This window comes from Macaca nemestrina, chromosome 2 (assembly GCF_043159975.1).
Source record: "Macaca nemestrina isolate mMacNem1 chromosome 2, mMacNem.hap1, whole genome shotgun sequence".
Lineage (NCBI taxonomy): Eukaryota > Metazoa > Chordata > Mammalia > Primates > Cercopithecidae > Macaca > Macaca nemestrina.
In genome coordinates this window covers 3,221,324-3,712,093 of record NC_092126.1, presented here as the reverse complement: position 1 = coordinate 3,712,093, position 490,770 = coordinate 3,221,324, and the positions used below count along the sequence as shown (strand labels likewise).

The following is a 490,770-nucleotide window of genomic DNA, read 5'->3' as shown; positions in this document are numbered from 1 at the left end:
TGGATGGAGGAGTGAGCTGGATGGAGGAGTGCAGCTGGATGGAGGAGTGCAGCTGGATGGAGGAGTGAGCTGGATGGAGGAGTGCAGCTGGATGGAGGAGTGCAGCTGGATGGAGGAGTGAGCTGGATGGAGGAGTGCAGCTGGATGGAGGAGTGAGCTGGATGGAGGAGTGCAGCTGGATGGAGGAGTGCAGCTGGATGGAGGAGTGCAGCTGGATGGAGGAGTGCAGCTGGATGGAGGAGTGAGCTGGATGGAGGAGTGCAGCTGGATGGAGGAGTGCAGCTGGATGGAGGAGTGCAGCTGGATGGAGGAGTGAGCTGGATGGAGGAGTGCAGCTGGATGGAGGAGTGCAGCTGGATGGAGGAGTGAGCTGGATGGAGGAGTGCAGCTGGATGGAGGAGTGCAGCTGGATGGAGGAGTGAGCTGGATGGAGGAGTGCAGCTGGATGGAGGAGTGCAGCTGGATGGAGGAGTGAGCTGGATGGAGGAGTGCAGCTGGATGGAGGAGTGCAGCTGGATGGAGGAGTGCAGCTGGATGGAGGAGTGAGCTGGATGGAGGAGTGCAGCTGGATGGAGGAGTGCAGCTGGATGGAGGAGTGAGCTGGATGGAGGAGTGCAGCTGGATGGAGGAGTGAGCTGGATGGAGGAGTGCAGCTGGATGGAGGAGTGCAGCTGGATGGAGGAGTGAGCTGGATGGAGGAGTGCAGCTGGATGGAGGAGTGAGCTGGATGGAGGAGTGAGCTGGATGGAGGAGTGAGCTGGATGGAGGAGTGCAGCTGGATGGAGGAGTGCAGCTGGATGGAGGAGTGCAGCTGGATGGAGGAGTGAGCTGGATGGAGGAGTGAGCTGGATGGAGGAGTGCAGCTGGATGGAGGAGTGAGCTGGATGGAGGAGTGCAGCTGGATGGAGGAGTGAGCTGGATGGAGGAGTGCAGCTGGATGGAGGAGTGCAGCTGGATGGAGGAGTGCAGCTGGATGGAGGAGTGAGCTGGATGGAGGAGTGCAGCTGGATGGAGGAGTGAGCTGGATGGAGGAGTGAGCTGGATGGAGGAGTGAGCTGGATGGAGGAGTGCAGCTGGATGGAGGAGTGCAGCTGGATGGAGGAGTGAGCTGGATGGAGGAGTGCAGCTGGATGGAGGAGTGCAGCTGGATGGAGGAGTGCAGCTGGATGGAGGAGTGCAGCTGGATGGAGGAGTGAGCTGGATGGAGGAGTGCAGCTGGATGGAGGAGTGAGCTGGATGGAGGAGTGAGCTGGATGGAGGAGTGAGCTGGATGGAGGAGTGCAGCTGGATGGAGGAGTGCAGCTGGATGGAGGAGTGAGCTGGATGGAGGAGTGAGCTGGATGGAGGAGTGCAGCTGGATGGAGGAGTGAGCTGGATGGAGGAGTGCAGCTGGATGGAGGAGTGCAGCTGGATGGAGGAGTGCAGCTGGATGGAGGAGTGCAGCTGGATGGAGGAGTGCAGCTGGATGGAGGAGTGAGCTGGATGGAGGAGTGAGCTGGATGGAGGAGTGCAGCTGGATGGAGGAGTGAGCTGGATGGAGGAGTGCAGCTGGATGGAGGAGTGCAGCTGGATGGAGGAGTGCAGCTGGATGGAGGAGTGAGCTGGATGGAGGAGTGCAGCTGGATGGAGGAGTGAGCTGGATGGAGGAGTGCAGCTGGATGGAGGAGTGCAGCTGGATGGAGGAGTGCAGCTGGATGGAGGAGTGAGCTGGATGGAGGAGTGCAGCTGGATGGAGGAGTGCAGCTGGATGGAGGAGTGCAGCTGGATGGAGGAGTGAGCTGGATGGAGGAGTGCAGCTGGATGGAGGAGTGAGCTGGATGGAGGAGTGAGCTGGATGGAGGAGTGCAGCTGGATGGAGGAGTGAGCTGGATGGAGGAGTGCAGCTGGATGGAGGAGTGAGCTGGATGGAGAGTGCAGCTGGATGGAGGAGTGCAGCTGGATGGAGGAGTGAGCTGGATGGAGGAGTGAGCTGGATGGAGGAGTGCAGCTGGATGGAGGAGTGCAGCTGGATGGAGGAGTGAGCTGGATGGAGGAGTGCAGCTGGATGGAGGAGTGAGCTGGATGGAGGAGTGAGCTGGATGGAGGAGTGAGCTGGATGGAGGAGTACAGCTGGATGGAGGAGTGCAGCTGGATGGAGGAGTGCAGCTGGATGGAGGAGTGAGCTGGATGGAGGAGTGAGCTGGATGGAGGAGTGCAGCTGGATGGAGGAGTGAGCTGGATGGAGGAGTGCAGCTGGATGGAGGAGTGAGCTGGATGGAGGAGTGCAGCTGGATGGAGGAGTGAGCTGGATGGAGGAGTGCAGCTGGATGGAGGAGTGCAGCTGGATGGAGGAGTGCAGCTGGATGGAGGAGTGAGCTGGATGGAGGAGTGCAGCTGGATGGAGGAGTGAGCTGGATGGAGGAGTGCAGCTGGATGGAGGAGTGAGCTGGATGGAGGAGTGAGCTGGATGGAGGAGTGCAGCTGGATGGAGGAGTGAGCTGGATGGAGGAGTGCAGCTGGATGGAGGAGTGCAGCTGGATGGAGGAGTGAGCTGGATGGAGGAGTGCAGCTGGATGGAGGAGTGCAGCTGGATGGAGGAGTGAGCTGGATGGAGGAGTGAGCTGGATGGAGGAGTGCAGCTGGATGGAGGAGTGAGCTGGATGGAGGAGTGCAGCTGGATGGAGGAGTACAGCTGGATGGAGGAGTGCAGCTGGATGGAGGAGTGCAGCTGGATGGAGGAGTGAGCTGGATGGAGGAGTGCAGCTGGATGGAGGAGTGAGCTGGATGGAGGAGTGCAGCTGGATGGAGGAGTGCAGCTGGATGGAGGAGTGAGCTGGATGGAGGAGTGCAGCTGGATGGAGGAGTGAGCTGGATGGAGGAGTGCAGCTGGATGGAGGAGTGCAGCTGGATGGAGGAGTGAGCTGGATGGAGGAGTGCAGCTGGATGGAGGAGTGAGCTGGATGGAGGAGTGAGCTGGATGGAGGAGTGAGCTGGATGGAGGAGTGCAGCTGGATGGAGGAGTGAGCTGGATGGAGGAGTGCAGCTGGATGGAGGAGTGAGCTGGATGGAGGAGTGAGCTGGATGGAGGAGTGCAGCTGGATGGAGGAGTGAGCTGGATGGAGGAGTGCAGCTGGATGGAGGAGTGCAGCTGGATGGAGGAGTGAGCTGGATGGAGGAGTGCAGCTGGATGGAGGAGTGCAGCTGGATGGAGGAGTGAGCTGGATGGAGGAGTGCAGCTGGATGGAGGAGTGAGCTGGATGGAGGAGTGCAGCTGGATGGAGGAGTACAGCTGGATGGAGGAGTGCAGCTGGATGGAGGAGTGCAGCTGGATGGAGGAGTGAGCTGGATGGAGGAGTGCAGCTGGATGGAGGAGTGCAGCTGGATGGAAGAGTGCAGCTGGATGGAGGAGTGAGCTGGATGGAGGAGTGCAGCTGGATGGAGGAGTGCAGCTGGATGGAGGAGTGAGCTGGATGGAGGAGTGCAGCTGGATGGAGGAGTGCAGCTGGATGGAGGAGTGAGCTGGATGGAGGAGTGCAGCTGGATGGCGGAGTGCAGCTGGATGGAGGAGTGAGCTGGATGGAGGAGTGCAGCTGGATGGAGGAGTGCAGCTGGATGGAGGAGTGCAGCTGGATGGAGGAGTGAGCTGGATGGAGGAGTGCAGCTGGATGGAGGAGTGCAGCTGGATGGAGGAGTGCAGCTGGATGGAGGAGTGCAGCTGGATGGAGGAGTGCAGCTGGATGGAGGAGTGCAGCTGGATGGAGGAGTGAGCTGGATGGAGGAGTGCAGCTGGATGGAGGAGTGAGCTGGATGGAGGAGTGCAGCTGGATGGAGGAGTGAGCTGGATGGAGGAGTGCAGCTGGATGGAGGAGTGCAGCTGGATGGAGGAGTGCAGCTGGATGGAGGAGTGAGCTGGATGGAGGAGTGAGCTGGATGGAGGAGTGCAGCTGGATGGAGGAGTGAGCTGGATGGAGGAGTGCAGCTGGATGGAGGAGTGAGCTGGATGGAGGAGTGCAGCTGGATGGAGGAGTGCAGCTGGATGGAGGAGTGCAGCTGGATGGAGGAGTGAGCTGGATGGAGGAGTGCAGCTGGATGGAGGAGTGAGCTGGATGGAGGAGTGCAGCTGGATGGAGGAGTGAGCTGGATGGAGGAGTGAGCTGGATGGAGGAGTGCAGCTGGATGGAGGAGTGAGCTGGATGGAGGAGTGCAGCTGGATGGAGGAGTGCAGCTGGATGGAGGAGTGAGCTGGATGGAGGAGTGCAGCTGGATGGAGGAGTGCAGCTGGATGGAGGAGTGAGCTGGATGGAGGAGTGCAGCTGGATGGAGGAGTGAGCTGGATGGAGGAGTGCAGCTGGATGGAGGAGTACAGCTGGATGGAGGAGTGCAGCTGGATGGAGGAGTGCAGCTGGATGGAGGAGTGAGCTGGATGGAGGAGTGCAGCTGGATGGAGGAGTGCAGCTGGATGGAAGAGTGCAGCTGGATGGAGGAGTGAGCTGGATGGAGGAGTGCAGCTGGATGGAGGAGTGCAGCTGGATGGAGGAGTGAGCTGGATGGAGGAGTGAGCTGGATGGAGGAGTGAGCTGGATGGAGGAGTGCAGCTGGATGGAGGAGTGAGCTGGATGGAGGAGTGCAGCTGGATGGAGGAGTGCAGCTGGATGGAGGAGTGCAGCTGGATGAAGGAGTGCAGCTGGATGGAGGAGTGCAGCTGGATGGAGGAGTGAGCTGGATGGAGGAGTGAGCTGGATGGAGGAGTGAGCTGGATGGAGGAGTGAGCTGGATGGAGGAGTGCAGCTGGATGGAGGAGTGAGCTGGATGGAGGAGTGCAGCTGGATGGAGGAGTGAGCTGGATGGAGGAGTGCAGCTGGATGGAGGAGTGAGCTGGATGGAGGAGTGCAGCTGGATGGAGGAGTGAGCTGGATGGAGGAGTGCAGCTGGATGGAGGAGTGCAGCTGGATGGAGGAGTGAGCTGGATGGAGGAGTGCAGCTGGATGGAGGAGTGCAGCTGAATGGAGGAGTGAGCTGGATGGAGGAGTGCAGCTGGATGGAGGAGTGAGCTGGATGGAGGAGTACAGCTGGATGGAGGAGTGCAGCTGGATGGAGGAGTGAGCTGGATGGAGGAGTGAGCTGGATGGAGGAGTGCAGCTGGATGGAGGAGTGAGCTGGATGGAGGAGTGAGCTGGATGGAGGAGTGCAGCTTGATGGAGGAGTCAGCTGGATGGAGGAGTGCAGCTGGATGGAGGAGTGCAGCTGGATGGAGGAGTGAGCTGGATGGAGGAGTGCAGCTGGATGGAGGAGTGCAGCTGGATGGAGGAGTACAGCTGGATGGAGGAGTGCAGCTGGATGGAGGAGTGCAGCTGGATGGAGGAGTACAGCTGGATGGAGGAGTGCAGCTGGATGGAGGAGTGCAGCTGGATGGAGGAGTGAGCTGGATGGAGGAGTGAGCTGGATGGAGGAGTGCAGCTGGATGGAGGAGTGAGCTGGATGGAGGAGTGCAGCTGGATGGAGGAGTGAGCTGGATGGAGGAGTGCAGCTGGATGGAGGAGTGAGCTGGATGGAGGAGTGAGCTGGATGGAGGAGTGAGCTGGATGGAGGAGTACAGCTGGATGGAGGAGTGCAGCTGGATGGAGGAGTGCAGCTGGATGGAGGAGTGAGCTGGATGGAGGAGTGCAGCTGGATGGAGGAGTGCAGCTGGATGGAGGAGTGAGCTGGATGGAGGAGTGCAGCTGGATGGAGGAGTGCAGCTGGATGGAGGAGTGAGCTGGATGGAGGAGTGAGCTGGATGGAGGAGTGCAGCTGGATGGAGGAGTGAGCTGGATGGAGGAGTGCAGCTGGATGGAGGAGTGAGCTGGATGGAGGAGTGCAGCTGGATGGAGGAGTGCAGCTGGATGGAGGAGTGAGCTGGATGGAGGAGTGCAGCTGGATGGAGGAGTGAGCTGGATGGAGGAGTGCAGCTGGATGGAGGAGTGCAGCTGGATGGAGGAGTGAGCTGGATGGAGGAGTGCAGCTGGATGGAGGAGTGAGCTGGATGGAGGAGTGAGCTGGATGGAGGAGTGAGCTGGAAGGAGGAGTACAGCTGGATGGAGGAGTGCAGCTGGATGGAGGAGTGCAGCTGGATGGAGGAGTGAGCTGGATGGAGGAGTGAGCTGGATGGAGGAGTGCAGCTGGATGGAGGAGTGAGCTGGATGGAGGAGTGAGCTGGATGGAGGAGTGAGCTGGATGGAGGAGTGAGCTGGATGGAGGAGTGCAGCTGGATGGAGGAGTGAGCTGGATGGAGGAGTGCAGCTGGATGGAGGAGTGCAGCTGGATGGAGGAGTGCAGCTGGATGGAGGAGTGAGCTGGATGGAGGAGTGCAGCTGGATGGAGGAGTGAGCTGGATGGAGGAGTGCAGCTGGATGGAGGAGTGAGCTGGATGGAGGAGTGAGCTGGATGGAGGAGTGCAGCTGGATGGAGGAGTGAGCTGGATGGAGGAGTGCAGCTGGATGGAGGAGTGCAGCTGGATGGAGGAGTGAGCTGGATGGAGGAGTGCAGCTGGATGGAGGAGTGCAGCTGGATGGAGGAGTGAGCTGGATGGAGGAGTGAGCTGGATGGAGGAGTGCAGCTGGATGGAGGAGTGAGCTGGATGGAGGAGTGCAGCTGGATGGAGGAGTACAGCTGGATGGAGGAGTGCAGCTGGATGGAGGAGTGCAGCTGGATGGAGGAGTGAGCTGGATGGAGGAGTGCAGCTGGATGGAGGAGTGAGCTGGATGGAGGAGTGCAGCTGGATGGAGGAGTGCAGCTGGATGGAGGAGTGAGCTGGATGGAGGAGTGCAGCTGGATGGAGGAGTGAGCTGGATGGAGGAGTGCAGCTGGATGGAGGAGTGCAGCTGGATGGAGGAGTGAGCTGGATGGAGGAGTGCAGCTGGATGGAGGAGTGAGCTGGATGGAGGAGTGAGCTGGATGGAGGAGTGAGCTGGATGGAGGAGTACAGCTGGATGGAGGAGTGCAGCTGGATGGAGGAGTGCAGCTGGATGGAGGAGTGAGCTGGATGGAGGAGTGAGCTGGATGGAGGAGTGCAGCTGGATGGAGGAGTGAGCTGGATGGAGGAGTGAGCTGGATGGAGGAGTGCAGCTGGATGGAGGAGTGAGCTGGATGGAGGAGTGCAGCTGGATGGAGGAGTGAGCTGGATGGAGGAGTGCAGCTGGATGGAGGAGTGCAGCTGGATGGAGGAGTGCAGCTGGATGGAGGAGTGAGCTGGATGGAGGAGTGCAGCTGGATGGAGGAGTGAGCTGGATGGAGGAGTGCAGCTGGATGGAGGAGTGAGCTGGATGGAGGAGTGAGCTGGATGGAGGAGTGCAGCTGGATGGAGGAGTGAGCTGGATGGAGGAGTGCAGCTGGATGGAGGAGTGCAGCTGGATGGAGGAGTGAGCTGGATGGAGGAGTGCAGCTGGATGGAGGAGTGCAGCTGGATGGAGGAGTGAGCTGGATGGAGGAGTGCAGCTGGATGGAGGAGTGAGCTGGATGGAGGAGTGCAGCTGGATGGAGGAGTGCAGCTGGATGGAGGAGTGCAGCTGGATGGAGGAGTGCAGCTGGATGGAGGAGTGAGCTGGATGGAGGAGTGCAGCTGGATGGAGGAGTGCAGCTGGATGGAGGAGTGCAGCTGGATGGAGGAGTGAGCTGGATGGAGGAGTGCAGCTGGATGGAGGAGTGCAGCTGGATGGAGGAGTGAGCTGGATGGAGGAGTGCAGCTGGATGGAGGAGTGCAGCTGGATGGAGGAGTGAGCTGGATGGAGGAGTGAGCTGGATGGAGGAGTGCAGCTGGATGGAGGAGTGCAGCTGGATGGAGGAGTGAGCTGGATGGAGGAGTGCAGCTGGATGGAGGAGTGCAGCTGGATGGAGGAGTGCAGCTGGATGGAGGAGTGAGCTGGATGGAGGAGTGCAGCTGGATGGAGGAGTGCAGCTGGATGGAGGAGTGAGCTGGATGGAGGAGTGCAGCTGGATGGAGGAGTGAGCTGGATGGAGGAGTGCAGCTGGATGGAGGAGTGCAGCTGGATGGAGGAGTGAGCTGGATGGAGGAGTGCAGCTGGATGGAGGAGTGAGCTGGATGGAGGAGTGCAGCTGGATGGAGGAGTGCAGCTGGATGGAGGAGTGAGCTGGATGGAGGAGTGCAGCTGGATGGAGGAGTGCAGCTGGATGGAGGAGTGAGCTGGATGGAGGAGTGCAGCTGGATGGAGGAGTGAGCTGGATGGAGGAGTGCAGCTGGATGGAGGAGTACAGCTGGATGGAGGAGTGCAGCTGGATGGAGGAGTGCAGCTGGATGGAGGAGTGAGCTGGATGGAGGAGTGCAGCTGGATGGAGGAGTGCAGCTGGATGGAGAGTGCAGCTGGATGGAAGAGTGCAGCTGGATGGAGGAGTGAGCTGGATGGAGGAGTGCAGCTGGATGGAGGAGTGCAGCTGGATGGAGGAGTGAGCTGGATGGAGGAGTGCAGCTGGATGGAGGAGTGCAGCTGGATGGAGGAGTGAGCTGGATGGAGGAGTGAGCTGGATGGAGGAGTGCAGCTGGATGGAGGAGTGCAGCTGGATGGAGGAGTGAGCTGGATGGAGGAGTGCAGCTGGATGGAGGAGTGCAGCTGGATGGAGGAGTGAGCTGGATGGAGGAGTGCAGCTGGATGGAGGAGTGCAGCTGGATGGAGGAGTGAGCTGGATGGAGGAGTGCAGCTGGATGGAGGAGTGAGCTGGATGGAGGAGTGCAGCTGGATGGAGGAGTGCAGCTGGATGGAGGAGTGAGCTGGATGGAGGAGTGCAGCTGGATGGAGGAGTGAGCTGGATGGAGGAGTGAGCTGGATGGAGGAGTGAGCTGGATGGAGGAGTACAGCTGGATGGAGGAGTGCAGCTGGATGGAGGAGTGCAGCTGGATGGAGGAGTGAGCTGGATGGAGGAGTGAGCTGGATGGAGGAGTGCAGCTGGATGGAGGAGTGAGCTGGATGGAGGAGTGAGCTGGATGGAGGAGTGCAGCTGGATGGAGGAGTGAGCTGGATGGAGGAGTGCAGCTGGATGGAGGAGTGAGCTGGATGGAGGAGTGCAGCTGGATGGAGGAGTGCAGCTGGATGGAGGAGTGCAGCTGGATGGAGGAGTGAGCTGGATGGAGGAGTGCAGCTGGATGGAGGAGTGAGCTGGATGGAGGAGTGCAGCTGGATGGAGGAGTGAGCTGGATGGAGGAGTGAGCTGGATGGAGGAGTGCAGCTGGATGGAGGAGTGAGCTGGATGGAGGAGTGCAGCTGGATGGAGGAGTGCAGCTGGATGGAGGAGTGAGCTGGATGGAGGAGTGCAGCTGGATGGAGGAGTGCAGCTGGATGGAGGAGTGAGCTGGATGGAGGAGTGCAGCTGGATGGAGGAGTGAGCTGGATGGAGGAGTGCAGCTGGATGGAGGAGTGCAGCTGGATGGAGGAGTGCAGCTGGATGGAGGAGTGAGCTGGATGGAGGAGTGCAGCTGGATGGAGGAGTGCAGCTGGATGGAAGAGTGCAGCTGGATGGAGGAGTGAGCTGGATGGAGGAGTGCAGCTGGATGGAGGAGTAGCAGCTGGATGGAGGAGTGCAGCTGGATGGAGGAGTGCAGCTGGATGGAGGAGTGAGCTGGATGGAGGAGTGCAGCTGGATGGAGGAGTGCAGCTGGATGGAGGAGTGAGCTGGATGGAGGAGTGCAGCTGGATGGAGGAGTGCAGCTGGATGGAGGAGTGAGCTGGATGGAGGAGTGAGCTGGATGGAGGAGTGCAGCTGGATGGAGGAGTGAGCTGGATGGAGGAGTGCAGCTGGATGGAGGAGTGAGCTCGATGGAGGAGTGCAGCTGGATGGAGGAGTGCAGCTGGATGGAGGAGTGAGCTGGATGGAGGAGTGCAGCTGGATGGAGGAGTGAGCTGGATGGAGGAGTGCAGCTGGATGGAGGAGTGCAGCTGGATGGAGGAGTGAGCTGGATGGAGGAGTGCAGCTGGATGGAGGAGTGAGCTGGATGGAGGAGTGAGCTGGATGGAGGAGTGAGCTGGATGGAGGAGTACAGCTGGATGGAGGAGTGCAGCTGGATGGAGGAGTGCAGCTGGATGGAGGAGTGAGCTGGATGGAGGAGTGAGCTGGATGGAGGAGTGCAGCTGGATGGAGGAGTGAGCTGGATGGAGGAGTGAGCTGGATGGAGGAGTGAGCTGGATGGAGGAGTGAGCTGGATGGAGGAGTGCAGCTGGATGGAGGAGTGAGCTGGATGGAGGAGTGCAGCTGGATGGAGGAGTGCAGCTGGATGGAGGAGTGCAGCTGGATGGAGGAGTGAGCTGGATGGAGGAGTGCAGCTGGATGGAGGAGTGAGCTGGATGGAGGAGTGCAGCTGGATGGAGGAGTGAGCTGGATGGAGGAGTGAGCTGGATGGAGGAGTGCAGCTGGATGGAGGAGTGAGCTGGATGGAGGAGTGCAGCTGGATGGAGGAGTGCAGCTGGATGGAGGAATGAGCTGGATGGAGGAGTGCAGCTGGATGGAGGAGTGCAGCTGGATGGAGGAGTGAGCTGGATGGAGGAGTGAGCTGGATGGAGGAGTGCAGCTGGATGGAGGAGTGAGCTGGATGGAGGAGTGCAGCTGGATGGAGGAGTACTGCTGGATGGAGGAGTGCAGCTGGATGGAGGAGTGCAGCTGGATGGAGGAGTGAGCTGGATGGAGGAGTGCAGCTGGATGGAGGAGTGAGCTGGATGGAGGAGTGCAGCTGGATGGAGGAGTGCAGCTGGATGGAGGAGTGAGCTGGATGGAGGAGTGCAGCTGGATGGAGGAGTGAGCTGGATGGAGGAGTGCAGCTGGATGGAGGAGTGCAGCTGGATGGAGGAGTGAGCTGGATGGAGGAGTGCAGCTGGATGGAGGAGTGAGCTGGATGGAGGAGTGAGCTGGATGGAGGAGTGAGCTGGATGGAGGAGTACAGCTGGATGGAGGAGTGCAGCTGGATGGAGGAGTGCAGCTGGATGGAGGAGTGAGCTGGATGGAGGAGTGAGCTGGATGGAGGAGTGCAGCTGGATGGAGGAGTGAGCTGGATGGAGGAGTGAGCTGGATGGAGGAGTGCAGCTGGATGGAGGAGTGAGCTGGATGGAGGAGTGCAGCTGGATGGAGGAGTGAGCTGGATGGAGGAGTGCAGCTGGATGGAGGAGTGCAGCTGGATGGAGGAGTGCAGCTGGATGGAGGAGTGAGCTGGATGGAGGAGTGCAGCTGGATGGAGGAGTGAGCTGGATGGAGGAGTGCAGCTGGATGGAGGAGTGAGCTGGATGGAGGAGTGAGCTGGATGGAGGAGTGCAGCTGGATGGAGGAGTGAGCTGGATGGAGGAGTGCAGCTGGATGGAGGAGTGCAGCTGGATGGAGGAGTGAGCTGGATGGAGGAGTGCAGCTGGATGGAGGAGTGCAGCTGGATGGAGGAGTGAGCTGGATGGAGGAGTGCAGCTGGATGGAGGAGTGAGCTGGATGGAGGAGTGCAGCTGGATGGAGGAGTACAGCTGGATGGAGGAGTGCAGCTGGATGGAGGAGTGCAGCTGGATGGAGGAGTGAGCTGGATGGAGGAGTGCAGCTGGATGGAGGAGTGCAGCTGGATGGAAGAGTGCAGCTGGATGGAGGAGTGAGCTGGATGGAGGAGTGCAGCTGGATGGAGGAGTGCAGCTGGATGGAGGAGTGAGCTGGATGGAGGAGTGCAGCTGGATGGAGGAGTGCAGCTGGATGGAGGAGTGAGCTGGATGGAGGAGTGAGCTGGATGGAGGAGTGCAGCTGGATGGAGGAGTGCAGCTGGATGGAGGAGTGAGCTGGATGGAGGAGTGCAGCTGGATGGAGGAGTGCAGCTGGATGGAGGAGTGCAGCTGGATGGAGGAGTGAGCTGGATGGAGGAGTGCAGCTGGATGGAGGAGTGCAGCTGGATGGAGGAGTGAGCTGGATGGAGGAGTGCAGCTGGATGGAGGAGTGAGCTGGATGGAGGAGTGCAGCTGGATGGAGGAGTGAGCTGGATGGAGGAGTGAGCTGGATGGAGGAGTGCAGCTGGATGGAGGAGTGAGCTGGATGGAGGAGTGCAGCTGGATGGAGGAGTGCAGCTGGATGGAGGAGTGAGCTGGATGGAGGAGTGCAGCTGGATGGAGGAGTGCAGCTGGATGGAGGAGTGAGCTGGATGGAGGAGTGCAGCTGGATGGAGGAGTGAGCTGGATGGAGGAGTGCAGCTGGATGGAGGAGTACAGCTGGATGGAGGAGTGCAGCTGGATGGAGGAGTGCAGCTGGATGGAGGAGTGAGCTGGATGGAGGAGTGCAGCTGGATGGAGGAGTGCAGCTGGATGGAAGAGTGCAGCTGGATGGAAGAGTGCAGCTGGATGGAGGAGTGAGCTGGATGGAGGAGTGCAGCTGGATGGAGGAGTGCAGCTGGATGGAGGAGTGAGCTGGATGGAGGAGTGCAGCTGGATGGAGGAGTGCAGCTGGATGGAGGAGTGAGCTGGATGGAGGAGTGAGCTGGATGGAGGAGTGCAGCTGGATGGAGGAGTGCAGCTGGATGGAGGAGTGAGCTGGATGGAGGAGTGCAGCTGGATGGAGGAGTGCAGCTGGATGGAGGAGTGAGCTGGATGGAGGAGTGCAGCTGGATGGAGGAGTGCAGCTGGATGGAGGAGTGAGCTGGATGGAGGAGTGCAGCTGGATGGAGGAGTGAGCTGGATGGAGGAGTGCAGCTGGATGGAGGAGTGCAGCTGGATGGAGGAGTGAGCTGGATGGAGGAGTGCAGCTGGATGGAGGAGTGAGCTGGATGGAGGAGTGAGCTGGATGGAGGAGTGAGCTGGATGGAGGAGTACAGCTGGATGGAGGAGTGCAGCTGGATGGAGGAGTGCAGCTGGATGGAGGAGTGAGCTGGATGGAGGAGTGAGCTGGATGGAGGAGTGCAGCTGGATGGAGGAGTGAGCTGGATGGAGGAGTGAGCTGGATGGAGGAGTGCAGCTGGATGGAGGAGTGAGCTGGATGGAGGAGTGCAGCTGGATGGAGGAGTGAGCTGGATGGAGGAGTGCAGCTGGATGGAGGAGTGCAGCTGGATGGAGGAGTGCAGCTGGATGGAGGAGTGAGCTGGATGGAGGAGTGCAGCTGGATGGAGGAGTGAGCTGGATGGAGGAGTGCAGCTGGATGGAGGAGTGAGCTGGATGGAGGAGTGAGCTGGATGGAGGAGTGCAGCTGGATGGAGGAGTGAGCTGGATGGAGGAGTGCAGCTGGATGGAGGAGTGCAGCTGGATGGAGGAGTGAGCTGGATGGAGGAGTGCAGCTGGATGGAGGAGTGCAGCTGGATGGAGGAGTGAGCTGGATGGAGGAGTGCAGCTGGATGGAGGAGTGAGCTGGATGGAGGAGTGCAGCTGGATGGAGGAGTGCAGCTGGATGGAGGAGTGCAGCTGGATGGAGGAGTTAGCTGGATGGAGGAGTGCAGCTGGATGGAGGAGTGCAGCTGGATGGAAGAGTGCAGCTGGATGGAGGAGTGAGCTGGATGGAGGAGTGCAGCTGGATGGAGGAGTGCAGCTGGATGGAGGAGTGAGCTGGATGGAGGAGTGCAGCTGGATGGAGGAGTGCAGCTGGATGGAGGAGTGAGCTGGATGGAGGAGTGAGCTGGATGGAGGAGTGCAGCTGGATGGAGGAGTGCAGCTGGATGGAGGAGTGAGCTGGATGGAGGAGTGCAGCTGGATGGAGGAGTGCAGCTGGATGGAGCAGTGCAGCTGGATGGAGGAGTGAGCTGGATGGAGGAGTGCAGCTGGATGGAGGAGTGCAGCTGGATGGAGGAGTGAGCTGGATGGAGTAGTGCAGCTGGATGGAGGAGTGAGCTGGATGGAGGAGTGCAGCTGGATGGAGGAGTGCAGCTGGATGGAGGAGTGAGCTGGATGGAGGAGTGCAGCTGGATGGAGGAGTGCAGCTGGATGGAGGAGTGAGCTGGATGGAGGAGTGAGCTGGATGGAGGAGTGCAGCTGGATGGAGGAGTGCAGCTGGATGGAGGAGTGCAGCTGGATGGAGGAGTGAGCTGGATGGAGGAGTGCAGCTGGATGGAGGGGTGCAGCTGGATGGAGGAGTGCAGCTGGGGACGCCTGAGGCAGCTCGAGCCGGAACACAAGGGCAGGGAAAACCAGCGGACTAGATACGAAAGGGCTTGGGAGACATGGGAGGGAGACTGAAGGGCCCGAAGCACAGACAGAGCTGGCCCATGAGAGGGGAAGTGTTGTCTAGAACATACTGTCTCTTCTCCTTCCCGGGATGATGAGAGGGCAGGCGCCACCTCGGACAGGTGTGCCCCCATGCCCAGTGGAGTTCACCAGCAGTGAGGCCTGCTGCTTCCCAACAGCTAAGTCATGGTGGAAAGCAGAGTGAAAATGTTTTCTTCCAGGAAAACAGGACCTCTGTTTCCATGACGCAGCCTCTGCTATTATCACACTGTGTGACCTGGACAAGTGTCAACTTTTCAGTCTGTAGTTTCATTTGTAGATAATAATACCTGCCTCTTTGGGCTTGACGCAGAGTTATTAAGCACAGAAAGAATAAGCAAATATTCATCAAACTCCAAAATACCAGTAGGTGAAAGGTTTACGGGGAAACTTTTAGCCAGGCGTGCTAGTGGGCACCTGTAATCCCAGCTACTAGGGAGGCCGAGGCAGGAGAATCGCTTGAATGTGGGAGGCAGAGGTGGCAGTGAGCCGAGATCGTGCCATTGCACTCCAGTCTGAGCGACAAGACGGAGACTCTGTCTCAAAAAAATAAAAAATAATTCGGCTGGGAAGGGTGGTGAGAAATTTGCAGTTAAGAGAATGAAGTCTGAAGCCATGGCTGTTATGGTAGAGATCTCTTCAGAGCCTAGGCAAGGCTCCGGTCACTGCGGCCAGGGCCAGCACGGCCAGGGCCAGGACTTGGTTCTCATCTCCCCCTCACTGCCCTTGCATTGTTCTCCAAATCCCCCGGTGACTGAGCAGATACCCTGGGGGGACGAAACGAGGCCCACCCTGGCTTCCTCGAGCAGGACAGGGCCTGCCTGTGCGCCTTCCTTTAGTCTCAGAAAAGCCAAAATTAGCCTCACTTTTGTTTCTTTTCTCAGGAGCCTCTAAATTGTATCTCAGGAAAGGATTATTGTGCTCCAGGGACCCTATCTTATCGTGGGGTGTGGGGGAGGTGATGAGTGAAAGGAAAATGGTCTTTGACAAATTGGTTCAATTCGGACAATCACGTGATTTTCCAGTAATTGCCCACCGCAGCTTTAGTGAGGCTATTGTTTCACTTCCCAAATATTTAGTCAAGTAGGAGGCCTGAGAAGACTGGGGAGGGTCAGAGGCTGGAGAGCACGATCGTGGGGGGAAAAGGGCTGTTTTTGGTGATCTCAGGCTCCGGGTTCTTTATCACTAACTCTGAAGGACTCACAACCACTTCAGGTGTAAGCAGACCCCTCAGGGCCACCCCTGCCGGAGTGCACTGTCCCCGTAGGGGAAGCTCCCTTCTGAGGTGTGGGCTCTGGAACTGGTGGCTTCTGAGCCTAGTTTGATCCACTCCTCCCTGCGTCACGGCTGATCAGGCTGCCTTGCTGACCCTCTGAGGAGATAAGGGAGTATTCTTTTCCCTCTCCTGGTGAACACCGCTGAGAAAACAAAGTCACACACCGTGAATTAGGGGACAAATGAGACTTGGCTGCCGGAGCTAAAGGTTTCACACAAAGAATTCAAGGCATGACCAGGCATTGGCTCTTATGCAACTTTTCAAAAATTCCTGGGTCTCCAGGGAGAAAGAGCACGAGCTCTGGGGTGACCTCACCCTGCCTCGCTCAGCCCGGCATCACGGGACATTTGGGGGATGAGGTCGGACGGCGGCGGCAGCAGCAGCACGTGAGAATGTGTGTTATCGACGGGGAACACTTTTCCCGTGCTCTCATGTGGTCATCTGTCTGATATGCCTGTGGGTGGAGGTGGGTAGAGGGGAAGGGAGTGTCCTGTCACCGGCGACAGAAAAGAGGCATGAGGTCATTGGAGCCCAAGGCTTTCCTCACTGACCATCGGCAGCAATTGTCTTCCCAGCTTCCACTCCCAAGGGTTCACCTCCGCTCCCACAGAGGGGATTCCTGCTTTGGACACACATTTTCTTCCATCTGAAAATACGCCCTGATAGTCAGACAGGGGTTACATTATTTGGAGAGAGATTTGGCAATTAACTTTGACAACTGCGGACTTTTTCCAGTTTCTGAGGACAATTCCCTCACCTCTGAGCCCCTCCGAGACGCTGCCCTTGCTTCTCATAACTCCCTGCCTAGGCACGACTGTGCAGGCAGCCCTTCGCCCACCTTGCCCACACCCTCCCTTCCCAGGGTTCCTCACCATGCATCTCACTGTGATCTGGGATTCCTCCCACTCCTCCACCCCCATCCTACTGAATCGCGTCACCAATCAGGAGCTGAGACCTGAGAAGCTGCATGAGAAACAGACCACACCAGCGATTCTGCTGCCCACTGAACCGGAGAATCATTGAGCCAGCCGATCTCTAACCACTGACTTAGTGCCAGTGTTCTAGAATCGAAATGTTCTGAGGGATGGCAGCCTCGAGGGAATCAATGCACAGCCTCCCACTTGTGCAGGTGTTTTAATAACCATTAGGTCTCAGTCTTCCTACCTCAGTGATTCTCTTTTTTTTTTTTTTTTTTTTTTTTTTTTGAGACAGAGTCTCGCTGTGTCGCCCAGGCTGGAGTGCAGTGGCCGGATCTTGGCTCACTGCAAGCTCCACCTCCCGGGTTCACGCCATTCTCCTGCCTCAGCCTCCCGAGTAGCTGGGACTACAGGCGCCGCCACCTCGCCCGCCTAGTTTTTTGTATTTTTTAGTAGAGACGGGGTTTCACCGTGTTAGCCAGGATGGTCTCGATCTCCTGACCTCGTGATCCACCCATCTCGGCCTCCCAAAGTGCTGGGATTACAGGCTTGAGCCACCGTGCCCGGCCCTCAGTGATTCTCTACCTTGGTTGCATGTTGGAATCATGCCTGGGGTTTTTTAAAGTTATACATAATATGCTTCCCAGCAGAGATTAGACATGTGGGCTTTCCCCGCCCTGCTTCTCTAAGGAAGCAAAAAAAAATGGCTTTGGAATCCCAGGCAGTGGTATCACCAGAAGTGTAATGTTGACACCTGGTAAGGAAATCTCCCAACCAAGTCACTTGGAGGCACAGAGGGCAGCCATCTAAACAGAGTGGGGACTGGAGATCCCAGGACTTACTGTGGTCATTTCCTTTAGAAGAATCACTTCAGTGTTTGGAGAAAGGGGTGCTCTCAGACCCTTAGGCTCCAAGGTGACCAAAGAAAAGCTGCAGAGCCTGGGGTGGATCTCTGGGGAGGAGCGGGCAAGAGCGTGGAGGTCCTGGCTGTCTGTGCTGGTGAGGCTGGAACGGGGTCTGACACAGCATTCCAGAGCCAGCTGGTGTCCCAGGAGGAGGCTGTATAGGTGAACTTAGGAGCCCAAGTAGGGATTCCTTGGCCCAGATTAGCAAGAGGTAGGGGGAGGTGGTCTCTGCTTGAAGGCTCACAGCTGCCCTGAGAGGCTGCTAGGAGCAGCTGGAGGGTATAAGCTAAGGACGGGGCAGGACCAGTGACCGACAGTGACACCATGAGGCAGTGAGAGGTCACAGCACAGGTAACCGTAACTGCTAATAGTTACTTGGTGTTATTTGCCCAGCACTGATCAACGTGCCTTACACTTATTAATTCACTTAATGACAGTTCTGTGAGGAAGTCATTATTATACCCATTGTGGAGAGAAGGAAATGGAGGCATGAAGGCTACACAATTAGAGTGGCTGCCAGTCTGTGCCAGTCTGCGAACCCAGGCAGTCTGGCTCTGGAGCCCACACCTCTAACCAGGAGGCCTTGCTGCCTTCATGGCAATAGCCGTCATTAACTGAACACTTACTGTGTCATGTCATGGCCTCTGTGCTCTTTCAGCCTTCACCGCAATCTTATGAGGTGGGAAATACTTTTCTTCTCGTTTCACAGATAAGGAAAATGAGGCACAGGAAAGAAAAACAGGCAACTGCTTACCATCCATTCTCTCCCCTCTGGGAGTGGAAGCCAGACTAATTCCATGGCAGCTCTTTTGCTTTTTTTTTTTTTTGAGAAAGAGTCTCGCTCTGTCACCCAGACTGGAGTGCAGTGGCACAATCTTGGCTCACTGCAACCTCCACCTCCCAGGTTCAAGCGATTCTCCTGCCTCAGTCTCTCGAGTAGCTGGGATTACAAGTACCCGCCACCATGTCCGGCTAATTTTTGTATTTTTAGTAGAGACGGGGGTCACCATGTTGGCCAGGCTGGTCATGAACTCCTGACCTCAGGTGATCCGCCTGCCTCAGCCTCCCAAAGTGCTGGGATTACAGGCGTGAGCCACTGTGCCCGGTCAGCTCCTTCACTTTTTAGAACTTAATAAGCCTTTAGGGTTCTCAGAAAACTAGGGGTAGGTGGAAGCTTCAATAGGGGATTCTGGGCATCCTGCAATAAAACATGTGCCCTCCTGAGTGCAGAACTGGAAGGACAAAGATTCTGTGACATTATTTCTCCCTCTAAATTTGTGAAAGCAAATCATACCGATTATGGGGGCTTCATCCCAGATCCATTGAACCGGAATACATGAAGAGTGAGGCCAGGAAATCTGAACTAAATCAAAACCAAAAACAAATCACAGGTGATTCTGATGTACAACCGGGGTTGAAAATTACTGCGTTATCTCACAGTCATATGCGTGGCCCCAGTGAGCAGGCAGCACTGTTTCACCTTGCCCGCTGCCTAGGCAGAGCCTATTTATCAAGACAGGGGAATTGCAGTAGAGAAAGAGTAATCCCCGCAGAGCCAGCTGTGTGGGAGACCGAGGTTGTATTATTGCTCAAATCAGTCTGCCCGAGCATTTGGGGAGCAGAGTTTTTAACGACAACTTGGTGGGTGGGGGAAGCCAGTGAGCCGGGAGTGCTGATTGGTCAGGATTGGGGGAAGCCAGTGAGCCGGGAGTGCTGATTGGTCAGGGTGAAATCATAGTGACTCGGGGCTGTCCTCTTGCACTGAGTCAGTTCCTGGGTCGGGGCCACAAGATCAGATGAACCAGTTTATCCACCTGGGTGGCGCCAGCTGACCCATCAAGGGCAGAATCTGCAAAATATCTCAAGCACTGACCTTAGGAGCAGTTTAGGGAGGGTCAGAATCTTGTAGCCTCCAGCCCCATGACTCCTAAACCATGATTTCTAATCTCTCGGCTAATTTGTTAGTCCTACGAAGACAGTCTAGTTCCCAGGCAGGAAGGAGGTTTGTTTTGGGAAAGGGCTGCTGTCGTCTTTGTTTTAATGTATAAACCAAGTTAATCCCAAAGTTAGTTCATCTTTGCCCAGGAATGAGCAAGGACAGCTTGGAGATCAGAAGCAAGATGGAGTTGGTTAGGTCAAGTCTCTTTCACTGTCTCACTTACAGTTTTGCAATGGTGGTTTCATTTCCAACAACAACTTCTAATTTTCAAATTCTCTTGCTTAGAAAGAAGCTGCATGCGAGACCTGAGCAGAGTTCCTCTCCTGTCACACAGCGGACGTTGCTCAACAGGCAAGAGAATGTGCCAAGAAGGAGCTGGGTGAGGCCCAGAGCAGACAAGCAAACATCCAGGCACTCTGTTCTTACCCTTCCCCCTGCCTTCTCTACTTGGAGAATCATCACCTGGTCTTAAAAGCCAGGCCCATGAAGCCATGTCTTCTTGTGAACACTTCCCCTGTCTGGCCTCCGCCTCCTCCTGGCCTCTCCTCCTGGCCTCTCCTCCTGGCCTCTCCTCCTGGGCACTGCGCTTTCCCTACAGGGCTGAGATGCCCTTGCAGACAAGGGCTGGGAGTTATTCCCACGGTCCCCTGGCCCCAGCAGGGTGCCTTGGACATAGTAACCCATCAGAAAGTGTCAGTCCAATGAACATAAGGGAAAGGAAGATGGGAGGAGTGAAGGCAGAGGGACAGAGAAGTCGAAGGGTAAAACAGTCACCATGTTTGGGGGATGGCCAGTGAAATGTGATTTAATGCCAACCCCATGAGTAAATGGGATCTTTACTCTGACCCATGGGACAGCCGGTCCAGGTACTCACCCGGTCACCCTCTACCTGTGGATCACAGATACTGAGAGAAACGTGAGAACAGTGTGCATGATTTTACCAGGAATCTTTTATTATCATTGTTGATCCTTATTACGCCCCTGTGAGATAACTAGGGTAGCTATTTATAATCCCATTTTGCAGCTGAGGAGACTAAAGCTCCAAAAGGGCCAGGTGCAATGGCTCACGCCTGTAATCCCAACACTTTGGGAGGCCAAGGCAGGAGGAGCCCTTGAGGCCAGGAATTCAAAACCAGCCTTAGCAACATAGTGAAACCCCGATCTGTATAAAAAAATTAAAAGTTGCTAGGCACGGTGGCTCACACCTGTAATCCCAGCACTTTGGCAGGCCAGGGTGGGTGGATCACCTGAGGTCAGGAGTTCGAGACCAGCCTGGCCAACATAGTGAAATCCTGTCTCTACTAAAACTACAAAAATTAGCCAGGTGTGGTGGTGAGCATCTGTAGTCCCAACTACTTAGGAGGCTGAGGCAGGAGAATCGATTGAACCCCGGAGGTGGAAGTTGCAGTGAGCGGAGATTGCGCCACTGCACTCCAGCCTGGGTGACAGAGTGAGCCTCCATTTAAAAAAATATATATTAAAAGTTAGCCAGGTGTTGTGGTATGCACCTGTATAGTCCTAGCTACTTGGGAGACTGAGGCAGGAGCATCAATTGAGCCCAGCAATTTGAGGTTATAGTGAGCTATGATTGCACCACTGTAATCCAGCCTGGGCAACAGAGCAAGACCCTCTCTCTCTAAAAAATTAAAAAAAAAAAAGGTCAGAATGTGGCTACTAGGCAGAAGGTGGGTTAATGCAAGTTCATTGTGAGGCAAAAATAGCTCAGATTTTTTTTTTTTTTTTGAGACAGAGTCTTGCTCTGTCACCCAGGCTGGAGTGCAGTGGTGTGATCTTGGCTCACTGCAAGCTCCGCCTCCCAGGTTCACGCCATTCTCCTGCCTCAGCCTCCCAAGTAGCTGGGATTACAGGCACCCACCACCACACCAAGCTAATTTTTTAAATGTATTTTTGGTAGAGACAGGGTTTTACCGTGGTAGCTAGGATGGTCTCGATCTCCTGACCTCATGATCTGCCTGCCTCAGCCTCCCAAAGTGCTGGGATTACAGGCGTGAGCCACCACACTGGCCCCATAGCTCAGATTTTTAACATTGAAAAAATCCCTGATATGCCATCTGATCCAACTCTCTGGTCAATGGTAACAGCTTCCCCAAACCATCTTTTTTTTTTCTTTTTTTTTTTTTTTGAGATGGAGTTTTGCTCTGTCTCCCATGGTAGGGTGCAGTGGTGTCATCTTGGCTCACTGCAGCCTCCGCCTCCTGGGTTCAATCGATTCTCCTGCCTCAGCCTCCCAAGTAGTTGGGATTACAGGTGTGCGCCATGATACCCAGCTAATTTTGTATTTTTAGTAGAGATGGGGTTTCATCATCTTGGCCAAGCTGATCTCAAACTCCTGGCCCGAAATGATCCACCCACTTTGGCCTCCCAAAGTGCTGGGATTACAGGTGTGAGCCACCATGCCCGGCCCAAAACATCTTTATAGGTGGGGTGAGGCTGTGCTGGAATTACTCCAGTAACAGGGAATAATTACTCCTGCAACCACTGCAGCTCAGACAGGGCCACATGAAAGCTCCCCCTTACCCTAACTTACAGCCTTTCTCTGTATCACATGCCCATTAGCTCAATCCTCTCCCCTTGAAGACCAATCCAAAGGCATCAGCTTCTTTCCACTCTGTGGGCTCTTTGCTACCGCCCCTAATGTGACAAGACCAATATCCAGCACTGAGCCTAGGCCTTGCCTTCCCACCCCTTGAAGTAGGAGGCTGCCAGCCCCTGCTTGGCTGGGACGCTGACTCATTCGTGACAGTGTCTGTGAGTCACTGCTTGCCTACAGGGGTCTACTTCCCAGTTAAGGTGCTATTAAAAGGGTAACAGCCTCTGCCACTCTGCTCACTCAGGAGACAGTGGAGCGTCTAAGGTATCTCAGTCCTGTCTCCTCAGAAGTTCATAGGACTTTACTTATACAATCTCATAATAAAAATGTACTCAGGACCTAAAAGACATCCTGATGACTTTTAAAGAAATATGGAACTAGACCTAAAACAGGGGATGCTAGCTGGGTTGGGTGGCACGTGCCTGTAGTCCCAGCTACTAGGCCGGCTAAGGTGGGAGGATCGTTGAGCCAGGAGTTTGAGAACAGCTGGGCAACATAGCCAGACCCTGTGTCTTAAAAAAGAAAAAAAAGAGGGAGAATCTACAAAACTAACTGCTTCATACTGAGGAAGTAATAATAATAACCTGATACCTTTATAGCATTTGGGAGTGGAAAGCCCTTTCATGGTTTGCTTTTAGGTTTGTGTGTGTGTGTGTGTGTTCTGGATGGAGTTTTACTCTTGTTGCCCAGGCTGGAGTGCAATGGCGCGATCTCAGCTCACTGCAACCTCCACCTCCTGGGTTCAAGTGATTCTCCTGCCTCAGCCTCCTCAGTAGCCGGGATTACAGGCACCTGCCACCATGCCCAGCTAATTTTTGTATTTTTAGTAGAGACGGGGTTTCACCATGTTGGCCATGCTGGTCTTGATCACCTCAGGTGATCCGCCCACCTCAGCCTCCCAAAGTGCTGGGATTACAGGCGTGAGCCACCGTGCCCAGCATGGTTTTTAGTTTCTGGAGCCACCACAGAGTAAAGCAGGTAGAAGAGGAGTACACTTTTTTCTTTCTTTCTTTTGTTCACGAACAAGAATTGGAGTCCCACAGCTGGTGAGTGGTGGGAGTCAGGACTGGCCCCCACCAGAGCTGGCCTTCTGGAGACCACACAGGTGCGGACAGCCCCGGGCACTGACGTGCTTCAGCTCAGGGCCGAGCGCTGGCTGCTCTGGCTGGGATTGGCAGCAGCACTTCTGAGCCTGGCGCTTTATTGTGTACTATCTTATCTCAATAGGAAAAGGCAATTCGGGGTAAGAATTTCCTTGTCACAGTGCCCCAGACTTTCCGTTGTCCAGCTTTCTGAGTCCTGGGTCATCCCCTGGGTCTGACCATTACTCATATCCATGGAGGCACCTTATCGGGGCTGTCTAAGATATAGGGCCTATTTTTTTCTCAGTACCAGACAAACTGGAATTTATCCACCCTTTGTGGCCTAAAATCACACGACAGTTAGTCAGCTCAGAATCCAGCCACATTTGGGAAGCTGCTTGAAGAGCAGTCTCTAGTAACTAGCTCTTTCCTTGCGAAGCCCTAGAATTTCAGGGTCCTCTGCTGGCAACAGTGGTGATGTGTGGAGACCCCATCTCGTGATGGGGCGACTGTGAGACTTCTTTTTTTTTTTTTTTTTTGAGACAGAGTCTCACTCTGTTGCCCAGGCTGGGGTGCAGGGGCGCAATCTTGGCTCACTGCAGCCTCTGACTTCTGGGTTCAAGAAATTCTCCTACCTCAGTCTCCCAAGTAGCTGAGATTACAGGCGCCCACCACCACACCTGGCTAATTTTTGTATTTTTAGTAGAGACGGGGTTTCACCATGTTGGCCAGGCTGGTCTCAAACTGCACTGCTGACCTCAGGTAATCCTCCTGCCTCGGCCTCCCAAAGTGCTGGGATTGCAGGCATGAGCCACTTTTTTGTTTTTGAGTCGGAGTTTCACTCTTGTTGCCCAGGCTGGAGTGCAATAGTGTGATCTCGGCTTACCGCAACCTCTGCCTCCCGGCTTCAAGCAATTCTCCTGCCTCAGCCTCCTGAGTAGTTGGGATTACAGGCATGCACCACCACACCTGGCTAATTTTGAATTTTTACTAGAGACAGGGTTTCTCCATGTTAGTCAGGCTGGTCTCGAACTCTGACCTCAGGTGATCCGCCCACCTCGGCCTCCCAGAGTGCTGGGATAACAGGCAGGAGCCACCACGCCTGGCAAGCATCTTTCTTTATTCCTGTACTTTCTCCCCCAACTGGCTTTGAAAAACTTCCAACCTACAGAAAAGATGAAAGAATAATGAACATGTTTATACTCTTCGCCTAGATTAATCCATTGTTCCCGTTTTTCCATTTGCTTTGTCTCTCTCTCCAACTACCTGAAAAATTTATATATATATATTTTTGCTGAAATATTTAAAAGTCAGTTATCAAATCATGGTGCTTCACTCCCAAATAGTTCAGCACGTATATCCAAAGGGGCATTCTGCGCAACCATAATATTATTAAGAAAGGAAACGATAAAGTTAGTTAGCTAATACGCCATACAAGAAAGTTAGCTAATATGCTGTACATACTCAAATTTGCACAATTGTCCCAATAATCCCATATAGCTCTCCCACCCCATCCCCAGTGCAGACTCTTTTTTTTTTTTTTTGAGACGGAGTCTCGCTCTGTTGCCCAGGCTGGAGAGCAGTGGCGCAATCTCGGCTCACTGCAAGCTCCGCCTCCCGGGTTCACGCCATTCTCCTGCCTTGGCCTGCGGGGTAGCTGGGACTACAGGCGCCGCCACCTCGCCCAGCTAGTTTTTTGTATTTTTTAGTAGAGACGGGGTTTCACCGGGTTAGCCAGGATGGTCTCCATCTCCTGACCTCGTGATCCGCCCGTCTCGGCCTCCCAAAGTGCTGGGATTACAGGCTTGAGCCACCGTGCCAGGCCTACAGACTCTTTTAAACTAGAACTGTTCTCTTAAGATGTATTTAAGTGCTTCCACAGTCAGGAAACATCTACTACAAAAATCCACATAATCCCTTTACAATAGAATCTAATGACTTCTAAGACTTTTCTGATCTATCGAAATTTTTCTTATAATTGCGAATGGTGGCTCAAGCTCTCTTGTGTTCTACTTTCATTAGTTGACTTTTTTTTTTTTTTTTGAGACGGAGTTTTGCTCTATCGCCTAGGCTGGAATGCAGTGATCACTGCAACCTCCGCCTTCCAGATTCAAGCAATTCTCCTGCCTTAGCCTCCCGAGTAGCTGGGATTACAGGAGTGCGGCTAATTTTTGTATTTTTAGTAGCGATGCAGTTTTCACCATGTTGGCCGGGCTGGTCTCAAACTCCTGACCTCAGGTAATCTGCCCCCGCTTGGCCTCCCAAAGTACTGGGATTACAGGCATGAGCCACTGTGCCCGGCCTATTAGCTGACATTATCTTTCATAATTTTTTTTTTTTTTTTTTTTTTTTTTTTTTACTGTGTGAGAACAGGGAATTCATGCTGTGAGAACAGGCAAAAGCCACTCAGGCACTGCAGTAGATGATTTCAAGGTAATTCATGTCTATTCTTCAATCCATGGTTCTATGATATTTTAGGTTTAATGGCAAAATATCATGTCTTCATTAAAGCATAATGTTTGGGCCGGGTGTGGTGGCTCATGCCTGTAGTCCCAGCACTTTGGGAGGCTGAGGAGGGCAGATCACTTGGGCTCAAGAGTTCAAGACCAGTCTGGCCAATATGGCAAATCCCGTCTCCACTAAACATACAAAATTTAGCCGGTCATGGCGGTGCGCATGCCCATTGTCCCAGCTACTCGGGAAGCTGAGGCAGGAGAATCGCCTGAACCCAGGAGGCAGAGGTTGCAATGAGCCAAGATGGCACCACTGCATTCCAGCTTGGGCAACAGAGACTCCATCTCAAAAAAAAAAAAAATTTTTTTTTTTTTTTTTTTTTTTTTTTTTGAGACGGAGTCTGGCTCTGTCGCCCAGGCTGGAGTGCAGTGGCTGGATCTCAGCTCACTGCAAGCTCCGCCTCCCGGGTTTACGCCATTCTCCTGCCTCAGCCTCCCGTGTAGCTGGGACTACAGGCGCCCGCTACCTCGCCCGGCTAGTTTTTTATATTTTTTAGTAGAGACGGGGTTTCACTGTGTTAGCCAGGATGGTCTTGATCTTCTGACCTCGTGATCCGCCCGTCTCGGCCTCCCAAAGTGCTGGGATTACAGGCTTGAGCCACCGCGCCCGGCCAAAATTTTTTTTAAAAAGTATTTTAATTATGTCCAACAGTGGGGTTTAAGAACTTTGTCACTATTCTTTTTTTTTTTTTCTTTTTTTTATTCTTTTTTTTTTTTTTTTTCTATTCTAAGTAGTTTTGTGAGAACATCTCATACAAATAGATCTGTTTTAAAAGTAATTTCCCGGCAGGAGTGGTGGCTTATGCCTGTAATCCCAGCACTTTGGAAGGCTCAGGCAGGAGGATCTCTGGAGCCCAGGAGGTCGGGACCAGCCTGGGCATCATAGTGACACTCCGTCTCTGTATTAAAAAATGATAACAAAATAGCAGGAAGAGATGGAAAAAATAAATAAATAAAAGTAATATCCCAAGGACAGCTTTTTTCAAACAGAGGTCCTGGATCATCTGTAACAGAATCACCTGAGGAGCTTGTTAAGATCCCAAGCCCTGTCCAGACCTAGGGAATCCTCCCGGGTGGAGCCTAAGAGTCTATATTTGAAATATCATAGCTTTAGGCTGTACTCGCTAGCAGAAGGTAAGGCCTACGAAACGGCCCTTTTCATCCATGGCCAGGCTGTCCTTGGGGAAGATGGTGGTGGCCGCCGTGTATGTCGTCCCTTGTTCCACCTGTGGGTTTAGATCATCCCTCAGGTTTACCCTGGAGATTCCAAGTGCGGAGACACCTGTAGGAGGAAGGCCGAAGGGAAAGGTCAGGTCCGGAGCAGAGGCGTGGACCGCGCAGGCTGCTGTTGGAGCGTGCTGGGCTCAGAAGCCGGGTTCTAGCTCGGAACAGCGGAATGGCCAAGGAGGTCCTGGCGCGAGGCACGCCACACAACCCTCGGATGCCAAGACAGGGACCATCCATTTCTCAATACGCCAGTGGCCCTGCCCTGCTACTGAGCCTCATCAGCCTGTATAATGGCAGCTGAAGATAATGCAGCTCAGGAAAAGCAAGTATGATCTTAACAACCTTGTAGCTGGAAAGCAAGTTCCAAATCAAACCTAATGGAGACAACTACCAGAACGTATAGAAGTTTTTTTTTCTTTTTTTTTTGAGACAGAGTTTTGCTCTTGTTGCCTAGGCTGGAGTGCAATGGTGCTGTCTCAGCTCACTGCAACCTCTGCCTCGCGGGTTCAAACGATTCTCCTGCCTCAGCCTCCCAAGTAGCTGAGACTACAGGCGCCCACCACCACGCCCGGCTAATTTTTGTATTTTTGGTAGAGACGGGGTTTCACCATGTTAGCTAGGATGGTCTCCTGACCTCAGATGATCATCCGCCCGCCTCACCCTTCCAAAATGTTGGGATTATAGGCGTGAGCCACCGCGCCCAGCCCAAAAGTTTTTAAAAAGGAGTCTCTTGGAGGCAAAGGGACAGAACATTATTGTTTTTCATCATAAACCTTTCGGTGAATCTGATTTTCTTTTTTTAAACCATGTACTTCCACTATTTTTATCCCAAAAAAGGTTTTTAATGTATTTAAAAACAAAGCAAAGAATGGTTTATAATACACCGTTAGGTTGTTGGGAGGTCTGAAGCACACTCCGAACCGTAAAATGACCTTGTAGTTATCTCCTTAAAAACCCAGTGTGTGTGTGTGTGTGTTGGGGGGGGGGGGGTGGTGGGCCCGGCGTGGTGGCTCACGCCTGTAATCCCAGCACTTTGGGAGGCCGAGGCGGCGGATCACGAGGTCAGGAGTTCGAGACCAGCCTGACCAACATGGTGAAACATCGTCTCCACTAAAAATACAAAAATTAGCCGGGCGTCGTGGCGCGCGCCTGTAGTCCCAGCTGTTCAGTCGCTGGAGAATCGCTTGAATCCGGGAGGCGGAGGCTGCAGGGAGCAGAGACCGCGCCGCCGCATTCCAGCCTGGGCGACAGAGAGAGACTCTGTCTCAGACAAACAAACCAAAACTGAACTACGGAGACGCCCTCAGCAGTTACTTCCCGGCTGGGTCGCCGCAGGCTGCGGGCAGCTACTCCGGCCTTCAGCTGCGGCTGCAGCTTCGGCGGGGCGGGGCCGCGGGACTCTCGCTCCTCGCGGGGGGCGGCGGCTGCGGAGTGCGCACGCGCGGAACCGCTATTCCCTTCTTCCCGAAGCGCCCCCGCGGTGCTGGCAAATAGGGCGCAAGATGTCGGCGGCTGCAGCTCCGAGGAGGTAGGCAGTGGGAACCGGCGTTCAGTCTGGCCCGTGCCAACAGTGGCTCCTCTCTCCCCCGTAGTTCGAGGAGACTACTCGCTGCCCCTCTGGCACGATCGTGGATGAGCCTCCTGGCAACTGAAATGGGAAAGGCAGCGCCCCCGACGCTGGGAACTGGACTGAACTCCGCGGTAGTGACAGCTGCCAGACCCTGAGGAGAGGACGAGAAGACCCGAGCCCTCTGCTACGAACACTGGCAGCCGATGGAAAATGCAGACGGAATTGGGGCAGTGTGCAGAGTTCTCCAGGCGACAGATTAAGAGAGACTCTTGAAGAATAACGCTGTGTAATCACGTGTTCTGCGCAAAAGAAGTCCTCAATGCCCAGTGCCTTATTTGGCTTTCAGGGTTGGTGAAAGAAAAAGCAAAGTAGATGCTTTCTAATGCTAAGTTATTTAATGTAGCACCATTCCTTGAACTTCTTTCATCTCTAAGGTCGTCCCTTTCACCTGATGATACCTTTGGGCCATCGTGCAGGCATGTGTAAACTTGGAGATCTTCCTCAACATTGCACCATATCTGGGGTTCATTCAAGGCAGAGTCTCCTTGCAAAAGCATCGAAAACAATGTAAAGTCGAAGAGTAGAGCAATACCTGCAGAGTTGGAAAATGTGGAGGAGGCCAATCAAGGGACAGAAAAAGAAGTGCAGAGAATCTTGGAATTGTTGCAAAATTATTCTGGAGATAGAAAAGTCTCCTCTAGCCTTTCCCTTAGTGATTAATACAGGTTTTTTTTTTTTTTTTTTTTTTTTTTTTTTTTTTTTTTGAGACGGAGTCTCGCTGTGTCTCCCAGGCTGGGGTGCAGTGGCGTGATCTCGGCTCACTGCAAGCTCCGCCTCCCGGGTTCATGCCATTCTCCCGCCTCAGCCTCCCAAGTAGCTGAGACTACAGGCGCCCGCCACCACGCCCGGCTAGTTTTTTGTATTTTTAGTAGAGACGGGGTTTCACCATGTTAGCCAGGATAGTCTCGATCTCCTGACTTCGTGATCCACCCGCCTCGGCCTCCCAAAGTGCTGGGATTACAGGCTTGAGCCACCGCGCCCGGCCAGATTAATACAGGTTTTTAAGTGGATAGTAAAATCCAAACAGAAAGAGGTATATGTTATATAATGAAGCCTATTTTCAAAGTATACCTGAAATTTGTCTTTATAATGTCTCTTTCTTGAGAGTTTATAAAGATGTCATTATTCTCTGGGAAACAAATTGGCACATTCATAAAAGAGAGAAAAATGAAAAAAATCAGGCCCAACTTTCATTTTACAGATGAGGAAACTGTGACATAGAAAGAGAAATGACAAAGACACTGAAACAGACCTGGGAACTGGAGCCCAGCCATGCTCCTTGGCCCAGTACCTCTTCTTATTCTAGGAGCTCATACCCCTTTGAAGGAAACACAATATGAATGTGTCTTCAAATGATGCTCATAAACCTCTTCATCATACTGAAGGAGGGAGATAAGGGGATTAGTTCTTTAGGATCTAGACAGGCTTTTAAGAAAATCTTAGCCAGGTGCAGTGGCTCATGCCTGTAATCCCAGCACGTTGGGAGGCTGAGGCAGGTACATCACCTGAGGTCAGAAGTTCCAGACCAGCCTGGCCAACATGACAAAACCCCGTCTCTACTGAAAATACAAAAATTAGCCGGGCATGGTGGTGGGAGCCTATAATCCCAGCTACTTGGGAGGCTGAGGTAGGAGAATCACTTGAACCTAGGAGGCGGAGGTTGCAGTGAGCTGAGATCACGCCAATGCACTCCAGGGCAACGAGTGAAACTCTGTCTAAAAAAAATAATAGTAATCTTAGCAGAGCTCTTGCTAAATGATAAAGACTTTGGCAACTGAAATCCTTTTATTTTCAGAGAACTTAAGTAGGGACGGGATAATCACTAATTGGGGTTGTGTTTAAGGGAATTCAAGCCCCTGAAATCTCTTCCATCTGTAGGTCTGATGATTTGGTTACTGTCTTTCAGTACATCTGCGCAGGAAGCCTGGGGAACTAATCCCTCTTCAAAGTCTACATTGAATAGGTATTATGTTTGCCTTTTCATACATGTTAGTTCACTTAGTCTTCACCACAGGCTTTCTAGATTGGTATTATTCTTAGTCTACCTAAGGAGTTCACAGAGGTTAGGTAACATGCCCCAAGCCACACAGATGATAGGCAGCACAACCAGACAATATTACAGGTCTCCAGATGAGTGAGCCGATGATGACATCGTTTGTTCCCGAGCCCCGCCCCCATGTAGGTAAGCGCTTGCACTGCTCACTGGGTCATCAGGGCAAGTTGCTCCCACTGCCCTCTTGTTCTAACGGCTGGAAACAAAGCTGCAACAGAGGCCCCCTCCTACTAGGAGAAAGGCATTTTAATTGGCACCTCCTCACAAAGGCTCCAGTGTTCTAGAGCTTTGCATACAGGAAGATTCTCGTTGAACAATGAAGCCAAACCTCGCTTCCAAAATTCCCAGTTTGGTAGGTCACTGTGGATGAAGAGGCTTGAGACACCCTGAGACAAGCTGGGACCATGATGACAGGAACCAGTTTGTGAAGGGAGGAGGCTGGGCTAATGGGATCTAGGGAGCCAGATAATATCTGGACCTTAGGTAGTTTGTGTTACTCAAGTCAGCAGGGTTTGTGTTGTTTTTTGAGGCAGTCTTGTTATGTTGCCCAGGCTGGAGTGCAGTGGTGCGATCTCGGCTCACTGCAACCTTCACCCCCTGGGTTCAAGCAATTCTTGTGCCTCAGCCTCCCGAGCAGCTAGGACTACAAGTGCGAGCCGCCATGCTTGGCTAATGTTTTTGTATTTTTAGTAGAGATGTGGTTTCACCATGTTGGCCAGGCTGGTCTTGAAGTCCTGTCCTCAAGTAACCTGCCTGCCTCAGCTTACCAAAGTGCTGGGATTACAGGCGTGAGCCACTGCACCTGGCCAAGATCATTTGATGTTCTTGGATGAATGGCCACTTTCACCTGGATCCAACCAATTTTTGCTGCCCTAGGGAGCATGATCCAGAGCTCCCTCAAGACAGAGGATGTACTAAAGGCAGACTCCAGAGGTCATCCTATCCCCATGCCTTCCGCCTTCTAAAGATAGGCTCTTCTGCCCTGCTGTTACCACTCAGTACTCTAGATTAAACCTGTTCCCATGTTCATTCTGTACCCATGACTATTTTTCTGCTTCCTGGAAAATTGTAGCCACAGGGATGAAAAACTCACCAATCAGTTGTGGCCTTTCTGAGGCAAGTCAGTCACCTTCCTACTCTGGTATCTTCCATGGCTACCAGTTGGCCACAGAAGCAAGCACTGACTCACCAGCCTCCAGTCTGGTTCCTTTTCAGCCTCTTTGCCACCCCTACAGCCCATACTGCATCATCCATTCTGGCCATCTCCAATTCTTTCTTGTTAGCTCCCACTTTTCCCTGCATCCAGCCCTCTGTACTGTTTCATCTCTTTGAACACTCTTTTCTCCCTGCATCCTGGGCCTCCATTCAAATCTTCCTCTTCCCTGGAAGTACAGCTTCCGTGGTTAACATCACAAAGCAAAGCTGACTTCAGCAAACTTTCCAAGACAACCAGGGACCAACACACTTTCGATAAAGGGGATAAATAAGGTGGCTTTAAGATCACTTGTAGTTCAGAGGTCACCCGGGGGATTAGGATCTATGCAGAGACCTGCAGAGCCAAGCGGCTTCCCCAAGGGACCTCCTTCGTGCTGCTGGAACCTGCCCTACCCCTCGGGAGAAACTGGGCTGCCGTAGCTGAGTTACACAAGCGGCTGTGGGCCAGCCCGGAGCAAAACTGTGTTGCTTGGCATTTCTCCAGTTCCTCTCGTGGCTGACTTCTGTGACTGTGCAGGGATTCATGCTCACCACTGCACTCCACAGTGACATACTTGAATTTAAAAAATTTATTCACCCGTGTTTGCTCCCACCTTAGCCCCATTCCGTGCGCCCTTCCCCTCATTCATTGCAGTATCAAAATAACCTCCAAATGGGACTGCTGTGCTTGAACACCTCCCATCATGCCTCTTATCCTCTGCATGCATTTACTTAGTTCCTGAAGCATACAGACCCCTCACCTGCAAACCCCGCCTCAGCACACACCTCGCTAGGTTGGAGGAAGTCCTGGTACCCGGAGCAGTTTGCTTTGTTTTGGCAGCGTCAGTGATCTCACAAACACTTGGCTGGCCACGCAGTCCTATCTATAACTTTCAGCAGATAACTCAAGTGGGTGACGGGGGCAGAAGCCAGGTCTTGGTTCCTGTGTGTGATCCAAGGCTCCCCAGCACAGGCCCCACCCCTCTCATCTGGCTCAGCCAGGTCTTGCAGAATGGGCTCTGCTGAGATCCAACCAAACACATTCGCTATTTGTTAGGTGAACTCATTCCTGGAACCTAGCAGGTATTCAGTTCATGGCTGACTCTCAAGGGAATAAAGGAAAAAAGGAAAAGCGGGTCTAATGTCCTTTGGATTATCTTTACAAAGCAAGAGCTGTCTGTGAACTTGTAATCTTCAGAACAAACACTGGGCCTATCCAGGTCTGTCCACAGTTCCCGAAGTCGTAGCTCCACGACGAGCTATGATATAGACCAGCCACACTCAGTGACGGCTCCTGGTTCCTCACTTTCCAGGGCAGCTTCAGTTCCTGCCACGGTGTCAGTGCGGATTGATTCCTGCTGTGTTACTCAACAAACTCCTGACCCTGGGCTCTGGGCTGAAGAGCCGGCTCCAGAAGGTGTTAATCATCATCATTCAGGCGTGCGGTCCTCACAGAGTCCCGGTGCACCTGGGATCCAAGCAGCTCCACCTTGTCTTTGCTGCCTTCAAGGTTCACATCTTCAGGGTCCCACTGTGGAGAAAAGGTACAAAGAGCACCTGGATGGAACAGATCGCTGCTTCTCATCTGTTATAACCCCCGACCCAAACCAAAGCCCCAATTCTGGTTCTCATGATCCAGGCACAGACAAGGACAAAAGGGTAAGGACAAGTTACCCAGGCCTGTGTTTCTAGGACCTAAGGAGGCAAGCATAACTTTAAATCAAGGAACTAATGAACAACCACCCTCAACATAACAGCTCCACCTTCCTTCCCACCCTCCTTCTCCACTATTCTTTGCCTCTACCAAGTCCTTATCTAGTGAGACTGAGTCACGTTCTCCTTGTCCTGACTCCATGCCTAACTCATTCCTGGAAAAAAACCAGGCACACTTAATCCTTTTTTATTTTTTTAAGACAGGGTCTTGCTGTGTCGCCCAGGCTGGAGTACAGTGGTGCAATCATAGCTCACTGCTGCCTCAAACTACTAGACTCAAGCAATCCTCCTGCTTCAGCCTCCCAAGTACCTGGGACTACACTTGTGTACCACAATGCCTGGCTAAGTTTTTAATTTTTAGTAAAGTCTTGTAATGTTGCCCAGGCTGATCTTGAACTCCTGGACCTAAGCAGTCCTCCCGCCTCAGCCTCCCAACATGCTCAGCTTACAGGCTTGAGCCACCATGCCTAGCTTCAACCTATTCTTTATGGGCCAGGTAAACACCTCTTCCTCCAGGAAGCCTTCCTGACTGTGTTAGCCCATTGGGCGCTCACTTGCCTCTCTTTGTACTACCTATTCCACAGATTTGCCCCTGAGCATGGACAGCCCTGGCGTTTATGTGGACATCTGCCTTGTTGTCTCAGGTCCGTGATGAGCGCCACAGGAACAGAGCAAAGGTTCACTCCTGCCTCCTACATGGTGTTTCCTCTAAACCTGAGGCTCAGCAGACTTGTCATCACGTAAAACCCAATTCAGAGTGGGGGGCACTGCCAGTGAATATTTCATCACCGACTCAGATGAGTTTGGGAAGTTGAAATTTGCAGGAGTGAGTGAAGGGTTAAAACAAGTGGGCACAGAAGCCTTGACGAAGCTGCCTGTGAAGCCCTCCTGTTGGTCTAAGATGATGGGTAAGAGCCCAAGGGGATCCTTAGTGTTACCTTTGAAGTTCCAGCCATGGAGACAAGTAGGGATTGGGCTCAAGTCTTCCTCCTGTCACTAATTTGCTTTCGTTTTGGAGGCCTCAGTTTCCCCATGTGTATGCTGTGGTATTGGATCAGCAACTAGATAAGAAGATCGCTCCCATTTCTGAGCGTCTATGATGATTCTGAGGCACAGGGTCACATCTGACAGTACCAGGAAACCCAGGAAACAAGAAGCAAAGGTGACACAGATGTGTCTGCCTGGGCAGATGATCTATTTGGATGATAATAGACCCAGGCATGGACATGCCCTCCAAGAAAGATGCTCGAACAGCTGCTCACACTGAAGCTGAATCAAACATTCCCATCCGTAGAGGTGCCAGATAAGATCCGGAAGGCTCCCTGAGCCACCGACATAATGGCCATGCCATGCCAATGATAAAACACAAACTGTGACTTTGTTTTGGACAGAAATAAAGAGCCCGGTTTGTTAGTGATTTACTGATCACTGAATCGAGTACTAATACTTGGCGACTTTAAAAGCCATCATGTTAAAAAGACCACCTGATTCTCAGTGTCCCTGCAGTGATTGCGTTTGGGCAGCTTATCCCCTGTACCTGTTTGGGGCTGTGCCAGCCACTTCCAGTGTGACCATCTCATTAACTTGCGGTCGCAGACTTGGCTGGACCCCTTTAACCAAATTCCTTTCTGACATTATCAGATCCCAAATCAAAGAGCTCACTAGGCCCCTCAGCCTACGTGACCCACCTGGCCAGTGAAAGAAGTAGGGCCCTGTTCTGTTCTCTGAGGATGGCCAGTGTGCTCTTTGATGAAAACTGTTTCTAAGCAGAGGCCTGAGACCAAGATCATTGTTCTCAGAGTGTGTTCTTGACCAGCCACACCAGAAGCACCAAGGCTGCTGGCTAAAAACACTGATGCCCCTGGGTAGGGGGTTGAGACCTAAGGTTTGGCATTTTTACAAGCTCCTAGGGTGATTCTTAGATGCCCTGATGATTGAGAATCGCTGCTCCAGCTTCTTAAATGGCTGCTAAGAATTCTTCTTGCCAACCCTGACCAGTTCAGCTGCCGGCAAACAGAAACCTGGCACTTTGATCAAGTGAGCTCTTCAAACTAGTACAGGCCGGGCGCGGTGGCTCACGCCTGTAATCCCAGCACTTTGGGAGGCCAAGGCAGGCAGATCACCTCAGGTCAGAAGTTCGAGACTAGCCTGGCCAACATGGCGAAACCCCATCTCTACTAAAAATACAAAAATCAGCCAAGTGTAATGGCAGGCGCCTCTAATCCCAGCTACTTGGGGGGCTGAGGCAAGAGAATCACTTGGACCTGGGAGGCAGAGGTTGCAGTGAGCTGAGATTGTGCGATTGCACTCTAGCCTGGGCAACAAGAGCGAAACTCCATCTCAAGAAATAAATAGGCTGGGCGCGGTGGCTCACGCCTGTAATCCCAACACTTTGGGAGGCCGAGGTGGGTGGATCACCTGAGGTCAGGAGTTCAAGACCAGCCTGGCCAACATGGCAAAACCCCATATCTACTAAAAATACAAAAAATTACCACAGACATGGTGGCAGGCGCCTGTAATCCTAGCCACTCGGGAGGCTGAGGCAGGAGAATCGCTTGAACCCGGGAGGTGGAGGCTGCAGTGAGCCGAGATCATGCCATTACACTCCAGCCTGGGCGACAAGAGTGAAATTCTGTCTCAAAAATACAATACAATACAATACAATACAATACAATACAATACAATACAATACAATACAATACAATACAATACAATACAAGTAAATAAGTAAAAAAAAAGTGATACAAATCTTAGAAAACATTTAGAATCTATATTTTTTGAATCTCTAGCATAATGTGTTTTAAAACTTCATTTCATGATTTATTTACTTACTTATTTTGAGACAGTCTCACTCTATCACCCAGGCTGGAGGCATGATCTCGGCTCACTGCAACCTCTGCCTCCTGGGTTCAAGTGAGTCTCCTGCCTTAGTACCCGGAGTAGCTGGGACCACAGGTACGCACCACCACACCTGGCTAATTTTTGTATTTTTAGTAGAGATGGGGATCTCACCATGTTGGCCAGACTGGTCTTCAACTTCTGACCTCAGGTGATCCACTCCCCCAGCCTTCCAAAATGCTGGGATTACAGGCGTGAGCCAACGTGCCTGGCCTAAAACTTAATTTTATAATAAAATTATTGCTGGAAACCAGGCATGAAGAGAATCTGAGCAAAAGATCCATTTTCATATCAGAAACAATCCTGGGAGATGACAGGCACAGGTAGTTGTCACAAAACATGCCCACCTGGCACTTGGAGGCAAGGGTGGCATGGAGACAGCAAATGGCTGCCCAGGGTCCCAGAATGACAATGTCTGGAAATGTTTATTGCAACAGCTACTGCAGCCATGCCTGCCACTACTACTGTTGTTCCAGACCATGTTTCTTCACTGGGTTACATATCTTCTTGGTCCCTATTACTTGGGCTTACCTGGATACCCGCAAAGCAGAAAGAACTCTGAACTGAGAGAGCCCTGAAAATCCCACTGATTCTCAGTCTTGCCTCTCATTTTGACTTTTTTTTGTTTTTGTTTTTTTTAGATGGAGTTTCGTTCTTGTTGCCCGGGCTGGGGTGCAATGGCGCAATCTCGGCTCACTGCAACCTCCACCTCCCAGGTTCAAGCAATTCAGTCGCCACAGCCTCCTGAGTAGCTGGCATTACAGGTATGCGACACCACACCTGGCTAATTTTGTATTTTTTGTAGAGACAGGGTTTCGCCATGTTGGCCAGGCTGGTCTTGAACTCCTGACCGCAGGTGATCCGCCCACCTCGGCCTCTCCAAGTGCTGGGATGACAGGCGTGAGCCACCGCGCCTGGCCTGACATTCTTTTTTTTTTACTAAAGGAATGCGTCATGGGTCCAGCCATCTAAGGAGGTCTAACAGGAACAGGAACTGAAGTCAGGTCATAGGAAGTCCTTCCTGGAAGGGAAAGAGCATGATTGTCCATACCTGCTCCGAGTTTAGGGCCTCCCAGTACTTCTGCTGCAGAATAAAAAGAGAGACAGAAAAAGCGGTGGACAGATTTTGCCACCATCACACAGCGGAGCAGAGCTCAGGGCCAGCCCGTCTGCTCAGAGAGTCAGGAGACAGGCCCTTAGACGGCTGGGGGCAAAGGAACAGGTGGCTTCAACAAGCAGGGAGGCAGCAGCTGCCAGCAGTCACACTTTAGTTAAATGATCAATGACATAGTTATGATAATCACAAAGGGCTGCACATCCTGGGAAAAATTACAATCTCTGAAGATTTAAAAATTACTATTAGTAGAAATGATTATTATTAGGAGAAGCGGCAGTAATAATAATAAATCTCCCATTTATACCCACATGGCTGAGATGATTCAACTCAAACCCATAAAACTGAGATGCCAATAAAATTCCTGCCTTGCCAAGATTCATTTGTAGTCAGTGTTTACTGCATGGCTGGTTCCACTCCAAACCTCAAATATGTCTGACTCAAGTTCTTGCAGGGCAGGCATCACGTCTGCCCTTGTTACTCTATCACCTCCTGCAGCGCCTGGGAAACGTATGTTTCTGACGTGAGCTAAGAATCTATGAATATCTGTTACACTGATGTGGGAAAGTCTATTAAATTAAATAGCAGGCAGTCCGAACAGCCCACAGGATTTAGGGTTATTATCATATTAAAACAAAGCATGTTCAACTCCTTATGTTTTTCATTTTAAAAAAATTATTTAATTTTTTGAGAGGGGCTTGCTCTGTCGCCCAGGCTGGAGTGCAGTGGCATGGTTATAGCTCACTGCTGCCTCCATCTCCTGGGCTCAACTGATCCTCCTGCCTCAGCCTCCTGAGTAGCTGGGACTACAGGTGTGTACCACCATGCCTGGCTGATTTTTATTTTGTTTTTTTAGTAGAGATGAGGTCTCCCTATGGTGGCCAGGCTGGTCTTGAACTCCTGAGCTCAAGGAATCCTCCCACCGTGGCCACCCAAAGTGCTGGGATTATAGGCATGAGCCACGGCACCTGGCCTAATTTTCTTTCTTTCTTTCTGTCTGTCTGTCTATGTATGTATGTATGTATGTATGTATGTATGTATGTATGTATGATGGAGTTTCACTCTTGTCGCAGGCTGGAGTTCAATGGCACAATCTCGGCTCACTGCAACCTCCGCCTCCCAGGTTCAAGCAATTCTCTTGCCTCAGCCTCCAGAGTAGCTGGGATTACAGGCACCCACGACCATGCCCAGCTAATTTTGTATTTTTCGTAGAGATGGGGTTTCACCATGTTGGCCAGGCTGGTCTCGAACTCCTGACCTCAGGTGATCAGCCTGCCTCCACCTCCAAAGTGTTGGGATTACAGACGTGAGCCACTGCACCCACCCAGGCATAAATCATTTCATCCACAAATATTTCAAAATGTATCTCATAGATAATGACTTAAAAAAAAAAAACAACTAAGAACGATGCCATTATTATACCTAACAAAATTAGTGGTAATTCCTTAGCATTCATCTTTTAATAATATCCTGCTGAGGGAACATAAACTGGAAAAAAAAAAAGATTAATTGGAAGGGATACAGATTACTAAATTGATGGTTCCACACCCTCTGCAAAAAACAGAAATGTCGATGATATAAAGGAGGGTTGAAAAAGTTAACTTAGTGAAAAAGTTTATTAAAAGCCAAGCAAACAAACAAGCAAACAAATAAATAGGCTCAAGACCTGACTCTGTTGAAATGAAACCTTGAAACTTCTTTACAAAGCTTAAGTCTCCAGCGTTACAGGCAATCTAAAATTTGAGAAGAGTGCCCTCTAGTGGGAAATAGTCAATATTTTTAAAGTTACTTGATAAACCGCTAATGATAGTGCGCCTATAAAGAGTACAATTAACCCAAATCTTTGTAACTGAGGTCTCTCCTCAACCCCCCAGACTAAAAATAAATAAAATTATATAGTCTTTTTCCCTGTTTCAAGAGCAAATGTGTTCATTATAGAACATTTTTCAAAAAACAAAGATCTACCATAATTCTATCCTTAGAAGAAGGCCTCTACAAAGATTAAACAGCCCTCTGAAACATGTATGTATTATGTGTAATATAATAAAAGCAAATGACTTTTCTCCTTTAATATACAATGAGCATTTCCACTTGCCCTTAAAATCACCTTCAGAAGGGCATTTTAATTTGCCTCATATCTAAAAAGCACACTTTTCTATGCTTCTGAAATCCAGAAGCATCCTATAGCCTTTGTCTATGTAGCATGTAGTAATGTTTCTTTAATTCCGAAGAGTTTAGGATGTGTCTAAGTTACTGAAGAAATCGGGTCACTTTCGAGGCTTACATTTTAGACTGTGGAAGCCAGATGGGGCCTCAGAAACCATTTGTCCAACTCTTTACTCTTCCACTTGGGGAGAAGTGGTGTCTCCGCAGTCTTGGGGAGGTGAGATGGTGCTGGACTTGGGATGGATTATAAAGTTTTAAGACTGGTCAGACATTTACCAGCTTCAGTTTCTTTCTTTTCTTTTCTTTTTTTTTTTTTTTGAGACAGAGTCTCACTCTGTCACCCAGGCTCGAGTACAATGGCGTGATCTCAGCTCACTGCAACCTCCGCCTCCCAGGTTCAAGTAATTCTCCTGCCTCAGCCTCCTGAGTAGCTGGGACTACAGGCGCGCACCACCAGGCCTGGCTAATTTTTTGTATTTTTAGTAGAGATGGGGTTTCACCATGTTGGTCAGGCTGGTCTCAAACTCCTGACCTTGTGATCCGCCCGCCTCAGCCTCCCAAAGTGCTGGGATTACAGGCGTGAGCCACCGTACCCGGCCAATGGTCTGTATTTCTTACCTGCTACATCTGACAGCCCTCCTCAGGATCATGAAAGGCTTCCTGGAGGAAGGGGGATTTAGACAGGACAGTGAAAGGTAGCAGAAGACAGATAGGCAGAGAAACCCAGAGGAGAGAGAGCTGGCCGGGTGCATGGGGAAGGACCTGCAAAGATGGCACAGATCGGGAGGTGTCCTGGAGCGCAGGCTTAGGAGCCTGGGCTTAAACTGTAAGCAGCAAGGAGCCCAGGAGGCCTCAAGCAGGGAGGCACTGGGCTGGGGTCGAGGGTCGGACAATCCTGCTGTATTCCCTGCAGGACAGAAATGAAAGAGGGCAGAGCACTGCTGCACCGGAATCGGGAGCTCCCGCACCAGTCCAGGTGGAATAACGAGGCTCTTACCTGGACTTGGGGCAGACAGATCGGAAATGCATCTAGAGACTCAGTACAGAAGTCTTCCAGAGTGGTATCTGGGCAGACGGCAGCCTGCACTGCTGTGCTACAAGATTCATTCACACATTCTGCTGGTGGTTTACTTTTCCGTTTTCCTGATGGAAGCCTTTCTGTGTGTAAGAACTGACTCAGTGCTGGGCGCGGCGGCTCACGCCGAGCACTTCGGGAGGCTGAGGCGGGCAGATCACCTGAGGTCGGGAGTTCAAGACCAGCCTGACCAACATGGAGAAACCCCCTCTCTACTAAAAATACAAAATTAGCTGGGTGTGGTGGTGCACGCCTGTAATCCCAGCTACTTGGGAGGCTGAGGCAGGAAAATCACTTGAACCCAGGAGGTGGAGGTTGCGGAGGTTGCAAGACTCTGTCTCCAAAGCCCCCATGTGCATCTGCCTCCTGGGTCAAGGTTTTTTCCCCGGCACAGCCTGTTTCTCTTTGGGGCCCAGTGCAGCATCTATTTCATGCATACTTTTTCTCCAGAATGAATGATTTGGCTTTAAAAAGGGCAGACATCCACGGGAATATACCCTGATCTGCTGGTGCCAGAAAGTTGAGAGAGAGAATAAGCAGTTGGGTTATCAAGGGTCTTAGGCGCAGAATCAACAGGGACACATGGGCCTGGGACTTGGCCCTCTTCAGACAGAGCAATCTGGCATTTGGCATTGTTCTCATGGTCCACACAGGTACACCCACACTGGGCATGCGTGCACACACCCACATGCACACGCACACCCACACATGACTGCACTGGCTGCAGTCACAGGCCTTCTTCACTATGCAGACTTTGTTCCAACGACAGAAACAGCTTCCTTGCAGAGTTCATATAAAGCTTATACCCAGTCTCTGGCAATGCTGGGAAGCACAGAAGGGAAAAATGACTAGATGCTGTAAACGTACTTTTGTCACAAAGGCGGACTGAACGTTTTCTTGAATCCCAGAGGCGAAAGAAAAAGAAAGAAAGAAAAGGAAGCCTTTAAAAGGTACAGGAGGCTGGGCACGGTGGCTCACACCTGTAATCCCAGCACTCCGGGAGGCTGAGGCGGGTGGATCACCTGAGGTCAGGAGTTCACGACCAGCCTGGCCAACAGGGTGAAACCCCGTCTCTACTAAAAATACAAAAAATTAGCCGGGTGTGATGGCAGGCGCCTGTAATCCTAGCTGCTCGGGAGGCTAAAGCAGGAGAATCACTTGGACCTGGGAGGTGGACGTTGCACTGAGCCGAGATTATGCCATTGCACTCCAACCTGGGTGACTCTTTCTCAAAAAAAAAAAAAAAAAAAAAAAAATTAAATCTACAGGAGCAGCAAACTTCAGGCCTTTCACAGCCTAAGTGTTTGGTTCCTTCCCTGCTGTCACACATATCCCTGACCCATTTAGGTAAAAAGAACAGTGTTATGTGATGCCCTTAGGGGCTTCAATGCTGGGGGAAGTCAAGCCTGCTTTTATGATATAGGTTCTGGCTGTCCTAGAAAGTCACTTATGGGAGTGAAGTCCTGCTCTCTCTGGGCCTCTGTCACCTACATGGAGACCCCAGGCACGGGACTCTGGGCTCAGGAACCCTTATTCACCATCGGTTCATTGTGCCCTTCGGATGGCTTTGCCGGGAGTGAGGCTGACCTCGTATTGAATGGGTGGGCTGGTGAATGAATGAATGAATGGATTCACAGTCTCCGTGGAGTATGCCGTCTCCTATGGAGAGGTACAGAAACCTGCACAGCCCAGGAAAAAGACCTCTCTACACCGTTACTGGTCACACTAAGGCTCTCACGTGATTCGTCTGGTACTCTGACCAGTGCAGCCAAGTTCTCCTTCCATGCGAACCCCACATGCCCAGGGTCCTGTCTGTCTCAGCTGTCTCCTGTTCTGACACTCCTTGACAAGAGAGTCAGAGCACAGCTGAGTGAAAAGACACCTGGGCAGAGGGTCCAGTTTCTCATCTGTAAATGGGAATAATGGACAATAAACACGCTCCTGCACACCTCCCTGGGTACCCGTCTCTGGCAAGGCAGTGGAGTGCGGTGGTTAATGAGAGAGGCTTCAGAGCAGACAGAACTAGGTTCAAACCCCAGTTCTGCCACTTCTTCTTATCACCATTATTATGTTTTTTCAGGGAAGTGACTTAAACTTACCTAGTCCCAGTCTCCTGACTCAGGCTGTCAAGGCAAACGGTGCTAGGAAAGGATAGGCCACACCGTGCCTAGCACAGTCACTATTCGCAATGAGCACCGCTTTTCTTGTTAATGGATTTAAAACACTTTATGAACTGGAGTGCTGTGGGTACCATGGAGTGTTGAAACCACTCATTTCTCCACTTCCTCTAGCGTACTGCAAGAAGTATTCAAAACAGTCTGTCCATGCCCCGAGAACCTGGACATAAAACCACCACCCCATCCCAGAGTTAATTACCAAATCACAAAGGACCATAGATAAGGGAAACACGTCACCTTAAAGACACAGAGTGGCTCCCAGGCCCACAGACCCCTTAGTGGGAGTCAGAGAGCATTCACTCATCAACCCAAGGGATCGAACAGAAGCCGAGTTGGTCAGTGACAGACAGACAACGGGAGGTGGCTAGGGAACGGCAGCCCACCTTGGCAGCCAGGCCGGGGCAGTCCAAGAGTGGAGACAGAAGCCCTGGGTGGTCTGAGCCCAACGCCATGAAATATTTGAATTACGCAATTCTCTTGGGAGCAGAAGTCACGAACCAGAGGAAGTGAGGACGTGAGGCCCTGACTTCAATCTGTATGCTATGTCCCTCCAGAGTATGGTCTGGAAGAGTGAGGCAGAGGACCAGACTCTCCACTGTGACTGGTTTACCAAGTGCCTGTCACCCTATGCGGTGGGCTGGGGCCGCTCTATCACTCCCTCCCGGATGTTTCCTTCAAATTCCCACTGGGAGAAAATGTGTGCTGCATGAGTGACCCAACAGCCAGGTGAAGTGTGGTGTGACACTTCATCTGCCCAAAGACACCGCCTCGCCCACCTTCAGCCGCCAACGAACCAGGATCTTCAAGGAATATTGCTTCAAGCAAATAGGGGGCATGTCAGACCGGAACAACCCCACCACCTGGGAGGCAGTCATTGTTTGGTAGGCTTGGGGTTAATTTTAATTTTCTTCTTCACATTTTTTACACTTTCCAAATTTTTTTTAATTTTCTTTTTCTTTCTTTCTTTTTTTTTTTTTTTGAGACAGTCTCATTCTGTTGTCCAGGTTGGGGTGCAGTGGCTTGATCTTGGCTCACTGCAACCTCCACCTCCCGGGTTCAGGCGATTCTCCTGCCTTAGCCTCCTGAGTAGCTGGGATTACAAGTGCGTGCCATTGTGCCTGGCTAAGTTTTGTTTTGTTTTTTGTTTTTTTTTCTTTTTTTTGAGACGGAGTTTTGCTCTTGTTGCCCAGGCTGGAGGGCAATGGCACAATCTTGGCTCACTGCAACCTCCGCTTCCTGAGTTCAAGCGATTCTCCTGTCTCAGCCTCCCCAGTAGCTGGGATTACAGGCATGTGCCACCGCACCTGGCTAATTTTTGTATTTTTAGTCGAAATGGGGTTTCACCATGTTGGCTAGGCTGGTCTTGAACTCCTGACCTCAGGTAATCCGCCTCAGCCTCCCAAAGTGCTGGGATTACAAGTGTGAGCCACCAAGCCTGGTCCATTTTCCAAATTTTCTACCAAAACATTTATTTTTGTTTTGTTTTGTTTTCAGACAGGGTCTCACTCTGATTCCCAGGCTGGAGTGCAGTGGCACAATCTGGGCTCACTGCAACCTCTGCTTTCTGGGCTCAAGCAATCCTCCCACCTCAGTCTCCCAAGTAGCTGGGACTATGGGCTTGTACCACTATGTCCAGCTAATTTTTTATTTTTATTTTTGGTAGAGATAGGGTTTGTATTTTTAGTAGAGATGGGGTTTCATCATGTTGTCCAGGCTGATCTTGAACTCCCGAGCTCAGGCAATCCACCCATCTCAGCCTGTCTCGGCCTCCTAAAGTGCTGGGATTACAGGAGTGAGCCACCATGCCCAGCCCAGAAACATTTATTACTTTTAAGAACAGAAAATAGGCTGGGCGCAGTGGCTCACGCCTGTAATCCCAGCACTTTGGGAGGCTGAGGTAGGCGGGTCACGAGGTCAGGAGATCGTGACCATCTTGGCCAACATGGTGAAACGCCGTCTCTACTAAAATATAAAAAAAAATTAGCCGGGTATGGTGGTGCATGCCTATAGTCCCACATACCCAGGAGGCTGAGGCAGGGGAATTGCTTGAAACCGGGAGGCAGAGCTTGCAGTGAGCCGAGATAGCGCCACTGCACTCCAGCCTAGTGACAGAGCAAGACTCCGTCTCAAAAAGAAAAAAAAAGAAGAAGAACAGAAAATATAGATTACCAGAAGGCCCAGAGGATCACAAACCTGAAAAAAGATTTCTTGCTCATTTATTACTAAGTCTATATTCAGTCTATACTGGAAACTTTACTATCCTGTTTGACCTGCTATTATCTACGTTTAGTTTGGTATTAAGCAATCTCTTTACAGGACCTCAGCAGCTTCGTCATTTGTATTATCTGTATGTTTTAGGGCATGAAGGAGGAAGACCGTGGTGGAAAGTGGGTGGGGGTTACGGGGAGGGAGGCTGCAGCTGCTGAACTTCTAAAAATATATTCCTTGTACATGGCGAAAGCATTCATTTCCACTTGCTTAATTTAAGTATGTGACCCTATCTTCTTGGAATTTACTTTTTTTTTTTTTTTTGAGGCGAAGTTTCGCTCTTTCGCCCAGGCTGGAGTGCAGTGGTGTGATCTCGGCTCAATGCAACCTTCACCCCCCAGGGTTCAAGCGATTCTCCTGCCTCAGCCTCCTCAGTAGCTAGGATTACAGGTGCCTGCCACCACGCCCGGCTAATTTTTTTTTTTTTTGAGACGGAGTTTCGATCGTTGCCCAGGCTGGAGTGCAATGGCACGATCTCGGCTCACCAAAACCTCCGCCTCCTGGGTTCAAGCGATTCTCCTGCCTCAGCCTCCCCAGTAGCTGGGACTACAGGCATGCACCACCACGCCTGGCAAATTTTGTATTTTTGGTAAAGGTGGGGTTTCTCCATGTTGGTCAGGCTCCTCCTGAACTCCTGACCTCAGGTGATCCGCCCACCTCGGCCTCCCAAAGTGCTGGGATTACAGGCGTGAGCCACCCAGTCCGGCCACGCCCGGCTAATTTTTGTATTTTTAGTAGAGACAGAGCTTCACCACGTTCGCCAGGCTGGTCTCGAACTTCTGACCTCAGGTGATCCACCTGCCTTGGCCTCACAAAAAGTGCTGGGATTACAGGTGTGAGCCACCGTGCCCGGCTGGAATTTACATATTTTTAACAATAGATTTCTAGAAAAGAGAGAGATAAGAGTAGAGAAAGAACAAAGACTGCAAAACAAGAAAACAGCCCAAGCCAGCTACAAGGACAAATTTCTGAAATTTTCAAGTTCACCGTGCAGTGAACTTACCTCAACTGAGGGTGGGTGGCAAGAGTAGACCTTGTTTCCGCAGAACAAATGTTACTTCTCCCTCCCTGTCGCCATCCCTGAGTCACCAACTTCACTGTCCCTGCTCACTGAACACACTCTGCCATCATGCTCACTCCGGTCCCCTTTAGGCTTAGATCTCTGCCAAGACTGCTGGCTCCAGGCTGCCAGCCACGTGCTGTGGGTGTCCTACAAGTTCTGAGACCGGATCCGAGAACCACACAACACAGAATGACATAGGAATATGAACCTAAAGGATGCAGAGTCCCTAACTCAAACCCAGCCCTCAGGGGCCGGTTGTGCTCCAGGATGCAGGGACAGAGAGATGCAAAGGCAACCCAGGCCACCGTGGCTCCCAGGGTACACGGCCAGCAGTGGAAGCGGTGTCGGAAAGGTATGTGCTCTAGGCCGGGTGCAGTGGTTCACGCCTGTAATCCCAGCACTTTGGGAGGCCAAGGTGGGTGGATCACCTGAGGTCAGGAGTTCAAGACCAGCCTGGCCAACATTGTGGAACCCCATCTCTACTAAAAATACAAAAATTAGCTGGGCAGGGTGGCAGGCACCTGTAATCCCAGCTACTGGGGAGGCTGTGGCACGAGAATCTCTTGAACCCAGGAGGCAGAGGTTGCAGTGAGCTGAGACCACGCCACTGCACTCCAGCCTGGGTGACAGAGCGAGAACTCTGTCTATGCTCAGGGGACTCAGAGGAAGGAGCCGTTATTCTCTGGGTCAGATTCTGACCTGTGGCAAAAGGGCCAGAGAAGAGTCCGTGGCCAGGCAGTGCTCCCAGTGAGGGAGGGCGTGTGAAGCCGGGCAGGCTATGAGAGGCCTGGACTGCCACCCTGAGGAATCCAGACTTTATCCCAGTCAGTGGATCTGAGTTTCAGATTTCAAGGGCCAGTTTATTAAGTTCGACCAATCTAGGGGACTTACAATGGCTAATTGATTATTTTGCCAAATAAGGCCAATTAAACCCCAAACCAAAAACTCAACACCAACTACTGCTTACTATTCCCATTCCTTCCTAAAATGGCATTTAACACCAAAACAGTTGGGAGGACACAAACTCAAAACGGAAGACAGTCCTCTCCCCCCACCAAAAGACAGCTGGCAACTGTCTACTGACACACAGGCGGCCACTACATCGCCCTTGTGGTTCTCATTTTTCCACCGACAAACGGAAGCCTCGTCACTGAATGGGGGTGGGAATCATAGCTGTGGACCCAGAGAGAACAGCTCAGACTTGAGAGTTACGCCTGTGTGTGATCCAAGCTGTGACGTGTGTTTTATTCACAGACATAAAAACTCAAAATGAGGTAAAGTTTATACAGTGTCAGCCACGGTGCCCACCACAGGGCCCACTTGTGTATGGCACCACTACACAGCAGGATGTGGCTGGTGCTCCTTAGCGGGGAGAAAAGCTCCCCATGCAAATTAGTTTGAGAAGCACTGAGCCTTTTTTTTTTTTTAGACAGACTCTTGCTCTGTTGGCTAAGCTGGTGGAGTGCAGTGGTGTGATCTTGGCTCACTGCAATTTCCGCCTCCTGGGTTCAAGTGATTCTCCTGCCTCAGCCTCTTGAGTAGCTGGGATTACAGGTGTGAGCCACCATGCCTGGCGAATTTTTGCATTTTTAGTAGAGACAGAGTTTTGCCATGTTGGCCAAGCTGTTCTCCAACTCCTGACCTCAGGTGATGTGCCTGCCTCAGCCTCTCAAAGTGTCGGGATTACAGGTGTGAGCCATCACACGCAGCCAACACCGAGACTTTTTTTTTTTTTTTTGAGACGGAATCTTGCTTTGTTGCCCAGGCTGGAGTGCAGTGGTGCGATCTCGGCTCCAACTCCTGGGTTCACGCCATTCTCCTGCCTCAGCCTCCCAAGTAGCTGGGACTACAGGCATCCACCACCACGCCAGGCTAATTTTTTGCATTTTTAGTAGAGATGGGGTTTCACTGTGTTAGCCAGGATGGTCTCGATCTCCTGACCTCCTGATCCACCCGCCTCGGCCTCCCAAAGTGTTGGGATTACAGGCGTGAGCCACCGCGCCCAGCCCACCGAGACTTTTAAACATTTATTACTCATTCATTTATCGTGCAAGTGATCTGTGAAGACCAGACTCTTAAAATGCAGTGTCCCTGCGACTAATGTGACCGTGGAAACCGCTTGTCAGTACTGACACACTGTAGGAGCCCCGTGGAAGTTCATTTTTTTTTTCTTTTTTTTTTTTGAGACAGAGTCTCGTTCTATTGCCCAGACTGAAGTGCAATGGTGCTATCTCGGCTCACTACAACCTCTGCCTCCCAGGTTCAAGAGATTCTCCTGCCTTAGCCTCCTGGGTAGCTGGGATAACAGGTGCCTGCCACTATGCCTGGCTAATTTTTGTATTTTTAGTAGAGATGGGGTTTCGCCATGTTGCCCAGGCTGGTCTCGAACTCCTGACCTCAGATGATCCACCTGCCTCAGCCTCCCCAAGTGCTGGAATTACAGGCGTGAGCCACCGTGCCCGGCCTTATTCATTATTCAGCAGGTGTGAGGTTAACGTGGATAAGATGAGAACAGCTGTGCAAGCCCCAAGGAGCACCCAGCAAGTGTCCGTGAACGACGGGACCCACGCACCCACCCAGCAGGCAACAGCCGTGTACCTCCAGGTCGGAGTTGATGGAGGAGACCTCAGAGGAGCTGCTGGAAGACACTCGGGCCCGGATGACCTGAACGGGAGGGTACGATGGGGGCTCCTGCAGCAACGCATCTCCAGCGCTCGTCTGTCCATCACCTGGCAGCCTGGTGGCACTGCAGCCTGCCTGCAAAGTGTGTGAGAAAGGGCAGGCAAGGACACGTAGTTTAGTTTTGATGGCTGAATTGTCAAAGCATTCACATACTTCAGTGTTCAAAATGTACAAAAGGGTGTGCAGCCCAGCATCTCCCTGTGCTTGCCTGTCCTGGCCACCCAGTTCTCCCCAGGGACAGCCAGTGCCCAGTGTCTTGTGTATCCCTCCAGATACACTAGACATATACAATCGAGTGCAGACCCATATTTCCCCTGATTTCCAAAATGATAGCACACATTCCATTCTCTTAAGCACCCTGTTTTTTTTCACCTAACACTATGCCTTAGAGATAGTTCTGTATCAGAAGATTTGGGAGCTTTTTGGTAGCATTTTAGGTGTTCCCAGTCTATTTAACCCATCCCCTACTAATGGGTGTTTCATGTGTTTCTAGGCTCTTGCTTTTGCAATCAGTACTGACTGCAGTAAATTACACTGCAGTACATCCAAGATTTCAGAGTAAAGGATACATTCCTAGAGGTGGAATTGCTGGATTAAAGAACGTATGTACATTTGAAATCTGTATAGCTACTGCTAAAAACGCACCCCATAGAGGCTTTCCCCATGCCCACCAGCAGGGGATGAAAGTGAGTTGGGATGAATTAGGAAGGTTTAAGGTAGAAAGAAACTTGTGAGATTTTCTATGTATCTATGTATCTATCTATCATCTGTCTGTCTATCTATCTATCTATCTATCTATCTATCTATCTATCTATCTATCCATCCATCCATCCATCTATCAATCAATCAATCAATCTCAGACCAAAGCTTCCCCCATGGGCTCATGGGGGCTCCCCCAGAGACCTACAAAGCTCCACCAGCTGAACTTTTGAAGTCCTACAGGATTCATGTCATTCCACTGACATGTGACAGGGCAAATAACCTGCTTTCTCGACCAGCATCTTCCACTAATTAACCATGTGATCTAATGTATTAGTTCGTTTTTATGCTGCTGATAAAGACATACCTGAGACTGGGAAGAAAAAGAGGTTTAATGAGACTTACAGTTCCACATGGCTGGGAAGGCCTCACAATCACGGCGGAAGGCAAGGGGGAGCATGTCATGTCTTACATGGATGGCAGCAGGCAAAGAGCGAGCTTGTGTAGGGGAGCTCCTCTTTTATAAAACCATCAGCTCTCCTGAGACTAATTCACTGTCACGAGAACAGCATGAGAAAGACCTGCCCCCATAATTCAATTACCTCCCCCTGGGTCCCTCCTGCAACACATGGGAATTCAAGATGAGATGTGCGTGGGGACACAGCCAAACCACATCACCTAATAAAGAAAGTTGTCCTCTCTGAGTCTCGGTTTCCTAATCTATAAAAGAGGATGATAATCCCTGCTTCGGTTTCCTAATCTATAAAAGAGGATGATAATCCCTGCTTCGCCCCCAGGGAGGGGTGTCATGGGGTTCAGATGTAAATGCCTGGGACACATGAGAAGAATGGCTACGAGTACTCGACCCAAATCAAGCAGGGCTTCAGCCCTTGATGGGTTAAGTGCACAGGTTCCTGTGAGAGTCAGGAGGACCGGCAGAGAAAATCCACAAGAGAAACAAAGGCAGCATTCTGGAAGCAGGAACACACGTGAGGGCCCACCCTGCCGCCCAGCTGGGAAGGATGCTGAAACAGAAGGCTCTGGATGGGAGTGGGGAAGCAGAGGCCTCCCAGGAACGACGACGACAAATTTTATAAACGCCCAGGGCCTGACCACACCTGCATCAAGAGATAAAAGAGTTTTCAAATGCTGCAAGCTGAGGATGCAGGAGCCGATCCATATGGCCCCATGAGGACCCTCTGCCCCTCCGGAGGCTCAGCCTGAACCACGATGCTGCTCCCCCTGCGTCTCCTGGAAAGTCGCTCCTTAGGACCAGTGCTCAGGGGGGTTGCTGGGAAAACAAGGGAGCACCTCTGCAGCTCTCCTCACCCATTTCCAGATGGGTATGTATCAGTGGACAGAGCCGACAGGGTGCCTGTTTCCCCAGAATCTTGCCCAGTCGGACATTCACATTAAAACAACGTTTAAAGCTGCTAACTGAGCAGGTACAAAATGGCAGCAGAGAGAGCATATTCTCTTTATAAAAGCCCAGGTCCCTGAATCCGGCAGGCTTAGTTTGAATCCTAGTTCTGTGATTTTTCTAACTGTGGGATCTTGGGCAAGTTACTTAACCTCTCTGTGCCTCAACTGAAAATAACATTATTAATTGTTAATAAAATAATAATAATAGATATAGGCCAGGCACAGTGGCTCACACCTGTAATCCCAGCACTTTGGGAGGCTGAGGCAGGCAGATCAGTTGAGGTCAGGAGTTCGAGAACAGCCTGGGCAACATGGCAAAACCCCTTCTCCACTAAAAAACACACACACACAAAACAGCCAGGCGTGGTGGCATGTGCCTGTAGCCTCAGTTATTTGGGAGGCTGAGGCATGAGAATCAAGAATCTCTTGAACACGGGAGGTGTGGGTCACAGTGAGCTGAGATCATGCCACTGCACTCCAGCCTGGGTGACAGAAGAAGACTCTGCCTCAAAAAAAAGAAAAGAAAAAGAAAAGAAAATAGAAATAATAACAGTATCTCTCTGCTATGGTTTGGATGCGGTTTGTCACGTTGAAATGTGACCCCAGTGTTGGAAGTGGGGCCTGGTGGGAGGTGTCTGGATCCTGGCGGAAGAGCCCTTCTGGTGGGTGAGTTCTCACTCTGTTCTGTAAGAATTGCTTGTTAGAAAGAGCCTGGCACCCCTTCCTCTCTCTCCTGCCATGTGGAGCCTGCTCCCTTTTGCCTTCCCCATGAGTGGAGGCAGCCTGAGGCCTCACCGATGCAGATGCTGGCGCCATGTAAACACGCAGAACCATGAGCCACATAAACCTCTTTTCTTTCTGAATTACCCAGCCTCAGGTGTTCCTTTATGGCAATGCAAAACGCACGAGGACGCTTCCTCATATGGTTGTTAGGCTCATTTTTATTAACACTTACATGGTAAATAGTATTATTTTATTAATAATAAATCACCACTTATCAAGTGTTTACTTAGTGTCAGCCATTATGCCAAGTAAAAGGCTTTACAGCATAGAGGTCAATGGCACAAACTCAGGTAGACACAGGTCTGAATCCGGTTCCATCACCGACAAGCTGTGTGACCTCGAGCGGGTCACTTAACTGCTCCAACCCCCAGTTTCCTTATCTGTAAAATGGGTATAGTCCTCAGGGCTCGGCTGTGGGGGCAAGTTAACCTGTGTAAAGCACTTAGACCAGTACTCTAGCCCGTAAGTACCATGTAAGTGTTGGCTGCTATTGCTTACTCAGAGCCTGGCAAGTCCTTCACCCTCAGTGGATAGGCTGTGATGGGAGGGGTGCCCCTAGCGCCGAGGGAGGCACCTGCCAGCCCGGCTGGACAGCGGGGCTCGGGGCTCCCTCTGATGGACACAGAAGGAAGCAGCTGGGTGGAAGCCCAAGGACGCGCTTGTGGGCTTCAGTGGCAGAGAATGAAGGTGGAACACGCTCTTCTTTCATGGAATCTGTTCCCCAACAAGAATCCCTTCAAGACTGAGCTACTGGACGGGTTAAAGTGAATACAACTTTTACACTGTTCTCCTTTGGAAGTCCCATGAGGTAGAACTTTCCAGTGCAAAGCTTTGGCCAGACGCTGCAGGGACTCCCGTGCCTTCCCAAGGGTTCCCCACATACCCTGCTTCCTCCCTCCCTTTGGAAGGATGGTGTAATGGCTGAAGCGGGCTCTTAGCTACAAAGGCATGCTCTGAATCTCTCTGAACTTTGCTTAGGTCATACACAAGGTTCTGTGCACCCAGGATACAAGGAACAGCAGCAAAAAGCAACACCTCTCTCTCAGGCCCAGACTCTCTCGGAGCACCGGTGTGTCTGGGCAGCCTGGCAGGGGCCCTCGACATTGGACCATGTATTCAAAACACACCTTTACTGAGAGGCCAGGACTGCAAGATTATAGGCACCAGGAGTCAATGAGACAGGAGATACAGTTTACATCTCAGCAGGACACAGACAAACCAAAGCAAAAGATCGTGGTAAGTGCTTTGTAGAGAATTTCAATAGGTAATAAAATAGAGTAGTAGGACAGAGGGGTCCTACTTCGGACTGGGTGGTTGGGGAAGAGCTTTGGAGAAGACGACATTTACGTTGAAGCTGGAAAGACAAGAAAGAGGCAGCCGTGTGAAAAATCGGGAGGGAGAGCATTCTGGGCAGAGGAATGGAGAGAAACTCTGTGCAGGAGACAGGAGTGAACAGGAGGTGAGAGATGGGGTCTTGCTATGTGGTCCAGGCTGGCCTTGAACTCCTGGCCTCAAGTGATACTCCGACCTCAGGTTCCCAAAGTATGAGGATTACAGGTGTGGGCCACTAAGAGCCCTGGCCCAGAGGAGTGTTTTAAACACAGGAGGAACAAGATGTAATTTACATTTGTGAATGATCTTTCTGGGGCTCATCAGAGATGGGCAGGGCAGGACCACAGAAGAAGTGGAGAGGATGATGGCCAGGAGGCTGCTGGACTCAAGACCTAGTTTAAATAAGAAAGCATTTATAGGACTCTCAAAAGGAATGGATGGGCATGGGGGTGTGGCCAGGGAAAGAGGAATTTTGGGCTTGAACCACTGCATAGACTGCGTCATTTACTAAGATGAGGAAGATGGGGAGAGGAGCCAGTCTGGGCATTGGACGAGGTAAGTGTGAGATGCCATATGGTGACAGCTGAATGGGCAGCTGGGCAGCCGAGATGGGAACTGAGGGGAGGGGAAAGGACGGAGACACGAACCGGGTCGGGGTTAGCAAGGACTGGTGAGCAGAGCGAGGGGACTGTGGGACTGCAGGGCCCACGAGGAGCAGCGAGCCTGCCTGGGACAGGGCGTTGGACTCCCTCTCTACTGTCAAGTTTACCCGGAGGAGCCAGCAGAGGCCGAGGGGAAAGAAGAGCCTGTGAGGGTGGCAGGAAACACAGAAGAATGGGGGCCACAGACGCCAGGAGCAGCTGGTGGCCGGGTGCGTGGAATCTCAGAATGGAATGATGGTGGATTTAGCAGCTTGGAAGTCATCGGTGACCTCGACAAGACGGTCTCGGGGGGAAAGTGGGACATGGGAGGAACTTCTCGTCACCTCTTTACCAATCCTCCTCCTTCTGAGGACCCCCCGTGTAGGTCAGAACTCAGGGAGTCATGCGGAGCCCTCCCTCCCTCACCTGCACCTCCTTACCCCTCCAACGCTCCACTTCCCAACACGCTCAACTCCATCTCTGCTTCTCCATCTGCTCCAACCTCAGTTTAGGTCACACTTCCTCTTCCTTGGGCTTCCGACTGGCCCTGACCCACTGCTCGGCTGCTACTCTCCTTCCCCCCAGGCCACCTGCAGCCACTTCCTGGGATGGCTCTAAAATGCACGCCTGACCCTGAGTCTCCAGTACTCAAGCCTCCTGACTCCCATCACCCTCAAGATGATAGACACGGCTGGGCACGGTGGCTGACACGTGTAGTCCCAGCACTTTGGGAGGCCGAGGCCAGCAGATCATGAGGTCAACAGATCCAGACCAGCCTGGCCAACATGGTGAAACCCCGTTTCTACTAAAAATACAAAAATTAGCCAGACGTGGTGGCGCATGCCTGTAATCCCAGTTTCTTGGGAGGCTGAGACAGGAGAATCACTTGAACCTGGCGGGGCGGAGGTTGCAGTGAGCCGAGATTGTGCCACTGTACTCCAACCTGGCAACAGAGTGAGACTCTGACTCAAAAAAAAAAAAAAAAGATAAGGCTCCATGTCTAAATGACCCGACCCCTGCCTCCTCCAGCCCTTTCATCTCCCCTCACTCCTGAAGGGCACCAGCATACACCACCCCGAAATATGCCTCTTTAGCATATGGATTCCTCAGACCTAAAGGTATTTGAAAACCAGCAGAAGCAGAAGCTATTAACCTCCCCTCACTGCCTGAAAATAGAGTATACATTTTCCCTTCATAAAGGAAATTTGTATTTATAAAGGAAATTTCCATTTGTAAAGATATTTCTGCACCAGGAAGAGAGCTACTTCCAGAGACAACTCTTGTCACCCGAGAGACTCTCACCTGCATAGCAAGACAACCCTCATTTCCCACACAGGTCCTCCCTCACCTCACCTCCCACCCCAGGACCCCAAACCTCTTTTGCTTGATTTAGCCTAATATGGTATATACGCCTCCATCATCTGGTCACCTCCTTGAGCCACATTTTTCTTTGTAAATTTCCATGTACGAGTAATTAAAGCTGTTTTTGTTTGTTTAAACAGTTTTTCTCTCTTGTTACTCTGTGTTTCATCAGTTATGAGGGTACAGGGAAAATATTTTTCTCTCCAACACTCCTCTACATCTGCCCCTCCATTGCAACCTTGGAGCGCTCCTTCTTTTTTAACCTGCTTGTCTGTTTTCTCCTGCCCATCCCTCAGCTAAAGCATCACCTCCTCCAGGAAGCCTTCCATGACTGCTTCCCACCCTCTCAGACACCTGGCTGTGACTGATGGCCACTCACCTGCTGCACAGGCTCAATGGTCAGCTCCATGTAGCGACTGATTGCTGTCATTGTCCTCAGTGACTTGCAGTGTGACAGTGTGGTGAGAGGCACCCAATCCAAATTCTTGCAAGTAAAGGCAGGGAGACAGAAAGGAGAATTCTCAGTCAGGAGGCATTTTCTAAAAACAAGGTCACATTTTATTCAAAAGGGTCCCCGTGGTATTTTCTCTCTCTCTCTTTTTTTTACAGCACATCTCACTTTCGGCTTCCTATGTGTCTTATCTTTCTCTTTCGGGTCACGGTAATTCAGTGTTTCCCAAATTTTGCAGCACAGTAGAATCAATTAGGAATCTTTTTTTTTTTTTTTTTTGTAGAGACCAGTTTCACTGTGTTGCCCAGGCTGGTCTTGAAGTCCTGGCCTCAAGGGATCCAGGGGTGATCCTCCCATCTCGGCCTCCCGAAGTGCTGGGATGACAGGCGTGAGCCACCACACCTGGCCTATTCTGCTTTTGAAGATCCCCAGCTGAGCAGCGATCTGGAGTGAGCTGTGATGGAGGCACTGCATTCCAGCCTAGGTGACAGAGTGAGGCCCTATCATACAAACAAAACCACGAATGTTGACTTCCCACTTCCAGACATTCTGATTTCATTGGTATGAGATGTAACTGGGAAGTGGATAGTTTAAATGCTCCCCAGGTGATTCTGACACCCGGCAAAGTTTGAGAACCACTGCAATAGGTGTCAAATAAGTGCTTTTGCAAAGCTGTGGTCCTCTAATCTTGGTGCACATCAGAAGCACCCTGTGGGCTTGCTACAATACAGATTGTGGCCGAGCACAGTGGCTAAAGCCTGTAATCCCAGCACTTTGGGAGGCCAAGGCAGGCCGATCACCTGAGGTTAGGAGATAGAGACCAGCCTGGTCAACATGGTGAAACCCTGTCTCTACTAAAAATACAAAAATTGGCCCGTCAAGGTGGCATGTGTCTGTAATCCTAGCTACTCAGGAGGCTGAGGCAGGAGAATCGCTTGAACCCAGGAGGTGGAGGTTGCAGTGAGCTGAGATCATGCCATTGCACGTTAACCTGGGCAACAAAGTGAGACTTCGTCTCAAAAATAAATAAACAAATAAATAAAATGCAGATCGCTGGACCACACCCTCAGTGTCAGATACGGGAGATCTGGGTGGAGCCCTCAAATTTGCATTTCTCACAATTTCCCAGGTAATCCTGGTCTAGGGCCCACACTTTGAGAACCACTGCTCTGAAGGATTGCTAAAGAGACTCCAAAGGCTTCTACATCTCTCTTCAAAATTCCAAGACACACAGAGCTCTGTTAATATTTTGTCCCCCTTTCGGAATATAATTTCCTAACAGTTGCTAGAAAGAAATGAAAATAACTTCCACTATGGCCTTCATGGGAACTTGGGTCTTTGGTCTGAGCACCTATATAAAAAAATGCTTTCATCTGCGTCATATACACCATCATCTGCTATTTCATGGACTCAGTCAGATGACATTGTTAAGCCATTTGGAGAACATTCGGAGGAGCAGTTTTTGTTTTTGTCGGTCCAAATGCACTCCTCATTACTCCTCCATCCTGGCCACCGAGGAAGTTACTCACAGCCTCACTCCCACTCTTTGTGGGAGGAGTCTAAGGTAATGAAGAGCCCAGGTAATAGATGAGATTTTTTTTCCAAAAAAAAAAAAAAAAGAAATCTTAGAAAAGAGGGAGTGACTTCATATTCAAGTCCTTACAAGCTTTCCTTGAGGCACTTTCTCAACTATTTGGAACCAAAAACTTTTGATGAAGACAAATGGCCTCAACTGGACAACTGGCTACTTGTAGAGGTCATCTATTTAAATCAATAAAAGGAGACACATTAACTTTAGCTGGTGGCATGACATAATTGTAAAGGTTTGATATTACTGTAAACAATACTTTCGTTTTTAATTTTTATTTATTTATTTTCTTGAGACACTTTGTTGCCCAGGCTGGAGTGCAGTGGCACGATCCTGGCTCACCGCAACCTCTGCCTCCTGGGTTCAAGCAATTCTCGTGTCTCAGCCTCCTGAGTAGCTGGGATTACAGGTGCTCGCCACCGCACCTGGCTGATTTTTTGTATTTTCAGTAGAGACGGGGTTTCACCATGTTGCCCAGGCTGGTCTCAAACTCCCGAGCTCAGGCAGTCTGCCTCGGCCTCCCAAAGTGCTGGGATTACAGGCGTGAGCCACCGTGCCTGGCCTAAGCAACACTTTTTTATTTTTTGAGATGGAGTTTCGCTCTTGTTGCCCAGGCTGGAGTGCAATGGCATGATCTTGGCTCGCTGCAACCTCTGCCTCCCAGGTTCAAGCGATTCTCCTGCCTCAGCCTCCTGAGTAGCTGGGATTACAGGTGCCTGCCACCACACCCAGCTAATTTTTGTATTTTTAGTAGAGACGGGGTTTCACCACGTTGGTCAGGCTGGTCTCAAACTCCTGACCTTGTGATCTGCCCGCCTTGGCCTCCCAAAGTGTTGGGATTACAGGCGTGAGCCACTGCATCTGACCTCCAAAACAACACTTTTAAAGATCAGCTTTCTAGCATTATCAACTAAAAAAAAACAAAACAAAAACCAGAAACGAAACAAAACAAAACAAGGAATAGAGTAAGTAGTTACACTGCAATGACCACAAATAGCAAACGGGTCCTTGTGGCTTGAGAGGAGTTTTGAGGGGCAGCATCACAAGCCGATTCCTAAAGGTGGGATCACGTAGCCGGGTGGGCTGACAGGCTTGGAGCCCTGTGTCAGGTGGTGCGAATGATGCGGATGTTCGAGATGCATGTGAAAGTGGGAATACAGTGTTTGAAGAAATAGGAGTGAAAATCACACAATTTATGTTTTTGAGATGGGGTCTCACTCTGTAGCTCAGGTTGGAGTGCAGTGGCGCCATCTTGGCTCACTGCAACCTCTGCCTCCAGGATCAAGAGATCCTCCTGCCGCAGCCTCCTAAGTAGCTGGGACTACAGGTGCGCGCCACCACACCCGGCCAACTTTTTTTTGTATTTTTGGTAGAGACGGGGTTTCACCCTGTTGCCCAGGCTGGTCTTGAGCTCCTGAGCTCAAGCAATCCACCTGCCTTGGCCACCCAAAGTGCTGGGATTACAGGCGTGAGCCACTGCACCCGGATGAAAATCACATCATTGAAAAATGATGAAGGTATGTAGCATGTGAACTTATATACCAGCAAGTAAATTCTTCAGAAGCATCAAGTGGCATTTGACTATTTCATCTACATTGCTATATTTATTAAGTCTTTAAGTGATCAAAAACACTTCAAAACATTTGTGTAATTGGGAAACTGGAGGATCCTGTGGCATCCGAGGTTCCCTTAGCTTTGAGCATAAACAGTAGGTTTTTAAAGTGACCAGCTGGGCCAGGCACCATGGCTCACGCCTGTAATCCCAGCACTTTGGGAGGCCAAGGTGGGCGGATCACCTGAGGTCAGGAGTTCAAGACCAGCCTGGCCAACATGGTGAAACCCCATTCGTCTCTACTAAAAATACAAAAAGTTAGCTAGGCATGGTGGCACGTGCCTGTAATCCCAGCAACTTGGGAGGCTAAGGCGGGAGAATCACCTGAACCTGGGAGGCAGAGGTTGCAGTGAGCTGAGATTGTGCTACTGCACTCCAGCCTGGGCAACAGAGCAAGACTCCATCTCAATCAATCAATCAATCAATCAATCAATAGATTAAAAAAAATAAAAATAAAGTGACCAACTGGGCAAGCAGGGAAGGACTTCCGGAATTCCCAAGCCCCGGCCCTCATGGAGGCTCACTGCCCCGTCCACTCCATGCCAGTAAACAGGATGGGCCCGTTACATGTCATGTGTTAGGTTTGGCCACTGTTCCGTCAGCGAGACAGGACAGCTGTCTGAGTCGCCTGCAGAGAACGCTCGGCAGGCAGCTTTCAGTCGGCAGGCAGCTTTCACACGTCCGCAGTATCCTGCTGTTTCTTAGGATACTGTTGTAGGACCAGAGTTTTCCAGCCTGAGAGACCTTGTCCTCGTTCCTCGCCTCCTGGTTTTCTTCCTCTTTCTCTGCACAGGTCAAAAGGGCTTGGGTGTCAGGGCTCTCTCTGGCTTCAGTGGCAAATCCTAAGGCCTGTCTCATCTTGCTCTTCATCACACACGAAAGGAAAATAATCTGAGATGGTGGAAGTTAAGGTAGGAATATTCCAGCAGCCTAGCGCGGCCCTTCACCCCTTCACACCATGCTGCCACCTCCCTCCCCCCTTACCTACTGTCCTCCCTCCCCCCTCACCTACTCTCCTCCCTCCACCACTCACCCACTCTCCTCCCTCCCCACTCACCCACTCTCCTCCCTCCCCACGCACCCACTCTCCTCCCTCCCCACTCACCTACTCTCCTCCCTCCCCACTCACCTACTCTCCTCCCTCCCCACTCACCTACTCTCCTCCCTCCCCACGCACCTACTCTCCTCCCTGCCCACTCACCTACTCTCCTCCCTCCCTACTCACCTACTCTCCTCCCTCCCCACTCACCTACTCTCCTCCCTCCGTGGTATTATCCTGCCTGGGACCAAGAGGAGCTCATCTGAAGACAGGGCTAGGGTGGATATTCCTGTCCCCATGTCCCCACAAGGGTCCAGCATCCAATGTGACCCTGTCCCTAACAAGGACTTGGTAAATATTTGCGAAACAAAAGCATTTTGGAAAACATCTTTCTTGACAGGCCTGGCTTACAGTGACAATACATGCGGTCGGTTGGATAGCATCCCTGAAAATTCAGAATTCAGATCCACCTCCGAATTTGACCCTTTTTTTTTTTTTTTTTTTTTTTTTGAGACAGAGTCTTCCTCTGTCACCCAGGCTGGAGTGCGGTGGTATGATCTTGGCTCACTGCAACCCCTGCCTCCCCAGTTCAAGCAATTCTCTTGCCTCAGCGTCCCAAGTAGCTGGGATTACAGGCACCTGCCATCATGCCCGGGTAATTTTTGTATTTTTAGTAGAGGTGGGGTTTCACCATGTTGGCCAGGCTAGTCTCAAACTCCTGACATCAGGTGATCCTCCCATCTCGGCCTCCCAAAGTGCTGGGATTACACGTGTGAGCCGCTGCACCTGGCCCAGACTGTGACCTTATTCGGAAGTAGGGTCCTTGCTGATATAATTAGATAATGAAGTCATAGTGGATTGGACTGGGCCCTAACTCCAACAGCTGGGGTCCCTATAAGAAAAGGAGATACACGAAGATACACCAAGGGAAGAAGGCCATGTGAAGGCCGAGGCAGAAATGAAAACGATGCTGCCATGTGCCAAGGGACACCAGGAGCCACTAGCAGCTCCTGCAACTCCACTAGCAGCTGGAAGAGGCAAGCGAAGATCCCTCTGGTGCCTGCAGAGAGGGTGTGGCCCTGCCTTGCCTTCACACACACCCCACCACCAACACGCCATAGCCATTATCCACAGTCAGCATCTAAAAATACAAAAATGTTTAGTCTCCACTAAAAATACAAAAATTAGCCAGATGTGGTGGCATGCACCTGCAGTCCCAGCTACTTGGGAGGCTGAGGCAGGAGAATTGCTTGAACTTGGAAGGTGAAGGTTGCAGCGAGCCAAGATCACGCCACTGCGCTCTAGCTTGGGCAACACAGCGAGACTCCATCTCAAAAAAAGAAAAAAAAAAAGAAACATAAAGCTACAAATAATTGCATTTGTGTTTGCCTGCCCTGACTGCTGGGAGAGTTCCAGCTAGCAAGAGAAAAGGAGGGTGGGAGCAGGGGCAGTGAGGGGAGGAGACACAGGCCTCCTCTGGCTGCAAGCAGGGCACTCCCCAGGCCTGGGGTGGATACAGCGAGGTCCAGCGCTGCGCGGCCGAGGGAGGTCAGGAACCAGGGTGTGGCCCGCAGCAGGTACTCAGGCTGCCGGTCGTGGGCCACAATGGCTGAGGCATAGAGGAGGCCAGCCAGGGCCGACAGGAGCCGAGTCCACAGGTGGATGGAAGGAAATGTCTTCCCCCGGCACTGGGCAGAGAGAGGGAGGGGCTGGGTAGGGAGGAGCAGCAGATCACAAGACCCAGGGCCCTCAGTGGCACAGCAGGTTGCCAGGCAAGCCCTCTGCCTGCAGCCAGTCGCCCAGGGCAATGCTTCTGTTAGACTTCCAGCTTTTGCTCGAGTTGCTTCTTCTGCCTATCAGACTCCTACTCATCCCTCAAAACCTGGCTTAAACTTAACTCTGAGAAACCTCCCCTTACCAGTTCAACCCTAAGGGGAGCGAGCAACTCCCTTTTCTGGGCCCTAACACGTCCCTCCAGCAGAGTACCTTTGACTGATCATGACTCAGCTCTTTACACAGTCGGAGGGCTCCTGAGGGCTGCGTGGGGGTCCTCGCCATCCCAGGGCCCCAGCACGTGACCCTGGGCAGCGGCTCCCCAATGTCCGCTGGGAGAACGTGAGGGAGACTGGGATGGTTTGGACATTTGTCCCCCCAGATCTCACGCTGAGTCGTAATCCCCAGTGCTGGAGGTGGGGCCTGGTGGGAGGAGGTTGGATCATGAGGTGGATTTCTCATAAATGGTTTGGCACCATCCCCTGGGTGCTTGCCTCGCGAGAGTGACTGCGTTCTCCTGAGATCTGGCTGTTTAAAAACGTGTGTGTGGCCCCTTCCCTTCCACCCTCTTTGCTCTCTCTGCCAGCTCACACTTTGCCTTCAGCCATGAGTAAAAGCTCCCTGAGGCCTCCCCAGAAGCCCGGCAGATGCTGGTGTCATGCTTGGGTGCCTGCAAAACCGTGAGCCAATTACATCTTTACAAATGACCCAGCCCGAGGCAACGCAAGAACAGCCTAACACAGAGACCAATCAGAAGAGCTGAGACCTGGCCCTTCTCTCCCTGGGATCACTGACTCTGACCCAGGTCACATGGGGAAGATCCAAAAAATGAGAGATGATATTCTGGAAATTTTAAAGCCAAGAGGACATTTCTGAAGAATACGTAATAAAAATATTGGTTCAACAAAAGGAAATATGCACTATTTATATTTATATGTAAGTAGCCTTTATATGCAGGAAGTCACTCTATGTATATGAATATGTATATATACAAACTCCATATTTCTGATTATATACCTATAAATATATGAATTAAAATTAAATAGTTTATATATTAAACTCATTAGAGTTTTTTAATTTTAATTATTTAATTTTAAAATTATTTAATTTTAATTCATATATTTAAAATTATAATTCATTAGATAAGCTCATATATAAATTATAATTTTTTTTTTTTTTTTTTTTTTTGAGACGGAGTCTTGCTCTGTCGCCCAGGCTGGAGTGCCGTGGCCGGATCTCGGCTCACTGCAAGCTCCGCCTCCCAGGTTCACGCCATTCTCCTGCCTCAGCCTCCCGAGTAGCTGGGACTACAGGCGCCCGCCACTTCGCCCGGCTAGTTTTTTGTATTTTTTAGTGGAGACGGGGTTTCACCGTGTTAACCAGGATGGTCTCGATCTCCTGACCTTGTGATCCACCTGTCTCGGCCTCCCAAAGTGCTGGGATTACAGGCTTGAGCCACCGCGCCCGGCCTATAAATTATAATTTTTACATAATTTAGTTTTATATAAGTTAGACTATATATAGTTAAGTTTATATATAATTTAGTTTATATATATAAAATTCAGTTTATATATAATACATATAAAATTTAGTTTGTATGTAATACATATATAAACTCATTACATGACTCATTACCTATGTTCATTTGATGACCATACTTACAGATATATAGACCTTGGCTAGGGAATGAGAAAAATTCCGGAGAAAAAGCATGTTGTGGCCAACTTCGCCCCACTTTAAATTTAACTCTCAAAAATAATCTGTGTCCCCTCTGGTTTGTCCCCAGGCCTCCCTGTGTCTGGCCTGCCCCCAGAAGACTGCGTAGCGGAGAGGGCACAGTGCCGCGCTTCGCTGGGGAGCAGCGGCTGGGAGGGTGAGCCCTGGCCCACTGCGCCCAGAGGCTGAGGGTGGAGACGACGCCCTTTCCCTTCGGCCCTTCCTACCTCACACAGGAAGCAGCACTGCTATGGCTAGAGGTGCCTGGACCCCCCGCCCCGACCCAAGCACCCACCACCACGTTAGAGAGGACACTGACGGCCAGAGGGGAGGTGGCGGGCAGAGCGGGGCTGGGCCTTGCTCTCGCTGCTGCTCAGGATGAACTGCGCTGGGGAGCCCTCTGCCCTCGTTCCCGTGCTAAGCCAGTGACAGTGACCACTGTCCTCCAAAGCAGTCTCTTCCCAGGGTCAGTCCTGGGGCCGACCCTGAGAAAAATGGAGAGCTCTATTTACCTGCAGTGCCAGACATACAGTAGGTGCTTAACCACTGCTTGAAGAACGGAACTGGATTGTGACTGGATGAGACGTGGCAGTCCCTCTCCAGCCTAGGCAGGCCTTGCCTACAGACAGGACAGAGGCCGGCGGCATGCCCCAGCCTGGGCTGCCTGGCACATCCATGTAAGGGCTAGAGGCAGGACAGGCCTCGGATGGTCTCTGCAGCTGCCAGGACTCCTGGTGTCAGCACAAGGCTTCGCTCATCAGTGGGCATTTCATGCCCCTTGGCCCACTCAAGGACTCCCTCCTGGAGCAATGGGAACGCTGCCACCAAAGTGACCCAGCCATCTTCTCCTCAGCAACCTCACCACGGCCAAATTAGGAGCAGCTTCTGGGAGAGCCAGGGTCTGAAGCCATGCTGCCTGGCTTCCCAGAACACCCCAAACCCTGCTGGGTTTCTCCCTACGAAGGGTACCCTAGCTCTGGGCTCTTCTTCCTGGAACCAGAGTCACAGAGAGGCGGCAGCAGCTCCGTACCTAGAAATACAGCATGTTTCCTTTCCCGAGTCCCTAGTGCAACTTCACTCTATTGTCCTGCCCAGGGGCCCTCAGGCTTCAATACCTTGTAGTGATGGGGAGCTGACTACCTCCTAAGGCAGGGGTAATGCTGGCGGCTCTCCAGGTGCCAGGCACTGTGCAGTGTCTTACCCTGAAGTTCTTCCTTTTACTCAACAGGAAGGGGCCAGGCGCGGTGGCTCCCGCCTGTAATCCCAGCACTTGGGAGGCCGAGGCAGGTGGACCACCTGAGGTCAAGAGTTCGAGACCAGCCTGGCCAACATGGAGAAACCCAATCTCTACTAAAAATACAAAAATTAGCTGGGCATGGTGGTGCACGCCTGTAGTCCCAGCTATGCGGGAGGCTGAGGCAGAAGAATCACTTGGATCTGGGAACAGATCCTTCCCCAGCGCCTGCAGGAGCATGGCCCTGCCGGCACCTTGATCTCAGACTTCTGACCTCTGGCACTGAGACAATACATTTCTGTTTTTGAAAGTTAGTGGCACTTTGTTATGACAGCCCTAGGGAGCTACTACCGGCGGTCAGGGCACAGTGCCAGCTTCTTCAAAGGCCTTCATGCAACCTGGTCTCTCAGCTCTGGCACCACCCCGGAGAGCCACCCCGGTGGGCTGTTGAGCTGAGCCCAGTGCTCGCCACTCTCCCCTCCGTTAATGTAAAGACAGGACACCTGCTGATGAGGCCCAGGCCCGCGAGGCTTCTGGCAGTCACAGCACAGAATGCAGCTTCACTGACTTCACCACCCACCACGAACTACCCTCCAGCCCTGAATGCTGTCCCCCGGAGCTGCTATTCAACCAAGACGCTCCTGGGCACGTAAATTTTTCTTTTTTTTGAGATGGAGTATTGCTCAGTCACCTAGGCTGGAGTGCAATGGCGCGATCTCGGTTCACTGCAACCTCCGCCCCCTGGGTTCAAGTGATTCTCCCTGCCTCAGCCTCCAGAGTAGCTGGGATTACACGCACCCGCCACCACGCCTGGCTAATTTTTGTACTTTTAATAGAGACGGGGTTTCACCATGCTGGTCAGGCTGGTCTTGAATTCCTGACCTCAGGTGATCCGCCGGCCTCGGCCCCTCAAAGTGCTGGGATTACAGGCATGAGCCACCGCGCCCAGCTGATTCTTTTTAGACTAAATGGGCCTATGACATGTCATGGTGCTGGGTTTACCCACTGTTCCGTCAGTGAGACAGGAACAGTTGTCTCAGAGTCGTCTGCACAGAAGATCTGGCAGAGCAGCCGTCACACGTCCACAGTGTCTCGCCGTTTCTCAGGCGCTTTCACGCATGGGGGCTTTTCCTGTGCGGTCTCCTCTGCCGATGGCCTTTCCCTAGCCTGTGTCCTCAAATTCACGTTCCCTCCTGAGGCAACGTGACGTCTCCCCCCACCCCACAGTCTGGCAGTGTAAACAGTCTTCACCCTTGCTCATTTGAAGGGCGTAGGAGCCTTCTCTCTCTCTCTCTGACACCCCCAAACATTTGTTTCTATCTTTCTTGGAGCGTTAGGAGATGCTGCTTCACATCCCTGTGTCTTCCATGAGACTGTGAGCTCCCGGAGGGCAAGCGCTCGCCCCTGCTCACACCTTATCCCCCACAAGACTGGCTGACACAGGGCCTCCCTCAATGTGGATGCCTGGAGAATGCCTGCCAATAAGACACTCTTTTTTTTTGAGATGGAGTTTTGCTCTTGTTGCCCAGGCTGGAGTGCAATGGCATGATCTCGGCTCACTGCAACCTCTGCCTCCTGGGTTCAAGCGATTCTCCTGCCTCAGCCTCCAGAGTAGCTGGGATTACAAGCACACACCACCATGCCTGGCTAATTTTTGTATTTTAGTAGAGACAGGGTTTCACCGTGTTGGCCAGGCTGGTCTCAAACTCCTGACCTCAAGTGATCTGCCCACCTCGGCCTCCCAAAGTGCTGGGATTACAGGCGTGAGCCACTGCGCCCGGCCTAAGACACTCTTGATCTACACAGAACCTCATACCTGACTGCCTGGAGTCTCTCCAATCTCATTCTCTCATGGGTTTAGCCAGCCTCAGGGGCTTTTTCCTCACAGCCTGCTTTTCATGTGCTATAGGAAATGGGAAAGAACCCACGGGTTTTCCCCGAGAGGCTCCCGCCATCCTCAGGACGCCCTGGGCTGGCTGCCCCTCTCCACACACATCCCCTCCTTGCTGCCATACACACCAACGCTCTTCAGAAAAAGCTGAGTCCACGTGCATGCACACACAGTGACACCACAATCCCGTCCCATGACCCTCTCAGGATGCTCCCAGATGCCCCAAGGCCTGCCATGTGACCCACAGTCCCAGCCCCACCCCAGCCTCACAATTCTGGAGAGAGGGGGGATCCGAGAAGCCCAGGAGCCAAAGGCGGCAATGCTACCCAGCAGGTAGCCGAGAATCTCAGTATTTTCCTGCAAGAACAGGTGATCCACCATTAGCACTCTGCAGACTGTCCATGTGCCCCAAGAAACAGACAAAGCTCAGGATTCCTTTTCTGCTTTCAGAGGTTTCTTCCAACAAAGGAAGGCTTAACCCCACTCCCCCAGCCCCCGCGTCATCCCACCCCAGGCATTTGGCAGGACATGCAGTACCCCGAGTCCTCCCCAGGGTGGCCCAGCCTCACCTGCAGCAGGCTCGCCAGCAGCCTCCGCTGTGGCCCCCGGATGGTGGCTGAAGCCTTTGGGGCAGCAACCCAGAGAGCCCAGCACGGGCCCAGGCTCAGCGGCAGGGCCAGGGCAAACACACTGGCCCTGAGCTGCCGCCTCCTCTTCCTCTCTCGGGCTTCCCGATCTGCAGTAGACAACAAAATCCCACAGGGCTCCTGGAACCTAGACCTTGTCAGATAGCTGCGTGGGAAGAACTGGTGTCAGCTCCCCACACAACGCCAAAACGGGTTCCCAAGTTATTCTGCAGGCCGGCTCCTCCCCACCCTTCAGGGCCCTGTAGTTGTGCCACCTCTTCAAGCAGCCTTTCCTCTCCACCACCGATTGCACACCCCACCCCCATAACGTGCTGTTCTCCTTCCTTAGGCAGATGACATTATCTTCTCTCACATGCATCTGCATGTAGACAGCAGTGCCTCTTCTGGACTAGAGCTCCTAAGGATAAGGCACCATCCCCTGGTGGTTTCTCCAACCTCCGCAGAGCAGAACTGGTGCGAGCACGGTAAAAGCATCGACCAGTGAATCAGTGGTGGCACCAGCGGGAACTGTGCGCAGGACAAACAGCAATGAGCAGTGTCTTTGTCCTTGAAATATAAGATAGGCACTCCTCTGAGCAATTCTCTTTATTTTTTCTTTTAGAGATGAGGTCTCACTAGGTTGCCCAGGCTGGACTTGAACTCCTGGGCTCAAGCGATCTCCACGTCGGCCTCATGAGTGGCTGGGATTTCAGGTGTAAGCCACTGCCCAGCTCTCTCCTGAGAAACTCTAAAAAGAGCGTTTCTCTTCTGGGCAGCAGTGAGCCGCTGAGGGCGTGCTACACTACACACTGACGCAGCATCCCCTTGGGTTTACTGATTTATTTTCGAGACAGGGTCTCGCTCTGTCACCCAGGCTGGAGTGCAGTGGTGCAATCACCGTGCACTGCAGCCTCCACCTCCTGGACTCAAGTGATCCTCCCACCTCAGCTTCCCAAGGAGCTGGGACCACAGGCATGTACCATCACGCCCAGCTGCTTTTTAAAATGTTTGTGGAGATAGGGTCTTGCTATGTCGCCCAGGCTCGCCTCAAACTTTTGGCCTCAAGCAATCTTCCCAACTCAGCCTCCCAAAGTGCTGGGATTACAGGTGTGAGCCACGGCACCACGTGGTTCATCCCCTTTTTTTTTTTGAGACGGTGTTTTGCTCTTGTCTCCCACATTGGAGTGCAGTGGTGCAGTCTGCAACCTCCAGTTCCCGGGTTTACATGATTCTCCTGCCTCAGCCTCCCAAGTAGCTGGGATCACAGGTGCATGCCACCACGTCCAGCTAAGTTTTGTATTTTTTTAGTAGGGACAGGGTTTCACCATGTTGGCCAGACTGGTCTTGAACTCCTGACCTCAAAATGATCTGCCTGTCTTGGCTTCCCAAAGCACTGGGATTACAGGGGTGAGCCACCACACCCGGTCCCTCATCCCCTTTTTGAACAAGGGCCCAAGCACACGGCTGACCCTTCTCAAGAAGCCCCAGCCACAGATACCTGGGGCCACTCACCCTGGCCCAGCCATTTCCAACCCCTGCTGTGCCTGCTGTGCCCCATGCCCATTCCTGCCACCCACTTCCAGTAGCTGTGAAGCTTCGCCTGACCACCCCAAACCTGCACGCTAAGCTATCACTATTCATGCCCAAGCGCTGCTCCACGCCTCCTCCTAGCCTTTGCCCATGCTGCTGTGTGCCTGGAGTGCCCTGCCTGTGGCCCCAGCTCTAGTGCCCCGTGCTTCCTTGACACTGGCAGCCCTTCCCTCCCTCTGGCTGCCCACAGTGTGCACACACCAGCTGGCAGCCCTAACGCAGGGCGACAAAAGCAAAACTCCACCTCAAAAAAAAAAAAAAAAAAAAAAAGAGGGATGAACCACGTGGTGCCGTGGCTCATGCCTGTAATCCCAGCACTTTGGGAGGCTGAGTTGGGAAGATTGCTTGAGGCCAAAAGTTTGAGGCCAGTCTGGGCGACATAGCAAGACCTTATCTCTACAAACATTTAAAAAAGTAGCTGGCAGCCTAAAAGAAGGATCCTCTCCTTCTTTTTTTTTTGGGGGGGGGGTGTTATTTTTGTTTTTTTTGAGACGGAGTCTTGCTCTGTCACCCCGGTTGGAGTGCAGTGGTGCGATCTCGGCTCACTGCAACCTCTGCCTCCCGGGTTGAAGCGATTCTCCTGCCTCAGGTTCCTGAGTAGCTGGGACTACAGGCGCCCGCCACCACGCCCGGCTAATTTTTCTATTTTTAGTAGAGACAGGGGTTTCACCATGTTGGCCAGGATGGTCTCGATCTCCTGACCTCGTGATCTGCCCACCTCAGCCTCCCACAGTGCTGGGATTACAGGCGTGAGCCACCGCGCCTGGCCCTTCTCCTTTGTTTGTGCCTGGCTGGGACCCACTCAGGGAGTGATAAGGGGTAGGCATTCAGCATGCTGATGCATGAATGGGTGAATAGAGACAGGAAAAGACAGCCACACACTCACCTGAATTAGACTTGAATTTGGATCCACAGACTGGGAAGAGAATGAACATAAAGTTCACTAAGTCAACAGCTGCTAGGTAGGCACCAGTGAAAACCTGGGAGCAAACGGGAACAGAGTCTTGGCATTCAAGCATCTTTTCTCAGCCCCTACAGCGTCTGTCATCCGGGACCCTGTATCACGTGGGTTACACTGATGTGGTGCCTCCACGTGTATTCCTCCAGGGACACCTCCCGCCAACCCCGGAAAAGTCCATTATCACCTCCACTTGGCTGATGAGGAGATGAGGTGTTTATATGACCGAACCCAAGGTAGGCAGATGCCCACCAGTAGGGTTGGGATAAGAGCCCAGCCCCCCAGCTCTATTCCACACACGTCCCACTGCATGAGGCAGTCTCTGCTGTGTACCTTTGGCCCACTGAGCTTCTCTGGCCCTCAGTTTCCTCATCTGCAAAACAAGCATACTAACGGTGCCTCCGTCAAAGACTGTCAGGAGGGCTACTTGAGACAGTACATGGGCAGTGTTTAGACCAGTGTCTGGGGAAAGCAAACCACCTCTAAAGGCACCAGCTACTCTGACAGTAGAGTCGGCGGTGAAGAACTTGCATTGTGGAGTTTGAATCTCGGAATCCTGGCACTGCTACTTACTAGATGGGTGACCCTTAACCTCTCTATGCTTCAGTCTCCACATCTGTAGAACAGAAATAATGAGGACACTCACGTCATAGGATGCTGGTATTCCAGGAGTCAATACCAAAAGGTCTGTAGTGCCAAGTATGTAGTTGAGTTTTTAATAAATATTATTATTGGACTTGAGCTGGGACCTATCGTATTCTTTTTTTTTTGAGATGAAGTCTTGCTGTTGTCCAGGCTGGAGTGCAGTGGCATGATCTCAGCTTACTGCAACCTCTGCCTCTGGGGTTCAAACGATTCTCCTGCCTCAGCCTCCTGAGTAGATGGGATTACAGGCGTGCGCCACCATGCCCAGCTAGGTTTCTCCATGTTGGTCAGGCTGGTCTCCTGACCTCAGGCGATCTGCCCGCCTCACCCTCCCAAAGCGCTGGGAGTGCAGGTGTGAGCCACGGCGCGCGGCTGGCCCTATTGTATTCTATTAGCTAATGAGAATGGGCATCCAAAATGAAAGGTGATTTGCTTTTGAGACAACACTGCTCGAAGCAGGGTCTAGAACGCTCCAAATCTGTGCTCTGCCTACTGAGCTGCCTTCCTTCATTTCTACCTGGATGGGCATAAGGCCAAGACCAATCCCATGAGGTGCCTCCACAGGGGGCACAACAGGTTTTCTGGGGGATATGTGTTTTGGGATAGGAGCCTTCCACACAGGCTTGTTTGAGGGCCTGGGCTTTTAGGAAACTTGAAACTACTTCTCACTTGCCCCAAAGCCTACACCACTACCTGGATTAAAGCTGTAAATTACTATTTATTGAGCACCTACTAGGTGCCAGGTGCTGTTTTAAGTGATGGGGATACAGCAGTGAACAAATCCTCGCCCTTGTAGAGCTGACATTCTTTTTTTTTTTTTTTTTTGAGACGGAGTCTTGCTCTGTCGCCCAGGCTGGAGTGCTGTGGCTGGATCTCGGCTCACTGCAAGCTCCGCCTCCCAGGTTCACGCCATTCTCCTGCCTCAGCCTCCCGGGTAGCTGGGACTACAGGCGCCCGCCACCTCGCCCGGCTAGTTTTTTGTATTTTTTAGTAGAGACGGGGTTTCACCGTGTTAGCCAGGATGGTCTCGATCTCCTGACCTCGTGATCCGCCCGTCTCGGCCTCCCAAAGTGCTGGGATTACAGGCTTGAGCCACCGCGCCCGGCCCGTAGAGCTGACATTCTAATGGGAGTTCACATACAAGAAGTAATAAACAGGTCAGGCGCGGTGGCTCAGGCCTGTAATCCTAGCACGTTGGGAGGCCAAGGCAGGCAGATTGTCCTGAGCCCAGGAGTTCGAGACCAACCTGGGCAACATGGTGAAACCCCATCTCTATTAAAAATACAAAAAATTAGCTGGGTGTGGTGGCGCATGCCTGTAATCCCAGTTACTCGGGAGGCTGAGGCAGGAGAATTGCTTGAACCCAGGAGATGGAGGCTGCAGTGAGCCAAGACCACACCATTGCATTCCAGCCTGGGTGACAGAGCAAGATTCTGTCTCAAGAAAAAAAAAAAGGAATACACATAGGTAAAGTATATAGTGTATTAGGGATTAAGCTATAGAAAAAAAACAGATTAGAATAAGGGAATCCAGAACACTGGTACGAGAGGTGGGTCACCATTATAAGCAGGGGAGGTCTTATTGAGAAGGTGACTTTTTTTTTGCTTGTTTGTTTTTTGAGACAGAGTCTCGCTCTGTCGCCCAGGCCATAGTGCAGTGGGGTGATCTCGGCTCACTGCAACCTCTGCCTCCCAGGTTCAAGTGATTCTCCCTGCCTCAGCCTCCCAAGTAGCTGGGATTATAGGCGTGCACCACATCTGGCTAATTTTTGTATTTTTAGTAGAGACGGGGTTTCACCATGTTGGCCAGGCTGGTCTCAAACTCCTGACCTCAGGTGATTCACCTGCCTCAGCCTCCCAAAGTGCTGGGATTACAGTGTGAGCCACCGCTCCCGGCTAGGAGAAGTGACTTTTGAGCAAAGACTTGAAGGACTAAGCAGGGAGCCAAGTAGATATCGGGAACAAGAGCCTCTGAGGGGGGCAGAAAGAACAGCAAGGCACAGGCTCTGAGGTGACACTGTGCTATGCATGTTGAAGCAACAAGACAGAAGCCACGACGCTGCAGCAGAGAGAAAGGCCAGGCCTCTCTTAGTGCTGGCCCAAGCCACTGTCAGCTGTCGGCCCCACATACCTGGATTGTGAGCTGTCTGGCGAGAACAGCCCCGACGGTGTCACATAGACTGGTCAGGAGGCAGCACGCAGCACACAGCGCCGACTGGTCCTGTCTGGATTTCTTTGCACATCTCAGATAGAGAAGCCTGGGGTGACAGGGGTGTGGACAGAACACAGGAACCGTGAGTTTGGACCCAAACTCGTGCATCTGAAAAGGGAACTGTGACCCTGCACCCTCAGGGGATGCTTTCTCCCCAGGGTATTTGGCAGGTGTTTTTGAACTCAGTTTATAGATGGGAAACAATCAGAAGACTCCAGAACCACCTGTCCAGACACCCATGGCAGGAGCTAGACCTCATGAGATGTGAAGACACCGCCTCTTTGAATGAAAAGGAATTACTTTCCGACTCCAAATCAGGATGGCTCCGTTTGATGACCCCCAACTTAGCGCTGAAAAAGTAGCCATCGTGTTTTATTTTTTGAAAAGGAAACAGGAGGGTTATAAAAGTAACTCAGGCTGGGTGCGGTGGCTCACACCTGCACTCTGGGAGGCCGAGGCAGGAGGATCATCTGAGGTCAGGAGTTCTAGACCATCCTGGCCAACATGGTGAAACCCTGTCTCTGCTAAAAATACAAAAATTAGCCGGGTGTGGTGGTGAGAGCCTATAACCCCAGCTACTCGGGAAGCTGAGGCAGGAGAATTGCTTGAACCCAGAAGGTGGAGGCTGTAGTGAGCCGAGATCGTGCCATTGTACTCCCGCCTGGGCGACAAAGCGAGACTCCATCTCAAAAAAAAAAAAAAAAAAAAAAGGTAACCCAACCACTGCAGACAACTGCCGAGCAGAGTTAATTGCCTAATTAAAAAGACAACTTGTTTCTCTGAAATAAATTAAAGTGAAATTCTTCTAAACCATCTGTGAGGTGGGGCAGCCTGGCTTCTGCTGGCCTATGTCCACGTTCTTTACACAGAGTCCTTTTGGCACTTTGGGCTGTCCCTCCCTTAGTGCCCCCACTGTCGCTTCTCCCCTTACAGCCCCTCCCCAGTCCATATCTACGGAGAAGATGCACGGAAGGGCAGGAAGGGGCTGGCCGTTTCTATCAGCGTCACTGGTAGGGCCTCTGAAACATGTCGTACATGCCTCCTTGCTACATTTTGCTGGAGACACTGAGGCAGGGCAGCAGCTCCGGCTTCACTGCCGTTCACCGGAGGATGGCACTTATTCCACATCCTTAGAACTGTTTGGCGGATTCTGAGCGCCTGTCCTTGGGAATGGTGGATGAGGACAGAAGCCTGGCTTTCTAGACATTTCCTGACCTGCTGGCCCAAGCCTGAAGCTCACAGTGGCAACATCAACTTTAATCTGGGCCCTGGGATCCTAAAACCAATTCATGACCAAGGAGTGAAGATTCTTAAGTTGGAGACTCCCAGAGGCGGACCCAAATTAGAAATAATTTATATCAACCCTCCCATTTGGGAGGACAAAACAGAGGCGCCTGGTGAGAAGCTGAGTTAATGGTGGTTTTCTGACTTCCCACGCAGGGCCTTTGCTCCGCGCCCTGTTCTCAGCCACTTCCCCAGCTCCTGGGGCTAGGGTACCAGCTGACCTTAACCCAGCCCACACACAGCTCCGAACACACATTCTCCAAAGAGAAAGGGGAGCGGGGAGATTCAGGGATGGCAAGGCCCTGAAAACAAATGGGTATGTCCAGATCCAGGCAGTGTGAGAAGCAGAGGCTCGCTCTTAACCCCCGCAAGGTTGGCAAAGTGCCTAACAGTGCTGGTCTGAGGACGGCTGTGAGGAACAAATGGCTAATGCGTGTCCAGTGCCTTGTTAGTTTCCAGCCTCTGATCTGGACAGTTTAATCTCTTTTACCAGCCTGCCCCTTTTCACTGGGATCTGGGGTTTTGGTTCTTTCTTTTCGCTCAGACAAGTTATTTAACCTCTCAGAACCTCAGGGCTCACTACTGAAAGTGGGGGTAACAGTACCTACCTCCTGGTGCTGATATTCTGAGGCAGGCATTGAAAGAGTTAATGAATGCAACACTGGGCCCACAGTAAATATACTAGGCGTCTTTTTATTTGTATTCCAGTCACTGGGTAGTGGGGCTGCAGAGTCTCTGCAATACGACCAAATGCCTTAGGAGAATATCCACTGAGCGCCTACGGGGAGACAGTTCTAACTTCTCCCAGGGGTGCTGGTCTCCCAGGGGTGCTGGTCCTTTCTCCCCTGCCAGGGAATGCTTGAGCGGCACCATCCTGGGCACTGCTAGTGGATTTCCATGCCTAGGACAGAGCGGCTGAGGACCTGGAGATTCACTCTTAGAACTTAGGCTACGGTGGGCATCTGGACAAGCCAGTCCAGGTGCTGGACAGACCAGGGCAAAGACAGGCCAGCTGGATCATCATTACGCCCGTTCCCGCCTAGAAGGACTTTGGGTAAACTGAGGCCAGAAACATCAAGGGACTTGCCAAGGTCCCTTAAGAGTTGGTGATCTAGCTGGAGCAATACAAATGATGTTTAATGAGCATTTACTAAGTGCTTTAACGGTACCGATTCATTGAATCCTCCCCCATCCTATGAGGTATTATCCATCACCAGTCATGGGAGGCCCAGAGAGGTTCTGGAGCTTGCCCAGGTCACACCGCGAGTCAATGGGGGAAGGGGTGACAACAGCATTCATGCTCGCGGTGTCCTGGGGCCCCATCCGCTGCACCACCCAGCCTCCTCCCTTTGGCTTTCAGCCCAGCTTCCCTGTGCGTGGGATCTGGAAAGAAGTATCCCACTTCAGTCTACACAGCAATGTTCCATTGGATCCTATCACTCAGCCATCTCCTTCATCCCCCTTTTCCACCCCCTCGTCTAGGTTTCCGAGAGGGAGTAGCAGGGGCGTGGCGCCCGTTTCCCCTCCCGACAGCCCCCAGACCCCCGGCCCCATTACAGCACGTGGGCGGCGATCCAGCAGGAGGCGGCGCAGATCCACAGGCCGAAGGAGATGCAGACGCGGTGGCGGGCGAAGCAGCGGTCCAGGTAGTCCCAGTCCCAGAGCGCGGGCGCGGGGCTGGGCGCCTCCCCCATGGCGCGGCTGGGCGCTCTCCGCGGGGCCGGTGACCTGGGCGCAGCCTCCCTCGCCGCGGGCAGCCCCGAGCGCCGCCTTCTCTGGGTTCCTTTCCGCCGCGGCGGCTCCGGCTGAGCGCACCGACCGCGGGCAGAGAAAAGCGCGCTCCCGGGCGCGGGCGGCGGCGGCGAAGGCGCCGGAGAAAAGTTTCCGGGACCGCGCGCTCCCCACCCCTTGCGCTATTGTCGGGGGTCGGCGGGGCGGAGGCCGCCCCCCAGCGGCGGGAGCTGGGAGCTTCCCGGGCACAAAGACGGCGGCCCCCGCCCCCCGGCCCGCGGCGGCGCCCGCTCCCCGCCGACCTCTTCGCGGTCACCCACCTCCAACATCCTGGCCGGAGCGGGGCGGGCGGCTGGGCTCGTGGAGGGCCGAGTCCCTGCCGGTCGCTGTAAGGCACGGCGTCCCTTCCTGCATATTCCGCACATTTCCTGAGCCATCAGCAATTAGTTGCGCTGCTGAAGCCCATGGGTGCTGGGATCCCAAGGTGAAGGGGGCCTGGTCCTGATCCCGGACAGGGCGCAGTAAAAAGGGGGGGCGGGGTGCAAGGCCAGGAAGGAGGAAACAAACGTGCTGGAGAACAAATACCCCCACATCTGCGTCTCACTCTCCTTTCTGAAGCTGTCAGTGGCACCCTCCGCCCCCAGGCAGTCGCCCAAGCCCGGCTTCTGGTGTCATCCTAACCCACAGCCCTGGCAGCCAAGGAGCTTTTCTCTGGAACCGGCCGCCGCCTGTCCAGCCACACGCCTCACAGTTCAAGCACACAGGGCTGTTTTTCTTGAGAGCAAACTATCATTGTAATTTTTAAATCTCCTCATTGATCTTAGTAACTTTGTTTAAAGCAAGACATGACTTGAAAAAAATATTTCTACAGAAGGTGCAGATTTGAGAAAAAATCATTTTAATTAAAAAAAAACTACAAAACTGCAGCTTTATTGAGATATTATTTATATGCCATAAACATAATCTTTTTTTTTTTTTTTTTGAGACAGAGTCTCACTGTGTTGCCCAGGCTGGAGTGCAATGGCCGGTCTTGGCTCATTGCAACCTTCACCTCCCAGGTTCAAGCAATTCTCCTGCCTCAACCTCCCAAGTAGCTGGGACTACAGGCACGTGCCACCACACCTGACTACTTTTTGTGTTTTTAGTAGAGATGGGGTTTTATCATGTTGGCCAAGCCGGTCTTGAACTCCTGACCTCATGATCCACCCGCCTCAGCCTCTTAAAGTGATTACAGGCGTGAGTCACACTATGTCCAGCCAACATAGTCCTTTTAAAATGTACAATTCTGGCCAGGCATGGTGGCTCACACCTGTAGTCCCTGCACTTTGGGAGGCTGAGGTGGGCGGATCACTTGAGGTCAGGAGTTTAAGACTGGCCTGGCCAACATGGTGAAACCTCATCTCTACTAAAAATAAAAAAGTTAGCCAGGCATGGTGGCGCGTGCCTGTAATTCCAGCTACTACAGGAGAATCGCTTGAACCCGGGAGGTGGAGATTGCTGTGAGCTGAGATGGCGCCACTGCACTCCAGCCTGGGTGACAGAGCAAGACTCCATCTCAAAACAAAACAAAAAATAAAACGTACAATTCAGCAGTTTTTAGTGTATGCATAGCGTTGTGCAACCAACATCATTATCTACTTTTAGAACATTTTCATCACCCCCACCTGAAAATAAACCCTGCCCACCGGCAGTTACTCTCCACTCCCCTCAACACTCCCAGCCCAGGAATCGCAAATCTACCTTCTGTCTCTATGGATTTGCCCATTTTGGATATTCCACATCAGTGCAATCATCCACTATGTGACCTTTCTGTGACTTTCACTTCGCATGTTTTCAAGGTTCCTTCATGTTGCTGCATGTATCAGTACTTCATTCCTGCTTATGGCTCATAATACATTGTATGAGTATTTTTATACCACATGTCGTTTATCCATTCATCAGTTGGACATCTGGGTTGCTTTGACCTTTGGGCTATTATGAATAATGCTGCTCTGAACATTTGTATACAGTTTTTGTGTGGACATGGGTTTCATGTTCTCTTGGGTATATACCTAGGAGTGTCCTTGCTGGGGTCTATGGTAACTGTGTTTAACGTTTTGAGGAATTGCCAGACTATTTTCCAAAGTGGCTACACTATTTTAGTGGTACATTGTGTTTTCAAAGTTAAGATTTGGCCTGGTAAGGAGGCTCATGCCTGTAATCCTAGTACTCTGGGAGGCCAAAGTGGGAGGATCAGTGGAGCCCAGGAGTTGGAGACCAGCCTAGACAACATAGGGACCCCTATGTTTTTGAGACCCTAGTCTCTCAAAACAAAACAAAGTTGTAACCACTCAGGAGAAATTAAACCTAATCACTAATTTGATGATATTAGAATAGTGCAAAAGTAATTGTGGTTTTGGCTATCAAAAGTACTTTGGTGCAGGCCAGAAGCAGTGGCTGACGCCTGTAATCCCAGCACTTTGGGAGGCTGAGGCGGGTGGATCACCTGAGGTCAGGAGTTCCAGACCAGCCTGGGCAACATGAAACCCTGTCTCTACTAAAAATACAAAAATCTGCCAGGTGTGGTGCCAGGCACCTATAATCCCAGCTACTTGGGAGGCAGAGGCAAGAGAATCTCTTGCACCTAGGAGGCAGAGGTTGCAGTGAGCCGAGATCACGTCACTGCACTCCAGCCTGGGCAACAGAGCAAGACTCTGTCTCAAAAAAACAAAAAACAAAAAACAAATAAAAGTACTTTGGTGCAAAAGTAATTGCGGTTTTGGCCATTAAAAGTAAGCTACTTTTTTTTGGCCATTAAAAAGTAGAGACAGGGTTTCATCATGTTGGCCAGGCTGGTCTTGAACTCCTGACCGCAAGTGATCCACCCACCTCGGCCTCCCAAAGTGCTAGGATTACAGGTGTAAGCCACCATGCCTGGCCAGATATGCTGATTTTTAAACAAGCCATAAAAATATGACATGCACTACAGTAGGGGCATGTTTAAAGTACATTGACGACACCCCGCATTGTGGGCGGGCGTGTGTGGGGGAAGGTTTTCAATAAATAACGCTGGAGAATGTTTGCTTTTGGCAACAAGGCCATGGCCGCAGCTCTGCAGAGGCCCTTGGAAGCGGCAAGAGATGGTATAGGGAGAAAGGCAAATAGCAGAGGCAGGGCAGCACCCACAGCAGGGAGGTGAGACGGTCAGCGTTCAGTCGCGAGGGAGTCGGGACTTCATCCTGCAGCGAACACTGTGGACGGTATCTTCTAACCACCTCCCTCCGGGTCATCAGAACCCTGCCCAGTTCTCCCTGTACTTTCCACAGGGCTCTGCACGTGGTCGGCCCTCAGGAAATGAATCAGTTCCTTAACCAGGCTCCTCAGAGGTCCAGCAGCTTCCCAGGAGCTAAAGATAATGTTTTTGGCCATGGTTCAGAGTTAGCCAAAAAGAAAAACTAACAAGAGGACCAGAGCACTTGTCCTCCTGGACGCTAGGCAGTGATGTGACTGCTCAAAGGCATTTCCTGTTGGCAGAGGTGGCAGGACCTCAGGCACCGTCCTTCTGAAGGAAGGGCTGCAGCGGCCCGGGCGGCCCTACGGGAGTGGGCAGCCAATGGTGACCGTAAATCCCAGCCACCTGGGGGAGACAGGCCAGCAGCTCAACAGCTTTCTCTTCTGGGAGGGCACGTTGCTTGAATCCGGGAGAGGGAGGTTCTAGTGAGACGAGATCACACGACTGCACTCCAGCCTGGGCGACAGAGTGAGACTCCGTCTCAGAAAAAAAGAAAAACAGAAATACCAGAGACGGTAATTTATAAAGATGAGATGTTTAATTGGCTCGCTGTCCTATAGATTGTATAGGAAGCACAGCAGCTTTTACTTCTAGGGAGACCTCAGGAAACTCACAATCATGTTAGAAGGCGAAGGAGAAGCAGGCACATCTTATATGGCCAGAGCAGGAGGGAGACAGAGGGGAGGTGCCACACACTTCAAAGCAATCAGATGTGACGAAGACTCAGTATCACGGAGAACAGCACCGAGGGGGTGGTGCTAAACCATTTGTGAGGACTCTGCCCCAAAATCCAATCACCTCCCACCAGGCCCCACCTCCCACCAGGGGGGGCTTACATTTCCACATGAGACTTAGGGAAGACACAGATCCAAACCCTATCAAGAGTGCTTTCGTGCTTTTGATTATATTTTGTAACTATGTTATTTACATTCCATACAATTCACCAATGTAAAGTGTGTAATTCAATGGTCTTAAGCATATTCACAGAGTTGTGTGACCATTGCTACAATCAATTTTAGGACATTTTTATCACTGCAAAAGGAAGGCCTCAATCTTCCCATTCCTCCCATCCCTAAGCAACCACGAGTCTACTTTCTCTATATGGAGATTTGCTTATTCTGGACATTTTAAATAAGTGGAATAGCCAGAGAAGATGGGGGCTAGGTAGTAAATACCGCAGCTTCCCTGTCACCCGGTGAGTACATTCTACATGTTCCTCAGTGGAAGTGAGCCCCCGCTGCGCACTAACCGAACCCAAGTCCCTTGTTTAGAGTTGGAGGAACCCAACTAGGACACTCACAATGGGGAGTTTCTGTTTCACCTTTGTCCCAAATGTGTCTCATGAACCATCCCTTACAATTCTTTTTCTTGTGATATAGTCTCACTCTGTCACCCAGGCTGGAGTGCAGTGGCGCGATCTCCGTTCACTGCAAACTCTGCCTCCCAGGTTCAAGCGATTCTCCTGCCTCAGCCTCCCGAGTAGATGGGATTACAGGTGCCTGCCACCACGCCCGGCTAATTGTTTTGTATTTGTAGTACAGATGGGGTTTCACCGTGTTGGTGCATGAGCCACTGCGCCTGGCCAGGAGGAGGTTTCCAGGGCTCCCAGATGATTCCTTGTCGTCAGAGCTGGTGTTTCCAGGAGGCCCTTGGTCTTGACACGGAGACTGCTGGGTGCAGCTGTGCCCGCAAGAGCAGGGCCCGTTCCACAGTGCCAGTGTCTTGCGACAGTTCCACAGGCAACAGGCCGCTTCTGCTCTTTTCCATCTGCACAATGCAGCCCAACCTCACAGATCCAGGTGCTTGTAGAGTCTGCGACTTTTTTCTTTTTTATTTCTGTTGCCATGTTTTTTCCAGGGCTTCCCCGCCCCATTCTCAGAGCTCACAGTGGCTGCAGTCACTACACCACTCCCGGGCTTGTAACCCATCACAGCCTGGACTCCTTTGGTCAAAGCCCTCACATTCTCCTAGGAAATAAGAGAAAACATTATCTGAGATGTCAGCAGGCTGTCCTTTAAGGGATATGCACAGTACTGTCAGTGGATCACTTCAAGATAAAAAGGAGTCAGTCACTCAGTAAATTCCTCCCCCCCTCCCTTTCACTGGTCCTCTTTCTCCCACCAGCATTCTGTCTTCATTTCATCTCTTCTCCCTCCTTATTCCCTCATCAACTTTGTTTAGTCTCATACTTTCAAATGCCATCTACAACTAGACTCAATACCAGCTGTTTTCTGGAAATTTGTCTTAATATAAAAACTAAACCTGCTTCAACCACATTAGAAATGGACTCTAAACAAGTTTTAAGTTTACTTAGTAAAAAAAAATTAGTACACTATGATTTGCAAGTTACTTATAATAGTAAAATATTACTCTAGAGGCTACGGTTGAGACATATGAATTATATTGAAATTATGACAAGTTTTCAGCCTTCTTGTACACAGCCTTTAGAAACCTATAAACATTTAAAATTTCAAATTAAATGTTCTGTATGACAGCTGTAGGCCCAAGAAGAAACTTGTCATCTTTTTGCATATTGGTAAATTTTCTTCCAAATACTGGTACATACCAACTAGGAAATAATTCAAACTAGGAGCTACAAACATCTAAGTTTTGCCCCAGCTTTGCAATTTAAAGCAAGTGCCCTTGGGTAACTCAGTCTCTCCAGCGCCAGTGTCCTCAGGGAACAATATTTGCTTGGCCTGCATCACAGGCTCATCGTGTGAGGCAGCAGATAAAGCATGGGATGAATACAAAAACATTCTCTGGGTACAGCTGATCACCCCCTCCTAACCCCTGTCCTGTTTTCGCTATAGTAGTCACTTAAAAACTTTTAAACTACATTGGGTACAACTATATGATTTACCTCTTTTGCATGTAGATTTGACCTTTAAAATACTGCCTACAAATTGTAGCTGTGACATAAGCAACTAAAGTTATCAATATTTTAAAGTGCAGAAGACATTTTTGAAATCTGTTTCTTTAGCACTTTCTATCACCAAGTGTGTTGGCTCAGAGAAAAGACAACTGACTAAATGGGTGCAAATATTTGTAAATCAATCTGATAAGGGACTGGTATCCAGAATATATAAAGAACTCTTACAACTTCATAACAGACATTTCTCTACAGAAAATATACATGTGCCAATGAGCACAGAAAAAGATGCTCAGCACCACCAGTCATTAGGGAAATACCAAATCAAAACTACAATGCAATACGCTTCCCAGGTATTAGGATGGCTACAATAGAAAAAGACCGGCAATAATAGACATTGACAAGGATGAGGAGAAAATGAGAAACCTCACACATCACGGTGTAACGTAAAACAGCACAGCCACTTTCGGAGAGTCTGGCAATACCTCCAATGTTAAACACGCAGTTACAGTCTGACCCAGCAAGCCCACGCCTAGGTATATACTCAGGAGAAATGAAATCCACGTCGCCACAAAAACTTGTGCACAAGTGTTCATTACACCATTATCCACAGTAGCCAAAAAGTGGAAACAACCCAAATGTCCATCAGATGATAAACAGACACAACGTGGCGCAGCTATACACTACAACGCCATTCGGTAATAAAAAGGAATGGAACACTGACGCATGCACAACATGGATGGATCTCTAAGACACCATGCTAAGTGGAAGAAGCCTGTCACAAAGAGCACACCATATGATTCCAGTCACATGAAACGTCTAGAACGGGTGAATCTATACATAAAGATTGATTATTGGTTGGCAGGGGCTGGGGGGAAAAGGGGAACAGGGAGTAACTGCTAATAAATAAGGTTTCTTTTGGGGGTTATTAAACCCTTTTTGGGGTTATTAAAATGTGTTTATGGCATGTGATACTCAATAAAGCTGTTATAAAGAGTGTTGGATCAGAAGTTTAAGAAAAGTTTTAAAACTTACTTGATGGAAAAAAGTTTTGTCAACGATATTTTCAATCTGCTTTACTTTTTTATTTCTGCCTGGCTGCATTTTTATTTCATCACCATTCGTTTTGTTCTCTGGGAGTCGCTGGTGTTGATGCTGAAAAGTTACAGGATCTCTTCCAGGAGGAGGATGGCAGTACAGCAGCTTACCCTGCAAAGACAGCATGAATGACGACAGTGCATCCTAAGAGCCATCTGTGGCCTCAGAGGAGACATCCCCACCCAGTCACACTCCGATGGAGCTCTCCGCCTTCTGGTTATGTTAGCTGAGTTGAGCTTTGGTCTACTGCAGCTGAAGAGTCCTTTTTCCAACACATCAATGGTCAAAGTGTTCTAAAGACCTAACTCTTCCCATGGTGCCCCAGACTAGGATGAAATTTCTTTCTTCTTTTCTCGTTTGCATTCCCACTTAAGTATTCTTCAGCATACTGATATGGTTATACTTACGGTGAATATTTTCCAAAACAAAACTCAAGACACAACTGGGCAGTTACGACTCACGGTAATGTTGGGGTAGACTGTTACAGTCAGGAGAGTTCGCGGTAATGCCGGGTAGACTGTTAGAGTCAGGAGAGTTCGTGGTAATGCCGGGTAGACTGTTACAGTCAGGAGAGTTCGTGGTAATGCCGGGTAGACTGTTAGAGTCAGGAGAGGTCGCGGTAATACCGGGTAGACTGTTAGAGTCAGGAGAGGTCGCGGTAATGCCGGGTAGATTGTTAGAGTCAGGCGAGTTCGCGGTAATGCCGGGTAGATTGTTAGAGTCAGGAGAGTTCGCGGTAATACCGGGTAGACTATTATAGTCAGGAGAGTTCGCGGTAATGCCGGGTAGACTATTACAGTCAGGAGAGTTCGCGGTAATGCCGGGTAGACTATTATAGTCAGGAGAGTTCGCGGTAATGCCGGGTAGACTGTTAGAGTCAGGAGAGTTCGTGGTAATGCCGGGTAGACTGTTAAGAGTCAGGAGAGTTCGCGGTAATGCCGGGTAGACTGTTAGAGTCAGGAGAGGTCGCGGTAATGCCAGGTAGACTGTTACAGTCAGGAGAGTTCGCGGTAATGCCGGGTAGACTGTTAGAGTCAGGAGAGTTCGCGGTAATGCCGGGTAGACTGTTAGAGTCAGGAGAGTTCGCGGTAATGCCGGGTAGACTGTTAGAGTCAGGAGAGTTCGCGGTAATGCCGGGTAGACTGTTAGAGTCAGGAGAGTTCGCGGTAATGCCAGGTAGACTGTTACAGTCAGGAGAGTTCGCGGTAATGCCGGGTAGACTGTTAGAGTCAGGAGAGTTCGCGGTAATGCCGGGTAGACTGTTAGAGTCAGGAGAGTTCGCGGTAATGCCGGGTAGACTATTACAGTCAGGAGAGTTCGTGGTAAGGCCGGGTAGACTGTTAGAGTCAGGAGAGTTCGCGGTAAGGCCGGGTAGACTATTACAGTCAGGAGAGTTCGCGGTAATGCCGGGTAGACTGTTAGAGTCAGGAGAGTTCGCGGTAAGGCCGGGTAGACTATTATAGTCAGGAGAGTTCGCGGTAATGCCGGGTAGACTGTTAGAGTCAGGAGAGTTCGTGGTAATGCCGGGTAGACTGTTAAGAGTCAGGAGAGTTCGCGGTAATGCCGGGTAGACTGTTAGAGTCAGGAGAGGTCGCGGTAATGCCAGGTAGACTGTTACAGTCAGGAGAGTTCGCGGTAATGCCGGGTAGACTGTTAGAGTCAGGAGAGTTCGCGGTAATGCCGGGTAGACTGTTAGAGTCAGGAGAGTTCGCGGTAATGCCGGGTAGACTGTTAGAGTCAGGAGAGTTCGCGGTAATGCCGGGTAGACTGTTAGAGTCAGGAGAGTTCGCGGTAATGCCAGGTAGACTGTTACAGTCAGGAGAGTTCGCGGTAATGCCGGGTAGACTGTTAGAGTCAGGAGAGTTCGCGGTAATGCCGGGTAGACTGTTAGAGTCAGGAGAGTTCGCGGTAATGCCGGGTAGACTATTACAGTCAGGAGAGTTCGTGGTAAGGCCGGGTAGACTGTTAGAGTCAGGAGAGTTCGCGGTAAGGCCGGGTAGACTATTACAGTCAGGAGAGTTCGCGGTAATGCCGGGTAGACTGTTAGAGTCAGGAGAGTTCATGGTAATGCTGGGTAGACTGTTAGAGTCAGGAGAGTTCGTGGTAATGCCGGGTAGACTGTTACAGTCAGGAGAATTCGTGGTAATGCCGGGTAGACTGTTAGAGTCAGGAGAGTTCGCGGTAATGCCGGGTAGACTGTTAAGAGTCAGGAGAGTTCGCGGTAATGCCGGGTAGACTGTTACAGTCAGGAGAGGTCGCGGTAATACCGGGTAGACTGTTACAGTCAGGAGAGTTCGCGGTAATGCCGGGTAGACTGTTAGAGTCAGGAGAGTTCGCGGTAATGCTGGGTAGACTGTTAGAGTCAGGAGAGTTCGCGGTAATGCCGGGTAGACTGTTAGAGTCAGGAGAGTTCGTGGTAATGCCGGGTAGACTGTTAGAGTCAGGAGAGTTCGTGGTAATGCCGGGTAGACTGTTACAGTCAGGAGAGTTCGTGGTAATGCCGGGTAGACTATTACAGTCAGGAGAGTTCGCGGTAATGCCGGGTAGACTGTTACAGTCAGGAGAGTTCGCGGTAATACCTGGTAGACTATTACAGTCAGGAGAGTTCCTCGACTCCTGTAGGTGGGGTTGCTCACTGGGGGCAAGTCTGCCTCTTTCCATCATAAATGATCTGAAGCCCGTGACAATTTTTACCTCATCTTTACATCCTCCATAGTAAGTGGTAAATGAATACATGACTTATCCATACCAATAGGATGAACTGCTTTCCTCCTGAACTGAAGGCAAAGCCCATATGGTTGCCACTATGCTCCAAGAGCTCCACTGATGTGGTCTTGAGAAGGGGAGGAAATAAAGCCAAACCCTCACAACTGGTTATTAACAGGGCCCTGTAATGTTTATTTGTGGAAAGAAACTTGACAACAATTATCGGGGGCTCATTATGTGCCAGGCATTGAGCTTAGTGCTACACACACACACACACACACACACACACACACACACACGCACAGAGTTTTCATTTATTTCCCATAATAATCTCATGAGATAGGCCCTGTTCATCTCCATTTTACTATGGGGAAACCCCCAAATAGCATGTTCTTATTTGAAAAGGAGACATAATAATCTCAGACTTGTTACGTATTTTTACTGAGAAGACGCATGTAAAACAGAACTATTTCTAGCAGGGTTAGCTTTGAAAAAATGTTAGCTGTTATTATCGTTACTACACAAATACAGAGATAGGCATAGAAACAGCTATACTACGAAGAAGACTGTGACAATAGTTGCAATCATAACAAGCAAAGGGCTGTAGGAGACGAAAAAACCAGATGCATAAATTGGTGATTTTCACTCATAATAGGTGTTCAGAGAGCTCCATCTTTTGTAATCTCTATAATCCATATAATGTTAACTACCCTACATCAAGATCACAACTCCAGTTTCAGTGTATTTACTTTATGATCGAACAAGTTGCCATTCTCTAAGAACACAGACTGGGGAAAAGACGTGTGTATCGGAGAGCATGAGAGGCGGGGTGCACTTACATTGACATAGTCCTTCAGGATGTAGCGTGCAGATCGAGGCTGGTCTGGCTGGCCATGCGCTGTCATGAATCCCCGCATATCTGTGAAGAGAAAATAATTTTGCAAAATCTTAGATGACAGAATATCACAACAAAGACAACTGAGGTGATGTAGCTTCTATTACTAACTATGCATTCTTACTCCTAGCTTTAAAAAAATTAGGTATCATTGTAGAATATATATTGTTTAGCATTAAAAACACTAGATCATCCAGGAGAATATTTACTTATATCTGATATCTTAACAATCACCTACCACCATGCTATGAAAGACAAATTTGATTTCTCTCTACTCCAGTTATTTCTTCTACCTCTTTATTTTTTTGTTGAGACGGAGTCTCGTTCTGTTGCCCAGGCTGGAGTGCAGTGTCACAATCTTGGCTCACTGCAACCTCCACCTCCCGGGTTCAAGCGATTCTGGTGCCTCAGACTCCTGAGGAGCTGGGATTACAGGCACACACCACCATGCCCAGCTAATTTTTGTATTTTTAGTAGAGACGGGGTTTCACCATGTTGGTCAGGCTAGTCTTGATTTCCTGACCTCGGGTGATCTGCCCGCCTCGGCCTCCCAAAGTGCTGGGATTACAGGCATTAAGCCACCACGCCCGGCCTCTTTATTTTAAACATTTATTCATGGAGGCTACCTGTAGGAGAATGCTACACTGTCAATACTACTTGCAAAACAGCAACAGAAGAAGTTTTCTTATTGAATGATGTACCCACATTTTTTCCCCAGTAAGATCCCTTTAATACTAACTCAGTCAGAAGGCAGCAAAACACAGTGTTAAGAACATGGCTTCAGCAGACAGGCTGTGTTCCAAACTCAGCCCCCTCACATACTAGCTGTCGACTGGCTTTTCCAGTTTAGAAGAAAACAGTTACAATCCTAATTCACACAATATACAAAAATAAATGTAGGCAGATTAAAAATCTAAATGTTAAAAAAGTAAATATTTCAGGAAGATAGTTTTATCTTTTTGGGATGGAGAAGACCTTCCCAAGTAAAACACCAAACCCAGTCAAACCAAAAAGGAAAAATATAGTCTGTTAAAACTGTCAACTTCTTTGGGGGCCAAAGAAACCATAATTAATGTTGGAAAAAAATGTGTAGCACATATAACAAAGAACTTCTACAAATCATTAAGACAGAACCATGTATAGGAAAATGTGATTCTCAGAAGAAATATAGTCACAAAACATTTGGAAAGATGCTCAACTTCACTAGTATTTAAAGAAATACAAAGTAAAATGAGAGTAATCTGGCAATATCTTTGAACATTTACTGTTGAGATTTTCTTTTATATGGACTTGCAGATAGGGAACTTAGCAATTGTACGTGTGGTCATTTGTTTTTACAGACTGGCTTTTTCTTTACTCTGATTTTATCAGGCAGCATTAGATGAAACATCTTAAAAGACTCAGATTATTTTCAGTTTTATCGGAAGTACAATCAAACTGAAAGTTTGGTGGAAGTCCACCTTTCTGCATTTTCCAGGCTAACATCCTCGAGGGAGATCTCACCCAGGCTATTCCACTGACCAGCCACCTCACCTTGGGTCAGCTTGGGCTCTGGGTTCAGATTCTACTTCTTAAAAGCAGGGGCTAGGAGGTGAGGTAATCTTTCAGGTCTTTTCTTGTTCTATGACTCAGTCATTAGAATAGTCTTACACAAGTGTTTAGTATTTATCCTCTTTAGAGTCTCTAAGTTCAAGGTTTGATTTAAGTGTGATTCCTATCAAATCACCTTCCACCTTTCTCTGCCAGTAAATACTTGAATAAGCTGAACTCCTTCCCAGCCAGTGGCAATCCCTTTCAAGGCAAGCCACACACGCACAGAAATGCTTCTCATGCTGCTATTCTTTTTTTTTTTTTTTTAGGTAGACACAAGGTTCTCCAGGCCACCTTTAAAGTTTACATTGAAGGCAAGAAATCATAGGTCCTCATGTGGAATTGGGAAAAAACACGGAGGTGGGAGAGCTGTGGTCTCATTTTCATGTCAAGTAAGTTTACAGGGACTGATGGGAGAGGAAGGAGGGTGCTTCGTGCCCCTGTCCTAACCAAGCTCCACTCTGTCCCCGTCTCTGAGGGGTCTCCCATCTGGTGCTCCCCTCCCAACTCTCCTGCCTCGCTGTGGTGCACATATTCATTTTCTTCCACACATCCCCTTTCTTCTTGTTTGGGAGAAGACTCCAGAAACAGCCAACACAGCCTCCGATGAGAACCCCTGTGCCTGCACATGGGTACCATCAAAGCAGCAAACGTCCTGAAAGCTTTTTGCACTGTAGGTTACTTTGTAGGCAAGGCCCGCAGAGACATTAACCCTGGAAGATGACTTGAAAAATGCTAAAGAAATATGATAAATTTATATCTTTGCAGAATAACATTTCTAGTACTATTACTATTCTTATTTCTATTCATTAGCTATACTGTTATTTTTGTTCACGTTTTCTAATGAATCCCAACTTACATCCATAAGCTGTTAACAGCTCTTCTGATGTTGGAGGTCGGTGGGGATCTTCATCTTCTCTAGGCTTTATGATATTAATGCCATAGGTAGCTTCTAAAACATGTCTTGGAATATTCTGGCAAACGTAGCTTGTCAGGGAATCCACTCTCTTGAACTGACTCCCTCCTCCCCAAGGCATACGGAACGTGCCTCTAAGAGCATGGCACTTCATCACTTGTCTGACAAACACTCTTTCTCCTCTCCAAAGGAAGAGTATAGTTATCGATTAATTTTAAAAGACTCAGTTTTTTTTTCCTTTTAAACAAGGCCTTAAGCTCCCATGACTCTTCCATATGAATTCTTTTAAAATAATAATTTAAAATATCTCTGAAACTGACTTTAAAGATGACACATTTTTACCCTGAAAAGTAGATTATGCATTTGTGATTCTAATGTAGAGATAAAGCAAGGGGAGTCTCTGTTTCTAATGTCTACAATTATGCAGGATTACTTTTCCTCCTTTGTCTCATCTCTCATAGTTTGTCTGAATTTTCCTTGAGCCACTAACAATATTCTACTTGTACTACAGTTATTCACGTACATACCTCACGTGTCCCCAACAGATTGATGCTTCGTATAGGGCAGTAGCCATCTCTATTTATGCCCTATCCTCCATAGTACCTAACCTAAGGCTACCGGCAATAAATAATTCATGTCTCATTATTAATTTACTGAGAAACTTAAAAGGCCGGGCTCATGCCTGTAATCCCAGCACTTTGGGAGGTCAACGCAGGCAGATTATTTGAGGTCAAGAGTTTGAGAGCAGCCTAGTCAACATGGTGAAACCCCATCTCTGCTGAACAACAACAACAAAATTAACTGGGCATGGTGGTGCACACCTGTAATCCCAGCTACTCGGGAGGCTGAGGCAGGAGAATTGCTTGAACCCAGGAAGTGGAGGTTGCAGAGAGCCGAGATTGCACCACTACACTCTAGCCTGGGTGACAGAGTGAGACTCCATCTCAAAAATAAAAAAAGCTATATACTTTTTCATATATATGTATCTATGAATAAGCTGTGGCCTTAAGTGTAGTTATGAAGGAAATTTTACCCTACTTACAAGCCAGCGGATTAGTGTGCCAATTTCATGATGTCTCCTGTTTTCTGCTAGTATCTACAAAACAGTAACAGACTAACTTGTTAGCTTGTAAGTACAGTAAAATCTCAGACCTTGCGCAGTTTTTCCCTTTCGTTTTCTTTTTTCTTCAGGAGTCTCGCTTTGGCACCCAAGCTGGAGGGCAGTGGCACCATCTCAGCTCACTGCAACCTCTGCCTCCCAGGTTCACGAGATTCTCATGCTTCGGCCTCCCGAGTAGCTGGGACTATAGGTGTGCACCACCACGCACAGCTAGTTTTTGTATTTTTAGTAGAGACAGGGTTTTGCCATGTTGGCCAGGCTGGTCTCAAATACCTGGCCTCAAGTGATCCACCCACCACAGCCTCCCAAAGTGTTGGGGTTACAGGCATGAACCACCACACCTAGCCCCTGCATAGTTCTTAACAAATCCATCTTTGAGTCCTTTTTTCATGCCGGGTGCTGTCCTAGATGCTTTCTGTAAGTTAATTCATTATGCTGCTGACAAGTAGCAGAGTTCCTAATTTACTGCTTACTAGCTGTAAGAGCTTAAATTATTTAACTTCTCTGTGCCTCAGTCTCCTCAAGTTTGAGGAAACGGGAATAACAGCAGTATCTGCCTTAAGGGTTGCTTTTTGAGGATTAAAAGATATTTGATTAGGGTTTAGAAAAGCACATAGCAAGTATTCAATATATGTTAGCTATACTGATTAAATATAATCAACCATGAGATAGATGCTTTTCCCCCACTTAGAGAAAAGGGAAGTATTTGGGAAGGTTACGCAAGTTTTCCAAGGTCACTCAAAAGGTTACATGGCATTGTTAAATAGGTTTGCAACTTGGAACTGAGTATCTGAAACCTGGATTCTCCCATTTCTTCAAGGCTACACTGCGGAAATCAGGAAATGAGGTTCCGATTTGGAAGTTCTCATGCTATCTCACAGTCTAAACTTGTGCAGATCACTAGTATTTTAAATTCTTCATCAAATCGGAATCCCTCAAATGCCTACAATAAACCTGAAGCCCTAATATGCACATAATAACTAGAGTGTTTCCAAAGCAGAAAGGATATTAACGATACAGGTGGAACATGATCTCTCATCTGATCAATTGGGAGGATTCCGCTGCAAGTCATTTCGGCCTTGGTAGACACGAAAGACGGCATCACCAAGCCAGGACAGTCACACAGGCAGAGACCAGGCTCCACGTAGAGAGTCTGGAAGACAAGCAAGAGTTTTGAGCTGGGTATACAACAGATGAAAGGAAGAAACAGCTGCACGCGAGTGGCAAGAAACCACAAAAATACCTGAAAGTGCTTCGTGTGACCAGGTGTGGCAGACACAGATACTTTCTTGTTGCCCATGATAGTATTGATTGTTGAACTCTTACCAACATTAGGGTAGCCCACCTAGAAAAGACTCAGAAGTTACCAAATAGTAAAACAGTACATCTATCAAAAGACTCAAAGATATGACATAGATGATGGCAAGACTAGCATTACGCGTCTGGTTACTTTGAAAATTATTTGAAATCCACGCTCTCTGTACTTGCTGAGACATCTTTTTTCTCCTGTGGTGTGGGTGTATTTATTCAGACATGTCTCCAGTGACAAATGGTCAGGCTATGTACATTTTAATTTTATAGGTTTTGCTGTTAACAGCAGATGCTACAGAAAATTTCATCCCCTTGTCCCCAGCCTTCCCTCACTGCCCCATCTACAGACAGTGGTTTCCATTGCATCTTCCACACTGGGTGAGGCTGATCGGATGGACATTTGAATAATCACAACACACAATTATCTTTAATTTTCAGTCATTTTTAGTTAAAGCCAAGCACAATGTCTGGCATGTGGCAGGTGATCAATAAGTGTTTGCAGAATTTCTAGAGTAAGAAATTCAGAAAATGAGGGAGGATGCTCAGTTTTTCCATAAAGGTGAGAAAACATGTAGAGAACTGAACTTTCTGATACAAATTTTTAGCAACAATATAAAGAATGAAGCTTTAAAGCTCAGAGGCATTATAAGCAACTTTCCCCATGTTCCTAACAAGTTAGTTCTAGTGCTGAATTGGGAATTACACCTAGGTCTGTCTGATTCCACAGACAGCTCTTTTAACTACACTAAAATAAGATGCTAATCTACTTCAGTCATTTTAAACAGGCATTCTGGGGCAGGGGGTTGGGACAGGAGAGAAGGGGGCTCAAAACTAATTAAGATTAGCTATACTGAGCATGTAACTGAAAAGCTAGAAGATGTTAAACGTGCCATGATCTCCTTTCCCTCACTGTTATATTTTGGATAGATCTGTATAATAAATACCTTCTGTAACATCTCACATCTCCTTAGCTAAGGATGGGGCCATCTAGAGCCATGCTGTAGCCCCTCGGGGTTTGCGCACTTCCGCAGCCAGCCACTTCTGGAATTAGGGTATATAAAGCTGGGGATGTGATCTACTTTCCCCTATCTACTATGCGGTGTTTATGCAACCAATGCATTTGTCATATTTTCTCCAGCCCCAAGATGCTGGGATTGCTGGGGTTCTCCCTATTGAGCATCTGAACATTTACAGCGTAAGCTGGCAAGGATCACAGGGTGCCCAAAGAACACTGGGCTGAAGTCTGAAGGCAACCTTAACATCTCTCATTCTGCTCTCTCGGTACTTCACACGGCAGAAAAAGCTGAACTGAAAGGAGACTGGAGAATACATTTAATGTGAATAGGTACGTTACAATATAAGCCTTGAGGAAGTCGATTCCTTTGAGTTGGGCTGTCTATCCTACTGCCTAATCCCGTGATGCCAGTGGGCAACAAGAGGGCAATGGTCCCGATGATGCCGGAAGCCTGGTTAGTCTCTGGGGTCGTGTAGCTACTGAAAAAATGGGCATTAAAGACAATCATGTGGCAACAATGTTATGACATATGTCATCTTACCAGTCCAATCGTAAGCTGCCCATCTTTCACCTTTCTCCCCGTATGTAGTTCCTTAAAGAGCTCTAGTAACTCCTGCTTGGATACGAGATGGCTAAAATTGTGTATCTGCCTCTTCTGTGGGGTCTTCCTGCTCTGAGCCTCAGAATCTGCAGCAGAGCTTTCCTTCCAGTCCTGGCCACAGTCCTCTTCCTCGGGACCGTCTTCTTCTGAGCATGTCTGCCAGTCATCTTCCTCCTCCTCTGGACAGTCCTCATACTCACTGTCATCTTCATCAGTTGTGAGATTTTCACTAAGTGAAGGAGAATCCCTGGCTGGGAGATGTTCGGTCTCACTGTGAGAAATTTCAGCCTCGTCAAAACTGGAGTGTTCAAACTCAGCTGTGTTGCTTTGTCTATCATCTTTGTTTGCCTCTTCCTGATAAAATAATAGAAACGCTCAGAAATACATAACTGCAGTTTCTACTCTAGTCAAAATACTTAATGAGTTGATTATGTAAGATGGACAGAGGACGGCTGGGCGTGGTGGCTCACACCTATAATCCCAGCACTTTGGGAGGCTGAGGTGCACAGATAATTTGAGGTCAGGAGTTTGAGACCAGCCTGGCCAACATGGTAAAACCCTGGCTCCACTAAAAATGCAAAAATTAGCCAGGCGTGGTAGTGCACACCTGTAATCCCAGCTACTCGGGAGGCTGAGGCAGGACAACTGCTTGAATCTGAGAGGCAGAGGTTGCAATGAGCCGAGATGGTGCCATTGCACTCCAGCCTGGGCGACAGACAAGGCTCTGTCTCAAAAAAAAAAAAGATGAACAGAGGACAAGCAAAGTTCGATGGAGATGGAAAGGTGACTATAGGGAGGAGACAATGAAAGCCTTTCAGTGTCATGACAGACAACCACCGACGGTGGCGCCCTCTTGGAGGGGAGGAGAATTGGACCTTCCCTTCCCTTTTTACTTTATATGTTTCTATACTATTTGAACTCTGTATAAAGAACATGTATTACTTTTGTAATTTAAAATAATTCTTTAGGCCGGGTGCGATGACTCACACCTGTAATCTCAGCACTTGGGTAGCTGAGGTGGGAGGATCGCTCAAGGCCAGGAATTCAAAACCAGTCTGGGCAACACAGCAAGACTGGGTCTCTACAAAAACAAAAGAAAACAAGAACAACAACAACAAAACTCTTCAAAGACAGCAAAGGGAAAAACTTATGTTAAACTGAACTCTTTGGCCGTACATTATTTTGCAATGGGCTGCATGATAAAACGAAGCATGTCTCAGGAACAATAACACATTTAACATACTCTTCTCTGCACAAAGCAGTTCATTTTACATTTGTATTTTTAAAGACGGTGGTTGGCATGTTTAAAAAAATCTGCTATTCTCTCAGAATTGCTTTTAGAAGTCAAAGCACCGTGGAGCACACACAGATCCCCGTGTGTGAAATGCGGCAGCAAAACTCAACTCCACATTATTTAGTGATGAAAGATTCCCTTTGGAAAGCGAAAGGTAAAAATCATTTACTACTCATGGGTGTGTTAATTCTTCTGTATCCCTCGTGACAACAAAGCAGAAATAAGGGTGAATCTGTTGGGACTTGAAAGTAATGGAAATCTTGTATCATTTCCAAGTAATTTGGTTAGAATAATTAACAGTCACAGAAGGGGACACAATGAACTCAGCCAAACGTGTATCCTAAATCTCAAGAAAGCAGAAAGAAAACAAAATGTCAAGAAAAACAGGTATGATTTCACTATCAAGCCTGGCAACTCAAAAAGAAACCGGGCTTATGAGAGAAATACAGAACCGGAAGCAATTTCTACAGTAAATGAGCAGTGAATGTAAAGAAGTCAGCGTCCTCACTGTGGGGCTCTTTTGGGTCATTTTCAAACATGAAAGTAGCATGAAAATGAGAATGTGAACTGAACATGAATGTGCAGTAGAAAAACTGCAGCGGGGAGCAGTTCGGCTTCAGGAAAAGTACTAAAGACAATCAAAGGACTTTGCCATAATTAGGTTAAAAATTAAAAGAAGGAAAAAGTCAACCTTTTGGGGAACACAGTGCAATTCCAAGGTGACCAAAGGAAACCAGAGATACTCAACTCAGAACTGGGCTGTGCCTTTTGAAAAATGTCACATTTTTTCAGAACATTCACATTTTTCAAACAACTGAAGTTGAACAACTGTAGAAGATGAACCAAACTTTCAGGCAAGAAAACAGTGAAAACAGTGAATATCAAGCTACTTCTAGTACCTCTGTAATTTGATACCCAAATTACAGATATTAGTAACGAGTTACAAGTAAGACTTCACAACCTGAGAAATCATGGACAACAGCAGAGAGTCCAGAAAACTTGGGAGAAGTAAATGGCGCCTAAGACTTAAAAAGGAGGAAAGAATATCTTCCGTAAACTACACACTGTTAAGCCAGAAACTGACATTAAAACAATTCCACAAGTGACCTGGTGAGCCCTAAAAATAAGACAGTCATCAACAGGAGGTAGTAAGAGTTCCCTGAAAACTGATTACGCAAAAAATTTCATCTCCCTTTGTTATCTACCACTTGGTTAGTAAATCAAGAAGGCCACAGATGCAGAAACTCATCTCTTCCATTTTTGGTAGGGTTACTGCATCAGGGCAGAGCAATATAATGGTAATTATCTATTTTAAAACTTCAGCAAGACATTGACTTCCAGGAAAGATTGGAAACAACAGAAATAATGGTTTAACAGGGCAAACTATTCTTCTCCCTAACAATGGTAAGTATCTATACTTACTGCCAAGAAGATTAAATGAGTAAAATACATCAAGTGTTTAGAATAGTGGTGTCTGGTAAAGAATATGTTTTTATTAACTTATTAATTTTATGGGTTAGTTTTAATTAATTATAGTAATAATTATTATCGGTATATTCTTGTGAATACATCTATATTCACATAAAAACGCCTGGCACAGAGTGCTGCTAGTAAGTCCACAAAAGGTCACAGAGCTGTATCCCTTGTCCTAGCCTGTTCAATGATGTTATCAATGACATGAAAATTCACAGCTAGAAGGCGAGGAAATGCTAACTGTACACTCTAAAATGAACTCTACCTTGGTACTAAGCCATTAACATATTTAAAAGGAACAGTACTCTCCTAAGTTGAAGTAAAACAGAACAAATATCTTTCTCTCCATGTAAAGATGGGATGAGGTTTGCTTAGTAAGTCTTTTTTTATTTTTTTGATATTTGAGGGATTCAGTTACTCACAGGTTCAATGAGCCAAGAGCAAACAGCTTCTGAAAGGAGATGAACTAACAGAAACTGAATTAATGTGAATATCCTGATCACAAGAAATATGAATGCTCTGTATACGCCCTAGGCAAACACCACCTGGAATAATGTATTCAATTAGGTGTGGCCAGTTTTGCCTGCGGTCCTGACGCAAGAAGACAGGCACCCAGGATGGGCATCCCGGAGCTGGCGTCTGTGAGAGCTGAAAATGCACAGCTGCAGGAGAGAACCGAAGGGACAAAGAGGCCTCAGATCAAAGGGTAAGGTGGCTGACTTTGTTCCACTGAATGGAAGAACTTTCTACATTTAGAGGTAAAAAGAAATGAGTTACCTGGTCTCGAGCATCCTGTCGCTTAAAGTAGTCAAAGAGAAATATGCAACTGTTTGGTATGGAGGTGGGGGAAGAGACTCCTTCACACAGTTAGAGGTGAGAATTTATACAATGAGCTCACGGAGGGGAGGGTGCTGTATTCATAACCCAGCTCAACACACACTCCACAGTCAATAGATGCCCGATAAACAGAGAGAGGAGAAAAGCACAGGGAAAAAGACAGTACTTCTTACGTCTCTCCATCTCTACGGTCCTAATTACTAATGTCTTGTCACAGTTGGTATTATGATGATGTTTTTTTTTTTTTTTTTTTGAGACAGTTTCGCTCTTGTTGCCCAGGCTGGAGTGTAATGGCGCGATCTCGGTTCACTACAACCTCCGCCTCCCGGGTTCAAGCAATTCTCCTGCCTCAGCCTCCCGAGTAGCTGGGGTTACAGGCACCCGCCACCACGCCCGGCTAATGTTGTATTTTTAGTAGAGACGGGGTTTCTCCACGTTGGTAAGGCTGGTTTCAAACTCCCAACCTCAGGTGATCCACACCCCTCGGCTTCCCAAAGTGCTGGGATTACAGGAGTGAGCCATGGCGCCTGGCCCTCTTATAGGTATTATTTTATTCAAAAGTAAAAATAAAGCCCAAACTACTTTTGCAAAATTTGGGCTAACAGGTAATGTGGTATATCTTAATTTAGGGTTAGTTTCTCTGTTTTCAGAACAAAGTCGAAAGAGATTCTAATCAAGTCCTGAGAACTGACTATATCCTTCAGTTATACCCTTGTGTTGTGACTTCTCTTAAAAGCAGTTACAGGATCATTGTGGAACTTCCTATACAACTTCCTGTCTACAACCTTTAAAAAAAATTATACAATTATACAAAAATAATACAGCTAATACCAGTGTGTAACAACACTGGCGATGTCAGACTGTCCGACAACCAGAGAGAAAAGAACTTTGTGATTCACTTTCTGTAGGTCATCCGAATCCAGCACACAGGGGAAAAACCCTAATTCCCACAAATTTCCAGTAAGAGTAAACAAAACACAAATGAAGCACATTATGAGAAATCAAAATCCTCCTCTTTGAAACCCAACCTGTAAAAGTCCCTCAGGTTACCTCAGAGTCACCATTCAGGTGAATGGCTCCGGCCAAAGCTGACCAGAAAATAACCTTCACATCTTCTTTTTCAAAGTACGTGGCCCAGGCACTCCGCTGCTCAGCAGTCAGCAAGTCTGCCTTGTTGATCAGAATCACGTTCTCCTTACTGGCATCAATTTCTTTCACATAACATTCCTAAGCAAGACAAAGAGATTTAGAAAGGCCTCTTCAAACAACTAAAAAATGAGGCTAATCATATTGAAGATCCCAGCACAAGTTTTTACTGCCCCCAGTTTTAAATCATTTCCTAATTTAAACAGTCTTAATCACGACGCATTATACTAATCCTTTCAGTAAGCTTTGAAAAGAAGTTCCACCATTAATATTTTTGTTATGCACCAGCAGATTTAAAAATAATCTGGGCCAGGCATGGGGGCTCATGCCTGTAATTCCAGCACTTTGGGAGGCGGAGGAGGGAGGATTGCTTGAGCCCAGGAGTTCGAGACCAGCCTGGGCAACATGGCAAGATCCTGTCTCTACAAAAAATTAGATATATAAGATAGTAATAAATAAATAAATAAATAATATGTATTACAGTTCTCAAAAAGAAATATGAATACCTCACATATTATAAAATATTTTGTTAACTAACCCAAAGCTACATTACATCATTTCATGGGATTCTCACACGTTAGTTATTAGCCCCTGTGGTGTTTCATAAACTTAGTTCACTTGTAAAATACCACAGGGAGTCATAACTAAAGTGTGAGGAGAGAGAACTTTACAGGATGAATTAAAAAGTGAAGTGACGGCCGGGCGCGGTAGCTCAAGCCTGTAATCCCAGCACTTTGGGAGGCCGAGACGGGGGGATCACGAGGTCAGGAGATCGAGACCATCCTGGCTAACCCGGTGAAACCCCGTCTCTACTAAAAAATACAAAAAACTAGCCGGGCGAGGCGGCGGGCGCCTGTAGTCCCAACTACTCGGGAGGCTGAGGCAGGAGAATGGCATGAACCCGGGAGGCGGAGCTTGCAGTGAGCTGAGATCCGGCCACTGCACTCCAGCCTGGGCGACAGAGCGAGACTCCGTCTCAAAAAAAAAAAAATAAAATAAAAAATAAAGTGCAGTGACTGGCAATATGCTAAAGTAAATAAAATACTATTTCCACTGGTGTTTCCTGAAAAATGGGAAACCAGCAAATGCCTTAAGTGGCTTCTAAACTAAAAGCTAGGAAGCTCATTTAACTGCCTTCCTGCAGATGGAAATCATTGTTTGAGAAAACATCTGTCTCAACAGTGGCATTATGCGAGCTCCTGACCTTGGAAGGAGGGAAGGCCTCATTAACAGAGCCAGAGCGGACAGAATGTGCCTACAGTCACTGCTGAGTGATTTGGTCCTCTCACAGCTACTCAAAGGACTGATGTTTGAATTTTGTCAAACTTGACTTACCAAATCCTCACATCTAAACAGGAGTGGGTTTCGAGCATCTACTATCTGGACCACAATATCACTGAAACACAAACACAAGATAGACCAATCAGTGTGAGTTGAAAGGGATTTTCCTAACCACACATTAATGGCCAGAGTAGCAAACACCTGCAATATATTAAGCACTGGACATCTATTAATTTTTAAGGTATAATTATTCCCGGTTTATACACGAGTGACTTAAGGCTCAGGGAAGTTAAGTAACTTGCCCAAGGCCACCAGCTAATAAGTAACACAGCCAGAATGGGAACCCAGGCAGCCTGGACCAGAGGTGATGCTCTTAATCATAACTTGCTATTGCTGTCATACAGCCTAGGGGGGTTCAGATGATGTTTCATTGCTAAGACATCCACCGTACTTCTATTCCACTCTCCTGGTGAGACAAAAGAGTATCCCAAACACTTCACTCCAAGGTGAAGTCTACTAAATATTCAATCCCTAGTCTGCACTCATGTTAAAGCCTCAAACGAAAACTGGTAAATCAGTTGCTGACAGCTGCCACTATTGAAGCTAGTATCTTATTTCAACCCAGGAATAACAAGGAAGAAAGCATATTTTTGGCAAACAATTATCCACCAATTCCAACAATGTATTTAAATGGCAAAAAGACAAAATAGGAACGTATTAACTTAGGTTGCCCAGCTGAAGCAGGAATGGCAAGTCCAACTTCTATCACATATAAGAAGGCACAGCAATAAGACACTTACTGCAGCTGGTGCAAGCCCCTCAAATCCCTCACAAATATAGTGGGGACTACAGGTGTCTACACGGCAAGGAGAAAAAAAATTCCCTTCTCTGGGAGGCTCTTCCCTCCCTTCAGCCTCTGAGCTGGACGTTATAAAGGCCCACTGTGACTGCTGCTGGCAGGAAATAAGCTACAGATGCATGACTACCTCACGGCAGAGTCTCCCCAAAACCCTTATTCTGTTAACCAGCCTTTTCTTTTTTTTTTTTTTTTTTTTGAGACGGAGTCTCGCTCTGTCACCTAGGCTGGAGTGCAGTGGCCGGATCTCAGCTCACTGCAAGCTCCGCCTCCCGGGTTCCCGCCATTCTCCTGCCTCAGCCTCCCGAGTAGCTGGGACTACAGGCGCCGCCACCTCGCCCGGCTAAGTTTTTGTATTTTTAGTAGAGACGGGGTTTCACTGCGTTACCCAGGATGGTCTCGATCTCCTGACCTTGTGATCCGCCCATCTCGGCCTCCCAAAGTGCTGGGATTACAGGCGTGAGCCACCGGGCTGGGCCCTGTTTTCTTAATAACAATATGCTAAATGTGATAAGATTCTTTTCTGAGAATCCCAATTAAGGCATTCTGTTTCCTAGTCTTCTTACTAGGTTCACGTTATAGATTTCAAAGAAAACAAAAACCAGCCTGAAGGGTCCTTGTTGAAAAACATCATTTCAAATATAAGGTTCATTTATGGCATCCTTGAAAGTAATTCAGAAACTCTTTGAGGAAAACAAAAACCTCTTAACTACACCAAAGAGGTGAGATTAGAGACAGGTGATTCATCAACTTCCAACAATCAGGAATTCTCCTTAGTGTTACACGAAAAAGAATAAAAATCTCTCATTCTCAATTTGTCAAAATCATTTTCTTCTTTTCAGAGCCCAATTAAAAAACATAAAAACCACCCCATGATTTCCTCAATACTTATCAACCTCTCCTTCTCTGCTATGACTCAGCCCCCTGCCTTTCTATCCGCCGCAAAGCAGGAACTCTACTGCCCTCTGTATTTTCGCATGTATTAAGTTTTCTGAGTACAAGAACTGCATTTCATTCATTTGTGTGCCCCTGGTTCCTGGTGCTTTGCTTAGCATTTAGCTGAACATGGTGACAGTCGGCTGACGCGAGCTGTGACATCCGCCTCGCCCCATAACATAGATGCTCTTTGCAGGCAGGAACTTAACTCTTTTTTGTACTCATATTTTCCACATTACCAGTAGAAACTAAATATACATTTGCTAAAATATCTATATAGGTTCTTCAGAATTCATCTTATAGAAAACGTTCATTATTCTCACACACTTATCAACATATTCATCTAATAACAAAAAAACCTATACAAAATATATGGTAGTATCATATTGTGTTTTTATAATAATTCTTAGTAACCCTCTGCATAGCTTAATTCTTCATGCCCTGAGCCTATAAGCCTATATCAACATCCAAATCGAATATAACTTCCCCACAATGTCTTTATTACACAAAAGAAAATGATGAATTCACCTTCTCTCAATGACTCTCCAGAGCTGGCGCCAAAAGTCCAAATTTCGTTCAAATGGAGTCAGGATCAGCTTTTGTTCCTCTTCTAGCCTAGTTTTTGAATGAGAAGTTTATATCTTTGCCAGATTATAATAGACAATTTTTAGCAGTGTAAATGCTCAAATTCATTACATTAAAAATAAGTACGGTGCGCAAATATCCAGAGTCAAATTATTTTATATATTTCCTGCTGAGACACCATAAAAATACTATTTATTTAGACAATACTCCACCAGATTCAAATTTTATCCTGAAGCTATTTATGCCCTGAAAGTTTCCCTGTCACACAAAGTCACTTCTTTCCCACACTCTTTCTGGAAAAATGTGCAGGCGAGCAGCGATCAACTCCAGGGCGCCCAGTGGCCAAAGAGGTGAAGGAAAGGAAAGGGCCGCGCAGAGTAACCGACTCACTGTCTGTGCAAGGACGCATATGCACCTAGCAATCTCGTTTCTGCACACATCCATTTGCACTTGTTAGCAGAATGCTACCATTTCCTTTTTAAAAGAATCAAAACTTCAAAATGCAAACGGTGGTGTAAGCACACCAAATGTCTGAACTCGGGATTTCAAGGTAAGTTGCCATAGAGTCTATGATACTCACCGGACAAGCTGACGTCTCCATTCTAGAAAGTTATCTTTCTCTGCTTGTTTGAGTTCTTCTGGGGTAGTATTTTTGTTCCAGTTTGGTCTGAAACAATCATAGAAGGAAAAAAATTTCTCATATAAGTAACCAAAATAAGATAGGGAATTTGGATCTAATAATGGTAGCTGAGAAAAAGAAGCAATTTAAAAAACGAATACGCAGTGGCCTTGTATGTTTTGTGGCATTCTAAATTCTTCTTCAGCTCACCTCCTCGGTATACACAAGAACTGTTTGTTTTCTTCATGGAGCTTCTTAATTCTCTGGCTCTCCTCAAAAGACAGTAGTCCAGTTCTAGCCTCAGCAGGCACAAACTTAATATTAAGTTTCTCTGTTCAAATAAAGAAAAGTACTATTACTTAAGAGGCAATGTAGATACAGAGTGTTTGGTCATACTGATAAACTTAGAAAACTAAAAATGAGAGCCTAAGAGAACTTAAGCTTTCTTGATTAGATTCTTCTAGCCTTGGATGAATTATTATTCTCAAATGAAGTTTTATACCAAATAACTATCCAGAGTTACTACATTCTTTTTGACTGCCGCACAGTATTTCATACTGTGGCTATATCACATTTTCTCTACTACCGAACATTCAGTTTCCAAGTTTTCATTATTAAAATACAGCATCATCTGGGAGCTTGTTAAAAATGTAAATGCGGCAGCTCTAACCCCCACTCACTGAATCAGATGCTCTAGAATCTAGAGGATAGGGCCAGGAATCTGTCTTCAAGAGTTCTCCGGGCAATTCTGCTGCTCCGGGGTAGATGCTGAGAAGTAGAGGTGCTGGCTCATAGGATATGCAACTGTAAACTTGCTTTCTGGTTTTTTTTTTTTTTTTTTTGAGACAGGGTCTCACTCTGTCACCAGGCTGGAGTGAAGTGGTGCAGTCTCGGTTCACTGCAACCTCAGGCAATTCTCCCAACTCAGCCTCCTGAGTAGCTGGGACTACAGACGCACACCACCACGCCCGGCTAATTTTTGTGTTTTTAGTAGAGACGGGGTTTTGCCATGTTGGCCAGGCTGGTCTCGAACTACTGACCTCAGGTGATACGCCCGTCTCGGCCTCCCAAAGTGCTGGGGTTACAGGCATGAGCCACTGTACCCGGCCTGTAACTGTAAACTTCTAACAGATACTGCCAAAACAAATCTTTCCAACTTCCCTCTCTGCTGTCTCACCCCATAACCTAAGAACATACTACCATTAACCCAGATCCTTCTCACACACGCCCTTACACTTCTTTCCCTGCCACAGTCAAATATCTCAGAAGAATACAACTTGCTCATTCCTTGACTTCCTCACCTCCCACTTTCTGTTTCTCTAGATTCCAGCTGTGGCTCTATCACTCCACTAAAACTGTTCTCGCAGAGATTACTAATTGACTTTAAGAAGAAAATAGCACCGGGACGGTGGCTCACGGATCCCAGCACTTTGGGATCACGAGGTCAGGAGTTTGAGATCAGCCTGGCCTACGTGGTGAAACCCCGTCTCTACTAAAAATACAAAAATTAGCCGGGTATGGTGGCACATGCCTGTAATCCCAGCTACTCAGGAGGCTGAGGCAGGAGAATCGCTGGAACCCGGGAGGCGGAGGTTGCAGTGAGCCGAGACCACGCCAGTGCACTCCAGCCTGGGCGGCAAGAGAGAGACTTCATCTCAAAAAAAAAAAAAAAAAGAAAAAAGAAAAAAAGAAAATAGCTTTACTAAGATATGATTCACATACTATACAATCCACCCACTAAAGCATACAATTCAGTGATTTTCAGTATATTCACAGAGTTGTGCAGCCATCGCCATGATCCATTTTAGAATACTTTCATCACCCCAAAAGGAAACCTTTACCCATTAGCAGTCACTGTCCATCCCCAGGTACCTGGTGGAAATCATCTACTTTCTGTAGATTTGCCTGCTTAGGACTTTTTGGTGTTTCCATTTTTTGGTGATTATGAATAATGCTGCTATGAATACACACGTACATGTTTTTGTGTAGACGTGTTTTCATTTCTTTCGGGCACACACCCAGGAGTGGCACTGCTGGATCAGATGGTAATTCTATGTTTTACCTTTTGAGGAACTGCCAAAATTTTTTATAAAACAGCAACACCATTTTATACTCCCACAGCAATGTATGAAGTTCTAATTTCTCCACATCCTCACCAACATTTGTTACAGGCCTCTTTTATTTTAGCTATCCTAGTGGGTGAAGTGGTATTTCATTGTGAAACCCAGCAGTTTATTTTTGTCCCTTCACTCATTTTCGCTTACGCTACCCTCTCCATTAGTCTGGTTTACTCTAGCTCCTTAAGTGTTCTTGTTCCTCTTATCTTCTCCATTCTTCTACTATCTCTATTTCAGTTCTGGCCTGTTTTTCTTGCTAGACTAAAGTGATACGGTCTCCTAACTCATCTTGCTTCCTTAAAATTCATCAGTGATCTTTTAAAAAATGAAATCTCATGTACCTATTAGACATCTGCACTCCCACGTTCCCTGCAGCGCTATTCACAATAGCCAAGATATGGAACCAACCTCAAAGCCCATCAATGTATGAATGAATAAAGAAAACGTGGTATATGTATATATACAATGGAATACTACTTAGCATTACAAAAGAAGGAAATCTTGACACCTGTGACGATATGAATGAAGCACTATGCTATGCGAAATAACCCAGGCACGCAGAAAGACAAATACTGCATGATCTCACTTACATGTGGAATAAAGCCGAGCTCACAGAAGCAGAGAGAAGATGGTGGTTAGCAGAGATTAGGAGTGGGGGACATAGGAGGATACTGGTCTAACAGTGAAGTTTTACTGAGGCCGGATGAATAAGTTCTGGAGATCGAATGTACAGCCTGGTGCCCATAGTTGATAATCATGTATTTACTAGTTAATAATACAAAATTTGCTAAGAGAGTATATATCTTGTTTTCACCACACACACACAAAAAACCAATGTGAGGTGATGGATATGTTAATTACTTGATTTTAGTAATCATTTCACTACATATATACATATATAATATAAAACCAAACATCACACTATATACTGTAACTATATACAATTTTTAGTTGCCAATTATATAGCTCATTAAAGCTGGAACCCACACATCCCCCCAAAAAACACTGAAAAATGAAATATGAAATCATGTTGCACACTTGTTTAAAGCTTCCCTTAAACCTTTGTTCTCTCCAGAATCTGGCCCATATCCACCTGCTCAGCACCTGTGCTCATCACATCCCGCCCCCTGCACTAGCAAAGTCAAACTTCTAGCCGTTTTCTGAACAAAGTCGGCTGCTGCTTCACATCTTGGCTCGAGTCCTCTGCCTGTCTGTGTAAAAGGTCTTATCTCATGTGTCCTTCTAACATCTATTCATTGTTCAAGACTCAGGCTGGGTGCGGTGGCTCACGCCTGTAATCCCAGCACTTTGGGAGGCTGAGGTGGGCGGATCACGAGGTCAGGAGATCAAGACCATCCTGGCCAACATGGTGAAACTCCGTCTCTACGAAAAATACAAAAATTAGCCAGGCGTGGCGGCATCTGCCTGTAGTCCCAGCTACTCGGAGGGGGCTGAGCAGGTGAATTGCTTGAACTCAGGAGGCGGAGCTGCAGTGAGCCGAGATCGCGCCATTGCACTTCAGCCTGGGCAACTGAGCGAGACTCCATCTCAGAAACAAAAACAAAAAACAAAACCTCAGCCCTAGATGGAAATGTGACAGTGTCACATGCACTCAGCAATAAACAACTTACCCGCTACAAACTCTGTTCCTGCAAGTTCTGCAGTAGCAAGGAAGTCATCAAGGGAGCTCTCTTCGGTCACTGACTGAAGATTAAGACGACCCCAATCATAGCCATCATTGAGTTCACTTGTGTGCAACTATGAAAAAACACAGGGCGATAAATACAGCTGCTCTCTTCTGCTCTTGGCATCCAATAAGCTCTAAACTTCCTTGCAACTAGTCTATGGTCTTGAGGATGGTTGTAGTCCCTTTAGAATCAATACTACTCATAGTTAACGTTTAAAGGAGCACGCTCTTACCTCATAATAGGCAGTTCCCTTTCACCATTTCATTAATTTTCAAAAACTTTTGAGGTGAATTTTATTGTATTTTCACTTCACTGATGATGAAACTAAGGCTTCAACAGATGAAATAACTTGCCTATAGTCGAAAGCTAAATGGCAGAGGTGGAACTTGAACCCAGATTGACTCTGCTAGTCAAAATTAGTTAAAACTTTACCTGATATAGCCCCACAATAATACATTTTACATAGTGACCCAAAGCTGTATGTACATATAATGATACAAGCATTCAAGTACCATTCCGTACAGTAAAATGGAAACAAAAGAATACTGAAGCCACACCCTATTACATGTAACACATTTTGATATTTCTCTATCTTGCTGGGGAAAAAGTAAAAACAAAAAAGCTAGTTGCAAACCACTAAATTGATTTCCAGACACAACCCAGAGTTTGATAACCATCACCCTAAGCTATATACTTAGTATAGGTACAAATAAAAAAAAGTGCCAGGCGTGGTGGCTTGTGCCTGTAACCCCAGCTCCTCAAGAGGCTAAGGCAGGAGGATTGCTTGAGGCCAGGAGTTTGAGATCAGCCTGAGCAACATAGCAAGACCCTGTCTCTCCAAAAAACAAACAAACCAACCAACCACCGGGCCTGATGCTGTGCACCTGTAATGCCAGTTAGTCAGAGATTAAGGTGGGGGATCATCTGTGCCCAGAAGGTGGAGACTGTAGTGAGCTGGTGAGTTATGATCACACCAATGGCACTCTAGCCTGGGTGACAGAGCATGACCCTGTCTCTGAAAATGAATGACTGAATGATGAAAAAATAAATATTAAAGGCCAAAGGTTTAAGTGGTCATAGAATCAGCAAAAATACGGAATTAGGATCCAATTCTTTACCATTCATGTTCAATCTTCCCCCTATTTCCTAAAAGGCTTCATTAATAACAAGTTTCTTCAAAACTAATAAAAATTACCAGTAATCTAATCTCCAGAGTAACTCTAACCCGATGAATACTGATAAGCACTCTATGCTGTTTACTCTGTAGACTATATGGATGAAAGTCAACTGGTATGACAGTGGCACACGGTTAGTTAGCTCCAGGGGCACACTTAACTTTAGCACACGATCTTAGAACTCAGATGTTCTCATTCATTACTGGGGGAATGAATGGTGAAAATAACGTCTAGAATGATTAACACAAGTCAAATCACTTCATTCATTTTTTTTAAAGATCCTTCTATAGCCTAGTAAAATATTAGGTCCCGTCACACCTGAAAAATGAATGATTTATCTTTGAGCTAAACCACTAGGGGGTGCTTCGTCAGGGTGAAGCAAGGGAATTATTCTGTATTTCTGGCAGTAACCAACCGCTTCTGGAGGATCCATTCTTTGAACAAATCAATACAAAAATACGTTGTGTCTCTTTCCTGCTCTGGAAGTTCCAAGCACTTCAGTGGCTTCTTGGGCAAAACACAAACGTACTCAAGACCTGGCACTGAAGACTCTTCACATTCTCACTCCACGCCTTATCAACACACTAACCCTTCTTTCAAGCTTCTTCTACCTTTGCGTTCTGGGCCTTGCCAGGAGGAGGGCCTGCTACTTGGCTTGGCAGAAACTCCAACTCGTCCTTCAAAACCAGGCTGAGGCGTCCCTCCCACAAAACTTACCTGACTTTTGACCCCGAATTTTGCAGCACTCAGGCTAGACAGAAAAGATAAGAAAGATGACATGGTCTGTCTTACCCAGGAGTCAGTGTGACGATGGCTTCGGCTCCGCTGAGTCTGATGGCGCATAAGTGCCCGTCCCAGTGACCCACCGGCCGGGGCTCTCCTCCGGCCCATGGCAACACGACCACTGGGCGAAGCTTCCCCGCTCCGCGCGTGCAGTTTCCGGGATTCACAGTTCGATCCCCGGAAGTGACGATAAGCGAGCCCAAGTAGTTCAGGCTCAAACTTGAGAGGGGAAAGCAGAATGGCTTGTCCTAAAGTGCTCTTTTTACGTCTCGAGCTTGCCAGCATTATAGAATATAAGTGAAAAAATGGTTCTGGGAACTTATCTATAGATTTCCTGGCGAACGTCTCGAGTTTCGATAAATGACTGAGTTAAAAGAATGGTTCATTCTTGATTTGTGCGTCGGTCTTTAGCGTCCGGCGAGAAACTAGCGTACCTCGAAAACAGGGCGGTTCCTATGCGCGGCACTGGCTCCGCCTCCCGCCGCTTCCGTCAGAAGGACGCGGAGACTCCGAGGAGGAATGTTTCGGAGGCGCTGGAACCGGGGAGGTTCCCCGCGCTGGTTGTCAGCCGGCGTCCCAAAGTGTGGTGTCTCCGAGGTCCAGCACGGCGGCTTTTTGTTTACCTAGCCGTCCCCAGCTGCGACGTGGGGAGAAAAGTCTTCGCCTGGATGTGAATTTGGAATGAGAGGCTGAATAGTATTTCCGGAGCTTGGCAAGGTTGTAAGGAAAGTTAACAGGAACTGACTTACGCTTTATTTCCAATTAAAAAATGTTTTAACGGTTCTAGTTACAATTTCATTACCCTTTTTACAAATAATTAAAATGAAAGTGAAAACAGCGAGCCAGCTCCACTCCTAGAGGCCTGGGCTTCTGTTCCTCCCTTGAATGTTTGATTTCCCTATAATGGGAATAATAGAAAGTCAGCTTAGAATTGGCTGTGTGCTGGTGAACTACATTCTCGTTGATCCAGAGAACCATCTCTTTGTTTTGATGTTTAGAGAGAGGAAGCAGCTTGAGCAAGTCATAGACTGAGTGCGTGCAGTGTCAGGAATCAAACCCAAGGCTTGTCACTAGCCTGTACACCCCTGGGGAGAGCGGGGAATGAGGGTTGTTAACATGTATTATTTATTTATTTATTTTTATTTTTTGGGACAGAGTCTCGCTTTCCCCTAGGCTGGAGTGCACTGGCGTGATCTCAGCTCACTGCAACCTCTGCCTCCCGGGTTCAAGTGATTCTCCCGCCTCAGTCTCCCGAGTAGCAGGAATTACAGACGCGTGCCACCGCACCCGGCTAATTTTTGTATTTTTAGTAGAGACAGGGTTTGGCCATGCTGGTCTTGAGCTCCTGACCTCGGGTGAATGCCCACCTTGGCCTCCCAAAGTGCTAGGATTACAGGTGTGAGCCACCGCGTCCAGCCAAACATGTATTTTTAAATCATAGGATCAAGGTAATGCATATATTACCTAGCATAGCTTGATTTAGCCAGTCCACAATGTACACATTTATCAAAACATGCTGTACAACATAAGTAATATACAATTTTTACTTGTCAATTAAAACAACAACCAAAAAGAAATAAAAGAAATCATAGGATCAAGAATCCATTTAACCCAGGGCTTCTCACACTTTAATGTGCATATAAATCCCCTGGAATCTCGTTAACATGCAGATTCTGATTCATAAGTTCTGGGGTGAGGCCTGTGGCTCTAACAAGCTTCCAGGTGATACCCATGTTACTGGTCCCTGGGTTACACTTTGAGGAGCAAGAGTAGTCCCCTCTTTTCTGGTGCAAATGAAGACAGAAGTGGACTGGCTAAAGGTCACAGCAAGTTAGTATCAGGCGAACTGGGTCCAGACTCCCACCCATTCTGAATTCCCTGCCAGGCCCTCTGTGTGCTACACCTTACCTCTCTTACTGAATTGAAGTGAGTTGAAATGCCCAAGGGACCGCTGACAAGCTGCGAAGTAGTTGGCAAGCCTTTGAGAAGGCAGAGCTCACAGATGAGCAAAGGGATGCATCAGAACATGGTTTCTCCCATTTCCCAATTTAGAAACAGTGTATCTTTAAAATCCTACACGTAATCTCCAGAAGGAAGATATGAAGAAAACCCATGAAACTGAATTAGTAGACAGCTCCTGTCTATCTCTCCAGAGCTAAGTGATTAAAGATCAAACTAACTGATGAAGTAAGATTAGGTAGATTTCACATTTTGATAATACTAGGAGGTGAGATAAAGAAACTTGCCATTGCATTCCTAGAGCTCAACCAGGAACTTGGGACTTCATCCTAGTTTCCTTTTTCAGATTTTGTCACCTCTGGAGAAAATAAACACTTTGGTTTTCCATTGTTTTTCTAAGGTCTTAAAAAATCTTGACCAAATAAGACCAGGTGTGGTGGCTCACGCCTGAAATCCCAGCACTTTGGGAGACTGAGGTGGGTGGGTCACCTGAGGTCAGGAGTTTGAGACCAGCCTGGCCAACATGGTGAAACCCTGTCTCTACTAAAAATACAAAAATTAGCCTGGTGTGGTGGCACGCACCTGTAATCCCAGCTACTCGGGAGGCTGAGGCAGGAGAATTGTTTGAACCCGGGAGGTGGAGGTTACAGTGAACCCAGATCGTGCCACTGCACTCCAGCCTGGGCAACAAGAGTGAAACTTCGTCTCAAATAAAAATAAAAATAAAAATAAATCTTGACCAAATAAACCAAAGTGATAATCAGGAATGGTGAGGAGTCAAAAGGTCATAAAGATTTAATTAGCAGCAACTACTCCTAGCTGACAAGAAAAGCATAGATAATTCTTGTATTTCTCTAGGACGTTATGAAAATCTACCAGTGACAGACAATTGAGTCTCTGTCTTCTTGTCTGGTTAATGAGGCTAATAACAATTCCTGTCCCGAAGAGGTAACAAATGAGATAATGCTGCAAGGTCACTGCCTAGTAATTTGTGGGAGTACCATTGGGCACAGCTGAACACATTTTCTTTCCCCAGAAACGAAGCAATGAAGGTGAAAGCCCAGCTGGATAATCGTTCAGTGAGAAGGACAAGGAGGAAGGGAATTGAGGGTGTTGATGAGACAAGATCATGGGACACAGATGAAAAGGAACGAGGTAAGCTTGTGGGGGAGTGATGATGGTGGTGATGAAGGGTGGAGCAAGGTGCTGGCTGCTGCCCAAGTGAGGGGGTTGCCACGATGAATCAGGCCAGGTCCCTGCCCTCCAACTGCAGAAGCCATTTCACCCACACACTTCAGGAACAACACTGCCTAGCCGAACCCCTCTCCCTGCTTTCTCACGCCAGCGGAAACTCTCACCCACCAGGCTGGTGACTGGAAGATGGGTCTGATCCTCCCGATTCCCCACACAGCGGAACACTTCCGTTAAAGCCAGGATCCTCTGACAAGCTGGCTCCTGGAGGAGGCTGCATTGATTTGGAGATTGGCAGCCTGGCACCCAGCTTCTAAATAGTGACACAGGGAGTGTTCCCTATTCATGGGGTTGCATAACGCTTGATTTCTACCGCGTCTGAGCAAATGTAGTTACAAGCTCTGAAACCCACACCCAGCAACAAACGTTGGAGTTGCTTTCAGCTCTCCAGGTCCACACTGTTGTGCCTCTGGGCTCCACATCTGTCTGCGGAAGGAGAGGAAAGAGTGGGTTGGTTTCTGTTTTGTTTTTCCTTTCATACCTTGGCCAAAAATGAGTTGGTGGCAGAAAAGTTGTTCCAAGGCAAGCTTGCAGCCTGGTCTCTCCTCCTTTCCCATGTGATACACCACCTCCTTCTACAAGGACATTGAAACAGTTTGCATAAGGCTGAGAGTTGTGAAAATAGACGTCTGGCAGCCTCTGTAGAGCGTAATTGAATCAGTAGGGAAACCGCCTATGATTATCTGCCATTCTCAGTTTATCCCTATTGAAAATGGGTGGATTCTCGCATGAGTTTCATAATTCAGCAGATTTTTAAAAATCTTTTTAATTGACATATAATAATTGTATGTATGTATGAGGTGGTTTTGATACATGTATACATTGGGTAATAATCAAATCCGGGTATTCAGCATATCCATCACCTCATTTATCATTTCTTTGTGGTAAGAACATTCAAAACACTCTCTTGTAGTTACTTTGAAATATACAACACAATATTGTCAACCATAGTCATGCTGCTGTCAGTAGACATTTATTGGTGGTTATTATATGGATTAATTTGAGGCCCTGTGCTCAAATATTGATTTTCTTGCCTGTGCAAGGAAAAGTGACCTCTTGCTTTGGTGACACAGGCCCCAAGATCCTATGTATTTGAACCCACGAACTTTTTCTCAACTCGTGTTATGTATAGAATAGCTAGTGTCTTTTATTCAAAGATGACTTTGCAGTTACTTTCTCCCTCTTGACAGTCAAGTGAAAAAGGGTATTGTTATTTTACTGCACTTTTAGCTGTAGAAGTTGAGACTCAATACAGTTAAGTTAAGCAAAGTAAAATAAAGGAGGCTAAAAGTAGAATTAATAATCACCAACTCTAAAATCTGCACGTGGAAAGTCCTAGGTTTCTCCCATTCATTCATTCACTCACTCATTCATTTATTCATTCATTCACTCATTCACTCGTTCATTCGTTCACTCATTCATTCACTCATTCACTCATTCATTCACACATTCATCATTCATTTATTCATCACAGGACTCTGAGGATTCAGCACTGGACAAACTCCCTGCCCTGAAGAGCTTACACTTTACTGGTGATCAGCCTAATAGACTCAGCCAGGGTTAAAGAGCTTAAGTCAGGGAGCCATGAACCTGGCTCCCTGACTTGAGCCAGGTCATGGTACAGCCATGAAGGTGTACCACCGGGCAGACCTTACTCCATTAAGAGGGCCTCTGACCACCAGGATTTTACATTTTGTCTCTAAAAGTGGTCTGTCTCCTTAAATCACCATAATAAATATACTAATATATGCATGTAAACCTGGATGGTGATGGAATGCAAAACTATGTTGTATGAGGACAAGGTGATAGAAATGAGACTAGTCTAAGGAGGGAGACTCTGGGGGTATGTGGGAACCATTTCCATTTATGTGGAGGACTGTCATAGGGAAAGGAAAGAAGACTGTTCTGAGAAGACACAAGGCAAGAACAACCAGAACAAATGGGTAGAAATCACAGGGATACAATTTTAGGTTCAATTTGTTGGAAACTTCTTACAATCAGAGGGGCTCAAAGATATATTGGACAACTTAGTAAGGTAGTGAGCTCCCTGCCGCCAGAGGTACTTAAGCAAAAGCCAGATAATCAGGTGTCAGATGTTCTACGTCAGGTTCAAGCCTCAGAGTGGGTGTTGGAATAAAGAACTGCTAAAGTACTTAACAGACTCCTGACCCTGGTAGGTTGTCTTCCTCTTTATGCTATCTCTTGCCTCATTCCAGTATTTGAAATAGCAAGGGAACAGTGATGGTCTCAGAAAGGGTGCCTAGGTTGGCAAAAGCAGGGTGGTGGCTTCACCATGTAACATGAGAAAAAGAGTACATCTTGCCCTCACTGTCATGAGAGAGTTGAGGGTACCGCGAACCACCATTTAGCAAATTCAGCCATCATTAGTCACAGATACTACTAACACAAGTGGAAATGTTAAAAATAATCAGTTTGAAGGAAAGAGCCATGGTTTCTGCTTTAATCATGTAGGGGTAATGATTTCTCCTCCTTCCATCTTCAGAGGGGACAAACCAATATTGACTGGTCCCTGCCTTTGGTGGCACTGAGGAGAAGGCTCGCTTGTAAGGCTCATGGTTTCATCACTCTTGGCTTCCTTCTTGTGCCCTTGCATTTCTGCCTGGGCCTTGTCCAACGTTCCAAGCAGGCAGCCCATGAGAGGAGAGGCTCCAAGGCAAGGGGCATGGTGAGAACGTTTCTGGGAGCTTTGGTCACAGGGTGACCTCCAGAGTTCATAGACTTCTGACTTGTCTATTGGTCCTTTCTCACTCCTGCAATTTCCTGCCATGGGCTCTGTTTTGATCTTTTGTCTTTTATATTTATTTATTTTCAGAGAGCTTTGTTGGAAACATGGCTTCTGTTTTGAGTTAATGGTGTCCCTTAAAAAGACATGTTCAGGCCTGGTGGCTCATGCCTGTAATCCTAGCATTTTGGGAGGCTGAGGTGGGAGGATCACTGGAGCCCAGGAGTTTGAGACCAGCCTGGGCAACATAGCGAGACTCCATCTCTACAGAAAAGTAAAAAAAAAAAAAAAAGAAAGAAAAAATTAGCTGGGTGTGGTGGTGTGTACCTGTGTTTCCAGCTACTCAGGAGACTGAGGTGGGAGGATCACTTGAGCCCAGGAGGTTGAGGTTGTGGTGAGCTATGATAGCGCCACTGCACTCCAGCCTGGGCCACAGAGCGAGACCTAACCTCCAGTGCTTGTGGATGTGTCTTTCTTTGGAAAGAGGTCTTTTGAGATGAGGTTCCACTGTGTTGTGCAGGCTTGGTCTCAAACTCCTGGGCCCAAATGACCCTGCTGCCTGGGCCTCCTGAATACTGGGATTACAGGCATGAGCCGCTCATTGTACCAGGTTTGGAAAAGGGTGTTTGCAGATGTAACCAAGTGAAGAAGAACTCATACTGGATTAGATGGGCCCTAATCCAGTAACTTCTGTTTTAGAAAGAGAAACATGTGGCTGCATATGCAGAAGACAAAGGAGAGGCCAGAGGCAGAGATTGGAGCGATATGTCTAAAAAACAAGGAATGCCAAGGATGACAGGCAACCATCAGAAGCCAGTATGATGCAAGGAAGGATGCTGCCTCCTCCCAGCCTCCAAAACTGTGAGAGGATACATTGTTGTTGTTTTCAGCCCCCTCATTTATGGTAATCTGTTATGGCAGCTGTAGGAAATACCTATCGCTTTCCTGTGATCTTAGAAATGAACGAGAATTTGCTCAGCTCCCCAACAGGCAGAGAAGAGCAGCAGCGTGCTCCGGGACCCTCGGTGAGTCAGGGCTGGAGGGTGGGGGTCAGGATTCCTTCTTGGCCAATCTGGTATACCTGAGCCTTGGCTCTGATCATGGCATGTGCCTGCTCTAGTGCCTCCAGTGACTCACCACAGCTTATGAGATGCCTCTGCCTGCCATTCAGGGCCATCAGGAGTCAGGCCCTGGCCTGACCCAAACACAAAGAACATAGGCTTTGGAGATCTTGGGCAAATTTCTTAACTCCTCCAAGCCGTGGTCCTTTCCCCCGGAAAAATGAAGAGACTAGCACAGACCTGACAACACTCTTAGGAGCATGAAATCTTTGGACGGATCTGACTCAGCACAGTGTGTGACATGCAGTGGGAGCTCGGTACTTTTGCGTTCCCTCCTCTTGCCCGGTTGTTGGATGTTCGACACTAACTACCTTCTGCATGGGCCCTTTTCCTCCTCTGGACCACTCTCTCCTGCCTCTGTCTACAGCAGTCTGCCCATCCTTCCATGCTCAAAGTCCACTTCCTTCCTAAAGAGGGCCCTGGTCTGGGCACTGTTTGACTACAAGTTATTTCTCCTGCAGTGGGAAATGGGCTGCCAGACTTTCAGAGACCCAAGTGCCATCTCCACCACTACAGAGAGCTGTCTCACTGGTGGAGTCCCGTGACAGTCATGCTTGACTCTAACGTCTTTGGGGGCCGTGAGAGCCATTAGCAAAGTGCACTTTTCATTAAGGGGTCCAGCGAGTGGCCACTCAGTCAAGTCACAGGGGGAAGTATGTTTGGCTTTCTGCTCCTGTTCAGGTCATCAAATGAACCTATGAGCCCCAAAGCAGCTCTTCCTAGAGGGGGAGCAAACGAAGGATGTGCGTTCTACATATATATGTGTTTAGGAGCTTCTGGCTTAGCTGGGCCCGGTGGCTCAAGCCTGTAATCCCAGCACTTTGGGAGGCCGAGACGGGTGGATCACGAGGTCAGGAGATCGAGACCATCCTGGCTAACATTGTGAAACCCTGTGTCTGCTAAAAAAAATACAAAAAACTAGCTGGGCGAGGTGGTGGGCGCCTGTAGTCCCAGCTACTTGGGAGGCTGAGGCAGGAGGATGGCGTAAACCCGGGAGGCGGAGCTTGCAGTGAGCTGAGATCGGGCCACTGCACTCCAGCCTGGGCGACAGAGCGACACTCCGTCTCAAAAAAAAAAAAAAAAAAAAACCAACAACAAAAAAAACCCCAGAAGCTTCTGGCTTTACGTTTAGCCACAGGAAAGGGCCCTGGATTGAGATTCAGGCCACATGGGTCCTCATATTGGTGTGGCCACTAAATTACTGCATGGCCATGCACCTGTGCTGTCAGGGCCTCAGTTTCCTCATTTGTAAAGCCAGGGGAGGTTGACTAGATTATCTTGAAGGGCCTTCCAGACAAGGCTCTTCCAGTTCTGACAGTCTGTGCTCGTGACGGTCCCATGACTTTGAAAATAAACACATGGTTAATGTTCATTCTACAAACACTTGCCACACATTAGTTTGGTGACTGGCATTATGCTAGAAGTTGGGGATACAAAGTGTGAATAAAATACAGTCAACAGCCATAAGGAGCCTGTAGTCTATTGGGGGAGGCAGAGAGTTAAAGACGATATTACAGGCCGGGCGCAGTGGCTCGCGCCTGTGATCCCAGCATGTTGGGAGGCCAACGTGGGCAGATCACAAGGTCAGGAGTTTGAGACCAGCCTGGCCAACATGGTGAAACCTCGTCTCTACTAAAAAAATACAAAAATCAGCCAGATGTGCTAGTGCGTGCCTGTAATCCCAGCTACTCAGGAGGCTGAGGCAGGAGAATCACTTGAACCTAGGAGGCAGAGGTTGCAGTGGGCCGAGATTGTGCCATTGCACTCCAGCCTGGGCAACAGAGACTCTGTCTCCAAAAAAAGAAAAAAAAAAAATTAGCCGGGCATGGTGTTGGTTCCCTGTAATCCCAGCTACTCAAGAGGCTGAGGCAGGAGAATCACTTGAACCTGACAGGTAGAGGTTGTAGTGAGTCAAGATCATGCACTGCAGCCTGGGCAACAGAGCAAGACTTAAAAAAAGACAATATTATAACAAGGCAAGTGCAGAGGTAAGGGTACACACAAGGGAGTGTGGAGAGGCGATGAGTACGCCTAGGCGGTTTACCTGGAGAAAATGGTATCCAAGCTGGCTGTCTAAGAATGAGTAAGACTTGGCCGGGAGAAATGGCAGGAGGAGGTCACATCAGTAGATAGAGCCGCATAAGTCATGGCAGGAAGGGAAAAACCAGTCTCACCAGCATGGGGAGAAGCATAGGCTATTCTCTGTGGCTGGTTCATAAATTAGGAGTCCAGGAGAAAAGAATGAGGCTGGAGACATAGGCAGGTGCCAGACCTGAATGTTCTCACATTATACTGAGGAGAGGGAGTGTACCCTGTGGCTGATGCGAAGCCACTGTGAAGGTTGAAACGGGAAGAGGGAAAAGGTCAGATGTTGGTTTGGTTTGGTAAGTCCTGAAGGTGGCGTTGGAGGGGCAAGTTGAAGGGAGGAGAGGCTTCGGAGCCTGGAGGAGGAAGGCGGGCTGTGGTGTGGATGTGCTGTTTGTAGGTTGGCAGGGGCTGGAGGTTGCTCTAACTGCATCTTTGCGGGGGAAGCACCCGGTCAGTTCTGCTGAGCTCTGGGGGAGCAGGTGGCTTTGGGAAACTAGTGAGGATTTAGGGCACGTGTTGAAGAGAGTGGGAGAGGGAAGAGAGTCAGGACAAGGGAAAAGAAGGCTGGATGGGAGGTGTACTGCTGCTGGAACAAACTGCCACGAACGTAGTGGCCTCAATCAACACAAATTCGCAGCGCTGCAGGTTAGAAGCCCACCACGGGCCTCACTGCGCTAAAACCAAGGTGTCTGGTAGCCACCTTAAAGAAGCAAAAAAAAAAAATAGGTTTTTTTGGTTTTTTTTTTGAGACAGAGTCTCACTTTGTCGCTCAGGCGTGAGTGCAGTGGCACAATCTTGGCTCACTGCAACCTCTGCCTGCCGGGTTCAAGCAATTCTCCTGCCTCAGCCTCCCGAATAGATGGGATTATAGGCATGCACCACTATGCCTAGCTAATGTTTGTATTTTTAGTAGAGACGGGGTTTCACCATGTTGACCAGGCTAGAGAAATAGGTAAAATTAATCTTAATAATTTATTTAACTCAACATGGCCAAATACTATCATTCGATAATTAATTAATATAATATTATCAAGATATTTTGCATTCTTTTTGTTTTACTAAGTCCTGAAAATCCAGTGTGTAGTTCATACTTGTAGTGCATCTAAATTTGGGCCAGCTATGGTTTAAGTGTCAGCAGCAACCCGTGGCTGGTGACTGCGTACTGGGCCACACAGGCTGCCATGCTCTCCCCATCTCTTTGCAGGTTCATCTCATTCCTGTCTCTGCCCAGAGCCATCTTCCACTCCTAGCACTGCCTCCTTTTCTCCAGAGACTTTTCACTATCTGCTATTTCATTAGATTTTTGTTTACTGTCTGCCTGCCCGCCTCCACCAGAGGCTATAAATCCCATGCAGGCAAAGACCTCTCTCTCTGTCCTCTTTAGTGCTAGATCCCCAGCAACTATGTGACATTCACGGGAGACTCTCCACAAGTGTTTACTAGATGACATTGAAGATTCCAGATTCGTCCTGTGTTACCTCTGAAGTCAATGTCCACTGAGTGGGATGTTGGAGGAGGGGGAGAGAGGAAGGAGCATTATGTAAGACATAAGGTGGGAGGAAGCTGGCCCAAATCCTCTGTGAGATGAAAGGCTGACTCCTGGATGTCAAGTTTAGGGCTGGGACTCCTGATCGCAGCGTTTCCTTCCAGCTGTGACCCGGTTGTGTGTAGTTTCATCCACTGGCTTATCCGGTTTGATGAGAAACCATCCACCAAGCAGCATGTCTGCCTGCTACCAGTAGATGGGGCAGTGTCATTAAAAAAGCACGCTTTGCAGTTTCTCACCTGTTGCCCAGCTCCAGTTTGCTGACGTCTGTTCTGGAGTTGCCCCGTCTCAGATCTGTGATGTAGACTCCTACGTGGCGCTGCCAGCTCTCCCAGCTGAAGAAATGCAGCCTTATTTGTGATGTGTGTTTCAGGTGGGGTGGCCAGCTTCTTCATATGGTGAGGCGGGCCCTAGAGGCTGGCACAGGTCCAGGCCACAAGGGGACAGTGGGTTCTCCTCCAGGGCATGACTCACACCGGGGTGTTCACATTGGCCTAGAACCTTTCTGTTCTCCCAAGGTTGAAAACAAGCTTATTAGGAAGGCGGTCAAGGCGTGACATAGCCTCGCCAACAGGAGCAGCTCTGTGGGCCTGGGCCGCTGGGACTGGCACTCTGGCTGCTGCTGAAGAGCCCGCCCACCAGTGGACTCCTTCTCCCTGCCTCTGTGGGCCACTGGTGTCCATGCCACTGCATGAAGTGCAAAGTAGTGCCTCTCGCTGAGTCTGAGACCAGCCTTAGCTCCTGCTACTGCTCCCTCTTCCTCTTCCCCAAACCCTCTTGAGCCTTGGAACTTTGAGCCATTTGGAAATGATCACTGCTTGAACGTGATGTCTGCTTTTGTGGATCAAGATTATAGACCAACTAAAGGTCACTTAACACAGCCTCATTTGTTATGTTTTTACCAGAATTTCTTGTTCTTTAGAGTGTGTACTATCTCCTTCATTGCCACTACAAGGCAGTCCAGAAATTTAAGGATTAATATTGGCTTAAATGGCTTATTATAGTACTAACTACCTCATTCCAACAGCGTGTCTGGTATCCCTCCATTAACCCATCAGTGCAGCTGAGGAGTAAGGCATTATAGCTCTGGTTGAAGGACCCTGTGGGGCCACTTAGCCATGAAGAGGCCATTCCTTCCCTTGGAGTCTAAGAGAGCCAAAAAACACAATCAGGAAGCTTTCTTCTTTCATTGTTACAAGCTCCATCCTAATTACTACATGTTACTACATGTGTATGCTCCTTCTTTTCTTTTCCCTTCTCTTCTCTTTCTTTTCTTTTCTTTTCTTTCTCACTCTGTCGTCCAGGCTGGAGTGCGGTGGCGCGATCTCAGCTTATTGCAACCTCCGCCTCCCAGGTTCAAGGGATACTCCTGCCTCAACCTCCCAAGTAGCTGGAATTACAGGCATGCACTAACATGCCCGGCTAATTTTTGTATTTTTAGTAGAGATAGCGTTTTGCCATGTTGGCCAGGCTGCTCTTGAACTCCTGACCTCAAGTGATCCACCCACCTCGGCCTCCCAAAATGCTGGGATTACAGGCATGAGCCACCGTGCCTGGCCTTATGCATGCATTTTCATGCTTCTGTAATTTTGCTGCCCTCTATACCCAGAAAGTCCTTCAGTCTTTTCCTGTTTGGATAAATTCTGTTCATCTTTCAAAGGTCACCACCTCCATGAAGCCTTTTCTGATCTTCCTAGTCACAATGAATGCTTTCTTCCTCCAGCTTCTCATAGTGCTTTGAGTCTTTCTCATAGCGTTCAGCCCACTCTGTCTTCTTGTCCACATGCATATCTTGCTCATTAATTCTAGTTATTGAGTGCCTATTTGTACCACACTGGGGATACAGGGTACTTGCAGAGAACCCAAAGTCCAGTGGAAGCCCAGAGTTGGGTAGAGTTTACAACCTTCATTGAACTAGGAGGCAGGAATCCCGTCTGCTCCTAGCTCAGGGCCTGGCACCAAAAGGTAGTCAGAAAAGTAACTTAAATGGAAACTCAGCACCAGTGACTCTTGAGAAAACTCAGAGTTCAAAGGAAGGTCAAAAGTTGGCAAAGGTAGAGGATGGGCAGGGATCAGTTTTATTTTGTTGGAATATCCCAAGGGAATTTCCAGGAGTAGTTGCAGTGACTCTGGCATGAAGACGTGGCGTGGAAGCCAGAGACCTCAAAGATCCCCGGTGGACTGGGATGGTGGGAAGGGATCGCTGTCCTCCTCCAGGACCGGGCTGGGAGTTTGATGCAGGATCATTCGGACATTTATCCCACTCCAGCTATAAGTCTTTTTGCTTTGACTGACCATACTATAGAGGCAAGCGGGCTGTTTCAAGGGCCCAGAAACGAGTTACTGGCTAAGGGTCAAGCCGGTCAGAGGACAACTACACTGTCCAGTTGGCACATGATAAAAGCAATACTGATGCAATTATCACTCCCATTGGAGGGTGGCCAGGCATTATTTGTCACTCAAATAAAAAATAGCATTTGAATTTTTACTAGGAATTCTCATCCAAAATATGTCCATGATATAATGACACCACACAACCGGCTTGCCAAAGTAAACTAAGTCCTAACTACACACGAGCATTACTTAGAAATTGTGTGTATCTCAGAAAATTGCTCTACCCTCAGGCCCGACAGCAGGAGCGGGTCTTACTGGGGTTCGGATGGGGAAGCGCCTTATTCATTGATGATATTCTACAGTAGTCTCCCCAGTCATGTTACCACTCACCTCACTTTACACTGTCTGCTGCTTACCTGTGAATACGAGCTCAAGATAGTGAGAGATAAGCCTTGTGTTTTCTGTGCACCTCTCTTTTCTTTAATAGAACACAATTCTGAAAATAATATTAAACAGCACCCAGTCATTCTCAGAAAGCCGCCACACAAGGAAGAAACCACTATTTTCCCAGACTTTTTGCACAGGAAATTATAATCTGTAGTCTCATCTTCTGCCACCTCCCTCAGAAGTTTCGATCTAGACGTACATGTATTCAGCGAGTTGCAATTCAGCCTGGGGGTGGAGTGTCAGGATTCAAGTCTTTTTGCTGCGGGGTAACCCCAGGTCCCAGTGATTTCCGTAGACAAAAGAGGTGCTGGTAAATTTGGGATGTAATTGCCGGATTGGACCGGTCTCCCCGCTCCCTTGACCAATGGCTGTCACCCGGTCCCTTTAAGAGACCAGGAATCCGTCCGGCGTCTGAGCCCCAAACAGATCCTCTTCTCTGCTCCTCCCCTGTCCCCGCGCGGCGAATGGTTCGCGCCGGCCTATATTTACCCGAGATCTTCCTCCCGGACGGCAAGGATGTGAGGCAGGCGAGCCGGCCACCACCGCTCGCAGCACCGGAGAGGGCGCGCTGCAAAGGCGGGCAGCAGACCGTGGAGAGCCCAGGAGAGGAGCTGGACGCCGCTTCGAGGGAAGAAATGAGGTAGCGGTGGTCCCCGGACCCGGCCATGCTCGCCCCCTGCCCTCGGAGCCCAGCGCTGTCTCGGCCAAACCAGCCCGGACAGTGAGCGGGCCGAGCGCGAGTCCCCGGCAGAGCGAAGATGCAGTGAGTCCCTGCGGGACTGCTGCGCGGGGCCAGCCGCGGCCAGCCGGACCCAGCATCCGACAGCACTTTGGGCGAGCTGCTGATTCTGAGACCAGCCCAGCGGAGGGGCTCTCCGTCTCCAGCACCCCTCGGAGGTGGGGAGCACCGGCCCCTGGGCACAGTCACTGTAGAGTTTCCGCGGGTTTTGGCCCCAGTCCTGGGGGTTGTGTGTGTTAGGGGATCCTCTTCACGTTCGCCGAGGAGTTCCCGCATTATTCTCGCACCATCCCGGGTGCTGTTTACGGGGCTCTCTTTATTTATTTGCACGCGCGCTTCTAGCTTTTTTCCTGACATTTTCCACTCCACGCTCGTTCTCTCTACCTCGCATTTTGTTGCTTGCCTGAGACTCTTTGCCCTCGCCCTTGCCCAGGCTGGGGTAATTCTGTGTGCGCGTGTGTCCCTCCCCCCCTCAACCTTTTTTGCACACTCGAAGCTGAATATTTTCTTTTTTAGAAAATTTACCCCCACCCCCTGCGGGGTTCCTAAGCACTCTGTCTCCTCCCCTCCCCCCAACTCCCTACCACTGGGCCGCTCCCAGTAGTTTTATTCTTCGATCTTGCCCGGGCCGAGCCCGGCAGGGGCCGGTGGCTCAGCGGGCCTCGCACCCGGCGCTCCGCCGCCGCCGCCCAGCTGCGCCGGGGCGCCCTCCGGAGATGCTACCGTGGAAGAAGCACAAGTTCGAGCTGCTGGCCGAGGCGCCGCCGCGGCAGGCGTCCAAGCCCAAGGGCTACGCTGTGAGCCTGCACTACTCGGCGCTCAGCTCTTTGGCGCGGGCGTGCCCCGAAGGCGCGCTTAGCCGGGTGGGCAGCATGTTCCGCTCCAAGCGCAAGAAGCTGCACATCACCAGCGAGGACCCAACTTACACCGTGCTCTACCTGGGTAATGCCACAACCATCCAGGCGCGCGGCGACGGCTGCACCGACCTTGCTGTGGGCAAGATCTGGAGCAAGAGCGAGGCAGGCCGTCAGGGCACCAAGATGAAGCTGACAGTGAGTGCGCAGGGTATCCGCATGGTGCACGCCGAGGAGCGCGCGCTGCGCCGCCCGGGCCACCTCTACCTGCTACACCGCGTCACCTACTGCGTGGCGGACGCGCGGCTGCCCAAGGTCTTCGCCTGGGTGTACCGGCACGAGCTGAAGCACAAGGCCGTGATGCTGCGCTGCCACGCCGTGCTGGTGTCCAAGCCCGAAAAGGCGCAGGCTATGGCCCTGCTGCTCTACCAGACGTCGGCCAACGCGCTGGCGGAATTTAAACGCCTCAAGCGGCGGGACGACGCGCGTCACCAGCAGCAGGAGCTGGTGGGCGCACACACCATCCCGCTAGTACCGCTGCGCAAGCTGCTCCTGCACGGACCCTGCTGCTATAAACCGCCAGTGGAGCGCAGCCGCAGTGCGCCCAAGCTCGGCTCCATCACCGAGGACCTGCTCGGGGAACAACAGGAGCAGGAGCTGCAGGAGGAAGAAGAGGAAGAGGAGCACCCCGAGGGCTGCCCGGAGGAAGAGGAGAACCATGCGGCAGAGGGAGATCCAGCAGAGGAGGCCGAGGCGCAGCGGGCGCTGGTGGTCGCCATGCACTTTGAGTGCGGGGACTTGTTGGACACTCTGGAGAATGGCCGTGGGGAGGCGCTAGGGGGCGGCGGGGGCTCCCTGGGCCCGGGGGCCGGGCCGCCGCCTCTGCTGCTGGGCAGTGCCTCCGACATGAAGGCTGAGCTGTCGCAACTTATTAGCGACCTGGGCGAGCTCAGCTTCGGCAACGACGTGCGCACCCTGCAGGCCGACTTGCGGGTGACGCGCCTGCTGTCGGGCGACAGCACGGGCAGCGAGAGCTCCATCGAGGGCGGGGGCCCTGACGCCACCTCCGCCACCGCCGGGGACTCGTCCGGCCAGGCCGACGGCGCCAGTGCAGACGAGCCCCACTCGGGCTGAGCTCCGCGCGTCGCCGGCGCTCCAACGTGGCTACCCATCCGTGGTCCCGACAACCTCCCTGTCCCTTGCCCGCCCCAGGAAAGGGAAAATGGGGCATTTGGGGCCCATACCTACACTTGGAGCCCAGGCCCGGCGTTCTCCCTGACCGCTTCCCCCTACCTCCCCGCCCCCGCTCGCGCCCCAGCACTTCTGGCTCTATTGCGCGTGGGGATGCGGGGAGATGTGAGAGGGGAAAGCCCCGCTAGGAGGGAGAGAGAGGCAGCCCTCTGGGGTACGGGTGAAGGAAGGCTGGCTGAAGTTGCTGGTCTCAGGCCGTAGGTGCCTGGCCAGTTTCCTGTTTGTGGGGCACTGGGGCCTGAGGAGGAGGGGTTCACTTCCTCCTCCTACCCCCTGGGAGAGGCCCTGCGCTGTCACTGACATCTCATTTTTAAAAAACTGCTCTCAAGGTGTTTGAGGCTTTATGCAACCCTTTAGCCCTCGGTTCTTTTTGGTGTAAGAACTCCGGCTGTTTACCTCAGACTCAGACCCCTGAAATTTTGCCAAATTCCTCACATAACTGGGGGGTGGGGGGAGATGAAGGAGAATTGCATTTTGTTTACAGTTAAAGACATCTAATATCTTAAAAAGGAGTTTTCCTTTAGAAACACACACACGCCCTTCCTCTTGCTGAAACGATCTCACTCCATGATACTGTGTAAAATATTTTTGCACTGTTGTGAAGTATTTTTGACTTTTTTCTGTACATAACTGTGTTCTCAGAGCTGAATGTTTATATCTTTTGCTGTGCAAAAGAAACATGTAAAATGTTGTTCAGTTGTATATACAGAAATGTGTATAAAACATTTTGTTATTTTTTAAAAGTAGCACTGTTCTGGTTCTGCTTGCACGCCAGCGGGGAGAGAATAAAGAGGAAAATTTAACAGAACAGGTGAGCGTCTGGAACTGCTGCGTTGGGGTGGAGAGGCTGTGTCCTACCCTGGGATGGTGTCATAGGACAGTCTTTGGCCTTTCTTGTGCTTGGAGAGAATTAGGAAAGGAAGGTCCACTTTATGCGCCATCTGGGGCCTTCCTGGACCTCCACAACTCCGGGTGCTGGGTCTGGGACCAGCCTTTTCATGTATTATCCTGTATTTTTCACTAATTTAAGTTTTGGGAGTGTGGTCTTTTTCTGGTCTTTTGGAGAGGCCAGAGTGAGCTCCATATCACACTCTCAGACCTGTGAGATTATTTTTGGAGGAGTGACTTCCAGGTCTGCCGAGATTTTACCACCTCCTTCTGTGGGCCATGCTAGTAATCAAGCGTAAGGAGACTACCTTATCTTTTCCATTACAAACAGCTCAGGGAGCTTTAAAGATGAACTAGAAACCTAAAGAGGAGTTCTCTGAGGAGTGGGGCCATCTCTGTTTTTCCTGGGAGGAAAACCAAGTAGAGAGAAAAGTTGACAAGTTCCGATCCTGGTGTGAGTGAGTCATGGTGCAGGTGGGCGGGTGGCTGGGCAGGCTGCAGAGCCCATTTCCTTCCCTTCTACAACCCAGCGTGACCCGGTGGGGGGATAGCGCGAAGGTCGAGGTGGAGAGGAGCTGTTAGAGCGCGGTCTGGGTGTGCATGTTTCAGCGCTTTCATGCTTTCTGTGTGTTTGTTTCTGTTGTAAACTCCAAACAGATGTCTCTAGTTTGGCTACACCCGATCAGCTGGAAGTTGTAATAAGATGCTGCCAAAACTGTGCCTTCTGCAAATTATATTTTCCTTTTGCCCCTTCGGGCCTCTCTTCCTGTGTTGCAGAAATGGATCTCACTCCTGGCCTTCCCTGGTGTCCTGAGGCCACTTTGCTTTGTTTTCATCATAAATATGTTCCAAGCAGCTAGACCTAGAAATCCTAAGGAGTCTGGAATTCACTGAACCATAGAGGAAAGTGGGGTGAAAGATTTTTTTCCTAATTAACGGGAATGGTTCAGGCATAGAACTATCTTTAAGAAAGAAAAGCAAAGGGGGCTAGTGGAAAAAAAAATATATATATATATCTTTTTTTTTTCTTTTTGAGACAGAGTTTCGCTCTTGTCACCCAGGCTGGAGTTTGGTGGCGCGATCTCAGCTCACCGTAACCTCTACCTCCTGGGTTCAAGCAATTCTCCTGTAGCTGGGGTTACAGGCATGCGCCACCATGCCTGGCTAATCTTGTATTTTTAGTAGAGACTGGGTTTCTCCATGTTGGTCAGGCTGGTCTCGAACTCCCGACCTCAGATGATCTGCCCACCTCAGCCTCCCAAAGTGCTGGGATTACAGGCGTCAGCCACTGCACCCGGCTGAGTGGAAAACATTACAAACATTACAAAAAAAAAAAAATTCAGTCTCTTCTTAAGGGCATTAGACAAGGTCCAGGCCTTTGAATCTATTGTATTTTGGCTTGGTTGTGAGCCCCGATCCCTCTCCCTGATACCTCAGATACAAATCATTGAATGACATTAAAAACCCCAGCTAGAGAGAGGCCAGGAAAGTCCAGTCTCAGCCCACCCACCCATCCCAGCCCTTCCACCCATCCCAGCCCTTCCACCCATCCCAGCCCTTCCACCCATTCCAGCCCTTCCACACCAGTGCACTCACCTGATACGCAGAGGGCTGTGTGGGTCATCACTAGCCTGTGTGACTATATTTCACATTTGAAATTATTCCCATGCATAGCCAAGTTCCTCTGCTGTTTGAAACCAATGAAGAGGTGAGACAGAGTGAAGATAATATGGCTAATACTTGGGAGGCAGGCAGGGTCTGTGCATCTTCATTCTTATCTAGTGTCAGTGTCCTGTGAGAATACCAGTGTTGGCTTTCATCTGTGACTGATAGGCATGTGGTGATTGGTCCAAAAGTTCAGGCAAATGGCATTGAAACCAACACCATCAATAAATATAAAGCAGCCGTCTCTTTAAAGTCTGACATTTCCTCTTACGTGATTTATAAATAGGAAGGGGGGCTTGAAGGCTGAGGAGAAGGAAGAAGAAAATAAGCAGGCTGGAAAGAGCCAGCTCCCTTCCTCCTCCGTCTGTGCCCTCCCCATCTCTCCTTCCTCCCCTCTGCTTTTTGGCATCAATCCCCACTGCACCTCGGAGCTCTGACTGATGTAATTCTAGAAGAGATGCGAAGGTGACACGTGATTCACCTCTTCTTGCTTCTCAGTCTTCCAGGGATGATATCACTAGAGTAAGAAGAGATGTTTTGAATGAAAATAAAAGAAAGACCCTAAAACTACTTTGCTCTTGGAGCTCAGAGGGAAAAGAATGGAGCAACAAAAGCAAAGCTAAGTCATTAGCTAAAATACACCTTCCAGAAAACACCTGAAGTCTGGTTTACTCATCAAATTTAGCTTTTCCTTCTTGCAAAGTGAGGCTCTTGTTTCTTCATGACTTAACCTGATGGTACTTTAAATGCAGTGAGACACTTTCCACATTCTTTCCCAGCCTAGGTCATGCTCCACGTTCAACAATGCAGTGTTGACTGCATGAGAAACAGAGTGGCTTCCGGCGGCGTGCAGTCGCCCAGGGGAGGCAGTGTGAGTCGGGGAGGAGGCATTCATCCACTTCTCACAGCACAAACATCCCAGGTTCACTTCTACCATTTGTTGCATATGTGAGCAGGAAGGTGGGAGGAATAAAATGGCATAAAATAAACAGTAGTGTTTCATACCCTCCCAACTATTACAGCTTCAGAGAACCCCCTCCACACACACGTGTGTGTGCACATACGTGGTTTCCCTAAAGAAACACCTCTCGCTGCCCCACAGTCAGCAGAACAGATTTTAAACAAATTAAAAAGGCTCTGTTACACTAAGAAAGCACAATGCTTTCCCAGGGGACAGAACTGTTTTTGAGGGTTCTGCCTGTGAAGAGAGAGACCACTGGTTGGTAGAATCTACCCCTGGCACCACATTGGAGATTTAAAAATCTCACTGGAGTTGCCAAGGATTATGAGAAACATGCAAATTCTATTAGGAGCAAGTTGCTGTCTTTTCTAACAGGATTTAGTAATTTAATAAGTAGAACTCTTTCCTCTGTGTGGTATGCATCAGTAGTCCAGCATCTGCTGGTGAGTGATGCATGACAGAGCTAGAAATGTGCAGGGACTGCTGGGGTAGGAGCCATGGCTGACACATGGGCAACTACTCAGGGCTCCAGGCAGCCAGGAGGGTGCTCGGCCCAGGGCGCTCTGCACTCTCTGCTCCAGGCTTGTTGCACATGGCCACTGTCTTAGTCCATTTAATATTGCTATAAAGGAATACCCGAGGCTGGGTTATTTATTTATTTATTTATTTATTTATTTATTATTTTTTTTTAACCATTATTATCCAAACATTATTATTATTTTTATTATACTTTAAGTTCTAGGGTACATGTGCACAATGTGCAGGTTTGTTACATATGTATACATGTGCCATGTTGGTGTGCTGCACCCATTAACTCGTCATTTACATTAAGTATATTTCCTAATGCTATCCCTCCTCCTTCCCCGCTCCCCACAATAGGACCCGGTGTGTGATGTTCCCCTTCCTGTGTCCAAGTGATCTCATTGTTCAATTCCCACCTATGAGTGAGAACATGTGGTTTTTGGTTTTCTGTTCTTGCGATAGTTTGCTGAGAATGATGGTTTCCAGCTGCCTCCATATCCCTACAAAGGACATGAACTCATCCTTTTTTATGGCTGCATAGTATTCCATGGTGTATATGTGCCACATTTTCTTAATCCAGTCTGTCACTGATGGACATTTGGGTTGATTCCAAGTCTTTGCTATTGTGAATAGTGCCGCAATAAACATACGTGTGCATGTGTCTTCATAGCAGCATGATTTATAATCCTTTGGGTATATACCCAGTAATGGGATGGCTGGGTCAAATGGTATTTCAGTTTTAGATCCTTGAGGAATTGGCACACTGTTTTCCACAATGGTTGAACTAGTTTACAGTCCCACCAACAGTGTAAAAGTGTTCCTATTTCTCCACATCCTCTCCAGCACCTGTTGTTTCCTGACTTTTTAATGATTGCCATTCTAACTGGTGTGAGATGGTATCTCATTGTGGTTTTGATTTGCATTTCTCTGATGGTGAGTGATGATGAGCATTTTTTCATGTGTGTGTTGGCTGTATGAATGTCTTCTTTCGAGAAGTGTTTGTTCATATCCTTTGCCCACTTTTTGATGGGGTTGTTTGTTTTTTTCTTGTAAATTTGTTTGAGTTCTTTGTAGGTTCTGGATATTAGCCCTTTGTCAGATGAGTAGATTGCAAAAATTTTCTCCCATTCTGTAGGTTGCCTGTTCACTCTGATGGTAGTTTCTTCTGCTGTGCGGAAGCTCTTTAGTTTAATTAGGTCCCATTTGTCAATTTTGACTTTTGTTGCCGTTGCTTTTGGTGTTTTAGACATGAAGTCCTTGCCCATGCCTATGTCCTGAAGGGTATTGCCTAGGTTTTCTTCTAGGGTTTTTATAGTTTTAGTTCTAACATTTAAGTCTCTAATCCATCTTGAATTAATTTTCGTATAAGGAGTAAGGAAAGGATCCAGTTTCAGCTTTCTACTTATGGCTACCCAATTTTCCCAGCACCATTTATTAAATAGGGAATCCTTTCCCCATTTCTTGTTTTTGTCAGGTTTGTCAAAGATCAGATGGCTGTAGATGTGTAGTATTATTTCTGAGGGCTCTGTTCTGTTCCATTGGTCTATATCTCTGTTTTGGTACCAGTACCATGCTGTTTTGGTTACTGTAGCCTTGTAGTATAGTTTGAAGTCAGGTAGCATGATGCCTCCAGCTTTGTTCTTTTTGCTTAGGATTGTCTTGGCAATACAGGGTCTTTTTTGGTTCCATGTGAACTTTAGAGCAGTTTTTTTTCCAATTCTGTGAAGAAAGTCATTGGTAGCTTAATGGGGATGGCATTGAATCTATAAATTACCTTGGGCAATATGGCCATTTTCACGATATTGATTCTTCCTATCCATGAGCATGGTATGTCCTTCCATTTGTTTGTGTCCTCTTTTATTTCACTGAACAGTGGTTTGTAGTTCTCCTTGAAGAGGTCCTTTACATCCCTTGTAAGCTGGATTCCTAGGTATTTTATTCTCTTTGAAGCAATTGTGAATGGGAGTTCATTCATGATTTGGTTCTCTGTTTGTCTGTTACTGGTGTATAAGAATGCTTGTGATTTTTGCACATTAATTTTGTATCCTGAGAGTCTGCTGAAGTTGCTTATCAGCTGAAGGAGATTTTGGGCTGAGACGATGGGGTTTTCTAAATTTACAATCATGTCATCTGCAAACAGGGACAATTTGACTTCTTCTTTTCCTAACTGAATACCCTTGATTTCTTTCTCTTGCCTGATTGCCCTAGCCAGAACTTCCAACACTATGTTGAATAGGAGTGGTGAGAGAGGGCATCCCTGTCTCGTGTCAGTTTTCAAAGGGAATGCTTCTAGTTTTTGCCCATTCAGTATGATATTGGCTGTGGGTTTGTCATAAATAGGTCTTATTATTTTGAGATATGTTCCATCAATACCGAATCTATTGAGAGTTTTTAGCACGAAGGGCTGTTGAATCTTGTCAAAGCCCTTTTCTGCATCTATTGAGATAATCATGTGGTTTTTGTCTTTGGTTCTGTTTATATGCTGGATTACGTTTATTGATTCGCATATGTTGAACCAGCCTTGCATCCCAGGAATGAAGCCCACTTGTTCATGGTGGATAAGCTTTTTGATGTGCTGCTGGATTCTGTTTGCCAGTATTTTATTGAGGATTTTTGCATTGATGTTCACCAGGCATATTAGTCTAAAATTCTCTTTTTTTGTTGTGTCTCTGCCAGGCTTTGGTATCAGGATGATGTTGGCCTCATAAAATGAGTTAGGGAGGATTCCCTCTTTTTCTGTTGATTGGAATAGTTTCAGAAGGAATGGTACCAGCTCCTCCTTGTACCTCTGGTAGAATTCGGCTGTGAATCTGTCTGGTCCTGGACTTTTTTTGATTGGTAGGCTATTGCCTCAATTTCAGAGCCTGCTATTGGTCTATTCAGGGATTCAACTTCTTCCTGGTTTAGTCTTGGGAGAGTGTAAGTATCCAGGAAATTATCCATTTCTTCTAGGTTTTCTAGTTTATTTGCGTAGAGGTGTTTATAGTATTCTCTGATGGTAGTTTGTATTTCTGTGGGGTCGGTGGTGATATCCCCTTTATCATTTTTTATTGCATCTATTTGATTCTTCTCTCTTTTCTTCTTTATTAGTCTTGCTAGCGGTCTATCAATTTTGTTGATCTTTTCAAAAAACCAGCTCCTGGATTCATTAATTTTTTGGAGGGTTTTTTGTGTCTCTCTATCTCCTTCAGTTCTGCTCTGATCTTAGTGATTTCTTGCCTTCTGCTAGCTTTTGAATGTGTGTGCTCTTGCTTCTCTAGTTCTTTTAATTGTGATGTTAGGGTGTCAATTTTAGATCTTTCCTGCTTTCTCTTGTGGGCATTTAGTGCTATAAATTTCCCTCTACACACTGCTTTAAATGTGTCCCAGAGATTCTGGTATGTTGTATCTTGGTTCTCATTGCTTTCAAAGAACATCTTTATTTCTGCCTTCATTTCGTTATGTACGCAGTAGTCATTCAGGAGCAGGTTGTTCAGTTTCCATGTAGTTGAGTGGTTTTGATTGAGTTTCTTAGTCCTGAGTTGTAGTTTAATTGCATTGCGGGCTGAGAGACAGTTTGTTGTAACTTCTGTTCTTTTACATTTGCTGAGGAGTGCTTTACTTCCAACTATGTGGTCAATTTTGGAATAAGTGCAATGTGGTGCTGAGAAGAATGTATATTCTGTTGATTTGGGGTGGAGAGTTCTGTAGATGTCTATTAGGTCCGCTTGGTGCAGAATTGAGTTCAATTCCTGGATATCCTTGTTAACTTTCTGTCTCGTTGATCTAATGTTGACAGTGGGGTGTTAAAGTCTCCCATTATTATTGTATGGGAGTCTAAGTCTCTTTGTAAGTCTCTAAGGATGTGCTTTATGAATCTGGGTGCTCCTGTATTGGGTGCATATATATTTAGGATAGTTAGCTCTTCCTGATGAATTGATCCCTTTACCATTATGTAATGGCCTTCTTTGTCTCTTTTGATCTTTGATGGTTTAAAGTCTGTTTTATCAGAGACTAGGATTGCAACCCTTGCTTTTTTTTGTTTTCCATTTGCTTGGTAGATCTTCCTCCATCCCTTTATTTTGAGCCTTTGTGTGTCTCTGCATATGAGATGGGTCTCCTGAATATAGCAAACTGATGGGTCTGACTCTTTATCCAATTTGCGAGTCTGTGTCTTTTAATTGGACCATTTAGTCTATTTACATTTAAGGTTAATATTGTTATATGTGAACTCGATCCTGTCATTATGATATTAGCTGGTTATTTTGCTCGTTAGTTGATGCCGTTTCTTCCTAGCATTGATGGTCTTTACATTTTGGCATGTTTTTGCAATGGCTGGTACCAGTTTTCCTTTCCATGTTTAGTACTTCCTTCAGGATCTCTTGTAGGGCAGGCCTGGTGGTGACAAAATCTCTAAGCATTTGCTTGTCTGTAAAGAATTTTATTTCTCCTTCACTTATGAAACTTAATTTTCCTGGATATGAAATTCTGGGTTGAAAATTCTTTTCTTTAAGAATGTTAAATATTGGCCCCCACTCTCTTCTGGCTTGTAGAGTTTCTGCTGAGAGATCCGCTGTGTCCGATGGGCTTCCCTTTGTGGGTAACCCGACCTTTCTCTCTGGCTGCCCTTAACATTTTTTCCTTCATTTCAACTTTGGTGAATCTGACAATTATGTGTCTTGGAGTTGCTCTTCTCAGGGAGTATCTTTGTGGCATTCTCTGTGTTTCTTGAATTTGAATGTTGGCCTGCCTTACTAGATTAGGGAAGTTCTCCTGGATAATATCCTGCAGAGTGTTTTCCAACTTGGTTCCATTTTCCCCGTCACTTTCAGGCACACCAATCAGACGTAGATTTGGTCTTTTCACATAATCCCATATTTCTTAGAGGCTTTGTTCATTTCTTTTTACTCTTTTTTCTCTACATTTCTATTCTTGCTTCATTTCACTCATTTGATCTTCAATCACTGATACTCTTTCTTCCAGTTGATCGAGTCGGTTACTGAAGCTTGTACATTTGTCACGTGGTTCTCATGTCATGGTTTTCATCTCTATCAGTTCGTTTATGGTCTTCTCTGCATTGATTATTGTAGTTATCCATTCTTCCATTCTTTTTTCAAGGGTTTTAGTTTCTTTGCGCTGGGTACATAGTTCCTCCTTTAGCTCTGAGAAGTTTGATCGACTGAAGCCTTCTTCTCTCAACTCATCAAAGTCATTCTCCGTCCAGCTTTGTTCCGTTGCTGGCGATGAGCTGTGTTCCTTTGGAGGGTGAGATGCGCTCTGATTTTTTGAATTTCCAGCTTTTCTGCACTGCTTTTTCCCCATCTTTGTGGTTTTATCTGCCTTTGGTCTTTGATGATGGTGACATACTGATGGGGTTTTGGTGTGGGTGTCCTTTCTGTTTGTTAGTTTTCCTTCTAACAGACAGGACCCTCAGCTGCAGGTCTGTTGGAGTTTGCTTGAGGTCCACTCCAGACCCTGTTTGCCTGGGTATCAGCAGTGGAGGCTGCAGAAGATAGAATATTGCTGAACAGTGAGTGTTGCTGTCTGATTCTTGCTCTGGAAGCTTCGTCTCAGAGTTGTACCCAGCCGTGTGAGGTGTGAGGTGTGAGGTGTTGGTCTGCACCTAGTGGGGGATGTCTCCCAGTTAGGCTACTCAGGGGTCAAGGACCCACTTGAGCAGGCAGTCTGTCCATTCTCAGATCTCAGCCTCCGTGCTGGGAGAACCACTGCTGTCTTCAAAGCTGTCAGACAGGGACATTTGCATCTGCAGAGGTTTCTGCTGCTTTTCGTTTAGCTATGCCCTGTCCCCAGAGGTGGAGTCTACAGAGGCAGGCAGGCCTCCTTGAGCTGCAGTGGGCTCCACCCAATTTGAGCTTCCTAGTGGCTTTGTTTATCTACTTAAGCCTCAGCAATGGCGGGCGCCCCTCCCCGAGCCTGGCTGCCACCTTGCAGTTAGATCTCAGACTGCTGTGCTGGCAATGAGGGAGGCTCTGTGGGCGTGGGACCCTCCTGGCCAGGTGTGGGATATAATCTCCTGGTGTGCCATTTGCTAAGACCCTTGGTAAAGCACAGTATTAGGGTGGGAGTTACACGATTTTCCAGGTGTTGCGTGTCTCAGTTTCTCTTGGCTAGGAAAAGGAATTCCCTTCCCCCTTGTGCTTCCCAGGTGAGGCGATGCCTCGCCCTGCTTCAGCTCTCGCTGGTTGGGCTGCACCCGCTGACAAGCACCGACTGTCAGACATACCCCAGTGAGATGAACCTGGTACCTTGAAAATTCAGAAATCACCCATCTTCTGTGTCACTCAGGCTGGGAGCTGGAGGCTGGAGCTGTTCCTATTTGGCCATCTTGGGTGCCCCCGATTTATTTATATTTATTTATTTATTTATTCAGAGACAAAGTTTCACTCTTGTTGCCCAGGCTCGAGTGCAATAGCATGATCTTGGCTCACCGCAACCTCCACCTCCCAGGTTCAAGTGATTTTCCTGCCTCAGCCTCCCGTGTAGCTGGGAATACAGGCATCCTCCACCTCGCCCGGCTAATTTTGTATTTTTTTTTTAGTAGAGACGGGGTTTCACCATGTTGGTCAGGCTGGTCTTGAACTCCTGACCTCAAGTGATCCACCCACCTTGGCCTCCCAAAGTGCTGGGATTACACGCATGAGCCACCATGCCCAGCGAGGCTGGGTGATTTATAAAGAAAAGAGGTTTATTTGGCTTAAGGTTCTTCAGACTGTACAAGAAGCATGGTGCCAGCTTCTGCTCTGGTGGGGCCTCAGGCTGCTTCCACTCATGGCAGGAGGTGAACTGGAGCAGAAATCACATGGCAAGAGGAAGGAAGTAAGAGAAGGGGAGAAGGGCAGTGCCAGGCTCTTTTGAACAACCTGCTGTCATGTGAGTGAGAGAGAACTCACTCATTGCCTCCATCTCCCCATAGGGAGAGCATTAATCTATTCATAAGGGATCCACCTCCATGACCCAATATCTCCCATTAGGCCCCACTTCGAACACTGGGATCAAATTTCAAGATGAAATTTGGGGGAACACACATCCAAACTACAGCAGCCACACCTGGATCTGGCTTTACCAGTAGCCGGGGCCGTTTCTGTTCCTTCTGGCTCATCCCTGTGCGTAGGCCCAGTGTCCCCTAGACCAAACCTCCACTGCTGGCTCCAAAGCTCTTGTGACCCAATTGGAGCAGCCTTGACTAACCATCGTCTTGGTGGTTTGAATGGTGAGAAGATGGCCCTGGAACTTGGCACTCCTTCCTTCCTCTTTCTTGAGTTGCTCGGTGGTACCCGAAAAGGACCTTGTTTCTAACCCCCATGGGGAGTGACACTTCTGAAGGCTTCCTCTTCTCCCCTTCTCTTCATCTCTAGCCCATCCCGTTTCTCCATTTCACACCTCATTCCCCTATGGCCCAGCTCCCCACCTGAATTTCTCCTTTCCACAAACCTAGCTGAGATCTTATATTGCCTGAAAGAAAAGATAGCCCAGGCTTTAAGGGAAAATCAAACCAAACACATAGGCATCAGCCAGCACCAATCCTGTAATTCCAGGGCATGCTCAGGGACCAAGACCCATGGGTCCAAACTCCTAGACTGATGCGCGTTTAATAGGCTTCCAGTTATTTTATTATTATTATTTTTTGAGACAGAGTCTTTCTCTGTTGCCCAGGCTGGAGTGCAGTGGTGTGATCTTCACTCACTGCAACCTCTGCCTCCAGGGTTCAAGTGATTCTCCTGCCTGAGCCTCTAAGTAGCTGGGATTACAGGTGTGTACCACCACGCCCAGCTATGTTTTTAAATTTTTAGTAGAGGTGAGGTTTCGCTGTGTTGGCCAGGCTGGTCTCGATCTCCTGATCTCAAGTGATCTGCCCACCTTGGCCTCCCAAAGTACTGGAATTATAGGCGTGAGCCACTGCGCCCAGCCTAGGCCTCCAGTTTTTATGGCATATAAATAAATTGTTAGCTTTGGGATGGCAGAAACTGGCATTTGGATTTCCCCTTACTTTCCCCCTTGTTTGTATTCCCTCATTTCATACACGGTAGATGCTTGATGAGAACTATTTCTGATGTTGTTCACCAACCCCCCCATTCCCCAAACCAAGTGTGAATGAATATGTACTGGATGCATGACGCTGGAGGTGAGGAGGCTGGGCGTCTGTCTTCCTGGGGAGAACGCTGCTGGTGGGTGGGGTGGCAGCCCCCAGGGGAACTTTGTCCTCTTTTGCCCCCACCCTTGGGATCTGGTGTGGTGAGACCCCATCCTAGAAGAGTGGGTCTATTTTGTGCATGGAGAAGCTCTTGCAATTGTATCATTGTTATGAATCATCTGTGTCCTTCCTGGTTGGCTGAATTCTTCAAGGACAGGCGTATGTCTCAGGCAGCTCTGATTTGCCACACTTAACACAGGGTCTGGCATCTAGTAGGTACTCAGGAAATGCAAAGGAAGGGGTAAAGGAGTGATTCCACTCCAGGAGAGGAGAACAGGTCTAATCAAGCTCAAGGTCACTGTCCAGAAGTAGGAACCAAGGTTTCAAGGATATATGTTTGGTGAGGAGGGAAGACTGGAAATCATTCAATTCCTCAACTCTCCATGAGGTATATTTAATTCCCAAGAATTTCCTTGGAATGTCCCTGACCTTCTAGGGAGGGGTGGTTCTGGTTTGGAGAAGGATGGTTTATTTGGAGTCGACTTTGAGTGGAATTGGAGTCTTATCCTTGCTCATCCCAGCCCCAAATTAACTGCCCAAATCTCCCTAAATTGTGCCCAGTGAAGACTCAAACAATGTGACGGTGTGGCAGAAAGCCAGGGAGATACGGGTCCAGGCCTGGAGTGCCCCAGACTTCCTCAGTGTGTGAGTCAGTCAAGTCACTTCCACTCTCCATCCCCTGGATCCTAACAGGTAAATGGGTGCCTTGTGTCAGACAATAGCAAGACTTTCACTATTGTGACGTAAAGAAGCCAAGGTTAAGGTCAAGAGTGTTTCTCCCTTCCCCCTTTCCCTAGCAGGACAAAACAGAAGAAGCCTCTGACTATGGGCTAGAAACTGAGGACAGAGCTAGTCTTCGGGACCTACGTTCCTGGACCTTCACCAACGTCTGGTTTGGAAGTGACATTCCCTTGGCCAAGCCAGGAACCACCTGGTAGATATCCCTTTCATTACCTCAAAACTTAGAGGCCATGGTGGGTTCTGAAACGGGAACTGGCACTGAATCCAAGGGCCAAGTTAGGGCTCAGAGAAGTGCAATCACTTGCCTAAGATTACTCAGCAAGTTGGGACCAGAACTCACAGTCCCCTGACTCCAAGTCCTACACTCTTTTCCCTGAATCCTTTACGGTGGGGATAAGTTAGTATGGAGGCAACCCAGGTGCTGTCCAAGGAAACTTGGCAGAACCTAAGCATCTGATCAGAGGCCACGAGGGCATCTGGCAGCCGGGTGTTTGGGGCTTCTGGCAAGGGAGACCAAGACCCACTTGAGGAAGTCTGGGAAGAAGAGTGAGTTGTTGGCCTGGGAATGCTTCCCTGTCTGTCCTGCAGCAGGCTCCTCCTGCTCCAGGACTCACCCCCACCCTGGATTCCTTCTCTAAAACAGTTGGGTCTTGGCTGATGATTGGGGAGTCTCCCTACCCTCTGCTCCAGGATCAGCCAATCATGACTCACCAGCTCACTTCAAAATCTTGTACCCTCTTTCATCCTGAGAGCCAGACACAACCTCATCACCCCTTGGTTACAATCCTTTCATTTTACAGATAGGGAAACTGAGGCCCAGAGAGGGGAAAGGACTTATGCGTGTGCCACAGGAAGCTTACAACAGAGCCAGGATTAGAACCCAGGTTTTGTTTTCCCCAGTCTCTTTCTAAGATGCCACACTGCCCTCTTTCAGACACTCAGCAACAATGCAGGGAGCCCCACTGCCCTGGGGACACCGGTCAGTTGTATGTGTGTGAATCTCAGGTCTCTCCCCGTTCTCACGCTGGTAGAGTCTCCACTTTTGCCACCTCAAGCTATTGTTCCTCAGTCTACAGTGAATATCCCAGACACTCGCCTAAATGACCTTTCCATGGACCTGACAGTTTAGTAGGGGACTCCTGAATATTAAAAGTCTTTGAGATCTAAAAGGCCAAATATTAAGGCTATTTTTAGGCACCATGATGGGAGGAGGCCAGAGTGGGCAGTAGCAAATATTTCAGTGCAGGGAGTACTTTTAATCACTTTGTAGATGTTCTTCTAACAACATAAGCCACATTCCTAAGGGTTCCAATCTTGCAGCTGAACTCCTGCCCAGAGAAAGAGAAGATGAAGTTTCCAAGGTCACATGAGTTCAAGGAGGGAGGGTGGGTAGGGACGCTGGGTCCTACATCAGCACTCTCTCAGTTCTGTGTTCCAGTTCAGGGCTTGCCAATGATTCCCAGGTACCATTTACAGATCTACAAAACCATCAGCAGTTCCTTACCCGCAGCTTCTGTCTGTCCTCCCCCAAGGCTTCCCCTGTGGAGAAACCTGCCTTCATCTTTGTATGTCGACTTGCCCGCAGTGGCTCTGATTCCTAGGGGAACCCTCACTGGTGCTCACCACCTGATTTCCAGTAGAGGAGCTCATCTCTTCGAAAGACCAGCATGTGATTCAGTGCTACTGTTTGTGTCTGCACCAAACCACGCTGCTTGTCTGAAAGAGATGCACAGACACACCCAGGTATATGAGGCTTTCCCTCTCTTATGTCTGCAGCAGTGGTTGCAGATGAAGGAAATTTATAGAGTCCATGGCTGGTCAGATCCTTTTGGTGGTGTCCACACTGATGAGATCAAAACAGATTCCAGTCATATACGATAAATCTGCCACTCCATTCCTCTGCCCCAGGTCTTAGCAAGTGTCCAACGTTACCTGACAAACATGGAATTGGGGGCTGGATGGCGGAGGAGCAGGGGAGAAATATTCCTGTGGGTGAGACTGTAAGGTACAGCTAAGGAGAAAGGCACTTAAGACCCAGTTCCCGCGCTGGTTTTCCCACATATTAACTCTTTGACCTTGGGCAGGCTTCCTTTTGGCACCAATTCTTTCTGTGAAATAGAGATGGTAGTACCTAATCAAACTCTCTCTCAGGTGGTGTTTAGGCTCAAAATCTAAATGTTGGACCAGCAGGTGCCTCGTAAAGTGCGGTACAGGAAAGGAGTGGTTGCTGCTGGAGTATTCACACGGAAAGAATACAGTCTGGCTGAGTGAGCTTCAGTGAGGCTCGCCCACGTTGCCAGTGTGCCCACGGGTAGGAAGATTTTCAGAAACATATCTCATGGCCCAAGGTGGGAAAACCCGAAAAAAATGAAGTAATCTATTAAGAGTAGGAAGCAGTAGGTGGGTATTTGAATGGCAGGCTTCATGTGGAAAGATTGTGGGCTAACTTTCCATCCGAAATGCTCGATATCCACATGGGCTACATGGCCATCTCCAGCCCAGTCTCCTCCCTCAGCTGTGGCAGGAGAGCACGGCAGCTGCCCTGTGCTCTCTGGCTGCATTTTTATTTGTTCCATATAATGGGATTCATTTAGTCAGCATTTGATTATCAGCCCGTATCAGTGTTACTGATGTGATTAGTGTTCTATACTCAAGCACACACACACGCACAACTGCCCAAAACTTTCCACAAATATTTGCAATTGTGATTTCATTTACCTCTCAAATAGATGCCTAGATGCCCCTGAAATGGACACACATCCTCTGAAAGTAATTCTTCAGACTGATTATTTTCTAGAAATGTGGAGGTTCTGAGGTTTTTCTTGGAGACATATGCAGAGAGAATATACACAAGAACATGTGGAATCCTCTTATCCTGCTAGAACGGTGGTGTGTGTGTGTGTGTGTATGTGTGTGTGTGTGTGTGTGTGTGTATGTTTCTGTGGGTATGCCTGGGACTGTGCTCTAGGGTGGATATGAGCTGTATTGTCAACTCAACCTATTGTGCTTGGCGTTGGTGTGAAATGATCAGTGAAAACTCATAGCGCAATGAGAGGGCTATGCTGATCCTCCCAGATCTCTGCCAAAACACCCTTCAGATCAATCATCCTTTCCTTTCCATTGTGCTCTGAGTTTTCTTCTTTGTTTGTTTTTAATATTAAATGTGATTATACAAATCGAAACCACTGATTCCCTTTGGGAATGCTCTGTATTGCTGGAGACCATGGTCCAAAGATGCCTACTGCTGTGATGACTGTGGATTCATTTGCTCAGCACAGTCCTGGTTTATGCCTGATGTTCTCACATAATTACAGGAGAGCTGCCTTTCACTCTCAGGGTGTCCCAGTTTGATGATAAATGATAAATGATATAGCCACCTCCCTGTAACCTAGGCAATTTTGTCAACCTGCGTGTGTCTTCATTCATTCATTTCTGTTCTCTCCTTCACTGAAGGCACATTTCCAAGGTCTACTGTGTGCCAAGCACCGTGCTGGTTCTGGAGGGAGGTGGGAGAGTGTGGGGAAGGGGTAAGATTAAGGGATAAGGTAGGGGGCAGGGAGACGAGATGCAGTCTTTGCTTTTATGGAGCTTGTAATTCAGCAGAAAAAGACAAAGCGTGTAAGACCAATCCAACATAAAGGCGTGGTCAGTTTATGTGTAAAGTATTGAAGGAAACTAGTGGAGGGGCAGCCAACCCACCCAAGGGAGGGAGGGAGGGTGATTACAAAGGGCTTCACAGAGGAGATGCTCATTCTCTTTAACCATCAAAGTGGGTCTCTTCAGAGGCTCTGCCTGGAGTCACAAAGCTGCCTGACTAAGGTTCTAGAGGAAGCGTCATTCTCCAGAACTTTTTTTTGGTGGTGGGGAGGTGTTTTTGGAAATCTCCTACCTGCAACCTCTCTCCAGCCCTGTACTTTTAAAGGCCATTTCAGAAAAACATTCAAGTTTTCTTCCTCATTGGTCCATTTCTTGACCTGCGCACTTGGCCATCAGAAAAAAAATGGAATATGGTGAGTATAATTAACTAGGGTAGAGATTACCAGCTGCTTTAATAAATCTCATACTCTTACTGGCTTGACATAATAAAAGATTAGTTTTCACTTATGCAAGAGTCAGTGTGAATACTCTTGGTTGCCAGGCATTCATTCAGAGACCCAGGCTCCTACATTGTGGCTCCACCATCTCCTAGGGTAAGAGTCATGGGCCAGATTGGGCATGCCAGCTGTTTGTAAATGAAGTTTTACTAGAACACAGTCACACTCATTTACCTATGTATTTATGGCTGCTTTTGCAGTCTGACAGCAGTTGCAACAAAGACTGTGTAGCTCAGAAGCCTAAAATATTTACATCTGGCCCTTTACAGAAAAAATGTGTTTATCTCTATTCTAAGGTCTTGGAATTCTCTCTGGGACATCTGCATCTGGCCAAAGAATGTCCTCCAGTGGACAGAGAATGTGTATTATCATTTAGAACATTTTAATGGGCCAGGTCCAGAAGGGATACACAGAACTTCTGCCCACGTTCCATTGGCCAGAACTCAGTTCCTGGCTTTATGTCACTGCAAGGGAAGCTGGGAAATGTAGTCTAGCTGTGTGCTCAGAAGGAAAGAGAAATGGAGAAATGGGCTTGGAGAAGAAGTGTGCAGACTCTGCCACAGGTGGAGGGGCAGGCCTACTCATCCAAGTCTGCATGTACACTGGAGATTCATTTTTTTTTTTTTTTTTTTTTTAGAAAGGGTCTTGCTCTGTCACTCAGGCTGGAGTACAGTGATGTGATCATAGCTCACTGCAGCCTTGAACTCCTAAGCTCCAGTGATCCTCCTGCCTCAGCCTCCTGAGTAGCTGGGACTACAGGTGTGTGCAATCATGGCTGGCTAATTTTTTATTTTTTGTAGAAATGGAAGTCTCACTATGTTGCCCAGGCTGGTCTCAAACTCCTTGGCTCCAACAATCCTCCAGCCTCAGCCTCCCAAAGTGCTGAGATTACAGCTGTGAGCCACCATGCCAGGCCTGGAGATTCAAATCTTGTCCGAAACAGTAAAAGTACCTACTCTCCTGTCCTCTCTTCATTTTATGACCACTGGCTCAGGTTTATATGGACGAAGGCTTTAGAAGGGTCATGGGGAAATCATTTATTTATGCTTTGTGTCGGTGTTCATCACTCGGCTTGCACATGGTCCCAGGGGCTGCTTAAATATAGGTCGGTGCCCAGAGCCCAAGTCACTTCTCAGAAACTCGCTGAAAATCACATGAGCTCGAGACTAGAAGGAACGCTGGAGCTGGACTGTCTTTCACTGGGAGGAGGGGCGGTCCCTCAGTTCTTACGGCCCTTAGGAGCAGATCTCTCTTTCTCCCGGGACAGCCCAGCCCCTGGAAGGACAGCTGTGATTCTTGGAAAGTTCTTCTGAGACTTGTCTTCCTGCGAGCCGTTGCACCGTTCCTCCGTCTGCGCTGTGAGCTGCAGAGTGGGTCGTCTGGTTTTCTCCGGTGTGCAGGGCAGATCAGAAACTTGGCCATGACAGGCCTCCCACTCCACTTCCTCGTCAGACCCAGCCACCCTAGGGAAGCTGCCTGTGCTCTTCTTTCCCGGAGGCCTCAGCTGCCTTTTGCCAGGGAGCCTAGACACCTGCTTTCCAGATGACAGGGAGACCTGCATAGAGGTGTGAGCGCTCATTGCACGCTCTAGGAAGCCTCTAAGTGAATCCACCCCCTGCCATGGCCCCACTGAGATGCGTGACAGAGGAGCCACTGTCCGCTGTCAGAAACACTTCTATGGACTAGCTAATGCTTCATGCTGGCCTGGAAGGTGGGCAGGGCAGGTGGACCTTTACAGTTGCTTGGTGGGGCCACTCTGGTCCAAAGTCTGGCCTTCGGTTATGAGGGTCCTGGGGAAATACTGGGTTTCCATCCTCAAGAAGTTTACCTCCTTTATAATATATGGTAATATTTGGATTTGTGTTTTTTTGCTTTTTTTTTGAGATGGAGTTTCGCTCTTGTCGCCCAGGCTGGAGTGCAGTGGCACGATCTCGGCTCACTGCAAGCTCTGCCTCCCAGGTTCAAGAGATTCTCCTGCCTCAGCCTCCCGAGTAGCTGGGATGACAGGCACCCACCACCATGCCCAGCTGATTTTTTGCATGTTTAGTAGAGAGGGGGTTTCACCATGTTGGTCAGGCTGGTCTCGAACTCCTGACCTCAGGTGATTCACCTGCCACAGCCTCCCAAAGTGCTGGGATTACAGGCATGAGCCACTGCACCTGGCTTGGATTTTTATTTTGTTTATTAGCATGTTACATTTGCAATAAACTAACCTGATTAAAAAGTAAAGGATTGCATAATGCGTTTTTAGAGATATTTCAATTCAAAATGGTGTTTTTAGAAAGGCTTATGGTACCTAGCAGGATTATCTGGGAAATTTACGGGTATGGGTTTTCATGGAATACAGCGTAATTTTATTATAATTATTATTTTCTGATAACATTAGGAATAAATCTGTTAATAGTTGAAATAAAGATATCATTATCAAGAAACAAAAAGAAGGGAGGAAAGACAAAAGAAAGCAAAGGAGGCAAGCTGCATCTTTCTTGGAGGCTCACCAGCAGCTGGAGGAGAAGCACAGGATTCAGACTCAGAGGCTGGGCTCAGCCCCGTCCTACAAGGCTCTCCTGTGACACTGCACAAGGTGGTGTGATTCTCTGAGGTCCTATGCTCTCAACTGTAAATAGGGCTAATTATACTACCTTACGACATAGTGCAATTCAAAGGACATCATACAGCTAAGCCACCTTTTACGGAAAAGTGTACAAATGTGAGGAATTTTCATTGCTGTCCTCCTGGAGGAGCCTGGAGGTCAGGCTTGGATTGGGTCTCAGCAGAATTAGGGAGCATGCCAGGGATAGAATCTAACCACACAGCAGCTGAGCCTGCTGTTTCCTTTTCTAATTGCTTCCTGGGATTCCTGCTTCCCCCAAAACATCTTGAAGATGGAGACCAAGTATTTCCTTCGGACCTGCATTAGGAAAGGCCAGACTCTCGACTTGGTAGCCTCGCCAAGGGACTGTCACCCTGGGAGGCTGTGTCTAGCCAGTGATCCCACCAGCCCTCCAAGCCTTTCTTCTTCTTTTTCTTCTTCTTTTTTGTGGGGGAAGGGATGAAGGCTCGCTCTGCTGTCCAGGCTGGAGTGCAGTGGTGCAATCTCGGCTCACTGCAACCTCCACCTTCAGGGTTCCAGAGATTCTCCTGCCTCAGTAGGTGGGACTACAGGCACCCACCACCAACCAGCTAATTTTTTTGTATTTTTAATAGAGATGGGGTTTTGCCATGTTGGCCAGGCTGGTCTTGAACTCCTGACCTCAGGTGATCTGCCTGCCTTGGCCTCCCAAAGTACTGGGATTACAGGCGTGAGCCACATAGTCTGGCCTCCAAGCCTTTCTTCTGAGGAGGTTGCTCTTCTGTGTATGTGGTACCTTTTAACTTTTGAAGGATGCTCTCAGATGCTTTCTTTCCTGATGTTCATAATCACCCAACGAGGCAGGCAGAGAGCAGTATTAGTAACTCAGTTTCCAGATTTGAGAGATCTGGGGGTTAATGGGTGAAATGGAGGAGAAAGGAAAGCGACCACTAAGTGTTTAGAACCTACCGTATGGAAACAAAGTGCTGGGCCAAAGGTGTGGGTTTCCGGTGGCGGAGAGTAACAGGTAGAACTGGGGCTGGAGTCCTGGTCTCCTGATTCTGCGTATTGCAGAATGGCACAAGGCAGAGGGGATTATGGGTAAGCAGTCCTGGGGGAGGGCGGGTAGACAGGAGAGTAACAGAGAGAGGCAGCGGAGGTGGAGAGGGAGGTTGGCAGTTGGCAAGTATGAGGCAGTGGGTGGGGTTGGGGCCACAGCTCCCATTATGTGGCTGTCATCAAAGTGCCCAAAGAAATAAAGGTTTGCAATTACAGGGAGACTTGGGTTTGGGAATCTCCCAGCAGCAGGGCCCAGATGTTAATTAAGCCTAAGATAGGTCATTATCCCTCTCCATTGGATTGAACAGAGGGAAACTGATACAGACGGCAGGTTAAATACTTGCCCATATGGCTGTTAGGTGTTATTATTTCTGGTTTTTAAGAGGCACCCAACATGGGGCTTTGGGGCTCAGCCAAGGGGAAGGAGGTCACATCTAAGTGCTAGTCACTGAGGAGGTTCCCCACTCCTCCCTCACAACTGAAGAAGGGCACTCGGCGTCTGCCCCGTGGCTGTTCTGGGGCCGTCCGACTTGTGTGCACACACTGAGGCCGCTGCAGAGCCGGAGAACAGCGTGCGGGGCGCAGAGGAGCTCTGCAGGGTGTTCTGCCCTCAGCCTGTCAGTGCAGACAGGGAGAGGAGGCGGTGAAACCTGGAATGACCAGCGTGGCGTGGACACCCACCAGTCTGAGTGGACACTGGCGATGGCACTGGCCAATGGGTCCTGGGGCCACTGCTTAGCCAGCTGTTAACTCTTTGATTGCTGAATCTTGGACAGGTGTGTGTAGTGGGTGCTCCCAGAGGAGACCCTTGGTAGCTGGGTGACACAAGAAGGAGTACTGGAGTGAGGTTTGGGTAAACAGGTGGCTGTTTAATAGATATGGAAGTAATTCAATGTTTTACCAATTAGTGTGGCTATAGTAGCAGATTATCAATCGTTAGAAAAGGACTTTTTAGATAAATTAATATACAAATATCAATGACTTTACAGTAATAATAATGACAACATATTATTATTATTTTTATTTTTATTTTTTGAGACAGAGTCTCACTCTGTCACCCAGGCTGGAGTTCAGTGGCACCATCTCGGCTCACTGCAACTTCTGTCCCCTGAGCTCAAGCAATTCTCCTGCCTCAGCCTCCTGAGTAGCTGGGATTACAGGCTCCTGCCACTGTGCTTGGCTAATTTTTGTATTTTTAGTAGAGATGGGGTTTCACTATCTTGACCAGGCTGGTCTTGAACTCCTGACCTCATGATCCACCCACCTCAGCCTCCCAAAGTGCTGGCATTACATGTGTGAGCCACCGCGCCCGGCCTATATTGTTGTTAATAATAATACTATTTAATCCCTTCACAGAAGCACTGGGGGCTTTGTTTTCATGCCTATTTTCCAGCGGGCTCCCTTCTAGATATAAAGAGGATGTTCCTGACCTGTGGTCAGTGGACAGGAAGCCTAGGCTAACTCTTGCATTTGGGATGGTGAAAAGGAGAAAGTGGTTCTTTCTTGCTCATTATCTCAGTCACCAGGGTTTTGATGTTACTGCAACACAGATGGCAACCTGTGGATAGGCCGTCTGTTTCTGTTCACCTGTATAGATCACGTCATTGTACACTGATGAAAAAGTGAGTTGCTCAGGATGTAACTTGTGATTCTAAACATCAAATAGAATGGCAAATAGAAACTGCATGTCCTATATCACCTGCAAAAGCGCCTTTGCCGATTGGTCTATCTCTATGTCACTCTTACCTTTGAAGCGAAGTTACAGGGGACGCCATTCCTCGACTGGCAGCTTGGAGAAGGTCGGCAATCATTTTCAGGCAAAGGCCATGGCATGACTTGGACTCCTCATGCTGCCTGTGGCTTCAGTCACTCCAGGTATACCAATTCTCCAGGATGCTATAAAGATTTCCTAATTAGACATTTATTGTGCTTGGAGACATGAGGATGAAGGCTGCTGGGCAGAGTGCGGCCATGATCTTAAAGATCAAAGTGAGATCTGGCTTACTTCTGGATCTTGACCTTATTTTTGTAGAGCTGAATAATAATAATAATAATAATAATAGCAAAGATGGAAAGAAGAGGCTTTTAAGTATTACAGTGGCCTAGTTATGCTCTACCTGGGAAAGGCAAACAGCTGTGAGTAACTCTAATTCTCTGCAGCATATCTGTTGAAAGGCTGACTGAACATTCAGGACAAGCCGTAGAACAGGCATGCCTGGATTTAAATGTCCAATCCTTTGTGTCAATCTTGGAGAATTAAACACAATCATGTAAACTACTGATTCAGGCCAGGCCTGCCATGCTTGTCCACAGCTCCCCCCACAGATGTCTGGTTTCTGAGTTGGCTCAGCCATGGGAAAGTCCCTGTTTAGGAGGACCTGCCTTTAATGTATTCTTGCTTTTCTCCTAAATTAGCATTCACCGTGATGCCTACAATCATGTTACAATCTACTTAAATCACCCAGGAATGTTTATAAAATACTTATAATGCAATAATTGAATTTCACAAATAATAACCCATATTTCACAGTTACAGCTTAGAACAACAATTTTATGTCCATGATCTCATTTGATCTTAAACAGCCCTTTGAGGTGGGCAGATGTTATAAGCTCCCTTTCATAGGTGAGGAAATTAAGCCACAGAGAGGGGGCATTGGCTTAGAGTCATAGTGTCAAAGATACAGCTGATCGTCTGGTTACAAACTGTCTTTTTCAGATGGAAAACCCAACTGGAACAAAGAGGCTTGCCCAGTTCTCCTAATAATTGGAGCAGAGCTGACATGCCAAGGGCATTTTTTTGCAATTATTTGAAGAAAGCCACCTGAAATCTAAGACACTGTCCATGTGATCAGTGGCTTCAGTTTGAATGTTCCTTGGGGTCAGAGCCTGGCCCGGAGCCTTTAACATGTGACCACCAGGGTTGTATTGAGCCCACAATTATCCAATTTAAAGCAACGTAAGAGACATAGAACCAAACTATTGAGGGTGGCACATTCAGTCCTGCGAGAGGGACAGAGAAAACAGGTGGGGCATTCATGGTGGTCCCGGGAACTTCAGCCACTCCAGAGGGTCCTGGAAGGCTCCATTGCCTGCTCCCCTCTTTCCACACCCCTGCCTCCATAACCTGTACTCCCCTCTGCCAGGAGCCTTGTCCTAGGCGTCAGGGTGGGAGAAGTCTCTGGCCCTGCCCCATTCCCACGGCCTCGCGCCACTGACCTCCTTACTGCCCTCCCCCTCTCTAAATCCCAAAAGGCTCTCCCACTGCCGGACACTGTGCCAGGCACTGAAGAATGGGCGACTTGCCACACAGTCCTGTCCTCAAGGAGCCTGTGGCTCAGGGAGAGGAGAGAAGGTCAGCGCTGCGCAGGACTGGTGGTGCTTCCCCATGGGGAGTGAACTCTCGGCAAAACGCCAGTGGAATGTGGAGATGGGCAGGGGCGGGAGGGGGGAGGAATGCTTAGCAGGGGAAGAGGATAATGCCCATGAGCCCAGAGGGAAGAGTGGGATTAGAGACTGGGGAAGGCATTTAGGCTACAGGAATCAGATGAGTCCCCTGGGGCCAAGTGTGTGTGTGTGATGATGAGATATAAACAAGGGTCTGTCATTAAGAGCTTGTATATCCAACAACTTTGACCTTCCCATTGAAAACCATGGGTTTGAAGGATTTTGAGGACAGAGGGCCTGGTGCCCTGAGGCGATGGTATAGGAACTTCCTGCTGTGTGGTGTGGAGGAAGGATGGGGGTGAGGAGGATCTGGAGGCAGACAGAAGGTGAAAGAGGCTCTTGCAATAGTCCAGGTGGGATGAAGGCCTGGGCTGAGGGAGAAATGCTGGGAATGCGGAAAGGGCAGCTTCCAGGGATATTTCAAAGGAATCACGAGGACAGTGAGAAAGAAAGAGTCAGAAGCGCAGGGCTGCGCTGCAGCAGCTGGTATTGGCTCGGGAGACTGATCGTGCGTATCTTTGTCCAATTCTGCTCTTAGGGATGCAATGCTGGTAGCTTTAAACCAGCTACGGCAGACGTATTTAACACCACAGAAGTCAAGAAAGGCCTTTTCTCTGCAGAGAAAACATTAAACGTTGTTAAACATTGACCAGCACGCCTCTGCCAAAATACCTGAGGCTTCTCCTGCTGTGGGTGGTCCCGAGGGCAGTGTTAGCTGGAGCTGCCTGAGGAAGCTTCAGAGGCAGGTGAGATGGCTTTGGGTAAGGGATAGGTGCGGTAGCTGTGGGGTAAGGAAGGCATTTCTGGTGAACCTAATGGTATGAGCAGAGGTCCCCCTACTTCGGGGGTATCTTGGCACAGAGCAGGGAACTTAAGTGATACTCAGTGACGATCGTGGGCTATTGTTACCTACATTAGGTCTTTATGTGTTGGTAGATTGGATGCACCAATGAAATGTTCCTGAAATCCTGACAGGTACATGGTGCCGGTTTGCCAGGAACCTGCCTGTGTGTGCCAGGAGTTCCGCTCCACACAGAGCTTTCCCTGCACCCAGCTGCCATGGTTCATTATTCACCTTAAGGGTGACTCAGAAATCAGCTTAGATTATTATTTAGCAGGGGAGGAAACCGAATCCCAGAGAGTGCTTCCGTGACTTTCTTAAGACCACAGTCAGTTAAACCTTCATCAGCATTAGAACTTTGGAATTAGAACTTGTATTAGTTATCCACAGCTACATAACAAATTTCTCCCAAACTTAAAGAAAAAATAAAAAACTGTTTTTTGGTTTTTGTTTTTTTTTTTTGAGACAGAGTCTCACTCAATTGCCCAGGCTGGAGTGCAATGGCATGATCTCGGCTCACTGAAACCTCCACCTCCGAGGTTCAAGTGATTCTCCCACCTCAGCCTCCTGAGTAGCTGGGATTACAGGCACCTGCCATCATGCCTGGCTAATTTTTGTATTTTTGCACAGATGGGGTTTCACCATGTTAGCCAGGCTGGTCTCGAACTCCTGACCTCAGTTGATCCGCACGCCTCGGCCTCCCAAAGTGCTGAGATTACAGGTGTGAGCCACTGTGCCTGGCCTTGTTTTGTTTCTAACTATGTTGCCCAGGTTGGCCTTGAACTCCCGGACTCAAGCCTCCTGAGTAGCCGTGACTACAGGCACGTGCCGCCAAGCCTGGCTTTAAAAAAATCATTTTAAGTGGCTTACAACATAATAAATATCTCACAATTCTTGTGAGTCAGGGATGCAGGAGTGATTTAACTCGGTGAATTTGACCTGGGGTCTTTCATGAAATTGCAGTCAAGATGTCAGCTTGGGCTGCAGTCACCTGCGTGGGGCTGGAGGATCTGTTTCCAACGGGCCCCACTCACAAGGCTGGCAAATTAGCACTGGTTGTGGGCAGAGGCTTTAGTTCTTCGTGGGCTGTTGGCAGGTGGCTTTAGTTCCTCACCAGGAGGGAGTCTGTATGGGGCTGCGTCTGCGTCCTCACAACATGGCAGCCAACTTCCTCCTGAGTGAATGATCCAGAAGAGATCAAGGTAGAAACTGCAATGCCTTTTATGACCTCACTTCAGAAGTCACACATCATCATTTCCATAATATCACAGTGGTTATACAAGTGAGTCCTGTTCGGCATGGGAGGAAAGAACATAAGAGGCAAAGATCACTCGGGACCGTCTTGGATATTGGCTACCACAGAACCCAACACAAGCAATAAGTCAAAATCATGAAGCTCCTGAAGTCAGAGGACATGGCTCTGCCATTTGGTAGGTAGGGATCCTGTTAAAGGCTCAGCTTCCTCATCTGGAAATGGAACTGTAGGCCTTGCCTGGTTTGCTGTAATGGGTTGTGATGAGAACCAAGCTACAAAGAGTGGTACAGATGTTAATTACAATGATTTTTCCTATGCCACCCATGGAAAAAAAAAATACAAGATACAGAATGCTAAATTCCAGTTTTTTTTTTTTTTTTTTTGACTGCTATTCAGCAAAGCATAGGAGACTTTCATGACACCTGGAGAGGCGGCCGTAGTGTATATGTCAGAGTATGGGTTCCAGAGCGAGGCTCCCTGGGCGCAGCCTCATCTCTTACCAGCAGCAGACCTTGGGCCAGATGCTGAAGCCCTTTGTGCCTTGGTTTCCTGACCTATTACTGTGGAAATGATGACAGTACCCTCCTCATAGCATTGTGAGAATTAAATTAGCTAATTCAGGTGAAGCATTTAGAAGAGGACCTCCTGACACTTAATAACTGCTTGATATAAATAATAGCTTCTGCTACAGAGTGGCCATGAAGTCTGGACATGCAGATATTATATTATCATGCATCATAAGGTAATACCAACAAACCGTTTATTATATATTCACCTATGTTTCCAGATATAATAGCCAACCTATATTAGTGCTCTGTTCCTGAATGTCCACGCAGTTTGCTGTGCTCTTTAGTTATACCTCTAATCCAGGTAGTTGATCTGGTGTAAGATTCTAATCTCCTGTGAGAGAGGAGAAGACCTTCATTACATGTATTAATGCTGGCCCAGCCTCTAGGCTCCCCCAGATATGAGGTGCTGTTAACGCTGCTCTCAGGTGCATTGCTCAGCCCCGTGGGGAATTTTATGACACCAACACACAGGGTGGAACAGATGTCCCCGTGCTATTAAGTTGATTTTGCAAACTGCAGTGGCCAGCCCCATAATGGCATAAAGATATGCTTTGCCCCGAAGGGGACAGGGTATTGGAAAACAGTTGAAAAGGCTTCTGAACAACCTGTGAGGGTGCCTGGGAGAGGAATGCTCCAGATAGGGAAGGTCTGGGGCTGCAGAGATGTATCCCATGTTAATAAGACACGTAACTCTGAGCACGTAAAACTCTTGAGCCTAGAAACTGGTAGTGTTGATGGCATTTAAGTTATGCTATGAAACACTCTTTGAAAATAATTTACCAGTTTCTATAAATACCCAGCTCTCTGGTTTGTGTAAAGGCTTTTTGTCTGTCTGTCTCCCTCCCTCCCTCCCTCCCTCCCTCCCTCCCTCTCTCTCTCTTTCTTCTTTCTTTCTTTCTTTCTTTCTTTCTTTCTTTCTTTCTTTCTTTCTTTCTTTCTTTCTTTCTTTCCTTCTTTCCTTCTTTCCTTCTTTCCTTCTTTCCTTCTTTCCTTCTTTCCTTCTCTTTCTTTTCTTTTCTTTTCTTTTCTTTTCTTTTCTTTTCTTTTCTTTTCTTTTCTTTTCTTTTCTGAGACAGAGTCTTTCTCTGTCACCCAGGCTGGAGTGCAACGGCTCACTGCAACCTCTGCCTCCTGGGTTCAAGCAATTCTCCTGTCTCAGCCTCCCAAGTAACTGAGATTACAGGTGCCTACCACTACGCTCAGCTAATTTTTTTTTTTTTTTTTTTTGTATTTTTAGTAGAGACAGAGTTTCGCCATGTTGGCCAGCCTGGTCTTGAACTCCTGACCTCAGGTGATCCACTCGTCTCGGCCTCCCAAAGTGCTGAGATTACAGGTGCGAGCCACCATGCCCAGCCTGCTTTCTTATTTTCAAGAATTTGACTCATGTCTTTCTGGAGAACCTCTATCACCTAGAATGGCTTTCCCAAAATATGTTCTTAGAACACTAATCCCATGGCATGTTACTAGGCATGGCATTAAAAAAGGTTTCCATGATCAAATGAGCTTGGGAAACACTGGATCAAATATTGTTGAAGATGTTTCTTTTTAAAAGAAATTGTCAGAGCCTTTCATATGCTAATGTCTCATGAATCTCTATGAGTGATAAAATCTATAGTTTCCCCCACATTTATTTAACCACAAACCCTGTTTTTGGAAGACTATAGTTCAGAATAAGTATTCAATGGAATCTAGATATAGGAAAGTGTAGACCCAATAATTGGAAACCTATTGTTTAGTCCGCCGAGTCCGCCTGGCACATCCACTTTTTCCGATAGCACCGTCCCCTCTTCCAAGAACTACTCCCAGCTCCATTGCTGTGGTCTCCCAGGAAACTGGTGTTTTCTTCTGTGTGCCATCCCTTGGCCAAAGTGATCCACCTCCCAGCCACTAAGTTCCTTCCCTGGAAATTTTGAATTTGGGACCAATAATTCTTTTTCTGGTGGTTGAGGCTGTAAGACACAAAACCTAGGCTGGGCGCGGTGCTCACACCTGTAATCCCAGCACTTTGGGAGGCCGATGCAGGCAGATCACATGAGGTCAGGAGTTCAAGACCAGCCTGGCCAACATGGTGAAACCCCGTCTCTGCCAAAAATACAAAAATTAGCCAGGTGTGGTGATATGAGCCTGTAACTCCAGCTACTCAGGAGGCTGAGGCAGAAGAATCATTTGAACATGGGAGGCAGAGGGTACAGTGAGCCGAGACTGCACCACTGCACTCCAGCCTGGGTGACAGAGCAAGACTCCGTAGGCTACTGGGACAGTAGAAGATGTATTATTTAAATTGCCTTAGGTTGAAAGCAACAACAACAGAAAAAAAAAATACTCTGGCCGATTTAAGCAAAACAAAAAGAAATTTGCCAGAAGGATACTGTGTCTACTGTTGGGCAGGTTGTGCACTGCACAATTCAGGTGGTGGGAGAACTGTTCACTCTTTCATCTATGTAGAATTGCATCTCCTAAAGTTGTGCAGTACACTGCCTATAACACCACATGCAGTAGTTCTGCAGCAGCGTCTCACAGAAGTGTTTCTCAAACTATCTGTGCTGAAGGACCAAGTTTTTAGTGTCAATGTTATTATTCAAATCCATTGTAGATCAAGACTTTGGTAAATCAAATATGAATTACTTGAAAAACAAAATTTCACTTGATGTCCCAGCAATTATTCTAAAAGTGACTAAGCACTCAGTTTCTGAACTGACCTCACTACGAACTAGTAACTCATCATTCGGGAAAGGGCGCTGGTCCACAGACCACAGTTGGAGAAGCAATCGTAGATTGTCTAAACTCCACAAAGGTGCTGAGGGAATCAGGTGCTTAGAACAACTAGAATGAGGCCATCAAATACCTCTGGATTCTCCATTTCCCATATGTTTTGCTGTCTGCCTCTTGTACTCTTAAACCTCATGGCAGAATGGCTTTCTCTGGGCTGTAGAAAACACGACCAACAGCTCTTTAGGTTTTGTGTCTTTTTTGTTTGTTTTTGAGACAGGTTCTAGCAATTCTCCTGCCTCAGCCTCCCGAGTAGCTGGGACTACAGATGCACACTGCCATCCCCAGCCAATTTTCTTTGTATTTTAGTAAAGATGGGTTTCACCATGTTGTCCAGGCTGGTCTGGAACTCCTGGGCTCAGGCAGTCCACCCACCTCAGCCTCCCAAAGGGCTAGGATTATAGGCATGAGCCACGGCGCCCAGCCCAGTGGCCTATTTAGACTGTCTTCACTATCAGGGACCCGGATTTAGAGTCTGACTTTCCCACGGTATGATTCATCCATTTTGCTGTCTTGTTAGTTCTCGTGGAAGGAAGCAACTTAATACACACGGCTTGGGAGGATGCCAGACATTCTTCTCCACCAAACGTGACATTCTGTGGCTGGGCACGCTGGCTATATAAAGCTTCCCTTTCCACATCTGAGGCCCCGTGTAGAGACATCACATTTGGCTGACAGGTAGAGGGAGACAGGGAAGGCATATTCTGTACACTTTGTCGATGGGCCTGTAACATGGTCCTCTTTCTAGAACACATGTTTAGTAATAGTATCAAAAGCTTTAAAAACGTCTTTTGCCCTTCTGATAATGACACTTCGAGAATCCTCTCTCTGGGACCTGGAAGGCCATCAGAGATTTATGCCCAAATATACCCGCTGCAGTTTAACTGTAAAAATAAAAATTAGACCAGCCTGGGCAACATGGCGAAACTCCATGTTTACAAGAAATACAAAAATCAGCCAGGTGTGGTGGTGTGCACCTGTAGTCCCAGCTGCTGGGAAGGCTGAGGTGGGAGGATCACCTGAGCCCAGGGAGGCCAAGGCTGCAGTGAGAGGAGATCGTGCCACTGCACCCCAGCCTGGGTGACAGAAAGAGACCCTGTCTCAAAAATAAATAAATAAATAAATACATAAATAAATAAAATAAAAATTAGGAATGACCTGAATGTCCAATATATAGAAATAAGTAGATAATAGAAAACTAAGTGAAAGAATGATCCCAGTTTATTAAAATTATGTTTATCGTGTTTTTAGTAGTATGGAAAAATATGTACATATTAGGGTAAAATATCAGGATACAGTAGATTACAGATTTAAGGAAAAAACACTAAGAAAAAAGACTGGCAAGAAATAGCCTAAAATGTTAATAGTGAATGTCTCTGAGTAGTGCTGTCTAAGATGATTAACATAATTTTAAAAATATTTGTATAAACTTTCTATTTTTTTTTTTGAGACAGAGTCTCACTCTGTTGCCCAGGCTGGAGTGCAGTGGTGCGATCTCGGCTCACTGCAACCTCTGCCTCCTGGTTCAAGCAATTATCCTGCCTCAGCCTCCAGAGTAACTGGGATTACAGGCGCTCGCTGCCCTGCCTGGCTAATTTTTGTGTTTTTAGTAGAGACAGGGTTTCACCATGTTGGTCAGGCTGGTCTCGAACTCCTGACCTCAAGCAATCAGTCTGCCTCAGCCTCCCAAAGCGCTGGGATTACAGGCGTGAGCCACTGTGTCCGGCCCTAAAATTTGTATAAGGAGAACATGTTACTTTGAAAATCAGGGAAAATGTCGTTAAGTATTTTAAAAAGGGGGAAAAAAGATAGGGCAGTTGCCTATTTTAGATTGGGCCCCAAAACAAAGCTGGTGGGTCACCTGGGGATTACATCTAGTCTTCAGGCTCAGCAGTTTGATTTCCTTGGCTCCTTGAGCAGATCTGGGCCAGGGTCCCTGGCTCGTGCTCGCAAGCAGACACAGAGCCCAACTCAGAGTGGGCCCTCGTGCATGGGTTGAGTGCCTGTGATTATCAACTCCCATTTCAACAGGTTACATTGTGGTTTTTTTTTTCCTCAAAAAAATTGATTTTTAACATGCCCAAGGCAAAACCTCTGAAGTGAGTAGCATTTTCTAATTCCATCCTAGATCTGGGGAGATCCCTGTGATAGCAAAGAATGGGCAAAGAGACTGAAAAGAAAATGGGTCATAAGTCTGAGGCTAGGCATTCCCCACAACCCAGAAATTCCACTGCTAGGTATGTCACCTGGGCAAACCCACACATGTGTATGAACACATGTGTATGAACATTCATTATGGCGTTTTTTTTGTAACAGTGAAAAATTGGAAACAACACCAAAATAAATGAACTCCCATTAGCATGGATGAATCCCACATCAAAAGTACTAAGCAAAAAAACAGCAAATAACAATTTGATTCCATTAATATTAATATTATATTTATTTGCTGTTATATTTCATGTTATCTATTTGTTATATAAAATGTAATTTATTAATATATTAGTTTATATATTAGTTTATAATTTATTATATTAGTTGATACTATATGAATATTATTCACAATGGTTCTATTAAGTTAAACATGTGCTCAAATACTATTGATTATTTGTGGATGTCCACATATGTGGTAAAAGTAAAAAGTCATGTGTGAGAATACTAAACGTGGAATTCCCGAGAGCGGTTGCCTCCTCGGGGCACACAGGGAGGGAAATGAAATGAGGGAGCGGTCCATGGAGACTTCAGTGGCATCTGTGAGGCTTGTGTCTTAAAAAAAATATCTGAAGCAAATATGGAAAAGAATGTTAAGACTTGACAAAGTCTGGTGGCGGGTACATGTAATTCTCTAGACTCTACGTTCTTGGAATATTCCATAATAAAAAATAAATAAAGTTAAAAAATAGAAAGTAGGGCATCAACTCAGAAAGTGCATGTGACGGGTGGAGAAGACGCAGGGGAGGAGTGGGCTGGTGGGCCCTCCTGGGGTGAGTCTGGATGTGGTGACACAGGGCGTGGAGGGGACCTAGGCACCAGAGCTGACCTGTGGGGTGCGCGTGCCCAGCCCTGCTAACCACAACATGTGGTGCCTCTTTCCCTTCCTTTTCTGGCTGTACTTCTCAGACTTGCGGTCTGCCGGGAGTTCAAAGTCTCAGCAGCAAGGCTTTGGTGCTGGACTACCTTGTTCCAAGGTGTGCTGCCTGCCCTAAGTACCTCCTTGGTTGGCTCCAGCCTTTGTACTCCAGGGCTAATGTAAGAACATTACAAGTTCTTGTTCACTTCCCATGAAGGGGTGGAGGAAGCTTTGGGGCCTGGAGATCCTGATTTTATTTTGCCTTCCTCAGGTTTTACTAAGTGCTCAGATAGTTCATGGAAGTCTCCACTGTCCTGGTCATAGCACTTATTAATCTGCCTGTCTTGTCCTTTTTATTCTTAATAAAAATGTGTCCAGTTCAGGTCTATGTCAACATTCCAAGAAAATCCAGACTGAGCCTCCTCACCAGTGCTCCTGTCTAGTCCCGGAGCCAGGGGACCTGCTCTGGAATCTTAGCTCATGCAGCAAGTGCCCGGATGAGTTTAGGCAAATCATGTCACCTCTCTAGATCTCCCTCTCTTCCTCTGGTAAATGGGGCATCCATACCTGCCTCACCGGGTTGGTATGATGTCATGGTTGCATAATGTATCATTTGTCATGGTTCCAAGCGCACTGTCTGCCTGAGAACTGGCAGACTGAGTTCGCCTAGCACAGACGTAAAGCACTGATTTACCTTTTCCTAGGGTCAAATTTGACAGTGTTGCAGACCTTTCAGATTCTGGTTGTTTCTTTCTTCTCACCAAGCTACCTTCCCTCCTCCTTCCTTCACTACCAGCCCTTCTTTCCAGGTTACCTCTCTCAGATTCCTGCAGAAAAGCCTGAATACCAGCCTCCAGCTCTGGATAAGATTGTCCAAGAGTAGTTCTCAAACTTGCAGAATCTCAGAATCTCCTAGGAGCTTAAAACAACAACAACAACAACAACAACAACACCTCTTCTCCAAGCCGCAGAGTCAGGAAATGTGATTCATTCAATCTGCCTGGGGTGGTCTAGGCATAGTATTTTCTTTACCTTCTATTGCATTAGGTGAGCCTACTGTCTACACTAAGACTCTGATCTGTAAACAGCACAGTTTCCTCTTGGGCTCCTCCCTCCTGGGGAGCTTCCCCCCACCATCCTGACAATGGGAAGGAGCTATCACACCTTCTTCGTTTCCGTTTCTCAAATTCTTTCCCAAGCCACCGCCCTGTGCGGTGGCTCATGCCTGTAATCCCAGCACTTTGGGAGCGCAGACAGGAGGATTGCTTAAGACCAGGAGCTCAAGACCAGCCTGGCTAACATAATGAAACCCGTCCCTATTAAAATATAAGAGAAAATGTTTAAAAAGAAAACATTTAATAATTTGCACGTTCTTCATAAAGTTCTTCCCTAATTTCACCTTGGATAACTTGTGTGGTAGGCAGAACAGAAGTAACCTCCAGACTGTCTCAAAGGGTGAACTGGCTTTTCCTCCCAGGGCCGATGTGTCTTTCTGATCTGCTTGCCCTGGGACGTAGCTGCCCGCCTGTCTATAGAGCTCACTCTTACCACAGATCTGAAATAAACAGCCCAAATTAAACCCAGCTACATAAAGCCATCATCTTAGACTGTGAAGAATTTGTATTTAAGGGATATTTCCTATTTATTTTGGGCTTGTGTCTCCTAAGCCATTGATGCTGAGTGTGGCTAAAGATTTTGAGTGGCCCCTGGCCTGTGGCCCTTGCAGGCACTATAGGCTTGAGGGTCCTTCTGGAATCTTCCACCTTAGCTATGTCCTTCTCTTTGCAGCTCCTCCTGGCTCAGTGGGCTTCCCAGCTGTGCATGACGTAGCAATCCTCTGAGGCTCAGACTCTCTTGGGCTGCTTCTCCCTATTCCAGGTACAGGCTCCAGGCTAATGGAGGAGCCTAGACAGCGGAAGAGACCCCAAATCACATAGCTGTGGTCGTAGCAATTGAAAATGGTGTGGTGGGAAGGGCAGTGCTTAGAATTCTTGGCTTTGGTTCACATTGGTCTAGAGGCTTAGGTTAGGAGGTTGGGTCTGGAGCCGCACTTATCTCAACAGCATTTAGCTTTCAATGAGCAGCATGGCTAAAGTCTTACTTCTAGTGAAATAAGGTGGTGACACCCTGGAAGTTTCCACAAGCCTCTGTCTGGTTACAAAAGGTACCAGACAAAAGGTACAAAAGAACTGGTTACAAAAGGTAAAGCAGAGGCTCATTTCCAGTTGAATACTCATCCCAGGATGGGAGTGGAGGCATCTTAGACAGAGAGGAGAAACAGAAGTACGAAGGAAGTTTGGCTGAAATTTGGGGAAGATACTGACAAATTGAGTATAACTGACCACATATATTTTGATATTTGGTTAGACTTTTGCTAGGTTGGTACAATTTCATTCTTTGCTTCCCTACTCCTGCAAAACAACTTTTCACATAGCATGTTCTGATGTCTTACACCATGTGAGCTTCAGAGCCCCATAGCTGAGGTGATCATTGCTGTTCGAAGGATAAGGGAGCTGAGCATCAGAGAGAGGCTGGCTTCTGCTCAGGGTTATGACTGAGTTGTCAGAGAAGCTGGGACTAGCTGTGGCTCTCTCCTCTCTACTAGTTGCTCAGCTTTGGACCCTCTAGGTTTTCGCTTCAGAGTGGCACATCGATGTGGTGAGTTTCAGAGCAAGGATTTACAAAAGGGGATACTGTTATACTGGACCCCTGTTAACATCAACAGGGACAGCACCGGGCTTGACAAGCCAAAAAAGAGACCCAGCACCAGCGAATGAGACACATGGTTTTACCAGGGGGAATTACACACAGGGGTGCGCAGTGGCGGCAGGTGGAACAGAACGGCCACTGCCTCCAGGAAGCAGGCAGTTTACGCAACATTTTCACCTCATGTGCTCCCCCGACTGACCTCCACCTGGCAACCTCCATTTAACCCAAAACAAAGAGCTTCGGTCCCCTGTGTGGTCCACATTCCACTGGACGGCAGGGGCTCAGATGTTCCTCATAGGTAAGGAATGACTCTCTGGGTTGGCCACACTCAGAACTCTGAACACATATTTAAGTGTGTCTGCCATACAGAGCCATTCTCCGTGTATGCTTAAGAAGTTATTGCTATCAGGCGTGTCTACCATGCAAAGGTGTGTCTACCATACAAGGGGCTTGGAAGGGGGTCTTGGGAAGAAAAATATGATTCAATATGGTGCCTGCAGAAATGGCAAATATGTGACTTCAGTGAAACCACCCAGGGCAGACATCAGTAATCTATCAGGACATTCCTTCCCATTAAGCCTGAACATGCCTTCTTAAGAGTCTGATCCAGGCAACCATGAACATTCAGCAGAGTTGGAACTCCTGTTAATGAGGCCTAGCCTCACCGAATGCCTACTGTGTGCCAGGCACTTGCGACCTTCACTGTCGCAGTACTTCTGTGTAACTCTACGTCGCAGGCACTGTGAACCTCATTTTACAGATGAGCAAACAGCTTAGAGAAGTTACTATCTTGTCTCTCCGGAATGAATCTAAGATTTGAACCTAGGCAGTCCAACTCCAGAGGGATGTCTTTGTTTTCAGCTCCTCGTTGCCTTCCATGCCTGATCTGCTACTACTGCCTGCTGCCTTTCTAGGCGCAGAGTCAGTGTGACTCGAGGGTGAGAATGAGTTCACATCTCCTGGCTGCTCCTCTAGCTCCCCTAATGGTACACAGCCAATGGTCACAGGCCTCATTTCACAGAAGGAAGCACGGATGGGCTGTGACATCTCCAAGGAAACAGCTTAAATGACAGGAAAAAATGGAAATGGGAATAGTGAATTTCCCAACCCAAACCTCTAGGTCAGCCCAGGGACCCCAGGGACTCGGGGAGTTTAAAAAAATGCCTCTTCTTATTCCTCAAAGCCTAGCATGGCTTAATTTTGCAAATACACCTAGGGCCTGGGTCTGAAGAGTAACACAAGCAATAGACCTGCCTAAAACCTGTCTCGGATTTTGTACAAGAAAGTTGTGAAGAAGTGAGAGTGACTGGTGTTAAATGATCATCTCGTAGGAATTCCTACAGAATTGGACCATCAGCCTGGGCTCCTTTTTGTGCTTCCTAGGACCATCTAAATTAATAGTTACAAATGTTAAGTTACAATGCTAAATTGGAAAAAATAAAAGAAAGAATTTTCAGTTCTCTCTGTGTGTGTGTGTGTACGTGTATGTGAGATAATCTATCAAGCTTCTTTAGAAGAAAAATATTAGTCGATTACATTTATTTATTTATTTAGAGATGGAGTCTTGCTCTGTCTCCCAGGCTGGAGTGCAGTGATGCAACCTCTGCCTCCCCGGTTCCAGTGATTCTCCTGCCTCAGCCTTCCGAGTAGCTGGGACCACAGGTGCACACTACCATCCCCAGCTGATTTTCGTAGTTGTAGTAGAGACAATGTTTCACCATGTTGTCTAGTCTAGTCTTGAACCCCTGGCCTCAAGTGGATCCGCCTGCCTTGTCCTCTCAAAGTGCTGGGATTACAGGTGTGAGCCACCCTGTCTGGCTGATTACACTTTAAATACTATGTTTGCTGTTTCTAAACAGGCATAAAATGAGCTTAATGTTAAAAATGTGGAATAAAGTCTGAAAAAAACACAACAACCCCACAAGCATAGGGTCTTTTTCATCTCTCTTGGTCTTAAAAACATTAAAAAAGACAACCTAATTAGCTATGTCATTTTCTTTTGACTATGGGCAGGTGGCTTTCTTTCTGGTATTCTAGAGAAGGATGACGTATGTAAACAGATTAGCAGATAGACAGGTATAAATGTCTCCATGATCTGCCTCCCAGGGATGGAGGTTGAGAATCCCTGCAGGTGGTTTATGAGGTGTACCGGGTTGAATATGTCCCCACAAGATCCATATCCTCCTGGAAGCTGTGAATGTGACCTTCCTTGGAAACAGGGCCTTTACATATGCAATCAAGTGAAGATGAGGTGATATAGGATTAGGGTAGACCCTAAATGCAAAGCTTGGTGTCCTCATAAGGAGAGAGAGACACAGAGACACAGGGAAAAAGGCCATGTGACAACACAGGCAGAGACTGGAGTGATGCAGCTAAAAGCCCAGAAGAGACAAGGATCCATGGCCATCACAGGAGCTGGGAAGAGCCAGGGAAAGGATTCTCCCCTAGAGCCTTCAGAGGTGGCATCGCCCTGCCGACACCTTGATTTTGGACTTCCAGCCTCCAGAACCGAATAGATTTCGGAAATGAACAGATTTCTGTTGTTTTCAGGCACCAAGTTTGTGGTACTTTGTTATAGCAGCCCTAGAAACTAACACATAAGGGAATCTGGAATGGAATCTGGACTCACACTTATCTCAGACTTTCTTTCTGAGACCTTGAGAGTGAGGCCTTGATGTGGGTGACGTGCTTGTTGTCCAGGCAGTCTCACGTTTCATCAAGTGCCGAGAAAACGGAGCCCAAACGGAGTGTGGTGGCTTTTGGAAGTCAAGAATAGGCAACATCCACGAAGGCTTTTCTTTTGTTACCTGATTTCCATATTAGCTGATCTGGGAACTAGAATCACTTTTAGTTGGGAAAAACGGCTGCTCTTCCTAGAGATCCGAGCTGACTCAATAGAATAGCACCAAGAGCTTTGCTTCTGGCATGACAAGTGTTTACTGAGCAGCCAGGAGGGACGCCTGCCTGCCTCTGCTTAGGGAAAAGAGTGGCAGTGGTGTTCAACCTGGCACGTTGGAAGCTGCTTCTACTTAGGGAAAAGAGTGGCAGTGGTGTTCAACCTGGCACATTGGAAGTACCTGGGGAGCTTTAAAAATTACCAATGTCTGGGTCCCACCCCCAAGGCACCGATGTAACTAGTGTGGAGTGTGCCACCTGGTATCAGGAGCTTTAAAGCACCCCTAGGTGATTCTAATGTACAATCAGGACTAAGAAGCACTGACAGAAATACCTCTAGATTCCAAGTCCTTGGAAAGAATATTTCAAATGTCTAAAGTAAATTAAGGAAAATTAGCAAAGACATTAAAATATATATCAAAGAGAGAGAAAAATATAAACAAAAGGCGACATTCAAGATGCAGTTAAACTCTGTAGTGAGCTCCTCCAGTATTTAAACAATGCAGCAGCTGTTTTGGAAAGCACGGTCCCACCAAATGTGGCACTGAGTTCCGTGGAGTGAGTTTGGATGGTTTTCTTTGTTGGAGCCTTCGGCACAATGCCTGGCACAGAGCAGTCTTCAAGAAACATCGGCCAATGTCTCTTTAAGTCACAGAGAAAGCCATAGTTCAGATATTTCTTGGCAACCTCTTTTCTTCTCCAAAGAAGCCTGGATCATCTAAAGTATCCCCCAAAGCTTTCTTAATTCCTAAGAAGGCAAATCGAATTCTTTTAAATTAAATAGTTAATGACCATTTACTGAAGTTCCTGGATTCGTTTTAGATGGGCTAAACTGGTGATTCGGGAGAGTTGGGCACTCTTACGTGGCACGTGAGCACTACACTGACTAAGCCACATACATAGTGCAGGCCACTGTCTACGTGGATTAGGCCAGTTGAAGGGACTTTAACGTTTCACACTTTAATGCTAAGGGGCTGTCAGTAGATAACTTTGCTGGTGTGACATACTGCTGACCACCTTTGTGATTTATTTGCTGCCAACTTCTTAATCAGAAACAAAACATCCAGTTATCTTATTGTTATTACAAGAAAATACAGCCTGTAATCCCAGCACTTTGGGAGGCTGAGGTGGGCAGATCACGAGGTCAGGAGTTCCAGACTACCCTGGCCAATATGGTGAAACCCCGTTTCTACTAAAAATACAAAAAACAAAACAAAACAAAATAAACAAAACCAAAACTAATGAGGCATGGTGGTGTGCACCTGCAGTCCCAGGTACTTGGAAGGCTGAGGCAGGAGGATCGCTTGAACCCAAGAGGCGGAGGTTGCAGTGAGCCGAGATTGTGCCACTGCACTCCAGCCTGGGCAATAGAGGGAGACTCCGTCTCAAAAAAAACAAAAGAAAAGAAAAGAAAATACAATCCACTTATTATGTGGTTTTCAGGAATATCCACTGGTAAGAAAGTGGGAATTGCCTATTCTTGCCTGAACTATTAGGTGCTATGTGGACATAGGTTAAGGAAGGGATGAGTGTGGAGTGGAAACATCTACCACGCTGAAGCAAGTGGCTGTGTTTTGAGCTTAATCTTCGTGATATAGTATCACTGCTAGCATATCTTTTTTGTTTCTGAGTATGTATGTTCGACTCCAAATACTTGGTAAGGACCAGACAAGGGAAGTCAATTAGGGTTAAAAGTGTTTGCCAAAGCTGATGGTAGCGACCACTTGGGCTACTGGGTTGAAGATAGTCCTGAGGCCAAATCCACGTTTAAAGGGAGAGGGTACTAAGATTGATCAACAGTGTCTCTGAGCACATGGAGGAGAGAATGGAAGCAAGAATGCCAGGCAGTTATGATGATCTTCTTAGATCCTTTTGTTGGAAGACAAGAGCTCTTGGTTGGCCAATTGGCCTTGTCCTAGTCAAAGGAAGTGCCACTTATTTTCTAAGCAACTATGTGCACCAAGAAATTCAGTGTGTGGTACAAAGCCAGGTGACCTGTGGCTAAAAGCCCCAATTGAAAGGTTCCCAAAGAAGGTGAAGAATTTAGTACAATCACTCTCTATGGCCATTTATTCTATTTTTATTCATTCATCATGAAGAATTTTGCTGTTTGTGAGGTGTTTAAGAACATGGCACGAGAAGCCAAGCTGTTTCAAAGAATAATGGTCAATGTCCATCATCCATGTCCAGGCTTGTGCTCATTGGCCCTTGGAAAGCTGCGCATGACACGCCTGTTCCATCCCCTCTTATATCCCACCACTCAGCAGCATGATGCACGGTCAGCAGCAGCGCATACCACACCTTTGTGGGAATTTGAAAAACAGACCTCTTCTAGGTGATAGCCCTATGGGAGCACAGCTTGGCAAGAGACCTGGGTTGGTTTTCATTTCCCACTCACCCCATGACATGGGCCCTTGTGCCGTGGGCCACCACTGTCAAGACCACATGTGGCCACCTTGCCTTCATACTAAGAAATCTAATTTAATTCATGACCAATAGCCATCGTCCCCAAATAAATTACAATAACTTTGTGAAAAGCCTCTAGGAATAAGCACAATTATATACAATCATTATCGTCACCCATTAAAAACCATAAGTACCAAAGGTCACAAATCCCTGACTTAGATATTTAGGAGTCCCAAGGCATCATGAGACTGAGTGATTGAAAATTTCATTGTATGTCATGAACAAAGCTGAACCCTGTGCAGTCTAGTGGCCCAAAGTCCATATGAAACAGAAGCAAATGTTTGCTAAGCTGAATAGGCTAGTGAGTAATTCAAAGAGGGCTGGAAGGAAATATCATAAACCTTTGTTCATGCAGAATGCAAAGGCCTGGCAAAGCGATGCTGAATAAACCAGGTTTGAATAGGCTGTTACTTTAAAGAAAAAGTAATAGAGAATCTGGCCATCTGGAGGGTGTGGCAGTTACTTTGAAATGAAGCTCTAATTTGCATAGGCAAGTACTGAATGAGGGAATTTTGGATTCAGATGTCTGTGGAATGGCTCTGCTGGGGTTGGAGCCTTAGGCAGGTGGGACATAGATTTTGGGACTGGTCATTTATTTTAATGTGCGTTATATGGATGTGTGTGGGTGTGTGTTTGCACGTGGGTGTGTGTATGCATGTGCATGCATGTGTGCATGTGATTTGGGTGATAGAGGCATAGAATTAGCCCATGTTTATCCCCACTCATGGGCTAATCCTTCTTCCCTTCTCTCTTCCCAATTCCAGTTAATGGTGGCTCTATCATTCCCTCAGGCCTCCAAGCCAGAAATTCAGAAGTAATGCTAGATGCTTCCCTCTCCCTCACTTTAATCTATTACTCATAACTTACATTTGCGGCCGGGTGCGGTGGCTCACGCCTGTAATCCCAGCACTTTGGGAGGCCGAGGTGGGTGGATCACCTGAGGTCAGGAGTTCGAGACTAGCCTGGCCAACATAGTGAAACCCCGTTTCTACTAAAAATACAGAAATTAGCTGGTGGAGGACGCCTGTAATCCCAGCTACTCAGGAGCCTGAGGCAGGAGAATCGCTTGAACCCAGGAGGTAGAGGTTGCAGTCAACTGAGATTGCCCCACTGCACTCCAGACTGGGCAACAGAGCAAGACTTCTTCCCGGCCCCCCCAAAAAAATTGCTTCCTGCATATTTCTTGACTCTCTTCTCTTAATCCCCACTCCCACTTTCTAGTTCAAATCTCATTGCGTATCATCTATACCACTGAAACAGCCTTCTAGCTGCTATCAATCTTTCCCACATTAATTTATCCACTCCTCAGTCACAAGATGATCTTTCCAAATGCAGGGTTTGATTGTACCTCTCCCATTCCTTTGTATATACCAGACTCTGTTCTAGATCCTGAGGGTATAGCAATGGCCCAGACAGTCAGGATTCCTGCCCACATGGAACTTATCTTGTTGTGGAGGGAGGGAAGACAGACAGTAAACAAGATAAGGCAGTAAAATAGAGAGCATGTCAGAAGGGTGAGCGGTGCTATGGAGAAACATAAAGCAAGGAAGGGGGTTAGGGAGTTCTGTTGGGAGAGTGGCTGTGGTTTTAAATAGGGTGGTGAAAGAGGGCCTCGCCGAGAAGGGACATTTGAGTAAAGTCTTTAAGGAGTTCAGACAGTGAGCCTTGCTGATTTAAGGAGCAAGAGTGCAAAGACCCTGAGGTCAGAGCCTGTCTGGTCTCCACTTGAGGATGAGCCAGGAGGTTGGTATGTTTGGACAAGGGCAGATGGGAAGCCAAGGTGAGAGAGGTGACGAGAGCAAGGTCACAGAGGGCCTGGAAGCCAGTGTCAGACCTGAGTGAAATGGGAAATAGATCGGAAGGTTTTGAGAGCAGAGTAGCCTGGTCTGGCTCATCTCGTAACGAGGTCACTCTGGCTGCTGCGTTGGGAGTAGGGGGTAAAGGTGGAAGCAGACAGACCACTGGAAGGGCTACTGCAGGAATCCAGGTGAGAGTTGACAGTGATTTGGATGAGGTGGTGGCCCTGGAGGTGGAGATGTGGTCAGATTTTCAATAACTTGAAGGTAAAGGTCACAGGATTTATTGACTGAATGAAACAGATGAGAGGAGTCAAGGGTGACCACTTTGGCCTGAGGAACTGGAAGGATGAAGTTACAATTCCTGAGATGACAAAGACTGGGAGGAATGAGTTTTAGGGACAGCTCATGAGTTCAGTTTTTTGTTTGTCTGTTTGTTTGTTTGTTTTTTGAGACGGAGTCTTGCTCTGTTGCCCAGGCTGGAGTTCAGTGGCACAGTCTCGGCTCACTGAGACCTCTACCTCCCAGGTTCGAGCGATTCTCCTGCCACAGCCTCCCGAGTAGCTGGGATTACAGGCATGCACCACCACACCTGGTTGATTTTTTGTATTTTTAGTAGAGACGGGGTTTCACCATGTTCGCCAGGCTTGTCTCGAACTCCTGACCTCAGGTGATCTACCCGCCTCGGCCTCCCAAACTGCTGGTGAGAGACAGGACTAGCTGGATTTCCTAGGCTAAGAATCCCTGAGCCTAGCTGGGAAGGTGACTACATCCACCTTTAAACACAGGGCTTGCAACTTAGCTCACACCTGACCAATCCGATAGTAAAGAGAGCTCACTAAAATGCTAATTAGGCAAAAACAGGAGGTAAAGAAATAGCCAATCATCTATTGCCTGAGAGCAAAACAGGAGGGACAATGATCGGGATATAAACCCAGGCATTCGAGCCAGCAATGGCAACCCCCTTGGGGTCCCCTCCCTTTGTATGGGAGCTCTCTTTTCACTCTATTTCGCTGTATTAAATAATCTTGCAACTGCACTATCTTCTGGTCTGTGTTTGTTACGCCTGGAGCTGAGCTTTGGCTGGCCCTCCACCACTGCTGTTTGCCGCCCTGGCAGACCCACTGCTGACTTCCATCCCTCTGGATCCAGCAGGTTGTCTGCTGTGCTCCTGATCCAGCGAGGCGCGCACATTGCCGCTCCTGATCAGGCTAAAGGCTTGCCATTGTTCCTGCACGGCTAAGTGCCCAGGTTCGTCCTAATCAAGCTGAACACTAGTCACTGGGTTCCACGGTTCTCTTCCATGACCCACGGCTTCTAATAGAGCTATAACACTCACCACATGGCCCAAGATTCCATTCCTTAGAATCCGTGGGGCCAAGAACCCCAGGTCAGAGAATGCAAGGCTTGCCACCATCTTGGAAGTGACCCACCGCCATCTTGGAAGCGGCCCACCGCCATCTTGGGAGCTCTGGGAGCAAGGACCGCAGCCCCCCCCAGCCTCTGCGCCCGGTAGCACTGGCATTACAGGCATGCGCCACCATGCCCCACAGATGAGTTCAGGTTTGAACACGTGAAGTCTGAGATAACTTTAGTGATCCAAGTGGAAGTGTCAGGCGAGCAGTTGGACATATGTATCTGAAAATCAGGGGGGTATATGTGTCAGATATAAACATTTGGGATTCAACAGCTTATAGATGGAATTTAAAAGCAAGAAACTGCATGAGATCCCCGAGATGACAGGAGTGGATAGAGAAGATGTCCAAAGACTGAGCTTTGGGGTAACTTCAAAATAAAGAGATCCAGAGAGGAGGAGGGACCAGCAAAGACTGGGAAAGAATAGGAGGAAAGGTTGGAGGAAAGCTTGCAGGGAGCCCTGGTATCCTAGACCCAAAAAAAGAAGTGCTTAGAGGAGGAGGAAGTCATTAACCAGGTCAAGGGCTGCTGATAGGTCTAGCAAGGTGTACACTGGAGAACTGACAAATGCAGTTAGCCAGTGGCAAAGAATGACCTTCGCAAAGCAGAGGCCGTTGTTTCAGTGGTGTTCCAGGGGTGAAAATGCAGTTGAAGTGAGTGTAATGGAGAATGGGAGAATGGAAATTGGAAGGGACCAGAATTCCTAACGTTTTTAGGAGTTTTGCCATAAAGAGAGAGAAGCGAAGCGGTAGCTGGTGGGGGAAATGAGGTGGAAAGCTTTTTTGGTGAGTGGGGGACAGGAGAAACCATTGCCTATGTTTCTATTGCAGTGGAGAGGTCCAGGAGAGAGGGGGCGTGGCTAGAGGGGCGGGATTGAGCAGAGGAGTGGAGGAGGTGGCCTTTGCTGGGAGAGGGAGACTCTGTATAAGACTGGGAGATAAAAGTAAGTAGGTTGATGTGATGGGGGGTTTTTGGAAGGTCACAGCTGCCCAAAGACCCCTCCGTGGCTCTGCGTGGTGCCCTGCGTGGCAGAGTTTACGGACCTCGGCTCCCCCTCCGTGGCTCTGCGTGGTGCCCTGCGTGGCAGAGTTTACGGACCTCGGCTCCCCCTCCGTGGCTCTGCGTGGTGCCCTGCGTGGCAGAGTTTACGGACCTCAGCTCCAGGTTCTATCTCCCTGCCCTCAACTCTTGCCCTTTCTTAACCCCTGCTGCCCCATCTCAAGTCTGCATTTGCACACGTGGTTGTGTGGAACACTCTTGCTCTCTTTGTCCTGCCCAATCTTTAAGACCTAATGTCGCCGCCTCTCTTCCTCTGGGTTCCCACCATAATCTGCTCCGATCTGCAGTTTATCGTGTCAGCAGATCACTTGTCATTTTTATTTCCTCATTAGCCTTCCCTCCAGGCTGCGATCTCCTTGAGGGCAGATGTTTGCCTTCTTATTTGTCTGTATTCACAGCCAACCCCTCCCCCAGGACAGTGTCTGGCACATAGAAGGAAATAAAAATTGTGTACCCAGGAAACCACAAGTGGTTCTATGTATACTTTTTACGTAAACTTTTTAATCAAATTATAACATATTGATATATGTATAACCATACAGTTTTAAGTGCATAACTCTCTGTTTTCAAAGGAAACATGTGCGAGGCCTATTCCCACATCAATAAACAGCACCTTACCAGTGCCCTTGTCTCTTTCAGAAACAACCCTGATGAGACCTCCCATCTTGACTTCTTTTTTTTTTTTTTTTTTTTTTTTTTTTTTTTGAGACGGAGTCTCGCTCCGTCGCCCAGGCTGGAGTGCAGTGGCGTTCTGGGCTCACTGCAAGCTCCGCCTCCCGGGTTCCCGCCATTCTCCTGCCTCAGCCTCCCGAGTAGCTGGGACTACAGGCGCCCGCCACCTCGCCTGGCTAGTGTTTTGTATTATTTTTAGTAGAGACGGGTTTCACTGTGTTAGCCAGGAAGGTCTCGATCTCCTGACCTCGTGATCCGCCCATCTCGGCCTCCCAAAGTGCTGGGATTACAGGCTTGAGCCACCGCGCCCGGCCCATCTTGACTTCTAACATCATGGCTTAGTTTTGTCTGGTGTTCAACTTTACATAAATGGAATCAAACAGGCAGACTGGAGTGCTATCTCAGCTCACTGCAAGCTCTGCCTCCTGTGTTCAAGCAATTCTCCTGCCTCAGCCTTCCAAGTAGCTGGGACTACAGGTGAACACCACCACGCCCGGCTAGTTTTTTGTATTTTTTAGTAGAGACGGGGTTTCACCGTGTTAGCCAGGATGGTCTCGATCTCCTGACCTCGTGATCCGCCTGTCTCGGCCTCCCAAAGTGCTGGGATTACAGGCGTGAGCCACCGCGCCCGGCCCAGGCTGTACGCTTTTATGTCTATCTTCTTTCATCCACAGTTACGTTTCTGTGATTCATCCACTAGGTAGTGTACAGCATCGTTCGTTCATTCTCGGTGCTATGTGGCACTCTGTTGTGCAAGTACAGCACAATCTGTTTATGCACTCTCACGTTGCTTCCCATCTCCGTGGTTTCTGGCTTTCGTTTTTTACAATAGCGCTGCAATGAATGCCGCTGCACACACTGTTGAGCTCATGCACACTTTTCTGCTGGGTGAGGATCTGAGCGTGAAATTGCTGGGTCTTGGGTTCAAGTGCTCTACATATTTTTGACCATGTTACTGTGACTCAAGAAGCCCAGGAACAGAATTCTAGGCACCAGAACCACACACATTACAGCCTCTTGAGTTTTATGGCCTCTGTGCCATTTGTCCAGTCACTTCATTTGCAGATGAGATTCTGAGACTCAGGCTGGAAAAGCGACCTGGGAAAAGTCACACAAGTCAGAGGCAGAGCTGGAATTTCCTCCAGGTTTCCTCATTTCCAGGCCAGTATAGATCAGGACCTCCTAGTACTCACATGAAGAAACTCTCCTTTCTGCTCTAGGAATGATCACACACCATTCCAATCTGGATACCAAATGTCATTGTTTGTTAAGTGTGTGCAGTGTGCCAAGCATATTGTGTCATATGTTTACATGTGTCATATATTTACATTACATATGATCTCTGGTTCTTAAAACAACCCTTTAAGACAGGTCATACCAAGCCCATTTTTCAGATGGGAAAATGAGTTCAGAGGGGATGATTAGCTTGTTCAGGTTTTCTAGTTTCCTTAGGAAGTGGCAGAGCCGGATCTGAACTCTGCTTATGACTACTTGGAGGATGGAGGAGTGAACTCCTTTTTATCAGACCCTGGCTACTTTGGCCCCAGGAGAAGCTTTCTCCCCCTCAGGCCCTGGGGTTCCTCCAAAGAAAGGAGACTCCCAGCTTTCCATGTGACAAAAAGCAGGCAATTCAACATGGCAAGCCCTTAATAAACCTGCAGGTTTCTCTGTAAGGACTGATTTAGAAAGCGGGCTTACAGCCACTGCATTGATAGCAGTTTCTATTCTAAAACTATAGAAATTGTGAACACTTGCCCCCAAAAACTCTCCCCAGAAGCCTTTAGGACAGTGAGGCTGTGTTCAGAAACTAATTGCACCCATATCTGAGGAGCTACGACATGAACCACATTATTCAGAGAATCTTTATAGAGAGCTACCTTACCTCCCTGTCCCGTATCCTTGATGAGAGTTAAAAAAAAAAAAAAAAAAAACTGAGAAAAAGATAAATGACAATCATCGACGTGTATCAGATATTACTTGTAATTCCTGACAATATATACTTAATTGTATATTACATACTTAATTCTGTAATACTTATGTTGTGTCATATACTGATGAATCACTCTTTTTTTTTTTTTTTTTCTTTTTTTTTGCTTTTTATGAGACAAGATCTTGCTGTGTCACCCAGGTTGAAGTGCAGTGGCAGGATCTTGCAATCTCAGCTTACTGCAAGCTCAGCCTTCCAGGCTTAAGTGATCCTCCCACCTTACCCTCCCAAGTAATTGGGACTACAGGCATGTGCCACCACACCCGGATAATTTGTGTGTGTGTGTGTGTGTGTGTGTGTGTAGAGAGATGGGATTTCACCACGTTGCCCAGGCTGGTCTTGAACTCCTGGGCTCAAGTGGTCTGCCTGCCTTGGCTTCCCAAAACAGTGGCTACGATCCCAGCTCACTGCAACCTCCACCTCCTAAATTCAAGTGATTCACCTGCTCATCTGCTTAGCCTCCGAGTAGCTGGGATTGTAGGTGCACACCATCATGCCCAGATAATTTTTGTATTTTTATTAGAGATGGGGCTTTGCCATGTTTGCTGAGCTGGTCCTGAACTCAGGTGAGATGCCCACTTTGGCCTCCCAAAGTGCTGGGATTACAGGTGTGAGCAACCACACCCAGCCCAAAATTGCTCTTAAATGAATTATCTCAGTCCCCAAATCACTCTTAAATGAATTCTCTCAGTTCGTTCCCCCAACAATGCTTTAAGGTAGGTAATATTATTGTCCTTCTTTTACAGATGAGGAAACAATACCTACAAGGGTGAAACAACTTGCCCAAGGGCACACAGTGAGTGAATGGGCTGCGGCTTGACCAAGAGCCTGTACAGCAGCCCTCCTCCCTTTATTCTTATTGGTTGTCCCGGTGCACAGGGCTAAGCGCTTGGTAGATGCACCAAAAATGCTTGTTTACTAACTGATACCTTCCTTCCACTAAGGTGTTAAGTGTTGCTCTCCTCTACTTTACAGATGGAAAGTCAGTGTATCCCCAAGTGATCCATCTCTGTAGGAACACAAAGCATCTGTTAACTCCAGTCTTTGCACTTTGCATTAACTAAAGAGCGTCTGCGAGACTGGCCGCATTAGCAGGTCACCCTGTGGGCCGTGAGCCTACAAGGACAGCTTCTTTACTTAGGTTTATTGAGAGGGAAATGTGAAAGGCACCTAAAAGTCAGCTGACTTATCTCTTTTCCCTTCCAAACTCCCTCAGCTATGTGAATGGTCTCTGGTCTCCTGTATGGGGTGGGGGTGGGGTGAGGAAGAGGGGAGAGGGGTAGGGGGAAGTAGAGGGAGAGGGATTGAGACTGCAGGGGGTTTTTTGTCTCAAGGTGGTCCATTACACACAGCCAAGAACTTCTCAGCTTTACAAATGCCCTCTGATTCTTGCCAGCATCTGAAATGAAATGGTAGAGGTATGAAAATAAAAAAAAAAAAAAAAGCAAACAAACCATTTTCCAAAGTCATGTTTAAAGAGAGTAAGCCTGGAAACAAACACCTGAGGGTTTGGTGTTTTTGTTTTTTAAAATTGTTTTGTGCTGCCTTTCACTTGGAACGTATCACTTTATCACAAGGGACATACACATCAGTCAGCTTGGTAATGAGGTTACCCCAGGTAGCGGCTGGGGCACATAGTACAGTCCTGGTTTAGGCAGTAATTAACAGCATGACTTGGGTAGTGACTTAACTTATCTACGTCTGAGTGCCCATCATGTAAAAGCTATGTGGCTACTGTCAGACGTGAGGGATGAAGATGGGTGAGTGTTTGGTGTGTGTGGAGAGGACAGTAGGTGAAGGCCTTGCAATATTGTAGATTTATGGTTACCCCCTACCCACAAAGATCCTGTAGAAATTTTTGCAACAGAGATTTGCATCGTTTTTGGAGGAGACACTATTTTTAGTTTCCCCTAGCGTATGGTAGGAATTCAGTCATTCCTCTGATTAAAATCCAAATGGCTACCACTTTCATGATAAAGTCCACATTTCTGTCTTTTTTTTTTTTTTTTTTCTGAGTGGAGGTTTAATAGGCAAAAGAAAAAGAAAGAGAAAGGAAAACAGCTCTCTCTCTAGTGAGCAAGACAGGACTTCCGCAAGGAAAGGAGCTCATGGTGGATGTGCCGGATTTTATGGTCTGACTTGAGGAGGTGGTGTCTGATTTACATAGGGCTCACAGATTGGTTCGATCAGGTGTGATGTTTACATACTGTGCAGGGAAGGCTGGCTGGCCCACCCTAATCTTATTATGCAAATGAACTGTCCTCTTGACCGGTGCCATCTTGTCCCCTCCTTCCTGTACACGTGGTGGCAGAGAAGGGAAGAGGGAGCCGCCATCTTGAATGTGATTGGCACAACTGACAGCATCTGCGTCTGCAGCTTTGTTTTATAGGCAGCTCTGTGTCAGAAAGAAAAATAGTTTGGGGCTGCTTTCATCCAAAGGAAAATCTTACCTAAGAGTTCCATACCCTCACTATCTGCCTAAGTAATTTCTACTTAACTCCTGTATCATTCCCACCTCTGGAGTGGTAACCCTGACTGTTGTTAGGGGGTGTTGGATAAACTGTTGTTAGGGGGTGTCCAGCTACTTCTTGCTGAAAAGGGGCATTGTGTGTGGAACAGCAGCTAGTCCTCCTGGGGCTGATCAAAGGCTCCTTGGAAGAAAGGCGTGTCCTTGCGTGGTTCTGTCTGCAGCAGCGTTTGGAGTCTGATTGCTGTCAGCCATTCTGACGGGTTCTAACGCTGGTTTGCCTCCACCAGATGTTGCGTTTCCATGAATGTTGAACCTTGGGATCCTGGACGAGGTCCCCAATATGAAGCAGCTGTTGTCTGGGGTAAACACCTGGGGTTTGTTGTCTTGCACCAGGAACATTTAGGACACAGACACACATGAGGAGTTTAGGAGCAGAGGTTTAATAGGCAAAGGAAAGAGAAAGAAGGAGAAAGGAAAACAGCTCTCTCTCTAGTGAGAGGGGACTTCCAAGAGGAAAACAACCAGAGTCCGAATTTCTTTAACCTGCTCAACAGGGATTAAAGACAATACCACTTTAGGCATATTTTAATTTTTTGTGTGTGTTCAGGCTTTATGTACAAGTTACCTGGATCCAATTAATTAAACTAAAAGAGTTTTTATGAGCTCAATTAGAGGGAACTTATCTTAAAATGCCTGAGGATCATCTAGACTGGGGGCTGATCCTCTGAAGCACAGATTATTACATGGCAGGTGCTAGGTTTACATTTTGCCCCCAAAGAACTCCCACTCTATAGCTCCAGGAGAGCTATGCTTTTATTTGCAAGCCTATTTGATGTGCATGAATGCAAAGAACATGACCTTGCAGTGCTGGCGGGGTGACCTCATTAGAAGAGTTTGTCATCTCTGCACCTTGCTCTGCACTCCCATGCCCTCTCACGGGGAGCTCACACAGAGAGCAGGAAAACTGCTGTGAATGTCAGGCTCTTGGATTGAGTCCCTAAAGAAGCCCCTGACCCCGACGCTCATCCCCAGAGCCTGGGGTCCCTGGCAGTCCGCCAGGCTTCTTGGAGGTTAATTTCTGCAAGAGTGAACATACATACAATCAATTCCCAACCAGGAGACTGTCCCTCTGGCACATAGAACATGTTGTATGGGGAAGAGAAGATGTCTTGTTCAGAGAGTGACTGAAATCCTATTCCCATCTGGTTCTCTTGCATTACTCTGTTTTCTCTCTTTTGCATTTTAGTGTTTAGAAATAAAAGTATGCAAATATGAGACACGGGCTGCTACTGTGGAAACAAGGTGGGATAATTATTACTTAGTATTCTGAGCCAAAGAAGACTAGATGTTTTCATTCTAGAGATCTAAGTTTGGAAATTAGAAGGAATGAAAGTTAAATGGGGAAGAATATATCCTAGGATAAAAAGATCCTCAAAGTTAATGTGTCCAACATGTCCTTATTTATTCTTTAATACAGTTAACAGTCACACATGATGTATTTTAGGAGACTGCTGATAGTAACTTGTTAACCTATAGACTATACATCATGTCCTTGGAACACCTGAGGTGGGTTATGCCCACTTTCTGGTGATTTCGAGGGGGAATGGAAAATTTCAGTCACCAGTGTAAGTAATGGAACCAAGAATTAAATTGCAAATGACAAAATATTCCCTTGGCCTGTAGCTTTGGAAGTCACTTTCCAGTACAAATGTTGCAACAACAAAGGGAGCAGGAGAATTTGTTTCTTTAGGGGTATTTATTCTCACCTCCAGTTCTGCCATTTCACTGCCAGTTCCGAAATGAATACACTCAATAACAGAAAAACCACAGACTGTTGGAACTGGGAGACCAAACAGCCCAGCCTCCTCAGTGCCTAGCTAAGGATTCCGAGTCCCCAGAGGAAAAGGGACTTGCTTAAAGTCATAGAACTGGTATGAATGGGGATTGGGGAAAGACTCAGGGAGAATGTTCCAGAGAGAGGAAATACTTGTGCGAAGGCTCCGAACCTGGGAGGAGTTTGGTATGTTTAAGAACCCAGAGGAAAGCCATGTGCGGCTGGAGTGCAGGGGCTGGGCAGAAGAGGAAGCTGGAGAGGAAGCCCTCAGCTGGACCACAGGAGGACATCTGCTATTTATTTATGTATTTACTTGAGACGGAGTCTCGCACTGTCGCCCAGACTGGAGTGCAGTGGCCGGATCTCAGCTCACTGCAACCTCCCCCTCCTGGGTTCAAGCAATTCTTCTGCCTCAGCCTCCTGAGTAGCTGGGATTACAGGCATGCGCCACCATGCCCAGCTAATTTTTGTATTTTTAGTAGAGATGGGGTTTCACCATGTTGGCCAGGCTGGTCTTGAACTCCTGACCTCCTGATTTGCCCACCTCGGCCTCCCAAAGTGCTGGGATTACAGGCATGAGCCACTGCTGAAAGAGAAGGGATAAAAAAGATATTCCATGCAAATGGAAAGCAAAAGAGAGCAGTAGTAGCTGTACTATTACCAGATAAAATAGACTTTATGTCAAAAACTGTCACAAGAAACAAAGGTGATTATATAATGATAAAGGCTTTAATTCATCAAGAAGCTGTAACATTGCAAATATATGTATGCCCAACATCAGAGCACTCAAATATAAAAAGTAAATATTAACAGATCTGAAGGGAGAAATAGACAGCAATACAATAATTGTAGGGTACTTCAGCATCACACTTTCAACAATGGATAGATCATCCAGACATGAAATCAATAAGGAAACATTGGACTTGAACAGCACTATAGACCAGACGGACCTAACTGACTTCCAGGCATACCTTGGAGATATTTGGGTTCAGTTCTGATCACTGTAATAAAACAAATATCACAATAAAGCAAGTCATGAATTTTTCGGTTTTCCAGTGCATGTAAAAAGTTATATTTACACTATGCTGTAGTTTATTATGTGTGCAATAGCAATACGTCTTTAAAAAATGTACATTACTGATTTTAAAATCCTTTATTGCTAAAAAAATGATAGTGATCATCTGAGCTGTCAGCAAGTTATAATCTTTTTGCTGGTGGGGGTTCTTGCCTTGATGTTGATGGCTGCTGACTGATCAAGGTGACGGTTGCTGAAGTTGAGATGTCTGTGGCAATTTATTAAAATAAGATAACGTTGAAGTTTGCAACATTGATATTGACTCTTCCTTTTATGAAAGATTTCTCTATAGCATGTGATGCTATTGGTAGCATTTTACCCACATTAGAACTTCTTTCAAAATTGAGTCAGTCCTCTCAAACACTATCACTGCTTTATCAGCTAAGTTTATGTAATATTCTAAATTGTTTGTTGTCATTTCAACAATGCTTACAGCATCTTTAGCAGGAGTAGGTTGTATCTTAAGAAACCATTTCTTGGCTGGGCACAGTGGCTCACACCTGTAGTCCCAACACTTGGGGAGGCCGAGGTGGGCAGATCATGAGGTCAGGAGATCCGGACCATCCTGGCCAACATGGTGAAACCCTGTGTCTACTAAAATACAAAAAATTAACCAGGTGTGTTGGTGCGTGCCTGTAGTGTCCCAGCTACTCGGGAAGCTGAGGCAGGGGAATTGCTTGAACCTGGGAAGTGGAGATTGCAGTGAGCCGAGATCACGCCACTGCACTCCAGCCTGGAAACAGAGCAAGACTCCATCTCAAAAAATAAAAGATAAAAAATAAAAATAAAAACAAAGAAAAGGAAAAAAGAAAAAAGAAACCATTTATTTGCTCATCCATAAGAAGCAACTCCTCATCCATTCAAGTTTGGTCATGGGATGACAGCAATTTAGTCACATCTTCGAGCTTCACTTCTATAATAATTCTAGTTATCTTGCTATTTATTTGTACCTCATCTGCAGGACTTCCTCTACCCAAGTCTTGAAGCCCTCAAAGTCATCCATGAAGGTTGGAACCAACTTCTTCAAAACTCCTGTTAATGTTAGTATTTCAGCCTCCTCCCGTGAATCACCAATGTTCTTAATGGCATCTAGAATGGTGAACCCTTTCCAGAAGGTTTTCGATTTACTTTGCCCAGATCTACCAGAGGTGTCAGTGTCTGTGAGAGCTATGGCCTTACAAAAGCTGCTTTTCTTTTCTAGAATATTATAACCATAACACTATAGAAATCATCAAATCCAGCTATATACATATAGCTGGGCCTTGTTATTAATCCAATTGGCCACTGTGTCTTTTGATTGGAAAATTTAATCCATTTACATTTGAAGTGATTATTGATTTGTAAGAATTATTGTTGCTATTTTGGTAGTTGTTTTCTAATTTGTAGATCCTTTGTTCCTTTCTTCTTCTGTTACTCTCTTCCTTTGGGATTTGATGATTTCTATAGTGGCATTGATTTCTCTTTCTGTTTTGTGTATTTAGTGTAGGTTTTTGCTTTGTGGTTACCATGAGGCTTACCTAAAACATCTTATGGTTATAGCAGTCTATTTTAAGCTGGTAACAACTTAATTTTTATGATGTACAAAAATACTACTTTTGGTCCTCCTCCCATTTTATGTTTTTGATGTTGCAATATACATATTTTCATGTTGTATAACCATTAACAAATCATTATATAGTTATTTTTAATGTTTTTGTCTTTTAACAATCCTACCCCTTTCTAAAGCCTCTCTAATGTCTCCTCATTTCCCAAATTATGGGTCTTTGCAATTCCTACCCCTCTTCTGACCATTGGCATCACCCTGTCTAGACTGTGAGCTCATGGAAAGCAGGGGCTGAGTCTCCTTTGTGCTTGGCCCATGGAAGGTGCTTGATCAAAATTTATTCCTTTGTCCTTGTTTTTGTCTTGGGAACCTTTCCTGCTTCAGCCTATCCTCATTTTTGGCACAAATGATTAGAATTGCAAGAACGTCTCACTGGTTCACCCACCTCTTTGTCTCTTGGAGGACACTGGGGTTCGGAGAGCCAATGGTCCAATCAGGTGGCCAGGCCTGTGTCCTCTCTTCCTTACCCCTCAGTGGGCACACAGCCTCTGCCTTGGGATGCTCCTTCTGCTTTGACTTCCTGTGCTTTGGCTTCTGCTGATTCTGTCCTTTTTTTGCAGCTTATGCTTCAGTGGTTGGATCTGTTGCTCTGCTGTCTCTCCTCTTGTGTCTGCTGCTTTGCATTGGCCTCAGCTTCTGCTTTCTTCTGCTTTGTACTTTGGCTTCTGCCTTTTCTGCTTCTGCTTTTTTCTCAGCTGCTTTTTCTGTTTCTGCTCCTCATCCTCCCTCTACTATGACTCCCCTCACCCAGTCCTGCTCTTCCGCCCTCTCTTCCCCCCTCTTCCGCTTCCCATGCTTCTACTGCTGCCTCTGCTGGTGCTGCTTCTTTGCTGTTGCTTCTCCCTTCTGCTTCTCTTTCCCCCAGTGCTTGCTGCTTCTGCCTCTGCTTTTCCTGCTGGTGCTTCTTGTGCAACATATTCATCTACTTCTGCTTCTGCTTTTTCTTCCTTTTCCTCCTCCTCTTGCTCTTTTCTTCCTCCTCCTGCCTTCTCTGCTGCTTCTCTTCATTCTGCTACTTCTACTTTGGCTTGTTTCCACTTTCTCTGCTCTAACTTTTGCTTTTGCTGCTTCTCCTTCTGCTGCAGCTTCTCCTTCCTCCACTATGACTACATCTGCCTCTTCCCTCCGCATCCTGCCTTGCTCTTCCCTCTTCTTTCTCCCCTTCCTCTTCTCCCCTGCTCTTCTTCTTCGGGTCCCCTTCTTCTATTTTTACTCCTTCTGCTTCTTTTCTCACTGCCCTTATTTCTCCTTCCAGGGCTACGACATCTACTTCTCTTCCTCTTCCTCTCTCACTTTCTCGCTTTTCCTCTGCATCTGCATGTGTCTGTGTGTGCGGCTTCGGCTTTCTGAGCATCGACTTCTGCCTTGCATGTTTCTGCCACTTAGCCTTCTGCCTTTTCTGCTGCGTCCATGCCCACTTCTCTTTTCTGCCTCTGCTTCAGCTGCTGCTGCTGTTGCTACACCTTCCTTCTTTTTTTCTTCCTCCTCTTTCTCATCTTCCTCCTCTTCTGTGGCCTTTGCTTCTGGTTCTGCTTTTCCTGCTCCTTTTCCTTCTCCTCCTGCTCTGTCTTCTCCTCCTCCTGTCTTCTTTTTCTCTTCCTCCTTTGTCTTCTCCTTCTTGTCTTCCTCCTCCTCCTGCTCAGTTCTGAACATGCTAAGTTTAAGATGCCTGTGAAACATTTACTTATACTTTCTCTAGGGCATTCCAGTGTTCTTTAAGAGCTTCAGAATTTCCACCAACTTGGGACTTGCTGGTTGACCTTCAGAACAGTCTCTTTTAGTAGGTGGCAGATAATAACAAGACCTCACAAAGGAACAGTACTCTACAATTAACCCAGTATTTACAAACCCATTATTTTATTAGTAGAACAGGGAAACTGAGGCTCAGAGAAATTCCCACACCTTGCAAGGTGCACAGAAATAAGTGGAGCTTTTTAAAGAACCTAAAGCCTCTTTTCCTAGGGTTTGCCATAAGGCCTTACTTTTTAAAAATTTGTTATTTTAATAGACTTTATTTTTTTTAGAAGCAGCTATAGGTTGACAGCAAAATTGAGAGGAAAGTACACAGAGTCCCAACAGGACTTTACGGTTTTACAGCACTTAACAAGTTCCTTTGTATCCGTGATTTCATCTGCTTAGGAATCACTTGAGAGGGTGTCAGCCCAGAGAGGGAAGGGATTCAGTTATGCCCACACAGCAAGGCAATGCCACCCCACTGGGGTGACGGCCCCTAGCTCCTCGTCCAACGGCTCAGGAAGGACCAGTGCTATTCAGAAAAGTAGTGAGGCAGTGAGTGCTAGGTGTGGCATTGAGCCAGCTTCTCTTTAGTATGTCACCAGTCCCTCCCACTCACATCCCGGCATGAGAGAGTCATCCAGATCTGGTTCTCTGAGTTTTTCCATCCTTAAGGAAAATTCTAGTGACCTAAATTTGGGGCAGAAAACCAATAAACACAGGAGTTGCTTTTCCAGAAAAACTGAGTTGATAGGCTGGAAGTGCCACGAGGCCACAGGACAATTAGAGTATGCCGGGCTCCAGATGCTGAGCAGATGCCATCCTGGTTGGGAGCCAGGCCCTGGGAATAGAAACACCAGCCCTCTGTGCCAGCCCTGGCAGGGCCTTGCGAGGCAGCTGGTCTCCAGCCAGTTGCTCCCCTTTGTTGCCAACACGGCACAGGCCCCAGGGGAATGAAAATTGAATTTGGCAAAATTGACATGCTTGTCTTTGGAGAGTGGGTGAGAGTTGCACCCTGGGAAGTAGTAGATTATCAGCCAGCCCCATGAGGGGAGGGCTCACCTTCCTTTACTCGCCCTCATGTCTCCAGGGTCAAAATCAGTGCCTAGCATGTAACAGGTGCTCAGAAATGTTTGTTTCTGATATCTACACACTGAAGACAGGGAAGGGAGCTTACACCACTTTCTAAGGTTTGCAGCTCCCAGATCTTTATGTTTGTAGGACTCTAGATGGCTTCTGATTAAGTATCTATTGTTGAGGGGGACTCTGGGGACTGGTTGTCCAAATAACAAGGTAATGGCTTCCACAGTCAGGTGCCATTTTACAGGAGGCTTAGGGTAGAAGTAGTTTGAAAGGGAAGAGGCAGCCTGGCTGAGTCTTGGGGCTTGCACGAAGGGAGGAAACAGAATTCCAGAGAGCTGTCTTGGGTGTGGGAAGAGAGCCTAAGGCTTAACTATAGAAGGGCTTGTGGAAATCCTCTTGTTATTTGTCCATTCACCAAGCATCTATCCATGGGCCTCTTCTCCATGATGGGTTCTCCTGGGAAAGGACTGCACCTCTGTGTAGAGAAAGCGTTCCTTTCAGGGTAAGAGCTTGGAAGAGTGCGCTTGGAAGACGTACCTTGCAATCTGGGAGTGCAGGTGGCCAAAGACACAAAGAGCCCCTGTGCACAGCCTCCTTGAACAGAGCAGCCCCACCCTAGACGCTCCAGTGGGGTTACTTCTGCCTACAAATAAGGATGTACTGCCAAAGACGCTGACCAGTGCCTGCAGTGTGGGGCAGAGAAAGTAGCACGATGGTTTAGGAAGACAGGAGGAAGCCTCCAGAGGGGGCGGCACCGGAGCTGGCCCTTGAAGTGTGGGGCAGACTTGGCCATAGAATGGCAGCATAATCAAAGGCAAAGAATCAGGAGTGTTGTGTGAGTCACAGGTCATCCCATTTGGCTTGAGGCTCAAGGAAGTGGGAGCTGAGGTTGGAAATCTAAACCTAGGTCAGGCAGAGCACTATGGCTCACACCTGTAATGCCAGCACTTTGGGAGGCTAAGGCAAGAGAATCACTTGAAGATGGAGTTTGAGACCAGCCTGCGCAACAAAGCAAGACCCCATCTCTAAAATTTTTTTTTTTTTTTTTAATTAGCCTGCTGCAGTGGCATACACCTATAGTCTCAGCTACTCGGGAGGCTAAGGCAGAAGGATGGCTTGAGCCCATGAGCCCAGGTATTCGAGGTTACAGTGAACTATGATTACACCACAGCACTCCATCCTGGATGACAGGACAAGACCTGTCTCTATAAACAAATAAACCAGCTGGGCACAGTGGCTCACGTCTGTAATCCCAGCACTTTGGGAGGCTGAGGCAGGTGCATCACGAGGTCAGGGGACAATCCTGGCCAACATGGTGAAACCCTGTCTCTACTAAAAATACAAAAAATAAATTAGCTGGGCGTGGTGGCAGGTGCCTGTAATCCAAGCTACTTGGGAGGCTGAGGCAGGAGAATAGCTTGAACCAGGGAGTCGGAGGTTGCAGTGAGTCTAGATCGTGCCACTGCACTCTAGCCTGGCGACAGAGCGAGACTCAGTCTCAAAACAAACAAACAAAAAAACAAACCGGTAAACAAGGTCAGAGATTTATGTGTCCTCCCTACCCCCACTCCCCTTTTTTTGACTTTGGTGAAGAGAATCCGAGGACTGAGTTAATCAGACTCTGCAGTTCATGACATATTATCATCATTGGTCCCTACACATTCCCTCTCTTGATTTGCTTATGTATTCTCGTTTCCCCATCCATAGTGGGATGGCTTCTAATACACTTGCCGTCCCTCTTTGTGTTTGTGCATGTTCTCGTATAAGTGATATTGGTGCTTAGTTCTCAGGATGCATGTTGTTTTAAAGTATGTAAATGATTTGGGATTTTGTATACCTTATTCTGCTGCTGGCTTTTTTATTTGGCACTAGGATTTTAAGATTCATTCATACTACCAAGTGTGCATACAGGCGATGACTTGTAGGTGCTGCATGGTACCACTGAAGTACACCCACTACATCCTGTCCACGCCCAGGGGTGGACATCCATGTCGCCCACGAGTGGTTCCTTCGCAAAGGAGCGCCATGTTGAGAGCTGACTTTTAGGCAGGCTGGTGGCCTGACAGGGCTGACGCGTCACCAGTCAGCGAGACACTGGTGAGCCCAGCTTGGGTCTGTCTAGCTGGAGTTAAGTGGCTGTGACTTCAGGTACTTTAGGGACCCGCAAGGCTTCTTACAGGCTGTGAGCATTCTTGGTAACGCGTAATGTGGTGACTCATGGGACAAATATTAGGTCTTGGTCCTGTCTCAGTCCTAGCTTTGAAAGGACAATGTGTTCTTGATGCATAATAGGAAGTTTAGGAAGCAGCCCAGGGGGACTGTGTTCCCGAAGGTTGGGCTGTGAGCAAACATGCTCTTTGGTTTGATGCAGGGAAAGGGCGGGGGAGGGGTGGCACATACCCACAGCAATCCGGGGGCATGGCATTGAACGGAAGAAGCGTGTGTGTGCATGTAAGTGTGAGTGTGAGCGTGAGTGTGTGCCAGAGTGCATGCCAGAGTGTGTGAGGGCGTGACTAGTCCAGAAGGGCAGGGCGTGGAGGTGGCGTAGGGACAGGGTGTGGTTATGAGACCGTCGTCTTTCTCTCTTTTATCCATCCAACCTTGCCATGACTTAGCCTGCTGCTGGATCCCCACTGAAGCTTCTAACTGAAGAGCCACTGAGTAAACTGTTCTTCTTCATTTAACGGGGTTGGTCCCTGTGTATGCTTCCTGTACTTCTGGAGAATTTGTCTTCAATTTGGGGAAACAGGAGACAGTCCCTCTCAAAAAGAGCCCAGCAGCTCCACTCTGCACAGCACGTCCGTCCATCTGAGCACATACAAGGGGTCCTGTAGCCGGGCGCGCTGGCTCCCGCCTGTAATCCCAGCACTTTGGGAGGCCGAAGCGGGCGGATCATAAGGTCAGGAGTTCGAGACCAGCCTGGACAACATGGTGAAACCCTGTCTCAACTAAAAATACAAAAACTTAGCTGGGCATGGTGGTGGGCACCTATAATCCCAGCTACTCAGGAGACTGAGGCAGGAGAATTGCCTGAACCCGGGAGGCAGAGGTTGCAGTGAGCCAAGATCATGCCACTGCACTCCAGCCTGGGTGGCAGAGGGAGACTCCGTCTCAAAAGAAAAAAAAAATAAAAAATAAAAAAGAAGGTCTTGCAAAGGCACTCAAGCAGCCAAGGATGTGGTTTTACTTCTCAGCGTGCTCCTTTCAGGCTGGCCAAGGCTTGGAGGGGCAGGCGGGGGAAAGGGCATTGATGTGACGCAGTCCCAGGATCCCAGGATTTCCTCTCCACCTCCAAGACCCACAGATGACGTCTCCAAGGCAGGTTGCAGATTGGATCCAACAGAGGTCCTGGGAATCCGAACGTCACCTCTATTAATTATTTCCATGCATGTCACATCCCTTGGAAAACCCTGTCAGTAAAAGAATGAGCATGGTTCCTCAGTTTCCTCCATGTGGAATGCAGCTACTTCAACAGTGACATCAGCATTAGAGATGCCTGCAGCTCTAGGGCTGGCACTTCCCCGAGGGTGGGGCGCATGCCCACTCTGTTCACTGCTGGACCACAGCATCTAATACAATGCCTGGCATATAGCATAAAATATACCGTCAATATGAATTTGAAGAATATCTGAAATTAAGTGGCAGGGACCAGAGAAGGAATCTGACTTTACAGGGAAAAGGAGATTAAGAGAGTTGAAGGAGGAGTTTCTCAATTTTATTATTGAAAGTTCCTGGTAAATTATTTGATATGACACTTTGACAGGGCACCCTTAAGTTGTGGGCAGCTTTGATTGCTAGAATGTTCTTCTTTAGAAGCAAGTAAACGCTCCTTGATGGAATACCCGCTGGATGCTCTGCTCTGGATGAAGCCTCAGGGCTACTATATATACAATATAATGTGTGTGTGTGTGTGTGTGTGTGTGTGTATTTAGAGTCAAGTTCTTGCTCTGTCATTCAGACTGGAGTGCAGTGGCATGATCCTAGCTTGCTGCAGCCTTGAACTCCTGGGCTCAAGTAATCCTCCTATCTCAGCCTCCTGAGCAGCTGAGAATATAGGTACACGCCACTATGCCCAGCAACTTTTTTTTTTTTTTTTAGAGATGGGGTCTTGCTACATTGCCCAGGCTGGTCTTGAACTCTTGAGCTCAAGTGTTGCTCACACCTCAGCCTCCCAAAGTGCTGGGATCACATGTGTGAGCCACCCTGCCTGACCCAGAGCTAGTATTTTGGAGCATCTTCTCTGAGCTGGGCATTGTTTTAAGTGCTCTACTTGCATTATCTTATTTAACTCTTATTGTAGTCCTTTGAAATAAATCCCCAGTTAGCAGAAAAGGAATCTAAAGTTTAGAAGGGCAAATGCTTTAACGAAAGTCAATGGCCTCACTTTCAGCTGGGGAAGCTGCTGAGAGGACAGGTTGCATTTAGAGGAGAATGAGAGATGCCCTTCAGACTTTTAGCCCTTCACTTTTAGATCAATTCCACTCTTTACAGGAGATTTACATTTTATTCTTGGTGCCTTTCTGAAAGTCCCAACTATTTTTAAATTTTTTATAGTTCGAATATAAATTAATGTATCATAAAAATAAAATGGAATTTTAAACAGAAAGCTGGCTTGAAGAGTTTGTGACGAGCTTACTATTTGAATACTGACACAGAATTCACATTAACACAAACAATAGCAGCACCTTAAAGTAAATCAAACCCATCGACAGAGGGTGCGAGTGAAAGACTGTGAAATGATGCATATAGTTGCCATATTTAAGCTATTAAGGGCTCAAGGGTATACTTTTGCCTTTAGGATTGCCTTGGAAAGAAATCAAACTCAGAAACAGACAAGCCAAGCCCACCGTATTCTTGCAGACACCTTCAGGTGATGGGAAGGGTGGTCCGCTCTTGCAGGTCCTCCCTGGCTGGCACAGGCTTTCCTTTACCATCCCTAGGATGGCCTCTGAGGCCCTCTACCTTCCACTTCCCTCTATTCTCTCTATTGCTCAAGATTTCTCACCTAAGTGGCCTTTTTGTCCCCCTGACATGACCAGGCTATTCCTATTCCTGGCTCAGAGCCTTTGCACTTACTGTCACCTCTTCTTGGGACTCTTCTTCCCCGGATCTTTACATGGCTGGCTCCCTGTCTTCATTAAGGTTCCAGTTCTGGCGTCACATTCTCAGGAAGCCTTGCCTGGTAATCCTCGCTAAAGAGGTGCCTTTCTCCCTCCGTGCTCTGGCTATCCTGGCCACTCTGTATCCCATAACAGAACATGACTCTGTTCCCTGCTCTGGCTATCCTGGCCACTCTGTATCCCATAACAGAACATGACTCTGTTCCCTGCTCTGGCTATCCTGGCCACTCTGTATCCCGTAACAGAACATGACTCTGTTCTATTTTCTTTATAACATTTGTCATATGTCCAGTGATCTTATGTGTATAATTGCTTGGGTGTTCCCTGCCACCTTTCCCTTTGGACCACTCAATGCAAGCAGCCACTTTTTCTTGTTCACTGTTGTTTCCCCAGTGCCTACACTGTGCTGTGTACAAAGGATATGCTTAGCAAGCATTTGTCAATTATATCAATGACCGAATACTTGGATGAGTGAATGAGCCAGCTAAACTGGAGGTGGTACAGTAAAAAGCAATCTGGACTGAGAAATGAAAAGACGGCACAGAAGTTCTCACCTCCTCACTTCATCAACACAGGGGCCACTGGTTTTTGCAAAAACCCCTTAACCTCTTTAAGCCTCAACTTCCTCATCAGGAAAATGGGGATAACAGCACCTTCCCTCTGTGCCTTCCCAGGTTGTGAGTGAGGAATGGATGGCACTGTTAGTGGCTTCCGTTGTACTCAGTGGGAACACGCATCTGCAGGTAGAATGTAGAGGAACAGCCCAATTCGGCTGTCTTGTGGATTTCAGGGTTGTTTTCTTTCCAAGCAACAACTGAGTGTTTCCTGAGCACCATTAGATGTCCAGAACTCCTAGGGACTGGGATCTGCATAAGAGGCGGGGCCTGGCCCTTGATTTAATTGGGGAGTAATTAGTGAGCAGTGTCAGCCCTTTATTAGTCATGGGTCTAATAAGCTGAAATGAAGGAAGGCCAAAAAAATCCATTAACTATAGCCATATTTACACTTTCGTTGTCAGCCACACCATTGTTGGTTTAAAACAAGCCGCCTTTAATTTATTATAGTCATTATTTCTGTCTGGAAGAGACAAGGAACCTGAATTTCATAAGTATGCATGCAATGATTGCAGTTGAAGGGAATCATGCTTGGTGGATACTTTTCAGAATCAGTGAATCTCAGAATAGTAGAATTTTTACTACTTCTAAGAAAGAAACAGGTCTCGCACTACGGTAATAAAGAAGGCCCTAGGAACTATGTTTGCTAAAAGACTTCCCTTTTGGTTTTAGCTGCTAACTCTAACACACCAGGAAACTGAATCATTTGGGAGACAGGACTTGGAAATAAGAAAGAAGAGAGTGAGGTCTGAGTGCGACAGGACCAAGCCTCTCAGGCTGGGGTGAGGATGGCACACTTTGGGTGCAGTGAGGAGGCTGGCCTGCCTGGAGTGGGGTTTGTGTCGAGAGACCGCGGGAGATGCTGCTGGGAGCATGTGGAGAAGGGCTTCCAATATCAGGGCAAGGAACATTGTGGTAGATCGTGTTTTTCAAAGATTGCTGTAACAATATGTCCATCCTACATTCTCTTCTTAAAATGTGATCCTGCTACTCCTCCCACTGAGGGCTGGGGTCTATCTGCCTCTCTCTTGAACACAGGCAGAACTTTGCTACTGCGTTGATCAACAGAATACGGGGGAAGTGACATTGTGTGAATTACAAGGTCAGGTCATACAAATTCTGTGCACTTCCTTTTTTTCTCTCTTGGGACATTTTCTCTTGGAACCCAGTCTCCACACTCTGAAGAGGCCCAAACTAGCCCACATTGAGAGATTACACGCAGAGGCCAGGTATAGGTGATCTGGCAATAGTCACTTGGAGATCAGAATTAATCACGAGACATGTAAGTGAAGATAACACCAGCTACTGGCAGCCCCCAGCAGTTGAGTACACCCCCAGTCTTATGTCTTCCCACGTGAGGCCCCAGGTTTGGTGGAACGGCAATAAACCGTCCCTGCCGAGTCCTGTTTAAACGCCTAACCCTCAGCATTGGCAAGATAAGGGCTGATTGATGCCACTCCCCAGAGATTGTCTCATGGGGTGATGTGTTAAACAGGGAGAGAAACTGGAAGGAACATGCACTTCAGTGGGAGGCATTAAGGAGAGGAGCACACTCCGAGCCATGCCAGGAACCCATAGCACAGGGCACCCTGAGCTGCCGGCCTCGGTGACAGTCACGGCAGTCATCTGTGCTCCTCCAGTCGTGGTAATTCTCGGAAGGTTTTCATGGATAAACATGGGGCAGGTGGTGCAGAGATTGCTTGCCATCTCTCTTTACAAATGAAGAAATTGAGACTCAGTGAGAGTAAGTGGTTAGCTAAAGTCCCTACGGTGGGTGAGTGGACCAAGCCAGCATCTCCCACACCCAGCAAAGCACCATCTAATTCCACCTATTACTCTGGCCTTAGTACCCTCCCTGTCTCCTGCCCTTCCCTGACAGATGAAGAAACTCTGGCCAGAGAACCTCCGTGCCTTGTTCAAGTTCCCTAAAACAAGCAAACAACATCCAGTGACTGCTGGGCACCGTGCCGCTTGCAGGGACATGAGTTTCTCTGGTTGACTACAGTGATCCTGGTGTCCACTATGAATATTGTGATGTCATAGCTTGTCTAGACTAACTCCTCATTATATGCATGGGCAAGCCAGAGCCTACCCATTTTTTAAGGTCCATCCACCTGCTACCTCCTCAATAAAGCCTTCCCTGATGTCTCCATCACTAACAATCAGTCACCCTCTCCGTGAGCTCCAGTAACACTTTGTCCATAACTCTACCGTAGTATATTATATGGAAGTATCTCTACTTACATATCCAGTGATTAGTGCTGGCTGTCAACTGGTCCTTTAGCTGGGCTGTTGCCAAGACACATACAATGACCTCTCCATGTAGTCTCTCCACATTAGCGTTAATTGATAAGTGCTAATGAACTAGAAACGTACCTGCAGGTCCAACAACCAACTGGAGAATCTGAGTATGTAGAAGGGGAGAAGCAGTGCTCATGTGTGTGTCTGGGGGCAGGGAGAGAGGGAGGAGAGTTTGAGTTAAAATGACGTGACTTTTCATTTCCCTTGGCAACCCCGAGAGTCTGGGTTTTCTTCTGGAATGTTTTGCATGACCCACCCTGGTAGCAGCTCTCTGCCAGTACGTCCTGACAGAAATCTGACAATTAGGGCCAAGGTAACCAGAAACAGAGCTGGAAGGGCTGCCCAGGGCAGGCAAATGGAGCCTGGGCAGTGTGGTCTGCTCCATGCTAAGTCAGGGATGTGTGCAGGCCTGGCTAGAACCCTTGTGACTGCAGTATATTTAGGATGATCGACAGAGGCTGAGCCGGCCTGTGTCCCAGCCAGAGGTGGGCTGGGAACCAGAACGCTGGGGCAGATCTCAGGCCGGCCACTTTCTCCAGCTCAGTAAGCCTTTTTTCTTTTTCTTTTTTTTTTTTTAAATTTTAGATGGAGTGTTGCTCTGTCGCCCAGGCTAGAGTGCAGTGGTGCGATCTCAGCTCACTGCGACCTCTGCCTCCTGGGTTCTAGCGATTCTCCTGCCTCAGCCTCCCGAATAGCTGGGACTACAGGTGCATGTCACTGCGCCCGGCTAATTTTTGTATTTTTAGTAGAGACGGGGTTTCACCATGTTGGTCAGGCTGGTCTCGAACTCCTGACCTCGTGATCCACCCACCTCGGCCTCCCAAAGTGCTAGGATTACAGGCGTGAGCCACCGCGCCTGGCAAGCCTCTACCACATACTGTCACAGGTGTGGGCCCAGCAGTGCGCAAGTAAGACCCAGCTCCTCCATATGAGGAGGAGCTTGGAAACTTACATTACCTCTTTTGGGCTTACTTGCCCGTCACTTGGAAACTTACGTTGCCTCTCTTGGGCTTACTTTTCCTGTCTGTGAGAATTGGGTACCTGTGAGGCATTTAGCGTGGTGGACACATGGCCACGCCATGCATTCTGGCTGAGAGCAAGTGTTCTCAGCCATTCCCCTCAGACCCTAACTCCACAGACCTCCCTTTCTCAGCAGGGTGACTAACAGACCATCAGAGAGGCAGGAAATTGGAGAATCGCTACGACAATCACCTAGCCTGGCTGGCAGCCTTGAAAGAACAACCGAGTGAGCCTCCAGAATTAAGGAATTAGGAAGAAAAGCAGCCCTGACTTCAGAGGGTGATGGAAAGTTTGCAGTGGATGAGAACATTGAGCTGAGAGAGGGAAGGGAATAAGCAATCTTAATTAGTTGGTTTCCTTCCTAAAGTCCTCTTCAGGTGGTTTGTTCCCCAGGAGGTTCAAAGCACTTGCCAGCTCCCTCTGAGGTGGCTTCTCCCCTGCCCCTGTGATGATCATTCGTCCAATGAGGGTGATGGGGACGTGCTGCTCAGGCAGAGCAGACAGGCTCCGTGGGGCGGCGGGGAGAGCACTGGACAGGCCAGTGGAGTCGGGTGGCTGCGTTCGAGGCCCATCTCTGGATAAGTTGCTTTCTCTGAGGCTCAGCTTTCTCATTGTGTCTGTAACGTGAGAGGTCGGCCCGTGGTCGCACAGACCCTGCTCCCTTCCTACCTCACTATTCCTTTGCATCTGCAGCTCCCCTCTCCCCACCTACCAGTTCTTACTGCGCATGCTCACCCCTGCTTCCGTTCCGGGTTCTCCTCTCCTCCCTCATCCAAAACGGTGCCCACTGCAAGTCACTCCTTCTCCATCTCTGACTGCAACTGGCCCTTGCTCGTCAAAAATCCTTCTTCCTCCAGCTCTCGGCAAGCCCTCCCTCCTATTCTCCTGAGCAGACAGATGCCACACATGTTACTTCAGTGCAGCCCTCTCAGCTCTAACGACTCATGAGACACCCCAGGCTCTGTTTAACCCTGAAAGCTCGATTCTCCCGAAGCCAACGGAATTCAGTATCTTTTCAAAGCTCCCCGAGGGATTCGAATGCGCTCCCAGGGCTGAGAACTAAGGTGGCCCACACCTCTGTCCCATGTGGATTAACCTCCTCCCTTTATAAAAACAAAGTCAAGGCCCTTCAAAAGCCTTTTTTTTTTTTTTTTTAGACAGTCTCAGTCTGTCGCCCATGCTGGAATGCAGTGGCTCCATCTCGGCTCACTGCAACTGCCTGGGTTCAGTTGATTCTCCTGCTTCAGCCTCCTGAGTAGCTGGGATTACAGGCATGTGCCACCACACCCAGCTAATTTTTATATTTTTAGTAGAGGCGTCGTTTCACCATGCTGGCCAGCCTGGTCTTGAACTTCTGATCTCAAGTGATCCACCTGCCTCAGCCTCCCAAAGTGCTGGGATTACAGGCGTGAGCCACTGCATTGGGGCCAAAAGCCATTCTTAATGACATCTCCCGCGTTTGGTTGACTTTTGTCTTTTTTTCTTTCCTTTATTTAAAAAGCTTTTGGCCATCAAGCCCTGGAAGTTTGTGACACTCCTCAGTCAGCTCACAGCACGTTCTCACCATTGGTCCCTGCACGTCCCCTCTTTTCTTGTACTAAAGGTGATTATCCCCAGGCCCGAATCCTATTCTTTTTTTTTTTTTTTTAAACCCATAGACCATCATTTTGACATGTTTATCTTTTTGTTTGAACATGTTCTTGCAAAGTGTGTTCTTCTGTGTATATGGACTTTTACGTGTGAAAATGACATGCCCTATGGTCCCGCCAGTGACTTGGTTTCCTGGTGTTCCATACTTTCGTCTTCCACACGCCCTATGGTCCCCGCCAGTGACTTGGTTTCCTGGTGTTCCATACTTTCGTCTTCCACACGCCCTGTGGTCCCCGCCAGTGGCTTGGTTTCCTGGTGTTCCATACTTTCGTCTTCCACACGCCCTGTGGTCCCCGCCAGTGGCTTGGTTTCCTGGTGTTCCATACATTCCTCTTCCACACGCCCTATGGTCCCCGCCAGTGGCTTGGTTTCCTGGTATTCCATACGTTCATCTTCCTTAAAGACCATGCCCTGAGCTCACCATTCCTCTTTCTGAGAGAGCTGAGGCAGTTCTTCCGTCTGGGGAGCAACCGTTGTTCCAGGCTCAAAAATACCACAGCAAGTCAGAGAGACACACTTAAGTGTAGGATTCTAGGACCTTGACCCTCCACCGCAAACAGGCACTCACCTCTGCATGCTGGGAAATGGTGGTCTGTGTGTCAGCCAGATAAACACGTAAGTTCAGGGGCATCTGACAAACAACTGTCCCCACCCATCTTGTTTTGTTGGTCCCATTTTCAGCACTGCTGATGTGGCTTCCTGAGTTCCTGGCCACTTGAAAAAACAAAGAGCAGCAGCCTCGACGCCCGCAGGACCCTGTGCAGGCAGCACTGGGCAGCTGTCCGTCAGCACCCCTGTGCACACAGCGAGCAGGCAGCAGGCCAGCACCCTGGTCGGCTGGTACCGACGCCCTCCATCTGTCCGTCTGTCCCTAGGGCTGGGTGGACAGGGAAATCTCTTTACAGGGCCAACAGCGGAGCCTGGTGCTGAGACCATCTGACCCGATCTTGAAAGGACTGCATTCTCCTGCCACTCTCTGGCAGATTCCAGCTTGGGGCCTGTTTTCTGGAGCTAGCTGTCTCATGAACCCCAGCACGCTGGCTGGGAGATCTAGCCGGGTCAGTTTTATGGCCAAGAGAGCAATCGGTTACTATCTCAAGCTGGAGCAAATGGATTACTTTAGTCAGTCTGTGCAAAGCTAAAATCAAAATGTTTCTGTTTTTGGTTTGGGAGTGATGCATCTGGGCAGAGGGGTGGTGTGTTAGACTCAGTCCATGCCCCTCATTTTGCAGGGCTGAGACTGAGGCCAAAGGGACTTGCTCAGGGTCACAGAGTTGCAGAAGAATCCTCAGTCACACTCAGCTGTCCTGAACCCCAGGCTGTCCTTTCAGTGCCCCAGCCTTTGTTCCAGGTTTCATCCCCCACAGGGCTGCCTGTCCTCATCAGTGCACAATAACCCGGGCTCTGCAGGAGGGGCCGCCTTCTCTTTCATGCTGTGCTGTTGAGCGTAGACCACAGAACATGGGATACCTTGCCCTGGGTTTCTGTCCAGCTTTGCTGTGTATTTCAATCTTTGAGCTTTAGTTTCCAACTCTGGGGGGAAGGGCTAACAATAGTTATGATACATGCATCAGGAGCTTTGTCATAGCCTTTAACCCAGTGATTTGTCTTCTGGGAAATTCTCCTGTAAAAGTGACTCAAAAAGCTTTATGCTCACAATGTTCGTTGTGCACATAAGAAAAGTAAATCTCCAAAACAGTATTCAAACTCACAAACAGAGCATGATCACAGCTGGGGGGGGAAAAAAAAAAGAAGGAAGGAGGCCGGGCACGGTGGCTCACGCCTGTAATCCCAGCACATAGGTAGGCTGAGGCGAGTGGATCACCTGAGGTCAGGAGTTCGAGACCAGCCTGGCCAACATGGTGAAACCCTGTCTCTACTAAAAGTACAAAAATTAGCCAGACATGGGGGTGGATGCCTGTCATCCCAGCTACTCGGGAGGCTGAGGCAGGAGAATCGCTTGAACCGGGAGGTGGAGGTTGCAGTGAGCTGAGATTGCACCATTGCACTCCAGCCTGGGCTATAAGAGCAAGACTCTGTCTCAAATTAAAAAAAAAAAAAAAAGAAGAAGGAAATAAATAAACAATATCCAGGGTTGCTTAGGTGATGGGTTTATAAATAATAGTTTCTTTATTCTTTTACTGTTTCAAAATGTTTTGCAGTGTATATACCATCATGCCTCACTTAACAATGGGAATTTGTTCTGAGAAATGCATGGCTAGGCAATTTTATTGTTGTGTGAACATCGTAGAGTGTACGCGAACTTAGATGGTGTAGCCTGTTACACACCTAGGCTCTACGGTATGGCTTATGGCTCCTAGTGTACAAACCTGTACGGCATGTGACTGTACTAAATACTGTAGGCAACTGTTGCATAATGGGAAGCATTTGTGTCTCTAAACATAGAAAAGGTACAGCAAAAATACAGTATAAAAGAAAAAACGTATACCTTGGCAAGGTATAGATTTTAAAATGTGTACATAGTCAGTGCCCTGAACCTGTATACCTGTACAGGACATTTACCATGAATGGAGCCTGCGGGGTTGGAAGTTGCTCTGGGCGAGTCAGTGAGTGAGTGCGGAGCGGATGAGAAGGCGAGTGCGGAGCGGATGAGAAGGCGAGTGCGGAGTGGATGAGAAGGCGAGTGCGGAGCGGATGAGAAGGCCTAGGAGTTGCTGTGCATGACCGTAGACTTATAAACACGAGCCACTTTGGGCATACTACATTTACTCAACAATTTTATCTCTCCAAAATAAATTAACCTTAGCTTACTGTAACTTTTTTACTTCATACATGTTTAATTTTTTAAACTTTTTGACTGAGCTTAAAACACAAATGTATTGCACAACTGTATACAAATATTTTCTTTCTTTCTTTTTTTTTAGACAGAGTCTCGCTCTGTCACCCAGGCTGGAGTGCAGTGGCACAATCTTGGCTCACTGCAACCTCCCCCACCTGGGTTCAAGTGATTCTCCTGCCTCAGCCTCCCGAGTAGCTGAGACTACAGATGCATGCCACCACGCCCAGCAAAGTTTTTTTTTTTTTTTTTTTTTTAATAGTAGAGACGGGGTTTCACCATGTTGTCCAGGCTGGTCTTGAACTCCTGACCTCATGATCCACCCACTTCATACTCCCAAAGTTCTGGGACTACAGGCATGAACCATCACGCCTGGCCCATATTCCCTTTATATCCTTACTCTATAAACTTTTTCTATTTATTTATTTTTATTTTATAAATGTTTTGTTACAAAGACACAGACACACACATTAGCCTAGGCCTGCACTGGGTCAGAATCATGAATATGACTGCCTTCTACCTCCAAGCCTCATCCTACTGGAAGCTCTTCATGGGCGGTAACGTGAATGGAGCTCGTGTCTCCTATGATAACAGTGTTTTCCTCTGGAATACCTGCTGAAGGACCTACCTGAGGCTGTTTCACAGTTAACTTTAAAAAAAAATACAAGAAGTGCACTCTAAAATAATGATAAAAGGTGTTGTATAAAAATACTACACAATAGGAATTTTTTGACTCTATTGTAATTTTGTAGGACCACTGTTGTGTATGAGGTCTATCAATGACTAAGGTGTTCCTCTGTGGCACGTGACTGCATGTGACTTTTAAAAGCAGCAAAGCAAGGCTTTGAAATAACTTCAAGCATCAAAAATGAAAGAAGGAAACATTAAAAAATCTAGCCTGTTTTACAGTGTTCTAAGCCAGTGTTTTCAACATCGATTATCAGATTAATTCTCACAGCAGCCCCCAGACTTAGGTATGGACTTGAACTTTGTACCCCACTTACAAATGAGGAGGCGGAGGCGAGGGAAGTGAAGAGACTGTTTCTACCTGGGAGTGGAGGGGGCCAGCAAGGGACCAGGCTTCTGGCTGTGGTGACGGGGCTGCTGCCATCAACATGCCTACCCCTTAAAGCACAATGTCAAGACTAACCAACGATGGGGCAGGGCGAATTGTTGGGCAGCCTGAGACCTGTATGTGAGTGGGACAGACAGCAGAGGGGGTGCCTGGGGTTCCTGACCCCCCTTCCTCTGGCTAAAGCAGAGAAAGGGCTAGACACAGGCAGCATCCACAGAGAGGCTACCTGGTGCCTGGACTTGCTCCTGTGGCTTTTTCTTTTTTTGAGACAGAGTTTCACTCTTATTGCCCAGACTGGAGAGAAATGGTGCCATCTTGGCTCCACAGGGTCAGAGAGCCTGTCAAAGGTCCTTGGTATTTCAGGCTGCCTTCACTCCCCCTTCTCACTCATTCTGCCCCTTTTTGGAAGCTCAGAGCTCCCCAAGAAAGGAATGCAGGCCTGGGGACTCTGGGTTAAGAAGGCTCAGACGGAAGGCCCAAGCTGTCTCAGGAATTCACACAGAGGCTGGCAGGAGGGAAAAGACAGGCCACTTGGGCTCACAAGGTTGAGGGTCCAGGTATCAGGAAAGGGGAGGGAGCATGCGGCTTTGAACACACGCTTGAGTGGTACCTCAGCATCTCACCCTGCCCAGGTAGCACCGTTTTGCAGTATCGCCTCCAGTCTCTCTGGATAAGGTCTGCATTGCCTGAGCCCCTTGTCAGAGCACCTCCAATGTATGGGCAGTGGCTATGTCATCAGTGCCCTGAAGGATAAGATGTGGCCCTGTGGTGAGTGTGGGAAAACAGCCCTAGCAAGAAGCGAAGAAGGCACAGGCCTTCCCTACACTTGGGTGTCTCACAGGGTCCGTTTGGCTGAAGTGTGAATGAGGAGTGAGTGTTGCAGGGAAGAAACCTCCCCTGGATGCCTGGCAGTGCAGGGTAACGGACAGAGCTCTTGAGGGTGAGATGCACCAGGATCCCTTGCATCATGGGGAACTTATTTAAAAATGCAGATTATGGGCTGTCCTCTGAGATTCTGGTTCAGTTGTCTGGGACGGGGCCTAAGCATCAGTGTTTAAACATGTTCTCCGGATGATGCTGATGCACGTGGTCTCTGGACCACTCTTGCGGATCCCTTGACTAAAAGGTTAGCCTGACTTGCCCACAGCCAGATAGAACTACACAGGCTCCAGAATATGTCCTCGTACCGACACCGTCTCATCTCTGGTCTAGAAGCCCAGTTGAGGCGCCCATGTAATCCACAGCAAACAGGCATCTCCTCATTCTCCCAGATGCTACTGAGATGTCTCCCTGGGAGACATGGCCAGGCGTCGTCATGGCCTGCAGGGAGCAGTTGTCGAAGAATCGGGTCAGGTGGGGGTTGGCTGGCATTACCTGTGTTTCTGTGGTGGTCATGGCTGCGGTAGTCCTTGCCATCACCCTGCGGCAGCCAGGCTGTGAGCTGGAGGCCTGCAGCCCCGAGGCCGACATGCTGGATTACCTGCTGGGCCTGGGTCAGACCAGCCGCCGAGGTGCCCTGGAGGTCACCTGGTACCACGCAGCCAACAGCAAGGAAGCCACGACAGCTGCCCCAAACGGCAACATCACCGTCCTGGAGGCTGACGTCAATGTCGAAGGGCTCGGCACAGCCGACGAGACAGGAGTTCCCATCATGGCACACCCCCTGGCTATCCGTAGCTTCAACACACTGGAGCAGTGGCTGGACGGTATGCCAGGCTCTTCCCAGAAGGGCATCAAACTGGACTTCAAGAACATCAAGGCGGTGGGCCCCTCCCTGGACCTCCTGTGGCAGCTGACAGAAGGGGGCAAAGTCTGGTGGCCCACGCGGATCAACACTGACATCTTAAAGGGCTCTGACATGCCCATCTCAACTGAGGTCAGTGCCACAGAGTTCCTAGCCCTCATCCAGGAGAAGTATCCCCAGGCCACCCTGTCTCCAGGCTGGACCACCATCTACGTGCCCATGTTCCCAAACAGGATGTACACCCGAGCGATGGTGGAGAAGATGCACGAGCTGGTAGGAGTGGTGCCCCAGAGAGTCACCTTCCCTGTGCTGTCTTCCACGGTGCGAGCCACCTGGCCCCACTCCAGCTGGCTGCTGAGCCAGTCTGAGAGGTACAGCCTGATGCTGTGGCAGGTCGCCTCGGACCCCATGTCGGCAGAGGATCTGCTCTACCTCTAGGACAACACTGCCATCCATCAAGTCTACTATGACATCTTTGAGCCTTTCCTGTTGCAGTTCAAGCAGCTGGCCTCTACTTGGCAAGCTTAGAGAGGATGGCTGTACAGCTGTGACCTACAGAAGGTATTCCTGAATGGCAGCCCCCTCACCTGGGCGATTTGGGGCCCCACAGTGAATGCCACACGGAAGCAAACGTAACACGGGAGGCAGCCTGATCCCTCTTCTCCAGTGGTTCGGGGGTGATGGTCTTGATGCTGCCCCAGGGGTACAGCAACAGTCACCCTCCCAGACACAGAAGGCACGATCCTGCGGAACACTGGCTCGAGGGAACTGTGGCTGAGAACCCCGTGGCCACTGTTTGTGCTCCAAGTGGCAGCATCCTGAGGTTGGAGTCCTGCCTGCAGCAGCTGGCCACACATCCCGGACACTGGGGCGTCCATTTGCAAATAGTGGAGCCTGCAGCCCTGCGGCCGTCCCTGGCCTTGCTGGCATGCCTCTTCAGCTTTGGCCTCTTGCATCAGCCTGTGTGGATGGGGGCCAAAATCTCCCACAGGAGTTTTTCAGTCCCTGGTCACATGGCTGGCAGAGAACTGCTTAGAGCTGTGGCTGAGGTCTTTCCCTGTGAGACTGTGGCACCAGGCTGGCCTGAGGAGGCGCTGGGCAGTGGCTACAAGGAACAGCTGTTCACAGATATGCTAGAGCTGTGCCAGGGGCTCTGGCAACCTGTGCCCTTCCAGATGCAGGCCAGGCCACCGGGCCACAGCACGGCTGGAGCTGTAGCCAGGCTGCTGGCATCCTCCCCCTGGGCCACTGTCACAGTGGAGCGCAGCCCAGCTAGGGGCGACTATGCCTCTGAGAGGACAGTGCTGCTGGGAGCCAGGGCTGTGGACAGGACCCGAATCTACTACAGGTTGCCCCAGCGGTACCACAAGGACTTGCTGGCAGATGTTGGCAAAAACGGAGCACCGAGGGGTGGTGGCCAGTGGACCCAGGGTGGAGGCTGCCCGCGGGGAGGCAAGAAGAAATAAAGGCCTTTGCCTTTCTCCAGGCAAAACAAAACAAAACAAAACAAACAGAAAAGGAAAGGTTAGAAACCGTGGTCTGGATATCTAGCTTATTGTGTGTGGTCAATAGAAGCTTTTTAATAAATGAAAAATGTTTTACTCACCCCTGTCACTCCTTTGCTAGAAAAGACAACTTGGAGCTTCCAAGAGAACAGTCTGTCCCCTGGCTATGTTTCAGAAACGCTCATTCTGCTCAGTCCAGCTGCAGGGAAAAGGATTGTTTCTAGAAGAAAGAGCCTACTTTACACAGCTGTATCCAGGGAAGGCTGAGGGTTGCTCCCCATGGCCCTCTGGTTCTCCCCCTGACTGTTTATGATCAGGCCCATGTGCAGCTTCTGGGATCCCTAACGATGCCTGATATATGGGGAGCTTAAGCGGCTACATTTCAGGCTTCAGATATTGGCAGAGGACTCTTGCGCGGTCTGAAGACGAGCAGTCGATGCATTCCACGTGCTGGAGTCTGCCAGCCCATTAGAATTTAATTAAGCACATTCTTTCCTGACAGCCTTCTGGTGCTCAGGAGCAAGATGCTTTTGGCTTTTGGCTGCAATTGGAACTCATTCTTTCTCCCTTTTTTCCGGAAGCTCTCAGCGTCTCCTCTGCCTTCAGAGAACTCGTGGTGGTGTGCATCAGGGTCACTCCTGGAGATTCTGAGACAGCCATCTTCCTTTCAGTCGTCCTCCATAGGTGACTCTGAATTGCTCTGAGGCCTAAGAACTGCTGACCTCTGTAGGTTAATGAACCTCAAGCCAATGCCTCCACTCTGGACCTCCCAAGCTTCAGACATTTGTACCTTTCTGTCTTTCGGGCAGCTCCACCTGGAATGTCTAAGAGGCACCTCAAGCTCCAAGTAGATGTCCTATAAGTTTTGGAGTCCCTCACCTGCTGTATTCAATTCATTCTATTTATTCCTTCTTCCAAAATGTCTCTCAATTCTCTCACCTCCTAAGGAAAATTCTGCCTTTCGTAAACAAGGTCTAGTCACTGGATGGAGGAACTGTTTCTCTGATTCACCCTATTTCCCTTTTTCTTGAGAATTTCTCCCTAACCATTGCTCCCATCTCATAAATAACTTATAATAACTTGGGTAGGGGCCTGTGACTTCCCCTGCACACATGCATGCTTCTTCCTTTAGTTTCCTCTAGCACAGCTGAGATGAGGCTGGAAAACCTGACTGGATTTGTCCCACTGGAGACTCAGTGATAAGAGAAGGGAGATCAGCACAGGGCGTACTGTGACACAGGATACCTGGCATTCCCCTGCTTTCCCTTCGAAGCCTGAAGGGCCTGCCTCACCGGAGCTCCCCCTGGCATCCCTATGGTGGGTACTGTCTTGGCACTTGCCAAGTTGAGTGTGTGCCCAGAACAGGTCTTCACCCAGAACAGCTGGAGCAAGGTCCTCTCCCTGCTTCCCTGCTTCATTTCTGCTTCTCGTCAGAGCATCCATCTGGTTCTCAAACGGCTGGTGTTGGATATAACCACTCCCTTCAGAGGAGACCATGCCTATTCCAGGGCCAGGGCTGCATAAGGTTCAGCATTGCAACCAAACCAAAATATGACATAGTGACCCCAATTGTAATGATGAACTCACATTACAGCCCCTGGCCATGCCATTGCCGCTGCCTTAGTTCCAGGCTTCAGTAGCTCTTGCCAACCGGTAGCGGAAGGCTCCCCTCCCGTTGTTGACCACAGCCAGTCTTCCCACAGTAGCTGGACCCACAATCCTAAAACTACAGAATATCACCGGTTAGCAGTTCTCAAACTATTTGGTCTTAGGATTCTTTCATGCTATAAAAAATTACTGACGAGGTGGGCGGATCACGAGGTCAGGAAATCGAGACCATCCTGGCGAACACAGTGAAACCCCGTCTCTACTAAAAATACAAAAAATTAGCTGGGAACTAATTGGTGGCGCGTGCCTGTAGTCCCAGGTGCTCAGGAGACTGAGGCAGGAGAATCGCTTGAACCTGGAAGGCGGAGGTTGCAGTGAGCCGAGATCATGCCACTGCATTCCAGCCTGGGCAACAGAGCAACACTCTGTCAAAAAAGAAAAAATTACAGAAAACTCCAAGAGTATTTTGTTTATGTGACTTATATCTGTCCTTATTTACTATATAAATTAAAACACAGAAATTTAACAAATGTTAACTTACTAATTCACTTAAAAATAGCAATAAACTCATTACATGTCAACAGAAATAACATGTTTTAACTAAAAAGTCATCATATTTCCTAAAACAAGAAACAATTGCTTACAAGAGTGGCATCGTTTTATATCTTTGCAAATCTCTTTAATGCTTGAATCAATAGATTAAGCCAGTGACTTATCGCTGTTCCTGCATCCAATCGGTTGTGCCATGTTGTTTTGGCCAAAGTGTGTGAGAAAAATCTGGCATTACACAGACATGTAGTTGAAAAGGAGAGGAGTATTTTAATATTCTTCTTGACAATTATGGGTTTTGTGTGTTGTTGTTTTGAGATGGAGTCTCGCTGTGTTGCCCAGGCTGGAGTGCAGTGGCACGATCTTGGCTCACTGCAACAACCTCTGCCTCTCGGTCAAGCTATTTCAACTAATTTTTGTATTTTTAATAGAGATGGGGTTTCACCCTGTTGACCAGGCTGGTCTCAAACTCCTGACCTCAAGTGATCCGCTTGCCTCAGTCTCCCAAAAGTGCTGGGATTACAGGCGTGAGCCACCTCGCCGGGCTGGGTGTTTTTTTGTTGTTTTTTTTTTAATACTATACCCAAACTCAAGAAGTGATAGTTTCTTAAAGGTTTGTTACAATATGGAATCTGAAACTATATCAATAAACTTCTTGTACTGTCCCACATTAAAATCCAAACATTTCTCTTGTACTTTGAACGTGTCTTTTACTTGCGTGTAGTTGCCTAACGTCAGACATTGATCATTTGAAAAATATTGGTTCACTGTGTTGTATACATTTTCCAAATGTTGATATTTTTACTCTCCAATATTTAGATAGCACAATTCATTAGTATTACCATTGGAATATCATTGGAAAACTCCTTAAGTATTATTAGGAAGCTGTCAAGCTCACAGTGGTAAACACAAGTTTTCCAAAATTCTGATTCTCACTGGAAAGCTCAGATTTTATTATTGGCAACAAATACCATCAGTTGTTTTCCTTGAAGAAACAGTCTCAGGAGATCCATTTTTGAGAAAACATCTGCCAAAACCCCAGTCTGAATATCCTTAGTTTGTCTGGCAGTCGTTTTTTCTTAAGTAAAAATGTATCTTCTGAAAAAAGTGATTAGTTCACTTAACCAAAGCAGTCACACAAGTCATTTTTCCTGGAGACAATCATTGTACATCGATGTGTGGCGGAAGTGGTACTTCTAGTGGTACTTACCAGTCCACACAGAATGTTGAAACAAGGTGTTGAGCAAGGGTTGAGATTTCATAACGTCAATAACTTCTACTCTTTCATCATAGACAAGCTTACGTGTGGCTTTTAAAAAAATTTATCTTTTGCTGTGAGTGTGTGGTAGTGGAGAATATGACGGCTGTCAGTACAGTGTAGTGTCACTATCTTGATCTGTGCTGAGGGGACAGTCGTTTTACTCCCTGTTGCTTATGCACCATTATTACAAGCGGCAGCACAGGGAGAAAAGGCAAATAACACCATATCATTATGAAAAGCTTGGCTTCATGGAACCCCCACCACAGGGTCCTCTTGGGAATCCCAGGGATCCAGAGCGCACATTTTGAGAGTTTTCTGTGTTTCCCCACTTCCAATAGGCTAAAAAAGGCTGGACCAGTGGTGGCATTTCATGAACCCCAATCTTCTTCCTATTCTTCTGCCAGCGCTGTCCATAAAAATGTGACTTGTAAGGAAGAGTAGCTGGGAGCCTGAGTCCTGTCTGTGGGGGAGAACTTCAAGAGCTGCCAGCAAGCCCAGCTGTAATTGAAACATCTCAGGGAGGCTGCTGGGGGATGGGGGTTGACATCAGCCAGGCAGCACTCAGCCCCGGGGCACCCAAGACTTCAGCAGTTTTTTGGAAAGTCTGGTGTGTGCTTTGCTGGAATCCAGAGGCTGTGGGAGGCGCCAGTTCCAGCAATGACCTCATTACAACTGAGTGATTGAACAAGGCAGGCACCTTTCAAGGAAATCATCAGGTTCGCATGACTGTCAGTCAAGGTGCACAGCAGCACTCTGTAGCAGGTGGGAAGGGAGTGTGATTTGGCTTCTGCAGAAGGGGAAATGACATTTACAGAGGAAACGTGAATTGGCGACAGTCGTGGAGGGAACTGGCTTCTCAGATCTATAGATTCAGAGACTTTTAGGGCTACAAGAGAACTTAGATGTCAACCAGACAAACTGAGTTGGAAGGAGTGGGAAGATTGCTCAGGACTCCAGCAGAGCTGGTTTGGCACATAAGTCAGCCAGACAGCCCAGCCGGTTCCAGTCCCACCTCAGCAAGTTGGCATTGTACCCCTCTTTCTCCCATCTCCCAGCGGGGCAGCCTCCTATAAAGGAGGCCAACTACTCCATGTATCTTTGGTCTGGTGACACTTTCAGAGTGAGGTTGGCGAGAAGACTCCCAAGTCATAGAGAATTAATCAGGCGGGACACAGAGTTTTTAATCCCCACTTTACAGACGTGGAAAGTGAGCCCCAGAGAGAATACATGACTTGCCAAGATCACATTAGTAAGTGGCAGAGGAGGAACTTGAACTCAGGTCTTGAGGCTTATGGTTCCATTGAGATGCTGTGGTGTAGAGAGGAGAGTACAGGATCTGAAGACAGAAAAGCGGGATTTTTAGTTCCTTTGATATTTAACAGTTGGGTGACTTTTGGTTGAGCCATTTTATTTCTCTGAATCTCGGTTTCCTCATTTACAAAATGACATAATATACATCATCTATCCTAAGCTCGTTCACAGGGTTGTTTTAGAGCATCAAATTATGTGGTTTTTATAAATATGCCTTATATACTGTGAATCTCTTTAATAAGTTTGAGGGGGCTCACACGCCCACTTAATGGACCATTCTTTTGCCCGCAAGGATGATCTAGACCCTTGGACTGACACTGCCTTCCTTAACTAAGGCCCTAAGAATCCCAGCATTTGGAAAATGTGAATCAAGAGATCCCAGAGGCTGCAAGCAGGGCGTGGTAATGGATGGGAATGGAAACTGTTATTTATACCAGCTCCCTTCACTTTTCAGGAGATCTGGGGGGATAAGGACGGCTCTGGGTGTGATGTTCCCAGTGTGGCTTTGGTGCAAGACTCCACAATTCTTTGTCCCCCGGCTTTTGCACCACTCCAAGCTGTGACACTCTGACTGCCATTCAAGCAGCACCATTGTGCACTATCCTGCCTCGCAAAGTGGCCAGACACATGTTTTCAAGGGCCCTCTAAGGAAGGAAACTGAGGTGCTGGTATTTGAATGTGGTTTTCAGATACTTTCAAAGAGCATTCTAATGGCTGCTTCACTCTGCTTTCACCAAGGCAGCGCCGTGTCTTAGGGAGAGGCCATCTAGGATTAGCAGTTAGGAGCCTGAGCTCTGAAGCCAGATGGCTTGAGCTGGAATCATTCTTTCTACTTCTCTCTGTGCCCCCTATTTCTTACCCTTAAAGTGGGGTTGATCACAGCACCTACCTGATAGCATTCTTGTGGCAAATCAGTGAATTTGAATGTATATGAAAACAGGACCGGCTGGGTGCGGTGGCTCACGCCTGTAATCCCAGCACTTTGGGAGGCCAAGGCAGGTGGATCACCTGAGGTCAGGAGTTTGAGACCAGCCGGGCCAACGTAGTGAAAACCTGTCTCTATTAAAAATACAAAAATTAGCCTGGAGTGGTGGTGTGCACCTGTAATCCCAAGTACTCGGGAGGCTGAGCCACGAGAATCACTTGAACCCGGAAGGTGGAGGTTGCAGGGAGCCTAGATTGAGCCACTGTACTGCAGGTAGGGTGACAGAACCAAACTCATCTGTCAATGGGCTCCAAGGATAGGGACCAGCAGGGGACTTAATGGCCCTGGAGACAGAAAGGGCAGGAGGTCAGGGGTCAGGGCTTCGGGAGCAGCCAAGGGGCGCTGGGAGGAAAGAGACTGCAGAGACTGAAAGGTGACTCATCACGTGACAAAGACTCACTGTGATTACTGATAATTTGCAGCAGGCACTGTTGGGAACTGGGTATCCTAAGATGAAGACAGCAGGGCGTCTGGTCCAGGGACCCCCCACACGGAGGTGGCTGTGTTGGCAATAGTGGTGTCACAGCAGGTTAGTGCAGACAGCAAAACAGGCCACAGAAGTGTGCACTGGTCTGCGGTGACTCCAAGGAGGACATGATCCCCCTTGTCTGGGAGGTAAGGACAGCAGGCAGCCCACCAGTAGCTGGGAGTGGCGATGTGAGAAGCTGCCGGGCTGGCTTCCTGCAGGTCGGCTCTTAGAGTCGGGCCTTTTTGGCCAATTAAAGGGTCTAACCTCTCCCTTAAAAAGTCCTTAAAAAGAACTTTCTCCATGAATTCTCAGTCCTGCGCTCACCCAGCCTCTGCCACCTCTTTTGCTGTTGGGTGGCTGTGGTCGTCACAGGTTTGCTTCATTTTAGAGACCGAGTCAGCCTTCTGGACTTCCCACTTGCTGGGTGAAAAACCAGTAACAAGTGAGAGCCGCGCTCCTCAGGCCCCACCCCTCATGCATGATTGATTTCTAAGCAGGGGAAGCGCGGCAGCCCCGGGTTAGACACGAGTCTGTTTGCTTGCAGATCTGCACACACTGTCTCCAGCTTCTTTTGTGGCTCTGTAGAAGCCCCAGCTTTCTAACTTATTAACCACAGCTCTTCCCGCCGTAGAACTGCAGGTGGGACAGTGCTCTTCCCAGGCTCACGGCAACACTCAGTAGCTGCTTTGAAGGGACAGAAGGTTGCCACATGCCGGTCTGTCCTTGGGTCACTTCAGGGTTCCAATCACCGCTGGTTCAGGGCTTCTTTGATTCTTTGTTTTCTTTAGTATTCATTCTCTCCTCTTCAGAACAAGAGTAGATGGTTCAGCGTATGCAAATATCACAGTTCCAGGTAACTTGAGGAGAGCAGTTTGGATTTAGGTATTCATTTTTACTTTTATATGACCATAGATATAATCTGTTTATGCAAATAAGACTTACTATTGTATTATAAGAGCAATAACCATGCACTGCTTCAAATGACATCATTTACAGTTTTATTTTTGCAATAAGAACATGTTTTGGCAACAGCATCAATGCTACTTTTTGAGAGGTATTTTCTAATTTCTAATGTTGGTGGGGTCAAAGACTTGCTACGAGTACACAGGTCACATACACCACCTCATGCAAAGCAGGAAGGAAATAAATCAAGGAATGAGAACAAGCACCAATGCCATTTTTTTTTTTTTTTGGAGACAGAGTCTCACTCTGTCGCCCAGGCTGGAGTGCAGTGGTGAAATCTCGGCTCACTGCAACCTCCGCCTCCCAGATTCAAGTGATTCTCCTGCCTCAGCTTCCCAAGAAGCTGGGACTACAGGCGCGTGCTACCATGCCCGGCTAATTTTTGTATTTTTAATAGAGAGGCGGTTTCATCATGTTGGCCAGGATAGTCTCAATCTCCTGACCTCATGATCCGCCTGATCTCGTGACCTCCTGGCCTCGTGATCTGCCTGCCTTGGCCTCCCAAAGTGCTGGGGTTACAGGCATGAGCCACCGCCCCCGGCCGAGCCAACACCATTCTGCCCGGTTGTCAATTAAGACTTTCACTCTTAAGCAGAGTAAAGGGCAAAACCTAAATGATTTTTCTCACAGTTGTACTCCGATCGTCTGTGGAAACCACAGGAAAAAGTCATCGGTTCTGATGAAAGGTTAGAAAAGCTTTTGAGAGGAGATAGCATTGAACCTTGATGAGTGGGTCATTTGGGTAAACTAAAAAGTGGTGGTGGGGAAAGGAGAAGGGACGTAAAGGGGGAGCAGCCCTGTTGGCCCACTGCCCGTGTCCCCTTGGCTTTTCACTGGTGCAGGCTGAACTTGCATGTCCCTCCCAGCCCAGCAGAAACCCACACCGGTGACTGATGGGAGTGGTGGAAAAGTACCCGCAACTTCCTCTCTCTACTCTTCAGTGAGGACAATCCTAAAGTGAGCTCTACACTGTCTCCCAGATAGGATCAATTGTTAGTTGCTACAATGGGAACCTGCTTTAAAAAGTATGCTTTTATTGACTTCTTTTTGTTCCCCACTATCCTGCTGGGTTTTTTCCTGGATTATCTTACCCACCACTGTCCCAAATATACTTGCACTTGAATCCTTGTCTAAGGGTCTGAGAGTCCAATCTAAGATAAAAGATGTTTCAGTAGCTGGAACAAAACATGTAAATGGGATGGGTTGGGTGTATTTGAAAGGCATGAATGCTCCAAGTGGGCTAGTGGCTTGGAAGTTTAGAAGGAGATGAGACTAGAATGATAGTAGTCACGATGTGAAGTATCTGAATCCTGGACAAAATAATCTAACTTTTTTGCAGACAGTGGGAAACCATGGGGCTGATGAGGGTGGTGAAGACTTCCTTCCTAGGTCTGCAAGCATCAGGTTCTCTGGCTCAGGCTCTTGGGGCTATATGCTTCTTTTTCAGCCCCTCCATTCTGAATCCCTGCTTGCTAGGGGTTCTGCAGGATGCACCTATGGTCCACCAAGTTGGTGTCTGCTTTTCAGGAGAACATTGAATTTCTTCTCGAGCTTCTTGAGCTTCTATGTGGAAAGAGCTAGGGTTTTGGGAAAAGGCCAGACTTTTGGAACAGTATAGGCTATTTTGGCATTAATTAGATTCTTTCTCATAGGCAGAAGAAGGTGAGTGGCTGGAGTTACTCATTCTAGTTCTTACAATCTCAGGAGGAATGTTTGATGCAAAGGAGTCAGACAGCTCTAAGAAGAGCCCAGCTCACTGAGTTTGACATTCCTGGGGGCAAATAGGAAAAGATTTCCAGCCAGTGCTAGGGAGTCAGATGGCAGTTGCTGGTGGCATTAGAGCTGTTCACCAGGGCTTCGTGGGAGGGAAAGCTGTCCATCAAACACCATCCTATCTGCTGAGGGCCTCCTGGGCTTTGGAGAATGTCCCTCAGCCCTGGTGATTATCTGAGACAGTGGTGGGTATCCAGGAAGTTTCCAATAAGGAGGCCCAAGAGGCTGTTCCTGTTCATCCAAAAGGAGTGGAAAGGAGACAGGGAGGTATGTCTGCTTTGTGGGGAAGGCCCTGGTGCTGGCTAACAGTAAGCAACGTGGTCTTGTAATGCTAGTGGGCAAAAAGCAAAAGGATGTCAGCAATCCAGCCTGTGTTTGGTGAGTACATTTGAGTCAGGTCCTAGGCTGGGCACTGAGGGCGGGAGTCGGGAGAAGGAGCAAGATGAGCCCAAGGAATTCATGGTCAGGGGTGATCAAGAAGGTATATGCGCATCTAACTGCCATTCCAGATGCAGTCTGACCTGAGCCACGAAGAAGTGCAGGTCCTCAAGAGGCCAGAGAGCTCATGTCTGGTTGGAGTCGGGGTGTTTGATGGGAAGATAAAAGGAAGAGCCGACATCTGAAGTGAGCCTTGTAGGATGTGCAGGGTTTGGACATATGGAGATGGGTGTGGGTGTCAGGAGTTGGGGAGTTTTATTCCCAGGGACCTTATTGGGAGGGACTCTAGGTCCAGCTCCTGGGGAGGGGTCCTTGGCTTGCTGCCTGCCCCAAGGCCAGTTTCCACCTGTGTGAGCTCCCCTCCTATTCTTTCAGTCCTGGCTCATCTTAGCATTTAGAGAGGCCACATCCCCTCTCTGGGGCACTGTTCCACCACTTAGAACACAAGGGAGTCGGGCTGGTCAAAGAGTATCTGTGTTAGGGAAGGACTGTCTCAGTTATATCCTCCACCTACCCTCGGTGAGTGGCACTGCTGGGCTTAGTCTGGTTTCTGACAGGAGCAGGGATGTCCCATCGCTCAAGGGTGTTCAGGTGTGTGTGGTAGGAAATTCACTGGACTGGCACTCTAACGTTGTATAATTCCTTCAGAGTAACACTTACCCCATACATCTACTTCCCCCTCCCACACCTACCACCCCCAATGAAACCAAAGCCAGTTTGCCCGCGGTACATGATGTGCTGTGCCCAGCCGACTCCGAGGGAATGGGCCTGCTGCCAAGCTCCATGCAGGCTTGCCTTGTGGGGAGAGCTGCCGGCTCATTAAACCCCTTCATTTGTGAGCCACGAGTGCACACTCCTGCATGCCAAGGTGCAACATGAGTCTAATGAAAGAATTATTAATGTGCACACCTTAAACGCAAATAGAATAAGGCCCCTACAAACACACTCTCAGAAGTTAACCGGAATCTTATGCACTGCCAGTCAGCGGATGGCTCACCCGTTTTCTTGCCAGCCCATTCTAAATCTGGGCTTTTCTCCTAGGAAGTTCTTCCTCGGATGGAGTGGAGGTCAGTCTCCCTGTGACTTTGACTTCACAGGGCCAGGTTATCTTGTGGCAAGGCGGAAGCCCTGCTCTTTCTCATCTCCCAAATCCTGCTCTTCCGGGCTCTTCTCTGACACTTCCTGTCCGTCACTTCTTGGAGTTCCTGGCTGGGTCATCTCTGAAGGGCGTTCCTTGGCTCTGTTGCATCGTCTGCTCTGCAGTCTTTGGCTTGCCAGTACTGACCTCCTCAGGTCAATAGGACATTTAGTGTGTGCTGGGCACTAGGGCAGAGGAGGGATAAAGGATGCGTCACACAAGGACCCAGCACTCTGGGGGATCGCAGTCCAAGAAAGTGGAGAACATCCCCCTGCAGATAAGTGCACAACACCAGGTGCCTGAAAGGGGTGCGGGGGGGGGCTCTACAAATTGTAGGTGGGAATTCAGAGTCCCACCCAGCTCAGTGGTGTTGGGAGAGAGGGAAGGGGATGGGAGTGGGATGTTAGAAAAGATGTCTAGGAGAAGGTGGCTTTGAATTGGATCAAGTAGGATATAGAGGATTAGGTCAGGCAAAGATGTGGAATAATCTAGAGAACGGGAGTGGGAAGATGGAAAAGGCAGGGCAGATACATGAGACTGTGAAGAGGTCAGTTTGGCAGATGCACAGTGCACAGGGTGTGGTTGGGGTTAGAGAGAGCTGACACTGGAGAGACAGGTGGCTGCCATTATGAACAGACTTGAATGTCATGTTATGGAATTCAGGTCTGCGAGATGCCTGTTCTCTGTTTGTCTCACTAGGTCTGGTCTCCACTCCACCGTGGTAGTCTTGATTACAAACCCATCCTTAATTATTCCCCTCCTGGATCCATGCCCCCTTGTGCTATAACTTTGACTGCTCTCCCACTCTGATTCTGAGCTCTGGCATATAACTTGCTTGGTCAATGGGATGTCACCAAGAGACTTGAAAAATGATTGCACGCTTGGGTTTGTCCTCTCTTGCTGCTCCTGGAATCCCACTGCCACACGAATGAGCATGCTGAAGGCTAAGAGGAGGCAATGTGGATGGAGAAGCACTGAAGTTCCCCATCTGGCACTCAGCCGACCATAGATGCATGAGTGAGCGCTAGCAGAGGTCAGTGGGGCCTGGCCCAGAACAGCAGAACTGCCCAGTTGAGCTCAGCCCAAATTGCCAATCTGCAGAATTGCGAGCTAAAAAATGGTTGTTGTTTTAACATTCTAAATATTGGGGTGGTTTATTATGTGGCAAAAACCAACTGCCATAGGTATAATCCCAGATTCAAGGGATCCAGGTTTAGAGGTCCTGGGATATGGTGAAACATATTTTGCATGTGGGAGGAATGTAAGCAATTGTGGCTGGAGCACAGTCTATAGGTTGAAAACTGGCCACTAGCCACATATTCTTCCTCTCCCCTCAAGCGGTAGAATGTATTTTTCTTTTTCTTCTCTCTTCTTTTTGCGATGGAGTCATGCTCTGTTGCCCAGGCTGGAGTGCAGTGGTGTGCTCTCAGCTCACTGCAACCTCTGCCTCCTGGGTTCAAGCAATTCTCCTGCCTTAGCCTCCCGAATAGCTGGGATCACAGGCGCCCACCACCACACCCAGCTAATTTTTGTATTTGTAGTAGAGACCAGATTTCACCATGTTGGCCAGGCTGATCTTAATCTCCTGACCTCAGGTGATTGCCCCATGTCAGCCTCCCGAAGTGCTGGGATTACAGGCATGAGCCACCATGTCCAGCCAGAATCTATTTTTCTAACCCTTGATTTGGTGATGACCATGTGATTTATTTCATCCAAATGGACAGAAGCAAATGTGATGTAAGCAGAAGTATGAAAAGTGATTGCACTTTGGTGCTTGCCTGCTTGTTGTTCTTGAAACTGTTTGACTGCTTTGTAAACAAGCCCAGGCGAGCACCCTGGAGAGTGAGAGATCCATGTCAAAAGAGGCCCTTGTCTTTCTAAGCATCTCCAATAAAGCCATTCTAAAGTGACTGGTCCTAGATAACTCGCCAATCAACTGCAGACACATGTGTGAGCCCAGCTGGGATAGCCAAGATCAGCCTGCAGCAGACCAGAACTGTCCAACTGAGCCCAGCTTTAATTGCCGAATTGCTAGACTGAAAAACCAAGGGCTAAATCAATGGTTATTGTCTTAAAGCACTACATTTTGGAGTGGTTTGTAAAAGAACCCATGCTTCCTGCTCTGTAGCCTGGAACCTGTCCTGTATGGGCTGCATCGGTGAGTTCCCATGCTCCTTGCCTTTGGCCAGCAAGAAGATATTGAGACCAAGGCGTTCGTTTCCCTGATTCTTAGCCTGCCAGACTATGGTTTGGCCACAGCCTCTGTCAATGGCTCTGTCCACAGCTCACTTTCAGGGTGCTAGCAATCACTCCTTTCCACGTCCATTCAGGTCCCTGGTCCTGCCAGCTCGGGGGTTCTTCAACATTCCTCAACCCTCCCACACCTTTGTCTCTGCTCCGTTACCCCATTTGCATGGCCACCTGTGTCCTGGAAAAACCCTCACTGACTACTTTGTTCTGTGCACAATGAGCAGCTGAAGACTGTCTAGTAAATAGAAACATGCGGTTTAGGAAGAGTGAAACAGAGCTCCTGCTCTAAGGGGTCCTGCTGGGGGCGCCCCACAAATGCTGCCTTGGCTTGGGCATTTGGAAAGTCATGCTGGAGAACGGGGCTGCCAGGGAGCACCTTTTCCCGGCTGGCTGTCAGGAGCCATCTGGATTTTGCTTTCTGCAGGGAGTAGTCATCACCCCCTTTCCTGCCAATTCCCCTAAGTTAAAGAATAAAAAATGAGCCCTTCCAGTGCCCCTGGCACCCTTCCTCTCCTTGAGAGGATTTTTCTTGAGCACTTTTAGTCAAGCATTAGGCAGTGCATTAAGCAAATCAGGAAGTCAGTTTGGCTCCAGGACATCTGTTCAAAGGACCACAGCCTTGACCCATCTCTTCCACACAATCACCCATGCAGTTAGGACCCTCCAGTGACAGAACTCCCACCAGCGTCTGCCTCTGTGCAAGGACTCGTATGGTTAATAATAGTAATAACTAATGGTGGTGGTGGTGGTGATGATGATGATGATGATAAATGGCAAGGCAAACTGAAGGTCTTCCACCACCATGGCTATTACCTTTGATGGAGATGCATTTGGACCTCTTTGTCAAGTTCATATGGGAAGTTTGTAATGGAAGTCAGAGCTGGCACGAGGAAGGGTTAGTAGGGGTAATATATGTTTCTCATCTAGAAGGGTGGCACTTGGAAGGACATGTATCTCCTTAGTGGTGAGAAGTGTTTGATTCTAGCTACTTCAGGGGAGAATCAACCACACACAGCCTAGCTTGGAAGCCCTTTCCACCATTTTTCTCCACTGGCCCAGACACAGGATCAGAGCTGACCCTTCCCTTTGAGGGGGCCACGGGTACTCAGAGTTGCTCTTCCTCTTTTGGTGGAGCAGTTAGAGCCACTTGAGGATGGAAAGCACTGACATTACACGTGTGAGGTTGTCCAATTGACAAGACACACTGTGGGGACTTGGGAGACTGAGACTGAATTTTTTCCTGAAGAGATAAAGGACAGAATTCAGGTAGGGAAGAAGGGGATTTGGTAACATTTGAGGGGATGTTGAGAGGTTCATGTCCACATTCACCTTTTGGGAAGGACAATTCTTTATGACGTGGGACCATCTTGTACATTCTAGGGTGGATAGTGTTCATCATCTCAGTCCACTAAAGGCCAGTAGAGTCTCCCAGTCATTGTGACCATTAGAAATGGCCTCCTTCCCTTCCAGGCACTCCTAGGATGGACTGGAAGGACAATACCGTGCCTGGTTGAGAAACACTGGAGGGAGAGGGCTGCGGGAAGGGAGAGAGCTGCGGGAAGGGAGAAAGAAAGCAGAGAGCTGGGGAAGAAGGGAGATCCATGTGGGAAATTTGGATCTCTAGTGTCCAAAGACCTGGGGGCACCCTCTCCTGAGAACTCTCACTCCCTTCTTTGACTCTGTGTGGCACATGACAGTAACAATGACCCTTGAGTACAGAAATACTTAAACCTTCAGGGGAGACTACAGAAGACGAGGCAGTGAAGCAGGCAAGGCAGCATTTGGAAGAGATAGGGGAAGTCTCCCTGATGAGTGATGGCTGGTGGCCTCCATTACCATGGGTTCCTGGGTGCCAGCATCATCTATCTGAAGGTAAAGTCCTGGGTAGAGTGAAGACAAGGTCCATCTCCTCGGTTTCCCCTAGCTCAGAAGACACAGTCTGTGGGGCAGAGGAAAGGAAGGACCTGACCCCTGGGTTACAAGTAGAATTAACTCAGACTGATTCCTGCTGGTCCTGCCAGAAATGTTCTTCCCCCAGGTCTTGCATGGCTAACTCCTTCTCTTAATTCAGGTCTTCACTAAACTGGATCTCTCCTCCTTAATCCTCAGACCTCTATCCTTTATCCTAGTTTCTTTTCTTTTGAGATGGAGTTTTGCTCTGTTGCCCAGGCTGGAGTGCAGTGGCATGATCTGGGCTCACTGTAACCTCTGCCTCCCAAGTTCTAGTGATTCTCCCACCTCAACCTCTTGAGAAACTGGGACCACAGGTGCCCACGACCATGCCCGGCTAATTTTTGTATTTTTAGTAGAGATGAGGTTTCACTGCCCATTCAGGTCCCTGGTGCTGCCAGCTCTGGGGTTCTTCAACATTCCTCAACCCTCCCACACCATTGTCTCTGCTCCATTACCCCATTTGCATGGCCACCTGTGTCCTGAAAAGACCTTCACCAACTACTTTGTTCTGTGCACAATGAGCAGCTGAAGACTGTTTAGTAAACAGAAACATCCGGTTTAGGAAGAGTGAAACAGAGCTCCTGCTCTAAGGGGTCCTTCTCTGGGTGCCCCACAAATGCTGCCTTGGCTTGGGCACTTGGACAGTCGTGCTTTCCAGTAATTATCCTCCCAAAGTGCTGGGGTTATAGGCATGAGCCACCACGTCCAGCCTCTAGTTTATTTTCTTCAAAGTACTTGTCAGTATCTTATGTTAGATTTTAAAAATTCATTGATTTGCCTTTTATAAATTCTGCCCATCAGGGCAGTGGCTCGGTCTGTCACATTCACTTCTGGCATGTAATAGACGCTCAATGAATGAATAAGTGAATGGATTACTCATTATGTACCAGGTGCTGTGCTAAGTAATTTGCATCCATTGTCTCATGAAAATTTCAAGGATTCTTTAAGGTAAGTATTATATCATCCCCAAGTTTTGCAGAAACCAAGACTTAGTGAGTTTAAGTAACCTGCCCAAGGTCATATAGCTATTTATTAAGTGGTGCGATAGGATTTGATTGACTCAAGTGCTCACAGTCTTGTAGGAAAACAAATACAAAGATATAAATCACTGTACTATAGGGAAGCAAATTCTAAATGTCCCAAGAGAAGAGCTGGATGCAGCACTATGGCAATTTAGGAGGGGACAAGCATTTTCAGTTGAAAGCAGGAATGAATTGGAGGGGGAGGTTAAATTTGAGCTGAGCCCTGGAGGATAGTATGATGGCTAATTTCATGTGTCAGTTAGCTAGGTTATGGTGTCTAGTTATCTGGTCAAACATTCAATCAGTAGACGTTGAGTAAAGATAATCCTCCATAATGTGGATGAGCCTCATCCAATCAGTTGAGGGCCTTAAGGGAAACGTCTGATATTCCCTGACGAAAAATGAATTTTGCCTCCAGAGCACCTTTGGACTCAAACTGCAACACCAACTCTTTCCTAGGTCTTCAGCCTAGTGTTCTTCCCTGTAGGTTTTGGACTTGCCACTCCCCAAAATCACATGAGCCAATTCTTCAAAATAAATAAATCTCTCTCTCTCTCTCTCTCTCTGTATAGATATATACTCATACACACATCCTGCTGGTTCTTTGCTCTGGAGAACCCTGACTAACACAGATGGACATTTAGGTGTTTAGGTGTATGGAGCTGGGGCAGGGAAAGGAACTGTGGGCAGAAGCTGGAGAGGCATGGACAGAGCTGTAGTGATTTGGAGGCTCTGGAGCAGAAGATCCCCATAGGGAGGGAAGTGGTGGAGTGGAGACTGCCCTGGACAGGAAGCTGGGGGCAGCATGTGGAGGGCAGGGAACACCAGAATGAGGGTTTTAGGAACCCTCATTGTGTTAGGAAGTAGAAGGTCCTTGAGTGACAAGGGTAAGACAACAAGGTCCACTCCCCATCAAAGGCCACCAATGCTTCTCTTCAACATTCAACGGGAGACCCAATGAAGATCAGTGCCAGAACTTAATGGAGGGAGCCCAAGAGGAACGTGTACCTGGGGAAGTCAAGAGTTATTTCTTGGACATTTGTGCCTCTATTCCAAACTCTTCTCTCAGAGTAGATGATAACTCAGGAAGGAGCCAGCGATCTTCCTCAGTTGACTTGTTCAGAAATATGATTTGGTATTCAGTCTGGCCCCAAGCCATGCTTCCAGCCTCATCTCCACTGTGTACTTTCCATGGTGTTCTGTCTTGGTCCACTTGGCTTATGTAGCTGCCTGGCCTGGGTCGTCCTCCTCACCCTTGTGTGCTTGGTAACACTTGGCCCCGTTCTAATTGCTACTGCTCGGGCAGCTTCTCTCCTCCCTCCTCTGTGCTCTGAGCACACTGGAAAGATTCCTGTTAGAGCTGTCACTGTCTTCCTGCTGTCTGCCCACTGACCTTGGAGCTCCAGGAGGACAGGAGCCTTATCTTACCCCACCACTTGGCCTATGCCCAGCTTGGTGCCAAAGTGGTCTGGAGGTATCTGTAGGCTGAATGAAATTCTTCCCTCTGGGATGCCCTTTCAAGTTGTTTTTTCTTTCTGGAAGCTGGGGCAGTGACTGGAACGGTTGGAATGTGGCCTCGGTTTGCCTTTGGGTGTTTTATACCTCTGAGCATTGACTGGACTCTCTGGTGATTTCTGGTCTTAGAGGACTTCCTGTTTTAAATGCCCGTGGGTTGTGGTTCCCGAGCTGCTGCACTGTCTCCCATAACCTTTCTCTCCATCCTGGTCTAGTCTCTCTTCCACACCATAACTTTCCTCTAGATCCATGGTCCAGGACCATCAGGCACCAGTGAACCACACTCCTGACCATTCTCCAAATAGTCATTTGGCCAAATATGAGGTACATGGCAGCTCTTTCTTTTCTGAACCCCACTTCACCTCTGAGCAGCTTCCTTCTCCCAGGAGCTGAAGCTCCCCCACGATGTCTCAATGCCAGGCAGATGCACTTGACCTTCTGCCTCTCGGGGCCCTCACCAAGGTAAGAGATTTTGAATCATTCAACTAATGTATTAAACAGGGAAAGAGACCCCACTAAGGGGCGTCACTAAATATCCTTTTCAATTGATCAGATCATTGTTTTTTTGTTTTAATCCTTCTACAAACTCTTGAGTTTTAAACCTCATAAGTTATTTACCATACACTTGTATCCCCTACAGTGATATTTAAAGTGCCGTGGCTGTTTCTCCACTGACTGTGGAGTGAGCTGATGCTACTGCAGGTTGAGGTTGAGCCACTTTGCTGCCCTGATGGTTCCAGGAGTCCTTTTGGGCACCGACTGTGGGTCCAGTCCTGAGCTGAGTGCACAGAGGACAGGGGGAGGTTGAGGGAGTCAACACAACTCAGAGGTGTCCTTGTTCTCCAGGGGCGCTAGGTTCTGACCTGCACCCAGTCACAAGCTGACTTGAGTCAAAAAGTCACAAAGTGTGACCTGGGGTTTTCTATCCCAGGATCTTGGCCAGAGCTTCATTTGGAAGCCCCAGAGACCTGGACCAGACTTGCAGGTAGACATTCACCAATGTGTGATTTGAGGGTTGCTCAAAGGTACCTACCCACTTCCCACATGGAACACCGTGGGGATCAGCCATCACCGGAAACTCCTTTCCCACAGGACAGAGCCCAGACAACTCATTCTGTCTTCAAAAGCCACCACGGTCTGGCACCAACCCACTTTTCCAACCTCCACCTCCTGCGACTCCAGCCACATGGAGCAAGCATGAACTGATGTTCTCTATACCTTTCCAACTCCAGCTCTTGGCTTCTGCTGTTTTCTCTGCCAATAAGGCTGTGCTGTCTGTTACTGAGTAACAATATTACCATATGCTTAGCACCTTTAAACAATACACATTTATTATCTCATAATTTCTGTGGGTCAAGAATTCAGGTGTGGTTTAGCTGGGTCCTCTGAAAGGCTGCAATGAAGATATCAGCCAGGACTGTGGTCTCAATCCAAGCTTCAGCTAGAGAAGGATCTGCTTCCCAGCTTTGTGTATGTTGGTAGGATTCAGGCCCTTGTAAGTGGTTGGACAAAGGCCCTCAGTTTGTTGTTGGCTGTTGACTAGAGGCTGCCCTCAGTTTCTAGCTGGTTGTGGGCAGTTGCCGTGAGTTCCTTGCCACATGAGCCTCCTCAATATAAATGCTTGCTTTTTCAAAGCGAGTGAGAGAGAGAAGCTCTTCTAATAAGATGGACTTTATGAGCTCACATTATGTAATCACAGAAGCAACACCTGTCACCTTTGTTGTACTTTATTGCTTAGCATCTAGTCACAATTCCTGCTGATAATCAAAGGGTGGAGATTACATAAGGGATGGGCACCAAGAGGTGGGGATCATGGGGTCACTTTAGCCTCTGTCTCCACCCATCTCTTTCTCCCAACCTCCCTGTCCACTCTAGAAACAGCAACCTAATAAAATTCATGAAAGCTTCCCTTAGTCACCTCAATCACAGGGCTTTGCTTACCTTACATCGTTCTTTAGTACTTCATTCCTTTATTCAACAAAATACATATTGAGCATCTGCCATATGCCTGGAGCTAGAGGTATACTACCTCTATATAGTATATAGTATAATGGTTAAGTCTATATAGTATAATGTTGGCTGTTGGCTGGAGGCTGCCCTCAGTTTCTAGCTGGTTGTGGGCAGTTGCTGTGAGTTCTATATAGTATAATGGTTGAGGCTTCAAGTTCTGGAATCAGAGTCTCTTGTTCTAAATCCTGGGTCTCCACTTCATGCTGGGTCTCAATAAACTCACCTCTATAATACTAGGAGACTTGTGAGTTTGAAGGTTAATTTTATGTGTCAACTTTCCTGGGTCATGGGGTGCCCAGGTATGGGGTCATACATTATTGTGGATATTTCTGTAACATTTAATGTTAACCTCATCCAAAAGTAATAATAAGGTGAATGGGCTTCATCCAGTAAGTTGAAGGCCTGTGTGGAACGAAAGTCTGACCCTCCCCCTAGTAAGAGAGAATTCTTCCTGTTTGGTGGCCTTTATCAGAACTTCCTGGTTCTATGGAAGCTGTCATCCTTCTGACTTGAACTGGAACATCAACTCTGCAGATTTTGGACTTGCCAGTCTCCATAATTGTATAAGTCAATTCCTTATACTAAATCTCTTTATGTATATCCCCTATTGGTTCTGTTTTTCTGGAGAACTTGACTCATACAGTTAGGTTAAATGAAATCACACATGTAGAAAACAGCATGGAGCTGGGCTTCTAGTAAGAAATCAGTGAAGATTAAATTTCATTTTAGGGGCTGGAGAACCAGTAATGATTCAGTGGGATGTTGTCCAGCCTTCATGGAGCCCGTGCAGCCTTCTCATGAAGGATTACGTGTGTGCTTTACCTCCCCAGCAGGGACCCAGGGATGTCTCTGAGAGCAGATCCCAGTGTTTGTCTTCTCTGTCACCTCCCGTGGCCCTAGCTTGGGTCTAGAACACTCAGGGCTTCAGTGACTGGGTGCAGGATGGATGCCCTCCAACCCAACACCCCTTGGCAGTATGCCATCGGCAACAGGGCAAATCTGCTTGATGCCAGTCCTCACGCCCGCTCCGTGCAGCCAGCCATGCTGGTTTTCCAGCTTCCACATTTGTCATGTAGTGTGCTCAGATGCCCGATTCTTCCTCTTTATTCTGTGGATGAGAAATTATGGCCAACCGAGAGTTCTGCCTGTCTCCTTCCCTGCTTGCTGCTTGATGAAAGTGGGTTGCTAGTGTGTCATGTGGATACGTTTCTCAGTCTGAGAACACAGGGAGTGGTGCTGGGAGTGGGTGGGCAGAGGGTGAAGGGTGGTGGCTGGGAGGGGAGAGCTAGAGCTTCCTAAACCACATGGTGGACATTCGCCTTTGATGGTTTGCTTGCCCGGAATCTGACCTGTGCTCTCCTATGTTGTGAGAATCCTCACTGTGTGGGTCTTACTGGGAGGCGGGGCTCTGTCTTACACAGTGAAAACCTTTCTCTGAGTGCTGGCATCCAGGGCCTGGGCACGAAGGTAGATTTGGCTTTAGGCTGCTGGCTTGGGTTAGTTTAGGATAACTCTGGTTATTTCCGGTTATTGCAGAAGTCCTAGACAGATTGGAGAGATCAGCCCATCAAGTGTATGTTGATCTGGGGTCCATAGAGAATCCAAAACTGTATACTCTCTGCAGCCAACATTTTCTCAGCTCAGACTTTGCTTCCCAGGATCCTTTTATTTCTTTTTTTGTAGGGAAGCTGAGGGAGAGGGTAAAACTGCAATTAGCTGCCTGCCCTTACTGTCTGGGCCTGTACCCAGCTCATCGGGACTGTGTTCGCAGTGTTCACATGGTAAACCTGTCACCAGGGGCCAACTGCAGCCTCAAAGGCAGGGAGTGGGATAGGAAAACTGGGCTATAAATAAGTCAGAAAAACAGCTTTTTAAACAAGGAGTGGCTACTTATAAAACTTAGGATTCTCAAACTGGAAAGAACCTTAGAAATTTAGAAATGGAATCAGAGTTGGGATCTACCTTGGGAGTTGGGGCCAATTATGCGAATTCCTTTCTTTTTGTAGGGATTGGCTGAGGCATGGGAATATGACTTCATCCTAGCCCATGAGATGGAAAGGGGAGCCTGGGAGGACATCTGGGAATATTTCCTTCATTCATTTAAAAAAAAAAAAAAAAAACCAACTACTTGCTTTTTCCTGTATCTGAGTGTGTTTGTATGAGGGAGTGTCACCTACTGTCATCTTGGACCATGAAGGGGAACCCAAGAAAATCCTAGAGAAGCTAATCCAGAACTCACCCAATTTAAAGACTTGTCTTAAAGCAGCCTTCAACATCTCAGTACAATTCATACCTTCACTTTGTCTGACTGCTTCCTGGACACGCCTAAGACTCAGTGGAAGCAGCACTCTCCCTTGCTGAAGTAAGAATAAATACAGTTGCTTCTTATCAACAGGTTGCTTTGGTGATGCTGGGGGAGCCAGCGTTGGACACCAGCAAACAACAGGAAAAGAAAGCCCCTCGCCTCCCTCATGTACTCTGGCTTGTAGGGGAAGATCTTGCTCCAGCCCTTCGACTTGCAATGTGTCTTCCTTCCACAGTTTCCAAGGGGACTTCAGGGGCCTGTCTCCTTTCATGCTCTCTTGCCTTCTTGCAACTTGGACTTTTCTCCCTGGAGCTGGAGAAAGGAGAAGCCATAGAATTGCCTGACCTGCCCACCCACCACCCTCCCACCCTTCCCCGCCCTCGTTCGTGTGATACCGTTTCCTTTACTCAAATGCTTGTTTTTCCTCTCTCCCAATACACAGATGAAGGAATTGAGGAATATCGGTAGCCACATAGGCAGAGGTTGCTTCTTCAGCCCAGGGGGCTCAGTATTTCCCTGCTCAGTTCTTGAGCTCTAACAAGCCCCTGCTCAGGATAGTCAAACTCAGTTTGTTAGTGCACCACTAATCGCCTCTTCCCTTTTTCTTGGGGAAATTTTAGGCCACACTTTCTGGAGCAGCCCATGCTCCAGGTGGATTAGCTGTGGAACAATTAGTTTCATAAACGAATGTGTCTGGGAAGTGGATTCCAAAGCCCTTTGTCTGGTGGTCTGGTGTGTGACCTTGAGCTGTGTAATCTTGGGCAAGTCTCTTCTCTTTTTTTTTTTTTTTTTTTTTTTTTTTTTTTGTGAGCCCAGATTCCTCCTCCGTCAAGGAGAGAGTTGGGCTAGATAATCTCTGAGGGCTCTATGGCTCCTTAAGATCCTGCAGTTCATCGATTCTATGCCTCAAGGAGAAAGCATTTGGAGGGAAACGGTTTTGTTTTTAATTATATAAACAAAACACGCTTCTTATTGTAAAAATTAGAACAAGTCAAAAGTATGCAAAACCTAACACATTGGTGTTCTTTCTTTGCTCCATAAATTCCCCTAGAGAGAGTCTTTTGGGGGCAGTATTTGCCAAGAGCACTCCGTGCCTGCTTTTTGATGATGTTGACACCAGTGGCTTCCAATTCACCGAGATAACTAAGGGCTGTTTTGAGAAGTAACTGTTTGTGTTCTTATGGTTTCCCTTTCCCCTGGAGGAAAATTGCAGAAGTTTTTTGTGTTGTTTAAGAGTTGCAGAGCTCTGCTGCCTGTGACCTCACCTATGTCTTTGTCAGAAAATAGGACACATAATCCTGGCCTTAGCCCAAGACTCAGATTTGTGAGGTGCACGCCTTCAGGAGAGCCTGTGACCAGGGTACTGACTGTCCCACAGAGCCGTGGGCTGGACATGCAGGTGCAGAGATTAGGCCCTAGCACAACAATATCGATCTCAGCACTTTAGTCTTCCCACAAACATGAACATTACCTTGTTATGTGTGTCTAAAGTTTTAATCAATTGCAACTGGACTCTGTAGCAGAGAAACTGAGAAAATACAAAGTGTTGGAGAACAACAATGAAAAGCACTTTATTACCTGCCATTCTGGGGAAGCAGCCCATTAGGGAGACATAGATCAAGGGCACTGACCACCGAAGTTCTCAGCCACATGCTTCATCCCTTAGATGAAGGGCATTCTGAGGGTTAGATAGGGAAACTGATGGAGGAACAGTTGGCTGAACCTGGCCCGTGGTGGAGAGCAGGCCAAGCCACACAGCCAGCCCCTGCCTCGATCCTTGAAGGGCCTGGAGAAGCTCACTGGGGTTAAAGAAGCAGGAGGCAAGGCTGGGCGCCATGGCTCACGCCTGTAATCCCAACACTTTGGGAGGCCGGGGCGGGCAGATCACGAGGTCAAGAGATCGAGACCATCCTGGCCAACATGGTGAAACCCCCTCTCTACTAAAAATACAAAAATTACCTGGGCATGGTAGTGTGTGCCTGTAGTCCCAGCTACTCAGGAGGCCGAGGCAGAAGAATCGCTTGAACCCAGGAGATGGAGGTTGCAGTGAGTTGAGATCGTGCCATTGCACTCCAGCCTGCCAACAGAGCAAGACTCCATCTCAGAAAAAAAAAAAAAAAAAAAAGAAGCAGCAGCAGGGGGCAAAAAGCAAAAGATGTTAAAAGACTGTGCCATAATACTGCTAACTCATTCATTCAGTTCAGTTGTTCATTCATCTACCCAACAAATGTTTATTAAGCCCTTTCTATATGCCAGGCACTGTGCTAGGCCCCGGGGATATAATGGTAAATAAGACAGCTGTATCTCCTGCTCTTACGAAGGCTCCAGTCTAGTGGGGGAGGTTGATGCTGAATTAATTCCAAGATGAAAGGCCAGGCAGAGGGGGTGAGGGTCTGGGGCCTGGGCAGGGTCAGAGAGTGACCAGTACTGCAAGCAAGAGGGCAGAGGGAGTAGGTGCTTGCGAGGTGTAAACAGTGTGAGGTGGCCTGGGGAAGGTTGTGGGGTAATCCTAGGGAGGGATGGTGGCCGTAGGGCGGGGCTGCAGCTTCTGGAAGAGTCTCACAAGTATACCCTGCCAGAACTGGTCCTGGATTGGACCTGTGGGAATGGAGAGGGAGGGGTGATGATTGACCTCTGGGTTAAAGCTTGGGGGTCTCAAAGGATGTTGAGATGGGAGGTGGGGGTGGGGTGAGGGTGGGGAGCAGTGGCACGGGGATGCTGCCATAGTCACAGGTCCAGGTTGCACAGTCCCATGGACCCTGATTCCAAAATTGGAGGCGCTTCAGGTTGAAAGCACCTGCTCTCTGCAAAGCTGCAGGGAGAGCTAGCAGTCTCTCCACTCTCCCTGAGGATGAATTCATCTGAACATTTTCTTCTCAAGAATGAATTGGGATGACCAAAATTAGGAATTGGAATTTGAAAGGGGAGACTTCAGGGCACTTCCTTAAAAGGAAGGAAAAGTGAAGTGGATGGGAGATACCAGGAGTGACAGGGAGTGGGACAGTGCAAAGAATTTGAACAACCCTCTAGGAAAGTCTATTTTTTCTATGATCTCACCTGGCACTGGATATTCTCTGTGCTGAGTTTCCTCACCTATAAAACGGAGGCAGCAGCGTCATCTTACAGGACTGTGGTGAGAATTAAGTCATAACCCCAAGCCCTCAAAGTACAGCATGGACTCAGTAAACCTTAGCACCCATCCTTCATGCTTGGCCTCCACCAGCCTCTGTGGAATGAAGGATATTATGAATTGCCCTGGCTCACCTTGGGGACTAAGAGAAACAAGTATACGGAAGTCCTTGGCAACCTGCACACACAGGTATACTCATGATTGAGAGGATGGCCGTTAACGACAAAAATTTTCATGAAATGTCACCTGAGGGGCCGACAGGCTTGTACGTAGTGGGAATAGCTGAGATCCCCATAGCAACTGTCTTCCCTATGCAACAAATACGGGTGGGAAACAGCGCCACTGGCTAGAGAGAGCTTGGGCGGTGGTCAGAAGGACTTGGAATGGAATCTTGACTCTGCCACCACGAGATGCGTGACCTTATGAAACTACTTAATGTCTCTGCGTCTTATTTCTTCATCTGGACAACATGGATAGTGCATCTAGTTCACAGGTTGTCACCAGCAAGAGAGCTACTACGCAGAACTTCCAGTGCACAGCAGGCAGAATAGCATTGTGTAGGCTCCAGGTTAAGGAGTGACTTAATCTCACGGGGCCTCAGGTTCCTCAGCTATGAAATGTGGATATTAATAGTAGCTACTTCCTAGAGTTTGATGATTAAACACATCATGTAAGGAAAGCACACAGAACAATGCCCGGCAGTCATTGTTAGTTATTATCAAAGTAGGTGCTCCGGACGGCTCTTCCCTCATTGCAGGCCTCTTCTGACTCCCACCTGCGACATTTACCCATGGGAAGGAGGCTCCTTTAGTACAGGGGTTTCCTGGAATCCAGAGAGGGTTTTGGGGCCATCTCATGGTCCCTGTAGGGAACAGTCTGAAAGTTGTTGGAGAGGTAAGGCTGAACTCAGAATCTTCTGGTAGCCTTGACAAAGCCAGTGGTGCTTTTATGATTCTAAGGCCTTTCCCTCCTGTAGGTGGTAGGGATATTAGCCAGGGTTCTCTAGAGAAACAGAACCAACAGCGTGTATATATATACATCTGAGAGAGAGAAAGAGAGAGAGAGAGGTGGGGCAGGCTGGCAGGCTGGAGATCCAGGAAAGAGCTGCAGTCTGAGTCCAAAGACAGTCTGCTGATAGAATTCCTTCTTGCTCAAGGGAGATTAGTTTTTGTTCTACTCAAACCTCCAACTGATTAGACGAGGCCCACCCATGTTATGGAGGGTAATTTACTCAAGGTCCACTGATTTAAATATTAATCTCATTGCAAAAACACCTTCGCAGAAACACCCAGAAGAATATTTGACCAAATATCCGGGCACTATGGCCCAGCCAAATTGACACATAAAATTAGCTATTACATCTCCTTCCTCACACTTCTTTTTTTTTCTTTAATTAAAAAAATTGAAGTTGATGCATAGTATTTGTATCTATTTATGGGGTAAACATGCTATTTTGTTACAAGCATACTATGTGTAATGGTCAAGCCAGGGTATTTAGGGTATCTCCATCACCTCCAGTATTTATCATTTCTATGTGCTGGAACATTTCAAATCCTCTCTTCTAGCTATTTTGAAATATACGATAGGTTGTTGCTAACTATAGTCACCCTACTCTGCTACTGAAGAGTGGAACTTATCCCTCCTATCTAACCCTATGCTTGAATCCATTAGCCAAGCTTTCTTCACTCCCACCCTCCCCGATGCACATACCTTTCCCAGCCTCTGGGATCTACCATTCTACTGTCTTTCCTTCATGAGATCAATCTTTTTAGCTCCTACATGTGAGTAAGAACATATGACATTTGTCTTCTTGTGCCTGGCTCATTTCACTTCACATAATGACCGTCAGTTCCATCCATGTTGCTGCAAACGACAGAATTTCATCCTTTTTTTAATGGCCTAATAGGATTCCACAGTGTATCTCTCTCTCTCTATATATATATATATATATACCACATTTTCTCTGTCCTGTCATCCATTAGATGGACATTTTGGTTGATTTCATGTATTTGCCATTGCGAGTAGTGATGCAGTAAACATGAGGTGTAGGTATTCCTTTCATGTACTGATTTCTTTTCCTTTGGATAAATACCTAGTAGTGTGATTTCTGGATTGTATGGTAGTTCTATTTTTAGTTTTTGAGAAATCTCCATATTGTTTTCCATAGTGGCTGTACTAATTTACATTCCCACCCACAGTGTATGAGTTCCCTTTTCTCCACATCCTTGCCAGTATCTGTTACTTCTTATATTTGTAGTAGTAGCCATTCTAACTGGGATAAGATGATATCTCATTGTGGTTTTGATTTGCATTTCTCTAATGAGTAGTGGTGCTGAACAGTTTTTCATACACCTGTTGGCCATTTGTATGTCTTCTTTTGAGAAATGTCTATTCAGATCACATGCCCACTTTCTAATGGGATTATTTGTTTGTTTGTTTGTTTGTTTTACTGTTGAGTTGCTTGAGTTCCTTGTATATTCTGAATTTTAGTCCCTTGTCAGATGAATAGTTTGCAAATATTTTCTCCCATTCAACAGATTATCTCTTCATTCTGTTGCCATTGCTGTGTGGAAGCTTTTTAGTTTAACGTAGTCCCATTTGTCTATTTTGGTTTTTGTCGCCTGTGCTTTTGAGGTCTTAGCCATAAAATCTTTGCCTAGATCAATGTCCTGAAGTGTTTTCCCTGTTTTCTTCCTGACTTTTAGGATTTCATGTCTTACGTTTAATCCATTTTGAGTTGATTTCTGCACATGGTAAGAAATAGAGGCCCAGTTTTCGTCTTCTGCATATGGATATCCAATTTTCCCAGCACCACTTATTAAAGAGGGTGCCCTTTTCCAAGCGTACATTTTTGGTGCCTTTGTCAAAAATCAGTTGTCTGTAAATATGTGAATCTATTTCTGGGTTCTCTATTCTGTTCCATGGGCCCACATGTCTGTTTTTATATCAATACTATACTGATTTAGTTGCTATAGCCTTGTAATATATTTTGAAGTCAGGTAGTGTGATGCCTCCAGCTTTGTTCTTTTTTTTGAGACAGTCTCACTCTGTCACCCAGACTAGAGTTCAGTGGCACGATCTTGGCTCACTGAAACCTCTGCTTCCCAGGTTCAAGCAATTTTTGTGCCTCAACCTCCAGAGTAGCTGGCACACACCACCATGCCCAGGTAATTTCTGTATTTTTAGTAGAGCTAGAGTTTCACCAGGTTGGCCAGGCCGGTCTCAAATTCCTGACCTCGATTGCTCTGCCCACCTTGGCCTCTCAAAATGCTGGGATTACAGGCATGAACCACCATGCCCGGCCCCAGCTTTGTTCTTTTTGCTCAGGATTATTTTTGCTATTCAGGCTTTTTTATTTAATTCCATATGATTTTTAAGATTGTTTTGTCTATTTCTGTGAAAAATGATGTATTTTGGTAGGGATTGCATTGAATCTGTAGATTGCTTTGGGTAGTATGGTCATTTTTTTTTTTTTTTTTTTTTTTGAGATAGAGTCTCACTCTGTAGCCCGGGCTGGAGTGCAGTGGTGGCATGATCTTGGCTCACTGCAAGTTCCACCTATGGGGATGGCGCCATTCTCCTGCCTCAGCCTCCCGAGTAGCTGGGACTACAGGCGCCCGCCACCACGCCCAGCTAATTTTTTGTATTTTTAGTAGAGATGGAGTTTCACTGTGTTAGCCAGAATGGTCTTGATCTCCTGACCTCGTGATCCGCCCGCCTCGGCCTCCCAAAGTGCTGGGATGACAGGCGTGACCTGTCGCGCCTGGCTGGGTAGTATGGTCATTTTAACAATATTAATTTTTCTGGTTCATGAGCATGGGCTGTCCTTCCATGTGTTTGTGTTCTCTTCAATTTCTTTCATCAGTATTTTGTAGATTTTCTTGTAGAAGTCTTTCACTTCCTTGGTAAATTTATTGCTAGCTATTTTATATTTTTTTGTTTGTTTGTTTGTTTTTTGAGGTAGAGTCTTGCTCTGTCACCCAGGCTGGAGTGCAGTGGCATGATCTCAGTTCATTGCAACCTCTGCCTCCTGGGCTCAAGGGATCCTCCCACCTCAGCCTCCCGAGTAGCTGGGACTACAGGTGCTTGCCACCACATCCAGCTAATATTTTAAATTTTTTGTAGAGATAAGGTCTTCTTATGTTGCCCAGGCTGGTCTTGAGCTCCTAGGTTCAAGTGATCCACCTGCCTTGTCCTTCCAAAGTGCCAGGATTACAGGCATAAGCCACCATGCCCAGCCCATGCTGTTCTATTTTTTTGTAGCTATTTTTTTTGGTAGCTATTGTAAATGGGATTGCCATCTTAATTTCGTTGTCAGCAGAAATGCTCCTGAGTTTTGTATGTTGATTTTGTATCCTGCAACTTTACTGAATTTATTCATCAGATCTAAGGGCTTTTTTTGTGGAGTATTTAGGTTTTTCTAGATATAAGATAATGTCATCCACAAAGAGGGACAATTTGACTTTCTCATTTTCAGATTAGATGCATTTTATTTCTTTCTCTTGACTGACTGCATTGGCTAGGACTTTGTTGAATAGGCCTGGTGAAAGTGGGCATCCTTGTCTTGTTCTAGTTCTTAGAGGAAAGGCTTTCATCCTCTCCCCACTCAGCGTGATGTTAGCTGTGGGTTTGTCATATATGGCCTTTATTATGTTGAGGTATGCTCCTTCTATGCCTACTTTGTTGAGAGTTTTTTTCATGAAGTGACGTTGGATTTTATCAAATGCTTTCTCTGCATCTGTTGAGATGATCATATGGTTTTTGTTCCTCATTCTGTTGATGTGATGTATCACATTTATTGATTTGTGAATGTTGAACCATACTTCCATCCCTGGGAGAAATCTTGCTTGATCATAGTGTATTTTCTTTTGATGTGTTGTTAGATCCAGTTTGCTAATATTTTCCTGAGGATTTTTGCATTATGTTCATCAGGGATATTGGCTTGTAGTTCTCTTTTTGTGCTGTGTCCTTTCCTGGTTTTGGTATCAGGGTAATGCTGGCCTTATAGAATGAGTTAAGAAGGAATCTCTCCTTTTCAATTTTTTGGGGGAATAATTTAGAAAAATTGGTATTAGTTCTTCTTTGTAAGTCTGGTAGAATTCAGCAGTGAAGCCATCTGGTCCTGGGCTTTTATTTTTGGAGACATTTTTCATTACTGATTCAATCTCATTCCTTGTTATTAGTCTGTTCAGATTTTTTATTTCTTTCTAATTCAATCTTGTTGGGTTGTATGTGTCCAGAAACTTATAAATTTCTCCTGGGTTTTCTAGTTTGCCAGTGTATAGTTGTTCATGATAGTTTCTGATGATCTTTTGTATTTTAATGGTATCTGTTGCAATGGCTCCATCTTCATTTGTGATTTTATTTATTTAGTCCTTCTTTCTTTTTTTCTTGGTTAATCTAGCTAGCAGTTTACAAATTTTATCTTTTTTAAAAAACAATTTTTTGTTTTATTGATCCTTTGTATTATTTTATTAGTCTCTATTTAATTTAGTTTTTTCTCTGATCTTTATTTTTTTCTTCTACTAGTTTTGGATTTGGGTTGTTCTTGCTTTTCTAGTTCTTTGAGGTACATTGTTAGATTATTTATTTGAAATCTTTCTACTTTTTTGATGTAGGAGTTTTTTGGCATAAACTTCTCTCTTCTGCTTTTGCTATATTCCATAGGTTTTGGTATGTTGTGTTTTAACATTCATTTGTTTCAAGAAAATTTGAATTTCCTCCTTAAGTTCTTCCTTGATCCAATGATCATTCAGGAGAATGCTGTTTAATTTTAATGTGTTTGCATAGTTTCTAAAGTTTCCCTCATTATTGGTTTCTAGTTTTACTCCATTGTGGTCTGAGAAAATGCTTGATATGATTTTGATTTAAAAAAAATTTTTTGGGCCAGACACAGTGGCTCATGCCTGCAATCCCAGCACTTTGGGAGGAAGAGGCGGGAGGATCACAAGGTCAGGAGATCGAGACCATCCTGGCTAACACAGTGAAACCCTGTCTCTACAAAAAGTACAAAAAATTAGTCTGGTGTGGTGGTGGACACCTGTAGTTCCAGCTACTCAGGAGGCTGAGGCAGGAGAATGGCATGAACCCGGGAAGTGGAGCTGGCAGTGAGCCGAGATCGCGCCACCGCACTCCAGCCTGGGCGACAGAGCGAGACTCTGTCTCAAAAAAAAAAAAAAATTTGAGACTTGTTTTGTGTCCTAACATATGGTCTACCTTGGAGAATGTTCCATGAGCTGATGAGAAGAATGTGTGTTCTGTAGCTTCTGTATTAAATATTCTGTAAATGTCTTTGGTTTCATTTGGTTTAAAGTACAATTTAAATCAAATGTTTTTTTAAAAAAATGTTCTGTCTAGATAATCTGTCTAACATGGAGAATTGAGTATTAAAGTCTCCAGTTATTATTGTATTGGAGCATATTTCTTTCTTTAGATCTAATAATATTTGCTTTATATATCTGGGTGCTCTGATGTTCGGTATATATCCGTTTAGAATTATTATATCCGCTTGCTGAATTGATTCATTTATCATTATATACTGACATTCTTTGTCTCTTTTTACTGTTTTTGACTTTAAGACTGTTTTATCTGATATAAGTATAGCTAATCCTGCTTGGTTTTGGTTTCTGTTTGAATAGATATCTTCTTGTATACCTTTACTTTCACTCTATATATGTCTTTACAGGGCAGATGAGTCCCTTGTAGGAGGCATATAGTTGGGTCATATTTTCTTTACCCATTTAGTCAGTCTATATCTTTTTTGTTTTTTTGAGATGGGGTCTCGCTCTGTCACCTAGGCTGGAGTGCAGTGGTGCGATCTCGGCTCACTGCAAGCTCCGCCTCCCGGGTTCACGCCATTCTCCTGCCTCAGCCTCCTGAGTAGCTGGGACTATGGGTGCCCGCCACCATGCCTGCATAATTTTTTGTATTTTTTTTAGTAGAGACGGGGTTTCACCGTTTTAGCCAGGATGGTCTTGATCTCCTGATCTCATGATCTACCTTCCTTGACCTTCCAAAGTGCTGGGATTACAGGTGTGAGCCACCGCGTCTGTCCCAGTCTGTATCTTTTAAGTAGAAAGTTTAACTTGTTTACATTCAAAGTTATAGTGGTATGTGACTGCTTGTACCTGTCATTTTATTAATTGATTTCTGCTTGTTGCATATATCCCTTGTTCTTTCCTTTATCTCTTATTGCTTGTCATTTTACTTTTTTTGTGGTAACATTTTAGTCTTCTCCTTATATGTGTGTTTGCTCTACCAATGGTTTTATACTTTTGTGTTTTTTTGTTGTTGTTGTTTGTTTGTTTGTTTTTGAGACGAAGTCTTGCTGTGTCGCCCAGGCTATAGAGTACAGTGGCGTGATCTCGGCTCATTGTAAGCTCTGCCTCCAGGGTTCACGCCATTCTCCTGCCTCAGCCTCCCGAGTAGCTGGAACTACAAGCGCCCGCCACCAGGCCCAGCTAATTGTTTGATTTTTAGTACAAGATGGGATTTCACCATGTTAGCCAGGATAGTCTTGATCTCCTGACCTTGTGATCCACCCGCCTCGGCCTCCCAAAGTGCTGGGATTACAGGCATGAGCCACTGCGCCCGGCCTGTTTTGTGTGTTTTCATATGGTAGGTGTCATCCTTTTACTTCTAGGTGTAGGACTTCCTTAAGCATTTCTTATAGGATCTGTCCAGTGGTGATGAATTCTCTGAGATTTTGCTTGTCTGGGAAATATTTTATTTCTCCTTCATTTATTAAGGATAACTTTGCTGGGTATAGTATCTCTCCCTGACAGGATTTTTTTTCCCCCAGCACTCTGAATATATCATTACATTATCTCCTGGCCTATAATGTTTCTGCTGAGAAATACGTTGTTAGTCTGATGGGGTGTTCCCTTTTAAGGGACTAGATGCTTTTCTCTGGCTGGTTTTAGAATTCTCTCTTTGTCTTTGACTTTTGACAGTTTGACTATAATGTGCCATGGAGAAGACCTTTCTGAATTTTATCTATGTGGGGATCTCTGAGTTTCCTCTATTGGGATGTTTAAAATCTCTTGTTACACTTGAAAAGATGTCAGCTATTATTTTTCTAAATAGAGTTTCTTCTGAGACACTGAATTTTCAGAGTCTCAGCAAACAAAGAGTTGGTCAAAGAAGACAAGTAGTTAGTTGATCACTTTGTGGTGTTCCATATGTCACATAGGCTTTGTTGATTCTTTTAAATTCTTTTTTCTTTATTTTTGTTTGACTGGGTTATTTCAAAAGACTTGCCTTCAAGTTCTAAAATTCTTTCTTCTGCTTGACCTAGTCTATTGTTGAAGCTTTTGAATATACTTATTCATTCAATGAATTCTTCAGTTCTAGGGTTTCTGTCTGGTTCTTTTTTTAAAAAAATTATATCTATCTCTTTAGTAAATTTCTCATTTATCTCCTGAATTATTTTTTCTGATTTATTTATGTTATTTATGTGTTCTCTGGTATCTCGCTGAGCTTCTCTAGCATCATTATTTTGAATTCTTTTCCCATTATTTCAATTTTTTTTTTCACTGGAATCTGTTGCTGGAGAATTATTATGTTACTTTGGAGATGTCATATCTTTTTTCTTTTTCATGTTTCTTGTGTTCTTACATTGATATCTACACGTTTGCTGTAACAGTTACTTCTTCCAGTTTTCTGGGTTTGCTTTCATAGTGGAAGACTTTTTCCTAAAAAGGCATCTATGGTGTTGATTGGGTAGGCCACTTTGGCTTTTATTCTGTGTGTATACAGTAGTCTATGGTGCCATGCTGTAGCTGTTCAGGAGAGCTAAGGGGGTGTGGGACCCAGTGTGAGCTCCCTTTCTGGAGCAATATTGTTGTGCAGTCTCCAGGCAACCCATTTCAGTTAGTCTTGGGGTCTGCAGGAGTTGAGAGTCTCTCCTGTGGCTACGGTTGCAAGACTCGAAGGTGGGAATGCAGAGACCACTGGGGGTCCCTCACTTGCCCTTTCCCCACATAGCAGATCCTGTCTTAGTTTCCGGGGGAATGCAGACCACTGGGGGTCCCTCACTTACCCTTTCCCCACATAGCAGATCCTGTCCTGGCTTCCGGGGGAATGCAGACCACTGGGGGTCCCTCACTTACCCTTTCTCCACATAGCAGATCCTGTCCTGGCTTCCGGGGGAATGCAGACCACTGGGGGTCCCTCACTTACCCTTTCCCCACATAGCAGATCCTGTCCTGGCTTCCGTGGGAATGCAGACCACTGGGGGTCCCTCACTTACCCTTTCCCCACATAGCAGATCCTGTCCTGGCTTCCGTGGGAATGCAGACCACTGGGGGCCCCTCACTTACCCTTTCCCCACATAGCAGATCCTGTCCTGGCTTCCGTGGGAATGCAGAGACCACCAGGGGTCCCTTACTTACCCTTTCCCCACATAGCAGATCCTGTCCTGGCTTCCGGGGGAATGCAGACCACTGGGGGTCCCTCACTTACCCTTTCCCCACATTGCAGATCCTGTCCTGGCTTCCGGGGGAATGCAGACCACTGGGGGTCCCTCACTTACCCTTTCCCCACATGGCAGATCCTCTCCCAGCGTCCAGCCGATCCTGCTTCCCTCTCCTTCCTTGCCTCAGGTGTTTTCTGTCACTTCGTGTTGAATTCCCGTGTTCTGTCTTAGATGATTTATTGGCAGCATGATTATCTACTTGCTGTTTTGGTTCCTCTCCGTGGAGTAGGCAGGTATCAGATGTCCCCATCCAGCCATCTTGAGGCCCCTCCTTCTTTGTTAAATCTTATGGATTCAAACTGAGGCTTTGGGAGAAACAGAAACAGCTTTAGCTTCCCATGGGCTCAGAAGAGACCCTAGGACCCTGTAAGGCTCACCCACCTCCTTTTAGATAACTTAGTACCAGCTTAGCTATCCGTGAGCACAACTAGAGATGAGAAGGCAGGCCCGGAGATGGGGCCTCGCTTACCCAGGTCACGCAGCAGAGCCAACCCTGTAGCCTAGGGCTTTTGACCGGGTCCCTGCTCTCTCGCCTCAGAGTGTTTGGAGTTCCACCCTCACACCACCCAAATGCTGAGGAGATGAACTCTGATGTAGGCAGAGGCCTCTGGGTGCTCACTGTCCCTGTCTCTGAAAGGTCAGCTGATCCTGAAAGGAACCCTTCCAGCCCTTTATTTCCAGCACACTCTTTTCCTCCACATTGATTGCCTTCTGTTGAGCAGACCAGATTGAGGAGATCGATGACATTAATTTGCACTGAGAAGTTGGTGATTTTCCTCCTTCAGATATGACAAGGCTGCCTGAGGCTTTAGTTCAGAAAAAGATGCCAGCTTTAAAAAAATCTCTGCAGAAGGTTTCTCAGAAGAATCACAGAATCTTGGAGCAGAAAGAAACTTCCAGAAGACTTAATTGTATCCAATTTCTTCATGGCGGATGAAGGCACACGGGGCCCACGGTATGGAAAGAATACGCCTCAGGAAACAGAGCTAAACACTTGCTCTTTTCATGTTTTCCTCTTTTATCTGGACCTTGGTCCTAGGGGTAGAAGGCACCTGGGGCTGGCTGAGGCCCAGGATGAGTGGAGAGGAAAGCTCTATGGGAGCCACTCCCATAGTCCAGGTGAGATGTGATGGGGTCTGGGCTCAGGCAGTTGTTGGATGGATGGGGAGGATGAAGGTTACACACTGTATCCAAAGATAATTGTGAGACAGAATCCATGAGGTATAGTGACTGGTTACATGTGTGAGTGGGAGGAAGGATGGAGTTTGGGGCTTCTGTTTTGGTTGCTGGCTGAATGGCTATTGCTAACCAAGACCAGGAAAGTATAAGAGGTGGTAAGCAATGAAGTGGTGAGCATTTCAGAGGGGTGAGCAATGAGCTTTGGATGTGTTATGGGATGTCCAGAGGAGGCTGGTAGGTAGTGAGATATAGGGCCTGAAGCTCAGAGCACAGGACTGAGCAGGAGATGTAGCATTTGGCCAACATGTCCTAGAAGCTGAACCTGTGGGAAGAAGGATTTGCAGGGGTGAGTTCACGGCCAGGTAAAGCAGAGCCCAAGTCGATTCCTGGGCCATGCTCTTTCCACTAAACCATATTCCCAAGGGAAGATAACAAGGATCAGAGACCAATACCCAGAGAAGGTTTATGCCCCCAGTTTTCACAGTCATTTCCTTCTCTGACTGGCATTGCATCTATTGGTAGATATGACACCGCCCTTCCCTGCTGACACTAACGATCATGGGCTCTTTGGAGCAGTGAGTCTGATGCTTTCTGGTCTTGGTAAAATGATTCCTTAGAGTTGATGAAAGGACTTGGACAAGGAGGATACAGACATGGCTGGCACCTCGCTCTCCCACCATTCCAGGGACTGTAGGCCGGGCAAAGCATCTACAGATTTATCTGACCCCCTTCCCACCCAGGCAGGCCCACAGCCACAAAGAGGGGACAGAGCTATTCACTGAAGGGCTAAGTGGCTTTCTCTGGTGTCCTGAGTGCAGCATTAAGAACCATTGTCAGTGATTTGTCACCTTGATTTCTCTCCAGCTGTTTGGTAATTCATGTTAAGTCCCAAATGAGTATGTGTGCTGGTTCCTGGCAGGATTCAAAGAATAGAGGTCAAAAGAAAATAAAAGCCTTTCTGGGATTTCTTAGATCAGGTGGCTTAACCTTTTTAAAAAGATTTTTAAATAACTCACTCCAGATTTAGCAGAGATTCCATTCGGGAGGATTCTGGCAAAGCAGCGTGAGTTGACAACTCTGCTTCTGAATAGTACATTATTTATTCAGTGCCAGCCACGAGCCCGGCAGGTGATGAGCTAAACTAGACTTGCTGGCACACACACGCAGAACTCAGGAACAGCAGAGTGATGGCAGCCTCCTCTCAAAGTGGCTCCTTCAAGGAGGAGGACTAAGAGTGTTGAGGTGAGAATCTCGCCCTGCTCTGAATGGGGAGGGGAACTTCTGTGCGTGCCCCTGTGTGCCAGGCACTGTGCTACAGTTTTCTATACTCAATAACATTTGTTCTCCACCACAACCCGCAAGGCACGTGCCACTCTCAGGGACCCTGAGGGAGGTAGTGACTTACCTAAAGGCTTGAACCCAAGTGTCCAATTCAGAATCCGGAGCTCTTTCCAATACCGCTTAGAAGAGGCTGCTGGTTGGTGTGGTAACTAGTCTCCAAGATAGCCCCAGTGAGCTGGTTTTAGTATTCACACCCTTGTACCATTGCCTCTCACACTGAATCTGAGCTGACCCCGTGTAGCCGGATGAATGTAGCTGAAGCGATGCTGTGTGACTTCTGAAGCCAGCTCATAGGAAGCCTTGTAGCTTCTTGATTCTCAGAATGCTTGCCCTGGAAGAAGCCAGCTGCCATGTAAGAAATCAGATGTCTCCGAGACCACCATGCTGTGAGGAGGCCGAAACTGCCACATGCAGAGGCTCCGTGGGGGGGGAGAGAGAGAGGAGAGGAGGGGAGAGGGGAGAGAGAGAGAGAGAGAGAGAGAGAGGTGCTCAGCCATCCCCCAGCCAAGGCATAAACACGTGAGTGAGGAAGCCAGGTTGGATGTTCCCACCCCCTCCAGTCCTCAGATGACACCAGCCTCAGCTGCCATCTGACGGCAACCAGAAGAGGCACCCGGAAAGACCTGCCCAGCAGAGCCTAGTCAATCCTTAGAATAATGAGAAGTAATAGTACATTTGTGTTTTAAATGACTAGGTTTTGAAGTGGTTTGTTTCACAGTGATACAGAGAAACCCAAGTGAAACAGTTGTGTTTCGGGACCATTTTGTCTGTAATAGTCTTTATGACCTGTATTCTTGTCCATTTATTGTATATCAGACACCATACTAAGCATTCTACATTTATTACTCCATTTGATTTTTCACAAGAATTCTGTGAGACAGCACCTGTCATTACTAATTACACTTGCTTTACATATAGGAAAGGCTCAGAGATGTTAAGTAATAAAGCCAAGGTTACACAGCAAGTGAGTGGAAAGGCCAGGATTAAACCCCAACAACTTAACCTTAGACCTTATGCCATTATGCGGTGCTCTGTACTGTGACTGGAGGCAGGTGACCCGGGGGACTAAACCCCTGATGAGCAGACTCAGATCTGTGGGATTTGCCTTCGCGCGTTTTATTTTGCCCAGAGAGCTCGCTCTGGGAAGTTGGAAGCAGCTGTCTGGGCTCATGCTGAGGCTTCTGGGGGCCAGCAGCCAGGGTTTTGTGAACTCATTCACATGGAGAAACAAATGGTTCTGACCTTTTCTTTTTAAAATGTTTTTCAAGGGAACTCGGTGCTGGCAGCAGGGTCTAGATTGATGGCATCGGATGCTGAGAAGTGGAGCCTCCACCTTGTGTTGATTCTCTTGGTAACTTGGGCCAGCTCAGCCAGAAACACGGCAGGGCTGGGCAGTGTCCCGCTGGCGGTCTGTGCAGGACACATCCCCTCCCTTTCTCCTCACTTTTATTGTTTGTCTAGTTGCTTCTCTAGTCATGGCAGCTGCTTTAGATTTTCTGTCCTCAGAGCAAAAGAGATGGAAAAAGGAGGATACAGTCACATGCAATTAGAGGCGTGGATGGGGGCAGGAAGCAAGGGGAGGGTGGAGGGCTGTGTCTCCAAGTGGAGACGCAGGAGCCACCAGGCACCGATGGCTCCCTCTCCACGCAGGCAGGTGCCAGGGCAGAGCCAGGAGCCCCTGGTCCTCTGCAGCACGTCCCTTCGCAGGATGTTGGGGACAGGATTCTAGATATGAGGGGCTGCAGCTCTGACTCGTGACGGCAGCTGTGGTCCTGGGTGTACGTATGGAAAAGTGCTGATCGCCAGCCTGGCCTCTGGGTCTCTCTTCTCTCTTTCCTTCCACCAGGCCTCTCCTTGGTGTCTGCCATCCACATGCACAGCCCTGTCTTCTGAGCCAGGGGATCAGGAAACAGCATGGGTCATGTTGAGGGACACAGCTCACCTCTGCCCACAGGACGAAACATGAGCCTGGCGGGCACAGGCCTCACATCCAGCTCCCGGGAGTCCCTAGCCTGACTCCCTGACCCTCCATCCTCACCCAGATCCTCCACTGCTCCCCGGGAGCCCTCGGTGTGCACAGCTTTCACTGGGCTGGGATAGTCTTCCGCACACTCGCTGCCATTGTGTTTGCCAAGCGCCAGACCTTTACGTACCATTTGCCATTGTTTTCATATCCGCATACCACAGGTACTGCTATTTGCTTATTAGTTTTCTTTAGAGTGACTCTTTCTTTATACTTAATTGATTTTACAAGTGAAACGAAATGGTGAAAACCAGAACCACTTGCTGTAAATAGAAGATGCCTGAGCAACGGAATACAATAAAAACGAGATACTATCATTTTAGCTCAATATCGTTGTCTTCCAAAGATCCAGGCTTGAGGCCTGCCCTGTGTTTACTGAATGGAATATCACCATCTGTTAAAGATGTACCAATGAGACTTTCTTTTTAATGTAAACTAAAGAAACCAAAGAGAATTGAAAAGGGCAAAAATCTTCTTGCTCTGTGATTTAATGCTATTCAATGTTGTGTCTGTATCTACCTCAAGTCATTTCTCCTCCCTCCTGTGGCCCATATGTCATGCTTTGACAATCACAGTTCTGCCCAAATTCTGACTTGTTTTTAAGGACCAGCTAAAAGGTTCTACTGCCTCCAAAAGTCTTCGGAGTCTTTGCTTACTACTTCTGCCTATGTCTTTTTCTTCTTTCTCTAACCACCGCTCCCGGCCTTTTCCTGGTAATTTTTAACTGAAAGCCAGGCGTTGTATATACATCTGCATCATCGAACATAGTAGTTATAAGTCACGTGTAGCTATTTGAATTAAAATAAAATAAAATATAAAATTCAGTTCCTTAGTTGCACTAGCCACATTTGAAGTGTTCAATCGCCACATAAGATTAGTGCCTACTGTCTTGGCCAGTGCAGGTTACAGACCATTCCTATCATTGCAGAAAATATTTATGGTAACAGGTATAATAGTAACAGTATAGTAACAGGTATAATACTAACAGTATAGTAAATATTTATAGTAACAGGTACCATTTTATAGTAAAAAGTACCAATTATTATGATACTTACTGTGACCTAACTGCTCTGAGGCTCCATGCCAGGAGACTCCTGCTTCGAGAAGGCAGAGACTGTAAACTCTTCTTGGAGCACGTGTGCGGGGGGAGGGAGGTGGGGATTTTATGCGCATTTTTCATGCTGCTGAACACAAACGTGATGCTTGGTTGACCCTGCTGAATTAAATTTAATTCCTTATGACAGCTAACTGTAATTGTGTTGCTCTAAAGTTGGTTTTATGCCATCGTATCAAATAATATGTATATAAATAGCAAAATAACTTTTCAGCTCAGAACCCTTATTTTGTGCAGTGTGTGATACAATAAAATTCTGGTATAAGAAAAGAATTTGCAAAATTATCTACCTTGTGTGTAAAGGCTACCTTGTCTAGAGTTAGAGTTTCATGAATTAGAAAGAAAAAGCATTTTCCCTCTCGGACTAAATGTATTCCTTACTCTCTTATCCTTTCAACAAACCTTGACGGAATACCTACCATGTGCCAGACCTTAGTAAACTCCAGGGGAATAAAGATGAAGGTGAAGTTGTATTTCTGATTTGGAGAGGCTTATAATTTAGAAAGGGAGATGATATGAAAACCAAGCCAATTGTCCCAATTCAATACAAACACAATACAGGTATGCACAAAAGTGCTGTGAGAACCAAGAGAGAGGCTTTGACTATGACTAGGAAAGCTGGAAAAGGTAACACAAAAGGGATGACCTTTGGATCATGCTTTGAAAATGAGCCAGACTTGTCAGAAAAAGAGCATTCCAGGCTACAGAAAGAACAGGAATTGAGCTATGGAGGCTTGTATCTGGGGTTTTAGAAGCAGTCAGTGACAAGAGGTGGCTGGTGTGTAGAGTATCTGGGGGAGGGATAGGAGACAGAGCTGGAATGAGAGGTAGGGGCAAAGCAGGAAGGACCTTATGTGCCTAGCAATGGGTGGTGGTTGTAGGTCTCTAAATATGAAAGTATAACAGAGATGGCTGGTTATCTACTCTAAGATTTATTATCTCTTCCCTTCTTACTTACAGAACTCTGCTGTTTAGTTAGGCCTATTAATTTCTGGAACAGAAGAGTACATTCCTCAGCTTCCCATGCATTTAGTTAGCCGTATGAGTAAGATATAAATGAATGAGTAAGTCTGGACCAAAGGGAAATAAGCAGAGTGTTGTGTGGAACTCCTACGAAGATGCTTAAAGGGAGATGAGTTATAAAGCAGAGAACCCCGTGTCATTCTTACTTCCTCTTGTTTTGGTTTGCAACTTGGACATCATGCTTGGAGTTTCAGCAGTTCTTTTGTACTACAAAGTCACTTTGAGGATGAAAGCCACAACTAAAAATGGCAGAGTAGAAAGAGGAGGCACCAACCCTGTGTGTTCTCTTTTATTTTATGTGAGAAATAAACAAGGATTTATGTGATTTAAATTATTGTCACTTGGGGATTTGTAATAGTCAGCCAAACTTAATGAATACAGGGAGTCATTGCCTCTCTGATTTAAACACCATGTCTGGTGTTTTAGACCAGCCACCTCTTGTCACTGACTGCTTCTAAAACTCCAGATACCCAATATTCTGGATCTCCTTTGGATCTATACATGTGAATTTTTTCCTCTTGGTTTTCAGTCATTTGATTTTACCTTCTTATTTTCCTGGTAATTTTTAATCGAAAGCAAGCCAGGCATTGTATACATCTGCATCATTGAATACCGTGGTTACAAGTCACATGTAGCTATTTGAATTAAAATAAAATAAAATATAAAATTCAGTTCCTTAGTTGCACTAGCCACATTTGAAGTGTTCAAATGCTTTGAAAATGAGCCAGACTATAAGCCAGACTTACTGTTTTGGCCAGTCCAGATTACAGACCATTCCCATCGTTGCAGAAAATAGACATTGCTGCTGTAGAGATTATTTGAGGCTCAGGATGATGTTATCTTTCTCCAGAGAGGAAACTCTCATTTTTGACCAACAATTAGGTTTTAACTCTTCTAGACTGATAGACCCTGCAGTCCCACTTTTGTCTCTCTAGCTCCATAAGGCTGTCAAATGGTCAGTTCAGTTTCTCAAACTCTAGACTGCTCCTTATGAAAGGGCAAATGCCTCAAGAGCAGCTAAATGTTGGACTTACCTCTTTGTATTTACCTTCTTTCCACAGTCTTGGCCCTTCGCATCTTTGATATTGGTCACTTTCCAACGACTTCAAATGGATTTTTAAAATACAGTATTCAATTTTGTAGTTATTATTGGTAGAAGGGTTGGTCTAATACAAGTTTGTCTGCCATAGCTGGGAGCAGCAGTTGTATCTCTGTCTTAGGTGTATAGCTTGGGAGGCAGTACAGAGGAAGTATGTCAGGATAGTGTAGGCAAGAAACGATGAGAGCTTAAACTCTCCAGGGAGGGAGAGAGGAGACAGATTTCGGAAATTTGAGCAATTGAAGAAAGCGAAGTTAGCTGGAATTGGTGTCCAAGTGGATGTGGGGCATGAGAGACAGGGATGGGGAGAGGGAGAGGAAGAATTCAAGGATGACTTTCAGGTCACAGCCCTTAGATATCTTGGGCAGCGCAGTGGATGTGCCCTTCTAAGTGATGTAAAGAGCAGGGCCTGAGGATAATTCCGGTGGCTCTGGAGGTGGTTGCATCAAGTGTGCCGTGTACAATGTCCTGTTGAGGTGAGACCGGTGGAGCAGCTGTTATGCCTGGTGTTCACTGGCAGAACAGCAGTACCTTCCCCCAGGCTAGTTCTGTAGCATGGCTTTAGTTTGGTTCTGCTTCTCCTCCTCTTCCTCCTCCTGCTTCTCCCCCTCTTCCTCATCCTCCTCCATCCCCCTCTCCCTCTTCTTCTTTTTCTTCTTTTTTTCTCCCCTACTCCTTTTCTGCTTGCTACTCTGGCCTTCTGGGCAATTCCAGTACTCTTTGAATGAACTTCTTGTTGAGTCCATTTCTGTTGCTCGAAACCCAGTACTCTGATGACTAAAGAAGTATACACTCATAATATCCAATGTGTACATTACAGAGAGTTTTCTCCCTATGGACTGAGTTTCTTAATATAACTCTGGTACGTATGCTTGTCCTATTTTCCAGATATTCTCAGAAGTGATGAGAAAAAAACAGAATGTAGAGACGGAAGGTGGAATAAAATGGCTATTTCAAGCAGTGATAGTATAATAATGGCTTAGTTGAAGCCAAGAGAATGGTTGATATTTCCTAGACACTTTGAAGCCTGGGAAAGAAAGAGAGCTTACAGATTTTCATTTAGTCTCTCTCCCTCCCCAGTCTAGGAGAGGTATTCCCATCTAGGGACACTAAGCTAATTCCAGGGACTCTGGGTGTGTGACTTTCTCTTAGCATGATGCAGTGCTGGTCAAACAAAGGCCAGCCCAGCATTGACCCTTCAGCTGAGGAGGAGCAGGGTCTCCGCCAGGTCTGGGTGAGCCTTTCTCTTCCTGGGCATGACTCGTCTGACCTGAGAGTGAGCACTCTGCTCCCTGCAGTGCCTAAAGGCTGCCTGGGATGCAGACAACTCAGTATCCCTGGGGTAAGTGGCCTGAGCTAGAGGTCCAGGAGCCAGAGTCCAGACTTAGGGCATCACTACATCGATGTGGTCCTTGAAAGTCCGCAGGCCAAAAGGGGAACGGGGAGGATGTCTGACACCTGGCCTTCTGCTGTCCTGAGCTCCGCAGAGGCCAGATCATGGAGGACCCTACTGGCCAAGTTCAGACATTTAGAGTTTACTCTAGGGGCACTGAGGAGTGAGTAGCTTAAGTGACTTGGTTTGCATTTTGGAAATCTGACTCCAAATCAGAATTGATGGAAGGGGAATATGTTATATGTTGTGAACCCAGTTAGGATCTGCTGTAGTGGTCCACATGAGAGAAGAGGCAGACCTGCAGAGGAGAGTGTGGTAGGGACGCGGAGGAGGAGACAGACATTTCGTGATAGGCTGTGGACAAGGTCAGAGTGACCTCCAGAAGTTCTCTCAGGCAGATCCAGAGGAAGAACCACCGGATTTGGGGGAAAGATAATAAATTCTGTTTGGACATGATACTTTGAAGTGTCTGTGAGAAACGCAAGACACTTGGGCAGACTGTGTGTCTAAGGATCAAAGGCAACGTCTGGGTGAGAGATCTGGGTTTTGGAATCCTTGGTCAGAGCTGGCCTCTGTCTGAATCACCCCCAAAATTGATGGCTTGGGTGTCTGCATATGGACTGACCCTGGCCCCCTGAGGCCGGATGCTTGTTTACGGTTTCTTGTGCCATCTTCTGCTGGGACCACCCCAGATGACCCACCATGCCCCGTGGACTGGCCCTGCCTGTGGCCCCTGTCCTTGCAATCCATCCCACCTGCCTCTTGGGAGCTGGAGTTCTGACAGGGACAGGCCTGACCATCTCAGTCCTCCAGCTGGGAGAGGGCAAGAGATCACCATGTAATGAAGCTTCTAACTTCTCAAAGCTGCCTGTGTGGACAGACTCACAGCTCTCGTGAGAGCCACCTAGAAAGGCTACAGAAATATATGCAATTGTCAGGGGAAACCAGGAGTGCTGCCATAATCTTGAGGAAAGTAGCGTTCACTTAGGTTGCAGTATGTGGGCTGTGGCCCAGAACTTGGCTCCCATCGATGCCTGAACCACAGTGTACTCTGCTCTCCCACTGCCAGTGCAGAGCCCGAGCTGACCTCAGGTGCTCTCCTGATCATGCCCAGCTTGCAGCCTTTCTCTCTGGGATGAGCTTCCTCACAGCTTCTTCCCAGTGGATGAGGACACATTTTTTAAGACCAGTGTCACATGTCACCTCCTCTCTGGATCTTTCTCCAAGCCAGTAGCAGTCGCCCCTCCTCTGAGCTCCCATGATGCTTTGCGTAGCTTCCATCCTGTACCATTGAGTACTGCGCCTGGGACAGTGCATATGCAGGTCTGTCTCTCCTGTCCAAGTGTAAACTCTTTGAAGGCCACTTTTCATCTTTCTATGTCTAGTGCCTAGTTCAGGGTCTGGCACAGAGGAACTTAGTATTTGTTGAATGCATAAATTAATAAAATAATTACACACAAGAATTAGAAAGAGCCACAACCTGGTGAACAGTAGACTGGAGTCCAGCCTCATCCCCTATCCCCGTGCTCCCTGAACCTCCCTGGGTAGGTCACTCGTCCTCTCTTCAGCATCCTCATCTGTAAAACAAAGGAGGTGGAACCAGTTGCTAAGGGTCATCCTACTTTGATGCTCTGTCATCTATGAACTAATCCCACCCTACTTGCAATCTGCAAATAAAGAGACTCTGAAGACACAAAGCTCTAATCAGAACTGAAAGGCTCAAAGACTTGAGATCTTGCCAAATTAAATAGCCACAGAAGAGTCAAGGAAAACATCAGGGAGGAGGGCTTGGGAGGAACAGAGGGGAGGCCCGGGCCATTGCAGGTGCAGGGAACAGAGGCGCAGCAGGAAAAATGCTCAGGGTTGGTATTGAGGGGTGATGAGGCACTGGCTTTGGGGGAGCCAGGCAGGCCCTCCTTCTCCTTCGTGGATTGGAATTGCTCGTTGCATTTTGCGTAGCCTTTTAGAAAGCTGAAGAGCAGGATATTTGGAGATGAAGAACCAAGTCCCCTCATCTTTCAGCAGAGGAAACAGAGAATAACTGGGCTGGCCCACGGCCTCAGGGAAGATCTCATGACCCTGAATCTGGGACTTGTTTTGTCTCCCAGGTTTATTGTGAGTCACTGGAGGATGGGCACATCTGTCTTCCGTATCTCCCAGCTGCCTCATGCAGAGTTTCATACCCAGAAGGTGTTTCATAAGTGCTCACCAGACACCTAACATCCAAAGAACCTTGAAGGACTCTGTTCGTGTGCTGAGCAATTTCAGCTTTTGGAGGGGGTTGTGGGGGAGAAGGTTTGGGTAATTTTCCAAAGCTTTGGAGGACTGGCAGGGCTCATGGTGAACTTATAGGAGTAAATTGCTTGCCTCTGTGAAGGGAATGAACTCTCCCAGGGCACCAAGCGGTTAGAGAAAGAAGTAATTCACTAAATGGTTCCTTCCTGCAGCAGCAGAAGAACAAATGTGCTTCACACAAGCGTGGAAATTACTTATCGCAGGAACATTTTCGGGGAGAATCATTTTTTCAGGGCTGTTGGATCGTGACTAGAGCCAGCACTGTGACGCCACAGCCAGCTAGCTTTGAGAGAGATGGCCAAGAGGCAGCACCTCTTTATTTTTACCAGAGGGACCCTTGAGATGGGGGGAGGGTAGAGAGAGGCAATACTCATGACAGTTAAGAGTCACCTTTTCTCACTGAGTCATCCTCAAGACTGGTAAACTGAGGCCCAGAAAGGGGAGAGGACTCTTAGAGCCATTCAGGGACTGGGGCAGGAGCAAAAGGGCCCCTGGCTCCCAGCGTGGGCTCTGCCCTCAGCTGGCCTGTCAGAGTCCTGAGGACATCTTCCTCTCTGTTCCTAGGTTACCGGATTAGTGACTGGACCCTCCTATTGCCCCACGCTCTTCATCGCAGTTGCTTAACCTGTGTCCAGAGGGCTGCGGCAGGGGACCTGGGAGCGTAAGGAGCTCTCCTTGCCCCTCTGCGGGTAGAGCAAGTCTTCTCCACTTTGTTTCTGAGTTAAGAGAGCTCATCTTTTGGTGAAAAGGCTCAGAACTCTATAGCTTGCTTATTTTCACTTCGCAACATCCAGTAAACGTTTTCCAAGTCACCGTACACATATCTAACTTGGTTTTGTTTTCAATGGTTGCATTTTAATCTGTGTATGGATCTCCCGTAATTTATTCAACCAATTATCTATTGATGGAAATTCAGGTTGTTTCAAGCTTTTGCTAATACAAGAGATAATGTAATAAATGCCCTTAAAAGGTACTCTTCTGTACTTGCTTTAACAATTTCTTTCTCTTTGTTTTTTTTTTGTTTTTTTTTTTGTAGGATAGATGTGTAAAAGTAATACTACTGGGTTAAAGAGCAAGTCCATTTAAAATTTTAATAGAAATATCCAGCTTACTTTCCAAAACTGTGTAGCAATTAAATCCTACTGCTGTGTGCACTCATTTGATGGCAAAAATTGAGGAGTTGTGGTACCACGTGTGGGAGATGATGCCTATTAACTGCGTCTCTTCCACATTCCTAGTAGAAGTGCAAATTGGCACAACCATTTTGGCAAGTCATTTAGCATGGTCTTATAAAGTTGTACCTTCATGTATCCTATGACCTGGCGATTTTGCTACTAGGTGTGCATGAAAATGCTCTCACATTTATGCTAGGAAACTCACACAACAAAGTTCCAGTAGAATTGTTCATATCAGCAAAAAGCCAGAAACAACAAATGCCTGTTGACAGGATATTGACTATATAAGTTGTGGCATTGCCACATAATGGCAGTACAAATGAATAAGCTATAGCTACACGATATTCAATATAGTATATACATACACTACGTAACGTATATAACACAATTCTATATACACATGCGTAAAATACTGAGTGAAAAGATCCAGAAGAAGAATATTGTTTACTATTATTTACTATTTAGTGAACAACTAAATCTAAATAAAACAATATGTAAAATAAAACTTTAAAACAACCAAGGTAATGATAAATAAGTGGTTGGCTCTGGTGGGAGAGGCAGAGAGGTCTGATGAGAAAGAAACACACAGGCAGAGACATGATATTGCCAATGCCCTGGTTCTTTGGAGGAGTTCGTTGGTGTTAAGTATATCATAATTAGATGAAAATCACATTTCCTTGGCCTTCGTTTCTGTTTTCTTTTTCTTATATAGGCCTTAGCTCCTGACACAGTCTCATGAATGACCCTCTTTTCATTAATTAATTGATTCATTCATTGATTCATAATTGATTGATTCATTGATTGATTCAATTAATTAATGAAAAGAGGGTCATTCATGAGACTGTGTCAGGACCTAAGGCCTATACAAGAAAAAGAAAGCAGAAACGAAGGCCGAGGAATGCAAGATGAGATTTAGCCCTAGGAACCAGGTTTCTGACTAGAGGGAAGTCAGGACTGTCAGCCTCCCAAGTTTGGATCAGGGGACTTTCAGAGATGTTGACACATTCAGTGCAGCGTCCCTGAGAGAAGCCCGGGTGGCTTTGTCAGAACAAACAGCATGGACCTTTTGCCACAGCAGTTCTCTTGGGTATAGATGATGTCAGAGTCTGTCATCCTGAAGGCCTGGGAATGATTGGTTTCTTCCCATTTCATGTGTTTCATCCTATGGGGAAAAACATCATCTGGAAATTTTTACCTTGCCTTGGAGTGAGGCACCCATTGGTTGGGGTGAATCAGCACCAAACAGCCACACACCGGTGTCTGGGGTTCAGCGTGAGGCTACCTGGAACTGGGCGAACTGCCCAGAGAGAAGCCCTGTTCTTGCCCTGCAACAGGCACACTCACCTCCACATCACCTCTCTGCGGTTCCAGCCGGCTGGCAACAGCCCCAGCCCAGGAAGGACATAATGGATGAAAGGGCAGCCCAGGAAGGATATGATGGATGAAAGGGCATAGCAGATTAGAGTGGGGACACCTGTCGTCAGGTGGAATTAACAGCGACCTCTTCTAGGTGGAGTTACCTTGGCTTCAAGACAGGGACGTCTGGTCCCTCCCCACAGGGTTCCTGCACTAAAACAATCACCTTCCCTTCTGAACTGGCTTGGGTGCCAACCCTCTTTGATAAGAAAGGGGCTAAACTGCTGATTATGATGGGGTCCTGGCTAGGTGGGTGAGGATGGGAGCACAGACTTTCCATCAGCTTCTGTATCCTGGGGCTCAGCATGGCGTTGTCTTGGGGAGCAGCTGTCATTGTTCAGTGGTAGATGAAATACTCTCTGCAACCGCATGAGAAGATGGTGAGCTCTTATTGTTATTATTTTTGATTTACAAAAAGAGCAAAGTCATAAAGCCCCGGGGTCACTTAGCTAATGGACACATAATTTTCCAGGCTCTCTCCAATGCATCAGATTATGGGCAAGAGAGCCAGCTCTGTGCTCCTCTCCTAGTCGTGGTCTGGCTGCACAGTTAGGGCCATACCAGCACGACCTGGACAGCTCTGAACAGTCTGGGATGTTTGCACCAGGTTTCCACTCCCAGGCCTGGGCACTCAAAGCTTCTTACAGCAGAAAATCTCAATTTGTCAGTAATAGGAAGATCACCCACTCAAGAAGACAGAACTGCATTACCAGTCATTTACCTGATCCATAGTCATTGCGGGGACTACAAATGTAGAGAACTATTCCCTCCACTCTGACGCTTCTCGCTTTCCATAAATAAGACCCAGCTACATGGGTTTACTTGATCTCTAAGGAGTCTTTGAAGTTTTGCAACACAGTCTGTTTACAATGACTGGATTCCTCTTCCCAACGTCCCGTCTTGAAATTCTGCTCCTTTTTTTTATGGAGTTTATGGGAGGGCTGGGGCTTCTCCTAGCTGAAAGAGCGTTACGATCTTTTGATATCATGAAAAACTTCCTCTGAAATTTCCATCATTAAAAGGCAAATCAAATACTGCCTCCTCTTTGGAACCTCCTTGTTTCTCCCGTTGGAATTAAGTACTCTGTCTGCACATTCCCTTCTTGTGACATGGAAACTGTGCACCATGTTGTGGTTGTGTACAATTGTGTCTCTCCCATTTGCTTGTTAAGTCCCTTGAGGGCAGGGAATGAGGTCATGAGAGAGAAGCTGTGCGAGGCGCGTAGCACAGAGTCAGAAGGTGACGGGCGCTAAAGGAGGTCAGCTGCCACTCTGCCCTGCCCAGAGCCGGGTACAAAGTAGGTCAATTTAGATTTTAGTTGAACACACATGGAACGGAGAGGTCAAAAGGACAAACAAGCTAAAGCAATAAGACATAGGATAAACGTTTTGTGAGACTCCCGAATTACTTGTTCTGAGTGAGGAAAGAGAGGGGATATGTCCAGTTTTGTTACAATACAGTTGCGGAGTTTGGGGGGCGGTTCCAGAATTAGTTGCACTGAGCACAGGAGACAAATCAGATTGTGTGATTTGAATTTCTTGATTTTGAAAATTTGAGATGGGTTCCACCTGCTGCTGCCACCCAGTCTCTGGGGTATCTAAACCACGTATACTGACACCAGGACAAGGGAAGGGACCTGCTTCTTCAACCCATAGTGCACCCCACACTTGTGGGTTTCCTGATTGGCTTAAACTGAGGGAAAGGTCATCATTTACATTTGAAGTATTTTTGTCATACAAAATGTTAGTTATCATATCTGTAATAGTGGGGTTTGGCCTCCAAACCTAGGGGAGCAATTAGAATTATTTTACTGCAAAGGGCAATCTTTTGCCATTATAATTTTTTAGTTTTTCAAATAATCTCCATCTGATTTTTTTCTTTAGTTAGAACAATGTAAGGGGAAATGAACTGGGGCCTTCAGGAGGAGGATTAATAATAGTTGCTGCAACCCCCATCAGCTCCAGTTAACCAGCACCCAGCCTTTGCCATTATCTCTAAGCCATACAAGAATCTTGCCAAATAATTTATTATTTCCTTTAAGATGAGGAAACTAACACCCCAAAAGGATGACTTCAGCTCAAGACTGAAGCTAGGATTCAAAATCAGGCCTGCCAGCTTTCAAAGCTTGTCTTCCTGCCTCCAGGCCTTCTCCCTCCCAGAAGCCGGGCTGTGTCACTCAGACCAGGATGGGCTGCACAGGCATGAAATGCACCCGAGAGCTTGCTGGAGAGTCTGTGGAGGGCAAGGGCTTCTGTTATCTGAAAGGCCCTTCTGATCTTTTGATATCATGAAAAAATCTTTCCCACAATTTGCACCCTTACAAGGCAAATCAGGATAACAGATAATGACCCCTGCAGTTTGAGCTCTGGCTCTCCTCTGAGCCTATGCAATTGCTCTAAGATGTAGCAGAAAGGTCGCACAGGCTGTGGACTCAAAGCTGTTTACCTTGACCAAGTTACTCAGCATCTGGGAGGTTTAGTTTTCTTATTCGTAAAATGAGGCTAATAAAACCCTGTTGTTGGGGGTGATATGATGATAAAATGATTCATTGAATGGCAGTGCCTAAAACAGTACATAGAACACAGTAAGCACACCACAAAAAGGATATTAATTGAGTGCATGAACATAAGCGTACACTCTCAAAAGACTGGCATAGAAATTGCATGTATGAATATATGGTGAAGGCCAGAGGGCTTTGTTAATGTAATGCATTGGATGCCTCTACGGGATGATTACAGGGGATTCTGCAGTAGCGACACTGAGCCTTGGGGCAAGCATGCGATTCGTCAGGGGTCGTTGCCATTGCTCAGTGAGGGGGTGATGAGTTACTCCTCCCCTGTAGCCTGTAGCCCACTTCTCAGGGCCCCACCCATTAGGAAAAGTTGGACAGTGGTAGGTGGAAGGGTGGCCGGAGCTCAGCCCCCGCAGGAGAACAGAGGAGAGGAGAAAAGGAAGGTCCACACTCAAGAGCTGAAAGTCTCCACCATTTTATTTTAGTGGTAGACTCCAAACAGTTTCATTACTTCGGGGGGCTGAAAAGGCAACAGACACCAGCCTATTTAAATAACCCAAATCTTGTAGCAGGAGAGACATAGAGTCACTAAAACTCAGCGAACATTTATCAGTCCCAGAAGCACCTCCAGCGTTCACCCAGGGGCTTGGAAGGAGGCTGTTCAGTCCGTGGGAGTGGGTGATTGATGTGCGCAATATGCCACGGTGGCTCTGGGCTGGGCCTTTATTGCATTAGCTCCCACGCATGAAGCGTGATGCATGGACTCAATTCACTTCACACGGCGGATGGGCCTGCACTGCCATGAGGATGCCTCTCCCCAGGCACATTTGAGGCCAGGGAAGAGATCCTGAGGAAAGATGCAGGCTGACAGGAAGGGCTGGGGACATGGCTGTCCTGCTGCCACTGTGATGGCGCAGTTCACCTGGGGCTGGAGCACCACAAGGCAAGAAGGCTTTTCTGTAAAAATGGACCATCCCTTCACTTGGTTGGATCTGCCGTGGCCCTTCTGTTCCGATTAAGATGCAGTGGGGAAGGTAATCAGAGAATGAGCAGCATCACAGATGCCTGGAACCTGCTCATTTTGGTTTAAAATTTGCTCTCTTTCATGCTTCTGGCTTGTTTTTCTTTGCAGTTTTGAACTTGCTAAACGATGTTTATTATTTTCAAAGCCTTTGGCTCACTCAGACAAAGGGAGCTCGGATTAGTGGAGAGAACATTTGATTAGGATCTCAGAGACCTAGCGAGCTCTGTGATCTTGGCAATTTCACCCTTTCAACAAACATTGAGGGCCCTCATTCTGTGCAAGGGATCCCATTAGATGCCATGGAAGATGCCAAGATGTGCAGACAGCCTCTGCCCCCAAAGTGCCATAATCCCCTCCCTGTGTCTCACTTTATCTGAAAATTGAGAACCATGGGATACGCCCAGCGTCTTCCATAGAGTTGCAGATAGGATCATGCATGAAAGCACTCAGCACCTTCTCTCTCTCCTCGAGTATTGAGAGAATCACTAACCAAGATGTCATCAAGATATGAGTGCTAACTTTCCATTTTTATTTAAAAATGAAACTAATTATGACCCTTTTTACTTATCCAGGGGTTTGAAATGTATGAACCAAGTAGATCAACTGAACCTTTAAGTCAGTCTGAGGACACTGGCAAGTAGGGCAGAAAGAGGCTGGCTGCCCCTCCATTCTGCTGGGGTCAGTATCCCTCTGGTTTTACAAGGGGTATTAAAAATATATAGTGCCCGAGAAGTGACAAAGAAATGGAGTCTCTGTCCTTGGAAAAAAATATAGGCCACAGTAAGACCCCTGAGAAAAATCTCTAGACAGTCTGCCATCCTCTTTCCATCATCTGGAAAGGAAAGGAAGGTCCACAGAGGCAGCTCAGTGAGGGCAGAGGGTGGGCCACAGGCTCTCTGAGTGTCCTCCATGATTCACTGGTGTGGAAGAGCGAACATCAGTCCTCAGAGCCCAGCTTCAAGGCACCAAAAACTCCAAGACTCAGCCAGAAAGCTGGGCCCACATTTGGGGAGGAGGGTGACAATGGTTTCTCAACAGCATTGATTGCCTATGGGGTGTGCATGAGAATTGCAGCAGGATCCTCACAGATGAAGGGGGGGCTCCCTGAATTCAGAGGCATCAAAGCCCAGGGAATGGCTGCTTTCTGCATAAGCCTCTGGGACACTCTTGATGTGCTGGGTTCCCCATGATTATCCTGGTGAACCTCCTGCCAACCACTGCAGGTCAGTTTAGGGCAAGGCTGAGGGCCACTGGATTAATCTGTTTTCATGTTGCTGATAAAGATATACCCAAGACTGGGAAGAAAAGGAGGTTTAATTAGACTTACAGTTCCACATGGATGGGGAGGCCTCAGAATCATGATGATGTAAGGTGAAAGGCACTTCTTACATGGTGGCAGCAAGAGAAAATGAGGAAGATACAAAAACAGAAATCCTGATAAAACTATCAGATCTTGTGAGACATTCATTACAACAAGAGCAGTATGGGGGAAACCACTCCCATGATTCAAATTATCTCCAACACCAGGGCCCTCCCACAACATGTGGGAATTATGGGAATATGATTCAAGATGAGATTTGGGTGGGGACACAGCCACCATCTCAGCCACCAAGCCACAGCCTTGGTGAGGAGGGAGGCATCAATCTGCTCTCAAAGGATGTGCAGGCTGGATGTGTGGCGGGGCTGAGAGCTGCAGGCAGCTGGGAGCAGGAGGCTGTGTTTGCTGATCGCTGAACACTGTTCCACCTCTTCAGCTTCCCTGATGGAGCACTAGAGGCTGCTGAACAGCAACAGGGCATGGTCACCGTATGCAGTAGGTTACTGATAACTTAGGAGATGACCAGGGGTGTGCTGGGGCAGGGCCCCCTCCCAGCCAGGAGCCACCGTTGACTCACATTCATGGTCGCAGGAGCAATGACTTCAGAACCTTGTGTCTCCTTCTTCTTTCCAAGTTTCCTGACCCACCCAAGGTGATGATGGTCCTAGGATGCAGCCAGCCTGGCACAGTGGCACCGAGGACCATGTGGGCTCTTTAAAGATGCTCCCATGGGAAGTGAAGGAGCTGATTGCAGCAAGCGACAGGAAGGGAAGGAGGAGCTATTTGTGTGGTGCCCTTCGTGTACAGAGCAGTGGGCAGCATGGTGGTGGCTCATGAATAGAATGGCAGCAAAACTTATCATCCACACTGGTACACTTTTAACAGAGAAGACACATTACTCATAATTATTCCAGGACAACAGGGTTAAATGGAGATTGTTTGGGGCTGTAGTAGATACTGTGGTGTGCCACCCAGATTCCTCCCATCAGGACCAGGCTCTCATTTCCCCACTGCTTGTGACTCCAGCATTGCCTTCGGCCGAGAGAAGCTGCTTCACCCAAGGCTATGTCACCTCCTCAAGGACTACACCCATCTGAAGACTGGTTGATGTAGGGCGACAAAGGCCTGGCCACTTTACCTATATTTGGGACAACTTTGAAAGACCACTTTAGCTCCAGAGCTTACCATGAGCTTGGCTGAGGCCTTTGTTGCAACTAAGTTGTAGTTCAACTTGCCCCTCTGTCCAACCTGCTTCCCTCACTTCCCCATAGTGCTCTTACTAAGAGCACACCTCAATAAACCTACTCACAACTCTCCATCTCAGAGTTTGTTTTCTGGTGATCTCAACAGAAGACAGCTGGCACCAGAAGTTGTCTGCAGGAGCTGCCTCTACAATGGGGATGTGAAGCTGGGTCCCTCACTGGCTGGCTGGTGGGTGGAGCTCGGGTGGCACTTGGTATGCTGTGGTAGTTCAATTGCTAAGACTGGTGGTGGTGGTGAGTTGGAATCAAATACTGGTGGAAGGGACACAGTAGCAGGTGCAATATCTCAGGTGTTTAAGGAGCTGGGTCAAGTTGTGATTATAAGGACTATGCCATCAGATGACTGTCCTGAAGGGCCACATACTCACTGGAGCAAGATAATAAAAGGGCAAGAGTGACTAATCACATTTAAGGTAAGATGTGAAAGTTTCAGGGTCCCCTTGACAGCATAGAAAGATTTTTCATCTCCTGCACCTGGAGGGCAGAAAAAGCTCAGAGTCAGGCTCAAGACTTAATCATGAGGGTAGCTGAACTCCAGAGAAGGTTCAGTTCTCAACCACAGCAAGTCTGCAATGCCACCATTGTCACGGTTGGGAAGAAGTAAGACCTTGAAATGGGATAGGGACATCTGGGCCAATACACTTGAGGATCATGAGCCCTCTGGGCCTGGAGAAGGGGGTCACTCCTCCCTGTTAAAGGCTCTTCCCCTCCTCTGCTTAAAGATGTTGTAACCTCTTTCAACAAAAATTGAATGATCATGTGGAGTTTGTTACTAGTTGTCTTCAATAAGAACAAATAAATTAAAAAGTGCTGAAGAGAGAACTATGAAGCACTTACTTTAAATTAAAAAAGAAAGGGTAAGTTTAGAATTGAAATGTCACTGTCACCAGAATTACCACATCTCAGATAAATGTTGCTGTAAGTCCATTCCTAGGGCGTAAGTCAGGAAGGAGTTGTTGGGCTGACCCTGGCTCTGAGTGAATGGCCCAATACATGGTGGGTACATAGTGACTACCTTGGCATCCAGAGAAGGCATAGTTTATGTAAAGGGAGCCTGGGAGCTGTTAGAGTTTTAGAATCTTCTTCCCTCAGTCTTCATGGGGGTTTAGTGATAAAATGGGAGGCACAGTCTCACGTCAGGCAGCCCTGGCTGGGTGGGGATTCTCCTGCCCTTTGTAGGTTGTGTCACCCCAAGCCAGTTTCTTAGCTTCAGTGAGCTTCAGTTTCCCCATGTGTAAATTAATGTTAATAAAACCTCCTTCAGAGTTGCTGAGAGGGTACATAAGAACAAATGAACAATGCATAGCGCCATGCTCACCTGCAGTGTGAAGGGTGAGAGGGAGAGTGACCAGAGTGGGAGGGGTCTCCTACCAACCCAGCTCTGGGAGGCCTCTGGGACCCAGAAAACCACCGAGGGTAGCAGGAAGGGAGGCCCTGGCCAACTGTGAGAAGGCAGAGGGATTGAATCTGGTTGGCCAAAGGGAGAAAGAGGCCATCTGATGACGTCCCTGTATCCGGGCAGCATTCTGTCAATTACCCGGGCTGGGACGCTTCCCAATTTCATAAATAGTCAAAGGGCATTGAATCATCGCGAATCATAAAGAATGGCTTCTTTGTGCTAATTTTATTTCCTAGCCCAGCTTGCCTTTCCATCTGTTTTCAGCATGACCCCGATTTCTGCCTAATTTCCCAGTTGGACGCTAGAAGCCGAGAGAGGTTAAGTGATTTGCCCATAAGCCTGTGGTGTGGTTACTTTTTATAGTGGTGAAGTCTCCATGGCCCTGTCAGGGCCTCCTCCACAGTCATCCTTCAGCACAATCCAGGAAAAACTGCGAGGCGAGGAGTCGGGAGGACCTGGCACTGAACTCCCCCGGGAGGAAGAGTTAGGCGAGGAGTCGGGAGGACCTGGCATCGAACTCCCCCCGGAGGAAGAGTTAGGCGAGGAGTTGGGAGGACCTGGCATCGAACTCCCCCCGGAGGAAGAGTTCAGCTGCTTATCCTCTCTATGTCTCAGTTTCTCCGCCTGTCAAACGGGCTAAGCCACACCGAGCCTGCCAGGCTGTCGTGAGGATTACAGGCAATGTGTAGCCATCCCCAGCCATCCTTGGCATGTGGTAGGGACTCAGTATGAGGTGCTGTTCTTTTTGTTATCTCCATACAGAATCTTATGACTGGCAAGCTCAAACTTCTTATCCTGGAGGTTTCCTTATAGAGTTTTTTATTTTATTTTTTTAATTTCACAGACTAGTAAGATTTCCAAAAAACAAGGGATCGGTACAGGGTTGACAACTTTTATTTTTCTGAGCAAGTCCATTAAAACAAACATTCATTAGCACCATACTTTCATTAAAAAGGGATAACTCCACACACATACACACGCACACACTCAGATTAGAGATGACATGACATCAGGATAACGCAGCCTTTTAAAGTTGGGAACAATTCAATTTGCAAATCATGTACTACAGGCCGGGCGCGGTGGCTCACGCCTGTAATCCCAGCACTTTCGGAGGCTGAGGCAGGTGGATCACCTGAGGTCAGGAGTTCAAGACCAGCCTGGCCAACATGGTGAAACCCCCTGTCTACTAAAAATACAAAGAAATTAGCTGGGCGTGGTGGCAGGTGCCTGTGATCCCAGCTACTCGAGAGACTGAGGCAGGAGACTCGCTTGAACCTGCGAGACAGAGGTTGCAGTGAGCCTAGATCGCGCCATTGCACTCCAGCCTGAGCGACAGAGTGAGACTCCATCTCCGAAAAAAAAAACCATTTACTACATTGTTATTTTTTTCATTTCCCCATTATTCAGATTGGTGAAAACTGTGTCATATTCTGACAACTCTGCGAAGATCTGTACTTGGGACCATTGCTTCAGTTCATTTGATCCCCAAAACACCAATGTGAGGAAAACTGGGTAGGGATTAAAGCAGTGTTCCCATCTTATAGGTAAGCAAACTGAGTCGAGGTGAGATGTTCTTTTGAGCTCTCAGTCTCTGTTCTATTCGTTAGGATCACTTTCATCATCATCAGAACCCTTACTGGAGGATTTCCTAAGTGCCGTACATGGTGCCAAGTCCCTTACAAGCATGAGCTCATCTCATCCTCACAGCCACCCGGTAACTGAAGGGTGCTATCATTCCTCATTTTAATAATAGGTAAAGCGAGGGTTAGACAGCTTAACTCTCCAAGGTCTAGGGTCACACATAGAGTGAGTGGCAGAACCAGGATTCAAACCCAAGCTTAGACTACTCCAAAGCTGCCCCGCTTTATGGATTTTGATCTGCCTGCGGTCACTAGCTGGTAAGAGGGAAATCGCAAACCCTAAGCATTCTGACTCCTGGCCCGCTGCTTTCCCCTGGGGTAAAGGTCTGCCTCTTCCTGCTGCTCCATCTGTCCAGACACACCATCGCTTGGCTCCATTACCTTTTGTTGACTAAAGAAAGAAACAAGCTTTCAAAGAATTAAAGTTAGTTTTGTTTGAAAGTTTTATTGACTATTGCCTGGGGGGTAGACTTTTAGAGCGGTTTTATTAGACTGTGTTAAGTTAGTATTTTAGTTTATAGTTTATACACAGGTGGTGAAGATTTAGTATGTGTAAAAGTTGTCTAAGTTTGGGTGTACGAGCATATTTGGTTATAGTTTAGAGGGATAGCTATTAACCTAGACAGGTGTTATTTTATGCGTAGGAGAAGGCAACTTAGATATAATTGCCAGTGGGAACCTGGGACTGTGGTCAGAAGCCAAGCAAATAATCCGGCGTAAGAATTATTTACATTATCGGCTTGACTTTTATAACCAGCAGTGAGCTGAAGGCACTCACCTCTTCCGCCTACTGGGACATAAAACTTTCAGCCAGGAAAGGCAAAGAACCTCTTAGCACACTACTCTCAATGGGTTATGAGTCTAGCAGATACTGGGAAAGGTGGTATTCTCCAGGACTGTTTTAATCTGTTTTGTGATCTCGATGAGGGGACAAAGCTATATCCCTGTTCCCTGTGTGAATGAGCAGTTCCCATTTTATAAGCGCAGAATAAACAGGGGAAGTGAGTTGTTCTTGATTTTCCAGTCAAGTGAAAGTTAGATGCAGAATCTTCTATAGAGCTGGGCAGTCCAAGTCTCTACCTCAACCCTGCACTTCAGATGGCTCCAATGTAGGCCTTACTCCAGCTCCAGGTGGGGAAATCCATGGGGTTAGGGGCTGTGCTAGCAGCAGCCCCTGCAGCCCCTTCCAGACTCTGACAGACACATGGGATGACAGAGTTTCTGGATCAAATGGCTGGGAGCCACGTCTAGGGCCTGAACTAGCGTCTTGCCCAACTTGCAGAGGTCAGGATGTGTCTCAGACAGGAGAAGAGGGGGGTACTATTTTCAAGTCTGCCTGTGGGTTGATCGTGCATGCTCCTTACCCCACCTCACAAAGAGACTCACACTCCTTCTCTCCCCAGCCCTTTCCCGCCAGAGCCAGCAGGAGAATGGAGATTCATTTTCTAAGTAAGTTTAACAGAAGGGGCTTTGACGTTAGGGCCACCAGGATCAATGGAGGGTAGTGGGGTGCCACACAGGCTGCAAACGAGGATTCAGTGAAATCTACATAATGGACATTGAGACTCTGCCCCTGTCCCTACCCTGCCGAGGAGTAGCTGCAGCCAGGCGCGTGCCCTCTGGGAGACTGGGCTCTGCCTCTCTAGAGAAACTGAACAGATGACAGGAACAGACCTTGAGCGACTGGCATCTGGGGGTCCTCTGACAAAGTGCCTGGCTTGTTCTCTGGGCATTCACCGTACAATAAGCTGGTGTTATCACTGCTTGCCTGAAAATGCCCTCAATTCTCTTGCCCAGTCTCCTCCGTTGCATTCACAATCACACACCTCCATGCTGTCCGAAGACCCTTGGAAGTTCTTCTGGAAAGCTTGCTGTCCCCTCTGCAAGGGAATACTTGCACACTTTACCCTTTCTCCTCAAACTCTGTCACTTTCACCAGGTAACCTCGTCTCATGTCTTTAATAGCAGCCATCAGGGAGAAACAGCCTCATCGTCCCTCTCCCAATGCTGGAACCATCCCTCCATCTGCACCAGCTTCTTCCCTCGGGCTCTGATGGACAAGCAGCCTTCCCCCGCCCACAGAGACCCCCTCACCTCCCTCTCGAAGCCCTCTCCTCACCCACTCTAGGTTTCAGCTCCACTCTCTCCCTGTCTTCGGTCTTGGTCATTCCTGTAACACACAGTTCCCCATCCTCTCCCATCTCTGACTAGCTTCTGCCTGGCTCTGCTCCTCTTCACAGTAAAACTTCCCGAAAACATTGGCTGCACTCGCCAGGCCCCCTTCTCACCCCCGTTCACTCTCCTAAGCTTACTTACGTCAAGTTCACTCTCCTAAGCTTACTTATGTAAAGTCTCTTCCAGGTTATCCTTCCTGTGTTGTGGCTGCTGATGCTCTAAGACTGAGGTTCATCTCCTTACCTAGTTGTTTGGTTTTTTTAAACAGTAAGCTCATCATCACCCAGCATTGTTTTTGGAGCATTCCATGTTCCTCGAGTTAAGATTTCCCGGCCAGGTGCCGTGGCTCACGCCTGTAACCCCAGCATTTTGGGAGGCCAAGGTGGGTGGATCATCTGAGGTCAGGAGTTCGAGACCAGCCTGGCAAACATGGTGAAATCCCATCTCTACTAAAAGTACAAAAATTAGCCTGGCGTGGTGGCGGGCATCTGTAATCCCAGCTACTCGGGAGGCTGAGGCAGGAGAATGGCGTGAACCCAGGAAGTGGAGGCTGCAGTGAGCTGAGATCGTACCATTGCACTTCAGCCTGGGCGACAGGGCGAGACTCGGTCTCGAAAAAATAATAAAATAAAAATAAAACACATAAGATTTCCCTGCAGGTGGTTCTGCCTCTCCCATGCCAGATCCTTTGGGTTTCTCTCTTCCATTCTGGACTAGTTCTGGGAGCACTGACACCTGAGAGCTAACGCGACACAGCCTCTCCTGACAGCTCCCGCCTGTCCAATCCGGACCCCACAGCTCCCGCCTGTCCAATCCGGACCCGCCCAGCAGCTCCCACCTGTCCAATCCGGACCCCACAGCTCCCGCTTGTCCAATCCGGACCTGCCCAGCAGCTCCCGCCTGTCCAATCCGGACCCGCCCCACGGTCCCCGCCTGTCCAATCCGGACCCGCCCCACGGTCCCCGCCTGTCCAATCCGGACCCGCCCCACGGTCCCCGCCTGTCCAATCCGGACCCGCCCCACGGTCCCCGCCTGTCCAATCCGGACCCGCCCGACGGCTCCCGCCTGTCCAATCTGGATTACTTCTAGATCCCTGACCTGAGATGTAAGATCCAAGACCACCCGGAATGTTTCTTGTTCCCCGGAGAGCTCACGCCATGTGTGGAAACAGGCGAGTTTTCATCTGCTCAGCGTGCGGGTGTACACGTGGGCCTCGCCGTCCTCCACAGAATGCCCCCAGGAAGGGGTGAGAGGACGGATTACAGAATCCAACGGACGACTATCGGGTAGTACAACTCCCAGAAGTCTGCTAATCCCTCGTCAGCATGTCCTATAATGGAAGTGAAGAATGCAAGAAACCAAAAATCCTATGGATGGGAAATGGGGATAAAACCGTGTGTCATTAAATAGCATTTTAGGGAAATGTGTTCAAAAATTTGGTTTAGGCTGGGCGCGGTGGCTCACGCCTGTAATCCCAGCACTTTGGGAGGCCGAGGCAGGCAGATTGCTTAAGCCCAGGAGTTCGAGGCCAGCCTGGGCAACATAGCAAAACCCTACCTCTACAAAAACCATAAAAATTAGTGGGGTATGGGCATGGTGGCACGTGCTGTAGTCCCAGCTACTCAGAAGGCTGAGGTGGGAGGATCGCTTGAGCCATGGGGGGTGAAGATTCATGCAGTGACCTGTGATTGCTCCACTGCACTCTAGCATGGGTAACAGTGAGACAATGTCTCAAAAGAAGAAAAAAATAAAGAAAGAAAGAAAAAATTGGTTTACAAACAAGTTACATTAGATGGAGTGATTATATACATTGGTCTTTGCCTTACCTAAGAATGCATTAAAAAAATCACTGTGGCCTAGTGGTCAGGAGCCTGGGCCAAACTCCCACTGACCAGCTAGCTACGTCACCTCTGTAAACCCTGCTTCCTCGTTAGTAAAGCAAAGCTATTCATACCCCTTTCATATGCTCAAAGCCAGGACCTCAGTTTGTAACTCAGCACCGGTGAGGGCTCCGGTCACTTTTTGTGAGCTGTGGTCACAGGCTGGACAGGGAGGAGAACAGCTAAGTGTTGAGAGTCTTGGACAGTCTTGAGTGAGTCCTGTCTGTGCAATGCAAAGGAGAACCATGGAGAAGAGGGGAGGCTGGCCCGGGCTTCACCTCACACCATGCAGGAATGGCCACAAAGTCCTGATGAAGAGCATTCCCTGTGGGACGTCCCTGACAAGCAGCCCTACCGCTTCTGCTTGAGTCTCCCAAGCACAGGGAGCTCACCACCTTCCAAGGTGCCTGTAAGCACTATTCTTGCTAGTGGTGAGTTGAAACCTGCTATCTTTTCTCCCTCTGGGCTCTCAAGAGGCAAGCCTGCCCCGCAAGAAGATCCCACAGTTCTAGAAATATCTGTTTCCAGATGCCCTTCTAAGATAGGAAGTGGTAACCCCACTGGGCTCCCATTCTTTATCCTAAGGGAGTGAATCCTCCCCACATTGTCCCAACAATCAGGGTCAGAAGAGTCACAGAGGAAGAAAAAAAAGGCAGCCTGGAGGCCTGGAACAGTCTGTAATGCAGGAGACTCACCAGGATCAGGGATGGGGTTTGTGGTTGAGGGAAGCAGAGGGTGGGGTGGGGTGGGGTGGCGTGGGGGACTCAAATGGCCTTTATAGGGCTGATGCACACAGGGTCCAGGGTCCCTCACTCTCTAAGAAATCCGGCCTCGAGCTAAGATGACTCCAGTTTACCATTTTAATCCACCATAGTACAGTGTCTCTGTGTGCGAGTGGGTGCTTTGCTATTGATGGCATGAACACGACTCCTTCTCACTGTCCTTCGAAGACAGCAGGGACAGTATGTCTTTCTCAACCAAAGCCTCACACAGGGTGGGAAAAAAAAGCTACATCTCAGGATAGCCTTTTACTAGCATCCTCATACTTATTTTTACCTAGAATTCAGAACTAAACCTTTTTTACTTAAAGAGAGCAATTCACGTGTCAGAAATTTTTCCTTAAGAATGTATTGAAATGTACTGAGTTAAGAATGTATTGAAATGTACTGAGTTAAGAATGTATTGAAATAGATACTGAGTTTGGATTTTTTTTTTTTTTCAAATACTCAATACCACTCGTTAGTAGACAAAAGCATTAGTAGTGTAAGTTTAAAAATACTGGAGTGACTGCTTTGCTGGCCATTCTTTATAGCTCTTGTAAATGAAGAAATTAAAGCTGCAAGTTGAAACTGAGTCACTGATGGTGCCAGATGTTTCTTGAGCAAAACTGGGAAAAAGGGTGAGCATTGGAAAGACACCTCTTCCTGTTATCTTCTAAAAGCCATTTACTGGGAAAACAAAAACTGAGCTCCGTGATGCATAAATTCCAAAATGCAGTGGCAAATTTCTTTCCCTTTGACCACATGTCAGAAAGGCTTGGAGTTCGGTGACTGGAGGTGAGTCGTGGCCTTTCCTAAACTCGGGTGAATGTGTTGGGAAATGTGGGTGGTCTTGGGCCTGTGTCAACGAGGGCTTCTTTCTAGGCCGTGAGAGCCACTCACAGAGTAGCCAAGCCGGGTCCTGCAGGGAGGTCTTGGTGACATAGGTGCGCCCATTGGAGGCGTCTGTGTCTGCCCTGTGGTGAGCATGCACAATTAGGCATATGTATAATTGGAAATGCATTTTTGTCATTGCTTTCATGTTTGTACATGTACATATGTATGAATTTATGCAATAAATATTAGATAAGTAGACTGTGGAGGTCTTAAAGCAGGGGCTCCAAGGGTGCAAAGTACGTGGTTCTCTACCTATGGTGGGTCCTTCATAGTTGGTAAACAACAACAACAGTTCTGGGGGTGAGGAGTGGAGCAAAAGGTGGTGGAGTCGTCCGTATTTAAGCAGAGCCTGGCGTGTGCGGCTCCAGCAGCGGGGCCAGGCCTTGGAAGGCAGGCATGAGAAAGAGGGCTAGCTGTGGGGCTGGAGGGCAGAGGAAAGAGCAGCGCCTGCCCACGCATCAACACACTCCACGGCACAGGTGCAGGTGCAGGGCTGTATGGAGGGCAGGTGACACGATCTCAGGTCCTAGCCCCGCTGGGGGAAAGCAGCCCGCCTCCTAGGGGTGATCTCTGCAGTGAGCCCTGAAACACAGGTCCCTCAGCTGGACCACCCTCTATGAACTTCACTTTGCCCATCATTCAAGGCCTTGTCCACTTACCCCTCTTGCTTCTTTATGCTTGGAACAGAAGCATCCTCAAATCTGTCCAATCATACCTCCTTCTCCTCTTCTTTCCTCTGCTTCTATTCACAGCCAAGTTTCCTAAAAGAGTGCTTCATGTTTGGTGTCTTCATTTACTCCCCTTCCGCTCTCCTTGAAGTCTGGGCTAGTCTGCAACCCTCATCAGCTGCCTTCCCCCAGCTTGGAGCCTGTCCTGACCCAAGTCACCTTGACAGACTCCTAGACGCTAAATGCCAGAGACACTCCTCAGTCTTCCCACCGCCTGGTTCTTCCTGCAGCATCTGATGCTGCGCGCAGGACTGCCTTCCTGACATCCCGCTCCTGCTGCTCCGCTCCGGGATCATGCTCTCTCCTGGTGCCCTCGGCCCTACTGGGGCTGTCTTCCCTCCCCAGCCCTTCCCTGTTGGTGTGCACCACGGGCCTGCCCCCAGCCACCTCTGCTCCATCATCGAGTCTCTGTGGCAGTGTGTCCATCCCTGGCTACACACCAGAAGGAGCACCTGGGGTCACTAAAAATATACCAATGCCAGGGCCCATTGTACAGAAATGCAGTAATCACATCAGAATGTCTGGGGATGGGACCCAGATATCAGTTGTTTTTTTAAAGCTGCCCAGTTGATTTTGATGAAAGAGGGTTGAGACCCACTGTTCTAGAGGCTTCTTCAACTCCTTACCACCTTCCAAAAGGTTTGATGCAAGCCTGATTTCTTCCCGAGCCCCACAACTGTATACCTGACTTGCTGCTTATCAGTGCTGCTTAGATAGCCACGGGCCCCGCCCCCACTGTGACAGATGCAAAGCAAGCTTGTCGTTGCCTGCACCTGCTCCTGCCCCGTGCGCCCTCACTCCGTGGATGGCATTCATCTGTTCACAGTCACCCAGACCCAGCCCTGGGCTTACCCTGGACTCTTCTTTTCTCCTGCCCTGTGCATCCAACTGGTCTAAGCCCCGTCGCTTGTTTTCATCCTACCTGGTAATTACTTCTAAGGACTTCTAGAACTGACTCCTTCTTCATCCTGTCTCACTCCACCTGCCTCAGCCCCATCCTGTCTCACCTGAACTATTGTACGACCTGCATCTGGCCTCTTGCTCTACAGCCTTGTTGCTCGCCGCCGTCCCCACAGCTACCACAGGGACGGTGCCAACACCCACCGATGATCACATTCTCCACTGCTGGAACCCCCCCCACAGCTACCACAGGGACGGCACCAACACCCACTGATGATCACATTCTCCACTGCTGGAACCCCCCCCACAGCTACCATAGGGACGGCGCCAACACCCACCGACGATCACATTCTCCACGGCTGGAACCCCCCCCAGTGGCTCCCCGTGGCCTTCAGGCAGCCCTGCACCTCCCGCTCTGCCCTGCTCTGGTCCAGCCTCCGGTCCCTGCCTCCTGCCCACTCCCACTCTGACCTGCTGTAGGCTCCCACATGCTCCCTGCTCTCCTGCCTAAGCTGCTCCTGTGTGGACAGCGTTTCTGTTTCCTGCTCAGCCCTCAGATGCCCAAAGGGATGGCTCCCTTCCTGGAGCCTTTCTTACCTTCTCCTGCTACCCTGTGCCCACCATGCCCTGGAGTTCTGTCCTGGCACCATGACCTCCCCTGGGCAGGGAAGATGTCATTTATCTCTGAGAAGGCCTGGCCCAGAGTGCATGCTGGGAAAATGCTTGCAAATGAATGAATGAATGGTGACTGGTTTGACTACAAGGGAAGGTGGGTGTGGCCAATATGTAGGACACCAAGAAGAAATTCTGAGCCAATGTCGGCTAATCCGAGGTCATCCTACCTCCCATCACACCAGAGAAGTTCATTTACATTCTGTTGCATAACAGTGCTGTGAGAAACGCACACATACCACTTTCATTTCTGAATCCGTAACTTGGGGCTAATAATATCAATTTGGCAGAAGTGCAGTGGGGGTCAGAGAAGGTCACGGCTATGAACATGCTTTGGAAATGATAAGTGACTGTTCACACGTGAAGGGTGAGTACCCAGTGTCCCAGCTGGGCAGATGCTGTGTGCTGTTGATTCTGAGAATATCCAGTGTGGAACTGGGATGCACAGCTGGGCACAGTGGTCCCATCGCAGTGGGCTTTGTGGTGCCTGGCAGGTATCCAGAGACAGATGAGTCTGCACCTGCGGCAGAGGCCTTTACACAGCGGGCAATCACTGTGGGCAGGGAGGAGAGTGTGGGGTTTACGCGCAGTGCCTCACTGACCCAAGGGCCCGCTAGGCATCAGGCCCTAACTTGGTGCCTTTGCGTGCGTGTGATGAGGGCTCCGCTCCCGTGGCCTGGGGTGAGCAGGCTGCAGGGCCTTAAAAATAGCGCTGGGAGGATATTTTTAGTGCACCATCCTGAGGTGTGGCTGGAGCCTGCAGCCTCCTATGACGCATGAAAATAGTTTTGGCTCTGTTTGCAAGTGATTCAGACAGCTGGTTTTGGACTTCAGGGGTGTAAAAATAAAAACAAAGTGGGGGAAGTTGGGTTCTAGCCATGAGGCATCCCCCACCCCCACAACATCTGCATAATTACTCTTAAGAAGGTTTCATTTGAGCCTTGGTTCTCTGGAGCTTAACAAATCACAGTTCCTCCTGAAGGGTTTTGGGCTGGTGGTAGGACAAAGGAGAACCCCGTATTAAAGGCCAGAAACTGAGGCTGTGAGAGGATGTTTAGCTTCCCCAAGTCACATAGTCAGTTTGTGACAGGACCACATTCAGATCCATGTTTAACTCCAAAACCTCTGCTGTCTTGCCGGTTTTTCAACCAAAAAACCATTTTCAAGTCTACAAAGCACTGCAGTAAACTGTATCTGATTCGATCCTCACAGGAGGTAGTGTTTTAATTCCAATTTTCCCAGTGAAGAAACTGAGGCTCAGAAAAGCAAAGTGACTCCAAATTCCTTGAGCACCTGGCCAGGGTCAGTCCCCACGGTGGCTGAGATGGACGGCCAGTGGCCTCTGGGGAGAAGGCTATGGGCACAGACACTGGTACCTGGCTAGTTGGGAGGGAACAGGGATGCCCATCTGTCCTCCCTCACCACTGCCTCCTGGGGGACAAGGAGGACGCCCAGAGTGAGCAGGCAGGGTGGGCGATGGACTCATACGCTGCCTGGGCGTCTGCGGCTCCTGGGAGATCCTTGCCGGCAGCGGTGAGCACTGTGACTTGAGCCCTGTGGTGGTGGCTGGCCACGTGGCCAATCAAGGCTCAGTCTTCTTAGTGATCAAAGGAATGAAAGTGTTCTGTAGCTTTGGATGATGAGTGAGGACTCGTTAATAAAGACCACTGCCCTTTGGGAATGTGTTATACTCTCTGGAATGATCCTTGCAGGTGGGCTCAGAGAACATACTGTTTGCACACTCATAACAATGTAAAAGTATGAAAGTAAAAGTCACATGAAATTCTCCTATGCAGAGCTAGTTAATGTTTGGTGACTGTCACTCCAGACATCTGTCTTTGCACTTACAAGAGGAATAACATGTAGGTAAATAGGAAAACACTGTACAGTATATGCTATCCTTTACTTACTTTAGTCAATGGTATATCAACAGACATAAATCTATATCATTTTAACTGCATCCGATTCCATTGTATGAATGTACCTTTATTTAATCAGTAGGCTTCTGATTGCAATTTGCATTGGGTTTTGTATTTCAACCATCTTTCACGATCCTTAAATCTTGGGCCTCAATCAAGATACACAAAAATATGCATCTTAAATTACTTAACAGAGACTCACCTTCATTTTGCCCCTACCGTTTTATTTCTATTTAATGACAGAAAAAAGGGAGACGACGGAGACACAAAAGGAGAGCCTCGCCTGCCACCGCTCGGGCAACCTCCCCAACTGCTTTATTTTGTTAAATGCAAGAAGCTCTGTACTATTTTTGCAATTCTTAGCAATAAGTCACCTGGCTTGACGAAGCTCCAGTCTTATTTTAGGGCCATATCTTGCCCGGATGTCACTTAGCCAAGCCATCCCAGCTAGCAGAGGGGAGAGGAGAGCTACATTCTCCTGCAAGCGAACGTCATTGCGTGGTATGTTGCCGAAGCCCAGGTTCCACTACTGGTTGCTTATGCGGCCACCCCAGGCAGCCTGTTGGACTTTGAGCTCTACTTCCCTTGCAAGATGATTTTTTGAGAGCCAAATGCAGTCATGTATGGGAAAGTCAATATTTTTTAATTGCAACAGGCAATAAAACATGAAGCTGTCATTTTGTTAATTATTTTGACGACCTAGTGTGGTTCTTAATGTTTTCAAATATGGCTGTGTTTTTATTTTTTATTCTATTTTATTATTTATTTGTTTGTTTGTTTATTTTTTGAGATGGAGTTTTGCTCTTGTTGCTCAGGCTAGAGTGCAACGGTATGATCTCGGCTCGCTGCAACCTCTGCCTCCTGGATTCAACCGATTCTCTTGCCTCAGCCTCCTGAGTAACTGGGATTATAGACATCTGTCACCACGTCTGGCTATTGTTTTGTATTTTTAGTAGAGACGGGGTTTAGCCGTGTTGGCCAGGCTGGTCTCGAACTCCTGACCTCAGGTGATCTGCCCACCTCGGCCTCCCAAAGTGCTGGGATTACAGGTGTGAGCCACCGTGCCCGGCTGCATCTGTCTTTTTAAAGTAAAACATTTTCTGTGATGCCTGACAAATATCCAATCAGCCTCTAGCACATGGCCAGTCTTGAAGGAGGTGCTAGGAGTATAGCACTAATAAGACAGTTGTGGTTTCATCTTTTCCAGAGCTGGCATTCTAGTAACCAAGAGTCCTTGCGCTAGCCATTGTAGTATGCATGGTGGTATTTGTGGTAGTATCTGTGATAGTACCTGTTGTTGTATCCATGATTATATCCATTGAGCAAGGAAAGTGCATGATGCTCGGTGTGAACTCAGTGCTACTTTTCAGTGAATTTCTATGTTGTTAGTTACAATGGCGGCTCTGTTGTACATTTGAGAAACAAGGCATAGTTGCAAGACTTCATATTCAGTTAGTCTAGAAACAATGCTGGATTCATGAGGAAACTGTGGGCCCCTAGCAATAATTTTGAGCCTTTTACCTGCTGCTCTACATTCCAGCCCAGGATTTGGGGGCCTCAGGCCTTAGACTCTGGAGGGTTTTAATAAATTTCTAGATGCTTTATGGTCATTCATTTAATTTGACACATTTTCCAGTTCTTCTCAGGTCCTGATTCTGATTGATACTTTTAGCCCCAATCTTTGGAATTCAGCTTACCAGCTCTGTAGGGAAAGGTGGCAAACCCATGGTAGAGAAGCCCCAAGATGCCAGTTAGGAGAAAATAAAGAGAGAGACTCCTCCACCCCAGGAAGAAGGCAGTAGGAGGGATTGACAATTAGGTTTTGAGGACTAAGTCCTATTGGAACCAAAGCATCTGTTTTTTCTAATTATGTCCTTGGTGCTCTTCATGGAATTTAAGAGCACTCCTCTGAACATGATGGTCTTCTGATGTCCTTCACAGGCAACTCAAAAGAAGAGCAGTAATTCTTCGAGAAAACATGTATGATTCACCACCATAAACCACAGAGGCTGAAAAGGACCTCTGAGATTTAGATTCTGGAATTTGTATGTGGGAAAACTGAAGTTCTGTGCAGGGAGGAGATTTGACTTGTCCTAGTTTATGAGGAACTCAGATCTCATGACCTTCCTGCCCAGGACTTTTCTTATTGTGCTAACCTGCTTTTTCAAGATTGTCTCTAACACCAAGGATTTATCCTATTGCAGCAATTCTATTCACGAATGAATGAATTCAACGGCCATTTATTGAGTTTTCCCTGCTATAGCCTGGGAACTGTGCTAGCCACTGGAGATACAATAATGAACAGGAGAGAATCTAGGTCTCAAGGTTTTACGTCCTAGTAAGGGAAACAGACAACTAAGCAGGTAATTAGCACATATTAAGGTAATGTCTCAACAGCAGTACAGGGCCTCCTAATCCAGCTGCTGGGAAAGGAGGAGGTGGTAGAGGGTGCTGAGTGCGCTGGGCAAATGTCCTTCTGTGGTACCCTTAGCTGGTGTCTAATCCATCCTTAAGGTTGACTAGGAGTTAGGGGAGGGAAGGCAGGGAGATCCAGAAGGACGTGTGTCGTGTTTGAAGACCTGGAAGCGAGAGCAAACGTGGGGCATGCGTGGTCAGAGCATTCATGCAACAGAATGAGTGCTGAGGAATAAGGATGTAGCAGAGGTCAACGGGGACCAAGCTGGAAGGATTCTGTGAACCAGAGCAAAGGGGCTTGGATATTACTCTGAGGTCTAAGGAGGCCATTGAGGGGCAAGAGAAACCTGGTCGGAGTTGTGGCTTAGAAGATGGCTCTGGATGCTGTGTGGAGACCGAATTAGAGGGGACTGAGAGGGGAGCCAGGAGTTCCGGTTACAACATTGTGCGGTGTCCGGGCAAGGGCAGAGGTGGCAGAGGGCTGGGGAGGAGTGGTTGCAATTCAGAGAGCCTTTGGAGAAAACTGAGTCAAAGGCCTTTGTGAGTTATCGGAAGTCCAGGTTTATGAGAGAAGTCCCAAAATTCCTTGTCCATGAAGTTTAATTTTCTTCAATGAGTGAGATATTGGTTCACCTGGAAACCTAACACAGAAAAATGGATAAGCCATCTCACTGCTGTGGCTCTGTTCACACCTGCGGGCTTTGTCCCATTCCCTTCAGGCCTAGGGCCCTTGGGGCCTTCAATGCCTGAACATTTGTGTAACCAGTTCAGCTCCCTGGGCACCCATCAGGAATTCTTTATGGAAATAACTTGTAATGAGATTGCAGTGGATTGGGGGAGCTTCTCCAGGGAAATACGTATCTCTCCTTTCACGGGACAATCCCAATAGAATGAGTGACTAACAGCGATCCGCCTCCAATCCTAAAAAACTGCTGCGGCAGCTTCTAGGACAAATCTGAAGCTAAATCTGTGCTTCGGCACTGCATCAGATGTGGGACGTGGAGACAGAAGAAGGGACCTGGCAGGCAGTTCCAGCTGAGCCAGCAGAAACCCACAATGTAGCAAGCTATCTACAAATCAGGGCAGAAGTTCTTCTGAGATAGGTGAACAAATTGTAAACAGACAAGTCAGAGCCAAGGTTAAGGACCTCTAAGGGAACCCAGACCCCTAAGGGAACCCACCTGATAGGCTATTTAAGAAAGAAAGCGTTGTCTTAGAAACGGGAAATCCCTGGTGCAGCCAGAACTCAAGTAAGACAGTCCTCTGAGGGCAGAGGCCGTCCTGCCGACATCTGTCTTCCCGGCATGTTGCCTTCGGAGAGACTGACCCTCAGAAGTGTCTAATGGGATAAGGCAGCTTAGGCTAAGGACAGAGGCTGTGGGTAGCCAGCAAGAAGTCAGGAAGCTCACTGCTACAAAACACAAGGGAATCAATTCTGCCCCAGGCACACAGGGGACGCGAAATGCAGATGAATGAATAACAAGTCAATTGATCGTAAATACTCCATTTCTGGGCTTTGACCTATGGGAGTTGTGGAAGAGTTCCTGGAGGAGTGGGCACAGGTGTGTGTTCTGACAGGGCCGGGTATGCTGGACAGAGCCGTTGGTGCTGAAGGAATTCATCCGTGATCTCCTGGGAACTCTTCCAAGCTTCTGGAGGGCTGCAGTTCAGGCCAACCCGTCCAAGACGACCTGAGAGAAATCCCAAGGCTCCTGCGTTCCTGGATCCTGTAAGGAAGATGCCCGGCAATGGGCCCCTCTGGGCATCCCTCAGCATTCCAGCAGGACACCTGGGAACAGGTACTACATACCTCCCTGGAAGGAGCTCCATCGCGTCTGACTGTGGCTGTGGGCGAGGGAGCAAGAGGCAGCGGGGTATGCGTGTGTGTGTGTGTGTACAAGCATTTGCAGGGTTTAGACTGCGATGAATAAATATACCAAAAGTAAGGATTCTATGTCTATTAGAAGTTTTATTTAAATTTCCTTCCTTGAGGTCTTTCGTTGAAAAAGGTGGTCATCATTTGATGGAGTTTGGCAGCACCCTTTCCCAACAACAAAAGAAATTAATCAGCTGTAGGTTTGGGGAGCAGATCTTCGTCCCTATTAGGAGTGTGGGAAAATAGAAAATACTACTTTGGATGGGAGCCCAAAGGCCAGAATCTCCCAGTTTGGAGTTTATCGCGGAGGACTTTTTGCTTCTTTCTGGCTTCTCAGCTGCATTCTGAGTAGAAGAGGAGGTGAGACAATGTCCTTCAGATAAACAATATGTCACTGCGGTGGGGAAATAATGTGAGCACATAGAAATTACTCAAGAAATAAGCACAAATGGAGGGAATGGAGTCAAGGAAGGAGGGAAGGAGTCCATATCATATTTGAAAGACATCTAATCTTGGTTGGAAGGGCACAGGTGGGCGGAAAGAATTCAAGGAAGCCTCATTCATTCATTATTAATTAATCCTTTAAAAAACTCCATTTAATAGACTTTGGCATCTGCCATGTGGCAGGTACTGAGCTGGGAGCTGGTCATACAGCTAGAGACAACACTTGTATGGCCCTTGCCCTCATGGAGCTTATAGTCTAGTGGGGAGGAGAGGCTGCCACTGATTAAGACCACAAGTGCTGTGAAGAAGAAGAACAAGCAGAAGCAAGCATAACAGGGGAGGCCCACTTTGGACTAAGGAAGGTGACATTTAAGCGGAAGACTGAAAAACGAGCAGGATGCCGTCCTGTGAAGGGCTTGGGGAAAGGCATGCCAGGTAGAGGGAGCTGCACCTGCAAGGGCTGAAGGCAGCGAAGAACTTGTCTCTGGGAGAAATGGAAAGGAGAGGACAGTGTCTAGAGGGTGGAAGGCAGAGACAGGAGAGGAAAGAGTAGACATGGGAGGGGCCAGATTCTGTAGGGCCTTATAGGCCTCAGAACACAGAGAGGAGCTCAAGTTTCATTTTGAGGGCAATGGGAAGTTGCTGGTGGGTTTGAATCAGGGCTTAGGTTTTTTTTTTTTTTTTTTTGAGACGGAGTCCGGCTCTGTCGCCCAGGCTGGAATGAGGTAGTGCAATCTCAGCTTACTGCAAGCTCCGCCTCCTGGGTTCGCGCCATTCTCCTGCCTCAGCCTCCTGAGTAGCTGGGACCACAGGCGCCCGCCACCACTCCCGGCTAATTTTTGGTATTTTTGGTAGAGACGGGATTTCACTATGTTAGCCAGGATGGGGGCTTAGGTTTTTAAGCAGTCTGGCTGCTCTGTGAGGTATTGATTGGAAGAGGCAAGGGTGGAGGGAGTGAGAACAAAGCGACAGTTGCAGCAGCTCAGGGTGGAGAGGGTGGGGGAAGTGGGACTGCAGGCAAGGGCCCTCGAGAGGTGTTCTAACAGAATGGACAGGACTCAGGCTGCTAGATATGGGGATTAGGGGGAGAGAAATATCAAAAGCGACTCCTACATTTCAAATTTGGAAAAACTATTTATTTGTTTACATCATGAAGAGAAGTGTCATGACCTAAACTTTGGAGAAAAGGAGAAATAAGATAATTTCACCATGAATGAAGTGAGTAATGCTCACCCTGTCAACCTCTGCCACAGGTAAGAAAAGGTTAAACGGGACCTGAGGTTTCCCCGCTTACTGGAGTTTGCTGGGGTTATTGCGCTGCCTTTCTGTTTACCGGACTGATAAAGAAAATAAAATTGAGCAATTGCTTCTGCCTCAGGAAAAGAAATCATGTACTGAGTGAATAATGATTGAATAAGAAATGAGATGGGTTGTTATTTTAAACTAGGATTTCCTGCCTACCAGAAATTGTGGGGAAAGGATCATGGCACGATCACATTTGGGAGTAATGGAAGAAGATTCGATTAGCTAGGCGAAGAACATAAATTTCCACAGTGGGCAAACAAACCAGAAAAAATCATAACAGGGAGGAAAATGGAAAGATGATCTCAGATATAAAAGCATGTGGGGTATTTGAATGAATTAAGAGGAAGGGCCTGGCATCAGTCAGCAGAGCCTGGGCTCCAAAAGGCTTCAGTGGCCCAACCAGGAGTTCAGGTGGCAAAAGGGAAAGGGGAAATCTGACCAGATGGCAGGCCGTTGTCTCAGGGTGAAAGGCAGGGGGTGGAAGGACAATGGGTATATGAGTCAAAGGCACCAAGGTCACCGCCTGTCCACGGCTGGCCCGACTGCCTCCATCTGCACCAGGGTGGGCAGGACTGAGACCCTCTGGTCACTGGAGTCCCAAAAGGAGCTGAAGGGGTCCCATGCTTTCTGCAGGCCTCTCCCCACCCTCACCCTTTTCTCCCCTCCTACCCTACATTGGATCGCCCAGCCAGGGAACTCTCCTCACAGGCTGGGCTTCTCTCTCCTCTTTGGCTACAAGGCCTCCCTCCTTTGACATCATCATCATCATCATCATCGTCGTCATCGTCAGCACTGATGAGCTGGGACTCTGTCAGATGTCGGGATGCACGGCCGCATGAGCACCAGGGTGACAGCAGCTACACACAGCCCTCCAGTGCGACTGTGTAAAAAGGCTCAGCCAGCAATTGATTGGCATCCACGAATCAGGGAGTGAAGATGGACTGACCCTCAGAAGTGTCTAATGGGATAAGGCAGCTTAGGCTGAGGGCAGAGGCTGTGGGTAACCAGCAAGAAGTCAGGAAGCTCATTCCTACAAAACACAAGGGAATCAATTCTGCCCACCCGAGTGAGCTTGGAAGTGGATTGTTCCCCAGTGGAGCCTCCAGAAGATCATGCCGCCTGGCAATGCCTTGACTACAGCCCTGTGAAACCCCGAGCTGAGGACGCAGCCAAGCCGTGCCTGGACTCCTGACTCACGGCAACTGTGAGATAATGAGTGTGTATTGTTGCGTTGGCAGTAATGTGTAACACAGCAATAGATACTTAATACAGCTGCATAGATGTTGGGAAAATTAAGTGAGATTCTTCTCATGAAACCCCTGGCACGGGAGGCACATACCAGGGCCTTAGTAATTTTGGCTATTATTAGAATCACCATCGCACTTTGTGTGGCACAAGCCACCAGGAGGAGAACATTTGTGAACCATTTGTTGGGGAAAGTCTCACAAGGAAGCAGAAGCCAAGGGGAGTTGTAAAGAAGTGCGAGGCTTGGAGAGTCAGCGAGAGGGTGGGGTGGGAGCGGGAGAAGTGGCGTGGCAGCGAGATACTGGAGGTAGCATTTATACTGCAGTGTCTGATTGAGTCCTTCCTTCATTCATACGTTTAAGGCAGTTCCCAGGGGCTGTAGAAACAAAGATCAATAAGCAGATTTTCTGTACTTAGGAAGCTCACTGGTGTGTGGAGAAGTACACAGACAGCATAATACACATGTCACACATGGGCAAGAATGTGCTCGAGGGCTTGAGACTGTGGAAAAGGAAGTTATCTGCACATTCCCGTACAATAAGTCTGGGTTGAATGGAGGATCTGTACAAGGGACAGGTGGGAGGCAGTTGAAGAGTAGGGAAAGGTCACCTGGACCCCCACTGGCCTATAACGTATCTTTGCGTGACTTAGAAAATGGGGCCTCCTCTGAGTGGACCGATTAGAAAAAGTCATGCCTTTGGGTAGATGCGGCCAGACTCTGGCACTAGAGTTGCCAGGTAGAAGGTGGCTGTCTGGAAAATAGAGAAAGGTACCTCTTACTGTGCAGGGAGAGATCTCGTGCCAGGCCATGGAATAGGGCTTGGTAAAAGGAGTGTGGGGCTGGGCACAGTGGCTCTCGCCTGTAATCCCAGCACTTTGGGATGCCGAGGCAGGCGGATCATGAGGTCAAGAGATCGAGACCATCCTGGCCAACAGGGTGAAACCCCGTCTCTACTAAAAATACAAAAAATTAGCTGGGCGTGGTAATGGGTGCCTATAGTCCCAGCTACTCAGGAGGCTGAGACAGGAGAATCCCTTGAACCTGGGAAGTGGAGGTTGCAGTGAGCAGAGATCACGCCACTGCACCCAGCCTGGAGACAGAGCAAGACTTTGTCTTAAAAAAAAAAAAAAAAAAAAAAAAGGAGCATGGACTGGATTTCAGTTCCTACTTGCTCCATTCAGCATTCAGCCAGATGCCCTCACGAATGGCACACGCTGCACACCTGTGTGCCTCCCAGGCCAGAAGGGAAAGGATCCGGGTCCAGGGGCCTGCCCCCGCAATTCCTGATCAAAAACCAGCAGTGACTGCCCATCCATGCCCTGCTCACAAGCAGTCCTGCAGAGGGACCTGATGGTTCCATGTCTTCCTCCAGCCAGTTTCCAGGTCTGCGAATGAAGAGGTGGGGCCTGGTGCCCTTCAGGGTCCTTTCTGCTCCTACAGTCTGGCCCTCTAAGTCTGCGTGCTGTGGGCAGGTGTGAATCATGTGTGGGCGCCCTCCATAGGGTCCACACCAGTGGAAGCTCAAAGAGCCTTTACTGACTCAGGTGAAAAAATCCAGGATGATCTGGCCCTGTGCACCACTGGTGGTGGAAGGGATAAAAGTTCTGCGTGGTAGTGAGAGGACTGGTGGACATGACTTTTTAAAGTCTAAAATGTGGCCAGGTGCAGTGGCTCACACTTGTAATCCCAGCACTTCAGGAGGCCAAGGCGGGCGGATTACCTGAGGTCAGGAGTTTGAGACCAGCCTGGCCAACAACGGGAAACCCTGTCTCTACTAAAAATACAAAAATTAGCCAGGCCTGATGGTAGATGCCTGTAATCCCAGCTACTCGGGAGGTTGAGGTATGAGAATCACTTGAACCCAGGAGGCGGAGGTTGTGGTGAGGCGAGACGGCGCCACCGCACTCCAGCCTGGATGACAGAATGAGACTCTGTCTCAAAAAATAAAATAATGTCTACAGTGTGAGAATCAGCAGCAGTCACTCTGAGGAAGCATCACAGGAATCTGTGGCGGCCTGATTGGTTATTCCACAGTCACAAAGCCCAGAAGAAAGAAGGGCTTGATGGGGACAGACTCCATGCCCACTTATGAAACACTGGCTGCTTTTAACATCTACAAGCACTCAGGCTAGTTTGGAGGGGGGTGGTCTCCCGGCCCCTACCTCCAGCTCTTAACCCCCATGCAACCCACTTTCAGAGCCGTCTACAGGCAAACTGCAAATGTGAGAGGCTGATAAACATGTTTCTAGGTCTTGCCTCCCAGGGTGCTTTTCTATAATCAAAGCCTCAAGCTCCCAGAAGGAAATTCTGCCTGGGGTAAAGAGGTGTTAGAGGAAGGCTCTGTGCAAGGCACGCAATCAGAGACGGTTCATTTTAATAATCCAGAGATGAATAACTAGCCTTAATTATTTATATTAACCTTGACAACCCAGAGACACCCTTGCAATGACAGCACTGCAAAGAATTCATTTGTTTAACACATGCTTGCCACGCAGTCTCTCCTACAGGCTGCTGTGCTGGGCAGCAGCAAATCCCAGGTTGGAAAAGGCCAGGTCTCTGCCCTCCAACTTATAGCCCAGTGGAGACGTGGGTCTCCATAGTTGTAAAGCAAAGCAAAGCAAAGTTAGGTGAGCGAGACGACAGAGAGAAAACAAAGAAGTCTGAGGCACCACGTGAGTGACTAAGAAGACTTCATGGAAAGATGGCATTTGTGATAGGTCTTGAGAAGTCAGTAGCATTTCTGCAGGCTTGGGAGAGAGAAGAGGCCATTCTAAGCCAAGGAGACAGTCGAGGCAAACACAATCCATCAGGGAAGCTTAAGGTGTGTGGAGGGCGCAGTGACAGGCTGGCTGTATGGTGGGTATAAGACGCCCAGTGGAGAGAATTGCCAGATAAGGCATAGCTAGAAAGACATTTGCAGCTGGTGCAGAGAAGGATAATATCAGCTGAAGGAGATCAGTAGATAATGGGGAGCCACTAACGGTTTTAGAGAAGGGGACGTGCTCAGAGCTGGGTCTTTGGAAGAGTGATCAGGCTAGCGTATGGAGCCAGAGCAAATAGCTAGGCAGGACATATGAGGGCCCGGACTGATAGGACAACAGAGCGGTTGGACAGAGCTGTAATCTGCACAAACATGTTTTCGAAGTTGTGAATCCAAGCTGGCACAAAACAAAGACATGATTATTTGGCAAACAAGAAGTCCTTAGTCTGCTTGGTGATAGGCCTCTGTTTCCACTCACCGATGTATTGGGTACCAGTAGCATCAGCACCAGACCTGGACTAAGGGATTCTGGGATTGACTCAAATAGTGGAAAGACCAGAAGGGAGTGATGAAGAAACGCTAAGCGCTGAAGCCAGAAGGTGGAGGCTGGAGTCCAGGCCAGTTGCTGTGCAGCGCATCTTTCTCCCTGCTGGGTCCAGCAGTGCCTCCTGCATGCACTCCCGTAAGCATCAGGGGATTGGAGCTTCAGGATCCACACAGAGGCCAAGCTTTGCCAGCCTCAGTTAGGGCACAGGCCACTGGTCCTCTGTCTTCAGTAAAACTAAAGTCATCTCCACCCAGGACAGATTGCATTTCCTCTCAGGACCTCAGTGTGCCTCATTGTAAAATGGAACTACGCAAGGCCCCTTCCACCTCCTACACATCATGATTCTGTGAAAGGGAAGGATGACACAGAGGCCTGTAGAAACTGTGCTTAAAAGCCAACATAAGTTAGCTGGGACACTTGTTCAAAACCGTGAAAACAGAGATCGCTTGCAGTCAAGGATACATGGAAGTATGAGACAGAAAATGGTTAAAAGCCAGAGGACTGGAGGTGGTTTCCTCCAGTGGGATGTAGAGCACTGAGAAGGGTACACACCAGAAAGATGGGAGCATGCCCTGCCGGGACAGGGGGCCTGGGAATCCGTGGAGTGGGAGCTGGTCCAGCATGTAGGTGGTTGGGGGAGGGCTGGGGTGGCAGGGAGGGGATGCAGGAGGGGCGTGCCTGAGAAGTCAGCTGAAGGCCTGGGCTCCTATGGCGCTGGCCCTTCCGGGTTTGCAGCTGGACTTGTGGGTGTTTCAGCACATGTTTCTGAGACGAGACTGGGCTGATTTCAAGGAGACGGGCAGGACGAAGAAATGCACAGCCAGGTTTTGCTGAGGAAAGAAAGAGTTGTCCATAGTGGGGGCTCTCTGCTCAGACTACAGAGAAGGAGCGTCGGGAAGGGGAGGATAAGGGCTGACCTCACGGGGACAGAGCCTCTTCCGGGCTGCCCTGAGGCCTGTGAACCCCAGCCAGCAATGGAGAGCAGAAGGCTCTTCTTTCATTGGTACCAGTTTTTCTGGCAAGCTCAATTTAAAGATTCAGCTCAATTGCAATCAGTGGGGTAAGCTAATCAGTAAACCACTTGCTCCTCTTGGTGCAGTGAGGACCATCAGCAACCCCAAAGGCATCAGAATGTTGGCAGGCCTTCGTCGGGGAACAGGGTCTCTGCTCCTCTGTCCTCAGCCTGAACTAAGGTAGCCTCCGCCTAGAAGAGCACCTTCCCACTGCACCCATCCCCCTCGGTGCTCTTGGTAAGGCCACAGCTTTCCGAGCTGTCATTGAAAGACACTGGGCTGAAGTGAGAAGGCCTGGGTTCTAGTCCTGCGTCTGCTACTACCGGCTGGATGGCCATGGGCAAGTCACTGCTCCTGACATTGCAGTTTTCTCATCCTCAAAAGGGAAGGGGAGCAGGGAATAAGCCCTGCTTTACCTACTTTACAGGGTGATTTTGAAGCTCAAATAAGATAATGGATGTGAAAGCTGTTTTTGTACATTACAGGACATTGAGCAGATGCTCCTCTCTCAGGGCAATGGTGATGATGGCAATGATGGTAATGGTGGCTGAGTTACTTTTTATGTGCAACTCCTATAAATATCACACTAAGAGATGAATTCCTGGTTTGAACGGCCTAACTGTATCCACTTCCTTCATCCCTGGGTTCTCACCCTGGCTCTGAGGGATTCATGTGGAGCTTTGTGAGGGAGTTGGAATGGAAAGTCTCAGCGCATCCTTTTCCCTCTGCAGAGTCCAGCAGTCCCTCTTACATGTCCTCCTCTAAGCATCAGGGAATTAGAGCATCGGTACCCACATCAAGGTCAAGCTCTCTCTGGTTTCACCTGGAAGAAGGGAGCAGCTGGTGACCTTCGAAGTCTTTCCAAGATATCAGGTGCTAAAACCTAGAAAATTCTTTTAACACCCCAGCTACCTATGTACTCTTATTCAAGTCAGAAATAAAGGACTCAGAGAGAGGGCTAGGTAGGTCACACCTCTGTCTTGTAGGAGAGGATGACTTTGTGTGTGTGTGTGTGTGTGTGTGTGTGTGTTTACACATATGGTGGGTAAACTTCCATGAATTGCAATTCTGGTTCTGAAAGTCTATATTCTGCCTTCCACTTGCCTCTATCCGTAGAATATCCAATAGTCAAAAGGTTATTCTAACTGTTACTATTCAAAATAATGTCCATTTATGCCTATCTGAGATAGAAAACTATTTTGCAGAAAAGGAAACTGAGGCAATGCTAAGTAAGTTGATAATGGTTACTGAGAGATACTCTGGGCATCAGGGATCATAATCTCTAATCACCAACTTCTCAGACCTTTTCTGAACACACAGAGGGGCCAGTGCCCTTGTTTGAAGTGAGCTTGCAGCCTGGTCCTAGGTGCAGACGGCTGCTGTTTGCTGTGGGGCAATGGAGCAGGAGGAAGAGAGCGAGGTGGGCTCCTTAGCTGGTCTTAGAATATTAGAATATTAGAATCTTAGAGCCGGAGGGATCACTGGGTTTCAAGGGACCGCCAATGTGCTTACCACCAGAAACCTTTCAAAGGCCATCCTTCATGCTGGCCCACATTTAGAACAATTTTGTATGAAGAAAACTAAATATGTTTAAAATTTCTTTTCCTGTGATTTATTAAAGAAATATATGGCTGCTGATAGGGGTTTCTAACGAGCACGAGAGTCCCAATTTATGGCATCTACACAATGCTAGTCAAAAGCAATGGAGTTGGGTTCTTTAGTCAACTCAGCCCCTTCATTGTGAAATGTACGTTTCCATCAGGCTATTTGGAATCACAGAAACCATTGCTATCTTTGAGGATTTCTGGTAGACTAGGGCCCAAAAGTTAGCGCTTCCGGACTAGACTGACTACGAGCATTTTACAGATGAGGAAAGCGGAGCCCAGAGGGAGAAGCAGCTTGTCCAAAGCCACACAGAGCATCAGTAGCAGGTCTGGGACTAGAAGCAGGTCTCCCATTCTCTTCCCTGGGTCCTTTCTTCAGCACTTGGACATCCTGTTAGTTCTTAAGCTGGGAAGCAGGAGAAGCACATAGGACCCTTTCACAGAGCCTCAGCTGTCTGGACCTGCTGATGCTTTTACAGATCCAGACCTAAGCTGATCGCTCCTGCCATAGCATCCAAGTTCTGCCACGTATGGTAACACCCAGCTCACAAATGACTGAGACTCTGTCTTCGAGGTGACTCATCCTGGCAGCAGAATGAGCCCTGGCCAAAGGCACAGTGACATCCTAAAGCCCACCCTCACTGTCTCTCTCCATCGCACGGTTAGCCAGAAAAGGCAAAAGCCAGTCCTTTTGTGAAATCAAACAGGCGAGTATCCCTCAGGGCTCTCTTGGCGCTGGCTAGAGTTGCTGGGACTCACGGAATAGAAGAGAAGGATACGAGAGCTTGTCACCGAGAAAATACAGAACACTGGTAACGTAGGCACAATGGGACATTTGCTGCACAAGGCGAATTTTATCTTACTGTTTAAACGACGGCACTGCGAGATCGTTGATCTTTTTTCTTCCTCAGGGAAGTAGGTGATGGAAATGTCGTTTCTTTGTCTTTGGAGGTTAAACTGCCTCTGGCTAAGCCCTGGGGTAACCCTGCTACTGTGCAGTAGGACACTCACACCTCTGGTGTCTCATCATTAGGTCTTAATTCTGGCATTCTACATGCCCATGCTCCTTCTTACTGCAGAGATTTGAGAAAAACAGAAGCTTTAAAAAATCATGTAAGTTTACATTTGGGGCTCCCCAAGTCAACCTTCCAAGTAAATTCTGCTTTGTTAATGACACGCTGTGCAGATAGCAGGCCTCATCCATTCCTTCAGTAAACATTGAGTGGTGCTGCTAGTCCAGGCTTTGTGTGAGGACCCGGGAATGAATGAGGGGGCGGGTGAGTGGTGAGTGAATGAATGAGCGAGGACCACCCTCTGTCTTGGAGGCACCTCAGCACCACCCTTTTCATTTCCAGTTGCACTTGAAATTCTTTGTCGAATGTCTGTTTCCCATTAGAACACAAGCCCATGAGTGCAAGGACTATTTCTGTCTCATTTATCACTCTGAGCCCAGCCCCAGGCGCAGACCATATTTGTTAAATGAAGGATGGTTGGTTGGATGACAGGATGGATTGGTGATTAAATGATCAAATAAACGAATAGGTGAGAGATAGTGGGTTTCACCAAATATTTTTCATGTCCTTATTTATTCATTTTCATGTATTTTCATTCTCCTCTATTCATTTTTTTATAGCTTGCTTTGTTTCAGAAAGGATTTGAGGCAACTTCACCAGAAGTGAGAGTTTTAATTTTGGGTTCCAAAGAAAACATGTCAGAATGTGTCGCCAAATCTTAGCTCATCATAATTCGGAATTGGACAATATTCCTGAGCACGTGCCCCAGGCAAGGTGGGCCATGGAGGGACCATAATGCATGACCATGCCCTCCAGCTGCTTTGGGTGTAGTGGAGTGTTGCGGGAAGTCAGGAACCCTGAATGGAGGGATCGGCTGAAGCCGTGGCAGAAGAATATAAATTGTGAAGATTTCATGGACATTTATTAGTTCCCAAAATTAATACTTTTATAATTTCTTACACCTGTCTTTACTGTAATCTCTGAACATAAATTGTGAAGATTTTATGGACACTTGTCACTTCACCAATCAATACCCCTGTGTTTTCCTATGCCTGTCTTTACTTTAATCTCTTAATCCTGTCATCTTCTTTGTAAGCTGAGGAGGATGAATGTCACCTCAGGACCCTGTGATTGTATCAACTGCACAGATTGTTTGTAGAGCGTGTGTGTTTGAACAAATGAAATCTGGGCATCATAAAAAAAGAACAGGATAACAGCGATGTTCAGGGAACAAGAGAGGTAACTTTGAACTGGCCACTGGTGAGCCGGACGGAACAGAGCTATATTCCTCCTCTTTCATAAGCAAATAGGAGAAATATCGCTGAATTCTTTTTCTCAGCAAGGAACACCCCTGAGAAAGAGAATGCGCCCTGAAGGTAGGCCTATAGACGGCCCCTTTTTAAGGCGTCGTGTCTTCTATGGTCGAAGCTGATGGGATGAAATAAGTCCCGGTCTCCTATAGCGCTCCCAGGCTTACTACAATTAGGTGGGGAAAATTCCCACCTAGTAAATTGTGGTCAGACAGGTTACCTGCTCTCAAATCCTGTTTCCTAATAAGATGTTATCAATGACAATGCGTGCCGAAACTTCATTAGCAATTTTAATTTCTCCCCGTCCGGTGGTCCTGTGATCTCGCCCTGCCTCCATTTGCTTTGTGATATTACGTTGTGAAGTAGGTGATCTCTGTGACCCACACCCTATTCGTGCACTCCCTCCCCTTTTGAAAATCGCTAATAAAAACTTGCTGGTTTTACGGCTCCGGGAACATCACGGATCCTGCCGACACGTGATGTCTCCTCCGGGCACCCAGCTTTACATTTCTCTCTCTTGTGCTCTTTCCCTTTATTTCTCAACCCAGCCGAGACACTTGGGAAATAGAAAAGAACCCACCTTAAACATGGGAAGCAGGTTCTCCTGATAGTGGAGGAAAAGCCACACACCCAGGGGACAGCAGTTCATGGGGAATGAAGGGATTCAGCCAGGAACACCTATTGCAGTGGAAGCAAAGAGGAAGAAAGAACATCTCACCTGACCACGTCTTATTTTTTGCTTATTCCCCGTTGTGCTGGTCATTCAGCAAGCACTGGATATTTTTCCATGAGATTTTACTGACATAGGGGAAATTAGGTGCCACTAAGACACAGATTTATTTTCTTGGTGTCTATGCAAACTACCTACTTCAGTTGCCCATTGTGCTAGAAGTCAGTAGGGCAGAAGTGAACATATTTTGGGAATTATTTTGACTCTTTTATATTGGAAACCATAGTAAGCACCAATAACATGTCAGGCTATGGGCTAGGTGCTGGAGTGGTGTTGTAAAGACCTCAGTCTAGGGTAGACAAAGAGATGATCATAATACAGTGTGGTAAGAGTAGTGACTGAGGTCAATGCCTGAGGTGCTGTGGGAGGAAAGAAGAGTATGCTTAACCTGGAGTGAGGCTTCAAGGAAGCTTCTTTAAAAACAAGTGGGAGTGGCTGGGCATGGTGGCTCACACCTGTAATCCCAGCACTTTGGGAGGCCAAGGCGGGTGGATCATGAGGTCAAGAGATCGAGACCATCCTGGCCAACATGGTGAAACCCAGTCTCTACTAAAAATCCAAAAATTAGCTGGACATGGTGGCTTACGCCTGTAGTCCCAGCTACTCAGGAGGATGAGGCAGCAGAATCACTTGAACCCTGGAGGTGGAGGCTACAGTGAGCCAAGATCACACCACTTCACTCCAGCCTGGCTACAGAGCAAGACTCTGTCTCAACAAACAAACAAACAACAACAACAACAAAAAAAAAACAGTGGGACTTAGTCGACAGAAGAAAGCAGAAAGCGGTGGGAAGGATGTTCCAGATATAGAGAGCCCTCTGGAACCCTCTAGAACCCAGGCCTCAGGGACATGAGAGGGCTCAGCATGTTTGGAAAACCGTGAGTCATTCTGTTTGGCTTTGGCACAGAGTGTGCGGGATTATGGAGAAATTGAGATGAAAAGCCAGAGAGGTAGGCGTGTACTAGATCATGAATGACTTTATGAGTTGTCCAAAGAAGTTCAGGTTTTATTTCAAATGCAACAGGGAAGCAGACACCACAGGATTTTTAAGCAGGAGAGTGATATGATCAAAAAAACATTCTAGAGAGATCTCTCTGGGCATGATGCAAAGAGTGGCTGAAGAAGGGAAACACTGGTGGCAGGGAGATGAGTTAGGAGACTGTGACTGCAGCGGGAAGATGTCAGACCTGGATTATGACAGTGGGAATGGAGAGGATGAACGGACGCAATCGGATTGCAGAAATATCTGTGAAAACCATAGAAATTACTCAAGAAGGAAGCCAGCCATGGACCTTCCGGATTTTCATTGAAACGGCTCTTTCCCAGTATCTGCATTTCATCAACCTTTGCTGCTAGAATCTAATTTATTTCACAGGGTTTGAGAACTCTCTCATAGATGCAAGAAAAAAACCAACCCCTAAGGATGACTTCAAACAAATCAAAGCTTTTTCCTTTAAGTGCATCCATCAAAAGCGGAACCTTTTCACCTCAGGCTTTTAGCAGGACGATTTTTCTCTGAGTTTTCTTAATGAGCAGGGGTAAGGTGATGGCAATTTTGCAGCTCAGATCTACTTGAAATTGCTCCTTCAAAGAGCCAGGGATCCTGGTCGCTGGCCTAAAACTACACGACAGTGGTTCTCAAGTCTGCTGTACCTGGGTCACCTGAAGGGCTTTTAATACCCTCAGTGGGCAGGCCACAGCCCTGGTCAAGCACTTCAGAGAGTGCCTCTGGGGACTGAGCTCAGGCATCAGTGTTTGTTAAAACTCCCAGGTGGGGTTGGCACGGTGGCTCATGTCTGTAATCCCAGCATTTTCGGAGACCGAGGTGGGCAAATCACCTGAGGTCAGGACTTTGAGACCAGCCTGGCCAACATGGCAAAACCCCGTCTCTACGAAAAATACAAAAATTAGCCAGGCATGGTGGCGCATGCCTGTAATTCTAGTTACTCGGGAGGCTAAGGCAGGAGAATTGCTTGAACCCAGGAGGTGGAGGTTGCAGTGAGCTGAGATTGCATCACTGCACTCCAGCCTGGGCGACAGAGTGATACTCCATCTCAAAAAAGAAACCCACAAAAAAAACAAAAAACAAAAAACAAAAGCCTCCCAGGTGATCTGGTGCAGCCAAGCTTGAGAACTACTGAAGGAGAGGAGAACTGCTAACCCCTGCCCCCCATCAACCACGCAAAACCAACTTATTACACCTCTTGGGAGAGGTACACTGGGGTCATGAAAGGGAAGGCTCAGTTCTCTGACCCATAAAAGCATGATTTGATTTAAAATTTCCTAAGAAATTTAATCTTCCTAAAATTTTTAAGAAGATAAAAACTTTAAATACCAGAATTACCTGAAAACAAGATAAGAAGAGATTTGAAAGATCCTACAGTCCATTTCTCGACCGTAGCTTGCCTATGTGCACTGAAGCAGTCTGCCTCAGATAGACCCCAGCCTCTGCTAATCTGGAGGCAATCCCCAGGCAGGAAGGAGGAGTCCAAGGCAACCTGCAGCCCTCACCACCAGAGCCTGTCACTGTTTCCCGGGTGAACCTGGGACCTCTCCACATTTTCCATTCAAGTGTTTCACCAGCACAAAGACAGACCCCAAAACTGGGGCAGAGCCTGAAACAGCCCATAGATTCGAGTTCCGTTCTCCCCCAGACAATTATGCTTAACTTGTTCTCTCTTCCTTAATATATCAATATTGATTTTAATGTAAAACCAATGCCTACGAATCACCAAATTGTCCCTCAAGAAGATGGCTTATATTTATTTCTGTGGCTTCTAGCACCCATTGATGCCCTGGTGTACACACTGAAGATGATGATGATGATGGTGATGGTGATGGTGAATGTTACATAGCCTGGACTGGAGATAATGATGACTGATGATGATGGTGATGGTGATGGTGAGTATTGTGAACATAGCCAGGGCTGGAGATGACAATGATGTTGATGGTGATGGTGATGGTGATGGTGAGTATTGTGAACATGCCTGGGTTGGAGATAATGATGATGACGATGATGATGATGGTGATGGTGAATACTGTGAACATGCCTGGGTTGGAGATAATGATGACGATGATGATGATGGTGATGGTGAATACTGTGAACATGCCTGGGTTGGAGATAATGATGATGATGATGATGGTGATGGTGTGTATTGTGAACATGCCTGGGTTGTAGATAATGATGATGATGATGGTGATGGTGATGTTGAGTACTGTGAACATAGCCTGGGCTGGAGATGATGATGGTGATGCTGATGGTGGTGAGTATTGTGAACATAGCCTGGGCTGGAGATGATGATGATGATGATGATGATGATGATGATGATGAGTATTGTGAACATGCCTGGGTTGGAGATAATAATGATGATGATGATGGTGATGGTGATGGTGATGGTGAGTATTGTGAACATGCCTGGGTTAGAGATAATGATGATGATGATGGTGATGGTGAGTATTGTGAACATAGCCTGGGCTGGAGATGATGATGATGATGATGGTGATGATGACACTGACGATGATGATATGGTAATGGTGAGTATGGTGAACATAGCCTGGGTTAGAGATAATGATGATGATGATGGTGATGGTGATGGTGATGGTGATGGTGATGGTGAGTGTTGTGAACATAGCCTGGGCTGGAGATGATGATGATGATGATGATGGTGATGGTGATGGTGAGTATTGTGAACATACCTGGGCTGGAGATGATGATGATGGTGATGATGATGATGAGTGTTGTGAACATGCCTGGGCTGGAGATAATGATGATGATGATGATGGTGGTGGTGATGGTGATGATGAGTGTTGTGAACACAGCCTGGGCTGGAGATGATGATGATGGTGATGATGACGATGAGTGTTGTGAACATGCCTGGGCTAGAGATGATGATGATGATGATGGTGATGGTGATGATGAGTGTTGTGAATACAGCCTGGGCTGGAGATGATGATGATGATGATGATGACGATGAGTGTTGTGAACACAGCCTGGGCTGGAGATAATGATGATGATGATGGTGATGGTGGTGGTGAGTGTTGTGAACATGCCTGGGCTGGAGATAATGATGATGATGATAATGATGATGGTGATGGTGATGATGAGTGTTGTGAACATAGCCTGGGCTGCAGATAATGATGATGATGGTGATGGTGATGGTGAGTATTGTGAACATGCCTGGGCTGGAGATGATGATGGCGATGGTGATGGTGATGGTGATAATGATGATGAGTACTGTGAATATAGCCGGAGCTGGAGATAATGATGATGATGACAGTGATGGTGATGGTGAGTGTTTTGAACATAGCCTGGGCTGAGACGCACATGTGTAGTGGAAAGTGTGTGGGATTTGGAGCCAGAAAGTCTTGGGTTTGAACACTAGCCGTGGCATTTACAAATTGGCCTTGGGAAATCTGCTTAACATCCTGAAGATTATGTATTTGTAAAATTTGACAATGATCTCCAATTCAAGTTTGTTACAAGGATTAGATATATTCTACATACCTGGCACCTGATGGACAATAAATACTAGAGACTACCATTATGGAATTCCCTAATATCTGCTAAAATGTCTTTTGCCATAAGATGGAGACCAGTCAGACGATGTTCTCTGCTTCACGTGAGTGACCCTCTCAACTGGAATCCTTTCTTGGTCTCTACGTCCCCAGAGCACAGCCCAGCTGAGGGCCAGGTCCATCCAGGGCAGCTCTCTTAGATGAGCACACTATAAAATCCCCTCTATCATGGCTGGTGCATAAGGTTGACCCAACAATCAAGCATGTTGAATGATGGTCACTAATAGGAACATACACAATGTCTCGTTTTCCTGTGGCACTGTGAGAGTGCACATTGAGGGTGAGGCCTAGTGTGAAGACAGCAGGTAACTGAGCACACTGCCCCAGTGGACACACCATGGGCGCTTGGGTCAGAGGCCCTGGGAACCCAGTGCCTCCTCTGCAGCTCTTGGGCTCCATCCTCTTCCACTGCTAAGCCCTGGGAGCACTCTGGAAAACAGAATCCTGTACCGGGAGAGAGCAGCTGGCATTTTTGGCTGCTCTCATGCTGCCTCGGTTTTTCCCTATCTCAAGGTGTCTTCTCTGCAGAGTGCAGATGCCTGGGGAGCAAAGGCAGGGTCTCTCTGGACTAAGGAGGGGAGGAACATAACCCTGAACAGCAGCCATTCACCTCAGCTCCCTGGCTATAGCCTAGGAGAACCTGGGGAGACTGCGGAGTGGCTGTTCAAGGCATGGCAAAGGAGGGTGGCCACATGCATGTGGAACATTTAGGACCAGGTGCCCCACATGGCTGCATGCCCCCAGGGGTTGCACATGGCTGAAATCCTATTGATCACAGACACCCTGGGGTCTCGGTGACAGATGGAGCCAAAATCTTTCAAGAGTTCCAAGGAGAAGAGGGTAGGAAGAGGTAGTGACCTCTCCCCTTCCTGCCTGGGCTATAGTTGTATAGCAGAGTGGATTCTAGTCCCACTTCTACAGTGTGGTACCTGTGTGGCCTTGGACAAGGTACTCGAACTTTCCGTGCCTTTTGTTCCTCAGGTATAAGATGGTATTGATCATATCAGCAACCTCATGGGGTGGGTGGGGTTCAGAGATAGTCCTTGTAAAGCCCTTCACACCACAGGCCACACACAGCCTGGCCGGCAGGAAGCATTTACCCAAGGCCAGTCATGTTTACGGGGTTCCTCTGGCCTGGAACCCTTGACCCTGTCTCCCAGCAAACTCTTCCTCAGCTTTCAGACTCCAAGCAAAATCTCCCTTTTGTGATGCGCTCCATGGCTCCTGCAGAAATGTCCTCTTCTTGTAGCCCCGAGAGGCCTCAGTTGTCATCCCTTCAGCAAGTGTTGACTGAGTAGAAGCTGGATACCAGTGATCAGGCTAAATGCTGTGGGGGAAAAAAAGGCTAAAATAAAAATTGTCAGGCCGGGCGTGGTGGCTCACACCTGTAATCCCAGCACTTTGGGAGGCAGAGGTGGGCGGATCACAAGGTCAGGGGTTCCAGACCAGCCTGGCCAACATGGTGAAACTCCGTCTTTACTAAAAATACAAAAAATTAGCCGGGCATGGTGGCGGGTGCTTGTAATCCCAGCTACTCTGGAGGCTGAGGCAGGAGAATCACTTGAACTCAGGCGGCGGAGGTTGCGGTGAGCGGAGATTGTGCCACTGCACTCCAGCCTGGGCGACAGAGCAAGACTCCATCTCAAAAAAACCCATAAAAATAAATTAATTAAAAAATAAAATAAAATAAACACAAAACTGCCCTTTTCCTCAAGGAGGTCATACTCTGGTGGTGAAAGAGGCACGAAACAATTGCAATCCGTATGAAAATTGCCGCCGTGGAGTTGCAGGCACGGTTTCGGGAGTGCTGGTGAGGAGACGCGCCATGAGAGTGCTGACGATTTGCTTCGTGGCCTTCTGTCCCTAGGTCTGTTTTCCTGGCTAGACTTTGAGCTGCTCAGGAGTGGACGCATTCATCTTTATGTGCTTCACTGTGCTTAGCACCATGCCATGTTCAATAAATGGGTGTTGCCCATAAATGCAGTAACAAACTAACAAACGAATGATATCCTACAGCAGTGATGGGGTCTTTGGCACATCTGCAGGGCCTGAGGCCTCGGCTCTGCTTTAGGGTGATGTACATTTAATGGAGACCCGCTCTGCACCCCCGGCAGATTCCTTGAGCTTTATACCACCGCTCTGGTCCTGACTATACCGTGAATCATGTGTCTAAGTCTCATCTTCCTCATCTATACGGGTGATAGTGATAATCATCGCTGCTCTGTCTAACTCAGGGCAGTGTTGGGAGGTTCAAATGATGTTAACCGTGGAGGGAGTCCAGGTTCTTGGAGTCCTGAACAAAGAATTGGAGAAAACGCACAAACAAAGGAAAGAATGAAGGGTTTTATTGAAAATGAAAGCACACTCCACAGTGTGGGAGCGGGCCTGTGTGTAGGGGCTCAAAGGCCCCGTTACTGAGTTTTTATGAGTTTAAATACCCTCTACTTGAAGTACACCCTATGTAAATGCAGAGGATGAAGTAAAGTTACAAAGTCCTTTACTCGGTGTATGCCCTGTGGAGAGGGTATCTTGTGTTTCTTGCCTCCAGACCCTATTTTACTGCCTAAATAGGATTCACTCATTCAGCAAATACTCTCTGAGGGTAGAATTTTACTTTCTCCATGTAACACATGCCTCACCAGGAGAAGGCAAAGTCTGAGGAATGCCGGATCCAGATGAAAAGGCAGGGTGATTTCAGAGAAAAGATAATGAGCTGACAAGGCTGGAATGTTACTTCCCCAGACAAGACCAGTGTCACCAAGCAGGCCTTGGGGCTTTGCCACTCTGTCACCCAGGTTGGAGTGCAATGGCGCAGTCTCGGCTCACTGCAACCTTCACCTCCCGTGTTCAAGCGATTCTCCCGCTTCAGCCTCGGGAGTAGCTGGGACTCTGCAGGCACGTGACACCACACCCGGCTAATTTTTGTATTTTTAGTAGAGACTGGGTTTCACTATGTTGGTCAGGCTGGTCTCGAATTTTCCTTCTTCTGGCTGAAGTCACTTTTCAGCATGAACTTGATAGACTGTTGTTGTAGATTTTAGAAGGGAATTGAAGTGTCAGCTCTTCTAAAATGTGACTATAGTGACGGACCTCACTGGGAGTTCTTTCCAAAGTGTATCTGTTTCCTCTTTTTTGTCTTTATTTTTCTGGAAGAAAAAAAGGAAGAGATAGAGAAGAAAAAGAAGGAGAGAAAAGAAGGTAGGAAGGGAGAAAGGAGGGAGGGAAGAAATTTGTTGCATCTAAGAGAACCAGTCGTCAACAGAGCAACAAATACTGACTGAGTGTCCATACGTAACGGGCAATGGGCTGAATTCCAGGGGAGGGAGTGAAGGAGTGGGGACGGTGGGCAGGAAATTAATCTGATGAAGCTACTGCTTTCAGTAAATTCATATTAATTTGGAGCCAGACAAGACATAAAAATACCTAGCTCTCATATAAGAGAAACAGAGCTACTTTATCTACATCTATCTTCTTATTTATACGATGCTTTGTGCCAGAAACTGTTAATACATAAACATAACAAGGGAACATAATTTAAAAGAAGGAATAAAAGGACAAAATAAGGGTAAGGGCATAAAAATGGCGCCAGGAATGAGACTAAATTACGAGAATCATAAATATACAGATGATGAGGGTGAACCCCAAATTGGCTCCAAGCTTTCTAACAGCTTTCAGACCCACTTCCTCCCATGACCCCCAGGCAATTTGGACGGTCACAGATTGAATCCCGGAGAGCAGGAGTGACGTCTTCAAGATTTTTTTCCAGCTAAACTGTTTGTTTCTTCTCACTTCTCCTCCTCTTCCTCCTTCTTCTTGGCTGTCAGTGTCTGACTGATCCTTCCCTCCCCAGCCGCCTATGTTGGGAGAATTTCCTAATGTACAAATCTAGAAGCTGAACAGGACAGACAAATCATTACCCCATGTTCCTCGAGGCCAAAGTGTGGGCCAGTCAGCCTCACCCCCCTCCAACTTTGAATCGGGAGCCAGTGACGGCAGTGAGGCTGGGGCAGGGGCAGATTCTTTCTGGCGGTGTAGTGGCAGTGGTGACAGTGATGATGGGGATGCTGCTGGTGGTGGAGGCAGCGACATCCAGCATCCAAGATGGACAATATCAGCGGAGCCTGCTGAGCTCTCTGGGCTTTGTCAGGGAGAAGGTGGCCGCCTTGTCTCTGGGCTGCTTCTGTGGCTGTGGTTCTGGCTGCATAGTAACCTTTTGTTTCTTTTAGTTTTCCCGTCCTGCTGGCCAGCCGCCTTGTGAGCTACGTGACACCCTTTCACAGCATTCCTTCTTAGCTCCTATCAGCCCGATCGGTTTTTGTTGCCTGCAGTGAAGAGCCCTCACTGACGCACTTTGTGCATGGCCCTGGGCTGGTCCGGAGCTCGCTCTTCCTTCGGGCCTTCACCCTCTGCATAGCCCAGACATAAAGTGAACGGGGTCAGTGCAGGGTCCAATCAGAGTCTCAGCTACTGCTCAGGAGTGTCCGCCTCCTCCCCAAGGCTCTCCCGCATTCATGTCCTCCAGCTCCTTCTTCCCTTAGGGTGAGTGCTCTCTGCGAGGTTTCTCTGCTTCCCTGCCCTGAGGCTCTCCTTGGGCCGTTGCTTTCTAGTTTGCCAGATGAACCCAGGTATGTGTGAATTCTACCTGTGGATACCACGTGAATTTCCCTCCCAGAAGCCATGTTAGCCCCCACGCCACCTTCATCCCTAAGATCCCCCATCTCAGGCTGGGACCATTCACTGCCGCCTGTGAATTTGCTGCTGCAGCGGGCGGGGCTGGGGACAGTGCGGTGACCTGGCAGTTCAGCCCCAGACCACCGCTCAGAGATGGCAGCAGCCTGTGGTTGCTGAGGAGACCACAGAGGGAGCTTCCAATCCGCCGGGAACGCAGGGCTCCTTCTCAGCCCCAAAGGGAAGCCCAGCAAGGTGGGAATCCGCTGGCTCAGATGAGCGGCACTCCGTGCCTGGAGACTTCACCCACTTCTCAGCGAGCTCCGAGAGTGGCCTGCCTGTCCCCTGGAGCAGGTGGAGTCATATTTCTTGTGGGCACTGGGGCCTGGCATGCAGTCACAGGCTGTGGAAGGCAGTATGACACCAGATCCTTCCCTTGTGATATCCAGGCCATGGAGACAGAACAGGAAAGACAGGCTCCCGGAGCCCTGGGGAGGGGCTCGAGGACAGCCCCCGGGCCATCTGCCTGGAGGAGGTGCCTCCACCCCTGCCCCTCTGAGCTGCCCAAAGGCCAAGGCAACCCTGGCAGGATCTGCATTGACTTCCTTCACTTGCTTTGGCCCAGGGTGGAGGAGTGGGATGGGGAGGCCAGTGGAGCCTTCCAGTTCCTCCCCAGGGCAGTCCTGGCGGTGGAGCCGGAGCTCAGCGTCCTCCTGGCCCTGCTCGGTGGCTGTGGTGAAGGCTTTCTTTCCTCCTGAAGTTCCCCCTAACGTTGGTTCTCTTCATTTCTGTCATTAATGGGTTCCCTCTTTTCATGTTGAGATAATTAGAAATGGCTTTCCTACCCATCCCAGAAACACCTAAAAAGATGTTCGATACAACATTGGGAAATCGTTTTATTAACTTTGGTATGCTGACTTTTAAATATTTATATGGTCAAATCTGGTTGGGAGCAGTGGCTCATGTCTGTAATCCCAGCACTTTGGGAGGTCAAGGCGGGTGGATCACTTGAGCTCAGGAGTTCGCGACCAGCCTGGCAAACATGGTGAAACCCCATCTCCACTAAAAATACAAAAATTAACCAGGCTTGGTGGTGCACACTTATAATCCCAGCTACTTGGGGGTTTGAGGCAGGAGGATCGCTTGAACATGGGAGGCGGAGGTTGCAGTGAGCCGAGATTGTGTCACTGCACTCTAGCCTTTGTGACAGAGTGAGACTCCATCTCAAAAAATAATAATAATAAAAATTCATATGGTCAAATCTATTAATCCTTGCCTTTATTGTAACTGCTTTGGTGTCAGGCTAAGAAAGGCTTCCCTTGTCTCGAGATTACATTAACTGTCTCTCTGTTTTCTTCTAGGAAATGTTTATATTTCTCTTCTGAAATCGCCTGGAATTAATATTGGTCTACAGAGTGAGATGGAGATGGAGCAGTATTTTTTTCCTAAACAGCCGCTTGCCCCAGGCCTGCTGGTTGAGTTTCTCCTTTCTTCACTGATGTGCTATGTCACCTTTGTAATAAAAGAACATTCTTATGTGTTCTTGCACTTCATTGTTTGGCTGCATTTATGGATGTGTTTCTTTGTTTTGCATCATTTGTTTCAGGGACATTTGCGAAGTCAAGGCAAACACAACTGATTTAATTAGTTGGGTTTCTTTACAAGGCTGTACAAAAGAAAAACCATCAGCTGTTGAGAATGCGACAGGGGTTGTTGGGGTTAGAGGGTGACCTGGCACGGTGGGTGGACAACTACTGCTCCTCCCCTGTTTGACCAGCTTGAAGAGCAGTGACAAAAATGTCAGACAGAAAGCCAGAGGAGGCCAGGCTGGGAGGACTTGGAGAATCACCTTCTGGCCCAAGCTTTTTACTTCCCAGCTATGGCACCTGAAGCCCAGAGAGGATAAACAAGGTCCCCTGCGGTGGAACTTGGATAGGAACTCAGAGGGATCGTCCCCTGAGCTGTTTGTCCTGGACGCTTCTCTAGTTCTTGCCCTTTTCGCTGCCACCTGGCCAACGACCTTGGCTTTAGCATGCCTCCCCCTGGTCTCCATCTCCCGTCTGGTTGACAGAACCCCTCGGGGTGAGGTTTATGTCACTTCTCTGTTGAAAATACTGGCTCAGTGACTCCCCAGTGAAGTCAAACCCAGCCTGATGTTTAAGGTTTCTCACACTCTGGCACCCAGCTAAATGATCTCATTTTTCTCTTACATAATTTGTTAGCTCCAACCAGACAGACAGACACTGTCAGGTCCTGTATATTTCCCTCTGAACCCCTAATTGCCCTTCCTCTTCCTGGCTTGCCACCAAACCCACTCTTCAAAGCCTAGTCCAAAGGTTAGCAAAGTTCTCCCAGTTCCTGAAAAGTTAAGTCAGTTGCCCAAATTTCTCTTCCTCCGTGGTGCCCAGGCCAGAAGACGACTCTCCTTCCCCTGGATGACACATTTCCTTGGAGGCACCACTTTTCAGGCATGTGACACTCTTTGCCTTTGTTGTCTGGTTGTCTCCTAGATTGCGTCCTCCTTGAGGACAGAAGCTGCCGTTCACATGTGTATCTTCCATAGTACCTTGCATTGTAGGTGCTAAATAATACATACTATGTAATATGTGCGAAATGATATAGGACAAGTAAATAAATACAACATTTCCCCTCCCTACCACTCTCAGAACCTTTTATTACTTCTCATGAATTAGGATGAAATGTATTCCCAGGTTCCTGAATGACTTAATAAGCTCTTCACCAAAGCACTGTAGATGATTTTTAGAGAATTAGGGAAAGGAGTTGACATACAGAAGTGGCAAATGCAATTCTATTTTCAAAAAGAGAGAGAAGATACCTCTGAAAACAATGATATAAAAGCCTGAAGTCCATTTTAGACCCAATTTTAGACTGTATTGTTAGAAGGATGCATTATGTAATCCCAGCACTTTGAGAGGCCAAGGCAGGTGGATCACCTGAGGTCAGAAGTTCGAGACCAGCCTGACCAACATGGGGAAACTCCATCTCTACTAAAAATACAAAAGTTAGCTGGGCATGGTGGTGGGCACCTGTAATCCCAGCTACTTGGGAGGCTGAGGTAGGAGAATCGCTTGAACCCGGGAGGCAGAGGTTGCAGTGAGTTGAGGTCACACCATTGCACTCCAGCCTGGGTGACAGAGGGAGACTCTGTCACACATACAAAAGAAAGAATGTGTCAGGAGCATTTAACACAGGTTCATGAGGAATATGCATGATGATGCTAATGCACTGAAGACTTACAGGGCTCGCACATTATTTCATTTCATCCTCCAACAGCTTTCTGAAGAAAAGTTTGTACTATTATTATACTCATTTTATGGCTGAGAGAACTAAGATTCAGAAAGGTTAAGTTGCCCCAAACTGCACAACTATGAATAACAAGTAAGACATGAATCCAGGGCCTTCTCTTCCCAAAGCTGGAGCTCCTTCTGTTACCCTGTGCTGCCTCTCTCAGGGGCCTGACGTAGGGCTTGGCAAACAGTGAGTATTTAATTTTAGTCCTACTCATTCTGTGTCATAATGTGATAGGCCATGGACTGAATTATTCCGTGTGGAGCAAGAAAGGAGCCAGTTCTGTCTTGGTCTAAGCTGAGCCTTGGTCTGCCTGGGCCATGGGACCCAGAGGAGTTGGGTGAGCCAAGTTAGGTCCTGGGCTGGCCACCTGGGTATCTTGTTTCTCCTATAAGATAATGGCAGCTACCTCATAGTGGAGGTTGTGACGATTACGTGTGGTAATGCAGAGAAAGCAAGGAGCACAGAGTCTGGGGCTTACAAAATGCTCAACAAATGCTGGTCTCCTTGTCTCCGGCTCCAAACACCAGAAGGACTTGCCAAAGTGGACCGTGTTCACACGAGAGCCTCAGGGCAGTATCTCAAAGCCCTTATCCTCGAAAAGCATCACCTGGAGTTGTTCAGCCTGGAAAGTGTTTGGAACCCAAAGCCCTGGAGATGTTCAACCCGGAAAGCGTTTGGAACCCAAAGCCCTGGAACTCTGAAACAGGGTCCTCCAAGCTCCTCCCAAAGCTGCCTGGTACCCAAAGGCTTCCTGGAACTCACATAAGCCAGCTGGATAAAATAGCAAAGGTCTAGAAGCAAGTCATTTGTGATTACTGATTTAATAATTTTTTTAACTCTAAAAGTGGAAAAAAAAAAAAAAAAACCCAAATCCCAAAATTGACCTCTAATGTAGACAGCTCTCTCCCAGTATTGCTTAAGATGCATTCATAAATGTCGATACATTGTTGGGGTTTTCCCTCGAAACAAAAATATGGGGTAACCCCTCAAGTGATTAGTCTGGCAGGAATGAGAGGCCCTGTCCCCATTCTCTGTGTGGGCCCTTTGCACTACATGGCTGTTCACAGCCACCGAAGGCCCCATGTCCTTACTGAGTCCTCTCCCAAGCACCCAACCTAAGTTACCAGAGGACTGGAAGGAAAGGTGGGAGAATCCACCCCCCTCCCATCTGAGTGAGCCCACTCTAGGCATGTGACACACTGCAGGATCAATGGCATGTTGAGAACATCATAAAGATAACGCGTGTGCGTCTTCTCCAGACACCCCTTCTTGCTAATCCGCAGAACACAAGACGGAGCGTAGTGCATTCCTTAGAGATGGCGCCATTGCCTCTTCAGTAAGGAGAGGCTTTCAGCCCAAGAACTATGTGTGGGGAGCCCCGGTAGCTGCCCAACTTAGCGGACTCTCACCTCCAAAGTGTCGCTGGAGTCTTCCCCAGCCCATCCTGAATGTGCACTCACACAGACGCATTCCATGAAACCGCACTTGGTGTTTTACAAACAACAGGACTTCTTGCACTACATAGCTTAATACCCTCACTGCCTCACCTAATTATCGTAGTAACTCAAGCTCACATTAAAAGCGAGAGATGAGTCTACTTTATCCTTATCATGAATTAGTAAGTTTTCCCTCAGGAGATCCCTTCCCTGAAAATGTTCATGGAAGGTATTTAGGCCGAATTAACTATGTTTATTTTAAGACCCTGCATGCAGTGAGTGTTCAGGGCTTTTGCTTAGAGTAGATGAGGTCGCCCGCCTGCCTCATTTCTTCTCTCCCTCTCTTTCCACGTCTGCTGGGGACCCTGGTCGGGGGAATCGTGTGTCCCACATAAATGCCTCTTGGAAATTAAGTTGGAGCTACAATCGATGGGAAAGCACTGGGCTTTATTCATTTATTTATTTATTTTTGAGACGGAGCCTCGCTCTGTTGCCCAGGCTGGAGTGCAATGGTACGATCTTGGCTCACTGTGACCTCCGCCTCCTGGGTTCAAGCAATTCTCCTGCCTCAGCCTCCCAAGTAGCTGGGACTACAGGCGCCCGCCACCATGCCCAGCTAATTTTTTGTATTTTTAGTAGAGACGGGGTTTCACTGTGTTAGCCAGGATGGTCTCGATCTCCTGACCTTGTGATCTGCCCTCCTTGGCCTCCCAAAGTGCTGGGATTACAGGTGTGAGCCACCACGCCCAGCCCCACTGGACTTTTTTGAGACCCAACTCCACCACTGGCAGAAATCCTGTGACCCTGATAAGTTACCATCTCTCTGAACCTTAATTTTTGTCTGCAACATGGGGATTCCTGCCTATCTCACTGAATGTTGTAGGTATCAAAAGAGGAGAAAAAGTCATGGCCGTGCTTCATAAACTCTGAACTATCATAAGTGTAACCTCTTTCTGTTAACGGCCCTGGCTATAAAGCGGATTGCATAAGAAGGCTGCATAACTGTCAGGAGCTGCCCGGTTTCTACCTGAAATACTGAAAAAAAATCCTATCCTTCAGCTTCTTTGGGTCCTGTTAGAGACAAAGAGATCTATTAGCAAAATAAGATGAAAGAAAATAACACGTAATAATGATTAACAGCATTATCAATAATCATAACGAAAATAACATTATTAATACTGGTAATGATAATGGTAACAACTCGTATTTATTGAGTGCTTTCTATGAGGCAGGCACTGTCCCAAACACTTTATATATGTTTAACTCACTTATTCCCCTATTCTGCTCTGCTGGAGCTGGCCGGTGCAGGTTTAGGAGAACCATTGCTAAGGATCCAGGGTTATTTTTTAGCTATTGTTAAACCATTCATAAGTGAAAGTCAACCACGGTGGGAGTATTTACACCAGGGAAATGTGTAAACGCTACAAATCGAGGCTATTTATTTATTTATGGAGCCAGTTTACTAGGAATTAGATATTCTCCTTTTTTTTTTTTAACAGTTGGGAAACTGAAGTTGAGAGATTAGATGAAGATAATAATGATTCCTCTGATGTTGGAATATTCTATGTGGGTTGCTGATTCTTCTCTTCCTCCTCTTTCTTCTCCTAAACCTCCTGTATGAGTCCATTTGTATTGCTATAAAGGAATACCTGAGGCTGGGTCATTTACAACAGAAAGGTTTATTTGGCCCATGGTTCTGCAGGCTGTAAAAGAAGCATGGCGCCAGCATCTGCATCTGGTGAGGCCTCAGGCTGCTTCCACTCATGGGGGAAGGCAAAGGGGTACAGGCTCCAGATGGCAAGAGAGGAGGAAAAAGACAGAGAAGGCAGATGCCAGGCACTTCCTAACAATCACTTCTTTTGGAAACAGAGCAAAAGCCCACACATTACCAGGAGGATGGCACCAAGCCTTTCATGAGGGATCCACCCCCCTCACACCTCTCACTAGGCCCCACCTTCAACAACGGGGATCAAATTTCAACATGAGATTTGGAGATGACGAATATGCAAACTATGTCACCTTCTGTTTGCTTTTTATCTTCTTCCATGATTATTTTATTAATAATAACAATAACAAACGCATTTCTCATATTTTCTATAGTTCAGACATTTGTGCTAGGAGCCTCAGAGCCTCGGACTCCCAGTTTCTAGCCTCAACAGTTACACAGGAAGAAAAAGGTGTAAACAAGTGGTTCTCAATCCTGGCTGCATATCTGAATCGCACAAGAAACTTTTTAAAAACGCCAACAGCCCTTGCCCCCTTCCAGACATCAACTGAGCTGATTTAATTATCACCACTTCTAAGACCCAGAGAAAGAAGTAACTTGTTCAGAGTCACACAGCAACTTATTGCTGACTAAGGACTGGCACCCAGAATTTTACACTTTGAGTTCCAATTCTTTTCTACTACTCCCACCAATCAGTCAATCAATTTTCAATGGATTCGTGTCTTGCATACAGTAAGTGCTCCATGTAAAAAGCAAACTTCGGCCAGGCATGGTGGCTCATGCCTGTAATCCCAGCACTTTGGGAGGCCAAGGCAGGTAATCACTTGAGCCCACGAGCTTGAGACCAGCCTGGGCAACACGGCAAAACCCATCTCTACAAAAAAAGACAAAAATTAGGTGGGCATGGTGGTGTGCACCTGTAGTCCCAGCTACTCAGGAGGCTGAGGTGGGAGGATCACCTGACCCTGGGAAGATGAGGTTGCAGTGGGCCGAGATTGCACCACTGCACTCCAGCCTGGGTGACAGGAGTGAGAACCTGCCTCAAAAAATAAAAAATAAAAAGATACTAAAAAGCGAACTTCATGCACGAATTAATCTTCAAAAGATATTCATTCCTCAGGAAGAGATTCCTTCTCAGCAGGACTCATCCGAACCACGGCGAGGTGACACAAGTGAAAGGCATGGGCAGGCCACATGGTTTGCTCAGTTGATGGAGCTTTCAAAATCACTTGTTAAAAAATCGCCTGAGGAGCACTGGAAAGTTCTGTAAAAACTGAGGTCCGGAGAGGCAATGACAGGCAGCAAGCTAATGCCAGAGCCAGGGATTCAGTGCCAGCCAAGGGCTCCTCCCGCCCCACGGCACTGCCCGCCTCCCACACAGCCCCGGGGCCCCACTGTACATCCAGCTGCCCCTGGGCTATTTTCCCCTTTTCTCTCTCCCTCCCCTCTTTCATTTGTCAAATATTTAATGACCCTACAGCACAGGTCCTGGAACTTAATTAGTGCTCAGTAAATATTTATTTTGGATGAATAAATAAATGAGCAACTGCATTCCTCACAATGCTGGGCTCTGGGAGCTACAGAGATGAGTGAGACATGGTCTCAGCCCTCAAGACGCTCAAGGTCTAGGGTGCGTTCGGAGGCGCTGTGGGCTGGAGGAAGAAGCTCGGGCACCGCAGAGAGTCAAGTCTGCAGCAGGAGCCTGGCTCTGCACACAACGTGCCAAAGCGCTTGACGAGTGTGAGCCCAGCTCCTTCCTCACAAAATGAAGATACTCATGCCTGCATCATGAGGTTGCGGTGGGGATTAAATGACATTACATTTATAAAGCCACCTCGAAAGTTGTGCAGCACGTAGTAGAAATGTGATATTATCATTCGTACCTTGGACCAAAAATTGGAGAGCAAAAGAGTTAAGACAGTGGCCTAGAGCAGAAGCTTTGTGCCAAGTGGTGGCTTGTCTCAAGGAGAAATCTATCATTCCTTGTGACATCCTCTGAGGCCCTTTCTTCCTGCCCCACTGGTCTGCTCCTAGCCCAGACGCATTAGGGCTGGGTCCCATAGGCATGTTCACCGCCCTGCTACTCTCAGTGGTTCAGAGATGCTCAGGTGTTCCTGAATACACACAGACTGGCCAAGAGGCTCCTGGCTTAGCCCTGCCTACTAAATCTCTCTCCATAGCACTGCCCAGCATGTTTCCTTACTCAGAGTAGAACACACACTCACACACACACACCCCCCACACACACACACCATTCTCATTTCCCTTTGAGGAATACACTCCTCTAAAACAAAAATGTCCAATTTCATGCACAATCGTTGCTGTGTGTTCTCTGTGTGTACCTTTCAGCTGCTGCAGTGGTTGGTTAGGGGTCTTGCCATGGGTTGCCTCCACCGACTATACACACACTGTATTTTATCACTGTACCGTACCCATTTTTTAAACTGCCACTGTTACAACACTGACTACAATTTATAAACATGTATTTGTGTGTGTGTTTATACCGTGTTTTCTAGTCTTAGACTGTAAGCTTCTCAAGGGCAGAGATCCTGTCTGCTTTATTTATCAAGGACCCTCCAAGCACAGAGCCCGACGCTTGAGAACAGGCAGGAAATGGGTGTTGACTGAAGAATGGGTGAGCAGTCTGGGCTGGCATTTGTTCAGAGCTGGGTAAAGCGCCTCGGACTCCAAGGCCTCAGTCTGCACACGAGTTCCGGGTTGGGTTCCAAATGAACAGACCACATTGGAGCTCTGGCCTCCAAACTGAGAGCGCACCCAGCTCACCCCAGGGACTGCACGTGCTGAGCTACTGCAGATAATATTAGGACCTCTGTTTTGTTTATTTTTACCTGAGAAGAAAAGAAGGAAGGAAGGAAGGAAGGAAGGAAGGAAGGAAGGAAGGAAGGAAGGAAGGAAGGAAGGAAGGAAGGAAGGGAGTTAGTTCCAGGTTTTCTAGCATCATTTGTTTACTGAGTAGACTTACCTTGGTAGGGAATAAGCCAGAAACAGCTTCATTTTTCTCCCAGTGCTGCCTTCAGACATGCTTTTCTGGATATCTTTTTCCCCTCCTCGATGACATCTTAGAAGATAACTCAGCTTTCTGGTTACTTCCAACTATCTGAAACGGTCTCCGGTTCAGGATTTAAACAGTTTAGGCCAGTCCGCACCCAAACCTCTAACTCCCATGCAGTTGAGCACTCTTTCTCTCCCCGACCTCAGGCCCACCCATGGCTTGAGGGCCGGTGACAGGGAATGGGAGAGAGGGTTGGTCTTCACTCTTCCTCCGCTCGCTCTTCATATCTTTCTCCCCTCCCGTCCCCAGCTCCTCCAGGTTGGGGGCAGAGGGGAAAAGGGCAAGGACTCGCATGATTGGTTGTGCTCTTTTAATCTGGCTACTGGTGCCTTCTGCTGGTGGGCATCCCCCAAGTCCTGTCTGTTTCACAGGACATGTCTGTGTGTTATTTGGTGATGTCCCTCTGCCTCCTCCTCTCCAGGGGAGACCCACACACGGCACTCACTGTCCCTGTCACTAGCAGGGCACTGTCTTGTGAAACTCCCTCCTCAGCTCCCGTCCATCTCTGTTCGTTGTTGTTGTTGTTGCTGTCATTGGATTCTCATCAGCTCTACAGGCTACCTCCTGGGAGATGCCCCTCCAGAGGGCTCACACCTGACCATCCTCTGGACCATCCACTTGGCCCATGGGGGCTCAGGCATCCTTGCTCGGCCAGTCCATGCCAATGCAGGCTGCTCCCAGCTCATCTCTCCTGCTTGACCTGAGTCCCGGGCAGCCCCAGCAAGCCTCCCATCTTCACAGTCTCTGGATATGTGGAAGACTCCAGTTGTCATGTAATCTACTCTCGGATACTTTGGGATGCTTGTCAGTCTCTCAAGACACTTCTCTCCCCACACCCCACTGAGACAAGGCGATCTCAGGCAGCTCAACAAGCCTCAGGCTGGGGGCAGGTCTGTCGCTCCCTTTCTTAAACAAGCTCCCCACCTTTTTGAGTCCCTTCACCTGGCCTGCAGTAGGTAATTACCTCCCATCCCCTCACCTGGCCTGGAGTAGGTAAGTACCTCCCATCCCCTCACCTGGCCTGGAGTAGGTAAGTACTTCCCATCCCCTCACCTGGCCTGGAGTAGGTAAGCACCTCCCATCCTCTCACCTGGCCTGGAGTAGGTAAGTACCTCCCATCCCCTCACCTGGCCTGGAGTAGGAAAGTACCTCCCATCTCCTCACCTGGCCTGGAGTAGGTAAGTACCTCCCATTTCCTTTCCCACAGTTTGCAGAGGAGAAAGCAAAAGACTTCCATACTTTTATGAATTCCCCACCTTCAATGAACTTAGACATTTCTGGGTTTGACTTATCTATGCTAGGGGATTTGGCAAACTCTGTATGAGTCTTGCTGTCATAACAAGTCCCACCTGAACATGTTAGCAGCTTTTTTAGAAAAACTGTGGGGGCACTTATTCTGCTTTCTCTGTTGCACAACAAAATTGGTAAATAAATAGAACATGCTTGGAAAGAGATGCTTAGAAATTTTTACTGATGAAAGTATTTTCCATTCAAAAAAACTTGGAAACTATTGGTCTAAGGAGCAGTTGCAGAAAGACATGTTGTAACATGAAAACCAGCTATAATAAAAAATGTTTTTGAAAACACAAAACCTTCTTTTATGAGTCCACCAATGATTTAATGCCACAGACAATATATGGCATGAGAATTTTTATAATTGGAAATATATACATAATTTTTTTAAATGAAGGGAGCAGAAGGGACTGGCTCTGACATCTGTTGAAAAGTTCCCAATAAATTGTCACTCCATTGAAAGAGGCATAATTTCCAAATATCTCCAAGGTCAGTGTAAAAGGTGTTCACATCTTGCTACAGATTACAGGGTAACAAGATCAAGAAGACTTGGGACACCAACTTGATTTAGCTTTAAAATACCTGTAGAGACTAAAGAGATGTTTCCTGGTAGAAATCAAAGTAGAACACCTCGGTGATGAAGCCGAGTTGAGAATCTCTACTCTGCAGGGGCTTGCTACACCATCTTCACCCAGAGGGAATAGCCCTAAAGGCTCAAATTGAAGTTTTTTGTTTGTTTGTTTCTTTGTTTTTGTTTTCTTGAGATGGAGCCTCGCTCTGTTGCCCAGGCTACAGTGCAATGGCACGATCTCAGCTCACTCAACAACCACCTCCTGGGTTCAAGTGATTCTCCTGCCTCAGCCTCCTGAGTAGCTGGGATTACAGGCATGCACCACCCCATCCAGCTAATTTTTGTATTTTTAGTAGAGACAGGATTTCACCATGTTGGTCTGGCTGGTCTTGAACTTCTGACCTTGTGGTCCACCCGCCTCCGCCTCCCAAAGTGCTGGGATTACAGGTGTGAGCCACTGCGCCTGGCAGTAGAAGTCTTGATAAATCAGAGTACAAAAACGGGCATGACATGAAAGGCCTAAAAACAAGACCAGCGTTTGTTCTAGAAATGTCTGGCTACCGTATAAAATCCTGGGAGTTAAGTGTTACAGTCTAAGTGAAAGGACGGTGAAGGGCAGAACGTCTGTCTTTGTGTCCCCTGTACGGCACACGCCTCATGTATGTGTGGAGGTGGAACACATGAGCGCTGTGCCCGGGAAGCCGGCCCCGGCGTTAACAAAGCCTCAGGTGCAGGGTATAGGATGTCAGACCATTTCCAGCGCCATCTTCCTGAAAGACAGTTCACTTGCTCTTGAAAATCACCAATGGAAACATCTGCAGCCCTCTGAAAACACAAATAAACCACTGGCATTTCCGTAGACAGAAGCCAGACCTCAGGGAACTTACTTCCAATCCAGTTGCTCCAGCTTCAGTGGCAATATGAACTTGCCTTGCTGATGGGAGTGCCAAACGACATTCTAAATCATCAAGATCACATATCTCTAACTAGGCTGATGTGTGAAATGTCTGGTGCTTATGTTATCTGTGTTTCGCATTGAGCTGAAACTTCACAGCCGAAGACACTGGCCAAGCAGGCTTCTTTCTCAGCTGTTGCTCTACAAAGCAATTTCACAAAGACAGGATGTTGTCCTAAAAAAGCATCCTCTGGTTCCCTGCTGGACAGGCCAACAGCTTGGCTGGGTATTACAAACAAACCAGGAAAGTGTGTTCAGTAATGCCAGCTCACGAGGGAAGCTGGGACTACAGCTTCAAAAGCAGAGCTGTAGCGAGTTGGGGAAAAGGTGGGAAATATTTGAGGAGGTTGTCGACTTCATGTAAAGGCCAGGAAAACAAAGGCTGGAAATTGTGAGGGTCCTGGAGTGAAAGTGCCTGAGGATAGGTAGGGGACAGAGGAGAAGATCACAACCAGCTTGAAGTGCTCCATCGGTCTGACGTGGAGGCCGAATTAAGCACAGAGCACACATTGTTCCCCAGATCAGGAAAATCCCATTTGACTTCAGGTCTGCTAACACCAGGAACACCGCAGTGGTCATGGTCATAATAACAGCAGGCATTTACAGCATTCATTCACAGGCATTGTACTAAGTACTTTGCATACAGTTTCTCATTTGATGTTTTAAAAACTTTGAAATGGAAAGTTTTATTACTGTCAAGTACAGACGAAGAAACTGAGACTCAGAAGTAGGAAGGAACTTACTCCAAATCCACAGCTGTGCTGTGAAAGCTGGGGTGTGAATCTCGTCACCCTAGCCTGAAAGCATGCTCTCAAAACCATTTTTGTCGATTCCAAATACGAAACAGTGACACTGCAGTGCTGTGGGGGAAGGAGTGGCCTTTTCCATTAAGTGGTCTGGGTCAACTTGCTAATCATAGAAAAATAATGTATTTTAACCCTTATCTCACAGCACACGCATAAATCAATTCCAATTGAGTCACAGATCAAAAACGTTTTTAGAACAAAACATAGGAAAAGAGGTGAATATCTTGGAGTAGATCATGATTCTTCACTCAAGACAAGAAAGTCCCTAACCATGATATTGATAGATTATATTGCCAGGAAGAACTTCTGTTCATCAAAAGATACTATTGAGAACAGAGAAAGGCAGCCACAGAGTGGAAGAAGGTATGTATAATACATACAGGACTCATACCAAGAATACATAAATAACTTCTACAAATCAATGAGAAAAAGACAGAAAACCAGGTTCAAAACATGGACAAAAGACTTGATCAGATACTTCACAAAGAAAATATCCAAATGGCCAGTAAACATATGGAGAATTGCTTAAGTTTATTAGTCATCAGGGGAATGCAAATCACAGACCACAATGCAATCACACTACACACCCGTCAGAATGACTACATCGAAAAAGACAGGAAATCCCGAGTATTGGTGAGGATGATGGGGAGCCACCTAAGCTCCCACAAGAAGCTGTTTCGAGAGCATAAACTGATGCAAAAACCGTTCTTCAGTATCTACACATCTGAATATACACATCTTATATATATTTTCACTACCCAAACCGATACCATATATTTATGTGTGTGTGTGTGTATATATGTATACACACACACACATATATATCTTTGTAAAATTTCACTCCTAGTGAATTTTCCCATTCTATTTCCCATTCCCAGTTGTAGTACATATATTCTCATTGCTATTGTGTTAATATACCATTGATGGGAAAATGAATTGCGGTCTATTAATGCAATAGCAGTGAGAATATATGAACTACAACTACAAGGAATAATATAAGGACAAATCTCACAGCTGTGATGTTGAGTGGAAGAAACACAGATGAGGATATTCTGTACGTTTCCTTTATTTGAAGTAGGAAAAGGGACAGAACTCTTCTATCAGAAGTCAGGTCAGTGCTTACCTAGGGAGGTGTAACAACTGGAACAGGGTACAGGGAGGCGGGTCTCCTCAGGTGCTGGTGATGCTCTGTGTGATCTATGTGCTGGCTGCAAAGCTGCATTTGTTTATGAAAATTTACTGAGCTGTACACTTACGGTTTCAATGAGCTGTTGCCATAACAAACCATCCCCAAACCCAGTGGCAGACAATAAGCATTTATTTCTTGCCGACTGGTTTGTGTTCAGTCGTTCAGCTGTTCTCAGTTGGGCTTGGCTGGGGGTTGGCTGCTCCACATGTCTCAGTCTCCTTTGACTGGCAGCCATCCCAGGCATGGTCTCCAAGGGTGAAAGGCAGGAGCCCAAGACAGGGAAATGGAAACACACAGGCCTCCTCAGGTCTCAGCTTGGAGCTGGTGTCCTCTGACTGCTGCCACATTCCAGTGGCCACGGCAAGTCGCGGGACCAAGCCCAACATCCGTGGAGTGGGGAAATCCGCGCCTCTCAAGCTCCTCCCCACGTAAACATTTGCTCAGCAAGAATCTAATCCAGGACACTTATGAAAGGTGTGGCTTACTGTGTGTATTTCATATTTCAAAGTTTTCAAAGGAAACAAAAAAAGATGTAAGAACCGCTATCTTCTCCTCCCTCCTCCCCCACTCCTGGGTCCCCTCCCGCTTCTGGGATCTTAATGGAAAGGGGATAATGTTATGAAAATTCTCTACACAAGCACAAGGAAGAAAGGAAGGAAGAACATGTGCTTCCTAGCACACAATGCACTTCCCGTCAGCTGGGCTGGAGAGAAATGCCTCCTGGCCTGCCACCCCCGCCCCCACCAGAGAAACGGCAGCAGCAACTCACGGCTTCCTGTAGATGCAGCTGAACGGCTGCTGTAAGTACAGCCCAGTTTTCCCAGCCCCCGCTCCTCACCTTCCAGGGCTCCCTGCCGTGGTCACACTGTTTAATAAAGGTTGAACTTCATTCAGTGAGAAGGAAGGAGCTGAACATTTGAAAGGCTCACATTTCTGCAAGACAATTTGAACTTTTTGCCTCCTAACCAACAGTCCTGAAAAAGTCTCTCATTCACAGCAGATGCAGAATGTTTAAGCAGGCAGCAGATCACTCCAAGGGCAACATCCCAGTTCCTTGGTCTTCATATCGGAGGGAGGATAAGCCTTCAGAGAGGTCTGGTTCCTACTGCAATGAGAGCGTGGGATTCTGTTCCTTCTCTGTAGGTAGGGAAAGGCCAAATGTACACAATGACCATTTGTCCCTCGCTTACAACTTATGTCATATAAACTCCGTCTCTAGCATCAGGCTGCCTGGTGTCAAGTCTTGGCTCTACTTGCTGTGCGACCTTGGGTAAGTGATTCAACCACTGTCATCCTCAGGTCCTCCATCTGTAAAATGGAGATTTGCTTATTCATTCAATGGTCCTTTATTGAAAGGCCTACTATGTGTCCGGCAGGGTGCCGAGCTCTAGGGATACAATGGCAACTGAGATGGACACGGTCCTCGCCGTCACGGAGTTTACATGAAGGGTAGAGTCAAACCGCGAACACTCTGTCACACAATCACAATCACAGCCATAGTGTTATGAAGAAGGGTAGAGTCAAACCACAAACACTCTGTCACACAATCACAATCACAGCCATAGTGCTATGAGGAAAACAAACCATAAACTGAGATAGAAAATAACAGGAGAGTCAGGAAGGCGATCTCACCAAAAGGTGACACACTTAAGCTGAGCCTCAGAGGAAGAGGAGCTAACCAGAGGAAGGGCTTGCCAGGTACAGGGAGCAGAGCTCGGTGAACTCAGGACACTGAGAGGCCAGTGACACGAAGGGAGAATGGTCTCAGGTGAGGCTGGAGGGAGAGGCAGGAGATGCGTCCTGAAGAGCTGGGAAGCCGGGAAGGGAGTCTGGATTTATCCTACAGACAGGGGGCGGCCACCAAGGTGTTGAGATGATCACGTGGCTGCTGCTGGCAAAGAGGGACTGCAGGGTGGTGTGCAGGTTAAGAATGGACATGAGACCAGCCAGAAGCCTATTGCAGGACCCCAGTGGGTCACGGTGATGGCGCTGGAGATGGGGAGAAGAAGGCAGTTGAGTCAAATGGCTCCAGTGGAGTGAGAAGCCCCAGGACTCAGGACAGATTGAAGATGGGGGAGTGTGTGGGTCTGGTTTGAGTCAGTGAGTGGAGATGGCCGTGAGCTGCTGATGTGGGAGAAAGAGTATAGGGAGGAGTGAGGAGAAGGCAAGGTAAGCCCAGGGCTCACCAACACTGAGGGAGGGGAAGGAAAGGGAAGGGGAGGGGAGGGGAGGGGAGGGGAGGTCAGCGCAGGGTCCTACAGAGGAGCAACCGATAGGGTGAAAGGAAACCAAGGAGGGGGTGGCTTCAGAGAGGGGCATTTCAAGAAGTCAGGATGCCCATCTAGGTCCAGTGTTGCTGAGACAAGGACAGAACCTCCAGGACTCACCAACAGTGAAAACGAGTTGAGGAACCGTCTGTATAGCATATTACATTTGTGTTTTCAAAAGGCGTGTGTGTGGAAGCGGGAGGATATTTCAGCTTCTTTGCAGGTTTGCTTGTGGAGCAGCTCTGGAAGACTCTGCAGGACCCTGGTGACAATGGGTCCCCCAGAGGAGGGAACTGGGTAGCAGGGGATGGGGTGGAGTGAGAGAGAGACCTTTCATTGTGTGTCTCAACCTTTGGGAGCTTTTATATTTTTATAAAATATAAATATATGACTATATTACTATTCCAAATTACAGTTTGAAAAAAGCACCCTGCCTTATAGAGCTGCTGTGAGGATAATAACAATCGTTTCCTGCACCTCTCAGGAGGATTACTTGAGATGATCTATGTCAGCTGCTTAGCTCAGGCTCAGCGTGGCACTCCGTGAGGTGGGTCGCATCCCTGTCGCTGCTGCTCCAGGAAACAGCAGAGAGGGCCTTGGCCTGTGTATTTGGTTCCCAGGGTTCTCGTAACAAAGTATCACAAACTGCGTGGCTTAAAACAAGAGAAATTCCTTCTCTCACACTTCTAGAGGCCAGAGGTCTGGAGTTGTGGCGGGGCCTGCTCCCTGGGAAGGCTCTGCGGAGGAACCCTTCCTCGCCTCTCCCTCGCTTCTGCTGGTTGTCACTGATTCCCTGCATTCCTTGGCTTGTGGCTGCATCACTGCAGTCTTCGCCTCTGTTGTCACATAGCCTTCTACCCTCGGTGTGTCTCTGTTTTCACATGGCCTTCTTACTAAGACACCAGTCACTGAATTCAGAGCCTACCATAATCCAGTACGACCTTGACTTGCTAATGACATCTGCAAAGACCCTATGTCCAAATAAGGCTACATTCACAGGTACCAGTAATTCCGAGGACACCATTTAACCCAGCTGAGCCTGGCAGTTAAGATTCTCACAACCACAAACTCATCCGTGACCTAGGTGAGTCCCTTCTCATTCTGGGCATCTGGTTTCCATCTGTAAAATGAAAGTGGGGGGGACTGGAGTCACTCTAGGTCCCAGCCCAGCCCAGAAGCATTGGGTGTCCTTAGACACTCCTGGACCGGGTCTCAGGTAGGTAAGCCGGGCGTCAGGAACAGGACTGAGGAGGCCGAGGCCTGTGTGTGTTTCATGCTGCTGCAGGCGAGGGACGTGCACTGGCTGTCACTGCAGACACTGCAGCCATCGCTGAGGATTTCTGAAGTCCTGAGTCCCTAGGTTGCTGGGAACAATGAAGCTTGAACTCCATGGCCAGAATCATAGCCCAGAGCTATAATAAGACTCAGTCCTGCCCAGCCCCCTTTTATCACCTAATTCATGGCACAAGTGCAAACTCACATTCTTGTCCAGAGAAGAGTTGGAACAAACTGGATTTAGTGCAGCAGATTTTGAGGGACATCTGAGGTCATGAACCGGGCGGGCGTGTCCTGCTGAGTCAATCCACAGAGGCTGCCAGGTACCATCCTCAGACTCCGCAAGAGAGGGCGGGGAACGGGAGAAACTGGAAGAAGCTTCCAAGCGGAGTTTGTGGGAAACCTGCTTTACCGTGTTGGTTCCCTTTGGGTAACCAGATTGCAATAAAAACAACAATGACACTCTCCTCGTGTATGAGAACTTCACACCTCATGAAAAGTTGTATACCTGTTTGCTTGTTGGATTTGATTCTAAAAAGTTGTGTGCGAACAGGGACTTCGATTGCAGCTTTCCAGATAAAGAAACTAAAGCTCTGAGTGGTGCCACACAGGGTCCCTCCCAGGGGCTGCTTCTGGTGGCTCATTCAGGAGGGAAACCTTTAGAATTGCCACCCAAACCTCCACCCCAAGGCACCCAACACAGAGTTAGGGCAATCATCTTCCACATGGACACTCTGTTCTTGCAGTCTTGTGTAAAGTATGAATACCTGCGTTTTATGGAAGACTGCTATGTGTATTGATTTATAACACACAATATAAAAGAAAGCAGTGTGCTTGCTGTGCAAACACAGGTTCCAGCCCAGCCCAGAAGACCCTCCCAGCACCGAAGCCGTTCCAGATGGGCCTCCCAGAGTGATCACAGCTGTTCTGACTCATGGGAGACCAGCCAGGATCCTGCCAGAGAGGCCGCCTGTGTGAGCATGCCGTCTGCAGAAGGCAGTCTCACTCTGCCAAAACAGACAGCGTACGCGCTGGGCTCCTGCTTGAGGACACTGCCCCGGGGAGAAACCCTGGGCCACCCCACTCACTGTTCTAGTCCCGGGCGTGGCTGGCAGGGCCTGGGCAGGTCAGACTCTGCTGTGAGGCTGGTTTCCACAGCGAGGGAGGACCCGGTTCCGCTGCTAACTGGTGGGCAGCTTAATGCTTTGGCCAATCAGTTGCATGGCCATTAGGCACATATTTGGGGCTTGATTTTGGTTATGGTTTTTAAAATAGAAAATGAATAAATTGGGCTTGGGGAAGTGGGTGTTTTACAGTCACGTGGGAGGAACAGGCATTGAATCTGATTGTCCTTGGGCTGCAGCTAAAATTGCAGCCTCACCTCTGTGGCATTTAGGCGTTGGCTTAACCACAAATCACAGACCAGAGAAGGCCTCAGTGTCAGAGAAAGGCCTGGAAAGAAGGAAGCAGACACAGAGAGCCATGGACTCACCCAAGGTCACACAGCTCATATTGGGTGATTGAACTGTGTGGGGGTGGAATCACATCTGTCCGGGACACCGTCATGCCCCTGGCACCCGTCTGGCACCTGACAGGGAGTGGGTGTCCATTACGTGGGATGACTGTGTGTAGGAGGGAGAAAGGCAGGCAGGGAAGGAGGGAGTGGCAGAGAGCAAGGACACAGGCCTCTCGCTGTCCAGGCCCTGTGCTCCGCATCACCACTCTGAGCTTGACAGACAGAAACAGGAGACAGTGGGAGCAAGCTGTGAGCAAGGGAAAGAAAGACTGGAGCGAGACTGAGAGGGTGTGGGGCCCAGGTGGGGCCCAGAGTGAGCTCTGCTTTCTCCAGTCATGCCTGACTGTCCTTGGTGATGAGTCGGGCAGAGAAAGAAGAGGTACCCCGGGATGTTCTCCCCAGTAATCCTGGCCCCACGCACCCGTGCCGTGGACTCTGATACCAGGCTCCCTGCCTCTTCTGCTGGAGTCCTGTGGGAAGAGGGAATGGGAAGCTAAGAGGGAAGAGAGGGCAGGCACTCACCTTCCAGGAGGGAAGCAGCAGAATCCCTCAAGTCTGCTCTGTCTTTTACCTCTGACAGTCACAGGCTACGTATACACTGATCCCTGAAACAGCCCTGTGAGGTTCCCGTTCCACAGACGCAAAACCAGAATCCCTCTGGGCTCTTTCCACGTTCCCGTATGATTAGTTTTCTGGTAAACACGAATAAGCCAAACTAAAAAGGGCTGTTAGTGTATTTAACTTAACAAGGAGTAACTCCTCAGTCAGTCCAAGGACGGAATCTCTGATGGGCTTTGCTGAGGTGCTGGTCAAGAGATATTTGGAGTCTGAAAAATCTCAGCAGCCACAGCTCAGTTAGCATTTTATTGAACATTTACTATGTGCCAGAACGATCTTCTTACTCTGTTGTCCCATTTACTCCTTACACCCCCAAGAGATGGGTACTATGATCATGCAGTTTCCAGACGAGGAAACTCTGGTACTGAGATGTTCACTGCCTGTCTAAGGTCATCTCGATAATCATTGGTGGCCTCAGGATACTTTTAATTATATTTCTGTGCCTATGCAAGAGACTAGCCTATGCCAAATATTGGATCTTTGAGGGAGGGGGCAACAGAAGGGCACACTGGGGTGAGTAATCAGCTGGTGGGGAGGGAGGGAGGAGCAGGAAGTGTAGAGGAGAATCAGGAAGGTCATTTTTTGGACAGTGGACAGGGTAAATGAAAATCAGATATTTAAAAAGAAAATTTGGCTGGGCGCAGTGGCTCATGCCTGTAATCCCCACACCTTGGGAGGCCAAGGCAGATGGGTCACTTGAGGTCAGGAGTTCAAGACCAGCCTGGCCAACATGGTGAAACCCTATCTCTACTAAAAGTACAAAAAATTATCTGGGCATGGTGGTGGGCATCTGTAATCCCAGCTACTTGGGAGGCTAAGGTGAGAGGATTGCTTGAGCCCAGGAGGTCGAGGCTGCCGTGAGCTGTGATTGCATCACTTCACTCTAGCCTGGGCAACAGAGAGAGACCCTGTCTCAAGAAAACAAAAATCACATCTGGGGCTGGGCATGGTGGCTCATGCCTGTAATCCCAGCGCTTTGGGAGGCTGAGGCAGGGGATCACTTGAGGTCAGGAGTTTGAGACCAGCCTGGCCAACATGGTGAAACCCCGTCTCTACTAAAAATGTAAAAATTAGCCAGGTGTGGTGGTGGGCACCTGTAATCCCAGCTACTCTGGAGGCTGAGGCAGGTGAATTGCTTGAACTTGGAAGGTGGAGGTTGCAATGAGATGAGATTGTGCCATTGTACTCCAGCCTGGGTGACAGAGTAAGACTCCATCTCAAAATATATATAAATAAGAAAAAGGAAAAGAAAATTTGGACTTTGAAAGCCTTGCATCTATTTTATTGTTTCTTAAGAACCACATCCCAGATTGTAAAATACCTGTATGTATAGAACTTGAATGTGTTCACTGGTTCTTCAGGCATGCATGAGCATGAGGACACATCTCAGAGACTATCCTGGGGATGAGGGCTTCTAATTATATGATATGTTGAGGCCATATTTTCATGGAAAGTGAGCTCTTTAGACTAACAAAGTCTGGGGCCTGCTTTTGCTGCAGGAAGCTGTGTGTTTAGTAAAGCAGCTGTTCTGAGTTCTCTCTGGGGGCCAGTCTCTGGGGAAGGAAAACTCTTCTCCGGGGTCTCAGGAGGGCTGAGTTGGGCTTGATGAGATCATTTGGTTTCAAAGAACTAGACCCTGCTTTGCAACTGAGTCTCCCAGCGAGAAGGTGTCACTAAGCACAGATTCATCTGGCCTCGAGGGGATCATATTGTCATTTTCAGAGGAAAAAGCCCCAGAGTATTTTGATGGGGAACTCTCAGCCCCTGACACGCTGTCGCTACTGCAAATTTCATGAGGCTGGTTCTGTAGCTTCTCACAGACGCAACAGGTTGAATCGAAGACATTAAAATCATTGTGAAACTCTTGTCTACTATTGCTGGTGATAAGTATCCTAGGATCTGATATTGTTTGATTGATTAAGACCAGTTGGCATGGAAGGGAGAGATGGAAGCTCCAAGAAACCAAGAATTGCTCCCCTCTCTGGACCATAGTGTGCATGAGGAACATAAGCCTCATTGGAGATCCCAAGATGAGCAGTGGGGAGCCTGGCCCAGAACCCACAACTCCTCCTGCCCTCTCCTCCAGCGCCCTATTCCCCATGACTGACTCCCCTCACACGTGACCCCATGACTCTCCTCACACATGAGGCCGAGGCAGGGCACCCAGGACACAGGGCCGGAACATGCTTTTGGACATCCTGAAACTCCTCCAACTGAGCTCAGTCCCTGAGCACTGATGCCAACTGTGGAGCATCGGGTGAAGATGGCAACACTCTGGAGGCCCACAGGGCGAAGGTGCCACATTGGATGGAGACTGCCTGGCAACTCCCACTCTGGGCAGGCAAAGCCAAAGGATACTCAGCACCAGGAAACTGACCAGGAAACGTGGGAATGGCTATCTGGGGCAGAGAGAACCTCACAGTCATCTAATTTAAATTCCAGGAGCTAACTGCCACTTCTCTGTCCCTTCCTCCTAGATCTGAGTTTTAATCCCTGGGACCACGTAGAACATACCTAACTACTTTTCCAAGGATCAGAAATGTGAAGAGGGCACGTCCTCTACTCCTGCTTCCCAAGTCCTTTCCAATGCCCACCTTCCCACATCCCTCAGCTCCTGCTCATTTGACAAGCTCTTCATTCAGACCTGTCTGAGCCTGGTTTCTCTCCTGTGGCTCTCCCCTCCGTCCGTGTCTCTAAAAGGTGATGTCCAGAACAGTGGATGGTACCTACGCTGGGCAGTGCCTCCCTCACTGTGGACCATATATCTCCATTAATACAACCATTAACCACATTACCTTTTTGGTTACCATTGGCCACTGACAAGGCTTACATGATACTTACTCCCTAAGACCCAAAACTTGGCCCAATCTTGTCCTCGTATGCATAGGGACAAAAGTTCCCAACAAACTCAACTCCTCAAAGAAGTGGAAAGTCAACCTTATTCAGTGGCGTTTTCAGTTGGAGACTAACCCAGACTCCAGCCCAAACACTCTCACTGCCCAAGCTGAGACACGTGAACCTGTCGGGAGGTGCCAGGCGTATCCTCAGTGCCACCCTGAGCCACACTGCACACATGTAGCAGGGTATAGCACCAGTATCTTGGGTCTCAGACCCTCATTAAGGCACCAGCACACTAGATCCAACGATCTTTAAGCTCAGGATTTATTCCTTCATTGGCTGAGCTGCCACGGCACAGGATTTGTTCCTTCATTGGCTGAGCTGCCATGGCCACGGCGCAGGATTTGTTCATTTATTGGCTGGGTCTGGGGCACCGCAACCCACGGAGGAACTTGACACAGCTCTTGTGCAGAGAAAATGGAAAGCTCCCTAGCGTAACAATGACAAATCTACTCACCATGCGGGCGGCTTCCACAAAGGCTTGCGAAGGCCTTGCGGGTGGTGTGTCAGTGCAACACTCACGTCTGACGTCTTTCTGGGTTTTGATAGAAGAGTGGAGTGTTCTGGGGAAACCTGAGCATTATGGTGAACTCTTCCATCCTATCCTTGGACTCCGGTGAGATGGGAAATCTTCAGTTCTTTGGTTGTTCAGGGAGGGGTACAGATGAGATATGGGGAACGTCAGGCTGCGGGGATTGGAGCAGCCTCAGCTACTCTTGCGTAGGTTAGAGAGCTGCTTCCCCTCCCTCCCCGGGCCGTGGTGAGGGGACTAGCCAGTGTCCACAAATGTTTGGAGCTCTTATACAGATGTGTCTTAATCATCTTTGAATCCCCAGGGACTGACATATGGGAGGCATCTGGTCACACCAGGCCAGACCGATTTTCTTCCTTCTATCTGCATCTCATTTTAGACATTCTAGGAATAAAGTTGACTTTAGATGAGAACTCAGAAATAACCAGAGACAAGTGGGCCTGCCCTAGGCCAAGGACCTTGGCCTCCTGCCCCTGCTGGCCAGCCCCCCTGAAGGGTGGAATCCCAATGCCTCGCCATGGTCCCCTCCCGCACCCTATGACCACATCCTCTGGCAGCCAGGATGGACTGAATCACCTCCTGAGCTCTGTTTCCAGCCACAGATGCTGCAGGCCAAGACAAAGGGGCTGGTATTGCCAGGACCCCAGCTCTCTCCTCCACTCTTTAGCCTGATGGCCCCACGGTGGTCCGGCAGGTTCAGCAGCTGGGAGAGTGAGGGCTGGTCAACCTGGGAGCACTGTGCAGAGTAGAACCAGCTGTTTCCATGCCTTTCCGGCTCCCTTCCCTCCTGGCTGGGGGCTTGGGGAATGCGAGGGGCCCAGGCAGGGAAGCCGGGGTTTGTGGGAAGTGGCGGAGCTCAGCTGTCTCCCTCTGACCCACTTACTAACTCAGGAAATTCAAGGGCTTTCACAGCTGCTGAAGACGTGCCTCACCTTGACAGAACCCAGATGGCCCAAATCCCAGGAAAACCCAAATGGCTAGTGACAGCGGCATTTGCCCTTCCGTTTCTGTTGTCTCTGTCAGAGGGGAGAAGAAAATCTTCTAAGAAGCCAGAAGTTGAAACATGCCTCTGAGGAGACGAGATCTGACTTCCTTGCTTTTGTCTTTTTACAGGTTAATTTTCCCTTTTAGCCTCCTCAGCAGTATTTTCCTACAGTTCCATATTAAAACTCTTGGAATAAACCAATGAACTAATTCTTCCCTTTGCTCTGTGTGTGTGTGTGTGTGCATGAGTGTGAGCGTGTGTCTGCGTGTGTATTTTAATATTCATAAGGGACTTGGCTGAAGGCAGATAGTTGGTAAGAATCATGAGAACTTTCCAGAGGAACCCTGAAGGAGACCGGTAAACATGCCAGTGAGAGGGACGCAGCCTCCTTCTTCCAGAGCCGACCCCACTCCATTTTCTCCTCTACACGCTACCCGAAGCCCAGCACACTTCCTCCCAGGGGTTTGTGAGCCTGCACCCTTCTATCTCGAACCTGCCTGCTGCAGACCCAGTAATTCCTAAACAGAACTAGGGTAGGGCACAGAGGCCAGAGAGCGCTGAGCAGTGCTACTGCAGAGCCTGTGAAGACCAAATTCCCCAGCGCACACACAAGGTCCTTCTTAGTCCAGCTTCTACCTGCTCCTTCAGCCGCATCTCTTCATTCTGCGGACCACTCCCCGCCTCTTAACCCCAGGCATCCACCTCTGCTCTGGCCACATCAAGCTACTTGCCATGCTTCTTTCCCCGCCTTCCATCCTTTCTCTGCCTGACAAACTCCTAATGCTCATTCAAGGTCCAGCTCGGTGTCCAGTTCCTCAGTAAAGCTTCTTCAGAACTTCCTTCCCCGGGCACCCAGGTGACATCGATGTCCCGTTCAGGGCACTCCCACTGCGCTCAGTACACATCTTTATCACGACGCTCAATGCCCAGCATTGTAACTGTGGCTTCCATACCCCTCTCTCCCTACTGGTCTTTGAGTCTATGACGCACGGTAACAGTCTGTTGAAACTAATTTCGACAAGTAAGTTTGCTGTCTCGATAAAAAACAGCCCACTGATAATAATATCAAAGAGAATTAGAACTGATGCAGTGAGCCATTTTCAAGTGCCCTGACCAAATGAATTTTTCCAAAAACATCATCAAATTTCACATGAAGGGTAGAGTTCTTACCTGGATTTTTAAATTAAAAAGCAGCTTAAAAAATTATTAAGTCATGCTGTTGTCTAATTGTATTTGCCATTTGCAGATCAAAGTCATTGTGATCACGAATCCTGTGAACCCTGGGAAGTTTCATATGGTATCAGGTTGTAGGTAGAAGCTGGAGGGGGCTGATGGGGACCCCCTGCTGAAGATTCTGCACTATTTCTGAGTGCCGCTGGTCACCGTGGGACCCTCAGAAACAACTCCAGGAGGGCAGAAAACACTTCCACTCTGACATTTATTTTTATTTTCTGTTTGCTTATCTGTATTTTCAACAGTATTCAGGTATCACTTTTTTAATCAGCAAAAACAATCACTTTTTAAAAGTAAAAAGTGTCGACCAATGAAATTGGTTAAGACTATAAAAGCTCAATAAGGAAGAGAGAAGGAAAGAAGACAGAATCTTTACTGAAGTTGTTTTTGACTGAGCACAGTGGGTAGCCCCAGCACTTTGGGAGGCCAAGGCAGGAGGATGGCTAGCGGTCAGGAGTTTGAGATCAGCCTGCGCAATGTAGTGAGACCTTGTCTTTAAAAATAAAACTTTAAAAATCAGCCAGATGTGGTGGCTCACATCTGTAGTCCCAGTCACTCGGGAGACTGAGGCAAGAGGATTGCTTGAGCCCAGGATTTTGAGGCTGTAGTGAGCTGTGATCATGCCCTGCACTCCAGTGTGGGTTACAGAGCAAGACCCTGTCTCTAAAAATAAATACATTAATTAATCTATGTGTTTTTGCCCCTAAGCTGGGGGCAAGAGACCTGATTGCTGTGTTCCAATGGCCACACCAAATCACAAGGGGAAGAAGACAGGGAAACTGCAGGAGTTCTTTCCCTGCCCGGCGGCCACCTGCCCCAGCATGCACTGCCCAGACAGGCCTCTGAGGTTCCCTGGGAGCACAGAAAAGGACACGATTTGGGTTTTAGACCCAGATCTGCCTTCTGTAGCCATGGGAGCTTGGACAAGTCGCCATGTCTCCGTATCTTCACCTCTGAAGGAGATAACACAGCTGCCTGCCAGGGAAGTGAGGGCATTTTAAACTCTACAGTGGTACACACATGTGAGGGGTTACTATAATTCCTGTTGGTTTTAGAAGGAGGTGGGGTTGATAGGCGTGCATGGACAGACTGATAAGCCTTTGCAGGTTCACCAATATTTCCATGAGCTAAAAAATACTATGATCTCCACAATTGTGTAGGTAGGTACTATTATTATTCACAATTTACAGATGACAGAAAAACAGGAATCAAAAAGTTGAGCAAACTGTTCAACTTGCAACACAGTTAAGAATAAAGGAGCTAGAATCTGAAGCCAGGCAGTTGGGGGCAGGCCTGGGTTAGTAAACCATGGCTTGTGCTTACACACATGCTTGCGTGTGTACACACACACGCACACACATGAGTGCACACACACATGCACACACATGCACACACACATGCACACACACATGCACACACGCACATGCATGCACACACTCATGCACACACATGCACACACATGCACACACACACATGCGCACGCGCACACACACACACTTTCCTTTTCCATCCCAAACGTACCACTCAGAGTCTAGTTGAATTTTGTAGTTTCAATTCTGACTTTGTTTCTTTGAAGCGGAATTGCGCTGACGCTGTTGACGGTTGACCTCCAATGAGTGGGAATGTGGCGTCGGGCCGGTCAGAGACACCTTTATTTTCATTTCACAGCCTTCTGCATTATTTTGATTCCTGCCCATGAGCATGCATTATATTTATAAAGATTACTTTTAAAACATATTGCTCCTTATGGAGAGGGCTGTGTTTCAAAACAAAGGTTTTAAAGTTTAATCAACATCTAAAAATCCTTTGCCATCACAGGTTTTCAGTCTTATTTATCGAATGCCCTAGCTGCTGGGGATCTTTCCAATTCACGCTGGAATCAGGCCTGGGTTTCCTGATTTCCGCAGCTCCGGCGCTCAGCCTCAGCAGCCAAACCAGCCCGGCCCCTTCCTGTGGTTTCCAGCTCAGCCCTTCTGGTGGGAGGGAGGAGGAGAAGGGAGGATGCCCGTGTTGGGCCCTTCCCATGGGGCCCCAGTGTTTGGTGAAAACAGGGTCATGTCAATCACAGTCCAGGCCTCTACAACCTAGTAATGGAGGCCCAAAGAAGGTGAAAATATACAGGGTGATCAGAATCAAGGCAAGGAGGACTCAGGAAAGGGGACAGCACTCAGGCCAGGAGAGGGCTAAGCCCACTGGGCAGAGCTCCTGCCAGTTGGAATAGGATGGACCCCCCTAAAGCTCTGACCTGGCCTCACCAGTGCTATCTTTTCTACTTTTCTTTTGGGGTCCACGGGCATCTAACAGCAAGATTCCACCAGGGCAGTGGACCCAGGAGGGGCTCAGGAGCCTGCCCCTGCTTGGCTTGGATCTTGGCACACACTGGTCCCATCGGGCAGCCAGCTTTAATTAAGTTGCTGGACAAACACACTCTCATGCATTACCCATCAGAGCGGGGACACTGTTAGGCAGAAGGAGGAGAGAGAGGCAGGCGGGCTCGCTCCTGTTATGTGTCCCCACTTAGCAATGCCGCTTTAATTTCTCAAAGACGTTCCCTGACAGCTCTATGCTGCGCCCAGCACAGGGAGCCTAGCCCTGCTAATAAAGCAGCTTGGAGGCAGCTGGAGCCTGTCTGCCCAGCTTGCCGGGGGAGCATTAATTAACCAGCTGGCGGCTCTTCTGTCTCTAGAGAGCTCAGTGCTGGGATGGTCTGGGGACAATATGCGTAGTGTGCAGGATTATCCCCAGGGTCCCACCACAGACCAAAAAATCCCTCCAATACTGAGTGCCCGCGGCCCTGAGGGACATTTGCTTTGCTACTTCCTTGGCATACAGGCAGTCAGAGCCTTTGGCTTTCTTCTCTGGCCACCTTCAGGGCATTATCAGGGCTGGGCCCCTCTACCACTGCAGTAAATGTTTGCCCGACTGGAAAATGCTCGCTGGAAAATGCTCGCTCATGTTAACCAGGAAGCAGTGAACGAGAAGCCTTTCTTCTCCTTTATTAAAGGCTGTACGAGCACAAAGCAGACTCTGAAGTGTTATCTGTTCAAACTCATATGGCTAAATATTTACTGAGAGTGTGATCGGCATTCCCTCAGGCAGCACAGACAGTGTCCAGGAGTGTCAGAAACAGAAGCGGCGCCCGGGCAGGCCTGTGGGCAGGGACGCCCACCTCCAGGGAGAGCAGGTGTCCCCAGCCTGGCTTTCCAATGGAAGTGCAAGCTCCCTGGGTTCCTGGACTCTCCACTGCTCCATCCTAGATGTACCTCAGGGGACTCTTCCAGCTACACAACTGGCGTGGAGCCCCTGCCTCTGGCTATGCGAGACTTCTTGGAGTTCTCCAGACACACAGGCCCTTTCTCCTGGTTTGGGGTGGTTTTGATTACCCCACCTGGCATGCCCTTTTTGAAATGCCCCTTTTGCAGCATGAGGCACCCTTCTAGGTCAAAGATGGTGCACGCTTCATCTGGGGTGCCGACTGGGATTGACTTGTGTGCACTGTCGGGAGCTTTGTGGTGACCACATCCAAGCTGTGATGTGACTTCTCAGGGATGGGCGCTAGGGCTGTGGGGACTTTGAGGTACGTGTTTCACAGGTTTGTCATGAGTCTAGTCACTTGTGAATGCCATCTCCTCGAGGAAACTCTCAAGACTCCACCGCCACAGTATCAATACTTGTGTTCCTGTCCTCCCTGCATTCCCTCGGCACCTAAGTCATTTGTCATTTTCCATCTTGTATTACAACTATTTGAATAGCTTACACCCCTTGCCCTGCTAGCCTCTGGGTTCTTAGGGTAGCAACTGTGTCTCACTCATCTCTGTGTTCTCCTTAGCGTATATCTTTCCTTGCTTGGAGTCAGAGCTCACTTAAGGGGATGGAATTGAATTTCTTACCTGGGGACAGCTAGCTGAGAGCAGACTTCAGATTTAGCATACTCCCCATGAGAGGCATATTTTGGAAGGGAGCAGGTTGATTCCGCATTCCTGCTCTGGGGAAGGCACTGCCTTAGGGCAGGACTTAGCGGTACGATGGGCACAGGGCAACTGGATGGGTCAGGAATGTGGGTGATAGTGGTTGCCAGATAAAATATGGACACCCAGTCTAGTTGAATGTCATTGTCTTCCAAGTATAGAATGGAACATACTTACACTAAAAAAATTTATTCATTGTTTGTCTGAAATTCACATTTAACTGGATGTCCTATATTTTTATTAGCTAAATCTGGTAACTCTAGCGGGGAGTGCCAGAGACAGAACACGAGATCATCTCCACAGATGTTCTAGAACCAATTCTGTACACTAAGCTGTGTACAGAATAAAACTAGGAAGGCTCCTGAAAGGTGTTTTAGTGTGGTCAGCTGTAAACGTCATTAGGTAAGGACCAAGGTTGTCTCATTCATCATTTGCTCCCCAGTGGCTTGCATAATCCTTGGCATAAAACAGGTGCTCAATAAATATTTACTAAATAAATAAAGAGCTGAGTGCTGCCGGGCCTGCTCCGCCCATGGCTGAGCTTACCTCACCCACAGCGATAAAAATGTGCAAAAACGGGAATTGGCACGCAGCCCTTCCCTTCCAGGAGTCATCACTAATTTCCATTAGCCAGCAAAGTGCACAAGTGCATTAGGCTGATTTGGATTTAAAATCAATTAACGCATCCTCAGGGAGCTCAGCTACTATAAAAGCAAGATAAAACTGCATCTTCTTGAGTTAATTTATTTCAATTTAAAGGGTAATTAATATGTTTTCATTGATATGAATTTAGAAAATAAGGAAAAGTAGCATGAAGGGAGAGAAGCTTGTGCAGCCTCAAGACCTCAGGCAGATGCAGAACACCTGAGTTCTACCTAAACTTTGTACACCTGACTTTTCTCATCCTTCTTCACTCAAAGTCACTGGACATCTTTCTTTTCTCCAGTTTTATCTTTTTTCTCCTCTGCCAAAACCTCCTTTGCAGGACATAGTCTGCTCCTGGATTTTGAGGTTTGACCAGAAGTAGATGACCGTCATCCGGAAGAACCCAGCAGCCAGAGGAGCCATTGACAGGGGGCAGCAGCAACAGGTAAATGTAATGAAGGCTTGGCTAGGGGTGGCAGAGGGCAACAGAGGTGACATCATGGGGCAGGATTAGTGGATCCCAGTGACAGTGGTGTGTGAACCAGAAAGGAACAGTCAAGAAGATCCCCAGCTTCCTGACCCAGTGACTAGGGGAAGGGTGAGGGTACCAGCCAGGACTCAGATGCAAACAATAGAAACTGACTCTGGATCTCTAAGAAGGAAAATAATGTATTAGAAGTATTTTTATTAGAGCTCACTGAATCAGTGGCAAGCCTAGAGACCCAAACTCAGAAAACAGGAAGGAACAAAGAGGGCCTGGGACCAGGGTCATGCCACAAGAACAGCCTGGTCAGGTCACAGCCAAAAGCATCCCCACCACTGAACACTTGCTTCACCTGCCCACCTCCACTGCTGCTGTGAATGACCTCCAGACTTCATGTCACTCTCAAGAACCAAAATCCCATTTGTTTGGTCTGAATGCCCATGCCTACATCATGTGCACACACCCCACTTGCTAGGGGGCAGGAGTAGGAACGTCGGACCTCCTTCAGATTCACACACTGGAATTTCTTCCAAATGGGGAAAGGGTTCAGATAATAGGAAGAAAAAAAAGACAGTAAGTGATCTCTATGGTGACATTAAAGTTGAGTGTCCAGGAGGAAGAGCAAATTTGCATGGGGTATGACAATGAAGTATCTTGGTGGAGCTGTGGAGAGAGATTGACATTGGAAATGTCGATCTGGAGGTGTCACCTCTTCAAAGAGGTGACAAGCCATTTGTATAACATCCTTCCCTAGGTTACTATGGCTTCTCCAGCCATCCTTGCATTCCATCATCTTCAAACTCTGATGTCTTATGAGAAGTTCAGGGTATGAAGGCAAGGGCCCTGCAGGGGATGAAGGTTTGACTTGCTTTTCCTTTCTCAGAAATCCCAATTCCTGGTCTTAATTTCCAATAATTAAAAATGACTAGCAAATACAAGAAGTTTAACTGGCTAGGGTAAGGACATAAGGGCTGTTTTCAGTACAGCTTATTTATGGGAGAAAAACCCTGGACGAATCACCACTTTCCTTAGGGTTTCAGGTTCTACTCATGTGGCAGGGGCAGAAACACCTCCAGGGCAGTGCAGGCGCTTAGCAATGTTCAGAACCACAGAACCTCTGAGCTGCAAGGAGACACAGGGATCATACAGTCCAATCCCCTCAGTTTATACATGAGGGCCCCGAGGCTAAGAACACCATTAAAACTGCAGCATCCTTTCACATTCTCTGATCATGAAAAAAATGACACTACCTTTCACCCACACCTCTGCCCCATCCTGCCAACACTGCCACCCACCTGAGAGGAAGGGAGGCCGTGAATAGGATGCAGCTGGGTGGATCACCTCCTCTTCCCCTGGAGGCAGTGACGTCTGTCACTCCTAGGAGACGATTAAAATGTTGCTGCTATTGTTAAATTTTGGCAAGTAGATTCTGAATTATTCTCCCAGGGGGCTGACCATGAGTCACCACAGTACATCCTCAGGAAGGAGCTGGCTGAACTCCTGAAATGGCCAGATCCTGCAGTGAACTGAGGACCCAGCAGTGTCACAGCACTGCAAATGGGCTGTGAACTGGTGGCTCTGGTGGCTGCCACCATCAGGAGTGGCGGGACTTGACATCAAGGAGAGACCAGAAACCCACCTCCAGTGTTGGCATCACTGATCATGCAGTTCATACAGGACAATCGCCCGTGGGAAGACCTCACTGTGATGGAGGAAGAGTGGAGGAAAGGCCAGTCATGGCCATGCACAGAGAAGCTAGTCAAGAAAGGCTCTCCTCACTCGCGGTGAGCCGAATCGCGCCACTGCACTCCAGCCTGGCGACAGAGTGAGACTGTCTCAAAAAAAAAAAAAAAGGCTCGCCTCTGCCAGTCAACATAGCAAGACCTCATCTGTACAGAAAATGGAAATGTTAGCTGGGCGTGGTGGTGGAGGATGCCTGTAGTCCCAGCTACTTGGAGGCTGAAGTGGGAGGATCACTTGAGCCCAGGAGTTTTAGGCTGCAGTAAGCAATGATCATGTCACTGCACCACAGCCTGGGCAACAGACTCCACCTCTAAAGAAAATAAATTAATACAAATAAATAAAGGCTTGCCTCCTCCTTTTCTTCTTATAGGAGGAGGGCCTTAGGCTGGACCTTGAAGCTGACCATATCTTCTTTCTTTCTCCCAGAGGCAGTAACAGGGAACTGGGGGAAGCGATGTTGATAGATCCCGGGACTCCAGGAGTCCAGGAGTCCAATCCTGCATTTTTGGTGATTAACCTACACACTGTGGATAGCTGCACAAGAGGGACATTCACTAAAAGTGAGAAGAAGCAGGAACACAGCAATCCCAGGTTACATGAAGGAGGTGAATAGCTCTGTAACGTGGAGAGTCCTGGGTGAGTAAATGAAGAAATGAAGAAATGAATGAATATCTGCTATGTCCACAGCACCTATTGGCTGTGTTATACTCTGGGATGAAAAAGCACTGTGGCTGTGCCCATGGTCTCCCCTTCCCTTCCTGCACCTCTCTACTGCCACATGTCCAATACCCCATACTTCTGTGTGGCTCAAATGTCATGCCCTGGCCAGGCACAGTGGCTCACACCTGTAGTTCCAGCACTTTGGGAGGCCAAGGTGGAGGTGGGCGGATTGCTTGAGCCCAGGAGTTCAAGACCAGCCTGGGCAACATGGTGAAATCCTGTCTCTACAAAAAACATGAAAATTAAACAGGCATGGTGGCACATGCCTGTAGTCCCAGTGTATTAGTCCATTCTCAGGCTGCTAATAAAGACATACCCAAGACCAGGCAACTTACAAAGAAAAAGAGGTTTAATGGACTTACAATTACACAGGGCAGGGGAGGTCTCACAATCACAGCAGAAGGTGAAGGAGGGGCAAACACACATCCCACATGGCAGCAGGTGAGAGAGTATGTGCAGGGCAACTGCCCTTTATAAAACCATCAGATCTAATGGGACTTATACCCTACCATGAGAACTGTGTCGGGGAAACTGTCCTCATGATTCAATTATCTCCACCCAGCCCTGCCCTTGACATTTGGAGATTATTACAATTCAAGGTGAGATTTGGGTGGGGACACAGAGCCAAACCATGTCTTTCCACCCCTGGCCCCTTCCAAATCACATGTCCTCACATTTCAAAACCAATCACGCCTTCCCAACAGTCCCCCAAAGTCTTAACTCATTCAGCATTAACTCAAAAGTCCACAGTCCAAAGTTTCATCTGAGACCAGGCAAGCTCTTGTCACCTATGAGCCTATAAAATAAAAGCAACTTAATTACTTCCTAGATACAATGGGGCTATGGGCATTGGGTAAATATACCTGTTCCAAATGGAAGAAATTGGCCAAAATGAAGAGGCTAGAGGCCTCATGCAAGTCCAGAATCCAGCAGAGCAGTCAAATCTTAAAGCTCCAAAATGATCTCCTTTGACTCCATGTCTCACGTTCAGGTCATGCTGATGCAAGAGGTGGGTTCCCATCTTGTTGGGCAGCCTCCCTCCTGGCTGCTTTCATAGGCTGGAAGTGAGTGTCTGTGGCTTTTCCAGGTGCACAGTGAAAGCTGTCAGTGGATCCACACTGCTGGGGTCTGGAGGACAGTGGCCCTCTTCTCACAGCTCCACTAGACAGTGCCCCAGTGGGTCTGTGTGGGGGCTCCCACTCCACATTTCCCTTCCTCACTGCCCTACCAGAGGTTCTCCATGAGGGCTCCACCCCTCCAGCACACATGTCTCTCTGGACATCCAGGTGTTTCCATACATCCTCTGAAATCTAGTTGGAGGTTCCCAAAACGCAATTCTTGACTTCTGTGCACTTTCAGACCCAACATGTGTAAGCCACCAAGGCTTGGGGCTTGCACTCTCTGAAGCAAAGGCCTGAGCTATACCTTGGCCCCTTTCAGCCATGGCTGGGATGCAGTGCATCAAGTTCCAAGACTGCACAAAGCAGCAAAGCCCTGGGCCCAGCCCACAAAACCATTTTTTTTTCCTCCTAGGCCTCTGGCTTGTGATGGGAAGGCCTGACATGAAGACCTCTGACATGCCCTGGAGACATTTTCCCCATTGTCTTTGCAATTAACATGTTGCTCCTTGTTACTTATGCAAATTTCTGCAGTCAGCTTGAATTTCTCAGAAAATGGGTTTTTCTTTTCTATTGCATTGTCAGGCTGCAGACTTTCCAAACTTTTATGCACTGCTTCCCCTTTAAACATAATTTCCAATTCCAAACCATGTATTTGTGAATGAATAAAACTGAATGTTTTTAAGAGCACCCAAGTCACTTCTTGAACACTTTGCTGCTAAGAAATTTCTTCTGCCAGATACCCTAAATCATCTCTCTCAAGTTCAAAATTCCACAGATCTCTAGGGCAGGGGCAAAATGCCACCATCTCTTTGCTAAAGGGTAGCAAGAATCACCTTTGCTCCAGTTCCCAATAAATTCCTCATCTCCATCTGAAACCACCTCAGCCTGGACTGCATGGTCCATACTAATACCAGCATTTTGGTCAAAGCCATTCAACAAGCCTCTAGGAAGTTCCAAACTTTCCCACATCTTCCTGTCTTCCAGGCCCTCCAAACTGTTACAACTTCTGCCTATTACCCAGTTCCAAAGTCACTTCCACATTTTTGGGTATCTTTACAGCAGCACCCCCACTACCTGGTACAAATTTACTGTGTTAGTCTGTTCTCATGCTGCTAATAAAGACATACCTAAGACTTGGCAACTTACAAAGAAAAAGAGGTTTAATGGACTCACAGTTCCACGTGGCTGGGGAGGACTCACAATCATGGCAGAAGGTGAAGGAGGAACAAAGCCACATCCCACATTGCAGCAGGCAAGAGAGTGTGTGCAGGGGAACTGCCCTTTTAAAACCATCAGATCTCGTGAGACTTATTCACTCTCACAAGAGCAGCACATGCAAAACCAGCCCCCATGATTCAGTTACCTGCTGCTGGGTCCAACAACATGTGGGGATTGGGAGCTGTAATTCAAGATGAGATTTGGGTGGGGACACAACCTAATCATATCACCTAGCTACTTGGGAGGCTGAGACAGGAGGATCACCTGAGCCCAGGAAGTCAAGGCTGCGGTGAGCCATGATCACATCACTGCCCTCCAGCCTGGGTAAAGGAGTGAGAACCTATCACCAAAAACAAACAAACAAAAACAAAGCCCTCTACTAGGAAGCCTTTTCTGATTCACCAACTCAGAAATTCCTTTTCTTCTGTCCTCCCAAAGGCCTTACCTCCACTCACACAAGGCCCTTATTTCTAGGCTGAATAATGGTTATCGACATGTGTCTCACCTCCCTGTGCCCTCCTGGTGCCCAGGGCCTAAAGAACCCCTTGCAGAGAGTGTTAAGGATGTCTTACTCTCCAAAGACTCCCAAACCCTCTCCACAACTCCTAATATTAAGAAAAGGCCTGTTTTGTCCTGACCCACTCTGTCTAGATTGTTTGAGTGACTTTGGTAACAAAAGACCTTTGAATAGAAAGGAAGTAGAGATCGGTTTCTTGGAACATGCGGAGGTGGCCTCAAAAGGGGAAAGAGTTCTGGGCTGGAAATCATGTCTTCCAGCAGAGGAAGGACAAACAGATCCAAGCTGAAGTAAATGAAAACCCATCTCAGGGCTCAGGGCAAGGCCTAGGGGCCATGAGGAGATGACCATGGTGGATGCTCCGGAGGATGAGAAAAGCCGGGAGGAAGAAGCCTCCAGGGGCAGGGGAAGAGAGGGGAGTGCAGAGAGTGGGACCTGAGAGCCAGCTTCCCGGTATGGCTCTCCTTGACTTAACCAGCTGTGTACCTGTGTCCTGATAGTAATCGGGAAGTGCACTTCCAGAGGATGCTCCCATGCGTGCTCAATAAATGTTGATAGAATAATCCTGATAAGAACAACAGGCAATTTTATTTTTTTTTTTTGAGTACTTGCAAAGTACAAGGTGTTGTTCTAGTTCTTCCTCTTTTTTTTTTTTTTATGTATCCCTTCATTAAATCTTCTCATCAACCTGCGAGGTATTCACTATTATCAACCTCATTTTACAGATCACGAATTGGAGGCACAGAAATATTAATTAACTTATCTGCAGCCACACAGCTAGTGAATAATAAAGCCAGCACATAAGCGCTGTGCAATAGGGCCTGGGTTTAATATTAAAGCATGTGCTCACCTAATTTTTGCCCCAACTTATTTCACCCCTACTCCAGATATATTCTGCTATAAGAGATGAAAAAAAAAATTCTCTTTTAAGGAATAATTCATAGCCTTGAAGCTCAAGTAATTTTTGTAGTAATCTGCAGAAAACGCCCTCTTCAAAGAAGCAATTAAAATAATATTCCAATTACTTGTGAAGGTTTACTTCACTGCAATTCAGTTTTTACTGTATTTTATATCTACTAGAACTCTAACAAATTGGGGGGAAGCAGACTTGTTTGAAGGAACGGGAAGGCTCAGAACAATGAAAAAAAAAAAACTGATTTGAAAAGTAACCTTCAGGCCCACCTGAGTGCACGTAATAGGTTTATTCGTATGTACACAGATATTAAACTCATTCTTCTTGAACCTGTTTCCATGATTTGAACAGACTATAAATCAACAGTTCTGCATAATTTTTGAAAAATAAGTGCTTTCCTGCCTAAGAATGTGGCTTGTATATTGGCAGTGTATGGAGTTAGGATGCGTTCAGCTGCTGATCATAGAAGGTCCCCGACTCAAATTGGTTTCAGAATAAGAACATGTATCATTTCCCATAACTGGAAGTCCAGAGGAGGTGAAAGCCCAACCGTGAATCAATCGACAACTCAAGAAAGTCATCGAGGGCTGTTTTGTTCCCACTCTGCGGTCCTCCGTTTTGTCTGAGTCCTCAGGCTGTCTGCCAGATGTCTGTGGCAGCCCCAGGGGTAGCAGCCAAAAACAACACCCAGAGGAATGACAGGCGCTGTCTATTTTCTGTGTCTTTTTTTTTTAGAAGCAAGAAAATCTCTTCCAAAAGACTCCCAGCAGGCCGGGGGGGGTGGCTCATGCCTGTAATCCTAGCACTTTGGGAAGCCAAGGCAGGTGGCTCACGAGGTCAGGAGTTCAAGACTAGCCAGGCCAAGATGGTAAAACCCCGTCTCTACTAAAAATATAAAAATTAGCCGGGCATGGTGGTGGGCATCTGTAATTCCAGCTACTCGGGGGGCTGAGGCAGAGAATTACTTGAACCTGGGAGCCGGAGATTGCAGTGAGCCGAGATCACACCACTGCACTCCAGCCTGGGCGACAGAATGCGACTCTGTCTCAAAAAAAAAAAAAAAAAAAGACTCCCAACAGACTTCTGGTCAATCCCTTTGTTGCACCTGGATCATTTGCTTGTTCCTAAAGCAATCGCTGGCTTAGGCCAGCCCTGCTGAAGAGCCAGCCACTCTGACCACCGGAGAGACACCAGCCATTTCCAAGTTGTATTTTTGAAACCAATGCTCCTTCTTTGTCCAGATATCAAACATTTAATAACCCATGGAAATAAAAATCTTTAATAAGACAAGAACCTGAAATGTCATACTAAGGGTAGGTAGGCAGTTTCTCCTGATAATGAATTGTCCCTATGGCCAATTTATTTATTTATTTATTTTTTTTGAGACCAAGTCTTGCTCTGTCACCCAAGCTGGAGTGCAGTGGCGCAATTTCAGCTCACTGCAAGCTACAGCTCCTGGGTTTAAGTGATTCTCTGGCCTCAGCCTCCTGGGTATCTGGGATTACAGGCGTGTGCCACCACGCCTGGCTAATTTTTTGTGTTTTTAGTAGAGACGGCATTTCACTATGCTAGCCAGGATGGTCTTGCTCTCCTGACCTTGTGATCCGCCCTCCTCAATCTCCTGAAGTGCTGGGATTACAGGCGTGAGCCACCGCACCAGGCCCAAATATTATTTTTAATGCAATAGAGCAGCTTGCTATTTAGAAGAGCTGTTTGGTGGAACTTGTTTTCATAAAAAAATGACAGGAACTTCAGGTTAAAATGATGTTTTGATTGTACGCATTAATCACTCTATCTCTAGATGTCACTTAAAAAGCAATGAGAAATTGGCCAGACGCGGTGGCTCATGCCTGTAACTCCATAACTTTGGGAGGCCAAGGCGGGTGAATTGCTTGAGTCCAGGAGTTTGAGACCAGCCTGGGCAACACGACAAAATCCCCGTCTCTACAAAAAATACAAAAATTTAGCTAGGCCTGGTGGTGCTTGTAGTCCTAGCTACTCAGGAGGCAGAAGTGGAAGGATTGCTTGAGCTGGGGAGATGGAAGCTGCAATGGACTGTGATCACACCACCACACTCCAGGCCCGGGCGACAGAGAGACCCTGTCTCAAAAAAAAAAACAAAAAACAAAAAAAACACAGGTAGTGAGAAATTAAACAAACAAAAAAAGGCATAATGTCATAATGACAAAGAGAGTGAGAAAGCAGTCAACAACAACAAAATTTCAGAAGCTGGAAAGCAGAGGGAAGAGTATCTGACTTAGAAGCCTTGAGGAAGCTGAATTCTAAGTGATCAGGAAAGCCAAGAAATATCCTGATTTTATATTGAAGATCTCTATAAAGGCTCAAGAATTGGTAGCTCTAGGTACCTCTGGAAGTGTAGGTGGAGGGATAAACTATTGGTTAAATGTCTCTATAGGAAATGATTGGACCTCTGATTCCTTCCCCTACTCTACTTAGCGGGTGCTGCCCTCTGAAGAAGACTAGAAGCTTTCTCAGTAGAATGAAAAAGAGGGTCTGCATTAAAGGAACACAGGGGAAATCCAGGGCAGGTGTATCATCCAGCACACAGGGCAACTAAGCGAAAGCTCACAAATGATAGGTCGAGGTCACCAACTTGTTTTGCCCACCCAGCATCCTGAATACTTGAAACCAGGTTATATCCTTCAGGCACGAGATGAAAGACTAATCTCTGGGTCAGCTGAACAGCCCGAGAGAGAAGATAAAAAGATACTGATATTTGAGGCCCCCAGCCAGATCATCCTGCAGTGAAAACCAGTTGATAAGGCCCCCTGCTTCCTGAACTTCCAGTCAGTTGTTAAGGCTTCTCTTTCTCTACGAGACAGGGTCTCTCACTTTGTCACCCAGGCTTGAGTGCAGTGGCTCAGTCATGGCTCACTACAGCCTTGACCTCCCAGGCTCAAGCAATCCTCCTACCTCAGACTCCTGTGTAGCTGGGACTACAGGCACATGCCACCATGTCCAGCTAATGTTTTTTGTTTGTTTTAATTTTTGTAGAGACAGGTTCTTGTTAGGTTACCCAGGCTGGTCTTGAACTCTTGGTCTCAAGTGATCCTCTCACTTTGGCCTCCCAAAGTGTTGGGATTATAGGCGTGAGCCATCGTGCCTGGCCAAGGCTGCTCTTTTATACATATACAGACAGCAAAAGATCACCAGGTATTGGTGGAAAGCCTCTAATGTCAAAGAGTCCGTAACAAACAGAAAGGAAAAAGTAACTTGGATGCAAGAGACTGTACATGGAGAATAAAACCTTTTTCTAAAAAAACTGAAATAATCATTAATAGTCTCACAGAGACAAAATAATACATCTGTGAACTAGAAATAGGATCCTATAAAAAGAGGGAAAGTCTTTGTAAATTAAAAACTTGAAAGCATAAATGAAAAACTCAACAGAAGGATTAGAAAACAAAGATGGAGAAATTTTCCAGAAAGTAGAGCAAAAAAACAAAGGGATAGAAAATAGGGAAGAAAAGCTTTTTCAAAAAATAGAGGTCAAATTGTGGAAATCTAATATCCAAACAATAGGAGTTCCAGAAAGAAAATGGAGGAGAAGAAATCATCGAAGGAGTAGTTTAAGAAATTTTCTTTGAATTGAAATATATAAATTTCTAGACCAAAAGTGTCTACTGAATGCCCAGTACAGTGAATGAAACTGGATTCACGCCAGGCACATCATTGTGAAATTTCAGAATGATGGAAACAAGAGAAGGGTTGAGGGGAAAGTTGCATCCTCAATGTAGGCAGGTGCCACCCAGTCAGCTGGGGGTCCAGATACAACAAGAAGGCAGAGATAAGGTGAATTTTGCTTTCTCTTGGAGCTGGGACACCCTTCCTCTGTTGGACATTAGAACTCCAGGTTCTCTAGCCTTTGGACTCCAGGACTTGTACCAGCAGCCCCCAGGTTCTCAGGCCTCTGGCCTAGGACTGAGAGTTACACCATCGGTTTCCCTGGCTCTGACATCTTTGTACTTGAACTCAGCCCTGCTACTGGCCTCCCTGGTTCTCCAACTTACAGACAGCAGCCTGTCATGAGACTTCTCAGCCTCTGTATTCATGTGAGCCAATCCTGCTAATAAATCTCTCTCTCTCTATCTATCTATCTATCTATCTATCTATCTATCTATCTGTCTATCTTATTGCTTCTGACTTTCTGGAGAACTCTGACTAATACAGAGAAAAACTGATTTCATTCAAAGAAACAGGAATCAGAATCAGAATGCATTGAGTTTCACAATGACTAAGTTGGAAACAACATGACAATAGCACAGTGCTTTCAAAATTGAGAGATGGTATTTTTCCACCTAGAATTCCACATCAATTAAGTATGAGAATAAACTAAAAACTTCTTCAGGTGTATCAGGACAGAAACCAAAAAATTACTTTCTATGCACTCTTTCTAAGAAAAGGAGAGAAAGAACTTGTTTCACCAAAATGACTGAGAAAGCTGAGAAAGAAAAGAATATGGGATTCAAAACAGAGGCAATCCGAATCTGGAAAGAGGTGAAAGAACTCCCAGATTGGAGCAGATTGGATCAGATCTATGAGCAACTTCTTTAAGAAAACTAAATCGACAGAATACTTAGTGTGCTTGAACATACTAAGAGAAAATGTACACGTTCAAGAGAGTTTAAATTGGTGTTTAGTACATGGAAACCTTAGCAAATGGGAAAAAAGAAAGCAATTATTAACTGAAGGGTAAATAAAAAGTTGTGAGGAGAAAGAAAAGGAATTGCAGTACTCATCATGGCTCACCTATAAATAGTATTTACAAAGTCAGGAGAACATAAACAATGAATATGAATCTAATCCGAACTACTATATAACTATATCAGGAAGGCAGGAGACCAGGAAATGTATCTTCATGGATGTGTGCCTATATGATGGTGTTAAAGGAAGAGGGAAATGTGCTAGAGCCTCATCTTCCACAATGGGGAGTCAGTAGATGATGTCTGAGCTGCCAAATCAATAAATAACAATATAAGCATCTATGAAACCAAAGGAATCAGTTGAAAGATTTGAAAATGGTTGCCTTAGACTAGTAAGAACTAGTGTAGGGGTGGGAACTGATTTTTTCAATGGCAAGTAGAGCTATTTGACTCTTTTTTTAAAAAAAAATGCATCTAACTTTTTTAATATTTTAAAAATATTTTTTATGATTTTAATAGTTTTTGGGGAGAAGGTGGTGTTTGGTTACATGGACAAGTCCTTTAGTGGTAATTTCTGAGATTTTGGTGCACCCATCACTCCAGCAGTGTACACTGCACCCAATGTGTCGTCTTTTATCTCTCACTGACCTCCTACACTTCCCCACAAGTCCCCAGAGTTCATTATATCGTTCTTTTGCCTTTGAGTCCTTATAGCTTAGCTCCCACTTGTAAGTGAGAACATATAGTGGTTTTCCATTCCCAAGTTACTTCACTTAGAATAATAGTCTCCAACTCCATCCAGATTGCTGTGAATCCCATTATTTCATTCTTTTTTATGGCTGAGTAGTATTCCATATTCAATGGTATGTATGTGTGTATATATATGTATATGTGCATATATATGTGTATATGTGTGTATGTATACATATATATGTATGTATGTGTGTATATATATGTGTGTGTGTGTATATATGCATCTTACAGTTTCTTAATCCACTCTTTTGTTGACAGGCATTTAGGCTGGTTTCATATTTTTGCAATTGCAAATTGTGTTGCTATAAATATGCATGTGCAAGTTTCCTTTTTATATAATGACTTCTTTTCCTCTGAATAGATACCCAGTAGTGGGATTGCTGGATCAAATGGTAGTTCTGCTTCTAGTTCTTGAAGGAATCTGCATACTGTTTTCCATAGTGGCTGTACTAGTTTAAATTCCCACCAGCAATATAAGTGTTCCCTTTTTACCACATCCATGCCAACATCTACTATTTTTTGGTTTTTTTAAATTATGGCCATTCTTGCAGGAGTAAGGTGGCATTGCATTGTGGTTTTGATTTGCATTTCCCTGATAATTAGTGATGTTGAGTATTTTTCATAGGTTTGTTTGTCATTTGTATATCTTTTTTTAGAGAATTTTCTATTCATGTTCTTAGCCCACTTTTTGGTGGGATTATTTGTTTTTTTCTTGCTGATTTGTTTCAGTTCCTTGTAGATTCTGTGTATTAGTCCTTTGTTGGATGCAGAGTTTGAGAAGATTTTCTCCTACTCTGTGGGTTGTCTGTTAACTCTGCTGATTATTTGTTTTGCTGTGCAGGAGTTTTTTAGTTTAATTAAGTCCCGTCTATTTGTTTTTGTTGCATTTGCTTTTGGGTTCTTAGTCATGAACTCTTTGCCTAAGACAATGTCTAGAAGGGTGTTTCTGATGTTATCTTCTAGAATTTCTGTGGTTTCAGATCTTAAATTTAAGTCTTTGATCCATCTTGAGTTGATTTTTGTATAATCTAAGAGATGAGGATCCAATTTCATTCTTCTGCATGTGGCTTGCCAATTATCCCAGCACAGTTTGTTCAATAGGGTGTCCTTTCCCCACTTTACGTTTTTGTTTGCTTTGTCAAAGATCAGTTGGCTGTAAGTATTTGGCTTTATTTCTGGGTTGTCTATTCTGTTCCATTGGTTTACATGTCTGTTTTTATACCAGCACTATGCTGTTTTGGTAACTATAACCTTGTAGTATAGTTTGAAGTTGGGTTATATGATGCCTTCAGATTTGTTCTTTTTGCTTAGTCTTGCTTTGGCCATGCAAACTCTTTTTTTTTGTTTCATATGAGTTTTAGAATTGTTTTTTCTAGTTCTGCAAAGAATAATGGTGGTAATCGTATTGAATTTATAGATTGCTTTTGGTAGCATGGTCATTTTCACAATATTGATTCTACCCATTCATAAGCATGGGATGTGTTTCCATTTGTTTGTGTCATCTATGATTTCTTTCAGCAGTGTTTTGTAGTTTTCCGTGTAGAGGTCTTTCACCTCCTTGGTTTTGTATATCCCTAAGCATTTTATTTAATTTTCGCAGCTGTTGTAAAAGGGGTTGAGGTCTTGATTTTATTCTCAGCTTGGTCACTATCTGTGTTCTGATTTGTGTACAATGATTTTGTATCCTGACGCTTTGCTGAATTCATATATCAGATCTAGGAGCTTTCTGAATGAGTCTTTAGGGTGTTCTAGGTATACGATCATATCAGCAGCAAACAGCAACAGTTTTACTTCCTCTTTACCAGTTTGGATGACCCTTATTTTTCTCTCTTGTCTGATTGCTCTGGCTAGGACTTCCAGCGCTATGTTGAACAGAAGTGATGAAAGTGGGCATCCTTGTCTTGTTCTAGTTCTCATGGGGAATGCTTTAAACTTCTCCCCATTCAGTATAATGTTATCTGTGGGTTTGTTAAAGATAGGTTTTATTACCTTAAGGTATGTCCCTTCTATGCTGATTTGATTGAGGGCTTTAATCATAAAGGATGCTGGATTTTGTCAAATGCTTTTTCTACATCTATTGAGATGATTATATAATTTTTGTTTTTAATTCTGTTTATGTGGCATATCACATTTATTGACTTGCGTATGTTAAACCAACCCTGTATCCTTCATGTGAAACCCACTTGATCATGGTGGATTATCTTTTTGATATGCTGTTGGATTCAGTTATTTTGAATAACTGAATTCTAGTATTTTGTTGAGGATTTTTGCATCTATATTCATCATGGGTATTTGTCTGTAGTTTTCTTTTTTTGTTATGTCCTTTCCTGGTTTTGGTATTAGGGTAATACTGGCTTCATAGAAGGACTTAGGGAGGACTCCCTCTTTCTCTATCTGTTGGAATAGTGTCAATATGATTGGTACCAATTCTTCTTTGAGTGTCTGATAGAATTTACCTGTGAATCCATCTGTCTTGGACATTTTTTTGTTGACAATTTTTTTTATTCCTGTTTTAATCTCACTACTTATTACTGGTCTGTTCAGAGTTTCTATTTCTTCCTGGTTTAATCTAGGAGGGTTGCATATTTCCAGGAATTATCTATCTCCTCTAGATTTTCTAGCTTATGTGCATAAAGATGTTCAGATGTTCATAGTAGCCTTGAATGATCTTTTATATTTTTGCAGTATTGTTTGTAATATCTCCCATTTCATTTCTAACTGAGCTTATTTGGATTGTCTCTCTCCTTTTCTCAGTTAGTCTCACTAATGGTGTATTGGTTTTGTTTATCTTTTCAAAAAACCAGCTTTATCTTTTCAAAAAATCAGCTTTTTGTTTCATTTATCTTTTGTATTGCTTTTGTTTGTTTGTTTCAATTTCATTCAGTTCTGCTCTGATCTTTGTTATTTCTTTTATTCTGCTGGGTTTGGGTTTGGTTTGTTCTTGTTTCTCTAGTTCCTTAACGTGTGAGCTTAGATTATCTATTTGTGCTCTTTCAGCCTTTTTGATGTAGGCATTTAATGCTATGAACTTTCCTCTTAGTACTGCTTTTGTCATATCCCAGAGGTTTTGATAGGTTGTGCCACTATTATTGTTCAGTTCAAATAATTTTTTAATTGCCATCTTGATTTTATTATTGACACAAAGATCATTCAGGAGCAGATTATTTAATTTTTATGTATTCGTATAGTTTTGAGGGTTCCTTTTGGAGTTAATTTCCAATTTTATTCCACTGTGGTCTGAGAGAGTACTGAATATAATTTCTATTTTAAAAAAATTTATTGAGACATTTTGTGGCCTATCATATGGTCTATCTTGGAGAGTGTTCCATGTGCTGATGAAAAGAATGTATATTCTGCCGTTGTTGGGTAGAATGTTCTGTAAATACCTGTTAGATTCATTTTATCTAGGGTATAGTCCGTTATTTCTTTGTTGACTTTCTGTCTTGATAATCTGTCTAGTGCTGTCAATGGAGTATTGAAGTCCCCTACTATTATTGTGTTGCCATCTATCTCATTTCTTAGGTCTAGTAGTAATCGTTTTATAAATTTGGGATCTCCAGTTTAGGTGCATATATATTTAGCATTGTGATATTTTCCTGTTGGACTAATACTTTTATCATTATACAATGTCCCTCTTTGTCGTTTTTTAGCTGTTGTTGCTTTAAAGTCTGTTTTGTCTGATATTAGAATAGTGACTCCTGCTTTCTTTTGGTTTCCATTTGCACAGGATGTCTTTTTCCACCCCTTTATCTTAAGTTTCTGTGAGTCCTTATGTGTTCAGTGAGTCTCTTGAAGACAGCAGATACTTGGTTGGTGGATTCTTATTTGCCATTCTGTGTCTTTTAAATGGAGCATTTAGGCCATTTACATTCAATGTTAGTGTTGAGATGTGAGATACTGTTCTATTCATTATGCTAATTGTTGCCTAAATACCTTAGTTTTTTTCTTTTTTAATTGTGTTGTTATTTTATAGGCCCTGTGAGATTTATGCTTTAACGAGGTTCCATTTTGGTGTGTTTCAAGATTTTGTTTCAAAATTTAGAATTTTGTTTAGCATTTCTTATAGTCTAGCTTGGTAGTGACAAATTCTCCCAGCATTTAATTTTCTGTAAAAGACTTTATCTCTCCTTCATTTATGAAGCCTAGTTTCACTGGATATAGAATTCTTGGCCAATAATTATTTTGTTTAAGGAAGCTACAGATAGGACCCCAATTCCTTCTGGTTTGTAGGGCTCCTGCTGAGAAATCTGCTGTTAATCTGATAGGCTTTCATTTATAGGTTACTTGATGCTTTTGCCTCATAGCTCTTAAGATTCTTTCCTTTGTCTTGACTTTAGATAACCTGATGACTATGTGCCTACATGATGACATTTTGTGATGAATTTCCCAGGGTGTTTTTTGAGCTTTTTGTATTTGGATGTCTAGATCTCTAGCAAGACCAGGGAAGTTTTATTTAATTATTCCCTCAAATAAGTTTTCCAAACTTTTAGATTTCTCTTCTTTCTCAGAACACCAATTATTCTTGTGTTTGGTCATTTAACACAATCCTAAATTTCTTGGAGGCTTTGCTCATTATTTTATATTATTTTCCTGGTCTTTGTCAGATTGGGTTAATTACAAAGCCTTGTCTTTGAGCTCTGAAGTTCTTTCTTCTACTCATTCATTTCTATTGTTGAAACTTTCTAGTGTATTTTGCATTTCTCTAAGTGTGTCTTTCATTTCCAGAGGTTGTAATTGTCTTTTCTTTATGATATCTATTTCTTTGGAGACTTTTTCATCTATATTCTGTATTTTTAAAAAAAAAATCTTTATGTTGGTTTTCACCTTTCTCTGGTAACTCCTTGAATAGCTTAATAATCAACCTTCTGAATTCTTTATCTGGCAAATCAGAGATTTCTTCTTGATTTGGATCCGTTGCTGGAGAGCTAGGATGATCTTTTGGAGGTGTTATAGAACCTTGTTTTGTCATATTACCAGAATTACTTTTTTGGTTTCTTCTTACTCATTTGGGTAGACCATTTCAGTGGAAAGATCTGAAACTCAGGGTCTGCTGTTCAGATTCTTTTGTCCCGTAGGGTGATCCCTTGATGTGGTGCTCTTCCCCTTTCCCTAGAAATGGGGCTTCCTAAGAACCACATTTTTATTGCCCTTCTGGGTCAAGCCACCCAACAGGGCTACTGGGTTCCAGGCTGGTGCAGGTGAATGTCTGCAAAGAGTCCTGTGATGTGATCCATCTTCAGGTCTCCCAGCTGTGCATACCAGAATCTACTCTGGTGGAGGTGGCAGAAGAGTGAGGTGGACTTTGTGGGAGTCCTTCGTTGTAGTTTTGTTTAGTGCACTGGTTTTCTTGAATGTGGTTATGCTTGCAGTGAAGTTGTCACATTGACAGACTCAAGACCTCTGGTTAGCTAGGGTGTTGCAGGCAGTGGAATTAGCTATTGTTATCTCCATTTTTGGAGGAAGGTGGTTCTGTTATGAGTTGCTGTAATGTCTTGAGTTGGTTGGCCTCCAGCCAGGAGATGGCACTTTCAAGAGATCATCAACTGCTGTAGTAGAAGGGGGATTTAGGCTTGCCTTACCTTGGGCAGGATAAGTACTTGGATCTCTTAAGCAGTGGGAGGAGCCATAGAGCTCCCAAGAGTTCACATCTTTTGTCTTCGGTTACCAGGGCAGGTAGAGAAAAATCATTAGATGGGGGCAGGGTTAGGCAAGTCTGAGCTCAGACTGTCTTTGAGTGGGGCTTGCTGCAGCCACTATGGTGGATGGGGAGTGGTTCTCAGGCCAATGGTGTTATGTTCCCAGGGGGATTATGGCTGCCTCTGTTGCATCGTACAGGTCACCAGTGAAGCAAGAGAAAGCTGGCAATGACAGGCCTCACCCAGCTCCCTTGCAGCCAGCAAGGCCAGCCTCACTCCTGCCATGCCCCACCAACAACACCAGGATTATATCCAAGGAGCCAGAGAATAGGGCTAAGATCTTGTCCCAGACTATAAGCCTCCTTGCTGAGTAAGGAAGTAAGACTCTCAGAGCTTGTGCCACCCTGCCTACCCACACTGTCAGCTGTGGCTTCTGTGCTGTTACCTGCACTTCCCATTCACCCTCCACTCCAGATTCTGCTGAGGAAAATTCATGCTCAGTCAAAATTATTTCAGAGTTCAGTTAGAAGCTTTCTTTACCTCATGGCCTATCTCCAGTTTCACTGGCTACCTTCCCCAAGGACCCCAGTGTGATAAAGCCAGGAATGACTTCCTTGGGCTGCAGGTGGGGACTTGGAGTGCCTACAGGGTTCTTCCTGCTCCTTCTTCTACTTTTATGTTTTGCTTGACTCCCTAGATCTGTTTCAGCTCTAGGTAAGGTTAAATCATTCTCCTGTGATCTGAATTTTCAGGTTCTCCAATAGGTATGTGTGTTCAGAGGCAGCCGTTCCCCACTCACACTTTGGGAACTCACAGGCTTTCTCCTGTCTTGCCTAGCTTGCAGCAGCAAGCCACTTCTTTCAAAGGGTCCGTGAAGTCTTTCGGTTTTCCTGTGGTGGTTCTTGGAGAAAAATTTAACAATGTGAGTCTCCACATGCTGTTCTGTCCATCCGAGTGGGAGCTCACATGATTTATTCTCATAATGATTGCCTGACCTAGTCCCCTACAGTGCAGTTGAATAGCAAGGCTTGATGACAGCAGACAAAAGCTTTGGTGGCCAAGCCCCCTGCCGGAGTTTTTGTAATTATTTTTATTTCTCCTGAAAAATTAAAAGCACGTTATTTTCTGACATTCAGCTGAGCCCCATTTTGTGCTCTCAGAGGACGTGGAAGAATCAGTTCAGATCCCTGCCTGGGGCTGGTGAACTTACGGAATGCTGCTATTTATCATCCATGCATTCATTCAACAGACAAGTGGGGAGCACCTTGTATAGGCCAAGCAGATGGATGGAGACAAGGATGGATAAGACATGGTCTCTGTCCTCAAAAATGCTCACAGTCTAACACCTTGAAGTCTAGTGTAGATGCTTATACACTAGACTTCAAGGTGTTAGACTGTAAGCATTTTTAAGGGCAGGGACTGTCTTATAGGGGTGCTTATACACTAGACTTCAAAGTGTTGTCCCATGCTGTCTCTTGCCCCTGAACTTTTCTTCATGTTTCCTCTCTCCCTGGAATGCTTTTCTCCTAATCCTTTCCCATTTTTCTTACTTGGACTGGTTTTCTCGAAATCATTAAGACTCAACTAAGAGATCACATTCTCTAGGAATCCACTCCTGACTCTCCTGCCACCTCCCAGGGTAGATTAGGGGCCACTCCTCAGGAATTCCATCCCTTCTTCTAGTAGAAGACTCCACTCACCTGGCCTCGAGAATAGGCACATGATACAAATTAGAAGAATCAAAGCATCCAGTCTCCCTTACCTTGTGATTGGTGCAAGGATGGGTGTGTGGTCCAAGCAAGCCAATCAGGGTTCTTACTTATAATTTTTCTAACTGAAGTTGGTAGAGAAGAGTCCTTTTTTAAAAATCTTCCCCTAAAATTGAGTTGCCAGCAGCCATGCTTCCTAATAAGTGGAGTAATTTGTTCTAAAATGAGAAAATCAACATAAAAAAGAAGCTGAAATAAGAGATGGGTATAGAGACAGAGAATCGCTATTGCAATTCTTGCAGGACAAAACAAGAAGGTTGTTTATTGTGTAAAACATTTTTAAAGATAATATAGTAGACATGGTTAAAGACATTCTCAGCAAATAAATAATGAATTTGATAACTTTTCTCTCAACAATCAAAAAAATCAATGAAGTTAATCACCTGAAATCAGAGTTAAATATCCCAGAAAAAAATTGAAACTATTTTTTAGCATTATCTGAGTTAGTAACTTTGGTCAATTATAAAGTGGTTTCGATTCTTGCAAACATACATATGATAATTTTAGATGAAGTAGTCATTAAAACAAATAGAAACACAAGTTATGGAAATTTTGTTTAAAAATTATGAATACATAAAAGATATTCTACTAATTATGAGACATTTTCCATTAGCCACCAAATAATTGCTTATAGAATACAAGACATTTTAATAATATCAAAAACCAACTGATTCAACATTTGTTAAATTACAAGTACTTTTCTTTAGCTTTGTAGAATTATACACTATAGAAGATACTGCCTGATATGGTTTGACTCTGTGTCCCCACTCAAATCTCATCCTGTAACTCCCATAATTCACAAGTGTTGTGGGAGGGACCGGGTGGAGGATTAAATCACAGGGGCGGGTCTTTCCTGTGATGATCCGATGATCATGAATGGGTTCATGAGATCTGATGGTTTTAAAATTGGGAGTTTCTCTGCACAAGCTCTCTTTCTTTGCCTGCTGCCATCCATGTAAGATGTGACTTGCTCCTCCCTGTCTTCCACTATGATTGTGAGGCCTCTTCAGCCACATGGAACTGTAAGTTCATTAAACCCTTTTTCCTGTGTTACCTAGTCTTGGGCATGTTTTTATCAGCAGCATGAAAACAGACTAATACACTGCTCAATTAATTTTTTTGTGTATATTTTGTCTGAAAAGACTCAAATGTATAAAGAAATGTCAATTTATGGCCTACAAAAGCAAATTCATGGTATAGGTATCTTTTGTATCTGTCAAATAAGAATTTCAGCTAAGTATGAAAATTTAATTTCTAGCATAATAGACAGTGCTCCAGCTACGTTAGATTAAAAATCCAGATTTACTGGAATTCTAAAACAAGAGGCCAATGTTTTCATTTATGAAAATGTTTTTCCTTAGCCTTCTAAAGAAGAGTCTATGGGGAGTGTCATACATATAGGTGTTCTAACCGTTCAGTACACATGTGCAAATGTGTGAATCATTGCCAGTTTATGGAAATGACTAAAACATTAAAAGACAGTGAATTGAATGATCTCGTGTTCTTTACCAGTGTCTATAGGTTGGATGGTGGAAGAACTTTACAAGGATTTGCTGTGCCAACTCCAATTCAAAAATTTTCTTTAACAAAAAGCAATGCTTGCTAAATATTAAATCATCAAAGACAAAATATAGCATTATCACACTACATGTGAATGCATTAAATTTGAAAGGAAATGAAAAGCTTATTTGTTACCTGGTCAGGTATAAAAATTTATGCTAAAATTGATAATTTTTATAATAAATATCAATAATAATGATTTTGTATGTTTCTAACATGAAGATTTTAATTGAAAGCAATAGCATAATTTAAATTGACTGCAAAAACTACACGAAAATTTGAGGTATGCTCTATTGGTGTGCTTTGTAGGTAAATTAGTTACTTTCCAATATATACAATATTTCTTTGAATTCTATGCTAATAACACTAAGTTGTTCCAAGAGTTAGAGTCATTTAATTCAGACAGAAGTAATTTTGAAACTAATATGTTTTTGCTTCAAAGTTACATTAATTTTTCAAAAAAAGGTGAAGCAGTTTGTTGATGTAAATATGAATATTAAAGAAAAGTGAGTTTTTGATATTTGATTCCATTACTGGTAAATTCGTTTTCTTTTTTCTTTATTTAACTTTTATTTTAAGTTGAGTGGTATATGTGCAGGTTTGTTATATTGGTAAACTTGTATCTGTGGGTTTGTCGTACAGATTATTTTGTCACCCATGTATTAAGCCTAATACTCATTGTTATTTTTCCTGATCCTCTCCCTCCTCCCACTGTCCACCCTCCAATAGACCCCAGTGTGTGTTGTTCACCTCTATGTGTCTATGTGTTCTCATTATTTAGCTCTCACTTATAAGAAAGAACATGTGGTATTTGGTTTTCTCTTCTTGCATTAGTTTTCTAAGGATAATGGCCTCCTGTTCCATTCACGTTCCTGCAAAGAACATGTTCTTGTTCTTCGTGGCTGCACAGTACTCCATGGTGTATATGTACCACATTTTCTTTATGCAGTCTACAATTGATGAGCATTTAGGTTGATTCCATGTCTGCTATTGTGAATGGTGCTGCAATGAATATGTGTGCATATGTCTTTATAATAGAACAATTTACATTCCCTTAGGTATATACCCAGTAACGGGATTTGGGCATCTTTTAAGTATATTCAAAACAACTTGAATATGTGAGTCTCTGTAAACTTTATGAAATCTAAATACAGATCAAATATTTCCAGTGAAAATTTAGAGCCTAAATTAAGATGTGCTCTAAGTATAAAATACACAATGGATGTTGACGACTTCGTTTCAAAAAAAGCAAAATATCTCATCATTAATTTTTATATTGAGTACATACTGGAATGATAATATTTTGGATATATTGAGTTAAGTGTATTGTTAAAATTAATTAATTTCTTCTGTTTATTTTTGTTTTCTTAATGTGGCCACCAGAAAATTTAAAGTCACATCTGCATCTCACATTCCCATTCTATTGGATAGCACTAGAAGTCCCTTCACTGGGACTTGTGTCTGAATAGCTACAATATATATTACCACATATACTGTGCCAGAGATTGTGCTAAGAGCTTCACAAACATATTTAACCTCAAAACAACTCAACCTCAAAACCACACACGTTTAACCACAAAACAACAATGAGGTAAGTTTACCACTAGGAAAATTGAGACTCAAAGATGTTAAGTAATTTGCCCAAGGTCACACAGCTAGTAAGTGCAACCAGACTTCCAATTCAGAATCCCCAAATCTGTGCCTTCAGTCACAACTGTGGCATCCATTACTCACCCACTTCCCACTTCCATGCAGGAATTCCTTCTCTGCATTTCTCAGGAAATGTATGTTTACCAAATAGTAAGAAAAATCAATCAAGAAATTGAGAAAATGGGAAAAAGTATTATAATTCTTCTTTGAGAATCAAAGATCAACAATTAACATAGAAACATTCCTGGTCTAAGGCATCCACTGATGTCATGTCAAAAGCAAGAGCAAGAAACATTGACACATGAAGTTCAAGGCTAAGGTCAAAATTTCCTGGAACAGGGACAGGAGCATGTAGAAGAGAAGTGGCTACAGTCTCACTGGTCAGTCTTGCTTGTAGCTACCGTCTTGTCATCAGCATGTGTTCCTGGATTTTCTGCTGCTAACAGTGAGTCACTCCTCCAAATACAATAACTATGTTTATATTATAGTAAACATTATGCAAATTCTATGAATGGTATTCAGAGAAAGAACAAGTTTTGGGAACAAAGAAAGTCTTTGAATTGACAATTCCACAGGTGATTCCGAGAGGCCCTGTTAACTTTGCGAGGAAATCAGATGTTACTTAGTCAAATACTACCCAGTGAGGTTCACTGGTGATTTCCAGTATTTGAATATTTCCAGGAAGCTTTAGTTTTTTACACTTACTACCAAAGTATAAATGCTTTATAAATATTACCAAGTACAAATATTTTACAAAGGCTACCAAACTTAATATTTCTTATTTGTTAAATAAAAATTTTTAGATGATTTCCATAGTAATGAAGAAAGAGCATGAAGAAAGTTGGAGAATCTTTTTTAAATAACTTATAATTTTGGTAATTTCGAAGAATTCCCAGAAATTCCTATTTTTTATGCCCAAATCCCAAAGATCAATGTCTGTCAAGAATTTGGAAATAGTTCCTAGCACCTTAGGCCTTTAAGACTGTTCACTGAAGGAAAGAAGTAAAGGAAGTGATGGGATCCACAGCACTGTGGTATTTCTCACGTGGAAATACAAGAGAAGGAAAGAGCTACATACGTAGGTGACTAAACCTATGGCTGTGGGTAGAAAGTGTAGTTGTTTCCATGAAAGGCCTCTGTCCTCTAATGATACAAGTTAGGGTCATTCATTGAGAGGAAGGCAGGAAATGGCTGGTAGAGAGGGTTCCTAAGAGACTTACAAAGGTTTGAAATTGTCCTGAGGGAAGATGAGAGTTGCCATGGAATGCCTGGGAGGTCTTGTGGGCACCACTGAGTTCTTAGCTGAAGCCTACGCACTCACTACAGTAGAGAAAGGAAGCATACGACAGGCTCCCAGTGCCACAGAACTTTATGGATTTTCTGAGTAGGCCCAGGGGTACCAGCATGCACACACAAGCACAGCCACACACACATTCTCATAAACCATACCTGGAGCAGTGTGCGGCTGTCACTAACAAACTGCTATGCAATGTCCACACTGCCTATGGTGTGAGCTATCATGAAAGGGTGAAGTCAGTGTGACCCAGGATGGTCTGCCAGGAAATAATCCACTGCAAACAGTAGGCGAGGAGAGGAAGATACACTCTAGCAAAAGTGGCATATTGGGCTGGGTGTGGTGGCTCACGCCCGTAATCCCAGCACTTTGGGAGGCTGAGGAGGGCGGATCATGAGGTCAGGAGCTCGAGACCAGCCTGGCTAACATGGTGAAACCCTGTCTATACTAAAAATACAAAAATTAGCTGGGCGTGGTGGTTCATGCCTATAAGTCCCAGCTATTCAGGAGGCTGAGGCAGGAGAATTGCTTGAACCTGGGAGGCGGAGGTTGCAGTGAGCCGAGATTGCGCCACTGCACTCCAGCCTGGGCAACAGAGAAAGACTCTGTCTGGAAAAAAAAAAAAAAAAAGTGGTACCTTGGAGCAACTGGATCTCGTGTCGAGAATGATTATGTCTGAAACTCCTCGACTCACCCTGCATTTCACCCCTTCCCTACAAAACCGTGACTATCAGCTCTTGGAGGAACCCAAATTTGGCTCCTCTTCTCCATAACTAGGAGTCAGTCTGCCTGGTTTCCAGCCTCAGCTATATCACTAGTTTAGTGAGTGACCCTGGGCTTCTCTGAGGTCCAGCTTCCTAGGTGCATGATTTTCTGGTGAGTGGGGCATTGCTCTAGGCACCTTTGTGCTCTGTTAGCTTTGACTGCCTCAAGAAACAGAGACTTACATACAGTTCTGCACCTGGAAGGACATTCAGAGTCCAGGGTGCCCTTTGCGGGTTCAGTGTACACCTGCGGCAGCTGCAGGGGCTTGCTGTCCTTAGCTCTAGTGCTCATCTTACTGTAGATGGAGCTAGGTTCCTTGTGTGTGTGTGTGTGTGTGCACGTGCATGCACGCTTCTCCTTGGATGCTTGCTTGCTTCTGTCTCTCATGGACCATTCAGAGAGAGAGAAAATCTGATTGGCTTGGAAATATCCATCTTTCTGGTTTGGACTTAACCTTTTGGGCTAAGTCATCTCATAGAACAGTTGCCCAGCCTGCAGATCAGCTGTCTTCGGGTCAGGTGCCTGCCACAACTCTCTAAGCTATGTCCAGAGAGGACTGGCCATGTGATAGAAGGTGGGGGAGCTCAAGACTCCCTCAGCTGCTCCCTCTTGGGGGCTGTAAGACACCAGGCATCCTGCTCTCCAGAGCTCCCTCCGGCTCTGGCACTTATGGAGGTTAACTTCTCCCAACCCCATGCTCCACCTCCTAATGATATTTGATTGTACGCCAGCTAGTGCCAGACTCCGAGCTGGCGGGTGTATGTTCCACTGCATAATTCTCTCAATGGCTCCCCAAGTTAGATGGGCCCCTCTTTACAGAAACAGAAATTAAGACCCAGTAAGCTAAAGTCACTCAGATAATAAGGGGCAGAACCAGGAGTAGAACATAGGTCTATGTAATGTTAGACTTATTTTCTTTCTATTGTTACCCTTGTGTTTCCTTGCAAAATCTTTACGATCAGTTTCTCCCTTAGACCCTGCATCTCCAAGAACAGTAATTTGTTCAAGAGAAGAACAACCGTGGCAGGAATCTGACAATAATGATCCGTATCTACTCTCTTCTCCGAGCAGAAGTGGCAGGGTCCGCAGGCCAGTCCTGCCTTCCAGGCTGCTGACGACATCCAGAGCCGCTGCACAGCGCGGCCCCCTCCAGGCCCAGCGGAGGTGGCCGAGGGGCATCCTGGAAATAAATGAAAACAGACTGGTTATCCTCTGGGTGTAGCTTAAACCATATCAGAAAAATTGCCTATAAATAAAATTGGATAGCAGCCCCAACAAACCAGTGCAAGTAATTATATCAACTGGATGGCAGTAATTATTTTTCGTAAAACTCAGTTACTTCCCACCTCCCATAAATCTACCGTATGATAATTCTGTAATATGTATTCATTGTACATAAAACCAGGAGTCATTACCGAGTGTGCTGTGAATAAGCACTGAGTTTCATACCTTCTCCAAAGACCTTGAACTGTCCGTGGTTCCTGCAGCTCACTGACAGACACCCAGGCCTCACAGACGCCAGGATGGCTCTTTGGCTAGGGCCTGGGGATGGTGGCATGGCCTGGCGTCAACCTTGTAACACTTCTGAGTTTTGCTAAGAAACAGTGTTCATGGTGTTAGGGAGGACACTCTGACAAGACAGTGGCAGGGAGTAAAATGGAGAGCATTAGGGGAGCTGGATCCATTACGCACCCTCCTTCCATTTCTCCTGTTTCTCCTCCTGTTTTATGGTCGTAGACACACAGCAGTAGTTCCCTCGCTCAGGAGAGCAGTGGCTGGGGTCAGAATGCGGTGTACTAGTCCCAGCCTTGCCAGTCAACTTGCTGTGGCCTTGGTAACATTGCTTCTTTGGACATCTGGTTTCTTGTCTGTAAAGATACAGATAAGGCTATTTTACTTCATTGATTTATTTTCTTTTTTAAAAAAAAATGTGAGTTGGAGTCTTGCTCTGTCACCCAGGCTGGAGTGAGGTGGTATGGCCCAGCTCACTGCAGCCTCGAGCTCTTGGGCTCAGGGGATCCTCCCACCTCAGCCTCTGGAGTAGCTGGGGTTACAGGCCCACACCGCCATGCCTAGCTACTTTTAAAAAAAAATTAAAGGTTTTATTTAAAGCAATTTTAGGTTCATAGCTGTATTAGTCTGTGCTCACATTGCTCTAAAGAAATCCCTGAAACTGAGTGCTTTATAAAGAAAAGAGGTGTGACTGGTTCATGGTTCTACAGGCTGTACCAGAAGCATAGAGGCTTTGGCCCGGCTTCCGGGGCGGCTCCGGGAAATTTTTGATTGTGGAGGAAGGTGAAGGGGAAGCAGGAAACTCTCGAATGTCTTATATGCCTGGAGCCAGAGCAACAGAGGCGGGGGGTGCTGCACACTTTTAACCAACCAGGTCTCATGAGATCTGTGTCACGAGAATAGTAGCAGGAGCCTGGTGCTAAACCATTCACGAGAAACCACCCCAATGATCCAGTCACCTCTCACAGGCCCCATCTCCAACACTGGGGATTACAATTCAACCTGAGATTTGGGTGGGACACAGATAAACCATATCAACAGCAAAACAGCAGGAGGCACAGAGATTTCCCACGTGTCTGCTGCCCCCACACATATACGGCTCCCCCATTGTCAGCATCCTCCACCGACTGGTATAGTTGTTAGAGTCGATGAACCTACATTGCCACGTCCTCACCCAAAGCTCACAGTTTACATTAGGGCTCGCTTTTGGTGTTGTACATTCTATGGGTTTGGACAAGTGTATGATGATATGTAAACACCATACAGTGTTTTCACTTCCCTAAAAACCCTCCGTGCTCCAACTGTTTCATCCATCTGTCCACTGTGTGTTGCTATAGCAAAATATCCGAGACTGGGTGATTTATACAGAACAGGAACTTACTTCTCACAGTCTGGAGGCTGAGACGTCCAAGAGCAAGGTACTGACAAGTTCAGTTGTCTGTGACAGTTGCTCTCTGCTTCCAGGATGGCGTCCTATTGCTGCATCCTACAGAGCGGGGAGTGCTGTGTCCTCACATGGCAGGAGGCTGAAGGACAAGAGAGTCAAATGCTGTGAAGCCTCTTTATAAGGGCCTTAATCCCATTCATGAGGGCAGGAGCCCTCATACCTAATTGCTCTTACAGACCTCACTTCTTAATACCATCACACTGGCCATTAAGTTTCAACATCTGAATTTTTAAGGGTACACATTCAAACCATAGCATCATCTCCCCCTAGACTAGTTTATTTGGTTCAATGGATCTTCCTTAAATACCTCTTTTGTGCCAGGCACTGTGTTCAGTGTCTCCAGCAGTGCTTGAGACTGTCCTTGACTTCTTGGTGCTGACAGTTGAGGGGGGAATACAAGCCAACATTGAGTTACAGGGGTGCTGGTTACGATGATGGAGAAATGAGGGATGCAGCAGGAGCGTTGAGCAGGAGATCTAATCCAGCTAGTTGGTGGGGGGATTGGCGAGGAGTAGTGGTAGAGAAGGCTCCCTGGTGGCAGTGACACGTAAGCTGATACCTAAAGGAGAAGGTGGAGAGAGTCTCTGGCAGAGGAAAGGTGCCAATGGCTTAGAATAGGGAAGCACCTTCACCCAGAGCCTGGAATTCCTGGAGGACAGGAATTGTGTCTTGGTCTTCCTCTTACGTGATGGATGGACAAGTGTTTGCTCATCTGTAACAAGCTTGTAAAGCAGACGTTGTGATCTAGACCCTATACATAGGAGCCTGACCCAGGCCACACAGTCTGCTTCTGGTAGAACAGTATCTGCCATCTTCCAAACCAGTGCTGTGTCCAGATAGAGGGTCAGATGAGGTCCTAGAGGCAACAAGAGTTTGAGACCTAAGAGCTGCTGAACCCATGAGACCTGATGATTATTTCTGTAGATTCCTTCCTTTTTTCTCTCTCTGAATGGCAACCGCTAGGACTTTGGCTCCCAGAACAGCTGCCCAGCTGCCTTGTTTTCGGCTTGGATGTAATTTCAGAGTGTGAACTTTACACTTGTGCTTCCCTTCTCCATCTGTGCCTGAATTGGAAATTCTAAGGAGCAGTCCTCCTCCCCCGCTGGCAGCTGGAAACGTGCCTTCTCCTTAGTCCCCAGAAAGCTCATCTGCTCGGCTCAGGTCAGATCAGGACTGCAGGGCTCCTCATGTCAGCCCAGCAGACCCTCCCAGGAGCTGCGGGGAAACCTGGTACGGATTGCATGGGAGGGTAGGAGCATATATTTCCATATTAATTGGTTATTTAGCATCACTTTAAAAGGTTGACAAGTCACAGAGACACATCATTTTGACTATAAACAAAAGGAGGCTCTGCTATCTCTTTTCGAATTTGAGAGCGTTGTCAGCTGTGCCAAGGGACCTCTACTTTGACTTGAATTCTCATTATTTCAGAGAAAGTTCTCCCTGGTCTTTGGTCTTACTCCTAACCAATCCCTTAACCCCAAAGACCCTCACTATCACCTTCCCCATCTCCTGAGTCAGGGGAGCAGAGGGAATCAGAGAGAGTTCATTTTTTTCCCCATATGACACACAATCTGGACAGTCAGTGGCTGTAGTCACCTCAGGCTGCCCAATTCTCTTTCTTGGCACCACTCAGTGGGTCACAGTGATTATTGCTAATGAAGACAAAAGTCCACACACAGTGTCCCTGAACAGCTCTTCCCACTGCTCCCCATTTAGTTGTCCCCATTATTACAGGATTGTTACAGGGTCAGAAATGAAAAACTAAAGAAAAAATACCACCTGGGTGCAGTGGCTCACACCTGTAATCCCAGCACTTTGGGAGGCTGAGGCAAGTGGATCACGAGGTTAGGAGATCGAGACCATCCAGGCCAACATGGTGAAACCCTGTCTCTACTAAAAATATAAAAAAATTAGCTGGGTATGGTGGCGTGTGCCGGTAGTCCCAGCTACTCGGGGAGGCTGAGGCAGGAGAATCACTTGAACCCAGGAGGTGGAGGTTGCAGTGAGCCGAGATCATGCCACTGCACTCCAGCTTGGCAACAGAGCGAGACTCCATCTCAAAAACAACAATAACAACAACAAACCAAAACGGCAAAATGATTGAAGGCAGTGGGGGATTCTATAATTATGATTAGAAATCTAGGTTAGTAGAACCTACTGCAATTGTGTCTGAAGCAAGATAGCCATAGAACTCGCTTATTTAATAAGAGGCATGCAAGGTGGTCAGGGGAGATATGGTCCCTTAAAACAGGATCCACTGAAGGATTCAAAGTTGGATTTGTGCTCGCTGGAGGTGTTCAGAAGACAAGAGCACACAGATTGCTGGGCTGTCCTGTTAAACCTTAGAAAAATCCCATGCTGCTTCTGGGATGGGCCATGGCTCTTAGCTGGACTTTTCAAGCCATGGTAAGAATTAGAATTAGTTTAAAATATAAATTTGAATGAAGTGATAGCAAGGCTATTTTGCACAGGAAGACATGTGATTATATCCAGACTCCTTACGCCGAGGACTCAATGGTCGGGACTGGGTCTCATGCCCACCTATTGGCCAATCACTGGCAAGAAGATGTGGTCTGGGACTAAAGACGGTGCATCCTCCCCAAGTCGCATGAAAGGAAGAAGGTGTGGGAAGGGAAAGCAGAGGTTTGGAAAGGCTAAGAGTGGAGGAGGGGCGGCCACAGAGAGGACCAGGCAGGATGGTTATCAAACTTAGAATGGGGAGGGAATGGAATTCCCAAACACTCACAGATTCCTTTAATATGCTGTAGAATTAACTTCTTCTTGAACCTGTCTACGTGCCATCTCTCAGGGGAAAAAACTCAGAAACCTTCCTCCTCCAGAAGATGTGGAGAAATAAGAACACTTCTACACTGCTGGTGGGAGTGTAAATTAGTTCAACCATTGTGGAAGACAGTGTGGTGATTCCTCAAGAATCTAGAACCAGAAACACCATTTGACCCAGCAATCCCATTACTGGGTATATAACTAAAGGATTATAAATCATTCTACTATAAAGACACATGCTCACATATGTTTATTGCAGCACTGTTCACAATAGCAAAGACTTAGAACCAATCCAAATGCCCATCAATGATAGACTGGATAAAGAAAATGTGGCACATATACACCATGGAATACTATACAGCCATAAAAAAAGGATGAGTTTATGTCCTTTGCAGGGACATGAATGAAGCTGGAAGCCATTATTCTCAGCAAACTAACACAAAAACAGAAAACCAAACACCACATGTTCTCACTCATAAGTGGGAGTTGAACAATGAGAACACATGGGCACAAGGAGGGGAACATCACACACCAGGGCCTGTCGGGGAGTCGGGGGCTGGGGGAGGGATAGCATTAGGAGAAACACCTAATGTAGATGACGGGTTGATGGGTGCAGCAAACCACCATGGCACGTATATACCTATGTAACAAACCTGCACGTTCTGCACATGTATCCCAGAACTTTAACTATTAAAACAAACAAACACACACACACAAAAAAAATCTTTCCTCCTCCATAGGTAAAGAAGGCATTGATTGTATTTGTTCCACAGTGTCTCCTTTCACAGACATTTCTGTCAGCTGTTGTGAGATTTGGTCAACACCTCAGCTTCTGTGCCTTTCACACCCATTTTGTCTCTGTATACTTCAGAGTTCACCTTTTTGTCACGTTCCTGGGTCGCTAATCTCCCCTGCCTTCTTAGATCTTCTCCAGCCCACCAGATCTTTCTAAGGATATAGGGAGTCAGCTTGCACAAAGAAAGTTCTCCCGGTCTGTGGCTTACCTTGTTGTTTTTTAAACGTGCCTTCAAAGAGCTAAAGTTTGTAATTTTGAAGAAGTCGATTCATATCTTTTCCCATAAAATGTGCTTTCTTTGTTCTAAGGAATCTTTGCCTACTCCCAAGCTTGCGAATATTTTCCCCTATGCTTTCTTCTAGGCATCTTACATTTTAAATTTTTATATTTAAGTCTGTGATCCACTTGTTAATTATTTTATATAGTGTGATACAAACACTAATGTCTGCTTTTTGTCCTTAGAGAATCAGGTTATGGAGCAGTATTTGTTGAAAAGACTTATTTCCCCCCTTGAATTGCCTCAGCTCCTGTGTAGAGTATCAAACAATCATATATGTGTTGTTTTATTTCTGATTTCCCTATTTTTTCCACCTCCCATTTTCAGAAGATGAATTTTCTGTTCTTACCATTGATTTCTATGTCTGTCTTTTCACCAATTAATCTTAAAATCAGATAGTGTTAAGTCCTCCAACTTTTTCTTAGAAAAATTGCTTTTTTAAAACGTCCTTTACATTTCCAAATAAATTCTTGAATCAGCTTGCCAATTTATATTTTTTAAAAGATCATTAGAATATTGAGACCATGATAAATCTATAAGTCACTTTGAGGAGAATAGTCATCTTAATAACATTGAGTCTTCCAATTCCTGGACATGGTATATCTCTAAATTTATTTAGGTCTTGTTTAATTTCTCTCATCAATTTTTAATTTTCAATGTATAAATCTTGAACATATTTTGTCAGATAAATACCTTAGAGATTTATGATTTGGGGGGCACTATGGTAAATGGAACTGTTTTAAAATTTCATTTCCCAATTGTCTGCTGATACCATATATAAGAATATCATATTTTTTGTATATTAACTTTCTATCTTGCAACTTTGCTAAAGCCGCTTTTTAGTTCTTAGAGTTGTTCTGTAGATCCTCTAAAGTTTTCTACGTGAACAACTGTATCGTCTGAAATAGGGACAGTTTCATGTCTTCCTCTCTAATTTTTACACCTTTTGTTTGTTTTCCTTGCCTTAATATAGTAATTAAAACCTCCAGGACAACGTTGAATTGGGATGGATGTTGAATTGCAATGAAAATGGGAATCCTTGTCTTATTCTCCATTTTAGGGGAAAACAATTCAGTCTTCATTATAAGTATGATGTTGGCTTTAGTTTTTCACAAATACCCTTTATCAGTTTGAGGTAGATCTGTACCGTTTCTAGCTTCTGAGAGGTTTTTTGTTTTTTAATCATGAATGGGTATTGATTTTTGTCAAATGTCTTTTCTGTGTCTATTAAAATGATCCCATGATTTTTCTCCTTTACTGTTAATATGTTTAATTACATTGATTTGTTTTCAAATGTTAAACTAAACTGGCATTTCTGGGATAAAATTACTTGGTCATTATGTACATCACATACTGTTGGATTCCATTTGCTATAACTGTATTAAGGATTTTCGGATCATATTCTTCATGGAATGGGTTTCTTATTTTTCGTAATGTCAGTGTCAGATTTTGGTATTAGGTATACGCTAGATTTATACAAATGGGCTGGACTGTGATCCCTCCTCGGCTATATTCTGAAAAGTTTGTGTAAGACTGGTGGTATTTCTACCTTGAATATTTGATAGAACTCCACAGGGAACCATCTAGGCCAAAGTTTTCTTTGTGGAAAGATTTTCATCAACAAATTTCATTGCTAATGCAAATAGAATTACTAGATTTTCTATTTCTTCTTGAGTTAATTTGGGTAAGTTTGTTTTTTTTTTTCTTCAACAAATTTGTCCATTTTAGCCATGTGTGGTGGCTCATGCCTGTAATCCCAGCACTTTGGGAGGCTGAGGCAGGAGAATTGCTTGAGTTTGAGACCAGCCTGGGCAACATAGCAAGACCATATCTTTACCAAAAAAATTTTTTTAATTAGCCAGGCATGGTGGCACGTGCCCGTAGTCCCTGCTAGGTGGGAGGCTGTGGGGGGAGGATCACTTGAGCCCTGGGGGGGGGGTTGAGGCTGCAGTGATCTATGACTGCGCCATTGCATTTCAGCCTTAGCAACAGAGCGAGATCCTGTCTCAAAAAAAAAAAAAAAAAAAGATAAGAAAACAAAAGAAATTTGTCCATTTTGTCTAACTTTCAAATTTGTCGACACAAATTCGTTTATAGTACTCTATTAGCTTTTTAATGTCTGTAGAGTCTGTGACAATAACCCCCCTTTTATTTCTAATTTCGTGGAATATATATATATATATATATATATATTTTTTTTTTTTCCTTGGTCAGTCTAGCTAGAAATTTGTCACATTTGTTGATCTTTCAAAGCATCAGCTCTTTGCTTTGTTAATTTTCTCCACCGTCTATCTAGTTTTTATTTCATTGATTTTTTGTTTGTTTGTTTTGTTTTTGTTTTTGTTTTTGAGACGGAGTCTCGCTCTGTCGCCCAGGCTGGAGTGCAGTGGCCGGATCTCAGCTCACTGCAAGCTCCGCCTCCCAGGTTCACGCCATTCTCCTGCCTCAGCCTCCCGAGTAGCTGGGACTACAGGCGTCCGCCACCACACGCAGCTAATTTTTTGTATTTTTAGTAGAGACGGGATTTCACCGTGTTAGCCAGGATGGTCTCGATCTCCTGAGCTCGTCATTTGCCCGCCTTGGCCTCCCAAAGTGCTGGGATTACAGGCGTGACTTTTAAATACGTATTTTCTTCTTCCTCTTTACTTGAGTTTACATTCCTCTTCTTTTTCTGCCTTCTTAAAGTGGAGACTTAGGTGATTGATTTTATTTATTTCCTCTTTTCTAGTAGGAAAGTACATAAAGCTATGAGTTTCCTTCTAAGCATCACTTTGTATCTCACAAATTTTGTTATATTACATTTTTGCTGTCATCCAGTTCAAAATATTTTCTACTCTCCCTTGTGTTTTGCTTTTGACTCATGAATTATTTAAAGTGTGTTGCTTACTTTCCAGATACTTTGGGTTTTCCTCAAAATCTTACTGTTCTTGACATTTAATTTTACTTCATTGTGGTCAAAGAGTACACTTTGTGTGATGCTGATCCTTTTAAATTTATGAAGCTCGTTTTATGGTCCAGGCCATAGTCTCTCTCAGTGAACATGTCATGTGCACTTGAAAAGAATGTGCACACTCTGCTGTTGTTGGATGTTATTTTGTAAAGTCAATTAGATCAAGGTAGTTGATAACGTTGTTGAGATCTCGGCCGGGTGCGGTGGCTCATGCCTATAATCCCAGCACTTTGGGAGGTCCAGGTGGGCAGATCACAAGGTCAAGAGATCGAGACCATCCTGGCCAACGAGGTGAAACCCCGTCTCTACTAAAAATACAGAAATTAGCTGGGTGTGGTGGCAGGCACCTGTAGTCCCAGCTACTTGGGAGGCTGAGGCAGGAGAATCACTTGAACCTGGGAGGTGGAGGTTGCAGTGAGCTGAGATCACGCCACCGCGTGACAGCCTGATGACAGAGCCAGACTCCACTCAAAAAAAAAAAAAAAAAAAAAGTTGATTAGATCTCCCATTGATATTTTGCCTTAATTTTCTATTTGCTGAGAGGGGTGTCAGAATCTCCTACTATGATTGTGGAATTGTCTATTTTTCTCTTCCTTTTTGCCAATTTTTGCTTCATCTATTTTGAAGCTCTGTTATTGAGTGCATGCACATCTATAATTGTTAAATCTTCGTGCAGAATGGCCCCTTTCATCATAATGAAATATTTATCTATGACAATACTCTTTGTCTTTATTTTATCTGGTATTCATATAGCCACTCCAACTTTTCATGCATTCTAGTTGCATAGTATGCTGTTTCTTACTATTTTGTGTCTATCTGTGTCACTATATTTAAATCTTGCCTTTTCTAAACATTATATGATTGAGTCTTCCTTTTTTTAAAAAAAAATCCATTCTGACAACCTCTGCCATTTAACTGGGGTATTTAGTTCATTTCTGTTCAATGAAATTATTGGTATGTTCGGATTTCAGCCTAGCATTTTGCTCTTTATTTCTTGTTTTACATCTGGTCTTTGTTATTCTATATTTTCTTTTCTACCTTTTTTGGGGGTTAATTGAATATTGTCTAGAATTCTACTTTAATTTTTCTATTAGCTTTTAAGTTATATATCTTTGCATTATTTTTAAATGGTTACTCTAGCTATTTCAATGTGTATCCTTAGATTTTTACTACTTAGAGTTAATATTATTCACTTGAAATGTGAGTCCCTTCTAAGTCCACACTAATTTTATGCTGGCAAGTGTTACATTTACATACCCTTTAAAGCTCACAATACAATGCTATAACTTTTGCTGTAAACTTTAAGATGTATTTTAAAGAAACTAAGAATGGATTGATAGTTTTAAGAATGTCTATCTACATAGTTACCAGTTCTGATACTCTTTATATCTTTCTGAGGATCTGATCTTCACTAGTACTGTATCCCTTTTGCTCAAAGAACTGTCTTTAGAATTTATTGGAATGCAGGTCTGCTGGTGATGAATTCTCCTAGTTTTCCTTTATCTGAAATTGGCTTCATTTTTTTTCTTTATTCTTGAAGGTTATTTTTTGCTGGATATAAAATTCTGGGTTGGCAGATAGTATATAATTATTACTATTATTATTATTATTACTATTATTACTATTATATCGTGCCTGGGTATGATGGCTCACACCTGCAATCCCTGCACTTTGGGAGGCCAAGACAGGAGGCTCACTTGAGCCCAGGAGTTCAAGACCAGCTTAGGCAACATAGTAAGACCTCGAATCTACAAAATATTTTTTAAATTAGCCAGGCATGGTGGCATGTGCCTATAGTCCCAGTTACTTGGCAGGCTGAGGTGGGAGGATCACTTGAGCCCAGAAGGTTGAGGTCATAGTGAGCTGTGATTGTACCACTGCACTTAAGCCTGGCTGACAGAGACTCTGTCTCAGAATAATAATAATAATAATAATAATAATAATAATAATAGGAGTTCCCATATACCCTACATCCAATTTGCCATATTATTACAGCTTTTATTAGTATTATACACTTGTTAAAATTAATGAATCAATATTTTCTGGTAGAGAGCATACAGAATTGGTATTTCATTTAAGGAATTTCTTCTTTAAAAGTTTGGTAGAATTCAATAGTAAAACCATATCACCTTGGTGCTTTCTTTCTTGCAAGGTTGTTACTTTTTTATTCAATTTCCTTAACCAGTACAGACCTATTCAGATTATCTATCTCTCCTTGTGAGCTTTGGTAATTAGTGTTTTTCAAAGAATCAATCCATTTCATCTAAGTTATCAAATTTAACTTAGATAAAAGTTAGATTTTATTAAAGCATAGAATTGTTCATAGTATTATTTTATTATCCTTTAATGTCCATGGAATCAGTAGATGAGCCTGCTTCTATTCTGATATTGGTAATTTATCTTTTCTCTTTTTTCTGATTAGTCTGCCTAAATCTTTATTAGTTTTATTAATCTTTTTAAAAAAAACAATTTCATTGATTTTCTCTATTGTTTTCATGTTTTCAATTTCTTTGATTTCTGCTCTAATTTCTATTATTTCTTTTCTTCTGCTTGCTTTAGGCTAAAATTGCTCTTCTTTCTCTGGTTTCCTAAGGTGGAAACTTAGATTATTAATTTTAGATCTTTTTTCTTTTCTAATCAATGAATTCAGTGCTATAAATGTTCTTGCTTTCACTGCATTCCCAAACTTTTGATAAATTGTGTTTTACTTGTTTTTTAATTCAAAATATTTTAAGGTTTCTCTTGATAATTTTTGACCCATGTGTTATTTAGAAGTGTAGTGTTTAATCTTTACATATGTGGACATTTTCCAGCATCTTTTTGTTATTTACTTTTAGTTTGATTTCACTGTGTCCTAAGAACATACTTGGCATAATTTATATTTTCTTACATTTGTTAAGGTGTGTCTTATGGCCCAGGACATGGTGTATCTTTGTGAACATCACATTTAAGCTGGAGAAAAATGTGCAGTCTACTGTTTTTGGATGGAGTATTTTAGAAATGTCAATGAGATCAAGGTGATTGATTGATAGTGCCATTCAGGTCAAGTTGATTGATAGTGCCATTCAGGGCAACTATATCCTGACTGATTTTCTGTCTGCTTGATCTATCAAGTCCTGAAACAGGTGTGTTGAAGTCTCCAACTACAAGAGTGGATTTTGTCCATTTCTCCTTGAATTACATCAGTTTTTTACCTCACATATTTTGCTGTTCTTTTGTTCAAAATTAATAAACCTATTTTAACTTCCTATTGATTACTGTTAGCAAGGTCCATCTTTCTTCATCCCTTTGCTCTTAACATAGCTGAGTCGTTACATTTAAAGGGAAAGTTTTCTTATAGAACACATGTAGTTAAATCTTATTTTTTTAATCCAATCTGACATTCTTTTAATTGATATATTTAGATAATTCACATGTAAACTGATTATTTACATAGTTGGATTAATATCTACTATATTTGTCTAGCTATATTGTTTTCTATTTTTTGCCTTTGTTCTTTGTTATATTTTTCCTCTCTTTTTTTTTTTACCTATTCTGGTTGTAATGAGCAGTTTATGGGATTTTGTATTTTACTTTCTCTCAAAATGTCAAGTATGCTTCTTTATTAAATTTTTAGTGGTTGTTCTAGAGTTCGCAGCATGCATTTTAAAATAATCTAAGTGTATCTTCAAAAAACACTATAACACTTCACATGTAGTGCCAATACCTTTTCATAAAGTATTCCCAACCCTTCTTTCCCATCCCTTATGATATAGCTGTCATTAATTTCCTATATTCACATTGTATAATTGCCCAATGCATTATTACATCAATTAAAAATAAGAAAAATAAAACATTTTATTTTACTTTCATTTATTTCTTCTCCAGTACTTGTCCTTTCTTTATGTTGATCTGAGTTTCTGACCTGATGAATTTCTTTGAACATTTCTTCAGAACATGTTGTGGGTGACAAATTCCCTTAGCTTTTATGTGTGTGAGAAACTCTATTTTTTCCTTCTCTTTTGATGGATAATTTCACTGGCTGTATAATTTCAAGCTGGTAAGGTTTTTTTCTTTCAACACTTCAAATATTTCACTCAACAATCTTTTTGCTTTTTTGGTTTCTAAGAAGTCCACTAAAATTCTAATCCTTGTTCCTCTGTAGGTAAGATTCCCCTCCACCCCAGCTCTTAGGGTTTTTTTTAGAGACTGTCTCTTTATCTTTGGTTTTCTATAGTTTGAATATAATATGCCTAGATGTAGAATTCTTGGTAATTATCCTTTGGTATTCTGAGCTGTCTGGAACTGTGGTTTAGTTCTGTCATTAATTTGAAAAAGTACTCAGCCACTTTTACTTCAAATATCTCTTCAGCTCTATTCTATCTTTCTTCTCCTTCTGGTATTCCAATTACACTAAGTCACTTCTTTTGTAATTATCCTGTCAGAGGCATTGGAACCAGAACAACTCCCAACTTGAATAGGAGCCGGGTAAAATGAGGCCGAGACCTACTGGGCTGCATTCCCAGACGGTTAAGGCATTCTAAGTCACAGAATGAGATAGAAGGTCAGCACAAGATACAAGTCACAAAGACCTTGCTGATAAAACAGGTTGCAGGAAAGAAGCCAGCTGAGGCCAGATGTGGTGGATCACGCGTGTAATCCCAGTACTTTGGGAGGCTGAGGTGGGTGGATCACGAGGTCAGGAGTTCAAGATCAGCCTGGCCAAGGTGGTGAAACTCTATCTCTACTAAAAATACAAAAATTAGCCGGACATGGTGACACATGCCTGTAATCCCAGTCACTTGGGAAGCTGAGGCAGGAGAATGGCTTGAACCTGGGAGGCGGAGGTTGCAGTGAGCTGAGATCGCACCAGTGCACTCCAGTCTGGGCAACAGAGCAAGGCTCTGTTTCAAAAACAAAGAAAAAAAAGAAGCCGGCGGAATCCCACCAAAACCAAGATGGCCATGAGGGTGAGCTCTGGTCGTCCTGACTGCCACACCCCCATTCCCACGAGCACCGTGACAGTTTACAAATGTCATGGCAACATTAGGAAGTTACCCTATACAATCTAGAAAGGGGAGGCTTGAATAATCCACTCCTTGTTTAGCATATCATCAAGAAATAACCATAAAAGTGGGCAAGCACCAGCCCTGGGGCTGCTCTGTCTATGGAGTAGCCATTCTTTTGTTCCTTTACTTTCCTAATAAACTTGCTTTCACTTTACTGTACGAACTTGCCCTGAATTCTTCCTTGTGCAAGATCCAAGAACCCTCTTTTGGGGTCTGGACTGAGACCCCTTTCCCGTAACAATCCCATACTTAGTCTGTTCTTTTATTAGTTAAATTTTTTCTCTCTTTGCATTTTTGTCTGAGATGTTTCTATCCATCTATCTTCAAGCTTACGATTTTTTCCCAGTCATGTCCAGTGTACTGATAAACCCATCAAAGGCATTATTATTTATATATATATATTTATATATATATATATATTTATATATATATATATATTTTTTTTTTTTTTTTTTTACTTTTTGAGACAGAATTTCACTCTGTTGCCCAGGCTGGAGTGCAGTGGTGCAATCACTGCAGCCTCGACCTCCCAGGCTCAAGAAATCGTCCTGCCTCAGCCTCCGAGTACTTGGGACTACAGGCACATACCACCATGCTTGGCTAATTTTTGTATTTTTTGTAGAGATGAAGCTTTGCCATGTTGCCCAGGCTGGTCTCAGACTCCTGGGCTCAAGTGATCCATCCATCTCAGCCTCCCAAAGTGCTGAGATGACAGGTGTGATCCACTGTTCCCAGAAAGCATTCATCATTTATGCTACTGTATTTTTATTTAATTTCTAGTGTTTTCTTTTATTTTTTTTTCTTTTTCTTTTTCTTTTTCTTTTTTCTTTTTCTTTTTTTTTTTGAGACAGAGCCTTGTTCTGTCACCCAGGCTGGAGTGCAGTGGTGTAGTCTCGGCTCACTGCAACCTCTGCCTCCCGGGTTCAAGGGGTTCTCCTGCCTCAGCCTCCCGAGGAGCTAGGACAACAGGTGTGTGCCACCATGACCAATTAATATTTTGTGGGTTTCACCGTGTTAGCCAGGATGGTCTCGATCTCCTGACCTTGTGATCCACCCTCCTCGGTCTCCCAAAGTGCTGGGATTACAGGCGCAAGCCACTGCACCCAGCACATTTTTAGTGTTTTCTTTTGATTCTTTGAGTTTCCATCTCTGAGCTTCCATTAACTCTATGCCCTTGCAGTAGAATCCTGCACATATTAATCACAGTCATTTTAAATTCCCCGTCTGATCATTCCAACATTTGTATCATATCCAGATCTGGTTCTGATGCTTGTTCATTTCTTCAGACTTTGCTTTTTCTTGCCTTTTAGCATAGCTTATAACATTTTTTGAAAGCCAAACATGATGTAATTGAGTAATAGAAACTGATGTAAGTAGCCCGTTAGTGTGAGGTTTATGTTAATGTGGCTGGAAGCTAGGCCATGTTTAACGTTTTCTGTATGCTGGGGTTTAGAAACCAATACCCCAAAACAGGGCTTTGGACATGCTGAGCCGAAGAAACTTCAAGGGCTCTCTGACCTCCGTCATCACTTTCTCTGCCACATTAAGTTGAAGTTCCTTGTCTGCCTGTCTACTGTAGAAAATAAGTCCAACAATGTAAGCACACCTGAACAGACATGTTACAAGGACAATGACTGTCTCAGACTTCCGAATCCATTCATTCTTCCTAACAATCCTCTCAAGAGAATTCCTCTTCTGCCTGCTACCATAGCCTGTTTGATCAGGACCCAAGCCCCCATTCTTTCGGTAATCTCAAGATGGTATACGAGCTTTTGTACTTCACTGGGAGGTTGGGTCTTCACTCTGAAGGCGCCCACATATACACACTCAATAAATCTGTGTGCCTCTTCTCCCGTTAATCAATCTGCCCCATGTCAGTGATGTTTTCAGCCAGACTTTAAGGGGCCAAGGGCCTTGCTTCAAATTCCTATTGTCCTTATTTTTGTCTCCTCCTTAGAAAGAATTTGTGTCTTCAACTGTTTCAGCTGTAACACACTGTTCTGAATTACACTGGAGCCCTTTTGGAATGGTGGTGGAGGAAACCAGAAGAATTTCACACCAAAATATGTTGCCCCAGTACGATGGGTATTTTGAATTAAGGCTCAGAGACCAGCAGACGCTGGAAGGGGTTTTTTCTTAGCTACATAAAAACTGGACCCACCAAGGAGAACAATTGCTTCCCATCCCTTCCCTGAAATCTCAATGTCTATGACAGAGAAGAAGGCTGAGGAATGAAACCACACCAGGATGGACCTTTTCATGAGATTTCTGTCTCTCAGGGTCATTCACATTCCAAAGAGAATCATTTACAGATTAACTTCTGATCCCCAGGTCCACTCATTCTCCATAATAATAATTTATTGATCCTCAAAAGAGATACCATGGTTTTTCAAATTAGATTTAGAAAAAATAAGAAAGAATACCTACATTTCCCCTTTGCCCCCTCCCCTATGAAGAAAGTTATATAAACATCTGGATTCCATTGGGTTATTGGGTGATCATTCTCCTGCAAGTCCCCCATGCTACGCACAGTACAATGAATTTGGTGTCTTTGTCTCCGATTCATCTGCCTTTTGTCAGCTGATTGTCAGCAAACCTTCAGAGAGCAAAGAGGAAGTTTTTCTTCGTTCCCTACAGTGACAAAGTGTAGAGGAGAGGAAGTCATCTATAATCACATGATTAAATCATAGTCTTTTTTCTTTTTTTTTTTTTTTTTTTTGAGACAGTGTCTCACTCTTTCACCCAGGCTGGAGTGCAGTGGTGTGATCTTGGCTCACTGCAACCTCTGCTTCTTGGGTTCAAGCAATTCTCTTGCCTCAGCCTCCTGAGTAGCTGGGATTACAGGCGCACGCACCATGCCTGGCTGATTTTTGTATTTTTAGTAGAGATGGGGTTTCATCATGTTGGTCAGACTGGTCTCAAACTCCTGACCTCGTGATCCACCCGCCTCAGCCTCCCAAAGTGCTGGGATGACAGGCGTGAGCTACCGCACCCGGCCAAATCAGTCTTGTCGTGGGCCTGGGTCCCTGGGCTGTGACATTGGCAGGTGTTTCTCAACTTTCCCACCACCACTTCCAGCTCCGGTGAGATGAGGAGCTGGCGTAGGAGAAATGCCTTTCCTGCACATGGGTTAAAGCTCCGGGAATCTTGGAGAGTGGATTTTGTTGTGTAAAATGTTCTTTTCACTGTGGTCACCCTTCCCCTCCTGCCAGAGCCATGAGACCGCCTTTGTTGGCTCTTTGTTTTTTCTTCACCGTGAGAACCTGGTGATTTCCTGGCGGTAAAAGCGGTACAGTGCGAGGAGGGCCGAAGACTGCCTCCCCCAGGAGCTTCCCACTTTCACACTCGTCCACTCAGCATCTGGCAATCCATCAAAATTACACAACCTTTACTCGTCCCTGCCAGTTTGAACAAAGTCAACTCAAGCCCCCGGGGGGTTTATGGCTCCAGGGGCTTCTGCTCTGGGAAAACACATCTGGGTTGTGACTGTGGATGCAACTGTCTCCCCAGATCTCATGGCGGGGTTTGCCTTGATACCTCAGCTATCTGAGGAGCCCGTGAAAAGGTGCTGATTTTCAGTTTGTTCAGCGTTTTCTTATTGTAAAAAGGAAAATCGTGACTTCCAAGCTCTCTAAATGTTGGAGCTGCAACCAGAAGTCCCTCTCCGCACTTTAAAAGCTGCCATTCCACTATCTTCTGGCCTCCATTATTTCTGATAAGTCACGTAATTTCAATTTGCATGTAATATAAATGTAAATTTTACAGAGAAAATGTAAATTCATTTTTCTCTGGCTACTTTCAAAAGTTTTTCATCTGTAGTTATCAGCAGTTTGACTTTAATGTGCTCAGGTAGGGCCTTCTTTGTATATTTGGATGGAGCAGGGGAGCTGGGAAAAATAAGGGAATTTTCTGAACTGGAATATGTAGATTTGTGTGTTTCATCAAATTTTAGAAAATCCAGTCACTATTTGTTAAAAATTTTTTTTTTTTTTTTTTTGCTTCATTATATCTGTCTTCTCCTTTTGGAACCACAATTACATGTATCTTAGGTCTTTTTGGATATCATCCTACAGTTTACTGAGGCTCTGTTCATTTTTGTCTAGTCTTTTTTTTCTATGATATTCAGATTAGATGGTTTTTATTCATCTTTATTCAGGTTCACTGACTCTTTTCTCCTTTCACCTTCATTTTGAAACTCCTTTTTGTGTGTTTTTAATGATGTTCAATCTTGTGTCATGTTTATGAGATTCGTTTGGAAGATGAGTTGTATTTTAGTCATAGAGGAGAAATCTGGCTGACATCACTGTAACTGAACAATCAAACAACGTCACCTTAATTGAATGATGGAATGTTAACATCACCTATAACGGGACTAGCAGACATTGGGTTCCCCTTACCCCACCCCACCACCATGAAATACAATAAATGGGAAGTAAACAATATAATCTAGGTACTATTCCTGTCAAAAATGTTTAACATACATCCTGAGGAAATAATCAGAAATATTCAAGTTCTGTAAATCAGAAATATTCAAATTCTCTAGACTTCTCAAAAATGTCAGTGTCATAAAAAACCGAAAAAGAAGTCAGGAGGACTGTTCTAGATTAAAAGATACTAAAGAGACTTGGCAACTAAATGCAACGTGTGATCCTTGATTGTATCCTAGATATTTTAAAAATTCATCTTCAATGGACTTAGGAAAACTTTAACGTGGACTACCTATCTAATAATAGTTTTGTATCAATGTTCTGCTTTCCCAAAGTAATACTAGGATTATGTTTGTATAGGAGAATGTCCTATTTTTAGGCAATAAATAGTATTTAAGGATGAAGAATCATGATGTCTGCAACATACTCTCAAATAGTTAAATAAAATTAGCATATATATGCATATATATACACATTTTAATACATAATGAATATATGTGTATGTTCGTGTGTATCTCTCTGTGTGTGTCTGGGTGGAGGAGAGAGGAAAAAGAATTTGAATGTAGCCAAACATTAAAATTGGTGGATCTAGCTAAAGAATATATGAATATTTATCATACTATTCTTAATTTTTATTGAAGTATCACACACTTACAGAAAAGTATGCAGGTCATAAGTGCCCATTATGGAGCTGTTCTTGAGATTTTTCTGGAGGATTGAAATTTTTTAAATAAAATTTTGGGGAAAAGAAAACTGGTCACAGACTAGGTTCTATACACTGTCAGTTAGTCACACATGCCTAGGCGAGCAGACTCCGAAACTAATGTCACCGCTACCAGGTATCTCCTCTACTTGGAGCAGATAGCTGAGGTCGTGGTAAACTTCTTAGGATTAAATTTTGTGCCTTTCTAGCACTTGCCACAGCCTTAAACTCTCTAGTGCCTAACACAACAAAACATCACAGCTCTCCTGTATCTTGTGAGACCTTCCTACTGTGGACAGAATTCTCCTTGGGAGTGGGAAAAGGTTAAACCTACATTCATTCACAAGCTTGAAGATTTTCCAAACCAAGTATAAGCATGTCCCTCCTCCATCCCACTGCCCTCTTCTGGGAAGAGACTAGTGAACTTGCAGAGGTCAAGAAGCCTCCTGAGAGGAAGAGTTCACAAGCAATCCTGACTCCTTCCTTTTGAAGATTCACACTATTAGAAGCTCTCTAATGGGCTGAGATGATTGAGTCTGGGGTGATCTGGCAGGAAAGAAGTCCAAGTAGACCCTCCCCCAAAGCTCCCCATGGGCCAGGAGCAGTGTTTGGATGTGGAGTCAGAGGACAAAAGAAACTTATCCTTCCCTAAGGGTGAATTCCCTAACCCAACCAGTTAATGAGAAAGACTGGCGGGGGAGCCTTGGTTCTTTCCTTCTTCAGCCCACAACAAGTCCCTTCAGACTGAGAGAGCACAAGAATTCTTAGATAAACAAGGTGGGACATCTCAAGAGGGACAAACTTCCTGTGAATTTGGCTGTGGGGGTGGCTAAAGTGATTAGTCTGAACATTACAAACAGATGTAGTCGTATGTGTCTTCCAAGCTAGCAAAGCAAGTTTTTGTGTTGCAAGGGTCAAAGGCATTTTCAAAGTCAAAGAAATGTTATCAATTTATTCCCCACCTGCAAATCATACATCCCACACTGAAGGAGATATGTTCAAATTTTCACTGCCCACTTCTCCCTGCCTACTCAGTCTCTCCACACTCCTTCTTCCTCCCAAGTGGAGAGGCAGCAGCCAGTGCTGATGGGGAGCCAGGGAACGAGGCAGGGGGATGAGTCTCAAAGAACTTTTGTTACTGTAGGTAGTCAGACATGAGCAGGGCAGGAAAGGGCTCCCCACCCCGACCAGGAATGTCAGGCGACCATCAGGTGATGGTCGGGCGGTTGTTAACTGTCTCTTTAAAATATTAATAATAATTGGTCGCAGCCAGCACTAGGGAAAGGCAGTCTCCCGATAGATAGAAACACCTGAAACGGGCCATCAGCAGCTTCCCAGTGAGATCTCAGGAGCTTGGCAAGTGGGCTGAAGCATGCGCACTAAGAGGCACAATGGCGGAGTTTAACTGGTGGCATATGACCTTCCTCTAGGAATGCGAGACTGGTAAGGGAAAAACGCCTCAAGTGAGCATGCGCACGACCTCAGTAAACACCGTGCCTGCGGCCCCTCTCAAGTGCTGGCAGGCCACTGTGTCTGCGGGCAGCCCGCCCCAAGGGAAGCATCCGGGCAGATGGGTTGCGACCACCCGGAAGTGTGCCAACAGATAAGATCCCGAGTCAAAGGTCAAACTGTGCACTTGATCTCTCGAGTCACCCTCCTGGCTCTCTTCCGAGTGTACTGTACTTCCTTTCACTCCTCTCCAAAGCTTTTGAATACACTTTCACTTCCGCTCTGAAACTTGCCTCGGTCTCTCACTCTGCCTTATGTCCCTTGGTCAATTTTTCTCTTCCAGGGCTGCAAGAATTGAGGTTGCTGCAGGTCCATACAGAGTCGCTGCTGCGAACATACTTTGGTGCCGTGTGACTCAGATCCATTCCCCAGCGGTCACACCGTGAACTTTGCTTTAGTCTCGTGGCTTCTCCCTTCCCCTGCCTTTACTCCCATTCAACGAAGTAATAGTCGGGCTCAATCACCACACAGAAGGTTTTGGCTCTAAAAAAAATTTTTGTTCTGGCTTCAAATAAGCCTGAACTCTTTTTTTCTAAAGTGATCCAAGAGTAAGAATTATGTTTCTCAGAATGCACTGGGTTTTGTATGAGGTCTCTGAGCCAGGACACACCTTTTAAGTGAAATCACACAATCTCAAAGTGTGTTTGTATAGCCCAGTTTCATCTGGAAAAGCCAATACTGCTACACAAGATTTTTTTTTTTTTAATTCCAAAGCAGTGAAGTAGTTGGAGCTCAGTAGCCCAGAGATGTGAATTATGCTCTCAACTTCATTATTTTAATGTTTAATTTGAGCACTTTTTTCTTTTGAGACAGAGTCTCACTCTGTCACGCAGGCCTTCACTTCCCAGGCTCAAACAATCCTCCCATCTCAACCTGAGGAGTAGCTGGGACTATGGCCATGTGCCCCAACACCCAGATAATATTTTAATTTTTTTGTAGAGACAAGGCCTCACTGTGTTGCCCAAGTTGGTCTGGAACTCCTGGGCTCAAGTGATCCTCTCATCTCGGCCTTTCAAAGTGCTAGAAATACATGTGTGAGCCGGTGCGCCCAGCCTCAAGCATCTTCATTATGATATGTGTAAATATGTATCTATTTCAGCAAAGAAGAGAACTCATCCAACAGCCCATACCACACAAAGCAAAAATCATGTAATTTTGCTTTTGGCAACATCACTATTGCATTGACTGGAGAGGGCTTGGCACTTCCCATGGAAAGGATGGCAATTTAAAGTAAAATGTTAATGAAAACTTGATCCACTTGTGTTGGAGCCAAGTAGCAAAAGAGGCACTGGAGTTTCCCCTGTCCTGCTGCTAACATCATGGTCTCAAGTCCAGAAACAGTATCTAGAAACACATTTTGACATCCGGCCTGATGTCTTCCTGTAGCATGGCTGGCACCATAAATGCAGAAGAACATCCAGAGGCAGGTCCCTTTACTAACAGCTGTGCCCGCGTTTCAACAGCCACTGGACTGCATTTATGGAGAGAATCCTGCGGCCAAAATCTCTTTGTGGTAGACAAAAGCACCGAGAGCTTGTTGTGTCGAAATCAGGAAGGATTAAGTCTTGAAAAGACCCCACGGAATCCTTCACAACCATCCTCAGCGAAGGGATATTTGGACTGTGCCCTTGGGTGATTTAGGAAGGGTGAGTAAGAATAATTTGCAGACAGACCAACCACTAACTCTATAGCCTCTTTCTAGAGGAGGTGAAAAAGGCTTCCATTAAAATCCTGTATTTCACATTCTCTAAATATTTGAGCTTCCTGACAGACATTCTTCTCGGAGCTGGGGAGGAAGCTTGACTCAGCTCAGCTTTGTAGGCCCATGAAGTCCCGAGGCACACACCAATGACAGGATACACTTGTGCAGTGTCCCAGGGTCAGGAGAGTTGGAGCAGGTCCAGCTCCTCCACAGCTTGGGGCATGTGGGCAGGGAGCAGAGAGGAAAAGAGTGGGGAAAGCTGGACAAGGACTAATTGAAAGCCAAGGTCGTTACTCTGATTCAGTCATTCCTTCCTGGAAAGAGAGCGGTTTTGTGCTTAACCTCGTGGCCTAAGGTTTCCAGGATATTGCTGGCTCCTGGATCTCTCTGGGGCAGCTTATTTACCAGGCTTCTAGGCCCAGGGACAGAAGGATGTGAGAGGAAATTACTCAAATGGGACACAAAGAGAAACCAAAGGCAAAGCAAACGCTTTTAAAAATGCTGCTCACAGATCCTTCCAGTAGAAATTGTGATCAGTTAAACAGATGCCACATTTTTTATTACCCACTACAACTTTAAAGTGTATTTCATGGAGTTTCAGACAATTTAATTTTTTTCCAAAAAGAGTGTCATTTGGAGAATGCCCAAAGGGAGAAAAGCAAATTCATAACTTCTAAAAAACTCAGTTTAACCTTTTGCAAGCCCATCTCTGAATATGCCCAAATGTATGCAAGATCTTCCTTAAAGTTTTCCAGAGTGAGAGGACAAAGTGCCTGTCTACCAGGACAGCCTTCCCAGTTTCCTCCCACACGGTGTTGGCTGGAGCACGTCAAAGCAGACGGTGTTTTAACGTAGCGAGCACTTTGCCATTCCTTGGCATGCGGTCAGTGACCTGAGAAGCAGAGTCCACACAGATGCAAGTGAGGGTGCCAGGAATGGGAAGAGTGACCTGGAGGACCTCTGTGATGTATTCAATAAAACCAAGGTGAGCAGGGTCTCAGAGAAAGATGGTGGTGTCTCATGGAGGTCTTTCTAAAGAAAAGACCCAATGAATCTCTGAAGATCTCCCTTGGGGACAATGAGGCAGATTTGTACCTTAACCCCAGAGGGCCAAAGTAGGAACAAAAGGGAAACAGGATTTAGCTCCATACAAGGAAGAACATTTTAACTGGATGCCCCAGGAGGCAGTGAACCCCCCTGACCTTGGGCTCCCTCTAGCACGCCCCAGGTGCCGGGAAATCTGTGGAAGGGACTCTTGTGTTGTGTAGACGGCAGAACCAGCCTAGAGTGTCTGCAGTCAGTATTGACTCAGAGAAAGGCAGAGCAGTAAAGGAATATTTCCGCAAGGAAGAAGGCCTTCTGGTATCAGCATTTCGAGTTCCCAGCAAAGGCACATTCTGAAAAGGTCATTGCACATAAGCACTGGAACTTCTGAGGGTAGGGCCTTAAGTCATTCATTTTTGTGCTCCTCTGTAATAAATGAATGAGTAAGTGAGTGAATGAAAATTGATCTGCTCTTCAAGGAGAGTGATGGGATACTATGTACCCCAAGCCCAGGGGACAAGCTGAGGAGCAGTGCAGGAAGGCTAAGAAAGTATGTTGGGGCAAGATTATGAAGACCCTTAAGTGATAGATGGAAGAATTTGCATTTAACACGGCAAAGTAAGCCTCGGCCTATGCCCCAGCCTAAATGTAGGAAACGGTCGGCTCACACTCCCAAACCTCCCTAGCCCACAGCTCCAATATCCTCTTGCTCACACCCCAAGTCTCCCCCACCTCACACGCTAAATCACCCAAGGGCACACTCCAAATATCCCCTTGCTGAGGATGGTTGTGAAGGATTCCGTGGGGTCTTGTCCAGCATCTTCTCCCCTGAGGCCTTAAGCCAGTAAGGAAAGGGCGAACCCTGCTGTCCCAAGAGCACTCGCTGTGAGTAGGAGAAGGAGCAAAGATAAAACCTTCAACCTCTGAGGAGGGGCAGAGACCACCCTGGCTGGATCCAGCTGATTAGCGGTCTTCTGTCGGGTGGGTGGTGGGGAGGGGACAGAAAACTCTCTTGGGCACAAGAACAGCGTAAAATACACGGCAGTTTGGCTGCCACAAGGAAGAGGGGCAGGATTACTGAGAAAGCTCCAACCTCCAAATCAAGAGACAAACAAGGCCTGCCTAAGACTGAGGCTGAATCCAGACACCAGGACACACCCCTGTCCTTGTCACCATCCTGTTGGTCAGGCTGAGGCACTGAACAACAAGCAGAATCTCCTGTTGGCCTGTTTCCTGCAGAACCAGAGATGATCGGGAATGCTGAATTCTCTGGGTCATAGACTTTCAAGCCTCAAAAGCCGTGTGTGAGTCAGGGACCCTAAAGAGCTCCCCCGTCTATTTGAATTTCAGGCCTACAGACATCATCGGTGCTGCAATGAGAGGAGCTGGGAGGAGGGCACTGACATCATCGGTGCTGCAATGAGAGGAGCTGGGAGGAGGGTGTTGACATCAACACATCAAATGAATATGTCAGTCTACAGTTCAATAACAATGGACGAAAACATGGGCAAAGGACATGAATAGAAGTCCAAACAAAGGACCAATCAACACATGAAAAGATGTTCAAGCTCACTCCTAACTAAAGAACTACAAACTAAACAAGCCAACACCATTTTCATCTTTCTGATGGGCAAAGATGGAAAACTCTGATATCACGTTGTGTTGACAACGGGATGAGGAAGCAGACTTCAGAGGCAGAGACTCTTAGTGTGAGTTTGAACTAGTGCAGTCTTTTGAGATGGCAATTTCACACCTATCAAAATGACCAAAGTGCCGTTTCACTCCTCCGCAGTTATCCAACAAATGCACATTGCTAGAGTCCAAAAGTTCATGGAAATGCAGTCAAGCGCCATACAACTATAAGTACATTTCAGTCAACAACAGACTGTCTACATGACAGGGGTCCAAAGAGATCATAATCCTGTATTTTTACTGTTCCCTTTCTATGTTTAGGCATGTTTAGATACGCTAAGACTTACCATTGCATTACAATTGCACGTGATATTCAGTACAGTAACATGCTGTACAGGTTTGTGGTGTAGGAGCAATAGGCAATACCAGACAGTCCAGGTGTCTAATAGGCTATACCATACTGGTTTGTGTAAGTACACTCGATGAACTTGCCTAACAATGCATTTCTCAGAACACATTCCCCTTGTTAAGTGATGCATCTATAAATATAGAAATATCCACGGCTATTCATCACAGGCACCAACCTGATGAGTCTGTTTCCAAAGTGCCAGTGGTATTAATGGAAGGCCCCAGCTTGCCCTAAATACATGGTCAGAGCCACTCTGCCCCAAGCCCAGCCCTGTGTGCAAAGTGACATGGAGTTTTGGTAAAAGTCCCCCTCCAGGACAGCTGGAAAAGGCAAAAGAAAGATCCTGTTTCCTGCATTCTGGAGATGCTTTCTTCTCAAAGGTAACCCCATCAGAGTGTAATCGCCTAGTAGGTTCACTTTGCCTGTGGCCTAGACAGAGCCAATTTATCAAGACAGGAAGATTGCAATAGAGAAAAAGTAATTCACACAGAGCCAGCTGCGTGGGAGACTGGAGTTTTATGATTACTCAAATCAGTTTTCCAAGCACTTGGGAATCAGAGTTTCTAAGGATAATTTGGTAGGTAGGGGAAGGCCAGTGAGTTGGGAGTTCTGGTCAGTTGAGTTGGAGATGAAATCATAGGGAACTGAAGCTATCTTCTTGTGCTGAGTCAGTTGTTGGGCGGAGGCCACAAGACTAGATGAGCCAGTTTATCAGTCTCGGTGGTGACAGCTGATCCACTGAGTGCAGGATCTGCAAAATGTCTCAATCATTGATCTTAGGTTTTACAATAGTGATGTTATCCCCAACAGAAATTTGGGAAGGTTTAGAATCTTGTAGCCTCCAGCTGCAGGACTCCTAAACCATAATTTCTAATCTTGTGTCTAATTTGTTAGTCCTGCAAAATCAGCTAGTCCCCAGGCAGAAAGGGGGTTTGTTTTGGGAAAGGGCTGTTACCATCTTTGTTTCAAAGCTAAACCATAAACTATGTTCCTCCCAAAGTTAGTTCAGCCCATGCCCCCAGAATGACCAAGGACAGCCTGGAGGTTAGAAGCAAGATGGAGCCAGTCAGGACGGGTCTCTTTCACTGTCCTAATTGTCTCAGTTGTAATTTTTACAAAGGCAGTTTCAATCGTGCAACAGAAAAGTCAACAACAAAGTTCAATCTGACTTCAGGAAAATGTGAAGAATTATTTAGCCCAATGACCTCCAGACTAATAAGAAATCTTACCTTCCAACTAGCAGGTTTTGTTGGAGAAACTGAGTGGAACTACAGAAACTTCAGCCAGCTTCCCCTCTTACTTTTGCTGGGAGGGAACGGGAGACATAGGAGCTCTGACGAGTGCCTTGGGATGCTCTAAAACTGTAATTAAGTCAGCACTGAAAAATTTAAGTACCCAAAGGCTGTGTCTCCATAATAGAGCACTTCTCACAGCTAAATCTCAAACTGTAGCTTTGACTTAACAGAAGTTTTCACCTGAGGCAAAATTAATTGCTAAAAAGTTCTTTTCGTTGTTTTAAATAAGATCATGCTAACTTCTTTTCCAGCAATCTGCAATTTCCACTGAAATTTTTTTTAAAAATCTTCTTTGGCGCTCTGTGCTTATAAACTAAATATTAGGCATCTCTAGCTTCTCATGATCTCACCTGGAGATCATACAAGTCAGGAAATGAAACAAATTACTCTCCTGACGAGAATAACAGGTACCCTCCAGGCCTTCGGACTGTAACTACACATGCAGACCAGTTTGGGATAAAGTGTCTAGATGTCCAGACAAGCAGCTAAACCAGATTTCTATCATTTGCTTATTTATTTCCCCAAGTTTTCTTATTTGCATAGACCTAACCTCAGATTTTTACGCAGACTCAGAGAATACTATGAATCTTTAAATTCCTAATCATAAGTCCCAATCAATTTCCTTCACAAAAGAAACTTCAACCCTTGTACTTTCTGTGAAGCCAGGCGCCACGCTTAGACGAGAAGAGTAGCTGAGAACATGCATTCGTGCTGTTAACAAACTGCTGTGACTTTGGACAAATTATTTTATTTCTTTGAACCTTGGTCACCTCATCTGTTATATGAGTAATAACCATCTTACAAGTGCCCAACAGCAGCTTGAATTACATGAGATCATACAGCATAAAGCGGTGATCAAAGTTCCTGGAAGGTAATCAGGGGCTCAACCAATGTCAGCTGCCAGTGCAATTAGAGGAAGACCTGCCGCTGATGGCTTGTGCCTAGAGAAGTTGCTTCCATCTCTGTCCAATCAGGCCATGGGGCCAGGTGATCTCCAAGGGCCCCTTCAGAGCTGATGGCTGAGGGGATGTTCGAGCCTCTGGCAGGATTAGCTAAGCAGGTGCTCCTAGCTCCCCACTTCTGGTTTCCATGGTAGGGGAATTTCTGTGAAAACACCAAAGGACTGCCCTTTCCATCTGGGCTGGCTGGGGATGTAGTGAGCTCTCCATCAATGAAGGCATGCGAGGAAACGCTTGACAACCACTTGCTGGGAATATAATAGAAAAGATTCAAACATCAACAAGGGTCAAACTACAGATTGTGTGGGGAGCTGCTTCCAACCCAAGTCTCCTATAATTCATGTGCTCTAAACTCCCCAAGAGTCCGTCTTTGTCGTTAGAACCAGTCACCTAGAAAAGCTGTGAGTCAGTCACTCTGTGCCTGTTGGTCCTTCCAGGCAAAGGTAATATGGCCAGACCCAAGCCAAATCTGGGTCTTGCAGGCCGGAGGACAGTAAAGGACCAGGTCAGAAGCTTTCCAAGCGAATCGTTGCCTGTGGCTGGTACACCCTGGAAAGGAACAGGTCAGATGCTTTCCAAAATGAATTACTGGCCGGGTGTGGTGGCTCACACCTGTAATCCCAGCACTTTGCGAGGCCAAGGCAGGTGGATCACCTGAGGTCAGGAGTTCGAGAACAGCCTGACCAACATGGAGAAACCCTGCCTTTGCTAAAAATACAAAATTAGAAGGATGCGGTGGCGCATGCCCGTACTCCAAGCTACTTGGGAGGCTGAGGCGGGAGAATCACTTGAACCCGGGAGGTGAAGGTTGCAGTGAGCCAAGAATGAGCTATTACACTCTAGCCTGGGCGACAAGAGTGAAACTCTGCCTCAAAAAAGAATTACCGCCTGTAGCTGGTACACCCTGGAATTCTTCACCCAGGAATCCAAAAGGAATTAAAGGCCTAGGATGGGGGCCTTGGGGAAAAGAGCCAGCAACCCGCATTGGTAGTGAGAGGCTGAGTGAAATAATGAAACAGTGAGATGTCAGGTAAAAGCCACCTGGAACTGGGTGTTTCGTTCACGAGAGTGACTCCATCTCCTCAGAATGTTAATGACACGTGGACTTCCTTATGTTATTGCCTAGTTTCTGTTAAGGAATGGAACACAGAGTTCTGGGAGAGAAGCAGGAAGACCCATTGCCAGAGGTGATGTCATCAGGTAGAACAAGACACAGCCTCCTTGGTCAAAGTGCCAGCACCAAGGCTGGCTGGAGCAATGGTTGGTGCCACCATCTAATTTTGCTTTGTTGACATGGCTTTGGGAAGGTATCAGCACCTGTGGGTCTAGAACCTGTTCATGCCCACGCTGCTTCTATGCAGATGTTTTCTGGCTCTCTGTCCTCCAGGGCCTCCAAGCATTTTGCAAAATGCCCTTAATGAAATGATTTCTCACTGCAAGTATTTCCCAAGGTCGTCTCCTTTCTGCTGACAGGGCAGCAGGCCCAGGATGGCGAGGTGATGTGGTCAGGGTTGCACAGGCATCTCCTCAGCTGACGGCAGTGGAATTTTGAACATCAGAAACAGCAGAATAAATAACTGTACCACCTTTAAAATAGATGGTCCTGGATTTAAATCCTGCCTACTCTCTGTGTGATCTTAGATGACTTACTTAACCTCTCTGTACCTCAGATTCTCTAACTGTCAAGTGGAGATGAAACTAGAAACCATTTCACAATATTTTGTGAGTATTAAGATGCGCAGTGCTTACAGCAGCAGTACCTGGGCATGGCAGACATGGGAACAGTGGCTGCTACCATCATGGTGCCCACATCATTCAGATGCCTGGCAGTGGCAGGGAAAAGAGTAGCTTTATAAGTGGGAAGGGAAAAGTGCCCTGTCCCTCAAAGGAGGTGTCACTCAAAGGCCAGCCCTGCCTCACCCTCCTGTGAGCCACCCATCTTCCACACTGGCTGCTCTCCTCTCCCCCATCAGACCTCAATAGGGTGGTTTGAGGCCAGCATCTGCCCAGAATGGGGCCATTCCAAAGCAAGCAAGAGGCGAGAGAAGCTGAAGAGGATCTTGGAGCCACTGGCCCCCTGGGAGGAGCAGCAGCGCAAGGCTTTCTATGCTGCTTCCCCTCTTGACAAATGTTCTTGGCTCCTCTGGCTGCTGCCTCTGCCAAGAGCCAGCCTTGGTCTGGGTTGTACATTTTCTCCTGAATAATGACCTAAGCACAGCCTTTCTAGGGATTAATAATGACCGCCGGGAGGGCTGACAGCCCAGAAAACACTGTGCATCATCTCGGCTCTGCTCTTCTCTGGGCAAGAAGATCTCTACCTCCTCTGGGAGATGAAAAGGGCTTTGAGACTACAGGGGCAGCACCTCTGTAACTGTCCTATGCGGGCTCCCTGAATGCTGATGGGCTCACTGGGCCAGCTGGAGTCCCAGGGCTGAACCCCCAGTGACTACCCCAAGGTCAACTGGTGTTCAGTATGGGCAGGGCAACCAGGCTGGTACAGGGTGCTGGGTGCAGGGGAGGTGCAGGGGAGGTGCAGGGGAGGTGCAGGGGAGGTGGAGGGGAGGGGGATGGGTGTGGGGGACAGGATTCCTGTTCTCAGAGGTAAGGCCGAAGGGGCTGATCAGACAAGGGCACAAGTAGCGTTGAGACAACCTCGGGAGTGAGAAGCGCCGCTCAGAGAAGGGGGACACATTGCTTCTAACTGCAGAGGTCTCAGAAGTTTGTACAGAGGAGGTGGAAGGAATCTGGGCTGGGCAGAGCTGGATTCTGCTGGGATGGAGGGGGAGGACTCCAGGCGGCATGAGCGATGTGGCGGGAACATGCTGCGTAGGGAGGCACGGTCCAGGAGGGCTGGAGTGAAGGAGCCTGAAGGGGGTTTGTGTGCAATGGCGCTCAACTCCTAAAATGCCGAGCTAAGCACGGGCTTCTCTAGGAGGGAATAGGGAGAGGCTGGAAGGCTTGGGGCGGCCCTGGATTGGGGAGTGCAGGCCATCTGTTGCCTCCTGATGAGTTCAAGTATGTGCCTCCTTGTCTCTGTGACAGGCCTGGGTTACTGGGTGCCAGGACATCAGGCCTGATGGACCCCGCAGGGTGTGTACCCCCTGCACGACCCCCCAATGTCCTCGAGGGGCCCTGCCCACCCCCGACCTGATCCAGGCACTACAGGCTTTAGGGACAGCTGTGCCGGTGGCTCCCCAGAGGGCCAGAACAGGAAGACCCAGCCCCAGCTTTCCCCTTTCTCCCACATTAAAGGGAGTTGCAAGAAGCAGTTGAACATGAGGTCCCACTTGACAGACTGGTTTAAGCAGGCCTCTTTAGCAGACAGTGGCCTTGTCAGCTCACAGGTTCCAATGACGGTTACCATGATGGCTCTGATCTGCAGCAGTGCCGCGCCGTCTCAAGTGCCTCCCTGGCGTCTCTGGGACTCCAGCACTCTGTGTCTGACCCCAGGGTCTGGGGTGAGGCACCCGCCTGTCAGGGGTCAGAGGATCTGCTCAGAGCAGAAGCTGCTCTGATGCTGGGTCAGCAGTTTTCCCTCCACATGGCATCCTCCGGTCACTGTCTGCAAGGGCAGCATCTAGATAGTGCTGGTCACTCTGGTCACTGCTCCTGGCCCTGCCTGCAGCCCCCATGGCCCATATTGCTGGCAGCCCACAAACAATCCCCGCTGCTGGCTCAGAGGGGCTCAGGCTGCAGGCACCACTTGAAAGTTGAATGTGGCTCAGACAGCAGCAGTCCTTGAAATGGCCCTGGGCCCTGGGCTCGAACTCAGGAGGGGAGGGGAGCGCGTTCTGGGGTCTGCAGTGGCCTGCTTGGGAGTGGGAATTCAGTCCAATCCATTTATTTCAACTTAAAGATTTGTTGAGTGCCTATAAGAACCAGGCCCTGTGCTGAGATTAGACATATCCAGAAGCAGATGTAGCCACCAAAAGGCCACCATTCAGAGTTCAGGGGGAAGACAGGGGCGTAGCAGATATGACACGAGGCTTCCGCCACGCCGACTCTTCTGTCTGGATTACCCTTCCCTCATCTTTCCACCTAATTAACTTTCCCTACTCTTCCCCCAGCTTGCAGCTCAGTGTGACTTCCTTGGAAAAGTTTTCCCAGCCTTCCACGACCCAAGCAAATCCCCAGTTCTGTCCTCGGTTGGCCCCACATCCCACTCCTTGGCAGCACTGTCCCTCTTGCATTTGACAGTCGCCTGTATGATTCTTTCATTAATGCGTGTCTCCCCAGCTAGGCTGATGCAAGCTCCATGAGGACAGGACAAGGGCCCATTTCCCTCACCACTCTCTGTTGAGTGCTCGGCACAGTGCCTGGCCTAGGAAGAACCCCGTCAATATGTTTTGGGAAAACACACGAGAAAAAGCGTTTAGGACAAGGTCACTGCTAGAATTACGCAGATGGAAAGTTGAGAGCATTTGAAGAGCTGAGGTTGAGAGTGTAGAAAGGTGTCCTGGAGGAGCTTGGTAGAGGAGGAGGAGCTTGACTCTGGCAGGTAGAGATGGGATAAGACAGGAAGAGCACACCACAGGACCTTGGAGGTCAGGAAGCAGAGGATGCACCTGGTGACTGGCAGGAGTTTGGTTTGTCTGGAGCGTAGGGACATGAATACACTGAGAAATGAGGTGACATGGGGTGACAAGCCTTGGATGGCAGGCTAGGAGCTGTGTTGTTAGGGGGCTGTGTGGGGCCATTGCTGGCTGGAGAGAGGCTGGACCCGGGAGGACCAGTTCGGAAGCCATGGCAGTTGGCCAGGCAGAAACCAGAGGCGGGGGCTGCAGGGCTGACGCTGAGAAGCAGTGGAGAAAGAGGCCATGGGCATTTGGCTAAGGAAACAGCTCTGGCTCGTCGTCCATCCCTCAGCCAGAATGGGATGGGGAGCAGGGGGCAAGAGTCTACCCCCAGCTAGCTGTGTCCCTGGTGGAGCCTGAGTGGGCCAGAGCACCACTGCCCTCTGAATTCTTGCCCGGCTGGGCTGCAGTGAATTTCCTGCTCCCTCCTTGGCCTATGGGAAGACGAGGTGCTGGGAACCCCTGGACAGCAGGAGCACGTGGCCAGGTTGTGCGGGGTGTCCTCCACTCCCCTCCAGGCCTCCTCTCCACCCTTCTCCACCCGGCCGTGGGCTTTGGGAGGCCATTCCTTGGACTATATCAGCCTGGCTGACTTGCCTTCGAGTTCCATTGGGTTGAGCCATGTGGTATAATTAAAACTATATTAGGTCTCTGTCCTCAGTTTCTGGCACAGAGCTCCTAAAACCCTCGGCATTTCCTGCATGGCAGGAGTGTCTTCTGTTACTCAACACAGCCCCTTCCAACCATTCCGGAGTTCATGCTAATGAGATGATTCAGGGTGGAGCTCCGAGATGGCTTTAGGACGGGACTAGTCACCAGAAAAGATCAAACATGTAATTAAAGGGCGGGGCCTTCAGCCCCATCCCCTGACCTTTGGGGAGGGGAGAGGGGTTAGAGATTGGGTTATGAAACTCCTTAACAGCAATGTGGGGAGCTTCCGGGTTGGTGAACACACTGATGGGAAGACGATGTGCCCAGCCAGGGCCTGCGAGCTCTGGGCCACACCCCTCCTTCCACCAGCTCACTGCCCAGAGCATCTCTCCCATTCACCTGTCCCTGAGAAGCTGGTAAACATAAGTGAAGTATCTTCCTGAGTTCTGTCAGTCATTCTAGCAAATGGTTAACCCTAAGTGGGAAACCCCTGAATTTTCAGCCAAGGAGGACAGAAGTGTGGGTAGCCTGGGAACCTGGAACTCATCTGAAGTAGGGGCCATCTTATGAGACTGACCCCTTAACCCGTGGGGTCTGGGAATTACTGTCAGAATTGAATTGAACTATGGCTGGGCACGGTGGTTCATGCCTGTAATCCCAGCACTTTGGGGGGCAGAGATGGGCAGATCAACTGAGGTCAAGAGTTTAAGACTAGCCTGGCCAACATGGTGAAATCTCGTCTCTACTTAAAAACACAAAAATTAGCTGGGTGTGGTGGTGCACATCTGTAGTCCCAGCTACTGAGGAAGCTGAGGCAGGAGAATTGCTTGAACCTGGGAGGCGGAGGTTGCAGTGAGCTGAGATCGTGCCACTGCACTCCAGCCTGGGTGACAAAGGAGGCTCCATTTAAAAAAAAAAAAAAAATTGAATTGAACTATTATACACCCAGTTGGTGTCAGAGAATTGGGGAATTACACAACTCGAGGGGAAAAAAACCACACAAGCCATTGGGTAGGACCAGCAGGAGGTCAGTGGCAGGAGGAAAGTAGGGAAGTAACTCCCTCAGCTTCCTCCTTCGGGTTACTGAAGATTAACTGTATCTCCGTACCAAAGACAGGACTTCTACCCAGTGGCTCTCCCACAGCTACAGCCTCCCACACTCTCCCACTCTCTCCCACAGCTACAGCCCTACCAGAATTCCCAGACCACCCTCCCACACCCTCCCATACTCTCCCACTCTCTCTCCCACACCCTCCCACTCTCTCCCACAGCTACAGCCCTATCAGAATTCCCAGACCACCCTCCCACACTCTCCCACTCTCTCCCACTCTCTCTCTCCCACACCCTCCCACTCTCTCCCACACTCTCCCACACTCTCCCACTCTCTCCCACAGCTACAGCCCTACCAGAATTCCCAGACCACACCTCCCACACTCTCCCACTCTCTCCCACTCTCTCTCTCCCACACCCTCCCACTCTCTCCCACTCTCTCTCCCACACCCTCCCACTCTCTCCCACTCTCTCTCCCACACCCTCCCACTCTCTCCCACAGCTACAGCCCTATCAGAATTCCCAGACCACCCTCCCACACTCTCCCACTCTCTCCCACACTCTCCCACACTCTCCCACTCTCTCCCACACTCTATCTCACTCTCTCCCACACTCTCCCACTCTCTCCCACACTCTCCCACACTCTCCCACACTCTCCCACTCTCTTCCACACTCTATCTCACTCTCTCCCATACTCTCCCACACTCTCTGACTCTCTCCTACAGCTACAGTCTTATCAGAATTCCCAGACCACCCTCCCACACTCTCCCACTCTCTCCCACACTCTCCCACACTCTCCCACTCTCTCCCACACTCTATCTCACTCTCTCCCACACTCTCCCACTCTCTCCCACACTCTCCCACACTCTCCCACACTCTCCCACTCTCTTCCACACTCTATCTCACTCTCTCCCACACTCTCCCACACTCTCTGACTCTCTCCTACAGCTACAGCCTTATCAGAATTCCCAGACCACCCTCCCACACTCTCCCACTCTCTCCCACACTCTTCCACTCTCTCCCACTCTCTCCCACTCTCTCCCACACTCTCCCACACTCTCCCACTCTCTCCCACACTCTCCCACACTCTCCCACTCTCTCCCACACTCTCCCACACTCTCCCACTCTCTCCCACACTCTCCCACTCTCTCCCACACTCTCCCACACTCTCCCACTCTCTCCCACACTCTCCCACACTCTCCCACTCTCTCCCACACTCTCCCACACTCTCCCACTCTCTCCCACACTCTCCCACTCTCTCCCACAGCTACAGCCCTATCAGAATTCCCAGACCACACCTCCCACACTCTCCCACTCTCCCCAACTCTCTCCCACACCCTCCCACTCTCTCCCACTCTCTCTCCCACACCCTCCCACTCTCTCCCACAGCTACAGCCCCATCAGAATTCCCAGACCACACCTCCCACACTCTCCCACTCTCCCCCACTCTCTCCCACACTCTCCCATACTCTCCCACTCTCTCCCACTCTCTCCCACTCTCTTCCACTCTCTCCCACTCTCTCCCACTCTCTCCCACACCCTCCCACTCTCTCCCACACTCTCCCACACTCTTCCACAGCTACAGGCCTATCAGAATTCCCAGACCACCCCTCCCACACTTTGCCCCTCCTAACCCTGAGGAGCTTCACCATCCCATGATGATTTTTTTTTTCTTTTTTCTTTTTTTTTCCAGATAGAGTCTCACTCTGTTGCCCAGGCTGGAGTGCAATGCAGTGGCGCAATCTTGGCTCACTGCAGCTTCTGCCTCCCAGGCTCAAACTGTTCTCCTGCCTGAGTCTCCCGAGCAGCTAGGGCTACAGGTACACACCACATGCCCAGCTAATTGTATTTTTTTGTAGAGACGGGATTTTACCATTTTGTAGAGACGGGATTTCACTGGCCAGGCTGGTCTCAAACTCCTGGCCTGAAGTGATCCACCTGCCTCGGCCTCCCCAAGTATTGGGATTACAGGCGCGAGCCACTGCGCCCAGCTATTTATACATATTTCTCTCTCTACACCTCACTTTGGTTCATCCAGCTCTGTGCATCCACACTCCTGGCTTGGGTGCAGCCCTTGTGCTGATGGATTGGCAACCTTGGCACAAGGATACCCACGCTGATTCCCACTGGGGGCTGGAATCATTTTTTTATCCCCTTTCTTCATTCTGGGCTAGAACAGCAAGACTGGAAGAACTCTAGAAATTAGTTGTTAACCAATCCTTTCCTTTGGAAGGCTGAGAAATTGTAGCTGGGGAGGGGAATGGGCTGCTCAAGGTGACCCCCCCCCCTCGGTGGAATGGGGTCTCCTGACCTAACTTCAGTCCTCGTTCCATTCCACCAGGAAGGCACTTACCAAGCTCTCATTAAATTGAGTTTTAACATCACTCAAGGTCTCTGGTCAATTTATTTTAGGCCTTTGCGCTCATTTCCATCTGAAGAAATAAATATATACCTACTTAATTTTACTTTTCTCATTTAAGTGTGCTACTGTTTTGAGAGCAACCAGGGAACAAAATTCTGACCCCATTAATGGGTCACATTTTGTTGGTCTTTATAGAGTTTCTTTTTTTTTTTTTTTTCCTAACTTCCTTATACACTTTGCCTTATAATTTCACCATTTAGTTTTTACCTCGGGGAGGGCTTAGGGGCCTGGAAGATCTGTTTCCAATCATTAAAATCATTAAGATGATGAACAGCAGCCCCTTGATTCCCCAGTGGGCATATCAGGGTTTCAGGGTGGGATGAGGTAGGCAGGAAAGTGGAGGAAGGAAGCGGAAGCGAAGAATCAAGGAGAAGAGAGGAGGGAAGGCATCTCTGAGCGGCCCCAGTGCTCTGTGCAACCCCTTTCAAAGCAGACAGCAGGTGCTAAAGGGCTGTGCGGGGCCTCATCTCCTGGCCTGAGGGGGCCCAGGGCTGCTGGGAGGAGCGGGAGAGCTCCTGGAGCTAAAGGAGCCGCAGGAGACCATACCTTCACCTCCTGGAACCCCGAACACTGCTGGGGAACACATGTGAGGACCCCAGGGCGGGTCTGAAAGGAAGGCGAGGACCCAACTTGGGGCCTGCTGAAAAGTCTGTCTTTCGTTCCCTCCGTCTCTCTCCCACTTTCTAGAATCTCTCATTCATCCAGTTTTTCATATGTTGGTTTCCCAGTCCTTCTCTCATCAATCACTTATTCCATTTATTTTAACTCCGTCTAAAGCCTTTATTTATCCCTCTTTTTCTCTTGACACTCATCTCTATTTGTGTGTCCACGGTGCTGAAAACTGAACGGATAACAAATTGCTTCGATTCGGGCCAGATCCTTCTGCTGAGCTCCTCGGCCTCTGAGGCTGCCTAGAGCAGCGCCTGTATCGACTCTGTTTTGTCTCACTGTCCCAGCGGCGCTTAATTTTTCATCATGCATTTCTGTCCTCTCCTCAGTTTCCCTGTAAGCATCTTCAGGAACAAGCCCATGGCCCCTGGAGCCCCTTCTCCTCACTGAGTCCCATCCTCAGCCCTCCTGCCAGGCCCTGCAGCTGCTCAGGAAATGGGTGTGGGGAGATTAATGCCTCCTCACACCCCCTCGAAGGCTTCTGACCTTCACTGCACAGTGGAATGCTTTCGGCTGGGGTGGTGGCGCAGCCACGGGTGGTTTGAGTTGGCCTTACACTCAGTCACTTCCATCATCCATCCCAAATAAAAAAACACTAAGAAAAAAGAACACTCACTAGCAAATATCAGCTCGAGACAATCACCAGACTCTTACACCTCCTACCGCCATCTTTCTACCTGAGTCTTTCCTCCATAGAGACTGGCCCCTGGTCTGGGAAGATCTTTCCCTCCATTCTCTGACTATTTACACTATTTATGTGTTTGCCTCTGCTGAAAAAAAATCATCTTTCTTTTTTGAGTGATGATGTCCCCAGGCACTAAGCTAGGAGCTAGTGACAGGGAAGATGAGATGACTTCATAGACTTTGTCCTTCAGGAGAAAATGTCAAAGGAGAATGACAAGCATACAAGTAAAAGGAGAATGACACATACAATTAAATAGACATTCATCTTGAAAGGTATTTAATTTTATTTTTTATTCTTTTTTTTAAAGAGACGAGTTCTATGTTGCCCACGTTGGTCTCAAACTCCTGAGCTCAAGTGATCCTCCTGCCTCAGCCTCCCAAAGTGCTAGGATTACAGGCATGAGCCACCATGCCTGCCTTAAAATGTATTTTAGCAAGTACATACTGTGTGTCAGGCATCATTACAGGTGTTGGACCACAGCAGAGAACAACAGAAAAGTTCAATAATAGAACAGAACCCTGATAGGGTTTATAGTATTTACCCATTGATAGGGCTCATAGTATTTACCCATTGTTGCAGGTTAGGCTCTTCAAGGAAATGGACTCTGAGATTGGGGTTTAGTGTACAGGATGTTTCTCTTTTTAAAATTTATTTTTAAATTATTATTAATTTTTTTGGTAGAGACAAGGCCTCACTATGTTGCCCAGGTTGGTCTTGAACTTCTGGGCTTAAGCGATCCTCCTGCTTCAGCCTTCCAAAGTGCTGGGTTTAAAAGCATGAGCCACCACACCCAGCCAGCAGAATGTTTCTTAGGCAGTGCTCTTGGGAATACCTTTGGAGAGGAGGGGAAAACCAGATTGGGCAGAGGGGAAAGTCCAGCTGCAAAGCAAACCCAACAACAGAATTGGCCAATCCCACAAGGGCCTGGAACTAAAGTACTCCATATCAGACTTGTCCTTTTTGGGGTCAAAATGACGGATGATGTAGCCTTGGGCAAGGTCGCTCTTTGCAGTTAAGATGATTCCTGAAGGGGCTGACAGTTGAAGGCTGTCAACAGAGAGCCCTGCCTGCAGCTGGTGCAATAAGTGCTTCATTAAAGGGAGAATTGGGAGATGCACCACTGTGTCCATAGCATCCATAGCATGGAGGAAGGAGGGGATATTCAGAGGATGTTCTTGTACACCAATATCTGTATCTCCTTTTCTTGTTGGGATACTAGTAGACTGACTTTCCAAGAGCTCTTGCATCTAGTGGTGCTATGTGAATAGTTCTTGTCAACAGACACACCCTTACAGGCTTGTCCTAACAACGTCCATGAGCTTCTTCATGATCTCTTTTTCCTCACTTGCCAACCATTTATCTGAATCCAGCAAAAAGGTTAGTGCCCTACCAGGTACCCAAGCCACACAATGGAAGGAGCCTGGATCCCTGAGTGACAACATGGAGCAGAGCTCTCACTTCTCTCACTTCCACTCGAGTCAATCAACATTGCACTGTGACGTGAGGGGGAAAAAAACGTTTATTTTGTATTAATTGTTACGTTCCACTGAGACTTGGCAGCTGTTCGTTTCAGCAATTAGTATTTTTTGACTGATATAATTATTTCTTGAAGTGGGGCACTTCATTACAAAAACTAAAATACGAAGGCTGAGCAAAAAGGAAAGAGATGTAGTGGGTTAGGTAACTGGAGATCCATGTTATACTCAGACAAAACATTTAGTAAAAACTATTGCTGTGATAACCTGGAAGTCAAAAATACATGCTCTGGGAGAGGAAGATGGAAACGAGTAAACAAGAATGTTACGCTATGTGTTGCTTGCTGTTGGCTGCATTCAGCAATATATTACAAGAAAAACAATAAGCTCAGGAAAGAACTGGTCAATTCACAAGAAGGAATGAGATAAAATGGAGAGAATCAGAAATTTGGGACATGCAGCAATGGGGAAAACATGACCTCTTCTAGAAAACTCTTTCCTCTTTGGGCTTTATTTTTCTACCTCCTCAGATAAAATTAATCTCTGTATTAGTGGAGATCTGCTAACCGTGGTAACAAACAATCCCCTGTGTTTAGTACAATGAAAGTTTCTCTCTCAGACACTGTTCGGTGTCTGAATTTTAAAAGGTTTTGAACAAGGAAGACCCAATGAATCTTTCTTCTCAGCTAAACACAGTGAATCACCCCTGAGGCAAACATCAACTCCTGGATTGTACCTTTCTACCCAAGCCTGATAGCCTCAACATAGCCATCATTATGTTAAGAAAGAATGGCATAAGGAAGCAAACAGAAAGAAGGCAGCATTGAGAATTATGACTCAGAAAAAAATGGGGGTATAATTAATGGCATGTTATGCAATCTGACTGGTATCCTTATAAGAAGAGGAAATTTGGCACAGAGAGTGGCTCAATGAACTTGCACACAGAGGCAGCCTTCTACAGGCCAAGGAGGGGGATCTCAGAAGAAACCAAAACAGGTTGGACACAGTGGCTCACGCCTGTAATCCCAGCACCTTGGGAGGTTGAGTTGGGTGGATCACCTGAGGTCAGGAGTTCAAGACTAGCCTGACCAATAGGGTGAAACCCCATCTCTACTAAAAATACAAAAATTAGCCAGGTTTGGTGGCAGGCACCTATAATCCCAGCTACTTGGGAGGCTGAGACAGGAGAATCACTTGAACCTGGGAGGGGGAGGTTACAGTGAGCCCAGATCATGCCACTGCAGTCCAGCCTGGGCAACAAAGAGTGAAACTCCGTCTCAAAAACAACAAAAAAGAAACCAAACCTGCTGAGACCTTGATCTTGGACTTCCAGCCTCCAGAGCTGTGAGAATTGACAGGACACAAACAGATTAGAAGCCTCCTAAGTTGTTGAGAGAACCGTGTTGCCAATGAAGCCAGGAGACTGGATGTAAAGGGCTTTGACCATCCCAACACACCCGAAGTTCCTAAATTTGCAGCTAGATGCAGGGACTGGATGGGACTTTGCTTATCCTTCCCAGGGAGGAGAGCCAATGACAGGCTGTGGCAGAGACTGGTAAGTAAGGCTCCTACCCTGGGTTCATGCTACTGCATGCATCAGTTTTCTAGGGCTGCCATAAAAATACACCACAGACTGGTCCCTTAAAAAATAGGCATTTATTTCCTCACAGCTCTGGAGGCTGGAAGTCCAAGATCAAGGTGTCAGCAGGTTTGGTTTCTTCTGAGACCCCACCTCCTTGGCTTGTAGATGACTCCTGTGTGCAAGTGCATTGAGCCACTTCCTCTTCTTATGAGGACACCAGTGAGAATGGATAAGGGCCCACCCCAACAGCCTCATTCTAACTTAATCCCCTCTTGAAATGGCTCTGTCTCTCTATGCAGCGACGTTCTGAAGTACTTAGGGCTAGGATTTTTAACATGTGAATTGAAAGGGACAAAATTCAGCCTTCACATCTAGGTAGGCCACATACTCCACTTCCAGCCTGGACTCTTTCAAACCACCCATGACACCTTTCATGGTTGCTGCTTCCCTGCCTGTCATGCTGCTGCAGAAAATTCAGGATGAGGCCCTGAGGCTCTGGAAGACAGGCAGGCCATGCCAGGGAAGAAGCCTGGGTCCTGAGTGGATGTACACGGCAGTGCCTTCCTGCAACCCGCCCTGGACAGGGTCTGAGGCAGCAGCGTGCACTGAATGAAGCCCCTGAGACTTCAGGGTTGAATGTCATGGCAGTTGGTAGGTCTCCACTGATACAGACAGGTTTATTTTGGGCATCTTCACCAGGACTCAGCCAGGCTTGCGGTGTGTCAGGGCAGGGAACTGCGTATGTCGGCACCTGGCTTGCATTTTAATAAAAGTTATGACTGGAGTTGCATGGGCTTAAGAAAAAACTTTCAAACACTCAGTGAGAAAATCTGGTATGCATCTTCCCTAACAACATTCTCCAAGTAACAATTTTTTAAAAAAAGATAGAGGCCGGGCATGGCAGCTCACATCTGTAATCCCAGCACTTTGGGAGGCCAAGGCGGGCGGATCACGAAGTCAAGAGATCAAAACCATCCTGGCCAACATGGTGAAACCCTGTCTTTACTAAAAATACAAAAATTAGCCAGGCATGGTGGCGGGTGCCTGTAGTCCCAGCTACTCGGAAGGCTGAGGCAGGAGAATCACTTAAACCAGGGAGGTGGAGGTTACAGTGAGCCGAGATCATGCCACTGCACTCCGGCCTGGCAACAAAGCAAGACTCCATCTCAAAAAAAAAAAAAAAAGAAACGAAAAGAAAGAGAAAGAAAAGAAAAGAAAGAAAGAACAGCAGCCGTCCTTCCTGCTAGCTGTAGAGGAATCACGCTGAGTCTCTACATTGCTCCCAGTTCCAGACAGGCACCCTTGTGTGTCAAGAGAAAAATATCTAAAAATCTTAAAAGATAATTTTTGAGATTGTGAAGTGCGTGTGTGACGGGGAGTTCCTCGTGTCTGCAGAAGTCTGCTGCCACTTGATTGACGTGGCTTCCGAGGCTGGTTCTGTGGAGAGCCGTCCCGCCCAGGTGCTCAGCCTGAAGTTGATCCGCCCCACGGTTCTGGTTGCAGGGGTCAAGAGTCCACCTCCCTCAAACAATTCTAGTCAAGTGTGCTTTCCAGAAACGGAAATCTTTACTATTTTAGCACCAATAGAAAAATAAACACAAGGCCGGGCGCGGTGGCTCAAGCCTGTAATCCCAGCACTTTGGGAGGCCGAGGTGGGTGGATCACGAGGTCAGGAGATCGAGACCATCCTGGCTAACACGTGAAACCCCGTCTCTACTAAAAAAATACAAAAATTAGCTGGGAGCGGTGGCGGGCGCCTGTAATCCCAGCTACTAGGGAGGCTGAGGCAGGAGAATCGCTTGAACCCAGGAGGCGGAGTTTGCAGTGAGCCGAGATCGCGCCACTGCACTCCAGCCTGCGCAACAGAGTGAGACTTTGTCTCAAAAAAAAAAAAAAAAAGTAAACAGTTAGCAGAGCCCATAGTGAACACTCAATCAAGATGAGCCATTTTTACCTCCTCCTGCTAAATTTGACTTTCCTTCCTCACTTCAAGAACTTCCAACTTCCCCTTTTGCTTCAGTTGCTGGTGAGCTGTTTGCAGGACTCCAGCGTCCCCTGGGTGTCCTCTGGGTTCTCCTGCCTGCGTCCCTCTCCCTGCTGCCCAGACACCAACACCCAGTGTCCTGCTGAGTGCAGGGTGGAGCGCTGCTGTGTGCCTTCCACCTGGACACCAACCAGTTTCCATTCTGTGAAATTTCCTCTTCTTCCTTGGCTTTCATTTCCGCCCACTGAAAACATTTGTGAGTTATTTTCTTTGTTTAACAAACATTGAGTATGTGTGTAATATAGTTTTGCATTTCTAGCCTAATTGTTACTCTAAACCATCTCTTAACTTCCGTATGTAATGTTTCCTGATTTTAGAGCAACTGTATATATAATTAATCAGTGTACTTTGGATTGCTAGTTTTTGATATGCTCTGTATTTGTTAGTCCTTGGAAATCTTGAGGAATGAACTATTATGCTTACATAATATGATAATGACATGGAAATAGGTTTGCTGCAAACATAGGGAAAAGCTGCCCAAGAAGCCCTTGGCTCTTCTGTCTTGGCTCTGGAGGCTCTCGGCCTGGATCCTGTCACCTGCAGACACTGGAATAAGCGTGTTATCCAGCAGACCTCAGTGAGTTTTGGGGGAAGACCCAGAAAAACCCTAGCTGCGTGAGACGGCCCAGCCTTTCCCTTTTTCTGGCACTTGCTGGGCCTCTCCTGGCAAAACATCCCAGCCTGGATTCAGCCACCGTCCAGATGCTGAGCCCCACCCCCGAGCCTCTGAAGAGGAGGGCTCCCTGCAAGTTGGCCTGTGCGTTTGCTGAAGGGAAGCAGCTCCTGTCTGCCATGTTACCGGCAGCCCCAGATGACCCCAGCCCTCACGTGTGTTTGAGAAAGCCTTGCCGCTCGTGCAGAAGCCACACAGGGGTCGCTGGGAGTGTGCAGCCTCCAGGTGAGTGTGTGTGTAAGTGGAGTGTCAGGTGGAGTCTCTTCAGCCTCTCTCTCTCTTCTCTCTCTCAAAGATTGTTTGGCTTGGATTCTCACAACACTATCACACGCAATGTCCCAAATGATTCTCAGCACAGCCCAGGGAGCTGCACAAGGGAAGAAGCTTGTGAATCACACGCCAGCTGTGCCAGAGGCCGGAGGCTGCACTCTGCCTCTCATCCCATGGGAAGGGACAGGCCCCCAGGACCACGATCCTGCCTCCTCTCCCTCCAGCCCACGCTTCAAAGAGCTGTGACCTTGTCCTTATGGGCTTTACAGGACCTCGTGGCTCCCTAATGCCTGAGGCCCAAGTCCCTCACTTTTATGTGCGTTGATGGTCTTGCCACCTTCTTTGTTCATTTGTTCATTCATTCATTCAAAGAACATTTCCTGAGTTTTCTGGAAGAAAATGGGACACATTGGAAGAACAGATGTCTGGGAACGCTCAGACCAGATCAGTGTGGATAGCGGACTGGGGAGCTGGAGGGTTGCAAAGAAGTCTGACGCAAGGAGATCAGTTAGAAGGGTGTATTAGTCAGGGGTCTCTCAAGGGACAGAACTAATAGGATAGATAGATATATAAAGGAGAGTTTATTAAGTATTAACTCACACGATCACAGCGTCCCACCATAGGCCATCTACTCGCTGAGGAGCAAGAAAAGCCAGTCCGCGTCCCAAAGCTGAAGAACTTGGAGTAGTATTGACCAGTCGCAGAGGGTGTGTCAGTCTAGAGGAGAAGGGGTAAGGTCCTAAAACAAGGTGGCAGCAGAGTGGTCAGCGTGGCTGGGGAAGCACCATGGGTCAAAGTAGCCAAAGCCCTTGGTTTTCAGCCCGTTTTAGAGTCAGATACCTTCCCCCGACTCTTCTGATTACATCCCCCCGCCGCCCCAGGAATGGTTCTGGGGCTCCGCTCAGGCCTGGCGCACACTCCCTCTCTCTGAGGCCCCGTTAGTTATCAACTCTGACTTCCACCAGCCACTCCCAGGGCTTTTTCTACAGACCTCACTGTTTCAACAACAACATTCTTGGGGCCCCTGGTGGCAGTTTGTTGCAAATAAAAAAGATCTGGGTTGCAGATGCATTCCCCAACTATGCCCATCTGCCTCTCAGATACTGCGTTAAACCTACTTCAGGGCCGGGCACAGTGGCTCATGCCTGTAATCCCAGCACTTTGGGAGGCTGAGGTGGGCGGATCAGGAGGTCAGGAGATTGAGACCATCCTGGCTAACACAGTAAAACCCCGTTTCTACTAAAAATACAAAAAGTTAGCCGCGCGTGGTGGCGGGCGCCTGTCGTCCCATCTACTCGGGAGGCTGAGGCAGGAGAATGGCGGGAACCCGGGAGGCGGAGCTTGCAGTGAGCTGAGATCCGGCCACTGCACTCAGAAGCCTGGGTGACAGAGCGAGACTCCGTCTCAAAAAACAAACAAACAAACGAACAAAAACAAACAAACAAACAAAAAATCCTACCTCCGAAGCCTGGATGGAAGTGATTCATTTTGCAGAATCCTGGAACTGGGTAATACTGGTTGCTTTTAGGGTCTCCTTTGTTGGCCTATTTTTATTGCACCCCCTATTTTTATTGCTTTCTTGGGGCTTAAGAATCTTGACTCCATCGTCTGGGCGCGGTGGCTCACGCTTGTAATCCTGGCACTTTGGGAGGCTGAGGCAGGCAGATCACAAGGTCAGGAGATTGAGACCATCGTGGCTAACACGGTGAAACCCTATCTCTACTAAAAATACAAAAAAATTTAGCCAGGCGTGGTGGCACACGCCTGTAATCCCAGTTGCTCGGGAGGCTGAGGCAGGAGAATCGCTTGAACCCAAGAGGCGGAGGTTGCAGTGAGCTGAGATCGTGCCATCACACTCCAGCCTGGCGACAGAGTGAGACTCCGTCTCAAAACAGAGTCTTGACTCCATCTTTCCATACAAGCCTCCACTTTATTGGGAAATGTCAATTACTGAATCGATAAAAGAGATGTGTGCTAATTTGCAGAGCACTGTAAGGTAGAACACGGGCTGGTGCTGAATGTTTCAACTGAAATTAATAAGGAAAAAACTAGGTAGAAAATTTAAAAGCCAGGTGCAGTAGCATGTGCCTGTAGTCCCAGATACTCTGGAGGGTGAGGTGGGAGGATCACTTGAGCCCATGGGTTCAAGGCCAGCCTGGGCAACAAAGTGAGACCCCCATCTCTTAGAAAAAAAATTGTATTGAATTTAATAAGAAAAAAAATGCTGGGATGGGCAATGAATAAACTTTGCTGTTTTCAGTTTTTGAGATAAGAAAGGAAATTGAATATGGGAATATCTCAAAACAAGGAGAGTTTCAAAGGTGTGTGGTGCTGGAATAACCATTACTTGCTGCAGCAAAATAGGTTAAACACGGGGTTTGTGCCCCCAAGTTTGAGACGCTTGCCCAGAGGCCGCACCATTGCCTCGCTCCAGCTGACAAGGGCTTTGGAACGCGCAATAGTGAGTCCTGGGCCACACTGGCTTCGAGGCTCATCCGGCCTTGGCAGGGGGGACTAAAGAAGCGAGTAAGGGGAGAAGAAAGGAGCCATTTGGTGGGAAAAGGAAGACTTAAACGCGGTCACCCCCAAACACAGGGAGGGAAATAGAGGGTCTCACTTTCAAGAGTCCTCCCCATTTTCATGAAGTCTATTTTAACATAAAATCAGAGAATCTTAAGCTAAAAAGAGACAGTCAAGGGCGCCTGGTCCAGTCACTACCTAAGAATGTTTGAATTATGTCTGAATCTCTTCCGCCACATCCTTGCCAAAAGGCTCTGTCTTCTGCTCAAGCCCCTCCAGGAACAGATCTCTTGCCACCTCCCAAAGGAGCACAGACGTCGTCGGCAACCCTGGGGAAAGCAAAATACTTCATCACGCCTTGTGTTCTGCATCTTTGTACCTCTGCCTGCCCGTCCCAGCGCAGACGAACGGGGCCTCAGAGCACAGAGCAGCTTGCTCTTCCCAGGATGCTGCTTCTGCCATTTCTCCCTCACTCCAACCCCCAAGAATCCTCAGCCTTCCTCACATGGCCCAGTCTTCGGCCTGTCATCACCTGGAAGCAACCTGGCATGTCATTGTCCCTACTACTGAGTGACGCGGGGAGCCTCACCTGACCCTCCTGATAGGACGGGTCTGCACGTAAGAGAGCAAGCTGCTCCCTTTTCCACAGCCGCCATTCCTCTCCTAGGCCCCGGGTGCTCCAGCTGGCTCCTCTCACAGCCGATTGAGCCTGCATCTGGTTGACCAAGACCACAAGCCTTCCTCAGGTGTGCTGACCTTAGCTCCAGGCCCTCTGTCTGGCAGGCTTTGCAGATCCCCGGAGAGGCTTCAGTCATCTTCTAGCCAGAGAGTGCAGAGAAGGGGCCAGTCGGCAGCTCAGTCTGTCCAAGGCAAGAGTCAACGTTGAAGAAGGAACAGAAAGCAGTGGAGGGCCGCCAGCCCCAACCTGGGGAAACAGAGAAAAGGAGAGCGGTGGGGTGCTGGGAAACGCTGCTCACTGGGAGTCAGGACACCTGGGCCCTGTCTCAGCAAGCCTCCGCACCTCCTCTTTCGAACCACTTTTGACTCCCTCCCAGGGAGAAGGAATCTAGCTGCTCCTGTGAACTGATGTCACCACCACAGCAGGACAGGGATGAGGATGGGCCTACAGCTGTGTGTGGCCAGTGGTGGGATTTTTTCATTTCTCTGGCCCCATGGCTTATCACAGTGCCTGGGCCATAGCTGTGCTCAGAATCTATCTTTTCACAAAACAGTGAGTTGCAGGAATGCTGGGACTCGCCGGTGTCCCATGGCCAACAGATAGCAGAGCCAGAACCCGGGTCTTGGCCAGTCTCCCTCTTCTCATGGCCTCAATCCAACTCAAGTCCAAATGGGTCTATGGCAGGTTAGCTCATCCCTGCATATGCCCTGGGCTGCATACATAGAACCCGCTCAGTGAGTCCACCCTCACTTCTCATTACTGTGAGCCTCGATGTGTCATTTTAGCATGTGCATGGGGAGACCACCAGGGTGTAAGGAGAACAGGGTGGGCCAAGTGTGGAAACCCAGCAGTTTGTTCTAGGAGGGCACTTGACCTGTGTTTAGCATTGCTTTCTTTCCTCTCGTTTAGAGTAGGGCGGATCCTTTTTAAAATAGAGGCATCCCAAAAATCAGACGCCAAGCTCACTGCCCTGAAGTAAAATCACTGTCCTGTTTACTAAGAGGAACGCTGTAAACTCTGCCTTTGCGGTTGATGGAAGCCATAAGCTTTATACCATAAGGGTTCACAGCTGCTACAGCTCAACCCTCAGCACCTCACCCCACTTTTGAGGGGCCAGTCGCTTGAATGACAATAGGAAAGTTAATTCGTTAAATATACCCTTTAGTAATTATTATTTTTCCGAATGCCTTTACTGAGGCATTTTGAAACCACATCTAGATGGTGAGAGGGGGGCGGTGCAGGGGAGCAGGGTTACCTTAAACAATGACACAAAAAGATTTTAAAGATCTCTCCAGGTCCCTCTGCGGTCCCACATGCAGCCCTAGGACGCTGGCTGCCACTCACTGGGTGCCGGGCTCCATGGTCAGGGCTCTGCTTCCTATCATGAGTCCTTCCTGCTACCCTTCAGTGACTCCATGAACTGGTCTGTTGCTAGACACGCCTTACAGATGAGGAAACTGAGGCTCAGGGCTCTTCAGTATCATAGCCAGCATCACATGGGCATTAAGCATGGAGCCAGTATTGAAACTCACTGTTTGACTCCAGAGCCTGTGCCATTCACCACCGCTCTGGAGCTGGGTCCAGAGCACAGGACGCTTTTTGCACGCCTGCAGTCGTTTGGAAGCTATGAGTGGGGTGTGTGTGTGCGTGTGTGTGTGTGTTTTCAAAAATGTGTGTTTTTTAGAAAATGTAAAAACTCAGTTTATTTAATCTGTATTTTGAAAAGTATCAAAAATGAGAAACATGTTTTTTGGTTTTTGTTTTCTTTTTTTTAAGAAACAAAAAAGGCCGGGCATGGTGGCTCACACCTGTAATCCCAGCACTTTGGAAGGTCGAGGCGGGTGGATCACCTGAGGTCAGGAGCTCGAGACCAGCCTGGCCAACATGGTGAAACCCTCTCTCTACTAAAACTACAAAAATTAGCCAGGTGTGGTGGCAGGTGCCTGTAGTCCCAGCTACTTAGGAAGCTAAGGCAGGAGAATCGCTTGAACCCGGGAGGCGGAGCTTGCAGTGAGCCAAGATCGCGCCACTGCACTCCAGCCTGGGCCACAGAGCGGGGCTCCATCTCAAAAGTAAATAAATAAATAACAAAACATTCTAACTTATGCTATGCTTTAGTCTACCCATAAACTCTGTTAATATTTTAGCTTAAAAAGGCATATAACACAGGGGAAACTCAGCAAACTAATGAAAAGCCTAGAAAATGATTAATAACTCAGCTGACTAGCCAAGGGATGCAGGCTCCCAGGAGTTTCTTGGAAACCCAGGCAGGCCGTTTCGTAGCTCTCATGAGCGAGCCTCTCTCACTTGCCAAGCCTTGTGCTGAGTGCTTTAGCAAGTGATTGCACCGAACCTTTACAGTAACTCATTTCTGATGAGAAACTGAAGTCCAGAGAGGGCAGTTGACTTGCCAAAGCTAAGAAATGAAAGAATCGAGATTTGCAGCCAGCCTGTCTGATTCAAGAGCCCAAGTGCTTTCCACCAGACACAATTCACTGCAGTGTCCACAGTCCCCGGATAATTCGGCTGAGAACAAGAGCCAGTGAGTATCATGACCCCTGGGAGAGAACGAGACCAGAGGACAGCTTTAGAAAATATCCCCTTGCCCCATGAAGAAAAATGCCCACGAGGGACTAAGGACCAGCCTTCAGGTCAGCCCTGAGTCCTGTGAGCAGCAGTGAGCAGAGCCAAAAGGGCAGAGGAGATGAGAGAATGAGCAGCAAGGGCAAGGGCAAGAAGGAAGGGAGAGCTGTGAGGTCAGGCAGACGTGGTTCGAATCCCGGTGCCTCCAGGTGCTAGCTGGAGCAGCCTCAGTCAAATTATTTAACACTAAGCCTCAGTTTCCCCATCTATAATTTTTTTTTTTCTTTTTGAGACGGCGTCTCACTTTTGTCGCCCAGGCTTGAGTGCAATGGCACAATCTTGGCTCACTGCAACCTCCACCTCCCGGGTTCAAGTAATTATCCTGCCTCAGCCTCCAGAGTAGCTGGGATTTAGGCAGCCACCACCACACCTGGCTACTTTTATCTTTTCAGTAGAGATGATGGGGCTTCACCACGTTGGCCAGGCTGGTCTCAAACTCCTGACCTCAGGTCATCCACCCGCCTCGGCCTCCCAAAGTGCTGGGATTATAGGCGTGAGCCACCATGCCCGGCCTCCTCATCTATAATTTTATAGATAAATTTACCTGAGAGGGCTCTGCAAGGATTAAATGAGATGAGAAGCAGAACGCCCTTAGCAATGTAGTTTCTATACATTGTACCAGTTCTTATTAATTTTTAGGAAAATGACGAGAGGAAAGGAAAGAGAGAGAACATAGAAGTGTCAGCATGGGGAGGACTGCCTCTACGCCTGCCATCCGAAAGCCTCTGGACTTCCCTGGCCCGGGGCTCTGCAGGACTATGAAAAGATGGCCGCATATTTGTTAATTCTTAATCCTAACTTAGTAAGCCAATGCCAGCTGCTGGCTTAGTTCGTGTGGCGACTGGGGGGAGGGGCACCCAGTAACGAGACAAGATCTTCACCCTCCTGGACCTTCCGTCAATCTGGTGGGGGTCATAATGTGTGCACACATGCCACCACCACCACCCGGGCATGGCCATCCCATCGGGCTTGACCTGGAGAAGGAGCAGGCTGGGGATGTCGGAAGCCAGGTGTGCAGCGCTCCACGCTGTCCTCATGAGAAGGAGCCATGGGGTGGTAAAAGCCCTCGAGTGTTAGTCCCCAAATTCCATTTAGTTCAGTCGTGCGCAGTGAACATGTGAATGTCGAGGGTGTCTGACCTTCTGTAAATGAAGAGCATTTCAGGAAAAATCGTGAAGAAAAGGCCACCAGGAAGCCTCTCAGCTTCTTCACATCTTGACACCCACCTTGCACTCTTCCCTGAAGTGGTCATTGTCACCCAATGTCTGCCGAAGCACGCTGGCTCCCAGAAGTGGCAATTGTCACCCAATGTCTGCCGAAGCACTGCTGGCCCCCAGAGACGGGCGGCAGGTGAGGGGATGCTTTCCATTCCCAGGGTGAAAGGAGGACGGTCATGCTCCTTTGGTCCCCTTCAGCCTCTTCTGGGGATGCGCCCAGGACCTACCCACACAGGACGCCACCAGACCCAGGGTTTCTGAGGATGGGGTGGGCCCTGGTTGAACATCGTGTCCTGGCACTAAGGGTCGTGCCTTGACAAGGACTCCATCACTCCACTGTTTGAAACAAAGAGCTCTGTTGAGCACGGATACTTACAGCCAAATGTTTTAGGAGGAAAACAAATGTCACCTTCTTTTCTGCTGTGATGTTTCCTATGGGGCTAAGGGTGTGGGGTGCAGGTTTCTCGCTCTGAGGCAGGTTGTGTCCTTGCGGGAACAGGGGCATGCTTATGCGGAAGCTGCCTTTATAAATGGCTCATGGTCGTGGCCCTGGAAGAGCCTGGCGCCTTCCTGCTGTCTGGTCTGGAGAATCCGTCAGGCTGTGCCATGATGCCTGCATCTCAGAATGAGCCGTCTCACCCTAAGTTCCCTCCGCACTGTCTGCTGGGGTGGAAGGCAGGAGCAGCACAGCCTGCGATGGAAGCCTGCCCGTCTGGGGATGGAGGTATGGGAAGACAAGGTTGTGCACTGGCCTCCCCCTTGCAGGGCAGCTTTTGTCCAAGGGCTTCAAAGGTTGCAAGTCCCAGTTATTTTCCAAGCCTACCTTCTCTGAAGAGGTGCCCCAGATCCTGTTAGCATCTCCCCAGCAGATGGGCCCCTTCTCCTGACTCGAGGTGTGAGCCAGAACTTCCTAAGTCTCCCACCTCCTCAGGCTCCCATTGGCAGAAAGGGAAAGAGGCCACTCTAGTTCTATCCTGCGGCCCCCAGAGCAGAAACAGAAGAAGGGCTCAGCATTCAGAGTCCCGAGCTTTCAGATGGGGCCTCAGAGCTCAGTGCCCAGGCCCGCTCTCTGCTTCCAAAGACATAGAAAAATCAGGATGGAGAGACCTTACAGGTTATCTGGCCTATTGCCTCTCACACCCCAGCCAAGCTTCCATCATGACATCCACCCTCTATGCAACACTTCCTAAGTGCCAAGCCCTTTACGGACTGATTTTTTCATGGAATAGTTCACTTAAGCCTCTGGAGCAACATTATAAGCTAGCAGTTATCCATCCTGTTTTCAGATGAGGACAACGGAACTCGGAGACCTTACTGCCTTTGCCTTGTTCAGTGTCACACTGCCCCTACAAAGCATTGTCGAGGATCGGATTCCATAGCCATTTGATTCCAAATTTCACGTTCTCTTTTTGTGCTACCTCTCTGTGCACCCCCCTTACATACTGGTCTAGCATACTTCCACTGATGGAGAACTCACTGCATCCCGAGGCCACCCGCTCTGTCACTGTGCTCTTTACAAAATACTAAAGTCTTTCCGAAGGTCCTACCACCTGGTCCTCATTCTAACTCCTATGAAGTCCCCAAAACCTTAATCCCAGCACTTTGGGAGGCCCAGGCAGGTGGATCACGAGGTCAGGAGATCGAGACCATCCTGGCTAACACAGTGAAACCCTGTCTCTACTAAAAATACAAAAAATTAGCCGGGCGTGGTGGCAGCACCTGTAGTCCCAGCTACTCGGGAGGCTGAGGCAGGAGAATGGTGTGAACCTGGGAAGCGGAGCTTGCCATGAGCCAAGATCGCTCCACTGCACTCCAGCCCGGGCGGCAGAGCGAGACTCCCTCTAAAAAAAAAAAACAAAACCTTCTCTGTGTCCTCTGGCCTCCTAGCAGCCTTCCAATGTGTGATGAAGGCTGTCGTTCCCCACAGCTCTTCGGGAGGCTGCCCCGCCTCCTTGCGTCCCCAGCTCCACAGAGGACAGAAATCCACATCCGCTCACTACTCTCATCTGTTGCCTCTAGACATCATTGTCTGTGCCCTCCAGAGAGGGTCCTAGAACAGATCCTACCGCGGGAGACTTGGGAATCTCACGGGCAGCTTGCTTCATGTTTTACAGTGCTATGTTTATTTGCATTATTATACCTACTTTTTAACTATAAATGTAATCCATGAACGTGGTTAAAAATATTCCAAGAGCACAGGTGGATCTGAGGAAAAAGTAAAAATCTCCCCTCATTGTCTTCCAAACCCAGTACCACACCCCAGAAGAAACCTCTGTTGAAAGTTTGTTTTTATTTCTTGTGGTAATTTCTATTATACTTAAAAAAAAAAACTGTACACTTTGATTTTCTTGGCTTATCTTTGATTTTTATTTTATTTTTTCAGACAGACTTTTGCTCTTGTCACCCAGGCTGGAGTGCAATGGTGTGATTTCAGCTCACTGCAGCCTCCACTTCCCAGGTTCAAGTGATTCTCCTGTCTCAGCCGCCCGAGTAGCTGGGACTACAGGTGCATGACACCACCATGCCAGGCTAATTTTTATATTTTTGGTAGAGACAGGGTTTCACCGTGTTGGTCAGGCTGGTCTCGAACTTCTGATCTCAGGCAATCTGCCTGCCTCAGCCTCCCAAAGTGCTGGGATTACAAGCGTGAGCCACCAGGCCTGGCCTTGGTTTATCTTTAGATAGTAACTTTTGACTCCCCTGGAGGATGAGGAATTCAGCGCCCTCGCAACACCTCTTTCTCTCCGTGTCTCCACCCAGCGTTATCCTTTATATTGCTCTTTTTAGTTCTTTTAGTGATTACTCCTATTACTTTCAGTAATCTACCTAAAAATCTGCCTTGATTTATTCACTTCACACAGCATTCAGTAACTCCCCTCTGTGAAAGTGGAGGGAATCAGCGAAGCCCTCTTTTTTCTGCCTCTCTTGCACTAACTCGTGATGGTCTAATCATGTTTCATAATTTCAAAGTTTATAACATTTGCACGCTTATTCTGTGGCTATTTAAGTGTTAAAGGTTGAAAACCAATAAACAGCATTGTGAACATATGAACCTTTTTTACTGAAGAGTCAAATAATGTGATCAGACGTAGAGAGAAGAGAGAGAGAAGACGTAGAGAGAAGAGAGAGAGAAGACGTAGAGAGAAGAGAGAGAGAAGACGTAGAGAGAAGAAAAACTGTAATTCACTCTCATGATCGCTTTGACATTCTAAGGAGGCTCTTCTATGGAGTGAAGAGTCTAGTGGAGTGTGATGGTTCATTTTATGTGTCCACTTGACTGGGCTAAGGGTTACCCAGATAGCTGGTAAAACATTATTTCCGAGTGTGTCTGTGAGGGTGCTTCCAGAGAAGAGATTGGCATTTGAATTGGTAGACGAAGTAAAGATGGCCCTGAGCAACGTGGGTGGGCATCATTTAATCCATTGAGGGCGCAAATAGAACAAAAAGGCAGAGGAAGGGTAATTGACTCCCTCTTCTTCAGCTGGGATGTCCATCTTCTCCTGCCCTGAATCTCAGGCCTTGGGAATTCAGGATTTGCACCAGCAGCACCACCAGGCATTTGACCTCATGGCCTCAGACTGAGAGTCTATACCATCGGATCACCTGGTTCTCAGGCCTTAAGACTACAACTGAGTCGCTGGGTGCGGTGGCTCACACCTGTAATCCCAGCACTTTGGGAGGCCGAGGTAGGTGGATCACGAGGTCAGGAGATGGAGACCATCCTGGCGAACACGGTGAAACCCCATCTCTACTAAAAATAAAAAAAATTAGCTGGGCGTGGTGGCAGGTGCCTGTAGTCCCAGCTTCTTGGGAGACTGAGGCAGGAGAATGGCATGAACCTGGGAGGCGGAGCTTGCAGCGACAGAGCGAGACTCTGTCTCAAAAAAAAAAAAAAAAAAAAAAGACTACAACTGAGTCACACCACTAGCTTTCCTGGTGCTCCAGCTTAGAGATAGCATTTCATGAGACTCTTCAGCCTCTATAATCACATGAGCCAATTTTCATAATCAATCTCCTTTTATGTCTGTCTATCTATCTATCTATCTATCTATCTATCTATCTATCTATCTATTTTATTCCATTGGTTGTGTTTCTCAGGAGAACCTGACTAATACATGGAAACTCTTATTTTTCTTTCCACTTTTTTCACCACTTCTGGGTCAATTCCAGCTGCACGGCTTTTGTTTTTGTTTTTCTGAGATGGAGTCTTGCTCTGTCGTCCAGACTGGAGTGCAATGGCATGATCTCTGCTCACTGCAACCTCTGCCTCCCAGGTTCAAGCGATTCTCCTGCCTCAACCTCCCCAGTAGCTGGGATTATAGGCGCCTGCCGCCATGCCCAGCTAATTTTTGTATTGGTAGTAGAGATGGGGTTTCACCATGTTGATCAGGCTGCCCTTGAACTCCTGACCTCAGGGGATCCACCCGCCTTGGCCTGCCAAAGTGCTGGGATTACAGACGTGAGCCACCGCACCTGGCTTGTTTTTTTTGTTTGTTTTTTGTTGTTGTCTCTCATGTCATCATCCTTTAAAATTCTTTTTTAGTTTTGCTAGAGTACTTTCTCAGAATTTGTTTTTATTTAAGGGGTATTACTGGTAACTGTGTTAGGCTCCCAAAAGATATTCACACCCTAATCCCTGGAGCCTGTATTAGTTTATGTGGCAAAAAGGAGTCTTTGCAGATATGACTAAGTTAAGGATTTTGAGATAGGGAGATGATCTTGCATTAATCAAGTGGGTCCTAAATACAATCACAAATATCTTTATAAGAAAGAGGTAGATGGTGGTTTCTCACACAGACACAGACGAGAAGGTGATTTGAAAATGGATCAGGAAGAGATTTGAAGATACTGGCCTTAAAGATCGGAGTGGTGAAGCCACAAGCCAAAGAATGCTTGCTCCCAGGAGAGCTGGAAGAGGAAAGGGAGGGTTCTCTCCTGGAACCTCCAGAGGGAGCCTGGCACTGCCTATGCCTGGATTTTGGCCCAAGAATACTAACTTCAGACTTCTGTCCTCCAGGATGATGGGAGAATACATTTCTATTGTTTTAAGCCACCAGGTTTGTGATAATTTGTTACAGCAGCCACAGAAAACACAGTAACATTGTAATTTCTTACACACCTGAAGATGACTTTCTGAGCACTGCCCTCTTATTTCCAATTTGACAGGGTATAAAATTCTATCTCCTATACTAAAGATCATTTTTCTTTAGAATTTTCAGGACATTACACTGTGGACGTCTAGCATCCAGGGTAGCAGATGAAAAGAAATCTCATGTCAGTCTGAATCTTATTATTTTTCAAGATACCTGTTTTTCCCTGCTCTGTAAACTTACATGCTTTTTATCTTTATCCTTAGAGTTCTGTTGTTCCATCAGTGTGTCTTTAGTTCATAAATCCTTGACATCTGTGGACTGTTTCAATCTGAAGACTCCTGCCTTCTTCAGTTCAGGAAATATTTCTTCTATTTGTTTTATGTCCATTTTCTATTAAAACTTTTATTAAACAGATATTGAGCCTTCTAATCTATTTTTTATTTCTCTTGACTTTTCTCTGATATTTTGTCTCTTTGTACTTTTGCTCTACATTTTGGAAATTTCCTTTCCAAATGACCAATTTGGTTCTCAGTCTTGTCGGTTGCATTATTTAGTTTATCCCATTGAATTTTTCATTTCACCAGTCATGCTTTGAATTTCTAGATCTTTGTTTCTTGTTCTTAGACAACTTTTCGCATACTAGACTACTTTTTTTTTTTTTTTTTTTCCCAGAGGGAGTCTCGCTCTGTCTCCAGACTGGAGTGCAGTAGTGCAATCTCGGCTCACTGCAAACTCTGACTCCCAGATTCAAGCGATTTTCCTGCCTCAGCCTCCCGAGTAGCTGGGACTACAGGTGCCCGCCACCACACCCAGCTAAATTTTGTATTTTTTGTAAAGATGGGGTTTCACCATGTTGGCCAAGATGGTCTCGAACTCCTGACCTTGCGATCCACCCACCCCAGCCTCCCAGAGTGCTGGGATTACAGGTGTGAGCCACCGTGCCTGGCCATAGTAAACTACTCTTTCATTATGGGTACAACAGCCTCTTGGTCTCTCTGAGGACACTATTTACAATTTTTTTAAATGTTCTTACTAGCTTCTTGAATTATGTCTGATTCTTCCAGGGCTAGCTGGCTTTTTTAATGATTTTACTGTCCCTCAAATGTCAAGAGAAAGTAGGCAGAAGGGTGTGAAAACACACTTGAATTTCAAAACAGGGGCACATGTACAGTTTGGAAACTATACGTATCCATGAAGAGATAAACATACCCCACAGTTTGAGGAAACTCCAAAGGTGGTTCTGTTGCAAGTCATACCCTACCCCCTACCAACACTCCATCTCCATCCGCACACTTTGAGAATGAGTGGCCCAGATCGGTGATCTGAAAGAACATTGAAATCCACTAGAGAAATTTTTAAAAGCATCTGCGCCTAGGCATCCCTGGGTAAAGCTAGTGCATGCTCAAGACTGTGAATCCCTGGAAGAGACTCTCCCTGAGGCCTGGTCTTTGTAACTGTGGTCCATGGACCAGCAGTGTCGGCATGGCCATGGAATGTGTTTGACATACAGAATCTCAGCCACCTCCCCTGACCAACGTTCCAAATCAGACTCTGCATTTAAAAGAGATGCTCAGAGATTGGTAGGCACATTAAAGATGGCAAGCACTGCTTTATGGGAGGTTATAAAGCAGTGTGGTGTATTTCAAGTGGGATCTCCAGAGCCTGGTAGAGCTGAACTTGAATCCCAACTCTCACTTAACTAATTCACGAGCACTGGTTACGGAGCACTCAGCACAGTGCCTGCCACTGCCAGAGGCTCAACAACATTCTTCCCTCCCTCGGCTACTTCTTCCAAGATTCTTTCTCAGGTCTGAGAGAGTGTGGCTCTTCAGCAGAAATATTTCTCCAATGCCTTCGTTCCTCTCCTATCTGTAAAGCAGTTTATTGATCACACCCTTTGATCTTTCCTCTCCTGGTACCATCATGTTGCTCTCTCTAGCACTGTCTTAAATGATGGCTTCTGGTCTCACTTGCAAAATTTAATACTGAAATGCTTTTGATATTCAAGCTTCTTTGAAGTCAACTCAATCTGTATTCCAGAGTGAAAAAGACGTTCCGCATCATGGCTCTTCCGCATAGGAATTTGGAGCGTCCGTCGGAAAGACAGCTGTGCTCTCTGCCCTGCTGGTTCCATGTTTCCTGCGAGCTCCCTGGAGCAGCATGGGAAATCAATTCCGCCTCAGATGACACCGTCCTGCGGCTGCAATTCATGTTAAGGACACCTTTGATTCAGTACCAATTCGCTCTTACGGAGCTCACAGCGAACTTCCTCTTGTACTTTGTAACGTGTCCACACTCCCCCAGCCATGCTTGAAGCTTGGGTTCAAGGCAGAGATGTCTGTTTCTGTTTTACAAATGAGGAAGCAACTACAGAGAGGCTGGGACACTTTCCAAAGAAGAAACACACAGGATCTTGATGAGCCTCAGTTTCTTAACCAGATCAGTGTTCCAAGAAAAGGAGAGGAAATCCTGTCTCCAGCAGCTGGTAGCATCAGGTCTGGAGATAGTTAACCAGCCAGCGTCCCCTTCCTGATGATCCAGCACTTCAGGAATCAGCATCTGCAGCTGGTGAAAGCAAATCACCGGGTGACCGTTTCTAGGAAGACTCCTGCCCTCTCTTTCTCTTCCTCTCTCTCTGCTCCCCTCCTCGTGCTAACTCAGGGGAGACTCTCTTTCCCAAGTCACAGACACAGAGCTGGCTTCACACATGGGTACTAATCACTTGTGATAATCGCCCAAGGACCCTGAAAAGGGTCATGCAATGCGTGCTCATCCCAAATCTGCTCTCTCTCTCTCTCTCTGTCTACCTCTGCCTGTCCATGTCTGTCTGTCTGTCCGTCTCTATCTCTCTTCCTCTCTCTCTGACATACATACACACACATAGTCACAGAAAAACCACCTAGAGCTTCTCTCAGCCGCTTTTGGGTAGGACTAGAGGGCTGTCCCGTTGGCAGAAGAAAAACGGGGAGAAGCCATTGCACCACTGTGTTAGAACCATGTTTCTAAGTCTTTAACATGCACACGAATCACGGTGGTGGGGAAGGTCTCGTTCAATGTCCGATTCTGCTTCAGCCCGTGGTGGGGTCTGAAATTCTGTATTTCTAATAAGCTTCCCAGTGGTGCTGAAGCTGCTGGTCTATGGGTCACATGTTGAGTAGCAAGAGATTAGAATGAGCTCCCCGTCCTGTGGGGATCTGCAGGGGCTACAAGGAGAGGCAGAAGTAGCTGGGGAGAGACAGCCTGCGGGATGCTGCCTGTTGAGGATGGATGCCCAGAAGGCCTGTGTCTCTTCGTGATTCTGCCACTATGCCTGCTCCATCAATTCAAAGGATGGATACTGACAAGATACTATTAATTTAATGTATTCGGCAGAATGTATCAGTGAGTCAAAGAAAAAACTCCATGCACATCTCAGTAAGGACTGTTAAGACATTTGATGAAATTTACATCAATTTCTGAAGAAAAGGGAAAAGTATACTCCCTTTATATGATAATATCTCTTCTAAACCAACTTCAAACATAACACCTAATGGCCATTACTAGAAACAATCTTATTAAAGTCAAGGACGGGCAAGAATGTCTCTTAATTAACACTCTTCTAAAATGTGAGACCAAAGCATATAAACCAGAAATAAAAAATGTAGCTATAGAAAAGAAAGAGGAGACACAGTTGTAATTTGCAGATGGTATAATCATCATCCCATAAAACCCAAGACTCATCGGAAGATTCTTGGAATTAATGAAAGAGCTTGATGAAGTAATAGAATACATAAGAAGCATAAAAAGCAATAACTTTCATGCACACGTATCTAGTGATCAGTTCAGGAATATGTGGAAGAAAGTTTCCTTTCACACGTGACAATGAAAATAAGACCAAAATGTAGAAATTAACATTAATTGTTCATTTTAATTTTAATCAGTTAACAATCGGTAAAACATAAAACTTTACAAAGAGCTATAAAAGACTTGGGTATGGTGAGGACACCCATGCTTCCAAATTTTGTTGCTGTTGTCTCTTCTGCTGCACGATTTGTCCTTGTACATTTATGCCTTGAAAAAAATCCTATACGTAGTCTTGAATGTTATGAGTAGCAATCAACCAAGGGTCCCAGATGAAATAAACCATCGTCATTGACTGTATACATGACAACGCGAATCCACCACCAAGAGAAATGAGGAGGGAGAAGAAAAAAGCAGGGGATCAGAGGAAAAGAGAGTGTGGTTTAGGCCATAGGGGGCTTTTGTGGGGGGAGGGGAACATGGGATATTTTTTCTCTTAAATGACATCTTCTAAGACGCTGTGTCTCCTTTGTAAGAATGTATCTCCTTTGCAGGAGTGCAGCTCCTTTGCAAGAGTGTATCTCCTTTGCAAATCAAGCTGACACTAAGTAACAAGAGTCTTGAAAGTATTCCAACTCTTTAACCCAATAATGTCACCATTTGAATCTATCCCAAGGAATAATTTTAAAATCTCAAATAAACCTCATAACAAAGATGTTCTTCAAAACATATTTATGATAATAAAAAAGTTAAGATAATTGAAATGCCCAACAGTGGGGAATGTTTAAGGAGCCTATTATACATCCATTTGGTGAGATACGTTGCACAATCATTGAAAACAATGCTTACCAAATGTGATAAAAAACACAGGAAATATTCACATTAAACAAAAAAGCTGCATAAACTTAAATATGTACCATCCTCACAGACATTGAAAAGCTTTGCCTAGAAAAGGAATGAAAGGACCTGCCCCAAAATGTTAACACTGAGTAGTTTTATTTTTCTCTTTTTCTACTTTTCTAAAATGAGCAAGTATTTCCTCTTAAAGTATAAAATCCAGTGGTTTGAGTATATTCAGTCTGTGCAACCACTGCCACCGTCAATTTTAGAACATTTTCATCATCTCAGAAAGAAACCCTATACATTTTAGCTATCACCCTCAGCCCCCAACCCCGTCGGCCCTAAGCAACCACTAAGCTCCGGGTTTCTTTATAGATTTTCTTATTCTGGATATTTGGTATAAATGGAATCACACCATACGTGGCCTTTGGTGACTGGCTTCTTTCTCTTCTTTCAAGGTTCATCCATGTTGAGGCACGTATTAACACTTCACTCCTTTTTATGGCCAAATAATATTCCATTGTATGGATGTACCATATTTTGTTTATCCATTCATCAGTATATAGGCATTTGGGTTATTTCTACCTTTTGTCTATTATGAATAATGCTGCTGTAATCATTCATGTACAAGTTTTTGTCCAAAATGACAAATATTTTCATTTCTCTTGGTCATATCTCTAGGGAATAAAATTGCTAGTTCATATGGTTTCTCTCTGTTTACTCTTTTGAAGAATGGCCAGACTGTTTTCCAAAGTGTGTCCCCCATTTTACATTCCCCCCAATAGTTTATGAGGGTTCCAATTTCTCTACATCCTCCCAACTCTTATTATTATCTGTCATTTTTATTATAGCCTTCCTAGTGGGCATGAAGTGGTATCTCATTGTGGTTTTGGTTTATATGTCCCTGATGGTTAATGACATTGATCATCTTTCAGGTTCTCAATGGCAATTTGTATATTTCCTTTGGAAAAAGAATAAACACTTAGATCATTTGCCTGTTTTTAATTGGGCTATTTGTCCTTTTATTTTATTATAGAGTTGCAAATATTTCTTCTTGCTTTGATGTTGTTATTTTTTATCGGGCTTTTTTTTTTTTTAGACATTCTTTTGATTTTTTGACAAATCAGAGAGCCCAGGTCAACTTCTCACACACTCTCCAGGTATTTGTTAAGAAACAAAACATGAGCCAAAATGTTGTTCTCTAGGCAGCAACTAATTGTGGCAGACATTTGTCTGTTCTGTGCTTGTTGTTGTTTTGATGGCCCAGCATCTGGAACTCTTCTCGTGTTTGTGAATTTACTACCTTACGAGTCTTTACAGGAAGCAGAGCCCTTCCTCCACGACGGATGCCAAGAAGGCCAGATTTGTGTTTTTTCCAGTCTCCCCTGCAGCTAGGACAGGAGAGCACAGCTTAGACTCAGCCAGTCAGATTCCTACCTGCCCCAGATGTGTGCTGGGATCTGCTGAGGGGAGGTAGGAGGGCTACAAGAAAAACATTGCAAGGATGGCAGGACCTGTGACAGTAACACTGTTCAGAGGGCGGGTAGCAGGGGCAGCAGTGTGAGTACCCAGCGTCACAGGTGCTGGTGGCAGTGGAGTGGCAGCCATGCCAGCTGAGGTTCTGTTTTCCAGTGGATGTGACAGCAGCATCCTGCCAGCCTGGTTCTGAGCTGTGGTTTGGCGTGAACCTGTGTGCTGCTAGCCTTTCTGCTCCAGCCCATTTTCTAAGCTCAGTCCTGCATCTTTCCCAGTGATATGGTAAAACATCCGAGATTGGGAAGTTTCTTTTTGTTTTAAGTTAGCATAATTGCTTTTTACCATTGCAATTAAGAAGGGTGACTAGCCAAAGATGATGTTCCTTTTCCTGAGAAATGCCACGTGCAATGGAACACTCAGAATCGAAAGAGATAACAACCACTTTGGACTGTATTTAGTATGAGAAGCTCAAACAGAGGCTAGGCTTGACTGATTCCCAACAAATATTCTAGTGGTCAAAGTAACTCCTGCAGGCACCAAAGCACTCCAACCTAGACACAACCTGGGAAAGAATGATTTACTGTTGTACAGAGAAATAGTTTAAACACAGAGAAGCAAAAGAATGTCTTGTCTACGGTAGTACAGATGTATGAATCCAAAATATGGCCCTTACAGCATCAGGAAGTAACCAGTTTCACGGTCCAGCTGGACCAAATGCTGGTATTGACCGGGTGCATTATAGGCAGAACACGTGATTCTCAGGTGGTAGCCAACCTCCACGACAGCACCTAATGATTCTAATGTCCTGGCGTTGAAGCCCTATGTGGTCTCTCTTCTCACCTTGAATCAGAGCTGCTGTGGATGACAAACAGAAATGACAGAAGTTACAGTGCATGGCGTCCAAGGCTAGGTCATAAAAGGTACTGCAGCTTCCTCCTTGGCCTTTGGATGACTCACCCAGCATGGGGAAAGCTGGCCACCATACTGAGAAGACACTCAAGCAGCCCTGCAGGCTGGAGAGGAACTGAGGTTCCCACCAACAGCCAGTCCCCTCCCCAGCCATGACAGTGAGCCATGCTGGAAATGGGTCCTCCAGCATCAGACAAGCCTGTAGAGGACTGCAGCCCTGCCTGACATCCAATCGCAACCTCTAGAGAGACCCCAAGCAAGAACTGCCCAGCCCAAGCTGCCTCTGCCTTCTGGATCCAGAAAAACCGTGAGAGGTGTTAAAGAATTATTGTTATTTTCAGCCTCTAAAGGTTGGGTGATTTGTTATGCAGAAATGGATACATAATACACCAACTAATCTTCCATCCGGTCCCTCTCTATTTTGGGAAAACTCAATAGATCCCACGGCATGGGCAATGAGAACACTCTAAAACTACTCATTCAGCAACTCGTATAGTTAAGAATGCTGTTTTTTAAGTGTGGTGCATTGCTCTGCAGAACTGGCAGTTTTAAAAATAAAACCAGATTCATTTCCCATAGATATGTTGCTGGTAATGTTCTGGAGAGTTTTTTCTCTTTCTAGAAGGGTTGGAGGTATAGAGAGTGCTTCCTGGTTAGTGCTGGAGATAAGGAATGCTATGAAAAGAGATGGGTACTGGGAGGAATGCCAAATGTAGAAGCCACTGCTTCAATGGTCAGGATTGCAGACCTGTCCGGGACTCAAGTGGTCCCAGATATCCAGGCAGCAGCATGGGTCTCTCTCTCAAGGGCCCTGAATCTGCTCCCATTCCTAAGACACCTCAATTTAATCAAATCCTCTTTAAGCCCATCACAGTGTACTTTAAGCCTGTGCTGTGCAAAGCTCTGAGATGCTTTACAGTGAAAATTATTCACCATCCCCAGCCGAAGAAGCCTCTTTACCCAGAAAAAAATACTTTAAAAACTTCTAAACTCTGACAACACTGCGTATAAAAAAAATGTCAACCATGATTAAGCATGTTTTATGTTGTACTCCAGTAGTGTGCCGATTGGCAGGCGGAACTGTAATTAACAATTAGGTCAATCAACAAATATGTATCTGTCTTTAGAAATGGACCAGTTTAGCAATGCTCTAAAATTGCCAAAACATCCTCCTTTACTCAACAACCACACCCCAGCTACCTCACTCCCATACACACCTAATACTTTGTGACTGTTTGCAAAGTAAATATGGCACAATTTTTTTTGAATACAGGATTGAGAGTCTTTCATTCTAACAAGGACTGGATGGGCTGCATCCTTTGGACACGCTCCATAATGTTGGATTTTGCCCCAGACTCCTGCTCCAGGACCCTCTCCCCCATCCCACTCCACCCACAGGTGCTCCCAGGGTTGCCCTTAGCAAACCAGAAGGTGGTCTAGCTTCATGCCTTTCCCCCAGGACCAGCCTCGGCAAATGGGCACAGCTGCCTCACGCATTTGGCGGCACTCTGACCTTTTCAAGGTACCCCCAGCTGTCTTGCCCAGAGTCAGGTCCTTAACACATTTACAAATAGTCTTCACCAGGATTCTCAAGCTCAGCCCTTTTCTTCCTGAGAAAGAGGAGACTCTCGGGCTTCCGAACCCTCCAGAGCTGCTGATGCATCAAGGACAAGCATGGCCAAAATGTCTCCTGTTGTGCATTTCTCCAACAAGATCCTTTGGAAGTTAAACAGCAAGTTCACTTCAGCCACACCAGTACCCCTCACAGTCACTGGAGAGAAGCCAGGCAGAGTCTCAACAAGGACCAGTCGGGTCCAGTTACACCTTGACTCATTGGACACAATGCTGACCTCTCATCCTTGAGGACTCTGACTCAGTAACCCCAGCTCTCCCTGTCTCCATCCAGAAGGGCGAGTCTAGGTCAGTCCAGCAAATGCCAGTTTACAGAAAGCTGAGAGACCAATTCAGCAAGAGACAATTTGCAGAGCTCAACTTGTCAAGCAAACACACGGCCAAACTTATCTAATTTACTTATTAGAATGTTCAACAGGGCTATTCAGCATCACTAATGGGAACCATTAAATTTTGGTAACTGATGATGAGATACATAGAAAAGTATATTTCAGCAGCAGCAGCAGCAACCAATTTTTTTTTTCTTTCTTTTTTTTTTTTTGAGATGGAGTCTCACTCTGTCTCCCAGACTGGAGGGCAGTGGCGCGATCTCAGCTCACTGCAACCTCTCCCACCCGGGTTCAAGCGATTCTTGTGCCTCAGCTTCACAAGTAGCTGGAATTTATAGGCATGCACCACCACACCCAGCTAATTTTGTATTTTTAGTAGAGACGGGGTTTCACCATGTTGGCCAGGCTGGTCTGGAACTCCTGACCTCAGATGATCCACCTGCCTCGGCCTCCCAAGGTACTGGGATTACAGGCATGAGCCACCATGCCCAGCCGGCTTTTCTAATGAAATTTTTCAGTTGTCACTGATGTTTTGGATGAGATTGTTTAGGCTAATGCTGACTTCCTGAAAACACTTTGAGGTTTAAATTTGGATTATTATCCACTGGAGTAAGTGAGCCCCTGGCCCTGGCCTCTCCAGAACCATTCAGTTTCCAATCACACCCACCCACAAAACATGCCCTCATTTCTGTGCGATCTGCCTCCCTGGTGCCTGTGCCCCTGGGCTCTATCAAGGTGGGCCACGGCAACAGCTGTATCAGCCCCCACAGCTGGCCCTGCTAGGGTCTGGTGGTCTCCAAGGATTGCTGAGAAAACTCCCAAAATGCTGGGCCACAGCTGGGTCCCCTTGCCAACTCTGGGGGAACTGGGACTGAAAGGCATGGCAGCTTGCCAGACACCTCCCTCGTTACCTCCCATGGTGGAGGCTGAAACGTGGAAAATACTCGTCTTTCCAGCTGCTCCTTCATGCAAGGGTGACCTTGCAACCCAGCCCCGCAGTTAGCAGATAGCCACATGGAGGAGCTCTGTTTAGGGACTTCCGGATGGTGGTATGCAGGGGGATGGTGGCAGTGAGGGTCATCCCCACAGACACCGAAAAGACAGCCTGCATTATCTGTAACGAGTTGAAAACGGCGATAGATCTGTGTGAAGGTCAACCTGCTTTTCTTTCTCACCATGTGCCTGCAATTCTAAATAAGGTCAGTGCTATACCCCTTGTGCCACAGCCCCGACCTGAAGAGCTACGGAACTAGTGAAGGAGATGAATGCATTTGCAGGGAGAGTGACCACCTTCCCTCCAGTCGGCACCACCTTCTTCATGACAGCAGCCTTCACAATGACGGCAGTGACGAGGGTGCTCCTCAAGGCTTCAGACCTTCAGAGCCTTAGGACTCATGTTCTGTTTTCTGGCTACACTAACGGAGCTAAGGGAAGGGCCTCTGCTTCCGCTGGTCAGATGCTGACTGGTGCCTGCTGTGCCTTCACCATCCTCCCCTCTCATTCGGGCGCTCTCCCTTTCTCCAGGCTCGGGTTCGGCCTCAGGGCCGCTATCTACCGGGCTCCATCAGCAAGTCAACTGCACAGCTGATCTGACAGATGTCACATGACTCACACGCAGGCAGGCTCGGTGGGACGAGTCCTAAACTAGGACTCAGGGGACCACCTGGTCTCTGCTGTCTACTAACCGGCTGTGTGACCCTGAATAGGCCACTCCCCCTTTCTAAGCCTCAGTTTCCACAGCAGTAAAACCAGAGGGCCCTTCTCTGGAGAGTTCTTCCCCCCCTGACATTCTCTGTCTCTCACACAGACACACATACACAGACACACACACACACACAGACACACACACACAGACACAGACACACACACACACACACACAGACACACACACACACAGACACACACACACAGACACACACACAGACACAGACACACACACACACACAGACACACACACACACACACAGACACACACACACACACACACACAGACACACACACACAGACACACACACACAGACACAGACACACAGACACACACACACACAAACACACACAGACACACACACAGACATAGACACAGACACACACAGACACACACACACCACAGACACACACCACACACACACACAGACACAGACACAGACACACACACTACACACACACAGACACACACACAGACACACACCCCACACACGCACACCACACACACACAGACACACACACAGAGACACACACACACACCACACACGCACACACACACACAGACACACACACACAGACACACACACACAGACACACAGACACACACAGACACACACACACAGACACATCTGTGGGTGGGTATGTTTTACAGAAGTACTGGATTGCTTTACATTTTTTCACATGCTCTTAAGTTTTTCAGAAAATAATATCGAGAAGAATTTGTAACTTCTTAGCGATTCACTCAAATGAATCCTTTTTGGGCTTTAGTAGCTTCAGATCACTTCAACAGCCAATGCCAATAATTAAGGCAGAAGCAGTGCAACCTCTTGGAGTTGGCCTATTTCCAGTGGTACAGCCAAATGCAACGGCATTATTTACCCAAATTGTCGGGCAACCAGCATGCACTGGAAGCAGATGCCAGCAGATGCCTTCCCGGACGCCAAGTCCTAGGGATGTTCTAGGGGTTGGCTTAGGCCCTTAGCTTAGGATGGAGGCAGCACCCACTGCATCGACACAATGCTCTGGGGCGATCCACTCCTCAGCAGCCACAGGGAGGATCCAGCCACTGCGGCAGGCTGCACTTCAGGGACATCAGAAGTGGAACCCTGGGCTGGGGAGGTGCTTCCAAAGGAAACATCTGGAAGAGGGAGAAAGGATAAAAGACCCAGCATCTAGATTAGGAAAGCAAGGCAGTTCCGGCCACCCAGAATAGTGTGTGCTGCTTGTTTGGAAAATGCGTGATCATTTTCAGAGTCCTGAGGCCCATCAGAGACTTTATGTCCAGCGGTGCCAATGGCCTGGTTCTCAGTTAAGGTAGTGGTCTGAGCTGACATGGTCGGCCTCCTGCTCCAAACACATAGAAATTCTGGGTAAAGTACAGAAAATTAAGTTTCAAAATCTATAACGAAGCCCAGAAGCTAAAAGAGTATCTGTGGATGCTCAAATAAAGAGGAGACTTGCAGTGGTAATCAGGATTGAGCTACACCCTGTGTATGCCTTAGAGGCTGGGTTTAGTTTTCAAGTTATCAAAAATCATATTGAGCTATAGAGATAGTTTATCATTGTGCATCTTTTCAAAATCAGATTAAGATATAATTTACATACAGTAAAATTCACCCTTTTTAGGATAGAATACTGTGAGTTCTGACAAATACATACAGTCATAGAATTACTACTCCTGTTAAGGCACAGAACAGTTCCATCACCCCGCAACTGCCCTTCTGCCCTTTGTAGCCAATCTCTTCCCCCTCCCCTGGAAACTACTGGTCGATTTTTGCCCTCATATTTCTGCTTTTTCCAGAATTCCAGAGAAATGGAGTCATACGGTGTTTAGAAAGGCTGCAGCTTTAGTTCTCGCCTAGGAAGCGGTACCAAGACCACAGCCTCGCCGACAGCAGGAATACTAGAACCGAGTTCCCCAGCCTTGCCGACAGCAGGAATACTAGAACCAAGTTCCCCAAAGAAAACCAGGAGTCAGGAAAGGGCTCTCCTGTTTAGAAACTGGGGTCAGAAAACTGCTTGCTGGCCTGAATATTAGGCACAAAAATGGGTCACTTACCTTGGGCTGTGAGGGAAATAGTCGCCAACACAATATCTGAACCTCTAGGCTGTATGACACAAAATTATGGACAGGTATCCTCATCGCTACCAGCACGGTGTGGATGTCCCGAGCCTAGAAACTCACATAAATACTGGTCTAGTTACTGTTTACCCTTTAGAGGCAGTTGATGCAATCACCATGTCATTCCAGAGGAACATCTCTGCAATCCAGGCCTATGCAGGACCCCTCAGGAGACAGCTTCACCCACATAATTACAAAGTGCTCAAAGAAATCCAAAGTTCTGAGCAGTAACCAGCAGATTCAACCAGGAAACATGTCAGAAATGAAAAATCGTATGGAAGTCTGAGAGGGACTTTAAAATGACTATACTTGAAATAGTTGAAGAACTTAAAGAAAGACTAGACTGATAAGAGGCTGGGCACAGTGTCTTACCCCCGTAATCCCCACACTTAGGGAGGCTGAGGCAGGCAAATCTCTTGAGGTCAGGAGTTCGAGACTAGCCTGGCCAACATGGTGAAACCCTGTCTCTACTAAAAATACAAAAATTAGCCGGCCGTGGTAGCAGGCACCTGTAATCCCAGCTACTCGGGAGGCTGAGGCAGGAGAATTGCTTGAACCCGAGTGGCGGAGGTTGCAGTGGGTTGAGATCACACCACCACACTCCAGCCTGGGCAACAGAGGAAGACTCCACCTCAAAAAAAAAAACAAAAAACAAAAACAAAAAAATGTCAATGTACTTGTGAAGAAGCTCTTGTTTATTGAGCATGTCCCTTTGAAGAAATGACTAAAGAGAGTCATTCCTCAAAGAGGTAGAATCTGGTGGAATGGGGCTTGCTAAGTCCACATTACCCAGGGACCGAGACTCACTCCTCGAATTCTATATTCAAGTAAACTGGCATTCAAGATATGCCAGGTGGATCTGTTAGACAGTGGTGAAATAAATATTTGTTTAGATATATTAAGATAGTTTAAGACTCAGAGATCCCCTCTGAAAGAACTTGAACTAGTCAACAATTCAGAAGGGAAATAGAAAGTGAGCCCAGAAGAAAAGCATGACCAAAAAAAAAAAGGCAAGTGTATTAATTTGCTAGGGCTGCCATAGCTAAATACCACAGACCAGGTGGCTTCAACCACAGACAGTTATTTTCCCCCAGTTCTGGAGGCTGGATGCCCAGGGTCAAGGTGTCCGCAGCTCTGGTTTCTGAGGACTCTCTTTCTGGCTTGCAGACTCCGGTCTTGTTGCTCTGTCCTCACACGGCCTTTCCTCTCTGTGCACGCATGTGTCTGTGTCCAAATTTCTTCTTCTTACAAAGACATCCATCATATTGGATTAAGGCTCATTCTAAACATCTCCCTGTAACTTAATTACATCTTTATTTTAAAGGCCCTATCTCCCAATACAGTTACATTCTGAGGTACTGGGGCTTTGACATATGAATTTTGAAGAAACACAATTCAACTAATAACAATCAGTGTATACAAAGAAATTAGTAAGATCTAAATCAGTATCGAATCATCACTATCACCATCATCTCATCATCATCATCATCAATTTGGGAGATGTAAAATCATGAGGAATTAAAATAATAGAAATAGTAAAAATATGAGCAGTGGAAGGTCGTAAGAAATTTCGGGTGTATAAAGTTCCTGTTTTTATTCAGGAGAAGGATAAAGATGTTGATTAACTTCAGGCTTCAGCACAACCATTTGGGGAACAGGCTTTGTTCAAAAAGCACAAAGTGAAGTATGCATATTATAAGCTTTAGGAAAATAGTGAAAGACCAGAAACACATGCATAATTTTCAAATCAGTAGAGGGCAAAAGAGGGAAGAAAATCTAATCAATCCCACAGAAAGCCATAGAAAAGGAGTGAGAAAGGCAAAAAGAATAATACATGAAGAGTGCAAAATAAGATAGACAAAAATCCACATAATCACAGTAATCACATAAATCTTAAGTGGATTAATTTTTCCTATTAAAAGACTGACACTCAGAGTACACTTCAAATGTCCAGATTATGCAGTTTATAAGAAAGGCACTAAACATAATGACAGAGCTTGAAAATAGACATAAAAAGATACACCAGGTATATCCGTTAGAAAGCTTTGGTTACTGGTCACAGAAAAATCAACTAAATTGGTTAATAATAAAGTAGATTTATTAGTTTAGATGAACAGACATTGCAGAGGCAGGATCAGCTTCAGAGGAGCTTGATTCAGCAACAATCTCATTAAGGACCCAGTGTCTTCCCATCTCTGCTCTCCCTTCCATGGTATCAGATCTATTTTAAGGCTGACTTCCCTCTGGGAGAAAATTGGCTGCAGGATTTCTAGGTTTCATCTCACCTATCCCATCAAGAAAATTCGAGGCAATTCTAAAGAACAATAAGAGATGAGGGAACATGGCTTAACCAACAGGATATAAACAATTCTTATAAAGCTATACTAACAAAACTGGGTGATATTTATAGAGCAATAAAAAACAGACCAAATTAATAGACCGGAGAGCTTAGAGACTACATATATATAGATATACATGGTGTTGGCACAATGGCTTTCCGTATAAAAGAATAAAATTAGGTTCCTATCTCATAGCATGCACAAAAATAAATTCTAGTTTGGCTAAAGCCTATATATTAAAAATATAACTTTTAAGCTATTAAAAAAAGATAATATCTTGATGATGTCAGGTAATAAAAAGCTTTCAAGATATAAGAAAAACCATTTAAAAATTAATAGATTTGTCTATATCAAAATCAAAATACTTTATGACAAAAAATGACAGATTAGAAGTTGTTTACAATACGAAATAGCAAAAAGGTAGTCTCTGGAATATATAAAGGCCTTCTACAACTCAATAAGAAAAAGGTGCTCAACCCAACAGAAAGAGGGTAAGAGATTTAAAGGGGTAATTTACAGAAGAGGAAATCCAAGTGGTCATGAATACATGAAAAGACGCTCAACTCTTGGAAGCACTCACAGAAAACAAGTTGAAACCTTCTCATATCATGTCAATCCCCATATTTTAGAAAAAAATTAAAAGTCTGACAATACTAATCTTTGTGAAAATATGAAGAAAATGGGAACTTTCAGAAACACTGCTAATGGGGGATAAATTAGCATAGCCATTTGGGGAACAGCTTTGCAGTTATTATTAACATTGAAAAATGCACACATTTTATGACTGAAAAAATTCCCAAGGCATCAACCCTAGAGAAATTCTTCTATGAGGGTAAGAAGACACCTCAGCCTTGCAATAATGAAAACATTTTTAAACAACCTAAATTTTCATCTAAAGTAAAAGTGGTACATATTAATCAGCAGCAGTGAAAAGCAATGAACTATATCTGCGTATCTTGACATGAACAGATCTTACGAACCCTGTACTGAGTGAAAAAATCAAAGTGACAGATAAATAGATAGATAGATAGATAGATAGATAGATAGACAGATAGATAGATATAGATATAGACATAGATATAGAGAGGGAGGGAGGAGACAGTAAGATATTTATTATATAAATTTATTACATAATTTTTTTAAATGCAGAAGACAATACTTTACATGATTAGAGACACAAATATATATTATAAGCATTTTTTAAGTGGACAAGAAGGCACATACCAAATTTATGACAATAACTTCCTCTGGAAAGGAAAGGCGGGAAATAGGAATGGGTAGTGATAAACGTGAGATTCAATTTCATCAGTGACTTTCCTTTTTTAAAGCTCTCTGTGGAATTAATACGATGCTGTGTTTTAGTCCATTTTCTGTTGCTTTAATAGAATGCCTGATACTGGGCAATCTATAAAGACCAAAAGGTTATTTGGCTCATGGTCTTGGAGGCTGGGAAGTCCAAGGGCATGGCGCCAGCACCTGGTGAGGGTTTTCTTGCTCATAATAACCCTGGGGAAGGCATCATACAGCAAGAGAGCAAGCAAGCACGTGTGAAAAAGACCGCGAGAGCGAGCTGAGCTCATTTTACAACAACCCACTCTCGTGAGAAATAACTCCCTCCCGAGAGAACTAATTCACTCCCATGATAATGGCAGTAATCCATTCAGGAGGGCTCCACTCCTGTGATCCATGACCTCTTAAAGGTCTCATGTCTTAACACTGTTACATTGGCAATTAAGTTTCTAACGCTTGAAGTTTTGGGGGCCACATTCAAACCAGAGCAGGCTGGGACTTCAAATCTCACCCTACTGAGTTTCTTCCCCTCCTCTGACCTGCTTCTCCCATTGTCTTGCCAGTTTCTCCTGGGAGCGCTTCCCTAATCAACCGTGTGCACAGTGAACCTCATCCCAGGGTCTGCTACTAGGGAGCCTGTCCTAAGACAAGAACCAAAGGCACTCAAGTCTCTCCCCCTCACTCCAGTTCTCTGATCCATCTTTGGTAGGCTGGAAAATGACTCCTGCCCTCCCCTGACACACACACAAAATCAATATTCTAATCCTTGTGACCTGTGAATTTTACATTGTGTGGCAAAACAAAGGGGTCTTTGCAGATGTGATTAAGATAAGGATCTTGGGGTGGAGGGTTATCTGGATAACCTATCTGGATAGGCACATACATTTATCCTTATAAGAGTGAGGCAGAGGGAGATTTGACCACACACACAGATGAGAAGGTCATGTGAAGATGGATCAGCAAGAAATTCAGAGATGCTGCTTTTGAAGATTGGATTGATGAGGCCACAAACCAAGGAATGCCCGCAACCACCAGAAACCGGAAGAAACAAGAAATAGATTATCCCCTAAAGCCTTCAGAGGAGCATGGCTGTCTATGATTTTGAACTTCCGAGTTCCAGAACTGGGAGAGAATAAGTTTCTGCTAAGCCACCCCATTTAGGGTAATTTGTTAAAACAGCCACGGGAAACTAACATGCTCTCCTACTAATAAAAGCTTATAATCCTTACACCATGCTTACCATATCCTAGGCCCTGTGCTGAACTTTCACCCTGGCTGTCTCATGTCAGCCTCACAATATCTCTGGGGTAGTTGATGCCCAGGAGCAAAAACTGAGGCTTGAAGAAGTTAAATGACTTGCCCAGGGTGACGCAGAGTCAGGATTCAGACACAGGCAGGCCAACACCAGAGCTATCCTTCTCTACAATACCGTGGTCCCACGTTTCAAGTTGGGAGGCCCAGCAGGGATGGTTATCACGCAGGGAAGCAGGGGAGGTATGTCCAATCTCTGCTGTATGTCAGGATCCCAGAAAAAGCATTAGAAGCCTGGGCTCAGGTATCTCTCCACCTGCCAGATCCCACCCACCAGTTCCAGAGAGGCAGCCCCAGCACACGTCTCCACGGTGACCGAGCAAGGCAGATGGCTGGGCTGCTGAGCAGACAGAGGGAGCCCAGGGCTTTCTGTGCTCAGGGCCTGCTCAGAGAAGGTTGGTCTGGTCATCCCAAAGAGCCAGTTCACCAAGCACTGGCATCTTCCCACAAGAGAAGAAAGGAAGGACAGAGGGAGGAAAATAAAACAGCCCAAACAGCCCAAATCAGTCCTCCCCCGAGAGCTGCGTTCAACAAGGGACGTTAAATTAAATTCTTGAGGAAACAGGGCTCAGAGGGTAGGAGCATGCCAGCTGGGCCCAGGAACACTTATCACTCTTCGGAACCCAATTAGCCTCCCTTTGGGACACTGGGTTCTTCATTAATCCCTTCTCTGGCTGAAAACGAGGTCTCTATGCTTTGATCCCCTCTGCCTGCCTGGGCTCCTGGCAGGGAAAAGTCACATCTGCCACTGCTCACACCATTGTGTTAGCTCACAGACCCATGGCTCTACAGTAGCGTAGGCCACGCGGCCAGAAACACTCACCCAGACTTGACCGTGGCCCCAGATACACCCAACATACTCTCTGGACACCATCAGAGAAAACTCAGACCCAGGCCCTGCCTTGAAAGAACTTGAGATGGAAGAGGGAGAAAAACTTATAGAAAAACCTTTAGGATGGGGCAGACCATGATATGGCCACAGTGCCGCGAAAGCTATCATTTCTCATTGGAGCCTTTACTCTACTGAGCACTGGCCTAATCCCATTTCCCACATGGTCCATAAACATCTTTGGGTCCCTTACTCCACTGGGCCTGTAGCCCTGCCGTCCTGCCCTGATGCAGCTGGAGGCTGGGGGGCTCCAGCCTTCTCCTGAGGACTCCTGTCTAAACGCTTCGCTGCTCTGGAATTCACAGGAGCCCAGGGCATGGGGCCCACCTGGTCTGTTTCCTTCAGGTTGGTGCAGAGCCCCTGTCCTCCCTCACCTTCTCTCCGCCTTTGCTCCCCCTGCCTCACCTGCAGCTGTCCATGAGCTCTGGTCAGCAAGTCCCAGCTGACCTGGATCTTTCCTTTTTTTCGAGCTAAACAGATATCTGCCTTGCTAATACTGACTGCCTTTCAAAGCATAATTATGATACATTGTGTTAAAATCTCACTCCAGTAAAAAGCAGGGAACAGGGGAGAGGAACGGACTGGCTGAAGAGGACCAACAATCTCTTCCTGTCTCCTGGTGCAGGGAATAAGGGACTGAAGAGGTCATTCTGGGGAAACTGAGGCTTGGAATGGCCCGATAACCTGCCCAAAGCCAGACAGCCTATAACTGGTGGAGCTAAGACCCTGCTGTTGACTTTATTGGCAAGTGGACGAGGATGAGAAGGGAGTTTAGGGTGCATCTGCCAGGTCTGGGCAGAGCCTGCCCCGGTGTGTTCAAGGTTCAGTGTTCAACACCCCCACCCTGGCCCCGTGTAGGACCCCATCGAGAGCCTGGAACCACACCCCAGGAAAACACACAGGAACTCTGAGGGCAGGGCAGGGAGGGCTGCAGAGCTGCCCAGGACACCTTGCCTGACAAGGGCTCCTGCCATGCAGCTCATTTCAGCATAACACCTGCCTACGAGGGCCTGCTCTGCCTGGGGAAGGATATCAGGCCCCATGGAGGATGCACAGCGAAGCCAGCACGTCCCTAACCTCAAGAAGTTCCCAGCCTCCTAAGAGAGACGGCTGTCCCGTGGACTCCTGCACCCATCAGAAGGCCTGCAGGGAGCCATCTGGGGCCGCTTTTCAGCCATTACCTCTATGCTCCAGGCCCATGCTCCAACTGATGATGCTGGAGCTGGGACTCTGCCCGCGGCTCTGCTCTGCCAGCCAGCTCTGTGTAGGCCGTGTAGGATCTGCAGCCCGGGCGCTAGAGCGGCACCACTAGGCTGGTGCAGGAGGCAGGGCTCGCTCTTCCTGTTTGCTCCCTGTCCGCTTCCTGCGAGCTTCCTGTTCCTGGGAGCTATTTCCCTCCCCAGCCAACAGCAGGCAGCGCCAAACTGGAGCTGCCGCAGAACGCAGCTTGCAGCTTCTCCAACCCTGGCAGAACCAGTTCCATCCCCCTGCGGCCCAAGAGACGCTATCAGAAGCTGGCCCAGACCCCTGCTCAGAGGTCGCGGTCCCAGGCAAGGAGGCCCTTGTCTGAGCTCAGGGCCCCAGCGCCAGCAAGCAGAGAGCCCTCCTCAAGTCTGAGTGTCAGCCCTGCAGGGTCCCTCCACTATGTTTCTAAATGTCCCCTTTCGCTCCTTCAGTCACAGAAATACTAGTAGCTGCTTTCTGCAGTTGCCACTTCTGCTCACCCTGTCAGTCCCTGTCACCCTGATGACTGCGGAGAAGAGTCTGGAGACCGAGATGGACCTCCCAGGACTTACAGAGCAGAGACTTTCATTCCTGCTCTGCTGAGAATCCCCTTCATACCCTGGTTCTCCTGGGCTGGTCCTCATTCCAACCTCAGTTTTTTGTTTGTTTTTTTTTTTTTTTTTGAGATGCAGTCTAATTCTGTCGCCAGGCTGGAGTGCAGTGGCGCAATCTCAGCTCACTGCAACCTCCACCTCCTGGGTTCAAGCTTTTCTCCTGCCTCAGCCTCCTGAGTAGCTGGGACTACAGGCACATGCTGCCACGCCCAGCTAATTTTTGTATTTTTAGTAGAGAAGGTGTTTCACCATGTTGGCCAGGATGGTCTCCATCTCCTGACCTCGTGATCCGCCCGCCTCAGCCTCCCAAAGTGCTGGAATTACAGGCGTGAGCCACCGCACCCAGCCTCAACCTCAGGTCTTTATACAAAACTATCTCTGCCCTTCTTATTGGATGCTGACTGCTACTGGATCGTTAGTGGATAGCTAGCACTTTGATCTCATCCTCAGGATCTCAATGGCCCCCTCTCTCATAACAGTAGTCCTCATTCATAGATCTGTTTCTCCACATGGCCCATCCCTTAGGATTCGACTTCACTGCCCATGGCAGTCCCCTCTGCCCTAACGTGGCCTGAACATGACGTCAGTCCCAGAGGTGGGCCTGTGGCCTAAGGCAGCTGACCACAGCCTTCCCTGGAACCTGTGTACTCTGAGCTCTTTCTCTTCCACAGTCACCAACTAGGGTAATTGAAACTGGGTTGTCTGCAGCGGGGCTTCTCCCTCCCCCAGCCCCCAGCCCAGGTTATCCTCTGTGTAGCAGAAAATAATGGTGACCATTCACAGAGAGAGAGCTGGCTGCATTGAGGCTGCCATCCAGTCATGCCTGAGGTCCACTCCACCCCTGTCTTTCCCAATTTCTGGATCCCAAAGCCTCGCTTTGTGTAGGCAAGTGTGAGCTGGGTTTCTATCATGGTCAACAGAGGGAGTCCTGACTGACGTGGCAACGCCCCCACACCTAGGTCGTCTGGAAGCAAAAGCTGAGTCAGGGCCGGTCTAGTCAGACTCCCTGCCTGCCTCTGCAGCCTCACCACACAGTCTCCGCCGCGCCACAGCTGCTGCCTATAGCTTCCTGCTTAGGCAAGGGCCTTGCCAAGGGCCTAGACACCCAGTCGGGCCTGGCTGAGCCAGGGCCAAGTTGAAGAAGCAAAACCCAAGATGGAACTAAGCAACAAAGGAGTCAAGAATCCAGGCCCCTCCCACCCCAGAGCCCTGGGCATGACGCTGAACCTCAGTCTTCCCCAACCCACTTGTATGAGGGCGTGTGCAGATGGTAAGTGTTGTGTGACAGTAGCATTATACTCATTCCGCTTCCTTAATGAGCCAGGCTTCTTTTGGAAGTCTCAGGCTTCAAAGGTGAGATATATATAATAGTATATATAAATAGAATGAATATAAATAGGCTGGGCACAGTGGCTCACACCCGTAATCCCAGCACTTTGGGCTGCCGACATGGGTGGATCACCTGAGGTCAGGAGTTCCAGACCAGCCCGGCCAACATGGTGAAACCTCGTCTGTACTAAAACTGCAAAAATTAGTTGGGCATGGTGTCAGGCACCTGTAATCCCAGCTACTCAGGAGGCTGAGTCAGGAGAATTGCTTGAACCCAGGAGGCGGAGGTTGTGGTAAGCCACGATCATGCCATTGCATTCCAGTCTGAGCGACAAGAGTGAAACTCCATCTCAAAAAAAAAAAGATATAAATAGATATGAATATAAATAGATATATACATATGCATATGTGCGTGTGTGTCAGACATATAGATAATTCTATACCCCTCAGAACATCTTTCCCATTTCGGCAGGAATCAGGCTCCAGGGACCTCAGAGGCTGTTTAGTCCAACCCACTCCCCTTCCCTCCCTCCTCCCAGATAAGGAACTCGAGGCTTGCCACCAAATCATGTAGTTGGTGACTCGCCACACTGGGAGCAGAATCCAGGCTTCCTCTCTAACACATTAGTGTCTGATTGAATTGAAATTGCACAGAAAGCAGAGGCCTTACAGCTACCACCCTCTGACATCAGTCTAGCAGGTTTCCTGCAAGGCCCTTTCGGGAAGGAGAGAGGCAGCTGAAGGCCCTGGAGTCAATAGGCCTGCGGGGCCGTCCTCTCCGCTGAGGTTTTTTGTATGGGACTTCCCAAGAGAAGAAGCTTCTCCCAAGCATAGTTTCAAAATTCTTCTCTACATCAGACACTCAGAAAAAACACAGCCAAAAGGCTCGGTGTGCTGACCCCAGCCCAGGCCCAGCAGGCAGCATGATGCAGGAAAAGGGGCCTGGCCCCAGCTGGCTGGGTGACCTGGGGCAAATCGTTCAGCCTCTTTGGGCTTTTGCTTTCCTATCTGCCACATAGCAGGAGAGGGCCTTCTAATTCCCTACCCAACCTCCTGTCCAAAGCTTTTGTCTCCAACTCTCTCATGCCAAGGCACAACCCTGACTCTGCCAGCCCCCTGATCAGGGCCTCCCCAGGCAGCAATAGGACTGTGCCTATCACCGGGTACAAACTTTGTGGAGGTGCTGTGGATGGGGAGTGCCAGGCCTGAGTTTCCCTGGAGAGACACCAATGTGCAGGTACCACACATTTTGACTCCTGTCTTCTAAGTTGTAGACACTGCAGCTCCCAGGATTTGCCAAATCAGCCCGGCTCCCTCCGCCACCCTACTGATTACAGAATGGTCTAGAGACCAAGATGGACCTCCCAGGACTTAAGAAGCAGGACTGTGAGTTCCCTTCACGCCCTGACTCTCCTGTACCTGTGTCCCAATGTCAAGCCTGAGAACCGCAGAAACCCAGGGAGTCAGGGCGGTAGACGAAAGCTCGTGATTTTAGCCTCCTCACTCCCAATCCATTTTCCAGATGAGGAAACAGCCCCAGAGGGGCGGGAGAGACAGAGCAGGATGAGGAACTAGCTCACAGGTTGTCTAGATCAAGTCCCCATCCACTTTATTCCAGGTGTGCCCTTGGGAAATTTACTTCACCCCTTCGAGTGGCAATTTCCACCTCTGTCAAAGTGAAAATAATCCCTTCCCTGTGGGGCTGTTGGAAGGATGGAGGAGGTCAATAAATGTGAAGTGCCTGGAATAGTGCTGGCCAGAGAAACTCGTCACTGTGAGCTCTGTGTGCTCTAACAAACACCCCAAACCTTCAAAGTCTTAACGCAAAAGAAGTTGATCACTCCTGTAACATCCAATGCCAGCATTCCTTACTGGCGGGCTATTCGCCACCTGCGGACCAGGAACTCAGGTTTACCATTTCCTGTGGGTTCCCCACCCCCGAGGACCCAGAAAGCCTCTGTTTGCAGTCAACAGAAGGTGGAAGAGAGAGTGGAGAATTCCCATCAATTCCTAAGCCTCAGCCCAGGGGTATTCCCTGGCACGTGGCTTCCACTCATATGGCCAAACTCGACACAGAGGAGTGGGGAGATGTAGTGTCTGGCCGAGTGGCCACCTCCCAATAATAAGCTCACCATACGGAAGGGGAGCCCACATTTTTGTAAACAGCTGTCTCTGCAATGACTAACAAACCCTACTGACCTAGTGGCTTCACGTGACACTTACTGGTTCACACTCTCTGAGTCAACAATGTGGGCTGGAACCAGCAGTGGTTTCTCTGCTAGTCTCATCTGGGGTCACTTATGCAGCTCCAGTAAGCGGACAGCCCGGCTGGGCCTGCATGGCCTAGGATGGCCTGACACGCGTGTTCAGCCCTGAGCATGCTGTCAGCCGGGGTGTCTCAGTTCTCCAGCAGCTCGTTCACATGGCAGCAGAAGTCCAAGGCTGCAAGAGCAAGGCACCACAACACTTCCTAAGGCCTAGATTTGGCAACCATGTAGCATCACTTCTGCCACATTCTACTGGTCAAAGCAAGTCACCAGGCAAGTCCAGGTTTAGGAGGAGTAGGGAAACAGGCTCCACCTCTCAAATGAATCTGTGGCCATTTGCAGTCTACACACAGGGTGAAGGAGGAGAAGGATCACCCTCAGAAGACAAGAGGTTGTATTTTACACAGAGCAGACACTCTGTGTCCTCTGCCATGGCTATCTGGTTGTCAGCATTTGAAAAGGAGTATGGCTGCATCATACATATATGTAACCCATGGAGTCAACGAATCCACTAGGGGAGGAGAGAGAGAGATTATTTAAAGTGTCTTTGGCTGGGTGTGGTGGCTCACGCCTGTAATCCCAGCACTTTGGGAGGCCGAGGTGAGCGGATCACGAGGTCAAGAGATGGAGAGCATCCTGGCCAAGATGGTGAAATCCTGTCTCTACTGAAAATACAAAAATTAGCCAGGCCTGGTAGTGCATGCCTGTAGTCCCAGTTACTTGGGAGGCTGAGGCAGGAGAATCGCTTGAACCCGGGAGGCAGAGGTTGCAGTGAGCCAAGATGGTGCCATTGCACTCCAGCCTAGAGACAGGGTGAGACCCCGTCTCAAAAAAACAAATAAATAAACAAAGGGTGTATTTGATCCCAAGGCATTGACTCCATGCCTCAGCATGGGCATATGATGTGATACAGAAGACACGTCTATGATTCCCCCACCCCAGTCTCATTTACCACATGCCTGTCAGAGAATGAGCACTCGGTTGAGCAGAGTATGATCCTAATGACTAAAGAGACATGTTTTTCATAGTGCATGATCTCCAAATACCTGTCAACGACTTCCTCTGGTGTTCAATCAAAGAACTAACAATTCCAGTGCCGGAGGAAGATCTGGCCAGGATGCACTCCCAGAGAGAGTATGTGTCTGACTCCAGTATTACGCCTTCCTAGGGGATTTTCAAGGGTAAGGTGGACTACACAGGATTCTAACCTAGTGTGCTAAGCTTAGAACCCATCCTTCAGGTTAGCTCAGGCTCCCCTGGAGCACACATCCGTGCCAGCACAGGCGCTCGGTCACTGAGAGGAGTGTGCTTGGTCTTATGCTCGGAGTCGTGGATCTAACCAGTTTGACTGCGATGAATTCCTTTCCTCTCCTGGCCCTGGGAACACTGGCCAACTAGAAAGGCTCTAAAGGGAAGTGACCAGCACAGAAGGGCACAGAGCAGTCTGCAAACCAGGTCATGGGGATGATGGAAACGGCAGGTTTAGCCGGAAAAGAGAGACACAGAGAAGTTAAATATTCACATATTAGACAGAGTCAAACATGCTTGGTCATGTTATTATTCCCTATCCGGAAGCCTGCCGTGCTCTAGAGCAATCCTTCTCCTCCTCCTCTTCCTCCTCCTCCTCCTCTTCCTCCTCCTCCTCCTCTTCCTCCTCCTCCTCCTTTTCCTCCTCCTCCTTTTCCTCCTCCTCCTCTTCCTCCTCCTCCTCATCCTCCTCTTCCTCCTCCTCCTCGTCCTCCTCTTCCTCCTCCTCCTTTTCTTTCTCTTCCTCCTCCTCCTTTTCCTCCTCTTCCTCCTCCTCTTCCTCCTCCTCCTTTTCCTTCTCTTCCTCCTCCTCCTCCTTTTCCTCCTCCTTTTCCTCCTCTTCCTCCTCCTCCTCTTCCTGCTCTTCCTCCTCCTCCTCTTCCTCCTCTTCCTCCTCCTCCTCTCCCTCCTCCTCCTCGTCCTCCTCTTCCTCCTCCTCCTTTTCTTTCTCTTCCTCCTCCTCCTCTTCCTCCTCCTCCTCCTTTTCCTTCTCTTCCTCCTCCTCCTCCTTTTCCTTCTCTTCCTCCTCCTCCTCTTCCTCCCCCTCCTCCTCTTCCTCCTCTTCCTGCTCCTCTTCCTCCTCCTCCTACTCATCTTCCTTTCTCTGTCTCTGTCTTCCCTCCTTTGCTCCTTAAATTCATTGTTACCAGGTGATCCAATATATAAAAGCTGTGAGTGGTGATGCTCCCTAGGGCAGTTTAGATCTTCGCTTTTAGTGGAAAACACTTCTGTTAGGTGAAACTGAGGCAGGAGGATAGGACCTGGAGGCAAGGAACCTAATTAAAATTTAATAATTATAAAATTTTAAAAACAACTTTTATTACAAATGCACTTCTTAATGAGATAAATGGAGATAAAATGGAGACAAATGGAGCTGGCTTTTTTCCAACTAGGTCATGTATCAGTTGATGAATATGACTTACTGTTTTAATGAGTCAGAGTTGAGCATCAATTTTATACCTATTTTTCTGGTTTTTTAGATGTAGGCATTGAGAAACTCTAGTCATATCAGCAGATGGGAGTGGAAGGAGTTTTGTTCTAAAAATGTCATTTAGTTATCTGAACTACTGACTTATATGCCTGAAAATCATGTAGTAAACTAATATTAATTTTGATGAAAACCAAAAACTGAAAACCATTTGTTTGGCAAAAGGATTGTTACCAGTCTCAAGAGTTATTCTCCTTGTCATCTTCTGGAAGGAAGACCAAAAAATTCCGTTAAGACTTAGGAAATGACTCTTAATCAGACCCATCACTCTTTCCCTAAGAGGCACTTGCCTTAACCCATTATTGTCAGACAAGTTTAGGAAATCTGAATCTATTACTTTAATTAAACTTTTGACAATACAATATTTTGCCGAAATGCTTTTATATCATCACTTGCTTTAAATATATTTTCAGAAAACCTAAAACTGCAAATATAGTTAATTCAAATTATGAAAAATATGTCATATAACTTAATTATCAAACCAGTCCTTACTATTAAATCTATCAACCAAATCAGGATTTATGTCAGAAAAAGTCCAGCTTTAGAAACGTGCTAACGGGCATTCTATGGAATACTATAAAACTTAGTAGAAGACAAACTTTGTTAAAAAACTCATAAGGTAGTGTTTTAAAAATGGTTCAAGCTTTACATCATTTTTGTCCAATGTAATATTTAACCTATTTTATAAGCTTTAAAAACAAAATAATAGCTCAATATATGATGACTGACTACTTAATTTATAAAGTTTATAATAATATACTGTGAAGCCAAAATTGCAAGTATTTTAGGAAGCGAGGAATATGATAAAAGCCATACTTCTTTGAATTCTGGTGTTTCGCTTGGGGAGTTAATTAAATAAGAATCAGAAATAATTCAATTAATTTCACTGAATATAATGATCATATTTTACTATGTATCTAATAAAAGAGAAAGATAAATTCCACTAAAACAATTGGTCCACACTTAGCATATTTTAAATGGGAAGTAGAAAATATAAGACATTCTACAAAATGAAATAAGATGAAGATTAACTCTCTCTAGGGCAATTTATAATGTGATTGGATAAAACAACTTTTACCTACTTTATTAAATAATGAGCACAAATAGGAAGGACATCACATAAAAGTTTTATTTGTATACTTTTCATGATAGTCTCAGGAAACAGTACAGTCATATTTGGGGGCTAGAAGAGTTAAAATTCTTAAACAAAAATAGTTATTACTCCCTCTGCCTGATTCTACTGTATTTCTGGATTGAGAATATCCCAGCCTGAGCCCCAATTCCCTATTTCTAAAGCAAGACTTCACCTCTAACAGAAATATGCATAAGACCAGGAAAGGTTTTGTGCTCCAAGGTGTTTTAATGGCTTGATTAGTCCTTAAAAGAGGTCTCCCCAGCCAGGCACGGTGGCTCACGCCTGTAATTCCAGCACTTTGGGAGGCTGAGGTGGCTGGATCACCTGAGGTCGGGAGTTCAAGACCACCCTCACCAACATGGAGAAGCCCCATTTCTACTAAAAATACAAAATTAGGTGGGTGTGGTGACACAGGCCTGTAAACCCAGCTAGTCGGGAGGCTGAGGCAGCAGAATCGCTTGAACCCGGGAGGCAGAGGTTGCGGTGAGCCGAGATCGAGCCATTGCACTCCAGCCTGGGCAACAAGATTGAAACTCCGCCTCAAAAAAAAAAAAAAAGATCTCCCCTTTGTGTAACGCCCCAGGGGGGTTCCCTGTCCCTCAAAGGGCAGTGGGTATCTTGCTTTCTCCAGGCAGGGGAAGCGTTAGCATAAACCCAAGTACATCCCAGGGAGATGAGTTTAGGAAAGATCATCATCATGCCTGGGAAGCTGAGAATCAGAGCATGATTCCCTCAGAGCCTGCAGTGCTCAGGGCCCCTTGTTGACCTCTTCCACCTGCAGAGGTTTGCAGCCCTCGCTCTGAACACCACTGCCCTCGGGCGCCGGCATCCACAATCTCTCTTCACTGCAGGTTCCAATGACTCTCAGTCCAGCTGCCCCCGCCGCCCCACACTTACCCTCGGAGCATCACCCTCTCTGCCTCCCAACCCTCTCATGGAGGAAGGTTGAACATGTTCTCCCTGGACACTGAGGCCTGTGGTGAGGAGGGGCCGCTGGAGAGCAGGAATCCATTCCCATCTTTGGGACACCCCCCGCCCCCCACCACAGAAGGACCCTTTCCCACCTTCACTGGATTCTCTGGAAATTCTTCAGTCACCATCTCCCATCGCTATTCCCTGAAAAAAAAAAAAAAAAAAAAAAAAAAAAAAAAAAAGGAGGGGTGGCATTTTGTCCCTTAAAAAAGGGAGAAGGCTTTCTTTATTTTCTTTATTCCCAGAACAGCAGAAAATCAACATTATTTGGCTTTTTTACTTCCAAGACAGAATTTTGGAGTTTGCCAGGCTGGGCTGCTTGCGTTAATGGCAGCGTGGATCAGGGAAAATGCCAAGATGCTGAGGTCTGAACACCTGGACTCCAACCCCAACCCCACACTCATCCACTGTGTGACTTTGAGCAAGTCAGTCCCCCTCTTTGAGCCCTAATTTAAGCCCAAAATGTGACTGTTGATACCTGGCTCCCAGAGTACGGGAGAGGATTCAATGGGAACACACACCTACAGCACCCAGGACAGTTCCCTGGGGTCAGGAGATGCCCTGTGACATCCTTTCCATCCCACTGTCCCTCGTTCTCCAGCTCAGAGTCAGAACCCCTCCAGCCCTCTGGGACAAGCCCAAGGAGCTGCTTCCCTGTTTCCTGTCTCTAACCCTCAATCCCAGCAGACAGATTCAGCTCTCTGGGCTCCCCGTTTTGCAGGCAGTCCCTGCCCCAGCTCCTGCCCCAAAGCCTTCCTCAGACTTCACAGGGTCAGTGTCCTTCCCCTCGGAGCCTGGAGCACTGGGTGTCACACACAAGTGTACACTCTTGCACACACCAGTGCACAACCTCCCCGCAGCAACCCCCTGGGGCTGAAGCCAAACCCAGAGAAAAATGCACAGTACAAAGAAGAAGATGGAGTCCATTTTTCACATATTTCCAGGGTCCATCAACTTCATGGTGCTCAGATGTGAAAGAAATATGGGGCTCTTTTTCAATCCTACATCTACTTAATTGCCTCAGTTGGGAGAGTAATTAATAAATGATTAATGGGAATGGCTTCTACAAAAATGGAATGATCCCGAGATGTGTTGCAACCTGCTGCCCAGATCGTCTTTAGAGAATTTAGAGTTGCTAATAGCTTCAGGTTGACTCTTCATCTACATAGCAGATAATGCCCCAGGCAGAGGGACTCTGTCCCCAGAGCCGAGCACTTGACTCACATCAAAGGGAAAAACCAAGCTTAACGTTAAACAACGGGTTCAAAGTGCCAGAGCAGCCCATCTCTAAGCCAGCGTGAGAGCCCCAGCATGCGGGCCTTCCAGGCCAGTGAGAGCCAGGCTTGTGCCCTGATGATCTGAGGCACCTTCTCCCACCGCCCTGGGGATTTAATGGGAGCCAACAAAATGCCACAGAAATTAAAACAGAAATAAAAGGAAGTATAGACCCACAAAGGCAGCAGCGGTTACCTTCGGATGAGATCATAGAGTTGACTTTGAATTGTTTTTAATTGTGCTGTTTTTCTGCACTAAGCTTGCATTATTTCTGGAAATTGTGTAATGTAATGTTTAAAGAATCTGGTACAAGGGATCTAAAAGGCACCTGATTAGATAAAGGCAGGCAGACGGAACACGGATGCTCTGCTCAACCCCTTTTCAGGGTGAAAACATGCTTGGTTCTAAGGTGGGCAGAGGTCATGAGGACCTCACGGCAGGACCAGGTCAGATGACGCCAAGGGAGCGAAACCGTCCCTGAGATCGGTCTGCCACCGCATCCTCTACACCCTCTGCCAGGCCTCCAGCCCTCACGCCCCGGTCCTGCTGGGACTCCCCAGCCCGGCTTTCCCACACGTGCCAGGCCAGGGAATCCACAGCCTAATGTGTTTTCAAAGCCAACAACAGCGCTGCGTCCACTTGAGTGAGCTTAGGAACCGCAGGAAGAAAGGAATCCAGACGTCCAAGAGGTGAAAGGAAAGAAGTGCTTTACTTGACAGAAGGTAGAACACATGCTTCCAGGAGGTGCAGAGCTCTTGACTATTCGAAGCTTCTGCATTTTAATTTCGCTCCAGAAGGCTTTGAACTGCTCTCTGCTGGAAGCAGCACCACCGGTACCCCCTGGGTTTCTACTTCCCTTGCTACTGCCTTAATTTAAGATCAGTTTCCATCCTTCAAAATGTCACCTAAACCTGAAAATGTGTAGAGACACAAAGTAGATGAGGGTGCGAGGGGTGGGTGTAGGAACGGGGATTAATTGTAAATGGGTGGGAGGGATCTTACTGGGGGGTGAAAATGCTCTAAAACTGGTTTCTGGTGTGGTTGTGCCACTCAGTAAGTTACTAAAAGTCATTGAATTATACACTTAAAATGACTGAATTTTATGATCTGTAAAATAGACCTCAATAAAGCTAGTCATAAAAACAAAACAAAAACAAAAACAAAATACCCATTCTTATATAACCTCCTCTCCAAACTCTTCCCAGCTGCCTTCACGCACAGAGCTGATCACGCCCTTCTCAGAGCTCCTGCAGCCCTCTGGGGCTCCCTCCCTAACCTGCGAGATTGGTAGTTGTTCCTGCGTCTCCCATCTAGACCAGGCCCCATCATCTCTGACTGCCCTATGTCTCTGCCCCAGGGTCGCCCAACGTCCTGAAAACCTGTCTGGCCTGAATGAATGGAGAGAGAATGGGGGATGGATTGCACGCTCACTCAACGAGCTCCATTGCCCAGGCCTTCTCAGGTTCCTGGAACTTAACTGGACACACAGACCTATTTCATTCACACCCCCAAGCCACCCCATCCCAGACCCAGTGGGACAGACAAGATCACGTGCTTTGTGACCCAAAACCCAAGGACACTGCTGCATCCAAGCACAGAAGGAAGTCGCCTCAACAAAGCTCTTATACTAAGATATTCATCACCTCATTATTTATAACAGTAACAATGCTGAAAGACCAATAGGGGATTGGTTAAATAAAAGTACCACCATAAGAGGCATTACATAGCGAATTAAAAGGGTATTCCTCAAAACCATTAGAGAGCGTAGCTAGAAATGGAATCACGAGGTCCTGGGGCCTGCCGTTTTAGGGTCCACCAATGGCACACGGGGGCTTCTCCACGTCTTCTCCAGTACTGGCACCGTCAACCAGACTACTTTTAGCCAAGATGGTGGATGGAGATGCTATTTCATTTTTGTTTCAATTGGCATTGCCATGATTCTTAAAGATGTTTCATGTACATATTAACCACTCAGTTTTCTTCTTCTTTCAATAATTTTACAATCACAAAAAACAGATTTGAAAACATATACACTTCAAGCCGCACTCACTTGTCTCACCATCCTGTTTAAGAGATGAAAGCCTGGACTGGAGCTCACGGTGGCCAGCCACCCAGACATCTCCCTGTTCCGTGGTCTGCCCTTTGGCTCTGATCTCAGTCTCTAGGCCTCTCCCAGGATGACCTTCCACCCTGAAGCTCACACTCTCCTCCCACAACTACAGCCATCCTGAGCCCATCTGCCGGGGAATCCTCCCTACCCAAGAGTTAATGACAGGGAGCGAGTGCTCTTCCCAGCCCCGACCCAGCCCCAGGGCACACGGGGCCTCATTCAAGAAATCAAGTTTCCCAGCCTCGACCCAGCTCCAGGGGACACGGGGCCTGATTCAAGAGATCAAGTACAGTAGATGCTTAACAAGGTCGAGAGACTAACTCATTCAATCATTTATTCATTCAACCAAAAAATATTAATCGAACAACATCAATGTGCCAGACACTGAGCTCAGCAGATTGGTGAGTGAGAACCATTACTTGTGGGCCCTCCTGGAGCTCACAGTTCCTTGGAAGAGACAGACATTAAATGTGCAACTCCACAAATTAATGTAAAGTTGCAACCATCACAAAAGCCAAGAGAGGGAGGTGGACAGAATGGTAAGAACTGGTCAGGGAGGGGAGGAAGGATTCCCGAGGAGGTGAGGATTCAGCTGAGAGCTGGAGGAGGCAGAGGCGTGCTTTCCAGCACCATCGGAATCGCCACATTCCCCAAGCCCACCCAGCCCTCTCTGAGAATGCGGGGAGAGCCGAGTGCAGCAAGGCTGCCCAGAGCTGGAACCCCAGACACAAGCCTAGGCCCACTCACCCGCCAAAGGGCTGAGCCGGACACACTCACCTCAGAGCCCCAGAAGACCCCGACCGAAGGCTGGCTGTGAGCTAGCTCATTCGGCAGAGCCTGTGTCATGTTTTAAGAGTGCTGTGGGAAAAAAAGAGAAAAAATTCACTGACTGTCCCCCCGACCCCGCCACTTCTTCACCAGACGTCTCATCCCTGGTGAATTTCTGATAATGCCACTGGGTGTTTACAGTTTCCAAATGAGGCAGAGGGGCTGGTTCACTGCAGCCTGGGAGTCAACATAGGAGAAAAGCTGCCATCCCCATCTGTCTCTCAATCTCTCTCTCAAGGTTTATTATAAAATACCTATCTCCCGCCCTTCCTCTGGAGAGTAAATTAGAGCATCCTGTGCGTTGATTTTTAATCACTGACAACCAGCTCACTTCAAGGTCCAGAGTACATATCAGAATGATCTTACATAAAACAGGACATTTTTTCAATGTCCAGGTCCTGCCCCACTGCAACGCAGAAGATGCTGCCTTCCCCTAGCTTTGGCTGGAGAGCGTAGGGGGTGTTAATCTGGCTGGTGATGCGAGGAGAATCCCTTGGAGGAAGCTAGAGTGACATGATGGGTTGATTATTTCAAACAGACATGGTTTCGTGAGACTGCAGGCAAGAGTTAGAAAAGTCTTCTAGATATTTTGGTTTGGAGGCACCACAGAAAGGAAAGGCGTGGTCAGGGTACCTAGGTGGAAGTCCAGGCTCTCCCCAAAACCCCAGGCTCACTGCGGCACCCTGACACATTACTCCTCTCAAAGTCTTCATTGCATTGTCTGTAATGTAAGGAGTTAGACTAGATTTTCTTCAAAATTTCTTCCAGTTTAATGCCCATGACTCTTGATTAATTTTGATTTTGTTATGCCCCACTTCATACGATTCTTGGTGGCTCACAAAAATAAATTTGGCATAGGATAGGAAAGACGTACACAAAGAAATCGGATGGGAAAGAAGAGTAAAGTGGGGACACTAAAAGAAAATTAGCCTCTAAGCTGCATGAGAAGGTCCTATACACTTTGTTAAAGGTGAGCCAGATTTTTGCTTCTGAGCTTCCTACCAGCCAATGCAAAGAGGAACATGTGATCAGTTTTGAGACCAAGAGCATAGATATGGTAAGAAACGACCAGTTTCCAGGAAAGGATCAACTCTTCTTGGTTCTAAGGCCTGAGACATTTCTCACTTAGGTCTTTAAAGAGAAAGAACGCCGGCATGTTAAGAGCACATTCTCAATAGGATCTTTTCAGGGAACACATTCACCTCTTTATAAGGCCCCTCAATGTGGCCAGTGACATAACTGCAAAAGCAATGTGGTGAAATCAGTTTGACCTGGACCAAAACGGCAATCTAGATCTGAAGTTCTCTGGTGGTCTTTGTAAACCGAGGGGAACAGCAGAGTAGCTAGGACAGTATTTCTCAAACCGAGGGGCTAAGGGCTCCTGGGGCTCCCCAGACGTGTTCTTGAGTCAGACAGTGCTGATTGGGAGCAGTTATCCTCAATCACTTTCATGCATATTTCAGTAGAAGCAGAAGAAAAGAAACGGATCTGCCAAAGGGCCACCTGGGCCAGCGGGCCATCTCCATCACAGGGTTAATTTAGTGTGAGTCAATATAAAGGGGCATGATTGTGATGTGGGCCTGCCCCTGCCACCTACCCCCTGCACCTCCATCTGCCACAATCCCTGCTACTCAGTGACGACCGCAGACCCAAGACTTGCCGGCCTTGGTCTGTGTAAAGCTGCCTTTCTCAGCTCCCAGTCGCCCCACAGAGTAAGGCTCAAATTCCTCTGCAGGCTGTTCAGGTCTCTGTGTGATCCGCACCACCTTCACCTCTGGCTTCAACAGGGGTGCTTCTCTATCCTCCGCATCCCTCCCAACATCAAGCCCCTGACCCCTGAATCAAACCATCGCCTTTGCTTTTGTGCAGACGTCTTCCAGCCTCTAGTTCCCTTTGCCTCTCTCCCCTCCCAAGTTTCTCTTTTGACTTCCTCCCATCCTCCAAGGTCCAACCCAAAGACCACCAAAGGTAAGCCTTCCCTACTTTCCCAGCAGATGAAATCTCCCTCCCTCCCAAGCACTTGGCCAATGTCACATCCATTGACACAACTCTTGTTTCTGCTGGGCACAGCTGACTCGGTGAAGATGGAGGATGAAGTACAGAGAAGCCTTCAGCCCACAAGGAGAAGTTAGTTTCTTGGGCTTAGATCTGTCTTCCCGGCTTGACAGGGGGCTTCTTGAAGGCAAGAGCCCGGGCTCACAAGCCCCAGCCCTCCTGGGTCTCAGCCCTCCCGCCACATTCCCGCAAGTTCTGCTAATGTCTGCAGAATTCACTTGCAGGAAGGCAGGGTGTGGTGGGGCTGTGTCAGGGGAGGGGATGCCTCGGACACCCAGCAGGTGGTGGGCTTGCTGGCTGGGCGAGCTGGGGCAGGACTTCTAATCCCTTTGTCACAGCAGCGCTGGCCTGGACAGTGGCCAAAGGTGGGAGGGGAGGGCGGCTGCCTCCCCACAGGTGAACACCTGACACACTGTGTGTGCTTATTGGCCTTTCTTGCTGCACCTGTTTATTTAACCAACGTATTCTGATCACAACGCCCATTAAACCTTGTTGACATATTTGAAATTCTGCATTCATGCAACTCAAGCTTCAGCCTTCCATCTGCCAGCTGTATCCTATGTTAATTAAAACAGTGGATGAGGTAAACCCAGTTAATCCTCTGGGGGGGGGGTTTATTTTTCAAAGGGACACAGTTTCAGCTTACAGGGTGCATCAGTTTGCTTTTCAGAGTTCCAAGTGGGCATTTGTTGTGCACACACTGTGCTGAGAACCTTCTGCTAAGTACAGCATTGTCGCTGAGCACTCCTGAGTACTGAGGAATGAATGTGGGTAGGTGCAGCTATGCATGTGTACAGGAGTGAGCTACACACGGAAGCGTTTTGTGTGAGCCCTTGTGTTCATGTGGGTGCGAGTACCACATCTGCATCCCCTCAACACCCGGTGACGTGCCACCCTCAGCGAATGCACTTGGCACACCAAGTTCCATTTGTTCCTTGTTGTCCTTAAAGCACCAGGGAAGCTGTACTGCTCACATCAATCACTTGAGATTAAAAACCAGAGAGACTTTGTGTTTACTCCGAGCTCCCTGTGATGATCATTACTAGGACCTGTAATTTCCCTCCACGAGAAGCTGGCAGGCTGGGAATACTTTCTTTTGATGGTTGACAGCCCTTCATGGCAGAGCTCAGTTAATTCCTCCCAGGCAAGTTATGTGTCTCACTCTGAGTGACAGTCTGGGACCATGGCAGGCAGGACCCCTGTGCACAAGTCCGCGGGAGAGGTTTCACATGGGAGAGGAAATATGAGGGAAAGGAGCCTCCTGGGACTGTACCGCACGGGGGCCCCAGTGGAAGGAACGAGGCCTGGCAGTTGGGAGTCTGGGGTTGGGTCTGGCCTCAGGCCCACCATGTAATCTTGGAAAATTACCTCGTCTTGGGCTCTGCTTCCTCATTTGCAAAATGAAGAGATTGAATTGCATCATTTCTTAGGTCCCTTGTGTCTTCCAAGCTCTAGGAGTGTGCCAAGAAATGGAGTCGATCTGCTGATTTTGGTGGGAACCACAGACTCCCAAAAATGTTAAGCTGGAGGGAACCTCAGCTCAACTTCTGTGCCTAACCTCCTCATTTCCCAGAAGCAAGTGACTTGTTCAAAGCAAGTCGAGGCAGAAGAAATAGAATATGTATTCTGGGATGGAAACAGAGCCAGCCCAGGTCCCTTGGTGAGGTTTTGAATACATTTCACTTCCAAAAGGCAACCGAGATCACTCCCCCTCCACTTGGGTCAGGACTTGGCTCAGGCCTCGCTCAGCTCCTTCCCAAACCCCTATTCCCTATCTGAGCTCCCCTCCTCCCAGCACCAGGCGTTCACTCCTATGGTAGCAGCTGAAATACTCAGGGTTCCTGGCACACATAGAGCGGTCCCCAGCCCCCGCAGAGCACTCAGCAGCTTGTTGGAATGGCAGGACATTAAGCCCCACCCTGGAGCTTTCAATCAGACCCCCAGGTGGTCCTTAAGTTTGAGAGCTGCTGTTGCAGGGGCACCTGGGCTCTCCTACTCTAGTCCATTCCCTTCTCCCCAGCTAGACAGCGAGCTTTTTAATGGTAGGTCACGCCGCTCATTCATTTGTGCATCCCAGGGTTTGGAATGGTCCCCGGCACAAAACAGGTGCTCATCAGGTATTGAATGAATACATGAGTGACATGAACCTGTGCAGCCTTCTTGAAGTCTGTGAACGTAGCACCAAAGCTGGGAGGGAAGACCAAGTGTTGATGGAGAGATATAAGTGAGGGTCTGCGAATCACCTTCTCCCTGCCCTCACTAGAGGCGGGGATTCAGGACTAGCCTGGTTGGAAGGGACGACTATGACATGAAAAAGCATGAGAAGAGGTAGAAGAGGAGAGAAGGGGAAAATATCAAGGAGATGAAAGATGCCATGATCAGAATGTTTGGGACAGACCTCTGCACCCAGTTCATGTCTACCTCCACTAATCTTACTTTCCTAAAGCAAACGTTCCTTATTTTCAGATGATTCTGAGCAAAGGCGAAGAGCACGATTGTTCAAAATGAGAATCTGAGTTTAGATCCCCGTTCCATTGTGTACATGCTGTGTGATCTCGGGCAAGTGACTGACCCTCTTCCCGTGTCTGTTTCCTCATTTCTAAACTAAGGATCGCAAAAGAACCTTCGAAGGGTGCCCTGAGGATTAAATGAGATCATATAATACATTGCTACAGGGCCTGGCACAAAGAAAGGGTTCAATGGATGTGAAATGATCGTAAGTGAAAGCATAAAATCTGACCACTAGCCTGCTGGAGACTGTCCAACCTGGGAGTCTGGCATCCGGCTCAGTTTGCAGGCTCCAAACCTGGGCCTCTGCACCTAACACTTTGGCTTTTCCTCCCATTGGCCCTCTAGGCCTACTCAAAAACTCTTGTCTCCCTGAGCCCCTCAGATTCGTGTGTCTCAGGATGGTTGGGGGTGGGGGTTCTCTCTTGTCTCCAGAACAATGGCATGGCTTGCCCAGGCCATAGAACCCAGTTAACAGCTCCCAGGCCCTCCCAGCCAAATGCCATTGCCTTCATGTTGGCAGCTGACAGAGGTGCAGAGAATGTTTACATCCCTAGATTGGAGAAAGCCTGGCAGCACCAGTCTGGGGTCTCCTGGTGGCCCCCTTGTACTGTTTAGCTGTGTCGAGGATTCTGCAGTCGGGCCACCCACCCACAGTGCAGGTGGAATACGTTGTGGCCTACGTGAGTGATGCCTCCCTGGAATTGTGCAGCACACAACCTGAGAGATGTATGCAGTGCTCTTGTCCCCAGACCCCACAGCCATTCATGTCATGCTCCCTGTGAATAAGGTAAGGGCTTTAGGAACAGCTTTGCAGTCAGTGGGAACGGGCAGTTTAAAGTAGTTACAGACCTGCTCTTTAGAAACAGTCCCTGCCATTTAAAATTCGTGAAAAAAGAATCTCAATCTCCACCCCAGCCACCTAGGAGAATGAAGAGCTGGGGAAAGGACACAGCAGGAGAAGTTCTAAACTATGCCCTCAGTGTGTCCCTTTCTGGGGACCCTGCCTTCTGGGCATCAGACTGTGGGCAGGTCTGCCATCAGCCACACACGGGGGATGCGTTCTCCGAGACGGTTCCCAGGCAGTGCTGTGAGGGCAGGTGCAGAGAAGTGAGCCCAGCACGGAAGGCACCTGCCAGCATTCGTTCCAAATAACCAGACAATGTGCCCTGAACCCCACCAGCATCGGTGATCTCCAAGAAAATGTTCCCTTTCCCTCCCCACTCTCCCTGTCTCAAGAGGAAGTTTTCCCATTAGAATTTGTGTGACAGTTGAGAAGTTGGAGCTCGTTTATCCTTAATAATGTTACTGAAAAATACCAGTAATTACATAAGGACTGCAGAAAATCACGTTTAGGTAAATGAGGGGAGGAATGGTTTTTATTACGCTTCCTCGATGAACATGTAATTGCCAGCTATAAAAGCACCTTCCTGACTCACAAAATGACCACCAAAAGTCCTTGTGAGAAGACCGGGCATTTGTGCTCACTTGGCACTCGCTGGGCAGCTGGAGGTATTTGGGGTGAGTTACTCTCCTCGGTCCTCCCGAATTACACTGCTCCATCCTGAGTCAGCTGGAAGGAAGAGTGGGACAGGGGAGAGTTTAAATATGTGGAACACTTCTGTGTGTCAGAACACAACACCCCCCCACCCCATCTCGGGAGAAGCCTGCCATCCTTCCGGCCCACCGCCAGCGCTGCCTCCTCCCGGGGCCTTTCCGCCAGCCCGGGCTGCGTTCTGGTCCATCTTTCCCGGGAGGAAGAGGGCCCCTAATGCAGAAGAATCTGCCGTGTCCGCCTCTTCCTCCTGGGGTGGACAGCGAGACTACGCTTTCCAGCCTCCCCTTGTAATAAGGTGTGGCCGGGTGACTACGTTCTGGTCCACGGAATTTGGGGGAAGTGATGAGCACCACCTCCAAGCCTGGCTCTACCGCTGACTGGCAGCCCTGTCTCCGACCGCCCACCCACACACTCCCAGCAGGGAGCAGGGCGGACCCAGAGCAACACTGCTGATCACAACACAGCCAGGTTTCTGCCAGCCCCAAGCATGGCAAGGACCAGTAGGTCTCCCAGGCAAAAGGCAGCCTCCCTGTCTGGCTGTATTTGGGGCTGCCTCACCCTCTCTCATCTTTGAATCTGCCAGATATAACTGGAGTCCCCTAAATCCCTGGATGGAACATTCCAGCCCTGGAGTGGGGCCTTGGGCTCCTGGGCAATGAGCTTGGGGTCTCTGAGCTTGTTACCCTGCAGCATGAGTCTTCCCCACTCTCCCCATCATTCTGTTTTACAGGCCAGTATCGTGTCTCCAGCTTCACTTACATGTCTGTTACCAAGAAAGTGTGAAAAATACACAAAGGATGGCTTGGGTAGCTGTAAATAGTTCTGACCCACATCCAACCATCAGCCACAAATCATTTGTGAAAGAATCACAGAATCTCAGAGTCCCTTGAAAACAACAAGAACAACAACAAACACCTAAAAAAGTAAAAAGGAAGTTAACTTTTACCGTATCCCTCATTCACCCATTTGCCTGTCTAACATTCAGCTCTGCACTGATGCAAATACTTCATTTATGAGAAATATTTAGCTCCACGGGCTTCTTCTGCATAACACTTGACTTACACAGTTCATTAAGTCTAAAGAGCTGACTCTTAAATTTCTTTAGGAAAACAAAGGAACCAGAATAGCCAAAGCAAATTTTAAAAAAGAAGAGCAAAGCCAGAGGATGAAGACCCTCAGCTTTCAAGACTTCCTACAGGCCGGGCATCGTGGCTCACACCTGTAATCCCAGCACTACAGGCCGGGCACTGTGGCTCACACCTATCATTCCAGCATTACAGGCCAGGCACAGTGGCTCACACCTGTAATCCCAGCACTTTGAGAGGCTGAAGCGGGAGGACTGCTTGAGCCCAGGAGTTGAAGACCAGCATCAGCAGCATAAGGAGACCCTGTCTCTACAAAAAATACAAAAATTAGCCAGGTGTGTTGGCATGCGCCTGTAGTGCTAGCTATGTGGGAGACTGAGGGGGAAGGAGTACTTGAGCCCGAGAGGCTGAGGCTGCAGTGAGCCCAGTGAACCATGATCACACCACTGTACTCCAGCCACGGCAACAGAGAGAGACACTGTCCAAAAAAGAAAACATAAATTAAAAAAGACTGTCTGTAGCAGACAGTGAGGTATTGGTGAGAGGAGAGGAGAGCCTCAGACCGACTAGGGCAGAAGAGAGACCCCAGAAACAGACACACATACACATCATATCACACATATGATATATATGGTCACTGACTTTTGAAAAACAAATCATAACACATCATTATCATAGAGCTGGAAATTATTTGTTAAATGCCTGTCTCACTTCATAGGTGGTGTGCCCCAACAGGAGAAACGCATACCTGTTGTGTTCACAGCCAGGTCCTCAGCACTTAATAAGAACAATGCCTGGAACCCACTCGAAGCTCATCAGACATTTTTCAAAGGGAGGAAGGAGGAAGGCTGGGCAGGCAGACTTTCTTGATCCTTCAGGCATGAATGGGCTCCCTCTCCACACTCAGACTTCTGTCACCCTCCACATAGCCTATTCTTTTGTTCTTCACACATACAAGATGTTACATAATGCTTCATTCACTTTACAACTCTCTGTGCTTCCAAAATGTGGCCTTAACGGTTATGAAGACATGAATATCAAAAGCGAGCGGGTCTTTCCACCCGTGGGCTCGGCAGGAAGGAGGACAGCTTGATTAAGATTTGCTCATCCACTTCAGCTGTGGCTCAATCAGCCCCGAACCTAAAAGAGATTTTACAGCTCCTTCTGCTCTTCCCCAAACCCCTCCCGTGGGGTCACCTGGCGACAGCCTGGCTGGGCTCAGCTTGTAGACGAGGATATCACAGGTAAGACGAGGTGGTCTCTTTCCACCGTCCTTGCAGAGAAAGTGCTGGTGTGGGTGGAAAGTTGGAGAAACGGGTTCCTGAAATTGATTTCCACTAAGACATTTTTAGCTGACAAGAACATGAAAATCTGCTTCTTAGAAACAAAAGCTTTTCTTATTGAATTAGAACACGAGATGATTTGTTCACTTTTCATTTTGGTTAAAAAAAAAAATCTGTGTTAACAAAAGAAGCCATCCTGGTCTCAGCCCTGGGCTGTGGATTTTTCCCCTTCCCAGGGAGGACGGGCACCTCCTCTCGCAGGTGGCAGGGCTAACTTCAGGAAGGCCACATTTTCTTCTAGGGCAGAGCAGACTCTGGTTTGCCTGTTGTCTCATGATAATCAAAACACAACCCGCACCTGCAGGACGCATTCCAGCTCTTCCAGAAGCCTTTGCACTTGCGCTCATTGTTTCACCTGCGTCAGGTGGCGCTTGCCCCAAGCTGGTGCGTGACATTCTTTTCCAGGGACTGCGGGGAACCTGTCCTCCACAGCCTCAGGAGAGGAGAGAGTCTGGACAGAGCCCAAGATGAACCTCGCCCTGCCAGTCCTGTGTCTGGAGCATTTGCCCTGCCCAGGGTGGGATGCTGGCACAGAGTGGGACACGGCAGAGGACGTAGAGAAGGGCTACAGGGGCTGAAGACTGAGCACTGTAGTGGGAGGTACCAGGCCAGGGCACTCCTGACACCAGCTCGCTGTTCTGATGCCAGCTTGCTATGCAGACTTAATTTCATTAACTCTGAGCTTCAGATGCCTCACCTGTAATGTGCAAAAAAAAAAAAAATTAAGCATCTTATTTTTCTTAGTGACCGTATGTAAATGGGTTCAGTAAGCTTGGAAGTATAGAGCAGAAATGGAGTAAAGATTACAAGTAGTCTTTTCCATCAAATTCTAATAAAGAAGGCATGTAATACACTATATCCATTTCCTATGGCTACTGTAACAAATGACTGTAAAGTAAGTGGCTTACAACAGACATATCCTCTCACATTTCTGGGGGTGTAGTAGGACAAGCCGCAGATAAAACCCCTCAGACACTGAATTAAAGAAGGAAGGACTTTATTCTGCCAGGAGCTTCGGCAAGACTCATGTCTCCAAAAGCCAAGCTCCCCGAGTGAGCAATTCCTGTCCCTTTTAAGGGCTTACAACTCTAAGGCAGTCCGCGTGAGAGGGTCACGATCGATTGAGCAAGCAGTGGGTACGTGACTGGGGGCTGCAGGCACCGGTAATCAGAACGGAACAGAACAGGATGGGATTTTCACAATGCTTTTCCATACAATGTCTGGAATCTATAGATAACATAACCGGTTAGGTCAGGGGTCGATCTTTGACCAGGCCCAGGACGTAGCGCTGAGCTGTCTGCCTATGGATTTCATTTCTGCCTTTTAGTTTTTACCTCTTCTTTCTTTGAAGGCAGAAACGGGGCATAAGACAATATGAGTGGTGGTCTCCTCCCTTGGAGGGAGAGGTCTGCAGTGAAAGTGTCTGCAGGGCTGTGCTCCCTCTGAAAGCTCTAGGGACAATTTTCCTTGCCACTTCCCATTTCTGATGGCTGTTAGCATTCCTTGGCTTGTGGCTGCACAGCTGCCTCTGTCTTTATGTAGGCTGTCTTCTCCTCTCTGCATCTTCTCCTCCTCTGCTTTTTATAAGGACACTTTATGGAATTTACAGCCCACCTGGATAGTCCAGCATGATCTCATTTTGAGATTCTTAATTTAATTACATCTTTAAAGACGCTTTTCCAAGTAAGTTCCCACTGACAGGTTCCAGGAGTTAGGAGATGCACACATCTTTTTAGGGGCCATAATATAACCTCCTACACACATACACCCCTAAACTCACACCTAGAACCACCACCTCATAGCTGAGTTGGGCTGCTGCCCAGGTGTCATCCACAAAGCACGTTTCATAAGCATCAAATTATATAATCCTCAAAGAGGTCTCAGAGGTAGGGAATTATTTTCCTGTTTGAAATAGGAGGAAACTGAGACCTAGAGGGTGAGTGTTGTACTCAAGATCACACAACCTCTAGGAATTAGAGCTGAGACTTCAACCAAGGCCCATGAGGCAGGAGAGCACAAAACTTGTTTCTCCCTCTAGAGCAAGGGGGATGTTTTATCTGCAAGGAGAAAGTGAGGGGACTCAGCCTGCAGCTGTAGAAGGCTTCATGGAGGTGCTCCTCTTCCTCTCTCATTACCTCCGCACCTCCAAGTCTGCACTCACCTCTGCCCAGCCACCCCTGCATAGAGAAAAGGCACAGGGCTGGGCCTACATCAACCACGGGTCTGTTCTTCCCCGCCCTGTCTGAAGTGAGGGCTCGCACGGCAGGCCACAGGTAACACTCCCTCAAAGAAGGAACAGAGGAATGAATGGTTTGTGTCAGTCGCATCACTGGAGGAGGCAGTCAGGCGTCGTGTGCACTGACCCAGATAAAGAAGAGTTTTCTACTCCACTGCCTTCCGATGGATGAACAGAGGAGACAGCGGCCCCTCCCTGAAGACATTCAAGCTGAGTCCAGATGACAGCTTGGCAGGGATGCTGTCAGGGGCTCCCGCCCTGGTGACATGTGGGTCTTGAGGACATATGAAGCTTCTAGAAGTCGTAAGGTCTCCCACCTCGTGGAGGAGGACCCCAGCCACATCCAAGGCAGTATCTTCCTGCTCCATGCAGTGACTTGTGTGGACCTCACTGACAGATACGCACGAAAGACACCAGGCACCTGAACACAGTTTTTGTATGTTAGTTCAGGTGCTCAAAGAGGTAGACACCAAGATGGGTTCAGATGTGCAAGAGACGTCTTGGGAAAATGCCTGTGAAGGAGAAAGGAAAGAGCCAGAGACAGTGAGGAGAGCCCTTGGCCACAAGGCAGGTCTGACCTGTAGAGGAGAGTGGGCCAGATGGCAGAGCGGGAGGAAGCGACTCAGGGCCCCCATAGGGGGTCTTGGAGCCAAACTCACCTGTTGGGGGAGTCCTTGTCTTGCAAAAATAGGCTCATTACAACCCCCTGTGCTCAGGCACTGGCTGGGGGCACCCTCAGGAAGGGGGCCTCAGTGGGAACTGGGGGTGACTCCTGACTGAGCCTTCCATCCGTTCTGCTCCCCTCGGCAGGGAATCTGCGCCGCAGTTTCATGGCTGTTACAGGATGAGTCTATTTACAGGAAGGTCAGGGACAAGCCGACTAATAGATGGCGCACACAGAATCAAGACAGTGGTTCCCTTTGGTGAGGGGTGGTTATTGACTGGAAGGAGCTTTCTACGGTGCTGGAAATGTTCTAAGTCTTGACTGGGCGGTGGCTCCATGGGCGTACACACATGTAAAGGTTCATCAAGGTGTACACTTAGGATCTGCACACTTTACTGGACTTATGGATATTCAATACAAATTGTAAAACCTATGCCTTTACCAGCTCCTTTCTTTCCCGGGGCCACCTACAGTTGTATATCTGAGAACATTTCCTCAATCGGTAGAAAGGCTTTTTGGAGGTGCTAAATGTAGTTTTAGGGACTTTAATTCAGTGCAGAGTCAGGCAGAAGGGGTCCAGTAGTGAGAAAGTGCAGCTTTGTGACTTACTCTCAGATGAGCTGAGACCCTTTGGGCAGCTGAGGGGAGAGAGAAGGCATGGGGGGCCGGAAGGGTACCCAGCAGGTTGGAACAGGGAAATGCTGGGTGACAGTGACCCACAGGGTGGCCAAGGACAGGAGGGAGAAACAATATCCTGGGAGAATCTGCAGTAGGTGGCCCAGCCCGGCTGCCTGCTCCCTGCCCCCAGGTCCCAGAACCAGCCCTTCTGGATAGGTGCCTTTGTCTCCACCCTGGGGCACAGCGGGCAGCCGCTGGCCATGGCCACCGGTACTTCCTCTAGACTCCTCATCGTCCTTATGCTTGGCTGGTTCTCCTAGGTCACTACTTCTGTTCCAGAGGGAGGCAAACACTACGTGGCCTCCATCTAGCCATCAGGAGCCCTGGCATGAGCCTCTCCTCATCAGCCTAGGAGAGTAAGCAAGGGCATTGGTGCAGGGCACCACACGAGAGCCAGACTCCCCACAGCATAGAGAATGACCTGGAGAAGGTGAGTCACCCGCTTCACAGGCTGAAAAAGGCAGTCTCCTCTCTACATGCAAGGGGATAGGGGCATTCTCAAATGGCCATCCCAGAGGGTCCCCAGACCCTGCCCTCCTGATTGTGAGTCCTTTCTTTAGCAAACACTCACTGAGGCCCTGCTATGTGCAACAACACACAGATGGAGCCAGCACAGGCCCTACTCCAGAGCTCAAACATTCAACACGCACCCTCACACCTGGACTTACTTGGGGCAACATGAAGGTGTGTAAGGCAATCTGTCTCCGCCCTCAAGCAGCTTGCAGTCTGGGCAGGACCAGACACTTGTCTTTACCACAAGGTGGGCAGTGGGAGAGGATGGAGGAGGGGGCAGCCGAAGTCTAATGGGGTTCTGAGGAGGTAGAGATGGAGCCAAGGAAGAGCTTCAGGATCAAAGGAGATCAGGGCAGAATTGGGCAGCCAGAAAAGTAAGATTGACCTCAGTTTTCTTGGAGATACTGTTTTGGGGAAAGGCTGAACAATTCAGTCCTATCTTCTCATCAATTACATTGTAATTTCAGAGATACTCACCTTCCCTCCACCCCACCCCGTTTCATACGTGGCATCCCAGGCAGTCCCCAGGGTTGGCTGCCCCAGCTCCACAATCCAGGCCCCTTCCCAGCCTGTGCCATGCCTCAGGACAGCCATAGGAGGGGAGAGGTATCTGTCTTCCCCCGCCGGTGCGGTCAACCCAATCTAAGCACATGGTCATGCCAGCCACCTCTCATGCCACCAAAACTCAGGGGCTTGTGGGATTATACATCAAATCTACGTCCATGCCTTGATTCTCTTCTCAACGCTGGGAATTTCAGTTCTTCACAGATGTATACAGTGAGAAATTTCCATAGGCCCAAGCCAGGGACAATTTAGCTGACCCTTTGATAATGATCGTGGGTTTTATTTTTCCTCCTATCATTATAAGAGAGATATCTGAAAACAGTGCTATATACCACTCACCATTCTGGGAGGCTGGTGAGCATGAGTGGTGACCTGCAGGGTTGCCTTACAAAAACCCATGGCATCACCTGGTCCCCTGTCTCTGTCCTCCCTGGACGTTTGCAGCCTCTCTCAGCTGGCACACCCAGCCATAGCAGGCTAAACAGCTTTACATCTGCAATATTGAAATGCAGCGGCTTTCCACAATGGCTGGCTGCAGCATTCACAGTGGCTCAGATCATTTTCAGAGTTTCTAAGTGTGTTCTCTCAGATCAGCCCAAATCTATGCTAGGAAATGATGCAACAGCAAATTGGTCCTATGTTTTACACCAGATGTTTCAACAAGCAAAGAAGAAAGTATACTTAAGAAAATACATGGAAAACACACAATCGCAGAGTTTGCTTTGCCAAGTGGAGCCTCCTAAAGCCTCAGCATCTTTAGGAGGGGGAATGTTTTCTGAGAAACAGCTAATTCTCCAAGAGGCAACAGCCCAGGATTAAGATAGGATCTCGGGCAGGAAATGAATGGGACATTTCATAAATGTGCTTTTCACTCAGGGGCTGCTTAAAAGGTACAAGTCAAGCTAAGTAGGCCCATGTGATGGCTCCAATTATTGCAATCCTGTGCCTGGTTACACCAGACCTCGGTGCTGTCTCGTCTCCTGATGGTATCTCACACCCAGACTCACTGAGAGAACAGTGCGGTCTTCTGTACCATAATTTCCTCACCAATGCTCCAGGAGGGGATGCCAGGAGCATGGCTGTTGTACTTGGTGTCTCCAGGTTGACTACAAGGGCCTAAGGAAGACCCCTTTGACCAGCCTGGACTGTGCTGGCTTCTTTCTCTAAACTTTTACAGTAGCTGACTCTGCACCTTAAAATGTAGCTCCTAACTGGAAGTCAGAAGGGCTTGAAGGCACTGTGGAGATCACACAACTCACCTCGCCACCCCACTCGTCCATCACACATTCTCTCCTCAATGTTGCCAAGAAGAATTGTGCAAACTCTGAACGCCTGTCAAGATGGGGCACTCACGGCCTCAGCAGGGAGGTCATTTCATCTCAGGTCATGCCATCTTGGTCTTCCAGTTCAGAGCATCTTCACAACACTACCCAAGTATGTCTCCCTGGAGCTTCCACTCATGGCTCATGGTTCTACTTCCGGAAGCCACATGATTCGATTCTATTCGTCTTCCATCTGGCAACTCTTACACAGCCCTGGCCACACAGCTCCTTTTCTTTCTATAATTCCCCTCCAAAAATACCATTGGTTCTTTTCTAATTATTCAGCCATGTTCTCTGATCAGGTGGACCTTACTAGCTTGGCTTTTCCTTCCTTTGTGTTCAAGTTCCACCCCTGCCCTACTTCCTATTCCCACTGTCTTTCTTATCATAAACCCAGCACAGGGTTGAAGACATAGCAGACACCCAGCCAAACCGGAAGCCTCTGCCTACAGCCACGTCGAAGATTGGCTCACATTATTCTGAGGCTCTTCAAGAGGTGTTGGGAAGATTAATCAGCATCTTAGGCATCTATGAAGTGCCCTGAAAGCCTCCGGGGTGTGCAGCAATCACGGACCAAACACAGGCCAATCCCGAGCTGCACGACCCACAGTGGAGAGATGAAACCCTCATTTCAGCTCATAGCAGACCCCCCTTGGCCCTGAGCCTCAGCAGGGAATCCAGACATCAACAATCAATGACCACCTGATGCCTGCTTTCTGACTGCAACTTAGATGGTGAAGGATTCAGGAAATTGCTTAGACTTGAGTCTTGCAAATGAACTTTCACAAGGATATAAAACAGGTGTGGGCAGAGTTTCACAGGATGCCACCGAGGCAGGAGGCCTGAGCCCTGCAGCCAAGCTCCTGAATTTCACCTCTCAGAGGCCGCCAAGAATCTTAGAACCCTGGGATTCCACAAAACACGGTATGGACCCACCACCTCAGCTCCTGCTCTGTGCCTTGGATTTGTGGAGGAACTGCAAAATCACCAAACATGCCCTATTGCACATCTCTTGCAAAACCCCATCTTGACAAAAAATACAACAATTAACCAGGAGTGGTGGTACGCGCTTGTAGTCCCAGGAACTCAGGAGGCTGAGGTGGGAGGATTGCTTGAGCCCAGGAGGTTGAGGCTGCAGTGAGCTGTGAGCTTGCCATGGCACTCCAGCCTGGGTGACAGAGTGAGACCCTGAAAACCAAAAGATAAAAAACCAAAAAACTAGAGAAGGAGCCTCATAAGACTGCAGGGCAGATGGTGGCAGAAAAAGATGACAGCCCAGGGCGGAAAAGGAGGACGTGGCCTCACTGACCAAGAGATGGGAAGGTCCTGCTGAAGCCATGCTGTGACCCTGGAAAGTGGCCACTGGAGACCTCCACTCTCCCTCTTGAGGCTCCCTCCCAGGCTCCAGAGCCCTCTTGGTGTCCCCTCAGTGCCAATTACCTCTCTCCATGGTGCCCTACCCAGGCCTGCCCCAGGGACCACTGCTCTTCCCTGCCTTCCCACGCCCAAGTTAATTCCATTTCCATCCCCTCAGCATCCTCCTCTCTGTAAATTAAACTGATCCATGTAAAAAAGCCTGGGAGGCCCATCATCTCTCAGATAACAAATAGAACCGGGGAGTGGATTTACCTATTTCTTTTAAATAATCTAATTTATTGGCATATTTGTTCATAATACCTTCTTATTATCTTTGTAATATCTGCAGCATCCCTACTGATGGCTCCTTTTTCACTCCTGATTTGGGTTATTTGAGCCTTCTCTCATGTTTTCTTTAACAGTCTGGCCATAGATGTATCTATTTTATTAATTTTTGCAGAGATCACACTCATGTTTCTCTATTTCATTATTTATGCTCTTATCTTTATGTTTTCTTCCTTCTATTTTCTTTAAGTTTACTCTTTTGTAATTTTCTGGCTTCTTGGATTGTAGGCTTAGTCATTAATTTTCAGACCATTTTAAGTAACAGCTTTATGAGATATAATTTGCATACTATAAAACTTATTCATTTAACATGTAATACTGCAGAAATCTTGTACATAGGCTGTTTTTTTACATGTGCAAGTTCTTTATTAATTTTAGACACACTCACTTTCTTTATCTGGCTATTATCCCAAGTTCCTGGAACTTTAGTCCTTCTGTTAATTACGTCATCAGACTCTTGTGCTTGGTGGATATTTTTCTCATCTTTAATGCAGCTTGTGTATTCTGCGAAACCCTTTCATCCTAGATTACAGAATAGTTCCTCTAAAGTGTTGCTGTATTTCTCTAGGCAAATCAAAAGTATAAGCAGCCTAGGACCCCATTTTTAAGGGGTGGGGTCTTGCAATGTTGCCCAAGCTGAACTCGAACTCCTGGGCTCAAGGGGTCCTCCTGCCCAGCATCCACACCACCCTGCCTGGCTGTATATTAAGGGCTTTGGTTTGGGAGTTTCCTGGACTTCTGGATAGTATAAATTCACATGTAAATCTATATGAAACACAAGCCCTGAGTTTTTATTTCTTGGGGGAGAAATTTCCACTCTGGACCCAAGCAGAGACAGACATGCTTTTTGTTATCTTGCTGTGCCAGTGGACAGGCTTTTCCCGAATCTCTACTTTCCCTGAGGGTGTGGCCATCCAAGAATGCCAGTTGTCAGCCGAAGTTTCCTTCTAGCTCCGTTCCTTCTCCAAATCTCATTTCCTGACCTTGTGTGAGCATGAAAGCCCAAGGCCTTAGGTTGCTGAAACTGATGACATCATGACCACCACCCCCTTGCCACCATCAGTCTCTCCCCACAGTTACCCCAAGAGTAAGCAGCAGCAACTCATTCACTCTCCACTGTAGCTGTTTCTTCCCTCTTTGTTTCTGGTGTCTGGTAATTTTCTTTTCTTGCTTGCATGCTTGGCTACTGTTTACAGTAATTTTTGTTACATTTTATCCAGGTGTTTGTGGCAGAAGGGTTTATGCGTATCCCACATTTCCCAGAGGCTACTTTCTACAGTAATTCACATCAACACTATTTACCCTCCATCTACCACCGTACCTGTTTGGTAGATGCAAGTAACTATTCCTCATTAAAATCATGATATTTTAGAAATGTCATGGTGAGTTTAAGTGGAGAAACTTACAGTGAGTCTAAACTCTTTAAGGGCTAAATTTCAGTTGCTAAAAATCAGGCTAGGATTCTGGTGCCACCTTTTTGTCTTTCCATCTTGCTAAAGGTTCTCATTCTATTCTGGCTAAAGAATGCTATAGATTTATGGATCCTGTATCAGAGCTATTTAATATCTATTCAGAAACAGCCAAGGATGGTATCAATAGTCTCTCATTTTAATGAGAAATGTTTGTTTGTTTGTTTGTTTTGAGATGCAGTCTCGCCCTGTCGCCCAGGCTGGAATGCAGTGGGGCCATCTCGGCTCACTGCAACCTCTGCTTCCGGGGTTCAAGCAATTCCCTGCCCCAGTCTCCCCAGTAGCTGGGATTACAGGCGCCCGCCACCAAGCCCAGCTAATTTTTGTATTTTCAGTAGAGACGGGGTTTCACCATCTTGGCCAGTCTGGTCTTGAACTCCTGACCTTGTGATCCACCCTCCTCGGCCTCCAAAAGTGCTGGGATTATAGGCGTGAGCCACCGTGTCTGACTGTGAGTGGAGTATTTCTGCCCTTCTGTTCTTGATCATTAGACATCACTAAGCCATTTATCAACTTGAGTTTATTATGAACTAAATAGGGTGATAATGCCTTTGATCTTAGAACATCTTTCTTCTATCTCCCCTGTGACATGTTGGACTCACGTATTGTTGATATTCCCCTAATTTACTGATGCTGAACTTTGGGAAGGACTTGAGCAAAGTTTGTTATGCCACAGAGTGGTAAAGCCCTGTTCCATAAGGGAATATTTCAGGGCGTTGGGCAGATAATTTATGTCACAAGATGCGACAAGGTAACTAGAAGGTAGAAGGAGACTCCAGGACAAACATATCCTTATTGGGACTGGAGGTCATGGTCACGTCTGATGCCTCCCATTTCTCCTGACAATGCATCTGCTGCTGGTCATCAAAGAGACGGTTATGGTGATGGAAGTGGTTGAGGGGAGTCACTAAAACTAGAATAGAACTGCGCGATGTTCAATGGTTGTGAATTTTATGATGAGCCTTGTTGAAAAGGTTACCTTTTGAGCCAGGCTGGGGTTTCCATAGCTCCGTCCCAACAAGATGCAAACCTCATGCTGTTGGAACAGCCTTTATTTCCTGTGTTTTATTCCAGGACATGTGGAGTAGCCACGACTCAGTTGGGTTCTGGGGGTGGGTACCAGTCCTGCCATCAGTCAGAGATCTGTGGTGCCTTTGGAGCCAGAATCATACAGGACATCTCCTCTCCCTCTTGCTACCTCCTTTAGGGAGCTACTTCTAAGACATAAGAACTGAATAAAATTCTCTAAAGAGAACAAAACCCAGAGTCAACAAGGACAATGCTGAGCTTAGTAACAAAAAATTTAAAAAGTCATCAGCAAACAAAAAGAGTGTGTGTCAAAATGACACTGTTTTTAGCTGGCCCATCACGCCTACTCTAGAGAGATGAGTGCTGAGCTAACTCGCCGGTCAGCACGTGGTGCATCTGCTCCCTCATAATTACTCTCATACTTAGGAGAACTGACCTGGAATGAGAGTGCGGGAACCACATCATCTATTCTGAGTGCACAGCAGTTTTAAGTTCATTCCCTCGGGGAAGCTAAAAGGCAGGTCACTATAATTTGACTAGGATGGCAGTAATTTGATTTTGTTAAGTTCTTTACAATACATAGAATTATAGAATCATAAAACCTCAAGGTTGGAAGGGAACTTAAAGGGCGTTTTGTCTCCCCAATTCAGGGATCTCCTTCACCACATCCCTGCCAGTATGTTACACACACTCTGCTTCAATAGCTGCAGGGATGGAAGCTCGCTTCTCCCTAAGGAAGTATAATGAGACTCTCCCTTCCCCACAAAGAGGCGGAGATTTCCTAGGGAAGACCACAGCTTTTCAAAAACCAAGTGTCCTACAAATGCATAGTGAACCCTTGCAACAGACTCCTCTGCTCCTTCACCACCCCATGGTCCTCCTCTTGGGACTACCCCAAATCTCTTCCCTTTGTCTAAAATCCTGTCCTATCCTTTCTTCCCACCTCTCTCCAGCACTATTTCCCTGTTTACTGAGGAAATCCAGACCATCAGACAAAGGCCATCAGCTTCCCTGCCCTCCTGCCCTCTCTCATCACTCATCTTCACTTGCCCTTATGCCCAGGGAAAGAGTGGCTCTCTTCTTTTCTCAAGGTAAACCTTCCTCTCTTGCTGGGGATCACAGACCTGCTGCCATCTGTTAAATTTGAATGACCAGGCAAATCCTCTTCTCCAACCCTCCTGGATCATTCTCCTTCATCTAGAAACACGTTCAGGCCTTTCCTACACTTAAACGTAGCCTCACTTCACCCTGCTGTTCCTCTCCCGGGCCTCCATCTGGGCTCATTCATCCAATCTTAGTTAACATAAGCTAGGCTACACTGCTATAGCAAACAGTCGCAAATCAAACACAACAAAGGTTGGGTTTGGTTTTCCTCACTTAGGCAAGGTCCGCTGCAGGTCACAGTGACTCTCCAGAGTCTCCTTTCATGCAGGGACCCAGCTGCTTTGTTTGTTTGTTTGTTTAGTTTTGTTTTAGGCAGAGTTTCGCTCTTGTTGCCCAGGCTGGAGTGCAATGGCGCCATCTCAACTCACTGCAACCTCTACCTCCCAGATTCAAGCGATTCTCCTGCCTCAGCCTCCCGAGTAGCTGGGACTACAGGTGTGAACCACCACACCTGCCTAATTTTTGTATTTTTAGTAGAGACAGGGTTTCACCATGTTGGCCAGGCTAGTCTCAAACTCCTGACCTTCGGTAGTGATCTGCCAGCCTTGGCCTCCCAAAGTGCTGGGATTGCAGGCATGAGCCACTGCGCCTGGTCTGCTGACTGCTTTAATCTGATGTATCCTCCCTTCTCACTGCAAGAACCCCTCCGCTCACACTCACGGCAATAGGAGAAGCGATAACCCCTCCTAACTCCAAGGAGGTAAGAAATGCTTCTCCTGTGTGCCAGAAAGGAGAAAAGAACAGTAAATAACTATCCACTGGAAGGTTCTTACCACACTTTCACCAGCTTCCTGGATACAGATTTAAGGTCTGCTGTCCTGGCTGCCTAGTTCTACCTTCACCCCTGAATCTGGCTTCTGCCCACACCCTAGTGACACTGCTCATTGTCCCACTGACCAGTGGTGAACCCTATGGTCTTGGCTCTTCCTGCTTGAACCACAGGATCTCAGCTTCCTGCAGATTTCCCTCCACTGGGCTGTACTTTGATGTTCTGCTCTGGGCTTTTCTTGACAGTCACTACAAGAAACCAGAACTCATTTTCCACATTTGCTATGGGATTTCTGTTGAAGAGCTGGTATATATATGCCCCTGTTTTCCTTCAGCAAACTCTAGGTGAAAAATAATTTTAGAATTTAGTGCCGGCAGAAGTACCATCTCTCCTAAGAAAATATGCTTCTTACATAATGGTCTGCATTTCACTTTTTAGCATGCCTTGCCAAGAAGCTTAGAACTAAACTGGAGAATCAGTTTTAACAGGAATACTTAGTATTTCAGCTAACTTGCTTCCTCTTTTCCTCAGTCTCATCTTACCCCTCCAACCTACTTGAAAAGTACCTTTTCTTCTGAGATCTTTCATTTATTTTCGAAAGTGCTAGGACTATAAAAACATTAAAACAACCTTTCTGACCAGATTGAGGGGATGTGTCTGCAGCATTCCTAACTCTCCAGCAGAGCTGAAGGGTCCCACAGATCCCTGCCAGGCTGAACTAAGTCACACTCTTGTTAGCGAAGGTGGAAGAAGGTGCCCCAGGCAGCAGAAACCCTCAGCTCACGCCCCATCCTTCCAAATTCTCCTGCTGAGCCCCAGGGCAGAGGCAGGAGATCTGAAGAAGGAACAGATTCTGAAGCTGTGGCTCTGTGGAACTGTCCCCTTCCAACAGGGGCAGGCCTGGGGACATCAGTGAATGCCTACAACAAGCAGAAGAAACCAGTCTAAGGAGAGAGCCTTTGTCCAAGAGGAGGAGCTGAAGATCAAGGTTTGAGTATCAGGGTTATGCTATCATCACAGAACCAAATGGGATGTTTTCTCTGTGCTCTGGGACAAATTAAACGGCACAAGAATTATAATTGGAAGTTTTGATCAAATTCACCCATTCAGCTGTTCTTTGAAATCTGTTTGACTGCTTGTGTTCCCTCTTGTTTCTGTAATCTGTAATTGCTAATTTCAGAGATTTTCTATTCTATTAGCAAATATAGTGCATAATATTCATTCATTTGAAACTGATGTCTTTTGCTTATATGGCGATAACCCCTTTCTCAAGTCTAATGTTAGATATGTCTCCCTTTATTTTCCTAGTTAACCCCATTAGAAATCTGTTTCACTGGTTTTTTTTTTTTCAAGGGATTTGGATTCGTTTATCAATTCTAATATTTTCTGCCTTATTGATTTCTTCATTTTGTCATTGCCAATTCCTTCCTTAAGTCTGTTTTGTTGGGGAGGTAGATGAAGATTCACCTTCTTAGATGAAGTTGGGGTTAATTTTTATTCTTTTTATCAAACAATATAAACAATTAATGCTATACCATCTCCTCTGAGTACAGTTTGGGTTGTATCCCTTGGGTTTGGATATATAGGTTCTTGTTACTGTGGTTTTACTTGACAAATGGTTTGTTTTCTAGCCACATTGCTTCGTAACTAGAGAAGGGGCCTCCGAGCCTTTTACCTTTTCAAATGTGTGGTGGTTTCCTAACGATTCGGTGTGGTGGGCAGCTCCTGACACCGCTACCCGAGAGCTCCGTCTCCTGATGTTCAGAGTGCAGATTTATTACTTCCTTTATCATTTTGTTTTGTTTTGCTTTTTTAGACAGAGTTTTGCTCTTGTCACCCAGGCTAGAGTACAACGGTGTGGACTCTGCTTGATGCAACCTCTGCCTCCCGGGTTCAAAAGATTCTCCTGCCTCAGCCTCCCAAGTAGCTGGGACTACAGGTGCCCACCACCACGCCCAGCTAATTTTTTGTATTTTTAGTAGAGACGGGGTTTCACTATGTTGGCTAGGCTGGTCTTGAACTCCTGACCTCAAGTGATCCACCTGCCTCAGCCTCCCACAGTGCTGGGATTACAGGCATAAGCCACCACGCCCGGCCTATTTTATCATTTTTATAATCTAGAGATTCCCTAATCTTTAACTTCTTCATTTATCAATTTATTCCTTTTTCCATTCTCGGATATATTTTTTTAACCTATTGAGTATGATACTTGTTTTATCTATTTTGTTTTTTATGAACATAAATATTCAAGACTATAAACTTTCCTATAAACACAACTTAAACTGCATCACCCATATATTATAAAATGTAAGATTTTCCTTAAATTTACATATTTATATATTATTAAAGCCTATATAAAGGTTTTCATTATGTTTATTATATATATTTCATTATTATAACTTATGATCTTTGGAACTTCCAAAATGTGTTAGAATAGTTAAAATTTGGTCTTGTTGGTTTTAATTTTGAATAATAGGCATTTCTGCTTTCTAGGATTATCCATTTGTATTTGTGTTGCATTGAGAAGGAGGAATGTCTATAGTTGCTCTACTTCCTGGAATGTGTTGTGCTTGCTGTTGTGGATTGCAGTAGGGTTTTTATATTTTTTTAATAGTAAACTATTTTAACTGACAAGTAAGAATTGCATATGCTGATGGTGTACAGCATGATGTTTTGATATCTGTATAGATTGTGGAATGCCTAAATCAAGTTAAGATGTGTATTACCTCACATATTATCATTTTATATGGTGAGGACACTTACAATCTAGTCTCTTAGCCATTTTCAAGTATACGACATATTGTTATTAACTACAATCACCATGACATTCAATAGGCTCCTTGAACTTATTCCTCCTGTCTAACTGAAATGTTGTGTTCTGTGACCAGCATCTCCCCAATTCCCCCCATACACACACACACACACACACACACACACACACACACTCATTCTCTGTTAACCACCATTTTACTCTGTTTCTATTAGTTTCACTTTTTTAGATTCCACATGTGAAATTGTGCAGTATTTGTCTTTCTGTGCCTGGCTTAGTTCACTTAACATAGTGTCCTCCAGGTTCATCCACGATGTTACAAATGGCAGAATGTCCTTCTTTTTACAGCCAAATAGTATTCAATTGTGAACGTGTACCACATTTTCTTTCTGCATTCATCTGTTGATGGACATTTGGTTGTTTCGTATCTTGGTTGTTGTGAACAGGGCTGCAACAGACATGGGGGTGCAGGTATCTCTTCCACATACTGATTTCATAGCCTTTGGATACATACCCAGTAGTGGGATTGCTAGTTTTGTTTTCCATTTTTTAACAATATACATACTGTTTTCCACAATGGCTGTACTAATTTACATTCCCACCGACAGTGTACAAGGGTTCCCTTTTCTCCACATCCTTGCCACTTTTATCTTTCTCTTTTTTTTTTTTTTTTTTTTTTGAGATGGAGTTTCACTCTTGTTGCCCAGACTAGAGTGCAGTGGCACGACCTTGGCTCACCACAGCCTCCAACTCCCCTGCAACCTCCGCCTCTCGGGTTGAAGCGATTCTCCTGCCTCAGCCTCCCGAGTAGCTGGGATTACCGGCGCCCGCCACCACGCCCGGCTAATTTTTGTTTCTTGGTAGAGACAGGGTTTCACCATGTTGACCTCCCACAACTTCTCTCCCAGGAGCTGTGGGCTGGGACTTGGGCCCTTCTCTTCTGCTTCTCGTTACAGCCCTGACATCCCAGTTTCCCTTCACACCCAGCCCAGTGTAGAGGGCCCTTGTTAAAATGAAACTTTGATTTAATTTTCCAACAGTATGCAAAACGGTGGGCAAGTCACTTCCCTCTCTAGAGAGTTTCCTGATTTAGCAAAAATAATTAATCCCATCCATTTGACCTCAATGTTCTTTTCCTGTTTCCCTCCAATCCAGATGTTCTCAAACCCTGGCGCTGTTTATTCAAGCCATCTGATGAACTTTCAAAAAATACCCATGCCCAAGCCCCCAGACAATTCCATCAGAATGGAGAGGGGAGCACAGGTGAGAGGGGAGCCAGGCAGAGAACCCCTCTTCTAAGCTCCCCATAAAACTCCGATTCAAAGCCTTAGGCCAGTATCAATTATTTCTTTCTCCAAGCGAGATAATTCAGTGGCATTTTACTGTGTATAATTTGTGAGGCTATCACTATTACCCCAGGCCATTTTTATGCAGACCAACCCAAGATGAGATGTTCAGGGTTGGGTAGGCAGATCCTTCACCCCGAGTGGTGTGGCAAGCTGGAGGGACGGGGAGGCGGGGCGCCAACTCTGGGGAAGTTTCATGGTAGCTTAGCTCAGTCGTCACAGCGGAAGCCCCAGGTCAGATGAGGGAGGCCCCAGCCCTCCCAAGACGGAGCAAAGCCCTTGGCAGTCAAGTAAGCTGGGCTGGTTCAGGCCCCAGAGCTCAGAGATGGAAGTAGTTCTAGATTGATGAGTTCAACGGGATGATTTCGTTCTGTGAAATGGAAGCAGCTGGCAAATTGGAGCCCTCTCACAGAGCCTGTCTCTTATAAGTAACGGGAAATGATAAATTTTCCTCAGCAAATCAGAGGGCGCTCCAAGGAACCACAATTTAAAAGTCCACCCAGGCCGGGCGCGGTGGCTCACGCCTGTAATCCCAGAACTTTGGAAGGCCGAGGCGGGTGGATCACTTGAGGCCAGGAGTTTGAGACCAGCCTGGCCAACATGGTGAAACCCCGTCTCTACTAAAAATACAAAAATTAGCCAGGCTATGGTGGCGCACGCCTGTAACCCCTGCTACTCAGGAAGCTGAGGTGGGAGAATCGCTTGAACCCGGGAGGCAGAGGTTGCAGTCAGCCGAGATCATGCCACTGCACTCCAGCCTGGGCAATGAGAGCGAAACTCTGTCTCAAAAAAAAAAAAGGATCAATAGAACCAAATCAACTGAAATGAATAAGTCACAAAGGACGTTGCTGGAACATCGAATTATTGCCTGGATTTGGATTTAAAATGTTAAGAGTATTGGAGAGATTTAGAATAACTTTGAGTCCTCCAACGTCCAGCAGAAGGAAGGGTGGGCTACTGTGGGTTGAAGGGTGGGCTACTGTGGGTCGAAGGATGGGATACTGTGGGTCGAAGGGTGGGGTACTGTGGGTCGAAGGGTGGGGTACTGTGGGTCGAAGGGTGGGGTACTGTGGGTCGAAGGGTGGGATACTGTGGGTCGAAGGGTGGGGTACTGTGGGTCGAAGGTGGGGTACTGTGGGTCAGGAAAAAGGGGGGCTAAGTATGATGATGGTTCTCTGTGCAGTGAGTTTAAGGTGTTTTTGGGCGTCCAGAGCAGACCTCGTCTGCTGGGTGGGGTTTAAGGGAGAGCCATGGCGTGTCTCAAGCAGTGCAGATTAGCAAATGGGCTTTTACTCCGAAGCCACTGGATTTCCCCGAGCTTCAGGAAAGACTCCTGGAAACCCGGCTGTTCTTCAGAATCAAAAAGCCAGAGCCAGACAAGGACAGAGATTTACAGCGGATGTGACAAGTGTCCCAGGTAAGTGACACCCAGGCCCAGACTGGAAGGGTACCAGCATTCTCCCTGTTTGCGGATCCTTGTCAGGGACCTCAGCCACAGGGAACACCTGAGTTTGGCTTCCAAGCCCTTCCCTCCACTCCAGCACTGCCTGCCCAGCCCCAGAGAAGACCCCACTTCTCCTGGAGGGCGGCCAGCCTGCTGGCAGAGACCATCTCCTCCTCTTCCACTCGGGAAGCCAGGGGAGCCTGGCCAGGCCCATCAGCTGGGCCAGAGGGCGGTACTGCGCTGGGGTGCCCTGAGGGAGAAGGGCAGGGCTCCGGTGCCTGTGCAGTGCTGGGCCTCAGCAGGGGCCCGGCCCAGTGTGACTGCAGCGGCCTCAACAGTCAGACTCCCCCGGACATCTCGTACGCGGACTGATACTTTGAGCTCACTCATTCCAAACCCCTTTGCTGTCCTTCCTCAGGAAGCTTCCTGCTGAAAGATAAATCTGTCTGTGATCAAACAGATTTACATGTATTTACTTTCCTTTCCTCCCAGGAATGAGCCAGCCCGGACAAGTCCAAGAGGAGGATTCCAGGCAGTTAAGATGGTTTCCGGAGAAGCCTGGAATTTCCCCGGAAGCACAAGCGCGGCAGAAAAAGGCAGGGGCTGAGCCAGTCCCGGGACTCCCTGGCAAGTGGGTCACCCGTTAGGGTGGGAAGAGCCCCCGAGCCGTGTGGGGAACCTGACTAGAGGTTGCTGAACCTATGCTTTCAAAGAGTCTTATGACCCCCGGAGCGTAGAACAATCAGGGAGACCCTTACATCCAAAACCCATTTTCCTTCAAAAAAGTGTGCAGGTGGAGGTAAAGAAAGGAGACCCTGTGTACTTTGGTAACTCTGTGATTTAGCTACAATGTAACTGGACCTTGGGAACCCAGGCTGAGGTTTCTTATGTGACATCTCCCGGAAAAGCTCTGCTCAATTCCTGAAAAATCCCTTATCAGATACCGACCGGAAACAGGGACTTCCAAGGAAATGGGTGTGGCGGGCACCTGAAGACCATTCCAAAACTCCAAAGATTTTATTTATTTTACTAACTTAGGTGACTTAGACATACAACTTCCTAAAAACAGTGCATTCAGCTTTGTGTTAAGCAAATAAATGAAGAGGCCACCAGAACTAGGGCTGCTGGAAAGGGCAGGGCAGATGCCCCTACACCCACAGCCCCTGGGGGTCACGCCTGTGAGTTCTTGCATATCAGCTTGTGACAGCGTTGTGACCTGTCCCTTTGTCACCTTGCCACCACATCACCCCCCAGGGGTCTGTGCATTTCCTCCAAGCTGCTTCCAGGATAGGATCAGGAATGTGGTACTTGGGTGGGGGGGTGGGAGGGAGGCAAGGAGGTCTGGTTCTGTTCCCGTCCTCCAGCCTCGAGCGTGCAACTGCTCTTCTGGGAGCTTGGGTCTCCTCACCCAAAACACGGGGAATTAGAGAAGATGATTTTGTGAGGCTCGAAGGCTCTGTAATCCCCACAGACACGCTCTAAAGGGATCTCCAGTCCAGCATGTCAACCCAAACAAAAGACAACACTGTGGTTACTTGTTCAAATACCTCTTTCTTCTTGTAAACAGTGCACTCCCAATGACAGAGGCCCTCTGATACTCATCACCCAGTAGCTGACAGGTGGCTGGCCTGCGGTACATGATGTTTGGACAGACAAACAAATGACCAGCTGAGACCAAAGTGCAAGCCTCTCTGATTGTAATCCTGTAGCCTGTCTCCTCCGCTGGGCTGCAAGCTCCTCGGGGAGCAAGGAACAGATGTGTTCCACATAGAATCTCCAATCAGAGCTGCGGTGGGTCAGGAAGCATCGGGGTGCCCAGGCTGGTTGTTGAGATATTGACGTACTTCTGTACAGTTGCTGAGCCTGAGAGAATCTCTCCCCTCCCCCGCCGCCAAGCCCAACATCTACCCCAAGGCTTCCTCCCCACGATCCAGCCACTGAAGGGTGGTGCCTGATGTAGCAGGGCTGTCGGACTCTGCTCCAGCACTATGCATGCCTGGTGTCATTCTGATTGGCCAGAGTCCTTGCTATACTGTCGTTAAATGTTGAGTGGTGGACCAGCGCAATGCAGGTGGCAGGGGGGGACACAGGACTGGGAAGTGCCACCTGTCACCCGGGAATAGCTATATGCAGGCTCTGCTTTCCCAGTGGACTGAGAATGCTCCCAGCAAAGAAGCGGGCAGTGTGTGACCCGAGAAGACATATGCCCAGATCCCTGGCTGGACAGCACCAGGACCTCCGACGACACCTGCAGGCAAAGGAACGGGCTGAAACTCAGCCCCTCGGACTTACGAGCCCGGCGACCCCGCCTGTCTAAACCTGCGTTTCCTCTTCTGTACACGAGACAGTTAAACCTACTTTCCAGTTTGCATGAGGACTTGTGTCTAACACGGGCTCTGATCTGTACCCACAGGTAGGGCTTGCCCTCCTGACGAAATCGTATTTGGATAAATCAGGACCTTAACAACGACCAAGCGGCTAAGCAGGTGTGTTCTGTCTGTGCAGATGCATCAAGCCGTATGCTCACGTATACAATTCTGTATGTAGAGTAGACGATGCTCTAATGCTTAAACACCAAATAAATAGTCTTAGGCACCAAAAGTATTATCAATAAGTTAAGGTGCTAAAAAAGAATGGCTGAGCAAAATCTAGAATTTGAGTCCTAGAGAAAGTTCCTGAGACAGGTCTGTTTCAATCCTGAGTTTCCTGTCAGCGGGGGCTGGGAGGATATCAAAACAGTCCTTGATACACGTTTCCTCCTGAAGCTCAGTGTTTAACTGGTGCGTTTTGGCACCAGCAGAGCTGGAAAAATACATCAGTAGAAGCAGCAGGCAGACAGCGGTCAGCAAGCCAGGAGGTCGCAGGCCACAGGCCACACGCCTTGGGCAGACACACCTGCAGATTAAACACTGAGTCAGACTCTGGGTTAATTATGCAGAGATTGATTCCGGCTTGAAAGAGAAAGGGAGAGCTGCCTCACTGCATGCTCAGAGGTTGGCCTTGGCTAAGTGGATCTAACAATTGATTGTTTTATTTCTGATCCAGGAAGCGGTGTGATATTGACCTTCAAGGTTCAGAGAAGAGTGTTTAGGACACACAGTGAAACAGACAGCTGCGGTCCAAGCCACAGTGGAATTTCTAGTGTCCTCTGCCCTTCTGGGGCAGGCAAGGGAGGGGTGGAGTGGGGAGATGGCTTCAGGCCTTTCTAATTTAAAAGGACAAGGAGCAGGGGCTGGACGCCTTTCCGTTTCACACCTGCTGCTTCCCACTTCGGGAGTGTTCCTGGGCTTCCCAACTTGCCTGTCTTCAGACGGGCACCTGGGCTTGGGGCTTGGAGAGGCAACCAGTCCCCGAGTTCACCCGAGACAGCTTGTTCCCGTGAGCTTATGTAACACTAGGCCGTCTGGAACTCGGAGTGTGTCCCACCAACAGCACTGAGAGGAGCGCTGATCCACGAAGTCTATGGCCATCCATCTACCCTGAGTCCTGAAAGCTCTGTGGACCTACCACCGCGTTGCCACGAGCACACACTCTGGATCTGAACTTCTCATTTGGTGGACAGTGGGGAGGTGGGGACCCTGTGTCCACCAGTGTTCCCTCAGCATATAGCCACTGAGTGCCTGCTCGGGGCCAGGTCCTTATTTAGGGAAACAGAGAGGGTTGCCTCCTATACCTCAAAGGTCTCAGTTTAGGGCAGAATTCAGGACAGGTTCCAAATACCTACACCCAAGACCAAAAACGGTCCTATTAGGAGAGGTAGATAATGCATGGAGAGGGGATTTCAAGGTGGGGAGGTCACATCCACGTGGGGTGGAAGCAGGGAACTGAAGAGAAACTTGGGAGGATGGGCGGGACTTTGAAAGGCAGGGAGGGGAGGGCATCTGAGGCTGAGGAGAGGTGTGAGCAATTTCCTTTTCCCCAGGCTTTGGAAGGGGAACCAGGGAGGAAGGGCAGGCACAGGCCACAGCAAGGCCCTGTGCTGTGCAAAAGATCCTGGTAAAAGGCCAGGCAGTAGAGGGTAAGGGAAGAAGGACACAACTCCAAGAGACTCACAGGACACCCAGGTTTCCGAACGCCTGAGGGAGGCAGCAGGAGAAGGCCCCCAGCTCCTGCGCAGGCCCCTCCGCTGTGCGTGGCGGGATGCAGGCCTGGCTCCGTGGGAAAGGCGAACTGAAGCACAGAGTCTCCTTCCGCAGCGCTGAGGAGCAGGGAGTGGGTCTCCAACAGCTCCTCACCGCCTCCTGGCCGGGGCCTCAGAGAAACCAGCCCAAACCCTCTCCCGGGTCAGAAAATCTCACGTGATTAGATCCAGCGGGGATGGAGTCCCAAGCTCTCCACACCACTCAGGACGCGGAGGCTCCGAAGAGAAAGTGCCTGCAAACGCTGCCCTTGGCCTGAGGAGCTTCCTGCAGCCACGGCCTCACCTCTAAAGGGCAATGAAGTCACCTGTTTTGCTTCATTGTGAAGATTAAGTTAAACCATGTATGTCTGTGGGAGTGAAAAAAAAAGCACCCAACACCCTTGAATCCCTTGCAGGTGGGGTGCGTGGAGGCGCAAAGGTTCTCCTGGCCCTTCCCAGACAGCCCCACACAAACTGGACTCAAATCCAGGAGGAAGCACAGAGGCGGCCTAACCTGGGCCCTCCTCCATCCACGGAGCTGAGGGCCGGAGAGGGAGGGCAACGCGCCCTCCACCACATCCCCCCAGCAGCTCCCTCCTTCCCCAGGGCCCAGCCCTGACACCTCCTGTCCCTATGGGAGCCTGCCCCTGAGGACCCAGAGCCACGCGGGGCCTTCTGCACAGCCAAGAGGCGTCAGCGAGCTTCCCAGGCTGACTCTGCTTCCTGTGCTTTCCCCACCGCCCCCCGCCAGAAACTGGGGCCCAAATGGCAGCATCCCCGCCCCACAGCGCCCGACGCTGCGAAGCTCTTCCGTAAACCGCCTGGGGAAATGAGGTTGGTGGACTCTGCCTGTCCTTGTCAGGTGTCACCTCCTGCGGCCTCCTCATTCCGCCAGGGCTTCTGGCTCCTTACCCGGGCCCAGAGGCCCCCTTCAGCAGCAGGGATGGGGGCATTCAGAGAAGGACTGGGGCCGGCTAATCCCGGCCTGATGGAGGCCTCCTCTCCCGCTGGCACCAGCCCTGCCCTGAAGATGTGGTCACAGCATCCACACGATGCTGGTGGGTGGGGCACAGCCTGAAGGAGGAGGTAGAGCAAACCCGTGGCCTCGGCTGGGACACAGAACTGTCTGAAGAGCCCCTCGAATCCACATCTGGGGCTCGGGAGCTTCCTCTCGAGGGCACGGGGCTGCCCATGCAGGATTACCCTGTTTTAAGGGAACAGGAGACTGAGGCCAAGCGTGGGGTCCTGAGCCGTCCGAGGTCAGAGAGGTGGTGAGGGGAGAGATGCAACAGGGGACCCGGGAGTAAGGGGGCAGGGCGGAAGCCTGTGCTAAGATGTGGTGGGGAGGCCTCATGAGAGCCTCCTGAGGGTCTGTTCAGTCACCCCAAGAACGTCCGGAACTTGAGTGTCATCTAGCAGCCACCCTGGTGAAGGAACCAAGAACTCGGGGAGAGTCGGAAAGGGGGGCCCACCCAGGGGAGAAAGGAGTCAGCGCCCCTGTTCAGGCTGGTTGCTTTCTGGGCTCCTGAGCCCGGTGGTGTCTCACCCTCCGGGAAAGTCTAAAGCAAGAGGTGCCACCGCCCTCCCTGTCCTGCAGGCTGAGGAGCAGTGACACTATTCAGCAAGATGAGAAACACCGGCAGGAGGTAAGAACTGAGATCTCCTTCCTGTTAGCATCTGACGGGAGGAGGCATGTGCATCCCAGGAGAAAACAACATCTAGAAAGCGGCTGAGCCAGGAGACCCCCAGTGGACTTAGCAAAGGGCAGGGGTTACCCACAGTCCTCCCTAGCACCTCGTCCCCATCCTCCTCCTTCACACCTGGGACTCTCTTCCATGCTGGGGGAAACCTTCAGATGAATTGATTCTCGCTGAGGCTGTGCAGACCTCAGTGCACAGCCCCCAACTACACCCTCTTCCCTCCTGGCAGAGCTCACTCTGGAGCAGCTGAGAGTCCAGCTCCATGTTTTCCCAGGACAGTCAGAAATCAGACCCAGTCAGCCCACCCCCTGCAGGTCCACTCTTTGAATACCAGATGGCTGGGGCAGGAGGAGAAGCCTCCTTAAAGCAAAAAGGAATAAAAGTTGGAGAGACAGTTTGCAGGGAGCCAGAGGCCCACCCAGCTGTGGCAGCCACTGCTTGTTAGTCCTGATATTTGTTCCCCACTATCCCACTTAATAGGATATTAAGCACATAGATACTCAAGACTACATTTCCCAGCGTCTCTTGCAGCAGATATGGCCACATGTCTAGGATCTAGTCAACAGGTAAATGCAACATTAGGGACTTTTCTTACAGGAAGTGGTCATACCCTTTCCTTCCTTCCTGGTGGCTGGAATGCAGGTGTAATGGCTGGAACTGAAACGGCCATTTTTGACCATGAAGTAATCTTGGGAATTAAGCTATGTTTAGAAAAGAAACAAGACAGAAGCATACCGTGTGTCTCTGACCCCATGGAGCTGCCACACTGGCCTAGCCCACCTACATGTTGAAAGTTTTATGAAAAAAAAAAATAGCTTTGTATTTTGTTTAAGTTGTTTGCTATTTGGGACAAACTTAATACGAAATAACACACCATTCTTTTGTTGTTTGAAGTAAACTTTTGTTTGATTTTTTTAATAATTAATTTTTATTTGCATTTCAATAGTTTGGGGGGTAAAGGTGGTTTTGGATTACATGGGTAAGTTCTTTAGTGGTGATTTCTGAGGTTCTGGTGAACCCATCACCCAAGCAGTGTACACTGCACCCAATATATAGTCTTTTATCCATCATCCCTTCTCCACCTTCCCCTGCCCCAGCCCCGAAGTCGATGTTATCATCCTTATACCTTTGCATCCTCACAGCTTAGCTCCCGCTTATAAGTGAGAACATATGATGTTTGGTTTTCCATTTTTCTGAATTACTTCACTTAGAATAATGGTCTTCAACTCCATCCAGGTTGCAGTGAATGCCATTATTTCATTCCTTCTTATGGCTGTGTAGTATTCCATGGTATATACATACCTTATCCACTCGTTGATTGATGGGCACTCAGGTTGGTTCCATATCTTTACAATTGTGAACTGTGCTGCTCCAAATGTGTGTGCGTGTGTCTTTTTCATATAATGACTTCTTTTCCTCTGGATAGATACCCAGTAGTGGGATTGCTGGATTTCATGAGAGTTCTACTTTTAGTTCTTTAAGTAATCTCCATCTGTTTTCCCTAGTGGTTGTACTAGTTTACTTTCCCACCAGCAGTGTAAAAGTGTTCGCTTTTCACCACATCCATGCCAACATCTGTTGTTTTTGGATTTTTAATTATGGCCATTCTTGCAGGAGTGAGGTGGTGTCTCAAAGTGGTTTAAATTTGCATTTCCCTGATGATGATTAGTGATATTCAGCATTTTTTCGTATCATGGTGGCTGTCTGTCTATCTTCTTTTGAGAACTGTCTATTCATGTCATTTGCCCCCTTTTGGATGGGATTGTTTGTTTGTTTCTTGCTGATTTGTTTGAGTTCCTTGTAGATTCTGGATATTAGGCCTCTGTCAGATGCATAGTTTGCAAGTATTTTCTCCTACTCTGGGGTTGTCTGTTTACTCTGCTGATTATTTATTTTGCTGTGCAGAAGCTTTTCAGTTTAATTAGATTCCATTTATTTATTTATTTTTGTTTTTGTTGCATTTGCTTTTGGGTTCTTAGTCACGAATTACTCGCCTAAGCCAATGTCTAGAAGAGTTTATCCAAGGTTATTAGAGGTTTTTAGAATTTTTATGGTTTCAGGCCTTAGATTTAAGTCTTTAATCCATCTTGAGTTGATTTTTATATAAAGTGAGAGATGAAGATCCAGTTTCATTTTTCTACATGTGGCTTGCCAGTGTTCAAAGATCAGAGCAGAACACACATTTTTAAAGGAACAAATCCAACCTGCTCCAAGAAACACGCCCAGAGCCCTCCAGGCCGACTCAGTCTTTCCCACGCCTCCACGGCTCTCACAGCGGTGGCCATTAGGTGCAGCCAAGGACAGATGGAGTGCTTCTGCTCACAGAGTGCTCTCACATGCAGTATTTTATTCATTTTCAGAACGATCCAAAGTAGGTGTTATTGTCAGCATATAATAAAGTTAGGGGCTGGGCATGGTGGCTCTCACCCATAATCCCAGTACTTTGGGAGGTCAAGGCAAGAGGATGGCTTGAGCCCAGGAGTTTGAGTCCAGCCTGGGCAACACAGTGAGACTTTATCTCTACAAAAAAATAAACAAAATTATCCAGGTGTGGTGGCGTGCATCTGTAGTCCCAGCTACACAGGAGGCTGAGATGGGAGGATAGCTTGAGCCCAGGAGGTTGGGGCTGCAGTGAACCAATTGTGCCACTGCCTGGGAGACAGAGTGAGACCCTGTCACCCCAAATTAAAATATAATATAATAAAAAGCTAAGTACACATTGCCAACTAGCGACATGGTAGCAAGAATGGTAACTGGTTTTCTGGTCTGGACACTCTTCAGCTTGAATCTCAATGATGAATGGCTGGGTCCATCTCTCTTCCTGCCCTGTAAGCTGGGCGAGCGCATCTTAGACTCAATGGGGGCTGATTCAGCTCTGATTCCCCAGGGCTGAGGGCCCCACCCACTGCAGGTGCTATGTAAATTTGTGCTGAATTGATTTGTTGTAACTGCAGCAAGGATTGATTTCTTCTAAGCTGCATTTCTTGGTTTGATATTCTCTTAAAAAGAGAGAAAACTGCAAGGAAAGAAAAGAGTTGTCCTTTCAGGTGAACCCTTGGCCTGCAAAGGGCCAGGTAGCCAAGGCTTGGCAGTATAGAAGGGAGTGCTCTGGAGGCCTCAGAGACTGCAACAAACTGCTGAGAACCCAGAGCTGTGGCCGCAGGAGGTAAGTGTGGAAGGGACCCTACAGCCAGGAGGAGCCTCTGAAACTGGGGGCTCAGAGGTCCAGCGGATTCCACTAGCCCCACTCAGTGGTCGGGGAGACATGAAGAGCTTCAAGGAGGCCAAGAGAAGAGCTGGTTTCATAGCCAGGCTGTTTTGCAAATGTGACTTCACTGAATCTCACAGCATTTCCCTGGGGTTGGATGGCAGGCAACATCATTTTTTTGATGGGGGATGGGGGATGGGGATGGGGATGTGGGATGGGGGATGGGGGTGGGGAATGGGGGTGGGAATAGGGGATGGGGTAGGGGTGGGGGGTGGGGGATGGGGTGAGGGTGGGGATGGGGGATGGGGGATATAGATGGGGTGGGGGTGGGGGATGGGTATGGTGATGTGGGATGTGGGATGGGGGTGGGGATGGGGGGTGGGGGATGGGGTGGGGGGTGAGGGATGGGGTGGGGGATGGGGGTGGGGATGGGGGTGAGGAGGTGGGGTAGGGGGATGGGGTGAGGGTGGGGGTGGGGGGTGGGGGATGGTGAGGATGGGGGTGGGGGCAGGGATGGGGGTGGGGGCAGGGATGGGGGTGGCGGTGGGATGGGGGATGGGAACCAAAGAAGGAGAATTGCAGTGGATTCTTGCCTCCCAGCTATGAGGAAAAGCCACTGCCCCAGATGTGCAATGCCCCTGTAGGGAGACAGCCACCTGCCGAGTCTAACTCAGGAGGGAATGAGCCGTCCTCACCCCCACATTCACCCAGCGGCTCTGCACTGGCTTCAGAGGCTTTACGAAGGGGAAAGGGCACCTGTACGACAGGAAACCAAGTTCTTAAACCCAGCATTACCGGTCGTGGGGCTACTCCACGTTCCTCCCGCCTGAGGCAAAGGCAGAGACGCCCGCATCCAGGTAGAACTTTTGCCTGTAACGTTCATTCTGAATCAAGGTTCTTCCTCAATCTGAAGAGTGCAGACTGTGGGCCTTTCAAAGAAGAGCGGCCCAGAGGTGGCATTTGAGGGAGGGGCTTGTTCACGGAGCTGCACGTCCTGGGGACTCGGAGGTATCTTGGGGAGGGCGCTGGGCCTCACAGGGTGTGGGGCAGGAGACACAGGCCAGTTCATTTAAATCTCAGAAGACAGCGCTCTGCTGGCTTCAGGGTTACAACTGTTGTTGTTATTATTATTATTATTATTTTTTTTTTTTTTTTTGAGACGGAGTCTTGCTCTGCCGCCCAGGCTGGAGTACAGTGGCCGGATCTCAGCTCACTGCAAGCTCCGCCTCCCGGGTTCACGCCATTCTCCTGCCTCAGCCTCCTGAGTAGCTGGGACTACAGGCGCCCGTCACATCGCCCGGCTAGTTTTTTGTATTTTTAGTAGAGACGGGGTTTCACTGTGTTGGCCAGGATGGTCTCGATCTCCTGGCCTGGTGATCCGCCCGTCTCGGCCTCCCAAAGTGCTGGGATTACAGGCGTGAGCCACCGCGCCCGGCCTATTATTATTATTATTCCAGAGATGCCTTGTCTGTCTGAAAAAGGGCCCACCTAGGGTGAGTGAGTGTTAACGTTCTCTGCTTACAGGTCTGGGCCGGCCTGCCCATCTCTTTGAAATGAGCAGAGCCTCAGGACAGGCATGGACTCTGGACTGGGCTGCCAGACTGGCCCCCTCGCCCCTCTCTGTTCCTGCCCCCACAGCCTGACCAGCCAAGTCCAGAGGCACCACAGAGCTGCCAATCACGTCCTCCAACCCGCTCATTGTCCCTGCTGGCTGAGCCAAGGAAGAGGAAATGGGACCTAAACGCTTCCCAAAATCACCCGTATTCCCATCGCCATCTCTCTTCCTCCCAGATTCTGGTGCCCCGGATTCAGCAGAAGAAAACGTGCTGCCTTCCCATGCAAGTTCGCCGGCATTGGGCCCCCAGGCTCTGTGCCTTAGCTCTCTTTCCCGCGTGCACCGCTTCCTCTGCATGGAAACACCATAAAAATGCGATTGATATTGTTCTTACATGGGCAAGGAAATCCAGGGACTCCACAGAATGTCCGAGGACAGATGTGCAGAGATGGGAATGATGATCTAACAGAGTCCTGTGGAGAGCTGCGTAAGTGGCTGTCTCCTGACCCAGGGAGCCTGCCTCCCTCTCTGCTTGCGTGAGGGACAGACTGGGTCCCTCAGGGACTGAGGACCCAGCCTCAGGGTGGCCAAGTGGAGGAGCGCTGTGGGTGGGGAGGAATTGCCCAGGCTCAGAGGCAATAGGAACAGCTGCAGGTCATTCCTGGAAAAGGAGAATGAATCCAAGCCAAGCCAAGCCAAGGCCTCCCCGCTTCCTGGGAGAGGCACAGTGGGTGGAAAGAATGGAGACTTTGCAATCAGAAAGCTCTGGACCACCCCTCAGCTCTCCCACGTGCTAGGGATGTGGCTCTGAGACAGCCATTTAATTTCTTGAAGCCTTGTGTCCCTCATCTATTGAATGGGCACAATGTCTCCTCCTTTCGTGTTTAAATAACATGATGTGTATCTGGCACGTGGGACTGAGCAGGCTCACAATGGCTGTTCCATCCTGTTTCACTGTATTTCAAGGCCAGTGACTGGGAAATGAACAGAAATGCCCACCACTCCTCCTGGAATGTGGCAAGTTATGTTGAGTGGACCCTCCCTCCATGTAGAAGGCTCTTGGCCATCCTTGAAGATCCATTCCAGATACTCCATCTTTTTTTTTGGAGATGGAATCTTGCTCTGTCACCAGGCTGGAGTGCAGTGGCACGATCTGGGCTCACTGCAACTTCTGCCTCCTGGGTTCAAGCGATTCTCCTGCCTCAGCCTCCCGAGTAGCCGGGACTACAGGCACCCACTACTGCACCAGGCTAATTTTTGTATTTTTGGTAGAGATGGGGTTTCGCCACGTTGGCCAGGCTGGTCTTGATCTCGACCTCGTGATCCGCCCGTCTGGGCCTCCCAAAGTGCTGGGATTACAGGCGTGAGCCACCGTGCCTGGCTGCTCCCTCCATCTTCACAAGGTCCATCTCTCCCTCCAAGGCACTCCTCACACGTAGGATGCTTCTCTCTTACAGTCCATAAAACCAGAAAAGATGAGAGAATTGAAAGGGAGCTCGATTCTGAGATACTCCAGAACAGCAATTCTCTCAAAGGTTTCTGTGGATAAATACATTTGGGATGTGCTAGGTTAAAAATAAGCATGGCCCTCTCCTGTAGGACTGATCAGAGCCTTTAATGCACTGAGGAGCATTGAGAATCCCCAAGAAGGGGAGCCAGTGTGAATGGAGTGTTTCCCAAGCATTTGCCCAGGAAACTTTTTGACCACACAGTAAGTATCCTTTAACATGGGGATACTGGTCTGAGCTCATAATTACTTTACAGATGGGAAACTGAGGCCCAGAGTGGTGAATTAATATCCTCAGAGTCACAGAGGGAGTTAGAGGCAGAGCTGGGGCTGGAACCCAACCCTCCTCCCTTTCAAGGGTCCTAGAAAATGGTGCCAGATGTTTTCCAACAGCTGCTTGGACAAGAGGCGGCAGATACCGGGTGCCCCTGCCTTGCTGCTCCCGGGGAAGTAGGTCGCACACACCACCCCACCGCCATTCTCACCTCTCTCATTCCTGATAGTGCCGGCCCCTCTGCGTCCTGTTGCACTGCTCTCTGCCTCTGTTTCTTATCGGCACCTTCTGTATGACCAGAGCTGTATGCCCAGCTCCTCCCTCAACCTAGTTGCCGGCAGAGCTCCATGAACATGAGGAAACACCAGTCAGTGGAGAAGGAGCCCCATCAGCCTGCAGCGCTGGGGCTAGGGGTGAAAACAGAAGTGGGCAGGGGACAGTTTGGCACCAAAGCCAGCTGCAGACACGAAGAGAATCAAGGCATCCCTTTCCTCTGCAGGGAATGCTCTACTTATTCCAGCAACGTTTAGGTGGGTATGTCGCCCCCTTCTCAAAGCATGCTGTCCATTTCCTATACTTAGGCAAGAGTGAGCAGACTGATACTGCGTTTCAGCTAAGAATAGGCCTTTGGCTGGCCATGTAAAGTCAGGCCATCCTCATGCTGCTCTGCTGTTTCCCGCACTGGGAACATGGTCTTTAGGGTCCAGTGACTGTCAGAAAGGGAAGCAGCCTCCGGCCAATCAATCCATCAGCCATCCATCCAGTCATCCGATCAACCAACCAGACACCAGCCAGCTTCCCATCCGCTCATCTATACAGTCGAGAGAAACATGCAAAGGATTGCGTAAGCAGTGATATGCTGATTAACCACTCGCTCTCCGGAACAAAGAGCCCGGGCTTGTGCCATTTGCCAATTTCCGTGATGTTACTGTGCCCACAATTTTAAGTTACCAACATGACGTTACCAATGTGGGACGGGGAAAAGATGGATAGTAGCACAGTCTTATATAGTATTTCTACCATATACATACAGATAACCTCAAGGGCATAGATAATGGTAAAATGTAGGATGATAATTAAGAATGGATGTATTTTGAATATTGACTACCTTTGTTTTTAGGATCTAGTTAATTGGTGGTTTATCTAATTTAATTATTTCATATTTATTTATTTTTTATTTACTTATTTATTTATTTTCGAGATGGAGTCTCTCTCTGTTTCCCAGGCTGGAGTGCAGTGGCGCGACCTCAGTTCTCTGCAACCTCTGCCTCCCGGGTTCAAGTGATTCTCCTGCCTCAGCCTCCCGAGTAGCTGGGACTGCAGGCGCCCACCATCATGTCTGGCTAATTTTTGTATTTTTAGTAGAGATGGGGTTTCACCATATTTGCCAGGCTGGCCTCAAACTCCTGACCTTGTGATCCGCCTGCCTTGACCTCCCAAAGTGCTGGGATTACAGGCGTGAGCCACCGCAACCAGTCAATTTAATTTTTAATAATAGTTGTTTTGAACAACTGGATCACAGAATTCTTGAAAAATTAATAATCAGCTTTCCCAGTATGAGGTGGCTGCAGATCAAGGTGTATTTGGAACACAAACGAAAAAGTCGTTCTGTACTGGAAGCAGGAGTTGAAAGGGGATCACAGTGAAATAATGACAGTCAACTCCTATAAATCTATACTAGGGAAGGAGACCAGCTTGGCTTAGCTATATCTGAAGCACACAGTTTAAAATGATCTTTAATTCTTTTTTAAACACTTTTATTTGAGGTTCCGGGAAACATGTGCAGCTTTGTTATACAGACTCATGTCACGGGGGTTTGCTGTACACATTAGTTCATCACCCAGGTACTAAGCCCAGTATCGAACAGTTATCTTTTCTGCTCCTCTCCCTCCTCCCACCCTCCACCCTCAAGTAGACCCCAGTGTCTGTCATTCCCTTTGTGTCCACGTGTTCTCATCATTTAGCTCCCACTTGTAAGTGAGAACTCGCGGTATTTGGTTTTCTGTTCCTGCATTAGTTTGCTAAGGATAATGGCCTCCAGCTCCATCCATGTTTCTGCAAAAGATGTTTCGTTCTTCTGCTTTTGTTTTTGTTTTTGTTTTTTTTGGCTGCATAGTATTCCATGGTGTATATGTACCACATTTGCTTTATCCAATCTGTCACTGATGGGCATTTAGATTGGTTCTGTGTCTTGGCTATTGTGAACAGTGCTGCAATGAACAGTCAGGTGCGTGTGTCTTTAAAATAGAATGATTTCTGTTCTGGGTACACACCCAGTAATGGGATTGCTGGGTCAAATGGAAGCTCTGCTTTAGCACTTGGAAGAATCGTCACCCTGCTTTCCACAATGGTTGGATTACTTTACACTCCCATCAACAGTGTGTAAAAGTCCCCTTTTCTCCACAGCCTTGCCAGCATCTGTTCTTTTTTGACTTTTTAATAATAGCCATTCTGACTGCTGTGAGATGGTATCTCACTGTGGTTTTGATTTGCGTTTCTCTAACGATCAGTGATGTTGAACTTTTTTCAAGTGCTGGTTGGCCCACTTTTTTGTTTGTGCTTTTCTTATAAATTCGTTTAAGTTCCTTATAGATGCTGGATATTAGACCTTTGTCAGATGCATAGTTTGCAAACATTTTCTTTCATTCTGTAAACTCTCTGTTTACTCTGTTGATAGTTTCTTTTGCCGTGCAGAAGCTCTTACATTTAACTAGATCCCATTTGTCAAATTTTGTTTTGTTGTGATTGCTTTTGGCATCTTCGCCATGAAATCTTTGCCTGTTCCTATGTCCAGGATGGTATTGCCTCGGTTGTCTTCTAGGGTTTTTATAGTTTGGGGTTTTACATTTACGTCTTTAATCCATCGTGAGCTGATTTTTGTATATGGTATAAGGGAGGGGTCCACTTTCAGTCTTCTGCATATGGCTAGCCAGTTATCCCAGTACCATTTAGTGAATAGGGAGTTCTTTTCCCATTGCTTATTTTTGTCAGCTTTGTTGAAGATCAGATGGTTGTAAATGTGTGGCCTTATTTCTGGGCTCTCTGTTCTATTCCATTGGTCTGTGTCGGTTTTTGTACCAGTAGTATGCTGTTTTGGTGACTGTAGCCCTGTAGCATAGTTTGAAGTTGGGTTTTGTGATGTCTCCAGCTTTCTTCTCTTTGCTTAGGATTGCCTTGACTATTCGGGCCCTTTTTCTGGTTCCATATGAATTTTAAAATACTTTTTTCTAGTTCTGTGAAGAATGTTGTTGGTAGTTTGATAAGAATCGCATTGAATCTACAAATTGCTTTGGGAAGTATGGCCATTTTAGTGATAGTGATTCTTTCTATTCATGAACATAAGATATGTTTCCATTTGTTTGTGTCATCTCTGATTTCTTTGAGCAGTGTTTTGTAATTCTCGTTGTAGAGATCTTTCACCTCCCTGGTTGGCTGTATTCCTAGGTATTTTATTCTTTTTGTGGCGATTGTGAATGGGATTGCCTTTCTCACTTGGCTCTCGGCCTGACTGTTGTTGCTGTATAGGAATGCTCGTGATTTTCGTACGTTCATTTTTTATCCTGAAACTTTGCTGACGTTGTTTATCAGTGGAATGAGCTTTTGGGCTGAGACTATAAGGTTTTCTAGATGTGGAATCCTGTCATCTGCAAACAGGTTTGGTTTGACTTCCCCTCTTCCTATTTGGATGCCCTTTATTTCTTTCTCCTGCCTGATTGCCCTGGCCAGGACTTTCAATGTGTTGAATAGGAGAGGCGGGAGGGGCCATGCTCCTCCTCTGCAGATTTTCAGGGGAAGTGCTTCCAGCTTTTCCCCGTTCAGTATGATGTTGGCTGTGGGTTTGTCACGTAGATGGCTTTTATTATTTTGAGGTGTGTTCCTTCAATACTAGTTTATTGTGAGTTTCTGACGTGAAGGGATGTTGACTTTTCTGAAAGCCTTTTCTAATCTATGGAGGTAATCATGCAGATTTATCTTCAGTTCATGACATCTTTCATTCTGTTGCATTCATGTACCCTGAATAATTTCAGTCCTATTTTGCTTTCCAGGGTCAACAGTATTCATTTAAGCACCCCCTTCTTCTTGAGCCACTTTCTTCTCTCGGTTCTTCTGGCCCCCTCACTTGCTTGTTCCCCTCTTACTTCAGTCTGCTTTGCTAATTCCTCCTCCTTTTCAGCTCAGTGTCTGAATGTTGGAGTGTTCAGAGTTCGGTCCTCGGCCCTCTTCTCACTATTTACACTCTCTTCTTAAGGATTTCAATTAGTCCAGAGGCTCTAAATGTCATATATCAATGCTTTCTTATTTTTTGTCTAAGTGTCACATAGAAATAATTTTTTAAAAACCCAAACAGTGCTAAAAAGCTTATTTTTAAAAAGCAGCAGTATCTTCTCTATCCTCCCCACCCCTCTTCAGAAACAATCTCTTTTCATGTGTTTCCTTCCAGGATTTACCTATTTATCTCCATATTTCTGAACAGTATGCATCTCTTGCTACCCTTTTACAATCAATTTTATATAAACATGTGTGTGTGTATACATATATATATATATTTTTTTTCTTTTTTTAGATGGAGTCTTGTTCTGTTGCCCAGGCTGGAGTGCAGTGGCATGATCTCGGCTCACTGCAGCCTCTGCCTCCCAGGTTCAATTGATTCTCTGCCTCAGCCTCCCAAGTAGCTGGGATTACAGGTGAATACCACCATGCCCGGCCAATTTTTGTATTTTTAGTAGAGACGGGTTTTGCCCTGTTGGTCAGGCAGGTCTCAAACTCCTGGCCTCAAGGGATCTGCCTGCCTCAGCCTCCCAAGGTGCTGGGATTACAGGCGTGAGCCACCGTGCCCAGCCTCAATTTAATATATTATCTGTTAACTTCTTATTATAATAAATAATGATTTGAGATATTTTACATCATCACTTTCCCTCCTTGCACTTCGAGTTTAAAGAAAAAAAATCTGTAGTAGTATTTCATTGATAGGATTAAGTTAATATTTTCACTGATGGGCCCGGCAAATGCATATTCTTTCTTTAAACCTTTTTTTCTGGAGTCATTTATTTTATTTGCTTAGTTTTTTGTTGTTGTTGTTGTTGTTGTTGTTATTGCTGTTTTACTGTCTGGCTAGCTCTCCCTACACCCTCTAAGTCCTGTCAGTATAGTTATTCGCATGGTCAAGTATATCACTACTTTGTCAGTTCCACTTCCCTCCAAACCCCTCCCACCTCCCGCTCCCGTCTGCACTGCCGCTTTCCCAGCTGCTGCACAGCCAAGCCTTCCCTTCAATTCCCGGCTCCATTAGCCCCCTGCTTCCTGGATCCTGTGCATTCTTTTTTCTTGGTTTACTTCCTCGCAATGGTGACGCTTTCCTCCTGAAACTTTCTGAGAAAGGATAAATGGGAGGCAAATGTTCTAAGAGTTTGTGTGCTGTAAGTGTCTTCATTCTTATCTCACACTTGACTGGAGTTTCTAGGATTTTCTTTCTGTCTGATATTCTTAATTTTCACATTGATTGCATTGAGGTCAGCCTTTTTACCTTCTTTTACTGAGCTTTTTTGTCTTCCAGTTCTAGCAACTTTTCTTACATGATTTATTTGGTACTATCCTCCAAATTACTTAGAACTTATACTGGGCAGATGTTGAAACTTCTTATTTCTGAAAATATATTTTTCCCCTATTTTTTACTTTTGTCTTTTCCCCTCTCCTTTCTTACAGAATTCCTCTAATTCACCGTTCAACCATGTTATTGATTTTTTTTTTTTTTTTTTTTTGAGACGGAGTCTCACTCTGTAGCCCAGGCTGGAGTGCAGTGGCGCGATCTTGGCTCACTGCAAGCTCCGCCTCCCGGGTTCACGCCATTCTCCTGCCTCAGCCTCCCGAGTAGCTGGGACTACAGGCGCCCGCCACCTCGCCCAGCTAATTTTTTGTATTTTTAGTAGAGATGGGGTTTCACTGTGTTAGCCAGGATGGTCTCCATCTCCTGACCTCGTGATCCACCCACCTCGGCCTCCCAAAGTGCTGGGATTACAGGCGTGAGCCACCATGCCCGGCCGAATTTTTAAATTTTATCTATCATTTTTAATTGCCAAGAACATTTGATTAGTCCTGGGTGTTTCTTTTTCTGTAGCCCTTCTTTGTGTTTCACAGATGCAGTACCTCCCCATCTTTTGAGGATCTTCTAATTTATTTTGACATTTTCTTTTTCTCTGAGTGCCTTTTCTCTGATTGTGTGCTTTGAGCTCTATCTTTTGCGTCAGAGGGCTTTCCTCAGATATCTGATGGACTTTATCTGTGCCCTTGTGTCCAAATGCAAACAGGAAACTCTGGATGTGCAGGTGGGATTAGGAGGCGGGTGGGCTTCCGTGCAGGGTGCTCAGGTGGTCAGTTGGTATTTCCATTCAGGACCCTGGAATGTCGCAGCTACAGGTATTATCTGGGCAGTTCAGTTTCTCCAGAGAATAGAAGGCATCTCCTCCAATGGCCTGCTCCAAGACAGAAGCCCAGCTGCTGGGTCCAAGAGCTGGACAGGGAAGGGGCTGGGTGGGGCCTCCAGTCAGTGTGCAGACCCTCACTCAGGTTGTTGTTTTTAGTCAGGGCTTCACTACTGCCCCTCCACCCCCATTCTCGGGGCCTCCTGGTGCATTGTCTCCAGAGAATAAAGTTCCAATCTCCTGCAGGATTGGGGAGAGGGTGCTTATCGGTGGGGACCTCACGGGGACTGCTTCTTAGATTTTCAATGCCCCCGTCCCCTCCCCTGTTTCCAGCCCCCATTTCCCAGGCCTCATTCCCACTCTTCCCAGCTTGTGCCTCCTACTCCCCTTCCTTCCCGGCTTCTGTAAGGTGACTCGGCTTCCTTTCTGTGGGCACGCTGTGCCTTGCAGACACCTACATGGGGGCTTTCTCCTCTTTGCCAAGTCATTTCTCACTCCTCTGTCTACCTCCTGTCTTCACCTATTGTGATTTGGGGTCATAAACGTCTTCCCATTTTATCAGACTGGAGTTTTATTTTAGGGGTTTTTTTCTCTTTTATTTTGGGGGTGATTTTCAAGAGAGTGGAAGGCAATGTGTCCCTCACGTAATCATCTTGAAAACATACAACTGACACCCAGATGTGTAGCCCATAACCAGCCCCTCTCCTGGACCCTCCCCTGAATGCCAACAGCCTGCTTGAGGTCTATACTTTGTTGTTGAATAGACACCTCAAGTTTGTCACCAACAGGACACTTGGTGTCTTCCCCTTCACCCCAAATTGCTTCTGTCCACATCTTCCCTATCTCAATAAAAGCATTCCCCAAATTCCTCAAGCCACAACCACTGGCGGAAGTTTGGACTCCCCTCTTTGGCTCATCCCCGGCCTGCCTACAGCCCTATCCCTCAACAAGGCCTGGATGCCCCCACTTCACACACTTCCTGCTTCTTCATTTTGTCCACCTCAATCAGTCACGAACCCAAGCCTCCATCACCTTTTGCTTAAACTATTTTATCACCCCCTACCTGGGCTTTCTGCTGACACTCTTGCGCCCTCCAGCCTACTCTGTACAATGACCACAAATGTCACTTCCCTGCTTCAAACTCTCCAGTGGCTTCCCGGCTTCCCATCACACTTGGGAAAGACCCAACTCCTTCCTGTGGCAATGAGGCCCTCCGTGACCCGCCACCTCTCTCTGACCTCACTTCCTGTGCCTGCTCTCCTCCCTGACCTCACTTCCTGTGCCTGCTCTCCTCCCACGCCCGGGCTACCATGGTCTTCTGGCCGTCCCTCCAACAGGTCCAACTTTTTCCTTCCTTGTGCCTTTGTTCTCGCTGTTCCCTCTGCCTGGAATCCTCTCCCCTAGACCTCACATGGCTGCTTCCTTCGCCTTTTTTTTTTTTTTTTTTTTTTTTTTTTGAGACAGAGTCTTGTTCTGTCACCCAGGCTGGAGTGCAACGGGCCGTGATCTCAGCTCACTGAAACCTCCACCTCCTGGTTCAAGTGATTCTCCTGCCTCAGCCTCCCGAGTAGCTGAGATTACAGGCACCCGCCACCATGCACAGCTAATTTTTGTATTTTTAGCAGAGACAGAGTTTTGCCATATTGGCCAGGCTGGTCTTGAGCTCCTGACCTCAGTTGATCTGCCCACCTCGGCCTCCCAAAGTGCTGGGATTACAGGCGTGAGCCACCGCGCCCGGCCCCCTTCTTCTCACTTTTAAGCTTGTTTACTTATTTGTTATCCATCTCTTCCCACTAGAAGATAAGCCCCCGAGGTCAGGACCATGTCCACCTTGATCCCTTTGTATTTCCGGCACCTAGAACAGTACTGGAGACACAGTGTCAGGAAGTATTTATTCTTCCTGAATGATAGAATAGTTGGAAGCCATAAGTCTTTTGCTCTAGTGCCAGCTTTACCACTTGCTAGCTAGGCAAGTGTAAGTAACTTTACCTGCGAGCCTCAGTTTCCCCTGCATGCACAATGGGGATAATAGTTTCTTTCCTTTCCATCTGGGGTTGCTGGGCACACGGTTGTAAGGTGAAATGAACCTTGTGAAATGAAAGTGAAGACCCTTCGTAAGTGCCTGTTTGTGAACCGCAAGGGCCTGTGGACTCATGAGGGCAGGAGAGTTGCTTCCGTCTTTACCACTTTCCCCCCAGTCCCCACTTACCCCAAGGGAACCTGGGCGTGAAAGGAGGACTCCAGGGGAAAGGGCACCTGAAATTAATAACCTTATTTCAGAGTGAAAGTCCCACTGCCATTTGCACAGCAAGAAGCAGGAGAGTAGCAGCTCTTGGCAGGCAAGCACTCCGTGTCTGAGGCTGGGGAGATCCTGCGCAGGCCCTGGCTGAGCAGCAAGGTGGCCCAGGCTCTGCAACCTGAACCCACGTGGAGTCAGACCACGACTCAGGACTCCACAGATTATACTGACTCAGAGTCAAGAGGGCTGCAGCGCTTGTTGATGGCATCTTTTTAAAATCATTATTTCAGAGACAAAGCTTGCTTTGTTGCCCAGGCTGGAGTGCAGTGGCACCATCACAGCTCACTACTGCCTCAAAGTCCTGGACTCAAAGGATCCTCCCACCTCCACCTCTTGAGTAGTTGGGGCTACAGGTGCACGCCACCACACCTGGCTAATGTTTCTTTTTTTTTTTTTACTTTTTGTAGAGATGGGCATTGCTATCTTGCCCAGGATGGTCTTGAAATCCTGGGCTCAAGCTATTTTCCCACCTTGGCACCCCAAAGTACTAGGATTACACGCGTGAGCCACTGCACCCAGCCTGTGTGTATGTGTGTCTGTGTGTGTGTGTTTTTAGAAAAAGAAATCACAGCACCTTCTGGCACAGGTCAGTGTTATCTCAGCTGGGTCAGGACAGTTCCTTCAGTATTTAGGTAAGGCCGTCAATCTTCCTTTTTAAAAATGCTACCTGCAATTTTAAAAAAAGGATGCTGTGTTTTGCTTGCTAAGGCTCCTTTGATTAATCCCCTTCGCTTCTCAGGGTTTTAGCCCAACCATGAATGTGTGGTTCGATCTGGAAACTGTCCAGCACGCACATCAAACCAAGAGGGCCCTTCCTGGGTGCCAGCGTTTCCACCAAGCCATGTTTTCACATCGGCTTCAGGACAGGTGCTGTGGGTGCCCCTTCCCCGAGGCACCTCCCACTCTCCCGTGTCTCTGTTTGTCTTTGGGATGCTCAGGGCGGCTTTCTGTGGTGCTTTTTTAGGAAACTGAGGTTGCCATGTGGAAAGGGGAAAAGGGAGAACGATGAATGTGGTGATTCTCCTAAGGGCCCAGTCCTGCCGGGGTTCAGAGGGTGCTCTCCTTCCTGGAAGCAGGCCAAGCCTCCGAAGCTGGGACCTGAACATGCGCAGGAGCAGAGAGTCACTGTTCCTCAATGGAGTTAGCTGTGGAGACCAGGAGGGAAATGGGCTTGGAAGTCCAGAATCCCAGGGCTCTCAGCACACCCAGGTCAGGCCCCACAAGCCCTCGTCTGTTGCTCAATTTTCATCCCATTTCCTTTCCTCGCGAGCTCGCATGGCCTCTGCTTGCACACCCCCAGGGACAGGGCGCTCACTCCTTCTCTAAGCATCTCCTGCCCTGTCTGCCTGCCCTTCAGGACCATCCAGCTGGGCTCTGCGGAGCAGGGGTAATAGAACATTTGAGGGTGTCCCCAATCAGATAAAGGGAATTTTTTTTATTTTTTATTTTTTTAGATGGAGTCTCGCTCTGTCATCCAGGCTGGGGTGCAGCAGCATGATCTCCGCTCACTGCAACCTCTGCCTCCCGGGTTCAAGCAATTCTCCTGCCTCAGCCTCCCAAGTAGCTGGGACTATAGGCGCCCGCCACCATGCCCGGCTAATTTTTTTTTTGTGTTTTTAGTAGAGACAGGGTTTTAGTATATTGGCCAGGCTGGTCTTGAACTCCTGACCTCGTGATCCACCTGCCTCGGCTTCCCAAAGTGCTGGGATTACAGGCACGAGCCACTGCACCTGGCCAGATAAAGAGAATTTTATGGCAAAATAATTGCTGCAGAGACTGTCATGTCCCAGGAATCTATTAAGCTGGAGAAGAGGACAAATGTAAACACAGGATATTAATTCAGTGGGGACACAGAGGGCCCTTTCCTGCCAGGAGTGTTCATTTCTGAGCCTCCACCCGCAGTCTGCCCTGAGGCCAAGTCCTCCCAGAGGTGCAACCCATTCAAACGCCAGGCCCCGGGACCCGCATCAGCCTCTTGTGGCATCCAACGACACGGAGTCCAGCAAAGTGAAATTTAAAACGTCCGTCTGTATCTGTGTGCCTTGGAAAAGAGCGAGGGTCCTATTCATAACCCCGGTCACAAGCGTCACCATCTCTCGAACTCTCAGCCTCTCACTCAGGACTCCTGTGAAACAGGCCCTAAGCACCTTTCTCCTCTCCCGTGTCATCCAGCCGCACGGCCTTCTGTCAAAAGGGCCCTGGACTTCTGCTTCTTCCGCAGGCCAAGCCAGAAAACACAGGCTGCTCCTAGACAGAGGCCCCAGCATCTGTCCCCGGCCCTCGCCTCCTTCACCCACCTGGGGACCCACAGCTCCTTGCTCAGGATGACAGCTTTTTCTTACAAGAAGCCCTGGACAAGAAAAATTGTCCACCAACTTGCAGAGGGAGGCTCAGGGTATCACAGGTGACAGGAGGGTCACCCAGCTCCAGCTGAGGGGGCAGGGAGGCTTCCTCTCCGTCGAGCTCCGTCCTCACAGAGGAGCAGAGGTGAAAGGAAGAAAGCGGTGAGGAGCAGGGCACGTGCTCCAGCAGAGCCACGGGAGGCTCTGGGCACAAGCACAGAGCCTGGGCCATCCCTTGCTTCATCCCCATGGGTCATAGGCTGGATAGACAGACTCAAAGTTAGCTCTTCCCACGACAGCTCGTTCACACAGACCTGAGTCCGGAGGCGCTCTCTGTACTTCGTGTAATCCCCACTTTCTTGTCTTTTGGTACCAAGAGATTCCAACCAAAGGCTTCAATCCCCTGGCAGGTCTAAAAGCCTGAGAGTCATGGGCCAGGAGCCCCAGCCTGAGAAGGCCCCATCCTGTCTCACCCAAACTGTGCCAGGACCCTTCCCCTTTTCCACACACTGTGCCGGGACCCCTCCCCTTTTCCACACACTGTGCCGGGACCCCTCCCCTTTTCCACACACTGTGCCGGGACCCCTCCCCTTTTCCACACGGGACGACTCCCTAGAACGTGAGGATGCTCACTTTGCTTTTAAAACTTTGTCCCCACCTAGGCCTTGAAGTATAGACTCTGGCACAACCCCTTTCTGCTACAAAGGAGGCAAGTGAGGGCTAGAGATGGGACTAACTTGTCTGGGTCACACAGCAAGTCTGTGACAGGGCGAGGATGATAATCCTAGGGGCAGAGTCCACCCAGGGCCTGGATGGAACCGAGCCCACATTTCCTCTCTAGGGTTCAGGTCATAGCCTCATTCCCAGAAAATGGTAGCTCCCTGTGTAGAGCTGGGACTCTAGCATGTGCCACAGAGAGGCTCAGAGAGGCCAAGTATGTTCCTAAAGGCCACACAGCCACGCTTTGTCACCCGGGGCATGCATCACCCTCAGTGTGGATCCATGGGGACTCCTCTCTGGGCACCTACCCACAGCGGTGAGACAGACTCACTGCATGGGAAGTTCTGTCAGGATGAGGACTGATTTGCCCTCTTCACTGCTGTGACCCCAGGATCTAGCCCATGCAGGGGCTTGGTCAGCCGAGATCGTGCCACTGCACTCCAGCCTGGGTGACAGAGCAAGACTCTGTCTCAAACAAAACAAAACAAAACAAACAAAACCTACAACAGGTGCAAATGAACAAAGTCACAGATACTAACTTGTGTCCCCTCCTGAAAGCCCATATTCTTTTCATGGAGTTTTCAGTGCACGTGCCCACCTGGCCTTGGAAGATTACAGCTGGTCGTGTCGCTCTCTGTCGCTCAGACAGAAGAGGATTATGCGCCTCCCTGACAACATGCCTTGAGAGCACAGAAATTCACAAACACCCAGCAGGCACTCAGCCCTCTCAGCCCTCAGGCTTGTGCCTGTGTCAAGCCATTCTGGGCCTTGGGAAGTGCCAGGGCCGGGCTGGGTAGGCAGAAGAGCTTCCTGGTTTTGCCTGAGGTGAGGGAGAGAGGCTTTTCCTGAGAGAAGGTGGCGGTGCCCAGTGACAGGATGGGTGAGGGTTGAAGGCCTCACTCCTGGCCTTCACCCCACGGCCACCCTAGCTCTGGGGCTCTGTGTGGGATTGGTCGAGGCTTAATGGACGAACGCCAGGCTCCATCCATGAGACGGCTCGAGCGTGGGGTCGGATGGCCATGGCACTCCCCTGGCAGGACTTCACGTCACAGGGCTCTGAGGAAGCTCAGCCATGGCCGTGTCTGCCCTGGCAGCTCCCTGCGGCACCGGGTCGGGCTGGGGTGTGAGGGAGGGAGGTATGTCTAGGGACTCGAAAGTTCTTTGCTATGAGTTATCTCACCTGCTACTCACAGCAGTCCTGGGAAGGCGGCCAGATCAGGAGCTGGTTAAATTCTCCCCGCTCACAGAGGTGCGCCCGCTGGCCGCAGTCAGGCGGTGAGGACAGGCCAGAAGCCAGGGCCCCTGCCTCCCTGTCCAGCCTCCTTCCACAGCGGCGTAGGCCACTCATGCGGAGGCAGCTCTGACGCGGGCCACACGCGCTGGAGGGCTTCAGTGTATCTTGGATCACAACGTGTCAATGCAAAGAGACACGTGAACAAGAGCACCGTGGTGGAGAGAAAGTGGGGGCTCATGCCGGTGACTGTAGGGGTGGGGGCCAGGTCTCGGGGGAGTAGCTGGCACCACTTAGTCAAAAATGAAGTATCTGCATAGCTTATGATCTGGAGGTTTTGTTCCTGGATATGCAACACGAATTCTCATCGGGTCTGTAAGGAACAAGGACAGGGATGCTCACGCAGAGTTACTGGGGTGGGGGTGTGGTCCCAGGCTCCACAGGTATCCATCAGTGCACAGTGAGCCCGTTGGAATGGTTGTCTGCTTGGGGGATGGGAGAGGACCGTGGGAATAAAAGGGAATGAAAAATGAAGCGAGAGACCCCTACAGAACACAGTGGCGAGCGTGGGTCCTGAAGTGAGGGGGAACTTGTCTTGCTCCATAAGGTCCGCAGGCTCCATGCTCACGTGGTCCCGCACAGGCCTGAGCAGCAGCGGGCAGATGGCTGAGGTGCGGGCTGGAGCAAAGCCCTGCATTTCAGGAAGGGAGGCTGGAGGGCAGCCAGCTTTGGAGATGTGCAAAGGCCCCTCCGCTCTGAGGCTCCACGGATGAATGGCCTTCAGCGAGGCTGCTGAGTGTGTCTGCGTGGTGGGACACCTCTTCCCCCTCAGAATGGGGGTGCCAGTGGAGATGCTCTGAGCTGAGCCAGCCTCAATTAAACCGGCCTTCCCTTCACTCTAGAAGGTGTTTTGTTCTTTGCAAGCTCCTTGGGGAGTGGCTGGCTAGTCCGCTCAACATGCCCTGCAGGGCAGCTCAACCTTGTCTCCCCGGCTGAAGACTGGGCACTTCCCAAGGTGAGATCGGTGGGACATGGGACTTTCTGCTGGGGGGGGGGGGGCCCTTTGGAAGGTGGTCACATAGCTGAACGGAACAAGATGTTAGTGGGCATAGCTGTCAATGGGTCATAAGCAGAGAGGTGAGGGCTCCCGGGGTACAGCTGATTCTCTCTGGATTTTAAATGCGCCTCCAGAGTTGGTCTGCATCCCACACTGTGCCTATGGAGGATGCGGGAGGAGGGAAGTGTGTAATGTGTATTTTGAGAGAGTTTTAGTCTGCATGGTCATGTCATGAATCCTAAGTGGGTGAATGATGAGTTGAGGTCTGGCAGTTTCACATCTGATCTGAACTCTCTTCTGTACCCACCTGTGAACCCCAATGGATGCATTTGAAACAAGTGTTTCCCCAAACAGCTAGGGGCAGGGATACTGCCCAGGGATCTGGTTCAATCCCTTAGCTCCTTGTTTTTACAGATGAGGAAACTGAGGCCCAGAAAAGGTTTATCCGAGGACTCGTGACAGGTTAGCTTTGAGCTGAGGCAGCCCTGCCCCCACCTCCTGGACACACCCAGCAAGTTACCCGTGGACTCCTGACAGGTTCACTGTGAGCTGAGGTAGCCCCCGACCTGCTGGCTTCTGCGGATGGTGCAGCTAACAAAAACTGGACAGCTTACAAGCATGCATCTGTTCATCCATGGGGTTACGGAGATGCTACCGACACATTTCATGAGCTCCAAAATGGCTGTAATTTATTATTTAAAAAGAATATTCTAAGTAATAATGGTTAGAATTCCCTTACATCTGTATCATTTCACAGTTTACCAAGCCCTTACACATCTTTTCCTCCTTCCGCACTCCTTTAAGGAGCTCTTACGAGTGTCTAGAACTAGGGAAAGAGGTGGCCTTGCCTGTCCAAGATGGCCAGGTAGTGAGGGCAGGATGTGGACCCAAAGCCAGGCCTTTGCCTCTGGTGTGAGGGTGTCTCTACTACACCACCTGCGTGCTTGGAAATTTCTGCTCCCTGCCAACCTCCAGATTTAGCCCAGCCCCTGGGCCTCCCATATTAAGACCAGCCAGGAAGTGTTAAAATTAGCAGAGGTTTGGCCTCTAGTCAAAGCAGGTGCCAAGTCACAGCTGCACTTACTACCTTAACCTACAAACTCCTGGTGTGCTCTAGGCTGGGGCTGTGAACCAACATGTCAGGCTTTGACTTGATGAAACGCTGCTGAAGGAGAGGCTGCAGTCTGTTTGGTTTGACGTACATAGAAAACAAATCTCTTCAACAAGACTGCGCCATCATCACTTGTAAGGTGGACTTTGTGTATACACAGAAGATGACAGTAGCTGAGAAATGAAAGCAGGGTCTGGAGCTGCTATTATTAGATCGCTTTTATTTGGAGAACTGGGGCATCCACAGGGAAAGTTGAAGACCCAGAGGCGACTCAGCCTGGATTATGTGTTCTTATGGGTGACATCCACCCTGGCCAGCCAGGAGCTGTAAGCTGGCCAGGCTGACACTCACCTGCAACTGGGGAGAAGGGATGTGGCTAAAAATGTATAGCATTTATTATCTTATTATAAAAGTAATATTCAATGTGGAAAATAC

General features: G+C 47.5%; 4 protein-coding genes and 4 long non-coding RNA genes across 20 annotated transcripts; 4 read left to right on the top strand and 4 right to left on the bottom strand.

Annotated features, from left to right (window-relative positions):
* The first annotated feature begins 19,511 nt into the window (after positions 1-19,511).
* On the top strand, positions 19,512-36,923 carry LOC105470814 (uncharacterized). The gene is made up of 3 exons (XR_980775.2): positions 19,512-19,575; positions 33,804-33,863; positions 36,759-36,923. It is a non-coding gene; the product is annotated as an uncharacterized lncRNA (long non-coding RNA).
* On the bottom strand, positions 32,082-75,361 carry LOC105470815 (transmembrane protein 44). 5 transcript variants are annotated; one of them, XR_011619506.1, is made up of 11 exons: positions 75,077-75,358; positions 72,155-72,281; positions 69,308-69,401; positions 66,775-66,941; positions 66,476-66,562; positions 61,109-61,279; positions 59,297-59,443; positions 55,281-55,385; positions 48,579-48,737; positions 36,987-37,138; positions 32,953-33,037 (listed from the first exon to the last, which is right to left on the bottom strand). XR_011619506.1 is itself a non-coding variant. In XM_071090627.1 (10 exons), exons 1-10 carry the CDS (start codon positions 75,211-75,213, stop codon positions 32,927-32,929), a joined length of 1,305 nt encoding a protein of 434 aa, XP_070946728.1. In that variant the 5' UTR covers positions 75,214-75,356; the 3' UTR covers positions 32,082-32,926. The 5 variants fall into 5 exon arrangements, 4 of the variants coding, with proteins under 4 accessions (XP_070946728.1, XP_070946732.1, XP_070946729.1 ...); XM_071090627.1 differs by lacking the exon at positions 36,987-37,138 and having other exon boundaries at positions 32,082-33,037; positions 75,077-75,356; XM_071090628.1 differs by lacking the exons at positions 32,953-33,037; positions 36,987-37,138; positions 48,579-48,737 and adding an exon at positions 50,115-51,462 and having other exon boundaries at positions 75,077-75,361.
* Positions 75,362-79,040: 3,679 nt separating this feature from the next.
* On the bottom strand, positions 79,041-107,612 carry LOC105470809 (large 60S subunit nuclear export GTPase 1). The gene is made up of 14 exons (XM_011723072.2): positions 107,445-107,612; positions 105,421-105,547; positions 101,883-102,003; positions 101,634-101,720; positions 100,997-101,083; positions 98,731-98,791; positions 97,300-97,476; positions 92,586-92,999; positions 90,962-91,063; positions 90,728-90,871; positions 88,542-88,665; positions 86,037-86,116; positions 82,429-82,602; positions 79,041-80,488 (listed from the first exon to the last, which is right to left on the bottom strand). Exons 1-14 carry the CDS (start codon positions 107,541-107,543, stop codon positions 80,309-80,311), a joined length of 1,977 nt encoding a protein of 658 aa, XP_011721374.2. The 5' UTR covers positions 107,544-107,612; the 3' UTR covers positions 79,041-80,308.
* A 308-nt stretch (positions 107,613-107,920) lies between these two features.
* On the top strand, positions 107,921-293,383 carry LOC105470810 (uncharacterized). 6 transcript variants are annotated; one of them, XR_011619510.1, is made up of 7 exons: positions 107,921-108,152; positions 110,431-110,549; positions 172,153-172,202; positions 175,123-175,178; positions 261,767-261,853; positions 270,322-270,542; positions 285,374-293,190. It is a non-coding gene; the product is annotated as an uncharacterized lncRNA (long non-coding RNA). The 6 variants fall into 6 exon arrangements; XR_011619512.1 differs by lacking the exons at positions 175,123-175,178; positions 261,767-261,853; XR_011619509.1 differs by lacking the exons at positions 172,153-172,202; positions 175,123-175,178; positions 261,767-261,853; positions 270,322-270,542 and adding an exon at positions 293,197-293,383 and having other exon boundaries at positions 285,374-285,493.
* Positions 119,437-124,514, top strand: LOC105470811 (family with sequence similarity 43 member A). Its single transcript, XM_011723075.2, has one exon. It carries the CDS (start codon positions 122,380-122,382, stop codon positions 123,649-123,651), a length of 1,272 nt encoding a protein of 423 aa, XP_011721377.2. The 5' UTR covers positions 119,437-122,379; the 3' UTR covers positions 123,652-124,514.
* Positions 126,720-149,876, bottom strand: LOC139361823 (uncharacterized). 3 transcript variants are annotated; one of them, XR_011619513.1, is made up of 3 exons: positions 149,738-149,876; positions 146,208-146,357; positions 126,720-126,838 (listed from the first exon to the last, which is right to left on the bottom strand). It is a non-coding gene; the product is annotated as an uncharacterized lncRNA (long non-coding RNA). The 3 variants fall into 3 exon arrangements; XR_011619514.1 differs by lacking the exon at positions 126,720-126,838 and adding an exon at positions 142,306-142,385; XR_011619515.1 differs by lacking the exon at positions 126,720-126,838 and adding an exon at positions 145,975-146,112.
* Positions 194,538-203,620, top strand: LOC105470812 (protein FAM151A-like). The gene is given in 4 exon segments (XM_011723076.3): positions 194,538-198,044; positions 198,154-198,221; positions 198,224-198,283; positions 198,286-203,620. Coding segments are annotated over 4 exon segments (1,815 nt in total). The 5' UTR covers positions 194,538-197,064; the 3' UTR covers positions 198,993-203,620.
* A 9,615-nt stretch (positions 293,384-302,998) lies between the features above and the next one.
* LOC105470808 (uncharacterized) lies at positions 302,999-316,385 on the bottom strand. 2 transcript variants are annotated; one of them, XR_011619505.1, is made up of 3 exons: positions 316,235-316,385; positions 315,228-315,408; positions 302,999-304,342 (listed from the first exon to the last, which is right to left on the bottom strand). It is a non-coding gene; the product is annotated as an uncharacterized lncRNA (long non-coding RNA). The 2 variants fall into 2 exon arrangements; XR_980766.2 differs by lacking the exon at positions 302,999-304,342 and adding an exon at positions 305,767-307,504.
* Positions 316,386-490,770: the final 174,385 nt, after the last annotated feature.

What these genes read in the sequence shown, in the direction of transcription:
- LOC105470809 (XM_011723072.2), bottom strand. Translation starts at nt 107,543, where the DNA reads ATGGGCCGGAGGAGAGCCCCGGCCGGTGGGTCACTGGGACGGGCACTT. An exon ending in TTCTTGTGTATACCGAGGAG is followed by an intron (nt 101,721 to 101,882) that starts GTGAGCTGAAGA and finishes TGATTGTTTCAG; the next exon opens with ACCAAACTGGAACAAAAATA. An exon ending in TCCTGAAGGACTATGTCAAT is followed by an intron (nt 82,603 to 86,036) that starts GTAAGTGCACCC and finishes CTGTCTTTGCAG; the next exon opens with GGTAAGCTGCTGTACTGCCA.
- LOC105470811 (XM_011723075.2), top strand. Translation starts at nt 122,380, where the DNA reads ATGCTACCGTGGAAGAAGCACAAGTTCGAGCTGCTGGCCGAGGCGCCG.
- LOC105470815 (XM_071090627.1), bottom strand. Translation starts at nt 75,213, where the DNA reads ATGGGGGAGGCGCCCAGCCCCGCGCCCGCGCTCTGGGACTGGGACTAC. An exon ending in TGCTGGCGAGCCTGCTGCAG is followed by an intron (nt 66,563 to 66,774) that starts GTGAGGCTGGGC and finishes CTGTTCTTGCAG; the next exon opens with GAAAATACTGAGATTCTCGG. An exon ending in AGGCGAGGAACGAGGACAAG is followed by an intron (nt 55,386 to 59,296) that starts GTCTCTCAGGCT and finishes TTTACTTGCAAG; the next exon opens with AATTTGGATTGGGTGCCTCT.